Raw genomic sequence first — 471548 nt, 5'->3', positions numbered from 1 at the left:
TGACTGTGCCACTCACTGTGGCTACTCAGTGCTAAGGGACAGACTCTGCCATACCCAGTGGTCAGAGGAAGCTTGGGCTATCTGACCTCCCCAGGACCTGAGGAGGCAGAAGGGAACAGGGGCAGGCCCTAACTAAGAGCAGTTGAAGCTTGCAGAACCTTCTTTCTTCCCACAAACAACCACCATCCACAGCTGGCATGAATTACACACACCGTAAAGATTCGTGGATCTGTGTCAAGTTAGGATGGCATGCAGCAGGAAGCAATTCTGCCTTACACACTTTTGCTGCCCTTACTGGAGTGGATGTGGAGCTGAGATTTTTACATTTAAGTTATTGGAAGTGTACTGCAGTTCTTGAGTCAATGAAATATGACAGAAGTGAGGAGAATGTTTGAGGGGCCAGGCAGCAATTTTTGGTCTTGTTTCTGCAGCAGGAAATGCCACCTACTATTTTCAATGTACTCCTTGGTACTCTGCTTCCCTGGATTCCAACCATGAGGCAAGTCTTTCTGCAGAGCCTGAATATTTAGAAATTTGCATAATAATTTGGTCATGTTGACTTCCCTGTGCTGCTTACTTCACTGCCAGAATATGCATAGCTTTGGCATTCCTCATGATTTCCCAACCTAATGACTTCTTTTCCCCATCTGAAAGTTTTTGGAAATGCAAACTGTTGGAGACCTCTCTTAAAAGAATATCTTTGATTTTATACAGCCCAGCTTTCTTGGTACCCTCCTCTAATTTTCCGTGTAAGGCCTTGGGGCTAATCTCACCTTTGGTAAACTCATTGGTCTAAGCAACGTACATGAGGGTAAGCTTGATTCGATGTTTCCAGCTGACCTGCTGCTGGGTTGAAATACCAAGATTATTGTCCCTCCAGATTTAGCAATAAAAGAATTTACGCAGGGCAGAGGTTAAGCTGTATTCTCAGATTTCTTCCATTTTAGGTTTGAATTCCTGGACTGGCAAAATTCCTGATCTCTTCCTCAGTCTTCTTCCAGTAAAGCAACATACTGAGCCAAAGCTCAAGGACTGGTGAACAGCTTGGTGCAAGTTACTTTCAGTGTTCAGTCCCCAGGATAGTCAATAAAAGTGGAGTACTCTCTGTACATTTTCAGCAGAGTTGTGCTGCCATAATGTATACAAAGCCTTCTATTTGCAGTTGTCTATGAATTAATAATATCTGCCACCCTCTCACTCAGTTTCCTCACCAGAAATCTTCATAGACCAAAACCATTTTGATTCTTCCAGGTTGCCGATGTAGTGGAAGTCATTTAAGCAGAGCCTTTTTTGTCCGATGCTTTCGGGGGCCCTTTTGATTTCTTCTCTCCAGTTTGTATTTTCCTTTAAAGAAAAGGACATTGTGCTTTTGTGAAATTCAGCTCCTACAAAAGAACGCTTTGTGTCTGCACAGCTCCGGTGGGAACAATACACAACGCTAATAACAATTGAAGCACTCATGCTAAGGGAGATCCTCCCCCCATTTACTTGCCAAAAGACACGTGTATCCAAATTTTGCAGTTTCTGATCAGCTGAAAAAGACAGTGGCAGCATATAGAAGTGCAGGTCTGACGCATTGCTCATTATGCAGAGACTAATATGGCTTTATGTCTTATTTTAGCTACAGAGGAAGTCCCGAGGCCATAGGGGATTATCAGAAAAGCAGCAGTATGGAAATGTGTACGGAGGGGAAGGGAAACGAACAGCTGGAGAGTGCTGAGTGCTGGTACTCTACAGGGAAAGCAAAGATCTCATCGTAATTGCTGAGATCTCATGGGCACGTTGATCTCACAGGGTCGTGCAAGGAGAATGGGGACTGTTCGTTGTGGACCACCACCAGCTGTGGACTTTGTATCCCACACTGACCAGCACGATTTCAATTTGCTTGCCATGCAGTGTATCTGGCTGCGATACTTTGCAATTAGTTTATGCACTAGTTTTCTACAGCCGGCAGAAAGCCATATTTTGTAATTAATTAGTTTTTTAATATTGTATCAGTATATGAGAAGTTCTTTAATTAGCCCACCACTTTCCTTGAGGGGTAAGATTTTTTTTTTTCTATTACTTATTCACACATATTCCATATATTCTTCTAAGCAGGGGAAAATAGTCTTAAAATATTAAGAACTGTTATGGGCTAAACAAGTTCTCTAACAGAGAAATTAATTACTTCATTGCCTCGTTCAGAAATTCCTTTATGGTGGCTGACCTTGTCACTAGCTAATAACCAGAACTGTGGATCAATATGGAAAGCATATACGCAAAATTTAGCAGCTGAAAGAAAGCTTCAATAAGGATGGCTAATTATATCATTAAAAAGTGCCATTTTACTTTCCCTCTGCTGTTTCATGTATAATCCCACAGCCATGCTCCCTCTTGCTTTTCCTTTGTCTCAGTGAAGCTACTAGCTTTGTTTCACTATTCCCACGTCTCTGAGCCGTTCGTTAGGTGTTCCTTCTTCCCATACTTTCTTCTAAGGATTTTTCTTTTTCATCTTTCACTGTTGTATGAAACCCTTACCTTTACTTCCACTGAAGCTTGAGGTACTTGCTCTCTTCCCTAGCTCCTAACATACCTTTCCTTGTTCTTCCGAGGTCTTGCCTTGAGGTATGTTTGGGACCTGACATTTCCAGTCAGCACACAAAAAGACACGCAGTTTACTGGGCAAGCCACAAGGCCACCCAAATTTTTATTCAGGAAAGGTGACAGAAAGTGTAAATAAGAGGTAAAAAGACAAGGGCGGGGAGAACGGGAGGGAAGCCCTGTGTGTGTGGAGATGTGAGATTAGGCTCAGCTCGAGAATCGCTCCAGGACTCGCTCTCCCCGACGCCGTGTGCCCAGCCCTTGGTGCATTCCTAGAGCACTCCTCCTGACGCGCTCACGTGTGCATTTCTTTCACTCTTCTACTTAATAATTTAGCTAGAAAGATTAAGCAACTGCTGACTGAATTATTAAAGGTATAATTAAACTGGCAAGAGTTGAGGGGAGCCTGTGAGCATTTTCTTAGGAAAAAAAAAAAAAGATCTGCTTTGCTCTGAAACAAATGTCAGAGCTAAATGAGGTTACTACTGAGAACCTGCTCCAGTCCCTCCGTTAAATGGCTGATGCACCATCACTAGCTGTGAGTACAGGTAGGAAGTCTTCAGCAAAACTACCCAGCTGTATGAAAGCTGAGCAGCCTATGGCACTGCAGGGAGGAAAAGCTCCCGTCTTCCATTTCTTTACCTTCTGCAGTAGCAGGGGTGAGTTCCCATTTGAAGGCAAGGTCGTCGTCACCCTAGGCACAGCTCTGGGTAAATATTGACCTATTGTATGGAAAATTTCAGCAGGCTCTGTACTGCAAAGATTAATACAGGCAGTGAAACTGCTTCCTGGTTGCCTGCAGCTCATCTGAGGTGGAGATAAGGAGCTAACATTTTGGTCCTATGTGTAGAACTGTTCTAGGCTGGGACTTCAGCTGCGACAAAGGCATAATTCAGCTCTGTAAGATTAGGCGTGATAATGAAGCAAAGGTTATTTTAGGTGGACTTTCTCTTTGAAGGACTTTGGCTAATCTTGACTGTCTTGCTGGATGCTAAAAAGATGTAATCCAGCTGTGGAAATCAGGTTTGACAGGATTTTGTCTAGTAAATGCTTGCTTTAATTCTGGGATTTAATCGTTCCAAAGCTGGGAGCTATGTAGTGATGAAGTTGTGATGGCTATCTCTAGCCTTCAAATTATTTCAGCTCCTATGGGACAAAAACTTAAACTAAAAACTGCATATTTTTCTGCTTTGCCTCCTTAAATTTGAGTTTATTACTACAATTAATAGGAGCTGGCATTTCCCAGGGAATTTCATTTTGCTCCTGCATCATTTTTACTACTTATCTGTTTTGGCTTGACTGTTTTTCATTTTGACATCCTTTTTTGTTTGGAGAGAAAAATTGTGTTAATAAGGCACCGTCGGTACAGCCTTCCTTTTGCAAAACAGTGGCTCAGGGAAGCAGAACAAGGAGCACCCACTCTGTCTCTGCTTGCCCTGGTGCAGACATAGCCTTCTCTGTGCCAGCATGACTGAAGCAGAGTCCAGGTAGCATTTGATCCTATATCCTACAATGGTCTAAGTCACAGTCTAGCTCTTAGTCTTATTTAATAGCAAAAAAATCCAAACAACCTTGTGTCTGGGAGAACCCTTGGGGTTCTATCGTCTATAGTCGTGGGAGGAAGGCAGAAGTTGAGAGAACTTAATGAGACAAAATACATCAGAATTTAAAACAAACAAACAAGTCTAAGTGCATGAAAATAAACAGGAACATGTCTTCATAGATATAGGCTGCATTGCAAATTCCACTTATATTCTCCAGTTGCCTATTTCATTTCTTTTGTTTTAAATTACTTCTTCTGACTTAACTTTTTTTGAACAGTTTATGACAACTGAAGCATCCAACAGATTATTTATGTGCATTCCAGATCCTCTTAGGAAAATGTTAAAGTTAACTTTTTGAGCATTTATTCTATGGTCTTTCATATGCCTGTAGTACAGCTTGATGAAGAAAATATCTAGTGTTGCCAGAGACAAGTAAAGGGAAGGTGAAATAACAACTTATTACGTTGGTGAGGAACAGGACAGGTGACATAGGGAGAAGCTAAGTGGTTTGTTGGTTTTTTTTTTTCATTTTCTAAGGGATACAAAGACAAACATCATATTGTCAATGCTAGCAAGGGTTCTGGGAACTTCTTTAAGTGGAGAATAAGGTGGAAAAGGTAAACTCATATGAGATTTACATGTTATTTCTGACCAATTGGCAGAGCTAGAATTGCTTCTGGAGAGGTAATCTGACTCACAAAAGTCTTGAAAGCAAATGTGGTTGGTGCTTCAGACAATTATACAGGTTTCCCAACATGCAGACATACATACATAACGCTGTCTATCACAGTCTGCCAGCAGGACTCCAGCTGCTCCTCTTCTTGCAGACACTTATGCTTGCTAACGAGGAAAGAAAATACACACTTCTCATTTTATTGTAAATGTCCAGGGTGGTCTTTCTGCTGTGTCCATTTTGGGGGTGCTTTCAAAATTCTTCATTTTAACCCAAACCTAATTTTCCTAGAGGAAATCATCCAAAAAGAAAGATTTACCTCTTAGCCCTTTCCTCTTACCCTGCTCAGAGAAGATGCATGATGAGTGAGAGTATTGAACATATCCTTTCGTCTCTGCTCCCCTCATTCTTGCAGTAATATTTTCAAGTCTTAGGTCTCCACTGAGGTTTTGTTCTATATTTAAAAAATAGAAAAAAGGAAAAACGAAATGTAGCTTCCAGCCAGTGCTCTTTCAATACACCAAGGTAGATCCCTTATCTCTTATCCAGATTCAGTGAACTTTTCCCACAGGTGCCAGCATCGTGAAAACTCAGAAATGCAAAATGAAAACAACTGAACCAGTTATATAGCATGCATGAAAAATTGACCTTCTTCAGAAGGATGAAAGGAGGGGTAGGAACGTGGGGACAAAAATGAAAAAGATATCTTTGCTCTTAGAGAATTTTGTTGTCAGATTTTTAGATGTGCAAAGACATGGAAATAACATGCCTCTCTGAATCTCTGGTTTAATAATTTATTGTGGTGTGTTTTGTGTCGGAAAAGCAAAAATATATTTTTCAAGGAGGAAAACCGAAATAATGCATGTGAGTGTGCTAATTATTGTATTTCTATGAGGCTTTCTATACTGATGTTTCCTGTGTTATCCCAGTAAAATACACAGCAGGGGGGCAGGGTTCTCTCTCATGGTCTTGTAGCAATCCTCAACATGGGTTCAAGGCAGCACCTCACGAGGTGAGGAGCAAGTTCATCATCAAGGCCATACAGGCAATGGCCTCTGCACTGAGGCAACCCATACTCCTGCTAGATCCCTCTCCCTGCTCATGCTTTCATGCCTTGGTATGGGGGCACTGTGTTTAGTGTAGCTTGTTTTTCATGCATTGTGTTTGTGGAACTACGAAAAGATTAGGATTCATCCAAAAAGTGACCCGCTTGTCAAGCGTGTTGCACAGGAAGGGGGCTGGGATAAGACAATGTGGTGAAATCCTAGATTTGAATTTCTACAGAATTTCTACAAACGTTGCTCCAAAATTGGATATAGCCGTCTAGATGGAAAATCCACAGTGCTTAGAAGCTTTTTTAAAAAGGGAGAAGTTTGAAGTTAGACTTCAAACTCAAAACACCCCGAACTATTTATATCTGTATCTGTATAGAGAATGGAAGATAGGAAAGTTTTCAATATGTTACAATTATTTGTGTTGAGGATAATTAAAATAGATTTCAAGTACATCTCTAATTTCAGATTCATATAACAGCATTATTTGAAGTAAAAGAGCATGTGATTCGTGAGACTACCTATTGCTTCCTGAGAAGCATCCACTCTTGTCTTGTAAAAGGGCATTATTGAGAGTGGCTGTCCTAAAAAGCTATGAACTGACGTTACCTGCTTCTGGATTTGCATATTTTTGCAGGGAGCTCTTGGTCTTACATTTTTTAAAGGATTTGCCTAGAATGCACGAGAAGCTAAACCAATTGGTGAGTCTTTACTCAACTGGCAGAGACAGAGGGAGCTTCCAACATAGGACTTTAGGTTTTGCTCCCTCCCCCATGGGAACCTGGGAGCATTACTGTGTGCAGATGAGTAACAGAACTTGTGAAAATAGTTATGGGAAACAATAGGATGCTATCTTTGGAAGGGCCTGTTGTCAGCTCCCCAGACGCTGTTTTGCACAGACGTCCTGATGCTAAAGGAAATGTGAGTTCAGTGGGTTGCAGCTGCCTAAGGACCCCTCCAGCTGAGAGGAATCCTTGCCTTGTGCATGCTACAGCAGCTGTAGCAACTCCTGTGCCAGTGCAGCGTCAAGTAGCTGGTTGACTTATGTTCCAGATAACCTGAAAAAAAACTCGGAAAAAAATCAGCAGTGGGATATAGAGAGACACTGCTGCGTTCTCTGGGTTTGGTGTGGGGACCTTGGGCTGTGCTGTGCACCTGAATGAACCTGGGTTGGAAGTGATGCTCCCTGGGAGTCCCCAGCCTCCTGAGAGCTGGCAGTGCCAGCCAGTAGACAAGCCAGCACATCAGCTGGCCTTTCTGGAGAAGGTTACAGCTCCTGCGGCACCCAGCGGAGGACGAGCTCCCCCAGGTCCTAGCTGGAGCTTGGGGCCGCTGTGCTGCAGGGCGGCCAGCCCCACGGGGACTGCATCACATCAGGCTCTGGTTTCCCCAGCGTGTGAAGCAAATAGAAATCGTGGCTGTTTGGAAAACTATCCTGCAGAAAACAATTTACCCAATCGTTCTTAACATCACCATCTCAGGAACTGATCTTTGCTGGAATGGAGAAAGAGGCATTCATTTAATAAATTATGAGGAGCAGCTTGACTCAATGCACAGCTTCTTAATAGTACTTGGCAGCACTACTGCTTGTGATGATCTCCTTAATGCATTTGCTACTAAATAAGTAATAGATTTTCTCGATGGGAATGCACATTCCGCTCCACTCATTTTTCTTGAATATTCAGGCGTTCACTTTCAGATAGTAGGGTTATTTTGTTGAAATGACCAATCTTGTACCCTATATTTCTTTTTGGTTTATATTAATTGCCATGGTGTTATTTGTTTGCAAGAGAAAGATTTAGTCCCTTATCTAGAGAAGCATTTGCTTAATGTTAAGCACAAGCAAAGTCACAGTGATTCCTACATATTTGTGTGTGTCTGAGGGCTATGCTAGATGTTAGGCTCACTAATTTACAAGGGGAATTTTTATGTTCTTGGAATTGTTTTTTTTTATGTGGAGCCTGTTCTGCTTAACTGCACATTGTAGAGGATATTTAGGTCCTTGTACAAATTAGGATTGCAGCATCTATTTTCTTTTGTTCTCTGTAGACAGCTAGTTCCACCTGAGTGAAAGTCAGGAGTCTCTCAGCAAGCTTCATCCCAGCAGTTGGCCAGAGGACAAGCCAGCATTGCATCTTCTCCACGTACCTAGCAGGTTGTTAGCTAGCACATCCACCTATATAGGAGACCTTGGATCAAAACCTTCCTCTGTTTAAAGACCTGGCCTACGTCTCTTGAAGTCCGGGACTCTCTGGGTGAATGTCCTAAATTAGGGAGGACAAGGTGCTGTCTTCTGCATGAACCCTTGGTAGCATGGAGAGCACACCCCTGGCCTCAGCCTGTCGCATGACAGAGGCAGATTCATGGTATTTTTGTGGATCTTTATGAGGCCTAGATGTGTACCAGATGCCTAGTGACCAAGTGCCATGGGCATTCAGACTGGTGCAAACACTTGGGAAGTGGTACTGTGTAAAGGCATCTGAGCCGCTGCTGAATCAATTGACTTGGTCTTGGAAGCAGCCTAGCCATGTTACTGCCATCATTCACTCTCCTGCTTTTTGGTCTTCTGGATCAACATCACATGCTGGGCTGGGAGTCCCCACACTTCACTGTGCTTCTTCCCTTAGCAAAAGTAACTTATTTACAGGAAGCTTCTACAGATAGGATATGGCAGTGCTGTACCGTACCCCTAGGCACCCGCAGGGTTAGCTGTCACTTGAGGGGTGGTTTGTGAATGTCAGTGACATCTCAGCAGTGTATGCAAGCATCCAAAGCCCCAGGAAAAGCCATTTTACCACTTTAAATACCTTTCGTTCTTTCAATATGCAGGCAGGCTATTCAAGTGAGAAATACAGTTATCTGCATTGTGCAAACATGAAGTTTAGTGATTGCCAAAGTCAGTCTTAAGAATCAGGAAAGTTCTGATCCCTTGTGTAAAACCCCAGACAAAACTACTCCCTTTGATTTTGTGCTCTTGTATTTCTCTTTTATGTTGGAGCTGACTGATGCCTACAAGGAAATGCATTCAGCTAACTCAGGCTCTAAAAGCTAGTGAGGGAGATGCTCAAATTCTCTATAAATGTGCATCCCGTTTGCCTGCTGATGAATTATTTAAATCTCTGCTATTTATGGAAGCTGTCAGCATGCTTTGCTCTGCTGTTTTGACAGGAGAAGCGAAGCAATCTGGGTGAAGTGACCAACTAAGAGTTAAAACTTCTTATTAACAGTCACACTGCACTGAGTCGTTTTCTGCTCAGTATTTGGCAGTCCTCAGAGATGTTACCTGTTACTATAAATAAAGCACACGCTTCCAGGATAACTGTTCTTCTTCATTTGTCTGGCAAAATGAGCCATTTTTTATTTTACTTTTTGAATCTGTATTATTAAGGCTTGTGTGTGTATTTGGGCTCTCAGCACAGACAGCTTTTACACTTGTCTCATGTTGCCATTCCTCCATGTGGTATTTGTACTCAGAGATGGATTTCACATTGTAATGCTGAAAGCTCCCACGCGCTTTAGGGAAATGGGGACTGGGCTGCCTCAGAGCTGGCAGGCAGACCTGGTACTGCTCAGAAGCTGGTGAGCAGAGGAGGGCTGCAAAATGGTTGGTATATCATTTTGGAGACGCCAGATCCCCTGTGCTATGGGGCACAACCTCTCTCCTAGACCCAAAGCCACCATAGGAGATGGAGGTTGGCATAGGGTTGATGTGGAGCTGTACCTTTCATGGCATGTTGCTGTCCTGGGAAAGGCTCCTGCTGCCACCCAACCACACATTTCTGACGCCCTTTCGTGCCAGCCCCAGCACTGCTGCCACCACGTAGCTACAGAAACAGGAAGAGGAGCAGATCTGGCTGCAAAACATCCCAGGGAGGGGAAAAAGAAAGAGGGAGATTTCAATGTGCACAGGCATTACTGCCAGCAGAAGGGTGCATGCAGGAAAACATGCATCCTAGGGAAGAGGCTGAAACTACCTTTCTTGCTGGAGGCAGTTTAGAGTGGTTATGGAACCGACTCACTGAGAGATAACATAGTTGTCTTTTATGTTGTCTTTTATGTTGTCCCCATGTAGCTTTAGAGTGGCCCTGCAGATAAAAGTTTGCTTAAAGCATTGCTTTTTTATTAATAAAAGCATATAAGCTTTTAAAAAGCAACATAAATTATTTACCTGAATATATTTCAGGGAGAAGAATGCCTATATATATAGATATCAATATCTATATTTCCATATATATCACTTAATATATACAATAATCACCAAACAATCTTGCCAAAGGATTAGAAAGTGTTTTGCAAAGATTAATCAATTGATTTCTGTGAGTATTTAGCATCTTAGTTTTACAGAAGGGTCAGATCAGCATGCATAGAGGGTGTTTAAAAAACTTATCCAAAGAAAATAAAACCAAAGAAAATTACTCTACTAACTTCCCTGGACTTGCCTGCGGCCAAATAATAAGCCAATAGCAGAAAAAAGGACTGACTGAATTGTCCATATTCACTATTTGTGTGTTCTAGTCACTAGGCATCTCCCTTCTCTGTGTGCTGTTGGCAGAATGACAGTGTTACAGTGACTATTGCTTCTGATGAAGGTCATCTTAGCTTTTTAAAGTTAGCTTATTTTTTTTCAAAAGGCACATAACAATAATAACTTTTCCCCTGGATGAAATTCAGTCTGAAGATGGTTACAACAACCTTAAATTAGTTTAGCCATTTCTTCCTAAATTAAAGAATGCCAAAAAGCACTTCTGTGGTTTTGCATTACGTGCTTAGCACTTCTCTCAAATAACACAGAGTGGCTTTGAGAATGTAATTGATAGCATGAACTCAGCTTTTCTTGAAGTACTGTTGAAGTAATGTAGTCTGCAAGTGAATCAAGATGGAATATTTCATGCCGGGACAACAGCCCCACACACAAGGCGAGGAGGGTGCCTATGCACTGCAGCATAGCTGGAGCTCCCCAAGCAGCTGTGAGCAACTGCTGCAGCTTGTTGCAACAGCCTTTGCTACAATTTCCAGCCCTAGTTGTGCTTGCTGTGATGGGAAGGGTGTTTGTGAGCAGCGCTCAGTTCAACCGTTTACAGAAGTTAGTGACTTATACACTTAAGATACTCTTAGACAGAGCATCTCTGCAGTTTGGGAAATATTTTTGCAGCCAGTTGTTACCTAGCTGGTATGTTGTCTCTTTTATGGGATTCCCATTCTTAGCCTAGGAAAGAGGATTTGCTTGCAGAATAAATAAACAACTTAAAACCAAAGAGCAGAACAACGTAAATGAGAGCTTTCACACCTTTACACACACCATGATGCTGCTCTGATGCTGAGGCAAAGAACTGGCAGACCAGACTGTTGAACTTTCCTCCTGGCTCTTCCAGTGACAATCCCTGTGAATTTCAGGAATTCCTTATTATTTCCAAATGTGCCACCTGACGTCAGGTGCTACAGGAGCAGAGTCAGGGCTTACTGACAGGAAAGAAAAAGTTGCTGTGTGTGTTTCAGCGGGTGGTAGCACAGATCCTGGGTGAGCAGACAGATTTTATTATTCTTTCTAAAACTGCAAGCTGAAGACAGAAAGCAGGGCACTCATTTTCATGCCAACTTGCAGATGCAGACACTTAACTTCCATGATCTAAATTTGAAAAAAAAATAAAATGAGATTTTATATACCTTTTAGTAAAATATAGAGAAAATTTATCTAAAGTACTGGGGGAAATGTGGAATTTAATCATGTGAATGCAGAATGCCATTTGCATCTGTGGTGTTTGATCTCATGGAAACTGGTATTGTCTCGCATCGTCAGGGGAATTGCTCCTGATTTGTACTGGTAGAACAGAAAGAGCAGAACTGTCAAAGCATAGGAAAGGTCCTAATTTGGGGGTTTGGCTCACTCACTGTGAAGAAGGGTGACAGAAAGTGACATCTGGTAGCTGATAACTTCATTTACACCATACCATTTTCAGTGCTATGAATGCGATTTTAAAACATGTACATCTTATATTTGCAGCTACCCTCAATTTCAAGTTTTAATGTACCAAGACTGACCCTCCCAGCTGCTTTTGAAAAGCACTTAAGAGGTCCTGAGCTAGAAATATTAGGAAAGCTGTGTTTGAAAATTCTGAAAATACCGTTGCTTTGCATATCCAGCACAAAGTGGTCACCTAACATTTGGGCTTGATTTGTAAGCAAGCTGCACATGCAGAGAAATGAAACAAGGCTTCCTCCTCCTACCTGTCAGCACAGCCTGGGGGTACAGCTGTAGTAATGAATGAGAAAGATAAAACCTGTAATAATAAAGTGATGGCAGTGGGGGGATAAACAGAACAAAAGATATGACAGACCTGTAACAAAATAAGCTCATGTTCTGGGAGGAGCAAGCGATTTTACTTGGAGCAGAGGATGGAGTGCTAAGCGGGGAGAGGGAGTGGGGCAGGGATGGTTGAAGGGGGACCCATACTCTGGTCCCAGTCCTTCTTTCCTCCCTGTTACCCAATCAGCCTGAATGGAGAGAAGTAAAAATGGAACTTTCCAGCCCCTTTCACAAGCACGGGATCTGCTTTTTTTGTGCAGCACTCGGGATAATAGGTGCTGAAGAGTCTGTTAACAACAGGGATTTGTGCACCCAATTACTTCTGCACTGCACTAAGTGTTTGCCCACAGTGTCAGTGCCCCCGACCCGTTTTCTAATTAAAACTCATGCTTTTTGTGTGTGTGAGTTTTTGTGAGCCTCTTTCCTCCCACCACCCCTCTCATACCCAAATTCTCTTTCATTGGTACGAAACAAGAGCTCAGGAAGTGCAATGACACCAAGCACATTAAGTACGAATATGTCCTAGCTCTCTGGGGAGCACAGATGGGGGCTTCAGCTGCAGCAGGTGCTGAGAAGACAGATCCCAACTCAACCAGGCAATGATTGTGAATCATCTGTATGGGCCTATTGTTTAGATGCATCCAGCTCAGTCACACGCTATGCAGGGCAGCGGTGATGCCGAGTGGGGGCTGATTCAATTGCTGCTTTTAATTTAGGAAATGAAAAGGATGTTCTCCCATCACTCCCTTCCCAGACTGCAGCACATGAGGATTTCACGATGGACTTCACAGTCGGGCTGTGTTTGCAGGAGTTGGTGGAGGAGGGGGAAAACGAGCCAATTATTATGCTTACAAATATATTTGCTATCCTCTTTCTAAGGCAGCTCTGTTCATTTTGTTGTGGCTAAAGAAAAGGGTCAGACACTAAGGTCAAAACTACAGCTCCACCAGTTTAATCCAAGCTGCGTTTTTGACTGTGTTAATTAAACTCTGCGTTGCATGCAGTACTGGCTAGCCGTTGTGGCACAGCGAATAGTAGAGATGGGATTTTTCAGCTGTACCTGACGTAGCTCCTTGGACAAATTGCGAAAATAGTCTGCAGTGTGTGTGTCCTGCAGTCCTCAGGGCATGTAGGAATGTCACAGTTATGTGCCTGGCCCTAAACAAATCGGCTCGATTTAAACCAGAGGCTCTCAGGTTAGCTTCTGTACCGTCTGTGATGTAGCATGGTCACAGCAAATTTACGTGCAAAATAAGAACAGAAGAATCAAGTCATCTGGCTGCACCTCTGGAGATGCACGTGAGCCTTACGCTTCTGAAGAGCCTTACACAGCAGCGTTTTCAGCTTCAGCTTCCAGGACTCTTACTACTACCAAATGGAAAAGAAAGCCAAATAGCTTATAGTGCCCCATTGCTATCCTTTCTGTGTGAGATGAGGAAAAGAGGGTTAAAAAATTCACATCTGAGAGAGTGGTGCTACCGTCATGGGCAGAAAAGAGACGGGGTAACAGGGCAGATGAGCTACTTGTCTGCTAGGATAGGATGTCCAGGATGAAACAACAGAAGGGGAAAAAGTCAGGTGAAGATGTAGATATGAGAAGTCAGTATAGATGTTCTATTTCAGAGGCTATAATATTAACATTAGCATGCACTTAGTTACTTTATTATCTATTTTACTAGTATTTTATACTATATACTTTAATATAAGTAACTACATTTATTACAAGCTGCAGAAGAAAACAGTAATATTAAAGACTTTTTTTTTTTTTTCACAAACCACATTACTGTGAATCTACTGTTTGTGAATGTCTTCACTTTTCATTCAGGATCCTCAGTGATCAAAGTGGTAATTTAAATAGGTGCAACACAAGCCTTGGTGCATTAGAGAAGAGCACCAGAACAGTAGTGATACTAGTAAATCCGTGCTTCTGAAACAATTTCTTTAGTTTATCTGGGCCATACTCTAATAAGACCGAGACATGAAGTTAGTTTAAATGGCAGGGCTGTGCCAGAGGAGAAAGAAGAACTCCCCAAGTGTATAGCTTTTAGAACAGTGTTTTAGAGTGTACTTTATTTTGTGTCTCTTTTTTAGCCCTGAGCTGCTATTCTTTTGTGGGTTTTTGGCATCAAAGTAACAGCACTTGGCCTGTGTCAAGATGGTGCTAAGATGTTAAGCCTTCCACTTCCCACTGACACTGTCCTAATTATAGCTGTTAAAGCATTTGGGGAAGAAAGAGGAGAGGGAGGAAAGGGGAAGGAATTAAGCGATTTATCCAAATTCATGCAACAAGCACTTGTGACCCTGTACTTGCCTCCTCATCACCGTCTCCAGGCAGTGCAGGAGGGAGATGTGTTATCCTTGGGTGGGGAGGAGCTCTCAGTTCCATGACCTATTTGAACAGCAGGAGCCAAAAGAAGCTGGCCTTATGTTGCATGTGCTTTTAGGTTCGTAATAAGGCTAGCCAAGAGCCACCATGCTGCCCTGTGCCCAGGACAGCCACAGCAAGCACAGAGGGAGGATTTGGGCATTTCCTCAGATACCAGAACAAGGCCGACAACACAAAGCAGCAGAGAATTTGCATGCACACAGCTGCCATTAGGGACATTTTGCATCTACTGAGCTTCTCCTTATTTACAAACATTAATGCAGAAGTGCAGTGACAGCCTGGCATTCGTGCCTGAACTCACACACTTGGGTATATCCTACTTTACCATTCATGGTCTATTCCCAGAAAGAGTGCCTGCTGCTTGTTGGCTGTGGCAAGGACCTCTGCTCCTGGCAGGGGTGCACCTTGGTTGCAGTGCTTTTTTAAGCAAAGCGATCTAGAGTATTATCACAGAATCATAGAATATCCCAAGTTGGAAGGGATCCACAAGGATCATTGGGTCCAACTCCTGGCCCCACACAGGAACACCTAAAAATCAAACCCTATGACTGAGAGGGTTGTCCAAACGCTTCTTGAACTCTGGCAGTCTTGCTGCCATGCAGGCTCCCTGGGGAGCCTGTCCCAGTGCCCGACCACCCTCTGGGTGCAGAACCTTTCCCTAACACCCAGCCTGACCCTCCCCTGTCCCAGCTCCATGCCGTTCCCTCGGGTCCTGTCGCTGTCCCCAGAGAGCAGAGCTCAGCGCCTGCCCCTCCGCTCCCCTCGTGAGGGAGCTGCAGGCCGCCATGAGGCCTCCCCTTGGCCTGCTCTGCTCTGGGCTGAACAAACCAAGGGACCTCAGCTGCTCCTCATATGTCTTGCCCTCTAGGCCCCTCACCATCGTTGTAGCCCTCCTTTGGACACTCTTTAATAGTTTTATGCCTTTCATATATTGTGGTGCCCAAAACTGCACACAGTACTTGAGGTGAGGCCACAAAGCAGAGAGTAGATGGGGACAATCCCTTCCCTCGACTGGTTAGCAATGCTGTGCCTGATGCACCCCAGGACATGGCCCCAAAGAGAAGAGAACTGGCCCCAAAATTCAGCCCTGGGGAACCCCACTTGTGACTGGCTGCCAGCCTAATGTAACACCGTTTACTAAAATACTTTGAGCCCAACCCATCAGCTGATTGTTCACCTGACTTCCAGCACCATACTGTGTGACCTATGTATTTACAGTCTAAATACAATATTTAAATGTTCTCCCATTTAAACACAGGATATCCGTAAACAGTCAAGTTATGAACATTTCAAAATCTTGTTCTAATCCAGGACTGTAATTTCCAATATGCATTTGCACTGGTCATCACTGTAGATTTTCCTCTGCAATTGAACCATCACTGCCATTAATAATCTGTATCAGCATGTTACATGATCATGTCTAGAGTAGGTGTAGATCAATGTTAATAAATCTGTGTCCCTTGGAATACTTCTAAAGAACTGGCAGAAGGTAATTCACTGACTTTTAAGCCTACTAGCTCAGTCAGCTTAAATTCACCACAGAGAGTCATTCTTTCCACTGGAAAATTTTTAGGAGACATTGATGGTAAAGAACCTGGATACTGTTTTACTGTTTTACACTGATGGGTTCTAGATTTGCTAATGTCACTAGGTCTGCATTGCAGGTAAACAAAGAGCTGGTCAGAGATATTTCAGAAAGTTGTGTCTGGATAAGATGTTCTAAAGAATTGTAGGCATTGAAAACTGATTCACTTCCTTCACTGCTGTACCACAAGTCATGCACTAATTACAATGCAAGAGGAACTAAGCTATATGTCAAATATTGCAGGAAGTGGATGGTCTTTGCAGAGGAGGAGCTCCTTTTTCTGAATCAATGACTTGAATTTGTCACACCATAGTAGCAACCAGATCTCAGTAAGAGTCTATGAACTTCAATGTCAGCCAAAAAAATTTAAAAAAATAAAATAAAATAACAATGGTGATTTAAAGGAATTGGTTGATGAACTTACTGGGCTAGTGCCAATTGCAAAGTCATGGAGATTTTGGGGAATGATCAGAAAATTATAAAAACGGAGTAGCATTATTTGCTTTTTTCGAAAGTGGAGAAAAAAAATATTGTAATGGTTATCTTCTGGTTTTGGTCCCCTATGGGCCTATAAATTCTATGGGGTAAGGGTAAGGAGGATATAACAAACATTACCAGACATATACATATATATATGTATATATCTTTATTTTGAACAGACTATGTAAGTAGGTAACTGTATGCACTTGATTTTTGGGAGTTCTGGGTATTTTCTGATGGATGGACTAGAACAATGTTATGAGAAGCGAAACTTATTTTGCTTAGCAGTTTTTATGTAGAAATTAATCACAACTGCTAGGTGGAGGAAGGTGATCAGTGGGATCAAACTCTCATAGTTTTGCAGGAGTAACTCATCCTCTGCTAAATCCCATATAGATAAAGGAATGAGGATGTTTTGACCATGAAGAAAAGCAGAGAGCATTGAGAGTAAGAGAGACAAAGACAGACATCTCCTGTGTTGTTACCCTTGCTGACATATTACTCAGCAGCAGAGAAGGTTGTAAGGCAGAAGGCTGGTTGCTTCAAGTAGCCCGTTTAGCCATGTGTAATAAAAATACCGTATGTGTCCCTAACTTGAATGTACTATTATACAGCACTGCAGTATCACAAAATATTTGGGACTTGTGTAGCAGTGCTTAATAATATCCCTCTTGAAAACCTTATACCAGGTGACTGTAGCACTGGAATAAAAAAGCTAATGCATGGTCTAATTCATGGGTCTGGCAAAGCTTCACTCTGATCTGCTAGTACACGTTTATGATTGAAACCTCCAAACAGTTTAAGAAAATCCTAACAAAATCTTAGTAATGAGAAGTGTATGTTTCACCAGAGACTATGGATTGTGCTTATCCAGACACTTGGCCAGGAGGAGGTAGAGCTCAGTTAAGAAAGTATTATGGGATTGAGAGTGACTGTCTGGTACACCTTTTCTTACAGTGTAAAAATCACTGAAGCAAAGCCTTGCACCTGGCTGGGGATTTTGTTTAGTCTCCCCTAGCTGGTAACTGGAGTTCATTATTACCTTATTTCAGAAATGACCTAAGAAGATCCAAAGATGTGGTCACATTTGATGGGGCAGGGATGGAGAAAGAGATTTTTTTTTTCTTTGTGTTATCACACTGAAACAGCTGCTTTTAAAAATAAGTGAATGGCAAAAATAAATGTGGAGATCAGTCAATAAATAATCTACTTCTTTTATCCCTGAAAAATAGCTTGTCTACAAGGGAGACAAGCCAGGACAATATTAATGAAGCTGATGAAAGGCAAGAGTTCATAAAGCAGGCACCAGGGTAATCTTATTTAATGACTTTGGCTATCTTGTATAGCATCCCTCCTCAGAACTTGAATTCTTGGTTATGAATGGCATCAGGAGGATTTGGGAGGATTGAATTTTCTTAGTTCAGATTAGTCTGAGATCTTTAGGAGCAGGATTTAGGCAAACTACTGTTTCTTTTAGCCCAAAGTTGCTAATGAGAGACAAGTACCAAAACCAGAGCAAATACTTTCTGATCCTCAGAGAGATTTCTAGCACGCCCTGCTTCTGTAAGTTGCACATTCACGTACGGTGCACATCCTTCCATGAATACCTCATTCCAGGCTAGGCATTTTTTACACTTGGAAGACATGGAGAAGAGTTTCATTGGCCTGTATTGAAAAACAAGCAATTCTGTCAGCTGTGTAGTTCATGCAGCCCAAATTCCTGTGGGTTTCACTTTAGTTTCCTCTTCAAATTCTTTCCTCATCTCCCATGCCAATAATGCCACCTTATCCTGGTGTCCCCAGGGAGTGAAGGGAGTGAAGAACAGCCACACACTGCACCTTCCTCTCAGTGGGTCACTAATTTCAGTCTCAGAGCTCTATCCTGATGTTAATATTTTTGTATTTTTTTAAGATTTTAATGGCCTTGGAAATACATATTCCTTTGGGCCAATTGTTTAGAAGGTGTTAATGAGGGATGGATACTGACAGCACAACGTGTGTGCCTGCTGGCTGCCGACTGTCACCTCGTAGATAATCTTTGTCCCATGTGGATGTTGAAGGTGTTAAATTTAGCAGAGCGTTGTAACACATGGCACCAAGAGCCAAAGGGTTGCAATCCTACGTCATTCTATGCTTCTTTCTGCAGACTGGGGGCATATTTATTCTACAGGAGCCCTTGTAGAAAAATAAACCAACAGCTTATTTTATTTTAACTTCCTGGAAGTCTGTGGCTGGGGAGCAACTTCTTCTTCAGGTTGAGAAATTGCCCAAAGGTACCCGGGAAGTGCTATCGAGCTCTGTTTTCTGAAAATTTGGAATATTACTCCTTTTTTCTATATTCTATATTCTATATATTACTCCTTTTTTCTATATCTGCTCATCCTGGAGTTCTGGCTTTTCATTTTAATCTGTTCTGTCCTTAAACATTTGTACCCTCAAGCCTCTATCTGATGCATTTTGTTGAAGTATGTCTTTATTAAAACCTGAAATGGTCTGAAGGGAACAAACAGTGACAGGAAGGTCGTTTTATGTAAAGTTGTTCAAAGAGAGTACAAAATAGTGTCAAAAACTCATTGGTTGAATGGACTTGAGACAAAAGAAGCTGCTAGTTAGGTAGTCTCAGGGTTTCTAAAGCGATGATATCATGTCTAAAGGTAACATAAGATTTTTATTTTATTTTTTTCCCCATGAAAATACCAGAGGTTTTAGGGATGAAGAAAACAAAGGCATTTAAAACCAACCTACAAGAACACCACACTGCACTCCTGGCAGAAATCATCATATGTCGGCCATATGACTTGAGATTCTGTGCTTGACCACACGTTTTGCCTATTAAAACTGAGTTGCCTAGCTCTTTTTTTCAGTAATCATCAAAACTTGAAAGGAGATTCTCTTGCACTGAATAAAATACAGGCCTTCTATAGGTGGGATTAAACTATTAGATATAAATTTAACAGTAAAGGGTCCTCTTTCTCAAAGATGGAGGAACAAAAGTTTTAATGAGCTGGGCTCGTTGGTGCAATAAATCATTTGATGAGACTTCAGGAAAACTTTGTGCCGTGGCTTGAAGGCGTTCCCAGATATCAATCCACGTTTCTCCAGCATGAGATCAAAAGCGTTCTGTTGACCTCATGCTATTGTGTATTGGTGAAGAGTGAGCCATTTGTCTGCTTAAGAAGTTTAAACCTTTTAAAAGGTTTTGTGGAATGAGAAGTGTAGTTACAGAACAGTTTGTATGGGGCATGAAAAGTGCTTCACTGACTTCCCCAGTGCAACTTCTATGGCTGGTTGTGCTGTTAAAGAGCAGGGTGGACAAACTTCTCGAAAAGGTCAAAGCAAACTAAAATATGAGTGCTGTATGAAATCTGTCAGTGGGCAAATCTTGCCTGAAAGTGGTGCTGGAAGATGGAAAAAAATAGTTACAATTCATGCTGCAATAAATCTTCATGGTGATCAGTGCTCAGAAGGGGTTAGCACGCAGCCTTGTTGCCACACCTTAACCTTAATGACAAGAAACACGGGTACATTACAAAGAGTTTTTATTACAGTAGCACCTAGAAACCCAGAGATGGGACTTTTCATACTTGACTCTCAGCATGTGACCAAAACCAGCCCTTGCCTCTAATAACTTATGATAGGAATATAAAACAGCAAATGGTTGGTACACCTTGCAAATGGACAGAGGAACATAGCTGGGGAGTCTTAACATGCTTTGAAAGCATTATCCTTCAGGGTTGCAATAAACCTGCTGACAATGTATCAGAAACAGACCCAAACTATACTCAGTGAAGATGCTGCAGGCATTTTGGCCAGCTGCTGCAAGCCTGCTTTCTGGAGCAGAGAAGTGAGATTTGTCAGGAGGTAGCACATCCGTCATGGTCCCTGAGAAAATCCATCCAAACTCGGTTAAATTATGAGCATCAGAAAACTAATGACTTGTTTGAGTCCTAATCTCTCATTCCCTTTGCCATTAGCCCCAGTCTCAGTGCAGTTTCAGCTCTAATCTCCTTCCCCTTCCTCTGCCAGAAATCTGCCGCCACACAGACCTGCTGTGCCTCCTAGACCTCCTGTCTCATCTTCCACTTTGCTTTAAATGGTGGTTTGTCTTTCCTAGTCCTCATTTCACTCCTTATTTTAGTACCCTCCCCACTTCCCACCTCATGGGGTTTGTTATCTGCATTTGAACCAGATGGCTCCCTCCTCCCAGCTCCTGGGACCCCGGCCACCAGCTCCCAGCGCGCCTGGGCTCCGCTCCACTGCTTGCCTCCACGCCAGCTTGGGCTTACGGGAAAGGCCAGTTTTGCCTGGGTAATCCTCCGGCAGGATGGCACTTGGGCAGCTTGGCTGTACGCGGGGGCACTGCATGTTCAGTCAGGAGTGTAATTTTTAGCAATTTGAACTTCTGAAATGTTATTTTGTCTATGTCTGAAACCTGGCCAGGTTTTCTTCTTTGCCTGACTCAAAAGCTCTCTCTGCCAAACTTCAATTTTCTGTTTCAAAATAGCAAGTCACCTTAGCATTTCAAAGAAAAAAATATACCCAAGTTGTATTCCTCTGATGTCCAAACCAGTATTTCTTTCAGTATTTTCTTTAGAAACAGATGAACCATTTTGACTGATTTTTTATTTTTTTATTTTTTTAATATATTATTAAAGATAATCAACTTGCGGCAAACATTCAGCAGAGGTGGTATCACTCCAAATCGATAATGTTTGGCAAAGCCAGAAGCAACTGTGTTCTATAACGCAAAGTGTCAGTCAGCCTTAACTGGGCAATGCTAGAAGCTTTGTATAAAAGAACAAGCCTGAAGAAACATAAATTTCCCTGTCATGCAGTTCAGGATTTTAGGGGATTGTACAAAGAAGGAGAGCCAAACATTGCTCCAGTTGGACTGAAAAAAAAAAAAAGGAAAAAAAAAAGGAAAAAAAAAGAAAATGAAATTAAAAGCTGCAAAAATGTGTTGCTTTACATCTGCTTTGTTCTTATTTTATAGGGGCAGCTTGAAATTTCAAAGCTACCCTGCCTGTGCTTTTTTTAAAGCTTTTTATGTCCTGAGGCAATTTAGCTACTGAAACTGAGTATGAGGTGCTGTGAGCGCTCATGACTTTCAAGAAAGTAAAAAGTTGTCAAGTTTCAGGTTTTAATTAGGTAAATTACTTTGTTCCCTTTGCATAGACACTTGTACGAAAGCCTGCATGTTTGGTTAACAGGTTAATAACACTTCCAGTGTTTGCATCATAGTCCTTAATGCTGTGTGTGGGTTTTGTTATTTCACTCCCACCTCCCTTCATTTTATATGAAACCTTGCACGAGGGGCAGGCAATTGAAATCTCATCCCTTTCGATTCAGTAGAAACCTTTTCAAAATACATCTCTCTTCAAGCCCACCTTCCTAGCTCCAGCTGGGAGAATTCATCCTTCCCCTACCTGTAATACTCTTCTCACCTGAATTGTCCTCTGACATGTGGCCCTTAGTGATTAAAAAGACAGAGTTTCACAGAATACATGAGAGTCTGAAAATCTAATTAGATGCGATGTGTTCTATTAGATTGGTTTTATGCACAGCTACTAAAGTCATTGCAAAGTCATTATTAGTTTCAACAGAGCCCCCCCAGTGCAACATTTGCATTCTCAGAGGCTGTACACCCTTGTGCTCAAAGCAAAGGACTTCCACCAATTTGAGCTGCGTCCTTTATTTGCAACTGCTTTTAGAGAAGTGATCGTGCTGTTGGTCATGGAAATCAACAATCCTGACCGGCTGTCCTAGGTTTTGCTGCCATGGCCATAAAAGTGCAGTTTGTGTCACAGACCTGTCCTGCCACAAGATTTTCATAGCCTGGGGACTCTGACAGATGACCTACGCTGTGAATTCAGCATTTGGAAGTTTGTCTGCTTTTTGCTCCACTTCACAACGTTACCCCGCCCGGGTAATAAAACGTATTACTTTCTTCTTCAAATCCCACCTCTTTTCTACCCTTAGACCACCGGTTTTGCAATGATTGATGCTATGACAACATCTTTGTTACAACTGCTGCCTTTCCCTGTGACGCAGCTCGGTGACACAGCAGCAAAACATAACTGATGTGGAGAAAAGGTCGAAAAGTGTCTTGGCTGGTCGTTGCTATCGTAGTCCCAGAGCATCATAAACAGCTTTTCATCTTCATATGCTCCTCCCAAAAGGCAGTTCATTCTGGTTCAGCACTGGCAGTTGAAATCACAGATGGTGTTTTTAAGCCACCTGTTAAAGTACAGCCCTGGCAAGCTTCCCCCTTTTCCTGGAAGCCACGTCATTTATGTTCAGTGCAGTGGCGAGTTCCCTCTCCCCATCCTTAGTCACTTCAGCTCAGACCTGCCAGTGTCACCCTCCTGGCTCCTTCTCCCTGGGACAGGCAAAAATCGCTGTCCCTATCCTCAAACTCTGAGTCAGAGAAGTAGCATCCTTGTTTACAGGTGTGGCTTTAAGAAAAGGAGCATGCAGCTGGCTTGTCCAAGGAAACTCAGAAAATCTGTGGTCCAATCTACTGTCATAGCATCAGCCCAAGTCCCAGGTCTGCGGTGTATTTACAAAGTTGAACCTCCTACCTTTATGTGAATCTGCAATGACTTCCCTTTGGATAAGTGCAGCACCGGTATTGATATTTTACAGTGTTAGGTCTGTCTTCACTCTAATTTGTGTCCTAATTTTAAAGCTTGACACTATTGGCTTAAACTGGGCATGATGCACACTTTCCTCCTCCTCCTCTCCCAGCTGGTATTTCTGGACACCTGGTTTTGTGGCAATTCTTAGTTTAAACCCTGACAATGACACTCTAAAATTAGTGTCTTTTTTAGGACCTGATCCAGCTATCATTTGCTACCAGGTGTGCCACTTAATACAAGTCTCATTTCAGAAAACAAAATGACTGCAACCATCTCATAGTTCCCTTTTGTTTTTTCTGGTGACTCAATGTAGCATTCATCTTAGAGCACACAGTCACTAGTAAGAGGCACTGTTTTCCTTTTAAAGCACTTGAAATGTGCTATTGCTTCACTTCTGGTTGGAAGGCAGGCTGCTGAGAACTACCATCAGCTCTCATTTGCTAGATTGTAAGACTGGTGAAATGTAACGTAGTTTTGCAAATGTACTTTCCAAAAAGATAACTTGCTTGGTATATCCATAAGGGAAGAGTCAGAGCATCCCTGTATGTGGAAATGTATTCATGCCGAGTGCCTTCCTTTAAGCCCTATGCATCAGGCAAAATAAACGACCATGCTGCCAAAACAACTTAGTATAAATACAGGGTATGTGACAGCAGCTAGTTTGGAGATGTCTGTATGGCATTTCTGTCTCTTGCTGACCAGCTTTACTGTGCAGGGACTGCAAGTGGTCTTGCAATCTTCTTGTACCTGCAGTGTCTTTTAGGTAAAATACTCTCTTACCTGTCATAGCCTGCACATCCCTTTTCTGTTCCTACGTTCTGTATTGGCAGCTTCCCTGCTAGTGAGAATTCATGTTTATATGCCTCAGTAGCACCAGTGGTTAAACACGTGGATGTTGAGATACATACTCAGCAAGTGAGCTGGAGTTGAGTGGTGGGACCAAGCTGGCTGTAACTCAAGAGCATATATGATAGAACATGTGTCTGCTGAGTGTCAACCCCACACAGGCACAGTTAAGGAAACCACTTGGCCAGGGTATGCAATTCCAAAGCATAAAACCAGACTCCTCTTTTTTTTTTTTTTTGCCAGACAAAACCTGTGAGTCACTGTCTGGTAAAGACCAGCAGGGTTTACTAGCAGACGCTCAAGCCCTTAGGGCCTCACACTGGCATCTGGAGCTGCCCCTGGGGAACAAGCCAACTATCCCAGCCTCCCTCAAAACCCTCAAAAGACTCTGTGATCTGTGCCAGGTCGGACTGTACGTTCAGGGCATAACAATGTAGCTTGGTAACTCTGCAGGTCATGGTCTTAATGGCTTCTTTAACTACCTACAGAAAAATGGTTTTGTCTGAGAACCTGTCTCTCAGAGGCAACTCAGTTTTTACCCACTTCTGTTAAACCTTTTTGATAGTTCCAGTTGTTCCTTGCACAGAAGTTAAATAGTCAAAGCAGTTGTGTACATTTAACAGTAACCCCAAGTGAAAACAATTCCTTGTATTTTATCCCTGTGCAAGAAGTAGGTGTGGAGACACTTCCACACTCCTCATCTCATCCTCTGTGCATCACCCATGCAAGAATCTGCTTTCTGGATTTCTCCATGGATTTGGCTCTTGATTCTGCAGTGAGATCTTTGTGGGGCAAGACACAAGGCAAGGAGCCCCTATAAAATCAGCAAGGCTGGATGTGAAAACATGAGCACATCTGTGCCGACTGACATGCGAGGTACGGGACCTTCTTTACCTTCATATCTAACAGATTGGTGGGCAAGATTTTCTGTAGGTAATTGCATCTGCTTGTGCTACATCTGCTCAAGACAGCTTATTTTACACAAAATGGTACGATAGACTCCTTATTGCAAGAGGGCAGGTGGGCTTAGCGTGTTCATGTCAAATGTTTTGTATGGAGCAGTCAATCGAATGGTGAAGGAAAAGGGTGCCTGCTTTCTGTTTGTGACAGATTGTTGGGCTTACTCTTAGGTATTGTGTAAGTTTGTGTGTTCCTAACTGGGTATGGGGACCTGCTCAGAGCCTAGCTGAGAAGAGAGCTAGGCGCTGTCACAGCCCGGACCCAAGAAATTTCACAGAGTAGGAAGAGACGTATTTATACAGAGAAGGGACAGAGCGGCCAGATGCCTTGCTTAGCGTTATGCAGAAGGCTTCTGTAGCAGGAGTGAAAAACGCGTCATAGTTTAATAACTTTTGAAGACCACATTATTTCTGAGTAAAACAGAAGCTAAATTATATTTTCTCTCAATGGTCTGTAATGCCATCCATTTACCACTGCATTAAAACACTCACAAACTTACGAACCGTGGCAGCAGAGAGGCAGAAGGGGAAAACGTCTTCAAATGTCTCTATTGAAAGTACCTGGAGCTGCAAAATGGAGGAGAATAGATTGAAATTTTGACTTAATGAGCTTTAAACATTATAGTTGCTTTTTTTTTTTTTTTTTTTTTTTTTGTGGCTGCGATTTTGAATTGAGCTCATGACAGTGTGAGTTAAAAAATATTAATGTTTGACAAATCCTAGAGAAATTGGGAACTACCTTCCCATTTTAAGTAGTGAAAAGTTCCTTCCCGGTAATGTGCACTGCAAAATTTTGTATGTTGCATCCCCGTATGACAAGAATTGGAGGGGAATGAAGACTATTATGGATAGGCCTGGAAACATTCATGTTTGCAAGATATGATTGATCATGCTGTACTTGATCTGGGAATAAGTAAGAAGCCTCTGGTCTCCACAGGTGTCACTATACTGTTTTTTAAGGGTATTCCAATCACTCCCAGGAGAGAGAGATGGAAAAGAAATCAGCATTTCAATTGAAAAATAACCAGCAATATGAAAATCCTTGGCATAACTCTCCAGATAATACCAGGCTTTCATGCTGCAGTGAGCTACATATAATCCTCATCCATGTGATCCTGCTCAAGCTGCAGCCTCGCATCTTTCCTCAGTGCATGGGACAAATTGAGATGCCGAGGAGGTGTTCACTCTCCTCATCACTGTTGCTTGTGGTGATGTATGAGCTGCTTCATGCTGACGGAGGGAGTGCGAGGACACTGCTGAATGAGCTAGTCTGTCCTCTTATCACTCCGGCCCCACGCGGGCTATATCTTTCTCAGAACAGTGAAGGCTAAGAGTACAGGCCATGAACCCTAAGTGGCTTAGGAGCAGCTCAAAACCACACAGAGACTTTGTAAGTAGGTGTCCCTCTGTGTATCGCTGTTGGCTGAAAAAACACTCACTCCAGCTTAACCGGAGTGGGAGACAGGAGAAATGCCTCTGCATTTGCACAGAAGAGGAATGACAATGTACCGCTCATTGTATTTATACAGAAACGACCTTCCAGACTCAGAAGATCAGGGCACGGAGCACAGACCCTTCCCTCACACCTCTCTTACTGGCTTTCTTCCAGATAAACTTTACCTCAGCATAAAGGCAAATACATAGCAAGTGCACAGGAGTTGATGGAAGTCCCCTTCAAAGTGTATCAGTCACCAAGGAAAATGCTGTGCTAGGCATCATGTTCCACCCTGGAAAACTGTCTCACTGCTTAAAAGGGTGAGGGAAGGGATGTGAAACCATTACAGAGTCCTTTTTTGAAGGAAATGGCTGATTCCCTAAGCTTTGGAATGTATTGATTTTGTATTTGTGTATTTTATATAATTTTGTATGTTTTTTAATAAATAATGAGAACCTAGTTATCATATTACCCCGCACCATTACTGATGATGCTTAATCTCCAGTATTAAATACATATATTCACATTCACATATGCACACATGCAACCCTGTTTTACTGGTTAGCACCGTTGTTCTCACAGCCAGTTGCCATGGCATTGCATGCTTTTATTAATAATGTAGGTTAATAGGTTGAGGAATGTAACTGCACATGCTCACAATTCCAAATAACACATTTATAAATGGGTCTTTAATTAGAAGCAGTAATTTACCATTTCCTGGCCTTTTGTCAGAGAACTTAAAAATCTTTGTGCTTTTGAAAAGCATTTTAGGTAGGGCCCAATAAGCACAAAAAACACATCAGGGATTGCAGGGGCGCTTTGTGATAGGAAGATGCAGGCGTGGTTACAGTTTAGTGGGTAGGAGATGAAGAAAGGATGTAGGTGAGATTATTTGCTTGGAATTGCATAGCTGATTTTACTTCGGGAGGGACAATAGAAGGCAAATGCCTGCTGGAAGTTGCAAGCCTGTCTTTTGTCTGAATCAAATATGCTTAAGTTATCACAAACTAGGATGTTTCTGTCCTTAGCTGAAACACACAGCCCTACAGAAAATGGTAGCTAACTAAGTTACCAAGCAGAGATCCTGGTTCAAAAAAGCAGTAAGGTCTCTCAGCAGCCTGTGCAGCCTCTGCTCTGTTAGTTTTCTCTCCTGATACCTGCGCACAGAGCCACTCATGCCTACCTCTGTATCAAGCAAACAGCTATCTGCAACTGATTGTAGCCTGACCTTCGTGCCTGATTTGATGGGTTCTGCAGCTCCGTAGGTTGTAAGCACATAAACTGGCCTGCATATCACTAAAATATTTATGGAATACAGTAAATTAAAAATATTTTTCAAAAAGAGAAGACCAAGAAAATACTTCCTCTCTCTTTCATGTTACAGCACAAGACTATATTGACTTGGCATGGCTCACAGCATCAGAGGGCTGTGTTTCTGACAGCTTTCTCAGCAAACGAACAACAGAGATGAACATAAGCTGTCAGTGAAATAACCACCTGGTTGTTTGTTCAGAGGTAATGTGTTGAGAGTTAATGTCTACTGCTTGGGCATCTGTCACTGAAGACATTGAGCTCCTCGGGGATGGTAGCGCCTTACTGTTTTGCAGTAAATAAAGAGGATGCTCCTGTACTTCTTGTTCTCTTCTCCTCTGCACCATCTTGCAACTGAGCTTCCATACTGAAGGGACAGAGCAGCTGCAGCAAAGAATAGGGAAGGAAGTGGAGGTCTGAAGGATGTCACAGCGTAGCTATTTTTTCTCTATTCCCAGGAACTATTTTATATTACAGCTGCATATATTATATAAAACCTGCTTATGGAGGGAATGATTTGTCTTTTTGGTGTCTTCTTTAGCCTTTGTCATAAACATGATGACATGTAGATAGAAATTGTGTTCATAAGCCCTGCCTACAATCAGGTCTCCGAACATTGCCCTCTCCATTCTTGTTGTGGGTACTGCTGATGTTGGCTTCCTATACAATGCACATAAAGCCATTTCTCAGCTGTTCAGGAATGCTGTCAGCAAAGGAGAATGTTGCTTATAGGGCAGCAAAGATAAAAGTTACAATGCCTGACCAAAAGGTGTCATCTCAGAGAGGAAAACTGCAGTGCAGCCTCTCAAACAGATGAATGATATTTGGGTGATTTTGTGTTTGAAAGAAAAGATTTATTTAATTCATCAAAGACATTGTTCCTGATAATGAATGTAATGACAACAGTGGATGTTTCCAGTCCTTCTTCTAATACTGCAGTTTCTAAGTAGAAAAGCAAAACCACACCTGCAACAATAACAGTAGCTGCCTTCTACTACTAGAGAAATGATGCTTAACTTTCAGGTAGTTTATGAAAGAGAAAAACATACTCTTAAATGCCTAAGACATTTTTTAGAATAAATTCCTTTAAAATCCCTTATATTGAAAGCGTCTGATATCTACAGCATTGTGCTCTGGCAAAAGGGGCAAAGAAGTGACGTGAAGGATGTGTCATTGGTACAAGATATACAAATTGGAAAAAAAGAAAATAAATTAATGGAAGATAATGGAGACTGAGATTCTATGAGACTCCTTAATCCTGAAGTAGCTTTTGAAAGAAAGTAAAGAAATCCTGTTGTATGAGCATATGCACTATTAAAAAAAATTAAAAAATCAGATCAGCATTGCCAAGACTGGGAAATAGATGACACGTAGAGAGGTTTCTGTGATTATCTGTTAAGGAAAAGAATGGCCAGATCATCCTCATGGCAGGAGTTCACTGGCTGAGAGTTAGGTGAGCAGGAACATATTAACATTTTCTTTCTTCAACCTATGACTATTTGCCTGTTTCCATTCTATGTCTCTTCACATTATGAACATCACTGTCTAGTGCTTGGGTAGAATCAGCTGAGAAGCATGATTATGGGCAATGTAGCAAAACAGCTTTCTACTCTCCATGTGTAAGATCTGCTCCTGGCAATACTGTTTTGCTTGGCTGTTCTTGACAGATGCAAACATTTTATTATTTTATTTTGTTTTGTTTTGTTTTGTTTTGTTTTGTTTTTTGCCTGCGAACTTTTCATGCACTAGACATGAGTAAAAGAAATACTCCAAATACCTAGAAGGTCTTTGGGTACCTTGGCTTAGCTGCTGCCAGCGTGCGTACTTCTGCAGCGCTATCAATAATCTTATATAGTGACTTTCTTAGAGAAGACAAGGAGAGCCAACAAAGTTTTTGTGGGTCTTCTTATAAGGAAGGAATATTTCTTTTTCTGCTATGCTGGGCGTTCTGGGGGCCGAGGGATAATGTGATATTTTCTCTGTTGCCTGGCAGTGTGCTTGACTGCAAATTGTAAATTACAGGGTTGGTAGCTGGGCAGCTGTAGCCTGCAGTCTGCTTGGGGACTATGTGTGCTGAACAGGGCAGGCATTGTGCAACCTGTGGTGAAAAGGAAGCATTCAGCAGACTGTTTGCTGGGGCTGAGAAGGAAAACGGGCTGACCCAGACGAAGGAATTAAAGCTCCAAGAAGCCCAAGAGCAAATGAGAGCTGTGGGGGAATGTTCTGTTGCTTCTGCCTGCCTTCAAAGACATGGGAAACCTGTGGAGGACGATCATAATGACTAAAGCAGCATTAATGCAGCCTAGAGCACTGCAAGGACAACTGAAATGACTGGGAGCTGGGGCTGTGGGTGTTTCATTGCTGCTGGGGGCCTGTCCCTGGGTGAATTCAGAGCTGGAAGAGAAAACATGAAAGCTCAGAGGGGAGGCCTCGTGCGTTCACACTGATACCTGGAGGAGAGGGTGGGCTGCCCATACAAGCCAGAACTTGTAAATGTCTGTTAGATTACACAGCAAAGTGACCGATCTGTGAAAGCAGGGATTGAAAGAAACAGGCAAATGAAAAAAAAAAAAAAGTTTGAAGGTTGAAGGATGGGAATGGGAGATGTGGAACAGGCCTACTCCAGGGTAAAGCCTAAAGCTAAACTTAAAACACTTGAGTAAGGATGTATATATGCGTGTATGTATTATATCCTGGGAATTACATAGCCCTCAAGCTCCTCACTTTCCCTGCTCCAGGAAGATTGCTGCTGGGGTAATAGCAGGCAACAGTTCCTACAGACTTGTGCTATATACACCAGAGCTCAAAAATGTCTCCTTTCTATACCTCTCTTCCTATACCTCGCTACATCATTTCTGCTGAAACAGTGACAATCCAGAGGTGGATTAATGCAGCAAGGAGCAAAGAAGCAATGGCCTTTTATGAGTACTCTCCCATCTGTACCTGTTCTGTGCCCCATCACTCGTGTCCCCACTGCATCCCTTGTTATCAGGCCCACGGCAGAGCTCGATTGTGGTGCTGGGAGTCAGGTCATGGAGCTTCTTGCAACCGTCTTACCAAACATGCTTACCAAGAGGTCCCTTCTAGCCTTAGTGGTATGAAAGGCAGATATATCTTATGGCCTGAAAATGGGAACGGATAGCCAGGGAACCTATTTTGCCAGGGATCCTGAATGAGCCAAGGCAGTGAAGATGAGGGCTAGCTGGGAGAACAGGCAGGAGGACCTCAAAATACCATTCAACTCAGCAAGGAAAGGCAGAGGCAATTCAATACCAAGGAAAGCAAAACAATCCTTGCTTTATGCATTAATAAAAAGGGTTCTGGACTAATATTATTTAGAGTATTGGTGTGGTTTCAATAGACCTATCAAAATGACAGTTCAGTGTACACTAATGACTAAAATAGCAAAATCCAAATGTTCTCAAATTATTAGAACTGGAGAACAAAACATCAGACAATAATTATGTTTTGTACAAATTTGTAACATATCTGTCTCCAGAATACCATGTGAAATCCTGCTCTTCCTCCATCTCAGGAGGATATAGAGTTGGAAAGAGTTTAGAGAGCAAGGAGAAGGATAATTAAACAATTTCTGTAGGAAGATGATATATTAAAAGAGATGACTGAGACAGAGGACAATGAGAATTAATACAAGAACAAGAGTAAGAGAAACAGAGAGAAAGCAAATTCAGAATGACTGTAGGCAAGGCCTTGAGGGCAACAGTTAGTGTCAGTGGCCTTGACCAGCTCCACCAGGGCATGGGCCTCCCCGATGACCTCTGTCCATTGGCCCAGGAGCTCCATTTAAGCCCAGGCTGTGACTTCTGGCCTTTGTCCATGTGTCCTGGGCAGGCCTGGGGCCTACCTTGTGGTCTTGTCTCTAGTCCTGGCTCTGTAATCCTGCTCACTGTGAATGCCCTCAGCTCCAGGTTCACCCTCCTTCTTGCTGCAAGGCTGCTCAGCATACCTATAAGTGTGTGAGCAGGTTGGAGATGTGTCACCAAGTCCCTGCTTGGATCTTGGGTTCACCCATGGCTGTGTATATCTGCATGATGTTAATCAGGGTGAGAAGGACTTTTTGCCTGAGCCAAAATAGGTGTCTGTGCAGTTAGTACCTGAGCGACTGTTGGGTCAACTGGGCTTGTATTCTGATGTTTTCGAAGTTTTGCATCAAGTCTTTGTATAGGGAAGTAAATAGGTTTCATCTCAGTCTTTGTGTTTTGGTGTGGATACCCTATCAGCTTCAATGAGGACAAGATGCTTTGGACAAGAAGGGATCTTCGAAGTCTTATTTAACTTTTGAATTTGGTCTGTTTGCTGAAGCAGACAGTTTTTCAAGGTGTTCACCTCCTTTCCTCTTAGCTCTTCCCTTAAGAGGCATCTGAACAATATAACCAGGTCTAGTATACAAGCAACACTTTCAGAAATAAGTGCCTATTTATGAACTGTCAAATATGGCCAAGTGACAGACCAGATGAAATAGGATTTGAATGAGTACAAAGTAGGGTAGAACTGGACTAAACAACTGTTGGCTTCTGGTCTCCTTCTAAATGTGTGTAAATGGTTTATGTAACTTCATAATAGTTGCTTAGTCTCGTTAATAAAAAAGCCCTTTTCTATGAAGGGACTAGAATAAATATAGGAATATGGGAATCACATAATCACAGAATCATCTAGGTTGGAAGAGACCTCCAAGATCACCGAGTCCAACCTCTGACCTAACACTAACAAGTCGTCCACTAGATCATATCACTGAGCTCTACATCTAAATGTCTTTTAAAGACCTCCAGGGATGGTGACTCAACCACTTCCCTGGGCAGCCCTTTCCAATGTCTAACAACCCTTTCAGTAAAGAAGTTCTTCCTGATATCCAACCTAAACCTCCCCTGGCGCAATTTTAGCCCGTTCCCCCTCGTCCTGTCACCAGGCACGTGGGAGAATAGACCACCCCCACCTCACTACAGCCTCCTTTAAGGTACCTCTAGAGTGCGATAAGGTCGCCCCTGAGCCTCCTCTTCTCCAGGCTGAACAACCCCAGCTCCCTCAGCCGCCCCTCATAAGACTTGTTCTCCAGACCCCTCACCAGCCTCGTCGCCCTTCTCTGGACTTGCTCGAGCACCTCGACGGCCTTCTTGTAGTGAGGGGCCCAAAACTGAACACAGTACTCGAGGTGCGGCCTCACCAGAGCCGAGTACAGGGGGACAATCACTTCCCTAGCCCTGCCGGCCACGCTGTTTCTGATACAAGCCAGGATGCTGTTGGTCTTCTTGGCCACCTGAGCACACTGCTGGCTCATATTCGGCCGACTGTCAGCCAATACTCCCAGGTCTTTCTCTGCCAGGCACCTTTCCAGCCATTTATCTCCCAGCCTGTAGCACTGTTGGGGCTGTCGTGCAGCCGCAGAGGAGCCTGCCAGCTACCAGCCCCACAGCGCCTCACCCAGGCACAGGGAGTGCAGCCCCTGCACAGCATGACTTCCTGATTCTCTCGAAACAACCCTAGGTTTCTCATGCACGTTCTCGCTGTCTCTGGCCAATTTCCACCTTCCCAGGTGATAAGTTGTTCCTCGGTTTCTTGTTGTGTCCTTATCAATGGTGGAACGCAAAAAGCAATGTAACTTTCCAAGACTCATTTTGGAGAATTAGAAAGCAGGTATTCTTTATTAACAGCGCTGGGTATGGGGGCGATAATTCCACCCAACACGTACACCTAAGGAAGACAAGGAATACTTGCTTATGGTACGGTGATTTCCATGTTCCTGCAGTTCACAAGAAAGGACAGGACTTATGCTAATGGTTTCTCAAACCTAATTATCATATCGTCCCTCCTACTGTCGCAGGCACAGTAACCTCTGGAGGTCGCGCTTTGGGGGCTTTCTGATGAAGGCTCATAGTCTTCTTCATCTTCTCCTTCTCTCCTTTCTGTTTTGCACATAGTCATTGTTTAACTGCTTCAGCACTTTTGATCTTTTACAAACTCAACTAAATTATTTAAGTTCTACTTTGGGCACCGTGTTCCTTCATCAGCCAGGATTTTGTGGATAGAGTTGAGTCTTCTTATCACGCGAGGCCAATAAAACAACTGAGTAATTTAAACCTTTGTGAAGGCACCACCTCTCGGGGTGCCCATCAAGCACTGACTTGATGGGAGTCTCACGTATTTGAACGTATTTGAAGTGACACTTTATTCTTGATACCTTAGGGCCCACTCCTTGGCCCACTCTTGGGTTCGGTCTCTTCCGAGATGGCTTTTCTTAATTAGCCTGATACCGCTCTCCTTGCTTGGCTTCTGTCAGCATGGAGCAGCCATCTCACATCAGCATTTTCTCGCAACAGTCAGGTGAACTCTGTCAGTGCTGCCAACAGGGGCACCCCGAGACCCTGGTGATGTCACCCTATTGCCTCACAAAAGGTGGCTGGCTATAAATGCCCTGAGCGGCGCGCCTGCGGCCAGTCCAGCTGGTGGTATCGAAAGCTCGAGGTCCTAAGGCTGGAAGGAAAGAGAGAGGCGGAGGTGTGCCGAGAGGCACACGCGAAGCCATTGCTGTTGCACACGAGCCATCGAGGTCCTTCGGTAATGTTCTCAAATCTATAGACATCTATGTGCCTCATCTGTCCTAAGCGCGGTCTTGCCATGTGTAACCTACCACAAGCAGATTTGCCATTCTAACGGCAATGTCTGCAATCCATACACAGAACAGTTACCGCTACAGTACTCTAGACAATTGGTTGAACCTAGAAAGCTGATGTCTCTTTGCTGCTACAATGTTTTCTTCCTGCTCCTATCTGCAGTAGTCCTGCTGGTGCCACGCCGAGCGTCGAGATCCAGACAGCGACACGCAAGGCATCGAGGTCCTGCCGGCGACCCGGGGGGTGCTGAAGACCCCAGGCTGCTGCTAAGTGCCTGGCACCAGGGCAGCCTCCCCCAGACGAAAACCAGCTCCACGTTGCGGCGGCCACAGGCATCATGAGCTGGCGGCCACGGCGGCAGCCAGAGGAGGCCCCCGAGGAGGAGACGTGCCCCATCTGTTTGGAACGCATGTCCAGCGCGGCTCGCATCGACCCCTGCAGGCACATCTTCTGCCTGGAGTGTGTCCACGTCTGGGCTGCCGAAAGAGACACCTGCCCGCTGTGCCGCGGGCACATCATTGGCATCGTGCGCCTGGCCCGACGACCACGCAGGAGGTTCCAGCGCAACGCACGGCTGGGGCAGCGGCAGCAGCAGCAGCAGTGCCAGACGAGCCCCTCCAGCTACCGCTCCCGCAGCGTCTCGCCCCGGCGCAGGGAGCGCAGCCCCTCCATGGCAGGAGAGCTCGTCAGGAGCTTCTCCTGGCACGCGGGGCAGGTGGGGCGCAGACTGCCAAGGTCCCAGCAGGACGACGACGTCGGGGACACGTCCTGGCTGCATAGGGTCAGGCAGGAGGAGCCGGGGGCCGGAGGCCGCACGGGCCGGCAGGCCGGGCCCCCCGCCTGAGCAGGCGGCCGGGCCTCACCTGGGGACGGGCTGGGGGTGGCAGCCACAATTAATTACCCCGGGAATAAATTACAAACTGTTCCACCCTGCAAAGCCTCTGCCTGCACTTATTTCCTGCATCGGTCAGCGGGGGGGGGGGTGGGGGGGGTGGGGGCTGAACGCAGCCCTCTGCCGCTGCCCGCGTCGCCAATTGGTTTGGGGATGTCTGCTCCTGATGGGGAGCGGCTGCGGGTGGTGGGTCCCCGAGTGAGACCTGGGGGTGAGAAGTCATTTGGGGGATGAGAAGTCGTCATGGGAATGGGAAAGTGTTGGGGGTGGGAGCAGCCACAAACGTCTCCTGGCCCGGCTGGGAAAAAAGCTGACAGCAAAAGTCTCCTAAAAGCCTGCCACAAGAGAATGCCTGCCAGCTGGGGAACCTGGCCTGGCAACCTGCAGCATCCTTGGAAGACGCTGCTGGCCTCCTGCAAGTGCAGCCTAAGGGTACCTAAGAACCAGAGGCTGCCTGAAGATACCACCACCAAGGGCAATGGGAAACTGTTGGGGATGGGAGCAGCCACAAAGGTGAGCTGGCCCAACTGGGAAAACAGCTGAGAGCAAAAATTTCCACCTTCCCAGGTGATAAGTTGTTCCTCAGTTTTACAGAATCATAGAAATTATGAAAATAACACACCGTGGCTGGATTACCCCTTATGGTTCATCTTCAACACATTCTGTTGGAACCACAAGCCCTGGTCTACCTTACCCCAAGAGAACTGCTTATGTCCGGCCATTGAATTGTTCCCCCTTCCCCCAGCTTCATGAGGCTATTGGACCTCTATATGGCACACTGAAAGCCTTTTATGAGTTATGCTGAGAAACTTGGAGCATCGAGTACTGTGCTCATTATCCAATTTTCTGCATCTTTGGGGCACAATATAATCAAAGTCCTATGCATTATTTGGATCATCTGTTAGCAACTCAAACACAAGGGTTGAAACTGTATCCCTGGCGCTCTGCAGCAGGTCTAAGCAGAAAACACTGGCAGACTAACTAGAGAAAGCCAATTTTAAAGTAGTACCTGACAGCAAAGGGGAGAAAATGTAACAAATCAAGCACAGTGCTCACATGTACCAGGCACAAAACCTAAATATAACCTTCCTGCAGTTGTTACAGTCTGTCTCACCAAATTAAGGACATTCGAAGCAGATGAGAAAGCATGGAGAGCACTCCATCAGCAAAGAGCTTTTTCAAAGGGAGAGCAGACAAAGAAATCTCTGCCATAGAGAAAGAGACCTTTATGCCTGCATAACTCTTCAGCGAGAAGAGCAAGCTACAGAGGAGCAGAAAGTGATTAACCCAAATTAAAGAACTTCCCAAAGCAACACAACTCAGGACAGCAGCAAAGGCACCACTATGCCAACATGCTCGTGTAACTTCCATGGATAATGACAAGGCTTTCACATGAATCCCAAAGGAGGAAGATAGTGCTAATACACTATCTGCCCTCCAAAGGCAGAATGACGATTATAAGGGAAATCAATACACAGCATCATGAGAGAAGTATACAGACGCTGCTGTTAAAGCTCGTAATAGGACTCAGCTCAGAGGAAAATGTAGGACTCTGAAAAGTTCTGCATTAACAGGACTGTTAATTACTCTTGTAAGATGAATTTTATCAAGCTCTTAGAAGGGAAAAGAAATGAATGAAAGAATATACAAACTACTGTGGTGTTTTTTCTATTGAGTTTTCTCACATTCACAGAATCACAGAATCGTCTAGGTTGGAAGAGACCTCCAAGATCACCGAGTCCAACCTCTGACCTAACACTAACAAGTCATCCACTAAACCATATCACTAAGCTCAACATCCAAAAGTCTCTTAAAGACCTCCAGGGATGGTGACTCAACCACTTCCCTGGGCAGCCCATTCCAATGTCTAACAACCCTTTCAGTAAAGAAGTTCTTCCTGATATCCAACCTAAACCTCCCCTGGCACAACTTTAGCCCGTTCCCCCTCGTCCTGTCACCAGGCACGTGGGAGAATAGACCAACCCCCACCTCGCTACAGCCTCCTTTAAGGTACCTCTAGAGTGCGATAAGGTCGCCCCTGAGCCTCCTCTTCTCCAGGCTGAACAAGCCCAGCTCCCTCAGCCGCTCCTCGTAAGACTTGTTCTCCAGACCCCTCACCAGCCTCGTCGCCCTTCTCTGGACTCGCTCGAGCACCTCCATGTCCTTCTTGTAGCGAGGGGCCCAAAACTGAACACAGTACTCGAGGTGCGGCCTCACCAGAGCCGAGTACGGGGGGACAATCACTTCCCTAGCCCTGCCGGCCACGCTGTTTCTGATACAAGCCAGGATGCTGTTGGCCTTCTTGGCCACCTGAGCACACTGCTGGCTCATATTCAGCTGCCTATCAACCAGTACTCCCAGGTCCTTCTCTGCCAGGCAGCTTTCCAACCACTCATCTCCCAGCCTGTAGCACTGCTTGGGGTTGTTGTGTCCCAAAGGTACAAAGCTCTAATGTTTGATACAAAACTCTTAATTAGAAGTGGTTACTTGCTAACTGGTTTTCCTGAGTTTTAACTTCTTGTGGCTCTTATATCTCCTACACCTTTTAGTTAAATTTTCTCTCTTCTTCTGGGCTTTTAATTGAAGCCTGCTGCAGACTTAGGCATTTCAACTCCTCATCAAGAAGGGCGGGAAGGAAATATATATCAACACTCATTCTCTGTTAAAGTAACAAAAAGGTGCAAATAGTGATTGTTTGTTTGTTTGTTTTACTCATACTTCAAATCTCTCTTCAGTGGTAAAAGCTTTCTTGACTGAGATAAAAAATCACGTCCAGTCATGTGAGCAGTTAGTGCACTGGGATGGGTGTTGCATCCTAGGAGCACTGGATCCCCCAAGTTGTTGGTCAATAGAAAGGATAGCTACCACGATAGTCTGCTTCAGGCTCACTAGGAGAAAAATAGTTTTGTTTGTGTGATAGTCTACGTAAGCTTCTTGGTGGTTTTACAGCCTCCATTTTTCTGCCTTAAACTGCTTGGGTATTGAGTACCTATTTAGTAACTTTATGATAAATTCTATTCTGAATGGTCCTAGAAGATTTAGTTATTGCTTTCCCTTCTTTGAACCTACAGACTGCATTTTAAAATACTAGAGTGAAAATGCAATATGTGATTTTTTTTTAACTCCCCAGTTTAACCAAAATGAAGTAAAAAGCTTGCCTTATCAAAGGAACGTGGAGTTAGACATTCCCAGAAGAGTGTGTGTTTTCTTGTTCTTGCTTTTAGAAGTTGAATCCTTAAGGGAGGGAACATTAGAGTCAAGTTTCTTTCCCAAGAGACCAAATGCTGCCTTCTCTTCTGCATTTTTTAAGATTTTAAAGTACCAGCTGCTGTCTTCATTTTTTTTGGTTTGAGCTGATGGTAAGTAGTTCAACTAAAGCAATGAATCATTCATGCTGTTTTTTGGAGAGCCTATAGTTATCTCATGAATTTCTGGATTTATTAATTTCATAGCTGCATCTTCAAGTACTAATTTAAAAGAACTACAATTAAATTGGGACATAGGGCCAGCCTGCTTTCCTTTGAATTCAGTTGAGAAACCTGTCTTTAAAAACAAACTTAGGAAATTACTATTGTAAAAGATAACTTGGTGCAGGTGATCTTTCAGTGCGGTAATACAGTGAAAGGAGATCTAAGTAATAGAATTAAATGAAGCTAAAAGAATCTAGCTTGAGTACTTTCAAGAAAACACTTTACTGTTTCAAAGATGACTCCAGTTTATATGTCAGAAGCAGGCAACAGTGCCTCCCGCATTGATACTTGTTTCTGAATAGATTAAAACCACTAAATGTCTGTAGATCATCTCAAACTCATACCACCCAGGCTGTAGTAAACTGTAATCCGATCACTGAAATGGGATGTAATAGCTTTTAAGAATCCAGTCTGCAACTGAAAGTTGAACTCTGCTAAAGACCTTGCTGCAGGCAGGATTTTCCTACAAGGTGTGCTTTTCTGATTTATGTACCTTATTTTGTAACCTTCTACAAGTGATCTAATATCTATCAATTTCTTGCTAGCCATGGGTGTCTTGTAAAGCTAACTTTTCAGGAATACTTGTAATAATACTTGTAATATTCCTTGAGAGCCAGACGGAGTCAGGAAAAGTGCAGAGCAAGATGTGTATTAACTTGAAATACTCTAGGGGGACAGGCTGTACTCATTGAGTTTAAGTATGTGCTTCCAGAGCTGTTAACTGTTGCTCTGTGCTTTCTGTGGGCATCTCTTCCTATTCTTGTCAGAAAGGGAGTAGCATGGATTTCAAATCTCATTTTACTCCTGAGCACACTCAGGCATGGAAAGACACTAGTGAGCTGCCTGAGGTGGTGCAGAAAGTTTGTGATGGTCATGAAGAGAGTTCAGAACTCAGTCTCCAGCCCTAAGATGAACAGCTTGCTCTTTCTATACAGAAACAAGAAACTGGTTGCTTCATGAAAAGCAGCAAGCCCAGATATTTTTTCTTGGTCTGTTTTTTCTGCCTAAAGGTAGTAAAAATGGATTGTGGGGTTGTTTCTTCTCTGTAACACATTTGTGGTCTAACCCTGCAAACAGTTGACATGAGCAGGCCACAATCAAAACATTTCAAAATACTTAACTGCAGTCTATAAATAGAGAAGTCAGGCAAATACAAGCCTCCCAAAGTGATTAGTCTGAAACTGTCTGTAAGTGTAGGCAACACTCCACCGGTGGCATCTCAGGGACTTGATCTGAAAGAGATGGTGACATCTAGATTGCAAAGCAGGGATGACTTGGACAAGTAACTCTGGCTTAGCTGTTAATGGTGATCATACAGTGCAGGTGCTAATTAAGAATATTTATCCCTTGAGTGGAATTGAGGTCACTTTAGCATTTGCTAGTGTCAGGACTGTGGTGGTACAACTTGGGATGCTCTTGGAGGACTTCCCTAGGGCTATAACTTTGACTATACGCACAGCTCTTTGTTTCAGTAAAGCAGTGGATGCTTTTTCTTCAGCAGGGTCTTCTGTCAAGAGGATAAGGGCTCCAGGAAGTCATGTGGCTACAGAGGTCTTTACAGAATCTGCCTCCACCTTCTGAAATTGTGCTCCTGTGAAACTAGACAAGGTACAAACACTTAACTGACAATTGATACGCCATTGTCTGCTGGGCTGAGATATGATTTTCCCCATCTATTTTCATTTAGGTCTAACAGGTTTTAGGTGTAATTTCTAAAGAGCCTTGTAAAACATGCATGGACTTCATTCATGATGCTGAACACATAGCTATTATGTTACAGAAGATGAGTTTTGGAGATCTACTCAATATACAGATGTTTATACAAATAGCAGAAATCACATCAAGCAGTCTTTGTTTATAAAATTGCCTTTTTAAGGGATATTAGACTGTTAAAATCTTTATGTAGCAACTGGTACTGGTTCAAATTTACATGTAACTGTATCTGTATGCTATACCTTAATAGATGCATATTCTACTTGCATAGCTTTAGTTCTCATTCATGTTTTCAGGTAGGTATCATCTATGGTTCTGAATTAGGAAAGTTCTTAAGTTGTATCTTTAGACATTAGTTTGCTGTGAAATAATCTTAGAGACATCAGAACCTCTGGCAAATTTTAGTAATACTTGAGTTTTGTGTGCTTTATAGGTGATAAATATAAAAGTAGAAGAATAGAAACCCCATTTATACTGTAATATTCAGTTTCTTCATTGAAGCTTTTTGGTGATGATTCTTGATTCTTCAGTACACCTTCCTAGTTTTCAGGGAGAATGCCTTTAGCTTTCCTTACAGCTCCAAGTCTTTTGATGTACTTCTATTGCGAGGCCTCTCAGATGTTCTGGTGGGCTTGCTGCAGCCATCAAAAATACAGTTGCCTCATCTATCTGCCCTGCCATTTGCCAAGAGTAGGGGCAGCAGAATGGTGTGTGTCCATCTCATCCACGCAGTTAAGTCTGGCATCTTAATGTGCATGCTTAATTTTACAATGCAATTGGACCTATCAATCTACAGTAGGGAGATACTACACTGAACAGATACTTTCTGCTGCTTATTCATCAGACATGGTGAAGAGATCAAAAGATCAGTTTTGAAGATAAAAAACTCAACGATATTTTTCCCCCCTCAAATCACCTGAGACTTTCCGAGCAAATAGTGCTGTAGTGGTAGGTTTACACATTAGAGTATTGCCCGAAAATTCTCAGTGTGAGTTATTTGCATATGCCTAATATAGCACTTAATGTTTGTTTAAAAATACAGTTCATGAAAGTAGAAACTAATATGAGAATGAAGTACTGTTTTTCTCTGGACTTGCATCTAGCAAAGATGTAGTCTCAGGTATTCTGACAACAAATCTCATCAAACAGGAGGCATTGAATCCTCTGCCTCCTGCATTTCTCAACATTATATATAAGCAATACCTGACCTAGGTTACGCAGGAATGGAAAAACAGAAGTGTATCTTGTACTTGAAAAGTCAGTGTGCAGTCCTTGTTTAAAGGATGCTTACACTAGATGTTCTTTCATCCATAAGTTGATATGACTGCTATGATGTTTTAGATCTGTCCTAACAGTCTTTAGGTAAATAATAAAATCAGTTTATTACTTTCTAAACCATATATTGAAAACCACATCCCACACAAAGTTTTGCATTTGACTAGTCTGGAGCTAGAATGTAACTTTGGTCCTGTTTTTACAGCCAAGTATCAAATTGGTTAGGCATTTCATTCAAATTCAATAAGTAGCTTTTCTGTCTTATATTTGTCCCAGTGGACATTCTTGGTTTATCTTTGCCAATTCTTGTTTGGGACAGCACTAATTTATCGTCTAAATAAGTTATGGAATCCCTGTAGTGGTGACTAGGAGGGAAGGCTTTGTTTAAGTGGGATCTGTGGGGAACCACGGGGACAAGTTCTGCTTCTGTGATCAGCTTGGGCTTGATTTCCAAGAAGGGCAGCCTGAGTCTGGGTTTTGAGCTGAATACAACCTGGCAAACCTATGAGAGCACTGACAGTTAAGTGGAAAAAATAATTTTTTGGTGCAAGATGCCTACATGGTACCAGTAGCTAGTATGTAGTTCATAATTTCTCTCTGGGAATCTACCTAAACTCAGTGAGCAGTTTTGTTAAGCTTTATACTAAAGTAAAATAAATGTCCTTCTTCCTTTCACCTGAGCTTTTTAATGTTAAGTATGATTTCCATGTGCCTGGCAAACTGGAGGGATTTCTTTCCATAGAGTAGTTACCTTCAACAGGGATACTGTTCTCCCCCATGCTGGCCAAGCTCTTTGGCACAAGAGTAGAGTTTCCCAAAATTTAGCTTTCCAAAGTTGGGAGGACAGGGGAAGTACTGATGAAGCAGAGTGGTAGTGTGGGAGAGGCCTCTGAATCACAACAGTCATCAGCACGTCTATACCATGCAGCAGGGGAGGGAGCCTGATCTGATTTGGGTCTACCCAAACTTCTAACACTAAAGCTGTTAGTCAGCTAGTGCAATGTTGGATTTCTATCCACCAGGCAGAGAATAAATGCATTTTATTTGTGACAAAACATCTCATTGTAATTTCAAAACCCACTACTCTAGAGTGATTGCACAATTGGAAATGACACCAACTTAAATTACTACTTGTTGGCTCTTATGGTGCATTTGTAGTAATTACTGAGGGGGATGGTATGATTTCTTGGCTTTAACAGAATATTACTAAGCAGGCAAGCTCTTTCTTGCTGTGAAATCTAGAAAAGCAAAGGAGAACTTTTACTAAAAATGTGTTTCAAAATCCACTTTGCCACACCCCCCTTGTCACTAAGATGCCAGCTTCACAGACATAAATGTGGCTAGCTTTATACCCAGGAGAGCTGATAATAGCAACACTTTAAAAATAAAATTGAAGAGCACACAGACACAACAGGATCAAAACATACAGTAGGTGGGGAACCCTAAAATCAGTCTCTTCAGTGCTTGAATCTGGTGGAAAAGGGCTAAATATCTCTGGGCTTTTGGAACACTTAGCTTAGAGCAATTTGTTTTGACTTGGGGAGAAGAACCTGCTAGCTTTTGGCTGTCACCCCAGATAGGTCTGTCTTTATTATCGTTAATAACTGAATATTCTGAAGCAGCAGATTTGGTCTTCTGCTCTACTTATCACTTAAGATGTACTCAGCCAAGATGAAAGGAAATTGGCAAATGTGTTTGTAGAGGAGGGACTTCAAAATGAATAAATAAAAAGATTTCAAAGAACAATTCAACACACTTTAATCTTTGGGAAGGAAAAAGGCTTCCCTCTTGAGTGGTGTGATCAGGAATGAGCAGATGCTTATGGATGCAACAAAGAAAATGTGTGATTTAGAAGTGCTGGCAGAGACCCTAACCCCTAAGTATCAATCATCTCAAGAGGCCACCTCTCTATGGACATCGCTGAGTCTTGCTGGATATTCTCTGTCTAACTAGATTCTTATTGTAGGACAACCCACCTCCCAAAAATAGTGATCTTGCTATACCTATGGATTATGGTACTAATTCCTGTGAAGTTAGGGGGTGGATTTCAGTTTGAAATAACTGTTACATGATTTAAGAATATTCTTCTACTTGGAAGAAGCAAATACAGCCCACCAGGAAGTGAGCTGTATGCATACCTACTTTGTATAAGTGAAAGGCACATGGATGCCAGAACACTGCACTATATTTTTCATTATATTACACAAATGAGTCTCTGCCCAGAGTTCAATAGTAAAAACAACTCTGACTTAGATTCATTTATCTTATTTGATATTCAGGGCTCTTTAAATTTTAACTTGTTTTCCTTAATGAAGCAACTGTATTAGCAGCCAGAGGTACCATTACAGATCAGATGTGCTACATCCTATATAGTAGCTTGTGGAGCAAAAAATTATCCCAGCTGAATTTATTTGGATAACTTGTGCAAAACTAGCAGCTGGGGCCTTATTTCTCAGCCATATTAAGCAGCATTGTAGACAGGTTTTGTTGGAGCTGCTTCAGGCTAAGCTTATGTGGTGGTTTTACTCAGCTGGGCAGCTGAACTCCCCCTCCTCAAAGGGAGAGGGGGAGAAAATATGAGAAGGGCTCAAGGGTTGAGATAAGGACAGGGGGATCACTCAACAATGGTCATCATGGGCAAAACAGACTCAGCATAGGGAGATTAATATAACTTATTGCATATAACTAACAGACTACCAGCTGCTGTAGCATAGTTTTTTTTCCCTTTCTTAAATCTGCCGTCATGGAAGTGCAAACAACATCACTCACTGGCTTGGCTCTGGTTAGTGGCAGGTCTCGTTTGGAGCCCTCTGGAACTGGCTCTTTCTGATGTGGGGCAGCTGCTGGACTCCTCACAGAGACCACCCCTGCAGCCCTCTGCTACCAAGCCCTTGCCACATAAACCTGATACAGCTTATTTGTGTTATCCTTGCTTACTTTGTGCAGCTCTACAGCTGCAGTGAGGACTAACTCAGCTAGTTAAGTTGTTCCCTTAGCATCTCAAAGGCATGGTGATGGGTTAAAGTATCCTGTGTTGGTAGAGAGGGCATCCCATAGTATCCTCCTCAAAACTGAGGGGCATCCAATGTGGGTAACGTAAGGGCTTACTCAAGGGAGAAAATATAAATGCTTCTTGCAGGGAAGCATCTGGAAGTGGTCTGAGTGCTTTTCAGTAGGCTGCAAATGCCCATCTTGTTTTTCCTAGAAAGGGTTCAGAGATCAAGAAGTCCTGGGAATAGGGGCTGGGTAGGAGAGGAAGATGACAGCTGGGTCAGAAAGAGCCCTGGTGTTTGTTCCTTACCAGCCTATGTTTCTGTAAGTATCAAGCTAGTGTCTGGGGTAAGGGAAGATGTGTTTTCCTGACAAAACACAATGTCCAGAGTTGACAGGGAAAGGAACGCTCCCAGGAAATCTTTTTCAGCTCCAAAAGGCTCATAAGCAGTAGTTCCTCTCTCTTCCTTTCAGATAGTGAAAATGAAATGGGACTGTCAAAGTACTGCTAAATCAAGCACTTGTGAAACTGAGTCAGCTCCAGAAGTCATGAGTGATTTTAAAAATATACACATTTTTTCCCCATCCTGGTTTTGTCTTAATTTGGGTTTCAGACCTCAAGTCATATTCATTTGTCTTGTCCCTCCTGCAGAGAAGGGGGAAAAATATTAAGAACAAAGCTGATATTTTCACATCAAGAGCTGTGGCTTTAATAAAAATGCAAATATTAAGGACTTGGAGACTGTAAGAGTTAGCAACACAGATATAAACTGTATATGTAAGTATATATCTATAGTGTCAAGTATAGAATAAAGCTGTCCAGGTGAGTTGGCATGGACAAATGGCATGCTTTCCTAAACTAATCTTTCCTAAACTTCTGTGCCTGTGAAATTCCACTGATGTAAAATTCTCAGATGATTTAATAGGACTGGAGAAGATGGGCTGGAAGAAGGCAGTATATTTTTTCGGCACCTTGGAAATACATGACATACATGTAGGGGATGCACTCAGTAGGTTTTTTAAATAGATTTTAAATCTACTTAAAGGTGAGCTGCAAGGAGGTTTAGAAGCTATTTTTAAAACAAGCTTTTTTACGTTGCATCTCGTGAGCTGTTTTCCAGCTAGTCACACATGCTTCACCTACATAGACTTTGTGAGGCTGCTGGTGCGCTACCTACATCTCTGCTAGGCCGTGGCAATTCTGTTTTACCTGGAGGCCAAGTTAGGCTTTAGGAAGGGAGAAAATAAATGCCTTTTGGTCTTTATGTATGTAATGCCTCATTCCTTTCTTTCAACTCTTCATTATGGTACTTTGTGGGAAAAGAATTCGCAGGTGGCTTTGTGCTGTTTCACGCGTCCCTGAATTAGAGATAATGAGGAAACAAGCGGAAGAAACAAAAACTTGAGCAAGGTTGAGATACAGTAAATTGGCTACAGTGTTAAAGATGAGCTTTGGGCAGTGGCCAATTGCTGGCTGGCTCGAGGCGCGTATCTGAGGGTCTCTAACTCATTGTATGACAGATTCGGGCGCGTGGACAGCACGTGGGGCTACGGGGAAAGTATATGTAGTAGTGAAAAAGGGCAATAAACGTCTCCTGCTCAAGAGCCATCAGGAGTCCGTGTCTTTCATCCCTTCAGTACTTCCAGAGTTTATTCTGTATTCCAAGGGTCAAGTTTTTATTCTCTAAGACCTGTGGTCGTTTCTTATGCCAGGTACACTTGTGGATAAGAAGTACTCTTAAGAGAAGTACTCTTAAGTCATGTACATGGATCATTTATCTTTGTTTTTAAAATTAATAATTTCCAACTCCTGACAATATTTGTGAATGCTTTATTTGCCAATACTTTGATATTCCATTTATTTTAATAGAAAAATCCTGGGGATTATTGCCCATGATCCCTTTGATAGCTGATTAAAAGTTCTGGATCTCTTTTGAATCAAACTGTGCACTTCTACTTCATAAAATGCAAATAAATTCATTTTCTCCTATTAAACTTTTTCCTGTTATCAACTTCATCTCATGCTGCTAAGTAAATAGGGACACGGTCTGTGCATTTGTTCTACATCTGCTGATAAGGCAATTGGAAGGCTTTGGTCATTATTTCATAAGGTCATCATAAGTCTATTTGATGAAGCCTAATATGGTCTTTCACAGAAGAAATAAAACCCAGAGGATACAACCCTGATCTTTAATTCATGCTCCTTTAGAAGGGAAAAGGAAGATCCTTCCTGCTCTTGAACACAAAGTCTTTGCTAGCCTGGTAGATGGATGACAAATTAATGTGGCAGACTGAGGTTTACTGACTGTGCAAGGCAGGCAGATTGCCACCTCCTGTTTGCATGTTAGGCACCAAGATTTACAGTAGGAGGCTGTCCATCTTTGACTTAGTTTGACAATTATGCACAATATTGTTTTCCTTTTGCCAGGATTAAGGACTAGCTTCTCAAAAATGGAGAGGAACATAGAATTGAAATCATTTAGGCTGGAAGGATCTAAGATGATCTAGTCCAACCTTTAACCTGGCACTGCCAAGCCCACCATTACACCACATCACTAAGCTCTACATTAACACATCTTTTGAAGACCTCCAGAGATGGTGACTCAACCACTTCCCTGGGAAGACTATTTCAATACTTCACAACCCTTTCATCTGTTCATCTCAATTGGAAAATTTATCTGGGAGAAGGCTGTGAGTGACAGTATTAAAACTCTTCCCAAAATGCAGGGAGAAAAAAAAAAAAAAAGATTCACTGCCTTTCCTTCATCTGCTAAGCAGGTGATCTCATAAGGATATCAAATTAGTGAGCCAGGACTTTCATGAAACCATTTTGGCTGGTCCTATGATTGCATTACCCTTTAAGTGCCTTTCAATGGCACCCAGGATAATCTCCATAATTTTTCCAGGTACTAAAATTAAACTACAAGAAGAGAATGAGAGAAGATCCTTCGAATTACAGACTTTTTAAAGTGGAATAACATTGGATAGTTTCCAGTCAGCAACAACCTCCCAAGACTCTGATTTGTGTAAAATTGGTGTGTTTTGACTTCCTTGGCTCCACTTTGAACTTTGAACCGGGGTGCATTAAACACAGCACAGCCAGCTGGTCAAAAGAAGTGATTCTCCCATTATTTCTAGCACTGGTGTGGCCTCACTTGGAGTATTGTGTGCAGTTCTGGGCTCCACAATTAAAAAAAGGCTGTTAGATACTTGAATATGTCCAGAGGAGGGCAAAAAAGCTGGAAGGCATGGCCTATGAGGAAAGGTAGAGAACATGGGGTTTGTCAAGCTTGGGGAAAAGGAGGTTGAGGGCTGACTGCATTGCTTTCTTACATCTTCCTGGGGAGGGGAAATGGAGGAGGTGCTGATCTTTTCTCCCTGGTAACTGATGCTAAAATATGTGGGAATGGCTCAAAGCTGTGCCAGGGTAGGTTCAGACTAGATGTTAGGAAAAAATTATTTATGGAGAGGGCAGTTAGACACTGGAACAAGTTTCCTAGAGAGGTTGCCAATGCCCTGTGCATGTTTGTGTTTAAGAAGCATTTGGATAATGCTCCTGATGATAAGCTTTAACTTTGGGTCAACCCTGAAGTTGTCTGATGGTTGGACTTCATGATCTGTGTAAGGCCCTTCCACCTAAAACTATTCTGCTCAATCTGGAGATACCCAACAGGACATTAAGTGCAGAGCTGAGCCCTGAATCCTGCAGCTTGGGTGCTTTACTTATCCTAACTGGCTGGCACTCCCTAGGTAATCATAGCCACAGCCCTCACTTCTCCAAAATCTGCTTTTCTCCCTTGTGAAAGGTAGGGAGAGAGGTGCTAGTGGGAGGGAAATACAAGTGAGAAGTTATGACTAATCCCTTGATTATGACACCCACCGAGCAGCCTTGGTTTCAATCCCAGCTCCCAGAACAACTTTGCTCTAAAATGTTAATTGGTAAAGCACAATCCTGGCTGAGGCAGCAGCACGGGTCTTCTCAGAGCTCAGTGCACCCAGCCCACTGTCACAGGCTCTCTTTCTGGCCCTGTGATTCTGCACTTCTCACTGCACAGCAATGCAGCTTCCTCAGGAGGAGTGGGCTGCTCCCTTGTCCCCATCCCCTCCTTCCCAGTACTGCTAAGCTGCAGCTTGGGTCAAGGTGGATGGAAGTACTGCCAACAAAAAAGTCAAAGCAACCTGTTTCCAGGGTCAATGCTAAACCCTCTGGGTATTTTATGAAAGGCATCAGCCTTGCTGCTGAAACACCTGTGGCTTTCTGCACGAAGCCTCAGATCCTCTTGATGGGTTAGACACCTTCTGGGGGGTTTAATTTTTCAGGACTAACCTGTCTTGGTTGCTAGACTTGTGGCATATCCTGTTTTGCATTTGGTCTTAAAGGTTTTCTCACAGTTCATGTTGCTTAAAATCCAAAGTAGTTTTTTTTTCTACTACTCGAGGTGAAGAAGCATCAGAATTAAGGCATACAAGTATAACGCTGAACTCTGCACTGGACTGAAGTGACAAATGTGAGTCATAGCCAAGAAAGTTGGTCAGGCTTTCAGATTGATATCTGTTGTGAGTATATGCATTTTAAAAAAAATCACTTGTGTGACTTTCACTAGATTTCTAGGATCAACTTTAACTAAAGCATGTAAATAGAACAAGGTAGCAGTAAATGAAGGTGCAAATTTCTGAGGTGGTATTAGGAGGCATCAGAAGGAATTTGCTGATTAAACGAAGAGCTGTAGTGTTAGGCCATCCTCTCCCCCCCTGCTGAGCTGTCTTAGTTTACAGCCCTAAAAGTTTGCCTGGGTTGCAGACTTCTTGTTGACCTGTTGGATATAGCCCCCCCTGACTTATTCACTTAAGTTATTAATGTGTCAATTACAGAGAAAATACTCTAATTTAAAAATCTCTTACTATTTAAATATTTAATTAGAGAAATTGTAGGTAGAACAGAAATACTTGCAGTGTACCACACTGAGGTGCTCATGGAAGGTATTATCAACATTTGACAAGTAATAGACATAATGAGAAGCTAGCACCACTTGTCAAGTGGTTCATAATCCTTGGTAATGCCTTCCCTAGAGTGGTCACTGGTAATACTTCTTGCCAGTGCTCATAAAGAGGTTGCATGCCACGTTGCACATGTTAGAGTGTTTAAAATCATGTTATTTGGGCAAGATGAAAAAGTCAGTTTTTATAAATGTACTGGTTGGTGAGGGGGCTTAGGTCTCTTGGAAGACAAGCCTTTGGGACTTCTGGGTTGGATCTTCAATAACAAAAAATATTTGTGATAAGTAGTTAGATTACTTCCTAGGTTATTTGAATTTTGGTAGTGATGAGGATTGATTAAATGAGCTACAATCAATTTAAATGTACAAATATTTTTTCCATTAATTCAGAAAATCTTTTTAAAGATATAATTTATATTTTAATGAAAGACAAGTTGCTGATAACTAGTTTTTCAGGCCCTCAAAGTTTTTTCTCACAGTAAGGGAAAGACTGGGCTTTACTTGCTCTGCAGCGTCTTGCACCTACAGGTTCCTGTCCTTTAGTCCAAGTTCACATTCCCTATAAGTGAAAAGGATATTTCCTACTATCTCATGGCTCCAGGAAACAAACTTTTGGAAAGGCTGAAACTCTTGAGTCTAGTGAGAAATGCAGGTACTGGAAACAGGATAGTAACTATTTAAAAACCAGCAATGAAGAACCTCAACCTGAAAGTCACCTTACCTGCGAACACAGCCGCTCCTCCTCCTGGGAGAGACTCGCTTCTTCCTTGTGAGTGTGAGCTGTTACTGCATACTTTAGCTCAAGGAGGTCACTAATATGTGCCCCTCTCCCTGACCACAACCTGCTGTCTGAAACCTGTGACAATGTATATTGTCCTGAAGAATGTATTGCTGCTGTTCAGCTTGCTCAAAATCAGCCAGTGCTTAGCATTTTTCAATTGCTGTTTTAGCTTGTGTTAACTTTTGACTGATTCAAAACTAGAGAAGCAGATAAGGCTTTCTGATAAGAGCAAGCATGTTCTTTTTAACTGCAGATGATCGCAAGGCTTTAAATCATTCATGTGAAGAGCTCCGTTCAGTAAATCTCTATAGATGGCTTTTGTAATAGAGGCAATCTGCTAGAGCAATTCATGGTGCTCAGAGCCAGCAGCACTTCTGTGAAGTGATCGTGTATCACAGCTGTACTCCTGGTGCTTGTGATGACCTCTTACAAGCTAACTGTAAACTGAACTCCAGTTTCTTTTCACGTATTTCCCTGTCATCCATCCTTTTTAATAAAATGGATGGTATTTCTGAACAGACTTTCCTATCACCTTGGGCACTTTTCAGATAAAAAAGATCTACATTTGATAAATGTACTGATTTCCAATAATATCCTTAAAAATTTAATTTTCAGGTTTAGGTCAAATTGCTATTTGACCAAGCTTGTAGCTACTGTAAACCTTTATATTCTCTCCCCTAGGACTGAATCACCTTAGAACATCATGCGTGCATCTAGCCTAGTGCTAAAGGGAACTTCATGCTGAAACCTCTTAAGCTTATTCAAGTCCTTCAGTATAATTTTTATAGAAATCTAGTAAAATGGAACGAACATGTAGTTCACTTTGTTTTTGAAAGTCTTGCTAAACTTCTACTGGGATTAAAACAGACTGGAACTTAATAATTCTCTTTAGTAGCACTTATGAAAATTGTTCTCCTGTGGTTAATATAGCTGCTTTTGAAGGCTGCAGAGCTGTCCTCAAGAGAATTTTAAAATGTGATTTATTTCTATCCACTATTATTATTCCAGTGTATATATCCTAAAATTTCTACTTGTTATTGCTTAATGACACTTAGAAATCATTTTAAATAGTCTAATAGTGGGAGAATGAAGATGTTTGTTTCTCTGGCTCTCCACACTGAACAGCAGAAGGGTAAGGCTTGGCCTATCAGCCATGTAGTTCAGCAAAGCTGGCAAGAGTAGGCATCAAGCCTGGCAATCACCAAGCTGGAAACTGATGGAAGTCTGGCAAGTACTCTACGAAAATACGGCTAAGTGTTTGCCTGGATCTCGTAGTCCTTGCTAGGAATTAGTTGTTGGTCATCAGAGGCCAGTCCTTGGATTAGATGACCCTGTTCTGATCTGGGAGAGCTAGCACTGAACAGGAGACCTGGCTGAACAAAACGATGCAGCAGCCCAGGGAGTAATGACTTAGGACCTGGTGCTGTGCAGGGTGTGAGAAAAGCTCAACCAGCTGAATACAAGTTTCAGCTGCTGCTATCAAGAGAGCTTCTTCAGCTTGCCTGGAAAACAACAATAAAAGGAAGGACTCCTCAGTGAGGATAGAGCAACTGCTGTGCTGGCAAGGGAGTTACTACCATTCAAGCATGTCAAAACCAAGGATGTCCTTCCAAAGGATGCTAAGGAACTGCCAGATGAGTGGTTGAAGTCCTAGAAAGTAAAATTCATAGAGTCCTGGAGCTTAGTCTCCTTGGCCTAGCAAAATCTAACAGGAACCAAACCTAGACTTAGAAGGCTCTTCAATCTGGTGAACAAGAACATAACAAATAGCAGCAGCAGTAGAAGCTGAAAGAATTCTGATTCTGAATGCTTTTGATACCAAGCAGTTACCTTCCAACTACTGTTGTCAGTTCTGTTGTCAGGCATTTTTAAGTGAAGAATGAATGAGATTAATTCAAACATGAAGTAATCCAGTGAAGTCCTGTGGCTTGTTATGCAGGAGGTCAGATGAGACGCTTAAAGGTTTTAAAATACATGTAGAGGCCTAGCTCAGCACATGTGTACTTAACTGACCTTGTGAGTGTTCCTCATCTGTTTCACTGGCAAGTGATTTTTTTGAAACTACCTTCAGCACTATTGCATGGGAGAGGGACAAGGAACTACTCAGAACAGCTGTAAGCAGTCCGAGAGGCTATTAGTTTACCTGCTTCTCTTGTGCTTGGCTTGTCCTTGCAGCAACTCAGTTTGAAACGGAGGCTGGATCTCCTACTGAATCCTCTTCTCTAAGGGTCCCTCCTATGCTCTGAGGGGATACCAAAGTATACCAAAGTCTATAGTTCAAAAGTCGAAAGACTGGGGCTCAAGCACAAAAAATATATTTGACAGCTAATGCTTTATTGGGTTAAGGAAGACAATAGAACAGAAGGAAGAAATCCCTATAGCATATGTATTGCAAGGAAAGTACTGCTCAGGTATTATCCTGGAGACATTTCTGGAGCCATCAGAAGCAGTCAAAAAAAATCAAGTGTTAGGAACTGATGGGAAATGAGCTGTGATAGCAAACTGAGCAAACATTGTGCTATCAGTTTGAGGTGTGCCTGCAGACTGTGTGCAGATCTTGATTACCTCTCTAAGAACACCATTGCTAGAAAAGGAACGGGGGAGGCTCTTCAGGGTTGCTACAGAGTTACTTCCATACGAGGGTTGTATGAAGTGAGATTTTTCAGTTTTCTCACTAAATATGGTAAAGATTTGGTCATGGGTGGATTGGAGAGAGTCAGTAGGGAATGTCTACTCGTGTCTGACATCAAGCTCTTCTACTAAAATCATAAAATGCCTTCAGAAAGGAAAATCCCCTTTTCAGGAAGGGTATAGTGAAATGGCAGAACTTGATGGTAGAAGATGCTATAGAGTTCAGAAATAAAGAACCACTAAGCTGGTGGTAAGAAGACAAGACTATCCATTATGTTGAACATAATGGTGGCAACACAAACTTCCTGCTCCAGAGGCCCTTGTACTCCTCACTGTCTGGGGGACACGCCTGAGGAAGGGTTAGTGATGGTGAGGAACAGCTCTATGCTACTATTGCCAAGTCCCAGTGAACAGAAATCTGCTTTTGAGAGAAGTTAAAAATAAAGTGAGAAGGTGGCACAGTGCAGTGATGAGAAGGGAGCTGGGAGATGAGATAACATGACTACCAGGGCACAGAAAGAGTGGAAGGCCTTATTTTCCTCTGATGTCAGAAGGAGGTATCTGTGGTCCTGCCTGAGCATCTACCACCATTGAAAAACAGGGGACAGGACTAGGTAGATTTTGTTTGTCCCAATGTGATTGTTCTCAGGATCTTAACAGCACATACATGCTCCCAGCGTGCCTGGGTGATGTCAGAAGTGCAGGATAGCTTCTTACAAGTTACAATATTTTCTTCTAGAGATAATGTATGAACTACTTCAGGAAAAGGGTGACATGCAGAAATGTTCCTGTTTGAACGGGGTACATTTCTTAAATTTATTAAATTTCTTCTTAAATATTTCCTTTTCCAATAAAAACAATTTCCTGAATAACTATTTTTTTTTTCAAATGTGACTCTTAAATGCAATTAACCGTTCTTGAAAATGGGTTTTGGTCTGCATTGTCTGTAATGCTGTGATGTATCCTACAAAGTCCGCATCTGAACCAAGATCAATTTCTTTGATTCTTCTGTTTAAATCAAAGTAAGAAGACAGTTTCTTGGCTAATATTTATCATTAATTCTGTTAAAATCAATGAACCACTTGCAGAACTGGCCCAACATGCACAAAGCAATGTGGTAGTCTTCCAAGTGAGTCTTCTGGATTTCTTGGTAAAATTTCTCGTCCTGCCAAATTTCTCGTGCTTTTGAACTGCTTTATTCTTTTGAATTCCTAGTTCTGTGTATTTTGTCCCGAGGGCTGGGTCAGCACAGTTGTTCCCCATCTTTTCTGTTCTCAAGTGCAATTCTTTATACTGGCATCATTTTTGGTGCTTAGAACAAAAGTGTTCATAAAATGAAATGCACTTGGGAGAGGGTGGAGAAATATGAAGACTTTTTGTAGCAGTTTAATTTCTGGTTATATTCTTTATATTGTAGAAAAAGTAGTTGTCTATTCCATTCTTTATTGCCACCCAGGAAAGGACACCTTTCTAGTGGCTGTTCTCATCTCGGCCCAGTGATCAAGTCTCTTACTTCATCATCTAAAAGGAAAAGATTCAACACAACTGAGTGCTGAACCAGCACACCCTATCACTTAGTTCCCACTGATAACTGCAAATGTCAGAATAAATCTCTCTTCTCTTATGAAACAACTTCTGGCATAAAAATTCCCCAAACCAATTGCATAAGTGTGCTTGGAAATCCTATGTTTTTTATTAATCAACCTAAAAGCTGAATTGGAGTTCCTGAACTACAAAAAAGAGCCCTTGGAAGCTCACAGCTACTGTCAGTGCTGTGAAAGCCACAAAAAGGTCACTGTCTTACATAGCTGTACGTGTTCCAGGAAGCAATGCTTTGGGGGTTGCATATTTTTAGACATGACCAGAAACAAAGCCTCACGCCATAGAAGAAAACAAGATTACAGTAATGAGTGAACAAATGGCAGTTAAACTAATGTGCTTCTTTAACCTTGTGCTTGTATGCTTAATCAAACAACACTTACTGCTGCTACATTTTTAATCAGTGGTGAGATCTAGCTGTATGAATCTGTCCCAAGTTAATGATATGTATTGTTAAAAATCACTGGACCATTCCATACCTGCTACAAATCTGCCACAGGTAATATAAGACAGTGCTAGGCTAATGGAGGTGAGAATCTAATCTACTGATTATCTAAATTACACATTTTCCTCCCCCTGCCATACAAGCTATGTAAGTAATGCCAGGGAAGGAAATATCTAATCCCACCTTTCCATGCAGCTAAGTGGGATGATTTTTGTTCCCACCTAGTATGCTTGCAGAGAGACTTGTAAGACTTATTACAGGCAATGAAGTAGCATTGCAAATATCTGTAATATATGGGAGGTAAGGCTAAATGATGAGAATATTTTGCCTAAAGAAGGAAATTGCATGATGTATCAACTGCAAGCCATTAAGATGGTGGGTGGTTCTTTCAGACAGCTTCTATTTCCAGAAGTGTCTGTCTCAGTACCTGTGTTTTGTATTGAGTGCTGCATGTTTTCATGCTCAGATGAAAAGAATCCTTGAAAGTATCTCACAGGATATTCAGAATCACTAGTGGTCTTGAAAAGCTGGATCCTGGTTGTTATGTACATAGTTCTCACAATGTTGTTTTAAAGAACTACACTTTGTAAATTGTTAGAATGAAAAGACACTGCTTTTCAGCTGGTTGGTGCCATTCCAAAAAATTGAGTATCAATCCCACTGAAATCAGACGTGATACCACATCCATCGAGAAGCTGGAGCAGGGCTTCTATAGGAATAGGCCAAAAAGTTGGGGCATCACACTGCATTTAGTACCATTTCAACAGAATGCCTGCCAAATGTGCAAGTATAGACATAGAACATAGAACGTGATCATAGACATGTCTATAACAGGGGCAGCATCTGTCTTACAGTGACTGCACATCCTACTTCTATATTTGACCATGAGGAGGTTTTCAAAGAGGTTTCAAAAATAGCAATTGGCCCAAAGAGGGACAGTAAACATCCTTGAATCTAAAAGGTAGCTAGCACTGCAGAGAGGCAAGCTGTATCTTAGTGCTCTGAAAAATATTTATCCTGGAGCTTTTGGTGTGGCTCAGAGGTGTGAGAAGAACTTATGACTTGTTACAGCAGCTCTTGTCAAAACAGATTACTCGTGGCTCTTTCACGTTTGTACGTTTTCTGTAGGCAGCAAGCGGGCAAAACTCACTTGAACTGCTGTAAGGAACAATAGACCTTATAGTGTTAAGGCTGCATCCAGATTTATTCAGGCATAAACCTCAGCAGAGTTCCCCATCCAGATCTTAGAAAGCTGTTCTCATACGTGTCTCCATTGATTCGTCATGTACTGCACTGGGATTGGAGGCCCTAATGCCAATTTTTCTGAGAAGACTGCATATGTTTTGTTTTTGTCATGATCCAGAGGAGCCTTTCCCAGGTGGGAGGGCAGTTCAGCTCCCACACTGCAGTCCAGAGGTGTGCTTACACAAAAGCCTGGTGTCTTGTGTTCCCTCTGGGGATGGCGTAGCTGTGGCATTTTGTGAAGAAGTTCTGGGACTGCTGAAGACCTGATACTTTCAGGCTGTCTGCACTTCAAATGTGGTGGTCAAAGCTGTCTGCACTTGTAGGTGTCGCTAACTGAAGTAATCCATATCGCTTTACACAGCAGGTGCTTGCTCGTACAGTTTGATATGGTGTGGGCAAATGGATTAAAGTTTATCAAATTCTCAAGAGACAGACGTGATGGAACATAGATCAGAAATTAAATGCTAGGACTGGAAATATTTGGCTTGTCAGATATCCCACCCTTAAGACCCTGAGAAAACAACCTGGCTCACAAATTGCACTTTTCTTCCAACCATCTACTATAGTAGCTGCTACATATAACCTAGCTCACTTGTGCCTACAACTGTTTTATCCTGGAACCATACATTACCTTCTCATGTATCCCACGAGTTATGCTGACTTCAGTTATGTTTAATAAAAATGTTTTTGAAATGTCTTATGATTCCCAGAAGGATGGAGAGACTCAATAGCATACTGCAATATTTGTGGTTTGTCTTGTTGTGGGTGTTTTTTGTGGGTTTTGAAAGACACTTGCTCAAGAGCTGAATCCATTCTAGATGACGTATGGACAAAACTTACCTGCTGCATTTATCAGCTAGTGCTGTAGCTGAATACCTTTAACCTTGTGCCCCAGATACTGCGCTCTGAGTGAAGGCTGTTTAAACCAGATTAAACTAAATGCTGGTCCATCTGCTTAGCCCTCTGCAGACAGAGTGGAATCTGCTCTACATGTGCTCTAAACAATCTGGACATACCAAGATGTGATGCAAAAGGTCTGTGCTCCAAAGGCATTTTGCAATGACTCATCAGAGCTCGTGGTACTCCAGCTTGGAGCTTGGAGCGGGTGGAGCAAGGGTGTGGGTCTGGGCAGCCCTGCTCTTCTGTTGCAGTGCTGAGCACCATGCCAAACTTAAGTAAGGGCAAATCTGAGCAGGAGATCCCAAATCTGTGCCCTTTTTCTCAAACAAAATACCCCACATGCTTTGGTTTGCAAAGCAGTTACTGATATTCTTAGTTATTTAATTTGCATTTGATAGAGCCCACATTTACTGCTTCGGTGTCCTCAAACTGTGGTACACTGTACTGTCATGTGTGATAGCTTTTCAAGAGGAAGAAGGGAAGGACAAAAGTCCTTCTCTCTGGAAAGCAAATTTGAAAGCAAATTCCAGGGCTGTTTCCTGAAGAGCTGAGATAAATGATGAAGAAGCTGAGATTAAGTCTTTGACGATAACAAGGAGGGAGACTTATTGTGGAAAATCACTTAAATATAGCTTGGGATTTTTTTCTAGCTAGTAATCATAGAAGCTACTGGAGGCTTTCAGACTGGCTGTTTGTATGATTTTCTCTGACAAACTGGCTGAGCGGTTATAGTATATGTTATGACAAATATATTAAAATACTATGATTGGTGGAAGAAAATTGCATTTCAATCAAATGAAGCTACATAAGGGACAAAATCTTACACCGTGTACAATCTAGTGAGCAAACTAACAAATATTGATGGGGTCTATACGATGTGTACATCCTGCACTCTCAGAATTAAGAACTGTATAAATTGGCTCCCATGAACCAATTAACATTAAAACAAATGTTAATGTATTAAAAATGTAACAGTAGGACATTAAAAACTCCCAAAGGGACTGGCAGTGTTTTTTTTTGTTTCAACCTGAAAAGCAAGTGCAAACCTGAAAGTTTTCTATATTTGTTATCCATTTCTATGGTGTTTTCAAGTCCCAGCTGCTGTAGCAGTGCTGTTCTTCAGTGCATCTGTACTGGACTAAATCCCACTCGATCACATCAGCAGTACTACTGGCATCAATGAAGGACTTGTCCCACTAAATTGGTGTAGGATTTGTTTTTATTTTGACCATTTTACAACCTCTTGCAATACTAAGTTGCAAGCTAGAACTAAATCTCCAAATTTTGAAACAGTATATGCTGAAGGAAGAGATGGGGAAAGGAGGAAATACTTGTCTGGCTCTTGTCTTGAAGAGAATAGGCAATATTTTCAGAAGTTTTCAGCTGTCTGAGTTGAAATATTGTCTGAGGAAAATGAAATCTCTGGGGAATTAGAGAATTAGAACTTCTGGGCTCTCATTCCAACTGCTCCGCCAACTTTCTGCACGACCTTGGCTACGATGTGAGCCTCAGCACCGTCATTTACAGGAAGGAGACTTTAACCATCTGAGCTGCTAACCAAACTTCACATTACTGTTGTTTGCCCTCACCTCACAGCTATCCATTATCTTAAGGCTGTGGGATGGCTAACACTGTTCTCTGAATCTCTGTTCCAGTTTATCCATCTGGAGAGGGCTTGTACTAACTGGTATCTTTGTAGGAAATGCTCACTTACGCAGCCCTAAAGAGCTACTGAAACGTTGAAACCTTAGCATTACATTTTGGGGTGTTTAATTTAGGATAACATGTATCAAAGCAAGAATAAGAAAGCTTTGGACCCAGATCACACCTGGACAATTCCTTTTGTGGTAGGAAAAAAGCCAAAAATACTTAAAAGTGCCAGGAAGGTCTAAGAGATCAGACAGCTTACCTTGGTGTTACATCAGCACGGGTGGAGTTGTGACACTTTTTCTTGTTTTGAAAGATGGCAGAACCTGGTGTTGGGGAGAGATTGCTCCCAGGTCAGACTTGTAGGGTACAGAGAGCTCAAATCACCTGCCTAAATCTTACTGGAATGCCATTCGAGCAGGAAGGCACAGGTTTCTGGTGTGACCCACTGTCCTATTAACAAAGTAAATCTAATAATTCCCAGTTGATTAGCTGACAGGAGGGTAACAGCACGTGTTTCCAAACATCTCTCTTCTTCCTTACCCCATATGTCAACTTGATGGTCAAGAAAATTCTATTAAATTTGCTGACAACTATGTTAGTAGGTTATATCCTCATTTGCCGCTAGCTCCTGTTGAGACCTACTTGTCCATGTTTATTGGAAGCTGACAAATTGACAAAGATCTGGCTTGAATCCTTCTTAAGGGCTATCTTCCATCTAAGGGATTGATTTAAAAATATGTAAGGACACGATTTTCCCTTTGGTGTTTTTCCTTCTAATGCTCTGTGGTTCTTCCTTTTTTTGTTTCTTTTTTTTTTTTTTTTTCTGAATCTGGGACACCTTAGGATGATACTATACTTAAAGTGATCTTCTACCTTTGGGAGTGCAAGTTTGAAACTTTTTTTCCTTATTCTCTCTTTGTAAAGGTGGGACTGCAGCATAGACTTCTGCAGACAGGATATTTCAAAGTAGCCAAGGAAAGAAAATGCTGTTGCAGAAATAGTCCAGAGGTGGTGCAAATGCAAAACTAATCGGAAAGGGAGTGCAGAGCTTTTCCTTGTGAAGGTGTTCATCCTGAGACATCGTAAGGGGAGGGGATTCTTGCAGAATTTGCACTTAAAATAGCTGGTTTTCTTTAAATGTTTTCAGACAAACCCACTGAATTGCTGTCTGCTTGTAGAAATCCTTACTTGCTGAAGTTCTTTGATTCAAGAGTTTATCTTCTGGCTTGCCTATACTTATCTTTGATACAAAGGTAAATATAAAAGAAATTGAGACAGGTACATAATTTCAACTGGCTTAACAGAGTTTTTCATAAAGGTGACACTATCACAACTCCACTGCTCTGCAATGCACATTTCCTCACCTGTGCTCCTGAAATACTCTAATGAATTTTGAAGCATAATTTTAGCTATTTGTAGGATATTCTCTTCATATCCTATCAGACACTAGACTGACCGAATAGCTGGCTGTGTATCTGCACATGCCTTTAAGTACCACAGGGTAAGAAAACATAAGCAGAGTGTACTGCACTTGGGATCGACTGTGACTTGCTGTTATACGGGTCTGCTTTCTATTCCATATGTGCAGCTGAGTAGCAAATTGTTTAAAAGCTGCTCCTTACAGAGCTCACATGCTTACATCTGAGTGTGCCCAGATTTTATTGGGTTCCTGGGCTGGTTTTGACTAAAGTCTCAGCTGCTTCTGGTGGCTGTGCATTGCACTTGCAATATTTGAGATGACAACACCTTTCAGTGCTAACAGACTCTCCCATTTTCCACCTGAAGCTCCATACTTTTTTGACATTGAATTTTTCTTGTCTTTCATGTATTTTTTCCCCCACACTAAACTATGAAAAGTCCACACTCAGAATAACTTTTGCACTGTTTAAAAGGTGGGATCTACAGAGGGAATGCTCAGGAGGAAAATGGTGGATACAGGACTTATCAAAGCTGTTATTTTGCTCAGATTGAATGTCAGTGACACCCATTCAGTATTTCACGACTAACTCATTTAAAACGATACAGTACTAGAGGAAATTCTGTAGTGCACACAGCAGCATATATCACTGAGTCAGAAGGCTCAATGAAGGTAAGATCCACTAGGTATTTCAGTGTACTCTTGACTCATTGCTTCTTGACCCTATAAAAGTATGCTGTCTTTCCAAGCAATGAATAGGATTGCTTGAACACTTTCTCATACAGCCTGAGAAACTGCTCCTGCTGCTCTGTACCTATGGCTCTCAAAGTTTTTTCCCATGATCGTGACTACTGCATTCCTCTCAATTACCTTTCATTGCTGAGATGAACTGATGTGTTCTTGAGTGGGTCAATAACAGGGATTGCTTAAAAAATAAAGTTCTTGCTGGCAAAAGGTCTATACAAACTTTAGAGAGAAACATCCTACACTCATCATGTTTTCCATTTCCTCAGCTGTTCTACTGTCACAGCCTTTGCGTGATAGCTGTTTTTCAAGGACAGTTCTTCCAAAGAGCAATTGCTAACTTTGTTCAGTTTGTTTTCTGGAAGAACAGATCAAGTTCAAGAACTGTATCAATATTCAAGTAGGAAATGGCAGTGGCATCCTTTACTGTGATCTGGATTCTGACAATAAATTGTCAAGGGAGTCAAAGAATTCAAACTTTCAAGCCTGTTGAAACATACTGATGTTTGAGCTGTAGCCACAATTTGATATAACCAAGGAGACAATATAAAAAGAGGACCAATAATCAATAAAATATTAGTGTTCTATATTCTAATTTTCTTTAACAGCATATGTTTAGATGTAGTACTTTTGGCCTGATTATTAGCCCACACATAAGGGCAAAAAACATATATATTTTTTTAAATTAAGCTATTGAACAATAAGCTTATACCAGACCTAGATTTTTTCTTTAGGATCAAAATTTTCAAAATTCCAATGTTTAAATACAAAGAAATGCTTCCAGTTTCCCCACTCTATTAATACATCTCTTCATAATCCATTATGAAAGTTGTGGAGCACGTGTTGAAGTAATCAAAATGGCAGAATGCAAACCATACATCATAAACCAAAATAAGACTTCAAGCCATGCAAAATTAGCCTTGAAAAAGTTAGTCTTGAATCTAAAGTTTCGTTCAGTTCCATATCTTTATTTATTTATTTATTTTAAATTCTGATACACTTTAAAAAGAGTTTTGAGAAAAAGATTTGAAAAAATGTGTGCTTCAGAGAAAGCACTTCCAGATATCTCCAGTGGATTAATCATAAAATAGGACACTTCCTGATTAGGAGAGTATTATGAGACACAGCAGATTGGGTAGTAATGACAACAATGGATTACATAGAATGACTGTTTAAGAAGAACATGTGCATAACATAATTCCTGTACGGTAAACGGCACTTCAAAGATTGTAGGTATTTTCCCTAATTTCCTAAGCTAAGAAAAGATAGCGTATATACACAACGCCAAATTGAAAAATAACTCGCTACATGGAGAAGTTTCTATTCAGAATGTGGTGCATTAAATTGAGCAGGATTGTACTGACAGGGTTTTCTCCCTCTCCCCTTGCCGTCATCTCCTAGAAATAGCACAGATACTGGGCCCTGTTCTGCTAACGTTTTCTGACGTCCTGGACATCCCCTAAATCCAAGTGATTCCTGATTTGGTTCTATTCCATCTCTGTGTAGAGCTTCCCCTGCTAGAAACTCTCTGGGATCCTGTCTTAGAGACAGGAATCCTGCAATGGAAAGAAAGGCAAGAATCCGGTGCTTTTTTATCTATTCTCTACAGAAACACTTTCTTCTGTACTCTTCTAGGGGAATATCAGGAAAGCACATTTGGGTGGGCCCTTGGATATGTTTTATCTTCTCCATGAAGCATTAGGAGAATGTCTGAAAGAAGTGAATCATGGCAATGCGCCTGTCCACACAGGAAGGATGCACGTATTTGCAGAGGCTGGATTAAAAGGAAATTAGCACATCTACGTAGAGACTTCAGGATTTTTATACAAACATAACCTATGAAATCATATGTCTGTCATGGAGAGTAATGATCTGCACTTCCTGTTTACCCTCTTTGATCTGTTCTTTTTGCATACCTGCTCCTGACAATAGACAGAAAACAGACACCTGGCTAGTTGATCTTTTGCTCTGATCCTCTCTGGCTGTATTTTCCACATAGGCGATAATCACAAATCACTACTGAGCAAACATTATGAATCAACATTCATAACTTCAGGAGCGATTATTAAAAAAAAAAAAAAAAAAGCACAACCCAAACTGCCAAGGAAATAAATGCTCTTCCACTGATATGTTGCTTCACTATGAGCAGTCATCCTTCTGCAGGACTCTCCGATTTTTATTTGGCAACAACATACCCAACAGAAGGAAATAATTCTGTTGCTTTGTTCAAAGTTTATGTTGTAGTGAGGCTGCAGTAGTTGTCCTCTGTCCAGTACAAAAACAGCCTGGAAACTTTCAGATTGAGATCAGATCTCTCTATCAGTGGTTCTTCTGCCTGTATCTAGGTTTCAGGCTTTTTGATATTTGTATGTCTATGTCGATTGAAAGAGCTCATATACTGCAATTGAAAACAGGGGCTGGATAGCCCAAACTTGATTCCTTACTTCTCTCTGAAGAATTTCTACCTACTGCCTGTTCTTGTCCTCTAATACAAGTGGGCATATCTTGAGTAACTCCAATAAATAAAGAAGTTTTAGGATAGTGAAATCAGAATTACCTAGTTATTTGACAAAAGGTCTGCCACTGGAGAACAGAGAACAGTAATTGATACATTGTTGGATTACAATTCTGCACCTCGTGTCTGTCATTTGTTTTCTTCAAACAGATACTTGGAAATATTATGAGAAGTCATGAAGCAATCTTTTTCCTGTGATATTTCATATTTTCTTACCTTAATAATGGAAAGTTAAAAGATTCTTTGGTATTGAATAATGTTTCAGAACTGATTAAAGCATGAAGAATTAGACCTAGAGATTGGTTTCTGCCTGCAAATAATTTGTTGTTCATTTTCAGACCTTGAAAAGCAAGAGGCTCAGTCTGTCCCACAAAACTGATTGCATTGTTTACCTTATTAATGCTCTTAAAATGTTCATTTTCTGTGTTGTAGTGCACTTCAGTCTATACCTTGCCCTGTCTGTCCAAATACTTCCATGATCCCCACTGTTCATAACACGCATATGACCTGACATTCTCACAATCCTTTCTGGTTTATTGCTTAGTGACATTTCCCTGGGTAAAGCAATATTTTCAGTTTTACACATAAGGAACAGACAGAGCAGGTAGATTAAAGTATTTACCCTAGGCTGTGCAGGAAGTCTGACAGAGCCAGAACCTGACTCCAAGTATCTGGAGTTGCAGCCCGGTCACTAGACATCAGTCTTCTGCTTGCAGCATCTTCCGCTGTATTCCAACAATGGGTGAAACAGTCATTTTCCCTATGGGGGCTAAATTTCAATATCTTTTACAGTGCTATAGAAAGATAATAATTCTATTATTGGTACTGGGTACTGGCCAAAATCATTATGGGATTCTTCAGCAAGATGTTAAATTTTTTCTTTCCCTTTCTGTATTCCTGTTTGGTTTTAATTTGCTCATTTTGATTTGTCATAGTTGTCAGAAATCATAATTTTGTGTAAAAGCTGAAAATCATCAGAAACACTGATCAAACAAACTAGAAATTTGAGAGAAGAATAACTGGATGTAGAGTACATACTGTAATAAAGCATCAGATTTATATAAATACTGAATGCCAAGTTTATCTCAGTTTTCCTTCTAAAGCCTGAAGCTTGTTACTGCAGAGGCTATTTTAAAAGAATATAACTTTAAACAGTATAGTACAGTAAAACTAAATATATCACCACGCTATTTAAAGTAGCTACAGTAAAAATAACTCTTGTCCTAAGGCTCTTACACTATTATCCAAAAGTGCCTGAACTCAGGCAGGGTGTCTCAGCTAACTTTAGGAACGAAAAGGATGTTGCATTGTTAGTTTTATTTTTGGTAGTGTGTTATATTTGGTAGAAGCCATTTTCCAAGAGGAATATTGCAGGTCTCTGTCAGTCAGCTGTGCAAAGAAATTATATCACCCTGGCAGGTTTTACCAGGAAAAGTTGTTCCCATTAGCTTCCCCTGGCTTTCTGGGAGCAGAAGCTTGCACTGGCAGCAAGGAACAGGAGAGTTTATAACCAGGAAAACATGTGTTCTTGGCCATTGGATTGTGTCTGTGCAACTGTAGGAGAAATTGTTGGTGTACTAAACCACAGCTGAGAACATACATATGCCACCCTGGAGAGTTCTGATACAGAACAAAGGTGAGTGAGTTCATGAAGCCCACAAGAAATTTGGGTCTACATAGACACTATCCAGACAGCTCTGGGTAACTGTGGAAACTGTATTTACTACCTCTTCTTTAAATATGTTGATTATATACACAACACTAATCCATCTACGGCCAGACATGTACAAGCTCTATTGAAAATCATTGGATTATAGTGAAGCCAGACATCCTCCTTTCAACTACTTCCTTATCCCTGCTCTGAAGTGCAGAGCCTGGGAGATATTAATGTCATGGAATTGAATTTTTCTAGGCTTAAAAAAAAAACAAAAAAACAAAAAAAAAAGTTTAAGTAATGTTAGTTGTTACTTACAGCTTATCTCAAATATTAAAATTGAAAACAGAAGTTTATTACTCAGCTGGGAAGGGCAAGAGCACTAGAATGAGAGCTCACATAGGAATCAAGAATCTGTTCCCAGGTGGGTGTTATCTCAAGCAAGGTGATGCTGAACTTTGATACTGATTTGTTTTCATAATAATTATGGATGTATTCTGGTCTCAGTAGTGGATTATTCTGGATATGCAGTAGTGTAAGATTTCAGGATTTGGCCCTGCAAGGATAATGTTCATTTCAACTGCAGATTAAAATGCTTTTAAGTCTAGCTAATATCAGAGGCAGAACAACATTTTAATGAATTTACTCAAGCTCTGGGTGTTAAGTGTTCCTTACAACATTCTTCTGCCTACATGTCACCATGTCACTTGTCCTCTAATGTCATTTATGGATCTAGTTTCATTTTTCCACCAGATGCCATTTTCCCTCTGCATTCAGACTTCTTCGCTGTGATGCAATTTCCTTTACTCTCACAAAAGGGAATGGTGATGTGGAAGAGGGGATCATGCTCCAGACCAGTTCTTCTCTTTATGGAAAAAGTAAACAGGAAAGCCAGGCATGTGTCTCAGGGAAGATAAAGCCTGGGAACAGTCCTTTTACAACTGCACAGTATGAAGGGCCACTATGTATTGCTATTATGACCAGTGACTCTTCATAGGCCTCTTGGTAATTTGTAGAGACACTGGTGCACTGCTTGGACTGAATTATGGGACTCAGAGGACTAAATCCTAGGTGCTGCCCCATACACATGGCTCACCCAGGGGACTTTGGCCGCTCTTCTATGTTTTGCTCAAAATTCTGTCCCTGCATCTTCCACTTCAAGCTCTCCATGGTTCAGATCTAGGATGTAATGTCTGCAACTCCTACTTACTCAACAGAACTGTGCGTGTAGTCAGTCACATCTGCCAACAACAGTGTCAAAACAGTTTTTATTGCTTTTTACTCCTGTTAGCTTTGCAGAGACAATACAGCTGAATTGCAAGGCTGGTGCGTTACTAACAGCTCATTTGCTGAGTTCCCCATGGAGAATCTTCTCTGCTAGTATTGCATGAGCCGAAAGTGAACCCTCTCTGATTCCCTGGTCTGGGGCTGGAGGTAAAGCTGCTGGGCAAGGAGGGGATTCTCTTAAACTTTGCTGTAGATGTGAACTGGAGCCATGACTGTGAACTTTTACTGTGCTGTGCTTCAGAGAACTGATAGGCTTTAAAGATGCCCAACACAGAGAAGGAAATCCCAGGTGTAATTCAAGTCGTACTGAATTAATGAGGCCTAACTTTTGCTGCTGTTTCTCGTGTTTTCATGAGAAGACTGTGGGCTTGTACTGCAGTCATGTACATGCAGCAGAACTGGTGTTTCTCTCATAATGATGTATTTTTCAGCTGTACATGCCATACACATCTATTTTAGGTACAGGTGTAATTTAGCTGCTTTCTCATAGTCATTAGCTTTTACCAAGATTGCTAATGCGCTGCTAAGACAAAGTCAAACTGCTAAAAGCATGTAGTTGTACTTATCACTGAGCAGAAGTGCACTGCTTGGGATTTTTTCAGGCTGACCTCTAAACTTAAAACTGCTGAGTGCTTGCTGGGCCTAACAAACATCCCTGCTGTAATTCATGCAGCTGAAGAAAGGAAATGGGGAAAACACAACAAAACAAAACAAAACCACCACCACCACCACCAACAACAAAAAACACAACCAACCAAAAACTATGTTTTAAAACATCAGGGATTTCACTATAGCAATCAATCATCAGGGATTTCACCTCGCGTGTCTCGTCTTGGTTGTAGCTAGAGATTGGAAGACGTGTAAGCATTTAAAGGCAGATGATGAACTAGAAGAGTGGGCAGAGCAATGGCAAGCAAGATCTGGTACAGCAGTGCTGGAGAAGCAGGCAGACTTCAACCAGGAGGGCAAGCAGGGTGAGGCCAGGAGGGGCGGCTAATGCTGCAAGGCCAGCAACAGCTTCGGTAAGGCCTTGTTGGGGCCCTGGACCTGCTGACTGCAAACTGAAAAGGGAGTGTTAGCAGAGAAAATGGAAACAGCCAGATGGCTACGCCAGGATGCTAGGGAGGAAGACTACAAACAACTACAGCACTACTTTGGGAAAGGTATTGCGTCTCATTGACTTAGTCTTCTTGCTGTCCTTTTCTCCCATTCAGCAAAGCAATAGTTTATTAAGAAAGCTGATGTTTTTGCTATGGAAAAATTAGGCCTTAGAGCACCAGACAGCTTAGTTTATTTCTGCCAGCTTTGGGGTGGGGAATCAAGCTGGCATTTTATTACTGGCCTCTGAAGTTTAAACCTGGCATGGCTGATATCAAAGACTGTCAAAAAGTGTTGCAGAATATTGAGTATTAATCCAGGGCATCTGTCCTGAGTGATGAAGATATTTCATAGTAGGTTCTTTTGTCTGTGATTGGAAAGAATATGTTATTTAAGTGCATATGCACTTCTTTTCCTTTTGTTAGTGGGATAGACTGACAAATGAGGCAAGACAGTGGCAACTGAACCCATGCCAGACTTATCCTCACAGTATTTGCACAGGGAGGTGGATATGACTCTGCAGAACTCCCGAGCGTGGCCCTGGGCCTGTGCATACTACAGCTGTGTTCATATTACTGTAATTCTACATATATGTAGGGAAAAAAGATATTCACCTGACACAAAATGGAGTGGTGGTGGCATTGCTTGTTTGGACTTTTGGAAGCATTGCCAACTAAAAAAAAAAAAAAGCCTCAGAACAGAACAATGGATAGTTATAAAGTATGTGACAGTTAAACAACAAGAGCAGAAAAAATGTTTAGAGGAGACATATGGCTTAACATGCTGGCCCATTTTTGGTTGATCTTTTTCCAGTCCTTCTGCTCTCTCAACGTAACCTCTCTCTCAGTCCCTCCCCATTCCATAAACCCATCTGCCTTCATCTGTTAATTCAGCTCTCTGTTACTGTGGAGCCGTTTATCAGCCAAGTGACTGTGGACGATGAACTGCTCTGTTCCCTCCAATGTAGTTAAAACAGGCCTACTACTCAGTTGTGGGACAGTGCTGAGATAAATGTAAATTGCTAATGATTTGTTTGGGAACCTTTGGTGAGAGAGAGGCCAGAATAATTGAGTATTTGGCATCTTCAAAAGTTTTCCAGGGCCTGGATGCAGGCGGCAGTGGCAATCTCATCTTCACCACCCTACTAAGTATGCAACAGTTTTGGCTTAGTGTGTTCTCCCTGCTCATCTTGCGCTTGATCCTGTTCCTGTTCAGTCTGGGAGAGGTATCTTGAGGAGTCTGAACTGATGTAACAGGGTTAATTGCCCTGTAAAGCAGTCATCTCGCTATTTCCCGTCTTGCTGTCCAAGTGATTTCACCTCTCTCTCCAGTGTATCACAGGGAGGTGTTGGTTTGACCCCAGTTCTGCTTAGTAGAAAATGAACCCAGCAAAAACAGAGGGTGACTCTGCTGGATTAATGAGCTAAACTCAATTACCAAAGGAGTAGGTGAATACATGGGCTAGCTTGGAGGAAGGAGTAGGATCACAAGATCAGGAATCAGCTGCAGAGCAAAACCACAAACGTTCCCTTTCAGTAGGAATTCATTCATCTTTTGAACACCCATCTTCAGAACCTCTTCAGAATCTTCAAGACCAGAAAAGCCTCCCATTGGCTCTCTTCTAGCCCAACGTTAAAGCATGTCTGTAAGCACTGGAATAGTTGTCTGGTCAGTAATGCAGAAGTGCTGTCAGTGTGAAAGATTAACTTGGTCACTCCTTATCAGAAATTAATCCTCTTCTGAACACCTTCCAAAACAGCTACTGTAGCTAGAGATATTTTCTCACTTTGCCCCTTCCAGACGAGATCATCAGCTGAAATTAAAGCTAAGTGTATGTTAAGTCAAATCAGCCTGGTGTTGGTGCTCTGACTCTCTGGGGTCTTCATTTCTGGATTCATTGTTGCAGTGATGCTGTAGACCCCTGATTTTTTGCATAGACATGACCATTACCTTTCTCTTTTAGCCTAGGTTACTAAGAAAGTAAAACTTATAATTACTTCGTATGAGCATTTGACTACATGCACACCAAGCAGTCTTTGAACTGGTTGAGACCTCTCATGCATGCTAGTTGGGGGAGTCTCAAACATATCAAGTTCTTTTAAGTGTTGTGAAAGATAGCTGGGAAGAGGGGAGAGACTGTTAATATATATTCCCAATCCACACTGTCCTGGTGTGTAAAACGAAGCTGCAGTATGATGTCCTTTGCTGGACATCAAAGAAGCTACTGGGGTGCTCATCTAAATAATTTCATTGCTGACAGAACAACCTGTTGGGATACAGGTTCAATCTTTGCATTACTATTGAATGTGTTTTATGAATTAGGTTGTTTTTGTTGTTGTTTTTGTTGTTGTTTTTAGTTTGTTTTTTGTTTTGTTTTGTAGATACATATCAAAAAATAGTTGCTCTCTAAGTAGGATTATTTACAGGCTTTATGCAGGAAGAAATATGTAATATGTTTTCCCATGCAGAATAATGCTTGGCAATTGCTGCACATCTTTTCTACTAAGGATGCTAATATTTAACCTCCTACTTTGAAGCTGGTTAGCATTTGCTCCTGGAAGAGAATCCAGGTGGAAGAAAATGAACTTAACAGGGAAGAATGTCAAACCAGTGTATATCTACATATAAACCAATTAGGTGAAATGGCAAAAATTAGGCCATGCAAGTGATTGCAGCTGAAGGGCTGGAATTCTTTTGATCAAGCTGGGTGAATGCTCTAGTAATTCCGTACCCAAGCAAAGAAGCTCATCTGGACACCCAGCGTGAAACAGGGATGGAGTTCAGGCTGTTGCATAACATCGAACCCCTCCTGGCATGGAGGACTTTTGGTAGCTATAAGGGTTGCAGTCCTGCTGGAGCTGGAATCACTCTCAGCCTGTCCCATGTAATTCCCCAGCAATTATAACCCTTGGTGATCTTTTAGGAGAGAGTCTGTCATGGCCTATCCCAAATGTTCAGATCTGGGCTGCCAGGAGGCATATAGCATATAAGAAAAAGGCAACTTGTGCCTGAAAGCTGTTTAAAGAAAGCACTCTGTTGACAGAGCCTCAAGAACTAGCACCTACATCATAGACAAGTACCTACTGCTATGCATAAGCACAGCACTCAACTGAGATATGAGCAATCCCATCTGTGTAAGGCGAAATGTAGTAAAAGATATCAGACAGCATTAGCTCAGTGTGTTTTAAAGACACTCTGTGTGTGTCAAAATCAGTAATGGAGTACTGAGTCCCTACAAAGCAAGTAATCCATAACAAGAAGTCGTGTGAGCCAGGTGTGAGGATGTCATGTGGTCATAAATGAGTCCAGCATCCAGAAACACTGTGCTGTATCATCTGAGCAGCAGTCTCTTTGCCAATGAAAAACGATCTTTGTCCAATAGAATTTAATGAATACTAACTAGTTGTAGCAAAGAAGTACTTACATGACATCTGGCTCAGTTGGAGATGAACCCAGCATAAAAACTTAATCTGAGTAAAGAGTAAAACCTGAGCTGCTAAATGGCAGCTATCTACTAGTTTTGCGGAGCTGGTCAATTTTGATTTCTCTGTTATCTTGTTCTTATGTATACAATGGTCACCAAGAATCAGTGGCAGGATAATGGCTATGCGCCTATGTTTAATGGATTAAAAAGGCAATGTAAAGCTTAAGTAGCTTGAAGTTAGTTTTTATACTGCTTTAAGGCAGGAGCATGCTTAGTAAAGGCTGATTAGACCATTTCTTCTTTCAGAAAAACTCTCTTTGGGGAAGTTTGGTCTAGTTTTGCATCTGGCCCTCTCAAAATACAAGAAATAAGTAAGTCCTACAAGTGCCTTACTCAGCCCTTCCATCATGACCCAGATCAGCTCAAGTCAAGAGTCTTGCAGGGAAGAACGCCGGCCATTTTTTATTGACTGTAATGTGACAACCACTGTATTCGTCTGTTTTTCCAGATGTAGGTGTACCTGACATTTGCTAGGAATAACTAAAATTTCTGTTTGTCACTTCTTTGATCAAAGCCTTTTAGAAAACTGCAAACTGTCTGTTCAAAATACAAGACTATAGTAAGAACTTCCTCTGATATATACCAGGCACGAATGAGCCACAAGAATGACGGATCTTGGAAGTGCAATGGAATTCATCCTGTGAACAGTCAAGAGTGTATGTATACATCCCTTAGAAATATTTGGTAGGGAAAGATACAGTTGTTTCATCTTTTTCTCTTCCTGCCTCTCCTAAACTAAAATTCTTTCTTGACCCTATTTCTCACTTTTGTGGGACCACTCTAGCTGCCAAAATTCTGCTACTTCCAGGCAAAACACAGACATATGACTCAGTCGCATTGGCTGCCCAAAATCATCTTCACCTTACATTGTCAGCAAGTATATTTAGCTTAAGGCTGAAAAGATGCTAGAAGTTGTCACCATGCCTGTGGGACAGCAAAACCTGCTATTTCATTTAGTCTATGGGAGCTTGGGGAATGTGTGATAGGTAGGCATACAAAATTCAGAGGTTTGTTTATAATATAGATAAGCGCCTGAAGTGCCAAAGTTGATTTTAATTTTAAAGGTCCTTATGCATTATGCAGCTCTTCTCCTTTTCAGTAAAATGCAAAGTTACAATGGAAACTACTTTATTCCAATGTGTTACTTCTTTTGGGGAACACAAGAGCAAAATGTCCTCTTTAAAGTCAGAATCATTTGCTGACTTGTTTGCCACAGAACCACATCCATCTTCTGCTCATGATTCGAATGTGAATCTACAGGAGGTGGGTATACAGTTTGCCTCTTGATCTTAATTTTTATCTCCCCTGTTTTACTCAGATTCCAACAAGGGGCAATCTAAAACTGCTGCTTCTGTAGGAGATTCAGGATGTTATTTTCAGTCTGAAAGGAAAGCAGAGGTGGTAGCTAGTCAAGAGGAAAGCATGTGCCCGGTGTTCTTAAGGGGGTTCCTCTCCCAAGGTCCACGGAACATGGCAAAGTCTTGTGCATCTTCAAGTCCCATAGTCCTGAAATGCTGTGCATTTTTTTTTTCTGGCTCCTCCTTGCACACAGGTTGAGCTGCCTCTACAAGTCAGAATCAGCCTGTTTTTTTAGTTCCTGTATGTAGACTGTTTTTTAGAGTCATGTATATTTATTGCTTTTTTCTCCTACTTTGGCAAAATTAATGTCTTCGATAGAACGAATGTATGCAACCACCTTTGAAATTGTGGGATGTCATGCTGTATATGGCTGAACATTTCTGAGAAGAGAAGGATAGGTGGTGTGCTGGTACACCAGCAATCCATGTGAGCAGAAGGAGCTGAGGAAAAGCTCAGAGGGGACATTGAGCCAAGAGTGAGGAGGTCTGGGTCAGTTCTCCGCTCCTTTCTAGCAACCTACAATGTGATGTTTGGGCAAACTATTTCACCTTTTTGTGCCTCTGATTCCATCCCTGATTTTTGTTTTACTCCTTCTCACTTAGACTTTTGAGTGCAAAGGCGAAAACAGGTGCCTACTGTGAGCAGTCTGTGTCACGTCTGGATTGAGGCCTCCTGTAGGACTGGTGGATGGCTTCTCTGGGTGAAGGGAGGTGCTGCACTTGCCTGAACACTGGATTTATCAAACACCTGCAGAAAAGTTTTAGCACACAGGTCTGTCCTGAAATGCATGTTGATTTACTCAAGTAAATGTCTTGAGTATGTCTCAAGACATACTCGGTATGTCTCTTGGTCTGCCTTGATCCAGTGGAAGAGCTGGGGGGCTTTGTAATGGATCCTTTTCTTCTTGCTCCAGCTGGCCAGTGAACCAACCCACTGGTCTTGTGCAAGTAATTCTGATCAGAGATGTATGTCTTGTACCAGTATAAGATACTAAGCCATTCTCCTTCCCAATTCATATATTTTTTTTTTCTACTGTGAGTTTTCTGCTGATACCAGCCTCTAATTTCTCGTTTCTCCTCTTTTTAAGAAGGAAGATGAGATGATCAAGTGGAAATTAGAGGCCACTGTATGTCTGAAAATATTTTATCTCAAAGTATGCTGAATGATTAGAAAATCAGAGGTAAAATATTTCTCGGGCTAACAGCGAGCACAGTAAATCTGTATTTCCAAAGAAATTTGCATGAGCAGGGGGTACGAAAATGGCTTTAGAAATAAACTTAGCTTCAATTATGCTATGTTACTGGGAACGTGTGTTTATTTTTGTCAATGTCTTTGCTTCAGGATACAGCTTAAGATCTAGAATTGACTTTTTTTTTTTTTTCGGGGCGGGGGGGGTAAGATCCACTCCAACTGTGTGGTTACAAAACGCTGTTTCTATCTTAAAAACGTGTGCAAAAATTGAGCGAGGGGCCAAGCAGAACTTCGCAGGGCTGTTGCTGCTCTCCTCCGGCTGGCACAGGGCTGGTGCCGGGCGGTTGGCTGCGGCCAGCAGGTTTGCCCAGGGGCCGGCGCTGGTACGAAGGGGCAGAAACCCGCAGCCGGCAGGCACCTCGGCGCAGGTTTGAAACTCCCTCTCCTCGCAGGGCTGCGGCTTTCTTTGTCCGGGGGTGCCGCTGAGCAGCAAAACGCCGGCCGGGACGAGGGGCTGGAGGTAGGTGACTACGTGAGGCGCCATCGGCCCCTCGGCTCCGGCGGGCCCCGGGCGGGCGGCCTCGGCCCTCGGCCGCCCTGCCCGCTGTGCTGTGAGGGGCCGGGGGTGGCTCCGTGAGGCCGGGCCCGGGTGGGAGGAGGCTGGCGACGGGAGGAGGAGGAGGAGGAGGAGGAGGAGGAAGGGGGAGCGGCGGCGTTGCGGGCGTTGCAGCCGTGCCGGACTATGGTGCGCCTCGGCCGGGGCTGACAGGCGGGCGGACCCCGGCGCACGGGCGGCGAGAGCTGCCGGGGGAGCATGAGCTGCGCCCAGGCCGGCATCCTCCAGGTAAGGCACCGGGGACACCCCCAGCCTTCCGCGGGTACCCTCAGCCTTCCCCCGGCGCACCCTCAGCCTTCCCCAGGTACCCCCATCCTTCCCCAGCACGCCCCCATCCTCCTCCGGGGTACTCTCATCCTTCCCCGGGGGTACCCCCATCCTTCCTCGGTGCACCCCCATCCTTCCCCGGGTACCTCCATCCTACCCCAGCACACCCCCATCCTTCCCCAGGTACCCCCATCCTTCCTCAGCACGCCTTCATCCTTCCCCTGGGTACCCCCATCCTTTCTCCAGGCACCTCCATCCATCCCCTGGGTACCCCCATCCTTTCCCCAGCACGCCCCATCCTTTCCCCTGGGTTCCCCCATCCCTCCCCGGGCACCCCATCCTGCCCCCCGCTCCCCTTTGTGCCCGGGCGGCGATGTGGGTGTTGTTCTCGGCAGAGCACAGGGGCTGGGTGCCTGGCTGCCAGCCGGGTGCGACGAGCCCAGGCAGCGGCGTGGAGCCCACCAGCACCCGCCGGCAATCGGCAGCGCTTGGGGATGGGGATGCCCACCGCCGCCCAGGAGTCCCGTGCTGAATTCCCTGTGCTCGTGGCTCCGGATGGTAAAAGGAGAAAATCCTACCCCCCCCAGGTTTGGTTCTTGGCTCCTTGACAATGCAGCAAAATTTGAGCGCAAACTGTCCTTTTTTTTTTTTTTTTTCTCACCCCCCCCCACGCCGTTGCTGTGGGCTAACCTTATGATTTGGTATTTTGGCTATTATCCTGTGTTATTATGTAACTGTGTTTTTCATCGGCAATTAAATAAAATTACTTATTATAAGTCTGCTAAGAATATTGCCCTAGCCTGTAGCATTGTCAAATACTGATTTTCTCATTTCGTAGCCTTCACAGATAATGGGTTTGTACCGACAAAGGCACATACAATTGGTTTTGTTGTCTCTTGCATCGTTTCCCATGTGTGTTTTTTTTTATAGTTGCAGAAGAAATTACTTGGCCTGGGTTTTGATTTTTGCATCCTGCTGTTTGGAGCTGCAGTAGTGCCTTTTTTTTTTTTTTTTAATGCTGCACTCAGCAGAAGTGCATAGTGAGACCGTATAACAGTCACCCGGGCTGTGCTCCTCTCCATATATCTAAGAGCACTGCTGTCTTGGTTTGGGGGGCACCTAGCCCTGCTGAATGCAGCAGCAATTAGGGGCACGGTGCTGCTGTGCCAGAGATGTCACATAGCAGGTGGTCAGCTGTGCTTCTCTGATTAGCGCTCGTGCTAGGATTGCAGTTATTACAGTAATTCATTTTAGCTTGGGGGATTCATTTTGAAAATTTGGATTTTCCACTAAGAAGGGATTACGGTTTCTCTGCGTAGTACGTGTGTTTTGTGAAGAAGTGGAGTGCCGTCTGTAGCCTGCCTGCTCTCTCCACTTCTCTTCTGCCTCTGAAACGCACACCCGTTTGGACGGCACAGGTGCGATGTTGATTTTCCTGCTGGAACCAGGAGTGGATGTAAAAAGCAGCACGCGCTCAGTCAACGCAACGCTCACCCTGTCAATGCAGTCACAGTCTAGCACGGGGAGAAGGAGTATCTGTCCCCTGGGGAGAAATGCTCGTTCAATTTACTTGGTCGTTAGGAGGGTGAGCGGGGAGCTAGCTCAGAACAAAGAATGGTTGGTCAGGTCGCCAGCGCTGGCGAGGAGCGAGCAGCGTGCGTGTCGGCGGCGGGTGGCATGTCGTGTCCCTCGTGTGATGCGTACGCTACTGTGCAGCTGACTTAACGTGTCCTGAGCTGTGGACTCCTAACCTTTTTAGTATCAATCAGCTCTTTCTCGTAAGCTGGCTCGTTTGAAACCAGAGTGGGCCAGAGCACGAACTGATGCACTCAGTGACTTTATCGGGAGCTATAAATATATGAACGTGGCAGTGATTTGAAAGCAAACCATCCGCTCAGATCCAGAACATCCTAAATAATGGATTCACAATCCGTGTGCTCCGTTTTTTAAATGCGTGCTAATAAACAACGTGGTACTTATTGTATTCCAATAAAGAACTGGCTAAGAGTTGTTAGTAAACAAAGCAGTGCATCTCCCCGGTGTTTGTATTTCAGACACGTGGCACTCGATCTGGCGTTCTTTGCAATCACGAGGTGATCCCTGTGATGAAGCTTCATGGAGTTCTGCACGTGCTACGCCTGACGTTAGGCAGTATTCATTCATGATAGTGCTAAATCCTCCTCGCCTCCTTTTGTGAACAGTCTTCACAGAAACAATGCAATTGCTTGAATAAGTGGCGCGAGCGGGATTTGGCTTATTAGCTACTTTCTGAAATACTCTGAAAGGTGTGGTTAAGACAGAGGGGGAGGGACTCAAGCTGGGAGAGTGAAGGTACTGAATAGCCAGCGTCAGGCCAGGGCCCATTCTGATAAGGGGTTGTGCTACCCATTCTTTGAAATTGTTGGAAATCTCAGTCTTGGGGATGCAGGCATTAAGGGATGCAGGCATTAAGGGATGCAGGCATTAAGGTTGCCCCTGTGGTTCCAACTCTGGTAAAAACTGCTTTTAAAAAAATAAAATCCCATGATACAACCTCCTCATTTCCCCCGCCTGTCAGTTATATTGTAAAGTTCAAACAGAAGGGATCTTAATAATTAAAAAAAACACCACTCCAAAATGTCTTAGTTTGTGACGATGACTTTACTGGAGAATCCAGTTTGTCTTCGCAGTGGCTTTCCTTTTTTTTTTTCTGAAGGCTCCCTCTGATCCAGTCTTACCTACTTAGTTTGTCCCAGGTTTAGGGGCATTCACGGGACTGATGTTAGCACACAGAGATTTTGCAGACCCCTGTAGACGGGGCAGAGAGCTCGACCCTCACACAAGTGCTCTGGTTTGCTTTCCCTCTGTTTCTGTAGGGGGACTACTAGCCAGCTGAGGCCAAAGCATGCCTTTGTGTACCCAAAACATCAGTTTTGGGGCATACAAACATAAGAGTGGCTTCCACGAGCTGAGCCGATCGCGTCTCCTGCTGTCGCAGCTTTCCAGCCCTTGTAACGAGGAAGCATCCATGCACGGGGAGTCCCCAGCGCCAGGTCTGCTCCCGGGCTGCTGGTGGCTGTGGCACCACTGGGAGTGTCGCTGCTGGTGTCCCCGTGGGGCTGGCAGGAGTGGCAGGAGGACGGTCCCGCTCCCACCTGTCTGCGTGCCTGCCTATTAGCACGCAAAGAAATTGCACCGCCTCCTTTTCTTCAGGACGTCTGTTGTTTGTTTATGCTCAGCGGCGCTCTTGGTTTTGGCAATAAAGAGATGACTCAGTTTTGCTTCTGTTTAAGACTTTTTTTTTTTTTTTTTAAATCCGTTTCTCTTGTGAGGTTTTTTGTGCTGTTGCAATTCTGCAATGGCTGAGTGGCAAACACTGCAGGAGCTTGGTTTTGTTCCTTAGGAATAAATCTCAGATTTGACGAACGGTAATTCTAATGAAGTCTTAGACCAAATTTTATGTATTTCTGCATTTGTCCGAAGAAGCAAACAAATATTTTGGTTTCTCTTATGCTTGGGAAGGTTGGGGGGCATGCAGCAGAGTGAAAAGTACAAGTACAGCTGGGAGCACAGGGCAGACTGAGATGCCACCCACTCCAGTTGGTGTTTTCCAGCTGAATTTTGAGCTCAGTGAGGTGCTTAGGATGGATTAAGAAGACATGGCAAGGGTCTTTGATGTAGGGAGCCCAGGGTCATTTTCATTCTGGTTAATGACTGGCGGCCAGGTAGCTGTATAATGGGCTTGTGAGTCAGTCCTAACTTATTTATTTATTTTTGTTCAGCAATGCCATGGCTAGGGTGCTCCGCCGTCAGCTCCAAAGCATGAGGTTTAGGTTCTTCAAGGCAGAGCTGCTTCTCAGGAGGTGCTTGGACTGTCCCTTGGTAAGGTGGTGTCCCCGTCTCACCTCAGGCGTTTGTGGGTTCATCAGGACGTGGACTGGTAAGGCTGCTACAGGCCAAGCAGCCTGCTGTGGGCAGCAGGCTGCTGGGGGCAAGAGGAGGGCTGTAGCCCCACAGCCTGCTCTCCCTTCGGGAGCAGGGAGGAGTTGGGTCGAGCAGAGCAGCAGCAGAGCCTGGAGCACGGTTCTCCACTGCAGTACCTGTGGCAGCTCCTGCTGTCCTCTCCCTCCGCTGGCAGCAGCAGTAGAAACCTCAGCTCCCCGGGTTCCTTCCCCAACTCTCCATTTTCACTATCTCACCCTTCTTCTCCACGAGAGGAGCGGCTTGGCTCGATCCCAGCCCCTCCTCCTCTCTGGACCACGCAGATAAACCTCGAGGTGCCTCGGGGGGAGCAATAAAGCAAGCTGTTCATTTGGGCATCGGGAATGGGGAAACCTGGGTGCTCGTGTTGGAAATCTCGAAGGCAGCAACTGGTGCCCTGCTCCCTGGGGACTCGCTGCGCTCCGTGGTAGCGCAGAGCTCTCTGAGGACGCAGCACAGGCTGCGGAGCAGGAGGGCTGTGGGAGAGGGACAGCGTGCGTGCAGCAGCCAGGAGCGCCGCTACTGAGACCTGAGCCGGGGATTTCATTTCATGCGCTGAGAAAAACAGGCGCGCTTTCACACTTCCCAGATATTTTTATATTTCTCTGCAGATGCTTGTGGAAGACCAAGCGTTTGTTTGGTTTGAAGCCTGAATTAAAATTCCCATCCGACGTCTAGAGGCAAAAGGCAAAAAAAAAAAAAAAAGAAAAGGCAAGTGTTTGCCCCAGAATTAAAATCTGTTTAAATGTGAGAGTTGTTAACCCATGAAATAGTGATGCAGTAGAGAATGTCTCTTGGAGTGAATCACTTGTATTTAAAATGGCACACATTCTAAAAATAAACGGGTAATTGCCTCAATGTAGTCAATATGGAATTTAAAGATGACTGACAGAGTGATTTGTCATCCATCACCGTAGCAGGAGTCATCTGGGAAGTCTGTGATGTTAAAGGCATTTGTTTCTATTAGCACCTCTTAAAGCAGTTTTGTTAATGAGCTCTTGAACACAGAACTGAAATCTGTTGTGTGGTATAATTAATTTTTCCATACCATAGGAAAATGTCTGCCTGGTGCACCTTCAATTACTGAATCAGGTTTCTCAGGTCCCAAAACGTGTGGCTCAACAGCCCTATTGTTTCAGAGAGAGGAGGAGCATGCTGTTCCCCTGGTGCCAGCACCGTGCTTTCACACGTCTCCGTGTGAAATTTGGGATGGCACCCCGCGAGCTCGGGAAGAGCTGATGTTGTGCTACCCACAGCAGACGTTCTGCGAAGAGGAAGGCTGGGGGATCCTCCTCCAAAACATGTAGAAGCAGAAGAGGTGGAGCAGGAAATCGTCTGCTTTTCCCCAGGGGAAGAGGAGAGCAAGAAATGGGGAGTGCTTGAAGAGACTGTCGGACGAGTTCTCTGCTGCGTGTCCGTGGATCTCCTCTGAGCACTTGGCTGTGTGGAGTGGGCAGGTCAAGGAGCTGCTCTCCCGACCTTAAAGGTGCTGCCGAGCCTCCTCTTCCTCCCTGAAAGCAACCGCACATAGAACATACGCCGCGTGGACTTTGCTGAGCTAGGTAAGAAGCAACGAAGCTGGGGATAATCCGGCTTTGCTGCGAGCTGGGCACCTGTTGTAAGGCACTTCCCAAGCCGTTGAACTGCAGTCCTCCTTCCAGCGGGACGGAGCAAACGCGTGGGGAGGCTGCCTGCCTGGGGTCCACCGTCACACTTACAAGTGCCTGACAGAACTGGGAGATGGATGGGGTCACCCCGTGGGCCAGAGTGGTCCCTTGGGCAGCTAGGGACTTTCTTGGGCCCTGTCAAGACGGATGTGTTATTCTCACGAAGCAGGATGTATTGTCTTCTGCCACATCTTAAAGCAGCCTCAGGAAAATTTAGGCTTTTAAGATTCACATTCTGATGCGGAGCATCCATCAAGTGTTGGGTTGTTTGTCAAGTGTCTTTAATGGTGTGTAAAAAAAGATGCTATGGGAGAAGCCTTAGGATATTTAATGTAAAAATATATACTTTTTGTGTGCAACTGCGTGGTTGTCTGAAGAAGACAAGGGATTTACTCTCTGAAGCAGCATCTTGTTTTAGTAGTAAGTTTTAGCTGCTACATGCTTAAGGTGGAAAAGGAGGAAGTGGATGAAATATTTGATTCTGGAGCCAGAACATACATTTCCAAGGTGATGCTGTTCAAGATTTGTGAAATGGCCGTTAGCCATTAACTTGTCGGCTGCCTTGGTTACAGGCCTGCGGAAGCTACGCGCAGATGAGGAGTGAGATCCTTTCATGAGTGTTAAGTTGCTTAATGTGATGGCACTATGCTCCTGCAAATGGTAGTCAAGGTGAGGTCAATGCCACGATTCAGAAATACTACATAAGTACCCTGAGTCATGGCAGAGACCTGAAGCTGAGATAAAGCATTACTGAGGCCAGCTCTTCGGTGAGAAAATGAACAACAGTCCTGCTAAAGTTATTGCAAACTCCACTTGATGAATGGCAGTACCATCTGGCCTTTTCTGATATATATACATGGGATTTTTGTCGTTGTTGTTGCCGTTGGTGGGGTTTTGTGTTGTTGTTTTTCTTTGTGTGCACATGTGTAGTTTTACCAAGTTTTGTGTGTAGTTTTACAAAGCTGACTGTCATTAGGAAGCTGTTTGCTGTGCCAGTGTGGACCATGGAAATTTCTCTCTCATTGTTGTAGCACCAGATTAAAGTAAAAACAGCTATAGGAGTTCGTACCCAGACCAGGCATTAGGGGATAATGAGCTGAAGCTGAGCTGTTTTTCCTTCTTTTTCTCTTCTTGTTAGGCTAGAAAAGGACTCCAGCATATAAATACTGAGCCCTACGGCAGAACTCCTTTTCCAAGCCCCATCGCTGTCATGGCTTATGAGAGTTAGGCTGATTTACTCATTTCTGGTTTCCAGTTCTTAACATTCATTATGGATTTTGCTCTATGTGTGGAAGGAAATTGACCATTTTTATATGAGCAAAGCTCCCATTAAAGAACAGCATTTCCCATCTGACTGAAGGCAGGTTTTCTTCTGTGGGTCCAAGAAACCCTGTGCTGGTGTAGAACCATTACCTGCTCCTGAAATGCGACTTGGAATGTTTTGCCTTGTGCTCCTCGGGACTGTGTTGTTCTCAAAGCATCCTCTTTGAGGAGTTTTCAGAGACACTCTCTCTGCAAATAGGTTTGCATTCTCTTTAACAGCTTTGCTAGACCCTTCTCCCCTCCTCCCACCTTCCCACCCCCAAGAACTGGGTAATTGCAAAGTACCATTGTGCTTTCCAACACACTTTGCTGCACACACAGCTTTTCTTAGGCCATGCTGTCATATGTCTCAGCGAGAGCATGGGTTCATGGCTCATGCTAACACTCTGTGCCTAATAGCTCAGTGTAGTCAAAAACCTTAGTGTCTGTATTTGAACAATTATGCTAGGATATCCCACATTAAAATGTATCTCCTCAGCAGAAGTGCCTGAATGCTAAAATGCATCTGTGTCATCTGTGCTCAACTGCATATAAATCAGGAACAGGTGTGTGCTTAGGACACTCTAAATGTGGTGCTTGAATTTACTCTTGATGGGGAGGGAATCAAAAGGTGGGGATGTGGGAACAAAATAATCAAGCAGTCATGCTGCAAGAAATACCGAAAAACTGTATCAAAGGTGTGGTGGGATGTTCGGGTTTTTCTGTGGATTCAACTTGCCAGTTGCGCTGCTGCGTTTTGGCTAGAGGTGGACCCAAGAGGAGGGTGGAAGCAGACAGTGCCTTCTAGAAATCTGATTTAAGGATCAGCTGCTTGTCAGAGATGCATGGTAACTTCCTCTTGGCATCAGCCATAGCATCTTGTCCAGCTTGGAAGATCAGCATAAGCCCAAGGAAGTCACTTCAGAAGTCCCAGAAAGAGCCGAACTGCCCTTGTGCCCTTTCTCTTTTCCTTGTGTGTCTGCCCAAGCCTGACCCTGGGGCTCGTGATGCTCAGCCTGCCTGCAAATACGGCTTCTTGAAACCTGGGACAGGGGCATTGGCCCAGGCCAGGCTCCTTGCAGGAGTGTCTCATCCTTCCCCTCTCACCATACTGAAAAATGTGACAGGAGACATCTGAGGCTGTAGTTAGAAATGGTTAAGAATTAATTTCCCAAAAGAGGTTACAGGAGGAGGCTTCTTCTGTAGAGAAGGAGGAAGGATGTGGTGCTGTGAGGCAGAGGTGGTGTGTCTAAACCTGTGTGTGGAGTGGGAATATAAATGTTTCCAGCAGTGTCCCTGCTCACTTAAAACACTTTGATCCCCTGGTGCTCCCATCAGAACGTCTTTTGCGTGGAGAAAATGTAGAGTTTGTGCATGGGTGTATAATTATTTGTCAGTAAAACACAGTTCTGTTTTGGACTCCAAGTTAAATATATGCCTGTTTTGACCTATTTTTCTCAACCTAATTCTGCCAGCTCTTTATGTGTGTGCACGGTGTTACCTGCTCAGGGAGTCCCACTGACATCAGAAAGACAACTCGCCGTAGGAAGGCTGGTGTCTCCGTGGTGGCAGCAGGCTCGGGGTTTGTATGAAGTCGTCTGTTGGGCTCAATGAGGGAAAGCACCAAAGCACTAGGTGATAAGACAAGGGGAAATGGCCTCAAGTTGCACCAGGGGAGGCTTAGGTTGGGTATTAGGAGAAATTTCTTTACTGAAAGGGGTGTGCGGCGTTGGAGCTGGCTGCCCAGGCAAGTGGTTGAGTCGCCATCCTTGGAGGTCTTCAAGAAACGTGTAGATGTAGAGCTTAGTAGCATGGTTTAGTGGTGGACTGGTCAGTACTAGGTTAAAGGTTGGACTAGATGATCTTAGAGGTCTTTTCCTACCTGACTGATTCTAAGAGAACCATGGAATATGATATTTAAACAGGAGCCCGCTGATCAACACTGTATCATCTAGTAGCTCAGGAACGTTCATCATGAGTTATGTGTTTGGCTGACTTCTGACGTCCTTGAGATAGCTCTGAGAGGCTTGTACAACTTTCAGATACAACTTCCTGGGTGATTGGATTATATTGGTATCCTATCTGTTGCCTATCAAAGCTCTAAATGTATGTGGTGGCCAGGTCTTCAAACCTCAGAGGACCTGGGATCAGAGCTCAGAAAGTTGTTGGGCTCACTTCAGTTTAAGAGCAAGGTAAGATGCAGGTGAGAGGCTACCAAAAATGCCTTCCAGCTGCACCTCTCAACCACAATTATCGTCTTTTCATAACCTCTTCCCTTGATCTTTTGTTTGCAGTCTCTGATAGGGCACGGGGGAGACTTTGCAGCTAAAGAGGTCTCAGCTGCGATTCATGTAAATGAAAGGTTTCTCAATGGAACAAAATCAAGACTGCAGTTGGTGATGATGATAAATGAGTCAAAAAAGGTAAGTTAGCTCCCTCTCTGAGCTTTTAGGTGGTGTTTTTTTTTTGTTTGTTTGGTGTTTTGCATATTTTTAAAGGAAGACCCAATTTTTGTACTTCAATCAGCAGAGGAATTCTGCATCCTCTAGAGGAAGCAGGTCTTCTGTCTAACAAAGAACCATTTTTATGTAACTGCTTTGAAGGGGGAAAAAAAATCACATTTGAGACCTTAGCATTGAGTAGACTTTCTCTGAGACCTCTACCCAAGCACAATGCTCCTCCTCTTGCCATGTGCACTTGGTGTTCCTGCTGTCCCAGCCTGGCTTTGGGCAGCTCCAGGAGCTCCTGGCAGCCTTTGGCAGGCAGGCCGAATGCTGAGTCACGGGGAGGAGCTGGAGACATGAGTGCTGCTCAGGTCGGTGCGGCGCCAACGCATAGTTTGCTGAAACCAGGAGACCCCCCGCAAATCGCACATACTTCTTCAGTCGTCCATTGAGCTCAAATGACGTACTGGTGCAATTAGGTTAATTTCCAAAAGGATGGCTGTTCAGGTAAAAAGCTGAATTTGCCTCTAGGCAAGCCACCCTGAGGCTACCAACCCTCCTTTCAAAAATATCCATAGCTTTTTTTTTTTTCCTTCCATCTATTTTTTTTTGGAGAATGCGGGTCATTTACGTGTAGATGTTAGATCACCCTAGTTCTGGTGATTCTTTTGTTGGGTACTATCACTCTCGTCAAAGACAAGAGTGGAAACCTGGTAGGAGCAGTCCAATGACCTGTGCACGTGGAGCACAATTATCTTCTTGAAGCAGTTCTGGTGCATGCACATGTGGGAGGAGGGGAGGCATATTAAGTAGCGCTGCATGAAAATCTGCCAGTGGAACAGTTTTCTGTCAAAAAATGCTGTTTTAAACAGAATCAAAATGTGCCTTGTGAGAATGTGTTTGCACTGTGGCTGGCAGCCATTCAGAGGGCCTGGAGCCCTGCAGCCTTGTTTAATGATCAGATCCAGTTGGGAGAGATCAGAGATGGAGGTGTGGCAAGGTGCTTGCTGTTGTTATGCTTCAGCTTTAAGGAAAACTTCAAACAATTTCGCTTTCCCACAGTGCAGAAAATGAGACTTGACCTACTCTGCTTCAGACAGCCGCTTCGTAAAATCTAGCTGCTGTCTCTGGTGCACATCATTGTTACAGTGTTATACTGTTGGGCTTGCTTCACAGAAGCCTGGGGTCGAACTCGTGGTTATGCTGAGTTCATTTAAACCACTGACCGCTGAGTTCATTTGGCCCACGAGGCCTTAAAATAACCAGGCAAAAATTCACTGTGTATTTATGTGGGACAGAGACCACACAGATGTTTTGGCTAGCAGTTTTGTAGTGCTCCTGTGATGGAAAACATAAGCATGCTAGTGAGGAAATACCTCCCCACACACGTTCACTTTTTGGCTTAAACTCACCTTGAAACAGGGTCCATGCTTCCTATTTTTTAATTATTTTTTTTCCAGTTTAGATACTAGTGTTATTTTAGCAGGATTCTCCTTACTTTTTTCCCTCCTGACAGTGCTGGGACCAATTTTTTTCCTCTTGTTTATCCCTACTTCCCTCCACCTCACAAACACCTTTTTTATAGCCACTGGAGGCTAATATGTCTGTTCTCTGAGTAGCAAGCCTGTAAAATGTTTGGGCTTCAAACTTAAGCTAGGGCAAGTGAAGCACAGTGCTACTGTTTGGGTCTGTCTGTTTTCAGTTGTGTTGTGACCTTATTTTTGGTTGCAGAAAGGCCTGGACTTTGCAGGTTGTGCAAAAGCGGTCATAAGGAAAAAAATGTCCTATTTTGGCTTCACTTCTCCTGTGGCAGTCAAACCAGGTGTCGGTGCAATGAATAGAAGAAAATGATGGCTTCAATTAAAGTCTTACCATTTCAGGAACTTCTCCTTTCTCTCCTTTTGTGGCAATTTGTCTTGTTCCTGCAGAGACCTTTTCCATGCCTTGCCCTGTGGGTTGCTCAAATGAGTTGGAAGCCCGTCCTCTGGCTGCTTAGTCTGCTGAAACGCCGAGGTGGAAAATGCATTTCTCTTGGTGAGGGCACTCACCAGTGCAGTTGTTCAGCAACTGAGTGGTTCCTTGCTCAGACCACACTGTGCAGCGATAGCATAGTAGCTTCATCATCCTCTAATTAAGATGAAGAAAGAGAAGGTTAACGATTTTTCTTTTATTATCTTGAGAATGTTTCTCATTCTGTTTAGCTCACTGATTTCTGGTGCTTGTTTAGTAGCATTTGCCTTGCATCCTGCATATAAAGAGAGCCTTCAGCCTTCCCCCGGCCCTGTCCTGTGCCCTTCTGTCGGACGATGGCCAGGGGTCCCTGCTGTGTCACTGGTTCCCAGCTCCAGGTAGTCTTGTAGGCTCCCCTAAAAGTGCTCTGTCCTCTGGGCAAAACTCGGAGGCATCCAACTTTTTATCTGTCCGTGGTCAAAGCAAAAGAGGGATAGCAGGAAATTTATCACTCTTGTTAATGTTTTTATAGTCTGAGGGTTGATAACCAAGTATCATATATGAAAAATAATAACATTTTGAAAAGTTCTTTTCCTCAAGTGTTTTGCTCTCCATGAAAACAGGAATCTTTCAGAGATCCTTGTTATGCTGTGCCTGGAGTGCTCAGCCATTTTCAGTTTGTAGACCCTAACCCTTAAGAATTTAGACGCTTTTCTAGCAGGGATGTCCCCTTCCCGGTAATTGAATGGCAGACACAATGGGACATTTCTGTAACCTCTCCTTCAGGGGCTGAAGTTTTTTCTTTCCTTTAAATGGCATTTTCTCTGTTTCAGTTTGTGCTCATTGCCTCTTGTCCTGTTGCTGGGTGCCACCGAGAAGAACCTGGCTCCATCTTCCTCCCTCCCTCCAATCAGCTATTTACACTGATGAGATTCCCACTGAGCCTTCTCATCTCCAGGTTAAATAATCCCAGTACATCCTGCTGCTTTTCCAGCCACTCTATCCCACACATTACTTGTTTCCTTGTGGCATGACGTGCATTTGTGCGGCAATGTGGAGGGCTGCATCAGTGAACTGACCCGGCTTAGAAATTACCTGTTATTTTATGCCATGCAGTTAAACCCAGGTGAGGTTTATTTGACTGTTTGAAGAATACCTGTGGCAATGCAAGCAGACAGAAAAGGGTGGACGGAAGGCAAGGTATTTCTTCTTGTTGGTTTACGATGGCTTAAAGTGTTTGTGACTGTGACAGTAGTCACCTGTATGGACTGTGAACAGATCTGAAGGCCTGAGGGTTGAAACCTTTGGTTTAGACTTACCAAGAAACCAAAGCAGCTGAGATGGAGTTTTGGTAGGGATTACGTTAAAATTAAGAAGTCAACAAGAAAATTGTGTAACCCAGTGTATGAATGGCTGTAGTGGGTCAAACAAAAGGTCAGCTCAAGATTCTCTCTCTTGTGACTAAAGGAGAACATTTATGGAGCATAGCAAACAGTTTTGCCTGCTATCAGAAAATCACTTTTCTATATTATTTCCTTACCCTCCATGCCAACCATTTTCAGTTCAGGAACTTTCATGGATGTTTCTGTATTTAGCACTCTTCGATAGAGACCTACTCCAAGAATCATCCCCCTACTTTTCTTTGGACCTATCTACTTTTTATCATGAATCTTCTCTTAGTCTTCTCTTCAGCCCTCATCTTTGGTACCTGCATAAATTTCCTCTTCCGATTTGTTACCTTTATACTAGGCACTCTGTTTTTTTCAGGTAATCCTTTTGCGTTAACTCCCTAAACTCATTCTTTTACTTCTGACTCCAACCCCTAAGGTGCAATTTTGCATCTAGCTCTGTGCTGCCTGTGTGGTCTCGCTGCTACCTGATCTGGATCCAGCTCGGATCTAGCTCAGATTATGTGAACCTTTCCTCTCCTTCCTCTTTTTTTTTTTTTTTTCCCTCCTGCCCACCATCTTTAGGTCTTGGATTTAAGGTCTTTGACTTTGCCAGACCAAATTCAGCTCTTTTATTATACCATTGAATGTGTATTTTTCTGTTGATCTTTATTGCCAAGAATATTGCTTGTAACTTACTTTCATCCTTTCCTATTGTCATCTTTACTTCATCAGCTTTTTGCAATGTAAAATTTTGCTATGAGTACCTTTATCTCCTCTGTTCAATTTTATTTGAATCCCAGGTCTTTTTTTTTTTTTTTTTAATCTATTTATCTTACTTTTATGTACATGGATGTGCTGAATTCTGCTGATCCTTAGACACATGTTCTCATGCCTCCTGTCCCTTCTTTTGCTTGATAATTAACATGACTGAAGTACTCTCTCTCTGCCATTGGTATGGCAACTCTTTTCATGCTACTTTCTCTACTCATTGTGGCCAGTGGTAAGAGGCTCAGTAGTTTATTCCTTTCTTCCTTCAGATCCTTCCCAAATATTTACTGCTTCCAAATGGCTGTTGCAGTGATATCTGTAATCTGTTGTTCTGTATTTACCGTGTCTGTGTAAGGTTATCAGGTTTTTGGTGTACAGACGCTTACTGGATGATTTCTGCAGCTCAGTGCTATTCTACCTCGCATTTCATAAAATTGTGTCTGATGGCAGACGTCTGCTAGACAACTGTTTCTGATGTTTATGACATTTTTTACTTTGCCTTATTAGTAGGTGATATGTAAATCTTCCACGATGCAGAAAACCTCAGAGCACTCAAGTGCTGCTCCCACTGGAAAGCAATTAGATTTGGGGGCTTCCTCCCTTTTTTGCAAACAAACTCTGTGTAGTTTGAGATGGCAAGAAACAATCTTTTCTTTTTATTGATTTTTATTTTTTTTTATTTCTTTGCCGTGTTTCTCTTTTTCCCTTCTCCTTGTTTTATGGATTTTTTATATGTTGTTTATTTAACAAACGTGAATGTTACTGGCTTAAAAAGAAAAATCCTCTCATCTTCTCTGAGGGTTAATCTAGAAAGAAACTTTCTAACCCGTGAAAGCAGGGTGAGACTGTCTCTGCTCTGAAATGTTGAATAAAGGAGACAAAGGGAAATAATCCCCCGCGATGATACCTCAGGGAGGATTTAATTAAGAAAATGAAATTGCATTAAGAGTGACCCGTTGTGGACTGCCAAAAAGCCAGTAGACGAGGGAGAAATTTGTTAGCAGTGTCTGCCCATCATTGAGAGGTCGCACAGTGTACCCAGCCCGCGAGATACAATGCTCCACAGAGTAGCTTAAAGCGCTCTTTAATTACCTGATTGATGAAGGTCGCCTCTTTAACTTCAGTACTGCAGGGAGCACACCTGGCCCGTGAGATGGCTCACGGGGTCCGTGGATCAGGCTGGCACGGCCGCGTGGTCATGCACCCGTCTCTGCTCACACCTCACCTCGACCACAGCTCAGAGACACTGCTGCTTCCAGCTTGGCTAAAAGGAGGGTGCAGTCAGTGCACACCATCGGTTGAAGAATACTGGTCAGTAGCCACACAAGCCATACGTAAAGCTGTATGTGGGCAAGTTCACTAATGCTTCCACAGGTTTATGTTGCGTTCCATCAGTGGGGTTAGTTCCCCGTGTGTGGTAGCCAGCAGCATTTTTGCACCAACTGAATCCAGCCTGCTAATGTTGGGAGGTGAGAGGGCATCTACCTGGTTGGCAGAAGGTCAGCCAGGAACTGGACACCTCTATGTGACGGCAGATATTAAGGAAGAGGCAAAAGCTGTTTCTTAGATGGGGTCTTATTGCCCCCCAGGTCTAGCAGGAATGTGAAGGGGAAGCGGCTCACCTCTTCTCTCCCTGTCACCAGGTGTAAAGCTCAGAGCTGGGCATTAGGGGAGAGCACATCCAGGTTCACTCTGTGCTCTAGAGGTGAGGATTGTTTCATAAATCCTGGCTGAGGATTCAATGGGAAAACTCCGTGAAGAAAGCACATGAACTGAGGAGGTAGAAGGGGTTTAGTGAACTCAACACCTGACCCTTTAGCCACTGAGGCAATGCTTTTGAAATTAATTTGACTCAAGGGGTCTTTAACAAACCAGGGGATGACATTCAACAGATAAAGTCTGCAAGGCTGGGTCCAATGCCTGTAATAATCTGTGATTTCATAAGTCAGCAGTCGCTGCTGTGCGAGAGCTGGGCAGTTTCTCTCGTGCCCTGTGCGCTGTCTGGATCTATCTCAGCAATTACACAGGCATTCCCTCGTGCTCACCATTAGCGTAATGGCTAGCAAGAACATTATTTATCCCTTTGCTCTGAGTGACTACTGCTTCCATAATCTCTTTTGCATTAAACTAATGGCCAACTTGTGTATGTGATTTTTCTCCTCCTTCTCACATGATAAAGAGGGTACCTGTCATTGCTTTTGTCCCATTTGTCTTTTATTGCAGATGAAAATAGAAAGAGAATTTGACAAGAAATTACAGCAACTGTCATATCTTGTTGTGTCCCACCATCTTCTGCAAATCTTCTTACCTGAAGGTATGCAAATAATAGAAAATGCCAGCTGGAAAAAGAAAAACACCCCCACATGCAATTACTTTGTTGCCATGTGTAATTCCTCAATTGCGAGAAAGCAGATTCTGATCACTAGCAGTCATTTTACTTGGCTTTTGTTTGTTTATCTTTCAGGTAGAAGTGATATTTAAAGTGGCTACTAGATAAAATGGAGTAGTGATCATTTCCCAGCCCTCTCTTATGCAAGAGCAAGGAAAAATTTGATCACAGTTACAGTACCTTTTCTGCTGTTTTTAGTGAAAGTAACTGTGATTTGATTGTGCCCTTCTGTTGACCATTTTTTTTTTTGAAATGTGGTACCTATTGATGAGTCCTTGCCAGTCTTGCTGTGAGGAAATATATTTCAGAGAGCACAAATGACTGCTTGATGCATCTGTTCTTGGGGAGCATAGAAACAGAGCTGGAAGTGATCTGTAGAGGCAGGGACAGTGATACCTGCAGTGCTTACCAGGAGCTCGTGTAGCTGCTCTCAAATGTCACTCAGGATGGAGATTCCACAGACTCCCATCCAAGCATGTACCTGTGCTTCTCTGTCATTGTTAGGAAGTTTTTCATAATGTCTGACATTGGCTGTCGCCGTGTAATCGATCTCATTGCTTCTCATCCTATTTACTGAGGGCATGAAGAGAAAATGTTTTCTTCTTTGCAGTAGCCTCCTAAACACTAAACAGTGTCACTTACACCATTCCTTCCACTTCATCTCCAGTCTTTTTTTTTCCTAACTTCTTTTTTTGCTAACCAGTCCCAGTTCCTTCGAATGCAGTGTCCACGAGGAGATGTAGTACTGCAGCTGAAGCTTTGCTAATGCTCAGCAGAGTGGAAGGATGACTTCATGTTGCGCAGGCCACAGCCCTGTTTGTCTCTTCCAGTCTCCTCATTTGTCCCTTGCTCAATGGCTTGACACTGACCTGCGTTCAGTTTGTCATCCACTCTTACCAGTGGATCCTCTCCCAGAGGACTCCTACCTTGCTAGAAGTTCTCCTTGTTGTATTTATGCAGTTATTTCTGCCTTGTGTGTACAGATTTGCATTTCCTGTTTTTTTTTTCCAAATTTTTCCAGCTTGCCGTAGTATTAATGGATTTTAATCCCATCGTCCAACATATTTGCAGTCTTTTTTGTTTCCATTTTGTCTGCAGACTTTAAGGCTACTCTTTTCTGCCATCCAGTTAAAGAAACCATGGAGCAGAACTAGCCTACGTAATTCAGCCTGGGTGCATGCTCCAGGCTCGTGCATGCTCCAGGCTCATGCAGAACCTGCGGTAGCTGCTGTCTGGGTACAGCTCACCAAGCTTTCCATCCAGCCTGAATTAACTTCACCCAGATCATATTTTCCAAACTTTCTTATGAAAATATTGAGTGAGACTATATCAAAAATCTTATTTGAAGTCAAGGTATAATGTGTTTGTGCTTTTTCCCTAGCCACAAAACCTGTTACTTTGCTGGGGAAGGAAATTAAATTGGTTTGAGGTGATTTGTTCTTGATGAATCTATTTCTTGTTACTTCCCGTCCCCAATCTCTTGATGTTCTTTCTGGATTTGGCCCACTGTAAGAGCTCTTGGGATCTCTCATCAGAGTAAATGCCTGCCAGAGGGATTGTAGCCCAGGCCCTGCTTATTCCTCTTTGTCTAGACTTCGCTGTCTCTTGGCCAGGCTCAAGGTTTACCTTCATGGTATGGAGAAGTCGCTGGTAAATCTTGAGCACCCCTGAAGTCTAATCAATAAGAGTGTACAAATTCAACATACGGGAAAAAGGAAAAACAATCAAAACCCGTTCTTTTTTTTTTTTTTTTTTTTTTTTTCTTCTGTGGGGACTACTGCAAGATCCAGAGATCCAGACAGTTAACAAACTGGCCAGGTGCATTGCTGTCTGCCTGTGGTCTTTCCAACACTACCAGCTAGAAAAAGAGCATGGAGTACTTTATTTAGGTTGTACCTAAGTAGAAGAAACACTGTTACTACAGATGGACAGAATCTGTTTCTTCCTCTGATACTGCATGGATTTGTAGCCAAGTGAATGAGATGGGGAAGAACATGTAATCCAACATACAGCATAAATTTTATTTTATTCACGATCTGGTTAAAATGAAATTACTCTAGTTTTATGATCTGCTTTTTCCCCATCTGTGTGAAGAGAAAGTTATTTTCTAGATGAGAAGCCTCAAAGACTGTTATTTAGATACCTACATTGTCTTGATAAACAGGTGTGTGAAAACAGCACAATTAGAAGACCAGCAAGGCAGCAAATCAGGTCATCTTAGTAGGGGTGCTTTGCAAGGTTTCAGCCTGTCCCCCTGGCATTAGATGTTAGATCTGTTTTCAGACAGAGAGGTAGCACTGAAATATACTAATCCATTTTTAAGGTATGTTGTTTGTTGCTGTCTTTGAAAAAAAGTTTATTTGTGAGCAGATTTAATCTGTGAATCCTAAAATTTTTTCTTGTCTAAAATATACTTTATTGCTGAAAGTTATTCCTGCCTAAAGTACAGTTTATTTACTGAAAGTTATTTTATTGCTGTGTGGTTACAGAAAGCTTCTAGTGGTCCTTCCTCCTTATTTTCTACAGTGGAGCTTAACTTCTTTTTCCGGTTTGCTTGTTGCTGGAATCTTGAAAATAGCATTATGTTACTCACAGTTTGATTTATCGGATAGAAGGAAGGCTTTTCTGCCTGCACATTAACACTGTAAGTATAGAAGAGTTGATCATGTATCTATGTTTGTAACACATTTGGAAGGCCTTCTGTATCTGAGAAAACACAGACCTCTTAGGATTTCAGAAGGTCTCGGCAGCCTCTGTGGAGTTATCCAAGTGTCTGAAACCTGTCTTGCTGCATCTACATTGTTTTTCTCTGATAATGCCTTTGGACTGATGGATCTGCAAAGTTTTCACTGCTGTAACTGTTTTCAAGAGTTCATCTCCTCGTTTTTTCTGAAATCCATAAGCTTGAGCAAGAAAATATGTTGCTTTATACATTCAGTGTTTATTTCCACTTCCTTTGCAGAAAATTAACTGGTTGAATTTTAAATCACTAGTCTTACTCTTCATTTAAAAATTCATTTATAAAATAAAAAAAATATCTTTGTGCATGAGAGGTATTAAAAGCTGCAGATTGACAGTGCTGCATGCAAAGCATCAAATGTGGAGAACAGCTACTACTATGATTTATGCAATACGTCTTGCATAAATCATAATAGATATTTCATTTGACAAGGTTTAGCATCAATTCAGGAAGGGACTGCTATTCAAGAAGGATCTTTAAGCATTCATTTGTATTTTCTCAGTGATTCAAGTTGTTTCATGAACCAATAAACTGACCCTGTCCCTGATCTGCCGAAGATTTAGAATGTCTTTAATTTTGAAGCAAGAAGACTATGCAAATCGATTAGACAAACTCTACTTAAAATTAATTTGAATGGGCTTAAGCAGAGGGTGTCTATCAGATTTTGTTCAGGGACCCTAAGTGCTCAGGATTTGGCTACTCAGAGGATTTAAGATACCTCATAAGTCCTGAAAGTAATTTAGTGGTGGCTTTTAGTTATAGCTGCTTCTTTTCATTTAAGGAATGCAGGAGAAATAAATATCAGGATTTTGGAGTGCAGAAAATTAATGCAAGTTTTTCTGTATCCACCATTTACTTGAAAAAGATGCCTAGATGATTTTTTTAGTTATGTTCTTTAGATCTGATCTTCAGTTCCTTCGTCATCTCCTTTGTCAAGGCCCAAATCTGACTGTATATGTATGTCATGGATCATTTTTTAAATCAGTCATCTTATTAAACACATGCATTTTATGCAGTTTTTGCAAGTCATTGCAGTAAATTGTCTTTTTTTTTCCTGTTTTCTATTCTTTTTGAAATTATTTGGCTTGGAAAAATTGGTGGGCTGTTTTTTTGTTTTTTGGTGTTTTTTTTTTGGTATCTAGATAGTATAAGAATGACTCTATGGGATTTTCACGTATGCTGTTCATCACTTTGAAACACGTTGCCACCCTGGTTCTGAGAGCATCATTAAGAAAGTGGCACCTCAGAAAGCATGGTGTGAATTATTAGTGAATGTTGATGGTTTAGTAGTGACCCCGATTTTTGTCACTTCTCGCGTTACATTTCCTAACGTTTCAAAACATTTGGTTTTCAAGGAAGAATTTCTCCTCCCCAGCTTATCTTGCTCCTTTCTTGAGGCTGCGGAGAAGACGCAAGGCTGGGTTTGACATCATCTCCATGGCAGCACACGTTCGTTTCCATGGCAATGTATTTCACAAACAACCCTACAACTTTACTACAGTGTCAAACAAAAGGAGAAGCCTGACTGTTGGAGCAAGCTCTTACCAAGGTTAAAATTAAAAAGAGGGGGAGGGGAGGAGCGTGGAAAGAGGTTGGGTGAGATAATGACTTCTTGCAATTTGTTCTTCTGAAGCTCTTGCTCCAGGGTAAGCACGCCATTTCAAAATCTAAATTCACCAGTCCATAATTACTGTGCTACCCAGCTGCATTCCTGCACACGAGTAGGTAAGTGATGTGCTGTCACAAGTCTTTTGTCCCAAGATACTTCTTTAGCCTGGTTTCCTAAGGAAATGAGGCTTATGGAACAACATTCTTCTGTTCTGGTTGTCTCTTTGTCTCTCTCCTGCCATGCCTCCCCCCCGTAGCTTTTGACTCCATTGATCAGATCATTTGAATTTGACAGAGGGGCCAAAGTTGAGGAGGTAATTAAGTTCCTCTAGGTGTTGTGAAAAAGCTGGGGTCTGCCTCTGTTCAGTCCCCGGAAGGAGGCGGTGGGCACGGAGAACTGGATAATTAGGGCATCTAAGCTAGATGGGTATACTAAGCAGTATAATAAAGCCTGGTTCCTTTGGTGATGGTCTGAATGCAGGAAAATGTTTAAGCACATGGCTAGTGTATTTATTTATTTTTTCATCTAGAGATGCTTTCCTAAACTGTGAAGTAAGGGATCTGTGTGGGGCCGATACCTGGGGAAGCAGTTAATGACTTGACCTCTCTTTCAAGGTAATGGCACTGGGAAGGCATGCGGGAAAATATGCATAAGGGCTGCGAGCCGTGGAGGGCCTTTCAGTTAGACACTGAATACAACCCATACACCAGGCTTTTACAGTGCAAGGATTGCAGGCAGTGAGCAGGATAATTTGGCTTGTCGCGTTGTCCTTGCAGTGCATGCAGTCTGGTCAGGAAGCTGAGAGGCAGCTGTTCCTGCCCCACGTGCTTGTCACGCCGTCGCTGGCAGCTTGACATGAAAATGCAAGATGGAGCTGGTAGCACAGGGAGCTCCTAAAGGGAGGGTTTGGGCGTGTGGGCTAAGATAAATCAGTGTCTCTAGTGGTCTGCTCTGATACCTGGGCTGGGCACCTCTGCCCTGTTTCTGAAGGAAGCACAGCTCCACATACGTGCAGAAAATCGTGAGACTGCATTTCTGTCATTGGAAAGGTACTTGCCTTTTGCTAGAGGGTTTCTCAGCTGTATTGGAGAATAGCTTAAAAACATGAGAAAAATATTTAAATAGCTTTTGAATTCTATGTTGACCCTGGTTTAGAAATGCAAGGCTACCACATTGTTCTCAGGATTTCAAAGTGTTTCCCATCCAACTTTGTAATATGCTATCTTGTATGTGAGTTTTTCTGTGAAGATGGGAGGGATTTTTGTTTCCTAGTTTTATTTTTATTTAAGGATTTTATTAGGCTACATTATAGAGGTGACTATACAGGGTTAAACACAGGGGGGAACATGTAAGTATCAAAGATACCTGTTGTTTAAAAGAAATACAGATAACCCAGGCTAGTATTGCTGTAACATTACTGGCGTGGCAAATGGAAGATGGAAGGCAACTTTAGGCTGAGAAGCTGTCAGAGGTAGAGGTAGGTTCTGGAGCTGCAGCTCCTGGCTGGGGGCATTGCCATCAATCTCATCAAGCCCCATAAAGATACTGTGCTTCAGAAGGAAAAGAGTTGTCTTGCACATGCTTTTTTCCTCTCAGTGTCAAAAACTGCTGGGAAATCTGGACTCATGGAAATAAATGATCCCAGCGGAATTGGTCTGTTGAACAGTTTTAGATGAAATGGTCAAAGAAGTATGTAGTGAATTTACTACCTGACTTTACATTTTACTTGATTATTGTTGTTTTCAAAAGTGACTTTTATTTTTTTGTTTTTGATCTAGCTTTTCCAAAATCTTAGAAGCTAGTTCTTAGGTGGCCTCCACATTCTGAAAATTAACTGCCTTGAAGTTCCAGGTGATACAGAGGAGCACACAAACACCATATTAGAAGTCTTGCCAATAGAAACATTAACTGTATAAACAGCCTAGGCATTTATGCTTCTGTTTCTGACTGAAAAAAAAAAAAAAAGTAACAACTGTGATAAACTACTGAACTTCTTAAGTGCCGGGCAAGGAGTAGCAAGGCAGGGTAAACTAACTCGTATCAGTATTTTTGTATGTTTATGACCAGGATAGGATTCATGTGCATAGTTTGCCACTATTATGATTTCCATATGTTTTTCCAGTACCTTTCTGTGAACCATGGTAATGCCTTGCTTTCTTCTGCTTTGCCTCAGAGTGTTAAAATTGCAATGTGGGCTCGCTGCTGAAGAACTACCAACATACCCATCTGAATGAAAGCTGTGAATCTGTTCCATGGGTTGTAAAAATAAACTTGTTTCATTGAGCTTTCATGTATCATGAGATTTGCAAATGTAAAAATTCAATACGAAGAAAATGGGTTTTGAGTAATTCCTTAATCTGTTTTTTCAGTGGTCAGGATGTTCAGCTGTGTTTTCTGTGTCTTCTCCCTAATCACTTTCATATTAAAGATTAATTGCATATCATAGAGAATCCTTGATTAAGCCAATGAAAAGTGAGAGCATAGGTCTGTTCATCAGAAGCAGCACGAAGAATAATAATGAGCAACTGCCTGGCTTGTCTACCTTACAAAAGACACACAGAAGATGTATTTCTGTGATGCTCCATTTGCTGTTATTAAACAGAAAAGAATCGTCTACTGCTTTACTGGAAAGCTTCCTTATTAACAAAACACAATAAATTATTCCACTGTACACACCTTTTGTGGTGTAAGTTTAACAGGGAAAGGAGTTAATATTTTACAAGTGTGTTTTGCCTCTGACTCCAGGAGAATTCAACAAGGTGATTTATGAAGGCATTTTTGTTCTAGACTTGCACTTTGCTGTTTTGGTTATGGCTTTCTCTTTTGCTCCATGCCTCTTAGCAATGTTTTTTGTCCTGAGTTGTGAGGTACTGTATGCGAGGTATGTACCACATCAGTAAACCTGCAGAATTTATTTCCCGTTGCACAACTAAGTCAGTGAGGACCCTGTGTAAAATTCCCCCCCTAGACTATGTTGCTTTTGAGCTGTCTTTGGCCTCTCTAAAGGAGCAATGTCAAAAGGATCGGATGTACCAAGGGACATGTCAGGAAATTTATCAACAGCATGGACTATGTACATGCTAAAATTCAATTTAGGGTCACTTCTTAATACAGAGTGGAGCAACAGTGGGATGAGATTTCTTTGCAAGATGAAATGGTGATTAAAAGCACGCTTTTATTTCTGGTAGGTGCTAGTATTGCTGCTGCTGGATTCCTACTCAGCAGCAACATGTGACCGTCCCTTGGAGGGAATGGTTTATTTCCACTGGCGTGCCAAATGAGTTTGTCCTCAACCTGAGAATAAAAGTCATTAGGCTGTAATCATACTTCGTATGCTCATAATCTCTAGCAGTGATTCTGAAACCTCTTGGAGATGGATGACTGAGAAGCCTCAGAATTTCTCATGGGCCATCTTGCATTCTTCTCAAATGTTTAAGAGAAAAGCCCAGTAGGCAATGAATTAAAGTTGGTCTCCTCCACCCCATGCCAGTCATTGGAGCAACGTAGCTTGGGAACCACTAACAGAGTGTTATCTTTGTCTTGAATCACCAATAAAAAGCCTCTGGGTTGTCTCTCCTGTTCTGAGAGTTGCTTTTTCCTGCCTAAGGCTTGGAGGTTCAACACATACAGAAGAAAAGTCCAGTGCTGAAGTGGCAGTTGAGTACACCTCCTTCGAAGGCACAAAATGCAGGACAGTCAGTTTTACTGTGCCAAGACATGTCTGATGCTCATTCTGTGTTTCTTTGTAAGCACTGGTCTGAGACCCCATTATTTTGCACGTGTTGTGGGAAGGATGCCTGGATGTGTGTCAGAATACACAAAGGTGGTCAGGTACCAAGAAAACCTCCCAGATGTGCTCTGTTGGAGCCAGGCTTGCAGTCTGAGCAGTCAGGAGGAGCAGCTGCGTGGTGCGCTGTTGGAGTCCTGTGCTTGGCCGATAGGTGGGCAGCAAGGCTGAATTCTTGGTTGAGAAGATAAATTATCCCCAGGGAGTAATTAGCATCTGACAAAGTGACAGTTTCCAAGCCTCCTGAAACAGGAGGCTGTTTCATGATTAAAGACAGAGATATAGTTATTGGTGATAAGTCAATACATTTTTTTTTTTCTGGCAATATTCAAATCACAATTAGGAATAGCTGGTTATTGAGTAATCTACTTTTGCATTCCTTCTCTTGCTATCACTGGACTTTATAAATCACTTTTTAACATTTTTGTTTTTCTGCTTCTCCTTCCTGCCGTTTTTGAACTAACGTGAGTAGTACACCAAAGGGAATAGCTAACCTATTTATCTTGCATTTCTCATGAAGTCTCGAGGCAGCGTATTTTAATCTCCTTCATCTTCCAAAATGTCTGCGCTATATTCAAAAAGATTAAGGGAAAAGGAACTTCAGTCTTGGTAAAAACTTAAACATGGATGTTGGCAATAATAAACCTTCCAATTTCTTTGATCTCTACTGAAAAATGGGAACCAAACTGAATTGTATGGATGGTTGGTCAAGCTGTCACAAGTCTAGTTTGTTTGTGTTATAATATATTGAAGTATGTGGTTTTACTTTTCTTTTTTCTTGGTGTAGACCAAAGCGATCCCTTGAACTTCAAAGTTTACTTCCTTTTCTTTATTCGCAAATGGTGTTGGTTCCCAATAAAGGTTGAATTTACTTTTTCTCCTTTCTAAGGGTTTCTGAAATAAAGATTGTCATTATTACTTCACATATTTTGCCAATATACCCATAAGGGAATTGTTTTTAATGAATGATGAGATCTCTGACTGGTGATATTTGTATAGAGAAGATCTTGAAATTATGGAAAAAAGTAATGTCAAGAGTTGGATCAGCGAACAGCATAGCTTAAGTGACAATGAGGGGGTTCAGTTAGTGATGAAAGTTGTGCACACTGTACAGTCACTGTTTGGCCCGCAGGTTGTGAAGACACGAGCTAACTTTTGTCAAGCCTCTGCAGGTGCTGTTGGTGACGTGATTTCAGTAGCATGGGTGGTGTTGCAAAAGTCACCAGAGAAATGGTGTGTGCTCGGGTGGCGTACCTCTTCCAAGTCCTGTCTGTCACAGTGGGTACAGGGTTGGCAGCACAAAGCAGTGAAAAGTGCACACTTCAGCCTTGTGACTGGGGTGGTGCTGTGTTTGCTTTGCACTCCATGTCTACTCTGTGGTGGTTTTTTGTTTGTTTGTTTTGGGAGTTGTGATTTATTTATTTATTTATTTATTTTTACACCTGTTTAACTAAAGAGATGAAAAAATCAACCTGCTGAATCCCTGCAGCCAACTGCAGACACTCATATATCTGTGTAAAAAGTAAATGCTGCAGGCAGTTCGCTTGGGTGTTGCAGGGGTTTGAGTTGTTCAAAATCCATTTACATCAGTTAAAGAACTGCGTATGTAAGGCTGCTGTTTGTAGTCCCTACTGGTTTTGTCTGAGGAGCTTGAGGAGCACGATATGTTTATCTTCTCTCTTTAGGAGTCAAATTATTTCCATTTTACTGCAGCGAAAAATCAGGCTTTAATGGGTGGTGAGGGAAATCTGGTCCTCATCTAGTCCAGAAAACTTGTTATAGTGCTGTCTGTCACTGCGTGCATCTGACAGAACATACAGTCACGTGGACAGCTGAATTTTGCACAGCTCTCTGGGCAAGAAGGAGCAAGTAGGCCAGAGGAGAGGCAGGAGAGGACTGAAGAGCCCTTAATGAAGATTTTCTGCTGTCCTCCGAAAGAGAGCACACTTCGGATGAGTGGTGGAGGCTACTCCAGCCCCTGTTCCTTGCTGTAGCTTTTGTGCAAGAGTTACAGGGCTGCTCATGCTCTTAAAGTACTGGGTTGGTTTCCTCAGGTGCCTTGTCTCTACTCTGTTTCCTCAGGCAAGTCTCTGGGCAGGTTCAGAGGCAGAATTTTTGGTCAGTCCCATGAGCTCAGATTTACCCCAAGTAGACCAGGAGGAGTTCAGAAACCTTCTGATTTCTTGTCCTGTGCAGGAAGCCAGTGACCCCCATTCCAGTCCTCTTCAAGTGAACTCTGGACTCTTCCACGTGTTCTTCACAGAAAACGTGTAAGATTAACCCCTAAAACTGGATTTATTGTTCATGCATCTCAGACCCACTTTCTGTCTCCTTTGACTTGCTCTTAATACTATGGTAGCAAAGCATTTTTGGAACATTTACTGTCTTCTTCCCTTCCCTCTTCTTGACTGAGCTACTTTCCCTTGGAGCAGCCCAGAATATGCATCTCTCATTTTGTTTTGTTCCGGTTATCTGAAGCTTTGTGCAATGCAGGAACAGGTAGAAAGGAAAATTTGTATTGATTCTACCTTTTAGTGTTTGACAGCAGTATTATTTTTAGCCACAGGAATGCACAAGGGGAGCTTTTCTCTAAAACTAAGAACATCCTAAAGAGTTTTCACTGGTATGTATTGGGAGATGGCCAAAGCAACGTGATAATCCCCTTTCTGTAGGGCACCAGAAGTGAGTACTAGATGATAAATGAAAAAGGAATGTCATTAAGGTCAGACAGGGAAAGGGAAGATATCTGGAAAAAAAAGATTTATAATGGCTAAAAGACATCGCAGAGATTCCTGTTCTAGATGGTCTCCTAACAGACAAGAGAACACTTGCAATTTAAATATAGGTGAGCTATAAGAAAATACAGGAAGGTAAGGGAAAAAATCAACAAGGTTGCGTAAGTCATCTGCACACAACAATTATTTTAGGAATAGAAATAATCTGCAATTTTCATTTATGAGTGTTTTTCAGTGGAAAATTTAGTATCCATAAAATACAAGTATTCCTCAAGGAGTTTTCAGTATTGGAGGGGGGATATGTCATGGTTTCTGACCTGCACAATTAAAGCAAAATAATTTACTTTAGTTTCCTTTATCCAGATCAAAACATTTTGACCTCAGCATTAAGCTGAGTCTAGTGTCTTGTGTGTGTGTTAGGAATATTGCTTTTATGTTGCTGGGTGGGGGAGAGAAAATAGAAACTCTAAATTTAGGTTTTGGAAGTCAGCAGATCCAGAGATTTGCATCTGATAGTTTTGAAAGAGCTTATCAAAGCATTCTGTAGGCCACTGATGTCAGTTCGTAATATACATTGGAGTCCTGGAAAACTAGAGAAAGGGACTGTTTTGTAGGTATTTAGGAAGAGTCAGGGGTACAACCTAGGTAGTTATTTGTCCATTACCTGTTATCTGTGCCAAGCCATTAGCGGATGCATGGGATGTGATTAATACAGCTGTAACGAGGGGTAGCATAATGAAAGCTAGCCCATGTGGGCATTGACTTGTGGAAAACAAATCATATCAACCTAATCTTTTTTTTACTTTTTTATGGCATTTTTAAACCTGGTTAAGAAAAGTTATAGAATTGATGTAATACACCAAGACTACTATGAGACATTTCCTTTGCTGCTGTGCAACATTTTGATTGAGACACTAGGTTGATGTGGAATCAAGATGACACACTAAATAGAGAAAACATATAACTGAGGTCTGCAGAAGGAATGGTAAGTAGGAAAAACCATTGCTGACATAAAGAAGGCTACCATCCCTTTCTGTGTCACTCCCTGTTCTTCTGCCTGCCATTCAGAAAAGTTTTTAGAAGTGGAATTTGGCTAAGAGCCACAAGGAGGAGTGATGAACTGGAGATACTGGCTGCCTTAATTTCTTCTACCAGGAGATTAAAGTGGTGACTTAATTGTTATCGTAAGTACATACAGAGGAAATAGAAATTTGAAATCTGAAGCAAAGGCGCAGCGCTCTGAGGATGGAGACTGTAACAGGCATTTTTACTTTGTGATGTGATTAACAATTTAAATAATTCCTCAAGGTTTGTGTGGCTTTTGCCACATCTGAAATCTTAGTCCTTTTTGTGTGTTCTGCTAAAATACATGGCCAGGGAGGCACACAGGAATTAATTTTGCAGAAAAGCCATCACCCCTTTGGGCAATATGAGCTGCCCCCGTGTCCTGCAGCGGCTGGTGCTTGCAGGCTGGGCTGCCTCCCACTAGACCACCCCATTCCCCTGTACGCTGAACCTAGTGATGGAGGTAATGCAGCAAGGAAGAGTGGTCCTTTGGGGAAGAATAAGGTCAGGAGACACTATTGTGAGGTTCTGCGGCATTGTACGTGGCCTAGGGGCCAATTTAGACCCAATTCAATTTAACGTCAAGCCTGTTTAAATTACAACTTACCTATTTAGTCCAAGACACTAACACATTCATCTGGGGAACACTGAAATATTTAATATCTGAACCTAATGCTTTCTAAAGGCTTTATTCTGTGGAAAATGCTGATATTTTGAATTTTTGCCCTAATTAGAGATGAAAGCAAGTGTCAAACTGGGATATTCTGAGGGGTGGTACTTCTGTGGTTTTTTTTAATTTTTACAGGAACGCTCGCTTTAGCAGCTAGCATCACTCCTACAATCCCCATCAAGAGAGCTGAGCTTCTGCCTTTCTGTCAGGCTGCGTGCCAAGGGCGGGTGCCAGGGACTCAGCTGATGATGTCCTCGCTCTGCGGGCTGAGCTCCCACCGGGATGCTGTCGTAGACCTGTATCATGTCTGAGCAGGGCATCGAACAGGAGGTGTAATGCGCCAGGAGCAGCAGGTTAAAAAGGCACAGTTTAGTGCCAGTGACTTGGCTGTAGCTTACATAATGCTTCTATATGGGCGCTTTAATATTTAATGTTTACTGTAACATAAGTGGAGCTTGCAGGCAGCTGTACATTAGCTGCATGAATTTTTAAGAGGGGGATAAAAAAAAATAAAAAGTTTGGGAGCCACAAACGTCACAGAAGCTTCCTAATTGGCACATACCCCAGAAGAAACCAAAATGTGAAAATTAAGTGACTGCCCTAATTATCGGAGGCTCCTAGGAATATATTGTGCTGGGAGATATTCCTTTTTCATTTCATGCACTGCTTTAAAAATAAGCATTGTGCAGAGCATAACAAGGCTTTTAATTAAAAGGCTGTGCCCACACAGCAACTTTTCATTGTGGCGCTAGCTGGTGAAGGGAGCCGGGAGGGGTGAAAACACTGCCTTGTGCCCTCAAAAGATGGAGTTAATCATCTGCTGATAACCAGTAGCTCTTAAATGCGTTTGCTATGGTGACATGAGGTCTGATCCCGACTGACAGCAGCGTGCCTAGTAGACTTTTTACAAGGGTGAGTACTTCAGAGTGTGCGCTTCGGGCCAGGAATTGCCGCTGCCCTCCCCAGGGGTTACGTGGGAGGAGATGCGGGCTTTCCTCTGTCCTTGGTGCCAGCCTTGCCCCAGCTCTGGCAGCTCCATCCCCAGCCCACACCAGAAGGTAAAAGTTGTAATCATTTAAGCCAGCAAGACTTGTAAGACATGAAAGAAGACAGATTTGCTGCAGGGATGGACAAGCATAACAACGCGTGGTACAGATGGACAGTGTCACAGCGAAGTAAGGAAAAGCAGGCAGAAGGGTGTGCTGGGGAGGCTATGAATTCTGCTCTTAATAACTACGAAGTTCCTCTCAACTTGCAGAATGTGCTATTTAAAGAGGCAAGGATGCACCATGTATTGATTGAGGCAGAGGATGCAACTTGAATAAACTTCCAGCTATTTTATCAGCTCTGTCATACCAACATGATTGCCATGCCCTGTTGTTTTCTAACCCACCCACTGCTCCATCCGTATCTTTGGCCCCCAACTTCTCTCTACGCACATCATATCTTTCCTACCTCAGAAATACCTGTGCTCCTGATCAAGTAAGACTCTCACATTTTTGTGGCAACAGCCAAAAGGATTGCCGTGGGGCACTAGGATGGCAGGGTCCAGTACCTCAAGCCCTTTTGACTGAAACAGCTTCACAGGCTTTATGTTATGTAGGCAACTTTTTTAAGGTCTTTTAAACATCCCCTCCATTTGTTCCCCAGCCCTTTTCTCTATTAATATAGTAGGGTACTAATTTGCCAATGACTTATACTTTCCCGAATGCGGTGTTTTTATCTGGGCAAAAGTAATGGTAAAAATAACTATTATAATAATGGTAACTATAACTATTTAGTAATAGTTATAGTGATCAGCATGGCCTATAATAATGAAGATGCTCATGAAAACATGGGAGCAGCTGTAGTGGTTTAGAGTAAAGGTTCACCCTTATGTAGTTCCCATCTCCCCTGAGCCAACAGGGTAGTTTAGTTAATGAAAGATGGAAATATCACAGGCTTGTAGTAGTCCACTATGCTCTCCCAGCTTGCAGTACTCTGTGGCTCAGGAACTTCAAGTCTGTATTGCCTAATAAATCTTCATGGACTTTTTTATTTATTCAATTATAGTTGCATTTTTCTGCTTTATCCTTCTTTCATCTTTTCCCCTTAGTGTTCCTCATCACCAAATTTTTCTCCAAAATGAAGTTTCCATCCTGAAGCATATCTGTTCTGACACTGCAGTTTCTGGCTGCCAGTCAGAAGTGTGATGATGTGATATTGCTGTTGCATGCTGTAATTCAAACACCTATAATTTGCTGTTTTTGCAAAAATTGCTATTTCAGTTATTCCACGATATTTCTTTGGAAGAAAGAAAACACAAACCGAAAATTTAATACGTTCACCAGATTTGCCCAAATCTTTATAAATGGTATGAACAAAACCATACCAAGTAAGCAGGGTGACAGCAGTCTCCTTAAATCTGGTCACAGGGCACTCTAATTGACTAAGTAATCAGGCTAAATGCCTGGAGTATGGGTCCCTGACTCTCACACAAGTGTGAATGTCACACAGTCTGGTAACTGATAACACTGTGGGCAGTATCTCTATATAACTTGCTCTTTCAGTTTGGCAGCAATCTGCCACAGAGCTCTTTGCAGCCACATTTGTGCTCGTGCCTTATCGTTTTGAGTGTGATAACGCGCAGTGTGCCCAGACTACTTCTCTCCTCCCTGCCCCAAGAGAATCTGTGAGCTGATATGAAGGTAGGAAAAATGCATCTCAAGAAGAGGTTGGCAAAGATCCACAAAAGACAAGATAGCTGTGTAAATGTATGGCTGCTACCTGGAGGCAAAGAAGAAGGCAGCATTCAGCCTAGGAGGTGTAACAAATACAGCTGTTAGACACTCGTATGCCTCTCTTGGTTATCGCTGAAAAGTATCTGAGTGTGTTGGAATCGAAATTTCATCCACTGCCTTTTAGCTTTAGGAAGGATTATTCCATCAATGCTATTTGTTCAACCATAATCTGTATGTCCAATTATTTCTTAAGCAAAGCACCTGATAACTTTCATTCTTCCGAGCAAAATAAACACTGCAAAATGCTGTTTATGATAGTGCCAGAACTAAGCACCCAGTTCCTGTGCACCAGACATTAATATCCACCTGCCTGTGCCACAGTTTTCTCTTTCCTTTTATTAAATCTGAATTTGTGCCCTTCTCCTTCCCTGCCTTAGCAGAAGGTAACTGCTGGAGTTGCAGAGCACAGGATTCAGTTCCTCGTAGGTGTGACTGCTCATGTTTTCAGGGGATCCTTTGCCTAATGCAAGCTGCATCAGGACCCACACTGTCATTTTGGTGTACCTTAAGCCCAGTTGTCAGATGGTAATGGTTGGAAACGTGAGCTGTCATAATGTGTTACCACCTGGAATACGTTCGCCTAATTAGCTGAAGGGCTGAAAATATAATTGGTGTATGTAGCAGTCTTGCCATCGTCTTGAGAGGTCTGTCTGGCTTTTCATATGCATTTCAAAGAAAAGACCAAAGCTTTCTCTATTGAAAGAATAACCTTTCTCCTTACGGCAGGGAGAGTGAAGGATTTCGGATGTTGCAAGTCAAAAGGACATTAGGGGTCCCTGCATTGTAGTAGTAACAGGGAGGCTATGGATCGCACCATGGGACACCACCAAGTTTTTCCTGATAAAGAAACTCCACCTGAGGTCCCTTGTTTACAAAGATCAGTGTTATTTGCACAGCATCAAAATTGAGTTAGTTCACTGCAGTGAGACAAGAGCAGACTGTAATATAAGGGTTTTTTTCCTTTACAAGTCCTGCAAATAGCACTGGCTGTGATAATAGAGACTGCCAATGTTTAGAAGTACTGTATTTCAGATCTGTGTTCACTGCCTTGCCCAGGCTTTTAGTTTCCCCATAATTATTACCCACACAACATTTGGCAACCAAACTGCTCATTCAAATGCTTATTTTGTGTACTGTAAAGGTTCTGTTTTCTTTTTAACAAATATTTTATTTTTGAATTCCAAATAAAAACAACCAATGATGCTTAAAATAGATTTAAAGAAACAATGGGCAAGAGAAGTCCTGGAGATCTTTCTAGTCTTTTCTCTGTACTGGAAGAAGTGAAGTTGGTTTGCAGGTATTGTCTTGCTTGATCTAGCTGCAGTTTTTCTCCTAACATGGAAATCGGGCACCTAAGAAATAAGTATTTACAACAGGATTAAAAGAAATAAAACAAAAACTCAGCAAGGAAAAAAATTGTTCTCTAAAGTTGAGAATGACCTGGTGATTGCGGTGTGGTACTGAATGCCTTAGGAGGAAATCTGAGTCAGTACCACAAGACAAATGGCAGATTCATTTTCTCAAGAATTAGGTATTAATTATCAAGTTCATTTAAGGTGGTGCAATCAAAGCTTTATGCTTGTTTTCCTGACTACTCACGTGCATATGCCACATGACAAAACAGTACAATATTCAGATTCTGTTAGTGAATGTTGAATAAAGGAGTGAATGTCTCATTTATTACTGAGACAATGAAAATAACATGTCATTTAATAGATGTAAATATATTAATTTTGCACAACCATTTTGCAAACAGTCAGGAGAACTAGTGATTGTATTCTTAAGTGAGAAAAAATGGATAGCAAATATTTGTATCTAAAACCAGAGTATTACAACGCAGGCACAAAATATGCTTGCTATACCAAATCTCCATGTCAAATAAAAAAACAACGTTATGCTTCAAGAAAAAGATGGCTGTTTGGCTCATGTAGCCACTGTATATAATTCACTGCCAGTTGGGCCCTACTGAAGTGCATGTGTGGAAGATTGCAAAACTCAACAGAGCTGGGATAGTGGCCTCAGATTTAGTAAGTCCAGCTGGGCGTGTAGCCATTGCAAAGACTTACCTGAGCACAAACTGACTTTTCCTGTTGTGCTTGTGTTTTGCGCGTTGAATCTCTTCTGCGTGAAAAACAAAGCAGTGTGTTAGTGTTACTGGAAATAGGCATAACTCTTGGTATGAATCCATCAAAGCATTTTTAACTTGGGTTACTCCTTCACGTGCGGCATTCCCCCTAACTGAGGAGCAACGCTTTGTCTGTAATCTGTAAGTACTGTTTCATGTGCTTTCAGTTGTGCTGTACGTGTTTATGGCAGATTTGAGGTGCTCTGATGACAGATGGGTTTATAAGAATAAAGTGGATTCTTGCCTTGTTGCAAAAACAGTGATTCAGAGCTGTTTCAAGGGCTACACACGCAAGATGAGTATTTGCCTTTGATTTGCATGCATGCCATCTATTGACATTAGTGGAAGTCTGATTCAAGGACTGGGGGCAGAGGTATTAACATGCCAAATGTTCATAATTGGCCTGTCCAGATAGTTGATTTTTTTTCCAAGTATGGCAAATGAACTGCATAATAAAATAAAACAGAAAAGTAAAAAACACAGTTCAGATTATGCCAAATGTAAAGTTTTTCCTGTCTTGTTCCAAACAAATTTTCACTCAGCCCAAAGTAAAAGATATTGCACCATTTTCATCAGCTGATTAGAAAACAAAAGAATGAAATTCTTGTGTTCACAAAATCACCTGTGGTCATGCCCTTTGCTTTTTTTTCTTGGAGTTTCTTGATTTGTTTTCTCACCTAGAATATGGAAAACTTGCTCTCATTTCTCATACTCCTTGAGGGCTTATTTAAATTTGTATGTCACGCTGTTGACTTGAACCACAAAGCTAAAAGCTAGTCTGAAGTTGGGGAGTCTTCACAATCACCTCTGTTTCATTTTTATATACATAAACTCACTGGAGCAGCAACCAAGACTGAAGCATCTTGCTCGACAAGTGGGCATCCTTACAGTTGGTATTGAGAGCCAGATTAAATCCCGTGCTTTTTCTTTCTATTGACGTTTTTTATCTATGGTGGAACAGCTCCATTCATAGTGGCTGAGAAGGGCTCGATGTTAACTGTCCTATGGTATGAAGGTAGATGTTGGTGGCTGAAAATCCACTTGAGCAGAGGAGGGAACTGAACTGAAGACTGATAGCCAAGTGCCAGAGCTGGAGAGCTGTTGGGCAGACCAGAGAAGCCCACCAGCAGCAGTTCTGTGAGCCAGGACTTCCTTTTCCATCCCAGCAGAGTGCTGCTGAAATGGGGTGGGTCACAGTCACATAGTGAAGGGGGATGTGCTTTTCAGAGAAGTTACTGTCTGATTCAGTGCCCTGTTCACCACTCTTCTAAGCAAACATAGCTGTCACATGTCTCAATGTTTTTTTTCATCAAAAAAAAGGATGCTAATCACTGCTGAGATCTCCTACAGCGTTGCTTTTTAATAAAAAAACAGGTTGAGGCAGCAGGCAGTAGGAGCCTTTTAGAGGACATACAAGGTATGTTAAAACTGTTTGGTATTTGGAAAAGCATTAATGCAGAGGTTTTTCCCAAAACGTAATGTGTGAATTTTTAAGACTGATAGGGATACTCTGTGATAACACAGTTTAACATCCCATACAGGTCAGATATAGCTCCTCCAGTGCTTATTCTAGTTCTTTCTTTGTATTGCTCAGTTATTTGTTATGAACTAGGTTACCTCATGCTCTAAACATATTGATTGTTGCTGTCATAGCCATGCAATTTAAAAGTTGTGGTGTTTTGGATGCTTAAAAGGAAAATCTGATGGTCAGAAGAAAAATAAGTCATTCTTTCTGATTCTGATCCAGCTAGTGTACTCCATCTAAAGTCTTCTTTTGATGGCAGAGATGTCTGTTTTGCAATAGTTTTTACTTTATTCTTTTGTCTTAGTGAGGTATATTAAGAGGGGAGTTAAATGCCATATGTACTGAAATCTACTGGTTCTCATCAAAGGGACGCTATTACGGACATTTATCCTTAGGACTTTAAAAAGAAAGAGGCATATCTGATTCCACAGACCACATTTCAATGTTTTTTTGTCATGGAGATCTGTAAGCGATAGGACTGCTCATTACATCAGTTGACCAAATCACTAGCAGCTGTAGGTTGGAATAACCGTGTTTCAGTAGATCTTTATTAGTCCGCACCACTGGAGGATTTGGCTTTGTTTCTAAATATGCTAGTCTAAGAGGAGCTCTTTATTGCATATCCTGTAATATAGCGTATAACATGATGAGACCTGCATTAGGCTGGGTGAGTTAATAGGATTTTGGTCAACTCTGAAGTGTCAGTTTTGCTATAAGTACAATGTGTTTGTAAAACAAGAGTATTGTGAGAATTACCAAAAATTACAGCTGAAGTTTTGACCAGTAACAGTTAAAAGCAGTCATTTTTAAGAAATGTGAGCCTACCACTTGAAGTGATCCCATTCAAACGCAGTTTTTCAGCTGTGCAGAATACCTACTTTTTCACCAGGTTTAAAGCATGGTATAGCTAAAATCTCCACGCTTCCATTCTTTATCCATCAGTCAGCAATTGGTCTGCTGAATGCAATAGTCTGGGGTAACAGGCTACAGAATTTGGTGTGGGATGGGGTTGAGTCAAGAGGAAGGTTTAAGGACCTCTTATTAGGGAAGAGAAATGAACTGGACAGTGGGACTGATGTATGCCCTCCCAGTGAGCTGTACTGTCTCACTGTCACCAAAGGGGTCTGGCTCTCACTATCTTTTTTTTTTTTTTCCTTTCTTTTTTTTTTTTTTTTAAAGTCTCAATGTGGATTTCCTAAGGTGAGAGAAATCACTTAATGAGTAGGAGGAGGTAAAGGGGACGTGAGAAAACCTCCTGCAGTGCCATTCATGCTGGTCACACTGAGTGCCTCTGTGAGGCACAAGTGCTTTTGCTGGCAGTGCCTCAGGAGCCCAAGGGATTGATAGCCTATATCTGATCACTCACTTGAGGGCTGGGGTCTTACCTCTGGAATACTATGGAAATGAAGTGCCTTATGCAAATAAGGGTTCAAGTACCATGCAAGAGCTACTACAACCCAAGATATCTTTGGAGAGGACCAGAGGCGCCACAACAGTATCCTCATGCTGTTGTGGAAGAAAAATATTTTATCCCTCACTGCAGGAAGTGAGAAATAGAGCAAGCAGGCAGTCACTGTTTTTAGGTTAGAAACCACTGGATGGTTTGTAACTTCAAGCTAATGCACTGTACGTATGGTCCCATCAGTTAGTGGTTCTCAGCAAGCAGGAGGTTATGTGGTACTGACAACTGTCTCAGTGCAGGAGGCTGTAGTTCTGTGTTTCTTTTTAAAACAAGCTGCTCCATGCCCTGCCAGCAGACAATGAGACATTTAGGTGAATCAGTCCTGCATGAAACACGACAAAGCAGCAAAGGATGTGCTACATAAACTGCTACCAATACAGGGCTGTTATGTCATCACTCTGCTTCTGTTATCATTTACTTAGTAAAAACTCTTTCCCATGGCTTTGTGTCTATTCTGGTGTGCAACCCCAGTTTGGTAAGCCTACGTGGTTAGCAGCATATCTGAGTCTGCTGTTGGAACATTCCACTTAGCTATTCAGGCTCAAAATGGAGTTAGATATCTCCATGTGCTCAGGCCTCTAGCATTTGTTTTTACATGGTTTTACAAGATGACCTTTGTGTTTGACGTGGGGCAATATGAAAATGCCTAGTCAGTTCTTAGAGGCAGGGCCTATCACTTAACATCAACTCTTCTCCTGCAGGCAGGCAGTCTGCAGGGTCTCACGATTTTAATTTTGAATGAATAGTGGAGATAGAATCTAAACTCTGTCTTATGAGGCTTCCCTGCTTTGGAAATGAAATGACGGGTGGTTCATAAGGGTGAGAGCTGAGTGCTCTCAGAGTTTGCAAATTTTGAGTGAAGGAATGTACTTATTGCCACTCAGCCGGATTAGTAATAAAGACATTAAATAAAACTGAATATCCCTCTTTGACATCCCTGTGGACATTTCCTTACAGCTGTGTCCATATGACACGACCACATCAGAACCATCTTGAACTAATATTGGTTCTTTTCTAATCAACTTTATAGAATTCTGGTTTTTTTTTCAGTCAAATCCCTGTACTTTCTCCTTGTTACATTTCTTTTTTTTTTGTGCAAATGTTGTCATTCCTTCCTTGCAAAGTGTGGTATATTCCCTGTAAAATGCTGGATGCACAGCTTCAACTAATGAAGGCAGTTTGTCCTTTTCAAAAATATTCTAGGAAGCAAAGTCATGGTAAGGGCATAGGAGAGGATCAGAAAACTTTTATTTATTTTTTCCAACAGTGCACCATTACATAGTCTAAGGTGATGATTAAAACATCTGTTGTGTGAGGTACAATAGCAGAAAGCAGAGAGCTATCTTACACATTTTCTTTGCAGCATTACTTGAAGATAGACCTTGACAGGCTTGAGAGGTGGGGCTATGGGAACCTCATGGAGTTCAGCAAGGCCAAGTGCAAGGTCCTACACCTGGTTCAGGGCAATCCCAAGCACAGGCTGGGTGGAGAATGCATTGAGAGCAGCCCTGAGGAGAAGGACCTGATGGTGCTGGTTGATGAGAACCTCAACGTGAGATGTGCTTGCAGCCCAAAAAGCCAACTGTATCCTGGGCTGCATCAAGTATTGCTAGCATGTCGAGGGAGGTGATTCTCCCCCTCTATTCCACTCTTTGGAGACTCCACCTGGAGTACTGTGTTCAGCTCTGGGGCCCCCACTATAAAAAGGGCTTGGACCTGTTGAAGCAAGTCCAGAGGAGGGCCACAAGGCTGATCAGAGGGTTGGCGCACCTCTCTTATGAAGAAAGGATGAGACAGTTGGGATTCAGTCTAGAGAAGAGAAGGCTTTGGGGAGACATTACAGCGGTTTTCCAGTACCTAAAGGGGGCCTACAGAAAAGCAGGAGAGGGACTCTTTGTCAGGGAGTGTAGTGATAGGACAAGGGGGGAATGGTTTTAACCTAAAAAAGGGGAAATTTACATATAAGGGCACTGGTACAGGTTGCCCAGGGGAGTTGTGGATGCCCCATCCCTGAAGGTGTTCAAGGCCAGGCTGGATGGGGCTTAGGGCAACCTGGTCTGGTGGGAGGTGTCCAGGGGTGTGGAATTGGATGGGTGGCAGGGGGGTGGAATTGGATGGTCTCTAAGGTCGCTTCCAACCTAAACCATTCTGTGATTACTGTGGTGGCATTTGGAGATGAATGAAGGCAAAATTAGCTGTCATGGTCAACTTTCACAACCAGGATCATTTGGAAACCAGGATCTGTTGAAATGATTCAGGCCAGCTGACTTGTTGCTGTTTGTTTTTGCTGGGGGGAATTGCTTAATTCTCTGGCAATCCTTAGTGTTTCTGCTGGAGAAAGCGTGGGGGAAATCATTTGTGGTCTCTTATTCAGGGATCTTACAGCTTCTCATTTGTGAAGCTCTGACTTCTAAGTTTTACTGCCAGTTAAATCTTGGTTATTTCACTCTTCAGAAGTCCAGTGTGGCTTGGATTTTTTAGAGGTAGTAAATCAAACTTTTACAAGGGTTGCTCAGATGTGATGAGCCTTGTTCCAGATCAGGATCAGTTATTCCGTTCTCAACAACCAATATATCTTATTTTACATATATTTTAAATCTGAATTCAGGTTTTGTTTCCCAAACTTCTTTTAGGGCAGAGTGCCAGTGTGTCTCTGTAGAATCTCTCCATCAGTAGTCTGTATGACTCTCTTAAAACTTGTTTATTTTTTATTACCAGTAATCGTGGGGTTTCTCTCTGAAGGTGCATGGCTCTTAGCACACCAGCTGTTCCTGTAATAGTATGTTGGTCAATATCCTGGCCTTTCTCTCCACAGAGGGGAAGGAAGAAGTAGAGAATGAAGTTAGAATGGAGTAAGTTTTATATTGTTGCTTCCTTTAGAGATCCAAAAAGTGGATCCAGTATAAATTATATTGGTAGCAAGTTCCACACTTTGTTTCCAGTCTTCCCTCTGCACTCTAGCCAATGCTCCCAGGGCTGTTACATTGATAAGCTGTTCTTCCAGACTATCAGGATTCCTAGTCAGCTGCAAGATGAGGGCAGAACCCCACACCTTGTCAGGAATGTCCTCGTACAGTAACTCAACATGTTCATCCATGTCAAAGATACTGGCAACTTCATCAATTTTCATGCGCTCAAATGAGAGCAGATCTTGCGGCTGGTTGCACCTGTAGTTGCTTCCGTTTTAAAGACCCGTGGCTTCAGGTTTTAGCAAGCATATTCTGCCTTCATGGTGGGTCCAAGCTCCCCTGCCAAAATAAAAGCACTGCAAAGCCACCTCATATCCTTCTTCATATTTCTCCTTGCCATGTGGCATACGTTAAAAATAAGCAGCAATTAGTATGTAGTGACCATGGTTCAAGTCATTGTCAGTGCTTCCATGTTCTTTCATTCTCCTTTCTCTCTGTTCCTATGCGTTTGCTTTGTATTTCTTGCAGGCTTGTTGGGACTGGAAGTGTTTTCTTGTTTTGCATTTGCACCTTGTGTTGGGACGCACATCCCCATTGAATGGTAGACTTGCACAGGAATGGCCAGCTGGTGCTACCTGAGATGCGTGCGGCTGGGACCAGCATGAGGCTGGACTGGTCAGAGACTGCTGAGTGAACCCAGCTCCATCCTCTAATGAAGTTCTGGGACCTCTATAAAATTAGTGTTTGTTCCCATCTTTGCCCTGCTCTGGAGTTGAGGCAGTCCCACAATTGCAGTTCCTGTTGGATATTTTGGCTGTTAAGAGTTTTGGTTCAGTCATGTGAAGACCGTGGTAGGCAGGCAGTTCATAGGATCAGTCTTGTGCTGCAGAACCAGGGCCTTGAAGGTAAGTTCAGCAAAGATTTATTAAACTTATTGAGCCTGCAAACTAAAAAGATTAAATCTGGTTAGTTGAAGCAGACTGTCTGTTGAGTTGCCCATGTCTAAGCTAACAATAACAAGGAACGAGTTAAAATAACAAGTGTCTGTTTGGCTGCTGCCTAAAGTATGGAGGCGTCTAAACTCAGTTGTTTGAGATTTTGAAATTACCCCAATTTCTGCTTAGGTACCTGCTTTGAACTTACTCATGCAGGACATTAAACCACTTGCGTCTTCTTCAAGACCAAGAAAATACGCATTTCTCTGCCAAAGTCCTTTAAAGGGGCCTAATTCTGGGTGAGGTCAGGCCTTTTTTTTTCCTGCCTTTTGTGTACTTAAATCCAGTCTCCCAATTCCTTGGAGAAATTTCCAACCTTTAGACTGGAATAAGATTTCCGTAACAGAACTCTTGGTCAAGAGACCTCCCTCTCAAGGAATAGGAGCTACTGTGCGGCCCAAGGTCATGTTGCTAGAGAGAAGGGGCAAAAATGAGCCTGATGCTTATTTGGGGGCAGAGGGAGAAGTCCAGGGCTTGGTTCCTACAAGTTCCTGGGAGAAGAAACTGAACTAATAAGGAATGGCTTATAAGTGCTTGAGACCTAGACCTCAAACTCATTTGTTTGGCTTGAATAAGGATCTAGTTAAAACCTTTTTCACCATTTCAGTGTAACAAGACACTTGTGATGTCTTCACCCTCTAACTTCTGAGCTGTTCATCCTTTAAAGCTGATTGTTATGCTTAGTGCTGGTCTCTGTAGTTTTACCAAACTACAGAAAATGGCTAAATGCAGGATGGTAGCTGTACAAGATCTTGCTTTTAAAAGAAATTCTTGGGTGGACTGCCTTCGTGTTCTGAAAATACGTATGGAGGTTGTGTGAATGATAACCTTTACCAAAGGTGCTTCCAGAGACCCTGGCAGAGATCAGAATCACTCTCTATTTTGTGCAAGTTGCGGTCACAAAATAAAGCATAACCCTTGCTATGAGAGAGAGTTTAGTGTCTAAATAGATGAGATGCCAAACAAATGGTGGTGTCACAGAAGCAGTGTGATTATCCTAGTGCCACAGCACGGACATTAAACCAATTGTGCAGGAAGTTCTCTGGCAGAGCCAGAATGGGGGCTGGCCATTTTTAAGTCCCTGTCATTGCTATAATCTCCAGCTCATCATCTGTCCTCTCTTTATCATAAAAGCAAACCAGCTAGCCCAAAAGTCAATGGGTTCTCTGGGAGCTGGAGGCAGAGTTTGGAGTAGTGAACTCTGAAAAGTGGAAGTCATCTAGCCAAGTTTCCTGGTAGAGCAAAAGATCTTTTGGATGTCAACAAAAGGTCTGGTTGTCCAGACCCTGCCTGGTACTTAACTTGCTGTGGTGTGCATCTGAGTGCTGTGTAGAAAATCGTGAATTCAAAGCAGTCTTACCTGTATGCATGGACAGCAGTACATAAAGCTGTACAAAGTCATTGTGCTAGTGGCTGAAAGTTTCAGCTCCTGCAGGAGTGAATTAAGCTTTAATGAAATCAGAGAAACTATATATATCATATATATATGTATATGTATATCATATAAATCATGCATGGTAGTATGATGCCACCTTGAACAGGTTTGAGGCTAAAAGAATGCTGTGGAGATAATGTTTGTAATTTTTATGGAAAAGATGCCCAATGAAATGCCCTAAAGGGGAACTGGAAAAAAAAAGGTGAACTTCATGTAATTGTGCACACCACAGAGTTGAAACAATGTCTGCTTCTCTCTTTAATGCTGAGGGAATATGCTTTTCTGTGATTCTCAAGAGTGATGTTTAAATATAAGGGTAACTGTTTTCTTTAGGTTATTGTTCCACTGTGTCACATAGTGAGCAGCACTTTGTCACTTCCATTTAAAATGAAATTTGGGGTCAGAGATGTTAGTGGCCTTGTGGTATTGCAGGGGATTCCTCTGCTATAACTCATGATCCTGTAACGGTTCTCTCTTTGGGGCTCACTTTCGGCTTTCTCATTTTGGTGATTTTTGGAAGTTTCAAATACCCCACCCAAAAAAAAAAAAATGGCAGTCATCCCTTGCTGTGTAACAGTCCTCAGAGGAGGCTGAGTGGTTGTGCTGACTGTAGTAGTGGCAGAGATGATGAACACCTCCAACTTTATACCTCTCCAACCTGTACCTCTTGAGTTAAGAGGAACTGGAGAGCAGCATCTTTAGAAAACAAGTCACTGACAATTAACAGATCATCACAGTCCAAATAGCTAGTCCTTGCTGCTTTTCTTTGGAGGATCTTAACTGGCGGTCGCTCAGTGTTGGGATGGGGATTAGAGGCTAGGCCTAGACATATCTGCTTGTTCTCAGCCTGGGGTAAAGTGTGAATTCTAGAGGGGAGAAAAAGGCAGAGGTGCTAAACTTTACCACTCCATCCTAGCCATCTTTCTACACAGCTTGTGAAAACACGTTTCAGCAGTTTTAAGTCCAAATTATACCTTCTGAACGGAAGTCCAAAGGATATAGTTTGAGTTGGTGAGGCGGTAGCAGAGGGGAGGTACGGTTGCCATTACAGCACCTGTTCCCCAGGTCCTTTAAAATTGCTTTGAAAAGAGCTTTTTTGGATGAAGAAAGCAAAATGGTTATGATTACAAGAAGGGACAGAGCATACTTCATCTCTTATGCAGAAGGCTCCTTAGGGTCAAGAACAGGCAACTGGGTAAACACAGTTACAGTGTGAAGTTTAGGCTCTGCTCATCTTTTTTCACCAGCCAGCTGAAGTGTCTGACCATGGGGTGCAGAGCACACAATCCTCTCTGGGATGGTGGAGATGGCACAAGGGTTCCTGCTCCACGTCAGTACCAGGAGTTGCTGAATTTCATAGAAGCATAAAGGTTGGAAAAGACCTTCAAGGTCATCTGGTCCAACCACTCCCCTACCACCGATGTCACCCACTAAACCATGTCCCTAAGCACCACGTCCAACCTGTCCTTAAACACCCCCAGGGACGGTGACTCCACCACCTCCCTGTGCAAGCTGTGAATTTAAGCTTGTTCCTCAGAGATCACACTGCAGTTCCAGCTCTCAGAGCACAGGTGTAGCTCAGATGGTGACAAGCTGTGTGTGTAGGGGGAAAGACGAACAACAAGAATGGTAACAGGAGGAGGAAGAGGTTCCATTCTCTCATATCACTTACAAAATAATTGCCTCAATCTCAACACGACTTGCTTTCAAATCAAAACTTAAAATAAAACCTGGGATTGTCTTTTTCTATTGCTATTTCTGCCGCCTCCATGATTTGTGGGAGGCATTTCAGAAAGGCTCATATTAGCATTTTCATGTTACTTTTTTTTGCCCTCCCTCCCCCCCGTTGTGACAGTTCCTCAAAATAATGACTTGTCTGTGACGTTCAGAGTGGCTTCTCTGGTGAGGTTTGCTCAAAAATGTATTATTGTTGTGGAAGGTGAGTTCAGTGTCTAGAGTAATATAATCAGAGCTTTCTCTGGTTCAGAGACCGAATTAAATTTTACCTAGCCTTAAGCTGTTTTCTTTCACATCTGTCCTTTAGGGTGGCTCAATTACTGATTAAATAATTCCCTTACAGTATCTGGACCTGGAGAGCAATCTGCAGCAGGTATTGCTATCTTATCTGTGCAAAAAACAGTGTGGGCAAAATCACTGGTCAGACTGACAGGTGCTGTGAGGAGGAGGAAAAAATAAATAAATAAATAAACTAAACCCCAGCTTCAGCGCTGCCTTTTGTCATGGAGCGCAACAGAAACTGAGCAGTGTCATAGGGCACACACTTCAGGCCCTAACTTGTTTTCTTGTTTTATTTTGGAGGATTTCAAATCAACCCTGAAGAAATGGAGCCTTTTGATGACCCATGAAGCTGTCTTGGCTGCGTGCCTGGGGTTAGAGCAAAGCTAAAAGTGCCTTATGGTACACACCAAAACTCCAGACTTTGGTGGTTCTGTAAGGATGCCAGATAAATAACTTCAGTGGGAATGGTCTTTTAATCAGTGTTTAAGGACTGTGAGATGGGGCTGTCTCTTGCACAGTTTGTCGGGCTCTGCTTTTTCTCCAGCCTACTTTGTTGGGTTAGGGTCAGTTTGCAAAGTGCAATTTCTGTCCTCCTGTGCCATTGTGTTAGCAATAAAGCTGAGGGTGTAACAAAAGCAAGTCAGAAGGTTTGATCACTTTGGGTTATTGTTGTTTTTCTAACTTGAGGTTCCTTTGGAGTTGCTTCCCAGAACTCTGAGAAATTCATAAAAATCTTCGGCTTGTATTTTCACTTTAAATAAACTCCTTTCCATGGAGACGTGCAAATCATTACATTGTGCCTTAAAGGAAAGGAGGGTAGTAATGAAGCTAATCTAAGTGTTTCATGTATGTGAGAAAGTAATTTTGTGGTGCATGCAAGTTGTAATTTTAAGAAAAAGGAATGCTCAGTATTTGTAATCACTGACATTTAAATAAGTGGTAGGCTAATTTTTGTAATCAGCTTTAAATACACGGTGAACTAAGGACAAATTCATTTCTACAACTTCGGCAGCCTCTGAGTAGTTACCAGGAGACACCCTGACCCACTTCTTTTCTCTGTGACGATCATATCTTAATTTTTAATTTTAACTTGTCCATGTGTCATTGTTTGTAGGGGAGGAATATATTCAACTTGTGTTATTCTGTTGAAAAAGGAAGTTTCACGAACTCTATAGCCTGTATAGAGAGCTGCCAGCCCCAAGGGCATTCTACAAATCTTCTTGAGAAGCAAACAGGATCTGGGACCCAAAGCATGGAAGCAAAAACCCTAGTGAGAATTCAGTCTGAAGTAAAACTTTCCCCAGATCAATACCATGTGCTGAGAGCTGGAGGCTTCACATGGAAGGCAAGTGCCTTTGTGCTGGTGGACAACAGAAGAGATCTTGGCCAGCCAGCTGCTGCTGATCAGAAGTCTGTGCTCAAGGTCCTCTGTATGAAAGCTGTGCCTTTTCCAAGTGCCTCGCACACCAACTCAAGAAAAAGCTGGTAGACTGGCTACAGTATTTATATGGCCTATCTGTATATCTCTATAACTTTTCACAAGTAGACACAGTGAAGACAGTAAATTGCAGGGCATATTAACCACTCCTGACTGAGTTGCAGTAACTTGGAGGGTTGGCCAAGGACCATGACATGGACTTTGTCTTGTAAGATATTTCTAACCTCAAGAAGAAGCAACCATTAACGTAGGTTTTAGGTTGGTTTTTGTTTGTTTGAAAATATTTCCCCAATCTCAAGCGAATCTTTGGTTGGTGTCGAGGAGTTTGTAGGTGACTTTCCAAGGAGAGTCTGCTGTTGACTTACAGTTGACTTACTGGATTTCACCAAGAGAAAATTTGGAGATTTCCTTAGCTAGAGTGTACCAGTAGTTAGTAGCTTTTTAGAGTAGCTTAATTAACTATTAATTCATAATATTCGTAACTCTTAATTATTAATTCATAATAGTGTGTAACATGTAAGGAAGGATCTGTCATGGCTTGAAGATGTTAGGCAGACCTGAAAATAGGAGTTTGATCTCAGGGGCAATATTGAGAGCTAGAATCCACTCTGTTAGCACAGCAAGAGCAAGCAAGGCTGAGGTGAGAAGTGATAACTGCACGATGGCATAATTAAAGCCATACATCAGTGCTTGTTCATTATTAAATGATCAGAAGAGATTTTGGAGCAAGCATGGGAAAACAATCATTCTGCATTATCTGCTTTTGGCACTTATGAATAAATGACCTTTTCAAAAGGAGATGAGTAAATGTCGAAAACACTTTGCAGTTTCTTTGATTCCAAATATAAAAATACTTGGAGGATAACAAGAATTTCCATGACTTGCATGACCAAATGATGTTTTGAAGGGAGCATTAGTTTTTTTTGGTCACACTTTTATCACATTATCTTGTGAGTATATGTTGCTTTCTGACAAGGTTTCTGTTACTATCTTCACAGGTCAGAGCTCTCACAATAATTCAGAGGGTAGAAATAGAAATCTTTCAGAAGATATAAATGTCATAGAGCAAAGGCAGTGGACTGATGCGTAGGTGACAAGGGGTCTATTTCTGACTACTTGCAGAATGTGAGATTAGCATGGTGTGCAAAGGGATGCTGCATTTAGTTCAACATAGGCAAAGTGAGGATAATAATTCATATTTCCCTTCTCTTTTTCAATTAAGCATTTCTGAGCAGGTATTTTCTCTTCGTGTTTTTATAACTTCTGTTCTGGGGTTCTTACCTAGCCACCGCTTCTGGGTACTGCTACAGTATTCTGCTTCTGAATGTAGGAGCCCAAGATCATCACCATCCGAAACTTTTCTAGTTTTCTCCAGCCATTTTTCATTCTTAAACCCAGTGTGTATATAGATACATTTCTTAAAATACAGCTGCTGGTGGGGAAAATGCAAAAGTTGCTTACTGAAGTTTATATTTTTTACCAAAAGGACTCTCTTTGATGTCTGTATGCTTAATGAATCTGTCTGAGAATTTCATTGCTTATGGCTATTCATAATAAATTAATGAGTAATTAAAACTGTTATTAGGAAAAAAACGTGGGATTTTAGCCTTTGGAAAATGTAGCGCTTGTTTTACCTTCTGCAAGATTAGAATTTATCTAAATGTGAGTGAAGGCTCTCACTGCTTATTTCATTATTGCTTTGATTCCAAATCTAGAGGTAGATGTAAAATTGGTATGACAAAGTGGATAAACTGGCCACTAAATTTTATTGTATGTATGTTGATGCCTTTTTATAACCACATGTTATTTGAGGTGTGTGTTTGCAGTATAGTTTGAAACCATAACTGGGCATTCTGCTGTTTAACAGTAACTTATGAAAATACACTAACATGATATTTTTTTTAAATGTTATTTTGGATGTAATTTTTTAAAATACCTTACCAAGCTGGTTTCTCAAAAAAAAAAAAATATTTTTTTTTGAATTTGCTGTAAGTATGTTGTGCTTAAATTTTGATGCTTTATTGAAAAGATCTTTATAGTGCATTTACTGCAGAAGGCAGCATCCTGGGAACTGTTTTCATTTTCTCTCTAATGCTTTTATTAAAACTTCCCATTGGAAAGTGTTTGAAAACCTTTTTTGAGGCAGAGAAACCACTTCGTCCCTCCCCCCGATCTTCCTACCCTCCACCCCACTTTTTTGTTGTTGTTTGGAAGGGATAAGGCAGTTGAGGTAGTAAAGTGTCTGTCACACGTGAAATTCCACTAAGGTTTGCTTGAGTGTGATTAACCTTTTAAAGTTGTTTTTTCCATGTTTTTCCTACCCATTGTCCCTTCCTACAAACATTTTGGAAAGCAAATGACTTCGCACTCAGGCATGCTCTTAGGTTATCACCTGTACAAATGTTTGCAGGACCCAGACCTGCAAATATGTTTCCAGGCTGACTGGATTTGACAAGTTTCAGAGATGCAGTCGTTCTCAACAGAGTTGTCAATCTCTGAAAATCCAAAACATTCAGGAGTGAAAGGGAGGAGAATTAGCTCCGATCCAGGTATATTAATAACCACCATCTAAACCCCTCAAGAGCATCTTCCTGGCTGCATTTTGGTGTTCTTCCAATATAGGTGTTAGCCCATCTCTTCTGAATAAAAAGTTATTATTTTGACTTCTCACAGGTTTTATCTCATACTGTGCCTTTTTAATTGAAGTTAGGGTTGATGGCTATGTGAGAAAGGCTATGCTGTCCTTTCTGCTGTTTACAGGAAAGAAATAGGTGTGGGAAAGGTCATTTTAATAGCTGACACGTTGTAGGGCTTCTTGTCTGACCAATTTGGTCTCTTCTGGAGGTGCTCACAGTCTTCATCTGTCTGTTTTCTTCAGATGCTCATATGGTGCGGGCTGGGAATGGGGCAGAGAAGGCTCTGCACAAGCTGCTGCATGGTCCTGCATCGCACTGGGCAGTGTGCAGCCCGTGCACAAATCTCTTCCTCCTGGAGCTCCTCGCTCATATCTCAGTCTCTTTAATCTCCCATTCCCTATTGCCCACTCTTGACATGGGTCAAGAAACTCTTTTGGGAAAAACTGAGGTTTGTGAGAAAGAAAACCCTTTAAATTTGTCTTGTGATTATTTTGGGGGGCCTTTAGGGATGACCTTTACCAGATTCTCTGAAAAATTAAAGTTAGAAACCCGCCATAAAGACAGGATTGGGCTTTTGATGAATACTGAATATTGTAAAAGCTTCAATTAAATCCTAGTCATTAACCTTCTCAAACATTACAAAATAAACAACAGAATGCTTTTGGCTAAATATTTACAATACTGTCTTGTTCACAGCTCAGATCTTTTCCTTTGCTAAGTCTGCATAAGACTTAAGGAGAGTATTTTCACTAAGCTGAAAAACACGATGCTGGCTGGAGGAACTGCTGGATGTAATGTAAAGTATCAGTCAAGTGGGGTAAAATGCTCAGAAGTGTTCTGTATTGGAAAAACACACTCACTTTAAATTCATGTAGTGAACAGTGCCTTATCTTTTATGTTACCGTAAATACAATCTAAGTTATTCTCAGGATATGCAGGGCTTTTTTTAATTAAAAAAAGATACATCTCATGTAAGTTATGCTGACAAATAAGGATACATATGCATACATATATGTATATATGTGTGTGTTTGTACACATTTCTAAACATACATACAAACAGTAAAAGCAATGGTAACACAACATTTTAATATAAATACAAATTTCGTAATGAATTATTACTGGCTTCTGTTTTCTTGAAAGGGATGAAATGCAGAACGAATCTTCCAGCACCCAGAATGCCCTGATGTGCCCAAATTCCCATTAGTAACAAACTCTAACAGGTAACGATTGTATTCTCGAATGCCAGCTTGATTACCAGCACTTGCATAATTGCATTGACTTTCATGGTTTTATTCATATAGCTAAGTATATGCCTTAATTTGCAGAATTGGAACAGCTACATCTTTAGTTTTGGTAAGGTCATTTCCACCTCTGCTAATTGCATATGAAAGGTGTCAGTGCATTTCTAAGTGACTTCTGATCACAGGAGACACTAGCATAGGTGGGAGAGGCAGGGTAAGTTCCCGATTATATTTTGCTGCTTGTATTCTGAATCAGTAGCACTGGGAAGACTGTTTCATGAGAAAGGCTATTTGCCAAAACATTTCTCATACATGTCAATTGTCACATATGAGGCCTATTTTTACCCGAGTTATAACTGAGGATGAATTTACTTGATTTGAATGAACAGTCTTTGGACTGTACTTTACAAATTAGCATCTCGAATACATGATTTAAGAGCTGCTAACTTAGGGAAACAAATGCGCATACTGGTAAAAGTTAACATTTAAAAAAGAAACCACACACCTTCCAAGCTACATGAATTCCCTTAAAATTCTTTTATAACTTAAAAAATACCCCCCCTTCCCATTTAAACAAAGGTGACCAAAAAGGGAAAAATTAGTGCAACAACAGGCAGGTGAAGACTAAAATGTCTGCAAAAATTAGTCTCTTTGTTGGCATAGGTCCTGTTTCCAGGGGTATTTCTCTGCTAATTGTGTATTTGATGATGATTATGCATGATTTTTGTATGATCTTGTGACAAAATGTAATATTCCAGGCAGCTCCTGAAACATACACTTAATCAATGTTCATTAATTTATTTTGGAAATAACACCACCAACTTTAACCTGAGAATTACCTAGAGAAAAATAATTCCACTTTGCTTGTTCATCAGCACAATTTGCCTAACGTTTTTCTTGACGGTTTAGATGATGATTCACAGGTCACTCGTGGTTCACTGGGCTCACTTGTTTGCAATTTCACTTCGAAACTCCAAAGCCAACTACTGGTTCCTGAGAGGACTTCTGATTTTCATGCATTAAGCATAAAACTCAAATGTACATGAAGGAAAACATGCTACTTAACAGTATTCATTTCCTGTTGATTACTTTTGATGGATGACTTTGCTTGTATGCTACAATGCCTAAGTAGAAATTACACAGCATGGGGGAAAATAACTGGAGGGATTGGGGCGGGGGTGGGAGAAACCAGCAGTCAGCTGAAAAGTGATAGCTTTATAATGAAGGTTTTTTTAGTTATAGAAACAGCAATGAATTTCTCAGTTACTTCCTTTTTGTGCAGCTGAAGAACACACAACTGTGATACATATGTGTTCTTTAAACAGCAGTCTTCAAGTTAAATCTGATCACTGGAATTCTGTTAGGGAATCACTTTGGCATCTAAATTAGTGTGTGTAAATTATGCATGCATGAGCACAAGAAATAATTTTGTGTTCATAACAGCCAATTGTACATTCAGACGAATGTTTGCATGCATAGTCACCCATTTGGAATCAGGCCCAAACAAAATTAGAATTAATACCATGGGCTAGTTCCAGGATTTAGCTCTCGGTCTGTTTATAATAATGTAATATACATTAAAAATATCCACCTCGGCAGAGTGCATCCTGCAGAGGCTGTTGTAGCTGAAAACCCTTGTAGCTGCAACAATCGTATACCATCAGGTAAACATGTACACGGGAGATAAGAGGTTGGTACATCAAGTAGAACCGTCATCAACATAAATTTGGTGCATGTGTAATGCGAAGGAACAGGCTGAGCTGCGTAACAGAGAATAGACAGAGATGCCCCAAGCACCTCTTTTCAACCTCCTCCGCGCCATGCTGTGTGAGCAAGGGCTGTGCAAATTAGATGGACTGTTTCCAGGAGACAGCCACTTCTGTCCAAAGCCCCTGAGCTGACAGCGTGCACTTTAAAAGTAATAATGGCTGCCAGCCACCACAGGCCCCAGGGGATGGGATCCTGACGTGCTGCACAGCGTTCAACAAGCTGTCTTGTGTCAAGTTAAGTGGCCCGGTCTGAGGTGCAGTGCTGGAGGAGAGGGGGCAAAAACACAGTCTTCTGGCTTAAAGCCTTGTGGACATTGCATCCCTTTCGTACTGAGCATCTTCCACTGCTTGGACCGTCTCGTGAAGAAGGGAACCATCCCCAGCGTCCTTCCTGTCCCCGCCAGTTGTGGTGAGATGGGTGTGCTCGCCAGTCTCGGTTTCAGCTGATGAGGTGTGTGAACTCAGAATAGCCTCCCCAAAGCAGAGGTGTAACTTCATTTTCTGTGAGTGGAAGACAGTTTCAGCCATGCTTTCAGAGCAGACCATGGACAACTTCAAACTTTTTTAATGCCAGAAGAGGAAAGAGCACTCAGCTGTCCTAAAAAGATGATTTGGTGCTATGAAAGGAGTACCAAAAGAAGAGAAGAATAAAAGGAAGCAAAGAAGTGATCGTAAATAATGAGTTGTATTAAGAAAAAAGGGTTAGCTCCTGCTTGTTTCAATGCAAAGAATTGTGAATCTGATTTTATTTATTTATTGTATATTAATTATATATATATATAGTATATTAATTAGTGTTATATAGGGTCAGATGACTCTGCATGAAGTCTTGGCATCAGATGGAATACTGATCCTGTTATCTTAGCTACTAATGTGACCCAAAAATTAGTATAATTAAAGGTTTTTTTTAACCAGTTTTTTTAATGCAGATGTTAACCTGCAAAACTGATCTGTATGTTTATAAGAAAATCTTAGAGGCTTCCTGATGGCACCACAGGTGTTTTATATATAGAAGTGATCTTAAGCAGGTCGAGGGAGAGCACAAGAGAAAATCAATCAGTTCCTCTGCAGAAAAATAAAAATAAATTCACGACATATTTGCTTATTGTTTTGAGGTAAGACTGTCCTTTAAATTCCCAGGGTTACAGAAATGATAAAAAGTATTCAAGTAAATAACTTGTTTTGGAAAAGATTACTTATCCTTAGAAATTGTTTTGTTACTTAGCCCTTTATTCTTAATCCACTATGGAAATATGGATATGGAAAGCAGAAATAGAAACATTCTCTTACATCTTTCTCTAATGTCTACTTGTCTGAGAGAGCCTGTCACTTAATTTTTATTCTTAAAAAAATATATATCAACAGCTCTCACACTTACAGAAGTAAAGCTTGGCTTTGATTTTGTACTTTTATTTTCTTAATTTAATCTACTGCTGCTTTTTACAGGGCAACGCTCAAGGGGAAGCAAGGTGTAATTAATGGGGCCAATGTTTCACCCTTGAAGAAGTTAAACGCAAATTATAATCAATTTCAGCAGTACAGGAATTTCACACTATTATTTCCTAGGTCTTATTAAAAATAAAACAACGTAATCAATTGGAAGTAGCTGTTTTTCATCCAGGTCATGTATTTAAGACTGTCTGAGATACTTTGAGAAGGTGAAACACTGCTGGTCTGACCCTGTTTAGATGGGAATTATCTAAATGGCCTGGTTTTAAAGACGTGCTTCATCTTGCTCTTTCCATTTAGAAAATGATGCATGGCAAAAAGTGGGAGGTTAGTGGTCCAGGTAGGACATACTGGTCTGTTTGCTGTTGTCCTTGTGGCCAGGTTTCTATGAAAATAAGCTTCCACTTCCCCCCCCCCGGTGAATGTGTCCTCTGCTCCAACTCTGTCTACTTGAGAAATAGCATTTGCCTTCTTCAGTGGCCTTTTGTAAAGCCTAGTGCTTCTGTCTGCCTGCCTGATTCATTATGCTATTTATCACTTTTATCGAGTATAAAAATCTCTTTCGCTTATAGCGAACGTGAAATGCCGTGCAAGTGGACTGCCAGATAAATTAGTGATTATTTGTGTCCAGCAATCATTGTGGCTTTATGTTTTATCTGTGTATCAGTATCACTCAAGTATCCCCTTGCTGAGATACTGAGCTTGCTGGTAACTCCAGAGCTGGCACCAGTTGTCTGCTTTTCCCCAAGGTCCGCTGGATCATTCCTCAACAGAGTTTTGCTGAGGTCGGTCCCCAGGGCATTTTGTGCAGGGAAAGATGGAGCCAACCAGTTACCAGAAGTAATACTTCTGGTTTGGGACTTCTTATTTTTCTTTTTTTATCCAAGGAGGAAAAAAGCTTTTCAATCTTTTTATATCTTCCTTTAGCAACTGGGTCTGTGAACATTGCTTTGAAGAAGTGAATGGTGTGATTCTAAATACAACTCTGCGAGATGCTGTTACGTTAACCTTTGCCTGTGTGTTCATAAGGAAGCAAATAAAAGTTTAGCATAGCTAGGCCCAGAGCTTGCAAAATCCTTTTAGGTAGTGGATTCGGCCCCCAAATACAATCTCTTTACTGTAACTTCCATCTTCTGCACGGAACTATCCAAAAAACAAACAAACAAACAAACAAACAAAACAAAACAAACAAAAAAGGACCTTTAATACAGTAATAAATTTGTTTCTTTGGCATGGAAAATGCCAGTTTGCTGTTATAGCATGTGGTTTTATCTGTAGTAAAAAGAGAATGAGATGGGGGCACAGGGTGATTCCACTGAAATAATAAGGATGCTGAGCCTTGTCCAGTGAGCAGGGTTAGTGTCGTGGCAGCGAGGCTGTGTACCTTTAGGATATCCAGTGGTTTAGAAATGAGCTAAAGGATCTAGCATTTATCTGTTACAGAAGTTTGTTATTGCTGGGATTGCTGCTTTCTTTCTTTCTTTCTTTCTTTCTTTCTTTCTTTCTTTCTTTCTTTCTTTCTTTCTTTCTTTCTTTCTTTTTCTTTCTTTCTTTCTTTCTTTCTTTCTTTCTTTCTTTTCCCCTCTTTTTTGACAATTAGATGTAAGCTGTAGTTTGCAGATACTTTTATTTATACGGTCATTACACCGAACAATTGGGAGATGCTTCTGGTGCTGCTAATAGATAGTTGGATGTTTCTGTGTCACAATTCATCAGATAAGTTGAGGAGATTGCCAGCTCCAGTGATGTCCAACAGCAGCTTGTTATACTTGAAGCTTGCTGCTTTGCAGACACGGGCTTTAGTGGCTTATTGCAGTCAGAGAGGAGTAATGGCATTTAGGCAGTGCTAAATAAAGTTTTCTGTCTTGTACCTTTTCCTGCTATAAGTCTAATAGCTTTAACATCCTACTCAAATACGAAATAACATAATAGTTTACTGCATAGCTGTCATGTGTTCTATTTTTTTTCAACTCACTTTATTCCCCCATCTCTACTTTCTGCTTTGGCAAAAAGATGCTTCTAGACAGTCGCTGAAATTGCATTTGCAAGTACAACGTTTTAGAGGCATCAGGATAAGGGATGCAAATACTGACTCTTCACTCATGCCTGGTTCTTTGGAAGATGGGTCTGGCTTTCTTGTGCCTGATATTTGCAGCTCGTTCAGTGGCGAACTTCATTTGGTAAACGTAAATCCAACTGCATGTGTTAGTATTCCACTGATCCTTCAGGACGGCAGTTCAGACCCGACTTCATTTCACAAGTGGCTGACGGACTGTGTTAAACTGTTTTTCTACTTAAGTCGGTGTACTGCCAAGTATCCACATCACCAGGAAAATCACGATTGTCAGAGAGAGACTGAAGACTTGAGGCCAGGGCCTTCAACCAGTTGTTAATTATAGTCTATTGGAGCCAGTGGAGCGATGAGGAATTACTCCGTCTGAAGAAGTGGTGTTGTACACAGTTCAGCCTGGTCAAACAAAGTGTTTTCTATTAAGGCCAGCACTGAGTCCTGGTGGCAGAGCTGTGGGAAGAGTTTAGCTGCTGCTGGTCTTGCAACTGTGTCCCACAGTAGGCAGGAGTCTTTTGTGCGTGGTTGTTGGACTGCTGATCCCTGCCATCAGCATGACATTTGCTTAACAAGAAAAACAGAAAAGTAGTAAAATATATATATAGACCGCTTCTCCTGCAAAACGTCACTGCTAACCAAAATATTAGGTGCAAGTGGGTGGATGCCTCATTTCACCACATATAAGAGGATAACTAAAGCTGAGGATAAAGAAACACATCACCCCTAATGCACTTCCTTTTGGTACAATGATGCCAACTTTCTTTAGTTTTCATTGTCTATAGCCACAGCATTATATAACAGCTAAATGTTTGGTGAATTGCCTGGCAAAATCTGTAGGAGAGAGGAGGAGTTGCTGAGGAGCCCCATTTTCCAGAGGCTCACCAAAGCAAGGTGAATTTTGTTCTCTTTCACAACTTGATCCCCACATTCCTGCAATGCTTGTCCCCTTTTCAGTAAAACTTCACAGCCTCTTGTTGTCCTTACCTGCCTGGCAGGCAGATGAAACACTGCATCATCCTATTTCCATTGCCTCTTTCAAGTGGGCTCAGTTTGTCCTGAGACTACAGCTTCCTACAGTAGTCGTTCTCTTCAGACTCTGTTCATCTGAAGCTCTTGGTGGGTAGGTGGGTGTCTCTGAGATTTCACCTTGTTGGAAGCAGAAATCATGTATTTTGTTCCATGTTCATATGTCTTCTTGCTACATGGAGGGCCTTGGTTCAGGACCTTGCTTCTAAACTACAACTTAATGTATCAGCATTTATAATATCAGTCAGATTTTTAATGTCAGCTGTTGGTTACTGCTGCCGATTCCTTCCAAGGCTGGCTTGCAAACTGAGAACAACATGGTAGATTTACAGATTAGCAAATGGAGGATCTCACCTGAAAAGGCCATGCAGTTATCTTTTTAATTTCTTTGGCATGGAGCAATCAGAGGTTTCATTTTACATTAATATGTACAGATTTTATGCATTACTTTACTTGAAAATCTAGAGTGCTTTCCACAACAGATGTAGCTCTGATTTTGAGCCAGATTTCAAGACAACTGAGGTTTGTCTCTGTGCAATTAAAATCCTCAATTAACATATTAATTCTTTTTCCTAATGACATTACTTTTTTTTTTCTTTTTGTCTACTGAAGGAAAAAGAAAATGACTAATTTGTATACTGGTTTGTGAGATATTTAGCTAATTTGCACATGATAATTTGTAAAGATCTGTCTTGCAGTCACAACACTGAGCATTTATTCTAAGGGATTTTATATATTTCTTGCTGTAGCTAAATGCATTGTAATAGTGACTTCATATAGCAAGCATAATTAGCAAAATTGAAAAATACAAGATTTTTTGGTACATTTTTATTTGTTGAGACAGAAGGAACAAACACTTCCAGCATAAGTACTGCTTCCTTCTTTTCTCTGATCCTTATAGAAAATAAAAAATAAAAAACCTTTCAAATATCAGACTATCTGAGAAGGTTAAAAAAAAAAGTCATTCTGATCTCTTAAATGTCATTCTGATCCCTTTAATGCAAAGATGATGCTTAAAGCATTCAGCAGGCAACTGTTAATTAACGACATATTGGGACTGATGCAGGGGACAAGGGCAAACGAAGTAGGGGAGGAACAGAAGAGCGCATCTGCAGAGGAGAAAAAAGCGTGCCTGCTTTTCTGTTATTGTTAACAGAACTGTTAATATTGTTGGTAGAGAAAAGCGTATCTTCTGTTAGCATGGCTGTGATGCTCCGTCTCTGTATGAGCTGGTGGCTCAATATCTGGGGAGCAGTGCTAGACGAAGCCCTGTGCAAGTGGCATGGAGCCTACGGGGACCTGAGCACAAGCCTTCGCTGATGCCAGGAACAAACTGTTGACCACTGGGGGAAATAATTTTTCAGCCTTGAATGGGTTTTCCTGCAAAGACTGCATTGTTATTAAGCAGCACTGCACATCATGCCTGGAGATCATTTGTGCTAATTACTATACAAACCGCCTCAAGGCACTAAGCAGTTCACAGGCTAAGTGCAAGCAATATAGAAAGATATTAAAAATAAATAAAAGCACAGCAGCAGGAGGCAACGATACAGTGGAAATGTAATTGTGTATGGGTAGCTGTGTGAACATGTATGTAGATATGTAAAACATGGATTTTAGTTGCTTGCACGTCAACTTTAACATGATCAGAGGTTTATCTTTATCTTTTGGTTTCCTAAACAAGTTGCTGCAAAAAAAGTGTTTCTGAGTAGACATTTGAAGCAAGATGCCAGGTACCAGCAGGGTGTGAGTCTTACAGTCATGTCAGGAAGGGCATGGTATGCATTAAAGAAGATGTTAATCAGCCTGTATGATGAGCAGAGCCATCCAGAAGCTACCCTGCCACTGCTTAAGAGGCAGGGGTGGGGGGCAAGCATTGGCTGTAGGGATTAGCAACTGCTTCTGTGCAGGAATGGACAAAGCAGGAGGAAATGAAAAGTGGAGGAGGAGAAGGGAAGATACTGTTACAGCAGAGACAAAGGAGATAAACCCGGAAGGAGTGGTGCTGAGGCACAGCTGGGCTTGTCTGATTTGGATAGCAAACAAGAAACCTTAATGTTAAGTGATGGGTGATGAAAGAGAAGGTGTTAGAAGAGTTGAGGGAGATAAAAACAGAAATCAGGAGAGGGAGTAAACACTGACTGAATAAACTTGAATTCCCCACGGTTTTCAGAAGGAGAAATAGGTTAGGAAAACTCCAGTGCCTGGGGGGACTCTCCTCCTCACTTGTCACTTTTCTCTGGGCTCATGCTAATGTCATGCAGAGAGCTCAGAAGAAACCACTCATCTCCTGGGGATGCTGAAGTGATTTTGTTGAAAACTTGTATTGTTCCCAACAGGGAAATGAAGGGATGCTCAGGCTTGCATGTGGTCCTGGCACACAAACAGCCCATCTCCTGTATTCTCTAGTCACTGTTCCTCTAACCTCCGTAGCATACAGGCTCAAACCCTGGTAGTACTGATTTTCCAGGCTCTTGAGAGTATGTGTTTTTGTACGCCTTTACTGAAATAAGTGCTTTTTAGACTTTTATTTCAATAGCAACTGGCCGACCTGTCATGGACTGAGAAGGGGAGGGTAAATGCTGCACTGAATGCCACACGAAAACTGAACAAAAGTGCCAGGAAATGTGCAATCTAAATGTAAAGATGGGAGTTCATAGGTGAACAAGGACAGACAAAGAAATACAGAAAACCGTGTTTTGTCTGAGTGATGTTCTGTGTGATCACAGGCTCTCCAGTGTACTTTAAGAACACTTCAACCCTAATTACACTTCTGAAGCACTTATTTAACAGAGAAGTCCCCCTGAGTAAATCTATTGATATGTAAGATAGCACTTTTGCTGTTTATTGCTATTAAAGCTGGAGCGTGCAGCCCCACATGCAATGTACACACCTGTGGGTGGGCAGGGCCCTGGCCCTGGGTTGCACCCCGCTGCCCCACGCTGCGTAGGCCTCAAATGGGGACCGCGTGTGCCTGGGGCCTTTCTCAGTCCTGCCACAAACTTTGAGCGATGCTTGCTTTCTGGCCTGAAGGTGTGAAGGCATCCCGACACGGCCTGTCACGTTAAGTGCAAAAAAATGCTTTCTGTGCCTTTCAGAGTGGGAGTGGGGCTGTGTGTTTTTCACGCTGCCTATGTATAATGAAATTTCCCTTTCTGAAAGTTGCCTAAGAATCTGGTTAGGAAGAGAACCATGCTTTTCTCCCAAATCACGATAAGCAGAGACTTAGCACAGAAGAGTTTTTCAAAAAATACCAGGATGTCATTCAGCCTTTCCTGGCAACATTGCATATATGTATGTACGTGCTGGTGCCCTAAAGAAGCGCTGGCATCAGTCACCTTAGCAGTGTCATTGCGAACATCCTGGCAGAGATGGGGAAAGCACCGTACGTACCTTGCACTAGGTTGCCTTACTATTGCTTCTGGTACTGAAATGTAAGCAGCCTTGGTATGTTTGTGTCTCATTTCTTGTCAGGAAAGCAAAGTGACTGGGCTATGTTATAAAAAATCCTACAGAATATTACTTTTTCCCATGGGCAAAGCTACTTAGTCTCAAATGAGTTTCCATGTGGCTAAAAAAAAGTACATGGTGACAATGGTTTTGAGAGGCGGTCCTGGTTATTTGGAAGAGTTTTTGTGCCATGTCCGCTCCTCATGGACAACTGAAAACAGTGTGCATGGATAAAGTTCGCTGAGATTGTTTCCAAAGAGGGCTTCATCCAACTGTGCGATAACCCCATTTTATTTCCAATGTAAATAGACTGTTTCAGTAAAAGCAAAGGCCACCAAACTGTAGGCAGCTGGTAAATTTGGGACTGAAATGAATTATGTACATGAGATTTAGTGTCTTCCTAAGAAGGGCACAGGGAGATGACAACATGACGTGAACTTTAACTTTCTTTAATTTCATGGCTGTTATGTATTTTAAAAGTCTTCCTGTCTGATAAAATGGCATTGCTTTATTTTATAAATCTTTTTTCTTTTTTTTCTTTAACTGAGCATTTCCAAATAGTGGACATTCTTCCTAAACTTGCTACCTTTCCCTCCTCTCTTGGTTGTCTTGTTCATTTTTGTACTGTTGTTGAATTAACAGTTTTAGTAGTCATTTAAATCATGTTTTTATAAGACTTTTTTCTGCTTTCTGGACAAGAGGAGGCTGAGGGGAGACCTCATCACTCTCTACAACTACCTGGCAGGAGGTTGCAGCAAGGAGGCTGTCGGTCTCTTTTCTTGGGTGACGAGTGATAGGACATGAGGAAATGGTCTCAGGTTGTATCAGGGGAGGTTTAGATTGTACATTAGGAATAATTTCTTCAGAGAGGGGGTGGTCAAGCATTGGAACGGGCTGCCCAGGGAAATGGTGCAGTCCCCATCCCTGGAGGTATCTGAGATACGTGGATGTGGCACTAAGGAATGTGGCTTTGTGATGGGACGTGGTAGGTCAGGTTGATGGTTGGACTTGATGGTCCTGAAGGTCTTTTTCAATCTATATGATTCTATGGGACATGGGATATTTGGCTAGTTTGTTGCTGAGGAGCTTGCCCTGCTAGTGCAGTGGAGGAACTGCAAATGTCTTAGTGCCTCAGTCACAAAGAGGAGCAGAGAGAATGAATTGAAAGTACGGATGTAAATGCTGCTGCTGGGGCTGAACTGTGGATGTCTTTCACGTTTTTTTTTAATTGAAAACACTGTTATTGCATGTTTGGGGGCCTTCTGTCCTTGCTGATTAGCTGTCACTGATTCGGGTTGAAGTTTCTTTGTTTCATCGGTTCTCCCTGTGTAGTTTTGTAATATGTAGGTTTTTGAAGCACTGGTTGCGGTTAATTAGAGAAGTCGAGGTTCGTTCATTATTTCATGGTCTGATCTTGGACTACTAAAATTATGTTGGATACCAGGTCGGCTCAAGTACAGCACATTGAAATAAACTTCCTTTGCAGCTGGTCCCCATGATATCCAAGGGTATCAATAAATTGATAGGACACAGAAATGCTGGTCGACTGCTACCTCTCTAAGCTCCCTCAATGTGAGGATTTTATGGTGAAGCTGAAGACCCACTGATGGTGCCTTTTCTTATATCCAGGCTTCTTGCTTTCTTTCAGATGCTTCTTGAATTAAATGAATATGATGCTTAATCTTGTATAGTCTGCAAAATTTACTGTAGTTAATCCCGTTTGTATTTTTTAAACACACATATTTCAGTGTTGAAGTGCATGACAACATTCAGGTCTACCAGAGCATGATATCATACACTGTTAACATGGGTAAGATATACTCACTGTCCAACAGTGAACAAGTCAATTAATAAAATGTTGGCAAAGACAGTTTTGGTAGAAAAACAATGTTTATGAATGTCGCTTATGTTGCTTACAGGATACATGCTGAGTTAACCTCATTGAACTTTTCCCCAGGAATTGATGCGCGTACAATTGGCGGGTCATTATGCTGCTCCACCTGTGTAGTGTTAAGGTCAGTGTGTTTTTCTGATTATAAAAACCATCCATACCATTCCATTATAAATTCACTACCATTCATAATGGAATGTGCCAAAGCTCAGAGCTCGTTGCAGCTGCCCCCGGTCCATATTTAAGATCAAACAAAGCAGTTCAGGTAATCTGAGCACCTTTTCAGCAACACGTCCAGTCAAGCTTCATTTGAAATGATCTTTCTTTGTTTTGTTTCTGTTTCATTTTTGTTTCATTTTTGAACCTAAGTATCCATCCGATATCAGTGTTGTTTTTGTATTGTGTTTTAATATGGCCTGCCCAAGAATTTTTCTCGAATCAGGACATGGCAATTAAGATCATAGCAAGGAGGTCCTGGGAGCAGCAGGCAACTGTAATGTTGCAGTTGCACGCCTTCAAGCGTAGGCAAAGCACAGAATGCATCAACCGCTCACCTTCACGAGGCATTTCCTGAAACCTACAGCTTTTAACTGCGAATTAATTCTGAGTCATCAAGGCACACAAATCAGCCATCACAGCAGACACTAATGTGTGAGATGCAGGAATGTATGACTGGCACTAACCACGTACGAGGGGAACCCGTGAGATGATGTGCATGCGTAACACACTGCTGCTGTATGCATCTTTCCGCACAGCTTAGTTCTTTCTCTAATTGTCATGCATTATCAAAGCGAGACAGAATGTGCATTAAAGCTTATCTGGTGTTATTTCTGTCAATGAAATGTTATGGTTGGGGTTTTTGTTTGTGTGTTTGCTTCTACATTTTTCTTTGTTACTAGTCTTCCAAATAGCATTAATTCTGTGAAGAATACAAATTCTGTGAACATCCTTGTATGTGATAGGTCATTATATTCTTCTGGTTTCATGAGGATGTATCTTTTTTATATTGAATTTTGCACTGTGTAGTAGCTAGTGAGAGCCTCCAGCACTGGCTGTTTTGCTGTGGAATGTTTTGAGCCTCTGTGCAAATAAAGCAGTGCTGGAATTGCTGTGGAAATAGATACAGCCTCTCGATAACGACAACTGCAAATTTTTATGACAGTGTCCAACAGTACTCTTCCTTTCACCTCTCCATAGCTGTAAACTCAGTGGTATTCTACACTAAACATGTCAAATTTCCCCAGAAGCATCTGCTATACAGTGCATACAGAATCACAAGGTGTATTGGAAAGTCATGGGAAGAACAATACCTTTGGTGAAAAGTAATCCTTGAATGTTCTAGCTTGTGAAAACTGTTCACAACCTGACATTTCACCCAACAATATGACTTTTGAAACTGCTGCATAAGGTAAGTACATCTCCAGAGGCTTTTGGCAGTTTCTTTCCATTACTCTGGGGAAAAAGAAAAAGGATAAAAAGGAAAAAAAAAAAAAAAGGATTTCAATTTTTCAATTTGGCCACAGTCCAAAAACTAAATAGAATATCCCCCCAAAAGAGATGATGCTCTTCATTGTAGGACTGCATGTTTTTTCTCAAGCGAAGAGACCAACAAAGGGCACCTTTAATAGCAGAAAAGATTAAGAATAGTTTTATTAGTAAAATGGATCGTGTTATACCTTTGAAACTTAAAAAAAGCAAAAAGTTTTTTCTTTTGTGCACTAGAAGGATCTATTTGGCAGTGTTTTCGAGTTCATCTGTGGTGATGAAGGTTCCTAAGTTTTGAACAAATGCATTTCTCACCACTACATAAATGTTGTAACAAATTTTGGCCCTTACGTACAAAACAAAGGAATTCCCAGATGTGGTTGTATAAGATACCTCCCACCAAGAACCTTGCCAGAAGCTGATGATATTTCAGTAAGTCACGACAGCAGGAAGAAGGTAATTTAACTGCCTGCTGCCACACATTCAACTGGCGGTGATACTTTCTCTCTTTGGGCAAGTTTTCTGTTTAAGGTCAGTCCTCAGTCTGAGGACAGCTATACTCAGACTTACCAGAGTGATGCAAATTGTAGGTACTTGTCACAAAGTGCTGTCTATTAGATCCATCACAGAACTTTTATTTGATGAAATTAATTAACTGAAAATGCACCTTTGGCTCAATTTCTGCCGTTCTCCGTTGCGTCTGGAGAGTGAAAAAAAAAATTAATAAAAAAAGAAGAGTCATTCCCCAGTTCCCTGCCCCACCTCCTGTATTCTGTCCCCCTACATGGAAAAAAACATTTAACTGAGTCTATAACAATAATTCCAGATGTTACAGAATATATTTTTCTTCTTCCTTGCCGTTATTAAGTAAAAAAATTGCTTTCCCTCTGTCTCAATATGGACTGCTTCAGGCAAACTAAAACAAATGCATGATTTAGTCAGTAGCAGCGAACAGTACGTACCTGCATGGTCATATACTTGACCTTGCAGATGAACCTTTTGATTGAGTTGTGCGTAGATATTTGAGATAAATATTTTAGATAAATGCTAGTATTTGTTAGTGGTTTGAAGACTTGCCGGGTGCAGGACCGCTCCAAACCCTTGGGGAGGCCTGAGCACCGTCACAGCTCTGTGTTCAAGTGCCTATTTTAGTTCCTTAAGTTAACTTCCCTAAGTATACTTTGTACACTCAACAGAGTGCAGTCAGGCTCCTATTGATATATCGAAGCACCCTTTTCTCTCCCTTAACTGTGGAAGTGGTATAGAGAAGTCCCTAATAATATTATAATAGTAGCCCTAATAATATAAGCACCCAAATCTCAATGCAAGCTATAAAAGGCTGGAAGGGAAAACAGAAAAACTGTATTAGCACAAGCAAAATCATGTCTCAGAAAGGAGTTAGTGCTCTAGTATGTGATGGCTGACACTAGTTCCTGCAAGATGACATTCCTTGTTTTTTAAAAGGTCTACTCTAGATGAGACAAGCAACAATTGGCTTCAACTTAGTTCTTCATTAGGGAAGAGGGTTTACATTGTTCCATTGCTTAAAAAAATCAGCTTTTGTGCAGGATTTACATTATATTCACTCTACCTGTGACCATTATAGCGTGTCCTTTTTGTAGAATTCTGTTTGTATTAAAACACACAAATATAAGAAAAGCTATTAATTCACAAGTGCCGGGTCCTGCACCTGGGCTGCAACAACCCCAAGCAGAGCTACAGGCTGGGAGATGAGTGGCTGGAAAGCTGCCTGGCCGAGAAGGACCTGGGAGTATTGGTGGATAGTCGGCTGAATATGAGCCAGCAGTGTGCTCAGGTGGCCAAGAAGGCCAACGGCATCCTGGCCTGTATAAGAAGCAGTGTGGCCAGCAGGTCGAGGGAAGTGATTGTGCCCCTGTACTCGGCTCTGGTGAGGCCGCACCTCGAGTACTGTGTTCAGTTTTGGGCCCCTCGCTACAGGAAGGACATGGACGTGCTCGAGCGAGTCCAGAGAAGGGCGACCAAGCTGGTGAGGGGTCTGGAGAACAAGTCTTACGAGGAGCGGCTGAGGGAGCTGGGCTTGTTCAGCCTGGAGAAGAGGAGGCTCAGGGGCGACCTCATCGCTCTCTACAGTTACCTGAAAGGAGGCTGTAGAGAGGTGGGGGTTGGTCTATTCTCCCACGTGCCTAGTGACAGGACGAGGGGGAATGGGCTAAAGTTGCGACAGGGGAGTTTTAGGTTGGATGTTAGGAAGTACTTCTTTACCGAAAGGGTTATTAAGCATTGGAACGGGCTGCCCAGGGAGGTGGTGGAGTCACCATCCCTGGAGGTCTTTAAAAGACGTTTAGATGTAGAGCTTAGGGATATGGTTTAGTGGAGTACTTAGTGTTAGGTCGGAGGTTGGACTCGATGATCTTGAGGTCTCTTCCAACCTAGAGAAATCTGTGAATCTGTGAATCTGTGAATCACATGGGGAGATCATTTTTTTAATCAGACAAGTTAGCTATGGTAAAAAAAAGAAAGACACATTAGTGTTCCTAAATTAAACATGGTTGGTGTAGAATTGTGGTTTAGTTTGGACTCAATATACAGAAACTTTTCAGATGCTCTCCTGCAAAGAGTAGTAGTTCTTAAGCAAAAATTCAAACAAACAACAGTTAAGTGAATTTATTTTCTTTACTATAAAAATTGAATTTCTGTATTATTAAAAATAAACCAAAACAGACAGAGGAAGAAGCCATACCTGAAAGCTGTTTTCCAGCCAAAAGCCTTCCCACTTATCAAAACCAAAGAATTTTGTGACTGCTTTATTTTCTGCTGTAAAAATACCTACTTTTGCTAATGATAACACGCAGAGCATGTTTCAAACTTTGTATCTCTTCTCATATGTTTGTCTGATTAGCAGAAGAGCTAAGTGACCCACCAAAATGCATTCAGGTGCAAAAGACAGAGCATTTAGCAAACCTGCAGGCGTGAAGGAAAGCAGCAGGCTTTTCCTGCAGACCCTCGATGAGGGGGCAGCAGTTGGGCTAAGCCACGGTAGGAGGCAGCGGGCTGCGGAGAGGTGGAGCTGTGAACCCAAGCCCTTGCTCTCCTAATGCCTTTTTAATTAGAGTAACATAAATATTGGCTAGGATGATAGTTGTGTCTTAATGGAGAAATTAAGGAATGGATTCATTTTTGGAACAATTCCCTCTTCCTGTTGACGTCAGTCCCTATTTCCAGCAGCAGTTTAATTGAAGGAGCAATTCTATTTGCTTATTATCCAGCAGCCTTGTAGGGGAATAACTGTACATTTGGGAGAGCACGAGGGGGATTAAGGGCACCAGCAGAAACAAAGGCAAGCATTAAAAAACAGCACAACCCAACACCGTGAGCATTCGAGTGATTAGGAAAAGAGGCCTTGCAATGAAATCTGGTGATGAGATGGCCATTATACCACAGAACTGGAAGGATGGGGAGATGGCAGTGCTTTCTATCTAACCTTGTGTATGTAGGAATAGAAAAGAGTAGGACAGTATCTGATTCAAAGTCTGACATCACAGGAGTCTTTTCATCACACCCAGAGGATGTGAGATGTGAATTCAGTGCAGGGGAACTGAAAAGTTTTGCATGGATCTGTGCCCACACACGTGAGCCTCTTGCCTGTACCACAGGACGGTAGGTGGAAACAATCAAAAACAAGGGCTATGCCTTTGAAGTTCTGATGCTGCTTTAAAACCTCTTGTTTAAGCAGCTGTTGTCAGCTGGAAGCTCATGGGCCTTTTAAAAACCTGAGATAAAAGGCTATAATTTATTTATTTATTTATTTTTGGAAATGACAAATATGCTTTTTATTTACATTCAGCATTTCCGAACTGGGCACCTATGTTGCATCCGTAGTATTTTGCAGCTTTTCCCTTGAATGACACACACAAATATTTTTTTTTGACTTGCACAAATAGTTTGGTTTTGAATTTCTCAAATCTTTTCTCAAAATGTGGTCCATGTCCTCAAAGCCAACAGAGAAACTGGCTGAAAAAAAATCCATTAGTTTGTGAGATTCTCTGATAAAGCTAATTAAAATCAATGAATGTCTAAGTTGATTAATATTAAACCACTTACAGAGCAAGTCGCATAGTGAAAAAAATATTCTACAGTACATTGGGTAAGCCTTGTCAAATACATCATCTCAGACTTATGTGAATTTATTCTGTAATTGCATTGGGATTTTAAAACTGAAAACTATAAAGGAGATTTTTTTTTACCTTGTAATTTAAATTAGTCCATTCTTCATGACACTAACTTTTTATCTCTGTATTTCTTTGTTTCTCGAAGAAAAATTACTTGATGCCCCCTTTATTGTTGGATGAAAAAATTTAACCACAGACTTACTAGTAAGCTGGAAGTCTATCAAATATATGTACTTTGTTTCATTTGTAACTAAAGTTTCTCACTAGGATGAGAATAAGGCAGTGGACTCTGTATGACAAAATACTAAGTACGAGAATGGAGCTGGAAAGGGTGGAGCACTGTGTTATATTTTAGGTCAAATCCTGCTCCTAATGAAGTCACTTTAATTTGGCTTCTGTTGCACTTTTATGCTGGCTCGTAACAAACCCCAACACCTATTTCTGCAGGCTTGCACACTTGAGTAAATTCCCTTGTGTGAGTAATCAATTAAATTGGTGAGGCTGTTGGTAATTTTTACAGCTCGGCTTCCTAGGCTGTGATAAGGCTTCTATGATTGCCCTTTCTGTCTATCTGTCACTCCCATACCTAATTACTTTTGAAGCCCTTGGCTAATTTCAAGCAAAAGAGAGAGGAGTAATTGGCTTTGAGATAATTGAGTTTCCACAGGTCTCAGTGGCTGGGGAGAAGAGGCAGACCTATGTCAGGACAGGGGGACGGCAGGCAGAGCCCACCTGTCAGCAGCTCCTGCAGCCAGGATGGTCACTGGCGTTGCTTATTTTATTTTATTTTATTTTATTTTATTTTATTTTATTTTATTTTATTTTATTTTATTTTATTTTATTTTATTTTATTTTATTTTATTTTATTTTATTTTATTTTATTTTATTATTTTACCTCATGGCTATTCCAGATTTACTAAGTTCAAGTTGAACGTCATCTTTTAAGTCAAGCAGCATCTTAGATGACAAGTAATGCTATTAATTTTAAAGGACCAAAGAGTTCTTGATTTATTTGTGCATAAAATCAGCAGATAGTTTCCAGACAGCGGCTAGTTTTCATGGTCCTCAACAGAACAGAACCATGTCCTACAGCAAAAATCTGATGGGGTCTGATTGTTCGTGTGGCCACTGTGACTGGCTGTGTGACAATCTGTCTGTCTCTCAGTCTTTCTTCCAAAACAAAACTCAGGTTTAACACCTGCAGAGCCAAATAGTATTCCAATTTACCTAATTCTGCAGGGTTTTATAAATACTGATTAAGCTCTAGTCTTTCATTGCAAAGTGCCAGAAGCTAATCCTTGGTGGATTTAGGACACTTCATTGATAGAGGGGTTGTTACCAGAAAAATAAATTCTAGAAATTCTGTTCTGGGCCTTACTTTTACAAGTGCAGTCTTACAAAATGTAATTCTGCTGGGAACCAATGGCAGCAAAAAAAAGCATTGGGTTAAGTCTAGGTAAGACTTAAGTCCCCACTAAAATGAAATGAAACTGTGCCTTGAAACTTTTTCAGAGCCATTCATGTGCTTTTGTTTGTAAGTGAAATACGATTTTCGTGGTCACCCTTCCCAGTGTTCTTCCTATTTGAAAACTCTCCTGAGACCTTTTGAACACAGGACCACAAACCCATGTGAACTGGAGTAACAGAGAAAAAGTAAATTAGAACCTCCCACGATAACGTGAACAGATATATGCCTGCACACAAGATCTTGTGATACAACATATTAATATATAATCGCTGTATTAGAGATGTACTAGCAGCAAAGTAAGTATGTCTGAAGTTCAGAACTCGTAATTTCACAACAGCTCTTGCCCTTCTCAGTGTGCAAGTCCAGTGTATCGTGATGATGGTGGCGAGCAAGGCTTGTCTCTCTTCTAGGTATCTATTTGGTTGCAGAGGAGTTTGCACCAGTTCGCTGCTGCTCATCTACTCGATCTAGTTCTGCTTCAGTTGTACTGGACATTTTCTGCTTTGAAAATCTGCTTTGTGCACACCCTTGTTTTCCAGGGGGGAAACTACTAAGCTACCTTGGGTCTAACCCTAGCTAGCAGTCCCCCAGGAAACCCTCCACATGTAGCTGCGGCTTGTCTTGCAGTGATCTGGAGGAAAGCAGAGTCCCTGAACACAGCTTCTGTTCTCTCATATAAGATACTTTTTGAGCCCTATATGAAGACATCACATTTTCTCTTTGTAAAATTTGAATCTTGTTCCCAATCTAGAGATTGTAATACCAGAAGGACTCGCTTCCTCTTGAGATAGCTTGCCCAGTTTCTTTGCTTTCTCATGAATACAATTATAGTAACAATTTATTATGATTTATACAAACAAAACATAAATAGCTTTTATTAAAGATGAAACAGTAAGTATGAATTTGGCATGGAGATGAGTATCTAGACTAGTTTCACCTGTCCAGGAATAAAAATCTTACTCTTTCAATTTTGACTTGTGGTTTATCAGTAATATCAAATGTTTTTAATGGAATCAGGATTCTTTTTAAGAATAAAACACTGGATCTGAGGAATTACTAAGCATAAATTTATTTTCCTTTAGTGTTTTTCAGAGCAAAATAAGAATCCCTGATCCTCTTAAAACCTGTGCTATAACAGATTTTTTTATTTAAAATAAATAAATAAATAAATAAACATTAATCTAAACATTCTATCTGAACATTAAATAGAACAGGCTCCCCAGGGCAGTGGTCACAGCACCGAGCCTGCCGGAGTTCAAGAAGCATTTGCACAACACTCTGACATACAGTCAGATTTTTGGGTGTTCCTGCGTGGAGCCAGGATTTGGACCTGATGATCATCATGGGTCCTTTCCAATTCAGGATATTCTATGATTGTATATTTAAAAATCATTAATTAGTAAAAACATGAGGATGCTGTCATAATTTCCCCAAGAGCATAAAGACATAAGAAGTCATAGTCTCTGTTGAGAGCAAGCACACTTAACTGTGGCAATTGCACTCCTAATACTTGCAAGCAGTTTTCACTCTGCCTGTCACTGACACCAGAGGAAAACTATACGGTAATGATAGAACAGCAAACACTGAAGCATAGTCCACTTTAAATTCATGGGGTGCTGCTTTTGTTATGAATGAAAAAGTTTTGTATTCTACTACTATAATTGCATGGAAAAAAAGCATGCAGCTATCATGGTCTAAAACTATGATTGTATTTTAACTTAATCCTCACCCACCTACTGGTGGATTTATGCGTCATTCTGAGAACTCGAATGAAAGTCAGTGCTGTAATCTGTGCCCTAAAATGCAGCTCGCTGCTCTGGGTGTTTCATACATCTTCCAACAGAATAGGTGGAGGCATGGATGACAGTATTTGAAGTGCTGTAGTTAAAGCACAAACTTTTGGTAATCTAGCTGTGGACCAGCCCTTGTTCCCTGCAGCTGTTGAGATCTATCTGGATGCTCCTTTGTTTTGCAAAGTCACTTTGTTCCACAGTGAAGCTGGGGGGAGTTTTGCCTTTAATTTCATTGGAGGCAGCATCAAGCACACTCAACTGATGGCATTTCTGTATTTGTCCGGAGGTAGTGTGATAATATGGGAGCTCTGTAGCCAATTAATTTCAAAATGTCAGGGAAAATACAGGCCTCGTCGAAAGGTAGGAGATGGAGCTGAGGGCATGCACAACAAGCTGGTGTCTAGCTGAGGGGCTGGCTCACTGCAATGGTTTGTTGTTGTTTGGAGATGAAAGGAGTGGTTGATGTAGGCATTAATACGCAGCTGCCTGCTCAGAGCTACCTGCCTCTGCCCTGCCTGTCTGCCTGAGGGGGTTAAGATACTGGCACTTCAAATCACTTTTCTCTTAATAAGAAATGAAGATGGGGTAAAAAGCTTGTGAAAGGCAATGAATGAAATGAGATTTAAAATGCTGTCTTTGGTGTGGAGTGGGATGTCAGCTGGAAGGAACCATGGATGAGAAGAGTTACTTTCCATCCCACCTGGGTTTCGTGTGTTTATTGTCCCCTTGTGGAAACCAATGCCTGCCTTATGGCTGATACAGCATTTAATGCCTCATTCCCTACCCCTTCCTATCTAGGAGAGAGGGGAGGAAGGTAATATTAACGAGTGATAAAGAGAGATGCCCTGAGAATAAAAAGGGACGGGAAGAAGAAAGGCAAACTGTCACCTGGGACCATGGCAAAGGCTGAGATGTGAGGGACGTGATACAGAGCAACAGGGACCTTGCTGACAGCCTAGATGCATGGGAGGCAGCAGGGAAGCCCTACGCTCTTCTTGCAGGGAATGGTGCTTGTGATGCCTGTAGAAATTGTGCAGCTAATAGCAGCAATGAGCACCTTGTGACATGTGTATGGATCTGTTTGTGCTGTGCAGCGTGTCTGGGAAGGGAGAGAAGCATGGTTGGAGGCAGTAGTGCACAGGTAGGTGCCAACTCTGCGGGATAAATACTCCTTCGATACGTACCCACGAACCTTTGGTTTGCAGAGGTTCATACTTGTGTCTGAAAGGGGACTCATCAACATTAAAAAGTTTTGGTATCTATGCTGGGTTGCTTTCTTTTGCCTTTTGTGTGCATGTGAATTTTATAAATAATAACTTGTTTCTAAGATCTATGTAATACATTTGACTTTTGTTTGTTTGTTTCTTTCTTCTATCTGGTGGCATTATACAATACAGAAATCACATGAACTTGGTTTTTTAGCAAGCAGTTGTCATCATGGAAGGTATAATATAGCTCCAACATTAGATAATGTTGAAGGTTTTAGAACTCACACATGGATTTTTCAGCAAAAAGTTTTCAGGAGAGTCTTTGGACTCTGGGGAGTTGAGAAATGTGGGGCTACTTCTGAGCAGAGAAATGATTGTAGCTGACAGTTCTGGGAAACGTTGTACGTTACTGGATATTCTTCTGCAGCTCTTATTTACTCTGCATCATTTCCTTCATAATCTCCTAAATTTTGCAAGACTTCTTCACAGCTTTTCCTGTAAACCTCTCCTGCCTTTACTGGTATTACATGTTTGAAGAGACCTGTACGTGCAGTGTGTACGATATGCTGTGTAATTTCTTTTACTCGGTTATTTTTCTCTTTCTCCAGAAGTGCCATCTAGTTTGCAACAATTTTATATTGTTGCCTGGAAAATGAGAGGCAACAAAAAAAACTTAAAAAATCAGGTAGTAGAGTTTAGTACGTTCTTTTAATATGCCTTATGATGTATTTCTATTTCACGTGCTTAAATGTATTTATAATATGCATTTTCTGCCACCGTCGGGTGTACTTTGCCCAGTTACGTTTTTCCTATAAAATCTTGCATCCTGAGAAGTTTAAATACATGTCTTACTCCACCCCATCTGACTTAACATCCCTAACCCAGGATCCCAACAGTCACAGGCTCATTGTAGAGGTGAAGGGAGGCGGAGCCGAATAACCTTGGGGAAAGCCTTACCTGGATCTCAGTCTTTTTCTGGAGGAGCCTGTCTCCTCCCTCTGCATACACAGGAAGTCTTGGAAACCTGTGGTCTGAAATGAGGTGACTTAGGTACTTACCTGGACTTGGGTGAATCCAGGACGCTGTGAGTGCTATTAAAGATACTGGTCTTCTGCATGGGGGAAGTACTGGAAGAACTGAAGCCGCTGGTTACAAAAATGCATCAGGTAAGTGGTCGTTATTGTCCTATGCAGAACCTGAAGTAGGGCATCCATCTGGTTAGGGCTTCTCAGTACAAACAGCAGTTGCTCACTGCACAGAAGAGCAGCAACATGTTCAGCCTGCAGAGGAGAGCCACCTCCTGTTCTTACCTCCTCCCTCCTGAAACCCCTCTGGAGTAAGCAGAGCTCCCGGGACACCAGCAAAGTGCAGCTGGACATGAAGAACGGAGTGAGGAGACTTGAAATAAATTGATTGGCATGGGGGGCACACAGGCTTTTTTGGACATCTCTCTGCTGAGACTGTTTCTTTACTTTAAACAGCAGATCAAAGAAACTACCTGCTACCAAACAATTGGTTTGTGTTGGTATTTTTTTTTTATTTGTTTGTTGTTGTTTTTCTTACAGTGATTATTGCTTGTAAATATTGTCCTTGGCTTTGAAAAGTTGAGGAGTGGAGACGTTTAGTCTTTGGCATTGCAGTCACCAGGGCTCTATCTGTGAAGCTGGTGCTGATGGACATGAGGATGGATGTTAGGAGAGGGCTCGGTCTCCTACCAGCCAAATGCCTCATCTTGCACCTGGTGAGAGGCAGTCTCTGTGCTGCCTGTCTAGTACTGCAGCAGTGTAGCAGCAGTGTAGCACCACTTCTGTGCCTGCTCCTGATGTGTAAAACCAAGCCAAAATACAGATTTCCTGGTCCGTGCGTCATAAAGCCCCAGCAAAGGTTAGCGTTGTGGGCTTCAGAGTATTTGATAGTGGCGTATGAGCAGATCGTCAGGTTCTTTCCTTCATTTTGTAGTGTGAAAAGATCTGAGTGAAGCTATGCAGTATTATCGTGGTTTCAAATGTTACTATACTGACCCTTTTATTATTTCCCTACAGTTATCTTTTTGAGTTTTTATATTCAGGCCATATTGCATGCGTACACGGATATGCTTTTTTTTTTTAAATATTGGCAATGTTTTCAGACCTTTTTTCTATCACGGGTAAGCCTGATGGCTGTTTCTCATTCTTCGCTGTGCCCAGTTGCTGAGACAGCATTGTTTTCATGCTACTAATTTCAGAGAAATTAAGAACTCAATTTTGTTCTTAGCTGCATTCTATTGCAGAAACTTCCAAGTGCCTTCTGTAGTGAACCGTGGTTGGATTGTCACTGTGTCAATACCAACTTGTTGAATGCAAGATTGTTAATTGCTCCTAGGGAGACATAAGTGGTCTAAAATGTTGAAGCTTGGAGAGATCCCATCCAAACCTAGTGAAATGTCAGTTTTACACAGAAACTTGTTTGGTTTATGCACTTTCAGGTGTGCAAATCTTAATTCTTGGAGTCATTTAATTGGAGATGTGATGTGTATGTCTTTCAGTACACTCTCTTGGGTTCACTAGTCAGCACTTTAATCTTACTTATCCAGAAGGAGAAGAGAAAAAGCATCATTAACTGTTTTCCTTACTTTTTATGAACTCCAAGAATTTGCCTTCAATCATTTTGCCCAATAGTCCAGTTCCCCTCTGCTCGTGCCCACAAGATTGTTTAAGTGCTCTCAGAAAATACAGACTGCTCTTAATTGCCAGGGGCAGTTGCTGTTGGATGCACTTTGTAGACGCTAAAAGTACGTCTGGTTACTGCTGCTAGCTTTTGCTGCCTTATCGCTAATACGCTTGCATCGGGAATCAATCCCACACACCAGCACCAAACCTTGCCGGTCTGACCTCAAGGCCAACTCTTTCATTTTGATTCAAATTTTTGCAATGATTTGCACATCACTGAAGCAAAGTTAAATGCAAGAGGATGCATTAACATAGCAGTAAAGCTCAACTGGAAATGCACAAAGGTCAGGAAATGGAAAAATGAACTCCCTATTAATGTCCTTTTGACCCACTGCAGATGTATAATGGCTTTGATTTCCGATTAGTGTTTATTATAAAGCATAAATAAATATACATACAGTGTGCCAAAGATGTGCAATATTAAGACAAACGCACTGAACGTTTTTTGATGTTATTACGGCATGCATCCCTTTGAAACATTTGCAACCTCCTTCATTTCAGACTTCCCAAGGGCAGCAGTGTCATCTGTACACTCTGTAAAACCTTGCAGGAAAAAGGTGTTCATTAGACTGTGGGATCCTGTGACTCTGTCATGCTATAGAATGATTCCTTTGGAGTTCTGAGAAACCACTCTTGTGCCTCACAAGTAAAGGGCCCAATCCTGTAAAGTTATCTTGCTGTCCAAATCCCTTGGCTCTGGAGCAATCCCAAGGCTGATGATTTTCATGGTGGATGGCTGAACCATTTGCAGAGGATTTTGTACAGCTGCTTGCACTGTAAGACCTTGTTTACTGGCTTTTGCTGTACTGTAAGCCATGCTTTACAAATATATATATGTGTAATATATGTATATAATATATATATACAAATATATATATATATGTATATTTGTGCTAACAGTTACACTAACAATTCTTCCAAAATTCAGATGTCCAAAGGGATTTTTGCTCACGTGTTGGGAAAGAAATAAATAGCTGTGATAGGTGGGAGTAGGTGGATAGGGGGCAGTTATAATGGAAGCTGAAACTGTAACCTTGATTACAGCGTATTTAAAGCTATATTTCTACTTAACCTTGCATTGCCTTGCACTTCATGTTGTTGATTGTAGTGAAGGAAAATGCAAATGTTCTCTTTGAGGGTAATTTCCAGGGTGGATATCACATGCCCTGTTAAGAGAACCATCCCCAGGCAAACAGGAGGAAATCTGTGCATTTCTTTTACCTTTCTCTTGCTCACAGTTTGTCAGAGGGAGAGTGCACCTCCCCTGAAAGCTGCTGAGCACAAGGGACCTCCGGGGCTATGGGTGGCGGGGAAATAGACGGGGAAAGAGATTGAGGGCAGCAGCGGCATTGGAGATGGGAAGGCTGCCGGGAAGAAGAGCTGCCATGAAAGGGAGCAGATCCTACAGGAAGTCTTTGGGGCTATGAAAAGCAGGAGAACATCACAGAGAAAGATTTGTTCTCATTTTTTTGCTTTCACCCAGCCTTTTTACTCTTTGACCCACCACAGCTGAGTTTTCTATCTTGCAGAAGTTCCTGGGGTTTAATTTGTGCTCTAATAAAAGTTTTATGTACTGAAAGCCCTTTTGGTAGGCTCACCTTGAAGTTGGTCTGCCTCGAAGCTTTGGCAGAGTCCCATCGCTTCTTCCCCTGTAGGCAGTGCTACTTTACTGCTTGTCTTTCTGGCCCAGTCTTGAGATTTTGCCCTGGGTGTTCACATGCAGGCCATGACTAGGTCTTTAAAATCTTTTTATGTCATCTCTCATCCACCCAATTGAATCTTTCCTAGAAGCTGTTACTACCTTATATTTCTGCTAGTGCAATATCCTCCTTGATACATGTGATCTTATCTTACTTAAAGCTGCTCAGAAGACTTCTGTCATAATTTATCTCTTTCAGAATGCTAGCCTAATTTTTTATATCTCTTGACTCCTCTTTCTCTTTTACAAAATCATAAGCTTTTAGTTGTCATTTGTAGGGCTTATAAGGAGACCCTTTATCTCCAGAGAAAAAAACAAGAGGCTGACGACACATCTGATTTGCCCATGATGTTAGTCTTGGCTACAGTCCCGTTAAGTTTTTGGACAAGTAAATGTGCAGTGATGTCTGCAGACATCTGTAAAACTACATATCCCTCAGTTTGAACCCACTGTCATTCTGGCTAATGTCTCCTCGTTTCTTGTAATCTCCTCTTCTGCCAATACTCTAGTGATGTGTTGTATTTCAATCATATAATATCTTTGGTATGGGCAGTGAAAGTCTCCCATACAACCATCCTGACTGCACAAATACCTCTCTGTCAACGTAGCTGTAGGAAGTAACTGGTTGTCAGTTTGAGTATCTAAAAGCCAGTTCTGAATCTTCTGAACAGAGAACAGAGCTGGATCTTTTCAGATCCTTAGCTGGGATCTGTCTCTGTATTGCTAAAGCATTGTGTACCCTTCTGGCATGATGTAAAATAATACGAAGTAATATCACACCCCCACCTCCCCAGACATGAAGCACTACAGCTCTCCAGCAGAAGTTGCTGCATGGCAGCACTGAATCCTTTGGAGAAATTCACTGGGAAGATGACTGATTATCTGAAAGGGAGATGGTACTGGTTTTTGGGGCAGTGAAGGAAAAGGCAGGGGTTGCAGCAACTCTTGCTGCCCAGTGCCAAAAACCAGCCAGCGAGAGAGGTGTGAGTGTGAAAGGGAGAGAATGTGAAAATAAAATCTGTGAGCTATTTTTCTCAGAATTTACTGATTATAAGTTTTCTATATGTGCATCTTAGAGATCTGTTTTCTCTACAATCAGATCTTGTCTGCTGCTTCCTTTTGACTGCACCCTTCTGCTAAAATTTGTTCTTATCTGACATTTGTTTTGTCAGATGGGCTAAGTGATGTAAATGAGAGGCAAGGTCTGCCCACAGATAATCCTCCAGAAATCTCATTTTAAGTAGGACTTTTATATAGCTAGTTTTACTCTGCACATTGTTGTTTTATGGCTAAATACTTGTTGCTGAGCTGTCTGGCTACAAAAGGGCTCTTTCTGATATCAAAAAGAAATGTACTTACTAAATTAATTAGAGGAAATGCTAATTTACAAAGCTGATAGCAGTAGAAAACCTATACGTTGTCCAACTGTGATGATTTTTTTTGTGTTCCTTGACTGGATATTAATTTAATTCTACATTTCTTTTTAGTTCAGTAAACTAAAATTACTTATGGATGTCCTATCACATTACTATGCATTATGTTCATTCAAATGAGGAACGTCAAGAGAGAGACTTTTACATCTGTTACTTTGGGTGTTGAACACAAAAGGCACTGGATTGCTGATATAACTGAAATATTGTCCATTCCTGTCACATTGTTCCTCCTGTTCCAGATGAATTCAGAGGGAATAGTCAAGCAGCAGGACAGTCACCAAGGCAATATTGGCACCCTTGATTTAGGACATGCTTGAACTCACGTTGGATACATCATAGGTGTGTGATGTATTTAAATGTGGCAAGACAGGCCCTCTTAGGACAAAATCTGAAATACTGTTGTGTTGTGTTGTTGGGGCAACATTTGGCCATTCGTTATTCTTGCTCTATAATGTACGTGGTACACTGTATATTAAAAAATGGCTATAGCTAAGTGTATACGGTGTGCTTAGGGTACCTACACCCCTAAGGAATAGAGGGAATAAATACGATCTCAACCCCCCCACAAAAAAAAGGTTAATTTCTGATGTGCTAGGTGTTTATGGTGGATCAGATTGCTTCTACAAGGAATAGAGAGGACCTCTTTATAATTTTTAAGCCATTTTACTGTGATCGGGAATCTGTCATCAGGGCTTAGGGGCTGATATTGTTGGAATTACATGAAAAACCTGCAAAACTGGTAATCACATGTGGAATAACTATTTTTCCTAACCTTTTTTCTACTTATTCATACATCTGTGCATATATTTTGATGACATTATTCAATCCAGATAATTATAGGTCACTATATTGTCCTATTTGCTTGGATTTTTTTCAGTTTGGGGATTTTCTTTTTTTCTAGATGATTTGTGTTGAATCAATGCTGGAAATAAGGGAGACTGAGATTTCTGGAGACCATAGCCTTCTGGATTACTTTCAGGCTTTGCTATTCGTGACATTGACATCGATATACAGGCAAATGGGAACTTGGAGAATTCGAACGTATTGATGAATATACCATTTTTCACTAAAATCAGTTAAAGTCAGGCTGAAGCTGAAAAATGCTCGTTAATTCTGATTTAATTTGAAAGTATGCAGTTAATTAATACACTCTATCATTACCATTCAAAAATGGAAGTATCTGTAGAACCACTGTTCCCTGGAGTACTGTGTCACCAGAAATAACAGCTCTGCCTTTGAGCTGAAGTACCATTTGGGTAGTGCACTATGAGCAAAGGAAGCCATGTTAATGAGACAGACCGATACAGAAGAGTGGGCTTGAAATTCTTTATGTTCCTATCTCACCATTACAAAACCAGTAATAGTTTTCCCAGGTGCTGTTGTGACAGCATATACCTTCTTGACAAAGTGGCAGAAACTTCTATTGGTTTAAATTACTGCCTAGAGCTCGGTAGTTGTGCATGCACAGAAGTGCTTCCCAGTTTAAAATATGTGCACAGCATGCAAGAAACTGTTTTGGTTTTGTTTGTTTGTTTGTTTGTTTAATATATATGAAGATGATGCAGGGTTCTGTTTGCAGGGTGCACTGTTTTATATGCTGTGAACTCTCCTTTTTTGGTTTCAAACAGTGAATAAAAGTAACTGTTAGAAAATAAAAAGCAAAGGTAGGATTAGGTGCATATCAAATGCTATCCGATGGGAGCAGTGCATGCACTTCATTCCCCCCCAGACATCCTTCCTTCTGTTCCTCTATTTCTATTGCAGCCTTTTGCATTGTTTGCAATTCCACCGTGCCAGCATTCACTCTAAGGTGTGGCATCCCCGCTGGAGCTATTTTTGCTATAAACCCAGTTTAATGCAGTAAGTGAGGATTTGGGTCATTGGATTGTAAGCGTTGTAGGGCACTTTCTGCGAAGTGACAGCATATTCTAAGGGTAAAAACATGCCGGGTGAATTTTTTGCTCTCTCCGTACAGCTTTTGTGCAATGGAATTGTAGGACATAATAATAGGTGTCTTAATTATTCTGCAAAAATTGATATTATTTAATAAACAAAAAGTTTTGCTTTTTCAGGGCTGATTGTTCTCCTGTGCTACCATAGTCTTAATAGATACCAGGGTTAAATATCTGCTTGGCTGGACAAAAGAGCTAAGATTTTTCTTCCACTTAATTTGTTTGAGTTCAAAAGGATGATTTGACTTCTGGTCATGTGAAAAGCATTTCATAGCGTACTGGAAAGCTGTCTAGGTTTGTGTCTAACGGACTTGACAGCATGGTTGGCAACAGATGGATAATGGAAAACTAATGAATAATGAAAAGCCAAGTGATTGAAATAGCAGAGCTGCAGGGAGAGAAGAGGGAAAGCAGGGAAGAAAAATGGGAAAACAAACAGCACAGAAGTAAGCAATAACCAGTATTTTGATCAGTATCAAGGCAGGTCTTCACATCAAAATTAACCCATCATAACATAAGCATTCTCCATCTGCCAACTCACAAGAACTCGTGCACCATGACGCATTTCATACAAGTCAGTCGGCTTGCCTCGAGGAAGAAGAGTAGGTTGGAATTTAAATAATTTTTCAACTGCTAACATGATGACTACTCTGCAGTAATCTCCTCCACTCCCATTAATTGTCCAGTACGTTCCCAAATCTCTACCAGAGAGGGTGTGCATAGTATTTCTCCATCTACTGCAAAAAACAAAGCAGGGCAATACCATGAGAAGCTGTCAGCTGTACTGAGACACTACAACACTTAGTGAAAACGTCTTTATTTTGGTATCAGGGACAACTCCGTTTTCATGGCTGTAACTCTTCAGACATGAAGCTCTTACTCACTGTTAACCACTCCACCAAATGGGATGAGTTTTCTGTGACGAAAGATTCCTCTGCAAATGTAATAAGAATTACTAGGAAGATTGACTCCAGGAGTCAAACATGGGAAGGCTGCCTCCTGATGCTGAAAGAGAACTGCTCTCCATTCGATTGATAGTCACAGTGTTGGTGTCTGGATGCGTGTATTAACTTAGAGGAAGCCAGCTACTATTGATTCCCTCACACACTACCGATTGCAGCTGGGCTCGGTGGTATAAGGCTTGCTTTTGCACTTGTTTTTGTGGTAAGAATTGAGGAATAGAAGTTGAAGTAGCAGCCTCTGTTGCCTGCTGCACCTTTCTGTATCTCTTTTTTGCAGTGCCAGATGCTCTTTTCTTGCTTTCTCATTCCGATGCACTAATTTTCGTAAGCTTTGACATCACTGAAACATGAATCATACTGTAAATACTATCCTCTCTATATTTTCCTTCACAGAATCTGTACCAAAACAGGTTCCTGGGCCTGGCAGCCATGGCGTCTCCGTCAAGGAACTCACAAAATCGGCGCCGGTGCAAAGAGCCCCTCAGATACAGCTATAACCCTGACCAGTTCCATAACATGGACATCAGGAACAATTCCCACGAGACGGTCACTATTCCTAGGTCTACCAGTGACACGGACCTTGTCACTTCGGACAGCCGATCTACCCTGATGGTCAGCAGCTCCTACTATTCCATCGGGCACTCACAGGACCTAGTGATATACTGGGATATAAAGGAGGAAGTGGATGCAGGGGACTGGATTGGCATGTATCTCATTGGTAAGTCCCTCTTACCCCTTCCCATTCGGTTTTCTTGCTACTTTTTTTAGTTGTAAGCATTAGAGTAATAAGGGCTAATGGTAATAACGGGCTAATACAGATCCACTGAGTATAAGCTTTAAGTGGGTTTATATACAACAAGATTTCTTCTGCTCCTGAATTGCTAGTTGCAGTCCTGGCCCTGACTTTCTCTTCAACAGAGATATGAGAATCCTTTCTATTGACAGTTTATTGAAATTTCAAGACACTTTATTTTTAAAGCCATTTGGATTTTGTAGAAAATGCCTTCTATATAAAGAAAGCATAATATTTTCAGGGTTTCCTCTCACAAGTCCTTGAGTAATCTGTGACAGATGAGAGGTTTTACAAGTCAAGAATATGAATCATTAAAAAACCCTGTGAAACAGAATGCCTTTCCTGTATAGCCAGAGGATATTTTGATATGAACAATAATAATTATAGACTGAGGCAGTCTGCAGTCCCAGATGCCTTTTTTTTTTTTTTCTTTTGCACATTGGAAGCTCTATTCAGCCATTAGCATATTTTTGGCATCTCCATCTGTATAAAGGCAGCCCCACAGAAAAGTAATAAGAAATGCTTTCAATGGACATTTACCTAATTGTTTCACTTCAATATAAAATAAGCCTTTTGACCTGGTTTGGTTCCTATGGAAATAGTCCCACTGCCTAGACTGAAGTCTGCATTAACTCTTTTCCCCCTGGTAAGTTTTGAACATGGTGGATCAGTTTCAGTCACATTCCTCAGTGGATTAGAGGTCTTAAAAATGCGAAACTCTAAATGTTTTCTGAAAAACAGTGGCTTGGTAAAGAAGATGGACTCATATTTGTAAATTTATACAAATTTTTAATTTGTAAATTGTGCATTCCAAAAGGGAAATGTTGGTAAAATGCTGCCGGTACCTGTTTAGATAAGTGTGCCTAGCCCTTAGCAGATATTTCAGTTCAATGTTTCAGTTCAAATCTCAGGTATTTCAGTTCAATGTTTTGTCTTGCCCAGGCAGCAAGTCAAACAAAATCAGGTAAAGCATAGGAGGTTGTGAGTTGGGCTTTTGGAGCAATCGTAGGGAGTGAAAGTGTTGGTTGGGTGCTTTAGTGGATAAGATCAGAAGGGTTGGCATCGTGCGAAGAGGATGTGGGGAACACAGGCGTTGGCAGGGTGGGGGATATGAGAAAGAGCTGGATGGGAGGTCGGAGAGTGCAGAGGAGCCCTGGTTGGCATAGTGGTAGGCACTGGAAAAGGAGTTCAGTCTATTGATGTGACTTGGAGAAGGGGAAGATGAGGATGGCTGTGGAAAAGAGCATGGGGTGCAGGAAGCCAGGCTTCAATACTTCGTCCTGTGAGTAACCTCATAAAATACCCTGTTTTGAAAATAAAGGTAGGCTCCTGGAATTTAAAATCTTTTAGGAAAACAAAACGGACAATAAAGAAAAAAGAAAAAGATAGAAACTGGATTCAAAACAGATGCAGTGAAAGCAGTTTGGTTTGTTGGCCATAACAATTACTTGTGTTTACAGTTAAGATTGCCTTTGACTGTTTTATTTGAACAGATGAGAAGGCTGCCATTTCTAGGCACTATGGAATACTCTAAGCCTATTCTGCAGCAGTGCAGACAACTCGTGAAGGACTGCTTTGCTCCAGTAAAAACAGGCAAAAGCATCCCTTCTGATGGTCTGCTGTAAACAGAATGTCCACAGAGCTGTTGCATATTGGATGAACTAATTCAGCCAGGTTTCATAGCTCAGACATTGTATCAAAGGCTATGAGGATACATCCCGTATTTCTTTGATAGGTAACCTCCATACACAGGAGATTAACTAGGAGTGAAAAATCCTCCCTGCTACTCCTCCATAATTTACCTTATCAACCAGGATGTTGCTCAAGGCACCCCAATAAATTAGAATTAGAATAAATTAGAAGGATAAATTGTGAAATGCATCCTTGCCCCTGCTGGCTGAATGTTTGTTGTTAAAGGAAATAATCAGTGGTTCATTCTGACAAATACTGCTGCCAAATGAAAAATGATTAGTGTGTCCAGTCTCCAAGAAACAGTTGGCCCTTGATGTCTTTGGAAGTGTTTTGTCTCCATCCTCTCAGGTTCCTAATCTAAATAGCCAAGGTAACAGCAGGCAGCAGCACCCATCATTCCTTTTTCACTTCCCTTCCAAAACCTGACGTGAGGTGAGATTTATTTTATTTTATTTTTTTGGTTCCCATAAAGAAAGAATCTGCGAGACTGTGAAGTTCACTTGCTTTTTTTTTTTTTGTATTGGTTTGACGTGGAAAAAACTTGGAGCCTAGGAAGGTGACTGGTGCAATGGCTGTATTGACATTAATGACATAGAGCAAACCTAGAGGAACTGATCTGCAGAAGCAAACAGCTGCTGAACTCATTTCAGAGGGCTTGGCTTTCGAGCGGTTCCAGTCTGGCTAACAGAGCGCCCTTGGGTAGCTGTAGGGCATCTTTCAGTTCAGATTCACCAGGAGAGAATCGAGATGTTGTACCTGAAGATAACCGCAGTGTGAACCAAAGTAGGGACAATTGGAAAGGGTCAATCCAAAAGCACATTTCTGTCCTGAAATAAAACACTCTGTTCAACATTTGTGATGCATCCACAGGAATGGGAGATCCAGACATCCTAATGGGTTGGATTTGTGCATGCGCTTGCACAGATTTCCCCAGTCTGCACTCCTGATTAGGGAGGAAACGTTCCTGGCCTTGTGGATCTGACCTTCATGATGTAAACTGATATATGGCTACGTTTTGAATTAGCAGCCAGCCAGACTGGAACAAGAGAACCAAAGAAAGTATGAGCTTTTCCCAGTCTGCTCAATAGGGGATTAATGTTGGAGCCTATTATTACCACTTGCATGGCAACACTCTTAACTATTGCAGTGCTGCTGGTAATTCCAGTGTTTGTCTCAAAGCCAGCTCTCTGCTACAGTCCAATCCTTTTTGTGATTGTTTTGGGTTTGTGAGATTTGACCTGAAAGGTTTGAATGTAGCAATACTTTATTATTGTGGTGAAAGCACAAAAGCCATGAAAACACAGAGAAATTATTTGTGTCCTTGAGGTATCAAGCAGCATGGCGTTGTTTTTTCTATAAAACTCAATTCAGGAGCATGAGAGTTATTATTTATTATTTGTCTTGTGAGAGCTTCTGAGCATCCTTGGAAGGGGCTATATGAAAGCAGAACAGAAGGCAGTTCCCACCTCAGAGGAGTTTAGTCACTGCTGTTGTAGTATTCTAGGAAATATCTCCAAATAATCTTATATGACTGTTGACTCTGAAATGCATAAAAATAAATCTGCTCTTGCCACTTCTACTATCACTAAAATTTTAATGATACCTAATAAACTGCAGGCTTCAGAACAAAGATGTTCCAAGTCTGAGGAAATATGGCTGATATAGAAGGCTTCCAGAAGAAAAAGAGCACAAATGGTGTAGATCAGATGTTTTGATACAGAAACCGCAGTGCATTTTGGAGTGTTATTCAAAGGTTAAGGCTGTCTGAAGAAGGGGTAAGGGAGTCCTCCATTTAGGGAAATGCTGGCTGCTTGTGGCACAGTTGCTTTTATCAAAAATGAAGGAATCTGTTCTTCTCCCCTTCGATCTGTGTGCAAATTCATAAGGATGTCCAAAAGGGAAACAAGCTTTGCAGAAGCAGGTAAAAGCTGGATTTAGAGCTGATTCTTAGTGTTAACTTGTTCATGGTCTTAGGAAATGGACTAGGCAACCAGTCAGTCTCACATAAAACAGTCTAAAAAATGGTGGCTGGGTATCTCATGCCAAAAATATCATCGATTATATCTACCCTGTAGCTGTGTGAAAACATTCATACACACCTACCTGAATTTGTTGAAGTGCCATAGAAAAACTGTTTGGTTGAAAGGAGATTAGTAAATGATGACTCTTTTAAAATATAGGTCCTGTTACTTCAATGCATTTTAAGAATAGCCATGATAAAATGACAAAAAATATGAGAATTTGAAGGACAAGCCTTTCTGGGTGTTTAAGACATTGTGCATTCAGGAGTAGGAGTCACATTTCATGCCTGCCAAACTAGAACTCTGGAGATGGTTTAACTTCCCCTTTTAGTATATACTATATCATTATACTATATACTATATCAGCTCCAAGCTATGCAATGGAATATCTAAATTCTGTGACAGCTCACCTGAGGTGTGCATGTGCCATCCCTCAAGAGAACTGTAACACTTTGAATATTGGCAGTCTTTCAGAATAATCAAAAATACATGTAAACACTCAAAAAAAGAGTTATCTGAGGAATTTGAACATGATAACATAGCTTTGTTTCTATTTAAAAATCTCTGGCATTTATGAGCTTTCTTTGCAAAAATGCTACAGGTAAAGAAAACACACATTGAAGAAAAGGTGAAATGAAAACAGAGGTTTGAATAGTGAAGATAGTGTATTTGTAGACTTTTTTTTCTTAAAAAAAAGAACCATCGTTTAGTAGCTACTGTGAGACAGATGGAATATTTGCAGTTATTTATCTCAGTTTTCTCTTCCTCTGTTATCTCATTTGCTATTACTATTTGCTCCAGTATGAAGCCTCTTAGATAAATTAATATGGACTGCTGGCAGCTCCTCTAGATAAAGAGCTATCTTATAATTACTGCAGTAGCATTTTAGCTGCTACTAGATTTCACTTCTGTCATCATCTCCATATCTGATGTAGGGTAGCTAATGAGAAATGTTTAAACCAGACTTGGAAAGAATCATTTGCTCCAGTGTCTGTGCACACTGATGGCAGGAATTTATCAGTGCTGATGTTACACTCTTCTTACCCATATACAGTAAACTCTTTTTCCTTTTGACATTTCCTTGTGGGAAAGCAAAACATTATTAAAGGCTGTTTATTAAATGTTTCTTTGTACGCAAATCTTGTAGGGTCCAATTTCCTGCCTTTCTTTGTTGTTTTTTTTTGACAGAGGAGTAGTTCTCAAATTTATAGAAGTAAGAATGCCTTGACGTAATTAGTGACTGAAGTTTAGCTTTAAAACAGCACGTTTTGGTCCTCTGCTTTAGCGTGTGATGTTATTTCTGTCCCCAAAAGGCAATTTTCAGCATAATCCAACAAACCTCATTACTGAAGCAAACGGAAAGAGCCCCGTATTCTTCCTGCAGTCAGGCTTGGATCAGAGCTTTTTTGTATAGCTATTTCACCAGATGAGCAGCACGTACAAGTAGAATGTCACATGTGGCCAGCAGAGATGGAAAATGTTAGAAATGGCAATGTGCTGGGACTTGTGGGTCCCTGCATTACCGCTCTAATCTCTGACTTCGGCTTTCTGTGCATTTGGTCTGCTTGCTCCACCTCTCTGCCTGAGAAATATTGGTAAAACAAAACCCTTCACAACGAGCCCACTTAGAGGACAGTGATTTTTTTGATGTTTGAATTTTATGTCTTGGGGTTACCCATCTTTCTAATTCTTCAATGGCCTAAGATCATATCACTCTCTTCTTTAGGACTTCTCCTCGGTGGGTCACCTTGTGGGTGGTCTCTCTCTGGGCTGGGGATAGCGGCTGTGCCTTGCTGTGGTCATGTCAGCAAGTTACGTGTTGTACGACACCTGCAGATCTGCTCTCTCTGTAAAACATCAACAGAGGTGCCCAGCAGCCACACAGCTTTCACAAAGCACAGCACTATTTGTTTCGGGAAGAAAAAGTATTAGAGGAGCAAACCTGTCACACAAAAAGAACCGTAGAAAAGCTACACAAATGCTGAGCAGAGGAGGTCTTAGCTATCAGAGGCCTTGGCAGGTACATTACTACAGCAATATCTGTTCTTCGTTCCCACCTGGCTGCTCTTGGATCTGGTGGGAGTGACTTGTCATTTCAGGCTGAGTCACTTTTTTGTATTTCTCAGTTCTGTATCTAGTGGACCACTTTGCTACACAAAACTAGGATATGCCGTTTCCAGACCTACTGAGTATGGCACTAACAGTTGCTCTTGCCTCAGTTTCACCTCTTACAAATAGATGCAAAGATCTCTGAGTATTAGCTACAGATATAGTTTCAGACCCATTCTCCCTTTCAGTGATTCCAAGGTTTGTGTCTGTCATTTATGTACTGTTAACCTTGTTAGTAGTAATGTACCAACAAGCTCTTTCTGTAAAGGGATTAGTGCAGTGGTATTGTGCTTTATGGCATAGTCATAAAGCCACAGTTGTAATGTTAAAGGATCGTGTAGGTTGCCAGTTCTTTTCCTTTCTGTATATTAATTATGTGGTAGAGAGGCATTTACTGTGTGCCAAAAGATTCCCATCTTCATTTAGCATTTCTTCAGGAAATAACAACTGTGGTATTATGAAATTTTCCAGGTAAGCTTGCAGAAGAGTTTTCTGCTTCAGTTGTCATCTTGAATATCTGGAGAGGGAAATAATGCAGGCAGGGAGTACACCAGCCTCGTGCCTCCTCTGTGATTTTCAGCATTCTTACGCCCATGGATAAAGCTACTTCTGTGCTGTGGGGCCCATATTGCTGTACAGACCGGGCTGATAATGAAGACGGTAATGATGACCTACTAAAGCATTTTGAGGAAGTCAGACTATGGAGGGATACTGGTGCACAAAAAGCCAGCTTATGGCCTCAATTCCACAAAAAAACTTCATCCATGGAGCAAGTTAAGACGTTGACTGGGTAGACTCAATCATAGCATAAACAGTGGACAGCACAAATGGAACTCTTGGCAGGATGAAGCTTAACCCAAAAAGATGTGTTCTCTGCAGGTTGTCAAGCTAACCATGTGGCTATGTGCATTTTGAAGGTTCAGCATGTGTTTTGCTTAGTTTTCTAAACCAAACTAAATCATTCTTCTCACTCCTTGTTGTTTATAACACTTCAGTGCAATGTTCATAATATTTGAATATTCTCATGCTGTCCTTCACAACTCCTATAATGACTGTCTATGCATTCAGCTTTCCTAATCTTTTCTTATCCACAGATCTCTCCAGCCCTAAAGACATTTTTTCTTCACTGAAGGTCTTCTACTTTGTGATAAGCTTATAATTGAATGCCATTTTTTCAGATAAAATTGCTCCAGACTCTCAAGAGATTCTTTATCCATAGTGCTTCTGTGCAAACACTGAGTTGTGTGCGCTTTTCCTTTTTTTGCTGCTGTATCAGATCACAAACTCCTGTTTAATTTGCTGTCTGCTGTTATATCTTTCAACATTGCTTTAAGTCCATTTTTCAAGTACTGCAAATTATTTCTCCCCATTATTTAATGAACATTGTTACCATGCACAAGTGTCATTCTTGTTCACATTTCAGATCTTCCTATGTCCCTTTATATCATGTCTTCATACTGCCTTGGGCATGCAACATCCCTTATTTTAGTATCTTTAAGAAATTTTCATGGATTCACTCTTTTACCCTTGTCCACATTTTCCAAATTGTACTGTAATCATTGGGAAGGGAAGGCTTCCACTGACTGCAAGAACTTTGGACTGAATATTATATTAAAAACAAACAAAAGAACAACAACAAAAAGCTCTTTCATGTTGTACCTCACCAAACATTGCATATTTTCTGATTTCAGTCTGCACGGAGGCGGTCGTGATCATCTTTGTTTGGATTCCTTCCTCCCATCTTCACTTGTGCATGCAAAGACAAATGTCATTAATTGTGGAGAAATACGTGCAATGCATACCTAAAGTATAGCTGTAGCTGTACAAAAAGCCAGATGTGTCCCATCTGCCACAGTGGTGAGAATAAATCTGGAAGTGCTGGAGCTTTAAATCAGAAATGTGTATCCAGGATAGGCATAGCAGAAGTAGCAATGAGAGCTATGGGGGCACTGTGGTAGCATCACACTTCTAAGGGTATGCAGAACTAAATGACACCAACACCACTAGACAAATGCCAACACTACTGCAACTTAGCACCTGTTGTGGGTCTTTTAGCTCCCCAAACTGTTCTTGCTCAGCCCTACCTCAGCTCTTTGCTTCCTTCATTCCATCCACCTTTTGTGGTCTGTGGCTTTTCGGTAGATTTGTAGGTTACTGGAGAGAACCGAACAAGAGATGGGTTGTGCCGGAGCACAGATCCCAAACACCTCAGGGATACCATGGGTGAACACGAGCTATCAGATCAAATTTTAGCCGGACACTCCCCCATTACAGGGAAGGAGGGAGAAGTCCCTCGGGTGACAGAATTCATACTCTCAGTGGGATACTGTCAAGTGCAATGAGGGCAGAACAGTGAGGAAGGGCTTGATCCACAGTTCATCCACAGCCTTCTGAAAACCTCTATCACACCAAAAATGTAATATCATCTTGACAACAGGCAGTCTTGTGTTCCCGTTTTTTTATTGATATTGTGAAAGATCAGAGTATCTCCCAGCAGTAATTTGGAGGCTACTGAAGTGCTAGAGGTAATGTCATATATGATAATCTCAGAAATAGTTCCAAAAGTAAGCCAGATGTTCAAAGGTAAAAGTATTTTGCTGGAAGTTGCAATTCCTTGATTTGGGGAGTGGATGGCAGGTGTCCTTTGGGTTTTGTGTGTGACTCTTTCTGCTTTTTGAACCAAGAAATGTTGCAACTTTGCCAAATATCATTCCCCATTTTATTATGGTTTATGCTTTTTTCTTTTTCTTTTTTTTTCCCCTCTCATTTCTACTCTCCACTCATTGTTCACATTTTCTACCTCCCAATTTACTACCCACTCAGCTAAAGAAAAGTAATTTTTGTGCTATTAAAATAGAACCACTCGTGTACTTAAAGCACATACACAGCTGCTAGATGAAGGACTGAGTTTTCAGCACCGATGAAGATCCTTGTTTTCCAGAACTCTTCTCCCTAAGAAATTACAACAGGATGGATGCTAGCTGTAAATTGCAGTATATTCATTGTCCCTTTGTGACGTTAATGTACCTTCACCAAAGATGCTGTGAATTGAGATACGATAAGGCAACCTGTAGTTTGAAATGAGAGGAGCAATTCCTTCAGGCTGAATTTTGCACAAGCTCTGTGCTTATCAAAGCAGTGTTGCATTCACATCTTACTCAGATAAAAAGGCGGCAGAAATTGGCAAATGAATTAACAGTGAATTTTTGATCCACATTAGAGCTGGATCCATAGCTGTTGAGGCAAGTAGAAACATTCCTATTGACTTTTTATAACGATAGCCATTATTTGTGATTTTCTACTGTGGTATCTTTGTAAATAAGAAATTTGTCATCATTTTATGTTCTCCTTCAAATGATAAATTGGGTGGTAAGAGAAGAAACATCAGAAATAGAAAACTTATCCATGGCATACACTTAGATTATCTTGCAAAATAGTGTTAGTTTATTGATATTCCGTGCTCTATAATGCCCCTTTCCTGCAGTTTTCCATGCAAATTGCAAAACAGATCAACCAGAGCTAGATCTTTTTGTCCAGAAAACAATTTTAAGAGTATTTTCCTGACTACATTCATATGTCATTGTAGTACAGACATACATATTGACCAAAAGCACTTTTAAATTTCAAGCTAAAGCAAATTTGTTCAACTAAAGACTATAAATCCTTCTGTAATTTCAGCAGTACAGCATTTCTTATTCATAAGGGATGAAGACATGAAGTGTAGCTTCTAGTTTTATGCAATAATTGCATGAAGTTTATAGAAAGCAAGTGTTGTGATATGCAGTACTAAATCAAATTAAAGACAGATAAGAGACTAATACTGTACCAAGTTCAGGAACCTGTCTGACATCGTGTTCCTCTCTCATGTTAGGTATTTGTTTCTTTGAATGTACCCCAGGTTATTCTAAATTCTGCAGTTACTATTCTTGGAGAACATGGAAAGATAGATCGTATTTATCAGCAAAACGCTGTTTGGGAAGGGGCATTGTTTCTTCTTTTCCTCCCTCTTAACACAAACTGACCATAAGGTTCTCTCTGCTCTTTGCAATTTGTACATCAGTCCTTCTGAGGAAGAGGTACCAACTCTGTTTATCTGGGGTAATTTCAGACATGCTTTCTTTCAAATACAGAGGTCCTGTCTGTTTAGTGTAGGCTGCTGACAGAGACTGAAGTTCCTACGATATTTTACAGACCTTTTTGCGGGGTGGCCTTTATCAACATTTTCCCTAATTCCTCTGAAGAACAGCATGGTTTTTGTTCATTTGTTACTGTCTTTCATCGGAAAGATAGCTTTCTTTGGTGATGGCTCTTTATCTCTCTATAGATAGCGCTTGTAAAGTATGTGGGGATCTCTCAGCATGGAAGTGACAGTGCAGAATATTTTTAGTGGTAAATGGCTGTGCTTGGATGCATTTGGTTCAGTAAGGACAAGCAGTCTGTCAGAATCGCTGCTGGTTCCCAAGCTCATGCTAATATTTGCCTCTGGAGTGCCTGGGTCCCTCTAGCCGCTTCTCAGGCCCCTGCAGCCCGGTGCATGCTCGTTCATCACCTTCCCCTTTTTCCTCCAGTGACGTGCGAGGTGCCAGAGGCCAGCTGCCTCTGCTCCTACCCCAGGACAGCTTTGTGGGTCTGCAGCCGCTTCCCCTGCTCTGTGAGCAGGGCAGGCAGAGAGCACCTTCTGCCAGCTCCCCCACCAGCCTGACTCAGCTGCCCACGCGGTCCCCATCTCCAGCTGATGTTCAAAGGGCAGCGCATCCTGAATGCTCCTTCACTTGGCAGTTTTCTAAATTAGCTCCCAGTTTTCCATCTGGGGAAATGCAGCCTCAGATCTGAGGGTGATTGCAAAGTGTTTGCTTTTGGTCAAGTGGGCCCAAACCCAGGCTGTGCAGTGGGGATTGCCAGCTAAGCAAAGAGCTAGTGTAAATGTTAATCTTATTTCAGAAATAGAGGGAGGGAGATGCATTACAATGCTTCATTGGAAAAATGTCAAAAGCCATTAGCTGCTGGCTGAAATATACGAAAGGGAGCAGCGGTAGCTGTGTGCTTCATTTTGTGTAGAGGTGAAATGAAGCATTTCACCACTTACCTTAGGGTATTAAGGTACAACATGTTTTTAAGCTCTGTTCCTTTGTTATAGGAATTATTACTAGAAATATAAAATATTTTTTTCTTTTGCACATAGCTTTTCTCTACTTAAGATACCCTATCACCTGTGCACTTATATATGATGGGTTGTTGATATATATATATATATATACACACAAGCACATGCATGTATATGTAGTACACAAAACAGCTGTGTATTTCCCATGCACAATTTTATTTCTCAATGTGCTACAAATGCAGTGTCAATCTCTGGGGAATAACAGGTCTGGAGTAGTATCACCTGCCAACCAAATCAGGTCAATAGGAGGTATTCATACATTCCATCCTCCTGAACAGTTTCAACTACTGCTATTTTTTCCTTGATAGGGAATATTCCGTTGTCTTTCACCTTTCAGAGATGCTTCCCTTCAAAAAGTGAAAGAGAAAGATTTCCCTTTTGGACCTGTATGTACTTTTAGACCTAAATTTTGTCTGGCTTAAAAATCCCAACTATCTTAAATTTCTGTTTAACTAAAAATAAGCTTTATTTCTTTGGAAAGAGGAGATACCTAGCTTTTCAAAAGATACAGGCAGGGCTTACATCTGGTTGTGAGAAGGACCTACACAGTGGATTTCTAAGCCATGAGATTTGTAAATATGTTTTATTTGTATTATAAATTTATCTCATCCTTACTCTGATCTTTTACACTTCAGTTAACAAGCTTCTTTATTTTATAAGAGCTAAAAGTAACAGGACCAAAATACTGTTTTTTGTTTCTTTTCTTGTAATCTACACAAAATGGGTAGTGTTGGAGAGTAGTACTCAAAGACTCTGCTCTTCCTCCTTGGGGTGACCTGTGTATTGCAGATTGTGGGAAACTCGTCTTAAGACATCCTTTCTATTGCCTGAGCCTGTATTTCATCAGTGGCTGCTGTCTGCAAGCTGTGAGTGCATGACTAAGTCTGTCTGTATCCCTTCCCTGACATGCTGTGTGACCTGACCTTTTGCTTTGGACACTGCTTTCGGTACACTCCCATCTCCTAGCAGGAGACAGCGTGCAGATGTTACTTGGTGAGAACAGTTGGTTCCATCTTTCCCATATTCTCACCTGTCAGCTGTAACTGTAGACCAGCCTGCTTCTTCCTTTTCTTCATTCTCCTTCTACCTTGAACATGTAGATGCAGAGCGGTCTTTTTTCTTAGCTTGGTTTGCCAGGCGTTCTGGCTGTTTGCTACAAAAAGAAGGAGACGGCTTTCCACAGTCTTCCCTGCTGGCTCAGGCTGTAATACAAATGTGATTTGGTTCGGGTATGGGCAGAAGCTGACATCTCAGTCAAATTAGAGAGATTGTGTGACACAGAGCTCATACTGCCATTATGCCAGCTGTGGGAAGCAGACAACAACCCATCCAGTGTACAAGCCAGCTGGCCCCAACAGATAGTACGTATGAATACAGCATTTTAAATCTGATTCTGGGATCTCTTGTGCCGCTAAACTCTGGCCTAAAATGTCTGTGATTTGTTGAGCAAAGCCACCCAGTTTAGCTCAGCTAACCCTCCTTAAGCAACACGGTATTTTGTAAACAGTATATCTTGAAAAACAGTAATTATCCATGCTTCTTAATCACATGGCAGGTGTTGGAGCATCTCCAGCAGCTTCCAGAGCCTAAATATGACAAATAAACGTCATGAGAGATGAAACTGGAGACGAGCAAGCCTGAGCTGAGGGATGTCCTCTGTATGCAGTCAGTTTCAAAGCTCCAACTCAGCACAACATTTTAGTATACGCTCACCTCTAAGTATAAAGCATTTTTCCTGTCAGTTCACGCGTTTATATCTCCTTGCATGTATATAAGTGCTCCTGCTTCCACAGAATGATGTGGGTAATACTGGATAATCTGCATCCAGGATGGTCCTTACTAAAGTAGTCAAAGATGTATACTTATCTGCCCCTTTTGTATGTGATTTTACATTTAAAAGAAGACAAAACTAGCTATAAAGAAGAAGAACAGATGAAGAACAGAAATTGTACCAGAGGATTTTACTGTTGAAGGTTTACTACAGGAAAGTACTGTGTGAATGTGCTGAAAAATTTCCACTTCTATACAGAGCAGGAAACACAGCTAGTGAAATAATTACTGACAATTAGCAAGTCAGCAAAGGGAAAATGTATTGTAGATGGCATTGCTGTTTATAATTATCCATTGCAATCATTAATGACCTCTTTAAAAGGATTTCCTCTGTAAATCCCTCGAGAGTGGCACCAAAGAGTTCCATGTTGGTAGCCCACTTATCTTTCTCCTTGGAGAGCACAACTATGTAAAACTGAAACAATAACATTGACATTTGCCTGCTGCTTTATTCTTTCGGTGAAAGTGTAGTTTCCTTCAATTTAAAAGTCTAGTCTGTTTAACCTTTGCATATATAGTTGAATATGTTGTTCTTAGAGTGTCTTGACTTTGTCCTTTGTATGCTGTTCAGCAGCCTCCTGAAGGCACTGTGCTTGGTTCTGTATGGCAGATAAACCTGCCCATTGAGACAGACCTCTCTGGCCACATGTCTATTGTTTTTTACTTGTTTGTCTTGTTTCTGGAGGTCATTTCAATGTCTGTATCAGCATGGCAAGAGGCACAGCATTCACGGTAGCACCATGAGTGCAGAAATGGCAAGCTCTGTGGCCATGCTGGCTCTGGGCACTGTTTTCATGTCTCTGCACCACCTCGTGCTGCTCTGTGCCTCCAAGCAGCCTGGTCAGAGATGGCCTCATGTGGTCTGCGTAGCTCTGTGGGTTGTCACAGCATCACTCCATCCTTAGACGTGGAGTCCTTTTGTCATGGTGGCATCATCTTCGTTTTCTCACAGACCTATGTGATAATGAAATGGTGTATATAGTTGATGTGTTTTAATACTGAATTTAGTGGATCATATTTTTCCTTAGGTTTTTGCATGACCAATGATTAATGTAACTGTCCTTGGAACAGAATTGCAGCGCCCACCCAGCTCTTTTTCGACAGCATGGTTGACTCATTTAGTGTGTTTCTACAAGTCTCTGTCAAAGTTAAAACTGCCTTCATTGCTCTCTGGTCACCGTAGGCAGAGCTCGGCCTTTGGCTTTGTGCAGATGTGAGATCCATGACACTGAGTAGTGAGGCTGTGGCTGGGAGATGCGGCACAGCCAACAGTGCCGCCGCCTCAGCCCTCAGAGTGCTCAGCCACCCCGGCCTGTCATAGGCCTCTACCTCCAATTCCCACTCTCCTCAAATGCTCTGTAAATGTCTATTTTATTTCTGCTGTGCTGATTCCATTTACTGATGATCAAAACCATGTGTACTGTCCTGGTATGGTGGCAATATGTGCGTCTTTGTTGGCTTGGAAGCCAGTGTAAGCTCCTAAGCGAGGATGGGTCATGGCAGGGCCTCACAGGCCCTTCTTTTAGCTGTTGAATGACAGAGGGACAAGAAGCAGACCCTTGCCCTGAGGCCGGGGTGTGTTTGCTGGCAACTGTACTGGTTAGGGCTTGCAGATTTCTCTTAAAAAGAGCTGGTTGAATCAGTCTAAAATGAAACTTGGAAGCAAACTAAAAATGAATTAGCATGGACCATCAGAAGGCTGCTTTTCAGACTCACTGCCTTGCCCTACTGTTATTTATACATAGCCCTTTGCATGCAAGGCGGTTGCTTTCTCAGCATTCAGCCTGAGAGCTGTCAGCAACTTTTAATAGATTACTCGTGGATCCAGACATCTTTGAAACTCAGCGTGATAGTCTAACAACCTCTAGGTGTCTCAAAATGCTGAGTGGACAGCACTTCGTCATTAGTAGCTTGGTTTTAAAGGCTGAGAGGTGTTTGTGTGCTGTCTGTGAATGTACACAGTTAGTGTAATAATTCTTTAAACATAAATATCGTTCACTGTCTACTACAGTAGACGAATAACCCCCTCTGTCATGGTAATAGTGAGTGTAGCACAGATGCATACACACTGCTATTCTCTGATTTTTTAATTTATTTTTTTTTTACGGGAAAAACTAGTGCAAAGGGGGATTATTTTTTTTTTGCTATCATTTTCTATTCCAGCTAGACAATTATTTTTAATTAGGAAGGGATTGATCTGTGTTAAGCCACATATTTTCATGTTTGAGAATTTTGTAAGGATGTGTCTTTTAAAATTACGTCCAAAAAATCTGTGATTTTAAGAAGCACTGCAGTTATTTAACATATAAATGAGTGAAAAAAAATAATTTCTTAGCATGTGGTGCCAAGCTGTCTAGCAACCATAGCATGTTCTGTAAATCCAAAAACATATTTTTAGTCTGACTCTGCCCTGTGTGTTGTCATAACAGGCAGTTGATGATACCATTTTCTTTGTTCATAGATGAAGTTTTGTCCGAAAACTTTTTGGACTACAAGAACCGTGGCGTCAATGGCTCTCATCGTGGTCAGATTGTCTGGAAGATTGATGCTAGTTCTTACTTTGTGGAGCGTAAGTATTTTTTCAATTTTACTACAGTACAGTTCAACCATTGCAGAAAGATTATTGAACTGCTTAGGTTGTTCCTATGATATTCTAATGCCCAATATATCCTTTAGGAAAGGCCAAAAATGTTACCATAACTTTGAATGTGTTAAGAGGAACTGAAATGCTCTGTGGAGTAGAAGAACATAGCTTCTACAAGCAAATAAATTTTGTGGCTATTGACTTACATTATATATATATATATTTAATACAGCTATAAATAAGTATTTAATCAATTTGCTCTTATTTATACTGTGTCATTAGCAGTGAGCTGCAATGACTTTAATAAAATGTTAAGAAGAAGAATAATTCGGGGGCGTAATCTCACTCCAGGAGGATTCACACCGACTTTTAATTGGAAAACCTCTGGTGGGTCCATCAGATTTGGATAGATTCAGAAATTAAAAAGGGGTCTAGTTCTGGTAATCATCTAGATTGATGTAACTGCACTTTATTATACTTCTATCAAAATACACTGATTTCAAATGAATTGTTCCTCATTGTATTCATGTATTATGCAGGATGTCTGATGCAATGCAGTGTAACCCTTTTCCACCCCTCAATCCTCCCTTAGCGACCAAAATATATAGACACTGAGTTCACTTCTGCAAAGTACTATGTACCCTGTACAGTAATTTAACAACACTTCCAGACTTTGTCATTCCACATCCCTGATCAAAGTGAACCTGACCATTGGAGTTCTTCCTCTTTTAAAGTTACCATGTGCTAGTATGAATGGAATTTGTGGTCTCTAAGTTCCCCAAAGAAAACATGCGCTTTTCTTTGGAGAAGAGAAATAGCGTACTCAAAAGACTGGACTGAGATTTATAGAGAATATCCGTAGTAAAAGAGCTACATTTATCTTTAAGAAGGAGTTAAGTGTGAAGAAGTCTGTCAAGCAACAATTTCACTTTTTCAATTGTAATTAATGTTTTTGGTGATCTACACCAGTCTGCTGGGCAAAATTTAGAAGTCATGTAGAGGCATATATAAATTGCATGACAGGTGTATCTCTTTACAGCTGTCTGAATTTGAGGGCAATCAAGGGAATCTTTGATATGACCTAAATTCTAAAGGAGTTAGAAAGGATATGAATTATACTTGATTAGATTCATCTCTGTCTTTGACCTCAAGCATCTGGTATTAGCAAGGATGCTATGTGCAGACATTTTACAGAAATTCAATCCTAGAAACAGGTTCTCGCTTCTCAGTATGAAGCTATTGCTGATGATCTGCAATTCCTAGTGTTAAGTTAAATTGAGAATATTGTTCTAAAGAATTGAAGGGAACTGCTGAATTGTCTACAAGATCCACAGGATATGATAAGGCTGTTTACATCATTTATTTAAAAAAAATACATTGATGGGAAATTGTTTAATATACAAGAACATTGATTTTAGTTATCCCGTTTTTGGAACAGAAATGCATTATAGGATCTAACCTTTAAAGCAAGATTCTAATTTGCAGCTGCTGCTTTGAGCTTCAGTTACCAATCTGTGAGACTGATCACACTTTCTTTTAACTGTTGAAGAAGTCTGAGGAGGAGCAGAACAGGGTTTTGAAAATGCCATAGTATCTCAGTTTATTGACAAAAGGTGTGAGTGAAACTGGGCTGCTGGAAGCTTTCTTCCCTAATCCACAGCAGAGGAGAAAGAGGCAATGTGAGAAAGCCTCTTCAGGTGGGCCATATTTCATTAAGAGCTCAACTATGCAATGAATTATGGCAGCTTAATAAGTTGCTCCTGTTAGCTGAGACATAGTAGCTGTTGTTAATTGATTGCATGTACATTCTTCACTTGCCCTAATGTGAGAAAATGCAGCTTAGCATAGCCATTCCTCACTGACACTTAAAACTAAGTCATACTACACTGTAGTTGGGCAGCTCACGCTTGACGAGTTTTCCTCTTGGTAATTTGTTATGCTGCCATCATTAAGCTTTGAATCTCAGCCCTGAGATTGTGTACCAGTGCACTCATCGAGGACAAATTATTGCCCTGTCCAAAATTAAAACAGGAGAAAATGAAGTAGGCAGTAATAAATAATAGCACACGTAGATAACCTTAGAGCTGCTTGACTATTGAAGTGGGAAGTTAAAGCAGTGAAAAATGTTGATGCATGTAAACCATATTTATGTAAAGGCATATTAGAGGGTTCCTGCTCATTGTTGAGAATTTTACAGAAAATTACACAGCTTTGTAGTTGATTAAACATTATGTTAAAAACTGCAGTGCCTTCATATACTTCATGTATTTTCTATCCAAAGGCACCTGCGTAGACCACCTTCTTTCAGACTTTTTGTATTTTGGACAGAGATTGCATCTGCATGTTTGCAGAGTACGTGGATGTTGTAACATTTGCAGGAATCAGAAATCAGTGGTCATTAAAATCAATCTCAGAAATATATTTTCTTTTTCTGAGAGAGCCTAGAGGACAGGACAAGGTTATGTTTAGTGGTAATGCAGTATAAGGATTGCTATGTTGGACAAAAGTTAACTTGACGTGGTGTCCTGTCTCCAAAAATGGCCAGTGGTGGAGACCTGGGGAAGTGTATAAAGATAAGCAAGTGCTAGTGACTCTCCTAGCTGGAGTGTTCTTTCTGTTAATCTGTTGCTAAGGCAATTCCTGAGCTAGGTAGTCTTTTTATTTACTAGTGGTCAAGACATGTAGTAGGTAACGAAGACACGGCAATTCATTTTCAAGGTGTCCACGTTTTTCTTCTATGCATTGTGTTACACTTCCCTTAAGTGGATATTGATGGAGTTTTACTAAGTATATCATTAGTTCTCTGTAAAACAGAGAACTAAAACAGAACTCTCACTTGCAAAGGTAACCCTTCAGTTCTGTGTTTACTTTTGCCAGTAAATATCTGCACTTTGGTATCTGCTCACCACGTATGAGTCAATGTTGGCAGTTAACCTTTTCTGAAGCAGTATGTAGATGATAAAGGTATACACCACAGTGTTTGGCCCATCGTAGCTGGCAGGAGCCACAATAAAGGGGAAATCATAATGTGGCCAAATGAAGAATCAGTCCTACATATGGAATTTAAACTCCTACATAGAGAATTTAAAGTCCCCAAGACCTTAAGACAGACTGGCTTGGTAGCTATTCTTGAAATGTAGAAGAGTTTAACATTTTCAGTAGTGTCACTTTGTGAGGTAAAATAGACTTGTTAGCAGGGAACCATGGGGATCATCCTGTCCAGTAGCCTCAGAAGTTGAGTTTTTTCTTTTGCCAACAGGTGGGAACTTCAGTACTTCCTATCATGTGTTTTTCAACCTTGCTCAAGAAAATTACCATTCAAGTTGCCAGCCACTTGAAGTAAAGAACTTAAAAGACATTTTTGAATGTATGGGTTTTTTTTATTATTTATTTATTGAAGAGCTATATGAGTGAACTTGAAAATCACAGGTATTCAAGGTTGGCTGATTTCCAACTGTGAAATTCCCAGTAATATGAAAAAAAAAAAAGTTTTATTAGTGGAGTCAAGTAAATACAGACTCATTTTCTACATTTTGAATCTGTAGGCATATATCATGTGTTTGAAAGCGTTTTGTTCAAAATCCTTAATGTTCCCCAATAGAGATAGTATTTCTTTCCTTTATTCATGAAAATTAATAAGAAAATGAAATATGGCATTCTAACTGTGTAACCTGCAGTCATTATAAATAAAACCAGTATTTAGATACTTAACAGAAAACTAACATCTAATCATTGCAGATACTCAATAGTGTGTATGCAGTGATCTAGGATCTGGAATAGCAGTAAGTAAAGGCAAAAATTGCTGGAAGGTATTTTCTTCATGGTGGTAGATTATCACAACAGAAATCTTCTATCACACTTAATTGTAATGACCATTACAGGCAAAAACCATTGACCTGGAGGACCACGGTAGATGGAAATTGTGCACATGCTGTCACTATGGGCAAAGCGACTAGCAATATTGTGAGAGATCTGTAGACACGTGTCAGGCGTGGAGGACACAAAGAAACACATGGGAAGAAATTGAAACCATTTTTTGTGTAAACTGCACTGCTTGTGCTTGTATAAAGCTGAAATTCTGCAATTTCAGATGCTTCTCAGCTGCTTAAGCTGTACTTTCACAATTGCTCAGTGTGTTGCCCGATCTGATACATTCATGGTTACTTGTTCAGGTATATTTAAAATCTCACTAGGCTGGGGAAATCATTCTTGTGTGGTGGGTCCATAACAATGCCAAATAGCTTTCTCTTTTTATTATGTGTTTCTATGTTTTAGGGGCAGTTAGGTAAAGGTGTTGCTTTCAAATTTGCTGATAGCATGGTTTAAGACCACCTAGGGAGCCCTCACTTTTCAGAACAAAGATAATTTCTTGAAATATACCCATACAGCCTTTTCAGATACCGTAGCCACTTAAAATTTGTGTTTGTTTTGTAGTGATCTAGGTTTTCACCTTGGAAAGTACTAATATCTTTCCCAGAGAGGCATATGCCTTTCCACTTTGCATATCACAAAATTGCAATATAATGTTGCCAGACAGATATGTAATTGGTGTGAGCCAGAGAGGGAATTGCTTCCAAATTACAGTATGAATGCAAGCAGAACAGAACTCATCTCCTATTAATACTCAGCAAACAAAAAGCCTTAACAGCTGCAGAGGCAATGTCGTACTGTGGCCAGTTTTGCATTTCTGCAGAAGTCTAGCAATTTTTTTTTTTTGACAGCCAGCGATAAACAGTAACCATCCCCTGTAAACATGAAATGGTTGGGGTCTGGGGAGAGGAAGGAGGAGGGAAGAAAGCCTGCATGCCACTAGGGTTGTGTACTTTGTGTTAAGGCTTGGAGGGCACTGCAGTGAAAGGACCAGCCAATAATGGGTTTTCCAGGAAAGCAAACATGCTCTACTTCATTGGAATTTCTGGCACGCTTTTTTGGCTTCTACAGCAATACAAAGAGAGAGTGCAAGAAACCATTTCACTGAGGTACGATGCAGCGTCTTCCTGTAAGCATGGTATCAAACCATCATATCCTTAAAATGATGAGAAAAGTTTTGACACAAGTCAGAATTGCACTGAAGACAGTCAAATACCGGGGACCTCTGTTAATCTACTAGTCTTCTGTACATTGTTTTACTGTGTGGCAACTGAGAAAACGATTTCCAAGTGTGGAAACTTATGCAGCAATTGGTTGTTTAAATTTGTTACTCTTGTTGCTGCATTTTTATCAAAGCCAATAGCAAAGACAGATGATAGGCCTTGCAAAGAGCAGAAAATACAGTTAGTTATTCCTGTTGACCTTGAGAACCAGTAGGGACATAATGGTAAAAAGACCATGCAACTAAACAAATCAGAGGTCTGAGAGATCCTGGTACACCTGCAGGTAAAAGGTAGCAAAGGAAAAATAATGTCCTGTGTCACTGTCAATATACACCATGTATGTGTGCATGTATGGAATACAAACAGAAAGATGAACCAGAACTGATGTGTAACCAGCCCTTCCATCTGGGGCTTCCTCTAGAAAATCTGTTTAACATTGCTTTAGGCAGACCTAAGGCCACTTTTAAAGCACAAAGAACTGAAGGATGTAGTAGCCTCAAAGGTTTCCAAACAAATGAGACACAGTCATAGCAACAAAAGTTTTAATGAAACCAGAATCGTTGAAAATTATTCCTTTTTCTGGACAGGCTGTTGACCAGTCCAGCCCTCTAAAATAATTTCCTGTCTTCATTTTCATTGCCCCGGCGTCTCTCAAATCACGTACACTTCCCTGCTGAAAGTGTGAAGGAAGAAAATGTAGATAAGGCCATTGGAAGTCCATCCTGCTGTGCCTTTGAGCAAATCAGAACATGCGGCATGACTTCAACTTTCAGGAACCCACAGATGGTGGAACTGGAAAACTATTTAGCAGAACAATGTCAGAGGAAAACAAACCAAACCCAAAACAAAACAACAACAACAAAAACCAGATATGAAGCAACAAAAGAGGCTTGTGTCCAAAAAGGCACATTTACTGCTTGCATCTCTCCCTGCCACTCGTACTAGTCTTATTGGTGCCTTTTGGTTGTCTTCTACCTTACACACGCATAGCACTTCAGCTTTGTGCCAGGCTTAGCTTCGGGACAGGAGAACAGTCTGATCCTGTTTCCCAGTTCAGAGCTGTCGTGGTTACTTAAGAACCCTTTCCTTTGGATCCTTTTCTGAACCTTTAATCTTTGCCATCATTTCATTTTCTGTTGTTTTTTGCCTTACAAAGTCTTTCTGTGCCAGGACTGTAGCTAGCAGCCTGCCGTGAACGAAAACAGGTCAATCCACACAAGACTTCAGACAGCGATTTCTCGGCTTCCTGCATGACTGAACTGTGGTAGCTTAACTGTGAGACGTGTCTGCAAATCAGAGTTTTCTTCATCTTTCTCTCTCTTTGCCAAACTTATTTTGTCTCTTGGATATGTTTTGTTTTTATTTTGGAGACCAGTGCTGTTTGTTTATTTGTTCCCACACAGGGAAGTGGACGCTTTGTGTTGCAGCACGTGTGCTTGGTGACTCCATGCTGGGACAGCCTGGCTGGTCCTCATGCTGCCTGCTCTCTGCTTTGCATGGCATTGCTGAAAGAAATTACAAAATATTTACGTGCACAAAGCTCAGACTGATGTGAGAGCTTGGATATGCTGGTAATAGGAATTTTGGAAAGTTCTTTCAAGGTGAACTGGAAAGCTTTAAATGAGAAGTAATGCTTGATCCCAGGCATGCTGAAGGTAAAGCAAGTCTGTCTTCACTGAGCTGTAGTTTCCAGCCACAGAGACCACAGCTTTCTGTCTTAGCCACTTAACCCTAAACAAGCATGGCCATTGTATCAGTGCATCAGAGACTGAACATCTTGTAGTTCTCGAGGCAACGGTGAAGAACAGCAGTAACATTTAACCAAAGTTTTAGTGCTAATTGCACTGAACCTTGGAGCATTTGGGACTTGGTCCAACTTGGACCAACAGATCTAGTCTCATTTGTTAACTTTCAGATTTGTATTATTTTTGTTGTTGTTGCTTTTGTGTGTGGTTTTTTGTTTTTGTTTGTTTGTTTGTTTAATATGGTAATGTCTGGTGTCTTCTGTGCACAGCAGATCTTCTTTCTTTTCTATATACTAAGCCATTTCCTCTCCTAAAGAGCTAAGACCATTTTTTGAAGGTACTATGTTCAATGCTAATGTTTGATAGCTAGGTTTGAAAGCTGAGATTGGGAAGATAGACTGAAAGTTGAGGGATGGAAACAGAAGCACAGAGTGAAGGAAGTGACTTGTACTGCATGGGTTACAACCGCAGATAAGACTTCAGTTTCCTTGCTCCCTGCATAGTGTCTCATCTGGTATTTTAGGCTGTCTGTAGTCTGTTTGCAGTCTGCACTATTGGGAATTAGTTAAAAGTTGTACTCTGAAAATAAACGTGCCATACTGCACAGTGCATTTCTCTTCTTTTTGTTCTTTAAGAAACAGAGCTTCTGAAAGCTCTTCTGCTGTAAAGAGTGCAGAGGCTTTCTGCAGGACTATTATGTCTTTATCAAAGTTGCACACTCAGGCTTATGCCTGAGAAAAGGTGGTGCTGAAAGAATCAGGATTTTTCCACTCGTTTCTGTTTCATATTTTTTAAGCCAGCTATGGATATTCTGGTTCTGCTTGTTTTCTTTCCCAGATGTTGTCAGGTTGAGCGACAGCAGTAGCTTCCTTCACAGTCCACCACCCCAGGTCTTGCCTGACTGACCCTCTACCTACAACAAAGATTTGTCAAGTTGCTTCACTCACTAAACATAAGACTGACACAGCAGGTTTCAGCCTTGTTATTCCCTTGCAGCTTGTCTTGTCTCATAAGTAGGCAGAAGGATGCTGTCATCTCGGAGCTGCCAGGTGACCCCATGTTCTGGACACACAGACAGTAAGGTCCACCACCAGCTCAACCTGGCACGTTGTCACCCAGACTGGAAGAACAGTGCAGACTGGTGAGGATGACTGAATCCCAGCTGCAAGCTAATGCAAAGTGTTACCTGTGGCACCAGATGTGCCTCCTGCTGTGAGGTTCAATGCCACATGATTTCAGACCTTGGGTAGAAGGTCATTGACAACAAGGGGGGAAAAGTACAGCCCTTTCCTGTTCTCTTCTCCTTCATTTATCCCAGTGTTTTCTTCATCCCTGTTATGTTTTTTGTTTTTTGTTTTTGTTTTTTTTTTTTGCCTGCACACATCTGCTCAGCCCCTAACTTGACTACCTTTCTTAACTTGGGGGATTTGTGAGGGCACTAAGAAGATTGTGACTGTTTGGGAGGACTGGTCTTTTTTCAGGCTCATGTGATCCTAAGGTAAGGGGAAAGTTGTCAGAGTTCACTCTTTGTAAACAGGAGCTCGTCTTACTCCGAGCTTGTTGTTTAGCACCCTTTAAAAGAAACAGGTAAGGATGGGAGGGCAGCTGGTAGTGCTGGCACTGTGAAGAGATTGAAAAGAGGCTATGCACTCCTTACAACAGTTCCCACTGGAAGCTGTCAGGAGCTGGGAATGCCCTGGCGTTTCCATGCCCCTGTGTTAAAATTTGTGGGCAGCTGTAAGCTCTGATCAGATCTACTGCACTACCTCTGCTCAGATCCCACTGAGGATACTGGGTAGGGCCTATATCCTTAAGCACTCGTGGAGCTGTTTCTTGGTTATGCGGTTGTTCTCCAGAATAGAATAATTTAAGAGGAAGCCATCAAACCACTCAGGACCTGGCATTACATCACAGGAAATAGTACATGCTCATTTGGGGTCTTCAGCAGTCTAACTGTAGGTGCCAAATTTTGAAAATAGTGGTTCACATCCATGTTTGTTTTGCTCTTCAAATCACATAAAGCACATCAGCGATATGCTCAGGCACATTGTACTTGCTTTAGATTCAGAACTCCTGTGTGTGTAATGCATTATCTCTTTTCACTTTGGTGTCATTCAGGGATGTACTTGAGGAGATGAAGAGAGAGTCTTGAAATCCAGTAGTGTGGCTAGTAGCTGTATTGTTCTCATCCATTGTCTGAAAAATGCATGAACAGACACTGCTTTGATTCTTTGAACTTTGCATGTTAGTATTCTGCACAATGGGTGCTGAAGTCATATAATTATTTTAATGGATCAGTATAACTTAGATAATGTTTTGTGATTGATAATCTTTCTGCTGCTGACAGCAAGAGATTACAATGTCATCTCTAATTCATGAATCAGTCTTAGCCACTGTGAAATACTACTGGCAGGTCTCTTTTGGATGATGCTGTCTAGGGAGTTGTTAGAATTGCCCTGGAAGATGGATTCCCTCTCTCTTGCATAGGGACCCTATGCTCTTGCCTTGAATATTTCCACTGGACGCATTTCTGAAGCTGCTACAAGCCAATAAATCCCCACTGAGATCAAAAAGAACTGCTTGCATTTGGCACCTGTGTGCCATCAGGCCCAGCCCATTTTGTGTGCAAGCATGTACAGAGAGCCCAGGTGCAGATTTTGGCACAAGTGGTTTTATCTTTGTAGAAAAACAAAAACGAGATTCATGTGGAAGATGAAGACAGTGGAAATGGGGAGCAACTGTGACTGGAAGGGTTATCAGCACATGAATGAAAAGGTCAGATTTACTCCAATAGAGTGCTGAGATGCCAAGCCTTGTTTCAGAAATTTTCTTACTAGTTACAATAAATAAATAAACAGACAAACACACACTGTATCCATGTTTTTAAAATTAAGGATGTAAGTTCAGTTCATGTATGCAAAATATTTCAGGAGACGAGGAGTCTGTCTTGTAAGGTCTCAGGTGCCATTGAACTTGAACATTCTTGATTTTGGAGGGCATAAGGACCCCAAAGGTGGGAAACTAAGTATAAAGGGTGAGCTGCATCAAGGGCTTGCCTGAGAGAGCAAACTCAGCAGGCTGCTTATTAACGGAGTCCATGTCTAGTTTAAGGGTCTGAAAAAATAGATCAGTGTCAGTAATTTACCGTTTACAATTTTGGAGGATTTTATGGATTTTTTGGTAATCCTGTTAAATTTTGCTCTGAAAGTAATTCATCAAAACAGATCTTGGAGTGTGTGTATTAAAGACAACATTTTTCTTGGTTTATGGAAGCAGTGAACCTTCTTCCCATCTGCTGCAAGGCTCTTTTATACCTTTCGGCTGTGGTAAAGCATCTGAAGGGCTCTTTTTAAATGTCTGGTGTGGCACAGGAAAATCTCAGTATAAAGGGGGATAAATCCCTTCACGTAATACAGAAATTTGGTTGTAGTCCTGCTATGTCGTTGTCCAGTTTGGGCCAGCCACTGAGTCCCGTATGACTTGTAGTGGTTATGGCAACATTCATCCAATGTATTTGACCTTCCATGAGGCTTTTACCTGCTTCAAAAAGCAGAATTATCCCTGTGGTGTACTGCTGTAGTAACTCATCAGGTTTATAAAAAAGAGCATAAATGATGCAGAGAGCCTTTTGATATTTCCCTTTTCTTTATAACTAGTTAGTAAATCTAGCCCTGTCATTGTCTTAGTCCTGGTCCAGGGTTTCCTGCTATGGGACTCCTAGATGTCAAGAGCACTTTCTCTATCCAGAATAGACTTATTCAGAGAGCAGGAGGTTAGCAAGGATAAATTAATATCTCCCTGCAGGGTCTGAACACTTTTGCGCAGTAGAACCGTCTTTCTGCAATGTCTTTAATATTGGTAATAGGATCTTGAGAGCCTCAGAAGAATTGGGTTTTATACTTCCAAGCTATTCTCTAACCCTTTCAATACTTCATATGTTCACCTTACCCCATTAATAACAGGTGTAATTTCCTCCCATATCTCAGTGCTAATAGTTTTTATATTAAAAATAACTTGAAATAGATACTTTTGCTGTAATTGTTTCTTAATTAAATCTCCATAATGATGCTTTTTTTTTGTCCTTCCCCTTTCATTAAATTATCTATGCTGATTTCATTATGCATTCTCTCTTTAAAAGATGTTCTGCCGATGGACTTTTTTCAAGCCTCCTTTATCAAAAGAAGCTGCTACAGTGAGACCTTTAAGGGTAGGCAGCAGCATTTATTCCAGACCCTTCTCCCTGGTGGTGGGGCCTGTGCATCTGCCAGGTACTTGTTCACCTCTGAGATGGTAGGAAGCAGAGGCGAAGGGAGGTGATGTGTTTACTTACCTGGGATGAGCTGTCATGGCTCACTTGCAGCTCTAGACTCGTCCCTGAGAATAAGAGCTACAGGTCTGATGCCTTCTCATCATCCACTCAGGGAACATTTTAAGGAAGCTTTATGTGATCAGATTGCATGTACTGATTATCTTGATTCCTTTTACTGACTTCTTTAAGAAAGCTGTGAATGCAATCATAGGATAACCTTGGGAGGAAGGCAGCTCTGGGGGTTCAACTCTCTGCTCAAAGCAAGTCCAGTTAGAGCACGTTGCTCAAGACCATATCCCAGTGAAATTTTGAATAAATTCAAGGAAGGTCTCTAAGTTTTATTGACTTGTTCTTTTTGCATGGTTGGGGTGCTTTACAAGTTCAATAATGATTGCCATCCTTTGGAAAAAGAAAAAATAATGAGAAATAACTTTAAAAAATACCGGGGGAAATAATAATTATAAATAAAACACATGATATCACCTATAGAGTTTAAAAATAAAAGTCATTTATTTGCATCATGAGAAACAAAATAGATTTTGGTTATGAAGCAAAGTGCTGCTGTGTTACAAGCATGAGGTGAAGCTGGGGATAGAAATAAGATGGGGGACACACGTATCAGAGTTTAAGCTGTGGATATTGTAACTTGCCAGCAATGTTCCCCCAAAAAGAGACTTCTGAATGGCAGAAGTAGAAAATGTGGAAAGTGCAAACACAAAGAGAAAAAACACTCTGTGTAAAAGTATAATCTTTTTGTGGTAGATGAACACTGGGGACTTTTCCCAGGCAGCTCATGGTAATGGCTCTCGTTTCCTGAGGGTCCGCCTAAACTCAGCAGGCAGAACAGTTGGAGAAGTTGCTTTTGTGAAATGAAGGTCTCACATGCATCTATTTCTCCTTCCTCTGGCTTCAAAATTCAATCTGCATGCAGAAAAGTATCTTAATGATGCAGTTGTCCAGCACAGGCCTCACAGGTTTACATTATATGACTGCATTTCTGCTTCTCCTTCTCTGTTCCCATAGAATAAGTCTACAGGTGGGAACACATCAGGATGCATCAGGGCCTTGTAGAGATGTCAGAGTCTCAGTTTGTCTCCCTACTAACTTGCTGTTTGTCCAAGATACTGAACAGCACTTCCTGGGAGTGACATCACTTCGTAACCTGAATTACTCCAGAGATAGCTGGAACCAACACAAGCTGATGCATGATGACCCCCTTGGATTGTCAGGCAGCATTTGAACAGCAGTTACCACACCAAAACATAATATGCCTACAACGTGTTAGATTGTCCTGTCCGTTTAATTGCTACAAAGATTTAAGGATGAACGAATATTTCCTCAGAACAGAATACAAATGCATTGTTAAGATTTTGTTTTGCAGCAAGGAATTTTCCGTAGCTGCTCATGTATAGTAGCTAAAATTGATTTCTTACCTCTTAACCTCTACGTTAACCTAGAGAGCTCTAAAAGGTGCATTTTCCTGTTCCTGTTGATAAAGGTGTTTGCCCAAGGTGAAATGGGCCAGCCCTCTTCACTTACAAAACACTGATTACTTTTTTTCTTTTTATCGTGGCATTTCATGGGCATGTAGAGAGATGGGACTTTTCTTTTAGTTTGCCTAGGATTTCTTGATTTACATATATAAATATGTGATACTCTGTAATTAGCACAATTCTGGATTCAGGCTCTGTTCAGGGACAACCACAGCAGAATCACCAGTGCTATTTAAGGCATTGCTATCCCTCTTTTGTCTGCGCTGCCTCTCTGCTAGAAGCAGTCTTTCACCACCACATCCTTTTGGAGGGACCATTTGATTTCTTGTTATCACCTGCAGCAATCAGGGTAGTTTAGGTTATCTTCAGGTGCAATTTCTAAAATCCTCTGCCTGTTACCAGGCTAGCTAATGTAAGCAAATGTTTGGGGCTGAATAGGCTCACATCACCTAGAGACTTCAGGTGTGTGGGGCTCAGGTGTGGGCTTGCACTCAACTGAAAGCCAAAAAGTGTTTTTGCTGATCACGTTCTAGAGCAGAGGGAATCTTCATGTGGGCTCAAACTACTTTTTTTTCTGTTTGAATTTCACTCTAACTTTTGAGGGAAAGCAAATCAAACTTGCCAAAAGAAAGCTGAGTCACAGCTGTGTTGATTTCCCTGACCAAAGAGGAGGTGGCAGTCAAGCAGATCAACCAGGTTTATCATGATCTCTACCTTACAAAGGCAAAGGATAAACAGGCAGAGTCAATACAAAATAAAAGCTTACTATAAAGCTTTATTTGGGAAACTTAGGCCAATTTTCAGCCTTCTTACAAAAGATTGATAGAAAGTTTCATTACTGTTTGTGAAATCTTCCTTTTACTCAGTCAATATCAGAGCAGAGCCCTTCCAACTCATGTCCTGCACTGTACATATTTTACTATGCTGTCAGTGGCAGTTGTGTCTGGCAAGGGCATGAAGATTAAGCTAGTGTTGATTACAGAGTGAAGAGTGTCTTTTGAGGGCTGTGAGCAGCCTCTGGAAGGGGCTTCCAGTTGTCCTCTGGAACATCTCTTTCAAAGCAGCCAATCTTTAGTTGTATCAAAACACCTCGCTAGGCTCAAAACAGGGAGAAGTGTGACAGTGCATAGCGTAATGATTGACGTCTGTATCTTTCAGTGGGGTTTGAACAAACTTACATCATGTTGCAATTGGAACAGGCTTAAGAAGGGCATAAATTAGATGGGAGAAGGCACTTGTCCTTGCAGAGCAGCTCTCTGGACAGCAGGATCTGAAGTGCTCCACTATTTAGGGACTGAAATTCCTTCTCTACTGCAGTCGAGAGAGCTAGCTGTTAATTTAGACAGGGTAAGGACCTCACCCCAAAGTGTCAGAATTTGCAGTTTTTATATTATTAACTCTGCCCCTGGTATATATTCACTGATAAGCATGAAAATTTGATATAATTCCCTTTTTCTCTTTGCACTTTTATAACAAGGAAAAATAACCAAATAAATTGTTTCTGGGACAAGATTTTCTATGGTGGTTTAAAGCCAGTGCGCGGGTGCTTTGTAACTGAGCTGTGAAACCCTGAAAACTGGGTTAATAATGAACCTTCTGACACAGCTTTAACAGTAGCACTGCTACCAGGCACCTCTGTAATTACTGCTTCTCTACAAAGTCTGCTGAGCTTCTATGATAGATTAAAAAATCTCATATTGTGCTTTTTTTGTTAGAAAATGACTTAGTAGAAACCTTTTAAATGTATATAATATGTGCAAAGATAAAATTCCTGCTTTTGAACTAGCCCATTTAGGTTTTGTGCAGTTTGGAAAATAGAGTCAGGGTTTGCTTTAGCAGATCTATTTCTTTTTTGCAAATTTTATAAATTTGTTGCATTTGAGATGCAATGAAATGCTAAATAATATCTCTATGACATACACAAACGATTTAGCTGACCTATGCATATTATGTGCTGTGGAGTATAAACCCAGTTGGTAGTGCATTTAGTGGATTTTTTTCTTTACCTAGATATTTTCAAACAGAAATAGCACAGGAGCTTTAGAAATATTTTAGAGAAGGGCAGCAGGACTGAGTGACGTGGAGATGTGAAAGGAACAGATTACAGCTCAGGAGACTATTTCTTTTGGAAGGAAAATAAGAGGAGGTAGGTGTGGTCTTCAGCCACTGAAATCATTCAGAGTTTTTCTGTTGGCTTTAACAAGAGATGAATCAGGCTTTTAGCAGATGGTATGCAAGAGTCATATAATTCAGATCCTAGAATATGTTTAAAAGGATAAGTTAACGAAAAAAAATAAGCAGTTTTTTTTTTTTTTCTTCCCACGGACCAAAAATTTAGTCCTTCAAAACACTTGCATTTTGTAAGCTGCAGCTTGTCAAGGCTGACAAAGATTCCTGTACACTGGCAGCTGACTCAAGTAGTATCTGCCAGCCCTCTTCATGGTAGGTATGTTCTACAAGGTAACAAGAAGGTTGAAAAATGAACGAGCAAAACTATAAAGCAACAATATTGGAAATACGTTTACCTATTCCTTAGTTTTAGTGTGGCAGCCAGCAGTTGGATGTCTGCAGCAGCATTGTTTGAGCAAACTATGTACATACGCTTTCTCTGACACACCAGCTTGACACTGCTCAAATGCACATCTTATGCTGGCCTTTTGCTAGCAGGTAAATCTGTGTATCCTCAGAGCCTATTTGAGACTTTGGGTCTGGAATATACATCTGCAAGTAAAGGACCTATTTTTGAAACACGGTAGGCTACGTATGTCGTGTGTGTGAACAAATACAGATCCATTAGTTGGAGGTGATGTCTGCTCACAGCAGCTGAGAGTTCAAGTGTTTGATTTTCAGACTAAAATTCCCGGAAGTAGTACAGGAAAAAAGCATGCAAACCAATCTATTGCAAACTCATCCTGGAATCGTTCTCTCTCCTTTTAGAACTGAAAAGTTCAAGTCAGTAGGACAGCTTGTTCCTCTCCTGTGGTCTCAGAACTTTATTCCTGACTCTCTTCAATGCCCTTTCTCTTTCTGCTTTCAACACTGCTAAAAAAAGACATGCTTAATGGTGGTGGTTAATAAGAAAAATTACTTAAAAAAAAAAAAAAACACAAAAAAACATACTGTATTTTTTATAGATTCTTTTTGACCTGGTGAGTGAACTGAAACATGTTACCTGCAAATTCATTTGTATGACTTGGGCAGTGCGAGTTGTATTTTAAAATATTCAAGCTACAGAGTTGTGATGATTGGATGGGCGGTGGCACAGGCACATGTTTGAGCATCTCAACAAATGGAATTGGTTCCAAGAGGCTACGTGCAGCTTCTAAAAGCAGGGAACAATTCCCCTGAGACTGGTGAAACCCAAACAGAAGGTCTAAAGGAACCGTTTGGTTAATGAATCTGCAGTGCGTTATGTATTTGTGCCTGTTATTGTTATAATTGCATTAATTTTAAATGACTGTTTGCATGCTAAAAGAGCTGTCCTCCCGCAGAGATAGCCCTTTCCCTCCCAGCGCTCTCCATGTGTGTGCCAGGCCATCGTGCCTCCAGCCAGCCAGTTAGACCAGTTAACTTTCAGGCTCACTCCTTTGTGGCTGCTGGACTGAATGCTGTGCTCTCTCAGTGGGATTCCCAATGCAGGGAGTGACAGGGTTACAGCCTGGGAATTTCTGAAGTACAAAGCTAGCTGTGATTTAAGAGAAAATAGGTGTAGGGCACATCTGAACAAATGCTTTGAAAGAAATTCGTAATGTACTTTTCAATTTCAGTGTGACCCAGCTGATTGCAGCTTAAGTAATAAGTAGAGCTAAATCCTGTGATGACCTGCTCAGTCCAATCCCTTCAGGTCAGTACAGAAGCATGCCTGTAGTGCCTTACCTCTATAGGGGCAGATTCACCAGCCTCAATATTTACCTGCTGGGAATTTAACTGCTACTGAGCTACTATGCTATCCGGTGCTAATAAGCTTTGCTAGGGTCTGTACTGAATGTCTTCTTGAGCGCTGTTTTACAGAAGAGAACTCTTTTCTCCTGTGGCCAAAGAACAACCCCATGATTATGAAAACCAGTTTATGAAAGGACTTGAAACACTCACATGTTTCTCTTCTTTGGATTGGAGGAAGCATCATCTTATGGAGGAGTAAATTAAGTCAGGAAAGAGTGAAACTACTTGTATAGCAAGTCAGTGGCAGAGGTTCAAAGAGAACCCAGCTTTCCTGACATCAGAGCTTCTCATCCTACGCACCTAATGCTCGGTGTGTTTGTGCTAGAGACAGCAAAGCAGCGACGCAGGTTCTGCAGGACTCCTGAGGTCTCCTGCCTCACTCCAGGCTCAGTAAGCAGACATCCATATGCCACGCTGCAAGGAAGTGCTACAGCATTTTCCTGTTTTAATATTGTTGCATATAGACTAGCAAAGGTTTAGAATCACTTTCTTGGGGCCATAGGAGGTATGAATGCAAGCGTCATGATTAGGATTAAGTGCCATATTTTCTTGTATACAACTGTATACAATTCTCAGGGGGAAACATACACAATATACACTTCACTAAAAACTAGCAATAACAGATGTTACAAATGTGCAGTTGATTCAAAGCAAATCTACTCCAGAATCATCCTCTCTGCTGATTCTTCCTTTTTCAGATGCCCTTTGTCTCTGCTTTTGGGTTTTTGTTTAGGTTCTCTGCAAGCTTGTTTCTAAAAAAGTGTTTTAAAAATAGTCTGGGTTATCTGCAGTCTGGACTGTATAGTTATCCCACTGTGTGTTGTCACATAACATCTGTTAGATCTTGCTCAGGCTATTGAGAATTTGCATTAGGGTTTCCTTTCCACGGTGCAGCAAACTCCATGGGAGTTGAGCATGCTGGGGTTTCAGACCTGAGCCTTTACTGTAAAAAAAAATAAAACAATGTTTCCTGTCTGTCACCTGCTTGTGTGACTGCAGCAATTTCAGCTTCGATAGGCTTGAGCAAGCTGGGAGTTCCTGTTGTCAGGACAGCAGCTCTGAAGGCTTGCAAATGTCAGCTGCGGCCAATGAAGCGCACATCTATGACTTGCACTGTGGGTCCGAGCATTAAGGTGCAAAAAGCCAGAGAAAATGCAACAGCCACCTGGTGGGCATCTTCAGGTGACTGATATACTGGTGTCTGTATAGTATTTTTTTTAATCAACAGGAACTAACAGTAAAGAACTTTTTTTTTTCTTTTTTTTTTTTCTTTTTTTTTTTTTACATTCCCCCAGTGTACATCTTGATATATTTTGCTAGGGAATAAACCTTTCTAATTCCATAGCACCTCATCCAGGCTGCATACAATTCTCTGTCCCCTTGTGTGTTTAAATGTAGTATTTCCATTCCTTGCTACTCCAGCATATGTTACAAGATAATAAGTTTCACCTGCACAAACGCAGTATCTGGTTCATAGTAATTTTTTTCTCACAGTTACAGTTATTTATTGCACCTGAAAGCTCCTTGCTCTCATCCAATGCTCTCATCATTAGGTTCACTGGTCTTTTTTATGGTCAGGATATTTTATCTTGCCTCTCGACTTAATCTAATCCATTTGCAGCCCCCTTCTTTTTACTGGTTTCAAGTAAGATACTTTGAAATTACTGGGTTTTAAAGAGTCGTGTTTCATTTGGTAATTACTGCAATTTTCTTCCCTAATTACTGCGTTGCAAATAAATGGTGAACAGAAGTTAATACTTTAAAAAAGAAAAAAAATACAGTTGTCACAATAGGAAATTGCAGAGGGAGCTCCAAGGTGAGAAGTAATAACAGGTATATTGTGTTTTTCTTAGCAGCTTTTTGATCTTTCTTGATAGCTTATGCTTTGTCTTATAAATTCCCAGGGAAATTAACAATAGGCACCATAGCAGCGGTGGCTAATCAAACTGCCCTTGTGAATAAGAGTTTTCTGAATGGGTGAGCAGACACATATAGGGCCATCGCAAGCCAGAAGAAATCCATCGCTGTTGAGTGGCTCAACCAAATGCAGCAAGTTACATGCTTTCTACTTCTGCAATCAGAATTTTAACGTGAATCGCAGAAGTCAAAGTGTGCTTCCCGTAGAAGATTACTTTATGGGCAAGCTTCACAAGAGCAGTAGTGTTTGATGGGTCTGTCCTCATCTTTGTAAAGAGAGCAGAGAATCTTAGTACTATGTTCCAGCATCCCATATGATTGTGAATCCAGCTACAATCAAAAGAAGATGACACAATTTGACATAATCTCTGTAGGCAGAACTGCCTGTGAATTGCTTGCCTGAGAAGGAGTTTCACATGCTGAGTCCTGTAGGGCCAAGATCACTGCTTATGCATGGCCTTATACTGTGCACAGTCTGTATCCAATCTACAATAGTAAGCACATATTGGCATTGTTAATGGCAGGCAAATATATAAAAATGTACCTAGAGTACAGTCACAGTTCCTAGAAAAGGAATTGGATGTGCTGCCTTCCCTTCCCTGTCAAATAGAGACCTGAGCAGTGCTAAGGAAGTGATTTCGAGACTGGCAGTGTTCAGGCCATAGTCAGACAGTATGTGAGCTGGTATTGAAATAGAAACCGTGATAAAGAGGATGATTGACATGTGCGAAGTTAGAATGCCAAGGGCATTTCTCTTCGAGATGTTTTGTATGCTATCAGCATCTGAGATCCTCTGATCTGTGGGGACTGTACAGTTCAGAGAAAGAAAGGACCTACAAAAGGTCTGTGTGTCGAGTAGACAACTGGGATCTTCTTTGTGCCCCCTGGGCTTTGAAGTTATTTTTCTTTGACCAGTCCTCACTGGAAGAAGTAAGCCTACCTGAGCATGCATATGACAAGCTCCCATCCCGGTTGAGCTTAGCAGCAGTACATGGGAGAGGAGTCTGGGCAGCATTGTTTTAAAAGGCTAAGGCCAAGCCTTTATCCATTGTATCCAGATGCCACACTGCATTTACAAAGGCATCACACTGATGGGGTTTCACCAGCCAGTGGTGTGGCTTATGAGTCTTTGTGAGCGCCAAAGGGTTTGAACACACTTTCTCTGCCTGTGATTTCTCGGCAAAGAGGAGGAAGATAGGTCCTGCTGCTCTAAAACAAAGCATTTGTAAGACTAAGGAAGAAGAGAGAGACAAGCTCTGCCTCAGTAGTGTAGCTGACATGCAGCTTTTATTCAAGGCTCATGGTTCTGAGGGGGCAAACCCAATTAATTATAAGAGCTCTGGATGTCTAAACAAGAGAACAGCTCTCTGTTGTGAAGACACAGAAGTGTGTTTTGCTCTGTTTAATTAATGCTTAAGGACCTTCACAGGTAAGTCTTTAGTGTACTGAGAAAAGACCTCAAACAGTGCTGATTTTTCAGAATAACAACTATGGGGAGCTTCGTCATTTGGTAATTACATTGCAAGGCTATTTACCTCATACTTGTATTTAATAATGTAACAAGTGTTAAGTGATAGAATTAGATATTGTTTGCTGCTGTTCAGGTTGGAAAGAAGTAAAAAAAAAAAAAAAGAAAAGTTATGTGGAAAGGAATAAAATGTTTGCAAGGTGGCTAGAGGAGTCCAGGATCCAGTGTGTGCTGAAGATCTCAATATCTGCAGCACCATTATCGTGCTAAAACTGCCTCTTGTGCTCAGTAGAGTTGCAGTGCCAAATCCAGGTGCAACTGTCCTTGTTTCCACCTTATACTGTTAGGTGCCTTGCAAATAAAACCAAATAATCCTGAGGCAAAAGGAGAGGAGCTGGCCATTCATCGGGTTGCTCCCTTGTAACGTTTTCCTTGCCTTTAATTCCAGTGCCTGGATTTCTGACCTTCATTTTGGTCTTCCAGATTTTGCAAATAATTCTCTTCCAAATTCTATGAAAATAGTTCTGCTTTGTGGTAGAGCCAGGAAAGCCACAAATGTGAATTGTAACACTTGCAATCACGTTCTTGGTAAGTGTAATGTATTACTAGTTGTCTAAGAGAGTACCTCAACATCTCTTCTTCTTCTTTGTGCATGGGGCCGGTAATGAGTTTGGAGCTACTAGAACAATGGTGAGCTCTTTAATCTCAAGTAGCATTTTGCTGTTTTCTTCTGCTTGTATTAGGGCATTCATACTGTGACAGCAGTGAACAGTCTTTGTTGTATGATAACACGATATGTAATTCTCTTAATCGCTCAATGTGAGCTCTTAAATGTGATGATTAGAAGTAGCAGCAACAAACAGTAACATGCTTAGCGTAGTGGATAAATGATAGCATTTGACTACTGAGAAGCTTCTTCTGCAAGCATTTTGATTTTTCATTCAGCTGTCTTCTCAAACTGACCATTTCTTGCTTCATTTTCGTGGAAATACTATGCTAAAAATATCTTTAGATGTGCAAGGAATGTGTGCATACTGATTCTGAAGTCACCTGAAGTTCTGATATTAAAATAAGACAAGCAGCTCTTACTATGCTGTGAGTAACAGCGCTACATTTCTGAAGGCTTTGCTTTTACATCCAAGTGCAAAAGATACTTGCTCGGTAATGCTCTCATTTTGTTGTGAGGGGGACAGGCTGACTCAAGGGAATGTTACTCTGTTTCTAACATGAAATTCAGTTATGCTTATCAGATGTAATCAAAGATAGCTCAAGAAGTGTTGTCACAAGTGTGTTAAACAACCTCTAATGTAAATAAAAATATGAATCCTCCCTAATTTAGCTGGGTTTGGAGTTGCGAGGTGGCCCTTCTCATGCTGTCTTCTCCCTTCACAAATCAGGCATGGGGTAAAGTTGGGGATTACACCTCCCTAAATACTAATCATTGATCATAAGGATGATGCAATTTTCTGTTTTTATAAATTGGCAGCAATTCCTGGTCCACCCAAGCCTTGAGATCAAGGGGAATAAAAAGTTGTTGTGATGTAGAGGGCTGTGTTTGAGGCACTTGGCTTCCTAAGGCTACTTCTGCAATTCATAAATTACCTCTTGCTCATGGCTGTGCCTGAAGGCATAATGCAGTCATTTAATTAAGGCCTTAAAGTACTGTTGCACTGATAAAAGCAAGGAGTTGATGGTTCACAGGCTTCTGCTCCAGGAGACAATTAACAGGCAGACATAACACCTGGAAGCCTGAGAGGCATCATTGTGACAGGGATAGTCAAGAGGAACTTGCTTCTTCTGGGACAACTCGGTGGCTGTAAATAGGACTAGGGAAAGGAGAGGGGTCCCCAGCTCTGCACGTTCTTGTCCTTTCATGGATCTTTCATCCGACTTGTAGTTCTGAGTTTATACCTTTCTCTTTTGTCCCTGAATCACTTTTACAGTACCTCTGCAAAGTTCAGTGGTGTCCATGTTTCTGTTGGTTTATTTTTTTCTATCCGTTTATATAATATATTAATATATATATTAGTGCCTAATTGCACTCTCGTCTACCATTTCTATAATTCAGGTTCTCTTCAGGAACATTGTCAGTGACTCTAATGTACCTGAGGGGACACTTCTTTTCTAATGTAGTGAAACATGGCTTTCTGCATGTGTACGTGGAAGGATTGGTCTAAAAGTTACTGCTTTTTTTCTTTATCTTTTTTCAGAGAGCTAGTGTTGCATGCCTTTACATGACATTTTTGAAAGCTTGTTGCTGTATAAGTTTAGAACCCTCATATTAATCCAATTGAGTGGTTGAGGAAAAATTGAATCACTCAGACAGGAGAAATAGTAGAGAGGTTATTTGAGCATAATGTGCCAAACTGTAAAAAATAGAATTGTGTAGATGTAGAAATACTTTCTACATGAATCAATTTTGCTAAAGAACCATCAAGAGTTAATTGTAACCAAGGTGACAAGGAGTTTTAAAAGAGAAGTCTTATTTTAAAACTTAATCTGATATAACTATTGCATTTCAGATGTTATTTTATGTCATCTTTGTCATACATAGATATGTATTTGATTTCACCTGCAATGTTGTTTGTCATGCAACGCGCATGAGTACTTTAACATCAGACTTTAGATATGGTTCCCAGTTACTATGGCCTCAGCTACCACACAGGTAAAAATGCTTTGCAAGTTTTTCTCAAATACATTGCTCACTTGCTAATAGTGATGGTGAACAACTCACTGTTAAGCTGATTTACATGAACACGTTACATGCCTGTAGGCTCCAGGATTTCGTTAAAGTCTCAGTTTTAGTGCAGCCCTTACAATTTGTTTTTTTGCAAATGTCTCTCTGAAACCCCTTTTCTCTCCCCTGATGGAAGACAGGTAAGTTGTTACAGTCCGCCCCCAGCTCTCACTCGCTCAGGTTGGTGCCTATCAGTCCTTTCCTTATACCAGTCCGTAAAAGACAGAGCAGATAGATAGCACTGCTGGGCTTAACTGTAAGTGAATGCATAAAATTCTTGCCTGTTCTGGGCTAGATCCTGCTGTCTTTATAAATACAGAGTAAATAGTTTGTTGGTTTCGATGGGATGGGAGATGACAGAGATGACTCAGTGCCAGGAATGGTAAGGCTGAGTCCTTTTTTTTCTTTTATTTTTCTCCCCATCTCACATTTCTGAAGATAATTTTAGGAGGAAATGATTATCTTCACAGATGTGAGCTGTCTGAGCAAAGCAAATTTCAATACCATTACCCGTGTTATACAGTAAAACTTGTGAAGTGAGTAACAGTCTCTGTATATGCCTCTGTGCGAGCTACAGGTTCTTTTCCTAGGCAGACAAAGGCTAGAACACCTATTTAGTAAAGACATTTAGCATCTTTACATCTTTAGCTGCCGGCTGGGTGGTGCCATTCTTCCACTGGCCTTTCCTGTGGTGGGGAGCTGTGGAAGCTTTGCCTTGCTCTGCCCTGCCTTGACTTCAGTTGTTGATCTAAAAGCCAGGCTCAGTGGGCACTCTGGTGGAGGCACGTGTTCGTGGTGAACTGGACTTTCACAGGGGCCACTGGATGGCTGTAAAATGTTAATGCATTCTAACCTCTGCCCATCCAGACAGCATTTGAGCCAGCAGACTGACAGTAAGTCCCATTGCCCATTCCCCGTGCTTGCCTAATTGTGAGCTTCAATGCAAGTCCCCCAGTGTGTGCGCTGTGTTCCCACCATGAAGGCAGCTGGTAGTGCCCATCTCTCTTGGCAAGACTGAGACAGGGCTCTGCTACCTGCTCTCCCAAGCTCCTGCCCCACCTGCCTATGATCCTGCCTATGATCTCCATACATCACATTTTTATTTTCTTTGCCTTCCTACCTGTTTTTATCCTAGTTTCCTCTTCCCCAGCCCATGCTCCTAATCCCCCCAGATGCCTCTACCTCTTCTTTCAGTAAGGGCAACTCTGGATTCGTGATTTCTTCTTCCACACTACTTGGCACAGCAGGGAGATACCCGGAGACACACTCTCCTACTTGCAGAAGGTACACCCAGACGTGGCACAGCTAGAAAGAGCTTAGATCTGCATTGCAGAAAACATCTGTCTTAGCGCCAGTCTGGAACATGCTCAAAACAGGTAGGATTTCCTGCGCATTTAGATGGTAAAATCAAAAATGTCTCAAATGAGCATATCAAACTGATTTTTTTGGAGAGACTTATTTTAAAGCTGATCTTTAACATACTTTTACATGAACAGCAAAAGGTAAATGCTTAGTATGGTGACTATTGCTCCAGATTAGCATGGAGGATGAAAAGAAAGGTCATCAGAAATCTTTAAGAGGTAAAAAAAATAAAAAAATTGTTCCCTTACTCTCACAGCTACACATTTCTGCATGAAATTTTCATGGTATGCGTATCTGTAGATCTGAGGCAGACACCTGGCATGCAAAGTTTTATTCCAAATGTATGTAGCTTTGAAAATGTATAGGCAACTGAAGGCAGGGTTTATAATGGAAAATGTCAAGAAACTTTAGTAGTCAGCAATGCTAGATGTCCTGCTTATACAAAGAAATGTATACAAGTGCTAGAAATGAATAGATAAACACACATCCAGTCCAGCCACTAGCATTCCTTAGTAACAAATCTTGCCAGTACAGCAATTTTTATGAGGGAAGTACATATGCAAAAACCTGCTGAAATTAGGTTTATGTGTTCTTCACAGAACCACGTTGTTATATTTCTCCTGTGATAGAAACTGCTGGTACCTTTATGCTCCTAAGTCAAAATGAGAGGCAGGTAGTAAAAATGTGTGGCTTTGTCTTTCTTGTGCTTAGGAGTCTCCACCTGAAAAATTACTGAATATCAACAACTAATCACAGTGCAGTTGTAAGTAGATGCATATCACTTCACGTCAACTGCCTAGTAATAGAGCTAGATTGTACATGGCTAGACCCAAAATCGATGAACATGCAACACTGGAGGCTCAGACAAATGCAGCTGGGACAGAGGAGACTGGCCTACTGACTGCGAGCAATTTATTGTTACCCATTAGATATTAGCGTACTGATTTACTGTACTACTTCTGTGGTTATTGGAGGCAGGCAGCTGCTAAATAGGGTTATCAAGCAGAGGAAATATAAGTGAAAGTCAATAATAGGGAGTATCCACAGATCACAAATAACAACAGAACAAAGAATCAATGATATAATAAATGGCAATCAGCTTTCCTGTTATAAAGGAGGTAACTCTAGCCCTGAGCATGCAACCCTTGTAAAGCAATAGCTGCTTATGTCAAAACCAAGAAGAAAAACTCTGAAGATGAGATAAAATTAAGATTAGATAATGTGTTCCTAAAACATCAGCTAGCTGCAACTACTCAAATACGTCATGTATTGTTGCAGGTTTAGTGTTATTTGAATGTTCAAACTCCGCATTTCTGTATCTTGACAAGCTTGGATTTTTTGTCTCAAATGTGATCTTAGTGATAAGTTTTTTGGGTTTTATGCTGCTTGTTTTTGATATACTCTAGTTTCCTTGCAAACATTTTTACCTGAAATTATCAGTACCTACTGCTCAATCTTCTACCTCCAGATGCTTTTTTTCTTTCTTGCCTGGAAGTATTATAGTAATCTGGAAGTAGAGATTTTAAAATCTGGTATCTTACCATTTCTCAAAAAAGGTCTTTTGAGAGTCTGTGTTCACATGTGTTTGTGCACATGTGCATTTTAGAGCAGGACAGGGAAAAAGTCATGAGAAAATTGGAAGAAATTCTAAAACTCGGATTAAACATCTGCGTACACATCTGCGTAGGCCTTGTTGGGTTTTAAACTGTTGGCTGTCTAAAAATTGAGGAGCCTTACATAAAACCATAGGCAGTTGTGTTACTGAATGCCTACTATGAGCAGATGTAGTTTACAGCTTAAGGAAATAGAAGCAGACCAGCCTGAAGGCTGGAGTATCACTGTTGCATATCAGACAGGTAATTCCTGGAACAGGCATTTTTTCGGGTACAGCAAAAGGAATAAAAGCAGCCATGGAAATAAGTTTCCCAAGCAGATTGTTTGCACGGAGCAGCAATAAGCATACATGACAGAGATAACCAGTACCGTGTATTGATGCTGCAGGTAAAAAGGACAGGCACTCGTGTCCTGGGTTTCCCAGGCAGCTGCTAATGCAGCTTATACATTGTGAATGAAGGAATGCTCTCAGTGAGAAGGCACTTTTTTTCTCATCCTTTCTCAGATTTGACTCTCTCCCCCTTTGCCTTTCCTTGTCGTGCTGTTTTTTGCCTGCTTTCTTCTCCATGTGTTCTCATGTAGACAGTCCTAATCTTCTCCCCCTTCTTTCCTGTCCTGTCCTGCTCAGTGATTTTTCTCTACTCTTAGTCCTGCTTTTCCCTCAGCTTCCACATCGGTGCCCATGCCTACTCGATTCCATCACTGCACTGCATCATATAAACTGCCTTTAATCGCTGTTTTGACTCCCCGCTGTAATTTCTTCTCCTGTTTTTTTTTTTTTTTTTTTTTTTCACATGCCACCCCCAGCATCCCCGTTGCGTTTAATCCCAGTTCTCCCCTGCAGAGACTCCCTGACGCACCTACTGGCTCTGCTTCAGAGACTGCCTTGGCTACTGTAATTTCAGACGGTCCCATAGCGATCTGATTATAGCACAGTATCATACATTTATTTACTTTACTGCTGGGTCTTCTTGAAGGAAAACTTTATGACTCATAACTTAATTGCTTCCCTCTCTGATTTGGTTCGCTCGGTTTCCACCCACGTACCGTAGACAGCTACCTTTTCATTACTCGCTTTTGACACCTCTCATTTTTTATGCATGAGGCTTGCCCAAAAGAGCAAAAACAGCTCTTTTAGTAATAGATGGAACTGATCGCAAATGACTCAGTTTTGAAGACTGACGTTGCTTCCCTGAAAGATGTGCTTAGAAATGCTTAGCTAATGCCTAGTCACCTTAGCTATTTATTTGAGCAAAAGTGCCACAGGTGTAAGTTACAACCAGATTGTGGAAGTGCCTCGTGTATCACACACTCCGACCAAACACCAACTGGTAAAGCATGCTGTGATGCATCTTGCCTCCCCAGAGAATATAATTCAGTTTTTCCTTGAAATATCCACTAGGAAGTTGTGGGTGGTTTTATTTTTTAGTATAACAAGGGAAACTGCTTAACCCTGGCATTGCATTGCTTCTTATACCTGAGAGACTAAATTCATCGTTTAGTGAAAGCTAAGCCTCTGAAACCAGACTAACCTTAGTGAGGAGCAGAGGATTATAAGAGCAAGCGAACCTTTGAAAAGGAGGAGAGTTAGGGCTATTTAGCCAATTCCAGAGGAATGAAGGAAGGCAAGTTAGGCATGGAAGTACTTCAAAGGGAAATGGTATCAAGTGAACCAACAGGAATGATAACACTGGCACAAGATGACCCAGGATGACAAGAATGGGTGGATGATCGAGGTGGGGTGGGGAGAAGGGCTAGGACACCCACCAGAGGTTTTCAACCTTCACTACCTCTAGCTGCAATTCATTAGTAGACCCTACTACATTTTATCTCCGCTCACTTCAGTGTAATAATGAGTGCAGTGTTTCCAATTGTTCAGTGATTTTGGAAGCAGTATAGAATATTGCCAGGAGGAGTATTCAGCTGGTAATTAATTTTGCAGTTAATTCACACAACTGAAATGGTAACCGAGGTGTCTCAGGCCTTTGGTAGAGAATTTATTTTCCATGGACTGGATAGTTTTTACTGTGAGAGGGGGTGAATCTCCATGGCAGAGGAGTCCGCTGGCACAACTCGGACTTGCTCAAAGTTTTGCTTTGAATGAGGAGTGATTTCTGTGGTGTCTGGGCTATGTCCCTGCTCCTCCTCATGTCCTCAGGAACACCCCACCTACGAGAAAGTTGGTGCCTGTGGGCTGCAGTACAAGGAGGGAAATGGAATTGCTTCTCCTGCTGTCTGGCTCATTACTCTGCCTTGGAGGCCTTGACTTGGGGCAGCTGTGTTTTCTGTACCCATGATGGTTACACCAGTGGATCTGAGCATATGACCTGGGACTGGTTTATTTTCGTCAGTGCAGTGGAAGGTTGTAAAACAGCTGTGGTGTAATGGAGGTACCAAGGCTGATGTAAGGGGAATATGTTACTGTTTTGTTCTTGATCAATGAAAATTATCAAGTAGTCTGGTAATTGTCATGGGCACAGGTATTTCTGAGCATCTTTAGATATCTCATCTCTTGGAAGATTTCCTAATCTAAATGCCATTTATACTAATTGAAAGGAGAATTTAACTTCATTACTTCATGACTTTAATATCATAACTTCATTACCTGATCCAATGAACTACTGTTCATAATTACTGAGATGAAAATAACAATGGCACATCTTTATTTATAGTGGGATTAACTGGACAACACCTACTGCTGACCTGGTCATCATGCAATGTAGCTAGGGCAGCAGGACAGACTTAAATGGTTGTCTTTATTCCAGAACAAGCTAGTCTACAAGACTACAATGTAAATAGCCCTTATGCTTGCACGTTACGTGCTAATGCCAGCTGTATAATATTCAGGTTAATTTATATCACTGCCTGGCCTATATTTCAGATGCCTTCTGTTCATCTGCAGAGGTACAAAGCCAGTGAACGTCTGCGCTTGCATTTGTTTTGCAAATGTCTCTTTCAGAGGTGATTCAGAGGTACAAGAACAATCTTCAGAATGATTAAAATGTTAGGATGACACTGAAGTGGAAAACAAGACACCGACTATGTTATTTGGAAAAAATGGCTCCCAGCCAAAAACAAACAAACAAACAAATAAAATCTAAGATTTAGGTAACATTTTTGCACACAAAGATGCCATTGGTAATTTTGCAAGCTTTACTTGTAAAAATTTTATCTAGAGGCCAAAAAAGATATATTGGAATGCAGTGAGAATAGCCATTTTCTTAATATTGTCAATCTGAAATAGATCTGGGAAAATGTAGAGAAAAGAAAAAAGAAAACATTGTTCCCATGATGTTTCCAGAGTAATTTCTCCAGCTGAGATGGTCCCCATAAGATCTTCTGCCATCAGACCTTTCTCTGAATGAAACCCTTGACTCACTTGTTAATCACCACCTCAAATTTTTCCTGATGAATAGCTCTTCCTCTGACACCATTTTGAATTGGACATGACACTCGCATCTCTCTAGGTTGCCTTCTTTCTAGTTTGCATCTGTATTTGAACAAGTTGATTGAAAATTAAACTATAAATAGTAATTCTGTGAAACTAAGAAAGGAATCATCAGTACCCATGTGGTTCTTTACAAATATATATTCAATTATCTTAGTAATCCTTTGTCCTTGAAAGTAATACTAATAGCCGGAAAACCTACGGAAGGATATATTCTTTTCTTCTTCTGTTCTCACTGTAGTACTTTTAGCTTAATTAAGTAGATAGTTTAAACCATAGTGTCCCAACATACATGGTAACCGATTTCCTACTTGTCAACCTACGGTGAGATTTCTTGCTGTGAGGTCTGAACATTGTCACACAGTCTACTACCAGAAGCTGTACTTTATTAACCACGTAAGTTAATAGTATATATTAAAAAAAATAATAATAATAAAAAAAAAGCTCCTCTGTATTCTACCTCACTGTTCCACGCAAGCTGTAGCTAAAGACCTCCAGGGGAGAGGTGGGTTGGTTTCACCCTGGTGGGCAGCTAAACCCCACCACACTTGCTCCACCTGCTCTCTCACTCCCCCTCATGAAAGGAAGAGAGGGAGAAAATGTAATGAAAAGGAGCTCAAGGGTGGAGATAAGGACAGAGAGATTGCTCACCAATTACCATCATGGGCAAAATGGATTCAGTGAAGGGAGATTAATATAATTTATTACCTATCACAAGCAGACTAGAGCAATGAGAAACTAGAAACACCTTCCCCCCATTCCACCCTCTTCCACCTCCTCCCCAGAAGCTGCACAGGGAAACAGGGACTGGGGGCTGTGTTCAGTCCCTTATGCTTTGTCTCTGCCGCTCCCTCACGGTCACTCTCTGCCCCTGCTCCACGTGGGGTCCCTCCCACGGGATGCCGTCCTTCCCAAACTGATCCTGCGGGGGCTGCCCACAGGCAGCAGCTCTTCAAGAACTGCTCCCACACGGCTCCATACCTCGGGGTCCATCCCCCAGGAGCAAACTGCTCCAGCACGGGTCCCCCACGGGCGGCAGCTCCCCCCAGACCCCCTGCTCCTGCGTGGGCTCCTCTCCACGGGCTGCAGCTCCGGCCCGGGGCCTGCTCCTGCGGGGGCTCTCCATGGGCCGCAGCCTCCTCCAGGCCACATCCACCTGCTCCACCGGGGGCTCCTCCACGGGCTGCAGCGTGGAGATCTGCTCCATGTGGGACCCATGGGCTGCAGGGGGACAGCCTGCTCCACCAGGGGCCTCTCCACAGGCCGCAGGGGAACTTCTGCTGCGTGCCTGGAGCTCCTCCTGCCCTCCTGCTGCACTGACCGGGGGGGCTGCAGGGCTGCTTCCCTCACATTTTCTCACTCAACTCTCCCAGCTGCTGTTGCGCAGCATTTCTGAGCCTATCTTAAATATGTTATTACAGAAGTGCTGCCAGCATTGCTCACTGGCTCAACCTTGACCAGTGCCAGGTCCCTTTTGGAGCTGACTGAAGCTGTCTCTTCTCACAGAGGCCACCCTCTGCAGCTCCCTCAACTACTGAAACCTTGTCACATAAACCAATACAAGAGGAAAACTAAGATCTGAATAATTGGTGAGAACTGTGTGTTTTAGCTATTGTATTATCATCAACTTTTACTGTCCGCTCAGTGGATAAATGCTTTAACTGCTGAGCTGTTAAAAGTCCTGTAGAGAAAATGAAAATTCAATCTGGTCTTGCAGTTTTTCAGTTCCTCAAGCTCACCTAGCTTTTTTGCTTCCAAAAGGAAACAAGTGCTGCTCTCAGGTGCATCGAAGGGGTCACTTGGCTCAGCTTTGCTGACAACTTCGCTTGAGCTCTGCAGTCAGGAGTCAGGGATTGTGCTATGTGCTCTTCAACCCTCAAAACTGCAATTGGTTGGTTAAAGCTGTTGCTCCCCTGGGTACAGCTACACACGTGGCCACCTGAAGTGGTTCTTTTGAATTTGCAGAAATTCATTTGGGGCATAGCTGTGAATTAAACCCCAGGATGGGCCACATAGCCTTTGTGGAGGTGCTGAAGGACGCTGTAGCCTGTTCCACTTCTTGTGGAGTACTGTGAAGTAAAAACGATGCACCTTCATGTCTGTCTATAGTGGGAAATGTTTGTATTTTTCACTGTAAGAGCAGAAATTCGCATCTGGTCATCCAACGAAGAGCGTGCTGTGGGGCTGGAGAATATGGTGGCAAATGAACTGTGCTGGCTCTGTGGTTGTTGTCGATGGACTGGGAGTCCCCAGTGCCTAGTCGGGGTGGGAATACCAAGAAGCAACCTGGAAATGAGATTAACTCATTTTTCACTTCTGTGCCTTGATACAGTTATTGAAATGGGTTACCCTTAATGTATTTATCTGAATATCATTGTATGTGGCAAAAGTAGTGCTGCAAGTCCAAAATCAAGGTCTTGCTTGAGTTCCTCAAATAACTCAAATCTCTGGAAGTCAGTGGAAATACTCCAGGATGAGGTCTCATGGTACTACACTGTTTTGAAAAATGCTTTAATGTAGTAACTGTCAGAGAAGTTAATCGGTGTAGATCTATTAGATCTATGTCCTTCCTCTGGCCAAGGCCAGAGCAAATTGAGTCAATGAAACCTATCAGTGAGCAATTATGCAGGCACGTTGTCCTAAGTTTCTTACTTTCTCTGCATGTTATTGCTTGTTGTATCTGAATAGTGATTGTTTTTCCCTACAATTCTTCTTCTTAGAGTAGCTAAAGAATGCTGAGTTTGTTTTCTAAGGTGTGCTTATCGTAACTGGTACCCAGTTTAAACTGTTTTAAGTCACAGGAATTGAACTCTACATTTCACTCTGGCAAAGCAGAAGATCAGAGGCAGGAGACATCCTGTTGTGCCAACCAACAAACCAGAGACAAACTACTCACAATTCAACTACGTGCCAGCCTTTTGAGTGAAGCTCATTATGTCTGCCTGCTGCAACCAATTGTGCCGCTTCTCCCTGGCAGTTCTTCTAATCTGAAATAATTCCCTCTTTCAGCTGAAACAAAGATCTGCTTCAAATACTATCATGGCGTGAGCGGGGCACTACGAGCCACAACTCCGAGTGTCACAGTGAAAAACAACGCAGCTCCCGTAAGTTATGCTGGCCTTTTATTTTTTCAATTTATCTTCCCTACTGTCACTGTGCTACGCCTTGCTTTCCTTGCCTGCTTTGTGTACTAATATATGAAAACTGAACAGAATATTTGCTCTTAAGCGTGCTGTGGAGCAGAGGAATGGGTATTCTCTCAGTTAAGATGTGGATCTATAAGCCAAAAGAACTTAGAGTCAGCTCTCAATCTGTCACAGATAACTTCTGTGATTTGGGGCCAGTCCCATGTCCTAGCTGTATTCCGTTGTTATCTTTTGTCTGCTGGGTGTTGTGAGATTTGCTTAATACCTCTAAAGGACTGGGGAACCTTGGATTTTAAGTACAACAAACATGCAGAAAAGGAGTAAGATTTTCTTAGGTGCATTTTTCAATATCAAGATGTGAACTTTTTCATGGCGGTGTCTCTGAGTTCCACAAACAGCTAGGCTCTGACAGACTAGCATCAGTAATAAGAAGTGGGCATTCAGGCCCTGATCCATCAAATTATTGAAGATCATTTTTGACAGACTGAGGCTTCACTGAGAGCAATTTTGATCTGCTAGATCTTAGCAAAGCTCTGTGGCTCAGATGGCTGTATGAAGCTATGTATCTTGCCCGTTTGGGGAAAATTTAGTCACCTTAAGAGTGAAAAAAATTTTAGAAGCCCACAGAGAGACGTGCTGAACTCTAGAGATTGCCTGGTCTTGCTGAAGGACTTTCACTAGGCTCATCTTGGCAGAGAACTGATAGAACTAAGGAGTTTTAGTTCAACCAACATTAGAGATGGATTGGTTCAGGTGTTTATTTTGGAAACTGAGTTCAGGAAAGGTCTGTCTTGTGTGTGGGTATACATGGGTTTTAGTGGACATCACTGAATCACATTTTTTGGGATGGTCCCAAGTGTGGTGAATATGTGTGATTGTACCAGGGTCAGGAAGAATTAACTTTTTTCACCCGTGATGCATGTACAGACTTTTGGTGGTTTCCCTTTACCTTCTTGTGATGTACACTACAGCTGGAAGATGGATGCTGGGTAGGGACTGATGTGTCTGGTAAGAATAAAAGGTGTTTGTGTCTCAGTACACCTTTCTCATATGCTCAGGGCAAGTCCATACACTATTTTGGGAGCCTGGAGTATTCCTTTCAGCTGTCTTCAGTGGAACATTATGGGGTGCTCTCGGATAGCTTCATTTTGTGGGACATTGAAAAATACTTTGTAGTCTGTTGCATGTAGTGTCTTGTTGACTCAGGACTTGCCATTCATTTCCTGATTGTCATCTGTTTGAGGGGGGCCCATCTGTGCCATTGATTTAGTCCCAGTCTTCTCCGAAAGGTAGGCCAGTCGGCCAGCCAAGGCAGTAAATACCAGTAGGCTGTGAGATCAGAATATTTTTTTTCATGAATCACATCTGTGTCTCAGACCTGAGTTTGACCCAACTAAGTAAATTTGTCAGGTCTAGCGTGGAAGGGTTGGTGTTTCATTATTAACTATTGGCAGTATGTTTTAAGTTAATAGAAGAATGTCAGAGGAGCTGCTCTTTGTGATAAGCAAATATGTAATCTCTCCAGCTTCTTCAGTTGAAGCCTTTACATATATATGGAAAACAAAGTGCCATAAGTAGCCATTCCCTTTCAGCTGAAGAGGGCTTGTGTTTAAACGAAAGTCATTGTCTAGTACTCAAAGTCTTCATAGAGGTCAGGTGAGAAAAAGAAACACGTTATGATCTTTAGCTGAGCATACTGTACATGATTGAAAAATAAAATACAATAAAAAGTAGTATCACATACATTTTCCATGTGAGGGTCAAACCATTGTCCTTGGCAACAGCATTCTCTTCACATCCTCTAATTTTTCTTGTTGTTATGGGTTGCAGACTAGTCTGTTTTTGCCAGTTGCCTTCACAGACCAGAGAGGCCAGCAGTGTTGTAGATGCATCATTGGTTTCTCTGTTGTTTTCTGTTCATTGTTTGCTGCATGACATAAATATTTGGTGCATTGTAAGGCAAATACTAAGCAGTGAAATCAAGAACAAAGGAATAGCAACAAAGATGATGCAATATTAACCTGGGTGACCCTGCTGTATGAGTGCAAGGAAAAAAAAAAAAGATTAGAAAACCCCTGTATGAGCGTAGAGAAAAATAATGGGATGGTTCTTGCATATGTGAAGGCTTTCAAGTTACGTATGATCCTTCAGATTCCAGTCCTAGCTGAAAAACCATCAGATGGCTTTCCTTATCTGTCTCTCTGCGATACATTTGCAACCTATTTTATTACTGAAGTATTTGAATGTTTCACAGCATACTGCACCACTGGAAAATGGTGTTATTCTAACTGCACAGAAGAGGAAGGGGATAACAAGGGATTTTCTGAGCCCTAGCCTTTTCCTGGGCTCTTGAGTGCCTCTGCACTGGCTGCCACTGGTGCAGAGATACCAGCCATGCAAAGTGCAGATGTTATCCTTAGAAGTGCAAAAAGATGTAGGTACTCACCTTTGAGTGTGATATCACTAACAGTGAATTCCGGACCCTTGTATTTTTCAATTGAGTGGAAGGAGAGAGAGGGAAAATGTTAAATTCCAAAATAATACGCCATATCTATTTAAATTTATTTTTTTTTTCAAATAATGGCTTAGGGCAATGATCAGAAAGTTCTTGCCCAAAAGAAGCAGCAGCTATTCTGGTTTGCACCTTGCTATGCTCATTCATCACCAGCCAGAGAGTAAATGCACAGCTTACCTTATTCCTGTTGCTGGGTCCCTCCCCATTCCTTTGCAGTCAATACAGTCAAGTATACTGGGTGGGCAGCCCCATCTCTTTTTCCTGTCTCCCGAATTGATAATCCTAGCACGGCTGAGCAGGAAAGTGATAGATTGTTTTATTTCCCCTGTTCCTCTGTGTGATCAGTTACGGGCTGTGACAGTCGTGCCATGCTTGTCTGAGGTCCCTGAGGCTTCTTACCCTAGTGAGACTTGACACCCTGGGCCTTCCGTGATCAAACTGGATGCATCAAATCCCACCGTTGTTTTCCTTGCTCCAGTGATTCAGAGCAGTGCCCCAGGGTCCCAGGCATGGCATTTCTCAGTGCCGGTGAAAGCTCTGGTCCCCAGCTGGTGTGAGCAGGGGCTCTGCTCGGAAGGAACCTTCTTCAGATCCCGGAGCAGGTTCTTACACATCTTTTCAGCTCACGGAGGGAATCCTGTGCTTGGAAACTTACCCACTATTGCAATCAGTGGGAGTTTTAGAGGCATCTGTGGGACCTTAGCATTTTGTCCCTAGCTGTGCAGGGAGAAAATCTCAATACAGATCCTGTTATGGGTGTAGGGGCTGAAGGTTTTGTTGAAAGTTCATTGCCTTGAAAGAGGGGAATTTTTACCAATGTGGTAATGGCATCAGAAATTCATCCTGAAACTTAGGCTGTCACTAGAGGGACAGAGGGAACGAGGCTTTGTTTATTTGACAGAAACAAACCTTCTTGTCTGGCACAGCTTGGGAAAAATAGCAGGAGCAGATGTCCTTCAAGAAGCAGCATTTGGGGACAGGTGACCTTCCAGGGACAGTGTTTTCCCTGCTAGCACAGACTCACCTGCATCTGCAGCCACCCAAGCAGATTTTGTCTGAGCCTCCAGGCGCGTGGCACCTCCTGCGATGGGGGCAGCAGCTGGTGTATTGGCCAGGATACCCAGCGGGTATCTCGTCCTGCCAAAAAGACCTGCAGACACCAATAACTAGACGAATCCTAACACGACAATTCAAAAACTATTTAAAAACAACAACAAAAAAACTCACTGTCTGTCCGGCTGTGGTTTGCTGCAACTGAAAAGAGAAAAGAAGCTGGAAATAGTCATGCTGGGGGCTGTAAGTGGTTGCCATTCTTGTTCACGCGCTGTTGAGACAGTATTTAACTAGCAGTTGAAAGGAAACCTGCTTCCAAAGGGGGAAAAAGTTGCTGTGTTAGTTGGATGTCTTTGTACAGCATCGGTGGTGCTTTAGGCTGAGCAGCATCTCGCCTTTCTTATATTATGGATGTTCTGCTCCATTTGAATTTATCTCCTTACATTCTAACCCAGTTATTAGAGCTGCTTCACTCCCTGATTAGGATGCCCTGCAGTTCATTTGTCAGTGAAAAGTCCTGTCACATTTTATTGCTTTTGAATCGTCAAGCTCGAATATCTGGGAACCGAGGGCCATGCACTTTGACCAGTTCCTACATGGCGAAAGCTTAAATGTGAATTTAGGGCCTGGGGGTGGTAGCAGTGAAGCGGAGCACCTGCAGTCCTGGGAAAAAGGAACATCCTGACAGGACTTTTTTTTTTTTTTCTAAACTAGTGGCATACATAAAGTGTGTTTGTGCACACTAGTTTATACTTCTAAGTCACGGGCATTACTGTGGTGAGAGTGAGCTGAACAGTTTCCTCAATAGAAAATAACATTTCTGTGGCATCTGGAACATTCCTGTTTCATTTGTTACTCTTCTGTTATTCATAATGTCACCTTTAATTCATCTTCACACCGGATATTGTTGTAGAAAAGCAATACAAGTTAGAGCAATTAATTCTAGCAATAGGAAGGCTGCATCTTGCGAGTGGGAAAGTCTGAGTGTGAAAATGATTTAACCTGAGCGTGGCTCTTTTGCAGTAAAATAAAGCAGGCACAAGAACAGCATATTGAATGAAAGGGAAATCTTTTCCCCTAAGAGCTTATAGCCTAAAAAGATAAATTGGATACACCACAATTAAAAGACAGTAAGTGGAGAATCAATGTTTTAGCCTTAGGACAAATGTCTTCACTAAATTGGGAGTGTTCACTAGCGGTGTATTAGATGCAAATAACCACAGTTGATCGAACCTCTGGAGCTTTTGTGCCACAGTTTCTGTCTTGTAGATCACGATGGCACTTGTCAAATATACTTAACGTCCTGGGGAAAGCTTTGTAAATTGGGGCTAATTATTGAAAGAGACCTTCTCTGGGTTGTGTTTGTGTGGAAATGCTACCTCAGCTGGGTTTCCCACAGCAGGAATTACCGCTTGATAAGCTGCTGCCATTTGATGGTGACTGATCATTCCTGAGGACTTCCTGCTGTAAATATTTGCATTATGTGCTGTCACGTCAGAGCGTGGGCTGCTGAGGAGTGTTTGATAATGAAGCGTTCTGCCTCATTTCCATGTACGTGCTGCAAGCCAGGATTTTATAAGAGCTTGCACGTATGAGCAGCCGTCTCTCTCATTCTTTCCAGAGACTGGATTTAAAATCTCAGCCATGTGTTCTTTTTTACTTCTGTCTTTTTCTGTGATAGGTGAGTTTTAAAATTGTCTGTGTTTCTGGGGCATCACTATATTTAATAAATCTAACAGTCTATTTTAAAAATTTAAGAATAATTATAATTTAAGAAATGGAAGATAAAGAGGTAGCAGCTTACAAGAAACTTGTGGCTACTGCAGTGATCAGCAGTTAAGGTTTAAAAAAAAAAAAGCTTATAGAAAACACAAAATCAGGCTGCTGCAATTAATCACAGCAAAGAATGCAAGCCAGGTACATGTTTAACAAGTGTGAGTGGTGTACTTTGAAAGGCTCAGCATTTCTGGGAAGGGAAGCATCATTTCTCTGGAAGCTGTGGTTCTGCTTAGGTGACTAAGTATTTGTCAGGACTGAGCAAGAGGATCCCCTTTGCTTATCCTGAGATGTGAAGAAGCCAGAGCTCCCCCAACTTGCAGCTCCCTTGGAATACAAGATAAGGAGCAGCACTGTAATGCCACCTGTATTCAACCTGTTCCTGTATACGTCTCCTCCTATTTTGATTTCCTGCAAAGGAGATAGAGTCAGTCAGGTATGAAAAAGTCAAGGCAAAGCAACAGGGAAAATGACTGGAACTGGAAATACTCACTTGGACAGATGGAAGCATAGATTACAGAAGTGAAAAACAAAGTGCTCTCTGCCAAGGTAGTCCCTTTCCAACATACAAGAGGATCTAAGAGAATATATATGCTAAGAAACAATTGTAGGAGACTGTATTCTACTGATTAGCCATTTGAGGTGAATGATTCTGAGACAAGTAGCTGCTCCATAAACTGTGGGAGGAAGGTGGTCTGTGTAGGCTTCTGATCTATTGGAAATATCTGCACATTTTTTGTTTTCTTCTGATATGATATTATTTTCACAGTACTTGCAATGCTGTCTACATCCCACCTACCTTATGTACTCGTACTCTGCCACTGTTGTAGGCTAACATGAAGTAATATAACACAAGGACATAAGTCTTTGGATTTAAAGAAACTGTTAAATTCGACTGTGAAATTACTTCAGCATTTTAACACAAAGCTCTGTATATCATTGGTTTTCTGTAAGTATGCAACGAGAAGTTTGGTCACTTCTATACAAATGAATTTTATTGCGTCTGGAGTTAAGTAGCTCTAATGGCTCACTGTAAGCTCAGTGGAGGTAAAAGAAGTGTAGTAGTACTTCTTAGAGGGGAATTGGCAATAATTTTAGTATATGCATAAGAAATATTAGCACTTTCATGTTAGGCAACCCTAAGTGCATGCATTTTCTGCTTGTCTTGAAGTGTTCTAGAGAGCTGGAGTTAAAAGAGGGCAAAGAAAGGATTAGGAGCAATACAGAAAGATTTTCATTAGTAGTCTATTGTTTTTAACACTTCATATTGTAGTATCACCTAAGCCCCAAACTGTGATTGGGCTCTAGGGCACTGTGCACTGAATAGATATGCTAGCCATTACACGAGCATTTGGAGAGCAGATTTTCCAGGCAGAATTTGCCCCCACTAGCTACAAGATACAAGGGAATTCTTTTTAGTGTGAAAACGACCCTCAGCACATTTGTTACAGCTTAAAAATGCCATGAATTCATTTCTTCACTTCCGTTTTCCTTCATTATAAGACCATGGTAGTGTTTTACAGCCTGATTTGGCAATATGCAGTAATGTTCAAACGTACTTACTCACATGAGCAGCCTTCTAATAGTTGCACAGTTGAGCCCTTAGTTCAGTGTAATTACACTTTTGGTTATGCTTTTCTATATCCTAATTAGCACTGATTCAAAGAATTTGAAGCTTAATGACATATCCAAATTATTTCTTATTGCCACCTCAGTAACACAGGCACTTTTTTCAGAATCCAGAGACATAAAGACCATTGTATTTACACTGCAATTACCCTGACATGGAGCGAGTGGTCCATTTGTATGAATTAGTGGAGTCAGAAAGCGTAACCTGGGTTTAATTGGTCTCTAACTGCAGCGTAACTATAGTCACTGTGTTATAAATAATAACCTTTTCCTTCCTTTTATTTCCTCTCCTCACAGTTTAAATTGGGATGGTTGGCAAGAGATTTTCTTCAGATATTAAGAAAAACTCATTTGCACTAAGGCCTCTTCTGAGTACTGTTCAATAACGCTGGCTTTTATGGTCCTGATGCAGTAAAGGTGTGGAGCATGTGCTGAAACTCCATTGCTTTTACTGGAAAAGTTTAAGGATTTTCTTCCAAATTGGCAGAATTTTTCAAAATAGAGCAGAATTAGCAAGTAGAATCACTTCAAACTGCATTTTCATTACGACATTTCAGATATGTCAATAGCTGAAGTGACAAGTGATAAGTGATGCAATTCTGTGTGCCTTGTGGCTTTTTTCCCCTCTCTTGATACTGACTTTTTCAGCTCAATGTGCTTTGAACCACTATCACCACCAGTTTATGTCATCAAAAAAGACTCCACTTACAAGATGTATGCGCTCAGATTTTGTTACCTAACAAGCACAAATTGAGCAGGGGAAATACAAACAATGATATTATTTGTGAGCATCAGCACTGATTTCCCGAGCAGTAACCTGTAACTCACAACGTACAAGTATGTTCTTTCTTATTGTTCCATCTCTGCTTTTCAGCATGCAGCTGTCTGCATATTTAAAAGTCCATTAATTTTGTGTTCTTCCTAAATTCCTGATCCCTCTGTATGAAAGATGAGGTAAAGCGTTTTGAAGGGATGGAGTTTCAAATATAAGCACCAAATACAAGTTTAGGTTTGGTGCCAAAAATCAGAACTGATTTGAAAGACACAAGAAGTGGGCCCAAAACACCACTCAGTGCTTTTTCTGCACTAAATCACCTGCATATTGCAGATGCATCTCCAAGGACTGCGCATCTAGGAGAGAAGAGGGGAAAATGCCATGTGTGTGGGGTGAGTATGATGCAGGGCAGTGGATCGACATGTCTCCCGCACAGCGCTTCTCTTGAATGTCCTGCTTGTCACCGAGGGTGCTCAGCACGGTGGCCCTGCAGCTTTGAAACGGGGGACTCTGAGCACTGTGACAAGTAGCGACTTTGCATGTGTCGCTGGTGCGTTGAAAGCCAGTGCCCTTCTGCAACCTGTGGTGAAGCCAGGTGATATTCTAAACAATGAAAATAACTAGTCATATATATCAAATATTTCCCGGGCAGGGTATCAGACTATACAGAGAGGACAGTTGGGGTACCTGCACTGTACAGCGCACTGATGTGTAACATGAGTGATTAGAAGTGGAAGCTGCAGAGGTACTGACATTGTCCTCATCCTTTAGTCCTCTTTTACCAATGCAAGCACGTTTGAGCACCTGGTAACTTCAAAATCTATTTTATTTTGTACATCATGCACTGCCACAGGCTTAGCTACGATGGATTTAAACAGGGAAGAGATCACATAAGAGAGCTGGTATCTGTTAAGTTATTAAGCAAAATAATTCTTTCAGCATTCGTTTATTGAACTTTTTCCTATTGTGCTGCCATGAATGTGCAGTTGTGCAGTCAGAAAAACAGAGTAGGGGCACAACAAAAGGCAGGGCTAAGGCCACCATATCTCCTGTTAAAATGTTGTCACCTTCTTGCCCTCTCATGGACTCTAATTAAGCAGCAGCTGCTGAGCCATCCCTAGGTATCTCTGGCCAAAGCATACTCTTCGTTTGCAGATCAGCTGCACCAATTTTGGGCTTCTCCCTGTTGCCCTTGTTTCCTTGCACAGGTTTCAAAGAAAACACTTGGGTCAACTTAACCTTACAGGGCATCTGATCCTGTATGAACTTCTTAATGTAGATTTAGAGTGGTTTAATTAGCAGACTTGCAGTGCAGCACAGAGTTGAAGTGAAGAAATTAAAAGCATGACAGATGGGGAACTGGAGTGATTTTATTTCAGCAGCACCAAGAAGATCATTACACAAGCCATTTATTTGTTAATGGGTTCAATACATGTCTGGTGTTTCCCAGCCACTTGCTTCCCGAATGTCTCTTGTTATGGTCACATAATAGCCGTACTAATCGTCTGCACATCATATTATTCCCTTCTGTAGTTTAGTAAATTATGGAAAGATCAGTGACTATTCAGTACACTGCACTAGTGTAATCATCTCTGTGCTGGTATATAGTGCTGGAGATATCTCGTTCCACGACATCCGCGCTTCGCAAACACAGTGTAAAACTGTTGACTTTGGTACAGTTGCTTCTGTCTTACACCAGCGTAATAGGTTCTGCTTTGGCCTTTTAAATAGAGTTTGAAATGGGAAAAAAAAAGGAACAGGAATGCTGCATGGATGAATCTTCTCCAACATCCAGCTAGTCCAACACCTGGGACCACGGAAGTTACAAGGATCCTGCAGTACGTGGGCATGAAATCCTCTCGGTCAAATTGCATATGTCTGCAATACTGATGGATAAAGCACAGAGTGGAAAGGACCAGGGTTTGGTTTGCTGGCCTCCACTATGTCTCCAGGACCCCTTGTATACATCATGAGTTCACTGGCCGTGATGTTTTCACTGATTGCCCATTCCAGGTGAGGATAGGCACAGTGGGCTAGCTGTTGCAAAAATGTGTGTCCAAAACATTGCAAATGGGGTGCTTTGCTTGATGACTGGAAGTCATAGGATCAGGGAAATAATTTGGGGCTCGTAAGTTGTGCGCTCTGGTATGTATCGCAAGACACCACGTAACGATGCAAGTCAAATCTTCACCAAAAAACAAGTCCCATGCAATAAATCAGAAATGTAGACAGACCTAGTGAGCAGCTGCTTAGGTCATGGTTTAGCATCCTATTTGACTTTCTGTTACCATATGTTATATAGCCATCCATTACTTTTTTTTTTTTGGTCTTGTTAAATTCTTGGTGTTCTGTGTCCATGTAGTAATAAATTTTGCTCTCTAATTAGACCATGCAAGAACAAAAAATATGCTTTTCTCAATTTTTAAATTGCTATTGTTCAATTTCATTGCCTTTTCTGTTCCAGGATTAGTGGATGTGAAGATTAGACTTCCCTTCTCCGTATCAGTTAGCATGGCATATAGTTTTACCATTTCTGCTTTTTCTCATGATTTTCTAAGGTGCTTTAGAAGCATGTAAACACATCAGGGGATGCATGATACTGATCAGAGTCTCATTACACAGTTTTTAATACAAAATGAAATTCTTCTTGAATGCGTAAACAAGTATTTCAGGAACTCTGATATCCTCTGGCACTCATGAGTTGAGGAAGTTCTTTGTATGTTTATTTAACAATATAAGAGAGGGAATTTTGCATGTGGATAGTAACCACGCGGTCACGTGGTTTTGTGTAGAATTGCAACTGAGGTAGAAGACTTTTGATGTAGGAATGGTGTTAATCAGCTAAGAAATCTGAAACAATGGGGTTGAAATGTACCAGTTGCTGTATGTGTTGGACTCCATGACCCAGAAATTAACTTCTAGCCTAGTGTTTCTGGGAGGGCATTGCATTTTCATCAAGATAAGGAGTCTGTGTTCTGGTGGTCCTTAAAATCATACTGATACTTTTTCAAGAATAATTGAGTTAATGCATGAATTCTAATTGTTCAAATTCTAATTTGGGTAATTATGTTCCATCTTTAGTACATGCCATTTCAAATTAGTTCAGTTTGTGTTTTTTTCATGTCTTGCTGTGCTTTGTTCCTTTGTACTGGTGTTGGTCGTCGTTATGTTTTATCACAGATGGGGCTGTCAGTATCTTCTCTCTCAGGTATATGTTAAGAATTAACGTTTTTTGAAGGGGTTAGAAATTCTAAAGTAAAAGTTGTTGTCATAGTCCTTAATCTGATGTTAATTCCTATTAGCTGATGAGACAAAGCAGACTACTTAAGTGCAAGTCTTAGCCATGCTGAAGAACACAGGTTCCTGACTGATGTGTCCATCCAGGAAAATAAGTATACTGAGCCATAGTCATTTGGTTAGAATAAAGAAGAAATGACTCATGTTGAGGAAGAAATGCAAATGTTAGCTGACAACTGTTTGTGTGGATAAGCCTTCCAAAGAAGTTGAATAAATTTTAAAGGGTGTACAGGGAAAAACATGAACTCAGTGCTTATTCAAAGCAGTTGAGTAAAATCCCAGATGACTCTCTAGAGCGTACAAAGAACAAGACAAAGAAGGCAGATGGAGCTGGGACAGTGAAGAAATTTGTTCTGTGAAACTCTTGTGATACGTCTGTGATGATATGAAAATGGGACATCAGGAAAACTTGGGAAATTAGGCAGAATTAGCAGCTGGTGGGTTTCTTTTAAAATATCTGTGATGTTTGTAAGAGATTAATGATTTTATAAACAATGTTAAGATGTCAGAGGTTCACCTCATCTCTTGAAGATGGTGATTAGCGTACTTGTATCTGCTGCTGGGTCTCAGACGTGCTGCCAAGTGAAAAAGGAAGAGATGCTTAAAAAGATGTTGCTACGACTTTTAAGTCCATTGGTATAGATCATGGCAATCTGAAAGCCAGATCCCCTGAAGCCATTAGAGATCTTCCTGCTGATTCATCGGGTCTTTATCTCAAAGCCTAGATAAACTATTGCACAAATATATGCTAGATATGATTTGCTTGTCATTTACATTGTGTTCCTTTGTGTGGCTATTTTAAATTACTTATTTTGCTGTAAGGCAAGACACTTCAGGCAGTTGCTTTGGAGTATGATTCAAACCATTTGGAAGAGTTAAGTAAAAATAGATTTATTATTATTATTATTTTCAGAAAAGAACAAGGAGATTCTCTCTGTCTGGGGAGTATTAATACACTGACCAACCTGCCCTCTGCTCTGTGTTACAAATGTAGGTGTAGCCTGTAGGTTTACAGATGTGAGAGAAATACTTAGGACACACAAATGATAAATAAACTGAATATATCAATGGTGAAATTGCCATGCAAAAGTAAAGTATAATTTTACAAGGCGTCAATGTGCAGTTGAGAAGACTGAGAAATTCTCGGGTAGGTAGTACAGATTATAAGGTCTCTGAACACTCACAAATGAAACAGAAGTTTTAGTGGGATCACATACAACTAGGGTAAATGGTGCTTCATTCCCTGTGACCAGCTGGAAAAGTGATGCAGGGAGAAGAAAACAGGCACGTTCTCTTCTCATGTACACACATCCGTATCTTTCATATCCACATACAAGCCAAGGTATGAACTTAGGTTGAGGTGTGCAACTGCTTGCCCAGCCTCTCTTTCAACAGCTTTCAGCAACTGGCATCCCCCTAATGTGGCTCTTCTCAAGTACTGGGAGGATTTCTTTGCCTCAAAAAGGCAGCCAGCCAAACAGCTAGACGTACAGAGGGAAAGAGGTCGTTAAACTTGCCAAAGCCAGATCTGAGGCCTGTGCTGACCCTCACTGAGTGCAATCTTACAATGACGTTTCATCTCTGCTGGAGATGGCATTGACTTTAGTCCTGACAGGATTTTCAATAACCAAGTATTTGCCAGCAGCCAGCATGAAGGAGAAGAATAACTTATTTTTCTTGAAATCTCTTTCTTTTGTTTCCTCATCTACTTTCCTAAGTCATGGGAAGAAGGGGGAATGGGAGGTAGTTTTGAGAACAGAAGAACATTATTGAAATTTCAAAAAGCGTAACCCTTTATAAAAGTAACCAGTACTAAGAATATGTCCTGAAATAACCCATACCCTCAAATAACCTGTATAAAATCAGCAGGCCTGACTGCAGAGACGAATGTGAGGTGACCTTGCACGTGTTTATAACTTGTGGATTGGTAGGTCATTTTGAATGTTTGTGGCATAATTCACAGGTTGTTTCAGTAGAAATTCTGCAAGCAGGTGACAAAGAAGAGCAGGGGGTGACAGAAAGCTAGAAAGTTCTCCAGCAATTAAAGTTGTATATATAAATTCAGTGCCAGCAGATATCTGCCCTTCAAATGTAGTGTGTATGTACGTGGTTCTGTGTGTATGTTCATTTGTATATGGTGGAAGCCCAGTGGTGATTGTCATTCTTCCCACCTAGCTGCTTTTTTGGCCTCTCTTACATTTTCTACTCTTGCTGTTCAGATACGTATTTCCTCCTTCTTCTGCTTATGGCTCAGCTTTTAGTTTCATGTTCTGTCTGAATCTTGAGTATATCTTGTGTGTCCTGCACTTAACTTCTCGCAAACCTCAGGTGATACAAAAATATATCTGTGATGTTATATTAACTGAGGAAAGTTAGTGATCAGACAGCTAAAAAAAGGAAGAAGCATTACAATTTTTATTCATCAAGGGGCAGACTTAAACTTTCCTGGTTATCTTTTAGGTTTATATTTCCTGGTTTCCAAGACCGCCCCCAGCAGATTAATCAGGTCCCGTTCACATAGTTGTGATGACAGAATACAGTTATATAATATTGCATACTTTGCTAAATCATTTTTGCTGTAACTGTTGCTTGTATGAAAGATTAAGAGCAAAAGTAGCTCAAGTGGGGAAATCAGTGTAGGTCAGTGTGTTATATATCAGTATATATGAGGGCTGTCTTTTTTTAAATAGAACTTTGAATCCTTTGTTCATTTTTAATCCTTGTATCTCTTGAGAAACATCTTCCACTTATATTAAATATCAGTCTGGTTTTCCTGGCTAGCTGAGTTCTCAGACAAGAGTATTTCCATATATATTGAAAGCATGCAGTCTCTCCCTTCTTGAAATCTCCAATTAAAAAGTGGGGTTAAACTCTTAGGAAAGTCTGATGGAAAGCATCTGAATTGTTTCTGCACAGCTCCCTTTCTAGCTGCAGGGATCTGTTTTTTATTTACACGGAGGCCCTTTGTACCCTTATGGCAATGCAATAGGGCTTTATGGTGAATGTAAGTCTAAACCACGTTATTAGACTGTATGTTGATATTCTTAGCAAAGGACCACCGACATCGCTCATACTACCTAACTGACCCCAGGAAATTGTTAAAATTGAGTTCAAAAAATATATAACAGACTGTATTATTTCAGGTACCAACGCACTAATGACCTTTCGTCTAGCTAGCTGGGACTGTTCAGTGCCTGTGACTGCAGAGGTGAAGTACCTGAGGGTTTCTAATACCCGTTACCACAGAGCTGATTCAGCTATGCAGGAATACTCAAGGCTAATACCGGAAAAGTCTGGAGGTGCCACTAGCCATCAGGAAACCCTGGTTTTATTAGCAGCCTATTTATTTCTCTCATTGTTCCCCAAAGGGTATAACCTATCCTAGCCAGTAAGCAAGTTTGAAAGATGCTGCTCTCAGGTTCGAGTTCTAGCAATTCTGTGATGGTTGCTGTTGGCTTTTTTTGTTTGTTTTGGTTGGTGTTTTTTGAAATGTATCTGAAAAAGGGGGAGGAAATCTTTATGATATGTGGAAGATCTGGAATTTTAGAAATTAAGTGCTTTCTTTCTTCATAGCCTCTTCCACTACGCTTTCTTTTCCACTCTTCTTCTGTAGAGCCTTGCCTTTTCTCTTTTCCCCTTTTGTCACTTTTTCTTTCCTTTTCTCTTTCACTCCTTTCACATTTTTGCTGGCTGCTTCTGTTCTGAAGATCACCTTGATTAGGAGATCCAGGCTGCCTGAAAAGCGTGCTGTGCTCTGGCCCAGAGCAGCCTTCAGGACCACTTGGCTGCCTCTCAGACAGCTGGCTGATGGCAGCCACTGTGTGACCCTCGAGGAGGGGTGGACTAAGCTACCAGGCACAGCCAGGGATTTGAGATCGACTTTGCTGTGACGGTGAGCCAGGGCTGTGCCTGAGGCTCAGCTTGCAAGTCCACTGGTTTTGCAGCTGCCTCCCCACATGATGCAGCAGCGCCCCGGGAGTCTTTGTGCTTTTTGGAGCTGCTACCACTGAGAGGATGCTCAAGTTTTACAAGTTTATTATTCAGTTGTGCTTTTGAGAGCGAGGAGCGGAGTGGAGGGGCTGCCAAGTGTTTGTCTCGTGGTGTCCTCACTTTCTACTGTGAGTGATGCATCATTGACAGGGTGGACAGCACAGACTGCTTCAGTGCCATGCAGCTCAGGGATATGTAATGCTGCTGCAGCAGGAGAACATAAAATATGAATGCGACAAAGCCAGTGGGTCTTACCACTTGCAGAAGGGGCAGCTCTGGCTTCCAGATTCAGCAGTCATCCTTTGTGCTTTGCTCCAGACTGTAGCACAGACCACCCCCAGATGGCAGGCAAAGAGCCATGTCTTTTGTTCACCTTCTTTCACCTGGTTTTGGGGGGCATGGCCCAAGGAGGTGACCTGGCTCAGACCTACTTCCATGTAGCCCAAAGATTTGGACACTGGCCAAGAAAGTTTTGCTCTGCAGGAGAGAGGAGAAGAGCACAGTGGGAGCTGCTGTAAAGGCCCATGGGGCCCGATGGCAGAGCCCCAGCCTCTGCTCACTATAGCTTGAAGCCACAGCAGCCAAGCTCTGCGCTCCTCTCTGTCTCCATTGCTGCACATACAGCTGCAGGCAAGCAAGCGTCGGGGCTGCCTCTGTAGGGCAAAAGGAAAGAGGGCAGGAACATGCCTGGTGGGGATGAGAGGGGAGATGTTTCACACAGAAGATACCTGCTCTCATCTCAGCGTGGTCGGCCAGGGGAGGGATCTAGGTGGGCGACAGGGATTTTGTGTGGAGATGGGAGCCACGTCTCGTGCATTATGAGTCCCGTTCCTCCCCACTAGATGAGGACCATGTGGGTGGTGTGTGTAGCATGAGGTATTGTTGTGGTTTAACCCAGCAGGCAGCTCAGCACCACGCAGCCGTTTGCTCACTCCCCTCCACCCCCAGTGAAACTGGGGAGAGAATTGAAAAGAAAAATGCAAGAATATGTGGGTTGAGATAAGGACAGTTTAATAAGAAAGAAAAAAGGTAAGATAGAGGAGAGGAGAGCAGAGGAGAGGAAAAAGGAAAGAATAAACAAAGCAAGTGATACACAATGCAATTGCTCACCACCCGCTGATTGATGCCCAGCCAGGCCCTGAGCAGCAGCCCCCCGGCCAAATCTCTCCCATTTTTATTGCTCAGCATGACACCACAAGGTATGGGACATCCCTTTGGTCATTTTAGGTCAGCTGTCCTGGTTCTGTTCCCTCCCAGCTCCTGCTGCACCCCCAGCCTTCTTGCTGGCGGGGCAGCATGAGAAGCTGAAAAGTCCTTGGCTTAGTGTGAACACTGCTCTGCAACAACTGAAACAGCATGTTACCGACATTATTTCCATCCCAAATCCAAAACCATACCATACCACGGAACCATACCTCCTACTAGGAAGAAAATTAACTCTATCCCAGGCAAAACCAGGACAGGTACGAACCTCTGCATTGCCTTGATCTGTTACATGAGAGCAATTTCCCATGACTGATAGAAGTGTTTGAGACAGATTCTGCGCTGATCTCCATCAAAACTGACACACGCACCAAAAGCCACCTCTCTTGCTGTTAAGATGTGATTTATTTATTAACATCTACAAGAATTATATCATTATACAGACTAATGATAATATTATACACACTAATGTTATACACGCTAATGACTTCTCTGTGGTGACAGCACTCCTGCATTTAGCTGACATCGTTTCCCCCCTCCTGTCATATTTAATGACTTCACATTCAGAAGTCTTTTGCATCCAGCATGCAGCAGGCCAAATCCTTTGTGAAGCCATGATACCCAAATTGCTGTAGTGAGCTCAGCTGTTATCAGAGACTGGATTTTGTAAACATTGCTTCCCCTAAAAATCTTTGGCATACCTTAAGTTTGCCATAAAACCCTACCACAGTCATTTTCAGGATGAGCTTGGCCCCTATTTTCTTTATCTTTCAGATTAGTCGTTGACATTACGTATGAGGAGTGGCAGAGAGAGAGGTGGATTTGTGCAGTCTTAAGAGGAGAAGCCTTAAGCGGAATATTAGTGATGCCCTTAACTACGCAGTGGGAGGGTGTAGGGCAGAAGGAGGCTCGCTCTTCTCACAGAGCATGGTGAAATCACAGCGGGCAGCAGACACAAGTTGCAACAAGGGCAATTCAGGTTAGACTTCAGGAACTTTTGGGGATTTGCCCAGGGATCTTGTCATTTGTCTTTCCTTGGAGATACTCAGAATTCAACAGGACAGGGCCCCGAGTCACCTACTCAGAATTGGTCCTGCTTTCACTGAAGGGTTGGACCAGGTGACTTCAGGAGATCCCTTCCAACACCAGTCATTCTCTGACAGTTCGATTACAATCAGTATTTCCACAAGCACTCTTCACTGGATAAAACTGTTGGCTTTTTAAAACCCGCTGCTGTAGATAGCCACAAACTAAGGAAAACAAAGCAGTGGGTGCTCAGCTGCAGCAGCCAAATAGGAAAACAAAGGCAATTAAAATAAAAATTAAAAAAAAATAGACCGTGGGTTTACTGAGATAGGATAAGCAGTTTCTGCTGGTTCTGATGTATCTCCCAAAAGATACACAGAAGAAACACTGAGCATGAATGTGGCTGCATTAACTACCAGACTGTAGATACTGTCTCTTAGGACTTTTTTTTTTCTTCTCAGCTTTACAGTTTCTGTGCTAGCATGACTAGGAAACTGCCCTGTGGAGTGCAAATGTTTTATTAGTAATTCAGCAAGATTAAGGGACCTTTGAAGGAGCAGAGATATTTCCCTATTTATTAAAGCAGACTATAAATCTCTGCAGTCACTTCAGTTCTGCCAAAAGTAGGATCCAAGGTTGAAAGTAAAGGGTCTGTAACTCACTTCTCAAAATAATGCTACTTGTAGGGAATTGATATTCAGGGCATTCATTTAGAAGAATGGGCATTGTTCACTGCCTTGCTGCTTCTTTTATGGTTCGAAGGGTCATTGACCAGATTCCCTCACCCAGACTCTCTGACAGCAAGATGAATGCTTTGAGCCCTTCCTCAAATACAGCTTAGCTGAGTGATCCGGTTGTCCCACGCATGTCAGCATTATTCATCTATGTACTTGTCCCAGACAAGCTGCATTAGAAGAGCGAGGAGTTTCTAAAGCCTCTAATAACTGCTGTCTAACACAGTTCACTGCCTTCCGAAGACATCATCGACGTGTTGCATTTTAGGGTATTTCTACCATATTTGCCCTACATTTTGATCCCCCTGCTTGTTCTGTAGTTCAAAGAGAAAAGGCATTAGTGGCAATTTTTTAGTCCTCAGTGCAAACAGGACATGTTCTTGAGAAGATTGAATTTAGAGTCTACAGGGGCAAATTTTGTGCAGAACTGCAGGATCCGAACAGTGCCCCCTGGGCCTGTCTTACCTATCAATGATGCTGCTGCCAATTATTTCCGTGGTGTAGGGGTTTGCTTAGCTGCTCCCGAGAGGCTGTTATTTACACACAGCTCTTTGCTGTGAGAGTGCTTAAGCACATTAATACTCTGTGTACAGACCTGTCAGGTTTACAGGCATGATCCTGTCCTGCATTAGGCAGCTGCTTGATGTTAATCTGATCTTAAACCTAGATTTCCTTAGTGGTTTTTTTTGTTTGTTTGTTTTTGTGGATAATGGTAGCTCTTGGGAGCACAGAGTTGGTTAGCAACTGCAGAGAGCCTTCTCAGTTGACTGCACCAGAGGCGAGGGCAGTGGGAAAGAAGAGCCTTTTGTGTCTGTAAAAGTGTGTTTTGCACATTGGGGTGTAAACTACTGCCATCCTTTGGACTGCTTTCAACTTGCTGAGGGACATGTTAGTTCTTAAAAGGCCCACTGATGTCAAATAGCATGCAGCATCAGAGCTGCAATGAGTCCTTGGTGAGGTATCCTGCAGAAAGCAGTCCTCCTAAGAAGTTTGCTACATGTCAAGAAAAATGACTGTCTCTTAGATGTAACCCGGCATTCAACTCATAAAACACAAATTAAACACTAACACAAATGTAGGCACAACTGTTATATTTAAGTTATATTTAAGTATCTGAAAATCTAGGAATTTATTTAAATGAAGTTTCCAAAGAACATAGGAAGATCAAAATCTCTAATCAAAGCTTTTCCTCTGCTGCCAAAGGATAGCTGAAGTTTATCAGGCAGAACTGTTGAAACAATGAAAAAGCTGAATCTAATAAAATTTTGGAAGAAAAACGTGTTGGACTCTGGGGGAGATACTGATTTGTTGCCTCAGTCCTTGCTTTTGTTTTAATTGAAAGTGGTTACTCATAACATCCCTCTTCTATTTTGTCATTATTCTAAACCAGCGTTCTACCCACACAGGGTAGGCTGGGAAACAGCAAATACCTTCATGCCAGCATGGAGACCTGGTATACTTAGTGCATGCTGTCACTGAATGTTCACTTGTCATAAACCTATTGGTAGTTGCCTTCTAGAGGACTTCACTGATAGTACCGAACAGCACTTTTGTTCTATAATATTAGTTTGGTTTCCAGGGTTCATGATCTAGAATCTGCTGAGAGTTCATTACACTTTCAATGGAAAAAAAATGCTAATTTCTGTAAGGGCTTCTAGGAGAGAAGCTTTTAGGAGTGAAACACTTCTGTCTCCTGGAGAAAAAAAAATCGAAATAAGCACTGCTGCAAGAGGAGGCAAAAGGAGCCTTCTGCATTCAGAAGGCAACTGTGACATGCCCATAAAGGCAATTTCTCCCCTTAATCAGGGAACTGCAGTGAGAAAGCACTGTATTACAGGGCTAGAACAGCACTGACCACAACAGAGGGGGAAGACTGTGGCACACGTGTGGTCACAGTCCTTCGGGGATGCAAGTCAGCTGCAGAAAACCCAGCAGGGAGTTAGGCTCTGCTAATCGAGAAACTGGCTGCATGGGATTTGCAGTCACCTGAAAGGAAAATACTGCAGTGCCAGCACAGTGGCTTAACGAGCTAACAGGATAAGTGGAATATATTGCATTCAAGAGCTGGATAATTCTGTTAACAGAGTGAGGGTTGTAGCTGAAGTACTGCCACTAATTAGGGCTGGATTTTCAAAGTGTAGCCTGGGATTATAGCCATAATTCTGTCAGAGACAGCCATGGAGCTTGGATCTCCATTTGCTCCTTTCACAGCCCACCCCATACATCCCAGCCTACCCTGTGTTCCCAAGAGGTGGTAGAAGTCAGGTCATAGAGGGAAAAGAAGCACTTCTACAGTCTGTGGTTATTTAGTCAAGTTTTCTTCCCCAGCTATGCCTTTTTAAAGTCAACACTAGGAGGAAATGGGAGTATTCACCCAGATCAACTGAGAACTATTCCCTCTCTGAAGCGGATGGCACAATGTGAAGCATGAACTTGGGACAATGCCTTATATTCTTTTACTGTGGAAAGACACTTCACACTTAGGAAATTGTCCTAGTATTAAGAGTTCAGTGAAATCAAGGGGGCAACAATAACAGTCAACAGAGCTAGTTTAGGGGATAATAATTTTTTGAGAAACTCTTCTTGACACCTGTGCCATGTACACGCTGCTTTGTTAAAACAATAGCTCAAAGCTGATTTAAACTGACATCAGCAAAGCAGTGCAGAGTGGAGGCTGGTACCCTGCTCCTACCTCAGTCTGGGGAATTTTGGACCCATCTTATGTCTCAGATGAACTGAAAAATGCAAACAGATGGAAGGAGGCAGAGCGAAGCATCACCTTCTTCTTTTCCTACTGACCATTAAATTCAGGCCAGTAACTTTGCTTATTTTATTTCAAATCTGCAGGCAAATTTGGTGTTCTTGAGAAGCAGAGAACAGGGAACTGGAGCTTGAAGCAAGCGCAGGGCAGGCAGTTACTGACCAGTCTTGTCTTTTCCCCCAGCTCTGCAACGCCATGTCTTTAGCTCTGACACATCTAGCAATATTTTTTTTTTCCTTTTGCTGATGCACAGTTTGGGACCGAGTTTAGGCTATTTTTCACTTGTTATTTGAATCAAGCACAGGTCACCAGCTTTTTTTTTTTTTTTTTTGCAAGGCACTCATCTGCTGATTTTCATCCTCAGGACTGGTGTATACAAACAGAATATACTTAACTGATTTGCTTTTGTAGTTTCTAGGTTTCTTTCATTTTACGTTTCCATCTTCTGTGCGGGTTGAGTAGTGCTGCTGGGAAGCGTGAGCCCCTCTGAATACTTTGATGTGTTCTTAGAAGTGTTTTTTTAAAGAGAAACTCTTGCTAATAGGTAGTATGGTCCAGGGTTGAGCTATGAAAATTTGCAGTACCTGAGCATTTAGTCTACATTAGTGTCACTGCAGTTTCCTCTGTTTTAAATGTAAGAAATACTGGCCTATGTAAGATAATATCAGTTATGGCCATTAAATGTTACCACTGTTTTGAAGCAGAAGCTGCTGCTACCCAAGTGTTTTGGATCTCAGTGAAGAGTACGATTTCTTAAATCAGATGTTTCTTCTGTTTATGGGAAAAGCAAATTTGCTTGGCTTTGTTGAATTCCCTTGTCTGTGCGGTCACAGGGGTCAAAAATGCCCTTCTGGAGCATAAGGTGTGTTACTAAATGATAAGACTAAGACACAGCTGTTTTTCTGTGCTGTGTGTTGGAAAAGAAATGTGTGCTTGTATTTGCTACCTGTGTATGTCTAGATGTGGTAAAAGCATGTAATAAAATCATATTCTGTTCCATATCAGCAAGACCTTTATCATAATTAAATTGGGCTGCACAACATACAAACATGCTAGAAGTAACTTAGAAAGTGGTGCAGAGCACACTTTACATGTTGCACTATTACAGGTCATTCCACTGCTGGAAAGCAAATTTTCTACTGCAGCAGCAGGCAAGCTTGTTTACAGCTTCTTCTAGACCGGCGTTCACATTGCACACTTTCCAAAAGTATTTGCCTAGATGTAACAGGAAGGCTGAACAGAAGTACCTGAGGTGTACCCTGCAGCCACTTTACTTTCAGGAGCAAGACTGTTGCCCTTGGTACTCCTCCATATATCCAGATAGACCAATGAAGAGCAAAGTATTTTAGGATATACTTTTAATTAGCTGTCAGAGTCCTTGTTTCTGAGCTTCTGGATAGACAAAGTTTTAGTGATGCACTTGGAATTTTGCCTCAGTAAGAACTGATGGACTGTCATACTGTGGGATTTCTCAAGTTTGTTTTTTTGTTGTTGTTGTGGGTTTTTTTTTCATAACACGTTCTATAGCTAAACAGAGGGGGAGTCTCAAGGGCTCCATTTGCCAGTGTGAATCCTGCCTCCTTTCTCATTCAGGGTCACATAAATTCCCTCCAGCATTTGCAGGAACTACTCACAAGGAAAAGCGATGCCAGGAAAACACTATTATTTTTAGTTTTCAGTCATGTCCTTCTGTCTTTTTTCTCTCTACCAAGAAAATGAAAAGCATTTCCAAATGTGGTCCTTTCCCTGGATTCAGCATGTCCTGAGAGGCTTTGATCTGGCCTCACATACCTCCCCACACCTTGCAGAGAGCTTTGACTGCTTTGGTGGTTGCCTTTTGCCTGTGCTTCAGTGGTTGGGAAACTGTGCTAGACCAGAAGTTTATTTCATGGTGTGTTTACTGGAGAATATTGTAAAGGAAGTACTGATGCTTCTTTAATTGCTCGAGTGCACACACTCCTGCCCATGGAAATGACAACCATTCTGATCACAAGCAAGGCACAAGGAGGAAGGTTTGAATCTGGTCAGGAAACCCACGCTCTTCTGAGAGATTCAGGTAGGCTTCAAGTTGCAGCTCAGGTCCCATCTTTTCATGACTACATATGGTAGAAGCATGTAATAAAAGCATATTAATCCTGTTCCGCATCAGGACTTTAAAAATAATTAGGTTTTGCTGCACAATGTGCAAACATTACATTATAAACAAACAAACAAAAATATTGTAGTAATTCAGACTGAGCTCTTCAAGGGCATAAAAGAGCACCACAGTTATAAGTGGAAAATTACATTTGTTCCTTTCATGCCAAGGTCTTCAGTCTGTAAGATGTCAAGTGATGAGATGAATGTTGTTCTGTCAGCTAACTGTGTTTTCAGTGGCAGTTGAGAAGAGTTTTTTTTTTCCTTCCTGATGACTAAATTCAAAGTTTACTTACAGTGACAACACTCCTAGTGTAATTATATTGGAGCTACTAAAATTAGTCTGGGTTTCTTTCATGATAAATGGCAAGAAAGAGGAATATGACCCATGCACTTTTTCATCCCAGGCATCAACACTTCATAAATCCCAGTCTGTGCGGTTGCCGGTGATTGTTAGTGAGCACACACCCAGCTTTACCCTATCCTATGCATAGTTCACTTAGCCTTTTCTCACTACCAAGGAGAATCTGATACTACGTCAGAATCTGATACTACGTCAGAAAATAGTGAGTCCAAACAGAAGCCAACAGCTTTTTTTCTTTTCAAAATATTGGACTTAAATTAGAAGACTTTTCTCATTGTTTCCACTTTGCTGAGATTTTGGCTTGGTCCTGGAAACTTATCTTCAGCTAGACAGCGGGACAAACGTAATGACCTTGTGTGTCAAAAAGTTGAGGGAGAACTCCTTCATGCTCACCTTTCCTTATACTGCAAGCTAAATCATGCCATGCTGTTGATACAACTTTTCTTCCGCCCCCACTGGTCGCCTTAACTCCCTATGTCAATATTGAAGTAAAACCACTTTCCCAGCCATTGTAATATCCTTCCCTGGGTATGTCCTTACATGATCATTTCTTTTTGAGAGAGGATTTGCATCTGCTCTTGAGTGTGCTTGGGCACATGCCCAGCTCCTGCGACCGCCCTCTCAGGTGAGAAGGTGCAGCATACGTGTTGTGAGAGTGGTGGAGGCCTCAGAGCCAAGCCATTTAGCTGGGCCACTGGAGAAAAGAGACACCAATTTGCGTTAGTAGAGCTTTACAGAACAGGGGTTGGGAGGATTTAGGAAGTGTTACAGCTAGGATCTTGGTTTGAAGCCTTGTTTGTACAATGAAGTCTTTAATGTTGCGTCCGTTCATTTGCATTGTGCCTTGATCCCATGCAGCCTTAGTGCTGTGCATTCCCTTTGTTGGCTAAGCTTCAAAGAAATGTTGTAACATCTTTAAAATCCCTAAGGTTAAGTGCTAGGCATTGTCAAAATGACCATAGCAGTGCATCTCAGAGAGCTACACTGAGATAATCTACAGAGTTCATAATTCAGTTATAGGCAGCAGTGCTGGTATTTCGCCTTGCTTTCGTATTGCCACTTCAGGATGCAGGATGCAGCCAGAAGGAAATGGCCATTTTTAAGGGCTGCAGGGGCTGCACAATGTTTTCTGCAACTTAAAAAGTTACTGAGCTGGCTAAAATGAAGCCTAGAGGCAAAAACCCCCATCAAAGACCTGCAAAGACACAATAGGGTAGGGTGTATGGGGTGTGTGTGGCCAGGTTTTGGTACCAGGGCCTGCCGGGCTGCTCTGTGAGGTGCGGCCAGGGCTGCCCCATGCCGGCTCCAGCGGCCCCACCACAGGGCCCGGCTGAGCCCCTCGGCCACGGGTGGGCTCCTCGGGGAGAGCGGAGCTCAGCAAGGGCCAAACGCTGCCTGGCAGTGAGGAAAGGAGTGCGAGAAGCAGCCCTGCGAGCAGCCAGGGCAGGAGGTGCTCCAGGCACCCAGCAGAGCTTGCCCTGCAGCCCCTGGAGAGCCCAGTCTGGAGCAGGGGAGAGGTGTGAGGAGGAAGAGGCGGCACAGAGGAGCTGCTGGGGGTGACCGCAGCCCCCTCTCCCCAGCCCCCTACACCATTCAGGGAACTGGGGGGAGGTAGGAGTCCAGTGGGGTGAGCCTGGCAAGCAAGTGGGGTGGGGTGAAGGTGTTCTGTTTTTTTGTTTGTTTCTCTCCATCCAGCTCTATTCATTTGGGAATAAATTAAATTACTTTTCCTCAAGCTGAGTCTTTCTTGCCTACAATGGTAATCAGTAAGTGATCTGTCTGTCTTGATCTTGGTTTATGGGCTTATCTGACTTATCTTCTCCCTGTGCCATGTTCAGGAGGGGAGAGCAAGAGAGTGGGCATCTGGCAGGTGGCCCAGGTCAACCCACTACATAGGGGAAGAGTTGTTTACAGTGGTGGGTTTTTAAAATGTTTGTGCTATCTGACTTGGTTCTTTTTCTTCATAATTAAAAGCTTAAGCTTTTCTTTTTCACTACTGTAGCAAAACTTGACCTTTTTTTTGATTTTTTTTTTTTTTTTGAGACCTTTTGGTCTTCATTGGGGGAATCGCTATAGGGGAAGCTGTAGGCAGATCCTCCTCAAACCTCTGACTGAATTGGGATCAGGAAAACCAGGATTAGGAGAATTGTGTCAACATTTCAAATCATCAAATCATGAGAACTGTTTTCCATTGAAAGCCAGGGGGAACATTTATTGTCAGTTAGGTAATTTAAAAACGTTACTCTCATACCCAGAAATGCCGTGTCTATAGAGTAAAAAGCAGGAGCACTTCCAGGTCCCAGGTACAGATGTGTACCCCAACCTGATGCCTGCACATTGTTGGGCCCCAGCACGCACCTTGGATATGCCCCATTCTTTAGTCCTATTCCAACCTCCTTGTGCCTTGATTTCCATGAGAAAACATGAGGCAAGTGGAAATTGAGGGAGCACTACTGAAGGCCCCGTGAGGGGTGAGCACTTAGATGTACAGTGTGAGGAGCACCTGATTCACAAAATAGATGGATCCTGTAGAAGCAAATCTAATTTGTTCTTTTCCCTCAGTACAGCTTGTTTCACTTATAGGGCTGGTTGCCTTACTGTCCTCCTTGTGTAATGCCACGCTTTGACACTGCAGCTTTGGCTATGCTGGGGATGCTTTTGTCCATGCATTACTTTTGTCCATACATTACTGAAGCATTACTGTCCTGATTCAATTTCCCTAATGTAGTTATGGCCCAAAACAGGACCCTTCATAGCAACATATTTTTAAGTTTTGAATGTGCTGGTATTTGCAGGACACCATCAGTTCCATCCCTGTCTGTTCAAAACATAGATCATTAAACTGTCCATACTGATTTGTGGCAGATTTAAGAATCCTGGGGAAATGTTTAAGGGCTGGAAAAAAGTGCACATTTTGCAAATATGCACGTATCTAGGGCAGTTGGCCCAGGCACTGTCCCAGACAAAATCGTGAGAAGACCATAAGTAGTAAGCCTGAAAGGAAAATGTATAATAAATGCCAGTCAATGAAGTAGTATGAAAAACACATCTTGACAAAGAAATGTCATTGTTTCTGCCATTGTTTCACAACTTCAGCTGATAAAGGTTACTGAGTTCTTGTCGCAAAATTCTCAGTGTCACGTATAATACCGATATAAATGTGTACCTTTCCTATCAGCGGTGGCTTTAATAAATAGACTGAAACCTGCATACCTGAGAAGTCCAAAGCTGTAATTACAGCTAGTTAGTTGTGATCCAGCTGGAGTGTTTCTACTTAAATTCGCTTGTAGTGTCACTCTATTCAGTACTCCTTATCCCATTTAAATAGTCTACGAGAAACTAACTGATTATGACAAAAGGTCAAGTACACCAGAGCCCATTTTTCAATGGTGTCTAGATTCACCCCTTGTATTTACAATTCATGTGTCACTTGTGTGTTGACCTGCCAGCTGTGCTTGTTGCTTAATCCCTGCTAGGGCGCTGCTATGCCCTCTTGCTCTGGTTTGAACTCTGTGGGGACAAAGAAGAGCTTGTTTTCTAAGTTAAGCTTGAATACACAATATTTAATATACTGAGCAATGAGTCACAGTTGAGTGGGACTTCAGTTACTGTCTCCTGGCAGAAATTGGAACTTAACTGCATAAATGCTCTTTTTCTTTTTTGCCTGAAAGCCAAACAACAAGACTGGTGAGGAGCTGTGACTTCCTAGGAGCAGAGCAGCACTTGGTTTGGCTCCAGAGTCAGTGGGAGGTAGTCATAGTAGCACCATCGCCCTGCTGAGCTTGGAGCCTGTCTCACGGTAGCATCTCTTCTGCTCTGTTCAGGGAAACAGCAGTGGAAACTGCTGTCCCCCAGCTGATGCAGGTTCTTATTTATGCCCCAGACACTGGCATGAGGGGTTTTTGCTTCCCAGTTCTGATCACAACCAGAAGGCAACCTGGGTCCTAACTTGCCCAACAGCAGCCCACCAATAAACTTGCTGAGCTAATGCTTGACATTAAAACTCAAGCTGTGGACATGATCCTTGTCAAAAGACAAGGTACAGAAAAGTGAGTACAAAAGGTCACCTGTTGATGTACTTATTTTTTTTCAGACTCACCCTCAATACTTACTAGTATCATAATTCAAAGTTGTTTGCACAGGATAGCAGTAAACTCACAGAGAAATTTGCAATAAACTTTCTGGACGAAGATTTTCCACTCTTTTAATATGTTATAAAGACAGACATTAGTAGAGATGAGAGCCATATCCCCATCCTTATGCATTACTTTTATCTCATTTAATAAATAGTCCCTTTCTGTGTGAGGAACCACTATATTAAAATTACAGTAATATTTCTGTATCATTCTGTTTTAATAAAATGCATCCAGGAAGGTCTGAGTTAGGCCACTAGTGGCTAAATCATTACCTGAATGAAAACATTGTTTTGATTAATGGTTGTCTATTTGACTCTTAGGTGGTTATGTTGTAAAAAGGACAGTTACTCAGCAGTTTGTCTGTTCAAGAGATACAGGAGACTCCTCCTTCTCACCTTTCTTCTTCTTCCAGCAGATTTTTAAAAGCATCACCAATGAAGATTCAATCCAGGGACAGGGAAGTCGGAGACTGATAAGTTTTTCATTGTCAGGTAAGTTACCATTTGTGTTAAAGTTTTAAGCCCAGAGAGTGGGAGACTGAAATTATTAAAACCCTTCATGTATATGTGTGTGTATGTATATCTTTGTGTATATATTTATGCATACATGGTGAGGCACTGGCACAGGTTGCCCAGAGAAGCTGTGGATGCCCCATCCCTGGAGGTGTTCAAGGCCAGGCTGGATGGGGCTTTGGGCAACCCGATCTAATGGGTGGCATCCCTGCTCATGGCAGGAGTGGTGGAACTGGATGATCTTTAAGGTCCCTTCCAACCCAAACCATTCAACAATTCTACAACTCTATATAACCTGTTACTCTAGAAGTGACAGTAACATAGAGAACTAATATCTGTCCTATGATTATTGCCACACCCTCTTCCTTCAAGGAGAGTTAAGTGCTAAAGTGTTTTGTTCAGGTAGAGGTTTTTTTGGATGCGTGTGGTTTTTTTTCTGATTAAATGTGGTGCTATATATGTAGGTCAAGGAAAGCAAGTTCAGTGGCACGTGCTTTACTTATGGAGCTGAATGTGATGTGTGGCAGCCCTTTGTTTCTTAGAGAGCACCTTCCACGGTCTTGGTCTGGACCTGAGGCAGATCCATGTGCCACATGCACAAGCTTATCTGTATTGCTCAGCAGTGACACTGAGACTTAAGCCAGGAGACTGCTCTCACTCCTCTGAATTTTTTGGAGGATGTTCAGCCTCATGATTTCACATGTCATTGCAGATTTTAAAAGCTATGGATCATTTCATCTGGCTTTAATAACAACAATCTGCAAATCGCCTCTGTAGAAAAGTTCAATTTGTCAAAAGAGAGTAGTTGTGAGCAAGGTTCTCATTTGGGGGGCTTTATGCTTGTTAGTTGGTTTCCATATTTTTAATTCCTCCTTAGTACAAAGAGGAAGATGCTGGACTTGACTTGGAAATTCCATGAGAAAATAGCACAGAAAAAAAAAAGAGTGGTTTTATTATACTCCATTTACCCTAGTTAAGAATTTTTACAAGTGCAGGCCTTTCCACCTAAAGTCGTACATTCAGACAAGCATCATGTTACATAATTGCTTTGGCCGTATGATTTATTTCAAGCCTTGTTCTAAGTTGTGCTGAGGTCAGCTAGGACTTCTGATTCTTTTTAATATTAGGCATGCATGTCAGTGCTTTTCCATATGAGGTTTCCATATCAGTGTGGGTTGTATGTGCTGTATGGCAAGTTAGACTGACATTAAATAGGGCCCATTAACACATCATTTACATTTTACTAGGTTGAACAATGGGCACCCATGCTGTGATATTCATTTGTTAAAGAAAACTACAGGTTCAGCTCAAAAGAAATAAAGAACTGAGTTAATATGTTCTTAAGTATAATCTTGCCCAGAATTAAATACATTTTTCCATTCTCAGAGATTCTTTGGCCTCATAGACCAAGAGATATCAAGAGTGATAATTCGTGACACAGCTAATTAATGTTGTCTCAATGGGCCCTAGATCGTTCATGCGTATAGCTTGATTCAAAGTTTACAAAGACCATACCATGTGATACTTTGGGGATTTCTTATTCTAGTGGTTAACAGCAATTCATTTACATATGTATCACATCCATATTAACAGCATCATCATAGCTAGGTATTTGTTAAATCCTTGAGCTCACAGTTATTACGTCAAAAATCTTTGGTATCAAAGTAGCTCTAGTTCAGTCTGTCTTTCTGATAGCCTGGACTTGAGGTATTTCAGTCACAAGTTAACACATCACAAAGATTTATTTACTGGTTTCTTACTTAATCAACAGAAAACAAACGTTGTCTATGTCAAAGTAAAATTATTGCCACTCCTATATCTGCTATGCTAGCTAATAAAATGCAAATAAATCCAGGCCTTTCCCAAGGAATTGGGATTCTTTTCTGTTTGCACCACTATTGCAGCAATAACCTGTCTATTGTCAGGAATCCTTTTGGCTCACGTAGACTTCTTAGATACTGGTCCTTAGGTATACTGTCAGGAGGTATACTGTCACCTTCAGTGTTTCAGTGTCATTACATAACATTTAGGTTTCAAAATTTTGTGGTTTTTTTTCATTGCAACAGAGTGAAAGGCCATTAGTCTTTGGCTGGGGACCACTGTGTTAGTTATTGCACCAACACAGAGCCAGCCTGCCCTGAACAGGTTATCATCTAAAGAAAGCAAGGAAAGCTATACAATTTATAATACCGTTTTTTTTTTTAAAGAAGAATATTAATGGAATGGGAGAGAAAAATCTCAAAGTAGGCAAAATCCCAAGAAATGCTGAACAAGATCATTCCATTTCAGCTGATTTATCTTGTTTGCTCTACTGCCTAGACACTCCAGTGAGACACTACTTTGAAATGAACTGTGCAGAAACAATTTATTTCTAAAAGTTGGTGGCAAAGTACTTTATTCCTTCTGTAGTTTTATTGAATATTTGCTTGAGCAAAATCCAACTAGTTTCACTGGAAATGTTGCCTGTGGAAAGGTATCTGGATTGGATAAAAATGTCAAACAAAGAAGAATAAACTGATGCTTCAGAGCAAAATGAGATCACTATCTTCTCCAGAACAGAAAGAGCAGTAGGTAGTTTGTTTTCTAACTATTTCCTTCTTTAGAGACTGGAAGTTGTTCCTGTGAAAGGTTAGTTCAGCTTAACAGGTTCATTAGCAATACTGATCTCAAAGAAGACAATTTCCCATGATTATGCTTCTTAATCTTTTATATGATGACTGTATTATTATAGCTTTAATTATTAAAACACTAAGAGAAATATCATAAGCCTAATTTAGTTAGATACAATCTTCAAGGAAAACTATTCAGCTACTTTGCATTTAGTTTCCAGTATGAATTTGCTGCTGTTACCAGTGAGCATCACACTTCTGATAAGGCAGCTGAGAGTGTGAAAGCTCCCTCACATGAAGTACAGAAAGAAGAAACGTGCTAAGCTTCCCAAGATGTTCCAGCCACTTCACTGAAAGTTCATGGTTTAGCAGCAACGTAACACCTTTGCTGAAAGCCCTGGAAACCATTCTTTTGGCTGGTATATTTAGAAAGTGTTATCATGATGTTTGTGTGACATTCCTCCTAGCTATATATTGCATTAAAAATCTTTTTTCAAACTTTAATATTTCACATCTCTCACTTATTTACACGCTGCTTATTTACCAAGTGCTCTTGTGGAACAAATGACCAGAAGGTCTAAATATCTCACAGACATTCAGGAATTCATGTTTCATGCATGTTTGTGAGACATTCAGGATCTTTTTTTTTTATTATTATTATTCCTTGTGTAGCTTTCAGATCAGGCATTCAGGTAAGATCTATTTTCAGTTTATGGAAGTCAGCGTCTAAATCACAACGGAAAACAATATTATGTCAACTAAAGGTCATTTTGAAAATTGTAGTTACCATGAAATCCTTGATCAAAATGCAGATATAGAACATTCTTTATCTTCTAACCATTTCTGGAAGTCCTAGAGACTGATTTTATAACAAAAAATCTATCCACTAAATTTTGTTTATTAAATATTGCTATAAACCTACCTCTTCTTCTGCCCTCACCAACTCAAGCTATTTTGCCCAGATGTTTTTTTATAAACCTAAGTTTCTAACCACTCACCTTTTTGTTGTTCTTGTTGTTTGTTTGTTTTTTTCACCTTTCAGAGCTTGTGTTAAGGTGAGGTGACTTTTCTACCTCCTCCAAAACACCAGTGGCTACAAAGTACTGCAGTGCTCTAGACTAACAGATTTAAAGTCTTTGAAATTAATTACTCCATTCTCCTATGTAACACAAGTCATCTTACTCCATGGTATGGAGTTTTGTGTGAAATTGGTTCAGTTCTGTCCTAGACAGGTGTGTACTCTGGTTCTGAGCAAAATAGGTGGTATTTTGCTCCAGTGGTTAACAGCTTGCAGTAACGAAACTCTCACTGTTACACTGCTCACAATAGTTGTTCAAACTTTTTCTGTTTTCTTTTTTGATGAAGGCAATTTAAAAAGTAGCCTGTCTTTCAGCCATTCTTGAATAATTAAATTCTTCACAGCTTTTCATTTATTAATAGATGTATTTTCTTCTTTACGCCTCCACTGCCTCTTCCTTATAGAAAGGAGAATTCCTTTCAGCATTCCTTTGTAGCACATCCAGCTAGAAAAATTATTTTCTCCTCTTTTTTGCTGTCTTTAATATTTTGTCTGGTAGCCTCATTTGACAAAAATGTTCTGGCTTATCTACCCCACCTACTTGTGTTTTTTTTTGTTTTTGTTTTTTAATCTCAGATCTTTAAACATCTCGTTGTGTAACTATACCAGACAGTTCTTTTTTCACTTACATTCTGTTTTTTGTGTGTATGTGTGTGTTTTTAAAGGGAAATGCAGTCTATTTATAGATCTGTAGATTTCTACAGATAATTTCTGCAGAAAGAACTGCCTTAACTATCTGTTTACCTTCTTGCATATCGCCAGTTGCAGAATCTCCTTAAATAGCTGATTAAGCCAGTAATTTGTTGTACGTTATGTAGTATCTTTCTCAATTCACCTGCATTATTTTACTGTATTAGATATTAAGACTTCCTATCACTGCACCTTACTGTTAGATTTTTATAATTCCTTAATATTAGATTTATTGAAATTTTATACCAGTTGCAATACTGCCAAATCTGTGCTCATTTTCTGTACTCTAGATTCAAGCATCATGTACTGCTGCATGAATCAAATTGGCATTTCCAAGTTAGTGCGAAATTTCTATGCTGTTACCGTTGAAACATTATTATGCTACTGGTAGCTAAAATAATTCCTATTGTTTTAAAAGCATGTAGCTGAGAGGCAGTACCTAGGTGCCTCCTGTTAATCCTGAGCAAGCAGAGTTTTGTTCTTCCTTCTTTTGAAGCCACCACTATGTAGCTCAGCTCATTATATGAACTTCTGCCCTCCAAGCTAGGTGATAATTGTTCTGTACAAGCTCTACGCTATAAAAGAAACACTGATGTACTAATACCCTGGCAACTACCTTACCTCGTTGATAGTCAACCCAGATACCAGTCCTGGTCAAGTCCAGTTACTCAGCATCAGAATCTGAACTGAAATCTCTTTGGGAATTTACAAAGGAAAACACAAGGAAAATGTTTGATCTATCCATTGACGACCTAATTAATAGCTCTTTCTCTCATAGTGATGGATCGTGAAGATAGTTTATTGTGCCTTGATACATGAGCTATGAGGATCTTGGAAAGATGACAGTAATTTTATATTCTGCCATTAATGAGCAGATTATGGAGAGAATACATTCCATTTGGGTGTTCATCAAACTAAATCACAGTCTAAATTGACAGCTGGGATTGTTCAGCCTGGAGAATAGAAGGCTCGGGGGATCTGATCAGTGTCTATAAATACCTGAAAGGAGGGTACAAAGAGGACAGAGCCAGGCTCTTCTCAGTGACAAGACAAGAGGCAATGGGCACACACTGGAACACAAGAAGTTCCATCTCAACATCAGGAAGCACTTCTGTACTGTGCATGTGACTCAGCACTGGAATAGGCTGCCCAGAGAGTCTCCTTCCTTGGGAATCTTCAAAAGCCATCTGGATATGGTCCTGGGCAGCCTGCTCTAGGTGTTCCTGCTTGAGCAGGGGGTTCGACCAGATCACCTCCCATCCAACCTCAACCATTCTGGGATTCTGTGATTTTTGTGACAGTGGTCTTTCAAGTGACCCAATGGTCTTTCCAGCGTCTTGGTAACCTTGCAGAACTTCATTAGGTCGCCTTTTAGATGTGTTCTGGATAAGTTTGGCCTAACTTAAAACCTCTTCATATTCTGAGAGAGTTAAGTGACTCGTGATCAATACATAACATTTCCTGTGTCTGAGCACACATGGCTAGTACACTAAAGAAGAAAAACGTGAATTTGGTGTGTCGACTATAGAATTGCTGAGGCTTAATTATCTCTCTCACATGTTATATAGCTAGCTGCAAGACAGCAGTTGCAATCAATTGGATGGTTCTTGGAAACATAAAGTACATTCAATACTTGTTGTCTTTTGCTGGAAGGAATTTGCCAACTGTATTAGAACATTAATATCAGCTTCTTAAAACTAATAGCTCTGCTACTCATTGATCTTGACCTTTCTTCTGGTTTGCAGACTGTGTCTACTGCAGTAAAGTAAAATATACACAATCAAGAGGCTAAATGGACTCAGTCTTCTTGGGACATATTTATAAACTATAAAGAATAACTTTGTGTGTTATTTCTGGGAAAGTTTTTCCACCTCTTGACAAAAAAGCGTCTCATCTCTTGGGAAGAACACCTTCTAACTTCGTTTCCTTATCTACCGACAGACTGATGGCCAGACTAACCATAGTTCGTTTAGAAATCAGGCTGTTCTGGACTCTGGTTCTCACTTTGATTCACCATCCTTTTCTGTAGCATGAATCTGATCCGGTACTTCACTACATCTGTAGGGAACTGAACTACCATCTTCACAATGGTTTTGCTGGTCATTACCATCGGAGAATCTCCTTGCTGTGCATGACAAAATGTGACTCTCATACCCAAATCATACCTCTCCCCTGACCATCTGAAAGCTTAGTCACTTGTACTGAGGCAAAATCAAACTTGGTAAACACAAATAGGTTCAAGCTGTGAATCGATTAGTATCCTCACCTGGTTCCATGTTTTACCACTAAACACACACCAACTTCCAGATTGCCACAAAGATGCAGTCTCCGTCACTAACCAGTCATCATTGCCACAAAGTTTGGGATGCTGCATGGAAAATGCATTCACAGAGTGATTCTTTACAAGACAGGGAAGGAGGGAGGTCTATGGCCCACCTTAAGGACAGAGGCCTTATGCATGCACGTGACTAGAGCAAAGCTTCCTAAGGGCTCATCCAGACACCCAGAGATCGGCATATATGGAAAGTAAGCCCTGAAGTTGGAACAAATTCATAATTCACTTGGGGGCAGCAGCAGACAGCAGTTGGTGTAAGCTCTTTGTATACAGTGACATGAGCCTAGCTGGTGTAGGATGCATGTACTTACAATTACTGGCTTAGGATGCAAATACTGAAAGTCTGTAGTAGTAAATTAGCCAGCAGTTTCTGCCCATTCACCTGCATTTCTGTCTTCTGTCATCTTTCACAAGAGATGGCCTGACATTATCAAACTGATAGGTGTATTCCCTCTTTCACACAAAAGTGTGATTTATGAGTAAATGAGAAACTGACATATAGTATATTAATCACTTTTTTTAATAGACTGAGTGAAAATACCTTCTGAAAAGCAGGTTGAGTTACGCTGGTAACATTTCCTGATATGTCTGCAAGAAATATGCTGTAAAACTACAGTATACAGCAAGATGAATCTAAGTCTTCTGGAATTCATTAGTTTTATCAAAGATTTAAATTCAGTTAACCCTAAATATTGAGCATTTTCAGAACCTTTTTCTGAAGACAGTACAGATAAGAGAGAGAAATATTTTCAATTGGGGAAGCGGAACAGATGGTATTCTTCTAATGGGGTGTTATACAGCAGTGGTGAGAAAGTACCTGAGCCTTTTGGTTACAGCAAGTTACAGCATCCATGGTTTCCGCTTCAGATTAGATTGGCTTCTTCTAGATATACGCAGATGCCAATGCAGCTTTATTCTGAGCTTTTGTATTTTTGATGCTCTATTTTTCATGGTGCCAAGAATTTGTGGTGAGATATGAAAGTATAACTGCAATTTCTGTACTTGAAAAAGCTAGTTCTGTGACCCTATGTGCATTGGACATTAAATATATGTTTCTAACTGACATTTTAACATAATTTGCTGTATCATGCAATTTAAGAAAATGACACAAAAAGATAAAATTTCTTGTGAGCTTGGCTTAATCATTTTTCTCATCCAAATACAAAAATTAGACTATTAATTAAGTTTAGGAGTACTTTCACCTTCGTGAGTGATTAATTCCCACCAGTAGTTAGAGGTTGGTAGATTATCATAATATGTATGTTCTTTATAGTGTATAATATAGATGTATATATAATTGAATGCTAGCAATTTTCTAGCAATAGACTATTCCTTTGCACAGTGGTAGCAAACAATGGTATTGTTGCTCTTTGAAGGAAAAAAAAAGTCAGAAACACATACAGCAATAAATATTTCAGTTTCAGAATCTTTTGGGGAAATACCAGAGAAGAAGAAAATAAGATCTCAGAGGTCTTTCTCTCCTCTCATGTGTTATCAGCCTGACACAATTATACTGCTGGGCCTTGTCACTCATAGCGCTTTTGCAATCTTGGCTTCTATTTCTGGAATGCACTTTTAACAGTACAACTTCCAAAGCAAAACAGTTTGCCATAAAGGATTTCAGCAGGGCTGATAGATTAGATACCTACTGGTAACATAGAGATTGCACACTTGGAAAAGAAATCCATGTTATCAGTTTGAACCAGATCTTTTTCTTTGTGTAAAAGCATTGCTAGGACCTTGGCAGTACATAGTGTCAGCAAAGTACTTTCAAATGGGATATTAGTACTGACATCCCTTATTTTTTGTTATTTGTTAGAGAACATAACAAGAATAAGATTCTTAAAATACAGTCTGTTTCAGGACCATCTGTCCAACGTCTTTTGAATGTCTGCTACATGAATTGTGTGCTGGAATATATAATCAAAATCAACCAAAACGAAAACAGTTGCTTTTTAGTTCACACATTTTATTGTGTTGGCTATTACCATAGGTGAAGGAAGCAAAATACAACTCAGTGAATATTTTCCCTGTTCTTGATATAGCTGTTTTCTGAAAATATGCTGATGTTGATGTGGAAAGTGTAAGATTTTCAGATTCATCCAAAATAATCTGTCTGGAGTGTTTTACATGGTCTCCCATAACCTGCTAGAATAGTTCAGGTTTTTTTTTTGTTTGTTTGTCTTATCAGTTAGGAGAGAGTTCAAGCACTAATGCTTTAAATTACTGTTTTTAAAACCTGTCTAAAAGAAAAAATATATGTAAATTGAATGTTTAAGAATACATCTGAACAATTTGGGAAACCATCTTAACCAATTTTGTACCTCTTCGATACAGGAAGGGGGAGAAAGTAGCAAGTGTTTTTAGCCCTATGTGAAATTAAGCTTTAAACAGAGGAAGAGAACCTCCATGCAAAGAGACATGAGCAAAAACAAAAGCTCAACATGAGCCAGCAGTGTGCACGTGCAGCCCAGAGGGCCAACTACATCCTGGGCTGCATCAGTAGAACAGTGACCAGCAGGTCGAGGGAGGTGATCGTCCCCCTCTGCTCTGCCCTTGTGAGGCCCCACTTGAAGTGCTGCATCCACGTCTGGGGTTCCCAGCGCAAGAAGGACACAGACCTGTTAGAGTGGGTCCAGAGGAGGACCACAAAGATGATCAGAGGGCTGCGATTTTCCCTGCACAACGTGTACAGCACTCCCTGGAAATTCTGCAGCTAGAAAGTCCTGCTCAAAACTTGGACATTACGTATATGAATTTCCTAAGTTAGCTCAGGTAAAGGTAACCCATGCACAGAAAGAGGTGTTTTAAAGTAGAAAAAATGTAAAATGACTTCTCACATAGAAAAAAAGTGATCTAAAAGCTAAATTTCATAGAAATAGAAAAATGATACCTAGGAGAACTGGCATATATTGTGTCCCAAGTGCCATGTTTATGTGGTAAAATGAATGATCTCGAGTCGTCCTGTCACTGGAATCAGGCTGAGCAAGTGCTTAACTTCTTAGAAAAATCAGTAGATCACTTCTATTTAGTTCCATAAACACCAATTTAGAAGCCACATTAGTCTTAACAATCAGGTTGTAAAAACTTCAGTTTCTTTAGATAGTCATTTTTAAATCCTAAATCACAGAATTATTATAATTTGGCTTTATGTTACCTCACAATAAATATAATGATTTTTTTATATTCCCACCATATTATTTGAATTCCTCACTGGTTTCCTATCAGTTTCTCCCAGAGACCTACCTGCAATATGAAAAATAATCAGTTTATTTACCTTATTAACCTTCTTTCAGATTTCCAGGCTTTTGGTCTGAAGAAAGGAATGTTCTTCAATCCAGATCCTTACTTGAAGATTTCCATCCAGCCTGGAAAACATAGCATCTTTCCAGCGCTTCCTCATCATGGACAGGAGAAAAGATCGAAGATTATTTGTAATACAGTTAACCCGATCTGGCAAGGAGAGGTAAGCAGTTGAGCTGAAACTTGTCTTAAAACATGGCAGTTACTCTAGCAATAGAAGGTTTTGGTGTGTTGTTTTTTTTTCAAACCCTTTCTTGGCTAAATAGTTTCGTGACTATTTCATGACTTCATATCTTAACGTAAAAGGCTTAAATAGTAAAACTTTCAGGATGGGTTGTACTTTGTGGATGTAGTTTATGAAGTTAATTATTGAAGGTAAGCGTAACTGAGAATTGAAAAATAAATTTGGGTAGTGTGAAAGGCTGCTGGTAGATTCTTGTAATACTCTTACACTGAGAGGAGACATTATATAAAATAGAATTAATATAGCATGCAAGTAAAAAAAATCTATGTGATTGAAAAACATCAGCAGTAATATAAATTAAAGTCAACTTTGGCACGTTTGCTCATCACCTTGAAGAAATACTCTCTAGTCTGCTGCTTCTTGTTAGAAGGGCTTAGCGGGTGTTAATGAGATCTCAGAGTTCAATTGCTGCCTGCTGTTTTTAAATTACACCCAAAATGGAAACAGACAGCAAAGAATGAGGAATCTCTCTAAAATTAAAGGAGCCTGACATAAAGGGTGTGATTTACTGGTGTTCCCTGTCAGACCAATATTTTCACTGCAGGAAAGAGTAAAAGAAAATAAATAGATTAAATAGATTTATTCAAAATAAAATGCAAATTGCAAAGTAGTTTAGGGACAATTAGGCCAAACTGCATAAGCATGAAAATTTTATTAAAGAAGACGGAAGAAATGTCACTGAGTACTCCTACTTTGAGGAGGATGGTCAAGAAATTAGGTATCACATCAGGTTATGCAACAGGTGAGCCTTTGTAGGGGGAAGGTTTGACACCTCAAAACTCGTCTGAGAAAAATGCCTTCTAACAGGACTCACTTAAGTGGAAGGCCCTGTCAGGAGTCATCCACCAAGCCATAACGTCTTTCTTGCTCCAAGCATCAGACGTATCTGGCTGAGGGGCCCCAGGTCAAGCTGAGGAGCTGGAACTGACATGGAGGATCAGAGGGTTGGCAGAAAGTAAAGTGCATAGGACGCAGGCCTAGAGGCAGGCAGGCGTGAAGAGAATTGTTGTTGTATGTGTGCCACACGGTGCATGGGATTTGTGGGAGTTTGCAGAGAGCATGGATGCCAGGAGTTGACGCTCAAAGGACACAGGATGTGGCTGTGGTCCCAGTGTTCTCTGTCTGCCATAGTTACCTGCTGAGGTGGCACACAAGCTGTCCATATTAAAAGAGGGATGTAGCAGCTGCGCTGATGGAGGCTGAAAGACAACTTTTTGGAAGCACTCAGTATTGGTTGGAAGACTTCTCTTGACAAAGATAACCAATGTAATTTTCTCTTACTTCAAGGTCTTTTTGCACTGCTGCAGGATAAAATAACCCCAGAGTAAGGATGTGGCCCTGATAAGGTGTCAAGGGTCTCTTCTCCTCAGGGCATGAAATATGGTTGAGTTTGTGGGCCGCCATTTCGTTTCCAGCAGAGTCTGGCAGTAAGTAAAGAAGAAACAATGAAATAGCCTAATGATGCCTATAGGAAAGGAAAGCGGAAGTACATGCCTGGCTTCCAGCTTCTTTGTTCAGCCCCATGGTTTTCTTGTGATCAACCACATTGCTTCTCCCTTTCTGTTGTAAGCCTTTTAGAGCGTAACGAGTCTACAACAGAGTTGCCATTCAACATGTTATACTTCAGCATTCTCTTTGACTGATGTGGAGATGTTTAACTGCATGTACTTGGGCTGCAGTTTATATACATCTGCTATTATGAAGTCTTTGTTATTGAAAATACATTGGCTTCTCTGGCACAGAAGTCCGCAGGCTTCTTCAACTTTATGTTTTTATGCGGAAAGGGGAGAAGGAGGACTACAAACTGTTGCTGAATTGTGGTGGTAGCCATTCTTCCGTCCTCCCTTTTCACTGATGGATGTGAATACATGAAATGAAAAATACTGAGAAAATCATAGCCATTTCATTAAATGAATCAGTCACTAGTTGTTATTCCACAAATTTATTTCAGGCAATGTATTATTTCAGAAGGGTGATTCTTTCCTATGGTTCTCTGTCACAGCCCATGTAAATAGAACACAGATTTTTTATTTTTTATTTTTTTAAGTTGAATGACATATCTAATTTATTTTGTCTGTGTGGTGGTTTTACTCAGGTGGGCAGCTGAGCTCCACCACAACCGCTTTCTCACTCCCCCTCCTCAAAGAGGAATGGGAAGAAAATATGATGAAAAGGTCTCAAGGGTTGAGATAAGGACGAGGAGATCACGCAGTAATTATCGTGACAGGCAAAACAGACTCAGCATAGGGAGATAGTAAGATTTATTGCCTATTACTAACAAGCTAGAGAAGGAGAAACAAAGGAAAGAAACCAAAAGCACCTTCCCCCCCATCCACCCTCTTCCACCTGCTCTCCCCAAGCGGCGCGGGGGAATGGGGCAATGGGGGTTATGGTCGGTCTATAGCGCTGCTTCTCTGCCGCTCCTTCTCAGTCACTCTCGTCCCCTGTGCTGTGGGGTTCCTCCCACGGGATGCAGTCCTTGCTGAACTGATCCGGCGTGGGCTACCCACAGGCAGCAGCTCTTCAAGAACTGCTCCAGATATGGGTCCGTACCACGGGGTCCGTCCCTCAGGAGCGAACTGCTCCAACCTGGATCCCCACGGGCAGCAGCTCCTGCCCGGTCACCTGCTCCTGCGTGGTCTCCTCTCCACGGGCTACAGGTCCGGCCCGGAATCTGCTCCAGCAGGGGTCTTCCACAGGCCGCAGTCTCCGTCGGTGCAGGTCGGCCTGCTCCACCGTGGTCTCCTCCACGGACTGCAGCGTGGAACCCTGCTCCACTGTGGTGCTCCATGGGCTGCAGGGGGACAGCCTGCTTCACCATGGTCCTCACCATATACTGCAGGGGGCTTCTGCTCCGGCACCTGGAGCACCTCTCCCCCTCCTTCACTGGCCTTGGCGCCTGCAAAGCTGTTCCTCACTCCTGTCACTCTCCCAGCTGCTGTGTGGCGCAGCGTTTTGTTTGTTTTTTTTTTTTTTCCTTTCTTAAATATGCTCTCACAGAGGTGCAAAGCAACATCGCTTATTGGCTCAGCTCTGGTCAGCAGTGGGACCCGTATCTGACATAGGGCAGCTTCTGGATTCTTCTCACAGAAGCCACCCATGTGGCCCCCTGCTACCAAAACCTTGCCACGTAAACCCACTACAGTCTCATAACTTGAAAAAATCTGGAACAAGGAAATTAGAACTGTAGAAGTAACTGCAAACTGGTATCTTTGTATGTGTTCTTGATTACCCTTGAGCAAATTCAGAAGAGAAAGTGTTGCCTTAATTCTGTAGGACTTCATCATCGAAATAAAATCCTAGAGACTAAGAGAATATGATTCATTTGCTTATATTAATTCATCCTGATATTCCCCCTCATATACCTAGCAGGTTGTTCTATTTGCAGAGTAATCACTTGCATTATAAGAAAACTCTAGGAGCACCATGATACTTCAGGCAGTTTTTCATGTGTCATGCAATATTGATGATCTTCTTCATTTCACAGGCTATTCATATACTGATCAGCACAAGTTAGCGTGAATTAAAGCTATTCTTCCATTTCTCTGTTTTGTTGTGCTTTAGACAAGAGGACTTAAAAAAGAAAAAGAAAATAAAGTTTCTTACTAAGAGATAAGAGATACATTTGACGTTTTGGTGCTTGTAGCAGGGCTCAATGTGAGGTAAAAGAACCCTCACTGAGAATTATTCGGTGAGGTTAAAGACCATTCAGGCAGGTTAAAGACCATGTGGTATCTTACAGTGGTTGAGAGGGTCCTTCTGTGATGCTTCTGTACGTTTTTACATACTCACAGAAGCATAACATCAGGTTCTGCTAAGCCAAAGTGTTGAATATTGTAGTGTGCAATGATGATAACTGATAAGTACTTTGGGGGAGATCCAGACTAGTTACTGACGGTGCCTCAACCTCTACACAGTCAATGAGGAGAAGTAGACAGCTGCAGGAAATAAAAACAAGTTCTCTTCAGACGGGGAACTTACTGCTGATTTACGGTTAATGGACCAGGTTCTTTTCATATTCCTTGCTCTACTTTCAACCTGGTGCATTCTTCAGCAACATCTGTACTGTTAAACAAAATAGATGAGGTCCTGGAAACCAGGTGACGCTGGACAGCTTGAATCTATGTGGTAAACTCTGCTGTCATCTACAACATGTCAGCTGCATCCAAATGACTTGTATGGAATGTAGTGACCCCATACCACTCCTGGCAGTTGGTTGGCACACTTCAGAACGATTGCCAATGACTGTCAACAGTTATGGGCAACACGTGGCTCTGTGACACAATTTAATCTACTGATAGCAAGGTTACTGATTTCCTCTAGGTACCTCTAACCTACCAAGGCCATTGCAACACCATCCTTTTCAGACAGTAGGGAGCTGCACGGAGAGGAGTTGATGCTCATTAGATGTTCACTGCAGGTGAAGGTGTGGATATATTTTAGCTGGCAACTGGATAAATGCAGAAACAACACAGAGCAGGGTTCAGAAAACAACCAGGTTGTCGTGCTGCTGCCCTACCTAGTAGTCTGTAGGGTCATGGCCCCGAAACCTCTTCCATTTTGCTTTTCCGGCTAGGCAGCATAGCCTAGCCTCACTGAGGAGAGAGACCTCTCAGAGTAATCTATAGTTCAGAGTAATATAAGATCATGTTTTGTAGTTGTGAACTTGTTCATTTGGGAAGAATCCGCAGAATGGAAGGTACCTTTACTATCCAGAAGCACAAAAAGGCACTGCTAGACAGTGAAAGTGGCTGTGGCTGCTCTGCTTTATTTCCAGGTGTGCTGCTGTCAAGCAGGCCAGGAATTTCCAAATGTCACCCATTTGACTTCACTAGAGCTTCTCTGTATCTAAAATGTTTTGAAGTCCGAGTAAGGTTTCAACTAATACCCATACATACATTAAGCAGACACCTCACTAACAATCCACACAATTGCTAGATCATAGTGGGCGAGTCCTAGCATGCTAATTTGAGGTAAAATGCAAAGGAAATCTGGGGAAAAAAAAAAAGTGTTCTTTTCCCAAATCTTCTATTTATCTGGTAGATTTGGAGAAGGTGTATATTGACCATCTTTCTTCTAATATTGATGTTAGAAGAATAACAGCACTATTCACAGATTGTTTCATATTGAGTGAATGTATCTGCCATCACATTCTTTGGAAAAAGCCCCTTTAAGACGATTTTATTTGTCAGCCAGTACAAAGTGATAGACAGTTCAGGCAAGCAGTACAGATCGTTGGGGATCATAAGCAACAGAGTCAACTGGTTAAAGAAGTAGTTCACATGCCTCAAGCTGACTGGCAAGTTCTGTCAATATGTTTGTAGATGAAGTACTTTAACCCATCTGGACTTTCCTCAAGACCTATTTATGGTATTTCTTAACTGTGGCGGTTTGTTTGAACTAACTGCTTCTTTAGATTTTGTTATTCACTAGTGAGTAGATAGAGAGCCTCAGGAATGGGCAGTGAGATGGCTATAAAAGTTGGCTGCTGCAACTATCCCATATATTTGAAGTAGAAGGAAGTGTTATCTGTTAAATGACACAGTGAATTTCAACTCCTATAATCCTAGTTCTGGAAGAGTAGATTGCCTTGAAGTGGGAGCCCAGTACTAGGATACAAACCAACTCAACTCCCTGCAGCTTCACTCTTTGTTTCTTTCCCTCAGCCTTTACAAATATTGTTAATGTTTTGGGTGGCCACTTTATCACTCTGAATATAGTTGCATTTCACTGGTGAATTAATTGCTGTGTGTAAGCAGAGATGTTCAGCACTCTGTTGCAAGATCACTTAACAAATAGTAGTTAATGTGTCACATCTGATAAACGGAATTACAGTATTTGCACATATATAACTTATACTCTCTGCACCTCCGATAACCTACAACCTTTCAAAAATACTGCACTTGAATAAGTTGTCATGAACCCTGTCTCTTCAGATTACCAACACACAATCAGAAGACAGAAACAGTCAGGGGCTTAAAGGCCAGGGGGTGGTGGTTTGAGGAGAGATGGCTTCTGTACAAGCACCAGTGGTAGGGTTTGGATGCTGGTTGCAAGAGTGCCAAGATTATATGAGTGCAATTGGCTCTCTGAGTGATGTTTTGGAACTCCTTTTCTTATGATGCAGGTTTATAACTCAGCCACTGGCTTTGTGATCATAAATGCTAGAGTGGTGTATGATGGATCACCCAGCAGTACTGGGACTGAAAAGGCACTTTGTCAAAGAAGCCAGAGCATGCAATATGGGGTTTATGTTAGCTCTGTGTTTCTCTTGAGGCTTTATGTTGGCCATATGATGATGTAGAACAAACCTAGAGTGGTGCAAGCAGGGCATACTTGACGAAAGATTAACATTTCCAGTAAAACCTTTCAAGATGCTTTAACTCTTTTTGAATCAACAGTATGAATTTAAACTGGATGCAGGTTTTATTTGATCTGATTTTGATCCAATATTAAGAGCACTGGGTGTTGACAGTCCTACCATCGCCTCACAGAATTAATGCACGATTTCATCAAAAGTCCAAAATGAAATGAGCAACAGGAACATCGCACTGATTGAACTTTTATTTATTTGAATTGTTTTGCTTAGATAACCTTTCTCACCCTTCTACTGGCAAATACAAAATAATCTGCTGCAGAAACAGGCAGACCTTTACACCTAACTGTAAGTCCACAATAGATGTAGTGAAATCCATATCCTGATTTTGATATGAATTTTGCCAAATGTTTCTTCGGGCCTGAGTAAAGCCTTGTGAGTGGTAGCTTCAGCATATGACATTCTGACACACATGGCAGTTTGAGCCAAACTATATTTGTTTTACACTTTGTGTGAGATTGTTTTAATATCCTGTGATGACTGGCAAAAGCTCAAGACATCTTCAGTTCCTTCAGGAATGGGTTAAAGAGTGAAAAAAAATATCTAGCTTATTTTAATATGTTATTCTTCTAGAAACACATTTTAATTGCAAATTCTGTACTTAGAATACTAGCAATCTTGCTGGCCTTGTATTTTAGTACTCAAAAAAGTCCTAAAATATTTCCAGTCTATTCTGTACTCATAAACTTGTACACAGCATATAAGAGATGAAGAAAAATTGTAATTCTTAAAGCACTGTTTATACTTGATTTCTTCCAGGAGTTCTTCTAAATTTAACTGCTGAATCCCAAGGCAAAGACTCTCTAGGAGTACTTGTAGGGATGTCCCAGCCTTCAGCAGCCATGGGGCTCTGTGTCCTAAGTTAGTGACACTGCAATATTTTGTGTTGTTACTGAGGACTACCGTAATAAGTTTAAGAAACTGGAATTCCCCACAAGCTTATCCAGTTGCTCATGTAAGTAGTGTTGTATGGGACAGTAGGGACATGTACAGGAGATTTTTGAATGGGGAACAGAATCATACAGATGGAGAGTGGTGAGTGCATTAAGGATGTAATTGTTTCAGTAGAGTGTATGAAATGAAAAACCCACTAATAAAATATTCAGCTAAAAGACTAAATCTGTCTTCATCCATCAAAAGTAATTTACAGCCTTTTAAGATTTACTTCTTCTTATATTGTCCCTGTGACATGATGGGTATCACAAATAAATTCTGTTTAATTGTATCGCTTATGCAACTCCAAATCAAGAGTCTAATTCTTCCTGTCACCAATGTATTAATTTACCTACCTTTCACCAGTTATTAATGACTGTTCTTAGAACTTGACTTGCACTTAACTTGTCTAATCAGTGCTAGTGGACATACTCAGCTCATTTCAACAGCTTCCTTAATAGTGTTATTGAGAGCTCATCACTATGATCTATCCATATTTAGGGATGCAAATGATGTTAAAAATAAAACATGAGAATTAATCATCATCATCATCATTAGTTGGCTTTCTATGAAAACTGTTCTCAGACTCTGGAAATGCTTTTATTATCTTATAAATGGGTACAGACGTATTCTGCCAGGTCAGTATTAGCATGTGCCTTCAGTCTTCACCTCATGTAAGTCATGCACAAAACCCCCACAAAATCTGTTTATGGTGAGAAAATGAATTATCTGTGTATGTAAAACCATTGTTGGGTTTGAAAGCCAAAAAAAAAAATCTTGGCACTAAAAAGCAGCTTGCTATCTGAACCTCCTTTTACTACAGTGTTTTCAGATCTTGCTCCAAGATAAAAGTAGTGGTGTAAATTCAGATCTATGTTTATGTCATTGAGATCGTTTGAGAGAATGGATGTGTCATCTGATCCTAGATATCTTTGACTCTGATTTGCATCTCTGTGAGAGTGAATCCACAGGGAGGAGGCAGGTGTGCAAAATCTGTGTAAATGAGAGGAGTATCCTAATGACTTTACTGGCCAGAGCCTGAACTGATGATGCTTAGCCCAAGAGTTAGTATGTTGACGTGGTTCTTTCCATCATGTCACTTTTGCTTCTCCTTCTCCCTCCCTTCACTGTATTTCAATGGAAATAATTACGGCTTGTTGATTTTTGCTGCCTGGTAAAATATCAGTTAAAGATTTTTCTTTTGCTAGTGTGTTTTTCAAGCAGTGCCTTGTACAGGTTCTCCAGTGTCTTATAAGGTGTGCAATAATGGTGCAACATTTCTCTTAGTCAGGGGTTAATAGGGTCTCTCTCTCCTTTCCTGACTCATCATCAGAGTTATAGAAACAAAGTAATCATTGGATCTTCAGTCTCTAACAAGTGGGACTGATAGTGACAAATGCCTAGCAGAAGTAGTTGCAAATGGGGGGAGACTAGAGACACTCCATCTTTGTTTCTAGAGCAAGTCTGTTTCCTCCAAGCAATGAAATTGCAGAGGGATGCCAGAACATCCTATTAAAAGGAAATACTTTAAGAAGGTACTGGGAAAGTAATACAAATGCTAACTTGTTTTGTAGTTTATAGTTCTTAATTATTCAATGGGTCCATTTATATTAGTATTTCTGTTCAGGTCAAGAGTGCAGTTTCACAGCAAATCTCCCAATCTCCCCACTAAGGACACCATTCTGAAGTGTCAAGGCACATGAACTGAATTACTGCCAAGGGAAAGCAAGCCAAGAGCTGTGCTTCAGGATTGCACCTAACTCTTTTCAGCTGATAATGGGAGTTCAATTCAGGGGACCAGCCTGAAATTACTTCATGGTAAAACCTTTGCTAACATGTCTGGATTTGCCCATCAGGTGCACAGCACCAGCTGCGTTTTTCTTCAGATCTGTTCCTGTTGTACTGTATGCCTTGCTAATATAGGCATAGCCTGTATATTTTGTGGATCAGGAAATAACAGCCTCCACAAGGCCTTCTGACAGCTGCTTGTGACATGCTATTTTTCTTCAGTATCCCAGGGGTCTTTAATCATCCTTGTGTTCAGACATTCTGGACACAGCTTCTTTTAAGGAATACACTTCACAGGTAATCATTTCCTGTAAAAGTCCTAATGCATTTCTAGAGGAAAACTAAAAGGTCTTCAGCCCCTCTGGAGCTCAGCACTCTGAGCTTTCCTGCACTCTTTTCCAAGGCTTTTAACCGTCGGGGTTTTCCAGTCTAGGAGCAGTCTTCCAGGACAAATCACAGGAGCAGCTAGTTGCCCACCTCATTCTTCTAGTGGTGCTCCTCACTGTTGAAGGGGTCCTGATCTCCATTCATCTATATCTAACCTATGAACAGGAGCAGTCTCATTCTTGGCTGGTAAGGATCACACCAGGAGACAACTGATCCACCACATGGATGGTATGGGGTCTGACACCTTTTATGGCCAGGCGCCGAGTGAGAAACAAGTTGTTCCTAAGGGTAATGTCTCGACAGTTTTGTTGAGGCAATCTGCCATCTCCTCCGTGGAGTGTGCACTGTCATGTGTCATCTGAAGTTCTAAAAGTCATTTCATACCATGTGATGGTTGGTGTGATATGCAAGGTAATGTGTTGTGGCTGATGTAGTATTGTAGGTAGTTACTGGTTTGGGCTAATCAGAATAAAAGTTTAATTTCTTGTTGGTTACCCATCCATCCACTGACCACTGCACAGCAACTATGAACGTTGGATCCCATGATATCTTAAGAGTTTTTTCCCCCCATATTTTCATAGTGCATTTTACTTGAGTTTTTCATAAGGGGTCAAGTGAAAATGTGTTCTAGCTGTCACTAAAATTTTCTGTGGATTGTCCTTCCCAGGTGTCCTATTTTCTGCTGTTATCCAAATAAATACATAAACTATCATTGGACAAAGTCTTTTCCTTGGGTGAGGCTCTAGTGTTGAAACTGATTTGGTAGGTGAGTTAGCACTTGAAAGCGATGACTTCCTTCCAGTGTGTTTGTAATAAAGTACAAAGAAAGCCACAGACAAAGTCACAGGCCAAATCTATGAAGTCATTTTAAAGTTTGGTTGACCTCTGGACAGCTGGAGAAGCTAAACGTTCTGAAAAAGCTAAGTCAGAACATCAGAATTTAAAAAATGCCAGAAATTAGATTTTCATTTTGTTATTTGTGGAAAAAGCCTGCTTATGTAAACTTGAGTACACTATTTTACAGTTAGTCTCAGTGTAAACGTTAGTGTCTTTGGATTCCAGCAGGTGCCATGAATTTCTTGTCCAGTTTTGCGGTTTAACACTAGCAGTTGTGATTCAAGGAACTCAACTTTTTGTAATTGTTTTGTAAAAAGTGTAGCATGAGTTGGAGTTCCCACAGGCACCTACTCTTGCAGGAAGATGAGTTTCTGCCCTTTCATACCTCATAATGATGCTTAGTAGGGTCTTCACACCTGACCCTCTATAAATCTCCAACTTCCAGCACAAGCCACAAGGCCTATAAACACTATCCATCCTCCTTATATATAAAAAGAATCTGTACAATTTTTTCTTAACCTTCATAGATACACACTCAATAAGGGCATGGTGAGATATTAAAGCAGAGGAAGAGTATTTGAGAAATAGTAACCACAAGGAAAATCATTTTTAGGCTCTTTATCTGATTTGTTTTAATAAAGCATTATGAGTTTTCTACCCTTAATGAAAGTATTTGTTACAGAGTAGTTGGAAGTTGTAGATACATAGGACTTACCTTTGATGGAAATTAAAGAAATTTGCATATGTACTACACTATGCTGCTGAGGAAAAAAGATGAAAAAATGTGAAAATTCTGCAAAAAGTTTAATTTGCTTTGGGAAGGCTGAAATTTGGTTGCTGGGAAAAATAAGATCATGGGTATTTTCTAATTGTTTTGCATGCTTATAATTTGGCTTCATCATGTTGCCAACAATTGTGAAAATCCTTCCAATAACATCACTGAGGAAAACAAGAGATAGGTTCTTCTTTGTATTAACAAGAATCTAAAAATAGGCTGCTCAAGGTTCTCAGACTGCTCGGCTTTCAGCTCACAACGCACGTTCTGACCAAAGACATTTTTATTTAAAATTTTAAAAAGCTATTCTTTTTAAACATCCCTTCAGGGAGCTGAATGTTATGCCCATAATCTGTCTCTAGACATCGACTGTGGATCTAATCTTGATTAAGTAGTAAGTACAGCAATATCTGACATGGCTGCACAGATTATACAGGAAAGAATTCTCCTTATTTGTCCTTGCCCACAGTCCCTTAGCTCTGGTAGCTCTGACCAGAAATAAGAATTTCAAAAGACAGAAGTGTTTTTCCTGGGTGACACAGATCAAGTAGTGATGATTGACAGAGGGGATGTTGGGAATAGGGCTTGTCAGGGGCTGGTACAGATGTAATATAGATGTCATGAGGTTTCACTGAGTAAACTGATTTCCGCTGTTACTGCAAGAGGTTATAATTTTCTGCCATCCTTTGAGACTTTTACAAAGTCTTCATTAACATTAGCCTTTTTCCTCCCTATTACTTCCATGTGCTTTGAACCAGACCTTGTTGTTTGAAATCCATTACCCAAAATATCATCATATATACCACTGTTCTGTACTTGAATGAGGAGGATAATCCAGTTTTCTTTTCATAGCTGGTACAAAAATACATATTCACAGAATCACATAATGGTTTAAGTCAGGAAGTCATCTGGTTTAACCCCTCTGCTTAAGCAGACACCTAAAGCAGGTTGACCAGGACCCTGTCCAGATGGTTTTTACGTATCTCCAAGGAGGAAGACTCCATAACCTCTCTGGACAACCTGTGCCAGTGCTCAGTCAACCAGAAAGTGTTTCCTGACATTCAGAGGGAACCTGCAGTGTTTCAGTTTGTTCCCATTGCCTCTTGTTTGGTCACTGGGCACCACTGATAAGAGTCTGGCTCCACCTTCTTTGCACTCTCTCTTCAGATATTTGTATACTGTGATGAGATCCCCCTGAGCTTTTTCTTCTCCAGGCTGAACAGTCCCAGCTCTCTCAGCTTTTCCTCACAGGAGAGGAGTTTGAGTTCGTTAATCTTCATGGCCCTTTGTTGGACTCTCTCCAGTATGTCCATGTCACTCTTGAACTGAGAAGCTCAGAACTGGACACAGCACCCCATGAGTGGCCTCACCAATGCTGAGGGGAAGGATCACCTCCCTTGATGTGCTGGGGCCACGCAGCATGGTGCCAGGGGTTGTTCCTCCCCAGGTGCAGGACTTAGCACTTCTCCTTGCTGAACTTCACGAGGCTCCTGTCAGCCCATTTCTCCATCCTGTCAAGGATGGTACTCTGGATGGCAGCATGGCCCTCTGGTGTATCCACCACTCCTCCCAGTTTTGCAAACTTGTTTAGGGTATTGTCTGCTGCATCATCCAGGTCATTAATGAAGATGTTAAATAGGACAGAACCAGTATTGACCCTATGGATACTCTGCTACTCCAGCTAAACATTGTGACACTGATCACCACCCTCTGGGCCCAGCTGTTCAGCCAGTTTTTGGTCCATTTCACTCTCTGCCATCCAGCCCATACATCAACATGTGAGGGTCTTACAGTGTCCAAAGCCTTATTGAAGTCCAGGTAGACAATATCTGCTGCTCTCCCCTGATCTACCAGGCTGATAATTTAATCACAGCAGTTTATCAAGTTGGCCAAGCATGACTTCCTTTTGGTGAATTCATGCTGATTACTAGTGATGATTTTCTTGTCCTTCATGTGCCTGGAAATGATTTCTAGTTTAATTGATCAGCCTTTTTTTCTCCATCTTTTCCTTCTTGCCCTTCTCGAAGGTAGGAGTGACATTTGCTTTCCTCCTGTCTCCATGCATTTCACCCAATTGCCATGATCAGTCAAAGATGATCAAGAGTGACCTCGCAGTGATGTCTGCCAGCTCCCTCAGTACTTGTGGACATCCCATCAAGGCCCATGGGCATATGTACGCCCAGTTTGTTTAAGTATTCTCTAACATGATCCTCTTCCACCTAGGGTATATCTTCCTTGTTTCAGCCTTTCCCCCTGGGATTCCTGAAGGCTGGTCTTCCTGGTAAAGACAGCATTCAGTACTTCATCTGTTTACATGTCCTGTATAAAGAGATCCCCCGTTTCTTTCAGCAGTAAGCCCACATTTTAGAGAAGACCATGAAATGCAAGGTTCTTTTTCTTGCAGATAAATAAGATATTAAGGGCCAAGCATGGAATAGTGTAAGAGCAGCCAATGTTTTGTAACTAAGGTACAGGTACTTGTCAGAAAAGAAGGTGAAGGAAGAGAGAGAAATGAGGGTTTGATTTGGTTCCGCAACCAAAGATGACAGTCTGATCTTTAAATGTTGCAAGAACCTGCATGTTTTCATAAATGATTGTTGATTCTTGAAAATGAGTTTATCATTTTTCGAGTTCTCAAACCTTGGTGTTTTGCTGGGGCCCATTTTTCAAAGGGCAGGTGGTCGGTGTTTTCCTCAAAACAAGGGCTCCTTAAGGATTTTCAGGGTGGATGGCGTAAGCCAGAGGCATCCACAGTCAGGGATTACCTCTAAAAATTAAGAATTAAAATTAGATGAGAGTAACAGTGGGAGCAGGTGTTTAGATAATGGAAAAGTGCATTATGTAAAATTATTACTATTTTACAAACTGTCTCCAAACCCATCTCTCCGAGTTCAGTTTTGATCTTAAACTGCAGTAGTTTCCAAATGGTAAATCTTTTGAGCCCTGCCACAGGACATTTCATATCTTAAAGGCTTAATTGTGTTTCCAAGACACTGCTGTTTTCAAATATCAGAACATTCTTCTAGCAGGAGTGCTTGGAAACTGTGATCACGGGCCAGGACAGTCTCATATATTCCCAAATACAGTGTGGTTGGCAGGTGGTGAAATCAGAACACAGTTTGATTTTACGGATTATATGGAATATCACTGTATTTGTATGCCTAAGAGGCACAGCAGTCTGAGGAAAAAATAGACTAACACATCTTGCTCCATGTGTCCATTCTCTCTGCTCAGCTGCTGACAGATGCTCTGGAAAATGTCAATGTGATTCTTGTGCAAGAAAGGAGCCATCAGGCTCAGTTCCACCTGATATTATGGAAACAAATGTCCATGAAGGTTCTGATTTACTTCAGAGCTGTACCACAAGACAAAATATTAGTAGCATAGGAAAGTGCAAATCGTTAATCTAGGTTTTACTTTCCACTTACGGACAGTTCAGTCTCTACCTGTACGTCTGCATGCTCTAATTCACCTTGTTTTACAGTATAGGTGTCAACAACGTTATAATGGAGAATTCATTAAATGATAAATTGCTGTACATCAAAATAACCTCATTTAGTTAAAAGTTATTTACCTTCTGCTTTCCTTGTAAGTGTCGTGTATTGGCAGTTACCCAAGGTTTATAGCAGGTGAAATAGTAATAATAAACTTACTTTGATAAAGCAACTTCCAAAATACATGAGAAATTAATGTTCTCCCCTTTGTAAGGTTTAGGTTCTTTGGTAACCTGCTGCAAAGATGTAGAAAATAACTTTGCTGTTACTTGAAATGTATTTCTCTGATTATTTGCTTTTTTTTTTTTTTTTTTTTTTTTTTTTAGGACTTAATTAACAGAATATCCCACTCATGTTGGTTTCACTTGAAGCTATTCAAACTAAGCATTTCTGAAAATTAGATCATGATCCAATAGACCAAACAATTTAGGGCTTAACACCAAGCCTCAATAACCCAGAGCACTGTTCTGTTGTGAAGATTGTTTTTGGCAGTGGGAAAAGCTAGAAAATCCTTTCATCTATCTCAATATTCACTTACTACAGAAGTCAGCTTCCAGTTTAATACTGAGTTTTCAGCTAGACAAACAGCAGTCTTATAGATAGCCAGCTTTTGTGTGCCACAGCAGAGATGCCCTTTTTTTTTTTTTTTTTAAACGATGATATCGTAGTAGTAGCAGGTCTGTCTGGAAGAAAGGATTCAGTAACCCATGTTACCAGCTCCCAGTCTGTACTGAATTTAGACAATCTAGGAGCCAGCAAGGCCAAGTTAGCTAATACATTTGCTTTTCATTGTTATTCCTAAATAACAAGCTCTGCTTTCCTTATGGGGACACACCTACATCTCCAGGTGCCACAATACTCTTATGCTTGGAATCTGTACACATGAACTTCCTTGCACTTAAAACCTAAAATATCACCCTCCTTCCTGAGGTTTGCATGCACACATTCACTGAAAAATTACTGAAACATTACATGTAAGTAGAAGTAGATGTTCTTAAAACCAAATCAGCTGAGAGTGGTGGTCACATGGTTCAAAGCATGCAGTGACACCACCAGCTTTAGTTGTTGCCATTCCTATCTTTCCTGGTACCATTGGTTCTGGTAGCCTGTGCCATGGCTTACCTTCTGGTTTAGCTTTGCAGAATCATATAATGGGCTAGGTTAGGAGATTGATACAGATAAACACTAATTTCAGACTTTTTCCTACTAAGGTAGGGCAGGGATGAGAAAGAGAGGGAGAAATTTCAATATATATCTAAATATATATCTAAACATTTTGATCAGCCGTCCTTCCCTTCATTAGATCCATACTTCTCAGTAGCTGAGGTGTGCTGCACAGCTGAACGGCCACAGGTCTGGAGGAGGGAAACGCTGACTAAACATCTCTCCAGGCTGCCAGTTCGGTTGTACTTACATGCAGCTATTTAAAGTTTTTAGAACATGGGGAGTGGGAAAGGAAAAAACATAATCTGTTATGATTTACATTCACGTTTAGATCAGTAATCACTGGTAGGGCAGAGTTCATTAGATTCCCATAGGTGTACTGTCCTTATCATAGACAAGCCTTGTTTAGAGTGTTTGGATGCTAATATGATATGAATAAATAAAATTCCTGCATTCCCCAAGCCTGATTATATAATGTTACACAGTACCTATAGGGTGCTTTTACCCACTTGCTTTGAGAACAAGCTCTTTTTACTTTGCAGGCCTGTGTCTTGGGGTCCGAGGACTGTGAAAAAGCCAGACAGTCCCACAGGTCGATCAGATGCTGGCAGGATTTTGTTGTCGTGGCTTGGATACCAGCTTCATGTTCTGTGCTCTTCTTTTCTTGCAGCAATTCAGCTTTGTCTCCCTGCCCACGGATGTCCTGGAAATAGAAGTTAAGGACAAATTTGCAAAGAGCCGACCGATCATCAAGCGTTTCCTGGGAAAACTCTCTATGCCAGTTCAGCGCCTCTTGGAAAGACATGCCATAGGGTAATTTTGCTGCTTGTGTTACTTTGAGTTTTTTAAGGAGTGTGCTGCCATTTAAGTCCCTGATGATGTATCGTTATAGTGTTACAATGATGTTGAGGGGGAGTTATCAAATTGAGAGTTGCCTGTTGAATTGTGTTAATTAGAATTTATACGACTACCATCCAGCCAGTGATTTCTCTCTATAACCTTATCCATTGCCTTTTGAAACGTGAGAGCTGGCATTTAAGAAAGATCTTGTGTGTATCATGACCACAAATCTGGAGAGTGCAATATTTTCAATTTAAACATTGTTTTAATGTTATCAACAGGCTATTTTCATGTTTCAGGGAATTAATACGGGCTGAAATCTAGCCAAATCTGTTCCTCCTTCATTTAATTTCTAGACAGTGGAGATACTATAAAAATATACGTGTCATGTCGTAACTAAATCTTTCTGACCCTCCCCTGCTGCCAGGGAGTAAGCGGTTCAAATCAGCAGTCCTGCCTTGCTTCCCCTTTTTAAGAATGTCCTGGGAAGGTGTGTGCAGACAAAGTAACACACCAATATATGAAGGATGGATAGCATGTCAACAAAGCTAAAAAGTTGGCTGTAAACTCTAAGGTTTAGACCTTGAGGAGCAGGGAGAGAAAGAGTAATCTACTGAGAAGAACATAGGCAATGTAGTTCCCAAGAGGGCACTTCAGAAAATTGGATCTCAGTTCATCAGAACAGCAGGAAGCTGAGCTTGTTGGAAGTGTTTTTGAACAGCTGTTTCAGAAACTGGCTGTGATATTGACAGCTGAATCTACCAGAAGGGACTAAACTACCTCCCTGTTTCTCAAGTAAGAAAGATAGAGTGGCTTTTTAGAAACCAGATGGAAAAGAACAGCTTGGGTAAGGTAGAGCCCTATAACTGATATCATTGGCTTCCCTCGATGTGGAAAGATTTGTCATCATCAACTGATTATATCTTCCTATTTTACTTCCTTATGGTAAACACTGTCTATCTAAGGATATACTTTGCCAAGAGCAGTGCCTCCAGCCCGTACCTAGATCTGGTTTAGTTTTAATACCATGGTGGCTTTTAAATCTCAGGCAAGCTCAATGAGAATTATACAACCAAGTTAAGAAAGATCATGTGCAAACCTTGAGATCGTCTCATTTATGAGTTTCCAATGCATGCAAAACTATCCTAGCAAATATATTGGGCCCAACTGGAAGTGAACTATGTTTCTTCAAAAGATGTATAACTATTACTATCTAGTGAACCCTCTGCAGTCAAAAATGCTTTGCAAACATTGATTCAGCCTCATTTTGGGCAGCTGGGAAGTTAATCTCTTCTGTAGTTTCATTCTGTTCTGAGGGGTGGATGAAGTGTGGCAAAGGGAGGGACCTGCACAAGGACAGAATGGAGTCATTGATCAACCTTGTCAGGAAGGTGTTCTCCTGATATTTCAGCTTCATAGAGGTAAGAGGGGTGGAAAGAGATGAAGAGTAGTCGTTCAACCAGTTTGAAACAAGAAAGTGGTAAGCGGGGACTGGCCTGTCCAGGATTTGGAAAGAAAGGACAAGAAAGCTGAATTTTATGCGGATGGTGAAGGGAAGGAAATATAAAAATGTGAGGGTCTGCATAAGGGTAGATATGGTCAGATCAGCAGGGAAGTAAAGTCTTGTTACAATAGCTGAAGTGGGAGTTGTTTGCTTCCCATGTTGATATTCTCATACCCATGCTGCAGAAGTTCCATTCCCACCGTTCTCTCTATATATATATACATATGTGCGTGTGTATCCCAGAAGCCTGTCTGAATCACTGACGCAGCTGTTCCATTGTAATTGAAGACATTGTCCTCTCCTGCTCTGCCATTTGTTCTCACATATGCAAGTCAACATGCCCTCATGGCTGGGTTGAATAGACTTCGAAACTCATTATGTATTTTTGTAGGACACAGCAGCTTTATCTGTGGACAGTAGACATTTGGTAGGTTATAGTCTATTGTGACAATATTTGTTTTCTTGCAGGGACAGGGTTGTAAGCTACACTCTTGGTCGCAGGCTTCCTACAGATCATGTCAGTGGCCAGCTGCAGTTCCGATTTGAGATAACTTCTTCTATCCATCCAGGTAATTCTTAATCTTTATGCATCATTTATCTACATCTGTCTTTTTGGTTTGCATTCATTTCTCCTCAGAAATCTGAATTCGTTCCTGGCTGCTCTGGGACTTTAGGTACACTCGTGAGCAAAGGAAAGTGCATAAAACCTCCTGCCACAGGATGCATCATGAGTCACAATTTCTTCCTGTTTCCCTTTAGCTTGCAGCTACCGCTCTATGCCCCTGTTCTTGGCAGCTTCAGATAGTCTCCCTTGTCACTGGGAGAAAAGAGGATGGAATACTAAGGTCCCATCTGCTTCTCTGACATCTGTCCTGAGGAAGTGCTAGATGGACTGTTATTTGTAGAGTCATGACCATTTGAGCACTTTATGAGTAAAAATGGAGAAGCAATAGTAGAGATGACTGAAAACTTCCTCATTTTGATTACTTTTAATTTAAGAAAAATGTAAAAGAACATTTATTGTAACCCTCCTAACCTCCCTTTTGATTCGGTTTTGTTTTAGGTTCTCTTGTAGTTATTAGGAAGTCACTGTCATGATGGTGTCAGTTTGAACTTTGGTTTCATGTGAAAATCTCAATAGTGTCACCCAGGGGCTTTTTGCTTCTCTAAGGCAGGGTCCTCTCAGGAAAACTTTGTCAAGCCAGTAGCAGCATTTGTAGTTGGAAATTGTGACCTGCCCTTTGCTGGACAAGCCTGACTTCTTTCTTTTGACTGGTAGGTGGAGTCAAAGAGCCCAGGTTGTCTGGCATCTGGGAGGAGATTTTACAGATGGGGATCATATCAAGGGATTTTTGGGGAAAGTTTCCAGCTTTCAGGGTGTGAAAAGCAGTTTGTTAAATTCTCTGTTGTAGAATCTTATCATCTTCTGCATGACAAGAAAAATGTCATTAAAACATCAGGGAAGGCTTCCTTATCATTCCCATAATATTCCTTCTTATGCCAGTTGACTCAAAGAGCAGTTTCAGGAAGGTGCTACCATCAGGTTATGTTGCAAGGAGGAAGGGTGCTGAATATAGAATGCCACCATGAGTAAGCCCCGTAGTCATTAAATCCACTGTACAAAAGCTGCGTAGCAATAAAAGCAGCATTTCTTGATGGTTGCTCAGTTACCCACTCATTTAGTTCCATAACTTATGCTTTTAATTTTCTCAGATTGCTGTGGATGCCTGTGCCCCCATAGCCAAGCCTCTGGTTCAGTCAACACTTTGTGTTAAAGGAGTACGTAATTTCTTTTCCTGTCTTATGCAGATGATGAAGAGGTCTCCATTAGTGCAGATCCTGAGCCAGCTGACCTCCAGGAAAGCCCTGTGAACAACCCCACAGAGGAAAGCCTCGGTGAGCCTCCATGCATCAACACAGTGACCTCAGAAAATACAGCTCCAGAAGAGCTAAATGGATACAGTGTGAACAGTATCGATAGCCCAGGGGCTGTCAAACCACCTGGGGAAGTCAACCGGAACAACGTAAAGGAAGAGCTAGCAGGAGATGGGGAGGTTGATACGGTGCCAGTTCCTGAGCCCTTGGAATCCATCCCAGGAGAAGTGCTGCCTTCTTTGAGTGCCACGGACCTCACGGAGCAGCTGGCTCTGCTGGCTTGCATGTCTCCTCCTGAGACTGAAGCTAGGGAAAACAACAAAGTCAATTCTGGTTCTCAGGAAGATGGAGTCTTGAATAGCACAGAAGCTTTAGATGTCAATGAGGTGAGTGCAGATGTGCAAGCTGGCAAGGATCTACAGAAGAGTCAGGAAGAAGGGGCTTCAGCCCAGGAGGAGGAAGACAGCAAGCTCCAGCTGAGGACCACAGCAAAGAGGAAAACCAGGCCATGCTCCTTGCCTGTGTCTGAACTTGAGACAGTTATAGCTTCAGCTTGTGGTGAGCCAGAGACCCCTCGCACGCACTATATACGGATCCACAACCTGCTCCACAGCCTGCCCTCAGCACAGATGAGCAGCGATGGGGAAGAAGAGCAAGATGGTGGCAACGGTGGGGAGAACGATGAAGAGTCCACAGTCAAGGAGGCATTGGATAAGGAGGTGGTCAGTGAGAGTGAGACAATGGCAGCAGAGCCTCCTCTGGAAAATGAGGTCGAAGAGAACTTCAGCCAATGCACGGTGCCTCCCAGGACCTTGGACGAGCAACTCTCTGACTTAAATGATGGGCTGTTGGACGGGGAACACCCCAGGACAGGAAGCGAGAGCGAGTCGAGCTCCAGGCCTAATGGTGACAACGAATGTGAGGCGTGCGACACCTCTTGCTACAGCCCCTCTTGCTACAGCACCTCCTGCTACAGCACCTCCTGCTACAGCACCTCTTGCTACAGCACCTCCTGCTATGACAGTAACAATCGCTTCTCCAGCCACACCCGCTTCTCCTCTGTCGACAGTGCAAAGATTTCTGAGAGCACGGTCTTTTCCTCACAAGATGATGAGGAGGAGGAGAACAGTGCTTTTGAGTCAGTGCCAGATTCAGTACAGAGCCCTGAGCTGGACAGGGAGCAAGTGGATGGCTCCTCCCAGTGGCCAGATGAACTAGTAGCTCATGGTGGGAATCCACAAAGAGCCACAGAAAGTCTAGACACCCCAATAGCAGGTCCAAGCAGCAGAAGAGAAGGTTAGATCCTGAGAATCAATGCGCTGAGCAACCCTGATTATCTGGATGTCACAGAAGGCATCAGATAATCGAGGTTTCAGATAGCTCACGGTTTATTTCCTATAAATTTGGGGGTTCTGAGCTGGGCGATATATCAGGGAGGGTTGGATAATTGAGCTTGTCTTTAAAAATCCCAGTAATCTCCCAGCATATACAGATGGGGATCCGTATATAAGGATTCCTGTAGATATACATGCATCATTATAAAATCAAGATTAGCTGAAGTTATGTGGCAGATCAGCATTATCACATCCACCAACCCATTCCTTATTTCCTGGGATTGTTTCATTTCACATATCTGATGTACTGCCATGTCTCTGGTAGCCAGTGAGAGGACCAGCTTGTGCTTATCAAGGAGCAGATACACTGATTTACTCCCGCTGAAGACCTGGGCCAGTGTCTGTATGTGATTGGTAGCCATACACAGTCATGTGTGGAGAGAAGCAAATATTTGCTAGTTAGAAATGAAACCAGCTGCCTCTTACAAAGCCTGTTTATTCCATTTTCCCAAATATCAAACAGGTTTACGTCAGATTTCACAGACCATAGGGCAACTCAGATATTGTTTTTTTTTTCTCAGATGCTTTGAAAATATAACTACATCAAAGTTCTCATCTCATCTTCCTCTAGAGATGAAACATAATTAAGAAAATCATTTTTGTCTTTTTAATTTAAGTGTTTTTTTTGCAATCCTTCCAAATTCTTCCATTAAATTGTTACTTTTGGTAAGTTATTTTGTATAGTTACATAAAGGGTGGATTTGGTCACTTATCTTTTCTTCAGCTCATTTATTGTTTTTTTCAGGCTGAAGAAGTAAAGGCCTCAGCAGCAGCTGAGGGTTGTGCAGCAAGGTCTTTGCATTTCCAGATTCTGAGTCAGCTTTATCCTGGTATAAGTGACACCAAATTTAAACAGCACCAAGAGGATAACGTATTTGGGGATGACTGGGAAACCGCAGCCAAAGCATCCTTCTGCCTTTTCCGTGTCCATTCTCACTTCATTTACCACTTCCACTGTTGTGGCAGAAGGAGAGGTGTAAGGGTGTTCTTACATACTGGGCTGCATAAAGCCTTTCTAAACAGCTGGGCCTAAGCAATTATTCACTCTGGAGAACAGAATCTGGCCCCAAAAGAATAAATTCTCAGAAGTAAAGAGAGATACAGAAATTCCCAGGGAGGTGAACCTTCTTCCTTGCAGGTGAGGGTATTTGTATGTGGGCAGCATTTATGTGCACATATGCCTAGGAGGGCACAACTGTGTGTGTGCATGAGACCATGCTTACAGATCTGATGGTTACTTTGGGCTGTGTGCACTTTTTAAAGAGGGGATGTGGGGAGAGGGTGCCTTCTGCATATGGATTCAGTACAGCTACAAGACTGTCCCTCAAGCCTGTATAAAGCTCACTGCAGCATTCACAGTGACTTTGATTAGCTGACAGAATGTCTGAAGGGCAGCCCTGTTCTTAGCACTCTTGATATCATCAGGGGGTACCTCAGTAAACATGCACACTGTTTCACAATTTGGCGGCTGTTACAAACACAGTAGATGTGGTCACCTCCATCTGCTCCATGTGACTGACACTACTATGCTTCCACTGGCTTGGCGTAACTGTCTTGACTAGGGGAGAGTCAATTGTGGTGAGGTAAGTAAAGAAACACAGATGGATGTTCTGGTAGTTTGTGCTACAACACCTATAGTAACAGCACCATTTTTCAGGCTATGAGAGATGGACTTCTAGCACTGAGCAATAACTTATGTAACTCTGCTGTCTGTTCAAAACACACAGCAGATGTGACTGTGAGATACACCTATACACAAGTGTTTTAATGAAGACATTTAAGAGGCCATGCGGTATCATCAGAGCATCTAGAAGAGGGAGTATTTTTGTCTAAGCAGTTTTTCTCACTTCTGGGTGCTGTGAGATTTTTTTTCAGTTTTACATAAATTGGCTTCTGAAGCCTTCTAGCTGTTGGTTGTTTAAAGAAAATGTATAGAGATATATATTTGGGCATTTTTTTTTCATTTGATAGCTATGTGTTATTTTTTTTTACAAAATATTCTTTCTTAGGGTATTAAGATACTGACATTAAAGACAGTTAAAGCAGCCAGCACACAGAATTTGGTTCAGCTGAAAGGTCTGTTTTTAATTTTTAATTATCTGTGTAATTTTCTGGTGATGTTGGAAACACTAAATATTTTTCCCTAAGCTGTATCTTTTTGATGCACATAAATGTTTTATTTATGTAACTTAGATTGCATCTCTGTAATACAGACCCACCTGGAGCTGGAGGTTTTAGCAAAAAACTGTTACCACACAATTTGAAAATGTGTCCATTATTAGGATGAATAGTCCTGATTTCTGAGGTTTTAAGGAGAGAACAAGAAGGAATCTGAATTCTAGAACCTGCAAAGTTTTATCTTGCAGCTTCCTCATTCTCACAGTTAAGTCTAAGATGAGGAATATTTTTTCATCCTTATCATTAGCTTCTTAGTTTCTTAGAGGATTCTATAAACATTGAATGGATCTTAAGTCACTTGTTCCTCTCAACAGAAAATGAGTTTGGACATTTGTTTAGGTTTCATTTATTTCATACTCAGATACATAGGCATATATACAATGTTAGTGTTTTTAAAAACTACCTCTGCACTGTCTACTTACTGTGTGTCACTTCTTTTTCTTCTTCTTCTCCTTCTTCTTCTTCTTCTTCTTCCTTCTTCTGTATCTCAGGTCTTCCCTCTTTATCTCAGGTCCTGACTATGTCTCACTATCTTTTGTCCTCTCTTCTGCCACCTGTCTCCTACCTGTTTCTGGTCTTTCTCTCATTCTCCCTCCTTCCACCCAAGATGGACACTTTGAATTTTGAAATATACCTGTAGAAGGGGACGATCTTCTGCTTTGCAGGGACTGCATAATCCTGCCACTCCAGTCCACTTACACAGTCATTGATCCTTTGGAAAAGCAGAGAAAGATTCAAGGCAGCTTTTAGCCTTGTATTCTGCCGATGGGATAAGTTGGAACCAGGATTTTGCATGTTCCTGCCCAATTTCCGCAGAAGCTTGAGCTGTACAGTATTTCTCAGAGATCAAGCCTGATTCTTCTCTCGCTTCAAATTGTGTGTCTATGAGTCCAGAATCTGGTCCATAATAGCTTAGCATTGACACAAACCTAAGACCAGAGTCTTGACTGCATTATTTTCATAATTCCTGGCCATGTGAGTTATTATTAACATAGCACCTAGAAATAGGAATAACCAAAGCTGTTAGGACACCAGGCTAACCTCTGTAAAAAAATAATCGCTTGTTTTACAGTAGCACATTTTTTGAACCACATTGTAAGACCAGTGAATGACTGTCAATGTCTTGAATATCTTGTCCGTAGGTGATTGTCCTTTACTCCATAATTCTCAGCCAGTCAGCCAGCTTCCTTCTCTGAGGCCTGACCATCATCACTACCCAACTATCGATGAGCCTCTTCCACCAAGTAAGCTTTAGTTTTTTAATTTATTACATTTTTCAGCCTTTCCTGTTAACTCAGTGTAGAGGTCAGTATGTCTTTCTAAATAACCCCATCTGTTCTGTATACACTTTCTCCAGAAACTAAGCAATATGGTCTTTTGTTTCCCGTATTTGATCCTGACTTCAAGTATTGCCGTGGTGTTTCGGACAAGCTCTATAACCTTCCTCTGCCTTGATCCATCCTCTTACTTAGCTACCATGATATGAAAATAATAATGTTTCCCTGCCTCCAGTCAATGCTGTAAGACTGGAATGAGTGGGTATCTGTCAAGTGTTCTGGAAGCCTTACAAAAAAGCTTCTGGATGTTGTGTCAGCAAGGTACTCTGATTTTTCTGTAATGTTTGTCTTCAGGATTTTTCATAACACAATTCCAACATGGTTTGGGATGGCACTCCCCATGGTCTGTCAGCTCTACTTGCATGTTCAGCAGGAACCCTTTCACAGTCAGGATGCTCCTGGGAGAGATAGCAGGTCCAAATCTGAGCGGAAACAGCAGAAGCTGGGGAAAGGCACCTCATGTACCATGGACCCGTCGTACTGTTTATGGATTTGATGATCAATTAATTTTATGTTCATTATGGACTGTAATGGTCTCTGCAGTTGTGCTGAATAAAAATTATAGGGTTGCAATTAGAGTGATCAACTAACAGGCTGATAATACAGGATTTTTACTGCCGTGTCTACTGCTGAAGGTGTTTTCCCTTGGTTCTATAGCCTTTCACTTGTGTACCTGGATTAGCCCACTTTTTGCGTTAGCGTTAACTGCCCAGCAGAGTGCACTCTATGCCCTGCAACGTGCTGCGAATCAACTTCAAATTCTGCACATGATTTAGCAACCTAAATTGTGCGGTGCCTCAGAAAAACAACCAGGCGTATAAACAAAGCACTCTATTTTCTTCAAAGCCCAAGTAGGGAACGTGCTTATTTGGCCTATGGTGCCCTTGACAAATAATTCATCATTTACCAACCATGCTGTCAGTATTCCCTGAACTGAAAATAGCCCCGATGCTGGCGTCAGCTGCACAGTAGCATGAATGATTCAAATACCTCTAGCCCAATGAAGTCTTATTAGAGTCCCACTGTGGCTTGCCGGTGAGTGATGAAATGGGAATGGTTACCTTTGTAACAGGAAAATATCTCTTCCTCTCACTCTTACCTCAACATTTTGTGAATAGTTCCCAATTAGATGACTTTATGGTAGGACACTGATTCCGGCTCAGGTAAACAAAACATACTGTCAATCCATGTCCCATATTCATCTGTCACCAATTTAATATGTTTTTTCCTCTTTTTTATAATTATCCTCAAAAGGCAAGTATTTCTACCTTTGGTTTTCACAAGTGCTTTCACTACAAGGTATAAGAACATGAAATGCAGTGCACAACAATACAGTGCAGAATTTATATCCCGTTGTAGTATTTTATTTTTGCATTCACATGTAACCTTTTTACAGTAGCAACTGAAACTTTGGGGGTAAGCATATTGGTTTTAATAGGAATAGACTCTACTAAGTTAGTTTTGTGAGAAGAAAAAGTTGAATCAGGTAATATCAACAAGGAAGGCAGCACTAAAAGCTCTCAATGAAATTTCAAAGTAATTTGAAAAGAAAAACCATGGTCTTAATCTAGAAATGTTTCTTCTTCTAGCATTTGATATCACTGTCTCAGTGCCTTTAATGCCTCTTAATCCTAGTTAAATAATTCTCAAATGGTGGGAAGGGAAGAAACTTCGTATTTTAAACGTGAGTTATATGGTTAAACTTGGCTTGCCTCTCACATGTAGCATTAGTTTCTGCCAAGAAGTACTGTTGAAGATAATTTGCCATTGCTGCAAGTCCAGTGTTGACTGGTTTTACACTAGTCATGAATAGTTTTCTGGTCAGTCTTTTTTCTCTTTGGAATAGTTTTCTGAATAGCTTTGTTTCATCATAACCCCACAACAGTTGGTCCCAGGGAGGAAATTTAATCTCAGTCAGCTTTGTTTAGGAAAGTAACATAGAACAGATTCATTATTTATGTAGGAATGTCATAGTGACCAGTCCAAATGTTAAGGCCTGTATGCGACTGACAGGTTTGCAGAACTTGTACTGCCTTATGACGGCATTAATAGTCACCCTTATTATGCGTGTGATCGCTAGTACTGCTGCAAGCCTTACAGAACTGAAGCCAAGACAAACACATGTGCCCAGTTCAGCACCGCTCTATGCCAAAGGTGTGGCTGAGCTTGGAAAGGGAAAGGCAGCATGTTTACTTTGCCCCTCTAGGATTATTGGCCTGCCAGAAAAAGTTGCGTCTTGTAGTGTAACTCAGAGCAGTTGCAGAGGCTGCTGTGAAATATGACTCAGCTGATGGCGGGGGATCGCTGGAGAACACAACCGCTGCTGTCCCATCTCCAGCCTGTGCTCCAGCGTGCCACTACTGTGGAGGTTAGATGGAGGTTAGTCTCTGTTGTAGTCACAGTTTTATTTTGCCTGAAAAAGTAACAAAGAAGCCTGAGGGGATCTGGCTGCTTCCTAGGTCACCTGTGTCCCTGAAGTAGCATGAAGGAACTTGAGTACAGCTCAGAAGCAGAGTCCTGTCTGTCAGTTCACCTGTCAGTCCATCCATCTCCGTGCAGGTATCCATCCATCTGTCCACAAATCTGCTGTCATATGCAGCTTCGGTGACTTGTATGACTTACTGGTTGTCTTGTGGGAAGGCAGGAAGCGCACTTGACATCTATGGACAACAAAAATACCAGCACCTGCCACTCTCTGACAGCCTTCCCAGGTGATCAAAAGAATAGTTATTCAGCTGATCAGAAAGGCTGTTCTAAGGATTCATCTAGGACTGCTGCAGGTTTCCCAAAAGCCGTGTGACACAGTTCCTACTATTTCAGTATGCCACTGCAAGTGTCAGCCCATGGTTTCAAGTGTATGTACACATAAAGCAATGAATAAAGCAGCGCTCACAGTTAGATTGGTGTAGTTCATGTTTGTACGTAATGCTGCTGGATGTCTGATACACACAGCAGAGATAGCCTTCCTGAAATTGTAGTCCAGCCTGCATGATTCTGACCTGATATTTTCACCATGACCTCCAAGCTCTGGACAAGTTTTGTTGCTCCTGGATTTCTAAATGTTATGCTTAGGAGCTTAGGAACTCTGCATTACATTTAATTAGAGAAACACTGCAAAATAGCCTCAGAAGCCATAGCTCACAGGGCTGGATTATGGGAAGCACTTGTTTTACTGTGTAATTGGGCAGTTGTATTCTTACTGAGTGTCTATCAGCAGGCTCCAGACCAATATGACCTGGACCAGTAGTTGGTGTCTTCTGTGTAGGTTGACTTAGACTGTGTGTCTAAGGATCCCACAAGGATCATTGGGTCCGACTGCTGGGTCCACACAGGACCACCTAAAACTCAGAACATATGTCTGAGAGCGTTGTCCAAACACTTCTTGAACTCTGGCACCTCCCTGGAGAGCTTCTTCCAGTACCCAACCACCCTCTCAGTGAAGAACCATTTTCCTGATATCCAGCCTGACCCTCCCCTGTCACAGCTTCACTGCATTCCCTTGGGTCCTATCGATCGTCACCAGAGAGCAGAGCTCAGCGCCTGCCCCTGTTACATGTATACTGCAGTGGGAGGTGAGGGCTAGGATTTGGCCTTTGCCAGACAACAGCAAAAAAAATGAAGATCTTCTCAGTGATGTTAAGATACATCAAGTCAGCTTTGATTTGGGCCAAGATTATCTTGTTTAGGATGTTGCAAATAATGCATGGCTCCAGAAGGGCTGTTCCCCACCCATGGTGGTACACCTGCCGCTAGTGACAGCATGCTTGGCAAGGCATTGGCCTTCAGCCTGCCCTGTGTGTCAGACTGATTTACTTCAGTGTGCATCTGTTGTGCTCCATGTGCTGTTTTTCACTGTCTTGTGTTTTAGGTATTGTTTTCACAAAGCTGTGTTCTTGTTCTTGAAACAGCTACAACATCCTTGGGAAGCCTTACCTGGTGGGAGAAACAGAGAGCCCTCCCCTTAAGATTATATAGGGATGTTCACTGTGAGGGAGGGAGACTGTATGTGCATGGTGTGAGCATAGGCTTTGCACCTACAATTACTGAGGTACTTACAGTCAGCTCTGAAGAAAATAATGCACATGCATAAGGTTCTTGCTGTTTTGAATTCTTACAGAAAATTCCTCCAAGGACTTCTGGTGTCCTTTTCAGATTCCTGGGATTAACATGCCAAGGGCAACCAGCCATAGACGTAAGACAGCCTACACTAGGCTGGGACCAGTCTGGGTAAGGGAACTGAGTTTAGCCAGGGGCAGTGTTCTGGAGGGGTAAACTGGTTGTGAAGGATGGGTTTTCAGACACAGCAGGGAGAGGTACAACTTCAGTCCTACTCTTAGAAAGAGCAGCAGATAATACGTAAAGAATGAAGTCCAGCTGATCCTAAATATGATCATAGAAGAACATAAAAGGAATGGAGTCATCCCCAGTTAGAGCAGGGAAGTTGGCATCACAGTAAGGCTATGGGAATAACAGAGAGTTTTTGCCCCCAAAAAGGTAATTACCATATGTACATTTGTGTGTGAATGTGAGTGAGGTTTGTACATAAACAGGTGTAGAAAGTGTGTGCTTATATTTACGTAGATGTGTCATCAGCTGATGGATCAGATAGAAAGAAATACAAAGCTAGCAAGTCAAATTTATATTACTACTGCATACTTTCTAAGCAATCTGATGTGAGGGTCTGTTTTACTTTCACTTCAGAATTTCCCCTGTTCCAACCCTTTTTTTAGTCAACATTACCATTTTTCACAAACCATCAGATATTGAAGAACTTTTAGTTTTCAGTCATGGGGCAACTTGAACAAAGATTAGCAGGAAACAATAATGATGGAAGGCTAAATATTATGCTGCAGACTTTCAGTCTAGTTGGCATTCATCAGTAGAATAAATTTATGAAACATCTATTTATATCTACAGAGATTTCTGCAGATATGTTCAGCCAGGCTGTGATCAGTTTTCAGGGGAACCTGTAACTGTTGTATGGTATCCTTCTGAGACACGGTATAAAAAAAGAGAGAAACGAAACAAAAAAGAAAACATGGGATTTGCCACATTAGCTCCTATTTAATCCTGCTTTGCTAAGGGTCAGTTCTATGTGGCTACCCTGACCTGCAATGAATCTAGCCAACTGGTATTACTAATTGTAAAATTATCCAGCCCTTTAAAAATATACCCACTATGTCACTTGTTTTTCGTAGTCTATGATGGTGAATTCCGTAGGCTGCCTATGTGCTGTGTGTGAAATATTTATGTATATGCATATACTGCATATACATACATATAGGCAGACACAGAGTATATATACATTTGAATATATACACTGAATATATACACATATCTTGCACGCATATAGACATCTATATAGTATCTATCTCATGTGTGTGTATCCACTCTCTGTGTGTATGTATGTGTATATGTATCTTCCGCATTTTTTTTTGTAAGGCTTCACACTGACACCATCATCCTTTCCTTTCTTTCCAACCCTAGATTGGGAAGCTCGGATAGACAGCCACGGGAGAGTATTCTATGTCGATCACGTCAACCGAACCACCACGTGGCAGCGCCCCACAGCCGCAGCAACACCAGATGGGATCCACAGGTCTGGCTCTATCCAGCAAATGGAGCAGCTGAACCGGCGGTGAGCAGTTGCGTCTAAATTCCCTTAAGATCCACACTCCCCTTCTTCCACACTGCCAGTGGCTTCCTTCCTTCCTCACTGTATCCCTTTAGCTCCCTAAAGATTTCTCCTCTTTCCGTGTCCAAGTCTAATATACGTGTTCCTCTGTCTGCTGATTACTTTCTACCTTGGCGTACCTGCTGGGAGTGTTCAGTACCCAAACTTGCCCACATGAGGAGAGCTGTTGAGTGAAAGATGTTGCAAAACATTTCAAACAGAAGAGGCTTTGGAAAAACTTTTTCGAAATTATTCCCAAAAGAGAAGGGAGCATTCTTCCAAAAGATGGAGACACTTTTTCTTTTTAACTCTTAGGGTGGTACCCATGGGTCAGCACCTAACCCTGCACCACAGTACCTACAGAGGTTTCTGAGCTGACTGTTACTGAGATACTATTGCTATATCAGTGTGGCATTTCTACTCAAGCTAGTTAGGCCTACTGAAAGGTCTGTCCCCTAATAGAGCAGGGCAGAGCACTGCTCTGATAGAAGTGTATGCCTTTCTAGACATAGACAGATCTGCTTAGTGTTGTAATAGGTGCTGTAAATCTGTGAGTTCATTCTGAGCTAGCGCAAGTATCTCTTAACACGGTGCATATTTTCCCTTTGTGTGACTCATCCACACATAGATTTGTTTATCATTTCTTTCCCTTGCTTGCTTTTTGGACAGAATTTAAGAGGAAAGACAAAAAATAAAGAGCTAGCTAAAAATCCTCCCTTTTTAACTTCAGAAAAGATTTTCTTCATTATCCCCTGCTTACAGTAATGATATGGTTTCTTTTTTAGACAAGCAAAACTAATCATAGCATGTGAAATGCCACAAAAGTTTTTTGGCCATTTTCTCTTTGCTAAGAGAAAGATCTGCAGCTGAGAGGAGAATGCAGAGTTTCAAAGTAGTTTTCATAATGCAGAATAGCTTTGGAGTTACTGTGTGTAAGGAGAAATGGGTCCTGAATGACAACAACTGGAAAGTTAATGTAACTTTTGGAGAGTAAACCATTCTTCTGAAAGTGGTTATTGCACAAGTTAAGTTGTCACCATCAACACACTCTTGAAGAAATTCTCCATTTTTTTCCACTAGATTTATTGTTCTGGATGTCATTTTGTAACATGTATTATGTTATGCAGAGGTGAAAGAACCTGTATTTGTTTTCATTATAGTTTTCCTCAGAAAGTGTCAAGCTACCATGTTAATATTAAAAAACAACAACAACAGAAAAACGCAAAGTGTATGTTTAATGTAGATTTTTTTTCCAATTAATTTATATGACTCTTCTCTGCCATTTGGCATTTGTCTTTAAGAGGGATTTGGGTTACGTCAAAGGTCAGACTATTTGACTGCCACATAAGCAAGTTATCTACCACGGAAAGCTCTTTTCTGGATATACATCAGACTTTTTTTTTTTAAATTGAACTCTCATGTAAGTGCAGCACAAGACCAGGAATAAGTGTTTGTGAGAGTCTTCATAAGAGTTCACCATTCTTTCAGCTAAAACTGGTTAATTGGTAAATGAGCTATCTCAGATCTCATCAGAAACTGCAGAGTAGGCTTTACATTTGTGACTTCCTTGCTGCAAACTTTATTCCTCTGTATTTTCATGTAGGTTGTCTGGCTTCCTTGGTTATGACTTGATTGTCACTGGTTCAGATTGGTAATTGACTGTTAATGGGTCTAACATTCTTCATTGGATCTCTTTATTTTTAGTATTCAGATATCTGATTAAAAAGTGAAAAGTAGAAAGGATTTTCAGTAATGGCATAGCTCTCTTTACCTGAATCCTATTAGAGACTAAGCACTGTGCAACTTAATAAACATAAATTGCCATGGCTTCTTGGGACAGAAGAAAAAAAAAAAAAGATGATTCACTACACTTTGCCAAAGAGCTCTACTGATTTAAAATGTTCAATGAGTAGTTCTCCTGTTCCCAAGTTTGGGAACATTTCCTAAGATTCTGATAAATGAGATTCATAATGAATACTCCATTGAAACAAACTGAGCATTTCTGAAGTGGAAAATCATTTCTGCTTTTTTCAACCTGGCTGCTAGAATTTTTAAATTTCCATTGTCCTAAAGCAAATTTCAAATAATTCAAGTCTCCGGATTTATGTATTATGAGGAAAACAACATTTCATAAATGGTTACTGGAAAGCACTATGGAGGATCAGGCATGGTTTTAAGCATTCATTTTAGAAATGCCATTTTGTAGTGTTTCAAACTTCATTATTTGAAACAGTCTTCAGCAAACACACCTGAGAATCATTTTAGGTGAGGCAATAACAAGACCTTGCTGATAGAATTAACAATAGCCTGAACTTTTGCTCTAACCTGAAAAAAATGGGACTCAAAACCACTTAGTATGAAAAAAAAACTTGGCCACTTTTCTTTTTGAACCCATCTACTCACTTTTTAGCTTCCTGGTTTCATTTTTGGGAGGGAATGGAAAGACCAAAATATTACAGGAAAGCCTGGTATTTCCAGCCCTGCCAAAACCACAAAGCTTTGGAAATTTAAAAAAAACCATAGCTGTAACTGTTCAAATCCAAGAGCCTAAACCTGCTTTCCTTCTGTGCTCAAAGCTTCCCATTAGCTGTGCTAGGCCACTCAAGGATAAAGGGATTGCAAAACTGGAATCCGGGTGTTAGGCAAGTTCCAAAGAGACATCCATAATTTTTATTTTAAAGACTCTTTCTCATTTTCTCGACAGTACATGACTTGCTAACTTAGCAAAGCCTGCAACAGCCATTGCTGATGAAGCTCTGTTGGAAAGATCCTTTGCAGCATATGTATATCTAGACTTGTTTATTTACTAATTTAAAAAGTGATAAATAACACAGGAAATTATATCTGTGTAGTTAAGACAGCCTCGGTGTGGTATTGCTAAGCCTCCATTTCTTTGACAAATCACTTTGAAAGGAGACTGAATTTTCCAGAGGCATTCCCATAACTTTTGCCCTTTCAATGTTTTCTCCACTTACTTTGACATTTTGGGGTATTTATATAAGATGAGTTTATAATATTGAAACCCCCCAGAAGTATATTTTTTGTTGGCATACAGCTAGTGTTACTCTGTAAGGTTTGCCAATAGGGATTTTCTACCAACTAATTAAATGGAAACTACAAGGGGTTTTTGTTGTTGTTGTTGATTTTTTTTAATATATAATTGTGCTTATATCATTTGATTACATGAACTCCTTTAAAAAAAAAAAAAAAAAAAACACTTGCTGCTGCATGTGGGTGTTGTAAAACTCCTACAGTACAGTACTGGAAACTTCATTCAGTTGCCTGCAGTCAAATAAATAAAAATGTAAAGTGTGGGTCTAAAACAGAGGGACACAGCAACTAAGGTAAATTCATGCTGTTGTGAAATCTGCTATCAGAATTTCCTTGTAAAGATGGATATTTACTTGAAAACAGAACCCCCAATTGTTGTTTTTTAAAAACAAACAAACAAACAAAAACTTCTAAAGATGCTCTTTATTGAACTTCCAAAAGAAATGTTAAATGTCTTAAATACTGAGGGACAGACATACTACTGTGAAAGTTTAGTGCAAATCTATTAAAACAAGTAGTTTTTCTTAATTGTCTCTAGCCCCTCTGCCCAAAGTTGAGTTGCAGTAAGCTGCTGGAGATGCTACCTGTTGAGAGATATAAAGGCCAAATCCAAATTGTCTTATGTGATCCCATGTCACTTTGAAGAACTCCTGGCCACCTTCCTATTTGGAGTAAAATGTGCATTAGCAATTAAAGGGAGAGAGAGAAAGTAAGTAAAATCTGTAAGTCAGAATATGAGCTAAGGAAAGAAAAAAGAGTTTATGTCGGGGAAATGGGAGACAAACAATGCTGGATCAGATTAAATACAGACAGTAAAGCCATTCTGATTTATGTAAGTATGGGAATGAAATCCTGAAATACAGATTAAAAATATCAGGGTGGAGTAAAAGCTAATTAATCTGATTAAGAGGGCCTACTTTCTTTCTTTCTTCCCCTTTCTCCCTTTTTCTTTCTACTTCTTTCGTTTTCTTTCTCTTTGTATATGAAATATATTTTCTTATTAAATATATAGAAAGATTTATGTTCATAGCTTACCCGTAGAACCAGAGAAATCTTGATCATCTGTCTGTATGGGTTAACTAGAACTTGTTTTGTGTGGTGCATATTTGAAACACTCCAGCTTATTCCCACAGCCAGATATATACTTTGTTCCTGATCTGGTAAAGTATTTAATATTGGGATCATCCCTAATACCATGATAAATCCTATTGGCATCAATTAATATGGTAATTAGTTCCATAATTAACATGGAAATGGCATAGTTTTTAAAGGTGTTTGCAGGTTTTAATTCAGCATTTACTTGGTTGTCTTTCTCACCGTTGCTTGCTTGTCTCTCTATTGTTTCCTCTCCCTTGTTCTGCAACCCAACACAAGCTAAACACTCAATCCCATTAATTTCCAGAAATGGATATAACCCATCCTTATGCTTTTCAGACAGCTCATGTGTTACATTCTATTCTCCTTTTCTGTGGCTGTCATATTAATTATAGCTCTTTGAGTTCACACTACCTACTGGTCTACATTCCATATTGCCTAGAAAATGGAAGTGTTCTCCCCTGGTGGCCATGCTGTATCATCATCAACATTGTGAACAGTCTTAATATCCGTTACCTTCTTAGGGTTGAGCATGTGCATTCGATATTGTAATAAACAAGGCTGAAGGGTACTCAATGCATCACAGATTATGCTATCATAAGACTAAATGAGAGCGTGAACCATGATCCACTAATATTTTTAGGTTCCAGACATCCAGATGTTTTAAAGAGAAGCCTAGTAGCAACGTGTAGCCTAAATACCTGTATGAATTTGACCTTTGAGTCTTCTTCCTTGCCTTGCACAGTAGCTATTTGTTAGTCAGTGCAAAGTGCCATATTTGCAGAGTAGTGGTTGGCCCAAGTGTGAATAGCTACAACATTTGAAGAGTCCAGCATGCTTCTTACTCACTTGTATGCTGAAGGTACAAGTATTGGAATCTTTTAAAATTAGTGCTAATTTTTAAGATAGAAAGCATCAGAAAGCTAGTCTGTTAACTAAAGCGTGTTGTTCCTCTCTCTGAATGTATGTAGATACCAAAATATCCAGCGAACTATTGCAACGGAGCGGACTGAAGATGATGGTGTAGTAAACAGGGTGGAGAGAGTTCCCACTGGAGGAGGAAGTGACTCTGAGGCAGAGCCTTCCCAACCAAGCTCAGGTATGTGAAAAAAAAGGTATTGAGGATGTATTCAGTGCCACTCAGTGTTGGCATTCAGTTTTGGGGAGCACTGGGGACTGGAACTTCTTTATACCAGGGTGCAAAAGCTAATTAAAAGAAAAGAGGTTTAGACCTGAAGCTACAGGTACAAAAACAGATACAGAGCTTCAGTTTTTTAACAACTACTAAGACAGACAAAGCATTTTTACTTTATTACAGTAAAAATATTTATTATTATTTGAAATTAAAATGGAGAAGGTATCTGGTTTTTGTTCAGCTTTGTAGTTGCAAAAAGACACTTCTATTTTTGCTGCAGCATGACTTTGATCTTGGGGCCTTACAGTTTATTATTTCTGGGCATGGCTTCTGCACTGCCACATTTGTGTGGTCACACCTGCAGTGGCCCTGGCATGGAGTATGGAATATTTGTTTTTTTTAAGGCTGCAGCTTTGTGATAGCTATGAGCTGATCTAAGTGTGGGTTGCCACTGAAGGAGGCACAGCTGTCTTTTTGCTCATCACCAACTCATGTGACAGCACCCCATACCAGAACAGGCAACTGATCTGTCTGAAAACTAATCCTGTTTCTTGTAGTTAATGCTCTTTACAGCCAGATTGGTTCTTCCATCTGGCTCATTAGATGACTAGACCAGAACTGGTGCCAATATGAAGAAGAAGAGGAGAATGCATAGCAAGGGAAGGTTGGGCTGGGCAGGGAGTTATTCTACACTTCTTGGTGATAGTCATATTTCCTTAAAGCAGTTGTGAAACCATCACCTAAGGAAATACATACACTTTCGGGTAAGAATTATCAGCAATTGGACTAATGCCCACTCTGCAACTTGTGGACCCACAAAAATAGCTATCTGCTTTGTTTGAGAACTTGTGCTACCAAAGCGAATGGCCAGTTCTCTTCCTTTGGATCATTCTCACCCCCACCTAGGTTTGTGTTCTGTGTTGGCTACAAGAAGTAAATGTCTTCTTGTCATCCTTCTGTAAATAGCATTGGCAAATATAAAGAATCAGCACAATGTCTGCTTGAATTTTCTTAATGTTCCATGTTGAAGAATAGAACATGGAAGAATAGTGAACCTGCATTTTTTAAACAAGTTTGGTAAAATATTCAATTTTATCTATTTGTTATCACGATCCTTTAGGTGTTTTTAGGTTGAAAATGAGTTTTGACTAAGAATGTTTAATGCTTGATATTAAAAATTTCTTTGCAGTCCTTTTTATTACAATTTATATAAGCCTTTTATCTACAATGGATCTTACAGGAAGAATACAGTACTCTCTATTAGCAGATGAGATGGAAATGAGTTTCACATTGTGTTGTGGTTTAACCCGGTTGGCAGCTAAACACCACACAGCCGTTCGTTCACCCTCCCCCTTCCCTCTCTGGGATGGGGGAGAGAAACGGGAAAGTGAAGCCTGTGAGTTGAGATAAAGACAGTTTATTAAGACAGGATAATAATAATAATAATAATGATAATGGTACTACTACTAATAATGTGTACAAAACAAGTGATGCACAATGCAATTGCTCACCACCTGCTGACTGATGCCCAGGCTATTCCCGAGCAGCCGGCCCCCCCACCCCAGCTAGCCACCCCTATATATTGTTTAGCATGACGCCAGATGGTATGGAATACCCCTTTGGCCAGTTTGGGTCAGCTGTCCTGGGTCTGTCCCCTCCCAGCTCCTGCTGCACCCCTAGCCTGCTCGCTGGCAGGACAGAGCGAGAAGCTGAAAAGTCCTTGGCTTGGTGTAAGCACTGCTCTGCAACAATTAAAACATCAGCATGTTATCAGCGCTCTTCTCATCCTAATCCAAAACATAGCACCCTACCAGCTACTAGGAGGAAAATTAACTCTGTCCCAACTGAAACTAGGACACATTGTATTATTGCTATTTAAATTATAAGTAATATAGTCATTAAGTGTAATATTTATAATCATTGACTGCCATCACCTACATAATAAAATAGTAATTGAATAGGAATTGCTACCTAAGTATTTAGGTCTGTTTATTAATGTAACATTCACTTTTTTGTTTTAACCCCAAAGAACTATTGAGTGTAATGTATATCATCTTAAGTAATCAGGAAATGGTCTTTGCTGTGGATATTTTATTGCTGTTAGGAGAAAAAATCCATACTGTATAAAATGCCAAGAATTAAAAGATCAAGGAGTGATGCAAACCTCACTAGAATAAGAGAAAGCTGCAGTATGATATCTTTGCTATTTGCCTTTTAATTTAAATGAGAAACATCAGAACAAATACAATTTAGGCACATTAATCCAGATTCTAAGCCACTATAAATCAATTTAACTATAGCAGCGGATCCAATCTGCAGTCTTAGGTGGATAGCATAATAAAATGTGTATAGGGCAAAAAATTGTGATAGTTGATAATAAGAAAATAAGAATCTATATTTATTCTGTTGATGACCTCTCCATCAAATTTCCTTGGACTGTAAATAAAAGTTTGCTTGTATTTGAAAATACCAGAACTGCACACTGAAGCCATAATTCCATGTTAGGAAGCATTTTTCTGGTGGCTGTGGAGGTCAAAGAGCTCCTACCTCTGCAGAATTCACATTCTGAAATGCTCAGTTCTGCTCCTGTGCTTCATGAATCAATACAGATTAAAAATTATCCCTTTGTGACTCCTTTTTTTTTTTTCCTTTGCCATATGAGTAAACAAAACCACGGACTTGCCAAAAATGATGCAATTACAAGTAAAGGGTAGTGTTTTGCAGCACCAACATGGAAATGGGTGGGGCAGGGGACTTCCTTATCTCAGCCTTGCTACCAGATGCTTTCTGCTGGTGATCCCCTCAGCCTGGATTGGGAAATCTGCTCTCTCTAAAATCAACAGTGCAAGGAAACAGTCAGGACCTGGGTAACAGTAGTGTCACCTGGTATAAACTCTTGTGGTCACATTGATGTTCAGAGCAGTAGATACAACCCAGAGGTTTTTAACAAACAGTATAGAAGAGCATCCAGCTCCTGCCCTGCTACTGTAAACACTGCAGCACTAACCATAAGAATGCTTACAGTTTTGCCAGCAGGCTTATCTTGTTAAAACAGAGAGCGGAGGTGCATTGGGCAGGATAGTGCTCCTCAGTAAAGGTTAGATACTAGACTGTGCTTGCCACTATGTTAATACAATTTTGCTGCTTTCATTGTTTTTTTGTCCAGAGATTAGGAGGGAAGGTTCACTTTCTCCTGTGAATTCTCAAAAAATCACCTTACTGCTGCAGTCTCCAGCTGTGAAGTTTATCACCAATCCTGAGTTCTTCACTGTGCTGCATGCAAACTATGTGAGTAATTATGATTTGCTGTCTTACACTACTGCTTTCTGAGTCCAGACTCTGTGCCCCAGGCCTTCAGGTGGAATGTACACTGAATTTGAATTGTGTGGCTTGGGGCTCAGTTGTCCTCTCTGAGCACCAGACCAGGTTGGGGACAGCACAGGCAGACTGATCCAAGAAAAATCTTTCTGGAATTCTGCCTCATACACAGAGTTCCTCGAGAAGCACAGAGAAGCTCATTAATGTTATCCTTCCAGATTAAGTAGGAATCCTTGGTTTCAGGTTGGTTGATTCTGTTGTCTGTTGCTGCAGGGAGTGAGTTTGTTACCTTTGGAGCCATGTTCCTGAGAAATCTTACTCAGATTCCACCAAATCTCAGGGGAACAGAGAGGGAAAAATTATTTACTCCTGCAGTTTGCACTCCCAAGAAGCAGGTGGGCATAATGCAGTGAAAGAAATACTGACTTGAGTCAGTGTATCTGTTTTGGGGGGGAAAAAAAAAGATTGAAACTGAATTTTTAAATATTCAAATCAGTTCTTTTTTTTTTTTAATTAATGCAATAAGTCTGTATATTTTGTTGCAAACCTGATGTGGAATGGAAAAAGTTTAATGGTAGGTCAACCAGGAGGAAGCAGATGATAGGGAAATCTCACAGGGATGTGTAGTTATCAGGTTCCAGTCCTAGTTTGCCTGTCTTGAATGTAGGTTCAACTAGACAACCACACAACTTCCAAATATTTGGAAAGTCTTCCGGTTTTGGGTAGGGATGGCCTTTCTTTTTGACAGCAAAAGAAAATAAAGCACTTTACGAGTTGTCTCTGCACAGGTCTTTAGCTAATGACAAATGTCCTGTTCTGGATGTTGTACTTGTTGTGCTGAAGCCAGCTGTCCATTTCCAAGTCTCTGGCAAAGTTTATTGCCCCTGAGATTATTGCATCCTGCAGAGGAAGGGATATATTAACTCATCTAAAATTGCCTGAACTATGCTATGGAGTGCACATAATTTCTTCCATTGACAGGATGATATATGATGATTTATAGCTGGAAGCTGTATCATTTTCCTTTGGCGTTGTTTGCAAAAGGAACAAATGAATCTATAGTGGTACAAGGAATAGCTCACGAGATTAGGTCCCAACTTCATTTCTCACTGAAATAAAAAAAGTAAAGAGAGGCCTTCAGTTTGAGCTTATAAAATTGTCTCTAATATGGGAGCCATAACAATCTGGTGAAACATCTGTCAAATAGTCATACAGATTCCACTTGCACAGAAATAATGGCCCACGTAACTTTTGGTTTAACACGGTTGTTATATTTTAACCACACACCCCTATTAAAATTTCAAGCTATTAATTATACCAATGAAGTTGGGATTGGAAAATGTTATCCAGCAGTTAGAATTAAAAGGGAAAAGCTTTCATTTTGCAGGTATTTAATTTCCGTGGAGGGATAAAACTACATTACATTTTTTGTTTCCCTAGTGCAGCTCAGAGATATTCAGTTATTGATCAAACATCAGATCAAAATATAACTTCTGTCATGGAGCAGGCTGTGAACTCAGCAACTTGCAATCATGAAGCTTTCCTGGGTTATAACCAGGTCATATCTTCAGGGCAGAGATCATATCTCTGTGATTTCACAACATACACCAATGTTTTACCATAATTAGGGACCCTGAGCTGCAAGACGTGTATTCCCTTCTCAACACTACCACAACGACAAATCCTTACATGATAAAAATAATACTTGTAAATGTTTTATTGCATTGTAGTGGTTAAAATGCATTAAAAGTACACAGAAATTGAGAATTGAAAGCTGTTGGGTCAGATTCTCTGGGCAGATTTCAGATACAAACACTGGGGCTCACTTCACTGGAGGCACATATCCTCCAATGACCCTTTATTGCTCAAGAAGACCAGGACAGCAGAAAGTACTTTGTGTAGTATAACAAAAGCTTCAGCGAGTAATTCAGTCCTTTGCGCTGACCAATAGGACCAGCACACTCATTTTCTCTTTAGTGAAATGCTCAGAGGGCATGCAGATTGCTGTAGTTTCCCTGCCTTGAGCTTTCTCCCTGAAGTAAAATATCCAGGAGTAGCCTGAGAAAAAGTGTTGACACTGCACATGTATTTTGTGGTACTGTATTGTTGAATATCCTGTGGCAACAAATACAGTCCACTTTGGCTCCTATTCTGCGGCCAGATCAACATTAATGAATGGATGCTCCCCTAAGAGATGTGTTTAATGTCCATGGTGAGATACAAATACCTGCCTCAGGGGTAGTGTTCATCTCACTCAGGAAAACATCTCCATCTGACATGCTTTTTAGTCGGTGCAGAAACAAATACTCAGTTCCAGGAAGCGATTCATTATCTTCCAAAAATAGACAATTGAATGTGTCTGTTTCTGTCCTGTGGCTATAAAGTGACCGTAAATAAGGTAACAAGCTCAGCTGTAGACATCTGTAATGCAATCCTCTTCAGTTGATGAGTTCTATCACAAACATCTTGATTTGAATTATACCATAAATGTATGTTCACAGCTCTCTTTGCATCTTTCTGGGATCATCCAGTCACAAAAACAGGCTTTCTGTTGGACTGTGAAAGCCCTGAAATAGGCACAACTGCGTGCATCTTGAGTGGGTGGTGTTTTAGCTGACTGGTTTGGGAGTGCTTTAGGAGGCAGCCTATGCACAGGCTAGCTGTGCATAGTGTGTGGGATGTTTCTTACTTTTAGATGTTTGTGTAAAATAGTCATTCAAATCAATGCGATGAGATGAAAATTGTTCTTGACTTTAACAGTATATGTTTCAGTTCTTTGGGCATATGTCCCATGAAATAGCTGTTGTTTTGATATCAGAATTGCTTTTTCTCACTTTTGTTTTCCATCTCATAGAGTGCCTATCGAGTCTTTACTAACAGTACCTGCTTGAAGCATATGATTCTGAAGATCCGTAGAGATGCTCGTAATTTTGAGCGCTATCAGCACAACAGAGACCTGGTCAATTTTATAAACATGTTTGCTGACACCCGACTAGAACTTCCTCGTGGCTGGGAGATAAAAACTGACCAGCAGGGCAAGGTAAGTGTGCCAACAAAACTAATCACTTGCTTAACACAGCACACCAGCCTACAACGTCACTGGAGGTCCTTTCTTTCTTGACTCAAAACTGGTGAAGGTTTGGTTTAAACAATACTTGCAGCAAGCAGAGTTATTTTAAAAGCAGAAAAAAGCTTCAGGAACAAACACTTCAGAGCATAGCAGTGACCCTCTAGCCTTCTGTGGAATATCACTCCATAGCCAAGGCAGCACTGGATTAACAAAAACGTTTCACCTAGAGCTTAGATCTGTCATGACTGCAAAATTTGGCTTAGTGTCTGCCTCCATTAAACTTTGCTGTGTGACTTCTGGAACTACCCAGAAGGTTAAAGAAGTGTTCCCTGGTAATTCTGTTCTCTTCTGCCTCGTTTACCTCATGGACGTTACATGTGTTTTTGAGCTATGTAGCTTTAGGCATTTCCCAAGAGCTGTTCTAGCTTAGGCTGAGAAAGTCTTGTCATTTGCAGATACCATCCATGGACATCCTTAGCAGGTGATTTCTGACACACAGTTGCCAGCGATTTTCACTTTATGATCCCGTAATACTGTCAGTGTTGGTTTTCTTCTTACAAAAATAACCACTGTATATCGTTCCTGTGTTTCAGTCTTTCTTCGTTGACCACAACAGCCGTGCTACCACTTTCATAGATCCCAGGATCCCACTGCAGAATGGTCGTCTCCCTAATCACCTGACTCACAGGCAACATCTTCAGCGACTTCGTAGCTACAGTGCTGGAGAGGTAACAGTGCTAGTATCAATACAGTTCCTTTTGACAGCAATCTTCTGTAGAATTAAAAACACTTCTTACTTAAAATGTGTTTGAACAGATGTTCTTGTGGATTTTTATCTTCCAAAGGAAGTGAGGGATCTTTTATTTCTGAAGGGTTTATGTAAGTGCTTGCTGGTAATGAAGTTTTATATTTTGACCATTTTCAGAGTAAAATGATAAACAAGTAAAACTAAATAACTAAAGTGAAATGATATCAAACCAGATTTTAAGAGAAGAATCCATGTTTGACATGCTAGCTGTGCTTTAGTAAAGGCAAACCATTCATTATTTGTATAGCTTGATACTTCAACAGCTTCGTTTTTTCCTTCATTCCCCACTGTGACACTGTGCTCTGAAGAGATATACTCCCTAGCAGGTGTAGTAATGCATGGTGAGGTTTGCTTCCCTAGCCTTCAAATCATACTAAAGAATCTTTCATATGTTTCATGGGGATGATTTTTGTCACTGAGAAGTATGGGAGGATGATAGAAGCATAAATCCTTTTTGTTTGGGATTGTAGTGTTAAGGAGGAAAGAGTACTGGCAATCAGATTCTTCATACAGTTGAAGCTTTGTAAAGATCAGAGCTGAATGGGAGTAGTTATGAATTGTGGCCAAAGAATCCTCCTCTTCCAGAAAATCATTATGAGAAATGCTTGTGAAATTAACATCGAAATTTGTTGCAGCCAGACCACTCTGAACACCTCCAACTGCCAAAGGGGCTTGGTATCAGGAGCTGGTTAGGGTGTGAGGTCAGTACTTCAGGACCAAGGGCAGGCCATGCATAAGTAGCTTTGATGATTTTTTTTTCCATTTGCAGTAAATACAGTAAAATATTTTCTGAAGATAGAAGTGTATCAGTGTTTCTTTCAGTTATATCTTCTCCCCAACTTAGCAACTTCTGTCCGTCAGCAGCCTGCAGTTTAGTGTTTTTATTGTGACTGATTCAAGTGATATGAATGTGAAAGTCACCCACATGATGATTCATATTTGGGCCCATGTTTGCCTGGGGCTTCCTTACAAATTCACCCAGTCAAGGACAGAAACACTGCTGAGCAACTCAGCCAACCTAGCACAAGAAATACACTTGGTTCTGCAAGTGCTGGCAAAGCTGGCAAAAACAATTTGCAGTAAACCCAAAATGTCATGTACAGAGAAGGGAGTGAAAAGACTTAAATATGTCTTAGCAATGACATTCTCTGGGGAAACTGTAAACTGTTCATCAAGGCCACTGGTTTGGCATGATCAACCAATGACACAGGGCCTTCCGTCTATGCAGCCATCAGTGTTGGCACCCTCCTCTCCCTGTCTTGGTGGCCCAGGTTCCATGGCACTTATGCACCTTTGTCACAGCCAGTAGCTTCCCCTTTGGGAGTATCAGCCCTTCCACTGGAAGCACTCCCATTGGTTTCCAAGGACTTTGGATCAGTGCCCGAAAGCCCACCGTTTACAAGGAAAAGATTCAACCCTTTGCAACTTGTCCCATTTATCAAGAAATGCATGTTCCATTCCATTTCTTCCAAGTATATTTAGATGTCTGTATATAAATATAAATCATGTCTGTCGGGACACAAATGGGGCTTTGTCCTGGCCATGTGTCAGCTGTCTGCGCTCCAGTTGGTTTCTTTGTTGAGCAGGTGGTGTGGCCTCTGGAATCTGTCACCAGGGTGGTATGAAGGACCAACAAAGGTGACCACCAGTCTTGAATATTATGCACAGATGCCAAGTGAGCATGACGAAGAGCAGAGTGGTGCAGCTTCAGATTTCTTGTGGGTGCCAGAGAGGGCATAGAAAAGAGCTAGGACAACGAAAGGCAAAACTTTCCTCCCTGTCTTTGCACACACACAACTGACATCCTGCCCAAGTGCCAAAACGGGTCATCAGAGTGTTTGTGTGGACCTCCCAGGGACTTTGTGACACTGAGTGATCAGCTGAGGAAATAGCAGATAAAAATCATAGGCATATTAGCCCAAAGTGGAAAAAAGAAATAACCCAGGTTCACACAATCAGCAATGGCTTTGAACTGAATCATCATGAAGAAATGATTACAGGTCTAAGAAATTATGGTCTCAGTGCTCAGCAGCAGACAAAAAGAAAATGCAATGTCTGGAATTCTTAGAAAGTGAATAGAAGTAAAGGATTATTTTATTCAGCAGAGAACAGGCATTGCAAAAACTAAGTGTTGGAAGTAAAATCAAACGAATTCAACTGAAATAAGGCAAGATTATTTAAACACAGTGAGAAGAGTTAACCATAGGAACTAATGATTTACATGGTTATTGTGTCCCCATTTCTTCATAATTTCAGGCCAAAACATAGTCCTTTTCTGGAGGATATATTCCATGCAAAAGTCAGTTTTGTCTAACCATCATGTTCTTGATCTCCTTGTCTAGGTATAGTGCAATAGGTAGGTTGTTGCGATCAAGTAACAAATGGTGATCACCTGCTCTGCCTTCCATGACATCCATGAATCCTATAAATCCTTGTGACTAATCTTGCCTAGTCAATATAGTAAATAGAATACCTTGCATCACTACTAAAGAATTCAGTTTTAGTATTTCATATATAGTTTTAAGACTGCTTCATGAAATTAAAACATGCAAATAAGTTTCCTCAAATATGTCAGTTTTCTTTGCTTTATGGCATTTAAAATCTATTCTCAGTAAAGAACGGAGATAACAATCGCACAGCTTTGCTGTAGAAGGCTAGCTGTTGTTTTCCAAGTCCTCTTATTCAAAGTTTATCCAACTATTAACAGGTCAAGCAGAGATTCAAACTGTCTTTTTAACTTAATCGGTATGTGGTGGGTCGGCTGTAGTTGTTTTTTGTTTTGTTTTGTTTTGTTTTAATTAGAAAAATTATGTGTATAATAATACCCCATTTCCCTCTTCCAGGAAAGCATCTACTTCATAAATTATTCTGTAGTGTTTATGCTTTTCTCTATGTTGAAGTATTCTCCTAAATTAATTACCTCTGTAAACGCTTTTAATGTCCACCTGTGTAGATTCTTGATATTAAATGGCATAATATGTTATGGACAAAAATGCTACTTTTTTAAGGGAATCAATATTTTAGAAAGGAAAGTTGATGCTACTTTTGGTTACCTGATTTTTGAAAAAAACCTTCCACTCACTCTCAGGGACTTTCCTTCTCCAATGGAAGTCACAAAGTACGATGAAAGGGTAAACATTTTAAAGACAAAAAAGAAAGAAGCAGGTATCCATAACTGAGCATCAAGAGTTTCTGATTAGTAGGAAAGACAAGATGTATGAGGATGTAGCAGTATATAAATCTCTTTACTGACCCAAACCACAGAAAGCAAGTGGAAGGACTCAAATATGCAGGAGCCTCTCAAATCCAGCAGTGATATAAAATCTGGGAAACAGTATTTTATCATTGGAAGGCTCCTGTGGTAGGTTTGGACTCCCCACTCCAGTCGCAACATCCCAGAATCAATGCTAAGCTGTTAAACTGTGTCTATAAATCTGTCAGATCACCCTGCACTAGGTGAACCAGGTCACTAAGTCATTAGAGGGGTCACTCTTTTTTTTTTTTTTTTTTTTTTTTAATACAAGAATACTGTGCTAATCTAAATTAAATGATTCAATTAGAAAGTCAGGACAGGCAAGGCGTTTGTAATTAAACACTGAATTGAAGCAGTCAATTGTACTGTATTAGCTAAAAGATTAGAAAGAGGAGTATTAGCAAAATGGAAGGTAAATAGTAAATAGACGGCTGGGAATTTTCCAGTTGTTTTGCCAGAGAAAAATTGTTCAGAGTTGTAAATGTGCAAAGACTAGGATCCAAACGTAGCATTAGCAACATCTAATGATGGTGATGAAGAGAAGTACAGCACCACACAATTTATTCTGTTCAGGTGCGTACAGAACTGGGTTCTTACAATCCAGTCAACTTTAACTGTTAAACCGGAGTAGGAAATGGAAGCGGGGAGTGGAGGTTTTCCTTCGTGAGCTCTAGCCACATTTCCTTTCAAAATTCCTGCTTCAGGAGAATGTCTTCAGACACACAAACTGACAGCACTGGTAGGCTGGCCAAAAGAAAACAAAAGAAAACAAAACAAAACAAAAAAACTAGTTTACATGAGCAAGGGGAGGATTCAGCCCCAAGCTGGGCAGAAGTACTCTGCAGTCGTCATGTGTCAAGCGTGCTCATTTTTGTGGGAGACAAGGGTTTAATACCTCTGTTATCCCTCCCTTCCCCCCTTCCTACCTTCTAGTCAGTATATCTGGGTGTAGCAACAGGGGTGCAGGATTTCTATTTGTCACACATGAGTCAGAGATCACCCTTAAAAACAGGCTCACCCCCTGTCAGCCCTCACACACAAGCTGATTCTACAAGGGCCTGGGGAGAGGCCTCCTCGCCTGACCTCTGGAGCTCCATGAAAGTGGAGAAGCTGAGCACAATGTGATACCTTAGGATGTGCAGTCGTCCTGCATATCCTTGCTAACACATCCTGCACATCCTTGCTTGCACATCCTTGCTAACAGCTGACCACAGGGCAGGCCAGAGTGTGGCCCTCACTACGCTGCCAAAGACAGCCCAGGAACAGCTGTGCCCGGAAAGGCTCCATGCCCACTGTGGCAATGGTTTATAGGGGACCCCTTGTTCCTACACCTCCTCCTTCTTCCATAGCAAAGAGTGAATGCCGTGAAGAGCACATGGTTCCTGTCAGTGTGGATGCCTGGGTGACAAGGCGAAAGCTGCTTGAGCTAAATTTGCAGTGTCAGCTGGCCCATGGGGGTGTAAGGAGACAAAGGGAGAAGGTGAGATTTAGCCCAGAACAGAGGGCCTTGTGTCTTATAATGGCTTTAGGACAAGACTTAGAGTGCAAGCCAGTGAGAGCAGAGAGAGTACACCTCAAAGCTGTTCCTTAACAGGGTTGGAGAGGAGACACTATTTTCACAGCCAACGCTTTCATTACATTTATGCAGCTTTTGACAAAAATGTATATGCTGCTTAAATTGCATCAATCCCAGTGGCATTCATTGCTGTTGCAGTTAGTACATTGTGTATGACCTGCCTGAAAGTTCAGTCATAAATTGCCTGTTTTTAAAGGTGAGAAGGATTGGACCAAGATTAGCACATCGGTCCATTAAGTACTGCAGGCTTGACTGTTCTCCCTGATACTGGGATAACTCTCTGTAGTCAGCAGATGTATAACAATATAAAATGGGTACAAGCAAAATCATAACTGAATCATAGAGCAAAATGTTCACCATGCACTTTCACAAGTTTTGTGTTTTCAATTAGAGTACATTTAATTAGCATCATTAAGATTTTTCATTGTTTAACCTGCGTATTGATGCGTATCAAGTGCATTCACTGGCATCTTGTTACACATAAACTTCTTATGCTTTATGTGCTCCAAAGGCAACTTGCCAGTCACATTTAGCTTCTCAATTTTCATTTGTATCCAGTTGGAAGACTTGGCATTTGGCCATAGCACTGAAAATGGATTGGCACTATTTGCTTGGATGCAGAGCTAAGCATTTAAAATATTGGAGTTGGGGCAATTTCTTCCTGAACTGGTTGCCAAGTACTACAATTTGTGCCATGAGGAGGAAGCCACCATCTGCCCAGTAGAATGGCAGTTGGAATTCGTGCACATCTTGTCCTCATATAGGGTGTGTTTGCACCAATTTTGTAGTGGTGCTTCTCTGTTGGCTTCCCTGAGGCCATATTCTGGAGGAACACACATGTGTGAGGGGTGGGTTCCCTTCAGTTTGCCCAAGCCCGCATGCAGTTACCCAGAAAACAATGATTTACTGAAGACATTGCCAGACCTCATTGTTTGTCTTGTATCCTTATATCTAGGTGTTTTCCCACCTTCTACTGTATCTGCCTTCTTGACATGAATCCCTCCTCTAGGTAGTGTATTTAGGACAGTGTTATTCTTCAAATTAAGTGTCTTAATTAAGTAATGGTGATAAATTTCCTCTTTACTTCTCCTTTTATCTACTTTTCAGATTATGTTCTTTATTCAGTATATAGGATTCAACATTTATTTCTGGTCATGCAAGTTAGGCAGCCCTCCTTTAGGATGATATGGCCCTTCTTTGACCTGTGCTCTACCTAGGTATGAGGAACACATCATTACTTGACTCTTCAGCTGGCTGAAGTGTAAAGCTATAATTTTCATGCAAACTTTCTGTCCTTTAGTCAGTCAGCATCATGGGCCATTCGAAAAAAAAAAAAAAAAAAACAAGATCAGAATCATTCTTACCGACTGATGTGCTGCCAACTGCCAGTTTGCCCATTCTTTCCCTTTCTTCCATTGTTGTAGGCCTCTGAAGTCTCTCGGAACAGAGGAGTTACTCTGTTGGCCAGACCAGGCAATAGTCTTGTAACAGCTATTCGAAACCAGCATCATCATGAGACATTACCTCTGGGTAAGCCAAGTTTTCCTTTTCTTTTCAAAGCAGTGCTCACAAAGATACTTTTTAGATCTACTCATCAACCACATGCAATGCTTCACGTTGTCCTGTGCCTCAATTAGCAGTGCAGTCAGCGTGCCCCTACATAGTCACAGTGACGTCCAGAAGGCCCCCACAGTGCTAAATAAAGCCTCTGTATCACTTTTTTGCTTTTCCAGCTTACAATGACAAGATTGTTGCATTTCTACGCCAACCCAACATTTTTGAGATGCTGCAGGAGCGTCAGCCCAGCTTGGCCAGAAACCATGCACTCAGGTACTGCTTTGTTCCAGACTGCTGACGCCGAGTTCCAGAAATGATTTCTTGTAGTGTAAAAAGCAAATTCTGGTAACTGTAGTAAAAAAGATGAACTTAAGTCCTATGCAGACCTGTCAGTAAATGTTATTGAATAGCAAAAACTGTCTTCACCTACGGTTAATCACCTTGCTTTTCAGAAGATAGGGTTAAAATAATGTTTTGATGGAATTGAGCAGCAAAACCCCATTAACTTCAGCAGAACCAGGATTTTACCTTGTGTTTGGATCTACACACATGCCATGGACATAGTCACCCTAGATTTTATGAAGAAATAGGAACGTTGTGAAGTAGATTATACTCCTGTCTTTATTCTCATGACTTAATGGTAGTCCTTTCCAAAGTAATTAAATTATAACGTTCTTTTTCTTATGTCCATTCCTTTTCTACTAGGTGTTAAAAAAAAAAAAAAAAAAAAAAAAGACCATAACCAAAGCCAATATGATTTAAAATTTGTTCTAATTCCAAAGGTTAAATTAATTGTTTTGGCCTAGAACCTGAGTTGATGTTAGTCTCAGCAATGCCGTTGTGCACCAGCTAAGAGTTTGGCCCAAGGGTTTAGTTTGCCCTGTGCAGTAAAAAGTGCAGCTGGGGGCCGGTAAAAAAGGGAAGGAGGAGCAACAGAAAAGCCTTCAAGATCCTGCAGTGCAGTTTCTGCAGATAGCCCTCTTGACTTGTTATTTACACATGAGGGCCAGACAAAGGTTCTTTGGGTGTAAGGATTAGGCTTGCTTCCTGGAAAAATTAGTACATGCAAATAAAAAGAAGAGAAAATGAAAACTGCTGCCTGTATTCAAGATGTACATTTCTGTAACTAAGAAATTTTTATCTTCACCATCAAATTATTCCAGACTGTTTTTCTCCTCAGCTGTAATTTGAATTCTCATTTCTCAGAGAACAGATGATGCTTTTATCTCCTTTTGAGCAGAGAACAAAATTGACTAGCGATAGGGACTAGACAGCTTAGCCAGTGCGTAATGAGATTTGTAACAGGATATCGAGCCCTTTGCCTCCAGGTCATTGCTTTGATTATAGCTTAGGTTAGGATTAATCCCAAGCTACCATCTAATGCTCATATAGCAGACCTTAAGTAAACTCCTAGGAGACAAATGTCCATCTTTTACAGGGCTTGAATCTGCAAAACTACAGCCCCAGCCAGCAAGGTTCTAAAGTACATCCTTGACTTGAGGTAGAACCCTTTGACTTGATAATACAATAAATATTCTTGGATTCTGCGGTGCTTTAGAAACACACTTGCACATTGGGGTATATCTCTGTATTTTCCAAGGTCCTAATCTGTTAATAGGATCCTATCTTATGCTTCCTGTCCTTGTTAGCATTCACTTGAAGCAGCAAAATGTATGATTCTATACATGCACCATGTAACTTCTGTTATCAACCAATATCAAGTACATGTTAAAGTGCTATTTGCCAGCTAGAACCGGCAAGTAAAAGTAAAGCGAGTGGTATTACGTGAAATTCTGTTAACAAAAGGTGATATGTTAGTTGTAGCCTTAAACACAAAGTCTGTCACTGACAGTAGCTATAATGCTATACATGAGCTTGGAAAACTAAGAATTATTCTGTTTTGTAACATATGGTATAATTTCTCTTGCTTTAAGATCAGGCAACTGAATGATATATTTAGATTATTTTTTACAACTTTGTTAGTGAGTTTAGAGAATGAACCAGGCAGTTAAGATGTCTGCTATTTTTGTAAAGAGAGAAACGGGAACTGGCAAAATACCAAGGAATAATTATTTTATATGTATCTCATGCCTTGATCATGGCATGTTTTCTTCCTTTTCTTTTTTCCTTTCTACACTTGTCAATAATATTTATCTTTCAGGGAGAAGATCCATTACATTCGGACAGAGGGTACACATGGGCTTGAAAAGTTGTCCTGTGATGCAGATTTAGTAATTCTGCTGAGGTAATCAATTTGTTCAAAAACTTAATATTGTTACTTACAGTACCAGAGAAGTTGGCTGGCTCTTTCTTAGCATAATTGGAAAGATTTATTAAATCTTCTAGGCCATTTATAATTAGAATAGATTCATGGCTGGTGATCGTCACCCAAAATAATTCAGCCAACATATGTCAGTCAGTTCTTACTTCCTGGAAGGCAGCCTCCATCAGTGAAGTAAACTCCATCCCCAGCCAGCTCAATCAATAGAGCTGTTACCATCAAGTAGCAGATAAAATGTTAATATGTTTCCTTTTAACGGAAAAAAAATCTTATTTCCTTTATTCAAAAGGAAAAATAAAATATTTTCTTTTAAAATACAAGTAAATAATATAACTGCTCATGAAATTGCTAGTTTTACCACAGTGGTGCAGCCCAGATATGCAGGGCTATGTCCCACTAATGAAACCTTGAGGTACAGTGAATGTTGTTTGGATAATGTAGATAAGGCTTTGCTTTTACTGGGACTTGGGAGCTTAGTCTTTAAGCCCTAACTGCTTTTGTTTAGCACAGTTAAGAACCTCTTTGTATTTTCCTGGGCTTACATGGAAAATGTTGCATTACCCAGCAGGTTTGGGTATGCTGCATAGCACTACCTAGTGTGAGAAGTTATTCCCATCAGCTTCACCTGAACGGTCACAGAGCTGAGGTATACATGACCAAACACATGACCAAAGAAAAACAACCTGTAAGACAGATGTGCGTGTCTTTGTTTCTCAGTTCTAAATTGTAGAAGTTGTCCACGTTTACCACATAGTCTCAGATCATGACATTCTATCAGTAAATTGAGGCACCATCTTAGCATGAAATGTCTAATAAAATTTATTGTGTTCTTCTTTGTTGCTGGTGACCATGCTTCATTTGGGAAACCTGTGGTTTTACAAATCCAACAATTCAGAGATTTTCCCAGACTTACAACTGCAGCAGACTTGCAATATACTGCATGTTTACATTCCTTCATGTGATGAATGTGAACCAAACTTCTTTATATCACTTTTTACATGCAGCCTTTTTGAAGAAGATATTATGTCCTACATACCACTGCAGGCCACTTTCCATCCTGGTTACAGTTTCTCTCCTCGCTGCTCACCCTGCTCATCACCCCAAAATTCTCCAGGTAAGGGGATGGGGAGAATAATACAAAATCTTGCAGTTGTGGTATTTCTCCTGATAAATAGGAAGGAACAGATTGAGGAAAAGGAACACACTGAGAGCCAGCATAACCTACAAATTCCAGTGCCCATTCCAAATCTGACCCAAGCTGCTTCTTTTCTGGATCAGTTGTCATTGCTGTTACATGTCTGTTGAAATGTTAACAGTATTTAGAACAGAGAGATCAAAAATTTCCCATATGGAGGAACGTATTTTACTGCTTTTCATATGGTTGGGAAGGGTTAGGGTAGGAAAAGAATAGTGTAGTCCAAGCGTAACTCTCACATGGAAGCACATTTATGTTATGTGACAGGAGCAAAGAGCAACTTCCAAATCAAAGGTTTATTGCAATATTTCCAGTACTCCTATAAAGTTAACTCACCTCCACTTTGTGCTCCAAATACTTCACCTCTTCTCAAGACCCATCTATTTTAAGACCTGAGGGGATCATCTTGATCATCTAGTCTGACCTCCTGTATTGAGACCATTAACTTAGGTTTGAAAGGAAACATTTTTTCCAGAACGACATGCTGTCTGAGAAGGTTATTTCCAGCTGTGGTATGTCTCTGTAGTTATTGTTTATGCTATAGAAATTCAAGGAGCTAATGTCTCCCTTTTGCCAAGATATACAACCCCCACCGCAGTCTTGCTGCATAGCTGTGTCCAGTGGTCATTTTGAGAGAAATAGACAGAAATGTGATCTGAAGAAATCAATTTTTGGCTGAGATTTTAAAGCATTCATTTAAATTACCTGGTTTCAAACAAAATTAATGGACAAGAGATGTCCAAATCTGAGAGGTGGCTATGTAAAGATCGATTTATTTTTTTTTTTAATGTGAAGAAGCTAAATGCTCAGCCTTTGTCTACAGAAGAACTGTTTTGTCAGAATGTCCAGTTGTCATTAATGAGTTTGAACAGCATTGTAAATACAGTTCCTCTCCTCTACATCAGGACAGATCATAAACAAGCCTCCTGCAAGACAAAATATAAGTATTTGGCAAGAGCATGGCTTACAGAACTGCACTGGTCTTTATGTGTTCTGGTGAAAAGACAAGAAGGGCAAATAATTTCTGGAAACATGCTGTCTGCTTGCTTATTTCTGCCACTGGTTCCATAGCCCATGAAAAAAAACATTCTCTTATGTCATGGGGCACAAAAAATCTAACAAAAGAAAAGAAGTGTCCTGAGGGATTCTCTTCACACAGCATGTAAATACTCCTTTCTGCTTTACCAGCAGAGATTATTACTAACATCTTTCCCTACTGGCAATCATGATACTTTGTGCTCCCACTAAATGTGGGGTGGTTTTTGTGTGTTTTTTTTTGCCTTCATATGGAGGATTTTCTGCCAGATTTCTCATAAAAGAGCTTGTTTATATTGTCTTCTCTAATGAGAAAGGGAAATGGGATTTCATGGATCCATTCTTTGACGCTTTATGGCATGGCACTGCTTCATATAAAAGGACTAATCAGCCACTTTGAAAATGCAGATTTCAAAACAAAACAGGTCCCAAATTGCTGCAAATCTGCTGTATATGTGAATCATAATAGGAAAATGTAGCATTTCTTGCTGACATAAATCCTTCTCAGTGCCACAAAGGGTTTTTGTGTTGATGGCTGGAAGTGTTTAATATACAGTCAGATTAACTCTGGGAAACCTGATTCCCAGTTTGGCTGGGGTGCTAGGCTCCAGATAGAAGCACTGCTTTGAGCTCCAGAGGTTTAATCCTGCTAAGTAAGGGCATCTCCTATACTATGCAGAGGAGAGAGATCTCTTAAAAGTGCAAAAAGGAAAGAAAACCTAAATACCAATGAACATGAGTGGGAGTTACGCATGTCACTCTTTCTCATGCCTTTCTGATACTTGAATTTCCATTCAGACCAATGACAGTTAAAGGCTCAGGTAACACAAAGGCACACACAAGGACAGTTTAACAGTTCTCTTAGTGAAGAAGATATAGACACTGGAAGTCATCAGAATCACTGAATTGTAGGATCTTAAAACTCCATTAAAACCAGGTAGACCAAAATTAATACTGAGTGCACAAAACCCCTAAATATACCTGTAAAAAGTTCCTAAAGTGTTGTTAGTGAGTTGTGTCTGGAAACATCAGCTGCATGATTTGGAAGAATATAAAGCCCTTATATCTCAGAATGCTGTTCATTTTCCCACCAGGACTGCAGCGAGCAAGTGCAAGAGCACCCTCTCCATACAGGAGGGACTTTGAAGCCAAGCTACGCAATTTCTATCGAAAACTTGAAGCCAAAGGATATGGGCAAGGTCCAGGTAAAATTAAGTGAGTATTATGACAAGTCAGTCAAATAGTCTAATGTGTTGTAGCATTGTCTTTCATCATTATCAATGAATGAACGAAGACACTGATAGGAAGTGGGAAACACACCAGAGATTGTATTTCACGTGTGAACCATCAGGATCAGATAAGAGTGTATCCTTCAAAAGAGTGACCTTCAAGAAATTTTTGGGGAAGTTTTATGTCTTACAGATTCATACTCTCTTACCTACCTATTTAACAGGAATGTTGGTATTATTACCTATAATTCACTAGTAGGAAAATCATCCATACAGGCAAATGTCCATGGTAATTAACTAGACATTATTACCATCTATCTCATTGTAATGATATAGTAACTCCAAATCCTTTGTATCTACATATTAATATAACTTGGGACCAGAGTATGACCTTATAGAAGTTATCCCATCCCATGCAGTTTTAACTTTCAGTAGTTGGTTATGCTGTTAGCCCTGTTGGATTTGAACTAGCAAGATTTCTGCCTGTCTTCACCTATTTTGGGGATCTCTGTCACTTGGTTGTGGACTTGGCTTCCCAGACAGCTTAGTAGTTGGCTTGCAACTCTGCACCTTCTTGTGCTTGATTGAGTCATCCTACTTGGCTAAAGGACTATAAGTTTCTTAGGTATTTCCTGGGCATCTGGTTGAATTTATGCATCACTTTGGCTTCTTACCAAATCACATCTGTTGTGGGGAAAAAAAACCTGAAACCAAGCAATTTATTCCAGGCAAACGTCATCATCAAAATATTCTTACAGAGGTTGGGAGTCCTTGCTGTTGGTTATGCCTTTCAGTGTCCTGCTAAGTGGGTTCGAGACATACACAAAGTACATTTCAGTATGTCTGTCTTAAAGCGTCTATGACATATGAACAAGAAAGATTTCTTAACACAGATGGTGTTTAAATGCACTATTCATTAAGTTGTTTTAGAGGCTGGCAGGGGAGTGAGAGGTGTGTTGTACAAGGAGAGGCTGATACTCCTTTTGTTTACCCTGCTGCAGAAGCAGTAATTCCATGCACATTCACTGGATTAAATCCGGGAAGTGTTTGAGGCCAATCCCAGAATGCTGTGACCTTATATACACAGGAAACTGACAGCCCCCTCCACTATCCAAATTTGAGTGTAGAGGTGTTAAAGAGAGCAGAGGGTGTTAGCAGTAGAGCAACACTTTGAACCTAATCACAGCTTTGTGAAGAAATTCACCTTTGAGGCATACAGGAAAGCTTAATGAAGCAACTCACTGAAAACCCGTACTGGTCAAGTAGCTGTGCACCAGCGGACACAACTTTATTTGACTTCTTCGAGACTGAGTCTCTCTTTACCAGCTCTTGTTTACCTTCAGGCTTACAGACTCACACCAGACTGAATCATCAGATCTCTATTTCTGCCTCCCTTTGCAGGTTAATTATACGGCGTGATCACTTGCTGGAAGGCACCTTCAACCAGGTAATGGCATATTCACGCAAGGAGCTCCAGCGGAACAAACTCTACGTCACGTTTGTTGGCGAGGAAGGGTAGGGAACCACTAAATGCTCTCAGTTTTGAAGTAGCTGTTATGTTGCAAAACACTTACAGAGTTGACTAAGGCTGAGCCTCTTGTTACGTATTGTTTTTACTTTAGTTCTCGTTTTACCTCTGAGCAAATGGTCTATCTTAATTAGCTCAAATGTTTGTTAAAATATCAAAATAGCAAAAATGCTTCACTTTCCTGCAGCGTCTTCCATCTAGATGTCTCAAAGTGACAATTTAAGCGGTGAAATCTGATGTCACCTTGTCGCCATGAATGTTTTGACTAGATGGAAGGCAAAATTGAACTAAAAGCCCATGGTTACACACTGAAGCACTCTCATAACTATAATTACAGACCAGGCCTTTACCCCTTTTGTTACTCTTCCTCTTCAAAATGAATCTGGTTTTGGTTCAAAAAAATTTTGCTTTGCATGCCATCTAATGATCATTTGTTGCCCATATGTGGACCTCTTGTTTCTGGCTGAAGTGCGAAGCATGAATGCTGTTAAAAGATTAGTCATAACTGTTTAATTCACCCAGTTGGAAGCTGAAAGCAATAGAAATCTCTTGAGAAAGCATGTTCTCAGGAGACTTTCTGCCAGCCCTACAAACTCCAGAACAATGTATGTATGATAAGCAAGCCACTGACTTTTTGTTTCTAAATCTAAACAGAACCTTTCAAAGCCATCCCATCTCACCCCAAGAGCTACATTGTAATCAAGGCTTAATCCATATCCTTTTATAATGGAGAAAAACATTGTGCGCGTTTCCAGTGTTCCATATAACAGAGGCTTGAAATCATATTTTCTAATAGTTTTGTATATAAGGTTTCATTTGAAAAACAAACAAACAACAAAAGACAAAAATATGAATAGGATTTCAGTTTCAAAGTTACTAAAACAGTAAGGCTCTGGGGCATCTCTCAGCATGTCCAGCAGCTGCTGACACTGTAAGCTCTGAGGTGGCATGTCAAATGAAGAATTCTGAAGAGCTGAGTTTGTATGGAGACATGTTAGGTCCAGTGGAAAATAAAAGTCACCAGTCTCTCTTTGAGTTACTCAGAGACCTCAGTATCAGGGGTTTTCTTAATTATTACTTTTTATACTCCATGGATTTCAATATTATCTAATAGAGGTAGTCTTTTACAGCTGTTTTTGCCGCTGGCTTGCAAGTAAATCATAAACATGCAGCATACCTCAGTTTGCATTTTTGGAATAGTATTCTAGTATTCTAACACTGTCCAAAGTCATAATGTTTTCCCCACATCTCTAATAACTTTTACTGTGTGTGGCACAGTATCCTCAGGAGAAATCATAAACCAATTTGATTTGCAAATTCATTCATTCTTCACTGATTCATTTACATCTGAAGATACACTCCCCCAGGGTTTCTGCAGTTTAATGTTAGTATAGGTTCTCCTGGAGGGACTCCAAGATAGCAACTCCCCACTGAATAGTTGATGCTGTATGGCCACATGATGTTGTATGGGCAGAGCTTCCCATGTGTTTCAAAGTTAAAATGACATTGAAAATCAACTATGAAGGCTTTATGATGAGTTAATGTTTTGCCCAGAAATGCAATATCTAGTCCCTCCTTGGAGGTTTTTGATTATAGGCAGGTGTTGTTTGCAGTTCTTTTCTCCAGCCATCGGCACTCTTAGACCAATGTTTTAATGTCTATTGAACCAAATCTATAACGTGGTTAGCGCTAGTGGTTCAAGGGGGCTTATTACCATCTCCTTTTGCTGTTGTTGCTTTAGGCTCACCCACATGATCCTAGGGCCAAAGCTGCTGAAAGAGAACAGTACTGAATCTCCAGATATAAAGCACAGAAGATGGGTCTGCCTGTCCTTTATCATCTTTCTAGTTGCACAAATCAATCATTCAAATTCTTGTGATTATGCTTCCGTAACCTTGAATGTATTAGAAAGCATACTGGCCCAGCTGCAATTTTCCACTTAGCTGGCATTTGTTAAGTTGAAGGAATAGCGCCCACCTCACAAACTGTTTCGGCACACATGATATATGGCTACAAACTTTTTGGTCATATTGCTGCATTTAGATCTATTTTAGATTGAAAAGCCTACCTACCTACCATTATTAAAGGACAACCTGCTTTTAATAAATCCATCACAGCTGGGATTAATGCATTCATGAAGCTTTTTGTTTGTTTGTTTTTCAAGTTGAGATAATTGGAAACAAATTGATTTAAAATTTGAATTGGAAAAAAAAAGGAGGGGGGGAAATGCTGATTTTCTACAGCACAAAATCATGCAACAACAAAGCTCAACTTAAGGTGTACCACATGTATTTGAAACTATTAGGAAATTAGGAGAGCTTGGATGAACAACTGAGGGATCCCCATTCCATCTTAAATGAGTTCATCTGAGACTTGGTCTTCCTCAGTATTGCCCTTATAGTTTTACACTATAAGAAAGCATCCTTGGGGCTAGATTATATCTTTGGTTACATCTCAAGTGTAGAGGAGTAAGAACAATTTCTGCTTCTGTCTGGGCTGTCTGATCTGTGAACCCAGGTGTTCATAGGCAGTTCAAACCCACTCACTAAAGAGTTAAAAAGTTATAGAAGAGTCTTTGCCATCTGCTAGCCTGCCAGCTAAGGCAAGGCTGAGCTCTGTACCTCCAATTTACTAAACCCTTGAAACAACAGACAAAAAAGTGGAGGAAACTACTTAAGGTATGTGTCTAAGTCGCGATTCTTCTCTGAACAACCAGTATGTTGGTGACGTTTCAGCATCATGAGTTGTTCAGGGCTTATAATCAAGTTTTGGGAGAGGATATATACCATGTTAGAAACACTTGATTGCACAGTGGTAGGTGGTAGCAGCCAATGTACACAAGAAAAACAGGAAATTCACTCAAATGGGAACGAGACTCATTTTACCTTTTTTACTTTCTCCTTTCCAGGCTGGACTACAGTGGCCCCTCACGAGAATTCTTCTTCCTTCTGTCTCAGGAGCTCTTCAATCCCTATTATGGGCTGTTTGAGTATTCAGCCAATGACACTTACACTGTACAGATCAGCCCCATGTCTGCCTTTGTTGAAAATCACCTAGAATGGTAAGGATATTGTACGCAGAATTCAATAATCCTTTTAGAGCAATGCAGAAATGGAAATGCAAAACATGAAAGCTGTCAGTTTAGACTAGGCTACATACCAGTACCATTGCTGCTGTCGGGAACTGGGAAGTAGATTGGGAGAAGGAAAAAAGGAGTAAGTGTAAATACAACAGCAAGCTCTGAAAAAGGAATTGTGATGAGCTACTGTTACTCAGATGTCCTAATCATATTACTTGGGACTTGATGTTTTCATGCTTCTGTGTGAAGGTGAAAAGGATGGGGGAGGAAGATCTCTCCTTAATCCAGGCCTCCTCTCCTGGGCCCCTTTCTAAGAATAGCATGTGTAGTCTTTCAGTACATCAAGCAGCATTGTGCTTGGAAGCTATAGAGTGCTCTCCAGGAGCCACCCTGCTGCTCTGTACCTACTGCAGGCCTTAAACAAGGCCCAGTGAAAGCGATACACCTTTTCTACCCCACACTGTCCCTGCTTGTGTACGGCAAGGCCAGCAGAGCAAACAGGTTCTTCCCTTTACCATGTATGTGTGCAAACAGGCAAATTGGTTCTATATCAAAAATTCTGAATGCGTATTGTGATATCTTCATTTTTCTATCAGCCTCCAGATCTCTCTGTCTCTGGGAGTTGTTTTCCCTTTGATATGTTCAGATGTGGTTCAGTGAAGCATGGGCTGCCAGCCCTGGGCGTTGCTTGATCCCTTGTGGTCTTTCATTGTGTCAGAGAAGTACTGACACATGGGTTTGTTCCTATGATGTTTTCCTTTGTCTAACCAATCTCACTGGCTCCTCTCAGAGATTCTTTTTTCTTTTTTTTTTCTTTCTTTTTTTTGTTTTTAATAGAAGGCAGTTCAGGCCCCTTTTAAATTGCAAATAACGCACGTCCCACTGTTCTTGTAGACTGTTCCCACTTTGCTTCAGCTTACAGTGGGCAGAAGATCAAGAATAACCAAATGGTTGTAGCATCATTTCTACTAAAGCTGCAGTGGAAGACAAGATTTGTTGTGAACTAGCAATGGTGTCTGAATTGTTTTAATATTATAATTTCCAGCAGTGAAGCATTATGCTAACAGTGTTCCTTGCATTAGAATGTTTCTCTGCTGTCATTAGCAAGGAGAGAGTGGCATAGTTCTTACAGCTCGTCTGTCTCCCACTGCAATCCTACTGATTAAACAGTATAAAGTGGCTTCCCAGTTTTCTAGAAGAAATACAGTCTGTCCTTTGTTCAGTTTAACAGGCAGCATGGATAAACTTTTGATTTCAGAGGCTGTATTTATGAGGATGCGTTCTGATTCCAGGGCACAAGACCGCTTATGCAGGTGCAAACCAGGGATCATTCTGCCCACACTGTGAGCAAGCTAGACTCAGGCCTGTTTCCCCAGAAGTGGTGTTACCATGTTATCCCAGCAGTATTTGAAATAGGTTCTGCCTCTTATCTGTTGTAAATAGTCTCCTTGTGGAAAGAGTTCAGCTGCAGTTTTCTTAACAGAAGTGATAAATTACACTGCAAAGAGCATATAGTTTGTTCTGTACCCCCATTTTGTTCTGCCCATTGAGAGATTTTGTCATGGAAGAGGCAGATTTTGAAGGTAATCTGGGCATATTAAAAAGTGAAAAGACACCTAATATGATTTTCGATAACAATTAGTACTTAACTCAGAAATCAGTAGCAGTTAGTTAGGATCACATCCCTCCAACTACATGCATCTATACAGGCTACTTGTACACTGAATGTTATTTGGGCTCTGAATATTTTTGGTTTGTTTTTTTAAGGAAAGAGAATGAAGTCTCTTGGCCTGTAGAGTGTAATAAAAGCTATGAACAAAAAGGTTTGTACATAAAGTAGAGTAATAGGCTAAGACTGTAGAACCCAAGGAAAGATAAGCAATCCAGTAAGTGCTCAGTAATGCTTCTTGATCCTGTTAAGGAAACAACTGGCCAAGACCAGCAGTTTGTAATTAACCCAATAGGTTTCATTATTGGCTTGTAGATGTGTAGACATTCCAAGTTTTTTATGCTGTGTTGACTGATCTCAGCTATACGTGCGTAACCCTAGAGGACTGTATTCAGAAGTCTGGGCAGCCAGCTAAGATAGGATTCGAACGGAGCTTTTCGAAACTGAAAGAATAGGATTCTTCCATTAAAGCTTTGTAGGCTTTTCTAAGGACACTGTACTAACTTGCTTGTCATCATTTGTTCATGAGGAATGTTTTTTGTTTTTGTTTTGTTTTGTTTTTCCTGAAGTTCTCAGCCTTTCTCTAGCTTTGTTCTCCTCATAGTCAGTGCTAGAACTTCTATTTCTCATATTTACTTGTTGATTTGGTTCCAGCAGAGCCTTCTCCCTTTAACCTACAAGAAATGAAGATTATTTTCCTGTTCTGAAAACTGTTATAAGACATTAGTTAACATGCGTGGATGAATTGGTTTTGAGAATCTCAAGGTCACAGATAATTAATATTCATAGTCTTTTTAAAACTTGAAGTTTGATGTCAGTCATAAAAATCACACAACCATAATTGTTTTATATTTGCAGGTTTCTTGAACTGTATGCCTTCTGGGGCTTTGGGGCTCATCATTTTTGTTGAATTTACCCTTGACGTGTTTTTCTGCAGATTAGTTCTGCAAGACCTATCAAGACATGATATAGTAAGGAACAGGGCTAGCAGAAAAAATCTCCTCAAAATTATTTTACATTTTCACTTTTTAAGTGAACAGTAGTGAGTTTGAGATAGAACATGTTTAACGAAATGCAAAGATGTGAAGAACTGGCAGAACTGAGAAATACACTGCTCTTTTTCCCCTGGCCTAAAAGTTACAGTTCTGCCCCTGTTAATGGCTGATTTCATGCCTTGCTCATTGTGCAAACAACATTCAGAGTCCAAAATGAGCACATCAAAGCATAGAGTAGTTGTATGTGTGCCAAGTAAAAAAGAGACGTAATGACTGGAAAATATTTCTCATTTATGGAGAAACTGAGATTTAACACCTTTCCTGCAAGCTTCCATTGAATAAGACTTTTTCCTGCAGTTAACATATGTGCATGCAGAACATACAAAATACAAGATATCACACTTTTTCGAACGTCATAAAAATGATTTTAAATCCTCTTGTATCTGAAACGGCACAGTTGAATCTTTCTAGACCTATGAAGTTTGATGTTACACATTTTTATCTGCATGCTGCAGGATGTACCTGAAGTTCACGGTCAACAGAGTTGCTTTTAATCCATGCTGGTAATGAGCCATTCTGTCTCATCTGGGTAACATGTCTAGTTCTTTGCCTGAATATTTGAAAACATCTTCAAAAATACAGTTCACACCCCCCACTAATGGTAGTTTGCCTTTCTCCAAATGAGTGGGCAAAGTATGGTTGCAGCTGCCATGTGTTATTCCAGTGAAAAGAGCATGGTTTAACCCAGAAAGAATATTCTTGTCTTTGCACTTGGTCAGGTGTTTTGGGTAATTGAAATAAGGAGAGTCACTGAATTATCTCTCTCAGGTTTTGCACAATATGCTGGGAGACAGAATAGTGGGGAATGTGAAACTTTTTTATCACAACCTCCAATGAAGTTAGAGGTGTAATATTCAGTACAGATGCTGAACAGCTACTATAGCTAGTTAATTGCCATAATGCTGCGTTCTCACATATGAGCAAATGGCTCCCAATAGCTTGCAACATTAGCTTATCACTTTCTTCCCTGCTAACAAACCTTTGAAAGATTTCAGACTTGCTTTCAGTTCCCTGCAGCAATGAAGCCCTGGTGTCCAGGATGCCCAATATTAGCAGGTATACAAAGATACTTTTTCAGATACTCCGACACTTTCTTCCTTTTATGATATTCAGGATTATGATATCCCTCAAATTCATCTTACATAGAGCTCTACAGAGTGCTCCTAGGGTGCAGGGAGATGGCAGGTGATGATATTTAAAGCATTAGATCTCTGGAAAACATAGATAGGAAGGGAGGGCCCTCTAGGGAGGGCAAGACTTTTCGGGGATAAACTTGTAACTCCCTCAGAAACTTCAGATTTCATTTTTTGTGAGCACTGGTGCTTGTTAAATTGGACTTCAGCAGATGGAAAGGGAAGATGGGAGATCTTTCTCTTGGAGTTAATACAAAATGGTCATTTTAACAGAGATTGGGACAGTGTTTCTCTCTCTGATTTGGAGACTAAAAATTTGACTGAATATTTTAGTTCCCCTTTTCACCAAAAATAAATGAATGAATGAATAAATGGTTGGATGGATGGATGGATATATCAGTCCTGAGTGAAAAAAAATATCCTGCAAAATAATAGATGGAACAAATATGTTTCTAAATTCTGGAAACAAAATATCTAGTTTCAGAGTTTGCATAATCTCAAATGCTCGTGTGGGTCACTGGTTACTCTCCCTGTTGTCTTCATGGTGCATTTTCAAAGGTCTAAAAAATGACTGGTGTTTGTTCACTGCATTTCATTCACCCGACATTGTAACAGAAGGATTTGTCTAACCATGGTGTGATACATTGTTGTTTTCCTCAGGCGTTCATTTTGTCTACCATTTTCCATAGTATTTCCCTACTCAGGTCCTGCTATGCCACACAGTAAAGTGGAAATTGGTTTTCATGATGATTTCTGTATCATTTTGCCAAACCTGAGGACTGTTATCTCTGTGCTTTTTCATTGTTCTTGTGGCTACCATTTTCAGATGTTTAAAATTTGTCTGTCACCATAATATCACATAAGTTTTATTTCTTAGAATTCAACAATTCTCACTGTTTGCCTGAGAAGTTTCCCTCCCTGCTGTGAGTACTTAATCTGACAGTGATAACAAAAGTACCGTTGTCTTTTCAGTTCACAAAACACTGTATTCACAAACTGCTGTCAGGCGGAAATCCAGTCTCTCTTTTCATGTCTTCTGAGTGGGCTAGAGTTTTCCTTCACAGCAGTCCTGTCCCCAGGAGTAATCCAGTTAGATAATGTAATGCACCCTTCTTCAAGACACAGCATTGTAGTCACAGCATGGTCACCTACGCCAGACTTTCTGTCCCCAGATCACTTGCCTGTTCTTTTATCTAACTCACATCTTCTACTTTTGAATTTTTAGTTCATTGCATGTTTGTGAATTTAGAACCACAGCCAGAAATGTGAAAGGAAGCCCAGTCTCTGCATAGAAGACCAGATGGCCTAGACAGATAAAATCATTCACAGACATTCATTTGGAGATCTGAGGGATGCTAACTTGAAACATCTTTTTTTTTGTGTTTTCATAGCAAATTAATGACAGCATGTTTTTTTTAACAATTGTGCATTTGCAGACCTTGCTGTATTATTTATACAACCAGAAACCAAGACCCCAATGTCACGGTTGCACTAGAGGTATTTGCAGCTTGCTAATCATGCTTAGCATTCTATATCCATCTCAGAGAAGTCCTGTTCTATCTTGATTTTGTTTTCTTTTTTTGTTTGTTTGTTTGTATTTTAATGAAGTTTAATACATTTATTTAGCAGAAGCTTATTAAAAAGTTGAAGGTTTTTGACTAATGTGTTTTTGCACAGAACCCTACTAAAGACCACAAGGATGGACACAGACCCAGTGGCCCAGGTTCCCAGAAGCTGTAGACTGATTCCTCACTGAGGTGTCCTAATGAACTATATTAATTTAATGCTCATTTACAGCTGCTTTTAGGGCAGGAGTTTTTTCATTCAACTCCCATAGTCTTTTTTTTTTTATGCCTTCCAATACCCTCCATATTCTAGTTCTCGCTGCTGAACAGACGCAGACAGAAAACTTTCATGTATTTCTGCACAGTATTCTGCAGGTAGACAAAAGCCTGTTGCACCCACTCTTCATGCAGACATGAACTTGATTTCCAAGCTAACTGATGTGCTTACTGGAACACTGAGCTGAGCAAATGTATGCAGCCACCCATCAGGGCTGATTAGTTCAGGCTCCGCACTCCTTGATTGCTTATATGTGCTCTGGCAAGCTTGGCACATGGGTAGAGCAACCTCCCTTTGCCCACACACTGCTGTGTGGGTATACCCCATGCCAAACTCTGACCTTCCCTTTTATTTGTTTCATACAAACCACATAGCCATCACTGTCCATCCTAAGTGTTCCAGAGAATGCAGAGTGTTTGTTTTTCCTATTTTTTTGTATAATAAACCCAAGAAGAACCAAGAATGTCACAACCTCAGCTGTCCCTTTCTACTCAGAAAGCTTGGTTTTCATAACCCGATTTCCTTAGGAGCTCTGCCTTTTGCAATTGTGCTGTATATCCATCAGTTTCCAAGTCAGTTTAGGACCTATTCGACAGGAAGGTAAATGTCCCAAAGATGCAAAGTTCCTTAAAGCGTTGCGAAACTTGTGATTGAGTAAAGTACAAATATGCTGAAGAATGCCTTAGCAAGGGCAGTCTGATGAGCTCAACAGTTGCCTATTCTGTTTGGCCCATGGCTGGCCTGAGTGAGCTGACAGGCCCACCACAAGCACGGGCTGCGAACCAGCTTTACCATCTTGTTCAGTAACTAGAGCATGTGAGGGAGAGCTGTGAATGCTCAGGGAAGGCAGGAGGGAGAAACTGGAGATGCTCCAAAGAAGTGTGGGAAGTGCTAGCAGAGATGTGTAGGAGGAACTGCAGCTATTGCAGTGTAGTAATGTAAGGCCATCAGACAGATTATAGGAAACAAAGCACCATTAATCCTGCCACGAGGAGAATAGCTTGTTTCAGCTGAAGTCTTTTTAAAGAACATGACAAATTGCCTCATGACCTAATGGGTTGTATTCAGATGCTGACCAGCTCCTGTGATGGATTTAGGCATTTTCTGTGGCTCTTTATAGAAACAGTGGAGAAAAGTAGTCACAACATTGAAGCAGGAGCTCTGCAAATAACCAGCACTCCTCTCCACTGACTGAAAATAGCTCTGAGGAACATGTTTCAGCTGTTGTGGCAGGTAACCTGAGTATGGCCCAATACCTGTTCTGTTGAGGGAGTCAGAAACACTGAGTTCAGTTTTGTACCTGACTCAGATGGGTCAGTTGTGTCGGTCTGCATTTGGGGGAACAATGAATTTAGAAGAGCGTTTTGACAGCCATCTTGAAGGGGCCTGTTTATGCTAAGCACTGAAAAATCAGCCTCTTAAAAATCAGAGCAGATACAGCACTTCTCAGAGTGGGCATCCAGCAACATTCAGTTCTTTTTGAAATTTAGATCATTACCTCTTTGCCTCAGTTTCCATCTGAAGAGATTTCCAGTATGTAATCAACTTGAAATCCACTTGATGTATACTAATGCTCTGAACTGCTTTGAAATTCTCAGATGAAAGGCACCATAGAAAGCCAAAGCATTTAATTTTACATTACGCTATAAATTTTAATTACTAGCAATATCTTACTTTAAATAAATTATGTTTGCATGAGCAATTTTCAAGCACTATTGTAAATCTTCTGGACAAGAATTATATTAAAATAAATATGCAGCTGAAATCATTTTATAAGACCATTTCACTATGTGAAAAGGGCATGTTACTGAAATACCTTCTTGCTGCTGTACTCTTTCATTGCTTTCAGTACTTAAGTAAACCTTGATTTTCCTATTAAGTCTGATGTATGACTGTATCACATAGAGCCTGCCTCAGCAGCTGGTTAATTATTTATTAAGGGTCAGGAGGAATTGGAAGATTAAAGGCAAACCAGAGCGGAGGAGAAAATAAACATTCTCCCGAACTGAGCTTCTACAGCGCCCTTTCTTTTTTTTACTATTAAAAAAAAAAAAGTTTCTGCTTTGTATTTTTCTTATTCTTGGCTTTCCGTCACTTACTGGTGGATTTTTATCCAAGTTCTTTTGAGAATCTGAATGGCTGTATCACAAGGGTTTTAGAACGAGTTGCGTCTCTTACAGTCTCTCCTCCTCTCTTCTCTGGATCCCATGTTGTGTAGCACTGTTTCTATAATTAGAGTTTGGTTTGAGGGAAAGGCGGGTGTTGTATTTTGTTGTGTTTTTACAGAAGTCATTTTTTCCCCTTGCTTAAGGCCATTTAATCTTTTGCAATGTTCTGGATTGCATTTTCCCAGTGATGGAAGGGTTCACATGAAAATCTGTATGGTGTCTCCACCTTGCATGTGGTAGAGGAGAAAAAGGTAAAATCCATATTGTCTTTGAGCACAGGGGCCTGCAGGGAAGCATCAGGGTGGGCAGTGATGGTGGGTTTATTTGTAGTAGTGAAAAACTCCCAGTGAGTGGTGAATGTCCTCATATCTCTTGTTCCAGCCACACTGGAATGGCAACACTGAGTTGTCACTTTGAAGTATAGCTCAGTTGTCTTTGCCACTCCTATTTCTACTATATTTTATTCAGGCTTTGGTAAGATAAAGAAATGTCAATTAGGACAGGTGCAGAAATTCCCAAGCTAGCCTTTTTTTATTAGTAAACACAATTCATGCATCAAAAAAAAAAAAATCTGCTTGCGGAGCAGAATTGTTTTCAGTAAATCACTCAAAGCCATGTATTTATTTTTTTAATAGAAAAGGCATTTTTCTTTATGTAGTTCTTTCCCTGGGATATTTTGGAAGTTAAAGGTTTTATTTCTCCATTGAAAAATATTTTTCATTTCAACATGTTAGCTAAGCATTACATTAAAGTGCAGAAACAGGGAAGATAAAATATTTACATTGATCTGATCTGAATGTATATATATGGAGAAGGGTAATTTCAAGTTTGTTGGTTTGCCCCAACTTGAGATAGGAATATTTTTCAAAATCTCAATAAAGTCTCAAAATTGTGGAGGATGTGAACAATCTTTACCTGTCCAACCTCTATGAAAAGTTATGTATTTAATAATGGGAATATAGAATTGCAAATTCAGTCTCTTGTGTCCAGTGTAAGGAAGCTTTTCACATTGTCTCATGACTTGCATTCCAGAAAAGATGAACTAGAAGCTTGAATTTATAACAGAAAAGTCAAAACTTTTCTCAGACTTCTGAGAAAAGCAATGAAAAGGTTGAGGTCTGCTGCATTCTCCATGTTCCTGGGACAGTATCAGAGCTCTCAGTTTTCAGTAGTATTAATAAAGTTAAAGTTGTTCAGTGTTTTGCAGAATGAGATCTAAAAGAGACCATCAAACACTTAATAGCACGTCTGATTTCTGAGCTTGCTCAGTTGAGAAACCTCATCCCAAGAGGCAGGGATCGTTAGCTGAAATGCAGCACAGTGCAAATGCAAGGTACAGCTTCTGAACCTTAAGTGCTAAATCCACATGGCTCTGCACTGCAGATGACCTGTTTGCACTTAGCTCAAGGGTATCTGCATCATGCTTCATCACACGGTGTAAACATTCCTGGGTGCTTACCAGTGAGTTTATGATGAGCAGTCTCTCTTATGTTTAAATACCCCAGACAGACTGGAAAGAATATGCTTCCTTTGACTGAGACTAAGTCAATTATTGTGGCTTCAGTGTTCTTAGTTAGCCATTGAAGGAAAATGTGCAGTCATTTGGCTTGTGCTTTTATGGCCCTCTTGTCTGGCAGATGACTAAATCTATGGATTTTCCTTTCTAACTTGAATAGTTCGTTTCAACACACGACAAAGCCATGGAAAGCAATCATAAATCATACCATGTATAAAACTTCACCAATTTGTAGGTTTGCAAAGTGCCTCCCCATGTTTCCAAAGGGCTTGACTGAGAAATCAAAATCTCTTGGTAAAACTGCTCTTTTGCTGGCTTCAAAAACAACCAGTTTGCATCAGACTGAGTTGATCCATAAGGAGCCTATCATGAACTAGTGCTGATCCACACAGTTACATGTTGCTTTACAGAATGTAAGAACGCGAAAAAATGTCAAATACACTAAACACCGAAATGGAGGTGGGACCCCAAGGAGTATGATTCCGTTTCTGTCTCTACCACTTGTTTCCTGAAGAACAGTAGATAAGTCATTTTACCTCTGTGCTTAAGTTTTTTCATTTGTTAGATGAAATAATGACACTGATCTCCTCTGCAAGCTACTTTAAGATCTGCCAATGGGAAAAAAAATAATTATTATAATAAAAAAATCTAGGATCTGGGAATTACAAAGTGTTGAGATTTGTAATCTTCTAGCCAGTTGTTCATACCTCAGTCTGCACCTGCTCTGTTGTCACTGCTCAGAATTGAAGGAGAGTTTGCCAACCATCTTACAGGCCAGTGTGTTTTACCCATTGTACCAGCAAGAGAAGGTGAACCCTGCAAGTATCCTGTTTTCTGATGGTTAGTCATGTTTGTACTATCATATTTTGCCAGCGGTTCTCCCAGAGGATGATGCTTGTACGTTATGGTCCCAGAGGTTGTTGGCTCTGCAACACTCTGTCACACTCCTCCTCTCCTCCTCCAAAACACTACCTTCATGGAACTTCCTCGCTATTGCTAGAATGACACATAGCACCTACTTCATAGCACCTATTTCATGACTGTCGACTTTATTGATCTCCTTATTAGTTGGAAAGACAGAAGTGGAAATGAATCCTCCATTTCCTATGCCTGGATTCTCTAGTGCTCATACAAGGCTGTCATACCTGTGACTGAGTGGAGTCACACAGTCTCCACTGTGTGGAGGAGTCATCGGAGACGGATTTGCTCAATTCTGTACATACAATAATAACCTCTGATGCAGCTCAAGTGATGGGCAAGGAGCCAGTGTAGATACCTCAGCATGGTGCTTCATACATGTCCAGTTCTGTGAGGGCTTATTATCTTTGACATAATGTCATGCAAATGCAGCTGTAACTGTTTCTCTGTGTGAGCAATTGCTTGGAACCACAGTGTGCTTCAATTCAGGAGTCCTCCTGGAAGTAGCTGTTTGATGGAGTTTATTGTAAAGAAACCTGAGGGGGTGTTGTGAATTTCCTGTATTTATATTGTCTTTGTCCCTCATTTTTTCTGGTTAAAGTAGAATAACCTGGAGCCTCCCTGATAAAAGCATGTGTTTTTTTTTTTCTTTTTTTTGCTTTGTTTTGTTTTGTTTTTTTCTCAGTGACACAATTAGTATTTTAGCCATTCCTGACAATTTTTTTGTAGTTGGTATAACCAGGATATAAACAAGATGAAAAGACAATTTGGGAGAAAATGCAACATAGCTTGGTTAGAGACAAGAAAAAGACTTTTGAAGGATTTTATTAAGTTAACTAAAGAAGCAATGAGGTTTGCATTATCTCATTGTTTTTCAGTTACTGGTAAATTAAGCCTCAGGAATGGTTTGAGATTTAATTGTTAATTCAGGGTACATGAGCTCCAGAGATTTAAGATGACATGGATAGTTCACGTTTCCATCATGTGTAAGCAATAGCTCTTTTTCATGTGGTTACTCTTTAGTACTGAGAAACAGAAATGTTGTGTTCCATTTGCAGATAGATCCAGAAAAGTAGGGCAAGCACTGATTGGAGTCAGTAATACATTGACTTTTCAGGCAGAAAATTTCTGCACAGTTTAATAATAAATTGAGAGGTTGACTCACTTGAAACACATTCATCATATGAAACTCAGGTGCCTCGCAAAAGTAAAACTATGTAAAGGACGACTGGCAAGAGAAGGCTTATTCCTGTAGATCTTCATCTGAACAGAAACATTACAAGTTCAGGATCTGATACCACTATTGTAATTTTATTTGTACCGGGTTGTTTTTCTCTCTGAAAATCAATTTTCATCCTTTTTTTTTTCTTGCTTAATTTCTGTTACTGGTCAATGTGTGTATATTTTACACATCTTTGAACACCTTCTTTGTATTTTATGGCAACCTGCAAGCAGACCTGCTGTACTGGTTCACTTTCCATATGCTTTCCAATCAGGACTACTTAAGAAAAGCCAGCACTTTCTTAAATGAGTGTTACAAATTTCCTTTAATATATAACTAAGTTTCATAAGTTTTATAAGTTTTATAGTAAGAACCAGCAGACAGAATATTATCAAGGAGGTACTTATAAAATATGCTCTCTCATCTTTCAATGCCTGAATGAGATGCCTTGGCTCTGAGCAGAATGTATGCTCTATTAAGTCCCAATAACATTTGCAGGGACTGCAGGGATAAATCCCTGTAGTCTATAACTATTTAACATCCATCATTTTCCAGGATGGAAATTCGCACAGTTGCTCCATGTGAGCAGTCCTAAATGTTTCTTTTTTTTTTTTTTTTTTAATTTAGAAAATTAAATTAAAATGAAGCTCATCACACAGAATCCCAGAATGGTTGAGGTTGGAAGGGAGCTCTGGAGGTTGTCTGGTCCAACCCCCTGCTCAAGCAGGAACACCTAGAGCAGGTTGCCCAGGACCATGTCCAGATGGCTTTTGAAGATCTCTAAGGAGGTAGACTCCACAGCCTCCCTGGGCAACCTGTACCACTGCTTAGTCCCCTCACAGTAAAAAGTGCTGTTCAGAGGGAACCTTCAGCATTCTGATTTGTTCTCATTTCCTCTTGTCTGGTCACTGGGCACTACTGGAAAGAGCCTGGCTCTGTCTTTCCACACCCTCCTCCAGTGTTTAATATACATTGATGAGATCCCCCTGAGCTTTTTCTTCTCCAGGCTGAACAGTCCCACCTCTAGCAGACTTTCCTCACAGGAGAGGAGTTTGAGTTCACTGATCTTCGTGGCCCTTTGTTGGACTCTCTCCAGTATGTCCATGTCTCTCTTGTACTGGGGAGCTCAGAACTGGACACAGCACCCCATGAATGGCCTCACCAGTGCTGAACAGGAGGGAAGGATTCCCTCCCTCAACCTGCTGGCAATGTTTTGCCAATTACAGCCCAAGGATAGTTAGCCTTCCTTGTGGCAAGGGTACACTGTTGTGTGCTCAAGTTCAGTTTGGTGTCCAGCAGGACCCCCACGTCTTTTTCTGCTGAGCTGCTTTCTAGCTGGGTGGCCCCAGCATGTACTGGTGCCAGGGGTTGTTCCTCCACAGCAACAGGGGGAGGAACAATGCAGGACTTAGCACTGCTTCTTGCTGAACTTCATGAGGCTCCTGTCAGCCCATTTCTCCATCCTGTCAAGGATGGTACTCTGGATGGCAGCATGGCCCTCTGGTGTATCCACCACTCCTCCCAGTTTTGAGTTGTCTGCAAACTTGCTGAGGATATACTCTGCCGCATCGTCCAGATCGTTAACGAAGATGTTAAATAGAACTGGACCCAGTATTGACCCCATGGGTACTCTGCTAGTCACTGGCCTCCAGCTAAATGTTGTGACACTGATCACCATCCTCTGGGCCCAGCTGTTCAGCCAGTTTTCTGTCCATCTCACTCTCAGCCGTCCAGCCCATACATCAACATGTGAGGATCTTACAGGAGACAGTGTCCAAAGCCTTACTGAAGTCCAGGTTGACAGTATCTGCTGCTCTCTACTGATCTACCAGGTTGGTCATTTCATTGTAGAAGCTTAGCAAGCATGGGGGTCCAGGGTAAGTTCTCAGGTGAGATGTTGGCATGGTTAGACATCAGAAGAGGTGGGATGAGTCCTCACTGCAATATGAGAAGAGCAGCATAGAGTTGACCCAGAATTATATCTGTTGCGCTGAGAATTCTTCATATCGGAGACGGATATAAGAAAAGAAAATGAGCCAACAATAATGTTACTCCTTCTGTTGGAATTCTTCTTCAGGACTAGTTTAGGAATTATTTAACTTCTGTCTTTAATGCACTGAGACTTTGTGAACTTTTGTCTCCTGGCCTTTGTAAGCATCATTCCTTTTGTATTAACGACACATGAGCTCATCAGATTCCTGAAGCGAAGAGGCGTTGCATTGGAATGCCACAGCATCCACCTCTAAGCCTGCAGATGCGCAGAGCAAATTTGCCACAACACCAAATAACACGGTACCAAAGAGGCTGTCTGCAAAGTTTGCAGATGCAAGATGGATAAACAGAGTGGTGTTAGCTGACTGACCTTCCTGACTATAGATCACTTTGTGTCATCACATTAGTCCACTCAAAAGTTCTGTCATCGTCAGTAGAGGTTAAATATGCACACCAAACTAAAGAAAGGCATTTGTTAATGAAGCTGATAGAAGGTGTGGATTTGACCTGCTGCCAGGGTTTTGTAAAGATGATCTGATCTAATGCTAGGTTATTGCTCTGTAGATGCAGGTCATTATAGGACATGTTGATTATGTCCTACAGTGAGCCAACACAACGATATGTACTTCTATTGTATAGACACATACCTCTGGTGCATGTTCCTGACACACTGCTAGTTTTGCTTAAAATTCATAGTGTATGAGGCAGGCAGAGTTGCTGTAATCATCTGGTCTGCTTTTGTGCAAAATTTACATCCTTAGAAATGGCTTGCATTACTCCTAACCCAAAATACAATATGTTTTTTAGGGGAAACATTGTTCTTCATTTTAAAATGCTAATGATGGTAAATCCACCAAAATTCAGAAATCATGAATTTAATAAATAAATTTACCTCTGCATGACCTCCTTACCCCCAAATAACAAGATTCCAAGTCACAATATTTTCGGCTATAAGAATGGGTTTTGCTTCCTTTAATCACTGGTTTGTAGCCCTCAGAATGCTTGCAAGACTCTGTAACAATGGAGGCTTTAACTGTCCTTTAAAACATGCTGTACCACAGTCTCGGGAGCCCATGATGCTTAGTTTCCTATAAATTTGGGGTTCATGATTGACTTCTCTGTCATCTAATAAGATGCATTTTCAGATTAAAGCTTTATCCATGACTGGGCCCTTCAAATATTTTCCCCTTTTAGTTTCTGTGGTGTCTAATACTGGTTGAGATGAGGTCCAACCTTTCCCACTGTGGAAGGACTAATAGGCTTTCTGGTTGCATCCACCTGCCAAGCATCATTCTTCCTTAGAACAGCTGCCAAGGGCACAAATCCTGTACCAAAGTGCAGCTTCGTTTGTTCAGCTTGTCTTTCAGGTAGCCAGAAGTTTTTCTGCACAATTAAGCAGACAAAAGCTTTAAAGCTGATGCAACAGAATGTGTAAGTTTGTCTTAAAGATGAAAGAAAGTTTTCAGTAGTCTTGTGAACGGAAAATGCCACTTTCAAATATGTTTTGAACCATATTTACTGTATTCATCTCTCTTAAGTTGGATTCTGCACCTGGGACAGAGCAACTCTGGCTGTTATGTACAGGCTCAGGGATGAGAGGCTGGAGAGCAGCCCCATGGAAAGGGATCTGGGGGTTTCAGTTGGCAGCAAGTTGAATATGAGTCAACAGCGTGCCCTGGCAGCCAGAAGGGCCAACCACGTCCTGGGGTGCACCAGCAGGGTGTTGCTCGCTGGTCGAGGGAAGTGATTGTCCCGCTCTGCTCCGCGCTGGTGTGGCCTCACCTCGAGTACTGTGTGCAGTTCTGGGTGCCACAATATAAAAAGGACATAAAATTATTAGAGAGTGTCCAAAGGAGAGCTATGAAGATGATGAGGAGCCTAGAGGGCAAGACGTATGAGGAGCAGCTGAGGTTCCTTGGTTTGTTCAGCCCAGAGCAGAGCAGGCCGAGGGGAGGCCTCATGGCGGCCTGCAGCTCCCTCACGAGGGGAGCGGAGGGGCAGGCGCTGAGCTCTGCTCTCTGGGGACAGCGACAGGACCCGAGGGAACAGCATGGAGCTGGGACAGGGGAGGGTCAGGCTGGACGTTAGGGAAAGGTTCTGCACCCAGAGGGTGGTCGGGCACTGGGACAGGCTCCCCAGGGCAGTGGTCATGGCACCAAGCCTGCTGGAGATCAAGTGTTTAGACAGCGTTCTCAGACATAGGGTCTGATTATTGGGTGTTTCTGTGTGGAGCCAGGAGTTGGACCCAATGATTTTTGTGGGTCCCTTCCAGCTCAGGAGATTCTATGATTCTCAGCCCTCCTTTGAATATTTTTTGCACAAGCTACCACATCAAGAAGGGCACACTTAAACCCAACTAATGTGTTTAAGTGAGATAAGGTTTGTGAGATTTTTAATCTTTTTAATCTTATCAAATGCCTCCTCTATTAGGATTTAAAGTTTCTCCTATTAGGATTTAAAGTTTCTCATACCATAGATAATGTAGCCCACAAGGCAAACCCTATAAAATTATGAACAAAAAACATCCTTGTCCTGTATGCTTAGATTACGACTTTGTCAAGGTACATCATTCTCCATCTGAATCCAGGGAAGGACTGCGATGTATGGAACAGCTGCATTAGTTCAACCAGTTAAGAGAGGGCCCTGTAACAAAGGAACATTATTGGTCTTGCCTTATTCTGCTGCTATATGATAAGGAGTAAATTAAATTTCCTGTGAGTCACCTGCAATTGGAGGAAAAAATATTGCTTAGTTGCTGCTACAGCATATGGACTTGTCTCTGCATACGCAGATGTGGTAAGTATGCAGAGTCCCACTAAGGAGAACGAGCCTGTTATTTTGCAACTGGCTGTTGTGAAAACAGGCTATTTCAGGGGCACCTGCAGCCTCCAGAAGGAAAAGGAGTTAGGTGGGTAGTGTGGAAAATCCTGCAAATGAATCAAAGAGTAGTGTTGTTAAAAGCCAGAAAGCAGGTGCACACAATGTCCTTTTTGAGTGGACGAATGGTGTCAGTAGGCAGGCAAACCAGAGCAGCTCTCATGCTCATTAATTCTGTCTCTCGTTCCACCATTTCTTGCTCATTAACTCCCTCCCATGTTTCCCCTCTCTGCTAGAGCGCATTACTCAGACTCAATCATTGTCTCTGAAAGGGAGGGGTGTTGAAAAAAAAAGCCAGAATGAGACCTCACATTCCCCACCTCTCCCAAGCTATCTTTCGTGCTAGAAAAAAATCGAACAAGCATTTTACACTTCCTTGGAAAGATAAATGCAAGTCAGGTTTAAGGAAGGTATGTGCCCTCTAGCCAGGATTTACCTCTGTACTGCTTATTCTGTCAAGAAAACTTTTTTTTTTTTTTTCTTGAAGGGACTGTCTCCCCCACCTCTGAATTTCACCTGTGCTCTAAATCCTTCAGGAAGAAATAAAACACGAGAGTCTATTTTCATTTTAACTGGCTTTTGTAAAGGGGTTGATTTCTTGTTGCTTTTCACAAGGTTTTTTTTGCACTAAAGGCTTCTTGTTTTTTGCAAGTTTTGATATATTTTAAGTGGGACTGTTAGACTTGGCTTGTAGCAGTGGGAGCATGATGGACTGTACAGACACACGCAGATAGACTGAGTTGTTGTTCTGTGAGCACTTTAGCAAAGGCCTCCCTTTTGACTGGTATCTGTTGACTTACCACAGTCCATGGTTCCCAGTGCACTCACTGCTGGATCCAAGGGGTGTAGCCTGTGGTCACAGGCCCTGTCCAGGATGGACAAGGGGCCAGAGGACTTTCTCTTACACCACTCTTCAGCTCAAAAAGTCAAGTATAGTAAGTCTTTATAGAGATACCAAAGCTGAGTGCAGGGGAGGAAGGTTTTGTGGACTGGAGAGCTCTGGTTTAACACCCTCAGTGTGGAAGAGCAGCCATGACCATAAAGCACTGTGTCTCCTGGGGTGATTTGAGCTGCCAAGAACTATAGTTTGCAGTATAGCTTTTTTTTTTATTGATTGTATTGACAGGCAACAAGAGTGGCAATGTCTCATTAACTATTTCACATCCTTTATCCAGACCAGCTAGCACTGGACTTGCTTTTCCACACGGTACCATCACAAGGGCTGGGACTGTGGAACCACAGTCAGGCCCCCAGTTGGAGCGAGCCCTGGTGTGTCCCAGAGGGCTGCAAGTGCAAGGCCAGACTGACGGACTGCACAACCTAGGCACGTTTGCACTGCACTGCACTGCACACGTTTGCTCAGGCTGACCCACCAAACTTTGTCTTTTCAGATAGAAACTCTGCCTATAGCCTTTGGATGGTTTGATACGGTTCTGCCATAAGGCACTGGTTCCAATTAAATTGGCCATTAATGGCTGCCATGACATGTACTCATGACTGTAAACACCTCGATCTAAATGCACTAAATGTTCATGTCAGCTTTGCATTAATACTCTCAAAGTCACATAGAAATACAGAAGTGATACAAGCAGCAAGGAGAACACCAATGCTATTCATACATTCCAGCAATTTCATAGCAGAAACTGAGTTCCCAAATCAGTGAGACTTTTCTTGGCAATTTACTTTCAGCTTTTTACATTCCAAATGTCTCCTGCCCTCCCAGCCCCGCAAAGCTGAGTAGCCATGGGATGAGCTTTGTGGTGAGGAACACTCAGTGCTCGTAGTATTTTCATTCAGTATTTATTTTCAAAATGTAAAGGGATGAGGGGACAGAGCTGTGAAGAACAAAACCAAGAAAGCCGACATGCATTATTTAGGACAAATGGACTTGATTATAGATCCTGAAGGTGCTATAAAACTGATGGATTACAGGCTCAGCATTTCTGGGTTTTGAGCTGTCTGGCTTCCACTGTGCTTTCTTTGTGTCAGCTCCCCCTCTTTTCATTGCTTTCTGCTGGAAATATTGCATTGGTGCACAAGTGAAGTGAAGCAGGTCCTAACTAGACCCAACAGCTGCCTTTTGTTGCTGCTGTGGAAACAGCTGTAAGGGGGTAATATAATCACTCTTCTGTTACCAGTCAGCTGCATACCATAAGCACCTTTTTTGGATGCAGGGGACCCGGAGGCAGCTCCTGTGGTGATGTAAATGCTAATTGGGCCCACAACATGCTATTTTGTGCCCCATTTGACAGACTAAGCACTTGTTGTTCTGTCCCATGAGCATAAAGTTGACTGCATGGATATTCAGCACCTCTTTTATTATGAGATTCATGTTTCATTCATATTGCAGGAGGGGTCTTTGCACGGGTTCTCATAGTGGAAGGAATGGTTTCTCAGCTTCTTGATCTGTTTCTCATCTTTTGTTCAGTAAAACTTTACTATGATGTCAGTCAGCTTAGGCTTGGAGTGCTTACTCTTAGGATGTGTTATTTTTTCTTCTCCTTTTTTACAAATAAGTTTTGGATGGGTGATGGATATTGTTTTTACAAAAAGAAGAAAAATTTAAGAAAAAAACCTCACCTGGACTTACACCAGTTCTGTATTTTTCTGTCTGAAGTTACTGATTTAAAACCAGATTTGATGGAAGAATAGCTAAGTTGTAGGGAAAAAAAAAAGGCAGAGAAAGAAAAAAATTATAGATTATCATCCTGTCATAGATTGTAATGGGCAGAGCACCTGGTTAATGTACTTGGAGAACAGAAGCAAACACGGGGTATTTGAATGCTGAGCATCACCATTAGGAAGGTGGTCTGGGGACAGCTTCCCTGAGCTCTAGTTATTGATTTTAATATGTGTCCTTGGTCACAACAGTTAAATAAAGTACTTTGAACTTTGGTTTCCCACCTGTAAAGTCAACTCATTAACTTTCTAAAGTACTTTAAAGCCACAGCTTGGAAAGGGTTGTAACCGGTCAGACATACTGATTCAACAAATATCCTTTACAGCTGTTTTGATAGTACATTTTCTGTTGAGGCCAGATGAAGTATCACAGTTTTTCACTGGCTAAATATTGTGTCTGATGGAGTCTGTTTGCTTCAGAATATTCAAGTAAAGATCAGAGAAAGTGAGTGTTCAGAGCGTTTATTGGTTTGTCACAGGCAAGCATACAACATGCCAGCTGCGTATATGGGTACTGCAGAAGATAGGTCAAGAAGAGGTCCATTATTGATCAGTCAGATATGTGATGGGTGGTGTTAGATACCTGCTGGGGTAGGGGAATAATAATAATAAATGGAAGAAACTAAGAGAGAAACTAAAAACAGCTGCTACCTGTGTAAGTTTCTATGCTGAATGTCTTGAGTTACACTTCATTTACTCTGCATTTTTATATCCCAGGTTCAGGTTCAGTGGTCGTATTCTTGGCCTTGCGCTCATTCATCAGTACCTTCTTGATGCTTTCTTCACAAGGCCGTTCTACAAAGCACTACTAAGGCTGTAAGTATAAGCGTGCAACTGTGCAGATACAGTTCAGAAACAGTGACGCAGCAGTGGGTTTCGCAGAGGCACAGACCCTCATGGAATTGTTTTGAGTGCTCTGACCTTCAATTTTTTTCTGTTGTTGTTCCGTTTGTCTGTTGATAGAAAACAAACACGTTTTAATATTTCTTGACTTTCTCCAAGAATTTGCCCTTCATAAATGCTGCCTATGTTGATAAAAGTGGATAATAAGTATGACATTTAGGAACATGCCTTTGAAGGTACAGACCCATAATTCCAGAGTTTACCACTGATTAGAAGTTATCAAAGCAATTAAAATAATGTAGAAGACTGTAAACCATCTCTGATAGAACAGACATCATTATTTCCTCAAAAAAAAAAAAAAAAAGGAGGGGAGTGTCAAAATACACAAATTCTCATGCCTTACTAGTAGGGTACTTTTTCATTCTAAACAGAAGTTGGACTAAATTAGGAATGGTAATGCAGCTCTAAACAGTGAATATTTCTTGGTGGTCTTCTTCTGTCTTTTACATTAGCAAGCAGAAGCTACCAGTAATATATTATCTTCAGTGTCAACTCTGTAAGGTTTATAAGGTTAACTTTAACAGATAATCTGTGCCGCTTTAATGGACTGCAGGAAGACAGCGTACATAAAAATTGCAGCATTAAGAAAAGCCTCAAGTAGTAAGTCAAGAATGCAATTAAATGACAAAAAGCACACTAAAGCATAGCTGAAAAAGGTTATCAGTTAGGATGAATACAAATCAGGAAAGATACTTCTATTAAGAGTCCATATAGTTCTTTAACATGTATTTCATTTTGTGTTGGGTTTTATTTTTGTCTCTTTTTTTTTTTTTTTTAATGAATGAGTATTGCTGGGGTCCAAACACTCATATTTATATTGTATCTGAGCCAGTCTGGAAATAGCCTAAAATCTAGAGTGCTCCTGCATCCTTAATGCCCCCTTAGGGGATTTGAAACCAGATTGCCTGTAACATCCGCCTGCTCTTTCAGCAAGCAAGGCTGGCTCCTTATTAGCAAAAATTTAGGCTGCCTGGTCTGCCTTATGTCAGTCTTGTGAGCTCACCTCAAGGATGATGGATACATGGAAGAGCAGCCAGGCACAACATGGTGAGGCCCATTGGGACTGAAGGTAAGCATGTGCTCTGAAGTGCAGGGCATCTTGAAGATTCACAAAAAATTGTACCCCAGGGGTGACTTCCAACAGCAAATAGTGTGGGCAGCCAGCAGAATTGGCCTTGAGCCCAGCCATGCAAAGCAGACAGTTGCAGAACTGCTCTAAGAGGGTCTGTGTAACAGCCTTTGATGTTAACAAATCCAAATGAACACCAGCTTTATGTTGGATCTCTGTCATAAATTTACTCGCATTCTTAGTAGTAAGTTATCTTACCAGTAGTCATGGGGTCATATATTCAGCTGCGTCTTTTTTCTTGCCTCACAACCAGGCCGTGTGATTTAAGTGACTTAGAGTACCTGGATGAAGAGTTCCATCAGAGCTTGCAGTGGATGAAGGATAATAACATCACAGATATCCTGGATCTCACCTTCACAGTGAATGAGGAGGTGTTTGGACAGGTGAGCACAGCTATGCAAAACATCTGAAAAACAAATTTGAAGCTGACAAAGTTGAGTATGATGAACATCTTTCTGTCAGAACAGATCATTTAGCCTTTCAATAGCATTTTCTTCTCCTACTTTCTGTTTCTTTCAAGCCACCTGTTTCAATGTAGATGTTTATTCTTAGGGTCTATAATATAAAATACCAGCCACAGCCCCCCTGCAGGCCTGTTGAGCCACACACTGATGAGCATGAGGAATTCTCTGAAGTGGAGTGCAGCTCTTCTCTCCAGGGTGTAGTTCACACAGATTGTGGCATTCAGTGAATTCAAGCAATGTAACATAAAGCTGATGTGACTAAAAGGAGGGGGGTCAGGAAGGAAGAAAAGCATGTGGCAGGTGGTGTAAGACATGGCAACTCTCACCACTATTTTGCCTGATATATTCCTGTTAGCTTCCGTGTCACTCACTTACCTTGCACCTGCTTCACATATTGCTAAATACATACAGTTATTATGCTTTTTACCATTCAACTGTACATTACTCAGGTGATTCTCTTTAACCTAGATGATCTGGATAACTATAACCTTAAATAGGGAACAACCCTGGCTTCAGTGCAGACTGGCAACCAGAACGTATATCAGGGTCTTCTGTGTGTTTCTTTGGCTTGCATTGAAGCCTTGGTGCTTTCTGCTGTTGCAACCCATATCAGGCTATAACTGTTTCTGAAAAGTCTTGAAGGGACCCAGAAGAACATTTAGGGGAAAATTAAGGATCTCCAAGGAGATGATGAAAGCTAGAAAGACTGAAGAACCAACCTCGTCAGGTACTGCAGAATCTAAAGGGAAGTTAATTCCTGTGTAAGGAGCAGAGATGCACAGTGTCAAAGGGATCAGAGAGATTGGGTGGAATATATAGACAGCGGCTCTTAGCTGTCAAAAGTAAAGTTGACAGGAGGAGTTTCTGCAGAGTGAAAGCATGCAGAGCTAAGGGAGAGTTAGACTTGTTTTGGAGGCAAGAAATCCTGGCCCTGAGAGTAAAAGGGCTGCTCAGCTATAAGCTTGAAAGTAACAGAAAGCAAGCAAGACTTCAGAGGATGTTTTAAAAACTGAATTTAGTCTGCTTGTTGTACAAGGGCATGAAGGGTCAGCAGAGTCAAGGACAGATGAAATAAAAAGGATGGGGCAGAAGAACTGAGGTAAGAACCCCTGTAGGAAAGATAACATCATTTTTCACAGATTTAAATGCATTTTTTTTTCCTGGTTATGAGCTGAGAGTTTGTATGACATTCAATTGACAGTACAGTGGTTTCCCTGGAAGGTACGGCCGTGTAAGACTAATACATGAAGACAGACAAAACATGCAGACATATTCACAAAGACAGATGAGACAAGTTTGTATTTGCATTGGAAGACTACAAAGAAGAATAAGAATCTCAGCCTGAATTGCCCTTATGCATCTGAAGGTAGCATTTGGCACACTAATTACTTGTTAAGCTCTCCCCAAAGAAAAGAGCTAGACAATTACAGAGGAGTCTGTTGTGGAAGATAAGGGATGGCTCCAAAAAGAACAGAAATAAAATTACAATCTCTTGTAGATACTGTGATACTAAAGCAAAAGAACACAAAAAGATTTTGATGCCAGTTCACATGCCATCTAGTACTTTATTTCATATGCACTAGACACTAACCTTGCTATAACTAGTGATGGGAAAAAGTGGTTCTCACTGTGAAATGCCATCGTCAAGAATTCAAGAGTCAAAGTGAAGGTGAGATTTCCCCCTTAAGAAATTTGCTAAGTGCTGACAGCAAAATTCCCGAGAAACTGCAATCACATTTTTTGCTCACAGATGCATCCCAGTTGGAAATTCTTGCATGCCAAGAGTATCTGACCACTGAAATACCATCTGAACATTGCTTTGCTGGATACATATGCACAATGGGAGTTCTGCTAATATTTGGGAAGCTGGACTTCAAGGGTTGGGTAAGGGAAACAAGAACTAGGGGCTCTTGGAGAAGCTCTGTGGCGGATGGGTCACAGCATTTTCGTCCTGTTTCCACAATGACTTTAATATGGACAAGTCAGCACTTCATTCATTTTTTCTTTCTTGTGCATCTCTCACCAGTGTATTTAGCTTTTAAGCCTTTTGGCCTAAATCCTCTTTCTTGGTACCTTTTTACCTTTTTTTTTTTTTTTTTCTAATTGAAGTGTACTAATGAGCAGCTCCATCTTCCTTCCATACTGGTGCCCAGAGCACTACTCTAATACCAAAGACGTGGTGTCAAACCGAGCGTCCTGCATTTGTACTTGTGAGGACTGGATGCCAATTTGAGAGTTTTGGTTATAAGGCTCAGAGAGGTGGCAGTTGCTTGTACCTGCTCATGCTTTTACCCAGTAGAAAGTGTTCTTGCAGGCCTAACTGTCTCCAGGTGCTCTATGTGGATGCCCTGTCAATTGCACTGGTCAGGTAAAAGGGGTGGGCTAAATTAGCTGAAATGTCTGCTTGCTGCTCTGAAAGGTGCTGCGCAGAATTCTACCTCACAGCTGTGGCTAATACCCCTGTGAACGAAAAAGGAAAAATCAAGACCCACTGTCATCGATTGGCTGCCTCCAAGTCTAGATAAATAATTGTATTGAAATTATATGGATAATGACAAGCTGAAGAAATCACCAGTATATCTGGGTATTTGTGGAAACCTTGCAAGGAGATGTAGAACAACTGGATTTATGGAAGTTAGACAATGTTCAGTTATTGGTTTTAACTGATGTATCTTAATGCTGCACAGTCTTGAAAAGTACGGCCTGGCAGCTGGGCAAGAATTTTGCCCTCTGAATGATGCAGCTCTGCTTGTGTAATGGTGTTGTAGTGATTTACATTTGGGAATTTAACCTGAACCAGCTAAGAATTCCTAACTCATTACATCCAACCTTACTTGTTCTTGCTGTTTCCCAACAAAGCTACAGATTAGATGACTCACTGAGTGTTTCCATAATTCATATTTTTTCTACGTGTCCCTCAAGCAAAGTGACATAAATACTAAATATCCTCTGTGTGCTGTCTGTCGGGCTAATAAGTGGATAATAATATAAATAATACAAATATTTATTTGTATTTGTATATGTATATGTATTTGTGCAGCTCATTTACTGTCTGTGCTAGACATCATTGCTATAGGAGCAGAAAACCGTAGAGGAGAGCAAAACATTCTTCCTTTTAAATCCACTAGATTGAATGCGAAAATAATTACAAGATAAATATTATTTTCTGTCACATGCAAGAATAGTTGTGTGCTTGCTGGGTAGAATCTAGATTGATTTCTTAAATCACTTCTCAATCTCAAGCCTTAGTAACCCAGGCCAACTAAATTAACCATTGAAATGCAATGAAATTTTGTGGATCTGGCTTAAAAAAAATATTTACATTACATACTGATTGACATTTTCTTACCCCTGGATAGCTTATAACTCTGAGGTTTGGGTGGCTGATACAAAACTCTGAATGCCACAATGACTGTATTTGTCCTCTGTGCAGGTTACTGTCCAATGTCAGGCAGTGTATTGGAAGTATTCATTTTGTGAGAATTTTCTTGGCTTTTGGCATTTCTGAGCAAACACCTTTACTACACTCACCTTAATTAGGTCCAAGGGTAACGCTTTTGCTGAAGAGAGTCTGTCATAAGTAGATACCCCTTCCAGTTGGCAAAACAGTCTGCCTGTTCCAATACTGGGATTGCCTCCATCCCATTGTTGCTGTACTACTGCTTGGGTAACCTGCAGCAAGTAGAACACTAGCATGGTTATCTCCCTGTTACAGTATCCACTCTTGGGAGCAAGTGGGAGAGGAGGAGATGGAAAGATTGGCCAGGATGGCACATTGCTCATGGCTTACGGATGGTGCCCTCAGAATCAATCTTTGCTGGTACAGTATAGAGTAACCTACGTGTCAGTCCAGCTTCAGCTGGGAATAAGGCTAGGGCTAGGGCTGAGGGAGGAACAGAGATCACAAAGCTGTATGTAGCCTCTTGAAATTTCCCACTTTGCTAGATATATGTGTAGTAAACCAAAGGTTTTGAATCACTCTCTGCTGGTTCTGCAGGAAAGGTTGTGAGGTGGAGGTGGGTGCCCCTCATTATCCCTTTTCTTTCTACTACAAATGGACAAGAGACCAGGAGGACAGAACTAGAAATATGTCTTTTTTATTTTTCACTTATGTTTTCAAAGTACCCTTAAATTTGAAACACAATGTGATCCATACATTGTTACCCCACCATTCATCTTGGTTCTCTAGGTGACAGAGAGAGAGTTGAAATCTGGAGGGGCAAATACAGCAGTGACAGAAAAGAACAAAAAAGAGTACATCGAGAGAATGGTTAAGTGGCGAGTGGAACGAGGAGTGGTTCAGCAAACAGAGGCCCTGGTCCGTGGCTTCTACGAAGTAAGTAACAACGACCACAGTCTTCCACTCTTCATCTGAATGAGATGACCCCGTGGTTAAAATATGCTTCATCAGTACCCTAGGAAATAGTGAAAGACACAAATGGCAAGGAATTGAAATGCCTGGATCTGTAGCAGCCAGGAACCTTGGAGATAGCATGTTTAGCATTAAGGGAGATAGGAAAGAAACACGCATTCTGAATACAATAAAGCATCGTGATGAATAGTTAAGAAAGATCACTGCTCTCCATTCAGGTAGTAAGAGGTGTGGTGATGTGGTGGTGTGCAAACTTGGTTGTACCTGGCTGTGAAACAAAAGGCAAGTGTGAAGAATTGTACACTTGAGTGAGGAGCTGGTGTGACATACTACATCTTTATGGACTCATTGCAGTAAATTTACTCCTGGGATTCAGTCAGCCACATATCTTGCTAGTATTCTCGGATGGTGCTCCATTGTTGTCCCTGGATTTTGCTAACTTATCTCTGCTGAAGATCTGGAGCTGAGAACATCCGTGTGGCAGAGCTGCTACAAGGACTGTCCAAGACTGGATGAAAACCCGCGGCTTTGCTAACCCATCCATGTAGTCACCTATTCATGCCCCTTACTAATCACACTCAACCATCCATCTTGCCCTGGTAGCTATATTATGTGAGTAGAATCTGAGGGATATCTCACGGAGAGAAATAAACTGAAAGACTAGGAACCTTGGAAAACAGAACAGCAGGTACTGAACACCCAGAACAATACCGATAAGTGGTTGCTCTGAGCAGTCATGGGAGTGGCAGCCAGTGAGGATGGCTTTGTAGCTGCACAGACTTTGTTAGCCCTGTCCTGTGGAAAGGGATTGGCAAAGTGACTGCATACAGTTTACAGTCCAGATGTTTCACTAGCTTTTTCTCCCTGTGAATACTTCAGACTACTGTAGCTTTTGGTTTAACCTAATGAAGAAGATGAACCTCTGCTGCATCTTCAGTGGATGAAGACCTAAGGCCACTGTACACAATTGTAAACAAATGCAAATGCCAAACAAATTGTCCAGATTACTAGTCTAGTAATTTGACCATCAAAATCACTCGTCGGAATCAGTGGTAACAATGAAGAATTTTCTGCACAAACTATGTACTGCTACTTGCATTCTCTCATTCAGATCAAATTGTATGTGTTGTCATTGTTTGCAGATGAAAACATCAGCAGACTCACTGAAGGAGAGCAGAGATTTGTCAGCAGAGGAGTGGAAGTTAGCTGTCAGCATGCAGACTTCAACGGCCAGCACTGAAAGAGTTGGCCATCAGAGCCCTAGGTTTACGAGGCATTGCATCTGCTTTATTTCCAGTCTGAAACTGTGCTTACAAGTGCTTTTTGTTCCAGGTTGTAGACTCCAGGCTTGTCTCTGTTTTTGATGCCAGAGAACTGGAGCTGGTTATAGCTGGCACTGCAGAAATAGATCTCAATGACTGGCGTAACAACACAGAATATCGTGGAGGTAAACTGCCTGCTGATGCTTACTAATATTTTGAATGTATTCAGTCTAAAACATGGAAGACAGTCCATTTTTTTCCTTCTGCCCCTCCTGAGGGAAATGGCCTGTTCTGTTTAGATTTTTTTGTGAAGAATAACTCATGAGAAAAAATAAGTAAGACCTCAGATCTGAATTGACAGATGTAATAATACTGAAATCGCTTCTGCAACTTCTGTCCAGATTTTACCCACTCTCGCTTCCTACTGATTTAACAGGAGTTTTGACTATTAGGGACTGAAAAGGATTTGCAGCGTTAGGTCTATAAGTTATTTACTCAGATGACTGTGAATGAACTCCTGGTCTCCTTGTGAAGTAATATCACAAGTCCTCTTGGCTTCAGTAGGGAAGGAGGCTCAAGAATTGAATTCCACTATTCCCAATTACACTTCAACAAAATACAGGTCTTGCTTAACCATTCCCTCAACCTATCTATGTCAAGTTGGATTTTTTCCCTTATCCTCTAATACTTGGCCTGTTTTTGCTGAGCATGATTTACCCAGGCTGTCTTGGATGATGGATCAATGTGAAATCCATGAGTTCTGCATTACAGAAGGAAAGCCCAAGGTTTATGTATCCTTCCCTGAAATACAAAGCTTAGGTCTTTGCTGCTGACTGCCCAACCTGTTTCAAGGTAACTGCTGTTACCTTGAAATACTCAGCTAACCACAAGTACAGCTGGTCCTCCAAGTTATTCTCCTCCTCCTTTTTTCAGTTTACCTACTGAAACAGATTAAGCCTGGGTTTGTGCTGGCTTTCACTAGCACAAACCAAGGCACAGAGTCCCTGAGGTGGGAGGTTTGCCAGGGAAGAGCTTGCGGCCCCAAACTCCTCTCCATATGTTGGACACTGTTGCTATCCAGAAGAGAATGCATTTGGGAACCAGAAATTGTCAAGCTGTTAGGACTCAAACTGTGTGGCATATCACAACTGGTCTTTTATACCTCGTGCAGGTAGCCCCAGTTCTTGCCAAGGGATTTGTAAGAAGCCGATGTACATATTTCAATTTTTGGATTTCAAATGAGTTAGCCATATTATAGTATCCAGAGCTAGGACAAGGTGGGGGCTATGACCTACCACTCATCAAGAAAAAAATATATTGTTAGGTCAGGATCTTTTCAGTAGGAGATCTACTGCCCCATGCTTGTGAGAACATATTTCATTGTTACACTAAAGGGTGTGAATTTAATTTCTCTCTCTTGCTTCTTGGTTTAGGTTACCATGATGGACACATAGTAATACGGTGGTTCTGGGCAGCAGTAGAGAGATTTAACAATGAGCAGAGACTCCGGTTGTTGCAGTTTGTCACTGGAACATCAAGTGTGCCATACGAGGGCTTTGCAGCTCTCCGAGGGAGCAACGGACTTCGTCGCTTCTGTATAGAGAAATGGGGAAAAATAACTTCCCTCCCAAGGTATGTCCTTACTAGGATACAAAAACAGAAGTTCTGTGAGAAAGATGAGCCTGTACTTAGTTATATCTCTCTGCCAGTCAAAGATAATGAATATGGTAAAGACATCTTAAAACAGCAAAGAAACAATTATCATGGTTTTCTGTAATTACATTCAGAGAAAAGTGTTTTTCTTTTGCTGTTTTTTTTTTGATTTGCAGGCTCAGTTTAAACTACTTTGAACCCTGGGAAAAGGTTAAAGTTAAGGTTTCCATATATCCGAACCTAGTTCTTTTTTTTTGATTCTTTATTAGATCCACACCACCAGCAGCTTGTCAGCTGATTCTGTTCCCTTTACTTCCAAAATACTAGTAAAAACACTCGTGAAGTTACAGAGCCATGAAAGTCAGAATCCACCTCCGATTTTTGGCCAGAGACCTGTGTAATCCCTTCATTTGCTCTGATGGTTCCACTTTTTTATCACGAGGAAGCTTAGTGGAGGGACTTCAGACTGTGTGGTGATAATACTCAATATGTTACAGCGAGTTCAGCCAGCCTGAACTAGAAGCAAATGAGCCATAACGTCATACAGAGCCAACAGACTTCACAGTACTTCCCAAAGGAGAGGTCGTCTTCCTTTTTAAGTACAAAGGAACCGGGGCACCAAGGGGTGGTCTTACTTACTAAGGCTATCCAAGAGAGCTGTGGCACAGCCATCAATAACATTGAGCTTTGAGTTCTGCTCCAGCACTTTATCCATGACCAGCACCCATCCTTCCCCCCTGAAGTGAGTCACCTTTTCTTGAATGTCCTTACAGTTGCCTAAGACTCTACCCCATTGAGGTTACAGAACATTTTTCATCTCTGAGGTTAATTTGCTGAGTGGGCTTTTTACCGAACATTTGCCCTCCAAAGGATGCTTTCTTCCAGCACTCCAAGAGTATCTATTCACATTTAAATTATTCTTCTGGAAATGAACTGGAAGCCAAAGGAGACCTTGAAATCCCTCAGACATGTTTTGCAGCTTACCAGCCTGCATTCAGTTTCCTTGGGTGACTCTCTGCTGGCCTGGGATGGCTAGAATCAGGGCAAGTCTTTTGCAGAAAGGCTCCAGATCATCCAGGTAAGAAGGCATTTTCAGAGAGTCCCTTGGGCTCTTACCATTTGACTTCAGCTGCAGTCCAAAGGAGGCTAACTACTTTCACAGCACGCAACAAAAATCTGTTCTCACAGACTTGCAGATATATTCAGGCAGTCGATTAACTGTGGTCTGATCCAGTTTTCTAGTCACTTGCCGTCCATATTATTTACCCAGAATCATGCTGTAAGGATGGACTTGAGAAGACCTCCAGAGTTCTCTGGAGAGGAGAACTCCGAATCTGCTCACTGTCTTAAGTCCAAACCTTCACATGTTTATGCAGTGGGGACATGCGGGAGCCAGACCAAAGGCACCGCATCAGCAGACATTCCGAGATAACATCTTAGATGGACTCCCTCTAAAGTCAGGAAAAGGGGAGGAAGTGTTTTTAAGGCACAATTCATCTCACCTTAACACAGGCTTTTAAGATAGCTCAACTGAATCACACCTGGTACGTTCTGATTTATTTCCATTGAACATAAAGACTCTGCAGAGACTATAGAGAGACCTAGAGCCTACAGGAAAGCTAGGTGTAGGCAATGAGATTTAAAAACAGATGGAAACATGTAAGGTCAGTGAGATGACTCGCCCTCTGAGCTTCAGCCAGCAATGTGGAAAAAGAGCCTAAGAGCTGCAGTTTGCTGTGCATAGGCCTGATCTTCCTTTTGCAGCATAGATACATAGTCTGGTTCTGTGTAACAGTTTTGGAGCTGACCAAAAGCATTCCTGCCTGTAGGCAGGCAGCAACTGGAGCTCACAGATTGCACAGCATTTCGGCAGAACACTCTCAGCACTTCCCATAATGGGAAGGGGCAAGCGGGGAGGGTGGACCTTGGCACGTGCACAGAAAATGCCCTGGGCTGACCCATTAAGTTCTGAAAAGGTAATTGGCCTCTTTCTGCTCTGCTTAACTTTTTTTGTGAACCTAGGCATTACTTATGACCCAGATTCAGTTAGCCTCGAGATATTCACATTAACAGCTTTGTGTTTGTCTGCTGATCGCTGAACTTGTTGCTCTCCCTGAAAAAGGCCTCTTTTCCAGGTGAAAGTTGTTAGCACCTTTTAGAAGTCTCAGAGCCTTGCGTTCATTTTAGCCAGGGGAAAGAGAAACAACACATGCTCACGGGAATGAACACAGCTTGATCGCTGTGAATTACTACCTGTATTTTTATAAAGTTATGGGGTGCTGCCAAGTATACACAGTGTTAAGAAACACATAAAACACACAGAGTAAACCTGGAGGCTTTCTAAATCCTTAGTTAGGCAACTAAATAAATGTTATTTTAAACTTTTTTTAAATGCCTGATTATGGTTTGCTCATGTTTATTTAGATTTACTTACATATTTACTTAGACTTAGAGGCTAAAAAAAGTCATATGTTATATCCTGTAGGCCTTTGTTCCCTGTGACATAATATGAGTGTAACATTAGCTGTTTAAAATAACCCACAACAAATTCCCTTCTACCTCTAACAATTCCTACAATTTTACAGTTACGTTGTTCCACATTTTCAATGTCCTAGAAAAAAGAACAGCTCTCTCGTGTGTCTTAGCAATCATCAGATTTAGTCATACATGTGAGCAGATACAGATTGCACCTCTTAATTACTGGCCTTAGTTCTTAGGCCCTGCCCCCATAAATGCAGTGCTGTGAGAGGTGTTAGAGAAGCTTGCATAAAGCTGATGCGTTTGGCTTTCCTGCCATCCAGGTAGATGGTGGGTCCCTGGGGACAGGTTATTCCGGCCCTTGGGTTTTCAGGTGTCTTGCAAAGTACTGAGATAACTTTTAACTGCATAAGAGTCTAGGACTCCTCCCGTATCCTCTCACTCCTGCTCCAGATGGCTGAAGTAGTTAGGCAACTCTGTCTTACGTCTTGTTCTTGCACTTTGGCAATGGAGCATGCAACTGCCATTTGCTTATAGTGAGCAAAGATGTGGTAATACCTAAGACAGCCATTACTGTTGCACTAGCAGCAGAGATGTGGCACACCCAGAAGGTGTAAATCACAGAAATGCAATACTTTTCAAAGAATAACCACTAATACAAAGCACCTAGAAAACACTGTGGATAAACAAGACTTTCTTCAGGAAGGTTGAGAATCCATTAATTCTATTCTAAATTTACTGGTGCGCTTGTTCATCAGTACCAGTTCTTCTCCTACAGGAACAGGTAACAGCAGTGTAATATGCTCATTTAAGACAAATACGCTAGATCACACCACTAGTTTATTTATAGAGTGTGTCAGTAGCAGACACATTATTCCTATCTGTATTTACTTTGAATCCACACACATTAGAAAGTTTGCCTCTGTAATCCCAGACCTCCAGATGATAACCCTACAGCAGGCTCCAAAGAGAATGCCAGATTTACTGTTCTGTTGGTGTAAATGTGCAGTATGGTTTCTTCCAAACTGATGGAGTATATCAGGTGAAATAACACTGAACAGATAATAGGTTCAAGCCCGCATTCTTCAAGGCTGGCTTTTACTCTCCCTATTTAATACGAAAAACTTTCTCCTTAAATAGGAGTTACTTTAATATAATAGGAGTTACTTTAATTCTTTTAACTGGCTTGGCTTTCTGCTCTCTGGTGGATTGAGTAGGGATGAATGGAGAATTCTTCCAGCTACACCCTCTTCTGAAGCAGGAAGCCTCTTCTTCCTGGGATATGTAGATATACAACACTGAACCAGTTTTAGTAGTGGTTTTGCAAAATCTTTTCTTTGTTCCCTCCATAACCTTACTGAACAGACAGTGGCTTTCAAGTAGGAACAACATAGCTTCATCTGATATTGTGGTAGCAGAACTCCTGATCCAAAACACACCTATGCAAAGAACTAGCAGTGCTTTCTACTACAGCTGTTGGAGGCAACAGCTTCCTCTTCTTAAAATCTCAGCCTGCAAAGTGTTCAACCTATAAATGCCACTGCCCCATTTCTGGTTGTGCTCCACACCTGGCCAAAACTCATGTGAGCTCCAAGGTTATTTCTGTTTGTGTGTCAATTAAGTAGGGACCTCAGCATGTATTCCAGTTATTTATATAATCACATTTGATGCAGTGAGGCCACTTTCCCCATCAGTGCCAAGTTGCAACTACCCTTTCATCAAAAGAAATTTTCATTCAGCAGAGCAGTATGACCAGCATACTGTCTGTGGGTTATGTATGATAAAGATTACTAGTGCTAGTAAATATCTGATCTTTTGTAAGAGAGTTCTGTCCCTCTCCATTAGATAATCAACTATTTAATCACCCCAGAATCCCATGTAGCAATTAAAAAAAGATTGTGTATGACTACAAAGAACTTTGTTCTCCTTTGTTCCTCCTTTCCCAGTGGACTGAATGTGTGTGTTTTGCTGTCTTCTATCTTCCTTATCTCCCATTCTTCTCTTTCCTCTTTTTTTTCTCACATACGACAGAAACACCATCTACAAGTCGACATCTGTCTATTGAGCAGTGGTTCTCAGACAGCACGTGTGTTCCTTCTTACAGACAAAAGGAGTAACAGTTGATACCTGTGGGTCCTGAGGTTGATCAAAGAGGGGTTTGCGGGGTCATCTAAAGAAAGCAAGGTGAAAAGGGAGAAATGCCCAGTTTCTGCCTGACAGGCCTGACAGACTCACCATGCACGTCTTGCAGACTTTAGTTGGTAGGTTCAAGCTATAAATAAGATAGGAGGGAGTTCTGTGCATGCTTACTGCCTGTGCACTCTTGTCATCGTGTGGGTTAAAGGAAGTAACAAACGAAAAATGTAGAAAGCTTAAAAAATATACAAGTAATTTTTAGAGAGAATTCTTAAACAGAAAGAAATAAATAACGTAGCACTGTGAACAGTGAGAGAGATTAAAGATCAGACCACCAAAACTGCTTTGAGCAATAAAGACAGACTGCCAGGAAGAACAAAATTTTAAGTGATCCATTTACTGTTTTACTTACTGGAGGATGAGGGCATATGAGGGTCAGAATTGGTTTGCATGACGATATTGCATTTTTTCTAGAGAAGCCAGAATCCTTTCCATAAAAGCTCTTACCAATCTAATTCTTATTCCAGACCTCTCACTCCATGAACACCCTCTCAAATGTCAGCAGGCTTACATGGATGGAGGCTTAATTAAGGGAAGAAAGACTTCTCTCATTGCAGTGACTGTTTCTTGCATTGCTGATGTAATGTTTTCACCCCAAGATGTGCTGCAAGCCCAGTATAGAAAACAGCAAGTGTCCCCTGAATTATGCTTACTGTAGTCACTGCCACTGGGATCAGTTGTAGGAAGTCAACACCATTCAGGAAGAACTTGTCCCTTTGGAGGACAAAGGTGCAACACTGAATATTATGGAAAATGCTCTTTCTTCTTCATTGCTGCTGTAGTATCACACAGCATGTGATATAATGGAGTAGAGACTGAGTCATTTATCTTCAGTCCTGTTTGGAAAATAAAGGTTTCAGCTTTCAGTTGCAAGAGGCAAAGGCTGTGTACAGTAATGCTGAGGAGAGAAGGAACAGTGAAGGAGAAGTGGTCCTGATCAGCCCCCTCTTTTATTTCAGCTAAGGCAGAATATGTTGTTCAGTTAAGCAAGTAGACACCATCTCTTGCCTCTGCAGCAAAGAACCAGTTAGGCCCATCGCAGAGTACATTCCAGATAATTTTGCACATAATTATCTTGTAAGATTGAGTGGGCTTCACTGGCATCAATTGGAGTTGCAGTGGATCTACATTAGTTTCATAGAAAAGAATTTGAACTCAGGTTTTGTCCTTTAGCCAGCAATATATTGTGTTTTGAACCTCAAATAGGTAAAGTGTAAACCTAACCTGCATAGTACTCCTGAAAATAATTTTTCTTTCTTGATTTGATGGGGCTTTTTGGAATGAACGGATTTTTTTGTATAAAGTTGTTGAACTGGGAAATACAAGTGTATTGCTTGGCAAAATGCTTTAGTGTTTCTTCTAGACACATTAGCTTTTTCTTCCTTTCTTTGTAGTAGTTTCTTTCCACAATAAATTCCTTGAGCCCTACTATAAGAGAGCCCACTTCAATAAACCCTGTCATAGGAGAAGGAATGGATTTCTTTCTGAGTTTGACTAGGTCAATGACTAAAAGTCAACAGCACTTCAAGGCTTTCTTAAATGATATGAAATGAGATGGATCAGTCAAGATGAATGCCTACAAGAAAGTAAACATCAGAGTCAGTGGCTGTGGATACGTCTGCAGCACATAGTAAGATGCATGACAACAACGCCTGAGATGGTTTGGTCTCGTTCAGCTAAGTACCTCGTACCACGCAGAGACATCACTTTAGGCTTAGGGAATGGCACAGTCTGCCATCCCGAGCAATCGTGACTCTACTGCTTCTAGTTCTGGAGCCAGGCAGCTGAGCACCTCAAGGCCAACACTCTGAATGGCGCTCTCCTACCTACGGTAAACGTGTCCTGAATGGACTGCAAGAATCCTTCAGTTAATTAACTCCTAGTGGTTGATACGTATTGGCAATGAATTGTGGAAACAACTTACGCTGCCAAAGATTGCTGAGATAAATAAACAGTGCAGGGGTACTCATGGATAATACACATGATCTACCACGTTTAATTTCAAGGACTATATTAAATAATGGCTTTATTAATGTTCATTTTTCACTAGCTCTCGTGTGTTCCCAGCTCATTTGTGCAAATTCTGTGTTTATTGTACACTCTCTCTGGGAACAACCAGCTAACAAATCTTCATTCAGGAGGGAAAAAAAGATGGTAAAAGCTCTCCTAATTGGAATTGTGTGATGCGGTGAAGATTACGTGCCTCTGGCTATTTCAGTTGCCTGATTGTTTTTAATGATTCACCTCAGTGCCTGATAAAACTCTCCCTCTGAATCTGCAAGTCTCAAGCCAGCCCATCTACCAGCATCATGTTTTTCCCACTTTGTGGGTGGCCTAAGAGATGACTAGCAGGGTTTCAAATAGTTTCTCCAGTATAGCTTTTTTGCTTCACTGTTGAAGAAATGACATTGTACCAAGGTATGAGATAGAAAAGCTAGAAGTAAAACAACTTCACTGCTTCTAAAAATACTAGGGATCAGAAGCTTAGACGTTATTAGACGCCGAGGCTACGTTTGCATATGCAGGGTTTTGTCAATTCAAATTTATCAGAGGGAGCAAGAGGGAACAGAATGATTTCTAGCGTCATGTAAAACTCAAGGCAGACTGAAAAAAATGCAGCAATTTTAATGAAAGTGTGCCCTTCCTGTTTGATGAATGAGCTCTACATTTTTCTGTCAGTGGAAATGGATGAACTGTTGGGGCAGGGACAGTTTCTTTGCCTCACATTTGTATAGCACCTCACACAGTGAGGTGCAGCCTGCATCTGGGTCTAATTGCTGTTACCAGCAAAGCTGCAACAAGGTGGAGGCATGCATGGAGCCCATTCCACGGCTTCTTTTGAAGGTGCTGCCAACTGGGGGTAAATATAACGACCGAACTGGGAGAAGAGAGGGTCATCATGTTGGCAGCTTGCTCTGCACAAAATATTTTGCTTTTGCCTTGGCTACTGCAAATAAATAACATTTAAAGGCCAGGCTTACAGCAGATGGCCAACAGCTGACTTAGAGGAACATTTTTTAGCAACCTTTCTTCTTCAGTTAGCTGAATGGTCTTTTACCAGTCAGCCCTGCCTCATTATAAGCACATTCTGAACCCAGTCTGTCAGTATCATTCATCATATTATGCCTGTTGACTAGCGCAAAACTTACTAGCTGCTCATGTTGGATGTACAGCTGAGTTGCACTTTTTGGGGGCAGTGGGGGGAAATTCAAGGCAACCAAAATTATGGTAGTTTTCTCACTGTCAGGGCCTAATCCCAGCTCCTCAGTGACCTCCAGCATTTTCCTCCGTGAAGATCCCTGCAGATCACTGCAATGTCTAATGCAGGGGTAGCAGAGAATGATGTTGATACTTAGCTTGTATCTTCTTTTTGAAATATCCATGTGTATGTGCACATGTTTTTCAGTACCTCAGACTTTTGGGGAATTAAAGAGTTTTACTTTAATGTTAGAACTTCTTTGATCTCTCTTGAGTGAACTTGAATGTCTTGAATCTCAGTAGGAACTTATTTTCTTAATTCTTGTTTCCTTAAGTATTTATTTAGATTAAACTTAACATGTAGCGTATTTTCCTTTTCCAGGGCACACACGTGTTTCAACCGTTTGGATCTTCCACCTTACCCCTCATATTCTATGCTGTATGAAAAGCTGTTGACAGCTGTTGAAGAAACTAGCACCTTTGGACTTGAATGAGGGGGTTCAGGCAATTCTTGTGTTTCTCTGGCTGTTGATGTCATCTTTCCAACATCATTTGATCTTGGTTTCCCATGTTTTTATTTTTGAAAACAAAACAAAAAAAATCAAGATTGACAAAAGCTGTGCATGAAGAACTGCCACCCTCTAAGATCTAACCTTCATGCTTTCATCCTGTTTCCAATGGACTGCTAGTCTGTATGCAATAGAAAAACAACTGTCTCAAGGTTTCTGTATATCTCTACATACCTCCATTAATAACAATGAAAATACAAATGCAAGTTACACTACACTTGACCAAATGTTAATAAATGTTTACTTCCACCTACGTTGATTAAAAAATAAAAAAAAAACTCATCAAGCATTCCAAGCTTTTATATGCCCACATCTACTAAATCAATCCACAGCCCATCTTCCTTCCTAACAGTTGAGTCCAGTACAAGGAGCTGGTCAAATACATCTTCATCCATCCTTGTTTTCCCTGTACATATTGTCCATCTGAGAGACACCTATGAACAAAACTGAATTTTTTATATACGAACCCATGATCCACATCAGTTGCATCAGCTGGAACTGGCCCAGACACATGGTGCAGATAAGACCTTCAAAAACTAAAAAAACTAAAAAAAAAAAAAACTGTAATGCAATGCAAAGCATAACAGCGATTGTTACGATTGTTCCTTGCCAGTACTGGAGAGAACTTGCACTTCAGAGATATTGGGAGGGGCATCTCTATTGTTATGTTTACCACACAAGAAGCACAAGGTTGTGCACTCTAAAGAAGGATCTCTTATTATGTAGCATAAAGACAAGGCTCCCTTACCTTAGTATTGTATATGACAAGGCAAAGGGGAAATAAGAAGAATGTTCTAATCTTATGAATACCCATGGATTCTGTTTACCAGATCTTTGTTTTCTGATGTTTAAAATGCTCCTTTCCAAATGAGAAGTCTAGACAATCCCATCCTCTGTGTCAGAAGCCATTTATTTTCTGTCAGACTGGGCTAATCTATGGTTGCTGGTGGCGGTTTTTGGTTATGTCATTTTTCTTTTCTTGTTCAGTGCAAATCTCCATAACCTCAAGAGTGTCTGAAGACAGAAGGTTTTAGTCTAGGGTCTATGGAATGAGAAGCTGCAGTGAATGGGGGTGCTTGTCAGGGATGAAGGGGACTGTAACTCTCATACTGTGAAAAATTTGTTGTACTTCCTCCTAGAGTAAGCCCAGAGGCCCTCCAGCCCTGTTAGGTACCTAAACTTAACTCACTAAACTTAAGATGGATCTCGTATCACTTCAGGCAGAACCCTCTTCAATTTGATGTACTTTGCATTCTAACTCTGAAACCAGGGAATGAAAGGAAAACAGCAGCAGGCTTGTCTTTGGATGGCGTTTGCTGTGGTTATTAGTCAGCCTCACTGCTCTGATTGTGTTATACTTATTAATATTTGCTGCCCTTGTTTTCCAAGATGAATGTCAGATTGAAAGTGTTTGTCTTAACTGGGAAAAGGAAGTAAGAAGTATCTTTACTTCTGATGCCAAACACATTAAAGGATCCGTGAAATAGGAAGTGAGAGACATGTAAAGGGTGAGTGAAGGTAAGTGAGAAGGTAACATCATAATGTCTAGCAGCTCATATGAAATACCACACCTCCTTGGGGGTTGTTACTGTTGTGTGTTAGCTGTGATTCAGAAAACTGTAACTCAGGAGATCAGTTCAATGTCTGACACGTCTTATTCCCAGAAGTTTTAGCTCCAGAGGAAAGAACTGGACCCCGCTTTCCTACTTTTTTTTTCTTTCTTTCTTTCTTTTTCTTTCTTTCTTTCTTTCTTTCTTTCTTTCTTTCTTTCTTTCTTTCTTTCTTTCTTTCTTTCTTTCTTTCTTTCTTTCTTTCTTTCTTTCTTTCTTTCTTTCTTTCTTTCTTTTTCTCTTTCTTTCTTTCTTTCTTTCTTTCTTTCTTTCTTTCTCTTTCTTTCTTTCTTTCTTTCTTTCTTTCTTTCTTTCTTTCTTTCTTTCTTTCTTTCTCTTTCTTTCTTTCTTTCTTTCTTTCTTTCTTTCTTTCTTATTATTATTTTTAATGGTGGCTATACAGAAACTCATTGCACTTGAAAAACTTCATTCTGCGTTTTAGATCATTCTCCTGCTTTGATTCTTAGTTCAGTAGCTATCTGAAAAGTGATGAACCCAAAAATGTTTCTAAGCAGAAACAGTAGCTTTTATTAATGATATATAGAATATCTGGGATATCTAAATTGGCCCATTCATTCTATTTCTGTAATATTTCAGCCACTTTTATAGCAATTAATTGTATGGCTTTTACTGAGGACCTATTTTATAGTATGTGTTATTATTCGTACTGAGTACTCATATTGCAGTTGTGTACAGAGGCCTTGACTACAGGCCAGCTTCATTATACCAGACACCAAAAAAGATGCTTGTTATTTCCACAAACTAGCTCTTGCGCATCTATTCTACATGTCCAGCCAGCCCCACTGCACAGTAGACAGAAATCTTAACTTTTTTTCTGAGAACATCTTTCATGTTCACATGAACTACATCAGTGTGAGTCAAACCATGAGAGACCGAACCAAATCTTATAGCGTATGTAATTTCTGCCTCTTCACCACCAGGCCCCCAAATCCAGTGACTGGTGTATGGTTCCTGTTTTATTCCTGGTAATGTTAATGTTACGAAGTTATCTGCACTATGTCAAGTGTTGGATGTCTTCCAAACCTAGAAGAACAGACAGAGAAGTATCCAAGTGGTTGGTCCCTGTTTGGCCAAAGAAAACAGTGTATCAAGAGCTGTCTCATTAACACAGTTAAAAGCAGTAAAAAAAATAAAAATAAAAAAAATAAAAATTAAAAAAAAAATCCAATCTTTACAATGCTGTATAGTTAAATTTTTAAAGTATTTAAAAACTCTATTTTGTTAAGAAAAAGTGAAACTATTTTTTGTAGCTTAATAAAAGATATTTGTATTTCAGAGACGGCATCAAAACCCACTGACTGAAAGAACGAAGGCTTTCTCCTGAAATTCTTCTTCATGACATGCTCTGGCACTCACCACCGACCAAGAGCTAGATGGGGTGGCATGCATCACCACATCTGGCAAATGCCATCTCGAGCAACTTGTCCATTCCTGTTCTAGGAAACATACAGCATAGCCAGCTACTTCCCATCAAAATCCTTGGTCCAAAGCTTTCTTTCAAGCACACAAGCTAGGAGTAATTTTAAGAGGTTCTTTTTGTAGGTGTCTGATGATATCAAAGTAACAAGATCATGCAGATGCCCTTGCAGGTTATTTTGGATCTAACACCAGGAATAGAGGAAGACAGTCAGTTATTTCATAAAGAGTAAGAAAATACCATGCTACTCTCTGCCTTTCTTGTGTTGTACCATCCCAGTTCTATCCCTCTCTTCCCAAACTCCCTGCCCCAGTAAGTTTTCAAGCACTGACATCACTTCCAGGATATCCGGCTCGCCACCTCACAGTGCATTCTTCCATCCATTGTACTCATACCGGGGGCTGAATCCGGTCCCAGTCTGGAATGAAGGGGAAGCTGTGCACGATTGTGGCACTGTAATGTTGGAGTAAGTGAGAGAGAGAATGATGCTAACAGGCGCCGGGAGGAACCCGCCTCCTTTGCCCTGTTATTTAACCTGCCCATTATGTAATTAATTGACTTTGTTGTTATTACTGCATTTGCAAGGCATATAGCCTTCCTTGTTCACCTTTCAGTTCAAACATTGTTACTGGTATTTGTGCTCTCTCCAGGTCTGTATTTTCATTTGTAAAACGCGGACTGTTAATGACAGAATTTCTGTTTTCATTGTTTTCTCACAGGAAAGACTTTAACATTTTCCATAGGGCAGACTTACAGTGAAATACATGAGCAATGAGCATTCAAAACAATCTGTTCATCTCCTTCACCTCCGTTACATTTACACACGGTGTTGGCTAGATAAAGATATGACACCAACATCAGTGGATTTTAAAAGGGAATAGGCAATCTGACAGCTTTCTTGAATCGCAGTCTTTGATAGGAGCAGTTAATATTGGTAATTTGTATGTTTGTTTTCAGAGGGCTGTTATTTTTCTCAGAGTGATTATTGTGATGGTATTAAAGGTAAAAGGAACAAAAGCAATATTGCTGTTGATGAAATCCTGATGCTATATGAGCATTAAGTTGAAGATAAGAGAATGAAAATGGGTATTTTAAGGTCTTCCACCTTGAAGTAGTCACACTGACTGTTCAAGCACATGCACTATGCAGGATTTGATCCAGTACAAACACAACCATACCTTCCTGTTGACTGCATCATGTCTAAACCTTACAAATGTCACTTCGGTCTGCGGTGCATTACATGAGCACTCAGTTTTGATCGTGTGGCTGTGCGTATTCAGAACTTGACTTTTATGTTCTAGGGAGATCCATGGCTATGACAAGGCAAGAATTAAGTGATCCAAACTACATCTAACAGAGAAATCAGGAGTTTTGTACAGGTCTGACACAGAGGACATTTTTCACCCAGTTTGCTCAAGTGCCCGTGAACTTTTCGATTAACTGTAGCTAAGGTTTGAGTTTGTATTCTAGTCTGAGGGATAACCAAGTGGAGGAAGTTGGTTTTGTGTTTTGTTGTCCTAGTTTCACTGTAATGGGGAGTTGACATACCTCTAGCTCAAAACAGTAGGATACTGAATTTGGAAATCAATTAAGAAATAAACTAAAATACCTACGCACAGTGAAGGAGCTAAACTCATCCTTTGCTATTAATCTTGTGATAGTTTGTTGAATTCCAGAAGTATGAATTTGACTGGAGATATGTTTAATTTCTGTTGAAATAATAATTATTTGCCCTGTCTCCACAGTAGTATTAGTAGGGCTTCCCAGTCAAGATTGAACACTTTCAGTCAAATGCAGACCAACAGATCTTTCTACAATAAATGCGGTGCTTTTTTATTATAATACTTGCTGTACCTCAGTGTTTGTTATTAAAAAAAAAAAACAACTGTCTGCAATATACTAAATCTGGGATAGGTTTTCCAGTTATCACAAGGTCCAACAGATTGGTTTGTTACTTTCTCTCTAGTGAGTCATGTAGTTCCTTTGTTCTAGTAGCAAAACAGATGCCTGTAGATGGTAGATACTAGGTATAGTAAATATTGTACCATTAGCCAAATTCCCTGCAGCTTCCAATTTCTCTAACAGAAATGTCTGTTTTGTTTTTGTTAAAGACTACATCAAGTCAATGGCAGCAATGGTCCTCATTATTGGACTGATTTTGCTTATATTGACAGAAAAATGTCACATGATATTCAGGCTGTGCTTTCTATTCAACCATATCACTATACAGGAATGTCAATAAAATCACTTTGTTATGGCACTGTGTGGACTCTCTATTGCAAATAATTTCTTTTGTAGAGGATGCATTTCACTAGAGTGGGGGGAAACTGGTACTGGTTGAAGTCCACTGACTTAAGGAGTTGCTCTTCCTCTGCCAGGGCAGGATCTTATCCTTTCCAACCATTGTGTTTAGACCTTTCCATTGCTTTTGTTCAATTTCCTAGGGTACATGTCTAAAACTTGAGGTTCTCCACATAAGTGTGCATAACCAAAGCCCCTGCGCTCTCCTAGACTACCATAAGACCAGCTCTGCCTTGAAAGCACGTGAGCTTATTCCTCGTTATAGAAAACATCTGGGCAAACAGGGAAAAAAGAAATACATACCTCACTTCCAGAGTCTAATTACTGCATTACAGGTATGAAACGCAAGTGCAAAGATGATTTCCTAATAGCATATGCTAGGTCTGCATTAAGTGTTGACAGCAAGTAAGTACCAGATGCTCTGGCATTCTTAGGATGTCACACCCATCTCTTTACTGCTCGTCACTGTAATATCTCAGGCATGTTTCATTAGCACATTCCAGGACAGATTAGCACACCTCAGATATACAGCCAGCAGACACCTTGCTGACCATACCTGTTTTCTTACATAAATGGCGCCTCTTGGGGGATAGTGGTAGAAAAAGAACTGCAGGAAAGCAGTTCAAATATGAGCAACTGTTTTATCAATATCAAATATGAGCAACTGTTTTACAAGGAAAAAATAAACACCAGCAGAAGACACTCCAATGAAAATGGTAAGCATATCTTATTGAAGACAGCCCTTATTGAAGACCCACCCGTCTGTGTGTTCTTGCAGGCATGTGAAGAGGGAACAGGGGGGAAGGGCACTTATGATACTAAGCTACATTTCTCTCAATTTTTCACAAATAAAGGAAGGAAAAAGCAACATTTACTAAAAAGCAGTGGCATGAGCTGCTACTGATCATTAGGGTACTCCAGAGGTGTCGGTTTCTTCAACAGTGGTCCACTTACCTGGCTGGAACTACGTCTCATACGAGAACCCATTTTATGATATATGTTACTGAATTTTTGTTAAATGACACTGTTGAGTCCACCTGAAGCCACCATACGTAGAGCAGATGCCCTTCTGGCATGCCAACAAAACTCCGTAAACCTATAGGATGTTACAAATCAATAATAATCCCTTCCCACCCTTTGGTACCAAAATCATAGTTTTTTTGCTAAAGTAGACAATAAATCAGCTTGTAGCCTGACATTCATTCTTGTATAAGAGGACAGATTGGACAATAGCTGTCATTTCTGGAGAACAATGGAGAACAAAGCCACAAAGGATCCGCTGCATCTCCTCTAATCATAAATCCTTCTTGAGCTGCAAAGCTACACTCTGTCTTATTATTGTTTTAATTTAATTCTGGTAACCTTCACAATTGATTCTGCCTGAAAATACCTTTCATGGGGATATCAAAATGAAGTGTGTGGTTTTGTTTGTTTAGTTCCTACCCTCTTGGAATTAAGCACTGGAGGGAAAAAAAAAAAAGAAAGAAAAAAAAAAACATTATTCTGTCTGAAACAGAAGCCCCAACTCTTATTTATATTAGGCTTTGGTGCAAAGCAGATTTATCCTGCCATAAGTCTACTGTAGATGAAGCTCCTCCCCACAGAGCCACCCTAGCTCTTCTAGGCCAAACAGAACAGAAAGCACCAGGAAACACAAAACCCGCACCTAACGATGTTTTTCCGGAATTGCTGCCTGAATGTAGGATTCCGTATAATAAATTTCCATGATATAAGAAAAAAGTGGAGCTGAGTGCGTAAGTTTTCTGTGTCAGTGATAAACAAGAGTAATACTAAGGTGACTTGTGTTTTCTTCTGTGAAAAGTAATATACTGCAGGGACATACTTTTAACTTCAAAAATTTTCAGTATGAAAATAAAAGACTGCTTGGGTTATTTTCTTTCCCAGTTACAAAAATCAATCAGTTGTAATGGAAAATGGTGTAAATACTCTAGTGTGATCCTGAAAAATCTATTTTGTCAGTTTCAACAGACAGTAGTTTAAGAACTATTGTTATGTGAGATTTCCTAACGCTGCTTTTCCAGAATCAAAATAGCATGCAAAAATAAATTGCTCATGCTCATATTTTTCTATTTGCAGCACTTAATATGCTTCAGCCTGTAGAAAAAGCAGTATATGAGCACATGTAGTTATATGCCTCATGGAGCCATCATATTTAGATAACAGCTTTTCAGGAATGCGGCTGGGGCAGCACTGGAATCTGCTTAGGATCTTTGTTACAAGCTGTGATCTGACTTCAGTACTTCCTAGGTATTTCTCAGTATTGAATCTTCACGGTGAATTTTTAAGAATTACTGGAATTAGTAATACAGATTACTGTATAAGATTATACTCTCACTTTGTGAGGATAATATATTTACTGACAGCTTTGGCATAATTGGCAATTGAATATAAAGTTCTCTGCTTTTGGCGTGTAAGTTAACAGCTTTAGTGATTCAAGCATTGATTACTAGAACTGGGACCTTAGAATTTAACCCCTAGTACCATGGAACGCAAAGCAGACAACATGGCTTTCGAACATCATAACTGTGCTTCAAATATATATTTTTGTTCTCCTAATGTACAAACTGAAAGAGTTTATCTTTATGCTCTGGACTTAGATATAAAATAAGTAGTGTCACATCCTGGATTTTGTAAAATACGAAGCCTACCTTATTTGTGAAAGATGAATTAGTCTCTGGGACTGACTTGGCACTGCAGAGAAGCAGTGAAAGTGAGCTGAGGAGCACCAAATATGTTGAGGGACCAGTATGATGTGTTTTCCAACTGGTAAATGAATGTTATTATAACTTATATAAAACTCATATTCAAATGGAAATTTCTGCAAAATATGAACCTGTGAAAGTATTTGGAAAGGTTATTCTAAGATCTTCCTAGTGCAAGGTTATTCATCTCTCCTGGAAAATGACGAAATCAAATACTAGGAGCAAAAATAAGACTTATTATTGCCGCATGAGGCTTAGTTTATATTAAATCTTTCACAAATGTAAAAATAATTCTACAAAGCTGGCAATAATAATGCATAGTGCTGCCACTTAGTGGAGCTGTTCTTTCTATCCTTAAATTGGAAAAGTGGAAATTAGTAACACTTTTTTTTTGTTGTAACTTGGAAGAAACTTCAGTCTTTACAGAAGTCTAGCATAGGACTGCTTTTCAGTGGTGCCAGGTACTCAGAGCTCTTGTTTAAGTGCCTTTACATGATGACAGAAAGAATTTGAGAAATATGGGAGTGAAGCAACTCAAGTGATAAATATGTATTCTTTCGGCTGCCTCACAAGCAAAACAATCACATCAAGAAATAAGGTGCATGTGAAATAAATGGCTTCATACAGATGTTAGGCAGCCTGCAGAAATGCCAGCTACAGAAGATCATGTTTTTCTGTGTCTACATGAGTTGAAAGGATGAATATAGCATCTGAAAAAAAAATCTTAAGTTCTGTGTGCTGAGTTATGGATGTGTAGATTCCATGTTTCTGTTGTAAAGGTACCATGATGATGATCATCATCATTTAGGATGATCATGTACAAGTTGCCTGAATGCATTCATTGTGTAGGAAACAGTCCTAGCTAGGAAACAGTAAGCTAGAGTTAGATGATATAACTGAGTGTATCTTATGTACCTATACAACATGTCTTCAGAGTGGAATTGAAATCACTCTTTCAAGTGCATGCCAACATAAATTGAAAAGGGCATTCTTTTAAACAGAGTACTAGTGGTGGTGTCTTTCACCTTACCTCCTGCTTCTTAACTCTCAGGCCAAACATAGCTCATGAGAACAAACTCCTTGGATGCTACTGGCAGAAAAGAAAAAGTATATAGAAATAGTAAACAACTAATGTTACCTGTACACACAGAAATCAATGTTATGCTATCTAAGTGCACTTGAGCATACAACAGCTAATATTTCAGTGACTGAAGCCAAATATCCAAACAAAAAAAAAGGACCACATATATTTTTTCTGTAGGTAACATATGAGAGTAACCAGCCTAAAAATGACTGTTTGCTTATCTGTGAATAAATCAAGCATTGCTCATACACACATACGTTTCTCCCTGTATGGATAGCAGACATAAGCTCATGCTGCAGTATTTAAGACTAAGATGAGCGCTGTTTTAATACACAGGTTAAACTACCATGAGTCCTGAAGGCTATGTTTAGTCTTTCTACAAAGAAAACTATGATTCCATATATCAGCTCAATAATATTCTGCTACCGCTGAGGAAATCAAAGTCTCTTCTAAGGCTTGTGCATAGTAAAGTGGGAGAAAACGTTATTTTGGTCAGCTTTCAAGGTAGTAAAATGTAATTATTCTTTCTGCCACTGTCTTCCTATTCTCTGGCTAATTCTGTTTAAGAGTGCAACAGATCCATCTTTCTGTTACGTTAAGACACTGAACTTCTGATGCCATTGGTATTTTCTATCCTATGGAAGAAAAGTAGATACATTTACACACTGTATGGAATTAAAGTTCTTCCAGATAAGAAGAAACAATGTATTCAAAATCCTTCATAATTTAGATACAAATATATCTTAAATTTATATGAATAAAATAACCATACGTGGAAAAAATATAAGCATATGTGTTGCATACAGAACCAATTGGTAGAATTTTAAAGGCATTTAGGCATCTAAAACATATGATTTATTTCAAAATTTGCCTGGAGAACCTTAAGTATCCCAGAATATTTTGAGGATGGTCTGTTCATGTTCCTGCATCAGTAATTGCACTCCTTTCCATGAAATTTTCTTTGAAGTTTCTTTTCTTTTTCTTTTCTTTTTTTTTTTCCTTAAGAAAATGTGACTGTGAAAGTAAGTAAAGAAGTAGAAAAGATCACAAGAATTAAGTATCTGACACCTTCCTTTAGTATCAACATACTTTTAAGATAAAAACCTTTTTTCAGGAAACATTTTTTCCATAGTAAATGCCTCTGATATGTACCTTCAGATATAACAATTTCTTAACCACTATTTAATCTGAGTTTTATTGTTCAGTGGTAACAGTCTGGCTCTGCTACTACCTTAACTACATTCTGAGTGGAAAGCACATCAGTACCGTAAGTCTTGAACTCTCCATTATTCTACATACGGCTTCTGAAATTTATTCCTAAACTATTTAATTCTGCAAATCTGATTTGGCATTAAGTGAATTAGGGAATTTCAGAGAAATGCCTTGTCAGCAGTTGTACTCCCATCTGAATCATCACCAATCGATGACTGGGGTTTGGCCTGAATCCTTTCCTGTGTGTCGGCCTCATGAGTCTCTTCTTCATGCTCTGGATGTTGGCAGGCAGTGGCAAAGAGATTCTGTGTCCTTAATGGAGACAAATTCAACAAGACTTCTCTCTATAAACAACTGCCACACAGAATAGTTCTCTTAAACACATACTTTAAGCAAGCCATACAGTGAAGGGCTGGTGACATGAGCTGAGTCTGGCCATTTCTCAAGCCTCGTCCAGTTACACTCAACAGTGGAACAGCCATAGGACCAAACTCCATCCTCAGTTAAACGAGACAGGAAAATATGTCTACACTGCCAGATCATGATGTGCTAAGAGGCATGCATATTCTCACACCACAGATCCTATAGTCTTCTTTTTTTTTTTTTTCATTATCTTCTCCATTATTTTATAATATCCTGTGCAGTAACCAGAAATAAAAACTTGACGAGCGTACAAAATAAGTTTGTAACTGCAGACTATAAATACAACTATATATAACTATAATCAGGGCAAAATTTCAGAACGGATTTATGCTGTGAAGTTTTAAATCCTAAAGTCTTTAATCAGCTAATGTAGAAATTTCCTGCCTAGACCAGCTGTGGAGTCTCCTTCTTTGGAGATATCCAAAACCTGCCTGGATGTGATCCTGTGTAACATACTTTGGGTGACCCTGCTTGAGCAGGGGGCTTGGACCAAATTATCTTCAGAGGTCCCTTCCTACCTCAACCATTCTGGGATTCTGGGATTCTGTGAAGCCAGGCCTGAGCTTCCTATGGGAGTCCTCTAACCCCACAAGCCAACTGAAACCAAGCTGGACAAATAGCAAGGGGCCGTCCCACCCACCTCAGGCAGGCATTTTGAGCTCAGGCACAGACAGAAGGGAGCAGTTAGGTGCACCCCAGCTGTCGGAGAGGCTTCTTTGGAGCCTTACACACCACCGAGGCCAAGCACAGGCAGCAACGAGGTTCCTCTGGGTGTGCCGAGGGGTATGTAGAATCATAAAGGTTGGAAAAGACCTCCAAGATCATCTGGTCCAACCATTCCCCTACCACCGATGTCACCCACTAAACCATGTCCCTAAGCACCACGTCCAACCTTTCCTTGAACACCCCCAGGGGCAGTGACTCCACCACCTCCCTGGGCAACCCATTCCAATGCCTGACTGCTCTTTCTGAGAAGAAACACTTGGAGCTACCACTGCCCCTCTAGTCTGCACCTCCCTCCAGCCCACCAGTGTCCCCACCGACGGTTTGAGGCTCCATTCCCCCAGGGCCATGCCCTTCGTGTCCATCTCCATTTTCCCCTCAGGCTTCGCCCTTCTCCCTACGCTTCCCTCAGGGCACGCGTGAGCGCTGACCACGCGTGAGCAGGCGTGCCTGGCCGGCCGAGAGAACCCAGAACTCGGACACACAACCCAGAACTCGGACACACGTCTTTATTAGCGTTTCTCAGCTTTATTAGCGTTTAAAACTCGCCACTCCGGGGGGGGGGGGGGCGCCCTGTTTCGCAGCGGGAGGCGGCGGCCCCGCCAGGGGGCGCTGCCCAACCGCCGCCCAGCGGCCGCGGCTCGGCAGCCCCCGCCCGCCAAGGTGAGGCGTTGAGAGGGCGGCGCCCGCGGCCGTGGCCGCCTCCCCTCGGCTCCCTTCGGCGGGCGGGACGCGGAGCCGGAGCCGAGCGGACCCGGAGCGGCTCGGAGCGCCCGGCCAGGAGAAGCCATGAGCCCCGAGGAGAAGCCGCCGCCGCCTCAGGCCGGGCGCTGCCGCGGCGCCCGCCCGCCGCAGCCCCAGCCGCAGGCGCAGCCCCGTCGGGGCGGGCTGCTGTCGGAGATCCGCACGGCCATCCGCAGCGAGCCCTTCCACCTGCGGTACCGCCTCAGCCCCGGCCGCGAGCTGGGCAGGTGGGTGCGGGCTGGGGGGGGGTGGAGGTGAAAATCCCTTCTGGCACACGCAGGTGCGGCTGCAGGGGTTAATCCCACGCCGGGAGCGAGTGCTACAGCAAACCTCGCTCTGAACGGGAGATTCCCGGCGTGGCGTTTTGTGTGGAGTCATCCCTGATCAGAGCCGTGCTTGGAGAAGAGCCTCGCGTTATGCTGTGGTTCTGCACCTGTAGTTACGTTAAACGGAGTTAGCTGTGTCTGTCCTCAGGGTCTGTGCTGCTTTGTGCAGTGGCAGAGTGCTTGCCGATCCAAACTACCTGCTCTGCTCCAAAATGACAAATGTTTTCATCATCTTCGCTTTAAATATAGGAGTGAATACGTATACGTATAACACGTACATGAGTGTGCATTCTTGGTCTCTTAGTTCAATTTCAAATGCTTTCTTACTACATTTTTACTTTAAAAAGTGGGTGCTTTGCCCCAAGTGCTTCCATTAAAGAGAATTTTTTGCTACTTAGGCATCAAGGCAACCTAAAGGTGGTAAGTGAAAAGTCTTGCTGACCCTCATAGCTGCCTCTTTGCAGGGTGTCTTACTGATAATGCATGCTTAGCAGAAGTCACTTTTTCTATTCATAAACTGTGAAAGTCTCTACTTTTGAGCAGGCTTATCTTTACAGAGGACTTGGACCAGTTAGCAGCCTGGGGTGACAGGTTTTTGTCTCAGCCGAAAAGCAGTCCTCGTGCATGCAGCGATTTTTGATCCTACTTTGGTAGCTAAGTTTGCTAAGGAAATTGGTAAGGAAAAGCAGTCTGTATGCTGTGTGTGTTTGCCCACCCTTTTCCCAGAACCAGGGAAGTAATGTGAGAGCTGAGCTTCAGATAGGGGATTGAGAATAACACAGTTGGTATAAATAGCGTTGAAAGCAGGTAGCAGGGGGAGAGGAGAAGGCAGATCTAGCACTGCTGCTGAGCCCAAGGCAGCTGCACAAACTCCGCAGGTCTGTGTGCTCTTTGGCCTCCAGCATGTGTGTGCCAGCAGCAGCCCTGGCACCTGCTGCCCTTGTCCCCTGTTCTTCCTCACTGATGTGTGGAGGAGGTGGGAAGAGGCAGGGGAAGGTGGGCAAAGGTGGAGGAGCATTGTCCTAAAAAAGTGGGGAGGGAAAGGAGGTGTGGGGGCTGCTGGCCCCTGGTGGCGGGATCCTGGGGAGGTATTGGTGGAAGGCTCTTAGGTTGATGTGGGAAGAACCAGGTTGTGGTGTCGCAAGGGTGACTTTGGTGCAAAACTGCAGGAAAACAGGCTTCATTGTTTCTGTTTGCAGGAAAAATTGCTTTGAGTATGTAAGGGTTATGTGCTTCAGAAGGCTGCTGCCTGGTGCAGTAGCTGAGCAGGCATTTGTAAGTAAACCCAAATACAGCTGCTAGAATAAACAGGTTAATTTAGGAAGAATGCTGAAAGTGTGGTTATAGTGGCAACTCTGGAAGGAAAATTAGTTTAAGATGTTTAAGCTGACATAGAAATGGCATTTTTTAATGAAATGTTTTAATAAATTAAATTCTGGGCTGGTCTTCAGAGCCTAATTAATTCTGTTGTCCCCGAATCAGAATGTTCCCAGGTAAATCTTCATTTCAAGTTGCGTGATGTTTGAAATCAAACTTTTTTTGATGGATGTTTTAAGGGTGCCACTTCTAGTCAGCTCACTCTCTTAAATGATTTCAGCTGGTGCTACATTGATATAAGTTAATTTGAAGTATTGTATACTTTGCTGACAATAGGGAAAAAAATTGCCTGACTTTTCCCCATATCTACACTCAAGCCATAATTTTACTGTAAAATTAGGAGCAATATTTTTTTTTTTGTGGTGACGGATTTGAAGGATATTTGCAAGTCTACGCATGAGTGTCTGAATGTCTAAGCTCCATGTTCCAGAAACACAGCCTCAAACAAAATTTTTCATCACTGGTTTATATTACCTAGAGCTTCTTTAAAGTGTCCAGTGTAATTGTATTCACATACTTCTCTCCTTTTCCTCAACAAAATATCTCCTAACTGCACACAAAATGCTACTAGACTATTAATTCTTTAGCTCACTGCTGGAGTATTGTGCTCTTTTCTTTCCTCTTTTATTTTAAAACAAGCTATGCACATACTGGTACCTATAATTTGTGTTCAGAAAATACTCCTGGTTCTAGAGCTGGCTTGGAGAAATGCATAAACAGCTGGCCTTGCTTTCCTCTCACTAGAACACAGGAGTCTGCTTAAATGATAGCTCTAAAACCGGCAATATTCTGCCAGCAAAATGGATGCAGCGCATCCGTGTAAGTGTACATCAAGTGCAATTCAGTCGATTTTCCTCATTCTTACATTTTTGTTAAAACAGACAAGCTCATTCTCCACCGAGAGATAAGAATAACAACTGTTTTAATCATCTGGGGAGACTGAACAGAATCATCAAGAAACTTTTTTTTTTTTAACTGCGGTTTCATGTGCAGATAACTTATGTATTGATTTTTTTTTTCCCAAAATTTTGGCCTGAATTTGTGTATTTCTGAGGTAGCCTTCAGGAATTCACTTCTTAGTGGTATATGGTTCTTGTACAGTTCTGTGTATCAGTAAGAACACATACACATGCTATCGCACTTCTCAGCGGCCGCTTGCAGTTGCACAGCTAGGGGGAAACACTTGTGGAACGACGTGACAGAGAAAAGGAGGTGAAAGCAAAGGCTTGCAGGTAGCTTGTTCCGCCATTTGGGAACAAATCGGTGTGAGCTAATTGCTCGTGAGCATCAGAAATGGCATCTCCCCACCCCTTGCTCTTTGGAAACGAAAAATTTAGAAAGAAAATCCCACTTTTGGGGAAAAAAGTTTGCTATGAATTTTGTAAGAAATTGCATATAGTTTTATGGATCTCGGAAAATTTTTCTCAGCTTTCTGTAAAATAAATAGGTTAATGGGAATTGTTGTTACTCCTTTTATTAGTAACAGTGACAATGTTTAATAGGCCATCTTAAAAATAAGCATTACAGTCAGGTTAGTTCTCTGTTCTTCTGAACCTGTGACAAAGTGAATTGGTATGACATAAATGTTCCTATTTATCTGATTTGACATTTGATTTGTGATTTGAGGCTTTTCCTTTAAGCCCTGTTGTATGCCAGATGAAATGATGCTACATTTGTTGGCAATTGGGGAAGGTGACATTGAGCTTCTTTGTACTCAGATGTGATACCTTAAATCAGAATTTCTGATGGAGGCTCTTGTGAAAACAGAGAGCTACTTCTAGTTTCCTACTCATGTCTCCCTTAAAAGTATTTTTTGTCATATTTTGATAACTGATAGCCAGTTTTTAACTTTGGAGGTGAATGTTTAAGCATTTCCTCTCAAAACCGTGCTGCCTTCAATGCTATGTTCTCCTTGTTAGCTCTTAATACAGATAAACTGCTGTGGTCTAATACTGTATTAAGTATTTAACAGCAGATCTGTTTTTTATAAGGAATTCTGAAAAGCATGCTTTTAAGAAAAGCAAAGATGAAACACGTAGGTGTACTTCTTGGGAAAGCTTGTTTATATCAGTCTTGTCTGTGCCTACTGCACTGTCTCTATCAAAAAGAAAGTGTTTGGAAGTGTAGCTGATGGTTTAACTTCTTGCTTTGGTTGTCCAGTGGACAGTGTCTTTGGATCTTTGCTCAGAAACAGTCTCAGCTGTGAATCTAGCAGGCTGCATAGTAATTAGCTCTGTTGGTTATAAATATCAGGTTTGTCAAGTTTGCTCTCTTCTGGGATCGTATTCAGAAAAGGTGAGTTCTGCAGGCGGCAGTTACAATGGCTGTAACTACAGGTATAACCACCAAGGGGCTGGGCACGATTCTTAGTCCTGAACAACTAAGAATTAGCATTTGTCGGCTGGCCCCCTGCGTAACCTGTCCTTTTAATCCCATCACCTCGCAGGCTTCTGTCCAGCCCGGCCCAGCGCCACACGCGTGGCCACATGCAGCGGTCCCTCGCGCTCTGGGAACGCTGTCTGATTTCCATAGGGGTCGGCGACATCGGGCTCGTTAGGATTAAAGCACTTGCTTCCAGATTTGGTATGTTGGCCTAAACAACACCGAGCTGCTTGAAGGCTGTATCAGAGAGGTTTAAAACTTTTTGAAGCTACTGTTTCTAGGTGCCTCGCTGGTGCTAGAATTAAAAGCTTTTGACTCAGTGGTAAGGAGGCATGCGTTCGGAAGGGAGCTGAGCAGTCAGAGACTATTCAAGAAAAATAGAGACAGAGGAACCCAGCGGTCCAGATTGTTGGTGTAAATGCTTAGTGTTCACCAGGTTGTAAAATAAAAGACCCTTCAGCAGCAAGCTTTGTTAGTTTCCCAAGTCTTTATTTTTCTTTTTCTATCAGCATAGCTGCTGCTCTTCTCTCTGCGCAATATTTGGTTTTCAAGCCAAAATGCAGCCTCAGCAGGGCTTTTAGCACCTTTGGTGAACGCATAACTTTGTTGCACACGAGTCATACAGATGCACGTCTTTGGAATAACTTAAAAGCCTTTTCCCTAGCTACATAGGAAGGTTGCTCTCAATTGTGGTTAGGATTGCAATACTGGAGGGATGTTTATGCTTGTAGCCACGACACTAATCACAAGCTTCCTAGAACTCCACTTGAAAGAAACGCTGGCCTCCCAATATTTTTGGGATCAGGAGCATATAATCTTTGGAACACTTCTGTGTTTCCTGATAAGCTGCCCATGCTATCCACATTTGTTATTTCTTCCAGCATGCTTTTTGATAGATCTCTAGCAGGCACATAGCTGTTTGTTAGCCTCTTTTCTAGAGGCTTTGGGTGCCTGTTCCTTCCACAGCATGCTGTCTATATTGTTTAAACCATTTTAGAGCAATCTCTTGACCACACCTTTCCTACGACTACAGAATCCCGTAATATTTTCACGTATTTGCAAAGCTTACGTAGAGCATTTTCTTACTGTTTGTCAGCCTTCACATCTGCTGTGCTCTGATCTATACTAATAGTACGGTGCTGCAGATAATGTGTGCTTATGCAAAATATTATTCCCAGAGGAATAACTGTGGCTGCCTCGGTAGTCACAAGTTAGATTATTTTAGTGAGATTGCCTAGCAAATATCCACTTTGTGGGTGCTTATTTGACTTAATTTAGACTGGGCAATTTTGAAACAAATTTCTATTATAGGCGGGCTGACCACAACTCCTTTCAGCAGTCACTTTTCATGGAAAGCAGGCTGCCAATAGGTTAGGAGCTGTGAGAGTGAGAAGTCTGACATGAGCTGAATTAGTTAACTCTGTACACTTCAGCTTGGATATAGGAGAGGCAAAACCCATGTAATTGTATTCCAGACCAGGTGAGGACTCTAATTTTGGTTTCAGCTACCCTACAATAAGGTAATAAGGAAACAAAATAAGACCCTGCAAGCTATTCCTGCAGCTTTATAAGCTTGTTTACATACAAATAAAGATAGTTCTCGTTTAAATTCTTCCCGTACAGGTAAGATCGCTATACTTAAAAGTGTGGGGATTTGTCACGGCATTAGATGATGCATTAATTAATAGACCTTTTCACTCTAAAAATCAGGATGGTATGAACGGGACTGAGTGGAGCAGGTGGCTTTGGACTCTGCTGCAAGGAAGTTTAGGGCAGGAACTTCAGTCGAAAATGCTGTGGGGGAAAACTTCTGATGTAAGCACTGCCGTGTGGTTTCAGCTAGGCTGCTGGCGTGCTGCAGCTCATCCGCTGGATGTTTTGTCAGAAACAAAGCACGTTAATGTGGGTTAAGCGCTGTGCTCAGTTCTGCGCAGTGTGTGTGTTCACGTGTCATTGTTGCAAAAACTGTTTGAATGCCTTATGTTGGCCAAGCTTCTGTGCTTCTTGAAATGTTTCCTGTTCCTTAAGCAACGAGACCAAGAATAAAGGATTGAGAACTGTTAAGCAATCCAAACTATAGCTGTTGTCATTGGAGACATAACATGGTGGAAATACGAAGTGACTTTTTTTTTTTTTTTAAATGTCCCTAGTAAATAGGGAAGGATCTTGAGCAGTCACTGAATGAAGCTGTTGGCTGCTGTTGCCTTGAATGCAGTGGGAAAACAATAACCGGGCAATTAGTTTGCTAAAGTATAGCCACAGAAAGCACAAACTGCTTGCTCGTGCACCTTTTTACTGGCCTTTTATGAAAGGTTGAGGAGATGGGCTCAATCCTTGTGGGGCCGTTCCAGCTCAAGATATTCTGTGGTGTCTTCATCTTGCTAACTAGTGCAGCTCATTTTTTCTTATACGTTTGAAAGTCAAGTTTCTTAACTGAGGGTTTTTGTTTTTTGTTTGTTTACTCTTAAATCCTTATTTTTAGTGGAGGTTAAGTTACATTCTGGATTGTTATGCTCTTGACTTTTAAGAGTAGGGGCTGTCACTGAGCAAGGAAGGCATCTTGTATCCCTAAATAGTGATTTACTTCAAGTTACCTGGAATGTTAATTTGTAAGGTTTGTCTTGGTTGGCTGGGATCAAGTTAATTTTCTTTGTAGGATCTCACAGTATACTGTGTTTGGGATTTTTGTTGAAAACAGTGGTGATAACACCGATATTTTTAGCAGTTGCTGAGCAGTGCTTACAAAGAGCCAAGGACTTTGCTGCTGCTTATGCTGTCCTCCCAGAAAGCAGGCTGGGGGGTGCATAGGAGCTGGGAGGGGACAGAACCAGGACAGCTGACCTAAAGTGACCAAAGGGATGTCCCACACTACATAGCATCGTGTTCAGCAATAAAACTGGGATGAAGAAAGAGGAAGGGGGGGACACTCGGAGTGATGGCGCTTGTCTTCCCAAGAAACTGTTTGTTACACGTGATGAGCCCTGCTTCCTGGGAGGTGGCTGAACACCTGCCTGCCCATGGGAAGGAGCAAATGAATTCCTGGTTTTGCTTTGCTTGTGCGTGGCTTTTGTTTTACCTACTAAAGTTCTTTATCTTAGCCCCGGAGTTCTCGCACTTTTACCTTTCCAATTCCCACCCCCCCCCCCCCCATCCCACTTGGGATGAGCAAGTGGCTGTGTGGCACTTTGCTGCCTGATAGGGTTAAGCCGCAACAGGGTTGTACTAAAGTTTTCACTAAAGGACTTATTTCTAACTTAAAATTCTCCTTTAATTTTAGAGGGAAATTTGCAGTGGTGAAGAAATGTATCCAGAAAGACACTGAAAAAGAGTTTGCAGCGAAATTCATGAGAAAAAGAAGAAAGGGTCAAGACTGTCGGATGGAAATAATCCATGAAATTGCAGTCCTTGAGTTGGCGCAATGCAACCTGTGGGTCATTAACTTGCATGAAGTTTATGAAACTGCAACAGAGATGATTTTAGTCCTGGAATAGTAAGTACTAATAATAATTCCTGAATAACCTTCTGCAGTATTTGCTTAAAGCTAATAATGTAAAAATCTTGTGTGTCTATGAATAATATGCAAAACAATTTTACTGTTTGCCTGCTATCTGCTTGAATTAAAAATAATTGCAGAGAAAATCAGTACTACAGGAAGTTATGTGCAGTCTTTTAACTATAGCACAATATAATACATTTCTCCAATTATGCAGTGTCTTTCAAAGCTGAAACAATTTCTATAGTTAAAAAAAGTGAAATATGAACTGTGCACAGTCTCTACTTGTGAAAGAAGCAATGGGTATCTGTGAAAGTACTGAAGTTTGTTGCTGGCAGTGACAAAGATGAAGTGAAATCTGTTTTTCTTGGTTTTGAACTTTGAAGTTAATTTGGGATGGAGAATCATTTGAAGACAACTGATAAATATCAGAACTTGTACTCATTTTTCTCAGCTTGATACATCTCTTCATGAATCTCATGCATTAATACAGAACTAGCACTTGGAGCAGTTTACTTACAGGTATCCTATTGCAGTTAACACTAGGGAATTTGGTGTTGAAACTTTCCTTCTCTTGGCTGCTCTCTCTGGTTAAACTATTAAGTTTTCTTAACACCAGATCTTTCAGGAAGCATGTAAGCTTAGGACTGCAAGCTCTCCCATACTCAGTGCTTCCAGACTAGTTTGTTTGGTCATGCTGTCTGGCTAACTGCATCTTCTTAATGTGATACAGACAAGAACTTGTCTTCCATGCGCTGGCAAAAGACAAGAGCACTGTATCAGTAAGAGGTTAAAGACCTGTTGAGCAGAAACTCAAGACATATCTCAAACATAGTGCTCCAGTGTTGTCTTGGAGAAAATCAGACTCACAAGAGAGTACGAGGATTCAGACCTAGATTAGTTTCGTATTTCACCTTCACCTAGAACAGTGGCATTTAACTTGTGACTCTACACTTGTCTTTTGTTTCCCCTGCTTTGAGTTTGTCCAGATGAGATTTTTTTTTTTTACAGCTGTGAATGTTTATCTGCTACCCAGAGACTTTGTTTTTTGTCATCTAGGTTCCAAGAGGTAGCCAAATGCTTGTTGGTGTTGAACTCAGTTAAGATCCTGTGAAAGCTCTATGGCTCTAAAATAACTAGGAGAGGAACAGTGAGGCTTGATAGGTCAGAAGTGACTTGACCTGTCTGCTGAAGTAAATCTAGTTCGTACAGGTGTTTTCTTCCTTGATGACAGAAATGAATGGTGAAAAATCTTGTGCCCAAATCTGATGGTGTTCAGAAGTCAAAAGAAACTTTATCTTTGGACTTAAGCGACATGGAATGAGACTGTGTCTGCTAAGGCAAGCTTCCTTCTAGAATACATTTTTTCCAGCTTCATTGTGCAGTTATGGTATTAGGGATTTATGAGTTGTTCAAGTATATGTTATAATGCAAAAGTGTGACAGAGCTTCTGCAGTTACTGGAGATGAAAAAATACATGTTCTAAACACTATTAACACAGATCTAATTAGAAAGCAGTTTAAATTTCTGGATAGTGTAGGTATATAACAAGCAGTAGAATTCACAGCTTGGGATGAGCAATGGTTTTTGCGCTAATCCTAATGCAGATTGCTAGTTTTCCTTTAGAACTCAGTTCTGTTACAATTACAAAACATTTTTAATCCAAAGTATTAAGTAGTAACCAGGTTGTTCCATAATTAGCAACATTATTGTTTTTATATGCATCAGTCATACCTCGTTACAGATAAATAGCTGCGTGTTGGAGCTGTAAATTACAAAAACGCTCTTTCACTGACTTCAGCAAATATGTCTGGATGCTTCTTTAATGTCAGCATGTTCCAGAGGCATGTTGCAACAAAACAGGTATGAATGTTAGTAAATTTCTGACATTCTGTATGCAGAGGATTAAAGAGCATATCTGGACTGTAAGCTTCTCTAGGGCATTTCAGTTTCTATTAAGCTTGATGGTCTGCGCGGCAGATCTTTATCATGGAAAGCAGAAAAATAAATACTTAATCGTTGCCCACTAACTTTATCTGCTAAGGTTTTGAAGTTCTCTTGATGTAGGATCTGTCGTAAGGGGGGTGGGGTGCTAGTGCTTTGCCTTCATGAGAAGAAATATTAATCATACGGAGGGTTGTCTTTAAAGCAGTATCAGTTTTGACAGAAAGCAAACTTAAAATTGGCTGCTAAGTGTTAATACAAGCTCTGAGCAATGGCAAGCAGTGAGGCATTAGTGTTGGCTTTAACAACAGCAGGATGGCAAGGCTGTATCTACATCCACACTAACAACACTGACTTGTTGAAGCTTTGTGCCAACAAGCAGCAGAGGGTTTAAGAGCTCGTCTTAAGGGGCAGTATGTAAAGTCTGGAATTATTCTGGAACAGTCTTGTTTCTGTATTTCAGTGAAAATCAAATGAATAAAAATGTTTACTGAAAAACACATAGTGTCTGGGGAAAACCTGACACGTTCAGATTTCAAAATTGCTTTTTTCCTTTTAATGTAGCTACTGGGCTCAATATTTATACACAACCTGCCTGACTGTTCCTGATTTCTTTTGAAAGAAAGAGTCAAGAGTGCATCTGGTGCTTCAGAACTGGTGTCTTGAAGTGGTCATCAGTTTGTTTATACATTTGTGGAAGGAATGGAGGATATTGCAATCGGTGGGTCAGATTTTGGAGAAACATCTTTGTGTAACTTCAAAATCTAGGCCATTATGTGTTGTAAGGAGCTCATGAATTGAATAGTTACCTAACAGGGTCTTGTGTGTGTATATATAGTAGACTTTTGTTATGTGAGTTTTAAGAAAGAAAAAATTGTCTTTGCTGTCTTGAGGAGGTGGTTTGGGTTTATTTGATACGCTGCATGAAGTACTTTTTCCACCTCTAGCTATTTGGACCTGGAGAACGTTCCTTCCTGTACTGTCTGGATAATTGTGCTGCTCCAGTGTTTGCACACTGTCTGTTAGAGCGCTTAACGCAGGTATTAGAGATGGCAATCAAATCAAAGCAGGAGCTTCTGTAAAGTTTTAAGGGAAAGCTTCTCAAACTGAGTTGGTTACCTCATGCTCTGCATCTCAGCCCTTAGGCTCCCCAGTCAGAAAGGTTGCGGCAGAGGGGACACGAGTTCGCATTTGGCTGGCAACCAAGAGCTTGAAAGAACAGCCTTTGCAACTTAATGCATATGAATGCTTTCTTCCAGTGTGTTCTCTCATCAGATAGAGACTTAGTTACCTCTGTCTTTGGGCTCGTGGTGTGCAATGGTATCCTTACACTTGAAAAATTCTTGGAGAATTTGCTTGCATGCTAGCTATCTAGTGGTGTATGCCTCGCTGAGGAAAGGAGGGTGTGAATGTCATTAGTACTGAGCATGAATATGTGGTCTTGTTACAGTCACCTTGGTGGGATGTCCCTGGAATATAAGCTGTGTGTACAGAAAACAAATGAGTTTCCAGTTATCTTCCAAGGGTAACGCTTTCAAGATAGCCTTCTGACGGAGCATAAGTGAATTTTTGATCCTTGCAGACTGTTTTTGGTCTCACTCATATTTGACATCAAGAATATTCTAAGGACTTGTTATCCGAATCTGTGTTCTGAGGATTTGTGCTGCTGAGGCTTATGGAAGACTGTCCCAGTTTCTGATCCATTAAAGTTAGGGGGATTTGAATTTTTTGGATGCACTGAAATAGCTTTATTCAGCCTTTTTTCTAATGATACGCTCTAACTCTTAATGTATTGTAAGTGCACTTGAAAAAAGTAGGATGTTGAATTTTGTGAGTGCGTTAAGATGTCCAGAGGAAGATAAGCAGTCTTCACTGAATTTCAAGTCAACGTGATTGTAACCATGATTAATGCTCTAGACTTTCAACTGATTTTTAGCTCATTTTTATACTGATAAGCAGTAACAAAGTGTTAGCATGCTTTCAGTGATGCACAGCACTTGGATTTCACCTGAATCTATAGAGAAGCTAGTAGTACAACAGTATTGTCATAAATATGGTAATTTCTAAGGAATACTGGTTGCTGCAACTTTTAGGTTTGGAAAGAATTCATACATCTCACATCTCTCATCTTACCTCTTACACCTGGCTAAGGGAATGTGCACTACAAAAACAATGCATTCTGAACAGCACCGAATTTCTGGAAGTTATGCCCCTAAATATTGCCTTTTCCATTTGTTTCAGATTAAGGTGACTTGTTCTAAAGATTTTGTTGTCCTAAAGACAATTCTTTGCTTTAATCTCCTGTGAAAATTTTCTGTAGAGGTGGGTGGGGTTACACAGCAAAGCAAGTTATTTCATAGTGATTGTTAGAAAAGCAGCAACTTAATTGAAGATGTGCTGTTGAAGGAAAAATGGATAAATTCTAAACACGAGAACTCTTGGTCTGCATGGGTACTGAAATCCTGGATACTGACGTGCCCAGAAAACTTTCCTAACGGGTATTTTAATCCCTTCTGTGGTTTTTTTTTTTGTTTGTTTTCTGAAGTGTAGTTGGGGAATGCAAAATATCAGAGTTGAAAATATTTTTAAGTAGCTTGGCAAAATTTGGCATGGACGTACAGGAGAATCTTTTTGGAGTTCGTTTTGACATTGTACTTCCAACCACTTGTGACTGAGTTGGCTCATAGTCAGCTGACTGTTTTGCTTAAGGGAATCAGTTCAGCTCACTCCACAGCAACAATACACAAAAGAGTCTTGCAGTAACAAATTTCTCTGTGCTCTTCTAAAGGGTCACTAATTATTTATTTGAATGTGGCAATTCTGGGATGGAGTGAATTGTCTGGAAGGAGTTGCTCTGTCTACATCCTAAATAGAGCAGTTGATCAAAAAATAAATGAAACATTGCATTTGAAATCACTTTTCCATGTGCAAGTCCTTTGTAAAGCTAAATATATTTGTCTACAGCCGTGCTTCCTAAGTCATGAAGTGGGTGTGTATGTCTAAGGGCTGTATTTGTTTGTCTCACTTTTAAAGATGATGATGAACCGAAGCATCTTCAGAAGTACCACAGGCTACTTAAATACCTTTTAGAAATAAATAAAAATCTGAATCCAGGGTTTTCTTCTCTCCTGCTAGTGCTGTCTTTTGATTTCAGTGAAGGGATGTTCTGTGCTTCAACTCCGATTGCCTTGACTTTTAAGCAGTGCATTTCAGGATTCTTTAAGTGTCATGTTAAAATTCCAGATAGCTTACACTTTAGCTTGCTGTCTATGTCAGTGTTCTTATTTGTTCATGAGCATAACTTAATTTTATCGTGACCACCAAGCAGGCATACAGAAAATAGGGCCTTATAAGGCCCCCTCCCTTTGCTGATTTTCAGCCGTGTTTATTTTTTAAAAAGTGATCCCTGATTGACAACAACTGTTTGGAGGGATAATTCCTACTTCACTTGTAGATTTAAACAACAGAAGTAGTGCTTTGCTTTTTTCAAGTGGCAAAGAGTTGCTGCTGTAATAAAACATATAGTAATTTTAGTCGTAGATTTTATCACTGTGTATGCATTATAATTTATGCTACAAGGAATTAAATCAGTCTTCCAAGTAGCATATTATGATATTCTTAAAACAGAATGTGTAGTTTATTAATTACAGTAGACAATATTCTATGCCCATCTTGAAGTTCTAAGTGATAGTACTTTTTAAAAGGAATTTTATTTAGAATGTTAGAATAAATTACCTAAGTCCCATCCAAAGCTAAAATATTACTGCCTTTCTTCTTGAACTGAATAAAAGTGTACTGAAGAAATACGTGATGAAGAGTGTCCAGAATACGCATTTGTAGGGGAATCAGAGCATTAACACTCACTTGATTGAAAACTCATTTTATTCTTTAGCTCCATGATTTTGATACAGGATAGAGAAAAAACAAAATGGACTTCTCCTTTTGAGGAATAAAACAAACAACAACAACAACAACAACTTGGTTTAATAAAGCAAATCATACTGTTTTACCAGTTAACCAGCATAAAATACAGGAGTATAAAACTTTAGAAAATGTTGAGATGTAAGCATCTTCTAAATTATTTTTTCTTGCAAGATGATCTGCAGGGCAAATGTTAAATAACAGCAGTCAAACTATCTGGGAAGGTTTAAAAAATAATAATTGTAAATCATGTAAATCAAAATTCATGTTGAATATTCCTCTCTGTCTTCTGGATGGCCTCAGTGGTAAAATTTAAAAAAGAGCAAGATGAGGCAGACGAGATGGGTGTGCATCAGTGAAGATTCACACTTGTGCAGAGCTAGGTTGGGCACGTCACCATGTGGGGTAACTGGAGAAGACTGTCCTCGGGGCTTTCACTTTCACCGTCTTTCGCTAAGGGGTGATTGTAGAATAACACACACACATTTTCTGTTTCACATGGAAATTTCATTTGTATGTTGATAAGCAGTAATCCAGCAATCCATATACGAGTTGGCCCCATTCTGATGTTCTTATGCCCCTTCTGGTTTTAGGATGGAGCATCTGCTATGCATATTTTACTTCTGATGCTGCAGGGTCAAGTTGTAAGGCATCTCTAGAGTCATTTCTGTACAGAGATGGTCCTACATGTGGCTTTGGACTACTTTAAAATCGCTTTATTATTCATCTGTAGTTGTTTTTTCCTTTGCTTTGTTTTTTATTTCAATGCATAAACAAAAGATAAGGAATCAAGCTCTGAGAGCTAAAATTTTCAGAAGTATTTTTAGATGAAAGCTGTTCAGAAACTTAAAGTATTCCTGCACCCCAGAGACTTCACAATTATAAACTTTACATTTAGTCTTTTTTGAGTGTGTGCAAAGTCTTTGGAGGAGGATTGAGGGTGGGGCTATTTTACTTTGTGTTTACAAAGGCTTGCTTCGGCCAAATTTCCATGTAGCCTAATAGGAATGGCAAAAGGCACATCTTTTATGTTAAACACTGCCCTTAAACAAATGTAGCATTCATCTCAAAGCATAGTCACTAATGTTTCCAAAATAGGCCCAAGAGTTTCTGTAGTATTTGTGTTGTCTAACCTAAATGAATGAGATCTCTTCTTTTCTTGAAAGCTGCCGTACTGCATGCAAGTCTTCCTAGGCTGCTAGAGCTTGCCAAACGTTTAATAACTGAAAATACCCCTACCGGATAATACCGCCTGCTGATCTTTATTATGCTGAATAAAATGGTGCAAGTAGAGCAAAATGTGGGCTATAGCTTAGTCTTTGGAATAGTAACATTCATGCTGTTCCATAGTGCCGCTGGAGGTGAAATATTTGACCAGTGTGTTGCTGAAAGAGAGGAAGCCTTCAAAGAAAAAGACGTTAAGCGACTTATGAAGCAGATCCTGGAAGGAGTTTCCTTCTTGCACAGAAACAATGTAGTTCATCTTGACCTAAAGGTAAGAGTGTTGCCCTATTTCTCTTAATTTTTTTTTTTTTTAAAGTTCTGGCTTCCTTGCTGGTCATGTATCATACTAATGCTAACTTATAATTAACACGATTTATATCTAGATATTCCTCAAATGATAAATTTCAACCTTTTGGGTTGTAGTATTAGGTACTAGGTTTGCAAGTCTTTTAGAGAGCTTCTATGATTATATCAAATACAAAATTTGAGTGAAATGTGGATTTGCATTGTACCTTAATTTGGGAATGTGTGCTTTGGATAAGACCTGACTCATTTTTAAAGTGCAATAAAAATGTCTGGGTATTATTTAGTCCTTTAAGAATAGGGCTGTGTTTTGTGTTGAGTTGAGTTTTCATGAAGCAGAAGTGTGGCAGAGACACTGGTAATATAATGTGTAATATTTCAGAATAAAGCGTTCATACAGGACTAATAAACAGTATATTAATTTGTTGAGGATGTTTATAGCATTTCAGTAGTTTTCTGAAAAAATGCTGTGTAACTTACTTTACATGTTTGCCATTTACTACCAAACACTTGGCAAATGTGACAAGAAAAGTATGGTTGCTATCATAAGAAATCCAGAGTAGCGCTTATGGTTAAGAAGGGAGTTGTAACGGGGATCCAGAAAATGATTGTCTTCCATTTGTAGCAAGCTGCATTTAGTTTTATTCAGCTTGCATCCATGTTCTCGTATGAAAGAATGTAATTTTATCTCGTTTTGAAGTTGAATTAGTTTTCTAAACAAGATAGTATTAAAAGCATCTTGCATGAAAATTTTCTATTTTTTTCTAATTTTTTTTCTGATCAGCTGGGTATCTGATCTGAAATGCATTGTTCTTTATTTTACTGCAGTACTTAATAGTGAAAGTACACTACAGTGCTGATTACAGCTTGCAGACTGGCAGCTTTCTCAAAGCTCAGAGAAAAGCTTCCTTAAACTCTTTCCGTCTGATCTGAAAACTGATGTCAAATTGAGCATCTTTGGCTCACTGATTGAAACATCCAGCATTACTTTGTTAGCTTATAAAACTTGATTGGTTGGGTGCTTGTTTTGGTGACATACTTATTATCTCATTGGGCTCAAACTGTTTTTTATTGTATGGTCTGGCTGATGCTGCTTTCCCTAGTGTCTTACAGCAGTAAGGAATTTACTAAACACTAAATTTTGCAGGGTGGCATTTGGAAGACTTGTGCAAAGTGTACCGCTGGTAAGCGTTGCATTTGTCTATATCAAAAAGCTTACAAACACTTGCTAAAACGCTTCCTTTGTGCTATCAGTTCCATATATGGGTCTGTAAAGGTTTGCCTTTCATTTGTCTAGTACGGATGCATTTAGAAAGCCCCTCTAGTCTTGCTGCAAAACCTTTCAAATAAGACTAAACACTGCAGGAAAAAAAAAAGGGGTATTTTGGTGTGGCTTAGTAGGGTTGGCACACAATTATCTTTCCAAAAGTGTGTTTCTTGTGAAAGATTGTTGAAACCTGGTATGTTTTTAATAGCAAAATACAATAATTTAATCCACTTTTGACTTGGAGAAAGAGCAAATACAATGCTACTGTTGTACACTCAGTATTGTGTCGATCCTGTTTAATTTGCAGGGTGTAGATTGTAGTTGGGAGTCCTTCATCTCCTTTTAATAGCACATAAAAGCTGCAGAGTAAGAGAAGCTTCCTTTTTTCCTCGGCTGTTTGACTTGAACTTGGATTGGAGTTTAGTAAAGTTTAAAGGAGTTTAGGAATGGAAGAGAACTTAAAAACTAATAATAATAATAATAATAAAAAGTTGGGGTAGTTGAGGAAGGACTAGCTGCTGCTTGTCTGCAATGGAGATGGGTAGAGCTCTGCACTGCCCTGGACTCTCGGAGAATGGCCACCCCAAGCAGCCTCTTGGGTATACTCTCCTCTGGTATGTATTACTAGGGCTATCGAACAGACTCCTTGTCCCCTGTCTGTTATTCTCAAGATGTTGTGTACAGTGAGGACAGCTAGCAAAATCATTATTTGAAATTGGTTTGGGTGTTACTTTACACCAATATTCAGAAAATGAACTAATGCTACTAATTAAATGAACTAATTAAAGAATGGGACTGTTAGAAAAACATTACAGATTAGCTTTCTCATCTGAGTATTGCAGTTGGATTAAGATTGAAAGTTTATTATACAGAAGTATAGTGTTAATAGAAGTGTAGTATTTCTTATCTAAAGGAACACCAGTGAGACTAAGAAGGGTTAAAAATACTAACTTCATAAGTCAAAAGAACAGTTTAATTCGGTGTTCAAATTTCTATAACAAAAAGGGCACAGCTATTTGTTTTTAGGCAGGTATAGAGTATCTAGGATCTATGGAACCTCTCTTGATTATAGCCTTACTTCTCAATTTATGGGACTTGTATTGATTTGCTTGTGGAATAAGTGCAGTGCCACTCTAATAAGTCTATTCTTTAGCCACTGTTGCTGTGGGTTTTTTTGTTTTTTTAACTTCAACACATTGACCAAAAAAACACAATCCGCAATCCCCAAGCAAATTCTATTCTACTTAAAGATATTTGAGTCCTTAAACTTTTTTCTTAGTGCAAACTGATCAGCTTACTTTAGTATTTTTACACAACATAGCCAGGACATTCCAGCTAGTCTGTTCTTCCTGTTTCTAACCTATTATTCCTTGGATAATTCCTGTCTTGTCTTCTAGGGATCAGGGTTTTTTTTTTTTCAGTATTTGTCCTGGTTCCAGTTGGGACAGAGTTAATTTTCCTCCTAGTAGCTGGTAGGGTGCTATGTTTTGGATTAGGATGAGAAGAGCGCTGATAACATGCTGATGTTTTAATTGTTGCAGAGCAGTGTTTACACCAGGCCAAGGACTTTTCGGCTTCTCGCTCTGTCCTGCCAGCGGGCAGGCTGGGGGTGCAGCAGGAGCTGGGAGGGGACAGACCCAGGACAGCTGACCCAAACTGGCCAAAGGGGCATTCCATACCATCTGGCGTCATGCTAAACAATATATAGGGGTGGCTGGCCGGGGTGGGGGGGCCAGCTGCTCGGGGATAGACTGGGCATCGGTCAGTGGGTGGTGAGCAATTGCATTGTGCATCACTTGTTTCGTACACATTATTATTAGTAGTACTATTATTATTATTGTTTTTATTGTTATTATTATTTTCCTATCTTAATAAACAGTCTTTATCTCAACTCACAGGCTTCACTTTCCTGTTTCTCTCCCCCATCCCAGAGAGGGAAGGGGGAGGATGAGCAAACGGCTGTGTGGTGTTTAGCTGCCGGCTGGGTTAAACCACAACAGTATTGTAAAATTAGCTGCCTAGCTTCATTAATGTTACAGGTTAAGGTGAGGCATTGATTAGTTTAAAAAGATGAACATTATTAGGCATTCTTAGTCATGCTCTTCTGGAAACCAATTAAAGTTACAAGAAATATTAGGGCCAAAGGCTCACAGAGACCTCTAGAATAATGAGAAATGTGCAATATATGGATTTTGCCATTATAGCATCAGTTTACAAGATTTCAAAACTGGCTTGCAAGGTGTAGGGTTACAGGGTGTCCATTTTACTAAGTATACTTATTCTGCAAGTTGCACAGATAATTTATAAGCTGCTAGATGAGAACAGATCTTTGTATATATTGTCTTATTTTGGCCTTTGCACTGAAGTTCAGAGCATCAGGAAAGCTGATTCAGTGCTAACATGACATTGGGCTAGACTCATGTGGCCATGTAATGTGGTTTCTGTCTACATGCCAATCTAGTTGTGTACATCCATTCAGATGGTCCGTTTAGTCAGAGACTTTTCGTGTGTTTTTGTTCAGTGTACATCATACAAGGATCTAAACTGGAACCTTTCAATCTCTGCAGTAGAGAAGATTTTTAAATGTTGGTATCTGACATTTGTTTTCAGAATTTTCATTAACACTAGATGGCAAGAGTGAAAGGCCCTTTTCAAAATGTCTAGCAGGACAGCCTCTGGCTTGGGCATCTCTGGTCTTTGCAGACAAATCAACATATGGTAATCCTAGATATATTAATTACAGCAGTGCAAAACCAGAAGAAAATCAGCTTTATAGATAGATGAAAATGATCTTCCTTTTATTAAAGCTTTAGAGTAACTGTGTCAGGCTGACAGTAAGGGTAAATCCAGAGCTACAGCTTCTTTAAGGTTTCATGCTGATGTTTGGACTGTCACTTTATTTTAACCCCATAGTAATTCCTTAGAAGAAGAAAATGAATGTTATTTCTAGGGTTATGACTCAGTTTGTACTATAGACAGTTCTCTCTCAATAAGCATGTAAAAACAGTCGATTTAAAAACTTCTGTCAACTATGTTACCTACTAAAATATTATAAAACAGGGCTTAAGGGTTTCAAGAAATGTTGCCATTAAATTTTTCCTCATTTAAATACAGAGAACAAATGCTTTTCTTGTGCTTTCTCTTTGTCTCTTCAGAAAGTAACTAAATTTCCCACTGGGAAGAATATCTGAGAAGTTAATTAGGGAGGCATGGTCAGCTTTTGGGGATGTTTGCTTTTCTAATACAAATACAAAATAACAAATGTGAACTGTAAAGCATATGGTAACGTGCAGCTCCAAAAGCTGGTGGCTTTGTATGGCCACCAGATCCCAATTTGTAAGCAAAAAATAGACTGTTTTAAATGCTTACATTCACAAACAGAAAATAGATAGATAACATCATGGAGTTCGTTTTAAATACTGTGGCTAAACTTTGTGGGAATTAAAGAACTGGACTATATTCAGGTCTTGCAGCAGGAAGAACAGTCTCAAGATCATAGAATCGTAGAATCATTCAGGTTGGAAAAGACCTCTAAGATCATCTAGTCCAACCCTCAGAGATCTCATAAATGTTCTTGTACAGTTTTATTTGTCTGTTCAAGAGGAGGGGTGTTAATGTGAAAACATGCCTTCGCGATAGACGTGGGAATGAAGAGAGAGCGACTGAGTGAACAGAAGTACAAATGTTGGTGTTAATCTAGCTGGGACTACCCCTCAGTGGTGGCTCTTTTGTTCTCCTCCCTTTTCAGCCACCCCTAATACATGGTGATACAAGTTCTCAGTAAATAAACCTTCACCATTTTCATGGAAGTCAGGCTCTCCAGAGGCATGAACACAGTGTGAACTGTCAGTGTTCCTGTCTGGCTGGAGAAGTTAATGACAGAGCCCAATGTGAGCATTGGTCCGTGGCAGGGAAATATGGACTTTTTTGGCAAGGATATGCTTCAATTGCAAAAATCTAAGACCTGTTGTCTCAGGTTTGTTTTCAGATTTATTTTTTTTTTTTTTAAACTGAGCTACCATTCAAGATAGAAGGTAGGGAACTTCTGAATGATCACAATGTTTGTTCTGAAGGATGACAGCCAAGATCTAGTGACGTCAGAGCAAACAAGTTTATCCAAAGGTGATGCTCTCAAAACCTGTTTTTCAGGCTGCCCTATTTTCTTTTTAACTGTTCTTCAGTTAGTATTCTGTAATACAATTGTTTGCACTTTGAACAAGATTTAGGTCAATTGCAACAGACTTTCTTTAAACAGGTGTAGTCAAAATAGTTTCGTGTATTCAGGGTTTTTAAATGATTGGGTAGTTTTGGACACCCTCCAACGAGAGGTATTTTACACCATCTGTTGGAAGGAAGCAAGGAGATAAGTGAGGGGGAAGAAAGGTGGTCTGAAGGACTAAAGGCACAAATGTGGAGATCTTCATATCCTATTGTTAAATGGTAGCTACCAGCATGTCTCTTGTGTGAGCTCCAAGCTAAGAAAGGCAGGTGCTTGGTTTGCGGTTATAAACTGGAAATCCTGCTACTGCTTCAAGCCTATGTGTCTCTTCAAGCTCACACTCAGTTAAAAATAATAATAAAAAAAAATCCTGTGTACTGTACATGTAATGAAATGTATTGATGTTGCTCATGATCTGAAATAATTATGCAATGTTATGGTGTCATAGATATTAGATCTGGGTGATCTTGAAGGTCTTCTTGCTTTGTTTTGCAGCCCCAAAACATTCTACTAACCAGTAAGTCTCCTCTGGGAGACATAAAGATAGTAGATTTTGGCCTTTCCAGAATAATGAAGAGCAGTGAAGAACTGAGAGAAATTATGGGAACTCCAGAATACGTAGGTAAGCTGTTACCACAACATTGAGGTAGCCTTAAGAAGGGAACTTCAGCAATGGGGAGTTAAGAAAAATTTTCTCAAAATTTTTTTGAATGCCAGACCGGCTGCGTAGTTACGGTGTCAAAGGATTGTGTTATTACTTGGATGTGGTACTGCTGTGAAAGCTGAAATGCCAGTTTAATGCCAGTTGTGTGCTTGTGTTGATGAGTACTCAGAATCCTCTAAGCAAGTAGTGATAACAAGCATTACTTGGATTAGAGGTTGAAAGGGATATGCTCTTGCTGAGTACAGTACAGTACTGTACTCAGCTGAGTACAGCTTGGTGAGGTTTGTATCAGTTTCATTTAAAAATAAATAAATTATTCCAGGCCTTGAAAATCTGCTTGAAATTATCTTTGATAAGTTGTGTAGTATATTCTTTATGGGTCCAAGTTTTCATGATGGAATATGGAATATTGGATATTGAAATTATTTTTCAATAAAGTTTGTATAGAGCTTCCTCTGTTAGTAAAGAGACTGGCCTTGCTTCTGAAGATAGCAATAAAAAGCAAACTGTTTTTTTTAACTTAAAACTAACCAACAATAGTAATCATTTAATTAACTTGAGTAGAAGCATCTATTTCCAAAGACTGTCATGATTCAAGTGGCTTATATTAAATTTAACCACATGCCTATTTTTGCACTGTATAGCTACAATATCATGTCTGCATATGAAAAAAAAATAATGCTTTTTTCCCTCAAATAGCTCCTGAAATTCTGAGTTATGATCCAATCAGTACAGCAACCGATATGTGGTAAGTTGAACAAATTAATGATCATCATAACTTTATTGAGAAGTTTATATATATAACAACAACAACAAAAATAAACTTTTTGTTTTTTACTGTCAATTTAGGAGCATTGGAGTACTGGCATATGTTATGCTAACAGGGATATCGCCTTTCTTAGGGGATGATAAACAAGAAACATTCTTAAATATATCTCAAATGAACGTAAGTTACTCTGGAGAAGACTTTGACCTCATATCAGAGTCTGCTGTGGATTTCATCAAAACTTTGCTGGTTAAGAAACCTGAGTAAGTAAAATAGACAATTGAATATAATAATATGTTGGACCAGATCTGTTTTAAATATAGATGCATGCTTGCATTTTCCTCTTTAAAGTATAAGGGAACTTTGATTATTCATATTTCATTATGTACTATTATTTTCATGTACATGAAAAGAGAAGTTCTCCATTTTCGTCCTGACTTGCATGTTCTGAATGTGTCCAACTGTTAGTAACTAAACCTGAAATTCATGTCAGAAAATTGTAAATGAAATATAACTTGTGGTACAGTATACTGGCTTTCTGTACACATACTTTGTTGATGTCTTTTAAATGAGCTGTGCGTTATGCCTTCTAGTCTTGGTGAGTTGGTAGAGTACCTTACTCTTCCCTACTTCATTAATACCCTTTTCTCAATGGGAGGCAAATTGGAAATTTCAGCTCTCAAAACAGGAAATGCTTCCTGTGCAACTTCCATGATTTTTCCTGTTGGTGTATCCACCATTGAAATTGTCTCCTTTTTCTTGTGTGTTTTCTCTTTTTTTGTGGAAATACTTGAATGTTCGGATGGGATCACTTTCATACTTTAAACAAAAATCTGTGACAGTTGTTTAGAAATACAGTAAACTGTGATATTTAAGGATCTATGAATTCCTTTACTTTAAATATTAACAGTTCATCATCTTGGACTGCTGTTGGGCTTTTTAGGTAAAAAGTAACCACCAGCACACTTATATTAGTAGTTCTATCGGCCCAGTACAGTCATATCCTTGGAGAAAAATTGTATGAATCTCTTACATGAGGCATTAGATTTCAAGTTCCCTTGGACATTTCTTTTAACGCTTTCCTTCCTTTGCAGGGAACGGGCAACTGCTGAGGAATGTCTTCAACATCCATGGTTAGAACAAAGTGATGAACCTATTTCCAGGGCCTGGAATGAGAGTGCAGGAGGGGAGAGCAGCAATGTCACCCAGCAAGATGCAGATTCTGCCTCTGAAAAATCTGTTGATGTTGAGAAAACCGAGGAGGAAGAATCAATAGTGACAGAAGAACTAATTGTAGTGGCTTCATATACACTGGGACAATGTAGGCAGTCAGAAAAAGAAAAAGCAACTGAGCAGAAAGCCATTTCCAAACGATTTAAATTTGAGGAACCATTGCTGCAAGAAATACCAGGAGAATTCATTTACTGAACTGTGTGGCACTTCATAGCTATAACTGGAAGGAAGTGTTTTCTGCTAAGCAAAAATACCCTAGCCAAGGGAATCTCTGATATGCAGTAAATGTTCTAGATAAAAGAAATGTTGATAGGTGGCATCTAAGGAAAATGTGCCAAGTTTTTAATTTCATGGAACAGATAAAACAAGATTTCAAGTGGCTGACAGGAATTTAATGAAGATAAAAGCTTATTTTTTGTTTGCAATTTTTATTTCATATTTTTTTGTCTCTGAGTAGCAGACAATTTTTGTTAATTGTTCTAATGTTCTGGAGAAGTTGACATAGCAGGTGTTTCAGTGACAGATTTCAAGAGGAGTATATTTTAGGACATGTTTTGTCATTCAAAGTAAATACATAATGCTGAGTTTTCCTCAAACACCTTTTAGCACTCCTGACTTCAGTGGAACTATCTGCTGATCTTAAAGTGTATGAGAGAATTTGACTGACTGGTTTGACATACAGATTTCAAAGCTATGCTCTGTGTATATTTCTTTGTTTTCATCAAGTCCAAAGATTCAGACTTATTTGGTGTATAGCCAAACAGTGAGCTGGGTTCCTCTAGCAAGAGATGCATATGTCCCACAGGTAAAGAAATCTGAGCAGTGAACAATTCCAGATACAGTGGTGATGATTTTATTTATTTGGGAGAGTACAGTAAAATCCTGCTCTGGAGAGTGATAAATGTACTTGTCAGTCAGTCTCGAGAACCAGCAGAGACTGTTCCCTTTCCCTCCTGTATTGGGCTGGATGCACTAACAGCACAGCTTAGTGTATCTGCACAGTGTTGATGTGTGGGCAAAAAAGAAAGCGACACAGGGTCTGATGTAGCTCTGCTGGAGTTACTGAACTTCTCTCCACTGACTTCAACGTGTTAGATCAGACAGTTTATCAGACTTACGATAAATCAGCCCTTGATTTCCCCCCACCCCCCGAACTCAGCTTGGGTTTTGCTGGGAGCATGAGGTCATTGCTGCCTTCTTTCTGTTCCTTTAACAGCTGCTTCAAGGAAGAAAGAAGCATCCTTAGGCTAAATTGCAAACCTTGCTCAGTGTAACTATCAGAGGAAGCAGTATCTTCTTCCTGATCTGAAACAACAAAGCACAACTCATACCTCATGCTTCCCAATCGCTCTCCCTTAGACACTTGGAAAAACTGCATGTGTATGATGGGGCAGAGTGGGATTAGGGAGCTGCGTGGATGGGTCAGTTCTCAGTGGACACAGTCCCTCAGAGGGTAAAGCTGGGACCAACCAGGCATCAAAGTTGACAGGGTTTTGCAATGCACAAGTCTGAGGATCTTGGACTGAGTCCTAGTTTTCTAAGAAATCTTTAATATCGTTGCTGTTCCAAAGTTTAATTTTTATGTAATTGAAGTTTAGTACTATTATATTGCATACTGTTAACTATTCAACTATTTATTTGGTTTCCTATGCTGTTCCTTTATAATAAACCCTGACAAAAGTTTTCTTGCTATAAAATAATGAATAGAAACTCCTAAGCTAGTTTTCCTTTTTTTTTTTTTTTTTTCCTTCTGTGTTGCCACAGACTTTCATTTCAAATGTACTGGGAATGTTCTCTTTCTAGCGAACAGGATTTTTTGCGCTAGTGTTACAGCTCCTTCACACAAAAGGTAAACAGTATTAATAACAAAAACAGTACTGTGGGGATCTGATTAGTATTGCTGTTAAGGGTGGGAGAAAAAGCACTAGTAAAGAAGAAATCTGAACAAAAAGCACTGTCAAACTGAGTGTGGCAATGTGAATTTTTCCATAACACCAGGGGGCTGGTTGCCTTTGCTCATAGCCACATCAGAAAAACAGCGCCTAAGTTAAACTATCAGGCTTCTTCCCCTATGGAATTACATGCTGAATGTTCATGTAGGTAGGGCAACATCTTGCTCCTCGAAGACCTTTAAGAAGGCATCCAATAGTCAAGAATTGAGCTTGGATGTAATTTATATTGCAAAGCAGAGATGCCTTACATACTTCGGAGAAATTAGACATTTCCTGTTGTTTTTTTAACCTCCTGTAGATAGCTTCTCACTACTGTGCAAATTTTCTTTGATATCTGTGGCTGGTGATTAGTAGAAGTCAAACAAGACTCTGAGCTAACAGGGTGCTTGTGTTACCTGGGCATTTCTGGAGGCGAATGGTAGCTGCGGTGCTGCATGTTTGCGGCCCCTGCCCTACCTCCACTGCTGATCTTTCAGATGTTTTAAGCAAGACAGTACTCTTCATTTCTTCTACTGCTTAGTCAGCGGTCTGGGGGGGCGATACCTCTTGCTATTCATCTGCCAGTGCAAATCTGACTCTTCCACATCCATGCTTCCTTGCTTTCACAAAGCTGAGCAAAGCTCTGAGATGGGGGCACGTTCACATTCCCCCCCCCTTACAAATCTAATTTCTGTTGCCGCATCTATCATACTGCCTAAGTGTGTAAGAATAACAACAATTCATGGTTGCTCATAGCCTGTCATTTGAGAGGCCTATAAGCTGTTTCAAATTCTGTTTGTAACTGCAGATTGTAACTCAACAGTAGATGCTGAGCGGCTCACGTTCTGTCCCGTATTCACTGTTAGTGACAAAGGAGCAGGACGTGTAAATGAACCACAAGGCCAGCTTCTGAATTGGCTGCTTCGAGATTTCCAGGGGGGCTGCATTTTTGTTTAGCTTTTTGTGCCTTAACGTGCTTTTGTACAGTGTTATTGGCATCGTTAAGAACGTGTATAAAGTTGTAAAAGTTTAACAGTGTAAGTTATAAACACGCATCTGAGATGGGCCCTATAATAGGAAATTTTCCTAAGGTGTAACTGCAGGACTATCTGCCACTCCCACACGTTTAAAGCAATTTCTGTGCCACTGTAAGCATGGGTAAAGTTGTAGTGAGGTACTCTTTCCTTACACTAGAAGAAGGGGCTCTTGAGGCTGATGTTCTTGAGAGGCCGAGCTGCCAGTGAAGCAATATGTTCGGGCTACATGGGAACAGACCCCCAGCTCATGAAGAAGGGCTGCTTCTCTGCAGCCCCTTGAGTACGGCTGACTGCACGGACACCCAGTTTGGGGAAAAAAGCTGCTTATGCTGTAAGAACTGGTGGGAAAGGGGGTGGTGGCGGGAAAGGAATCGGCTCCTCGGCCCTCGTTCCTTGTGGGCGATGCTGTGTGGGTCTCTGCTCTGCAGGCCTTCAGTCAGCTGGGCCGGGCACCTGCTGGCTGCCTTCGGAGCGCGGCTGCTGCTCGCTCAAACGCGGGAAGGTGGAAGGGCAGTACGGATGTGCTTGGACAGTGCTGGAGAACTGCTATTTCTGGGGGCTTGGTGCAGGAGACGCAAACCACAGCCACATGTGGCGGGGTGGGGCTGCAAGGCGCAGGCCTCCGTCAGCATTGCAGCTAAAATAAACACCAAACATCTAGTTGAAAGCAAAGCTTTGTCTTTAGTCTCCTTGCTGTGCTCACCTCTAGGCAAGAGGCTATAGATGGTCACTAAACTAAAAGCCTGTAACAAATAGTAATTTTTTTTTGTCCAAAGCAAAATTTGTGTTGTCATTGGTTTCATTTCTTGCATTTTTTTGGTTGAGAATCGCAATGTAGAAAACAGTGAATTCCAGCTGACAAGCTGCCGCATGAATCTTGATGGCTGCTCAGTTTTGTTTGCATTTTGAACTAACTGCCCATTCCCTGCTGGTGGGCACAGGGGGGAGGAGGGGCCTTGCACCACTTGATTCCATGGCTCGAGGTCTCTCTTAAGATATCCCAGGAGCTGTTCTTGAAAGACAGTTCAAGTGTTTAAAGAAGTAGTGCCACTTCGTTGTACTTCTGCCAAGGTGTTCACTGTTTCAGAAACTTTACAGTGAGACTGCCTTTTTTTTTAAACTGGCTTTTGTTCTTCATGCATTGTGAAAACACTTTAAAACATAATATATTTATTAAAAAAAAAAAAAACAACACAATTATCTTCAAGTCAGCATCTACTAATTTCAAATTGAATTAAGTTATGCCAACTCCTCTGCTGCACAACAGCTGTGTGGTCACTGGGATCAATGTTAGAGCGCAGTGCGGCATTACAAGGTACTGCAGCTCCAGCTCCTCTGTGCTTGGTGTCTCTGTGCCTTCACGCTTGGCTTTGCCTGAGAGCTAGAAATGCACTGCTGGGACTGGGTTGGCGTTTGTTGTTTGGAGTCTCCTGTTCAAATGCCCTGGCTGTTCTCTAAGAACTTCTGTACATTTGTTTTTTCTCAACGCCCACATAGCACGATTACTGATATTTTAGTTTTCTGTATATTAAGTATTTGTTCAATTTATATTTGGTGCACAAAGGTCACCAATAATCTTTTCCAGTATAAAGGAATATGTTTGCATTGTAGACGTCTCCATGATGCATCATTTACAGATGTTGAATTAAACTGTCCTTGGGATTAATAAATATAGTCACATTATCCATGTAAATCCTCTTGTATTTTTTTTCTTCATGTATGCTAAACCTAGAAATATATTGCTGTTAAATTTAGGACTGTTATTTCAGATGTCTGACTGGTGGGAAATGACCTGGCTGAGGATGCAGGGTTAGAGAGATGGTAGTTAAATGGCAATGAATGGTGTGAAATGTGGGATGGTTGTGTATCCAGAACATGGTGGAGCAGATGCAAGTCAGCATTAATCCAGTTTTAAGAAATCATGTTGAAAGGTGTCCTTGGAGCGGTGACCCTTTGGCATCCCCTCCGTACTGCGCTGTGTCCAGAACTAGGCCACTTTTCTGACGTGACTGCCTATGGAGAGAGCCAGAGCAGCGACTAGCTGCTGGGGAAGAGAAGTATTTCCTCCTCTTGCACTACTTCATTTCATTAATTGATCCTGTTACAGGACAACTCTATAGCTCTGTAATAGTAAAATAATTTCTTTCCATAAAAATACAATCTGAAAGTTCTATAAAACAAGAAAAAAAAGTAAGTCCAGGTGTATGTGGTAAAATCTCTCTTAATTAAGAATAGGTGAGGATTTTTCAAAGTGAAACACAGCATCAGGCCCACAACGGTTCCTGTAAAATTAGGGAAGGAGGAGGATCTTGGCTACTAAAAGGGATTATCTTGTTCCTGTGAACACAGAGAACTTGATGCATTGATTCTTTGGCTGTTTACTGAGATCTGTGCATCCCAGCTCCTAGGTTAATTTGTAATCCCAGCATGCAGACTGAATTACACAGGTGCCTTTTGGCTAATTTGTATGGGAAAATCTCCTGAGCTGCTGGGGTATCGCCTTGCTGATTGCCACCTTCCAGCAGCACCCAGGGAGGTCCAGCTGCCCTCTTGCTGGATGGAAGGCCTCGTTGTGGGCTTTAACAAGCAAGGAGAGGCACCGGCTGTCTCTCAGGAGTTATTTAATAAAGGTGCTTGCTTCTGAATCCTCTCATAAAGCCAGTTAATGGAAGCAGGATTAGATCCCTTTAGAAACGACAAGATTCTAGCATTTCATTTATTTGGTAAAATAATATACAAAATTACCAAAGGTGTTTAGGCAGGTGCAATGTCTTCCAAAGTAACGCCAAGAATGCGGCAGGTCTCTGTCACTACCAGTATTACAGGATTGCTTGGGCCACGCTGCAGGGAACTTTGTGGCAGGTTTAGCAGAAAACATGTAGGAAAATGATTCTTGCTTTGACAAGCAGTTAAGATGTAGGCAAATGGGAAAGAATTGGATGCATCCTTGTTTCTAAATGGGACGTGAATTGAAATGACTCACGTGCCCTGTGCAACACAAGGTACCTGCCCAAGCTGGAGAGCAAGCTGACAGGCCCATGAGCTGGCCAAAACTGCATTACTACCTGGAGAAGTATGCCCAAAAAGGAACACGTCAGCCCACTTAGTCTGGGTGAAGCTACTGCTTTTAAACCGTCTGGTTTTATGCAGCCCATTTGCCCTAATCAGGCCTAATTCAAATTAGGTGCAAGTACTGTAGCTCTGCTAATAAACAATGCTTGTTTATTGTTCGTTAGCTGTAAATTAGGTCCTTACCCTGAACAGCTTGCCTTCTTGATAGTTCCCTTCGGGGTGATGACCACCTGGCAGAAGCTATTAAAATCAACCTAGAGAGTAAGAAACAAATGTAATCCAACAAAGGCCGTGACAATGATGGATGGTTTAGCAACACAAACAACTGGAAAAGGAACTATGGACATTTTCAAGTCAATTTAAAAGAAATCGTTTAACACACTTAAAATGGTTAAGGTGATGAAAGGACTGCAGTACCTGCCATGAGGCTGGGGCACCTGGGGTTGTCAGTGTGGAGAAGGGATGGCTTCAGGGCAGGGGGAGCAGAAATCCTATCAATGCACACAAACACCTGTGGAGGAAGAGTAGAGCCAGGACGCGGTGCCCACTGACAGGACAAGAGTCCATGGGCACAGACTGAAACACAGGAAATTCTTTTTAAATACAAGCAAAAAAAAAAAAAAAAACCTTTTTATTGTGAGAATGGTTGAACTGGGGAACAGGTTTTCCAGAGTGCAGTCTCCCTCCTTGGAGCTCTTCAAAACCCAGCAGGTCGCAGGCAGTCTGTTCTATTTGTCCCTGCTGTGGGTGAGGCGAGGGGACCAGGTGATCCCCAGAGGCTCCTTCTCACCTTAACCCTCCTGGTAAGAAAAGAAGGGCTTTCTAAATCGAATATAACTTTCTTTTTGGGGTCTTTTAACAAAAGATGAACGTCTTCTCAATAAAAATGAAATGATTGTCCAGACCGGTGCCTAGTGACGTGCAATACAACGTAATTACAATGAATTAGAGTTCCAACGACCTGATGAAAAAGTTAAATGCAACCTAATCTGCTCCCCTGTTCCTCGGAGGAAAAGACTGCGAAGGGAAGAGGGGTGCCTAGGAGCCCTCCTGAAGTTATTTGGGCTTTCAGCAACTGCTAGTGGTTTTGAGACCTTTCGTCTCCTCCTTTTCCTGGCACGCTGCAAAGTCTCTTGGCTGCCCCTGCTGCACCTGCGTCCTCTCTGAGAGCAGCAGCCGTGGGCTGCGGCGCGCTTAATGGGAGCCACATGGCTGAAGCAGCTCCTCAGCACACCAGCCTGCTGCTTTTTGCTCCCTTTGAATATGTGCATCCTAAAATAGCTGAAACACAGAGAGGAATTGGCTTCTGAGGCTCTTCAAGGTCAAGAGGTAAGAAATGCTGTGTTTGCTGATGATAGGCCATAAAACAAGTGCAGGGGTTTTAATGTGACTTTCCTCTTGTCCCATTCCCCTCATTTGTTGGCTTCCAGCCCCACCCATCCCTTTCTTCCTTCTCCAGGTTTAAAGACTGGAGTTGGAGGAAAAAATGGCAGAGCGCAATGGTACTGCGTGTCCTCATTGCTTTGATGAACCCACAGATTGGTTAGGATGGCCAGGATGGATTGGTTAGGAGTGTCTGCAGTTAAAAGGGTGCTGTGCTAGGTCTCCGGAGGGAACACAGAAGACACAATCTGTTTGGAAACTCCACTTCCCCAAAGCAAGGTAATAAAATTTCCAGTTTTGCTAGTAAGGTTTGTGTGGGAATATTTCCCTCAGGCCTGGGATAACCAGAGGTTAGAGCCAGGCCCGGCGGTGTAATCGTGGCGCAGTGATTTGTGAAGCCAAAGCAGGGGCACGGCGTGTGCCTGGACATCTGTACGCCCACAGACACTGCAAGCACCAGGCGTAGTAAGCACGTAGCGGGGACAAAAAGAAGGTGAACAGCAGCATGCCCCAGGTACTGGCAGCACAGGGACAGACTGACTGGGCAGGGGCTGCTCTCAACAGCTGCAGCTGCTTTGGGGATTAGTAAAGAGTCAAAGCAGCAGCTAGGGAAGTGGTAACTGATGGACATAAAGTGCTTGTTTTGGCTTTTGTCATCTGCTTGATTCCCCCACCAAATGTCTTCAGCAGTTGACCAAAAGCCAGAGTTGCCCAAGCTCTGAGGCGCCAGGAGATCTCTGGGTGGATTTCTTGCTGCAGCAGTGTGAGGCGAACATTTTCGGATCGTGTGCTCTGTGTTTTGTTTGTTTTGTTTTGTGAAAGCATATGGCAGTGATTTCATCTTAAAGCTGGGACACGCTGTCTCTCCTTGATTCATCCTAATCCTTTCCCTGGTGTGCTGGGCATTCATACAGGTTGGATCAAGTCTCGCAGGTGGTGTTCATCCTGGGCAGTCACTTGTAACCCCCAAACTAAATCCTGTGTGTTTTTTTCTTTTTCCTTCTAGAACAGTTCATCACCGAGATGTTTTGCTGTGGTCCTTTAGTCCAGCCTGCCATTTGCTTTGGCATTTGCTCTTCATACTTCTGCAGAAGCCACATTGTCCAGTTTGCTGGGTCATTGCTGATCAGGACAATGCTTGCTGGTCTTTTAATGATTATTTCTTCTATCTCTCCCTTCACTAATAATCAGTACTCCTGAAAAGCTTTGCATTGCCTGTGCCTTTGGTGGCTCTCTAGCAGTAAAATTTGAACATCAAGAAGAAAAGGAGAGGAGGAAAAAAAAATGGAATTGAGTGGTGTTAGCTCTAGATTTTCACCAGCTGCATCTTGATTAAGCTGCTCTGTTACAGTAATGCAAAATACTCTTTCTTTCTTTCTGGATATTTTCAATGGCTTGCATGCTATTTCAAGGAATTAAAGCAGGCCAACTACTCGTGTCTCTTCACCTTCTCAGGCCATGCCTTAGCCTTTGCAAGTCAAAGGAATTAGTAGTGTGTTTTTATTTTGTTTTGTTTTTGCATATTCCCTAACTTGCTTCTGGTGTTGAGCACTTCTTTACTTCTGCTGGCTGAGCTGCTGTAGTGGGAAAATCAAGGCAAAATCAGAATCTCTTGTGGTAGTCTGACTGTACCGTGGCAGTATTCTACCCGTTCTGCACCTCCTGAGTGCTTTCCTCCCTAAATGGGAGAGCCAATGTGCTCTCCCCAGCTTGTCTTTGACAGTGCTGATATGAGACAGTGGCTTATTCCGAGTAATCTTCAGCATCAGCAGGTCGTGTAGTGAGCCTCTTCCTGGAATGCCGAAGTTATGGTCAGTGGCCTTTACTATCTCAAGAGCTTTTTAATGACAACCGATGGTGCAAATCTGCCCGATACGGGACTTGTTTGTTAGCAGTGGAGGGGGATGCTGCCCGAGCTTCCCCTTGGCTGCTCCTCCCTTCTGCTTTAGGTAATACCTTGCTGGGAAACAGAAGCAGTGAGGGAATCACTTTGAGAAGCTAAGTCCTCTAGCCATGATAGAGCAACCCCCATGTCCAGATTTAGGTCTGTAATTGTAAGAAAAGCCCCGTTTCCTGGCAGTTTGTTTCTTTCAAATTCATAATACCAGCATACACAGGACACAACACACGGCCTTTGGAACAGCAACTCTTGCTGCAATATCTTTATTTGAGGCTTTTGCTGAACACACAATCATGACATTAATAACACAGGTCAATGTTGGAGACAAAACTGTCTTCGGAGCATCCACTTCAGTGACATTGTCCTCTGCAACACCGGCGTGCATCCCTGTACACAGCATGATGCAATCAATTAATGGCTCCTTCGGTTCAGTAGGAGGTGGAGAAGCAGCTGCCTTGGACCATTAGCCTCCTTGCACACTGATGCTTTTCACAGGGGAATGGTAGAGTGAAATATTCTGCCCATCCCGGAGTTTCAAGGTGACATCCTGAAGGCACCAGCTGACACAAACCAAAAGAGCTTTTAACTAGCTTCAATCACTTTTAATCTAGCAGTAATATTGATGTAAAAACAGCTGGCATGGAGAAACAAATCATTCCATGCGTTCATTGCTCTTAAGAAAAATATTCTCTTAATTATTTTAAAGCTTTATTTGCAAGTGCCGGTTTCTGAAAGCTTTTTTCCCTAATGGAGTAGCACAGCCCAGATTTAAAGCTCTGGGATAGGTGCTCCTATTTGTTGCAACCTGAATAAAATCCTGGCAGCTATTTTTAGCTAGGTCATTCCTCTCTCCCTGCCGACCCCACGCCTTTCTTCCTCTTCATCCTGTCGGTGCATTCCTTGCTTCGCTCCTCTCCAGCCTTGGAGCCAGGCTGTGTTGCTAAGGAATTATCCTAGCTTGGGAGAGTTTGAACACTGTGTGATCGCTCAATGTGGTTGCTGAAAAACTGACAGGGTACGGTAGTGGTTACTCAAAGGAGAAGAAAAACTGCGTTTGTTGGATGCAGAGGGGGAGTCTTTTGCTTCCTCAAAGCTCTGCTCCAAAACCACTTCTGTGAGCCAGCTCGTGCTGGTTCTCCAGCTGGGAAGGACTATTATTTCAGCACACTACGATAGGATTTTTAAAGCTCCTGGCAGGCACCCAGCTCTGCTCTTACTGGAGTCAGTGCTGAGTACATACAATTAGGTAATTAGACTCCTGCACCTCTGTGCGATGAATCTACAGCAAGGCTCTTCGCTTGCCAGCCCTCTGGCTTGATCTGACCCACAAAGAATAACTACCTCGCTTGCTGATGGTCAGCAAGCACAGGGCTTGCAGAAGCTGCTCCCGTCGGCATAGCCTGGGGTCTCGGATCTTCTCTGCTCACTTCAGGGCAGAAGCCTGCAAGTGGCACTTGTCAGGACTGGTGCCTCGCTTGCGGTCTGTCCACCAGCCCCTGGGCCTCTGTCGCCTCTGGGCAGGGAGCTCTGCACCCTCCATGTCCCTGCACTGCCTGCCTCTGAGCGAATGCTCCTTCTTCCAGGTTCAAACCAGCTCATTTTTCTTTTTTTCAGTTGGCTTTTTAAAAAATAAAATAAAATTAAAAAAACTGACGGACAGACTGTCCACTCATAGTCTAAAGCATTTAAGTGGCTTTGGAGCTCGCCTCCCAGTGTCATTTCACGCCATTTGACATTGCCTCTTGGGTCTCCGCTGCAAATGCCTGTGCGCCTGCTGCGCAGGACCACAGGAGCATGGCCCACTTAGACATTTGCTATTCCTCCCAGGGATTTCAGGAACTCTTCTTTGTGGAGCAGACAAGAACAAATGATTTTGCTTTTAATTCCCAGCCAGGTGCAAGGACACAAAGTACTGTCAAGCCCCAAGCAGATCTGTGTGTAGGCCCCATACGTAAGCTGTGACAGTTGCGTTTGACAGATTTGTCTGCCACAAATCACTTTGCAGAAAATGCATTCTTTTCTTTTTTTCAACTTGCAGGTGGAAATGTGCAAAGAGCTCGCTTTAATATAAAACACTGATAGATCCGTACGCGTTTCGCCTACTACTGTATTCTATATACATTAGATGTACATATACATCTATATAGTTATATACTGTAACATCTTTCAATCTTCAATTATCCTCACATTAGCTCTGTGAAATAGGGAGGAACTGTTATTTCCTTCCATCTGTGAGGAGGGGATAGTGAGGAGTGAGCTTGTCAGGGTGCAGATCCCCAGAAAAGCACAGGTGGGCACAAAAGATGCCCGAGGACCTCTGGGGGTATCTTTGGTAACTAGGAAGGAGGTCTGGCCCCAAATCTCTGAAGTCCCAGTATAGTGTCTTCCTCCCATGCTTTTAAACCTTGCTTCCCATAGTTATTCTGAACAGAAATCCAGTAAGTTGTGCTTATCTAATTATGAAAAGACAACAATACCATATGGCTTGTGGGAACTGAGCAAAAATGTTGCAGCTCTGGATTTCTAAATACAGCTATCAGAAGTGTCTAACAAACTCGAAGAATAAATGCATGTGAGGAGATTTTCATCTAATAAAATTTCTTCTTTTGCTGTGGAAGATGAACTTTGAATTCCTGTAGTAATACTCAGTTCTAGAAATCTGTTTCACCTTGAAAAGGGAGATTTTCAGGCTTCAGTACTACAAAAATGTAATACTGCTATGTGATGTGGAGTCAGAGCATGCTTCTACTGCAACATATCTGTTCTAGCACTTCTTTTTAACTATAAGGACCATATTTATTATATAATTTGGAAAAAACTGCATGATTTTTTAGCTTACCTTGATATGCTCTGATATAACATGCAAGATAACTCCCCTAGTGCAATACCTAATAATAAAGCTGGGCCCGCCACTCAACTGCCTCAACATCTCCTTGGGGAGGAGGGGTGAGAGGGAACAAGATGCTACCTTGGCTCACAGTATCTATCTGTATACTGAGTTATAGTTTGTAGAACACATTTCACCCAAATGAATGGCTCATGTTGTTCTTACACTTGTCTTCATAGGGATGTATTCAATCTGTTTCTCAACTAATTTACATTTTTGTCGTAATGATGGTAACAACCTTTCACAAGATCTTCAGACATGAATTTCCTCTTCCTTTGCATGCATGATCAACACAATGACTAAACCAATTATCCTGGTCCACTGTTTTCTCCTACCACTTCTGTCTCCGCATCTCTATATTTCTCCCAGTACTTCCCCCAGTACACACCATTGACGGGAGTGGTCCATTTCTGAGTCAATGTAGAGGTACCCCGCTGATTTTGTTCCAGATACGGGTAACTTTATCTGCAGATGTAAAAGTATGTTAGAGATTCAATGAAGCGTGTTACTGAAATGGAAATTTACTCCTTTTACAGTCAGAGCAGCAACCTACCTCCCTTTTAACTTAAACTCTCATTTTGTTTTTTAAACGTATTTCAAAAGTTTCACTAAGCTTCTCTAATGGCTAACGTGTACATGGCTATACAAGTATGCCTGTTCTGCCATACATTAATCTCTGCTGAAAGAATGCACTGTGTTACAGCTGCAGCCCCCAGGGAAAACCACTCACTCTCTGAAATATTTATGAGCAAACACCTTTCCTCACCAGAATGCATAGTGATCCAGAGGTGACCTGCATTATGCTCGAGCTTCCCATAACCATAACAAGCCCGTAGATTGACTATCTACAGATCAGTCAGCCCATTAAGATGCATCAAGGTAATAAGACATTCAATTATTTTGTCGGTGCCACAAATTCTACCGTTCAGGGTAGTTAATAAACAAAGCTGTGCTCAGTGCTGCAGGTCTTAGCTAACTGCGCTCACTCTAATATTTGAATAAAAGAAATGTTTCAGGTGTAGTGCTTGCTGGTTGTACTGGAGCCACAAATGGAAAATGCCAGGAGTTCTCAAACGGGACCAGTAGGTAGGAGGTAGGAATGTTGTGGAGTAGGTAAATTTCTCTATGATGATTAACTAGTTTATTTCATGAAAACACGAATGCTCACTGTGACTGAGAGCATGAAAAAGTGGAAAAGAAAGTTGGTGGCTTACGTCTGGGGTGAGGTCTGGCAGAAGGCAGGGTTTTGATTTCACTCTGAGTCACTCAAGCGACTATCATTCTTAAAAGGTGACATAGGAAAATATTAGTGGGAAAAGTTCTCTTCTTTTTCTTCAATCAGCACACGAGGTTGTGCATTTTTCCCATATTTTTGGCCTAAGGTAAGTTGCCTGGTAAAATCTCTAAAACCTGGGAAACATTTTGGCCTAGGGTATTACGTAGGTGAAACCTGGCTGGAGTAAGATGGGAACTGCAATTTTATGTGAGTTGGTTAAAGGTTGGTTTTCTTGCCCTGACAGCCCCCGCTCCTTCACCTGCAATATCTGGCACATTCTTTACTGTCCTTGTCTAGTCCCTAGGTCTCAAAAATAGAATAATCATAAGGAACAAAATGATTCAAAAGTGACACAATCCCTCAGCGAGTTGCCTGAAGAGATCTCTAAGGATGTCCTGGGTCACTAGCAAAAACAAGGAAGAACAGACAGTCCTGTTCTTAAGGACTTTAAGTCTCTGGGTAAAAACACAGATGTAAAGTCCTTTTCAGACAGCCAGACCCAGAGAGGAAGTTGACTTGTATTTGTGAGGTTTGCCTCAGCCCAACCCTGGGGTGATGCAAGTCAGCCTTGTGCAACAGTCAGCACCCAGTGCTGCATTCTCTGGCGACTATGTAATGTGAGTGCTCAGCCCCATGCCAGGCAGTCCTCCTCCATGGCAAAGACTTACTGGTGCTTTAAAAAACACGTCATTTGTGCTGTAGCTCCACAGCACACCTCGTGAGTGGCTGTAAAACCCTCTCCTGAACAAAGCTTTAAAAACTAACATGGAACATACCTGGGGGGAAGGGAGGCAACAGCTATTTTAAAGCTGGAGCTTGATATGCTTCTGAAAATTGTTTTGTGGCTTACAGTAGGAGGGGGATTCACTAACTTGGAAGGTCCTCTATCGTTCTGTGATGCGCCCATACAGCACAAAATGCAGATGCCATTCTTGCTGTTTCTAGTTCTTGTTAGAGCAACAGATTTATGCCTGGAAGTCTGTTCCTTCTCCAAATCAACTGGCATCCCATCCTACTGCCTTGCCGTGGGGCTTCTGCTCCCAGGTCACTTGTGACCTGCTGAAAACCCTAGTGTCGATCTCTTTTCACCTGTGCTGACACCCCAGGAAGCTGTGACACAATCTCCCCAGCATTACCTGTGCTCTTTCTGTGTCCACACGGTTACTCCCATCTGTCAGTCGGATGTTGTGAACCTTTAGAGGGGGAGCACCCAGGGCTTCCAGGGCAGCAGGACTTTTGTTGAGTTGCTCCAAACCCTGCTGATAATACTGGGTCCTGGCAAAACCTTCTAGATAAGAGAAACAGGATAATGAGGAGACTGTCTACTTAATATCTAAAGATATATTTTTTTTTAAAAAAAAGATACTTCCTCTAGACCCCTACACTCTCCCTGAAAAACAGTTCAAAACTACTTGTTAGGAGAAATCTGGCTAAAGGAGGAAATGAGCCCTTGTGTCAAAGAAGCAGTGTTGAGCTGCAACATTACTCAGTACATTTAAGTGAAAAGGGCTCTGCATATAGCCTGTTCCATACTGATGTACAGTTCAGCTTATGACTGAGAGCCCGTATGTTTGGATATTTTGTAAAAGAGGGAAAAAAAAAAAGAAGGAAAAGAGGCATAAGGATGAATATTTGCAAATGTTCTGAATGTGACTCAATCTTCTTAAAGGAGGTACAGAAAATAAGAATAGAGAATATTTATTCCACAGACACTGATGTGGGACAGCAACAGCTGCTGTTGCTGTGAAGCTCTTGCTGTGGTTTTGATATAGCTTTTCAAGTGGCAGCCATGAGGCTGTGACTCTCCTGAAGGATATATTAAAACGGAGACACAAGGAAGTGCCATTAAATTTAATGGTCAACCAGCAACAATAGCACAGCAGACTGTATGCCGCAGTGCTGGCGTATGGAGGACAATTGTGGTAAATTGCTATTTATCAGTGCCTGGCTGCTCTGTACAGCTAGGAAATGCTGTCCATTGGTGACCACTGCACAATGCAGAACTGTGAGGCTGGAAACGTGCCGACCTTCCTATGGAGGTGGAGATTTGGCTAAAAACATCTTATGGCTTGCCAGATGAGATTTCTAGACATGCTTCATGCCAGCCTAACTTCATTCTGCTGACATCAAGAAGGACAGTGTCAAGCTAAGGGTGTGCACGTATTAAAATCCTACTTTGGTAACTTTGTTCTTGCCTTCCAAAGAGTTTAAAATAAGGTGTATGGTTGTTTCCTGGTCTTTTGCCAGTTGGTATTACTCTCGGAGCATGAGGCTGAGGGATACTGCCCACTCTCCCTAACTAGAGGCATCCCCTGCAAGCAGACAGCATCTAGTTGGCACAGAAAGAGCTCTGCTGGCCTGCAGCCTGCATTGGCCAGGCCCTCTTGTCCTCTTGGGCCATCCTCAGGAGCAAACGGGGCCCCAGCATGCTGACCCTTTCATGTCTACTGACAGTGGCAAGCAGCCACCCATCCCGTGTCAAAAGTACGTTGTACTTAGCCTCCAGGTTGGAGGGGAAAATGGTTTGAGTTTCCCAGTGCCCCTAGCTCAGGCATTCCAGCAGCATCTCACCTCGAGTAGCAAATGCAAAAGGCCCAACCGATCTGTTTGTCAGCCTGTTTGCAGCAGGAAAGCCGAAAGCATGCTGGGGTTGGCCAGGGAGACTGCTCCCGTAAGGGAGGGAGTGGAGGCGAAGACAGAGAGTAGAAATATGATTACCTGAATGTTTGTACAAGCTTTCAAAGAGAACACGTGCATGCAAACTATTTCAGCCTGAAGGAAGGGGAGGGAAGCACCCCTCTTCCCCCTGCTCCCACCGCTATGGTAACTGCTTGCTCCCTCAGAGCCAGTTCAGTACACTAGGCAGAAGGAACTGGGATGGCCCCAAGTGTGGACAAAGGGAGGAAGGTTCCCAGTTTGGCTTCCCTGTCTTTTGGAGGTTACAGAATGACATACCCACCAGTAGAAAGTGTCCTTTCAACAGCCCAGTTGGCCTGTCACTGAGTAATCACAGACGTGCTCAGGGGCCATCACTACTGCAGCAAACCAAGAAGTAGCCACCGTGTTGAGCCATTTGATTACATGGCTCAGTGATGCAGGCAACGAGCTGTTTTACTTTCAGCAGCACAGGGGAGAGGTTTTTTCAGAGATTTCCAGATAGCAATGCTGAAGCTGAAAATTAAAAAATGCTAATGTCCTTGTTAAAGCCAGATTCAATATTTTAAAGCATAAGAGGATCATATATCTGTCATATACTCCTGAGCTCGAGGGCACGAGCTGACTAAAATTAAAGCCTGCTTTCCAGTCTTGTCTGATTTGTTATTAATACGTGTAAAATGAAGGGGAGGTTTCACAACTTATCTCAGGGCTTGAGGAACAGGCTTGGCTACACATTTCTGGCAGCATCCTCTGATATAAGGGTAGGTAAAAGCAATATCATGTGGTAGTACCAGCAAGGGAGAGGGATAGGGTCAAGAAGCCTGTAGGACCTCCAGATAGGCAAATCCTATTTCTTTTCTGATGCTAAATATCTAGAAATAATTTTAAAAATAATTCTATCACTCGAACTAACAATTTGAATTCTCAGCCAAAGACGTGTGGCTGTTAGGTCTGTCTGTGAACAGCAATGTTAGCTGCCTAGCTTTTCTCTCCTTTCTCTTCTTAATGTTGATCACGGTTAAGGTCATAGTCTTCAGGAGAAATTAATAAAATCTTCAGCACCTCACAGGTTGTTGTGTTTATGGGCCAGCACCACAAGATTTACTGATAAAAACTGCTAGACTTGAGGACATTCTCACAGACCCTCCTTTAAGTAGTTCTCTCTTTCCTGCCCAGTTGTAAAATCTCAATAAGGAATGAAACGTACATTACTGCCTCAGCTTTCGTTTCACCTTAGCCCCCAAGAAACCTCCCAGAAATTCTAGTGACCACAGCAGTCTGCCCTCTGTGTAACACCCACCTTTGGAAGTGGCTGCAGCAGCGCTTTAGAGAGAGAATCAGCCCTGGGATTAAATAAAGCAGAGGCAGAACCCAGAAGTTTCAGCCACACTCCCCTTAACTTCATGTGCTTTTCAGACCTTACACACTGCTATTTTTCCCACTACACAAAAGCAAATGAAAGGGGCAGAGGAGAAATAAGGTTGCTAACAGCACCAAGACTTACTTTGCATAAGATTATACATCACCACACATCCCCCACCGCTGAACACTCCCATAAAAATAGCCATTTGCCGCAGTTTTCTTAGAGAAGCTGGCATCTTTTCCCCCCTGAAAAGAAAAAGAACAGACATTTGTTGTAAAAGAAGCAAACTAAAGGGTTATTTCCCCCCTTCTCTCTTCCAAAAGCCCCTTCCGACCGCCCAGCCAAGCGGGCCTGAATGAAAGTGCTGCACACAGCGACCGGGCTCGCTCTCACAGGGGCCCCACAGCACACCCAGAAGGAATCACGGTGAGAACAGAGCAAAGCGGGGACCGAGCAGGGCTGAATGTGTTTATTCACTCCTTTTAGCGATGCCACCACTTCACTAATTGCCGAGAAGAAAATGACCTCCCCAGTGTGGCGGGGAGCCAGAGACCCGGCGCATTGTTCTCACGCTTCCCATGCACGCTCGCTAGCACAGTGCAAGTATTCAGACTTGAGGGGCCAGATTTCTCTCTCGAGTAAACTCTTCTAAAGTAAACACGCTTGTGGCAGGGGCAAATTTGGCCTCAAGTCTTAAGCTGCCAGGCCAAGCTAGCCCTATGCCAGTGAAGATAATGTAGCTAGGGTACGTGTATTCTGCTTTTTCTTTTCTGTTCTTTTTTTTTTTTCCTAAGCCATGGGGTAAACAGGAAGGTTCTTGCAGGCCTATTTTTCTTCCTTCCTGCACCCCCCTGCTTGCCACCAGCCTGTCCTTTTCATGAGCCCCAGTCACAGCATCTGAATGAAGGGCACAGCAGAGCGAGGAATACCTCCAAGAAAGTCAATCTACCAGTCTTCCGTGGTTTGGGTAAAGTGAGACCATAAAGCCTAACGAGCCTGATCTAATGCTCCTGCCCACAGCAGGGCGGTAAGAGCTGAGTGAAGTTGTCACAGGAGAGCAGCACGTTGCTTCAGGCCTGGCTGGGGCAGGATAGGGCTTGACCAAGTGTCTGAGCATCAGCTCATGCTCGTGCTTCCCTGCCAGCTGGGATGACAGGGAGGAATAGCCTTAACAGCGATTTAAACAATCGAAAGATTAACTAAAGCCTGCCCTTTCTGATGCAGGAACATAGACATCTGAGTATGTGGGGAAAGCCGTGGGGATTTCTAAGCCCAAAGGCTTCACACCTAAGTCCTGCTGCCACGGCGTGGGACGTTAAGTGTTATGCTTAGTGAGAGCTGCTCAGCAAACTGAAGCACAAAACCAGTTACGGAAATATGACCTAGGCAAGGCCATTTGAGTCCTGTTGTGAAAATCACCTCTAGCATCCCTCAGGTATGCATTAGTCAGGTATGGCTCAGCTGACAACCACAGTTTAGAGAGGGTGGAGAGGAGAATGTCAGGTGCTGGGTCGGTGTGATACTGGCAACCTCCCTCAGCTTGCCTCTGCTGAGATGCCCATACACCATCTTTTGCATGCTCTAGCTGGAGGGAAAACAAGATTATAACCCAGTAATAAGCTTCATCTACTGACTGATGGGCACTAGCATTCAATTGTAAGGCATGTTATTTCTTATTGGAAGGCTTTTATTTTTAACTAGTTCACTGGGTTTTAAGAGGTCTTAATGTTCATGTTTACAGCTTATTTTACTGAAAATTTGTTGATAGCTAGCACTGATAGCAACCCAGATAATACATGAATGTTATGGCTGTTTTACGCCTGAAATCCCCAAGTCATACCACTTGCACAACCGCATCATCTATGTCCCTCCTGATCTGCTTCTCTGCTGGGTTTTCTTCTTCACTTCCCCTGAGGAACTTGAGCAGTGTGAGAAGTTGCAGCAGAGGAAGTAATAGTGTGTTTTTACAGAGAAATGGTGACAGTCAACTCACAAGGACATCAAGAGCTTTTTGCCTGCTGGCTTGTGTTTTCAACTTTCCTTCGATCGCAATTTACAGCATTTTTTTTCCCCCTCAAACTGCACAGTCTGATTAATATCTGAGTTTCCTGTAAGATGTGTCCTGCAAGGAGCAGGACATACCCAGCTTGGTGTGCTGACCACTGTTGTTCTCAGCAGCCTGTTACGCTGATTGTTCTGCTGGACGCAGAATAAAGCGAGGAACATGCCCGGTGCCAACACCACATAACAGGAAAAAAGGTCGTAAATCTGGAGAGCTGATCAGATATAACAGGCTGTGACCCGAGGCATTTGTTTTGCCCCTTTCAAAGTTGCGGCCTGAAACTGCCAGGCAAAATTTGCTTTCTGTGATGAAATTCAAGGTAATTGAACACAAATGTCTGGGCCCAGGGGGTGCTGCCAACTGTTTGCTGAGTAGAAGTGGAAGGACCTGGAGCTCTTGCACCAGCAAGGAGGTTTTGACCGAGGCTGAAGGGACCTGCCTAACAAAGGGCTGAAATCAGAGAATCTGCAATTTGCTGTCAGCAGGTTTGAGGTTTGTTCAGTCTCACGGTCTGGCTGCACCCGAACAAGCAAGATGGAACGGAAGAGGAACTTCTTGCCACGCAACCACGTGCTCGTGCCGGTTCTCACCGCCGCCTCTACTCGCGCTGCATCCCGGTCCACCAGGCCCCAGCCAGCACAGGCACAAACCACGGTGTTGCGAGAGGGTCAACGGCTGCAGGTGCCCCGAGGATGGCATGTCAAGATGGTGCCATCCAGGAATGTGGTCTGGCAGCCGAGAAATGTCAAGGCTGGCAGGCGCTGCTGCCCTGCGTGCCTCCCCTGCCCACAGCCATCGCCCGTCGCAAGCCCCAGCGAGGCAGGGCTGCGGAGGACTGGGGCTGGGACTGGGGCGCCTGAGTCACCCAGCGCCTGGAAGGCATTAGTCACCTATCCGCACCAGCTCTGCAGAGGTCCTTGCTGCTCTAGCAGGGAGAATACCTCCATTGCTTGCTTTCTGTCACGCCGGGAAGCCAACCAGCCAGGCTTACCCATCTCCAGGCTAGCCTTCTACACTCTCCTCCCACTCGTTTCTCAGCTCTTCTCCTGACCTAGTCCTAGGGCAGCACGTTGTAGGAGAAGGGTCAGAGAGCTATGCATTTTAACAAGTCTCCGAAGACCTTGTAAACCTTCTCTTTAATCCCATGATTGCCTGCTAGCTTCCAAAAGCAAGGACACAGGTGCCCTTGGAGCCTGGTGGGTCCCTCACAGGGGGCTGCCATTCCATTTCATTACCATCACGGTCCCTCGTGGGACAGATGTCCGAGTGTTGTGTTCAAATCCTTGAACATCCTCAGCATGCAGCTGCTGATGACTTTTGGGTGACGACACAGGAGATACTAATGGTGTCACCCTGTGGAAGACCAAATCATAGTATGGAATTGTTGCCTGTGAGGATTCATCATTAGGATCCCTGCCCTCTGGCCGACTGCTTGTTGCTCCCATCGGCTGCATGGCTGAAATGCCACAGAGGTGGCACGTTAGAGAAGGGAAGCTGAGACGTGCTGAGAGACTTGCCTCGTGTCCCGAGACTTTCTGAAAATTACTTACAGCTTGCAAAGCACAGAGGGTATTAAAGAGAAAGGAAAAAAAAAAACCCTAGACTTCATTTGCCACAAAGGGAGTAATTGTAAGACAATGCATTTAGGGGACTCTTATAAATACAATATGCAATTGCATCCTAATGAGGGAGGCTCAAATTGCTATCTGTGACAGAGATCTCTCCTCAGAACCTGTTATACCACTAAAAAGTATGCAAGTCAACTTGTGGAAAAGCATATTTCTTCACAACTGGTAATTAAAAAAGCACAATTTCCAAACTACACTGTTCTGCGAAAAGATCTTTTCCCTCATGCTCTTCAAGATTAAGTGGAGATTAGCACATGTAAAAACACCAAGCCTACAGTTACCAAAAGAAGAGACATTAAATCATTTTAAGTGACATTCTCTAAAAATAAGTATTAAGGAGCAGAACTGCCTAATAAGGGCAATGTTCATTTCATGCCTTAAAAATAGTAAGATCTGGTGGAAAAGGTAATATTCAGATATGACTTTGAAGTTAAGCAGGATGCAGAGAGTTAACAATGAGATTTAACAAACCCAGAGAGGTGGAAGACTCCCAGGGTTACATGTGAAATGGTGGGTTACTGCAACAATAAAGTCTGTTTTTAATTAGACTTTGTTTTCTCCATAGAGGATCTTCTAAAAATAGGCTGGACTTAAGAGATTCTCCCTAATTTCAGTAAATTCAGATCTTCTGTTCTGGTCTCTGCAATTCATGTAGGTCATTATTTTTCCACTGGTGCTAGAGGTTGGTCTCAGGCACCTCCACCAAAGGCAGGGGAGCAGTGAAGCTAAGAGCATTTTCACAAAGCTACAACCATTCATTTGACTTGCCTCTGACTGGAGTGGGGAAGCTGGGGCTGCAGGTTCTTTGGGAAAGGCACCTCCTCCTCCTCCTGGCACCACCAGCACCTCTGGCTTCTAGGTGCTATCACAGTCCAAACAGTAAACAATAATATTGCTGTGAATTCAGAGAGAAGCTACTTGACCTATGCAAGCTTACTGTGATCACTGCCGGTTACCTCAGTTTGGGCCACTGACTACCTTCCTGGCCAAGACAATACACTGACAGGCCACTAATACATGCAACTGGAGCCTTTAAACCACTAAACCACTGCAGTCCTGAGGTGTCAGCTTGACATGCTAAATATGTGTGGCAAAAGACTATCATTAAATTACATTAAAACTTATCAAGTGGCCTAAGCTTGGACCTGAGCATCTAAATTCAAGGCTGGAACTATTGCCCTTGGAGCCTCCAAAAACCCCTCTGCAACTGAGGCTGGTGGGAATTGAGTCGGCCTCAGCTTCAGCTTTTGTGAAAACCACCCAGGTAGTCACAGCAGTCACAGGAGGTGAGGGTAACGTCAGGGAAACCACACACAAGCACACGCTTGCATCTCACATTCTTGCTATTTGGCTAGCTCAGATGGATAAATACAACCCATCCATTGATCTCCCCAGATCCATAAGGCATCTGGGTCTGAGCCAATTTCTACACTAAGAACATGCCAGGACAAAATTTTAGAGACAGCTTGTTGACATTTACTGTCTAGAAAATACCTGCATCATTGGTACTGTCACCAAAGAGAGGTAAGTACAGCAGAAGCTATTTTGACAGGATAGCCATTTCAGTGTGTTATTTTCCCCTTTTTCAAGGAAATAGTCTCAACATACTAGTTACCACATTTCCAAGAAATAACAACACAAGTTGTGCCCCCTTCCAGCATGTTCAGAAATGCTGAAGACTTTGCATATACTATCTGCCTTCATCAAAAGCTCAGCAACCTGTAGAAAAGAAATTTGCTTAATTCAGAGTCAAACCGAAAGTAGTTGTAATGCTTTTTTTCTCATTTGTTCTTCTCCAGCTGCACAAAAAAAGGCATATTTTGATACTTAGGGAGGTAAAACATCCCTATCGGCCAGATTTGAAATGGTGCCCTCAGGGGTCTCCAGGTGGACTGTTTCCTAGAAAAATGCAACTTATCCTGGTTAAAATGCTTTGAAAGGACAACAGTATGTATGAAGAATATTACTGGCAAGCCAGAGAGATGTGCTAAGTTTATTCTTCTGCATTCACTGCTACCTAATTAACAAGGAAAGTGAAAGTGGTCAATAGAGTGATTAAGGAAGGACTCCAAGCAGCCACCTTTTCTTTCAGTTGTATCACATCTCCTGGGGCCATACACTACAATGCAGGTGGCTTGTTCAGTTATTACAAAGCCTAACATGGTGCCTATAGATATTTTAGTTTCATTTCCTTTTTCTCCTCTCTTGTGCACTCCCACTTGCACATTTTAATGTACTTATATATCTTCTGTACTCCACTGGCACAATCTACTTCCCCATGTGCTACAGTCTCATTCAGATGGTTCCCCTGCACTACACTTCTTTTCCTCCTATCTGCCTAGCTTCAGTCCTCTACTTGTTCTCTTCCCCTGCAGACTATTGCACCACCCAGTGCTGTGCAGGCAGAAACAGCAGTACTATCATTCCCGTTGATCCGAGGAGCCTTCTCCTGCCATCACGCAGCTTATCCCTCTGTGAAATTGTTTCCATCTTCCTAACTATGATAACGAAGTCAGGTGACTGAATCCTTTTTGCTTTTCTCCCAAGCTACAATGATGCTGCAGCCCAGTTTCTTAAGTATCCCCTCTATGAAATGGTTTCTGTCTTCCTAACCACAGATAATGGAGGCAGATGCCAAAACCATTTCTGCTTTTCTCCCAAGTTGCAATGATGCTACATCATAGTTTCTTAAGAATTTTGGAAGGCTAGGCTTATGTGCCAGCCAGTTCAGCAACCCTTACCAGAGCATCCTCAAAGACAAATACAGCTGCTTATGCTTTCTGCTGAAAGACAAGGGATATCACAGAAAAGGGGCATGACTAGGGCATGTTATTGGAGAAGCAAGATAATTATACCTACAGTGTGACCCATTTTTGCTGTTATTAGAGCACAGCATTATAGGTTAATGCCTAATAATCTGTCATTAACATCCCTAATTGTACGTTTCTGGAATTGGATACTCTAGGTGGGAGGAAGGTGTGAATGTTCACCTTTGTATTTTAAAGGTGAATTGCAAAGGTTTAAGAGTAAGAACTCCTAAGTAGGGTAAATGAAAAACCTGCATCCAAAGGAGAGGGAAAAAAAGATGGTGTTTATGCTTTTAACAGTGAGTGTTTTTTTCCTGAGAAAACTATAGGACAGCTTCTTTGCTTCCCTGCCACTGGGAGTGAGGTCACCAGAGCTGCAATCCAACGTTCAAAAGGATTGCTCCACTCTGTACCAGCACCTCCCCACAGCCTGCATCACAGCACAGCTTCCAAAGGGCCACATTAAAACAAAAAAATCTCATAAAGAAACAGCAAATACATCCTTTAGACTGTCTCAGGAATAATACGCTGTGCTTAAGAGAGGCTTAGCAGAAGTGGACTGTCAAGCCAGAGAGCTTTTCATATTGTGATGTATATTTTCTGTACATAGTTTCCTCGAATAGGTTCACTGAACCTGCAAGGTAAGAGATCAGTGGAGAGTACCAAACCATTTTTCATGGAAAGATCAAAGAGCTTGCAATGCCTTGTATGCGGTGGCAACTACTTAGTTCTCATGCCAGTCTATGGCCATTTTTATGTCCAGTACATTAATTATGCCAAAGACACTAGCAAGTTCCCAAAGCTGAAAGACCAACCTACCTAGCTGTAACTCATCTTGCTTTCTCACAAATTCTGAGATGGGTAAAAACATCCAAATACAAGGAGTCTGCAATAACTTTCCTGGAAGAAAGATCGTATTTTACCATGTAAAATGAAAAGGAAGTTGTCACAAAATTCCCTAGCAGTACTCCAGATGTCACTGGGCTAGGACCTGTACATGGCTACATTAGAAGTTAGTCACTGCCCAGATATTTACAGTCCCTAACTCCACTCCTGATAAGGTTTACGTCTGTCTGTAGTCTTACTAACTTCAATAATACGATCCACATGCATGCAATAAATAGGCGTGCAGTAGACAGTGACCTAAAGGAACCAAATGCCAAGGGAGATTGTCACAGGAAAAAAATGTTTCAGGCAGGAACACAGTGTAAATCATATGATGCTTGTTCCCTTGTAATGTGCCTGCTTCCTTAAATGAAGGGGAGGAAAGATGTGATCCAGTCTGCTGTGATCAGCATGAAGCCCGATTTACGAAGCCTTTAAAAATTAACAACATAAGTGAAAGCAATCAATAGAGTGACTAAGGATTCAAACAGCTACCTTCGTCTTAAGGTCAAACATATTGTTGATATAATGCTTTTTATTACGCAGTATTATAGCAATACATATTTTTGCATATGACAAACACCTTGCTTTTATTCATACTTCCTACTGAAAACCAAAATTAAATAAAACGCTATCCCAAATTTCCCTAGATTCTCAGAAGTGGTATGTTTATTTCAAGTGCTCATCTTTACACTCTACCCAAAGGGCCTCTCCTTCAGAAAATGCTGACCCTATCCTTCTTCTGAAAGTCAAGTCCCTTTGAAATACATCAGATCAACACTTAAAGCCTAAGGCTTTGAGAAAAACTAATTACTTTCGAACATCTTGGACACCTGGATCATTTCCAGAAGTTGGTCCTTGCCCATATGAGTAGAACTGGTTCAGTATCAGCTAAATCTGTTAACGCAAATTAAGATCTGGGAAAAAAATAACCTCAAATACTCATGACATTTTAATAAGTGTTGAACGCCAGAAACAGCAGAAGACCAATGGGGATTCTGACCTAAAAACACTCTGTTCTGAGACAAAAAAAAAAAAAAAAAAAAAAAAAGAGCTATGATGGGAACCATTAAAAAGAAAGAAAGAAAAAAAAACTGTGGTACTTAAAGGTGTCCATTCAGACAGACCTAGCTTGTTAACTTGCATACAGAGCTATGTGAAATAAAGATGGAGAGAGCAAAAGGGTAAAAGAAGTGGTGGAGCCGGGCACACATAACATCTGGTGTCAGACCTCTAACTTGATCTAAGGAATAGATTTTGATTTATCCATCCACCTCTGGAAAAATAAAAAGGTATGCTGGATGTTCACAAATCAGTTGGGAGTGAATCAGCTTCTCTTCCAAAAATGAGTCAAGAGGAATTAGAGAGAACAGCTGACTGCAATCCATATTTTCCTCCTCTGAACACATGCGGGGAAAAAAAATGAGGGGAAAATGTCTCTCTTTTTAATGGTTCAAATGATGTCTTCATTTTATTCACTACATCTCAGGTCCTTCTATAGGGAAGACAGAGATTTTTCATTTTGCAGAGCTGTGGCAGAAGTACCGGGAATGGCTTCACAGGAAGCCTGTGCCAGGTTGAGCACTTGGTTTCTAGTGACCGAGGCTGTGCCTGCACCATCCTCTCTTTTAGGCTAAAACACACCAGTCTAGACACGTTCCGCAAAATGTCAGGGCTGTTTCCCATAGCAAACCTACTTTTAGGGATATGGAGACAAGCTTCTTCTACAGAGCTAGAACATAGGGCTTGGCCCAGCAATGAGGTGTTACAGTCTGGGAACTGGACAAAAGCACAAACCACCCTTTTAAAACAGCCAATATCTATACAGGCCTGTTGTTTCCTAAAAGTGCTGGGATCTTTGAAAATTAGGCTGCTTTCTGGCACTTTTAAGACACGCCCTCACTGGTAGCTTTCAAAGAGGACTGCTAACAACATTCATTATTTACTCATAAATTATTGCTACAATAAATAGCAATACTCATTGCTACTTTTTTTTTTCAGATACTTTTTTGGCAGTGTTTTAAACATTTGCTCATCACATGCTAGATTACCAAGGGCTAAATGTAATGAAATTTGACAAATATGGCACACATGTAACACACAGGTGTGCTGTGATCCATTAGAAAAAGAGAATAGGATCTGCTAGCTGGGAATCACAGCTGCTAATAACACTGGCAGGAATCCATGCCCACAGACTTCCTAAATTGAAGGCTGTACAGGAAAGACTTTGTCTTTGACCACAACACACAATTTTTTCCATTTGTTTTTGTTTTCTTTTCTCATTGCAAGCTACTCAGCTCTTTCTTTGTGGGAATTAGGAAGAGTGATAAAGAGATGCCATCACTTTTATAAAATGTTACTCCCAGAGATCTCTTCCCAGATAGAAAAAGCCTCTAACTCTGTGTGACTTTTAATTTATCTGTGCCTTTTGTGGTTCATATGACAGCAGTGCAGGCAAAGCAGAAGACAGTGCTCCTGGGTTTCATAAGCTGCTCAGGGACTGACTCACTGGATCACTGTGGCTAAAACCATAAACTTTGGGTGTCTCAATTCACACTTGCAAAAATAAGTGACTAAATACTTCCTGGTTCCTACTTCGCTGGAAGATAGTGACATTTAATGACGGCACAATGCTCTGACGGCCTAAGATACAGCGTTACTTAGGTATGAAATTGCCCAGGTGCAATTGCAGCATGTGAAGCGGCACGACAACGTGCTCCAGAAAAGGTATTTTGCAGCCTGGCACAGGGTGTGTTGTCGGACTAGCAGAATAATTACAGCAGCCGCAGTTGGCAGTTATTATAAAATTAAAGAAGCCGTCATTAATAATCCGTGACTACCTGCCTTATAGTATTCTTCAGTCAACAGGCATGAGAGTGAGGGGGTGGAGGAAACCGTCACGCCTGCTAAGTCACTGTAGAAGGCCGATACCTTTATTTTTCATCACTTTGTAATCTGCTGGTTTACTTCTTCCTGGTGGCTCTTCTGACTGGCTCTTCCCTCCCTGCTCACTCTCACACGGTCTTCCAACCAAAGGAAGGCAAGGATCTTTGCCAGGGAAGCGAGCAGTCTTAACTGCGGCAGGGAGGCCCAGCGAAACACGGCCCTCGCTCTACTGTCCCAGCCTGGTGAAGAGAGATCTCCCCCCTGGGGCCACGTTCCCTGGCCTGGGCTGCCCACCGTGCCTGCTCCTCCTCTCCTCTGAACGTGTCTCCTCAGCATGCTCTCCTGCTTCTCGAGACCATTTTGTCCACCACACACCTCTCCCCGTTTATACCGCACCAGGACTTGTCCTCTCACATCTCGCTCCTTGCCTTCTGCGCTCAGGCAGATGGTTGAAGGAGGAGAGAAAAGCAACTTGTTTCCTCGCTTCCTCAGACAAACACACGCTCTCCAGAGCAGACAGATGCCTTAAAGTCAGATACAGGGCATCAATTCATCTTTTGGGTTCAGCTGTAGTGTATAAAGCATTCGCTGGCTCTGGTCTAATGCTTTTTGACATTGTCAGACCCCCTTCAGTGAACTACTGCCTTGTAACCAGCTTGACAGCAAGTATTGTTCTACATTTATTAATACCGTACGTGCTATCTTCAAACTGACATATTCCAAGGCCAGGCATCAGCTGTGTTCAGCTCAGGCTTGAAAAAAAAAAAGTATTCAGACAACAGCACAGACCTCCTGCTGCTAATAAGTAAATAAATAAATACATGCCTTCACCACGCTGCTACCACATCTTTTTACCCTTTCCACCTCTAATTTGCAACATTTTTTTTCCTCGGGGTTTCAAAATTTCAAGCACCCACTTCCCTGTACCCTCCCCTTTTCAGCTTCTTTAGGAAAGTTTTTTTTTTCTTTTTTTCCTTTTTTTTTCGGTCTTCTTTCAATTTGTTCTTTTCTCTGTTTTTTTGGATGCAAACCTAAATTCCAGAAACTTGAATCTACATAAAAGTTAATTAACTTCAGAAACTGTTTCTCCTCTCCTTTTTATTTCTATTTTTATTTTTCAGAATGTAAATATTTTGTTACTATAGCCACTATAATTTTCTATTATTTTTAAAATGTTCAGCTTAGTGGGTTATGTTTACTTAGTCAATAAGCTGATGATGCCCATGACAGGACCAGAAGTGTTTGGTTAGCAGCAGGGAGGAAAAAAAATCAATAACTCCAAGCATTTGGCAGCTTTGTGGGCAGGAAATCATTTGTATTCTCTGGTTTAAATCAATGACCTTCTTTTCTTTGCTGTTCCAACAGGAAATTATAAACTCTGTGAACATTATTTGCATAGTGCCTTCTGCAATACACTTGTATATGCTTGGGCAGAGCAATATGTTAACCCCAGCAGTGCTTCCCTGAGGTCTGTTAGACAAACCCAGGCACTTTAGCTTGGAGTGTTCCAGCTGCAGGCACTTGTATTTTTAGAAGTGGAGGCAGAATTGAGCACAATGCGAGACGAGCTCCTTCTCCACTTCCAACAGCACCATCAAAAAATGAAGGCATTATTATTTGATAACAGCAGTGTTTACTGCAGAAGTATGAAAAAATGCCCTTTTTGTAAACTTGCCAAGATGTTCTATTTTCAGTATGATGGACAGAAACTTGTCACTTTACCTTAGAGCTGCCTTCATGTCTTATTTGCCATGGTTACCCTAACGTGCCAGGTAAGGTTTGAAAGCACTGCAGCTTTGCTTGAACTCTGCTTAGAACTACAGACTTCATGCTTATGAAAGTCTCAGCCTCCCCTATCCTGCCCTTTTACTAAATGCATCTAAGAAAGAGAAAAGAAATTGCCAACTTGTTTTGCCATGATCCTATTCCCACAGATGGGAAACTGTTCCAAGAAGATGAAGTTGTGAGAAAAGGCAGTGGTGCGCCCAGCATTTAGCTAGCTTTCTGACTTCTGATACTCACCACTGCACCAAGTCCATGGTGGCTATTTATGGCACTTAAGAGAGACAGCATTCAAGAAGACAAGCTTGTCTTACAAGATGGAGAAAGTGTGCAACCCCTCCCTTTTTCTTTCCTCCCCCCCCCCCCTTTTTTTTTGCCCTCCAGTGAGATCACAGCGTAGCCCCGAAGCCTGGGACACTTGTTCGTGCCCAGAATTTACTGTTGCAGTTTCTGGGCCTAAGCAACCCCTTTATATGCTTATCTTCGTCCTCTGCAGGAGACTGACATGGTGTATTGAACCCCAAAACCCACTACAGCCTCAGTAGTCTGCACTGAAATTAAATGTCATAAAATTCAGACATCCATATTTGTATGCTTTGTTTTTGCACACAACAAGTCCTATCGTGGTAGTTCTCAACAACATTCCCATGCTCCCAATGCCATTGGCATAAAGCAGCAGTCACGAGGTGATACCTGAAGTAGTTATGTCACAGCTCTCCCTCCCTAAAACAGAAGGATAGTAATACTGCTTTGAGTGATTGAATTGGAAGTAATATGTAATTCCAGTACTCCTGCTTATTTCCTACTAATTTGTCAAATGTAAGGTTGCCCATCCTGACCCCACCACACTTTCTCCTACCCACTGCAAAGCAAGGATCAAGGGATATCTAGAGCATGTTGCACAGGATGGCTTTGGAATACCTCCAGGGAGGAAGACTCCACAGACGCTGGGCAAGTGCAATGCTCAGTCACGCTCACAGTAGAGAAGTGCTGCCTAACATTCACACTGAACCTCTCGTGTTTCAGTTTGTGCCCACTGCCTCATGTCCTGGCATTGGAAACCATCAACAAGAGCCTGGCTCCATCTTGTTCACACACCCCCTACAGATATTTAGACACATTGATGAGATCCTCCAAGCTTTCTTTTTTTCTAGGCTGAACAATCCCAGAAAGCAGAGTGCTAAAGCAAAGGATGAATTAGGTTGCTATTGTTCAGTTGACTTACTTCTACTGCAAAAAGCAGTTCAAAAGCAAATGTGCCTTTCTTTCCCTACTGCTTTTCCTCCCTCCACATACATATGTGTCCCAAAGTGTCATGCTGTCACCATTCCCTGTTGAACACCACACACCTGGAGTCTTTCCATGTCACAACAAGAAATGCTTTAATCTGGAGAGCAGTGCAAATAGAATAGCTCACTCCAGAACTATGAACTGGTCTGGTTAGTTTTAGGCTTTGGACTGAATTGTGAGTGATTTATGATTACATCCGAATAAAACATAATCAGAAACTGTGGAGTGATAGTGGTGTATGTACAAGGAGGAGTGGATATTCTTCTCATGGGAAGAGTGTCCAGGGATGCTCCTGTTACACATGGGAAAGTATAGCCCATAACTCCAGTCTTTTGAGGCTGTGAAAGATGTGCTATGTGACTAATTCATTTCACTAATACATGACAAGACACTTTCATAATGGAAAAAATGAGCTTCCTAGATAATTTGTTTTTTAATGTTATCTTCTTAAGACTGTATATTTTCCAGTATGCAGAAAATTGGTGCAGAATAAAAAATGCTGATAGACCCAAAAATTTAGCTTCAAAACAGAAGCTTGTGGATTATAATTTTGTTTTAATGTATTAATAAAAGTCATGGTCTTCAAGGTTTTTCCCCAGAAGTCAGCCATGTGTTTTATGTGGTCTCTGTTTACAAAAAAGGCAAATGTAATTGTTTCAGGGGAAAACACAACAACAAAAAAAACCACTAGTCTACACCACAGGAAAAAGATTTCGTCCTGCAGTGTTCAAGAGTACTTAGATGGAAATTTAGCTCAAAAACTCTGTACTGAATTGAGCCTGAGATTTACCATTCAGCTCTGGTTGTGCACTGGTCTTAAATGTATTGCTGAATTTGTACTGAATTGAATGGAATAGCAAGATTCACTCTCTCTTCTTGAGTTTTACACAGGGTAATGACTTTGCTGAGTTCAGTAGAGTTATTCTTGATTTATACCATTATAAGCAAGAGTAAAGCCAGACTAGGAATGTATGTCAAAGCAACAGTGTTCACATTTGTATTTAATCTTTGTTAAATTAAATATTTGGAATAAAATGCACTATTCGCTGCTTTTGCCACCATGAAATGGCCTGATGTATTGGTTTTTTTTTAAGCTTTATAACATTGGTAATGAGGACCCATACTCTCCCAAACTTATTCTACTCATGTGGCACTTCTTCAAGTGTACATCTAATCATTTTAAATGAGGTATGACTTGCTATCAGAGAAAAGATTGGACAGCTTACTCTGTGGATGTGCAAACAATAAGATAGCAAAACTGGCTGATAGATACACAGAGCTAAAACTTACCAGGTCCACTCCTCTGCCCAAGGCTGGCACAGAAAAGGTGAAAAACTTCCTTTGCCTGCTCTCTACATTGCAATCCATTAGGTACACCCTCAAGTGTCTTATTTGCTCTTCTTCATTTGTGTTGGCCACTCCTTTCTAACAGGCCATTCTCCTCCACCCAGTACAAGAGGCTAGGCAAGCCAATGGTGCTCTACTCAGGCTTGGAAGTTCCTATAAGCACAGGATTTTCCCCTGGGGATGTTTTGTCTGGGCCTTTTTATGATGCAAAGGTCTTACTGGAAGAAAGAACTGGCCCTGCAAGGTCTGGGTGCCTTGCTGAGAGATGCATACTAGTTAGCATATATAATACCCGCTGCTGGTAGGGAAAGTAAGAAGAAAACCAAACATTTTTAGCTTCTGAGCAAGCTGTGCTCCTCTGACTGCGTTTCTCCCCAAATCCGCTTGTTAACTATGATTCTGTATGTGCCATTTGTGCTTTATGGGACTGAGAGTCTAAGCCAGCTTACTGGTGAAAGTAATAACTTGCTCATTAAATATTAATGGCAATGTTTTAATTAGTCCCAGGATTCTGGTAGAAAGCTAAGCCCTTCCTTCAATAACCAGCACTTACAGATGCAGTAAGTGTTAATAACCTAATAGGAAGCAAGTTAGGCAGGCCTACATTCCATCACCCAGAAAATGGATTTCAGGTAGCTTTTGAAGGATTGTTCATGCTCTAAACCAAGGGGAAAAAAAAGGAAGAAAGAAAAAAAGAGGGCTGTTTTTTAATACAAGAGTTGGGCTGTTTGCAGCACCTAGCACTGCAGCCCCATCCTGTTTCCTTTTTCTCTCAGATGTGATGGTTAGTGTGCTTCCTGCTATACAATTTGAACCTAAAAATGTCACCTGGTTTAGGGCTGGGGAGGGGAAGAAATTCAAATCAGACCAACAACTAGTCTCAGACTTCTAGCAACTGTGCTCCAAAAGACGAAACATAAGAAATCATGAGAGATTTAAATAGCTTTGCTTCTGACATGAGCTTTTCAAGCCACAAATGGACTTTTATAAAAAGAAGCAGGAGTATGCATGGGGATTATGCAGGAATGGGAATGGGCTGTGTATGTGAGTGTAACACCAGAAAGGATTCAGTGGGAACAGAAAAGGAATGAAGTTTTATCAAATCCTGGCCTAAAGGGCAACTGGAGCAACCAGCTGGTTTTCATCTCTATGCAAAAATGGAAGCAGCCAGTTTCACTGCCCTTCCTCCCCCAGCTCGCCAGCCACCAAGGTTTAAATTGGGAGAAACTTTCTCTTTACAGAGCCCAGTACGTTTCATGGACAACCCAAGATGAGGTTTTTGAAACATTATCTCTAGGGACAGATGATTTTCATTTTGGTAGGTAACATCTGCTTCTGATCCTGTTTTTCTTCCCTAGTTAAAAAAAAAAAAAAAAAGAAAAAAAAAGAGGGAGACTGAAACTTTATTCACTTAAGTAACTGGCCGGCTTAGGAGGTGTCTTCTGTATTTTCCAGTTTAGGGAGTAAAATGAAGTTGCACAAAGAAACATTAGGCTTTTGTCATGGCCAATAAGCAAGACAGTTTTTGGTTGTAGGCAGGGCTTTACCAGAGATCCACTGCAGTTTTCTGAACTCAGCGCTGCTGTAACTGAGGGAATTCTTGAAATACAACCCAACTTCAGCACAGTGTTGGAGTGTACTAACAAGATCCCATTTAGTACAACAGGGAGAGATCTGGCAATATGAGTGTCAGCTACACAGCATCACGCTCTAGAGATTTTTCCCCTGGTGTGGTCTAAATTAATTGTATGATAGGCTGATAACTATAATTATTTTAAGCTCAGTTGTGCAGTGGATGCAGACTTCTGAGGCTTGACTTACTGTATTCAGATTGAAGGTCGATGCCTACAGCATAATTTTCAGGCAGCTGAGGAAGCAGAGAGTGTTATTTATCCCATACAACACTCTGCATAACAACTGGCTTTTTGGTGCCACTCCTCAAAAGTGGCTGAAGATCACTATCACTTGGTAGCCCCAATCAAGCTAAAAAGCTATTACGATAGCTCTTATCCAGACTCCACCTACAACAACAGAGAGAATGCAAAGGACTGGGTATTTAATAGAGGGAGAGGAAGAATATTCAGACCATTCTTAGGGATCCAGCAGTCATTTGCCTTCCTGTTCCAAGACAAGTTCTAGTACTGTCAGTCCTACTACTTGTGTTTTCCTTGTAATCAATTTACAGTAGAGCAAGTGAGGTGTCGAGATGACATTAGTCATATCAAGCTCATTAGGGATCTTCTGCAGCTTTGCCACGCATTCTTTTGCATTAAGCCATGTCTACTGGCTGTCTGAACAGTGATAGCAGTATTTGTGAAAAACAGGTAATAGACCAAGTATTTAAGTCCAACAAACATAGATTTCATGATGGACATTTCTCCTGTACCATTCTGTTGGCAATATAGAATAAATCTATGATAGTTCATATACCATGACCTCTGGTTTGCCTGTTCATCCAATTTTTATGAACTAGCCCACCTGAAAACAGATGAAGTCATTTCTCAGTCTCTGTACATGCAGCATATTGCTCTGTACATATAGCAGAAGGAACACAATAGAGGAATTAGCAGTTTTAAAGATAAAACATTTCATGCTGTAGCCAAGATATTTAAACCAGTAAGTTCTGTGAGAAGTGGAATAAGAAACCCAGTGATCCTCCAGATTTGGGCTTCCTGGATTCTCCAAAACCAACTGAGAACTCAGGTCCCTTTAGCCTCTCCTCTGTTGAAAAGATCAAGACTCTTTTCATTATCCAGCCACCTGCTTCCATAAAATTCTTAATGCCTTCAGTATCTTGAAGACCCTGTGCCTCTTTGTTAGATCTGGTTATAACAGGGTAGGAGGTTCCCAAATGCTATATCCATGTATGTGTACACATGCACAACGTACACACAAAGAACAGTCATTTAAGTATTTCCTTAAGAAAGCTAACTAAAATATATGAGAATCAGCTAATACAAAGCCAGGTCATTTGCAAGATAACTGATAAAAAGTTTGTTGAACACTTGCTCAACTTTGTGGGCTTTTAACAGGCTTGCATACCATGGCATCCCAACAGCAACCTCTTAAGTACTCCCAATATGGAAGATTTAATGTTACAATATCAGCATAAACCGTCCCAACAGAAATGAGACTTTCATCCATTGGTTGCTCAGCCTTAATTAATAGGACGCTATTCAATTAAACCTCAACGGCATCTTTTGAAAACAAGTTTTATACCTACTATATTTCTTTTGAACAAAACAACCTGACCAGCTGTATTCCCAGCTGCAGGTTTTGTTTCTCCTTGTCCGCTGGCAGCCACAGCTACTTAGAAAGAGAGTGAGTTATGTCAACTACTAGTATTTTCTACAGTACATATTACATCACCTTCCCCGAGAAACATGTCTGAGCAGATCCCTTTTTCTTGCTTTCGTCTTTCATAATGTCCTTCACATTCCTCTTTCAATATTTGTTGTTCTTCTTTGTGGAAGCTCAGTTGCTGGCATTTTAAGGAAAGGTTACATAGCAAAAGGGTCAGCACCGGAGGTTTTTTCTCCCCCATCCTGTGCTCCTAGGGAGAAAACTGTAATGCATGGCACCTTTAGAGAAAAGTTGTTCTTTAGAAAAACCTACAGCATTTATTGCTGGTTCCAGAACAAGAAAAGGAATTTGGAGCATAAATTACATTGTCCATTTTAATTCTAACAAGTGAAGACGTAAGGAGGAAAAAGACCAAAAGACAAAACAAAACAAGGACAGCAAATTCATTATGCTCTGGTGTAAGCAGAATACCAGATCCCTAAATTTTACCCTCATCACTGATACTTAGGCAACTGTGCCCTGACCAAATTGCTCCGTGTCTTGCTTCTTAACAAGTCCTTGTCCTTATGAAACAGCCTTGGAAGTCAACAATCATATGCCTTTCAAAATGCCCTTTAGACAATATGTACCAGAGCCAATTGAAGTGGCTGGGAGCCTGCCCAGTTCGAGTCCACAGGCTTCAAACCAGGCAATGTAAGAATGAAGTATGTTAAGTCTGGGGACAGGATTTGGAATAAGCTGGGAATGCAGCCTACAAGAAAAAAAAAAAAAAAGACACTTCCAACCTTAGATGTATAAGCTTGGAAAGGCTTAATGCGCACGCTCACTAGTGTGAACACATGCAACCAGAAGTGAGTTGGCATGCGAGATGGCTGCTTTCTGCTTGTTTACGTGGGTTCTTTTACAGGCCCTCACTCCAGCAAGGCAGTGTGCACAGTAGACTAATGTGGTCTGTTACAGGGAGTCAGCTGAAAAGCCTGGTGAGGATGCTTATTTGAACTACAGCTAAATGGCTAGACGTGGAGTTGGGAGGTATCTTCTACTCAAAAGCAGCTCTACATTTCTAAACACGGTGGCTCCTGCATGATCTCCTTGAGCTGTTACAGTCTTTCTATGCAAACAACAGAGAAAGAAAACTAATTCCCAATCTAGGAAGGGAAACTCTACTAAATAAATGCCGTTAGCAATGGCAAGCTTATGTTCCTGGCCTGTCTGAGAGCCCACCAAGGTCAAACAAAATCTTTTCATTAACTGCAGTGGAGTCTCTATTACACTCTATTTGCATGATCTGTTTAGGATTAAGCATTTCTTGAATAACACACTGCTTTTAGTCCCAAAGCATTTTTCACACCATGGGACTCGATAACGCTTTGGTTCAGCAAAATGCTGAACAATCTGTGTCATGTTTAACATGAAGGGTTTCTGAAGCACCCCGTACCCTGCAGTAGTGCTCCCTGGGCTTCTGTTTGTTAAAGGATCTGTGAAAAACAATGGAAAAAAAGCAAGCTATTTTGTGCAGGCTTAAATTTAGTACAAACAGGTCAATACCTTTACTGGAAAACTTCTAAGGGGGCTCAAAAATGAAAAAAAAAAAGATTAAAAACCACTGCGCTACAACAGTAAAATCATCTAAAAATTAGTTTATTCCTTTTAGGATCAGTAATCAGGGGCAGATAACTAAAGCAATAGATAATAAAATAGCCAAGCAGTGGGTACACAGTTAATGTATCAGCACACTGTTGATGGTATATAAACAATGCTAAAAGAACAGGAAATTATTAAAGCAGAAGGCAATACTTCATTTATTATTTAGCTGGGCTTGCTGCTTAGGAAGTCACTAATACCTGTTCATAATGAATACTAGAAGGGAGTACAGGCAGAAACTTGTCTGTTACCCAAAGGAGTATGACTGATGCTGAATGTTTCTCTTACTAATCTTTCTTAGAGCCTGAACTTCACTTCAAAAAAGGCAAGATTATTTGGGAGGTTCCGTTTTCATGCTTAATTGTAGAATCAGACATTTGTTTTGAGCAGAAAAAAACATCAAAGAACAATAAAGCCCAGAGCACCTGTTCCGAACTTGGTCTGCAGACCTGTGAGTTCAGTGTTGGATTGGGAATGTCCTTCTCTTTTCTGGGAGATAGAGAAGAAAAGGAAAGAAAAAAAAATACAGTCCCAAGTATTCTGTTCTTGTTCCAATTGACCTGTCTGGAGAAATTCTAGAGAATTTTGTCACTGGCCTCCGTGTATGTAGAAAGGCTTCTGTGTATGTAGAACAGCACCAGGAGAACAGATGGAGAGATCAGATAAGAAGGGGCTATACCAGAACTAGGACTAGCAGATACAGTATAGGGTCCCTGGCATGGTCCCTAGACCCCTCCATGGACACGCTGTGAACCCCCCTTGTCCCTTTTTACAGAAACCACTCTCGGGATTGTGCGAGTACTTAGATGGCTTAGATGAACAGGCAGCTGCCTCGTGCCAACCGATTGGGAAATGTTAGGCATGAGGTGTGTCTACCAAAAGATCTGAATCAGGATTGCAATGCCCAACTCAGAGGCCTGAAGTAAGTAGGCAATGTCAATCCAGGCCATCCACTCCCCTTCCTGAAATGCCAAAGTTGAAGATTTTCCCACCTTCCTTTTCAGCTGCAACAGATTTATGATGGAAAAGGATGATACACTTAATTTTTCATTTTTTTTTTTTTTTACACTTAATTTTTCAAGCGCCAAAAATGCCACAAAGAGTGCTTTAGGTAAATGCCAATGAGGAGCACTTGAGGAGCATACAGAAGCCCCACGAAGGAGGAATTGCTATCAAAGGTAAAACCCATTGGTTTAGTAACAGTCTGGAAGCTGCAGCTTCTACAAAGAAAAGGTGGATTTGGGACAAACAAAAGTGCGTGAAAGGGAATTTCTGACCATACTTTCTCCCACACACATCCTGACCTTCTTTTTACCCCTTTCTCTCCTCCCACTCTATCCCTCATCCTCTTGCCCTTTTGTAAAATCCAAAATAGCATTGATCGTGTTACTACTACTGATCATTTGTCAAAGATTTGTCTCCTCCTTCTTGGTATGAGCTAATCTTTCCCAGCAAGCCTTCTGGTGAGATGAGTCAGTGGCACAAAGAACTGACAGACTGGATGTGGTATTTATTTTCTTCTGCTTTTTTCAAGCATGGCAGTATCCCACATCTACAAGCAAACAGGGAGCAGTAAGAAAACATACTACAGCTGGGAGCTCTAAGGGTAATGTCCGCAAAACCTGCAGCTTCCAGTAAGAGCCATGTATTTTTTCATACTCTTTTTTTTTTTTTTTTTTGTTACAAGGGATTGCAGGATGTTTACTCAGCTACACACTGTGTTAAAAGTTGCAACATTCATCTTTAAACATTAATTATCAAGGCATGATTGCTTCAAAAATTCACTGCCTGAGGCCAGGGCCTAGGAAGTGGAAAATGTAATTTCAGAAAGAGATGAGAACAAATGTTGAGCCTTTTAATTGCAGGTTTGTACAAATGACTAACAGTAAAGCAAAGATTGTTTGGATGTATTTGTTGTTCTGAACGTTGAATTCAAAGCATAACAGAGAGTTGCCTAGGGTTTCATTTCTGCTTTTCTTTTTATAAAAGTCAGAAAAGCTAGTGAATTTCAGGGAGGTGGGGGAAGTACATTTCTAAAAATCCAGTAAAATCTTTAACTAGACTGAAGAGAGAGAGAAAGAGCAAGGTAAACAATGTGTGCAAACTCAAAGCAATAGTTGCTGGGCAGCTACTGTGCTCATTTTGAGTTTCATTTTGGAATGAAGACTGCAGTGATTCTCAGCACCTACCTCCAACTCCTTCAATTTTACATAAATCTATCTGGAATTACCAATAGTACAACAACGGATCGGGTTTGTTTCATAACGTGTGGCAACATGAGATTCCATGGGGCTGTTTCTCAATACTGCCGTACCGGATGCCCCAACCTGAAGTGGACAGAACCATTGCAGCAGCAATGGCTGTTGTCCGTGTTCATCTCCACCCTTCTGACCTCGCTGCTGGCAGACTGGGGACAGCCCTGTGTGAGCACCTTTGCAGGGCACCAGAGGCACTTCTTGTCCCACCAGGGTAGAGAACTCGCTCATCCTGACCCCCATCACCCTTCAGGACATGCCTGGGAGCACTCAGCTGGTGGGAGATGTAGCTCACGGTATGGTAGGCCTGAGGCTTGTTTCTTGTGTGACCATAGGAGAGCCCATAAGGACAAAGTCTGTGATGGGTGTAGTTACACACAGAAGCCTAGAGGCCGAAGAGACTTCTGATTGTGACACTCAGCTTTTCTAACGCTGACATCCACCAGGAACCTCCAGTTCTGCTTCTGGGTGTGCTCAGAAGCACTTCTGACCTCATAGCACTAAATGGCTTGGTGCCCGCCTCCCTAGGATTGAGAAACAGCATGTCACTTGGCTACCTGAAGGGCCTGATCCACTAGGTGTATCAAAAACATGCCAACCCATCATGTTTCATCCAGAGGAGTGGAGAGAAGACAAGAAGATGGTTGTGGTGACAGTGTTTGCATCCCATCTCCTCTCCGTACTTGTGTTTGTCTAACAGTTTTGTACTGAAAGCTTCTTCCCCATGATCTGGGAGATCTAGTTTCAACACACTCCATGAATCTTGCTGATTCAGTCTGTACCCTCCTGTTAAATGAGGAACAACAGACCTGCTTTACCCCACAGTTATTCTCACCAGGTCCGCACTGCAGACCCTCACCCACAGGCCAGTTTTGCAGAATGGCTCATGACCACACTGTTCAGAGCTAAGCAGACGTGCTGCGTGGTGCTCAGCTCAGGTCCTCTCTTACGACCCTGTGGCTAACACTCATTATTTTCTGTGAATGGGTTTGGTGGTATTTTTTCAGTTCAAGGCATGCAGAATAATAACAGCTTTATACAGCAGGCCAGCAGAGCAGCACTGGGTTAAAAACAGTACCAAGCCAGAAGAAAATTGTTGTGTGTTCTAGGAAAAGGATGGGGGGAGAGGACAAATAATGCTACAGCCTAACATGGAATTATGTTGAAACACTGTTCTGGTTGGAAGGAAATATATTTGGTGTCTTCCACATTTATCCTGTCTGTCTGGAGCAAACCCTGGAGTGAACTACACGGCTGACTACATTCAGGTTTCCCCTTGGGATACCAACTGATTTGTTCCAGAAGAGAGCTCAAACACTAATTGCCACAGGCAGTATGAGTGGCCAGGAAACCTGTCCCTTGAGCAAAACAGGAGTGTGCCAAGCTGCTAGTACGGACACACCATTTTAAGCAATAACCTTACTACTTTGATAGGGCCCATGGAGTTCAGGAGGGGTATCTCTGCTGAGCTCGCTCCACTAAGGCAAAGCACCAAGCAGAACATCAAAAACTAGGTAGAACAAAGTGCTGTACAGCAGCCATCAATGGGTGGTAAGGTCAAATAAGTAACAACAACATTCATTTTCTCACTACTCCTCTCTCTCACCCAGGTGGGTGCTGCATTTGTAGGGTGATGCCTGGAAGTGTAACGCTGCCTGTCACTGCAGGAGAAGACCAGGGCTCGCAGTCTGCCATCCTCCCCTCCTTTGCCAGCAATTCGGTGACCAGTTTTAGTTCTATCACAGGTACAACTGAGAGAGGGAGAGGAGTCTCCTGTGCCTCTGTTGTTGTAGCTCTTCTTGACAGCAACTGCTCTCTGCAGAAACCCAGCTGCCACTATGTTTTCCTGACTGCCTTTAATATGATTGTCAAGGACAGAAAATATTAATTAAATTTTAATTGATAAAGTGAATACTATCGGGTTAATTATAGCTATTTACAGGGAGCGTATGGGATTTGGAGGGCCTACCTTCTGGTGTTTTTGCACAAAGTGTTGCCTCTTCCTCTATGCTCTAATTAGCTTTTTTTTTTTTTTTTTTAATAGCCAGTCTCCCCATGATTGCTCAGTAGCTCCCATTTTGTTCCTCATCAGCAGTTCTCCAGCACAGCTGCTACAGAAGGGAAGCAGCCTTGCAGTTTGCCTTGTAGGGAGCAGGTGATAAAGAATCTATCAGAAGTGGTATAAACCAAAAACAGGACCAAAAAAAAAAAAAAAAAAGAGAGGCCCAGACCCCAGACCAGCCTCTGATATTGTTTAGAAAAGGGACTATGTAAGAAACAAAGGATACATGGGCAGAAACAAGACGGAACAGCAACATCTGAGGTTGCAGCAAGGTCAAAATTCTCCTCTACGTACACAGCTCTCTTGTCCAGTTGCATGTTCTGCCTTCCTGCATATGCATAACACCAAGCGTTATCAACAGGAGACAAGCACGTGGGAAAGGGCAGACTGCTACAGCACAAACTCAACTGCACAACTCTGAATGATTTCTCCTCTACTCCTTACTTGCAACACACGCATTTCTTCCTTAGTGGTAAAACTTTTTAAAAATTTAAATGGACTTAATTATTTGCATTTGAAAAGCAGTTACTTTTAGCCACATGGTGTATATCTAGAAAGAACAATGGTCCTTTCAGCACATTGTTAAATTGAAGGCACACAGTAAACATAATGTGCCCTGATATCAGGAGTTTATTCCAGACCATTTTTCAATTTCATACCACTGCATGCAAATTAATAGTGCCTAAGAACCAACACACAAGAGAGCTTGGAACTTCACGGGTTATTTTTGGTGTTTTCTTCCTTCCTTCCTTCCCTCCTTGATTTCTTCCTTCCTTGATTCCTTCCTTCCTTCCTTCCTTCCTTCCTTCCTTTTCTCTTCCTTTCTCTTCCTTTCTTCCTTCCTTCCTTTTTCTTTTTTTTTACTAAAATGATCAACTTGACCAGCAGGCAGCCTGCTGCTCTCCCTCAGGTAGATCTCCTCCTGTTTGCCAGTGTTCACGATTGAACGGCTGCCACGGAGGGAGCAGAGGGCAGCGGCTGGAGGCCGAGGAGCAGCAGCAGCGCAGCAGCCAGCTCCCTCTGCCAGGCGGCAGCTGGCCTGGTCGCCTGCCTCCCCCTTCCCATGGCAGCATCTGGCTCTGCATGGCAGGCACAGGAGCCCACACTTGGCTCCTGCTGAGGTGAGACAGCATGAAGAAAAGAGGAAGAAAGAGTTTTTTTGTAAACAACAGCAATCACACTAGGAAAGGAAAATGGGGAAAGATGGGACAACATGGAAGGCAGGGTATCCCAAAAAAACTGCATGGGTCTGTGGTTACTGAGGTTGGAAAATCATTGCCTAAATTAAGAAAGCTATCTTCCATCTCAAGAAAGGAAATGTAAAAGCTCTCTTGCAGAAAAGTTTAACTTGTCTGGCTTCTCAAATGTACTTGAAAATTTTATGTACTTCTGTTTGCAGTAAAATGTTTTCACTGCCCGGGGGCATGGAGCTGAGTGCTCTTCAGCACCAAGGGGTCTTGCAGCCACCCCAGCAGGCACTTTCCCAGAACCATAGAATCAAAATGGCTTGGGTCGGAAGGGCCTTAAAGATCATTTAATTCCACCCCTCCTGCCTTGGTCAGGGACACCTCCCACCAGACCAGGTTGCCCAAGGCCCCACCCAGCCTGGCCTTGAACACCTCCAGGGATGGGGCATCCACAGCTTCTCTGGGCAACCTGTTCCAGGGCCTCACCACCCACTAAGAGTTTCTTCCAAATAGCTAATCTAAATCTCCCCTTTTAGTTTAAAGCCATTACTTCCTGTTTTATCACTACACTCCCTGAGAGAGTCCATATCCGGCCTTCCTGTAGGCCCCCTTTAGGTATCGGAAGGTGGCTATAAGTTCTCCCCAGAGCTTTCTCTTCTCCAGGCTGAACAACCCCAGGTCCCTCAGCCTGTCTTCGTAGGAGAGGTGTATCTTCAGACAGGTTTTTCTCCACTTTAATGGCAGGACTAATTTTGCAATGAGGTTGCAGAGACACCACTGCTTAAAGCATTTGGTCCCCCCAGTTCGTGCCACGAGATCCTATCACATCTGTAGCTATCACCCATCTCCTGACCAGTTACCCGTGGGGTCAGAGGGCTGGACAGACAACGAGGGCACGGTTTTTTCCCCTCAGGCTGAAGGGGAAAGCTGAGCTCCCGCCTTGCTTGCGGTGTGAGGGCTGCCGCTGCCACCTGCTGGAGACATGTGCGGGCGTTATTCCTCCCCTCCCGATGGAGGCAATAATGTAAGGAAGTTGTCTTAATTTCACTCCCCCTGCACCCCTTTTACATCCGTATGTAAGTAACAAAGAGCTGGGACTCAGGGGGAGAGCTGTGACCAGGGCAGCCGCAGCAAGCACCGGCTGCAGGCAGAATTTAAGAAAGTGCCCAGCCATCCGGCCTATGTCCTTCTATTGAAAAATACGTACAAGTAGCAAGGCAAAATGCTCCCCACCCTTGGCATTTCCTCTTCTCCAAATATCTCTGCAAAACAACCAAGCATGGAAAAAGGAGAGAAGAGACTGTGACACTCAGCTTAAGAGAAATCTGTGGGTTTTATGGTAGGGAGGATGAGCGGGAGCACGCAAGGGCCCTCGCTGACACCAGTGGAACCGTCTCAGGGGTTCACAAATATTAATTTCAGTAAGTACTGGCCTGCAGAGAGGGATCTGACTGGTCTTGCTGTCTGACTAAACTTAATGGCCATGTTTGAATGCAGACATCTTGCAGCCTTGCCATTTGTGTCGATGGCAGTCGTGTTCTCAATAGGAATTGCTCTCTTGGAAATCCAAACCACAAACTGTTGAGTGTGGTTATACCACAGGCATTACTGAGAGCAAGACTAAGGTTAGGGAGGCCATCTCATTTCTGAAGGAATCCAAAATTACATCTCCAGTGAACAGCAGCTGCAGCTCTGCCTGTGTCTTAGAGCTGCAGAGTGGGACCTGAGGACTGTCATCTAAGTGGCAAACAGGATGCGACAGGATGCATACACCGAGCACGTCCTCAAAACCCGCCAGCAACAACTTTCAGGGTGCAGAGGAGATGTCTCCAAGGAATGCTTTAAAGACCACAATTAGGAGTGGCAGACCAGGAAGAGTTGAAGTTGGAAAGAAATGTCTGAATTGGTAGAAAGCAAAAAGGAGCCAAAAGGAAGAGACATGGGGATGATGCAGAAGGAAGGTAGCAATGAAAAGTTACAGGCTATGGCCAGCAGCACTGCAGGGCTCCTGAAGACTTGTCCTTTTGCCCCAAACTAAGCTGGAGTGTAAAAAAATGTGGATTCTGTGGAGTTTGAAGCTGACAAATGCTTGCAGCAGTCACAAACATGCAGCACCTAAAACAACGTGTCTCAACTTAGTGGCAGCTTTTTTAGGGATTATTGTAACATGGGACACTGGTGATACAGGCAATATGCCTGACAAAATGCCCAGGTAATGCCATGTGGTTTACACCGGGAACTTAAATGATGTAAGTATTTATAAGGAAGCTGCTGCTCTTCTATACTGCAAATGATAATTATTTTCATGTCAGAGACCACAGCACAGCAGTGATGTGGAGTCAGGCTAAGGTCCCATAAGGAAAGGGTACAGCAGTGGTGGAGTAATATATTTATTTCAGCAGCTGGAGGGAATGTTAGCTACTTGAATTATTTTTTCATTACATTTATTTTAAATCTGTCAAGCCTTCCTTTAATACACACATGGTTCAATGATAAATACCAACTGTGCGGTGGTATTAAAGCCACACCGTGGCTGTGATATTGCCGTGTTAGGGTTATATAACTCACTCTCAGATGGTGACCCATCTAGGCTGTCAGTTTTTATAGTCAGACTCCACTTCTGTTTCTCCATTTCAGCTTAGTTGCTGAGTAGCTAGCCCAGAAATATGTAGTTACTGCTTTTTTATGTAATAACTTCACTGGATTTTTTAAAATGTAGATTTATTGAAAATAGCAATAAGTTATTTTCTAGAACTGCATCATCTAAGCAATTGATGATAATAGCAGTTTACTCTCATCAAAATCTAATGCCTACAGCTGCTAGGTCTTACCTCCCACAGCTCTCCGGGAAGGACGCTGACAACTCCTCCCTGAAAATAGGCTTCAGCATGATCTGGAATTTTGATCCCTGCAAAAGGATTTAATAAATAGGTGCCCTGCTCTCTAGCACCGATACTTGACATTGTTGTATGCTTTATAACAAAGGGGGTCAGTGAAGTCCTTTCACTCTCTTAGGCTACAACGCTGAGGAAGTAGCAAGATCTGTACATACACATTTTATAATTTCCCATCTGTATTGATTTTAAAAGCATCTTTAGCATGCAAGCAGCTGTTTAATGTATTTTGACCCCAAACCAGGGCATTTGCATTAGTATTCCCTCTAGAACGTTTGTCCTTTCGTGTCCATGCATTAAGGCCCTGTTTAAAATCTGTCCATGTCCCTAATCTCTCTGGGGAGCTTTCCCTGAGTATTCAATGCTAGTCCACAGTCTGCAACAAAAGAGGGAGGGAAAAGAGACAGAGAGCAGTGTTTATGCATGAAGTTAACAGCCTTTTCACATAAAAAACATACGTACACACAAAAGCACCTCAACTACGGAGCCTGGCATTTCTACAGCAAAGTTCTGACAGCATGTGCAGTTTTTCAAGTTAACTAATTTACAATAAGGGCATAAGGCATCTGAGCTCCAGATGCACTCATTCAGACAGCCAGAGCCATAAATAAAATAGAAAAGAATGCTCTCACTCCAGCATGGGTTTTACAGAGATGTGTTGAAGGTCTAGCAGATGGGTTTTTCTGTCTCAGCTTTTACCTGGGTAACAAAGTAAATGCATAAGGCCGCTTACTGGCTCCTTCAATTCAAAACCTTTGCGTTTGCTCCCATATGCTCCTGTGAAGATACAGCTAATTTAAACAGTGAGCAAAATTCTACCCCCCAGGGAAGCTGATGGCAAAACTCCCGCTGCCTCCAGCAGGCTCTGGATGTTGCTCAACAGAAATGCAACTGGACGAGCTTTGACTAACAGCATAACAAATACTGTAATCAAATTTGTATTCTTTCATCTACGGATTTGCCACCTTAATGCTGCCCCTGGTGCTGCTGTTGCCCTGTGGTTCTTGTCAACGAGCAAACTAGCTGCGGAGCTGCTGCTGCTCAGACTGGGCTCACTGCATCCTCTGACTATGCTCACAAGTAGCTCTCTTCCGTGGAAGGATGAGAAATCCTCTTTTGAATTTGGACAAAACATCAAGGCATTTTGTCAAGCAGTAACTTTGTTTTGCTCAGTCTATGTGCTTTTCTAATGAAGTTCTTATACAGCAGAAAACTGGAATCCTGCATTGGAAAGAGAGCATACCAGGTAGCAGAATTTTCACCATCATCACTCAGTCTAGCTTTCATAAACTTAAGTACTCTTTTTGACACCAGGCTGATGTTTGTGCAGATGGCAAGGAAATTTTACAGTCCATTTATTTCATCCCTGATGGATACAGTTAATGCTCACTGTTAACAATGGAACACACACACATACATATACAAACAGACATGCATATACAGCCATGCTAAGAAAATATTTCTGACGTTCTAATAAGGAATTAAATTGGCAAAGGCATATTCCTGGCCTCAGCAGACACTAGAAGTTCATCCCCAGAACTGGGTATTTGGCTGACATTAGGAAAAGTTGTGCACTGTGAATAACTAAGCAATGCCTCCAGGATTAGTATGTCTGGAAAATCAGTTTCTCTGTGTCTTTCTTCATGCTTACCAAAATACACCTGCTCACTTGTACTACTTAGCTTTAAACACAGCCATTTGGGTGGCCATATTCAGTTTGGGTACTGTGGATGCTCACTATTTGCCACATAAACCCAATACATTGCGGCACAAGGATCTGTCCTTACAGGCCTCAGATCCTCTTGTCAGAAATACGCTTGTCATTTTAAAAGTATGTTCAACTCATTCCATTTCAGAACCAGGCAGTATTTTTTTCCTCTCAAGACTGGATTTAAAACAAATTCCCAGCATTAAGGAAGGAGGAGATGACAGGGAGAGGAACGCACAGCTGGGACCCCCCTCTCTGTAGTACACCCCCAGCTTCCAGTCAAAGCACTGCTTTGTAATACAGCTTGGGGAAAGAGGGAAGAAGGAAGAAGAGAATAAACATATTTGAAGACCGATGACTCAGACTATCTAGAGAATGCGCTTAAAGCAAGTTTGCTTTGTCAATGGCAGGGCCCTGCTGTTTGCTTTACCCCTTTTAGGCTGGGTCACCCTGATTCTTTTTTGCCATTTAATGGTGACATAACTAAGTGGCCAGGAGGAAGCTGTCTCATCTATCATAAAAGCACTGTGCAGTAATCATAGGTGGCTACCGTTCAAGACAAAGCCAAGAAGTCCACTTTCAAGAATGTGCTGGGCTGTCATTCTGAAGAACACATTTATTAGCAAACTCCTGTTTTTATAAGCCACAAATCAAGACACAGCTCCCTTCAGTGCGTGACTGGCTTTATGAATCATGAGCCTTGTGGTGCATTGCCATGAGATGTTGTTTTAGAAATAAACTTGTTTGTTCAACACCAGAACACCCCAGTTCAGCCTTCTCTTTCCACAACTGCTGCTTAGTCTCAAACCAGATGAAATGGCTCTGGAGTTACACATGCATTTACTGTCCTCTTAGTACCTATCAGACTTGTATAAAAGCATCATGGTGGGTTTCTGACATCTGCTTAATTAAGCAACATTTTCCTCTCAGTATCTGGCTACTTTGCAAAACTAGGCAGATAAGTAAAACAGGTCCAGCACAGTCAGTCATGTGACATTTAAAATTTTTGGGGGGTAGGTAGAGGTTTGCCAGATATCACTTATTTCAAAGCAGGCTAAAAAAAAAAACAAAATGCAAATCAATGGCTAGCTCTGTACCAAACCACAGGTCAACAGATTTCAATGGTCCAAGGTTAAAATTGGCCTCCAGCTAGCTGCACAGACTTATCCCACAGGTATTAAACAGGAAACTTCTAAAGCTTAAAAATAGTTATAGTTACGCAACTTACTCTTGTAAAAGGATTTTTATCATGTACGTGAAGACTAAAAGCTTTCCCCCTTTGAAATGTTATTTCTATTTGACACTTCCTCTACAGCACAGCAAGTCCGTGTTTTTCTCTCTTGCACAGGCTGTGGGTTGAGTTTTGTTTTGCTATTTTGTCCTTTTTTCTTTCACAAATCAAGCTGTCAGCGGCATGGGAAATAAATCTGTAGCTGGGACACCTAAGAGCTCTGTTCTGAGACTGCATTGCTGCCCCCAGTAAAGTCACCCTTGGAAACAAGAGCACTTGAGAATATTTCAGCACACAGTGAAAGGCTTTTTGCTATGGTTTATTTAGCTGAAAAGGAAAAGCATATTTCAAGTAAAAAGCCCCAGAGATTAGAGATGGTAGAACTATGTGGTCTCTGCCAATCGTCCTGCTATTGCAGGCCACAACCTCTAAAGAGCACTGTGGGTGAAAATCCGCTTTGGTGAGGACAACTCTTTCGGCCTGGCAGATAAATCTAGTTTCCCTGGACTGATATGAAAGCCAAACAACAATCTGTGCTCCTTTATGGCTACCACAACCACTCCCAAAGCTACGAGAGCCCAGCCCAAGACCGAAGAGCCAAGCTGAGATGAGCAGCTACCTGAGCGGCTCCAGCCAGCTGCCATCTTCTTCCTCACTGCCCCATATGGGGCCTAGTAGCTACAGCCTCCACACCTTCAGCCCCCATGCCCAGCGGGCCCATCCCATCTGTCCCCAAATGCCACTTCTGGCGACCACCTCCCAGGTGGCCCAGGCTATCCAGGCCCATCTCCTGGTGGGCCCTGGCGCCGATTTCCACCATCAGATGCTCCGTGCTCTGCCCGCCCCCCTACCTAACTCCCCATGCAGCCGCACAGCCGCAACCTGCCGGTGCCCACGCAGCCGAGCGCTTCTTGGCAACTATTAATCATACATTGCATAAGGAACAGTGCCTGAACGAGGGCTAGGCTTTCCACTCTGTCCCATGTAAAGGACATGAAAGGTTTTGGCCATGCAGAAAAGGGACCCAAATGAGTGGTAATTAACTCTCATGACTACAAAGGCTAACAACTTTGGCACTTGCAAAGGGGATCAGAGGCAGCTGAGCTGAGAAAGAACTGCAGCAGAGCAAGTATTTGCCTGGGAGCAAACACTGCCAGAGTGCTTATTTTAGAATGAATAGTCATGTTGGTAAACTAGAGCTAACTATTGAACAAATAGCTCACATTACAGCATACCGAGGTACACTACTTCCATCCTTTGATCCACTGACTGATGGACTTACTGTAGTGTTCTTTTATTCAGGAATTGAAAAAAAAAAACCACCACCAAAACCCACAATTTATCCTATATAGCCTGCCCTGATTTTTTTGGTGGAGTCTTTCCACAAAGTAATAGGAATGAGACTTATATGAAAAAGGAACCTCAAAAAGCCTTACTCATTTCAGCATGAGATACTTAGACTCAGCGTGATCATGTGGTTTGCAAAGAGAAAATGAGCAAGTACATTAAAAGTTTTTCAGTAAATCAACACGTGATGGTTAACCTGTACTCGTATCTCAGTCAGGACGTGCAAGCTTTAGTGCCCCTGTAGTTTCTGATATTTTAACAGTAAGGCAGCCTACAGCATTAGGATTTGGCCTGCTGTTCAGCTGTGTGCTATGTCACCTGCCACACTCCATGTACCACTTAAAATACCAGTGTGGACAACGAACATGATTCCTGTGTTTCTTAAGAAACAGGGAAAGAGAGCAGGGTTTTGGGGAGCAGGGTTTTGGGGAGTGTTTTTTAAGACAGTCAAAATTCACTCTGAAAATTACAAGTAAAATGAATTCTGATTAACACCATGAAAGTAACTACATCTGATCTGCAAACGCACATGAAATGATGAGTAAAAGTTTCTTTTTTATGTGAACTGCTTTAAACTGATCATAAACTTAGGGGATTTGGCAGGGATTAAAGATTCACTTGTCAGCTGCTGTGTCCTTTAATAAGCTTCTTAACATCTATACTGACAGAAGCAGTGTGTCCCCGTTTTAGCAAACCAGGCTGTCTCTGTCCAGGCTTCCTTGCAGCTCCAGGGGCCAGGAAAAAGTGTTAAATGTTGTGGTTCTTCTGCCCCCTTCAGGGAAATAATCTACTAAATAGATTTTCTTCAGACCCAGCCTTTGTGGAGCAGACAACAAAAGTATTAACTTGATTTCCGGCAGCTGCATGTAGCGTGTGGTTCTTCATGCTCTACTGAGGAGAAATTCACATAGCAAAACCTGTGTTGTGCTGTGCTGTGTCCTGTTTTGGTACCTCCTGCCTTGGTTCAAGTCCACAGCAAGCTTCTTCCTGAAGGCTTACTCAGCTCTTTAAGGATGTCCTCACTTTTTTAAGTATCTGAGAGTACCAAGGGCTTCCCTGCCACAGCCAGCGCAGCCACAGTCTAACACTGTCAAACCATTTTAATCTCTGTTTTGCACCCTCACTTGTAACACGAAGATGAAAAAAATATTTCCCCTTTCCAGATAAGTGTTTTTCTCCTCTTCAAATGGTACGCTTCTTATGACAGAGGGTTGACCATGTACTTATACAGAACCAAGCACAAATCGCTCTTCGCTTTAAGTCTCTGTGGTCTCTGGGTAAGAATCACTCCCTAAGACGCTGAATACTTTTTGCTTAATGGCATTTATAGTTCAAACCACTGTAAAGCAGACCAGGCAGATTCTTACACTGGACCTTTAGTTTCATCTGGTTTCCATCCCCCTGACTTTCTATGTTCCGGGCGATTCCAGGCAAGTTTATTGCTGGTCTTACACTTGTCTTGTACAATCTTACACTGCTGGAGCCATGCAAGTAAGGAACTGTAATAACAATACTAACTGCTCAGTTTTGACAGGACATACCTATTTTTACTGGATTACTTTTCTGGCACAGCACTTAAAACACCAAATGATTTGACACCTGTAATTTTATACTTGGAATAACACAAGGTATTCATACTTCTTTTTTGTAAAGTAAGATAAAAGCAAACACTACATATGTTCTCATTCCAGTGCTGCTGTCTGGCAACTATGTGCCTAAGGGGGAAAAAAAGAAAAAAAAGAAAAAAAAAGTTCTGTTACATTACAGAATATGTGGAAAAGTAAAAGCTATGGAAAAGAAATTAAGTATCTGACTTATTCCCCTGCTAGCACTAGACTGCTCTCTGCAGCATGTTTGAGTGTTGTGTCCAGTCTGGTTTTACGAGTTTCACATTACTTTCATTTATATCTTTAATACAGCGCTGAGTCCAGTGTGGTTTGGTACTGCTTATTTTCTTCGTCTTTCAACTAGAAGACTCAGTAGCAGACCAGCTGTTCATATAGAGTCTGCTCCAAAACTACTGGAAAAAATCTGGTCTCTTTCCACTGACTTCAACAGATTTTGGATCAGGCTCACAAAAAGTCGGAGAACACATTTCATGTAAGACTAAGTAGGTTGCAGTCAGCAAAGTATAAAGAGGATTAGCTGTGTACAATCCAAAGGCATATTACTCTGCATGCTTTGGAAACAACTGGCTAACACACTTTCGCTTTCACAGGAAGAAAGGGCCAGATTAATTTCAGGTGCCCATCCACTAAGTCAACGCCACAATGCCAGCAGTGAATTTGATCTGGACTCTGCCCAGTTAGCCTCATTACAACTGAGATTTGCCTAAACTGGAGGTGAGGAAATGTATTTTCTATAAATACAAAAAGAATAAGCAAATGCTTTCTGCTATGGAGTGAGGATCTGGGCAAGCACAATGTGTTTTGGCTCTTTGTTCTTTTAGGAAAGGATTGTCTCTCTTTTCTCTTCAGAACCTAAAATGGGTCGTATTTGGTTTAAAATACATATACTTAGACCTTCACCAAAACAGATGGGTGGCCGAAACTGCTAATTCGAGCTTATTTTACAGAACACTGATACTTCAACACCCACCCACTGTGTATGCTTTGATTGTATGACTTCTGAAAACTAGAACGTGTTTTATCAAGAATTACTTTATCAGTGGGGTATTCATACTGAACAATACAGTCAAACAAAGATGGTGGAGTGCAGTTATTCTTCCCAGCCTTTCAAAGTTCACAGCAAACCATGTCAGTTAATGATGTTCTCAGATGCTGAGAATGCTTTAATCAATCAGACTTTTTTTTTTGTTTTTTTTTTTTTTTCTTTTTTTTCTGCTCTCTCTGTTCCCTATGGACAGGGAAACTTCGTGGCACTGCTTTGTTGTATGATGTGTACAGTTATAACCTACGCTAAAAGTATGCCATTAATGAATGAACACTGAGTGTGTGTGTCAAGCAGATGAGAATGTTCTTTTGATCTTCTGTGCTCCAGCACTGTGGCAGACGGATGTCTAAACTGCTTTATTAATGTGCTGAAGTCTTCTATCATTTCTCAGACAATACCAAAGGAATAATCAGAATTTCATCACATTTTATTTTCTGATCTTCCACCTCAAATCTGGCTTGATGTTATGTAGTTGAAAAAGAACTGTTTTTCCCCCTATTTATACATTTTCTAGAGCGTTGGGAAGAAGATATCATGGACTTGACGCTCTCTGTAGCAGCCATCATAAGCTTCTCAAAATTCTGTTTAATTTCAAAACAGTTTTCACAAGATATGCAATTTCCTGTAAGACCATGACATAGAATATTCCTGATAACCCTTCCAAAAATGATTCTTAAGCTGTGGTGCCATGAAAACTGTGAATCCACCCACTAATTTGAATGACGCTTCCCCGAATTGAATGACAAATCTTTAAGTGACAAGGGCAAGAGAAAAAGAGGCACAGTATCGACTCTGTTCTGTAGAAGAATGAAGTCAAAATACTGCTTCATAGGCAGTTAAGCTGATCTAACATGTCACTGTTGCACAAGTGCAAGAACCAGTCTCTCTCAGTCTTTTTCCCAGCCTCCTGGCTGCACTTGAAGAAGCTTTGGTACTCCTCTGGTCCTTTAACTCACGCTTGTCATTTAGCTTGCTGATTTACCTCACTATTCCAGAGAAAACTATCCACCTTTCTGCTATTTTTCTTCCAGGCTAATATGTCAAAGGGGCTAATGGAGAGACCCAGCACACACCAGAACCTACACAATGTGAGCAACAGGATGACCAAGACCATGGGGACTGAGGATTGCCACCTCTCTCTTTTGGCAGCAGCAAACTGAAATTGTCTCAGGGTGTCTCATGGAAGTATTACATTACTGCAAGTACTTGTCATTAAAGGGAAAAGGGAAATCAAAGGAAGAAGTGGAATGAGTCCTGATCAATGTTGCTTTGGAGGAGTGTGGATAAAAGGAGGCAAGCGTTAGGGGTAGGAATCCCCTGTGCCTACAGAAGATTTCATGGGCAGCAAAAAGCAAGTGCATATGCAGCAGCTGCAGCACATCCAGAAACAAGTGGATGTATAATCTATATGCAAATAACTGCATAGTTCCCTTCTGAAAGTATGGGGCAGACTGCACAGTCCTAGTAGCTACACAACATGTTTACAGCAAGTCTGCTGTTTCTGAAGAGTTTCGTACTTACTATGCACGGCAAGAGAGCACAGCACACAGACAGCTGTTCTCACTAGGCTGCTTCATGTTCTGTGACTGCAGAGCATGCTCACAGTCCTTATGTCCACGGTTTCTAGGCATGCAGCAACTAGTTCAGAAATGTCTGCTCCTTACACCTACCAGACATCCAGAAAGCCCAGAATTTTTAATGAAGTCCTCAAAATCTACCTAAATTTGATTTCCAGGCAGAAATAGTAAATGTGTACGGGAAAAAGAAGCCTGCAACATCCAGAAAGTTCTTCTCTACCTGTAGAAAAACAAACATGGGGCAACAGAAGTTTAGGAACATCTGTCATTAAGAACTGAAGGCAGGGCTGAAGCTCAAGTCTTAAATTCTTCACCTGTCTTCTCTAGTGCCTTGATTTACCGTAACTCCATCTTACTACAAAGTTGAAGTGACATGCTTTCACATAATGGAAATGTGAGAGGTGTCTTGCAGTTCAGCTTCACAAATATTCCTGTTGCTGGGGCCATTACAAAACCTGCATTGGGAACTTATTTCAAGTCTAGACACCCGTGAAGAAAATAACTGTAAACGAATAAGAGGCTATGCACTAATGTGAGAATCCACCCTTCTCTCTCCTTTATATGGCGTTGGCTTATAAAATTAATTACTTACGTACCTCACAGAGACGCAATACTTAATTAATATTTACTAAGTGCTTTGAAATTCTCATTGAAGACATCATACCAGTGTGTATTATGACTAACAGTGTGAAAGTGATGCCAATGGTGTTGCTCAAGCAGAATGCTGGAGGGATATCTACTGAGTTTCTCATTTAAAAAGGGACATGGATATGAGGAAGGTTTAGGAAAGTGTTTTAAGACTCAGTTTATCACTGAGGAACAGGAAGAACTGAGGAGAAAGAGTGCTGAAACACTTTTCAGAGTGTGCATTATTAATTCCTGTAAAGTAAAAGAGTAAGTACCTAGCAAAAATCCTGACACCAGTCAAATACATGGAAAATGTTTTCACCAACTTCAGTGAGGTGAAGATTGTATTTTAGGATTAGCTTCTCTCATAATTTCTAAGACATGTATCCAGCATCCCATACACCGGTTTGCAACTTTGTGTGGCTGTTTGTTTACAGCTTAGGTTCAAGAAACAGCCTCATCAAGCTAGGGCATGCTTACCATGTAAAAGTAACTCCAAATCATCTTTCTACTACATCCCACATTTAGAGTAAATCTTTCCATTCTGTTAATGAATTTGGATCTGAGCTACCTATTTAAGTTGGTGGCAAAACTCTGATTAAATGGAAGCAGGGTGGAGATCACCATATATTTTGTAATGAAGGGGGGGAAGAAAACACCCTATGTGTAACAGTGGCTGTAACCCATATACGACCATAGGCTTCAGTTCATTTACTCCAAAGCCTGTGGAATTTCTGACAGTGGGGAAAATGAGGCAATGTAAATTCAAACAACGTGTTTTTTTGTTGTTGTTGGATTTTTTTAAGCAAAATATGGAACATTTGTATTTCAGAATTACTCCTTCAAGCCTAGCAGGACAGACATATACCCCACCACTTCAGGGTAAGGGAAGGAGAGTTAAAGAGCACAATTTCCACCTGGAAGCCTTACACCTGGGAAGCTTGAAGGAGAAATGCTATAAATAGTAGCAGGTAAGAGGCAGTAGGAATTAAAAGAACATCTTCCTGCATTGAGAGGAGTTATTTTACAACCAGAGTCTACATAGCCCTTAGGTATGAGACTGATTGTGCTATGAAACAAAGTTTTTATTTTTGTTTTAATTTTTAAAGGAATGAGGCTTGTTATTTATTCTATATGGGGCTATTAGTAAGCTGTTACTTATGTGTTTTTTTTGTACAAATGGTGTGTTATGGCTTCTGCTGAGTATCTCTCAATGTATTCCTATACTGCCCAGGGAATCCTAGAAGCACTGCTTATTGTAAATAATCTCTTAATATAGGCTTTACCAGTTATGCCACATGTAGAAATGTTGTACGACAGCAAGCTAGCACTTCTAAAGCAGCATTGTGACTGTGCTTTTGTCTAGACCAAATGTAACGATAAAAAAATCCCTAATATTATGCACTATGTGCTTGTGCTAACATGCTGCATCTTTATAGCTGTACTACAGGCTCTGAAGCATGTAGGTTTTTAATTTTCTCCCTGTGTGCTTGTATAGCTGTATCCACTAATGTACATCTTCTGTAAAACCCAAGGAAATGTTCCTAGATGCCAAAATTAAACTTAGATAACTGCAGCTCTAATAACTTGTGTGCAGTTCTCTGCTTTCTATTTAACAGAAGGTTTTCACAAGCTTCTTACAGCAGCTTGTGTTGTAGTTATATGTGCTGATAGTTGCTTTCCAGTCCTAGTGGAATAAGCAACATCATTCTTCCATCTAAACTCAATAGTCAAACTGGTTTGGCATATGACCTAGACCATGTTGCAGCCCTCTGAATTCCAAGGTGGAAATAAAGGGCCAAGGCAGAAATCCAGCCTACAGCTTTTATTCACTACAAGTTAAATGACTGGTATTTGGAGTCAAGTGAAAACAGTGCCATGGCACTTCTTTAGACAGATAAGCTGTCTTTTTCCTCTGAATGCTCATTAATAACATACTTGCTGGGCAACCAGTCCCATCAAACATGACAAATGTTTCTCTGCTGTCTACCTTTTACTAGGGCTGGTGATAATAGTGGGAAGGCAGCATAGAGGAAAAATGATTCTCTTGCTTGGCAAGACTGCTTTCAGGGAAAGCCCCTCCAAAGACCCTTACTTGTGCTTTGCAGGGAGCTCATTCAGAGGAGAGGCCAAAAGAATGATATAAGAGATCAATGTGTTGTATGTGAGTCAAAGATTTAGTGATACCATCCACATTGAGCTAACAATACACAGGATTTTTAAGACAACACCTTTTCCTCCCTTAAGACTTAACAAAAAGATATTTCATGGCTTGTTCTCCTCACTGAGTCCATCTACATTATCCCTGACTCTTTACCTGGTTAGCCCTGGCTTTCTTGTACTGGTTCATACTCTCCCCCCTCACTAGTAGGTTGAAGAGCATCCCAGTAGTGATCTCTGTCAAAACCAACCAAACAAAAAAAACCACCAGTATCTATATGGAGAGGAGCTGCATTACCTCTAAGCACATCTAATTGAGCCTCATTGCTCTCCCTACCACGCTTTTCATATATGCTTTCCAAAAGAGTCGATCCTTGCAGCTCTCTAAGTTACAACATTTCTGTGCCTGGTTTTAATGTTAATGTTGCTTTCACAATTCTCCTACGCCACAAACAGGACACAAATCCTTGTTTTCTTGTCAGTTTTTCTCTGACAAGACTTGCATTCCTTCCACCTATAACCTGCCACAGGAAATCTTGTTAAACAGTCTACTCACCCTGTGTTTACAAATGTCTCTTCATTCCTGAGCACTTTCTCTTCTCCCAGCTCATAAATACCCTACATACATTTCCCACCCTCAGGTGAATAATTTTTCATGTTACTTTTAACCAAATGTTGTTTAGATGAGCCTGTCTTTTCAAGCAGTCTAACTCTTGGTCTACCAACCCTTGTTTACACCTTCAATTTGTGGCATTCACCAACACCATGCAAACAGTTGCAGAGGGCTAAGACTGGGAAGGACTGGCCTAAGATTACAGAATCATGAAGGTTGGAAAAGGCCTCCAAGATCATCTGGTCCAACCATCCCCCTACCACCAATATCGCCCACTAAACCATGTCCCTAAGCACCACATCCAACCTCTCCTTGAACACCCCCAGGGACGGTGACTCCACCACCTCCCTGGGCAACCTGTTCCAGTGCCTGACTGCTCTTTCTGAGAAGAAATGTCTCCTAATTTCCAAACTGAACCTCCCCTGGCACAACTTGAGGCTAGTCCTTTTTGTCCTAAAGATGTTTGGAAATGTCAGAGATCTCGTGGATCAAACATCCCAATGGGTATTCCCATATGGGCCTTCCTTCAGGGAGAGTTCAAATAGATCCGTTCCTAATTAGCTTAACACTAGACTGATCTCTTATAATTACTGCTGGCTGTATCTACCTCAGGAAATAGTACAGGTTTGTAAATCAGAATATCTGATGCTGAGGGCTCTATATAGGTCACTGTATCCCACTATATAGGTCATGTGTGGTCAGTTTGGACTAGCTCTTGCCTGCTCTTGTGAGCTCTCCCACCCATGAGTGGGTGGGTATGGGGGCACACATGTTGCTGAGGTGCAGCTTCTGGTGGTCTATCTGAAGACTTCAAGGTCAAGCCAAAGTGCTGGACAGATATTGCTTCAAGAGCACGCTCCTGGTTCCAGCTCATTTAGCATAATCAAAATGAGCATCTACACTAGGTCTAAAATATAGATCAACACCTGCCAGACAGACTAGGAGACTGCTGCTGGCATTAATGACGTTAATCTGCATCTGGAGCATGGCACGCAGGGATGTGGAAGATTTCTATCTCTGTTAGTTAATAATGGGAGAAGCTTACAATGCTGTTCTTCAAAGCAGATACAGCTAGATATGTGAAAAATGAAAACATTCACTATTCGTGTGTCTCTAGTTTGATCTGTGAGAGGCCCTATAACAAGATGGCAGAAAACATTTTTAGCTAAAGCATAATTAGCCTTACTATGTATATTGTAGTGATTAAGCACAAGAACAACTTTTTTTGGGGGGATGAGTGAAAATAGTGGGGAAGGGGGAAAAAACCCACCACATTATCTGCTATACACAGAGCATATGCAAAGTATTCTGAGACATTTCCAGAAACAAGGACTATGTAGTTTTAGCTTTAGGTATGCTGTACAATGATTTAATGAAAATATGTAAATACAAAGACAAGCAAATTACCCTGCCCTCCCTGGAGGTGACAAGGGTTTAAATATAACCGTTGTTACTGCTGTACAGTTTTTTAAAGAAAAACATCTCTATCCTCCCCAATACATAAAAGTAATCTATTGTCTAACTGTAGATGCTCTGATATCAGAAAGCATTCCTGTAATACGCTTAAAAGCAAGTAGTTGATGTCTTTTTCAAGTATTTCACAACAGGGAAAATACTAAGATGTAACACTGAACTGACAACCGTTTGTAAAATTTCAAGTTCTCTTGTGTATCAGGTAGTTTTCCAGAAGTATACTGTCAAACCATTTATAATCCTTATGATATGCTGAGCAGACAAATATAAGACCATATCATCAAGAGGTTACCTCCCACGTTAGCTTTATGGTCCTGTAACTGCTGCTTACTTACAGAAACTGAGAAACAATACAGGCTTTTTTTCTGCAACCTCCCCAGCTATGCAAAATCACAGCTCTAAATTCTAGACTGAGTCACAAACAGCTCTACAGGCAAATGGAAGAACCCATCTAAGTTCCTTTTTTCCTCTCTTTGCTCTTCCCCCAGCTTGAATATGTAGGCATATTGTGTTCATGCACATCAGTTGTTGACTTTAGCTTCTGTGGTACTTCTGCAGCTGAGAGTTGGACAAGTGGCGAGGTGTCTCAGTGCAAAAGTAGGCGTCCTTCAGATCAGTATCTCAAGATCAGGTACAATTCTCAGAACAACCACAAGTAGGGCTGCCACCAAATGATTCTCAGAGCTGCTCTAAAGGCTGTCCTGCAGACTTCCTAGGTAAGGTAGTCTGAGAAAATAAGAGAACCTGTTGTGAAATAATGCTTGAGTGGAGCTCTGGTGTTCACCAGATCAGTCATATTCACCTGTGCCTTCTAGACTGTGCCAGGTATAAACAAAAGGCCAAGTGCGGGAACAGCCATGTTGTTGGGGAGGGCATGTGTGTGCCTCTCCCTTTGTGTAAGCAGCGACAGTAAAAGCTACCTTAACTGTAGCAAAAACAACCCAGCATCAACTCTTCTTCTTTATCTTATGCTGTGGTCAGATCTGCAAAGTTAAGCATGTATCTTGCTTTTTTGCTCCTCTGGCATTATGTCAAAACCCAGAAGTTTTGTATTAGTACTTTCTCAGCCACTTTTCTATGTCAACAGACATGCAAAGCCTCTGACTTCTCGGGAATAACCAGCTTTGAAGTAAAATACATGCAGCAATAATCCATGCACACTTCATTAACTTCAGAACTGCTAAAGCAAAGTACTACTTAGAAAAAGCTGTAACATAGTAATGAAGGGTTTGGGTTTTATTTTTCTAATCCTGAAAGCTCCTTATCTCTATTCTCCATGTTTTTTCATTCAATTTACAGAAGTCCAAATTAAAGCTCATGTAACAAAAAGACACTAAGTTTTGACTAACCTCTTCACTTCCTGCCCTACTCCCTCCATGCAATTCCTTTCTTCCTTAGGGGAATAAATGCAACAACTTGAACTGCTGCATTGTTTGTTTAAGATAACAATAATTTGGGTTGCTGAAATATCCTAAACCAGCCAAATTCCGTTGAACACACAAAGTAAATGCAAAGAAAAGTTAAGATAGTGAAAGCCAGTAATTCTTTTCAAGTCTTAACTGAGACAAAGTGATCTCTAAGCACTACACTGCCAAAAGGACAGTACTTTATCTCTCGTCAACATGCATGCATCTTTTTCTACCACACCCCAGTCACATTTAAGAACCTTTAACATGGGCTACTGCAGGCAATGAAACTAGTTTACTGCTCAAATTTCAGTTGAAGCATGTCAAAACAGACTGTGTATATTAATACTGTGTATATTAATACTGTATCGAAGTGCAGCTCTAACCCTTTGCTGAAAGGGGTGCTCTTGCCCCGTGGGGGGGGCAGCTGGAGGGGTATGTCATGCCCAGAAAGCTGTGATACACTGGAAAACCAACTTTTAAAAAGCCAGCGGATGCCCAAACCCGATACAAGACGTACAGCACGATGTGCAGCAGGGCAGTGGAATAGGGCCATCTTGCTGTCACAGCCTGCTATTGCTCCAGCATGTGAAAGTCGCCTAAGGGGGCAGGCTCACTCTCGTGTCAATGCTTCGGTTTATCAAAAAACGGCACTAGAATAAGCAATCCAGCCAACTTTTGCACCCTATGCTACATGCTCTCGTGCTTCACGAGTTCACTTGGAAGTAAATAACTTAAAACCAACCGCACTGGGAGGCAGGAGGAGTTAGCTTCAGTAAGAAGGGACTGGGGGTGAGACACAGACAGACCTTGTCTCATTTAAGGATGATCAATCTTAACTGGAGGGCTTTGATTTTTAAGGAAAGATAGTAATTCCTTTTCATCATGGTGTTATAAAAACATTAAAATATGCTTAGGAATACTCATTCAAGTTGTAGTAGAATCAAAAGGCAAATTTGACTATAGTTTTCCTTGTGGGTGGATGACACAGTAACTGATCTGCTTTGTCTGCTTTAATTCTTCAAATTTCTTCTAGCTGCGCTTCTGCCATTATCTTTCCTGCAGCACACGGTATTGTGGGTCCGTGCCTGTTTTAACATCGCAGGGACTGAGTGCTGGTCCCATGGGGCAGCAGTGGGGCACCCCCTGCCTCCTCCACCCCAAACCCACCTGCATTGGAGCTGGCAGTGCACGCTGGTGTCCCTGGGCAGCACTGCCCCCTGGAAAAGGTTATTTAAGTGGGTGAAGCTACTGTTAGGGGAGACCTGTCCCCGAATCTTCTTCACAGCAACCTGAATTGTTTTTTCACTGGTTTAAGTGCAGCTCCCTAGATGAATTTGCCTCGCATCTAAAACCAGGCAATATGTACTTAAAATATAATTACCATTAACACTGTCCTGCTAATTGCACTGAGACTGTGTATATTACTGCAGTCGTTCATCCCCTTTCGTGTCCTAGACTCCTTGCTCACCAGGCATGCAGCCACCTCCTGCACTGCTTCCCCCGGGGTACCAGCCCGTTGCTTCCCCCCCTCGGGGTGCCACCCCGATCTCACCCCGCCACCTTTACAAATGTCTGTGTGCTTTATTCCCAATCCCCCACACACAGCCTGGGGTCCCCCTCCGCGGACAGCCACCCCGCGCTCCCTCCCTGTCGCCATTTTGTACCCCCCTGCCCCGGCCGCCATCACAGCGGCACATCACTCACGGCAGCGGCGGGCGGGCGGGTTCACGCCTGGGCCGTGGGGGCCGCCATTGCCGCGGCCTGCGATGCTGCCAGGGGGCGCTGCGGGCGGCTGAGGAGAGGGGGAGGCGAAGCTGTGTCCGGCGCTGTGTTTAAACAAGGGGGTGGTTTGGGGGCGTTCTTCTCCCCTCTCCTTTGGGGCAGGATTGGGGGTTTCCTCGGTCTATGTCCTTTTCGGCGGGAGTGGCGGGTGTCCCGCTACCCTGACCTTGGCTGTGGGGGTGAACTGGGCGTGAGGGGGTTGTTGTGGTTGGAGGGGAGCCTTGCTTACATTCTGTATCAGGTGACAGGCAGAAAAGAGGATTTAGTTGTCTGTGGGCATGTGGCTAAAATACTGCATTTTTAAGTGTCCCCCCCAGCTGCCTCGTGAAGGGCAGCAAGGTATGTAGTGCAGGCAGAGAGTGACAGCCGTCCTGCAAACCTGTGTAAAGACAGCTGTCATGACAAAGCGCAGGCCTTGAAAGATCCTAAATCCTGTCAACTCAGAAGTAATAATCCAAAACACGCCAGAACTTTCTGCCTTGTTATGGAAGTTGCTCTTTTTTTCTGGTGCTTTATTTTCCCAGGCCAAGTCCCAAAACAAAGGATACCAGAAAAGCACCCCTATATATTAAAATGAAATTAAAAAAACACTACCAACAACAAACTATTTCTTTGTCTTTTCAACAGTCTAGAAAATTTAGATGCAAAATTGTTTGCATCTAATTTGATCAGATTCCATAAACTGAGATGCATACTTAATTACTGTTATCTTTTCATTCCAAATGTATCCCTCATTATTGTACCACAAACTGATGCCCCTGTCAGTTTATTTAGCAGGCTTTCTAGGGCTGTAACAGACCAGCACTTAGGCTGTAGCATTTGTAAAGTGTGTTTATTGCTAGATTACAGGATCCTGAGTGTTGTCTCACAATAGCCTTGATTCATCTGAAATTAAATGGTGACTGTACCCATAATTTCAGTGTGTCGTCCTGTTATTTCTCACTGTGTCATACATGCTTTGATAATACACTGCATTGCTTTTCCTGACTGAGGAGCTGAATTGAACACTCTTCTCAGTGCTGTTTTTCTCTCATCCAAATAGTTTTCAACTTATTTACATGTTTTGGCTTGCCATACTAGTGAAATAGTAGCTGCTATTGAATTCTCACAAACACACTTACTTTTTCCCTTCAAGGACTTCAACTAGTTACCAGACAAGTCATATCATCACAGTGACGATTATTTTGTTTTGCATTGTTTAGGTGTTCCTGACAAAAAAATTGACAAGTGGAAAAACTGCTAGGTTGTAGCAAAGTTAGTAAATGCATCTGCTACTTGCTAGGGCATGTAACACTCTTGGGTCTGTGGCAGGTGAGAGTGGGGGGCACAAAAAGACAAACAGCAAAACAAAGCAATGTGCAAATACAACAAAAAATCCAGTGAGAAATACAGGAGAACTAGAAGGGGGGTGGCAGCCCGTACTAGTAGGAAATCATCCTATGCTTGTGCAAATAAGAAGGCCTGTTAGGAGACCGTTTTGTCTGCAAAGCTGCAGGCTTTTTAACCCTCTTTCTTTCCTCACGTCTCTCGTGCCTCTCGACCGACATCAGTTCTTTGTGGGAATCTGTTACCTTTACATTCAGCGGTGGTCTGACTCCAACATACCTAATTACTCTCTAAAAAGAATCTGTTTTATACATTTCAGACCTGAAAAAGGATTTTCATGCCAAAAGCTTGTCTACAGTTCTCAGCTATGCTTATGTAATAGACCTAAGTACATCTGCAAGCCTTCTCCTTGTCAGTTTGCCATCACGAAAGCTGTACAACATCCATCCAATTTTGTTGAAGTTTTATTTGTATTGAAAGATCTTCATTACTTACAGATACTTTCTTTGCCATTTTCATACCAATAGAGGAACGGACTGCTTCAGACAGGGCACTATTTGCTGCTGCTTCCAAAGTCAGTGTTTCCCCCTGTCCACAGTCACCATCCTAGGGACCCCAGCTTCTCTTGCCGTGGTGGCTGCTCATCTCACAGCCACAAATGGCTGCTCTGGAGTCCATGTCTTGTTCCTCTCCAAAGGAACAGCTCCCCAGCACTCTGATCTTGCCCAGGTTTGGAGTTAAGTGTTCGATTTGTTATCTAGCCACCTGCATAAATAAACAAACCTATGGCAGACCAAGCTTGAGGCTGTTTGCAGGGATCAAACAGCAACCAGTGGTGCCAAAAAGCATAGTTGACCGACAAGTTTAAGCTAACCTAAATTTACAGCATGCTGGAAAGAGGCAGCTCTGCCCTTCTGTTTGGCTGCATGTTGCCACTCCCACCCTTGTTTTGGAAGCTGATCCATCTGAAAAGTGGGGATTTTTCTTTTTTTATAAGGTTAATTATGAGATCAAACAGATTCTGGATCCTGTAGAACACATGGTTGTACAATTGATAGCACTCTTTCTGAATCTGAAGATGGAGATGCATCTGCCTCTAATCAATCCCATATGCATTATTTCATACATTCTGCTATTTGTTATGGTTTCCTATCATGTGCTAATTGATTCATTATTTTTTGCTAAGCATACAGTCACATGCTACTCATTAGCAGTCCCATATGTTGAACTCATGTTGGATACCTTTAAATGCCATATATCCTGGCCTGACAGTCCTTCTATATGCAAAACAACACATGTTGCTGACCTTCATTCATGCTTTGCACTTTAAACTTCCTGCTGCTCATTAGTCTTCTATGTAATTCTTTAGTCACACTCTGGAGCTCCTCCTTATTGCAGTTGTGTAATGACTGTAATTAGAGCTGCTGATTACATAGATCCGTGCTTTAGCCTCTGGTACTACAAAGCGTTTGAGAGGGGGAGGAAAGAATTTTGAAACACTGTGTGACATTTTTGAAACATCCAGCATAGTTATATCAGTATAAAACCTGTGTTCAGATTAAGTTATGTTAGACCGTGGCTGTCTTGCCTGTGTTATAGCTCTGTAAGTGGCACAGAAAACATGACTATAGAAAAGCAAGTGTGGCTGTAAGGAGGCTAACTGGTTTCCTGACTACTTGCTGGTAGGGAAGTTAACTGGTCAGAAGAAATAAGTGAGAAAAGATTAAAAGAATGGTGTATCCCATAACCTTACAATCCCATCCTGCAGATTTTTAGAATAAATTACAGGATCTATAGCTGCAATTAATTTTTAAGCCTTAGAGAAAAGACAGACTATTTATGTTGTTACTACTTACATATGCACGACATATGTAAAAGAAATATTCCAGAAATTCCAGAAGATTTTCTGGAAACAGGTTGAATAGAACACACTTAGGTGGAAAAGATATTGTTACAGATTTCTCTGGAGTTATTTCTACTTTACATCTGAAGCAATGACTACAAAAGTGGATCCTTTGTACCTGCAGTCTGAATTTGACATGGTTTCAGGTGCTGTCATGGTCTGTGAATGCCCAACATCAGCACGGTATAGCATGAGCTTTGGAATTCACACTGTGTGTTTCATATTCTGTTTATTGCAGGAACTACTGGCCTCCAGGAAAACAGCTGCACCCACCCAGAGTTTTATCTTCCAAGCCCCCAAATGAAGCAGCTGAAAGCCATGTGGCTTGTAGATAAGAAGCACAAGTTGAGGGGGTTGTAAAGAGGCTGGCAGTAAGAGCTAGGTAAAAAGCATTTCTCCAAGGAAAAGCTGGTGCTAAAGCATGGTGCATTGCAGCCCTGGAAGCAATTTCTACAGGAAGCAGGGAAAATAGCCCTGCGTAAGAGCTCGTGTTACGCTTGGGCTGTCCCAGCAGCTACTTTGTGTGTGCAGCCTGCTTGGGCGAAGCCAAGCACAGGCTGATGTGATTGCTTTTCCGTCAGGGAGGCTTGGCACTGCCAAGACCCCCCATTTCCCTGAGCAAAGACTCAGCCTGCACCATAATCCCTGTGGGTGCAGCTGGGTGGACAACAGGGCTGATGTACCAGCCTCTGCACAGCTGGGCTCTGGGTAGTGCTTGGCTGCGACTTAACCAGGGTCTTAACCGCAGCCTGGGCTTCTTACCCAGGGTCTTCTCCAGGTCCCCAGGGGGATGAGATGGCTGCCCCTCGCTAGCCAGGTGCTGCTTTCTCGTTATTTTCCGGGTGAGGCTAAAGCTCCTGGGCTGCCTGCCTGCCTGCAGCAGCCTTTCTGGTGCTGCAGCTGCAGCTGCATGCGGCGATATCCCGCCCCTATAGCGCCCTTATTGGGTTCCTGGCGCAGGGGGTGTTGCCGCAGCCATGGCAGGGCGAGCAGGGCATTGATATGCTGCTGCTGCTGCAGGGCGTTGTGTAAGAAGGAGCTGCAGGGAGCGGAGGAGAATTAAGCAGGATCACATTTCTCCTCTGTGAATGGAAGAGGTTAGTGACTATTACTTAATCCCTGCTAACAGTAATTAGGGTCTGGAAGCATCGCTGTAGTTTTCTCACTCCCCCTTCTGCCCTCCCGAAGATGGCTTGCCACCAGTTTCCCCCTCCTGTTGGGGGTTCCTGCGAGCCTGGGTGTCCCCAGGTGCTGCCCAGATCCCCCCATGCAGGGTGGGCAGGCCAGCACCTGGAGTGGGGGGAGCAGAGAGAGGAGAAGAGAAAAGCCCTTTCTTTGGAAAAACGCCCAAGCTGTGCTGAAGCAGAGAATTAGCTTATAAATGATATGGAAGTAGCCAAGTAGCATAGCAGCGTGGCTGGAGCACTGTGTGGTGAACGAGCAAGAGTCCACTCCAAGCCTCTTCTACAAGGTGTCTGCTGGGCTTGTTTGCAGGAGTGCTCAGCTTCCTGCAAACCCCATTAAAATCCGTGGTTACTGCAGGTGTCTGACACCCCCTTTGGAAACAGCAGCCCCATGCCCTTGCTCTACCTTAGGTCACCTGTGTGGAGATGATATTCTCCTGTGTTGAAAAGAATGTGATGGATGGGGCCATATTCCAGACCACCTTTGGTGGGAAAACAGCGATTCTCATCTTCTCAGATACATTATAGAATCCACGTGTAAAGTTGGCACTTTATTAATATTACTTTATCCTCTAGCCACGTCTGTCACTTACCTCTATCTTAACAAAAAAGACCAACCAAACAAAAACAACAATCAAGCCATGCATTGTAGCTCAGTCTACTCACAGAAAGAGAGGCTCAGCCTTTATATAACTTTCCTGGCATCATGCTGAACTTCTGCGTTGGAGGTTGTTCAAAAAATCAAGCTAGTGTTAATTAGGGCAGCAGTTTATTGAACTGACTTTGTGTGAAATCATTTTTATCAAACTCCTTCCATTGGTTTGCCAAATTAATTTTCCTGGATTGAAGATAGTCATTCAGCTGTTAGTTCTCTGACTCCAGTTGCTAACACAGAATGACACCATGCCAAAAATCAATAACATAGTTCTTGAGAGTCTTTCTGTCATTTGTGTGAATAATGGGCAAATAAAGACAAATCTGTTTCAATAATACAAATCCAACCTGAAGTTTAGTCTTCACAAAATGAAGAGCAATAGTTAAATGTTTAAAACTATCCTCAGATAACTAAAAGGAGACCAAGTTAGCTAAATATCCTTCACAGATTTTTATGTTAAGAACTAATAATATATTCTAAGCAAATACACAAGTTGGTGAAATAAAACTAATAGTGCTCTATATCAAAACTTCATTAATCAGGGTATTGTATTGTTTTGGTTGGAAACTGACAGCATGAAACTTCCTTCAAAATGCCAAAAGACTTAAGTTAAAGTTTGTTAACTGAACAAATGTTTAGCAAACACTTGTTTGCTAAAGTTAAAAATGAATAGGAAATATAACAAAGCCTTAGTTAAAGTCTTACTAAAACTATTGTCACAGGCAGTGGATGAATCTTAGACATTCCATAACTGGTATTTTAAATATTTAAGTATTTAAAATATTAATGATTAATATTTCTACTGTAGGATCAGGGAACTTCCCTTATACTTGAGGGCTAATGTATTCTGGACTTGTCCTGCTAAATTCACATGGATGTTCTCAACAGACTTTTTTCTAATACCAACCTCACAGTTTCTGTAGCAAGTGAGCTCAGTTACTGTTTAGAAGCAACTGGAGTTTAAGTCAATGCAGTATGGTTTGTGTTATCCTTATAGGAAGGGCTGTACATATTTTATATAGCTAAAGAGGAGAATCAATCTATTTTTCAGGGTTTTTAGTGTCCTTATTACTTTACAAATTGTGGTGCTAACCAGACATTTCAAGAATAAACAAAAAACAAAGCACCACATTCAGTTTTGAGATAAGTCATTTTAAATATCAAGGAACCAAGCTTTTCTTTTAAATGAAGGATATCTGCAATATTGATTAGCTTCAGAAACTAAGCCCAGCAGATGAGAACTGGATGAAAGAACAGCCGTTTCATCTATGTACTGAAAATTAACTGTTCATATTGAAACAAGTGAAAATGAACAAAAAAATGAACTGACCAGTTTTTGAATTAAAACTGGAATCACTTCCTATTTTGTGCTTGAATATCAGAATTTCAGATGCAAGAATGAAATGCACACTGGCTTTTTTTTAATGGTAAATCTGAAGTCACCTCAAGTTTCCTGTGGCTGGTGGGGAGTATATATTGCATGCACTTCTGTGCAGATTTGTTTTAAGAAGTGTCAGTAGGTGTTTTCCGTCATTGCTGATAGGGTCCATTGCAATTTTCTCTGTGCTGCCCTCCTTGGTCAGGTAAGCAGCAGTCAGGCACAGGATGTAAAAGCAAACCAAAGCTGGAAACAAGTGGAGAAACTAAGAGAAAGGGCTTGGGTAGGTGTTGGGGTCTGCAGTGGGCAAATAACTACCCAGGGGGAGAAGTTCCTTTGTTTGACATATAGTTGCATCAACATACATGGGGCCAGGAATAACTCTATCAGCTCTAATTTTCAGGCAACCGTTTATCTTTCTGAAGCTTGCAGTTAGTGCTCATTGTAGTAAAAGGACTTGCTCAATAAAGTACAGTATAAACATAAGGCATCAAAATGGTTACTTCATTGAAAGGGGAGGGAATGGGGCTTACAGAAAAACTGTCTGAAAGCCAAGGCACTTAGCAGCTTAATCCTGTGTTAGAAAAACATTGAATGTATACATGCCCTGTTATAAATTGGTAGATCAAAGGTTGCTGAGGCGCTGTCCCCCTGATCTGGAGCCAGCCTTGAGTCATAGAAAGTGTTCTTATGCATGTTGGGCCAATCTATTGGGCTTGCACCTGGAAACCTTATAAAATAAGTGCAATTATAATAAAAATATAAAAATACGTTTGACCTGTTTCTTCTCAACTAAACAAAAAGAGCTTTGGCTTTTTTATGTGAACTTAAGCATCCCCTACACTAACATTTGCAACCCAGACAGAGCTCTACTGTGCTAATTGGAAAAAACTGCAGAAAACACACCTGAGTGGGAAAGATAATGAAATGGATTTGCTAATCCTGTTATTCCAGATGAGTGGAATCCACCATGTAAAAGAGAACCGAATTTTCCTTAACAATATGAGTTCAACAGCATAAAAGAAGTCTCTCTGTTTCTATTTTTTTCCCCCTTAGTATAGCATTATAAGCCAGTTAGAAAGACCCTGGCTTGGGCAACTAGAGTTTCTGTTATAGTAACTATCCTAAATGCCAAATTAAAGGCTGTACTGTGCTTGTTAATAAAGAAAGCCATTCTAGTAGCTCAAGTAATGTTACTATGTTTATTAGCTTTTCCTCTTAGTGAAATGTGTAGGCAGAAAGGGATCTTTACCGTCTTGCTGCAACCTTTGTTCTGTGAGTGAGAGCAGATGAAAGCTGCCAGAAAGAATATAGAATTATTAAATAATCACATAATTCCTAAATGAGAGAGAGAGAAGTGGTACAAGATGTGAGGGAAAGAGTTGAGACCGTAGTCATTCTCATTGAAACGCCATGGATGTTTTTAGCCATGCTAAGAGCTGTAAAGCCTTGTGAACCTTTCTGTTTCTGGGGAGAGCAGCACTTAGTCACTATTTACTGTCTTTTGCAGGCTCCAGCACAGATCAGCAACAGAAGACTGGTTAGTCTATTATTTGGTGATGAATATAGCGACTGCACTGGCTTGCTGGAGCTTGTCTTTGGAGTAATTAGTTAATTTTTCTCAGGCACAGCACAACTGTGTGCAGCTGGAAGTGGAATCAGTATGTCTGTATAAATCTCTGTGTTTAGTCTTAGTGACAGATACAAACATGTAAAGGACTGAGGTTTTGTCCCTGTCAAATCAGGTTCATAACATACAGATGGAGAAGGTAATTCAACTCCTGGCCTCTGCTGTCTTCTAAAGCTGTGATTCTTTAGTGGCAAAAATCTGTGAGGAACTTGCAGAAAAGGATAAAATTCAGTGACAATCAGTGACAATTCATTGTTAAATGATGAGGTTAGAATAAACTGGAGTTGATACAGTTCTGGCATTGGAAGTGACCATGGACTTTGTCTGCTTCTGTTCTTGGTATTCAGTGTAAGAAAAATGGACATGTATTTTCCTAACTATGCAGTACTTGCATTTGCAGTTTGAGTAGTCTTGGATGCAGGGTCTCAAAAACAGGCCTGAGATGTCTTAGATTCATTGAGACTAGTGATTAGTGGAAATGGTTGCTTTGGAAAACACGTTTTTTCGTTGGAATTTGTAACATGGCAACAGCTGAGCAAAACTCCAATTTTGAAATCTATTTTACATTTACTTTCTTGCCTTGTAAAGTAGAATAGCTATCCTTGCATTTAGCCCAGAATTTACAAAAATAAGGCATACTATCTGTTCTTATGTGTCTGGCATTTGTGAAGAGGTCTTGAGACCAAAGGCTGTTGAATAAATCTTTTCAAAATAAACAGGCCGTTTGCCTGACTCTGATTACTGTTTAAAAATAACAGTATTCTGACAGGTGGTGCCAGCCCAGTCCTTCCTGGGTAGGTCTTGGTGACAACTAACCTGGTCTAATAATATTTGCAATATTGATGCAACGAAAACACAGCAAAATAATCATAAGAACATACAAGGTGGTCTGTTAAATGAGACTCAAGAGTGGCTGGATGGCAGCTGGTCCTCTGTCAGAGAGAAAATAGATTCACATCCCTTCTCCTCTTGCTCTCTGAACAGGAAATGTGGCAACACAATTGCTCCAAACCCAGTTTTCCTGGTAGACTCCACCAGAAAGGTTGCTGCTTTCTCAAGAGGGCAGAAACAGGGAATACAGTCTTTATTCCCTGCTCGCTACAAAGGAGGGTCAATTTTGCACCGGGGAAATGTGCTGCACTTTTTTTCCCCCTAAATGCAAGGCCAGCAGTTTTCTTCCTTTCATGTACTCAGGTTGAGAGAGCACTTTTCAGAAAAATTGCTAGTCCTCAGCAGCTTAGCACCATCCCCATCAGCTGGCTGATATCTTCCCAGGTGCAAATGGCCCATAATATCGGAAACAAACTATTCTTGTTTTTAAAGTATGGGAGCTAAATTCCTCCTGTCCTAGGTGCTGCTAAGATACCAGCTCCTAAAGAAGCATGAAGGTGGTGCTGGTAACCTAGGAGAAGTAGCCATTAAGCTTCATTTGGTTAAACAACTACTAAATGAGTCTTGAACTCTTCAGCATTCATCTTTGGGTTCCCATGCTACAGAGATGGACTTTTTCATCATGAGGCTCGTCATGAGTTGTGAGAACAAAAATAAGTTCAAAGTACATTCCTTTACAGTGTGCTCATTATTGCATTTAATTTCTAGCCCTTTCATGACCTTATTTTTGCTTATGTGCCCATCTGGAATAAACATTCCTATTCTAGACTGTGGAACCAAAATCTCTATGGTCAGGGGAAAAAACATCCAGCCTGAATGCAGGTTAGTTGAATACCTTGTGAGTCTGGCTCACAAGACATTGTTTGGCTGCAATGTTATACATTTTCCCTTGTTCTGTTAGATCCTAACCAAAGCAAGGATGTGGACTGGGAGGACTTAACATTGCGGACAGTTATTGGTTACATATTCTGATTTGCTGAGGCTAAATTACCTTCTTTATCTGCAGGCGTCTGACCATGGGAGGGAAGAGCAGAGGTTTAGTTTCTGATACCTTACGCAGGAGTCTGTAAAATAGTGACAACTTATAAATACACATGTGCAGTGGTTGTGTTTATGATACTAATGTAGGATACCTCGTATTTTTCTTTTTCTAATGATCAAAAAATGACATGATTTGTCTGAAACGCGTTTTGTAGAGATGCCACAATCTTGCCTGAAATGTGAGTGACTTAAATATTAGAAATTAGTCTTACACAGTGAGTTTCTTAACCAGAACCTCAAAATGCTTGTTAAGTTATGCTAACAGAAGACAATGAGAAAAGAAGGTATTAAAACTGAAATTTTAAAAAGCTGCAAGGCTGAAGAAAGTAATGAGCAGGATTGCTGCTACATTATAAAATACCATTTATGTTACCATTGGTAGCATAGGATGGTAGTGGTTCAATACAACCACTTGCCTTTTTTTAGAACTCAGTGACCTCTTTAGCCACTTAAAGGAATGGTGCAGTTAAGGAAATGAACTTTTGAAAGAGAATAGAGCTCTTTTCTTGTAAAAGTAACTGTTAAATCTTTTCACCAAAATACTGAAATACATCCACTTCATTTTCCTGCAATAAAATCTGTGTAAGAGAAAGATGTCTGTATTTACAGAAGAAGCTATTCACTTTGGAAATATCTTGCTTCCATGATCCAGTTCTTTTTCTACCTCTCTTACAAGGTATATTGCCCTCTTACAGTGACCTGAGTATTGCTGGCTCCTGAACATCTGTGGTAGTTGCTTCAATTGTTGCAAAGCTAGAGAGTTTTGCCCATCCTGCCTTCAACAGGATATTATCCAGCTACTCAGCCACAGTTGTTATAGTAAAATACTGGTGCGCATTTAGTAAACCTATTTGGCAGAGGAAATTGAGGGTGAGTTCTTTCGTTCTGATTACATGACCATACTGGTTTGTGTATTGAAAATATTCCTCTAGGCAGGCCATCAGTTTCACTAGAACTGTTCTGCTCCACATTCTTGAAGGTGGATTGTTAGGTGTAAAGTTTTTTTTTTTTTTTTTTAAGGTAATTCATTAATTATAGATATTTGTACAGAGATTTTGGAGGGGGTTATGAGTTTTGTAGGTGCTGCCAGCAGCTTCACTGATCCCAAGTCAGTGAGATTTAACACAGTATTTAGAACCTACTATGCTATATTGTATATAATGTCAATACACTGGCACAATCCATCCTGTATCCTCCAGATAACATTACTGTGTGGACCCAACCATCCAGTCAGGTTATCATTTATAGTTAGTTTTGTATTCATGACACATGGCCATGCACAAGACAGAGATATCTGTGAGTTGCAACAGACATTCATTTCTCTTTAGATGTGTTTTGAATATTAGTAGTTGTTGGAGAGGGTCGAACCTAGGAGGATCTTCTCTTTTGCTTGTGGTTGGACTCAACTTGATGGCTGTTTTTAAGTCCGTTTGAAGACTTTGTCTAGCAACGAATCTAGTGATGTTGGGCTGTGAAGAGGCAGTTATAAATTGGAACCATTTTGTAGGTCACTCTTTTGCTTGTTTTCTTGTAATAGTTTCAATCTCCGGGTTGGCACACTTGAAGGTTCAGGTCTAGGCATGCTCAGAACTGTCTGACTGTACAGGTAACCCAAAACTTCTGGGTAATTCAGATATCTGCCTGGCATATAAAACTGCCTCTCTGCTTGTAGAAATCTCAGGGTTTGATGGGGGTAGACCTAGAAATTAGGAGATGCAGAATTTGCTTTTGAAATGTCTCTGGTTATACACAAAGCACTGTTCCTCATAAAATTTTTCATGAGACTTAATGTGAAGTTCAGGTACTGTGGGAAATATACTTTCATAGAATCCCTGTAATCTTTGTATAAAACTTATTAAAAATTATCTTCTTTTTTTTTTTTTTTTTAATCAGTGTGATATAAGTGGAGTACCGAACACTCCCTCTAGTGGCTGATATGTCTGTAAATGTTTTTTTCAGTTTCTTGGGTTAGTTTTAACAGAAGAGTAGCATGTCAGGACTGCTTGACTGCTAAATCAGATTCATGAGAGAAAAGGCTAATGGCTGGCTTGTACGCTTCTTGAGTGCTATGATGGTCAATAGCATGAAAAATACTGGGCTGTAAAGTTAGGAGGGATTTGAGTTACCTCAGTCGTTGCTGTTAATTCAAGAGCTGTTTTTTTCCCCACAGTCAAGCAGTTGCTGTCATTGGTACTTTTTCAAATTTTAATGGAAATTGAGAGCTTCAATTGCATTTTTCAGGCCCTACCGAGGAGTGGTAGACTGATAAAGTGGCAGAGGTACTAGCCACTGCATGAATCATTTTTAAGATTACAATGTTATGCAACGCATTATCTAATTTTGAAGTCATCTTAATCTAGTTATAAAACAATCAGTCACTACCAATTTATTTTAGAAGAGTGAAAACACTTTCCTAGGGTAGGGGAAGAGAAAGTCAGCCAAAAAATACACTTGCCTGGCCAGCTGCAGTTATCTGACCAGTTTCAGACAATGTGTATGTTGTTTGCTCTAAAGAGAATGTAAGGCAGGCCTCTGGTGTTATGAGTTGAAATGCTAATGATGGACACAGGGTTTCATCAGCCATGGTATATCTTTATGGTGACTGCAGCTTGTAGCAGGCGTGCTGGCTTTTTGCTTTGGGAATTCTCAAAATAGGCCAGCTTGTCACAGAGCTGGGATGCAGTGACCTTTGGTGGACCGGAAGATAGGTATCATCTATTGGGTTTAGTCTGTAAAGATATTAAAAGAACATGCTGGTGGCTGGGTATGTGCTTTGTTCGTGTGCCTACTAGTATTACAGTTAGCAGCAAAAGCTCTTATTTCTTAATGTACTTGTATGAGTATTCTCATTTATCAATGGGATTACTCATGATTAAAACTAAGCATGCATATCATTCCTTGTAGGGCTAGGATTTCAGATTAATTTAGCAGCCAGAGAAAGGAAATAAGAGTTTTTTTAATGTTGTACTTTATATTGTATTGTTTTAAATGGATATTTGAATACAAAATGTGGTTATAGCCACCATTCTAGATGTCTGATCTGTGTGGGATTTCCTGCAGCAAACAAGAAGAACAGAAGCTGTAATAATATCAACTTCTTACATTGCATTTGTCATCAGTAGGTCTGAGGGTTCTTTGTGGAAGAGATTCCCCTTCTGTGGAATTGGGAGGACTGTCAGGTAAGGGGATGCAATTTGCTTGCTTTAGATCAACCAGCAAAATTCTGGGAGAAACTAAGAATACAGCCTGGAAATACAGCTTTTCTGCATCTCGCTAGCCCAGTTCTGCGTTTGTTATGCCCTCTGAAGAAGAGTGCTTATAGGAAGAACGACGGTAACTGAGGGGTAGATGCAGTACTTGAAAATATATTTCAGAGCATTTTTTCTGCTGTGGTTTATCATCATTCAGTTGTTTTGCAGCAAAGGCTTGAAAGCCACTCCTAGCATTGAAGTTAACCTGCAAAGCACTCCTGTATCTATCAAATGAGGTGGAGGCTGTGCCTCACAGAGCCTCTTACCTCTGTAGGTGAGACAGTGAAAACAAAATGAGCAGCACAGAAAAGGAATGGAGTGCACTGAGGTTACTTGGCATTTCCAATGTCACTGCCCTGTCAGCTACACCTCTTGTGATTAGCTGTTAATAAAGCTTACCTGCAAAATGCAGGTGTGGATGCGTAGTCTTCCAATTTTTTTTTATTTTTTTTCTTGGTAGAACATGGAAAACTCTCAATTTTTGGAAGTGTAAGAGTCGGCACAGAACAGTCTTTGTAAGAAAGAGGTATTTTGAAAGAGTCTCAGCAGTTAGTGTTCAGCTGCTTAGCTGTGTGAAGACTTTGGCTTTATTGTCGTTCAGGGAAGCTGGGGACACAGATGGATTTAATGCCTACATGGGTGTTAAGCAGACAACGTTGGAAGATGCATTTTGGGGGAAGGGCAAGCAGTTACTGGTGTTTCATGCCATTTTTTTTCTTTGAGTTAGGATTAACTCAGGGCTATTTTCTCTAGTCTGTGTTCTGGCACAGATGAGAATTTTAGCAATAATATTGTTTGATCCAATGGAAAAACAGGATCTGTCAATTGCTGATAGCTCCATATCACAGCTCATTCTCCTGAATGTTCATCTAAAAATGGACTTCACTACAAATAAATTGACAGTTATCTCTGAAAATATTCTTCTCTTATTCTACTACCATGTACAAATTCACTTTCAAAAATTTTTCTAGCACATTAAAGCCCCAAAGAAACTTTTGGGATTGTTTGTGGCTCTCTTTCCGTTAGTCATCTACTAATCAGCCACAGCCCTTTGGTTAAGTAATAGCTGTGATGAGGCTGCAGTTAGGTGGAATTGTTTATTTACCCACCAGAAGTTTCACAAGACTCTGATTCACTCCAGAGTATTTCCTGGAAACTCAGCATTGTAAGGTGGTGGTGTTTTTTATGGCTTATTTTTATAAAATAAAAACGGGAGCCCTTCATGTCTTCCTCTTAATTTTTTTTTGGGTGCCCAAAGGCAAGCTCATTTCTTTCCTGGGTAGCTTCAGCATTGGCAGTATAGGTATATCCAAAAGGAGTTTGTTGCCTGTAGAAAACAGCTGCATCAAGCAAAGCACTTACCCATGGCCAGCCATTGAAACTGGCCATATACAGCACCACTCTGACCATCCTCTGCCTGCCCCCCCCCCCCCCCCCCCCGTTGAAATAATATCATTTATCCCATGGCAGGGATACAAACAAAAAGAACCAGATTGAGAACAACTCTAGTTTCTTTGTGCATCTCTGTCTCTGGGACTCCATCTCAGGAGTGTTATTTGCCTTGTTTTTTCTCTTCTGACTAGTGACCAAATCTGAACCATAAAGGGTGACTACAGATGGAAGAAGGGCAACTGGACAAAGTGATTATTCATGCTCACACATGCACGTCACAGCACTTCTGATTCAGTCCCCCACTGGGTGGAATATGAAATGTATTAGATACAGCTTCTTCCAATAGGTTGCACAGTCTTACGAGTTTTGTGAAACGGTTTTGCTGCCAGTATGGAGTTGCAGGATGTGGAGAGCAGCCTCACCATGACGTGAGTCAGGACAGCTGTGGACTCAGGAGTTGGCAGAGTTAGCTTGCAGGAGTATGTTTTAATAAAATTTTCCTTTCTACTCAGGTATTAATTCTGGAGACAGTATATCAGTTACAAGTGCAGTCATTTATTATTAACTGTCACTGCATTTAGTAAAGGTGTTTGGCACCTGTAACACAATGCCTGGCCAGATCTCAATAGGAATACATCAACTTCAACCTTGGCACCTAGCTGGAAAACCAGATTTTAATCAGAAAGCCTGGGCAAACAAGCCGACATAAATGTGAAATGATATAGGTGTGTTATTCAAATGGCTTTTAAAAGCCAGGAAGGAAAGCCTGCCCTGGCTGTTTCCAGGGTACAGTGGTGCCAGTCAGGATGAAGGACCGTCTTCTGATGGCAGGCCGCTGTGAGAGTTGGCATCCCAAAGCTGTAACTCTCCTACCAGACCCTGTGTGCCTGCCAGGAAACTGCGGCCTAGACTGCGATAGCCAGAGAGAGGGATGTTAGAGATGGAGGCAATTGGGGAGGGTTGGCTGTTACCAGCAGTTCAAGGACAATGTAAGTGGTTGGTCTAAGACTGTTAGGTCTAAAATTTTTCCTCTGAAACATGTGGGCTGTAAATGGGCTTGGCAGGTTTTAGAGAGAATTTCTCCATGGCTCTCGTTTTACATTCATTTCATTCTAGAGGGAAGTAACGAAGTGACGGTGTTGGGTGTTGCCTTTTTGAAAGCCTCTTTCTTCCAGCAGGATTTTAGGTTAAAGCTAAGGCAGAGCAAAACCACAAACTTCCCCTCTAGCACGTCAGTATTCAAACAATTGTTTTCTTCATCTACGTCTGCTTTTTCTTCAAATTCTGCCTTTAGTTAGGATTGTTGAAGCCAGTGTTGGGACTACTTCAGGTCTACTTCTAACTTCTACATACTCTGTATGTGCTGGAGTATTCCTTAGGCACGTGCAAAAGTTAAAGTGAGTAAGTAGTTTCCTCTGGAGCAAAGTGTATTTATGCCTTTGAATAATCTGCTAGATTGGAGTATTTGTGCAGCTCTTCCCTTTTCTAAAGAACACCAGCAAAAGCCACACTGTTCAGCTTCTGCTTTCTGTGCTCCAGGCAGAGGCGTCTTGCTGTGAGCAGACAATACGAGAGTAAGACCTGGTGGTACAGGTGGTAACATGTACCAACATCCCAAGTACAGCATCTGCCAGGGCTGGCAGATACCATCTGGGTATTTGAAATAAGAGATGTAGGGCTGGAAGTGTCCTCAGTGTTTCAACTTGCCCATTTTACAGTGACTGCTGTCGTCTGTCCGGGGTTCTCTTAAAAACCTCTATTGAGGAAAGTACCACAACCCTTGTCTCCAGGCTCTGCTGCTGTAACAGCAAAAACATTCGCTGTGATGTCTAATCACAAGTCTGGTGCAAAGGAAGCTCTGGAGAACTTCCTCAGTCCAGCCTGGGTTATGTTAGGAGAAAATGCTGGGCTAGATCTGAAAGGGAACGGACCTGGTGCAGCTTCGTGTCATCAGGTGCAACCAGTAGTGGGGCTGAAAATGTATTCCCAGTCAGCACACATAGAGCACACATGTATACCACATATACACGTGTATGTGGCTGGCCACACAGATCACAATCAGGCACTCGGAGCACTTGTATAAACACAGCACCAGTGGCCTCATCCTGCTCCTCTCTGGCTGAGCAGGATGGAGGTCTGCTAGAGATAATATATATACATTTGCATACATCCACCTTGTACAAGGTGGATCCCTTCAGCAGCTGGGCTCAGATGCTCAGCCTGCCCGGTAGCTGTTGCTGTATCCCAGTCTCCCCAGTTGCTGGCGTCTGTGTGCATGAATTCTCCCTTTACTCTTAGCAGGAGTGGGAGCTGGCTGCACATCACTGGCGATTGTATTCTGTGTTTGTAATTGGTAGGAGGGACGTGATAACTTGTCAATGCTCTGGCTCTAGAGAGTTAAAGGTTTAATGTAAGCAAAGATATGACCGCCTATAGAAGGGGACACTGGAGAGAGTGAAAATTCCCAAAGAATAACTGTGGAAATCAAATGATTCAACTGTTGAACATGCAAAATTGAATTAACCTTGAAAGTAGTATTTTCAGATTAAGTACTTGTATGCGAGGTTTCTGCTTCTCTTAAGATATGTGTGGCAGTAGTGTGTTAGTCATTTGAAATGGCACACTTAAAAAGATCAGACTGGAATTGTTCCAGGAAAGCCTCCCACATCAATATTAAGGTGATATTAGTACTGCAGGTGACACTGAAAGCAAAATGTTTTGATTTCTGATGTGATTCACTCATTCATACCTTTTGGAAAACTTCTGGAAGAACGTGTAAGGCTTTACTGAAATACTCAATATGTCATGGTACCTGTCCCCATCCTGTAATGTCTAGACATGGCATGAAAAATATTTAATAAATATGGAGATAATTCTTAAGTTCTGGCTGTTATCTTGCCTCTGCACTGGCTTTGCATAGCTTTAGTGATGTTGCACAACATGGAGGTAAGGTCTCACTTCCCTAAAGCTTTCTTCTTTGTGTGTGTTAGCAAGTTCTTTGAGATGTAAGGGCTGAAGTCCTGCTGTGATTGCACAGGGGAGGAATTTGCTCTGCGACTGATCCCTTTGGGCAAACTCCATTGCCTGTTTTGCTGCTGAATATTCCTGTTTTACTGCTAAATTTTCCAAGAATACTTAGGTATAGGGCACATTTTGCTACAGAGCTGTCTAGATCTATCCAATGGAGGAAACAAGCGGTGCAAGCACAGAAAGCTCCACAGAAAGCAGGGTGGTGATGGGCTGACGATTTATGTGTGGCATAAATGAGCCTCTTCAGCTAGATGCTTTTCTTGGCTCAACTTCTGTGTCATGCAGGGCTCCTGGACCAGTCTGCAGCCACCGTGCCCCTGGTTCAGAGAGGACCCTTTGTGGGTGCTGGCAGGGCAGCCTGCGACCAGGCCAAGGTGGCTGCCACTGGGTGGTGAGGGGCACTCTTCAATCGCAAGCAGTGAGCACGAAGAACATCCCTTCCTAATCTTCTCACCAGCCCCTTTGCTTTCATACAGACTGTTAGGAGGGGCGAGGGTAGAGAAAAATGCTTTTGGGTGCTGGCTGATACACTGTTATATCACTTTTTGGATATTTTTTTCTAAGCCTACAGGAGCCAAGGTTCAGCAGCCTTGAAATCTTTTTGTTAGAGCTTTAACTGAGGTCATGGGTTTTAAGAAGGCGTGGAAGGTAGGCACAGCAGTTTGTGGTTTGGGTTTCCCCTTTCATCATTTTTGTAATTGAAAGATAACTGCAGCTGTTATCCTAGGGTAAATGTTTGAAATAAGGAGTAAATTTTCATTTATTCACCTGGACTCTTAGATGAATATTCTTTATTCTCTCTTCTGGTTCCTGGCAGTTCCCCAAAACATCTAATTTACCTTCCTCACTGAGCAGTTTCACCATTTGTTGTGGGAGCAAACGGAGGGTAATAAAAAGCAGCAGCAGGGATGCAGACATGGTGATTTTTTCTCAGCTGCATACATAAGCAAAGCTCTGCAATGCACATTTAGTCAATGTCTCTTTCTGTGTGAATGCCGTATTAACCTGCAAAACCTTGATGAGCCTGTGACCTGGGCCAAGTGGCTGGTTGCTGTGGCAACAGGTTGCATAGTAACAGTTTTTGTTCCTGGGTTGAAATCATTTTCTCTTAAATTTGACTTTTTGGGAGGTCAGAAGTTAGGCATTGGATGAAAGTAGAAAACCTTTTCAAAGGAGAAGCAAAAAACGTTGATGGTCTGCAAAATGTTCTTTGTGGCAGCGGCAGAAAATAGTCAGCCCCCTGAGCTGCTGCACATGGGTGAAGTGGCTCACCAGAAAAAAAAAGCAATTCTTGGAAACAAGATGGCTGTAGGAGCTTCAGGGGGGATCTATCTGCCGTGCGATTCCCACCCCCAGTCCTGCTCAGGGCAGTAGGCAAATATTAACAGCTTAAGACTCCAGTAACCTTGAAATTTGTGAACTTAAAATAAGTCCCTGATTAGCTGTTCTCCAGCTGGACTGCTTCTAAGCCACTGTTAAGTGGGTCCTGACCTACACTGGAGCCCTTTATGAATCAAACTTTTAAGGAATTACAACCATACGCTTCAGAAGAGCAGTTTTGTCCTTTTGGTGGATCTGCTTGATGACATCCTGTGGGAGACTGCCCTGGAGGACCGAGAGGCCCTGTGTGCTGAGAGCAAAGCCAAGTGTGGCTCAGCACTGGCATGGATCATCTCCTGACTGACCTCAGACACAAAGCCAAAGTGCATGGAGGCAGAAGCTGGGAGGGAGTATCTAGGGGGGGCACCGAGACAGTGCCTAAGCTTGCAGGGACAAAGCTGGGAAAGGCCAAGCTCAGCTGGAGCTGAAGCCAGCAACAGGGAGGGCTTCTGTGGGTCTGCTGCTCCACTGGATCAGGGGCAAACAAAAATGGAAGGCGCTCAGTGCCTTTTTTGCTTTGTCTTTCACTAGTAAGGCCTGTCCTCAGGCCTGCCAGGTTTCTGAGTCTACTAACAGAGCCTGTGGGAATGTAGCATTACCCACAGCAGAGACAAGCAGGGATGTGGCTCTTCAGGCAATTGGTACACCTGTCCCAAGTACCGGGTGTCACTGCAAGGCTACTTGGTGATCAGGGGAGGTTCCTGGTTCCTGGTGGCTGGAAAAGGGCAAGTATTGCTCTCATTTCCAAGGAAGGAAAGAGCGAGTGTCCTGGGAACTGTGGGCTAGTCACCCTCACCCCAGCCCCTGGGAAGACAATGCAGCAAATTCACTTGGAAGCCATCTCCAAGCACGTACAAGTTATTCGTAAATGGTCAGTATTGGATTTGCAGAAGGCAAATTGTGCCTGATCAATCCAGTTGCCTCCCATGATGAGAAAGACTGGTGCTGTCGACAAGAAGAAAACAGTGAATGGTTTTAGGCTTGACTAGCGAGGCCCTTGGTGTGTGGTCTCCTTTAGTAGTAGCCTTATGACCCGTTTGGTGAGATGTGAACTGAGCGAGCTATAAGGTGGGTGGAAAACTGGCTTAAAGATTTATGAGCGCTGACACAAGGTTCAAGCAACAGCCTTCGAATTTGCACAGTCACTTAGTGTCATCCCACAAGGATTGATATAACAGCCAAAATTGTGAAATGCTGTTACTAACCACCTGGATGATGGGATGCAGTTCAGCTTCAGCAAATCTGTGAAAAAAAATCAAAATAAGGCGTGGTCGAAACAACAGAGGGCAGAGCTGCTAGTTAGAGGGGCCTGGGCATGCTGGAGAAATGGCAAACAGAAACATCGTGAAGTTGAGTAAAAGACAAATGCAGAGGTTCTCCGGGTTTGGGATAGAATAACCCTGTGCGCCAGTTCAGGCTGGGGACTGCCTGGCAGGAATGCTAGCCAGAAAGTGCCTTGCAGATGATGGTGGGCAAGCTGACTCTGTCTGTAGTGCAGTGTAGAGGAGACGGAGCCACATGTTTTTGGGAGATGAGCAGTAAAATGGCAAAAGGCAACACAGGAAACTCTTGAGTAGATATTAGGAAGTTTTTGCTGTGAGGGTTGTCAAACACTGCAGGAGGGGCCCTGGGAAGCTGCTGTATTTCAGTCCCTGGGTTCGATCAGAGCTCAGCATGGCCCAGATGCAGCTGGAGGGGTTTGAGTCAGGCGACCTCCAGGGGTTCCTCCTAGCTGAGATCATCCTGCAAGTCTGAGCTGAATGGGTTGAAGAGAAAAGTGGATGTAGCTGAGAAGCCAGCCCAGAGTTCTGTGTGTGTGTGGAACTGAAAATGGGTTATGGGGTTAAGCTATCCTGCTGCCCTCCATTTCTCTTTCTCTCTCTCAGAACCCTGTACATCTCTCTTTCCTCTTTCATTTTATAAATGCAGTCATTTTATATGTCATATATTTGGTAAAAACATGCCACTCTAATCCTCCTGGAGAGCTCTTCTTTATATTAAACATGTCATTTGTACACTCCCGGCACGTATGAAGAAAGGAGAGTTCAGCAGTGACAGGAATATATATATATATGGAGGCAGAAGCTTAAAGAAAACCAAAATCCAGATATGACATGTGATTGGATAGGGGTTTTCTTTTATTTATTTATTTTCTTTGTGCCAGTTGATGTAGTTTCTTAGCAGCTGTCAACTTTGTAGCACTGGCAGAACAGTTATTCAGGGCTGCGCTGCTGCACTGTGACCCATCAGACAAGGGGCACAGGGAGGAGTGGAGCTGTCCATTTAAGTCTCAAAAGGGTTTGAGTGGTGAAACAGCAAAAGGTAACACAGGAAACTGATGAGTAGATATTAGGAAGAAGTTTTTGCTGTGAGGGAAAGAACTTTGTGCTGGGGCTGTGATATACTACCTGTTAAATATAGGTCTGAAGACGAGCCTTACGACATGCTGAACCATTAGACCACGTTTCGATGGGATGTGGGTGAACTCAGTAGCCTATTCATCACAGGTAGTGGAAGTGATTGAAAGTGAAGGGGTTGGCAGCAGCAGGAAGAACACCGAAAGAGAAGAAACAGAGTATGAAAGGAAGCTGCGGTAGGATGGAGCTAACAAAAATGCAGAGAAGCTGACTTGGCTTGGTTTTAGGCTGTTCTCCTGTAAATCTTAAAGTTACTTTACAAAGCATTGCTAGTCCTTGGGGTGGTGGAACAGTGCTTTATTTGAGGTTTGAAAGATTACACCAGTTGCCTAGTGCTTCAACATATCAATGCAAATCAGAAAACAGGAGAGTTTATTACCAGTGGCCTGTCCATGAGTGTGCTGGCTGGCTCATCCTACCTATGATGCAACTGCAGCAGGGTTGTGCATTTGGGAGAGGTAAATCTTTAGGACATGCCTGCTTGTCATTAAGGAGATCATAGAGCTTTCTTTGTGCATGGAAATGTCAAGCAAGCATCTTGACCAAATTATCAGATGGTTGGTTCCATCTTGACACTGTATGACATGCCAGCGGTTACACTGCGGGGGGAAAGATGTTCTTTGCTTCCTGTCTTAAAGTATTTTGGCTGCGCTGATGTGCACTGTTAATGGCCCTATGGCAGCCCAGAGCAGGCTGTGTTGCAGATGCTCAGGAAGTCATCAGGCTTTATATAAAACTCTGCTGGGTTTGCAGAACCTTTTGGCTTCTTTCCAGCATGGAAGCTATGTTATAAATAGAAAAATGTCTCACTTTTGAAGCCTGCCTTCCATCCACGGAAAGGAAGGACTTTGTGCCAGGGTTGTGATACACTAGCTGTTAAATACAAGTCTCAAGACTGGTCTTACGACATGCTGAACCACTTGACCACATTTCAATGGGATTTGAGTGAGCTCAGTAACCTATAGCATCGCATCTCTTTTAGCTACTTGCTGACATCTGAATAAGATTTGGCTGTATGAAAGTGGGGTTAAAGAATAATCCATCCTCCCAACTCCCCTCCCAGCTGTTCCTCTCCCTGGTAAAATACTTTTCTTTTTTTTTTTTTTTTGTCAGATTAACAAAATGTTTGGGACTGTGGTGGTTGGAGTTGGAATTGCTGGCTTAGCACGGATCCGAGACTTGATGAATCCGATGCCTTCCAGCCCTTCTGAGCATCTGAAACTCCTTGGATTTGTATCCAGGTTAGAAATTTCCTCTTAGGATGTGTAATATGTATATTGTGATATTTCTTTCTTCTGGTGCGTGTGCCGTTCCATATGGAGGACTAATGTGATGGAGGCAGGGAATGAATAGTGGAAGTTTTCTATTTCTCTTACGGTGAGGGCTGTCTGCAAAGGGAAAGTTTATGCAAATGTGTCTCTCATTCTGAGTGGCAGCGAGGAAATGAGTACAGAAGGCTTTGCAGGAGAGAACAAACAGGCTACCTTAGAGAGACACCTTGCAGCAATGACTCTAAAATAAAAACTGAGACCTTCTCGCTGCAGGATCTATGTGATGAAAAGAAGTGCAGTTCTGTCTGGCTGAAATTTTCTGTAGGTTCAGGATGTACAGACTTAAAATATACAAACTGGTGAGCTGATGTCTGTATACAACTATAAAAATGTTTAAAAAACATAAGATTTACAAAGTTTTAAAAATAAAAAGTTTCATAAAAATATTTATTGCAAAGGTCCTCACACTGCAACTTCATCATAAAATTCTTTTTTTTTTTTTTTTTTAAACCAGATACTGAAACTGTAGAAATCTTTAAATACTATAATTTAGTATTTACAGTAAGGTTGCTTGTCAGAGAGCAATGTTATTTTTTTTTCTTTATAGCTTGGAGCAATAGAAATTTAATGGGACTGTTATGCATATATCTCCCTCTGAGGTATTTCTGCCAGACCATCTGCCCCGTAACACCAAAGCATAAAGGTTTTAAATAGTTAAGTGGTACATGTATAGATCTCAGACCATGCATGTATTTTTTCCAGCTATATTTAAGTCATGCAGTCAGAGTTGTTTGAGACTGAAAGAACCCGTTAGGTCATCCAATTTATCTCCCTGCCAGATACTCTTTTGGTTCCCTGATGCCTTTGCTAGTGCTACAGCCAGCATTGAATAACATTAAAGATAGGGTTTCCACTACTTCTGCTGAGAAACAGTGCTGTCAAAATACACAGTTCACAGGCAGCTTGCTTGGATATACTGCCTTGCTCTTTGCATTCCAATCAAATGCAGACATTGCCTGTCTTTCTTCTCAAGTCCTGCTTGTGGCATGCCCTCATCCCCTCTGTCATAACACTATCAAGCTGTCTGCTCTGTCTGCTTCAGTCTTTGTTAATGAAAAGGGCAGGTGTGTGTTTCATTTTCAAGTGGAGATGCGCCCAGGGTTTTGGCCAAGAGAACCTTCCCTTTAGCACTGACACGATGTGTGTGTTGCAGACCATGAGCCATCATAGCCAAGCATCTGCTTTGTCACTCTGCTGCTTCTCTGTGCTGGTTGTCATTGCATGTGGCACTGCCAACTCAGGTGCTTTTGTCCATGTTGTGCAACTCGCTGGGGAGAAGTTCTCCTACAGGTGCACTGTCCTCTTTCAAGTTACTGTTTTAAAAACTGCTCTTTTATTACAACGCTTCTAAAAAAACCCACTTTGCTCTTCAACAGCTGGATGGTTTCTGTTCTGATGCTACCACCTACACCCTGACCCATCTGTTTGTTCTTTTGTGTGCTCCACTTCTGACTGTAAGTGCTTTGCTCTTTCTGGATCACAAGCTTCCTTTGTTCTGCTTTGGTTTAGCTCAGTAGGACAGAGGTCCATGGCAACAATTTCTAAGTGCTGCTTCACAACATGCAGTTGGGAAGAATGGACTGAAATACTTATGCTCTGGTTTTATTTATGCTAAATACACAGGAGAAGTTTTGGCAGTATTAATGAAGCCAAGCAGATTAGCCTGGAAGATGCTCTGAGAAGCAGGGAGATCCATGCAGCCTTCATCAGTACAGAGAACAGAAGCCACGAAGAAACCATCAGGTATTTTGAGTTGCTTAACCTGCTGCTTTCCCTTGTCCCCACCTTCCACATTATTTTAGAAGTGTAAAGGAGCTGTGTAATGCTGTTGCAGGAAAGGGTGTGGATACCTGAGGAGAGACTGGCAGACTAGAAGCCTGAAATAAATGATGGTGACTTCCCTAGAGTAACACATAAGCCCTGGAATAGAGTCAGATTTAAGATCCATTAGTTTCCCTAGTAATTCCAGCCACATACCTATGGGTCTGTGTTTGATGTATAGGTATCTTAAAACAAGATTCAAAGCCTTTCCTCACAGATTATGTAGCGGAAGGGCACTCCAGTAGCCCCTCCAGACACTCAAATGTCTGGGAGTTTAAACTGCAGCGCTCAATGCTTCAGCATTTTAGCAATTTGCTGTAGGTGAGTGAGGGAATTCTGTGGAAGAAGCAGAATTGAACTCCAACTCTCCTGGTTTTTAAGCCACCACACCATCCTTGCCAGGAGAGTTGAGATTTATTTCTGTCACTACATGTTTTGCTGACTGTGGGAATGAGAAGCAGCTAGCACAGTGGAGAGAAATGATTATGATAGTATACTTTTTAAAGACTGATCTTGTATCCCTTTCAGAATGTTTTTAGAAGCTGGGAAACATGTCCTCGTTGAGTACCCCATGGCTTTGTCTGCAAAGGCGGCCCATGAACTCTGGGAGATGGCTGAGCAGAAAGGTAACGGCATTTGATCTCAAGGCTGTAAAGAGCATTACCTGTTGGGTAGCACCAAAGGCATCAATCGCAAAGGCAGGACTTTCCAGTCTACTATTAGTCATGATATGCAAGAGAGTATGCCTATCTCAGAGATGTGTCAATCTAGGATTTAAGACGTGTGCCAATGGGGAAATAAATACAGAAATGTCAAGGCGAAGAGTAAAATATGTCTACCCTCACTAAGGGTCTCAGCTTCTGGCACTAATAATGTTGTTAAAGAGAAGTTATGTCACAGTGATAGTAAAGCACTTAATGAACGTAGCCGTTGAACTCGACACCTCCCTGTCCTTTCTCTCCCTGTAAATAAAGCTGGAAACAGCTCCCCTATCTTCCAGTGTTTGTGACGTGCTGGTTGCACACAGATGCTTATGTTATTGTGGCCCAGCAAGGCGTCTCTGTTTGAAAGAAAGCTTATCCCCAAGCAAGATCTTTTTAATTGTGGAAAGCATATGGTCCCATCTCTGCAGTACCAAGGGTGAGAAGCTGGCAGTTCGGCTGAGGCCAGTAAGTGGGGATGTATGGGACTGCAAGAAAAAGAACAGTGCTGGACAGGAGCAGAGTGCAAATCATTTGGACAAGCTGCACTATTTATACCACTGCTGCTTAAAAATTTCCTTTGTGACTTTTGTCCTAAAACACCGGAGGTATAGGATTTCTGCTTTGCTCTTTCCCTACACCAACACCACTTACTGCCTTGTCGCCAGCCAAATGGCTTTCCATTGAGCAGAATTTATGTCTCTTCTCTTGAAGCAGAAGCAGCAACTGTCAGCAACCTAAATTGACTCTTCTGGAAACCTTCCAGAAAAACACAGGGTGAATGAGGGCCAGATTCAATGCATATTGGATATCCTTTATTCCAGAGTAGCCCAATTAATTGCAATGGAGGAGGTACTCCTTAAGATATTGTTACAATCTGGATCTAAGTATTGTGCTATGGTTTTTTTTTTCTTCTTCTTTCCTACTATTCTGGGAAGAAAAATGCAGAATAGGGAGGTATGAGGGGAAAGAGGCCAAGAATTCATTCATCTTTTACTTTGAATACTAATGTTTCAGCTTTAGTTGCGTATTTGGTTTCATTGCACTGTTTCCATTAAACATAGTCATTACTGTTACTGTAGTCACTGCATTTATTATCTCCTGAAAAACATGAACTCATGCCTTAGCACAGGGCCTGTGTTTGCTTTTCCTCCTAACATCATTTTGCCAATCATATGTGTAAGCATTTTGAAGTGAACTCCCACTGGTGGATGGTGAAGCCTTTACTGCTTAGATGTGCCTTTGATTCACACAGAAAGCTCTTATTTAATCTGGACTGATTTTTTCCTTTTTTTAATGGTAGATAAAGTTCTTCATGTGGAGCACATTGAACTTCTGACTGAAGAGTACAAGAAGCTGAAAAAGGAAGTGGCTGGGAAAGACCTAGTGAAAGGAACATTGCATTTCACAGGTCAGTAGCTGAGGAGACTGAGGTTCAACCACATTTGTCTGCTTGCTCCATGGGGATACCAGCCCTTCCAGGCTTTTTGCGGACCTTTTAGATAACAGTCCATCTATAAACTGACTAGACACATAAGTATCGGTTCTGTATGTTTCCATGAAATTACAGAACTGTCTAGAAAACACCTTTGCCTTAATAAGTGTCGTCAATGAGTTGTATGCTAATCTTTCTGCTATGACTGGTGAAGAAAACACGCCTGTACTTGGTATGGTGGAGGGAGTAGTATTTCTACATCTCTCCTGTGCTTTGGTGGTGGTGACCAGTTCCTTCATTTTAATACCAATATGAGCTCTGAGGAAGTGTCCCAATTTCCAATGGGGACATTTAGTCTTTCACAATCATGTTTCGCTGCAGAAGAAATGGGAGAGGTTTTTGAGCATTTTTTTTCTCCCTACTATGTTGCCTTGTGAATCCACAGACACCCTCCTGCCCTCAGTATGTCCTGAGGGGCTTGTTGTGTATGTTCTTTGTGCAGCCGTCTCTGTCATAGCTTGCCAACTTGATCCATTTCAAGGCTGACCATGTTTGTTGATTGCCTGCTCAGTCCATCCACTGATGGCCTTCCTACACCCTGGTCTCTAAACCTGCAACACAGTAGGTTCTTCAGCCTTTCCTATGCAGAGTGCATTATTCTTTTCCATTTCTTAAGCCTTTCTATTGCTGTTGTAACAGGTAGTGTCCTTGATGAAAAGAAAGCAGGATTCCCAGCTTTCAGTGGAATTGCCCGATTGACTTGGCTGATTGACCTCTTTGGAGACCTCACTGTTACTTCTGCCACCAGGGAAGAGCAGAAGGATACGAATTATTCCCGAATGACTGTTCATTTTCAGACAGCAAACAAGAAGTGAGTAATGACCATGGCAGCAGGTGAGCCAGCCTGTTCAGGTATCATCTGCAGGAGTTCGGCATCATTTTTTCCTCTTGTAGAAGTAAAGTAGGTTAATACTAGCATGAAGGTATACATAAGACATGAAAGTGTTTCCTCTAGTAATCATGGTAAAAAAGAGCCACCACCAAACAATGTCTGTGGAAGAGCACAAGAAGGTTTTAAAAGTTCTTTCCTGATGCCTGAATGTAGGAATGGGCCCATAATATATTTCACCAGAAAAGGTATTCAGAGGTAGGATGTCTTTTGTTTTGCATCAGACATTCTTGTTGTATGTTGAAAGCTAACCCTTCTTGAAAGGTTGAAAGCATATGACTGTTTGAACATAAAATGCACTAGTCGTAATACTTAGCTTATAGCACTATAATGCTTACACTGTTATGTTGTACTAGCTGAAGATTAAGAGAAAATGACACATTTGGGGCAAAACTATAATGAACTACAGAAAGGCCAGAATATGTTTCCTCTTGACTAATGTCTAATCTGTAGTCCTGAAGATTCCTTGATTTTTCCTGAGCAGGGCATCAGTCTGTTTCCCATATCATGTCCTTTTGCTTTTGTTGCACTAGTCTGTCAGACTGTGAGTACATGAATCCAGCAGCTAGAATTACTTGTAATTTTGTCTAGCCGTTGCAATATGACTTTCTTACAGAAAACTCTTTTGATTATACATTTTTTAACGAGTTAGATCTCCTCTTTATTATATGGTAACAATAACCTTGCTATAAACTAGTACATTTTAATAGCCTTGCTATAAAATATACTTTTAAATATTTTATGAGCATGAAGTAAGTCATCAGTGTTCCATTCTGTGTTTTGAGTACTCAACCCGGTCCACAGTATGGTGTTGTATTTTGATGGAAACTCTCCATTTTGGTAATTGTGAGCTATCCTCATGGAGGTCATCTCCTCTCAGGTAAGCTGAAGTTGAAGTAGTTTGAAGCGTGATAGAGCTGCAGCGTGAGAATTGTCTGACATTAAAAGGTATAGCGAAGCTTTTCCATACAGTGTGCTCTGTCCTTATAGACATATGAGAAGACTAGGGAGAGCAGGGATGACCCCACGGAAAAATATTCTGGCCTGTCTCTGTTCATAATAAATTACTCCTTTTTGGTTGCACATACGTAGAATCAAACACTTAAAAATCCAACAAATACTAACCAAGATGAATGCTGACTTCTACAAGAATTTTAGGTAAGTTTTTGGTTAAGAAAAAATAATGACCTGAAGAACTAGATATTTGGGGAGGGAAAAATCAGGGCTTATTTGGACTGTTTGTCTCACTGCAGGTCTGAGCTCCTGCAAAGCCTTTTTCAGTTTATTTTGGGATTAGCATCTTGTCTTAGTGATCTTTCTTTCTCTTAAATAAAAAATCATTTTCAGTTCCTCCTAAATGTAGTTATGAGAGGACAGAGCTCCATATACCAGCCCTGTTTACCCGCTTAGCAATTTGCCAGTAACAGGAGTAGCTGTAAAGCTCTGTATAGAGTGAGATTTTGAACTAATTCCAGCAGGTGGAACTAGTGTGTGGCTTAAACATTTCCCTGGCCGGCCTGGCTCCTAGGTAGTCCTCAGCTGCCATGTCGATATTTGCTGGGTGCAGAACCGTTTTTGGATTTTTCCTGGTTTACACAGCTGACAGCTACCTGCTTTTCTTAGCCCACTGCCACCTATGCATGTGGGTCAGTAAGTGTTTTGCCACCATTAGTGTTTTAATGACCTCTGGGACAGTCAGTTTTATGCCTCTGGGATAATTTACGCCGGATGGAAAGTTACATAGCATTCTCGTGTGCTGTTCGGCCGCTAGGCCGTATTTCCTGCTGACCTTCCCCCATTGACGTCAGTGGAGTTAGAGCAGTAGGGAATTTGGCCCACTCTCCATCAAGTGAAGTCATAGCCCGGCAGTAATGATGGCATTGTCAGAGCTTTCGTGTGCTCAGATTGTATTTTGCTAAGGGATGGGAATGGTCTGCACCTTTCCTGAGTGCTAGCCCACCCTTTTTTTGATAGATGTAAATGCACCAACCTTGAGAAATCAGGTTAATTCAGCCTACTTTCTGCCTTGGAAAATACAGCAGGTGCAGAGCGTGGCAGCCTGCATTCTGCTTGTTAAGCAGGGATTTGTGCAAAGGCTATGGTCTGACCCCGCTGCAGAGCCTGCACTGGCTGCTGATCTGTCTCAGGGTGGATTTTGGAGGTGTGTGTTAGTTTCATCAATGCCTCAATGCCCAGCTATCTGAGAGATGACCTCTGCCTCTGTTGTGTTTCCAAGGCAGTTGAGCAGACAGTGATAAAATGTTGAGCAATCCAGGAAAAGACAAACCTCTGCTGACAGCACGGCTGCAGTTCTTGTCCTGGTATTACAGAGCCTGGATTCAGTAAATGTCAAAAATGGATTTTTTAGTGCAAGCTGGAGAGATAATGATCTTGGCAACGTCTGTTCCGATGTTAGCTAGGACTAGGGTCTAGTTCTCATCCGAGATAAAGCAGCCCTTTTTGATTGCTTGGTAAAGAAAAATTACTGGTATTTCCAAAGATGTTTAAAAGAAATGGAAGACATTTTCTGAATACCTATTTTGACAGTAACCATTTGAAATTTTGTTTGTACTGAGATTAAAGCGTATAAAGTCTAATAAAATAATTTCCAGCTAAACATCCCAGAAAAAAACACCATGTAAAACATGCTTTCTGCAGCAATTGCTGCATGAAATATTAAGCTGAGTGGACCTAGAATGCTTTCAAGCATGAAACCAGTTTAATTCTTCTGCAGGTATAAAGAGCGTTTTCTTCATTTTAGTTTATTCAGTTAGTACAGTCCAACCAGTGAGGCTAATCGACATTTGAGGAAACGGGGAGTCAGAGAAGCATAAATTCACCTATTTCAATCTGTGAATAAAATGTAGCTGTGAAAGCTCTACTGGTCTAAAATCTGGTAAGACAAAATAACTGTGAAATGCCAGTGTGGTTTCTTCACCGCAGATAGTGCTTGCTTTGTGAAGTCAGCATAAAAAGTGGTTTGTTAGTGTTTGGTTAAAATTTCTTTTTATTTCTTAACTGCCCAACAAATTCAGTTGTGGCTTTATTTAGCTACCAAAAATGCTGGGTTTGTCATTTCCAAATAAAGCTTCTAGGTAACTAATTACATCCATGACCAGATAGCACTTTGATACAAATCTGTAATGAAAATGGATATATTACCTATTAAAAAACAGCAACCCTATTAAAAAAATGATTTTCTGATATGAAATGCAAACCTGTTTCTTAAGCAACGTAATTGCTTAAATAATATGTAGTCTCGCAGCATATGTATCTTCACAGTAAAAAAAAAAAAAAAAGAAAAAAAGAAAAGGAGGGGGCAGACTAATTTTAGTGTAGAAGTTTGTAGCTCAGAATTAACATGTTTTGGTTACCAATCAAGTAGAATCAACTTCTCTTTGGGAAAATAACTAAAAGCCCAATCACAGAAGAAGATAAAACTGTTAGTAAAATCAGCATTTCCTGCTCACAAATCTAAAGCTGTCATTCCGGTCACTTTCATTAAATTCTGTCTGGTCTGTGTGATCATGCTTCTGGTTCACTGGCTCCCTGGTCATTGATATGCATCTGCTCTAGATCACCCCAGGGAGGTGACCCCATCTTAACATTGCCTGTTTTGGGTCATATCATGGGCTCCCCACTACTACACGGTGGAGGTCTTTGTCTGTATCTGCCCAAGGGTTTCTACACACCAGCCTACCTGAGACAAAGCGGATTCAAACAACAGTGGCCTGAACCCTCCGTGGCTGTTTGGTAGCATAAGGACATAAAAGTGGCCGCGTTGCATCAGAGCAAAACCAGCTGGCTCGGTGGCCTTCCTCTGGCCATGATCAACAGCAGACACCTCAGGGAAGGAGAATGAGAACACAGAAAGCACCAAGTGGCACAGCCCTCAAGCACTCTTATGGCCTGCAGTGACAAGTAGCCTTAGGACTTCCTGAAACACAAGGTGCCAGTGGGGATTTTCTTCTGTGTGTTTTTTTTTATTTTTTGCAGGCTGTGATTTGGGTCCTTTTTTTTCCCTTCTCTACAGTAGTTTAGTTCTGTTCAGTCAGGTTCTTCTGGCCAGGTTTAATTTGTACGGGGTGTGTGTGGCACTAAGGCTGAGCAAAGAATAATTGATACAATGATATGAATATAGAAAATGGCTCCTAAAGCATAAAAGATGAGAGGTACAGAATTATTAAGCTGAGTGCTCTGAGGAATGCATTCAGGGTAGACTGACAAGGACCTTCTTTCTTGATCTAATGATATTGAAGATTTAATGGGCATTGCTTGGAGACAGAATTTATTCTTCCACGCTATTGATGCCCTCATAATTTGTGAATGGCAGACTAAAGTGGGCCATAAAGGATTGTGGAAAGGCCATCAATAACCGAGTAAGAAAAATAGTGTGCATCTTCTAAACACAGGCAGTAGTGGGTGCTGATGAATTAGCTGCAGAAAGGTAATGGCATGGCATGGGCAGTTGAGAAAAGAGCAGGAAGGGGGATTATCTGTGGCTTTTGCTGAGGACCGTTCCTCAAACCTCCTGCAAGCATTTACGGTGTGGGGCCAGGGAATCTGATAAGACCCCTGCAGCAACACAACATTTTCCATGGCTTCTCTTTCCTCAGCCAGCCTGGGAAATTGGGGAGGAACATGTGGGGATCTGTAAGCTGTGCCAGTCAGTAGCCAGCAGCACCACTGCTTGGCTGGGTGACCATGGCTGTCACGTGGCATAAGACAGGATGGTGCTTTGGTTAAGAAAGATTTGTCTGAGAGTCTATGTAGCTGAAACAGGCAAAATTGACATCATTTGGCTTAATCTTCAGGATTGACTCAGTGCTTACTGGTTGAAAAGTTCAAAGAGATTACAGATGCTAGTGTCTCCAGGAGTGAACTTGCTGACTGCCCAGCTCATCCTAAAGGAGTGGAGTTCTCCAGGCAAACAGTTGTCCCGGGCAACTTCCCTTAAGGAGAACTTCCCTTAAGGTGCTTGCACAGTAGCACCTGGATCATCATTATGTGTGTGAGTGATGAAAATGTGTTCTTGCTATAGGAATTACTGGACATTGAGGGCCTTGTAAGTTTAGCTGTGGTTAAGTCATGCACAAAATATTTGGGTGTTTAACTGCACTTTTCAGCCAAGTCTACAAATGAATGAATGAATTAAAATCCCTGGTTCCCCATGAGATGGCTAGAGACTGCTGTCTACACCTTGTGCATAGGGAAAACAGAGATGGAGAGAGCTTAAGTGGTGTGCTGAAAGCCATGGCATTAAGCAGTGGCAGAGTTAAGACTGTTACCTGGAGTTCAGCTCCATAATCACAAGAAATGTTGGTAAGAACATGTTAATTTGAACATAAAATGACAGAAATTTAAAAATTTATTAGGGCATTTTTTGTAAATACTGAGAAACAGGCTTAGAGTAGAACTGTTGATTCATTTTTTTCATAAGTACTCTTTTCTTTCTCTGATTCTCCACGCTAGACCTCTGACTTGGATTGAAGAAAGAGGACCAGGGATGAGACGTGAAAAGAAAATCAACTTCTGTTTCACCAGTGGTTGTCTGGAGAACTTCCCTCAAGCCCCAAGGTCTGCTGTGGGTCTTTTCATGCAGGATCAGAACCTCTTTGCCAAAAAACTGCTGGGCCAGGTATCCAAGGAGGAGCTGGCTGCCGAGAAATGGCGAATTTTGCGGTGTCTTGACCTTGCTGAGACAATCCAGCAGCACTGTGAACAGCCAGAGAAAATCTGTTCCTAAGGCCACTCTTACAGAAGGAGGAATGGGGCAGACGGGAAAGCTTTAGGTCTAGAGCTCAGTGTTGCCATCAAGCAGTTGCTGTTTCTGTTTCATTACATTCTCTTTGACTAGATGTGATACCTAGGCTCTCTGTGTGGGCTGGAGAGCCTGGGCCATACCCTGTGCCTTCTGCTGTTTACTGGAACAAAACAACATGTTACCCTGCTCCAATGCATTGCTGTCCTTACAGGCAGGTAGGAACCTAGCAGCAGCAAGCTTTCTTGTGGTTGCTCCCAATCAATTCAGTTGGAAATGTCCCTGAGAGCAGATCTTGGAGGACTGCAAATACTTGACATGATTTTCCTTCCTGTGGATTTTTTCTCCTCTATTTAGGTATGTCTGAAAATGAGAGACATATAACATTACCTAGAATGAAGTTTTAGATGAGTTTTCCACCTCTTGAACTTGTGCCACCACAGTCCTGACCTTTTCTTCCAGATGCCCTGAAATGTTTTGTGGTTTTGCCCTAGTTAGTAGTTGTACCTGTTTGTTTGTTTCCACATTGGGAATCATCTGCCTTCAAATAGAATCTACGCTGGTATCAAACCAGCATAGAGTAAGTAAGTCTCTTAACAGATGCCATATTGAGTTCACTCACTCAATTTCTCTGGTGCCCTGTGCCAACACAGAAGTCTTTTTCCAGCAGAGATTGGAACAGTACACTAAAAAATGCATCACCTGCCTACTTTCTCCTGTATTTTGTCACAAGTCACAGTGGATTTTTTTTTTTTGGTACTGGAGAGAGCATGTCATTGTCCTTCATTTGTGTGTGTCTAATTCAGCATATGAATGAATCTCACCTAAAAATAATACGCATCCTGGTATTAAGAAAAAATAACTAATGTGCTCCTGGAAATAGTAAAATTCATTAAAAATAGTGATAAAATTATAGTAGAACTGTAAAAAATGGAGCAATTTGCAAATATAGCCATGCAATTATGGAGTATCACACCTGTGAGGATGGGTGTTTAGCATTTTACAGTAGTCCCAGTGTCACATATGAAGACTCTGTCATTTTCCTAATGAAAAACTTTAAGGAGGAGTCTAAGCAGTGCACAAAGCTATTAACGATTTCTGTTTGCCTTTTACTTTCTAATTACAGCATCTGCCTATGCTCTATTAATATAGCAGCAAACTTTGGTCTGCACAGTTGTTCTTTCAAACACACAATCATCACGTCTTTTCTACATTATCACTTCAGCAATTTTTAATGAGGGAGCGTATGTGTTATGAATGTATACATAATTAGAACCACTCAATACTGATGGAAAAAGGTCTTCCTTTATTTCAATCATGTTCATTCAGAAGTTGGTTATAGTTCAGTTAGAGTTTGATATGGGGAAGGAAAGACTGCAATTTTTTTCCAAATCAGATTTTAGGAGCAGTTAGAGCTTGATATGGGAATGCATACGAGATGCATACGAGATTTGTTTAAATCTTTTCTATCTGTTAAAATCAGTGAAAAGCCTCTTACTGACTCCAGTGGATTTGAAATCCCTGTGGGTCGCCAGCAGATCTGTGCAGGCAGACCGTGTGCTTGTTCACCCAAAGGGACACACCTTCCTGAGCATTCACAGCGACTTCTTTACCAGTGTAATGGACATTGTCTGGGCAGACCTGATGCTGTACGAGTGGGAAGGATTTTATTCCGATGGCATTCATGGCAAAATACAAAAAGTCCATATTGGATCAAAGTGAAATTAAAATCTGCTGTGTATGTGTATCTGCTGTGTGTGGCAGCACACAAGATTTCCTGTTTCTTGACAGACTCCTTGGCTGTGAATGTGGGGTGAATACCACTTGCCAATTCACAACGGGTAGTCAGGGAGGGATGGCAAAGGGAAGGGAGACGTCGTGCTCCCCATCTGTAAGCACAAAAACTGGCCCCCAAGGCTCCCTGGGCCCACTCTGCAGTTACTGGCGAGGGCTGTAGAGCACTGTATTCCTCCAAGGAATAAAGAATAAATTCATGGGAGTTCTGTAGAGCAGCAGCATAACCATGCAGTGAATCATCCTCCGGAAGATGCCTGTTTCAGTAGCGAGTGCCTGGGGAAATTAGCTGTTTAATTTGAGCTAGTGGAGGCAGGTTCTGGGTATCTGTGCTCTCCTCCATCCCCACCGTTCCTCCCAGTGATCCGGCTTGCCTTGCTGTCTGCTCTGCACTTGGGACCCTGGAGTGTTAAATTGCTTTTTCTTCGGCACTGTGAATTTGCTAATGTACCGCCATGGTTTGTATACAAGAGCTACTGGATGTCAAGCTTCAAACGTATATAGTGTTTAAGCAGATGTCAAATGCACCAATAAAAGGATTGGAGCTCTTAATCGTTCCTTTTAGTTCCCGTTGTCCTTCATTAGCATTTCCCATTGTCCCACTGCTGAAAATGTCTCTGCCTGAACCGGTTCTTTTCCTTCCTTTCACTCCTCAAGCCCTGTGAAGTCCTGCCAGCGACTTACCACGCTGTGATCCTCTTCTAAAACCCCCAGCTGTCTCCCTCTCCTGTTTCAAAGTTTTGAATACAAGCATCCTGGGGTTGGTGACCTTAGCTCAACTTGTGATCCCTCCCACAAAATTCCTGCCTGTCCAGTCCCGGTCTGACTCCTGCCCATAAGGGCAGGAAAATTTAAATCCCAGGTGG

General features: G+C 41.5%; 4 protein-coding genes and 1 long non-coding RNA gene across 16 annotated transcripts; 4 read left to right on the top strand and 1 right to left on the bottom strand.

The window, feature by feature from the left end:
* The first annotated feature begins 74053 nt into the window (after nt 1-74053).
* On the top strand, nt 74054-341193 carry HECW1 (HECT, C2 and WW domain containing E3 ubiquitin protein ligase 1). Of its 10 annotated transcripts, none has more exons than XR_007157656.2 (29): nt 74416-74607; nt 154596-154920; nt 170273-170380; nt 202533-202627; nt 230477-230555; nt 240585-240754; nt 257260-257402; nt 259402-259502; nt 260743-262104; nt 265523-265624; nt 271205-271355; nt 276509-276636; nt 279839-279960; nt 282845-283030; nt 283654-283788; nt 290122-290227; nt 290431-290527; nt 292416-292499; nt 293540-293649; nt 295860-295980; nt 297396-297509; nt 300431-300583; nt 320390-320488; nt 321958-322087; nt 326358-326504; nt 327873-327987; nt 329236-329434; nt 337710-339414; nt 340804-341193. XR_007157656.2 is itself a non-coding variant. In XM_048046399.2 (29 exons), the coding sequence occupies exons 2-29, from the start codon at nt 135441-135443 to the stop codon at nt 337819-337821; spliced, it is 4821 nt and encodes a 1606-aa protein (XP_047902356.2). In that variant the 5' UTR covers nt 74421-74607; nt 135410-135440; the 3' UTR covers nt 337822-339581. The 10 variants fall into 10 exon arrangements, 9 of the variants coding, with proteins under 9 accessions (XP_047902358.2, XP_047902355.2, XP_047902354.2 ...); XM_048046399.2 differs by lacking the exon at nt 340804-341193 and adding an exon at nt 135410-135467 and having other exon boundaries at nt 74421-74607; nt 337710-339581; XM_048046401.2 differs by lacking the exons at nt 74416-74607; nt 340804-341193 and adding an exon at nt 74054-74283 and having other exon boundaries at nt 337710-339581.
* On the top strand, nt 94425-97149 carry LOC106042887 (uncharacterized). The gene is made up of 4 exons (XR_007157657.2): nt 94425-94806; nt 94891-94982; nt 95396-95480; nt 97040-97149. It is a non-coding gene; the product is annotated as an uncharacterized lncRNA (long non-coding RNA).
* Nucleotides 341194-350119: 8926 nt separating the features above from the next.
* Nucleotides 350120-377934, top strand: STK17A (serine/threonine kinase 17a). Its single transcript, XM_048046405.2, has 7 exons — nt 350120-350381; nt 357517-357729; nt 364948-365092; nt 371106-371232; nt 371974-372022; nt 372124-372303; nt 373135-377934. The coding sequence occupies exons 1-7, from the start codon at nt 350200-350202 to the stop codon at nt 373466-373468; spliced, it is 1230 nt and encodes a 409-aa protein (XP_047902362.2). The 5' UTR covers nt 350120-350199; the 3' UTR covers nt 373469-377934.
* Nucleotides 377935-382828: 4894 nt separating this feature from the next.
* COA1 (cytochrome c oxidase assembly factor 1) lies at nt 382829-435490 on the bottom strand. 2 transcript variants are annotated; one of them, XM_048046406.2, is made up of 5 exons: nt 435335-435490; nt 390922-391025; nt 387896-388047; nt 385872-385948; nt 382829-383156 (listed from the first exon to the last, which is right to left on the bottom strand). In XM_048046406.2, exons 2-5 carry the CDS (start codon nt 391013-391015, stop codon nt 383060-383062), a joined length of 420 nt encoding a protein of 139 aa, XP_047902363.2. In that variant the 5' UTR covers nt 391016-391025; nt 435335-435490; the 3' UTR covers nt 382829-383059. The 2 variants fall into 2 exon arrangements, with proteins under 2 accessions (XP_047902363.2, XP_013047517.3); XM_013192063.3 differs by lacking the exon at nt 435335-435490 and adding an exon at nt 418750-418823.
* A 4130-nt stretch (nt 435491-439620) lies between these two features.
* Nucleotides 439621-471234, top strand: BLVRA (biliverdin reductase A). 2 transcript variants are annotated; one of them, XM_013192072.3, is made up of 7 exons: nt 439621-439738; nt 458004-458131; nt 459845-459964; nt 460571-460668; nt 462047-462154; nt 462878-463049; nt 468600-471234. In XM_013192072.3, the coding sequence occupies exons 1-7, from the start codon at nt 439730-439732 to the stop codon at nt 468871-468873; spliced, it is 909 nt and encodes a 302-aa protein (XP_013047526.1). In that variant the 5' UTR covers nt 439621-439729; the 3' UTR covers nt 468874-471234. The 2 variants fall into 2 exon arrangements, with proteins under 2 accessions (XP_013047526.1, XP_066848288.1); XM_066992187.1 differs by lacking the exon at nt 439621-439738 and adding an exon at nt 448575-448599.
* Nucleotides 471235-471548: the final 314 nt, after the last annotated feature.

Source organism: Anser cygnoides, chromosome 2 (assembly GCF_040182565.1).
Source record: "Anser cygnoides isolate HZ-2024a breed goose chromosome 2, Taihu_goose_T2T_genome, whole genome shotgun sequence".
NCBI classification, from domain to species: domain Eukaryota; kingdom Metazoa; phylum Chordata; class Aves; order Anseriformes; family Anatidae; genus Anser; species Anser cygnoides.
The sequence above is the reverse complement of the archived record's forward strand: the minus strand, read 5'-3'. Positions and strand labels throughout refer to the sequence as shown.

Excerpts from the sequence above, each read along its gene's own strand:
- HECW1 (XM_048046397.2), top strand. The coding sequence starts at position 74,578 with ATGAGCTGCGCCCAGGCCGGCATCCTCCAG. Across the intron at positions 240,755-257,259 it reads ACCCGATCTGGCAAGGAGAG|CAATTCAGCTTTGTCTCCCT; the intron begins GTAAGCAGTTGA and ends CTTTTCTTGCAG. Across the intron at positions 262,105-265,522 it reads TCCAAGCAGCAGAAGAGAAG|GTGATTGTCCTTTACTCCAT; the intron begins GTTAGATCCTGA and ends TCTTGTCCGTAG.
- STK17A (XM_048046405.2), top strand. The coding sequence starts at position 350,200 with ATGAGCCCCGAGGAGAAGCCGCCGCCGCCTCAGGCCGGGCGCTGCCGC. Across the intron at positions 365,093-371,105 it reads TAGTTCATCTTGACCTAAAG|CCCCAAAACATTCTACTAAC; the intron begins GTAAGAGTGTTG and ends TTTGTTTTGCAG. Across the intron at positions 372,304-373,134 it reads TTGCTGGTTAAGAAACCTGA|GGAACGGGCAACTGCTGAGG; the intron begins GTAAGTAAAATA and ends CTTCCTTTGCAG.
- COA1 (XM_013192063.3), bottom strand. The coding sequence starts at position 418,808 with ATGCTGAAGCCTATTTTCAGGGAGGAGTTGTCAGCGTCCTTCCCGGAG. Across the intron at positions 391,026-418,749 it reads TTCCCGGAGAGCTGTGGGAG|GGGGGAAAAGATGCCAGCTT; the intron begins GTAAGACCTAGC and ends TTTTCTTTTCAG. Across the intron at positions 383,157-385,871 it reads ATGGACCACTCCCGTCAATG|CTGGTGCCTTCAGGATGTCA; the intron begins GTGTGTACTGGG and ends GGTTTGTGTCAG.
- BLVRA (XM_013192072.3), top strand. Across the intron at positions 459,965-460,570 it reads AGCCACGAAGAAACCATCAG|AATGTTTTTAGAAGCTGGGA; the intron begins GTATTTTGAGTT and ends TATCCCTTTCAG. Across the intron at positions 462,155-462,877 it reads AGGAACATTGCATTTCACAG|GTAGTGTCCTTGATGAAAAG; the intron begins GTCAGTAGCTGA and ends CTGTTGTAACAG.